At 40.9% G+C, this 576,716-nt stretch overlaps 1 protein-coding gene across 1 annotated transcript; it reads left to right on the forward strand.

Annotated features, from left to right (window-relative positions):
• The first annotated feature begins 45,119 nt into the window (after nt 1-45,119).
• C15 (homeobox protein C15) lies at nt 45,120-450,775 on the forward strand. The gene is made up of 3 exons (XM_067150915.2): nt 45,120-45,714; nt 377,583-377,811; nt 450,493-450,775. Exons 1-3 carry the CDS (start codon nt 45,120-45,122, stop codon nt 450,773-450,775), a joined length of 1,107 nt encoding a protein of 368 aa, XP_067007016.2.
• Nucleotides 450,776-576,716: the final 125,941 nt, after the last annotated feature.

The following is a 576,716-nucleotide window of genomic DNA, read 5'->3' on the forward strand; positions in this document are numbered from 1 at the left end:
TGTAAGAGGCAGGCACGCTACCCCTACACCACGGGGCCGGCTAATATTCTAATATACCTGAATTTATTTTATATTGCCAAATCATGAAGTCTCTGGTCGATCTCACCCGGGTACAGTATACTATATGTTTATAAATCATATCTTTTATTTAGTTTATTAAGTTAAATTTTGTTTACAGTTTACTCCCTTTGTCGACATATAATTCCACGGTCACAATGTGTGCAACGATCCATCGTCTGTTGCAGATAAATTATTGCTCAACATTGCAACTCATAAGGTCTGCCACCAGCCGTGCTCAAGAGAGAGAGAGATATGAGTGCCTAGACGTCCGAAATGTACATTGACTTTTTCCATCGAATACGCGTAGGGCTTCAGTGAAATTGCACCTAGTTCGAAGTGCCTACTTGTTACTAGTATTTTTATTGAACTGTGTAATGACTAACGGAAAAATGCAATTGCCTACAAGGAACAATTTTCCAATAATTATCATTCTTTTTATAACAACAGAATTCAAGTAAAAATTATTTAAAATGTACATTTTCCTGGGAGAGGTTATAATTTACTTACCGGGAATTAAATATGCCCTCCCCCACCGGGCAATGTTTGAAACAATAGTTAAGCCCTATGATTCCTTTTCCCCCCGGTTCTTTTTCTTATTTCGCACCCTGATTATTATTATTATTATTATTATTATTATTATTATTATTATTATTATTATTATTATTATTATTATTATTATTATTATTATTATTATTATTAGAGACGGGCAATTATAAAATAAATATAGGATCTGAAGCAAGCTTAATTTTCGTTATTCTTACCCATAATGGTATTGTTGAAGGAGGACATCTGTTTTTTGTTGTGTTTATTGTTCGTTTGAAGTTGGGAATTGTTGAAAACAGTGAAAGCTAGCTTTAAGGAATACGTTTACTAAGCTAAATTATAAACATCACATTCAGTGAGAGCATCTGGAATGAAATGAAATTAGCCTTCCAAACTCGCCCTGGATAAGAATTCTGGAAAAAAGGTAAGGGACAGAGATTAATGGTGATTATACTTTTAAAGGGGGAGGAAAACTAAAATTAATAACCTTCCTGTCTTAACTGTAATCATAAGAGAAAACCCAATAGGTATAAGCATTCAAGGATTACGCCAAAATATGTCGGCAAAACAAAAGAAAAAACCACGGAGGTCATGAAAATGAAACACTTCCTAGGCGTCGCTAAGCTACTATCGTTGGCTTTTGAAGAGAATTGGAGCTGAGCAAGGGAGATCAAATCATCTTTCTCTTCTGCTTCTTTTTCAAATTCTTTATCTGTTCTGGATGATGGCTGTCATCGTGGCTAAAATTGGCTTCTCAATAAATAACATCAAGAACATAACAGCTGCAGAGATAAAACCAGTTTAAAAAGAAAAACCGCACAACATCAGTTACCGTATGCAGATGCCATCTGGGCCTCTGCTCGTCAAATTTTACGTTCTGTTTTACAGTAGACCAACAAGATGGCGGAAAAACCGAATCCCTCTTGGGCGTCTATGACTGATTTTTAATTCATTTCGTCAGGTAAACACCAAATATATCACCAGAGACCTTTTACATGCTTACATTGTACGACATGGAGTGTCGCATGGACATTTTTCCACCCTTAAAAAATCCGTCAACGTCTGCCGGGTTTCAACCCACTATCTTGCAATCCGGAGGTCGACAATCTACCACTGATTCACAGAGGCAGATAGGGAGGTGGTAAACAGTGATTATATTCAATGTGACCTTTCCTTCGAAGCCTCACGAACTGTCTGTTACTAATTATTTTACCTCTGTTCGTCCCTCTAGCGTCACAGCCATTCCCCTCCTGAAGTATCTCCGTCACTCTAATTGTATGGACTGTACTCTTATTTATTTTTCCCTAGTTCTTACATTTTACCGTATCCATTGTACACTTAACTTGGAATAGACCAATTTGTTTCTCCTCTACACAGTATAATACACGCGCATGTTGGTCGGGCTGTTATGCATTTCATTATTATCATCACATACAACGGTATTTTCACCAACACCCTCACACCACGTCAAATATTCACAATGTTATCAACACAATTTCTGTTTCCATCGATCTCTATATAACCGTTCAAATGTTGGTTGCACTAGTCCAACTCATTGGCTGAATGGTCAGCGATGAGGCCTTCGGTACAGAGGGTCCATTCAGAGGGTCCCGGGTTCGATTCCCGGCCGGGTTGGGGATTTTAATCGCCTCTGATTAATTCTTCTGGCTCGGGGACTGGCTATTTGTGTTTGTCCCAACACTTCCCTCTTCATATTCACACAATACACTACACTACTAACCATCACAGGGACACGCAATAGTGATTACATCCCTCCATATAGGGTTGCCGTCAGGAAGGGCATCCGGCCGTAAACAGGGCCAAATCCACACACGTGTGACAGTTCGCACGCGCGACCCCACAGGTGAGGGAGAAGTGGTAGAAAAAGAAGAAGAAGAATGTCAGTTGCACTAATTTTCCCTTCCTTTCTATACTAGAGGGTCTACTTTATGTAATATGCATCACCAATATTGACGCTCTGAAGAAAAATAATTCTGTCTTTCTATTTTAATGAATATTTTAGACGTATATACAGGTGAACAACATAAAGCGGAACCGGTTCCGCAGCCCGGTAGCCCAGCTTGCACATTGGAGATGCGTGCGTGACAGGAAGTCCGCAGTAAATACATTGTCGCGTAAGCGATTTCAAACAAAGAAAGAAAGAAACAAACAAACAAATAAACAAACAAAGAAACAAACAAACAAATAAACAAACAAACCAAAACAACACAAAAAATAAAAGTACTATCTTATATCACGCCAGGAGATGTTGGGACTGCCTCCCTTCGTTGTTCAAGCATTTCTCTCACCTGCTTAGGGTATTGTTCATTACCCTTCGCAGTTCTCTCTGAGAAATGGCAGCAGTTTTTTGACGAATGTCATTCCGAATTTCATCTAAAGTGTGTGAATTTGTTTTGTACACTTTATCTTTCAATTCCCCCAGAGTTAAAAATCGCAGGGGGTTAAATCGAGGTACCAAGGAGGCCATATGTTGTTAGTGATAACTCTACCTTCAAATACTGCATGGCTTTCCTGTAAGAAGGGGGCTGTATGTGCCGTCGCAGAGTCTTGCTGAAAAAACTGGACACTTTTTTCCCTCTCAGTTAATTCTCCAAAAACCAGCCGCAAAATGGTTTGCACATACCTATCACTATTGATAGTTTCCGAAAAATATTGTGCCTATTATTCTCTCGCCGCTAATAATCGCACCACACTCCTATATTTGCATCATGCAGGGGTACTTGGTGAAGCTGATTAGGCTTTTCAGTAATCCAATAACGATTATTTTGTGTATTGTTATATCTACGCACTTTGGTGAAACCAAGATTCGTCCGGATAGAACACTACATTAAGGTCAATTTCTCCGTCACGTATCGCATTCAAAACCCATTCACAAAATCGCAGTCGTTATGCAGGGTCACCAGGTTTTAGTTCTTGCATTGCAGTAATTTTATCCGGCTTTAACTTCAGTAACTTTGTACCCGTTCGAACAAAACCACAGGAAATTTCCGTTTTCTCAGCAAGTCGTCGATATGATTTTTCAGGAGACCTTTCCAGAGCGTTACCAACGTTACCTGCAATTTTTGTATGAGTACTGTACGTGGTTTATTACGTTTCTTATCAAGACGAATCCCGTCTTACGTAATTCATTTACTAATCTATGAATCGAAGTCTGACCTGGAACTTGAACAACAGGAAACTTATCTTGAAATAATATCCTTACGGCCCTAAATATAGCTATTCTGCAATCCAAGGAATGTGGAAGAAGCGTAATATCTTGATACCAAAGAATGGGATCACTGTTATTTTGAATAAAAAAGGTAAAGGGCGACTGGGCTCAATTCCAGGCGGGAAAAACAGGCAAATCCATGACCAGTCATCAGCCGTACAACAGAAGTGGTGAAGAAAGTGAAGATCCTCGTCTCAGGTGGTAACTCTGTTCCCCAAAGGTCTATTGCACGTAAGTTGGGGATGTCTATTTGAACAGTTAGTACCATAATCAACAAGAACCTGCAATTAGAATCGAATCATAAGCGTAGAGTTCACGAGCTGTTGCCTCGTCACATTTCGGAACGTCGCACTAAAGCAAGAAAACTGTTATGAGGGCAATCTGGCAGGGGACAGGTGGAAAAATTTGGTGACATTAAACGAAGTGTATATGTACCTCAGTGAATGTAAGAAACTCCGCTCGATTTACTATCTACCTAGAGAAAAAATAAGTGATTAAATATTGTATAAAGGATGCCAGGAAAGGTTTCCAAGGAGTTTCATGATCATCGCGATACTGCTACAATGGCAAGTTAACAATCCGCCGTGTCGCTAATAATGTGAACGTGAACTCTACATACTGTCAGCAAGAAGTTTTAACACCCATTTACAATACAGATATCTCAGCACTGTGTGGAATGGCGAAAAATCAGGTATGGGTACTTCAAGTTAAAGCATCCAGCCACACTTCTCGTTTGACTCTATTTTCTTAGAGAGAATAGAGATGGAAACTGGAATCTGTACAATTTCCTTTACTGACATTCCGATGAAGACACGCGATGGTTCACCCATGAACTTCTGTGTATTTGGACTCCTAAAACGGGCGTTAGGAAACAGACGTCCACGCACTGTCAATAGACTGTGGAAAGCCTGTCACGAGGAGTAGGATAAAATGGATATGCTAGCTCTGCGAAAAAGTCTGCTGCAATGTAAATTATTTTGTCGGGCTATAGCTAGAAATGCTGGCTTTCCAACTGAGAATAATCTTTGGTGGCGGCGTCTCGAGCTCATCATTATTTGCGAAACTGCATCCTTTGATTGTTTCTTTTGATATAAATGTGTCGTATGGCTGGATCATCTGAATATTTGCGTTACGGAAGAATGGGACACGAAATGTGTGACCGAAGTGTAACCCTAGCTACCGTGCAGGTGGTTATGTAATGTATGGTTGCTAGACAATATTACCTAGCAACGGTGCATGCTATGACTTATGGCTGGTAGTGGTATGAAATTAGCAACCACGGATGGATTGCCTTGACCAAGAGACATACACTTTCTGATCAAAAGCATCCGAGCCCCTACTTCAAACTGAATACAGAGTTTGGTGGTAACATATTTTCAAGTAGTCGCCCTTAATGACATTGTTCCCCATTTCTCCTTTATCACAGTCCTGACTCTGTTGGAGAGACATTCCACAAGATTTTGCAACGTTTGCATGGGAATACCATCCCATTCTTCCCGAAAATTCGTAACCAGAGGACGCGTTGATTTTGGACGGAGGGGTCTGGAACAAATTTGCCGTTTTAACTCATTCCACATGTGTTCTTTTGGGTTTAGATCGGGACTATGGGCGGGCCAGTCCAGTTGCAGAAAAACATTATCCTTAAACCATTGACTTACAGAATCCGCTTTATGACTCGGGGCATCATCATGTTGGTATTAAGAAGGTTAATCGTTCAACTGATCTTTCACGCAAGCCAGAACGAAGCATTCATAATGTATTGACAGCCTTCTCCGTTTAGAGTGATGTAGTCCTGCTAGACAGCCATGTCCATGATATGATAATGCCACCTCCTCCAAAGTTCACGTTGATACTAAACATTCTGTAGATAGAGTTCCCCGAGCATTCTCCACACCCAAATCATACCATCAGATTTCCACAATTATAACATGATGCATCACTCCGAATTACATGTTTCCACTGTCCCAGTGTCCAGTAGCGTCGCTTTTTACACCACGCCAGGCGGCGATTTTTAGTCAGAGTGGAAATACTGTCTTCAGTTTATAGCCAGCTGCTCGAACGTGAAATCCTGTTCTTCTTAATCCCCGACGCACATTCATGGATCTGACTGTACTTGATAACACCTTGAAAATCCCTGGTAATTCTTTCTACGGACAACCGACAAATACCACTCTCTTTAATGTTCGTTGGTCCCTAAGTGTGAGTAAATTTAGCCGACCAGATCGAGGTTCTGCTGTGGTTGTACCGCCATGCTTTCACTTAACAGTTAGGCCCTACATCACTGACAGCCAATTTGGGTTCATTCGTAAAGATAAAAGTATCCCGTACAGATCTCTTGCTGATGTGGCAACCAATGATTACCCCACGCTGAAAGTCACTAAGATCCCCTGACCTACAAGCAAACCAGATCTGAAAATAGTTGGCAATACTAGGCGAGATAGCCTATAGTTCATGGTGGTCCAGAACATTTTGAAAAACAGCGATGAAGACATGAGTCCGAAAAAAGGAATGAAAGAAAAGATCTAGAAAGAATGACCATGCTATTTTATCTACAAGAAGAAGAGACTTTGGCAGTCGTGATTTCTCAGTATTCTGGCAGTGTTTGTGGTTCTAGAACTGATTTTTTAACCATTTAAAAACCCATAGTTGGTGACAAGCAGGGGAGATATTTTTAATAGAAAAGAAATTAACTCACTTCAGACACAGATATGCCACTTAGAAAGATGTGTCTGAAGATTTTCGTCTGCATTATGGCATTGAATTGAAGGGAAATATGAGCGAAAATTGGCTCAAAAGGAAAGACAATAGAAGCATTTGAAACGGTGAGTTACAAAGGCTTCTGAAGAGGAAATGTGTAGATCAAGCCATGAATGAAGAGTTATTGAATCGAGCTGGCAAGATCAGATTGATTTGGTGAAATTTGACCAGAAGAGAAAGAATGATAGGACACATATTAAGACATCTAGGATTTGTTCCGTTAGTTTTTGAGGGAAGTGTAGGCGATAAGAACGATCAGAGTAGACCAAGGCATGAATATGAGACATTAGGGTAGTTATAGGATATAGTAGTTACGTATAAATAAAAGATTAGCACAGAATATGGTAGCATGGAGGGCTACATCAAAGCAACACGAAACAACAATCGGTGACCCAGAAGCACTCGATAACCATGCCTGATGATGTCAAGAACATACCACGTGAAATATCACACCAATTTTTACAGTCCCCTTGTTATCAAGGTTCGGTAAAAAAGCCTCCATGACGTCATGAACTCATAATACCAACATAAACATAATCTGGCGATAGAACTTGGCAGGTAATCCCTCTAGCCTTAACGAGCCAATAAATTTAAGAACTGCTAAGGCATTTACTGCTATTTAGTGCGAAAAAAGCCCTGTCCCTCCAAACTGCAGATAGCTTAATGGCACTTCTTATCGGAAGAATCATTGTCCCGTCAATAATTAGCTGATAAGAACCTATGAGGCAATAAGACACAACCCAGCGATTTAAGCGGCTATATTTCAAATACTTCAATATTGCCCAACTCTGCAATGTACTGCTTTAAAAATATCTCCTGTCAAAATATGCACGTTATTGGATTAAGTTTTGATGATCTGTTTCCCCTGCTGACAAAATTTTTTAGTCATATGCCACTCAAAATGAACACTGAATATAATTACGCAAAATCATTTAACAGCGATTGCAGTGCTCCCAGGGGGAGTGGTTGAGAGGGCAACAATACGTCAGATATTATTTCCATGGGTGCAGAACCAACAATTAGAAGGAAAGGGTTTTCTTTTTCTAATTGTTTTACATCGCATCGACAAAGACGGGTCTGAAGGCGACGATGGTATAGGAAAGGGAAGAAAGTGACCGTGATCTTAATTAGGTACAGCTCCAGAATTTCTCTGGTGTGAATGTGGAAAACTACAGTAACCTGTAGGACCAATCATAGTATTTTAATAGTGTAAGCTAGTTGTTTAGAACAAGATCGACTCCAGTCAGTTTGACTTTAAACACACTCAAGGTAGAGACTGCCTTCACCTCAGGTCAGGTGTTTGAGCTTCCACTCTCAGGTCCATATTGTTCACATTAGCTTCACCACTCAAAACATTGTTTGTTTAAAGCAACCCAAAAGGACACAAATTGTCTGTTCTATAGATCAGTGACCTCCAACAGAGTGAACGCAACTTATCGAACTCTCCCCACGAATGTATTGAGAAGGCGGGTCCTAATTATCCGCAAGTTACAGGATGCTTCCGATGAATAACGAAGTTGCGTACATAATGAGGGTTCGAGTCATAGGAGAGTGATCGGTGTTGGTTGAATGCTCCTCTTGTGGTAATATTTAAAATGTAGCTCTAACCAGTAGGCCCGTAGGCCTATACAAATTAAGCGTTGGGGCCGATGACTTAGCTGATAGGCCCCCATTAAACAACAAACATCATCATCTATAATCAAGCGTCAAGATGACGCAAGAAAATCAGCTAAATTTGTGCTGTGTGATTTCCGACAAATGAGTAGCGTTACGAAAATATTGCGAAGTTTGGGCTGGGAAGAGATAGCGTGGAATGACATTATTAGACGAATAAGTCTGAGTGGTGTTTTTAAAAGTAGGAAAGATCACAATATGAAGATGAAGTTGGAACTCAAGAAAACAAATTAAGGCAAATATTCGTTTGTGTAAGTGGAGTTAGTGATTTGAATGTTTTACCAAGGAGATGTTCAATAAATTTCCAAATTCCTTGCAATCAATTAAGGAAAGGCTAGTTAAAACAACGGATAAGGAATCTGCCACCTGGGCGACTGCCTTAAATGCAGATCAATGATTGATTGATTGATTGATTGATTGATTGATTGATTGATTGATTGATTGATTGATTGATTGATTGATTGATTGATTGATTGATTGATTGATTGATTGATTGATTGATTGATTGATTGATTGATTGATTGATTGATTGATTGATTGTACAATAATGTCGACCTCAAGCAGAGCCTCTGAAACTTTCTGCTGACGGTAAGAGAATGCAAGACACGATGACAAACGTTTGTATTGAAAATAAAATTAAACCATGCGAGTCTATAGTAGCATAAAAAAGGAAAAAGCACTTATAAGCTCTGCTTGGAATAAATTCGGAAAGTAAGGCATAATACTACTTTAAAATACATGGAATTTGTCTTATGTCTCATATAAAATATATACAATTTTTTAAGAAGAGAGCTTTGCCCTCCGGTCTTGCAAGACATTTGTGTTCTTAATCGACGTTTAGTGCGAATAAAGTTCATGTAACGCCTGAAGACAAATTTCTCGATGGTTGCGTTGAAGTAATTGCTGCGGATATAAGAATACTTAATAACTTTAATAAACCACAATTCACAAAAGTTCAAAAATCTATTGATTTTGGAGCAAAATACGGTAATGCTGATGTTGTTGACCTTTTACAACAATATCATTCGTCTGTAAGGCACGAACTTTCGTGATTAGTGAGTAAATAATGCCGAAAATGGCAGAAAAATGGTTTCGGCTGTCACTACTGAATGTGGGCAGAAAATTATCATAAATATTTTTTACTCAACGGTTCGTTATATAAATAATATATTCTGCTGTATTCGTGAGATGGTGAGAGTGATTACACACGCAGAGAGTTCGGAAATCCCGAACTCCAATATCCTTGTGCATCGCTCCGTTGCAGTTCTCTGCTACACAAATAGATACCTAAAGGCGCAAATATGCTGTATGATCTAGGGCTTAGAAAGTGGTCTTGCATAGGCTTTCCCCCTTCGCCCACATTTATTCCATATACAGCCCTCTGCCTGTCTTCTACGAAACCATGTGAACAGCAGACTCACTTGGAGTGTTCCGCCCTGACTGGGAGTGTCCTGAACATAATTCGGTAGGCTAAATAATTCGTATTTGGTGGAAATCTGCACCTGCATCTCTTCTAATTCTATATCGGACCTTAATGCGGCCTATTATGGACTTTGGAAGTATTTTATTTGCCAACGCTGCAATATACTGTACGTTCTAAAGAAATTTAACGTCCTACAAAATCCTGGTGTTAAAATCTGTCGTGGTAATAATAATGACGTGCGGCCTCCGAAAAAACCTGATGCAGGTCTTTCGAGTTGACGCCGCATAGGCGACCTGCGTGTCTGTGAGGATGTTGCCCTACCTAGGATGAATTCTAATGCTGAAGACGGCACACATACCCAGATCCCAAGGCATTGGAATTAACCAATGAAGGTTAAAATCCCCAACCCGGCTGGGAATCGAACCCGGGACCCTCTGGACCAAAGGCCAGCACGCTAGGCATGAAGCTGGACATCTGTCTTGGTGCAAAGTCGTCTATTAATGTTCCTCTAGTAGAAGATCATGAATTAGTATTATAACTTTGACGAAAGTCTCTGGAAAAAACATCAAACCTAGAAAATCACCCGTTAATAAGTTGTCTAGGGCGGCTCACTAATCAGTACGGTAATTGGCATAGAACGCAACAGAATCCATCAACCCTCCTCGATTGCTTTCAGAAATACAGTATGTGTCCGACTTTGAAAGCATCACCGATTCCTGTTCATTAGTTCGTGTTTAAATGTGCATTATAGGGCTAACTGTATAAAGCACCTACATTCCTTCTTCCTAATTTTTTTCAGGCTGAAAGCGTAGGTGTCAATTGAAATATGATGAGACATATCCTCGTTGTGCCAGTGAAAATCGCTGTTTGAAATATTTCAGCTTAGAACTTTGGCCGGTAAGGTTCTGTCATTTAAGGTTTGTGCGAGTATTGTCGAAGAATTGCTCGCACACGATGTATGTGCTGCGGGTCAGTATTTCTCCCAAAATATTATCACATAGCGGTTTTCGCAGGCGCAACGACGATATCAACTCCACAAGGTCGGATCATACTCGCATATAAACATACACTAATGGTGCAAAATTTGAGAACTTTGTTGGACTTGATCACTACTGCACACCAACTAAACAATGGTTTCTTCTCTCTACCCAACAAAGCGTCCATTTTCACAGCCGAAGTCTTAACTATACGTGAAGCATTACATTACAGTCGATCGAGGAACTTTCGTAAGACCCTTATCTTCTGTGACGTACAGAGTGCAATTATGAGGTTAGCACACCCGAAGAGAAATATACACACAAATGCACATATTTTTGACACTTGAAGCATTATTTACTCCTGAATACGATAGGACACAGCGTTGCCTTTTCGTGGGTGAAAGGATATGTGGGAGTCTTACGTAACAATATCGTTGACAGGTTGACAGGTTGGCCAAGCACGGAGTTTATTGCATTTCTTCCGATACGCCTGCCTAGACAGACTTTTATGCTGAAGACATCAAGCGCCGGATCTACACCCAACGAAAAGTTTACGAAATACAGCCCACCAGCACAACGACAGATGTTATGCCTATATTCAGCCAAATAGCAAAACCGAGACAATCAAGGTATACAGACGTTTGATGGGCCAGAGCACGAATAACTATCGTTATATGGATGAGATTTAATTAATCATGGTTCATTTACGGCGAATCTGAACAAGTTAGGTGTCAAAGCTACACCCAATAGTCTCCATAGTGCTACAAATAGTGGGAATGTAAACCACATCTTTTTTTGAATGGCGGAATAGAAAGGTACGACGAAGAGTGATGTTGAAGCGTGGTCCCTGTTGTTTAGTGGTGCTGTTGTATTGTCATGCCGAGTAACACGTGCTGAGTAGTCCACTGTGTATAGCGGCCTGTGAGTCAACTGGATTGATAGCATAGGTTACCGGACTAATTTCAGGTCGACTCAAGGAATAGTCGTAGTACATTATGATTGCTAACATATTGTGTGTTCAAACCCGCGCGAGTGTGTGTGTTTGTATGTCGAGCTACTGTGCGCGCCAAGTGAAAGATGAACTGTCAATCAGGATTATCGCCGTCTCAGATAATACCAACGATCCCGACTTCCGGATGTTAGGAAGACAGTGACTTTGCAGACAGACACTAAGTAGGGAATTTTTGTCATCCATTCTCTAATACGAGAATAAATGTGTGTGTGCATTAATATGTGTGTGCTTACTAATTGGGTCATTCTAAATTAAATGATATTGATGAAACAGGTCCGCCTCTGTGGTGTAGTGGTTAGTGTGATTAGCTTCCACCCCCGGAGGAACAGGTTCGATTCCCGGCTCTGTCCCAAAATTTGAAAAGTGGTACGAGGGCGGAAACGGGGTCCACTCAGCCTAAGGAGGTCAAATGAGTAGATGTGGGTTCGATTCCCACCTCAGCCTTCCTGGAAGTTGTTTTCTGTGGTTCCCCACTTCTCCTCCAGGCAAATGCCGGGATGGCACATAACTTAAGACCATGGCCGCTTCCTTCCCTATTCATTGTCTATCCTTTCCAATCTTCCCATCTCCAGCAAGACCCCTCTTCAGCATAGCAGGTGAGGCCGCCTGGGAGAGGTACTGGTCATCCTCCCGAGTTGTACCACTGTTCCAGAGTCTGAAGCTCGAGAATAGTGCCCTTGAGGCGGTAGATGTGGGATCCCTCGCTGAGTCCGAGGGAAAAACCGACCCTGGAGCATAAATAGATACAGAAGAAGATGAAACAAACATTTTTTCGTAACAGTACTTATTCTTATTGCTGTTGCTTTTGTTTCTGTTTTTTTACAATTTTGCTTTACGTCGCACCGACACAGACAGTTCTTATGGCGACGATAGGATAGGAAAGGCCTAGGAATGTGAAGGAAGTGGCCGTGGCCTTAATTAAAGTACAGCGCCAGCATTTGCCTGGTGTAAAAATGGGAAACCATGGAAAACCATCTTCAGGGCTCCCAACAGTGGGGCTCGAACCCACTATCTCCCGAATGCAAGCTCATAGGTGCGCCCCGCTAACCGCACGGCTAAATCGCCCGGTACTGATGTTGCTATCATTAGCATTATATTTCTATTTGGGATTTTCTTTTACTCGGTTCCCACCCCTGATATGGACAAAATGAATAGTAACTATTTAATTGGTCCGCCTCTATGGTGTAGTGGTTAGTGTGATTAGCTGCCACCCCCGGAGGCCCGGGTTCGATTCCCGGATGTGCCACGAAATTTAAAAAGTGGTACGAGGGCTGGAACGGGGTCCACTCAGCCTTGGGAGGTCAACTGGGTAGAGGTGGGTTCGATAACCACCTCAGCCTTCCTGGAAGTGGTTTTCCGTGGTTTCCCACTTCTCCTCCAGGCAAATGCCGGGATGGTACCTAAGTTAAGGCCACGGCCTCTTCCTTCCCTCTTCCTTGTCTATCCCTTCCAATCATCCCATCCCCCACTAAGGCCCCTGTTCAGCATAGCAGGTGAGGCCGCCTGGGAGAGGTACTGGCCATCCTCTCCAGTTGTATCCCCGACCCAATGTCTCACGTTCCAGGACACTGCCCTTGAGGCGGTAGAGCTGGGATCCCTAGCTGAGTCCGAGGGAAAAGCCAACCCTGGAGGGTAAGCAGATTCAGAAAGAAAGAAAGGACTATTTAGTTGTCTGGGCAATTTGTGTGATTTTGTTTAATTCTTTCAAATTTCTATGGACAAATGTAATGCCAGTAAAAAAAAAAAATTTAAAATGTGTTCATGCTGATTATTCATGTGCCAGCAATATGAATGGGATTAAATTTGCTTCTTGGATTCTTCCCGACCTATTTCAGAACCACTGTCGGAAAGTGTAGAGCCACATTATCATTTTTCTTTTGGACCGTAAGATTCTCGTCCGGCTATCCTAGATTCAAAATATGCTCGTGCCCGACTTGTATGATGGAAATATGGTGACTGTGAGTAAACATGTCCAGGTTATGATCCCATGTTCACGCTCTGTGCAGACCGAGGGGGTCGATGTCTAAAGAGTTGGCAAACTTCATAGTTATTCATAGTATGAATGACCTCTAGAATATAGAGACACCACTCTTTGAAATTACGATAATTATTCGGCCTTTGAAAACGTCTACTGTTGTAACCAAGGTTGAAGTTTACAGAACACAACTTTATTTGCTTCACTTTATAATATTTACACAAATAACTGAAATTTATTTTGAAGCAAGAAGGAATTTTGAATCTTGAGAAAAGTCTGTCTTTATACAATATGTACAGGTTTGCAGTCTTTATATACACTTCTATCTCGAAAAGATAGTCTTCGTGAATTGACACGTTGATAGTCGAGAACTATCTGGCACACTAACATAAATGTTCATGAGAGTCCTTGTTTGTTGAAGTGCCTGAATTCCTAAAAAGCAAGTTCAATTGATTGAAGAAATTCCACCTAGCGAAACTAAGGGAGCTTGCATAAGTTAGGGAATGAAAATGGCTTGTAAAAGAATTACGGGACATAGGCAGCGGAAACAGGTAAGGGAGCGGTGACCAGAGGTGAGACCTCGTACTGCCAGAAATTCAGTCCACCTGGTCGAAGCACATTTTCAAGAGGAGTAGCCTCCGTGCTCGACGTAGGGTGTATTCTGGAGCTGGACACCGGGGCAAGTGGGCAAGTGAGCAGGAAGGGAGCTCCTATTTATAGTACACTCGATGGTCAGGCACGCGCACTGAGGGCTGCGCGTCGAAGCTAGCAGAATGATACACAGGCGCGCGTGCAGCTGGCTGGCGGAGCGAGAAGGGAGCGCCGGATATACAACATCTACATATATTTTGCTTTAGCTGCAAGATAGCAATGCAAACGTCTAAATAGGTAGGAAGGTGGATGATTTTGATTATGTTGATGATGATGATTATGATTATTATTCATTCATTCTTTCTTAATCCGTTTACCCTCCAGGGTTGGTTCCTCCCTAGGACTCAGCGAGGGATCCCACCTCTACCGCCTCAAGGGCATTGTCGTGGAGCTTCAGACTCTGGGTCGGGGGATACAACTGGGGAGTATGACCAGTACCTCGCCCAGGCGGCCTCACCTGCTATGTTGACAAGGGGCCTTGTGGGGGATGGGAAGATTGGAAGGGATAGACAAGGAAGTGGGAAGGAAGCGGCCGTGGCCTTAAGTTAGGTACCATCCCAGCATTTGCCTGGAGGAGAAGTGAGAAACCACGGAAAACCACTTCCAGGACGGCTGAGGTGGGAATCGAACCCCCTTCTACTCAGTTGACCTACCGAGGCTGAGTGGACCCCGTTCCAGCCCTCGTACCACTTTTCAAATTTCGTGGCAGAGCCGGGAATTGAACCCGGGCCTCCGGGTGTGGCAGCCACAGAGGCGGACATTATTATTGTAGCGGGCGGTACACCTCTACGACGCAAGTTCAAATCTTGCGCCAATTGAAACTCCTCTAATGGAGAAACTCTGAACTTTAAATAGGGATTCAACTCAACTGTTCATCAGATGTCACTGTGTGTATTTCGATTTGTTTTTGTTTCTCATTGATCGGCAAGTGTGGACATTCTCTTATAGATGCCACTGCTTAGAAAACTATGATCATGCACCCTGGTGCGAAGTGAAGGAACTTTTGGAAGAATTTTTGTTTTCACAAGTTTGTTCTTTACTAAATTTCTTTCTTTCATTTGTGGGTTGGCAATATTAACCCTTTCTTTCCGCCTATTTTGAAGCTAGTCAATCAATAATTTCTGTATTTAATTTCCCACCTATCACAGGTTTCTTCTTCATTTTTGACGTGTAAATTTTAACCGAACAATAAAAGGTTGTGGGTGTGGCTGTTTCATTCAGGAAAGGTCTCGAATCTTCCATGAGGGTTTAAAAACGGCTGATTTTCTGGTCTCCTGGCCATTCGTACAACATCTAGCTTAGTGTGTGGATATGTAGCAGGAGGCGGGAAGCGCCTCCTTCTGGAAGCAGCTCTTAAAAAGGTAATGGCCATTTAACATCTTTTCTTGCTAGCTCAGCAGTTTAACTCGCGGGGAAGGTTCGATACATTTAAAATGTAACCAACCTTTTTAAAATGTAAATCCCATTTCAGTCTATGTAAAAACTACAAATCTCTTTAACTGTAAAGCGGGGATAGAGAGTGCTTTACCCTCTCGAACTCCCCTTTATTTTGAAGTTGAGGTGACTACGTTTTCATAACCGTTTCTTCTCTTCCTTAATGTGTTAAAGTTTCCTCATACGAGTCACCTCCCTAGCTTGGGATTAGCCCCTGTGTAATCGGCCGAGCGCCACTTAGGTTTTAAAATGTGTATTTAGGAGTGCAAGTTCACGCCTCCAGTCCTCACTGTACTTTGGGCCAGTAAGTTAACCTGTTGTTTTTCCTTCATGCGAAGGCCCTGTAGGTTGAGTACAAGGTACCCCTGTTTCTTTGTAAGTGTGCCTTGAGGGCAGTTAGAAGTAAAGTTTATTGTGGCCTTTGATAGGCTTGTAAAATTGAGAGCGGTCCTGCTCTTTCTTGTATTTTGATGTGTGCCTCTAGGAGGCCTGACAGTGCTAGGTGGGAGCAAGCGCTCCATGTACTAGGGGATTTCTGCCCTTATGTAAAGTTATAACTTCTAAATTTGAGCCAAGAGCTCACCATATGTAAAGAGAGGGGTTCAAAGCCCAAGAACTGTAAATTGTACTATTATTGTACGTATTTTACTTGTTTCTCTGCTACTTGGTACCTGTTACTCTGTTACTTGTTGATTTTGGAAAGAAAATATAACCTTGTTAAAGTTTTAAAATCAATTTTGGATTTGTAGTTAGACCCATTCAAGCCCACACCTTCTTTTCACCTCTGCTGATCCACCAAACCTCGGAACAATTATTATTATTATTATTATTATTATTATTATTATTATTATTATTATTCCTAACTTCGCTAATAGAGCGGCGCCCTTAAACCTTCTTCGTAGGAAAGGCATCAAATTCGAGTGGGGACCTTCTCAACAAGCCGCTTTTGAAGATCTGAAATTAGCTCTCTGTAATGCCCCTGTCCTTGCTATGCCTGATTTCTCAAAGAAATTCATCGTCCAAACGGACGCGTCATCGTCAGCTGTAGCTGCAGTCCTTCTTCAAGAGACTGAACTAGGGAGGCGCCCCATCGCCTATGCATCTAGGACTTTGTCGGCTCAAGAAGCCAAGTATTCCATCTATGAGCTCGAAGGTTTGGCAGTCTTATTCGCTTTAGAGAAGTTCCGTCTCTATCTGGAACATGTCAAATTCGACCTGGAGACAGATAATCAAGCCTTAAGCTGGGTCTTAGGTAGGCCGCGTCGTACTGGTCGTATAGCCCGTTGGGCCATCCGTATTTCTGCCTTCCAATTTGATGTCAGGCATATTAGAGGTACCGAAAATGTTGTTCCCGATGGACTCAGCCGTATGTTTTCAGACGACGTTGAGAACCATGAACAGGTCGACAGTTCATCACCCCCCGAGTCCATGCTATCTGGTGTTAATGCCATCTTAACAGATGCTCCCATGCTTTTTAGGGACATTGAGAAATACCAACGTGAAGATCCGACGCTGGCTCCGATAATGGAAACCCTTTCTTCTGGGGAACATGTTGTCCCTTATGTTCTGAGGAATGGTGTTTTATGTTGCCCTTCGAGGCAGGACAAGATGATGAAGGTTGTTGTTCCAGCGGTTCTTGTACCTATGATCTTCAAGTATTATCATGAGACCCCATTAGGAGGGCATCTTGGAATCTTTAAAACTCGTGAGAAGATTCGTGAAATGTTCATCTGGAAAGGTATGGACGGTGAAATCCGTGAACTTGTAAAAGCTTGTAAATCTTGTTTGCTCAGTAAACCCACCATGTCCACCAAGGTAGGCCTTTTGTCTTCGCATCAAGCGTCGCGCCCCATGGAACGTCTGTATATCGATTATGTAGGACCCTTCCCCCAGTCAAAGGGTAATGCTAACAAGTTCATCTTTGTGTGCGTAGATGGTTTTACCAGATTTTCTTGGTTATTTCCGACTAAGCTGGCTACCGCTCAGTCTACCATTACCTGCTTAAATTCTATTTTTGCTTCTTTTGGTACGTGTCAATATATTGTATCTGATAATGCTAAGGCTTTTACATCTAATTTATTTCGTAAATTCTGTTTTGACTTATCAATCTCTCATGTAACTACTTCTGCTTATTACCCTCAACCATCTCTGGCTGAACGGGTTAATCGTAACCTCAGGTCCGCACTGATTGCCTATCATCATGATGATCATTCCAGGTGGGACACGTCCCTGCATTGGTTAGCTTTTGCCTTGAATTCGGCGGTTCATGAATCTCACAAGTTTACTCCAGCTTCGTTGATGTTCAAGTTTGTTCCCAACTCGCCGCTCTCTAACCTCTGGTCTCTGAGTGACATTCTACCCGAGACAATAGATCCGGATAAGATTAAAGATCTTTGGAAGAAGGCTAAAGCCAATCTTAAAGTGTCTCATGAAAAGGTTAGGGAAAGGTATGATCGTGGACGGAGACCCACCCTTTTGAAGGTAGGTGACCAAGTTATGGTCAAGAATTTTGTTCCCGCGGGCAAGCTTGCCCCTAGATTTCATGGGCCTTGTATAATTCTCGATTTTCTCACGCCGGTTACATTGTTAGTAAGCAATCCAGCCACCGAGAGGATATTTAGGGTTCACCTGTCCCAGGTGAAACCGGTGTAAATTTTGTGTCAACTTGCTTCATATAATTTGATAAGGATATGAAGGTTATATTTTTTTTTTGAGTTTTCAATTTCTAGGCATTCTGCCCCTTTTATAATATTTTGTCTTATATGTAAGCCTTTTGTAAAACCTCCCCCGATTTGTTAAACTGCCATTCTGTCCTTGCCTCGGCCATTACGACGCTCCCGTCTCCTGCTGTACACACTGTGGCTTGCCAAGATTAAATGCCATGGATATTTGCACGCCGCTACTCCCTCTACCTCTCTACATGCCTGTGCCCTCAAAAGAAACATGATGGTCCAACACAATTCTGCCGCCTAGCTTTAATGTTTCAGTGCCCCCGCAGCCGCGCGGCGCTGTGCCGCGTTTGGGTCCGAGGATGGGCCCCCTCGGCCCCAGCGAGGACGACATGTGCACGGCGAGCCGGAGCTCTCCTCCCGGCCAAGGCTGATGTGCGGCGCACGACCTGCTACTTGCCCGCAGCCTGTATACCTTCACCGCGGGCGCGGCGTGTTTCAACACCCCTGCTCCCCTCATAGTGCGGGCGAGCGGTATCTCAGGGTACTTGAGGGGTCCGAGCGGCCTCCTTTGGACGCAAGCTGCAACGGCCGGTCTGGCCATCCAACTTAGCCTACATCAACTACATGGACAGTCACTATAAGAGATGACTACACTTGGGAATTCAACAACAAATTTGGTGGACATTGCAAAATTTTTCATCACCTTTTAAAAGATTATCTTCAGAAATTCGCCTTCTACAAACATAAAAACCTTACGTTACCAATTACAACAAAACTTTGGGAACTGAATTAAGAATTTCTCAAATACTTCTGCAATTTATTTTAATATCAACATCAAAACTTGGACTTTGTTTTCAAACTATTTCATGTGTCACCCCTGGTGGAACTTTTGGGGGGGGAGGTCTGTACCGGGTGGTACACCTCCACGCCTCTAATTTAAAATGTGCGCCTTTTGAAACTCCTCTGCTGGAGGAACTCTGAACTTTATCTACGCTATTAATTCTCTACCTTCTCAGAAGATGTCACCGTGTGGAAAATTTTGAGTTTTAGAACTGTGTCACTTTTGATGTGTTTTTGTTTCGCTTGAAGTAAGAAGTGTGAACTTTCTCTTCTAGAGGACTCTACTGAAGATCTACAATAGTGCAACCTAGTGAGGAGTCAACGAACTATTTTTTTTGGAGAAAATTTAATTTCAAGAGTTTGTTCTTTGTTAAATTTCTTTCTGTCATTGTTTAAGTTGGCAATATTTACCCCTTTCTTCCCCTTGTTATGAATGTAACCAATCCCGAATTTCTTTAATTAATTTCTGACCAATCAGGGGTATCTTCCCCCAACTTGAATCTGTTGCGGGGTCCTATCCAATAAAAACGTTGTGGGCGGGTGTTTTCTTTCCCCTAACGCCTAGAACCTTCCACGAGAGGTTATAAACTGCTGATTTTTGGGTCTCCGGGCCACTTCTGTTCCATCTTTCAGTGTGTTAAGTTCATAGCAGGGGGCGGGAAGCGCCTCTTTCTTCGGCAGCGGTCAACAATAAGGTAATGGCCGATTAATAAATTCTTTCTTTGCCAACTCAGCAGTTTAACTTTCGGGGCGGGTTCTAAGCGTTCCACCATGTAACCTTTTTCCTAAATGTAACTACTCTTTTATATATTCTCTTTTAAAGCCTCATATTGGGATAGAGAGTGCTAACCCTCTCGAGCTCCCACTCATATTGTTGTGAGGTGAACTTATTTTTCTCAACCTATTCTTCGATAACGTAAAACAAAGTGTTCTCTTCTTAAGTCACCTCTTTAGTATGGGATTAGCCCTTGTATTAACGGCCTAGTGCCAAGTAGGTCTTAATCAAAGTGTACTAGGAGTGCAAGTTTGCCTCCTCCCAAATTGTTATTTTAGAGGTCATTTAATTAACCTTCTTTTTCATTTAATAGACCTCAGTAGGTTGGGTATTTTACCCCTGTGTATATGTCCTTAGAGGACAGCTTGAAGGTGAAGTTTGGTGTGGTCTGTGATTGGCTTACACTTTGAGAGCAGATTGCTCTTTTGGAATTCAATTTTTGTATGCCTCTAGGAGGCTTTACTGTGTAATTTGGAGCAAGTGCTCCAGGGTTTGATTGGGGTCTTCTGCCCCTTTGTTAAAATTTGTATATCGGAAAGTTGGGCTAGTTGCTCAAGAATTGTGAACTCAGGGCTCGAAGCCCAAATTCTGTAATCTCTGTAATTGTACATTTCAAATTGTGTTTCGGCTACTAAGTACCTGTTCTTTGTTATTACTTAATTTTGAAAAGAAAATATAACCTTGTTAAATTTTACAGTAACTTTGATTCCGTAGTTTGAGACTCATTCACGCCCGCACCTTCTTTCACCTCTACCTACCACCAAAACACGGTAACAATTATTATAAGTGGATTCGTTCTGAACAAGCCTCTGATGAAGTTTAGAACGAATCAGGTGGATGAAAAGTATTTCAAATACTGATGATTTGGATCAAGGGATCGAGTGTGTATTCGAAGCGGTCCCTTATAAAACTTCTCAAGAAGAGGTCATGAAGCCGGTTTAGACATAGAATTTTATGAAGTCATTAGTCTACTGGAGAAGGCAAAGTCAGAGAAATGAAAACGTTTTTTTTTTTTTTTCTATTTGCTTTACATCGCACCGACACAGATGTGTCTTACGGCGACGATGGGACAGGAAAGACCTAAGAATTTGAAGGAAGCAGCCGCGGCCTTAATTAAGGTACAGCCCCGGCATTTGCCTGGTGTGAAAATGGAAAACCACGGAAAACCATCTTCAGGGCTGCCGACAGTGGGGATCGAACCCACTATCTCCCGATTACTGGATACTGGCCGCACTTAAGCGACTGCAGCTGTCGAGCTCGGTCAGTCATTGACCGCGTCAGGGATGGAATGAATGAAGCCCCCATCTTGCGACGAGGATAGGAATTGTGCCGGCTGCTGAAGCCTCTCTTACTCCTCTGGAGCAATGATTAATGCCTGACAGATGAAATAAAATGATAGTGGAGAGTGTTGCTGGAATGAAATATGACAGGGAAAACCGGAGTACCCGGAGAAAAACCTGTCCCGCCTCCGCTTTGTCCAACACAAATCTCACATGAATTGACCGGGATTTGAGCCACGGAACCCAGTAGTGAGAGGTCGACGCGCTGCCATCTGAGCCACGGAGGCTAAAAGACCAGAGAATTGTGGGAGTTTAAATGTACAGTTTAAATATCGAACCCAGTGGAAAATACCACAGTCGGAAAGACCCTTTGCAGCAGCAGACAGGTGGTAAGAATCTCACTCTATCCCTCTCTTGATGATTGTATTATCTACAACGCAAAGATGTATTTTTCTCAAATCTCAAGCTCCTGGACTATAAGGATTAGGAGGTGCGGATTATACCAAAATCCTCTAAATCATCTGATAAACTAACAATCTGACAAATATCCTTAATTTCTTAAGAATTCAGCAGAATTGTTTTATTTAAAGTAGGACCTATAATAATGAAGGCCTACTTCGTGTGGATAGACGATCGTCTTTCAAATAAATATGGCCACAGTCTAACCGCTGTGCGCATTTTTCCACTCAAGGCAGCCAGTCATTAAAGATGAGAATAACATTTCGCGGAGTTGATTGAACTTACGAACACTCAACATGGAGAAGATCAACTTCCTAGCGCTTAAGAATTTCTTAAGAGTCTGCTACCAGCCGCAATGCGTCCGCACAAACTGAGAACGAAAGATGCTCTAACCATGTCACTAACAAATCTACTACCCTCCAAAGGCGCCTAAAAAGCGACAAGCCTTGTACAGTAATTCAAAAATTGCAGCGCAATATAATACAGGCAGCTCTTCTAGGTACCGTGACTACAAACATTTCTCTCATATCCAAAATAACACTTACTCCTTCTGAAAAATGCATGTTTTTTTTTTTTTTTTTTTTTTTTTTTTTTTTTGACGAGGATAATTCTCAGTAAGTCTCACGGTCAATCGTTTGACAATATCTGCCTTTATTTTCCAAATCATATTTATTCTACGGGCAACGTTGCGAAGGTCCTTCACGATCAAGATCATTTAGCTCATTATCTGTTGTGTCACCAACTCAGAAGAAAAAAAGCATTCAGAGGAGCATCCGATGGTGACTGACATGACATAAGTAGTTTAGCAGAACATTGCTAGGATTCAATATGATTGTACATTCATCTACAGATGTAGATAAAATTTTATAAGGAATAAGAAGACAAAAATAAGTGTCCCTTCCAGAAAAATGTACCACCTAGATTAGACGTAGGCATACATAGGAAATGTTTTAAACTTCCTTTACAACTTCATTTTCTAGCCGTATAAATATATATTGCGTAGATATTCTGCGTGTGATATGCTAGTCATTATTATTACTATTATTATTATTATTATTATTATTATTATTATTATTATTATTATTATTATTATTATTATTATTATTATTATTATTATTATTACGGAAATATAGTGGAACGCAGAGGTGTAAGAAGGTGCTGGGGCGAATGGGTGGACAGACAAAAGATCGGAGCATAATTTTAAACACTAAAATTTGAAATTTTTAAATTCCTTTCTTCTTATTCTTAATCTGTTTACCCTCCAGGGTTGGCTTTTCCCTCGGACTCGGCGAGGGATCCCACCCCTACCGCCTCAAGGGCAGTGTCCTGAAGCGTGAGACATTGGATCGGGGGATACAAATGGGGAGGATGACCAGTGCCTCGCCCAGGCGGGTGCACCTGATATGCGGAACAGGGGCCCTGGGTGGGGGATGTGAAGATTGTAAGGGACAGACAACGAAGAGGGAAGGAAGCGGCCGTGTCCGTAAGTTAGGTACCATCCCGGCAATTGCCTGGAGGAGAAATGGGAAACCACAGAAAACCACTTTCAGGATGGCTGAGGAGAGAATCGAACCCCCGTCTACTCAGTTGACCTTCCGAGGCTGAGTGGACCCTGTTCCAGCCCTCGTACCACTTTACAAATTTCGTAGCAGAGCCGGGAATGGAACCCGGGACTCGGGGGGGGGGTGGCAGCTAATCAGACTAACCACTATACCACAGAAGTGGGCGTTTACCTTGCTGTAAATACCACAGTATGCTCAAAAATCATGTCTCTCTTAAGCACAAATAGTTGCAACCATTCCATACGCGTAGAGTTTGTATCTATTACTTGGTTAAATTGCATTTTTCTACTTATTTGCTGTTCTCCTGAGTGGAGCATAGGGCATCAATGAACTTCCGCCACCGGTCTCTGTTCTGCGCCATCGTCCTGATCTCGATCCAGGTCTTCCCTCCTTTCCCCATCCCTTCCGTTATTACACTCCTCCTCCATGTGTTCCTTGGTCTCCCTCTTCTCCTGCTACCTCGTGGGTTCCATTCCATGGCTTGTCTTGCTATGTTGTCTTTATCTCGCCGTAATATGTGCACTTGGTTAAATAAGTCCAGCATAATGTTTCAGGTGGTATTCACAATGAATTTGTCCGTTGTCGGTGCTTACGTGGCGATAATTATTATGTCTGTGTATTATAACTTCCTTAGAAGAATATCTCAGACTTCAGAAATCAAGTCTTCGTAAAGGATGCCTAGAAGAGTAGATAATAAAAATGTAATTTTAAAAAAGCTCAATAAGATTTCGAACACTCACTGTTCCATGGAGCTTATCCACGTGCATCTAACACGTCTGTTTCCGTGCAACTACTTCCTGCGTGAACGTCTATTTCTTAAAACTCTGTATTCACGAGAAGAGCGAAAGTTCTCGCTTCGTAAAGTTACTGATGTGGTACAGCCTTATGTTCCAGTTTCATGACTTTATTGAAAGCTGTAACGGTAGTAATTACATGGCATAAGCTATCACACCTGCTGTACAGCCATAAATGATAAAATACTGTGAAAAACACGTTTCTGTCAATTTCGATGTGATGAGACTATACAAAATGGTGGTGAATTGAAATGTCTGTGATTGGTCCTAACCTATCACGTTTTCTAAGATACCGTGACAACCCTTTTTCTATCAAAAGAAAATGGCCCCTTGAACCAATCAGGTGCGCGATTCTCTACCGACAGCTAAAGGAGTGGCTATGGTTTGTATAGTATAGTAACATTTCGTGAAAATGACAGGAGTATTGGACTCCACTCTACATAAAATGGTACAGTGTTTTTGAGATGCGCCTCACTTACTACCGCTTGTACCGCTTTTGCATTGTGCGGGGAATTGTATATTGGGCTAGCTGCACAAAAAATCGCTGTAAGATGTTGTGCGAGATAGGAATAAGAGACATTTAAATCCCAGCTGGTTGCATATGTTCGGAAAAATAGGGGCAGCTGTACCACCCGGTATATCATTCTGCCAAGCCCAATGAAATGCGCGCACCAACCGACCCTATGAGCGATATTTTCACACCTATCCTAGCACGGACTGGCTGCATAAGGAATGATATTACTGGCATCGCTCATACCTCAGTCACTTTCATATTGTCAAAACCAAGGATAAGACTGAGACAGATCAACGAAAGTAACAAAATTGTTCAAGCCCATACCAGAAGATATAGTGGACTGTAAACACTAAGTCCTGCTAGCAAAGGCATTTATTATTATTATTATTATTATTATTATTATTATTATTATTATTATTATTATTGTTGTTGTTGTTGTTGTTGTTGTTGTTGTTGTTGTTGTTAGACTTCTTATCTTCATATTTCCTATCCAACATCTATTGATCAATTCTTTCTTGTTAGTTTTTTGACTTCGCACTAACACCTCGAAGTTTTTTGGTGTCGAAGGATGGAAAAACGTTAGATTGAGAAGGTAGTGGCCATGGTGTGAATATGGGAAACGATAGTAAACTATCATCAAGACTGCTGACGTTGGGATTTGAAGCCACCATCTCCTGAATACAAGCTAACAGCTACAGGACCTTAATCGCATGGCCAATTTTCTCGTGGCCAACTCCTGTTCTCAGCTAAACCCAACAGCAACTGGTTTGCGAAGATGATGGTATTTCAATGTCACGCCATTTGCGTTTCTTCCATTTCTTATGCCGATACGTTCATTAATAGAACGGGTTCCACATTTACATTTTATTAGAGCTAAGAAGTGATGGTTCAGTAGTAATACTTCCCCTTAAAATATAATCACTACCTCCAGTGGGTCGAATAAGGGAGATGACAGTGAGCAGTATTTAGAATGAGCGTGTTAGCGGTCTCTTGCACATTGATCGTTCGTCTGAGTCAACGGCGGGCGACGCGACGTGACAACTCGCTGCGTCCGTCAATTCCTTCCTCCCTCCCTCCCCTTGCCAGCCCCTTTCAGCTTTTACAAAGTCACTCACAGTGAGGTGTGGCGTGGGGAAAAGACAGCGCCATGGAAAATTTAAATCTTTCCAACCAAAAGCATCAATTGGTGTTAATTGGAGCTGACTTTGTGCCAGCGAAGGAAGGGCGCCAAAAAATAAAACTCCGCTTCACTATCTCTCTCGGAGAACGCAAAGTACTCGCTCGATTCATTATTAATGGAATTAAACTCCCTGCTCACAGAGATGTCAGGGCAGCAGCGGGGTATCTCACCGCGGGGAAAAGCACTGTGCACGTTTCTTTACAGATTCAAACCGCTTCACTGATCTCACTTTGGATTTGCTGGAGTGATGCACACCTTCACACTACTCGTAGAACGGAGATGTCGAAAATTTTTAAATAATAATAATAATAATAATAATAATAATAATAATAATAATAATAATAATAATAATAATAATAATAATAATACCAGAGGTGAAACCAGATACGCCGTACAGAGGTTACACAATATAGCATCAAAGGCAGGCCTCCAGATATCGTACGAGAAAACCCAGCTCATGGAGAATCGGCATCAACATAACAAAAAAGTAAACTACGCTAGAAATGGAAAACGGTACAATTTTACAGGTGTCCTCCTTCAAATACCTTGGAGAAACCATACTGCCATCTGGACTAGAGAGTAGGGCAAAGATAGCAATAGCCACTAAACTCCACAAGGCGTACAGACTAACGTGGAATTACTAGAACAAGAGTCATATCGCCTAATGCAAAATTACGACATTACAAGACAGTTGTTTTGCCAGAAGATTTATACGCCTCAGAAATCGTATTCCTTGGAGGTCACTCTAAAATTACAGAAATTGAAGAACAAGGAAGGACAATTCTCCGGAAAATGTATGGTCCCAAAAGAGAAAATGGAATGTGGATTAAGAGGGGAACAGCGGACCTCTATTCATTAAGTGACATGTTCATTGAGCTGTACGCAAGAGACGCCTGAAATTCTGTGGCCATATCTATAAAATGGACAGCCACAGAATCACTAAAAGATTATTTAAAGTAATCAACTCAAAGATGGTGAAAATTAACTGGATAGAAGAAACTAAGGCAGACCTCCAAGAAATGAACATCACGGGCGACATCATAGAAGATCGTGGAGCTTCTAGCACAATAGTAGCCAAACGCAAATTCGTGGAGAAATCTAAAAAGAAAACTGGTAGGAAGTGGTCCACTGAACGCAAGATGCAACACAGTGCATTCATGAAGAGAATTTGGGGGAAGAATAAGAATAAGAAGGGAAAGCCGTCAGATCAAGTTCAAACGCGCTCTTTAATTGGGCATAGCTAAAAGAGATAATAATAATAATAATAATAATAATAATAATAATAATAATAATAATAATAATAATAATAATAATAATAATAATAATAATAATAATAATAATCTCGGAGAAGCTAGGAAGCAAGAGTTCGGGGAATGCGGACATCCTGGAAACCATGAGCACTCAACGATGTCAGAAATATCGTACCATTCCTTCTCTCCAAAATCAGAGCGGATTCGCCCGTGAATACCGAAGTTGTGAGGCACGCAAACACGTTCTTCTAATGTTAGTCGTGTTTGTACTGCGAAGTAAGAAACTAGATTTTTCAGGAGCAACGTGCAAATATTAAATTTTATCAGTTGCGTGACTCGTGCTGTGTAGCCAAATTACTCGTTTCAGTCTGTGGCTGACTGAGCCCCATTTCAACATTTCCAGGATGCTAACGTCAGTGCACAATGACTCTACGATGAAGAAATAGAGAGTCTATATAGCAGTACTTAAAATGTTATGGGCCCGGCTAAAAGAACACTAACAAGCTGTTTGTTAACACTGTGTTAAAAATTAAACACTCACATTCCGTTTCTTGCATTTATACAAACGTATCTTGGGAATTGTTAGCTAACACGTTGCTAAATGTCACGGGAGTAACGATCAGTGGCAATCAAGAAGGTAGTGACAGAACCACGCGGATTCTGAGCACGGTCCGATGTGCTTTTGTTTGAATATAGGACCTAGCTGCAGACCAAAGCCCTTGAAGTCAACCTATACTAAATGTATATCTAACACAGAAAATAAACAAAAAATGGATCAATGCTGAAAGCCAAAAGGCTTCGCAGAAAATGTGTAGTGAATTTAATCTGCATGTCGACATTAACCAACGTACAATGAAGGAAATAAAACTACTACTGTATACGAAAGGATGCAGAATTGCAAAGGAACTGATAAAAGGACCAAACAAGAAGCATACTAAATAACTGATGAAACTCAGCAGAGAAAATATAAGATGGGTAGTAGGACTGTTGACAGGGCAGTGCCATCTGAAAAAAAATACGTACATAGAATTGGAGTGCCGAGCTTGATAGCTGCAGTCGCTAAAGTGCGGCCAGTATCCAGTAATCGGGAGATAGTGGGTTCGAACCCCACTGTCGGCAGCCCTGAAGATGGTTTTCCGTGGTTTCCCATTTTCACACCAGGCAAATGCTGGGGCTGTACATTAATTAAGGCCACGGCCGCTTCCTTCCCATTCCTAGGCCTATCCTATCCCATCGTCGCCATAAGACCTATCTGTGTCGGTGCGACGTAAAACAAATAGCAAAAAAAAAAAGAATTGGAGTAATAGCGACAACAATATACAGTATGTAGGAAATGCAATGGAGTAGAGGAATCAGCTGAACATATACTTTTCGAATGTGAGGCGCTGGGTAGAATCACTCTAGGGCCCGGTTTCATCAACACATGTTAAATATATACTAACAAGTAGTTAGTTAATACGGAGTTAAAATTTTAACATCTTGCTAGGTTTCTTGCGTTTCATCAAACTTTTCTTGTGAAATGTTAACTAATCGACTGTTAACTCTCCCAATATTGCGAACTGGTGCGAATCAAGGAGGCAGTGGTACGAACATTCTGTTTTACAGCGCGCTCCGATGCGGTTTTGTTTGCGTACAGCTGTAAAATATGGCGCGAGAAGTGAAACGGAATCGTAGTTCTAATTTTTCCTCCTTCGAAAAAGAGTTGTTAATTGAATTAGTTAGTAAATGTATATAAGTTATTGAGTGCAAGCGCACGGATGGCTTGACGATGAAACAAAAGGACGAGGCGTGGGAGAAGGTCCGCGATGGTTTCAATGGGGTTAACAGATACTTTTTTAGCGGGTATCCACTGTCACCTAACAAAATCACTTCGTTAATTGTCCAATTTCAAACTGTGCTCCGATATGGGAGTTATTAAATATTGTATTGTCGTGTGCAGAACCAGACCACCTAGCAAGTATATCCCTGATTTGGAGGTTAGGCTCATTAATCACCTGAACATTAACAGAGAAATATCTCTTCCGATTACGATATATTTCGGCCAAATTGCCTCTAGGTGATTGGATTTTTTCATGTGTGTAATCTATTGCACCTAGAACAAACACTAGGAAAACGGCTTATTTCATAGAAGTCGCGGATAATTTGCTGACGATCTTCTATTGAAGGGAATGTAATGTTATATGCCTCCTTCTCATGGATGCTATTGCTGCAGACACTCATCAAACAACTCTACTAACAGTGGCTTTAGAAATTCCAGCATTGTCTCCGACCATTATGTGAAAATAACCAGTAGCAAAAAATCGTAATATTAGCAAAACCTGCAACATTGGAGAAAGAGGTTAAGTTTGTCTTCGTAGGATATTCTAACCTCACTCGAATTTCGTCAACAACCTTAGCAACGACTGTTTTCGATAACCTGTATCTATGAAGAAATTCCGCATCCGTCAAATTTTTAAAAGTCATTACGTCGCTGAACTCTTCTTCGATCAGGATTGTTTTGTAAAAGATCTAAATAGAGCAATTCCGCATCGAAAGCGAGATTCACAGCAACCATTTTGGAACAGGTTGCTAAACGCTAATGTTAGCCATTTAACATTGGAAATGGCTGACGTTAACTTTAATACGCAGTTTAACATTTATTAATGTTAACAGTTGTTGATGAAACGCAAATTTTCTTAAATCGTATGTTAAAATGATTTAACACCTTGTTAAGTACTAACATGTGTTGATGAAACCGGGCCTAGGACTACCAGGTGAAGAGAGAGAAAAATCCAAGAAGACCCAATAAGAACAACCAGCATCTTTGTGAAGGGAGCGGGTACATCTAGGTGGTAATGAAGGAAAAACGTGGTAGCAAAATATCATAGATGTCGACGTTAATTAGGAACTAATATTTAGAGGCCCCATGAAGAAAAGAAGAAGAATACTATACGAAAACAAGAAAGGGTACGCAAAGAAATAAAACGCCGATGACAGGATGGAGAGATACCGTACAGGAGGAGGAAGATACCAGCCTAAATTAACGGAAAAGTCGATGAAATATACGAATTGTATGTGATTCAAAAATACTTATTAGAAATGTTACTGTACGGTAGCCCAGTTCTGTGCATGGCAGCATTATTTTCAATAATCGTCAAGTTAGAGCACAATTGAAATTACGTAAATCTTTGAAGGTATTATATTGGGTGATAAAGTTTATAAAGGTATAACAGAGCTCACATCAGAACTAGCAATTGTGTAGGTAGTAAACTTATATCGACGGTGTCAATGCAATAGGCTTACCTCGTATCTGACAAAGCTCTTCCTATCCATTATTCTCCTTAGGATTGGTCACGCCTCCCAATCACATACAGTATGGATATGCAGTCCATCAGTACAGTTTTCCATGGGTTCATTTGCCCATGCTTGTAAAGAAAAATGAACCTTAAATACATTATACTATAGGAGAGCGTAAATACGCCATGCAAACATACACAGTGTTGCCAACTTATATTTTCAAGATCAGCTAAATACTACTAAAAATCCGCTAAAATTCCGCCAAGAAATCCGACCTCAAATAATGAGCAACAATAATAATAATAAATAGTAATAATAAAAGTAAATGTCTGCACTCACCTGATCTGTGAGTTTCACTGGGAATAACCCCCTACCTGTGAGCCGGCGAGCTAAAAGTTGTAGGCGTTTTACTGCCGGATGCAAACTAGGTGAATCCCCTACCTCAAGGACCACGCACAGAACAGGCCAGTTCATTAAACATCTTCCTTCATAGCATAAATATAAATGCTACTTTCTCACAGTTTCATTATCTGTCGTCATTCATCAACTAAGAAATAAGTAACCTTTCCCCACGCATTACAAATTTATGACACCATGATCTCATAACATCTAATCCAAATAACATGTTTTCCTCGTGTGACTGCTTGCTCCTGACAAGAAATACGGAATAGCTCGGAGACAGACTGGAGTACACATTTGAAAAAACGTAAAATGAATAAAACACTAAATTCCGCTGTAATAAATCTAGAATTCCGCCAAAAATCCGCTGTCCGCTAAATGATATATTTCTCCACCGACAGTCTTCTAATTCCGCCAGATTTAGCGGAAAATCCGCTAAGTTGGCAACACTGAAGATACATTTCTACAACGCGGAAATGGAAAAGAAAAATGGAAGGTACCACTCTGTATGGTAGGAAACAGCTGAGATTCAGACTGGCGACTCGTGCTTGCCAGATCGAACACGTGCAGGCTGCTTGCAAGGTCAAGAACTATGCGCGCGCTTTACGTAGGGCCTACTGGTGCTTACATATGGAAGAGTAAAGCGCTGCTTCGAAGGTCTTATTTTATATGAGAGATCCTGTATGTTGAGGCATACACTCAGGAAATAGCGACGGGTAGCAAACGATAGAGAGCGTCGAAACAAAGAAAACGAGTCCAAACTTACCATGATGGGTATTGCATTGAAACAGTCGATATATACTTCCTACACAGTTGCTAGTTCTGATGTGAGCTCTGTTGCAGGCGTAACTTATTTCTGATTTATGCTCTTATTTGAGTAGAAGGTAATATGCTTTTGACATGTACACGTAGGTGGACAAGTTGAACACAGAGAAGAAGTTAGGGCTACCAATAAGATTGTCAAATAATTTATAGACAAATAGAAGAACTGCGATTGCTTGATTTTTGCTAAGGACTTAAAGCCAAACTGTTTCATTAAGTCATCATAGGAATCAAATTCAGCGTAATTATAAGTCATTCTGTAAGTAAGGTTTCTAATATATTTGTTTGGCATCACTTTAACTTTGTTTACATATAGTTTATGGCTGGAATTCCAAATGAGCGATGCCGCCTTCTTACAAAAGAGCTGAATTTTGTTGCCTCGGAATTTGTGAAGTCACGTGTGCATTTCTTAATAAATCCTAACACTCTGTAAATATCTGCAAATACTTCGTTTATGGGTACAGAGAATGTTAATTTAGCGTTAAAATGCACACCAAGACCCCTGATAAAATTAACTAATTACAAATTCAAAATTGTATACGAGTGACTAATTTTATTCCTGGAAAATACCATTACATGACACTTGTTTATATTAAAATATAACTTAATACCGCTACAATGTGGCATGCTATTGAAGTCTTTCTGAAGAAATTTACAGTCCTGCTGTGACCGAGTGGTTTTGAAAAATGTTAAATCGTCTACGAATTTCGATAGTTTGAATATTGTGTGCATTTAGTAAGATTATTAATAAGTGGTAAAAAAGAGCAATTGTCCAGTATTTGAACCGTGTGGCACATCAGATCGGGTAGAAGAAATTCCTTTATAAGACATATAGGCCTATTATTATTAATTAGAGAGACACGATGCAAATGAATTGATTAAAGTGTGAGAGAGCCCGTAATAAGGTAATGTATTTAAAAGCACATCGTGATCAACTTTATCTAAACATCATGTCTCATTAGAAATTTATCACCGAGCTCGATAGCTGCAGTCGCTTAAGTGCGGCCAGTATCCAGTAATCGGGAGATCGTGGGTTCGAGCCCCACTGTCGGCAGCCCTGAAGATGGTTTTCCGTGGTTTCCCATTTTCACACCAGGCAAATGCCGGGGCTGTACCTTAATTAAGACCACGGCCGCTTCCTTCCACGTCCTAGGCCTTTCCCATCCCATCGTCGCCATAAGACATATCTGTGTCGGTGCGACGTAAAGCAAATAGCAAAAAAAAAAAAAAAAAAAAAAAAAAAAGAAATCTATCCAGGCATAGCAACATTCATAACACATTTACATAACAGAGCCTGGAATTAAACCAAAACCAATTTAAAAACCCAAAGAGTTGACCAGGTTGGGGCACGACTACCTTTAACGGATATTGCAAAGTTATGTTGTGTAATTCATTTCTAAGGCACTTTCATTTCCTTGTGTTACTCAGTTCTCAGGGTGGAGTTAAAATAAATGAGAAGAGCTTTATATGAGTAATGATGTTTCACAGGACAGTGATAATCTTTAAACAAGAGGGCACGATACTTTGAGTAATACTCCATCAGTTCAACAATATTTCAATTGCACAAACTCTATGTAAATGTGTTAGCCATTAGCTTTGTGCCGTCTACAAACACAACGGAACAAGCACTTTTCCCATTATCATCGTAATGCTCCGTCCATTACTGCTGTGGATATTGGGCAACGTGTTTATATCGAGCAGATATACTGCCAACGATAAGTCAACTTCTTTCAGATAGTTATGATAAATGACACTGGAACAAACAGAACGTCGTAGTTTAACATTTCCGTTGGTCGTTTGCCATTTATCACCCCACCATCTAGATTACTCTAATACCACTGACACAAAGCTAGCATATAGTTTACATATTACCAAAATGGAACTTTGTATTGTTTTAAAGGCGATATTAACGGACAACTTCGGCAGAAAGCACAAGCAAAGTATGATCGCTAATTTGCTTTCTTGCGGAGTATATGTTGGTAATGGAATACGGTAGAACTTAATTTTCTTGTTGTGGTCACTAATGGATGGTGTCCGACACCTCAGTTACATGCCTCACACGTAAAGTAATCACTGACATTAATTTAACTAAGAAAAATAAGAACACAATCAAGCAATTTAATAACTAGTCTGAGTATCAACATGCAGGTCAATACAAAAACTGTAAATAAATTAGTTTAGTCTGAAAATCGATAAAATCACTCTAAAAGATTCTCAATCAGAATAGCAATACATTATATTATTACTATTAGGCCCTAGGTCTGTTATTCGTGTCGTCTCAAAACATCCGAGTCTCAAAATATTCGAATTTCCAATGTGATACTGTTTCATAACACCCTGGATGTATGATTTATACAGTATTATTTAAATTAACACGAAATAATAGATACGTAAGGGTTCACTGTTAACATCTGCCGGCCTGCTAAACTTCTAAAAATGTTACCTCAATTTTGAAGTGGTCCTGTCGTAAAGTCTTGCACAAACATATAAGACTGGGTGTCAGTAGACACACAGGCGCCACGAACTAGCGCAAAGTTAGGTCTATTTACATTTTATTAATGCAGCCATTGCTTTGCCACATATATACAACCTTGATTATTTACACTGTTATAATAGCGTATTTATAATTTATTCTTAAGAATGTTGCAACAGGTTACAATAATAATAATAATAATAATAATAATAATAATAATAATAATAATAATAATAATAATAACTTAGTTACCGGGCGAGTTGGCCGTGCGCGTAGAGGCGCGCGGCTGTGAGCTTGCATCCGGGAGATAGTAGGTTCGAACCCCACTATCGGCAGCCCTGAAAATGGTTTTCCGTGGTTTCCCATTTTCACACCAGGCAAATGCTGGGGCTGTACCTTAATTAAGGCCACGGCCGCTTCCTTCCAACTCCTAGGCCTTTCCTATCCCATCGTCGCCATAAGACCTATCTGTGTCGGTGCGACGTAAAGCCCCTAGCAAAAAAAAAAATAACTTAGTTTTTCGTCCCACTAACTACTTTTATAGTTGTCAGGAACGCCGAGGTGCCGGAATGTTGTACCGCAGGGGCTTTTTAATGTGTTAGTAAATCTACTGACATGAACCTAACGTATTTGACCACCTTCAAATACCATCGGACTGAGCCGAGATCGAACCCGCCGACTTTAGCTCAGAAGGCCAGCTCCCTACCGACTGAACCATACAGCCCGGCTCACAGGTCTCACTCCATTTTGATGACGTAAGAGATTTTTCTAAAAAAAATCGATGTTTTCAGTTTCGTCATATTTAGCTGTAGACTTCTTGGTTCTTTCGCCTAAAATGTGATAGTTCTTTCTTGGCTTCAAAACTTAGAGATTCATATCCATCCTGGCTAAATGAAAATCAGAAGTTTCAGGTTTTTCTTCCGAACTAGACACCGACTGCTTGAAACGGCGATGTCGTTTTATCAGACTAATGAACGCAGAATTCCATCCTTCAATGGCATTGTTTGTTCCGTGTCGTTTTCCATGATAATTCCACAGCTCGATTTCAGCCATTGGTCGACGAAGTAGTCGAAAAAATCTTACAAATAAAATGAATAAAAATAAAAGTTCACCCTCACCGTAGAGAAGTACTGACAGATTTAGTGAACTTAAAAGTAGTTGTTTGTTTTCAAAACCCCTGCCATCTATGCAGCTACCTACGCATTTACACTTTTCGGATATTTTGAGACTCGTTAGTTTATTTATATAGGCTACATATTTCTGCGGATATTTTGAGACGGATTTCTGTCAACTTCCTGTTCGGATATATTAAGACACGGATATTTTGAGACTGCACCCTATTATTAGTCTATTAGGCCATATTTATTTTATCCGGTTACCCTCCAGGGTTGGATTTTCTCTCAGATACAGCGAGGGATCCCACCTCCACCGCCTCAAGCGTAGTGTCGTGAAGCGTGGGATATTTAATCAGGAATACAACCAAGGAGGAAGAGCAGTAGCCTACCTCACCCAGGCGGCCTCACCTGCTGGGCTGAACCGTGGCCTTGTGGGGGATGGAAAGTTTGGAATAGATAGGCAAGGAAGAGGAAAGGACGTGGCCGTGGCCTTAAGTTAGGTACCACCCCGGTATTTGCCTGGAAAATAAGTGGGAAACCACGGAAAACCACTTCGAGAATCGCTGAGGTGAGAATCGAAACTCCCCTCTTCAGCTGACCTCCCGAGGCTGAGTTTACCCCGTTCCAGTCCTCGTACTACTTTTCAAATTTCGTGGCAGAGTCGGGAATCGAACTCGGGCCCCTGCGGGTGGCAGCTAATCTCATTAAACGTACACCACAGAGGTGGACCAGTATATTTTATTATGTTACCAAATTTTGGAGAGAGAGAGAGAGAGAGAGAGAGAGAGAGAGAGAGTAAGTCCTCGAGAGACAGCTTTCCTTAGAAAAAAGGTTTCCATGAGGTAGGCTTACAGCCCAATTAATTAGATACGTAATGAAATGATACATTAAATTCTGGTGTATTTTGAATGGAAATTCATTCTGTGGACAGCCGAAGTAATAACAGAAGGCATGTAGTACTGTTCTGACGTCTTAATTCATCTCACAACGAAGTATCATTCCAATCGAGCTTGTTCAACAGTTCTCTTGTAAGTCAATAGATGTGAGGAGCTTAATCGGAAGTTACTTTTTCTGTCTCGGCCTACTTTATATCCGACTGAAATGAAAACCTGCAACCTGTTTTCCAGTCATAGACCGAGTCAGGGATGTAATGAATGAAGCAGATATAGGCTATTAGTACGATGGGGTCGCCACTCCCAAAGTGATTTATTAATGGCAGATAGATGCTATGAAATGAGAATGGAGAGTGTTGCTGGAATGAAAGATGACAGGGAAAACCGGAGTACCCGGAGAAAATCCTGTCTCTCCACCGCTTTGTCCAGCACAACTCTCACATGGAGTGACCGGAATTTGAACCACGGTATCCAGCGGTGAGAGGCCGACGCGCTGCCGTCTGAGCCACGGAGGCTCCTTATATCCGACTAATAAGATTAAAATGTTGGGGCCGTAAACCCCTCCTCTTACTTAGTATATTTATTAGCATGTCTGAATCATTCCCTACAGTTCCTTTAATGCTGCGTGTGTGTATGTTTCTGTTGCACTGCATTTGAACGTTTGGTAATATTGTAGTAATCGTAACTGTCACAGATGATGGGCTCCCTCGCGTAAACCAAACAAACAAAATTGCTATTTCGTTCATAGGTAATACATGTATTCAACTTCAAGTTAACTCCCTTCATTTCACTCTTGTTTGTTTAATGTTTCCCCTCTCTTTGTGTGAGGAGTGTATCAGTTCGTATAAATTACCACGGGTAACAGGAATGGGTTTAAAATAAATGTTGGCCTACACAACTCACTTGGTACAAAAGGAAATTGCATCAGAGGTAATGTAACTTACATTGGGAATCGAAGGGATTATTAGTGTCAGTCAAATTGTAGTGAAAGTTCAAAGTAGAAGGAGTTCTTAATTCAAAGTAGTTATTTGGGATCGGACAAGACCATAAACTTTCACCTCATTGTCCATTCAAATGGCAGTGTGAGTTTCACTCCGGTTGAAAACATGGTCAGCCTTTCGTGTTACAGGCCTGAATGGTCAGAAGATTATAATGGTAGACTGTGTCGGAAACTGATAGTAACGTCCCAATTTTACGATTTATGGACACGCTGAGGTACCGGAATTTTGCCCCACATTACTCCTTTTTACGTGCCAGTAAAGCTACCGATACATGACTGACGTACTTGGGCATAGTCAAATGCCACAGGACTGAGCTGGGATCAAACCTGCCAACTTGAACTTAGTAGTCTACCTTCTGGTATATTTTGACACATTAAAAAAAATACAAACAAAGTTTGCTGTTCTTTCCTATTAAATCCACCGGGAGAGTTGGCCGTGCGGTTAGAGGCGCGCAGTTGTGAGCTCGCATCCGGGAGACAGTGGGTTCGAATCCCACTGTTGGCAGCCCTGAAAATGGCTTTCCGTGGTTTCCCATTTTCACACCAGGCAAATGCTGGTGCTGTACCTTAATTAAGGCCACGGCCGCTTCCTGCCTGCTCCTAGTCCTTCCCTGTTCCGTCGTCGCCATAAAACCTATATGTGTCGGTGCGACGTAAAGCAAATAGCAAAAATAAAAGAATGTGCAATCCACTCTTTGTTTAGGCCTGATAATAATAATTACGTATGGCCTCCGGAGAGGCCTGGTGTGGGTTTTTTTCTCGTGGACGACCTATTAGGAGACCTGCAAGTCTGTGAAGATGAGGGTCCTACCTAGGATGATTTCTAATGCTGAATACGCCACACACACACACAGCCCTCGAGCCATTGTAATTAACCAATTAAGGTTAAAATCCCCGACCCGGCCGAGAATCGAACCCGGGACCCTCCGTACCAAAGGCCAGCACGCTAACCATTTAGCCATGGAGCCGGACTGAGGCCTGGTAAACGTATAGGCTTCTTTCTTTTTTTCTATTTTTTATTTACATTCACTACTCAGATAATTGAAATAAAGTGAGTCTGTCTCCTTACAAACTCTTAATAGATGTGCCGCATAACACACATAAAACGACGAACACAAATATTCACTCCCAGACTTACGGGCGTTAAACATACGCATTTAAAATCCCCAGCTCGGCCAAGAATCTAACCCAGGGCCCTCTCAACCGAAGATCACAATGCTAACAAGTCAGCCAAGAATGAGGCTTTACAATATTGATTCTTAGAAATAATTAAAGACCAAACTGTAAGCCTAAGTTATTACTAGAGGGTAATATCTATAGACCTGAAGCTTTATGAACCCCTCTTGAGCAGATACTGCAAGGCACAATAAGAATAAAAATCATAGACAAATCATAACTGAGACTAACTTTTCATTGTTATTGTTTAAGTTCTCAGACATAGACTGGTTTTATGCAGCCTTCCATGCCACCCTATCCTGTGCTAACCTTTTCATTTCTACGCAACTGCTACATCCTACATCTAGACTACTCTAATCTGTCTGTCCTTTTCATACCTTGGTCTACCCCTATCGTTCTTACCGTTCCCTGAAACGCCAACTGAACAAGTCCTGGATGTCTTAAGATGTATCCTATCATTTTCTCATTTTTTCTCGTCAAATTAATCCAAATCGATCTCCTCTCACCAAATCGATTCAATATATCTTCATTCATGATTCTGTATACCTACCTCACCTTCAGTAATCTTTTGTAACACAACATTTCAAAAGTTTCTATTCTCTTTCTTTCTGTTCCATGTTTCACTTTCATACAATGCCACGCTACAGTTGAAAAGTCTTCTAAAACACCCTTCGAATTCCTACAGGCCTATCAGTGTTCGAACTGAGCCAATTTCATTTCTTAAAAAGGCGTTCCTTGCTTGTGCTAGTATTTGTTTATACCCACCTTACTTCTGCCATCTTTATTTATTTATTTATTTATTTATTCACGAAACACAAGATACAGCTACACTGAGCAAATTTCACCTGCACTGTCAACAGACTATTTAACAAACGTAAACTTTCATAATAAAATATAAAAAACATAACAAAATATGACAAGATCACGTACACAGCCTACTAATAACAACTGTCCAAATCGAAAACCATGAGAATGTCCATGTTCATAGCCAAGTCGTCGTGGGTCAAGATGACGTTATAGTCTAATCCTTTTACATCAACTTATCTTTAAGAGACTAGTTACACCCCTCTCGAATATGCTTTTATTTGATGCTATATCAAGCTCTTGTCTCTTGTTTATTTATTTACTCACGAAGCACAAGATACAGCTACACTGAGCAAATTTCACTTGCATTGTCAACAGACTATTTAACAAACGTAAACTTCCATAATAAAACATAACAAAATATAACAAGATCAGGTACACAGCCTATTAATAACTGTCCAAATCGAAAACCATGAAAATGTCCGTGTTCATAGCCAAGTCGTCGTGGGTCAAGATGACGGTATAATCCTTTCACATCAACTTATCTTTAAGAGACTATTTACACCCCTCTCGAATATGCTTCTATTTGACGCTATATCAAGCTCTTGTCTCCTATTAATATTGTTAAAGAGTGTCGGGAGGCGGATTAGGAAAGATCGAAGTATTGAGTGCTGAGTGTGGGGAATGTGGAGAAGGTCTTTGGTTCTGATGGAGCGGAAGGAACACGGAGAGAGAAGAGTGATACAAGATGTTCCGAGCATAATGCTACCTGTCGCCTGATGTGCAGCGGTGACATTATAATTGCCAATAGGGCCTAATACCTGACAGGGCCTACGTGGACAGATTTCTGAGCTTGGGGTTTCTGTTCCTTACAATTGCAGCAAAGAAGTACACTGCTCTGTCTAACTGCTTAGTATTGGAGGGGGAGGCTGTTGTCCAAATCGGATAGCAGTAGTTTAAGAGAGGTTGAATGATCGTGAGGAAGAAGTAACGAAGAGCAATTGGGTCAGAAATTTCTGTGAAGCGATAGAGAATACCCACCCAAGTAACAATATTCATCTATTTCCTTCAAGACTTCATTTACTAATTATTTCCTGCATTATGTTATTTCATTCTACTGCACGCAAATTCATTTGTTTTGGACTTACCGTATTTGTTTTCATCCTGTACTCCTTCTTCAAGACTGTGTCCGTACCTTTCAGCAATTTCTCCAGATCTTCCGCCGATTCAGATAAAATAACAGTAGGGTATCAACGATAAACATCAAGGTTTTGATTTACTTTCCTTGGATTGCGATTGCCTTTCCCAATTCCTCTTTCATTTCCTTTACCACCTATTCTATACAAACACTGACAATGAGTAGGGAACAATTTAATACTCTCATTGTCTTTACGTCCACTAACTAATTTTAACAGTTTTCGCAGGCGCCGTAGTACCGGAATTTTGTCCCGCAGGAGTTATTTTATGTGCCAGTAAACCTACCGACACGAGGCTGACGTAGCCTCTTTGAGCACCTTCAAATACCACCGGATTGAGCCAGGATCGTACCTGCCAAGTTGGGGTCAGAAAGCGAGGGGCGGGGTCAAACTGTAGCCTGGCCTCACTCCTTTCTGGATTGACGCTTATTTTTCAAAGTCCTCTATTCTTATCACTGCAGACTGACTTCAGTACAGGGTGTAGATAATTGCTTCTTGCTTCCTGATCCCGATCGTCTTCATAATCTTGTCATTATTCGCCTGATGGTCTTCACGAAACTAAAATAGTGAACCAGTAAATTGCAAGTGTAAAATATATTATATGTGCGTAATTAAATAAAAATAAAATAAAAATAAAATGAATGCCATGGTGCTACAGTTCTGATGGACCATAATCCATCATGTGACTGCTTCGCAGCTCGAGGACATGCAGATTACGAATGACATGGCATCAACACAACTGTCGCTCACACGATAGCCATAATGGTGATATCATACTGCGTGGCAAGAAGGCAAAGAAAAGTAAGCTTGTAGGGTTACTTGATTGCTGATATCGTGGTCGAAGCACCGTGACATAATTGATGGTTTCAAAAACGAACCGAGGATGAAACGTATGTTATATTACGATCACTGAATTCCTGAAACTAAGTTGGCGAATTCGATTCACACTCAGTCCTGTGCTCAAATAGGCCTACCCCAGCCTTGCGCTGGTAAATTTACCGGCAGCTAAAATAATTCCTGCGTAAAAAATTTCTCACATTTCGGAATCTCTGAAGCCTATAACTGTTGACGTAAAACCAATAACATTATTGTTTTCGCTAGTGGTTTAACGCCGCACTAACACAATAAAATGATTATTATTACGATCTGTTATTATTATTATTATTATTATTATTATTATTATTATTATTATTATTATTATTATTATTATTATTATTATTATTATTATTATTATTATAGGAGGTAGAACTTCGACTAAGCATCATGGAGACACTAGACACTAGATCACTAGACTGGGTCATATTCAAACGACGATATTAGGAAACGCTTTGGCGTTGCACCGATCCAGAAAAAAATACAGGAAAACCGTCTGCGCTGGTTTGGACACGCGTTGCGTGCAGAAGACAATACATTGGCAAAGTCAGCGTATACATTGGAAGTCGCTGGAAAGAGGCTCGAGGAACGACCAAGACAGCGATGGACCGATACAGTGCACAGCGACCTGAAAGCTGTAAGACTACATCCAGACATGGTACGTGACCGAATTAATGGAGACAACGAATCCACACAGCGGACCCTGCTACCAGCTGCGACAAACGCTAAAGAAGAAGAAGAAGAAGAAGAAGAAGAAGAAGAAGAAGAAGAAGAAGAAGAAGAAGAAGAAGAAGAAGAAGATTATATTATTATTATTATTATTATTATTATTATTATTATTATTATTATTATTATTATTATTAGGGCCACTAACGGCCACGAGATTTCAACTGTTTGCCTTCTTGCGGGCCCACCAGGTTTTCATCTTTCCGGAGTGTGTTTTCTTCCATGCATCAGAATGGATCGGCCTATGTTTCTATCGAGTTGGGACTTCTTCTTGATGAACCTCTCTTTGTCCCCAGGGGCTAGAACTTTGGAGCGTGGGTTGGCGACCACGGGGCCCTCAGCTGAGTCCTGGCATTGCTTCCACTTACTTGTGCCAGGCTCCTCACTTTCAACTATCCCATCCGACCTTCCTTGGTCAACACTTATTCGTTTCCGACCCCGACGCTATTAGGTTTGCGAGGGCTAGGGAGTCTTTCACTTTCACGCCCTTCGAGGCCCTTGTCTTTCTTTGGACGATATCTTCATTTTTCGAAGTGTCGGATCCCTTCCATTTTTCCCTCTGATTAGTGTTATATAGAGGATGGTTGCCTAGTTGTACTTCCTCTTAAAACAATAATCACCACCACCATCTCTAAGTTTGTGTTTGGTGATGCTCGGTGTTGAATGTCTGTTCCAATGATTCCGTACTTTAAAAGATCCTGATCGATCTCCACCAACCAAGGAGCCAATCGTTTTGAATCTTCTGAAGTAGGATAACAGATGTTTACATATTCTTTCAGCTGGCAATCCGAAGAGGTGAGCGTAAAAAGTTATCCTTGTTTTCCGGATTATGCTTGACATCTTTACGGTGTGGATATATAATCATTTGTAAGTTGCTCCAAAGCATGAAAACACCCTCTTTGAGGCTGCGACCGGAAAATCCTCCTTTCAATAATTGCCGTTTTTTCAAGCAGTCTGTATGTTCGAAGTGTAAAGCATATTATTATTATTATTATTATTATTATTATTATTATTATTATTATTATTATTATTATTATTATTATTAGTCTATTATTATTATTATTATTTCTGGATACTTCGGTAGATAGTTAGCTTAGAATACTGGCATTTTGGTCATCATTATAATTCATCTAAGGTGCTCCCCCCCCCCCTGAGGGGCTGCTGATCGAAGTGGTAAAGGCGTGCTCGTTACGCCCGGAAGGACGTGGGTTCGAATCCCCTTCAGGAAGTCGTAAAATTTAAGAAACGAGACTTCCACTTCTGGAGGTGCACATGGCCCTGAGGTTCACTCAGCCTACACGAAAAATTAGTACCTGGTTAAATCCTGAGGGCAAAGGCGGCCGGGCGTAGAGCTAACAACTCTACCCCATCAGGTGCTGAGGTTGCGGATAGTGGAAGCTTTTACCTTCCACCCCTCCAAGGACCTTCATGACCTGTACGGAGATGACTTACTTGACTTAAGGTAGAACCACATCCTCACAGACGTGCAGGTCCCCTATAGGACGTCATGTTGAAAGATCTGTACCAGGTCCTTCCGGAGACCAGCCGCCGTTATGATTATTATTATTATTATTATTATTATTATTATTATTATTATTATTATTATTATTATTATTATTATTATTATTACGTAATGTTTTGGGGGTCATTATTTGATTTTTAGGTCATCCTATAGTCCGGGCTTGCTCATCCCCTAACTATTCGGTGAAAGATACAGCATTGATTTTAAAATTTTATTTATAATCGAATGTAGCTGGTGTTATTTTGTCAAAAATTTTTATTTCTTAAACACTGTTTTATATTTCCTAACTTATAAATGCTCATCTCATTTACCGACATCTTACATGAGAAATCCTGAACAGTTTCTTTTATAGTCTACTTCCTTTCTCTCTCGACTTTATCATCTCTTTTCTTTTACGCTTAACAGATTTCGAAGAAAAAGAAAGATGGCTTCCAGTCTATTAAAAAGAGCAACTTGAACAAAAGGAATAAAAACCAATACTGTAAAAAAGAACCCACGGCAGAAGGGGGTATAATTAATTCCCTGTCTAAGCCACAGTGGAAGAGTAGCGCTAGCATCGTCTCTCGATAAACCTCCCCAAAACACTAAGTTAAGTGCGTTTCAATTTAGTTGAGGTTTTTTGAACCAATGAGGCTTTAGTAGAGGCGGGAACAGCTTGTAGAATGGTTGCCTGTGATTGGCGGTGGGTTGGCTGTGGGGGAGGCAGACTCTGTAGTAGGGAGGAACAGCCGGCCTCGCGCCTCCCGCCACGACTTTTGTGTCTTTGCCCTGGAGTGGTGGAAGGCGCTCATTCTCAACAAGCAGCCTAAGCTTGTCAACAAGTGCAGCGAACAGTGCAACATGCGTGTTATTCAACTTAGGCCTAAATGAACATTTTGGACTGAATCTAATTAATTGGATACGCTTACAACATTCTACAATACTTCAAAGCATTTCGGACAGCCGTGTGGTAACTGTCATCAGTCAATTATTGTGATATTATATTGTGTGTTTATGACGGATAACGTGACAATTTGTGATACTATATTCTAATGGCAACTCCTTCATAAACTGTTAGCATGGGATTGTGAAAAGTGCATTCCTCTTCACTGCACCTGTGTCTCAAACAACTGTTACAATGCACATTTTCTGTAGACAATGGAAGAGTACAAGATTATCAAGAAACTGTCGAGTGATTTTTTGTTTTCAGCTAGGTTGCCTTTGAAAAAACTGTAGCATTATATTCTTATTTCACTGTGAAGCTAAGCTTAACGTCATTTGACTGGAATTGAAGAACCAGTAGTTAAAATATTTGGGAAATTCTGTGATATTCAAATTGTTCTCAGATGTTACTAAGTACTGTACAAAGTAAGAAGAAATAATGTCCTTCAGAAGGTACAAAATCGATAACGTGTGTACTTAACGGCCCAAACGGTGCAACTGTAATAAACTCACCACTGGTTTCAACGTAAAGTAGCCTTCAAAACAGTGATAGCCTAGTTAAGGAAATTAAGCCACAGTTTAGTTTATTCCTCCGGTTTCTATAAGGCTGTTGTTGGTTTGTTGTCAAGTTTAAACATTACTTCTTCTATCGGATATTTTGTGACTGCTAAGTGATAGGTACTTCGATTATTTCACCGCAGTTTTCAACGTTGCAAATTGAAGAGTATTCTCATTAAATATTTGCAGCCATCGTACACGGTCGATATTTGGATAGAATTTGTCTGCAAGTTCTAAAGTGGCTCGAGGAAAAGTGTGTGTGGGGTGAAGCAGGGAATGTGTGATGCTCTATAAAGAGCAGAGGATGGAGACACAGCAGGACTTGTCGGACGAAGATAGGGAGATCCGTGTGGACTCGGATAGCGGCGATGACAGCTGCTGTGCCAGCAGCCTTGCGGAAGACGGTGACTTGATTAGCCATGGGGGTGGCGAGTTCCCGCGTCGTGACGTTGAGGACCGGAGTGCCTCACCATCTCCACCCCCGACTACCGCAAACTCAGCGCTCACGTTCAGCATCTCGAGACTGTTGGGAACCGACGTTGAGACGGTGCCTACGTCCACCGCCGTTCACCACCACTTACCGCCCCCACAGGCACCGCACGATGCCATCACGTCTTTGTACTCACACCCCGCGATCGTTCAATTCAGCGGCGCCCGAACCGCCACCACCCTGTGCGGACCTGGAGGACTTGTATATACCACGGCGGCAGGTGTCATCAGGGTACCTGCACATCGACCACCGCCTCCACCACCTCTCGGTTCCGGAATCGCACCAGGGGGCGGCGTGCCGGCCCTGGCAGCACCTTTCCCATGGCTAGCGTCTATGGACCCAGCGTCGCTACAAAGAAGTGCAGCAGCTGCCGCCTTCGCTTCACAGGTGGTCAAGGAACGACTCTCAGGTGAGCACCCAATGGAATTTCAGTTAAATGGTAGAAAAATGTTTCGAAATGCCTTGAATAAATGCAGTTTTATTATCCGGATGGAAAGTCCAACAGTTCCCATCCTGCAATTCGAGTATTCTTTAGCGCAAGCTTCAAAGTAATTTAATTCGTGGAATACGAGATAGTTTCACCAAGTTTCGTAATGATCACAATTTATTACAAAGCTGGATACCCCACCTAATCAAGTACACGACACGCTCCCGACAAGCACGTAAGCGACCGGCTGGAGACGACAGAAGAATATTCCGATACATCTTATTACAAATTTCCAACAGATCACAAGTTACGCAAAAGGAATGCTCTCACCATTAATACTCTAAAACTTTGGACATTAAACTCACAAGACAATAGGATATCGACCAGTACCCAACTATAGACCTGCCTAAGAGGATTTTAACTAATTGTATTCATTTCACCAAAATTAGCATATTTAAAAATGCAAAATTGGCCTATGTATTGTTTTAATATAGAACTGTACAGTTCATTAAGAGAGTGTTAATAAAGCATCAAGACCACACCAGTGACACTTCACAAACGAAATTTTATAATTTTAGACTCTTATAAATCCAATTTGACATCACTCTGATAACAAATTGTAGGTGTATAACTTAAACTCAGAAATAAGTCGTGTTTAAAGTTAGAAATAAGTAGTGCTTTAACATTGTAGGTTATTTTATCAAGATTATGGTTCTTCAGCAGCTGAAGATGCCCTATACAGACCGAAACCGGTACTGTAAAATGTATTAAAAACATCAAAATTGATAAAATAACGTTTTGATTAGGTGGGAAATCCAGCTTTATAATTATTGTGATTGTTGGAACAAACAATACAGGGCTAATGAAGCTAATAAACTATGAAGTTTCGTAATAACTAATTACCGGTACTACATTTCCTTTTATTTGGGAAGAACCTCCTGTATTTACAGGCTGCCACTAAGTGCAAGGTAAAACATATCAAATTTTCCGCACAGTTCTATTAATTGAATAAAACTGTAAATTATAAAGAAACAGTATAATTAGTGCGGCATTTCAGAGCTGTAGCTATAGAGATGGTGTCTCAAGATGTTGATGGAGCCTCGAAGGACGAGAGTCACAATTTCGGGGATAAGCTTCATTGGAAGTTTGAAGCGCTTCCACGTGGCGACAAAGTAACGAGATACAGTACCGCGAACTCCGACCATTATCCCTATTATTATAATTTCCTGACGGTGGTATTTAGTTTTGTAATAAGGGATAGTGGGTTTATATTTTTTTATCTTTTCTTTATTAACCTCCTCTGTTTGACCGGTATGGTGCTCGAACCTGACAGTCGGATCTGAGATGAATCCTTGAGAACTGTTGTCTTTAAAGGCTGTGAAAGCATCATTTTGTGACATTCTTCTTCATGAAACACATATGAATTACGAAATAAACCTTATTCTAAACAAACATAAAGTGGCTGTAGGCCTACACTTTTTTAAGATAGGGATGACTTTTTAACAAGCATAATCATCCGTGAACAGAAATATCGTACTTACCTCCTAGCTCACGAGTAGGTTGCAGTTCAATAAAATGTGTCAGTCTGGCACCCTGTGGTTAGAAGGCATATAGGCTGTTGTAACCTGATAAAGAAGTGTCTAGAAGATTATAGGCTACTGTGTGACAGTCACCTATATTGTCATACTCAGTTCTCAGTTTATGATACCAATAACCTTGAAATTAATGGTGTTTGTAATTCTAGTAACAATAATAATAACAACAATAACAATGTAATTTGGAAACACAGTGATATAAATATATTTATAGTTGTTCCATTATGAATTAATCCAATGATTCGCAACTATTTTTTACGATGTTATAGTTTTGATAAGTAAAAAGTAGCCTGTAGCCTAAATTTTAAGGGCAGAATTGATTCTGACATCCACCCGAATTAAAAAAATGTAGGGTATTAGAAATTCATCGGAGAAAGCAAGGTGACAGTGTTTTAGGATAAAGCACTGAAGATTATTTTGAAATTTTAGGAGATATTTACGTCACTAATATAACATTAATATTGCATTCAGAGAAGTGGATTTATCCAATTTTATTTTAAGAGGAATTGGCTGACTATTGTGAGCAGGCCTATATAGTAATAACTCTGTCCTTTAACCTAGACCCTACTGTATTTTCAATCAAATATTATTCATAGGGCCCATGTTTTTGGTATTAACACATAATTCTGCGCCAAATTTTCAATAGGCCTATAACGATCTACTACAGTAATATATTAAATATAATTTGAATAGGCTATCTGCTAATGAATGAGCTCTTTAATGCATCATTAAAAATTAATGTATGATATTTATTTATTTATTTATTTATGTATTTATTTATTGTAATTATTACTAATTCACGCAGTTCCTTATTTCTAATCCAAAATACAAAAGATATTTTAAACAACACAATTTGTTGCAAAAATGTAATTGGAATATTGTTTAATTTCATATGAAACTTTGTATAAAGATCCTGTCTGTACGCATCGTTAATAATTAATCAAGTTTAGACTTTATGCTTGATTTCCTATTTTTAAACAATTCATTGAGTCAAGTGTACCTTCGCATTCACCTTCTTCCTTTTAGTAATATAAGGTAGGTCTACCATGAATTGATAGACTACAAATGTTTTAAATATTTTAATTCACAATTATGCGCTAATTTACTTAGAAAAACGGAATTAATTATAGCACAAAACAGGTCTACCAAAACATCCTTCCCTGAAGTGTGATAATTAACTCGACTTAAAAATGCTTGTCACAACATTTTCCTTTTGTCGGCGATGAGACCGATTTTCTCTGCTCGTTGGTAGGCTATAAGATGCGCATACGGGTTAACAACAGTGTTGGCGTTAGTGTAATCACTGTGACAAATAAGTAAAGAATTACGCTATGATCCACGACTTTGAGAAGTGGATGCACTTCAATAAAATATACGTCGTTATCAAGTTCTACATTAAGTAGGCTAGTATCTGATCTCAACATCACTGTGAAAGTTTATAGAAATAAAAGGATATAGGCTGTTATAATAAGAAGGGATAGATAACTTGTTTCAGCATTGTAATGCGGACCCTCGGATGAGGATGGACGATGTCCACTGTGTATAGGAAACTGTATGTTACTGTGGTAGAGGATAGTGTTTAATGTGGTGTGTAATTTATAGGAATTCCAAGGACGGCAGAAACATTCAGTCCCCTAGCGAAAGGAATTTATCCGTTTACAATTAAAATCCCACGACCTATCCGGGACTAGAACCCGGGGGGATGAAACTGCAAGGCCAAAACACTTCCCTCTCCGCCATGGAGCCAGATACAGAAAGAAAGGAAAGAATTAGAATTACATTATGCAGGCTTACATGATAATCTTACGTTAAGGGAAAATTGCAGTGTGGTGTGCTCCAATGGTCGGTGCTAGGACCCCTTCTTTTTTTCTATTTTAATTAATGATGTCTCAAAAAACCTAACGCACTGCAAATACCACAATGATGGGCAGAGAACAAGAAAAAGTAACTGGTCGCAATTACAGTTAAGCCCCTGCTTGATAAATATTTTACTCAATTACGATGAAAATTTACTTTTTCAACAAGCAATCTTTAAAATTACAATTACAATGACTTTACAAAACGTTAGTGCTAAGGAAGTCACTGCTTCATTTTTGCTTGCGGCTGGATAAATACAAAAAAATTCAAGGAAAAGGAATATATCGTCGTTGCCGGGACAAAACCTCCTCTGTGAAATATTTTAGCTTAGCAATTTGGTCCGTAAGGTTCTGTCATCTAAGGTGCAATATTGTGTGACAGTTGTCAAGACATTCTCGCTCTTAATGTATGTGCTGCGGGTCAGTATATCTCCAAAAATATTAACACACAGGAGGTTTCGTCCCGGCAACGACGATATAGCCTATTACATATTGTGTGTGCGTTCTTTTTATCATAGAGAGACTAATCATGATACCTTGGAATTTTCGAAATTATACTTTTCCGTTATACTTTGCCTGGCCGAGACGGTAAAGGCGTGCTCAGTTCTTCCGGAAGGACGTGGGTTCGATTCCGCATCAGGAAGTCGAACAATTTTAGATACGAGATTTTCACATCCGGAGGTGCACATGGGTCTGAAGTTCACTCAGTCTACACCAAAACTGACTACCAGGTTAATTCCTGGGGGCAGAGGTGGCCGAGCGTAAAGGTAACCACTCTAAACCATCGAGTGCCGAGGGTATGGATAGTGGAAACCTTTACCTTCCACCCTTCCAAGGATCTTCATGGCCTGTACAGAAATGACTTGGCTTTTTTAAATTATTATTTTAGTTAATGAATTTTAGCCTTTGAAATGATTTTTCATTTACTGCGCAAATAAATAAATTGGATCTTGAAATTATCGTCATTAATCCTCGGCGTCTCACGAGGGAAGTGCACCTTTGTATTTATTGTTAAATCACCCAGCAGGAGCACTTCAAGAAATACCTCTGTTTAATTTAAAGAACGTCGTTGGAATGCCTTTGAAAGTACTGTAGATGTAAGAAAGTACCTCATCCAGAACTGGTGAAGTTACTGGTTCTGTTGTAGTAGAACTGAAAAAGTAGTCTCCACCATAAGTTATTTTTTCACGCTCCTGCCTCCGAGCGATATACTGTATATCAATTACTACAAAGTAAGGAGTCTCCGTGGCTCAGACGGCAGCGCGTCGGCCTCTCACCGCTGGATATCGTGGTTCAAATTCCAGTCACTCTATGTGAGATTTGTGCTGGACAAAGCGGAGGCGGGACACGTTTTTCTCCGGGTACTCCGGTTTTCCCTGTCATCTTTCATTCCAGCAACACTCTCCATTCTCATTTCATAGCATCAATCATTCATTAATAAATCACTTTGGGAGTGGCGACCCCATCGTACTAACAGCCTATATCTGCTTCATTCATTACATCCCTGACCCGGTCAATGACTGGAAAACAGGTCGTAGGTTTTCATTTTCACTAGAAAGTAACGATTAGAAAAATGTAACGATTACTAGAAAGTAACGATTACAAGAATGTAACGATTACTAGAAAGTAACGATTAAAAGAATGTGGTGATTGCAATGTTATTTCAAGAAGTACGAGTAAAAAACTCTAAAAATAAATTACCAACCGCCCAATTAAGTTGGTAATTCAACCCAGGTTATGGCTTCTGATTGAACTATAGGGAATAGAGAAGAGAAGGTTGTCTAAGAAACGAATGAACCAGATCGTGAATGGTAAGGTGAGCAGAGGATGGCCTAACACACAATGAATGGACTCAGTATTGAATGAATTCAACCGAAGCAGCAGAAGAGGTCATAAAAGGCTAAGAGTAGAAAAATAATTTCCAGATGCTTGGAGACTATAGCGTAGGTATGGTCAAAATTAATAGACCTAATGAAAACTGACTAGAAGTGATACATAAATAGTAAATTTTAGTTATTAAACCAGGAACTACGGAGTCAGAATACAATGAATTTTTCCACGAGCGCTGTTTACCGGAATGCTTATTTGTCTCGGCTACAAGGGCGGCCTCATAAGCGATTATTTTAATTGGAAGATCACCCTGCAATTAGTAAAAAGGGCCTATTGTATTACATCTGTAGACTACCAGCACATACCAACAAAGAGTACCCCAAAATTAAATAGAAATAACAAACAGTAGTCACTAAATGGGAGAGAGAGCGGTAGCCTATGATTAGCGAATGGCTTAGCTGCTAACTTTCCACCCACACGGCTAAGGTTCCAATCTCAAAAACGACGTGGCGTGAGGTAAGTCATTCGGCCTTAAACTCCGGCCAAAACCAAAATGAGCCTCAGCGACCCCAGAAATAACTAGGAAAATCTTAAAAATGTATGTAATATAGTCACTCTTCTTCTTCTTCTTCTTCTTCTTCTTCTTCGTCTTCTTCTTGTTTTCCTACCGTTTACCCACACCTGTGAGGTCGCGGGTGCGAACTGCGCCGCACATGTGGATTTGGCCCTCTTTTACGGCCGGATGCACTTCCTGACGCCAAATGTACATATTTTTTTTTTTTTTTTTTTTTTTTTTTGACACTCATTCTATGTGGACACAGTACTGGTTAGTGGTGCGTTGGACAGGTAGGCCTACCACGGCACAAGGCGATGTAACTGCAACATAGTCTACCATTAAAAGCCGAGATACGAATTTATGACTATGTTGCGAGAGTCGGATTTAGAAGCAGAATGATTATGCTGCAGACTACAAGAACGCATCTCAAAAATATAAATTCCAAATGAACATAAAAAATAAAAAATATTCACAAGTTAAACATATTCACAGTTAAGAACATTTAGTCTAATAATAATTTTCGTACTATTATATTATTCATAGCCTCCATGGCTCAGGCAGCAGCGCGCCGGCCTCTCACCGCTGGGTTCCGTGGTTCAAATCCCGGTCACTCCATGTGAGATTTGTGCTGGACAAAGTGGAGGCAGGACAGGTTTTTTCTCAGTGTACTCCGCTTTTCCCTGTTATCTTTCATTCCAGCAAAACTTCCGCTATCATTTCATTTCATCTGTCAGTCATTAATCATTGCCCCAAAGGAGTGCGACAGTTTTCGGTAGCCGGCACAATTTCTATCCTCGCCGCTAGATGGGAGCTTCATTCATTGCATACCTGAGCGGGTGGAATGACTGGAAACAGGCTGTGGATTATCATTTCACTATTATATTATTCATACATTCCACACGCCTTACCCTCCCTTCTCCCATCTGTATATTTCCATTCGTCTGGCAAATAGCGCATTGACTTTTGCCGCAACCCTGTTACGTTTGGCGTAAATGAGTGGTTTTTTTTTTTTTTTTTTTTTTTTTTTTTTTTTTTTTTTTTTTTTTTTTTTCTATGGGCTTTACGTCGCACCGACACAGATAGGTCTTATGGCGACGATGGGATAGGAAAGGCCTAGGAGTTGGAAGGAATCGGCCGTGGCCTTAATTAAGGTACAGCCCCAGCATTTGCCTGGTGTGAAAATGGGAAACCACGGAAAACCATTTTCAGGGCTGCCGATAGTGGGATTCGAACCTACTATCTCCCGGATCCAAGCTTCACAGCCGCGCGCCTCTACGCGCACGGCCAACTCCCCCGGTGTAAATGAGTTAAGTGGATTGAACTGCAATCATGTTTCTTTTGAAATTGCCATAGACGGATATTTTCTGACCATTAAAGGCCAAGATACGAATTATGGACTATGTTGTTAGGTTCAGATTTAGACTGTGCTGCAGACTACAAGAACGCATTTCAAAAATGTACATTGCAAAAAAAAAAAAGTAAAAAAAAAATTAAATACTGAAAATATTCACAAGTTAAACATGGTCAAAATTAAGAACATTTAGTCTAATAATAATCACGAATACACAAATTCTTTATTCGTGCATTTCCTGTACTCATCCTAATAGAATAGAATAAGAAATGTAAAAGAAGTCGAATTAAATCAGGATATCGATGGCTTACTTCTAAAACCTCGTATCTCCCAATGCTCTTCCTATCCATTATTTTCCTTAAAACTGGTCTCGTCTGGAAATGCCTCGTATGGATATGAAGCCAATCATAATTTTCTTTGTTTTCATTTTCTTTGCTAGTGTGTAAAAGAAAACGAACCTTAAATACATTATACTGTAGGAGTTCGTAAATTCGCCATGCAAACAACATCTCTACAATAGTGTGTGGTGAGGTCCATTTTCCTTTACCCGTTATCATAGGAAAATTAACACAACGAAAATTATTCTGATGGACTGCATATGCTGTAAATGCATTACTAAATAATTTATTAACTGTTCACAGTTAATTAAAGGAATTGGTGAACTCTTAGGGAATTCATGTCTTAGAGTTTTAGCACTCACATTTCAAACACAGTAATTTATTTAGCATTACGTTTTATTTGTATCAAACTGAATGATAAAACGGCCGAATACGTTAAGCTATTTTTAAGCAAGAAACGAATGGGATATCTCACACAGAAGACCCTGCCGGAATAAGAGCGGGTGGGGTACACTATGTATAGGATCCCACACACATATGTTAAATCCGGGTCTGTGATATTGTTGACGATCAGAAGACACTCTCATTCAGTTCCTGAAGCAGTGTTCACCATCCTCTTCCATGCAGGTCACTCTATAGGTGCACTTGCCATCACCGCAAACACTGAGTGACACACTTGGTGTATTGGTGTATGAAATTGTTTGAACACCATTAAACAGTCTCTTATCCCACTGTTTGTTCCCAACGTGAACAATTTCACACGAACTCTTGCTGCCCTCTCTCTGACTGGCGTAAGAGTTTCGGGTAGTTACGGTAATTATTTTAAAAAGTACTTCTAAAAATAACGATCACTGGTGATATCACTAACAGTTTTTCAAAGGCACACGTATCAAGTAACTGTTTAGTATTACGTGATTATCTTACAGCGGTTTCACCAGGAGACACAAAGTTTTAATTGGAATCTGAATTATAGTGATATGACTTTTTACTTGAAGAGTCCCACGTGCACTAGCTGGGATTGCAACAAATGTGTCCTTAGTGAGAAGTCAGTGTCAATACCACCCCTGAAGATGGTTTTCCGTGTTTTCCCATTTTCACACCAGTTAAATGCTGGGGCTGTAGCCTACCTTTATTAAGACGACACTCCGGAGATAAAAATCGCTTTTTTCTTCATTTTGATGAATTTTTTATGACTGAAATTGAAGGGATTGAGTTTCTTTTTTCTTGCCACGAAGTTATTCCGCTGAATTCAAACAATTTATCACTGTAATAATGCTTTGTTTGCCAATTGTAATTTTGCATTTAAATCCCATTTTCTCCCATATATTCTGCCAAATGTAACAAAGATTGTATGACGTATGTATCACAGCTATATTATGAAACCTGCGGATGGAATTTTTGATTGCAGAATTTTTCAAGTAGTAACTTAGGGATTTTTTTGCCCAAAACTTTAGAACGTAAAAATTACACAAACTTGAGTACGTTATATCTCTTTATATAAATTATATACAGAAAAATCGATAAGTAGTGCTTTTAAGAGAAGTATTATCTACCAAATTACGAATTTACATTAACATGTTAATTAAATTTCATGATAAAATGGAATTAAACATTTCCAAAATTTGGAAAACTATTAATTGTATATGAAAATATTCGTGACATCTCTACTTTTATGTAGGTGACATTCCCACAAAGTTTCGTGAAAATCTATGCATTAGGTACAAATATATTTTTATCTGCGGAGTGTCGCCTTAAGTCACGGTCATTTCTTCCCAGTGCTTTTCCTATCCCATCGTCGCCATAAGTAATGTCTGTGTCTGTGCGACACCAAACAAATAGCACATGAACCGTTAGCAGTCAGAAGAGGGATTTTGAAAACTGAAGATACAGGAAAAGTGAGGACTACCTTGACGCTTACATGTACTGCACTTTCTTAAATGCATAATGTTAGATTCGTTTTTCACCCACAAAAATGATCAAGAAACAGTCCGGCTCCGTGGCTAAATGGTTAACGTGCTGGCCTTTGGTCACAGGGGTCCCGGGTTCAATTCTCGACAGGGTCGGGAATTTTAACCATAATTAGTTAATTTCGCTGCCAAGAGGGCTGGGTGTATGTGTCGTCTTCATCATCAGTTCATCCTCACCACGACGCGCAGTTCGCCTACGGGCGTCAAATCAAAAGACCTGCATCTGGCGAGCCGAACTTGTCCTCAGACACTCTCGGTACTAAAAGCCATACGCCATTTCATTTCATTTCATTTCATTTTTTTATCACGACACACCGGTAATCCAACATTTTAAATCTCCGTTGATGCGATCACTGAGGGAATTTTTGGTCACAAGGTATTTACACACCCTTACAGATTAGGGGCACTTGCATGCAAGATTACAGCTTTATAATTTTCTTAATATCTTTGTGATATTATGCCTGGACAAAAACAGTCTACCTGGCCTTAGAAAACACAACATACCATAAAGCTATATTCGTACAATAATATATGTCGGGCTGAACGATGACGAGACAGGAATTAATCCACGCAACCACACTCTGTGATGCTCCATACATCCCGGGTAATCCACCAGTTAATCGTCTTTTAGAAAACACCTCCACGGCATGTTTCTTTGTCTTGACTACGCTACGGTGGCATAAGTGGTCTTTTGTAAACTCTCGCTTGCCTTTAGTATAATTGCAAACATTTTATCCATCACAGCAGTGATGTCTGGACGCAAACTGGTATGTTATGAGCTGATGAACAATGGGCGAAGATGGTTCGACTCCAACTTAATAATTCTTAGAATTTAATTCACGTCATTCAGGTTTGGTTATTATTCCTTTTAAATTAGGTAAAGTGAAGTAATATTATGTAGGCCTATGCAAATCTCTATTTGTCATCTTCATCACGCAGTTGAGTTATGGAACGATTTGTAATCAATGACTCAGAAAACATTAAATAGGCCGTGTTTGACAGCTAACATGAACGTAAGTGTTCCACAAGCCTACATTCTAGTAATCAAATAGGAAATTATATAGTCCCCCGAGAGTGGGCACAACGTATGTCTGAAAAAAAATATGCCCTAGCCTTTTCTGTTGTGCCACTTTGTACTTAATATATTCTCACATGACGGAGATCATCACCACCATCATCTTCACCGTAGAGAATTGCTTTCGAAAGCATCGGAGTTATATATCATGGGTTCTTAAACTGTTGAAGAGACCAATTCTAGAAGTAAAAACACTACCGCAGTACCGACATATAAAATTCATTGAAGTGGTTTGTTATTGCACAACACGGCGGTCACTTATTCTCTGAATGTTCACTCCTTTCTACGATATCTTTTTATTGGGTTCATGTCTTCATCAACGTCTCGTACACTATCCACTCAGTACCGCCTCGACCACGACAAATATGTAGAATAGGTAGACTGACGAATTGCTTTCTAAAAACTATAATAGGTCACAATAGTAGTCAATGACTTTATTATTATTATTATTATTATTATTATTATTATTATTATTATTCCATTATGGGTTTCGCAAACATTACTTTATTACGTGCCTGTCCACTTGAATATGACGTTCCTGTTTGACATCCTGGCAGTGCTGTCTCCAGTTGTGAAATGATCAGTAGTTGAAGTTTTGTCAACGTAGCTTAAGGGTATGCCTAATTATTGGTCCCAAATTCCAGTGAAATTCATTTCCCCATACCCTATCTAGGACGGTGAAATCATCAACATGTGACAATTTGCGCCACAACATAAAGCGCACTTTACCACTGGATATCACTTTCATAACACAGTTGTTTCTAACTACCTCACATTAGACTCCCCGGTGATTCCCAGAGTTAGTCACTTGCCTGTGGCTAACAACCACCAGATATCTACACTATAATAATCACCTTAACATACTAACTGAGAACTAAATAGATAAATAAGTACACCAGGACGTAATGCTTACTGAACGAAAATTACAACGTTTTCATTGTCGCCTCTTCGTTTATTTTGTACACGCTCTCGCCATATTACTAAATAAATTTGAACTATCGGATAGGCGGATGATAATTATTTATTTAACGGGCGACTCACAAATTTTTCAGGCCTACTATACATGATATCTCTAATGTGACAGGGCCAGAAATTTGATAACAAAATGTATAACAATAAAAATATTAATGTTATTGATTTCACGACCCACTAACTAGGCCTACTTTTCTACGGTTTTCGGAGACGCTGAGGTGCTGGAATTTTGTCCCGTGGGAATTCTTTAAAGAGCCAGTAAATCCACCCAAACGAGGCTGACTTATTTGTGCACATTCAAATACCACCGGACTGAGCCAGGATCGAACCTGCCAAGCTTGGCTCAGAAGGCCAGCGATCTACCGTATGGGCTGCTTACGTTTCGAGCAATGCCCATGTAAAAATCATGAGTAGAATAGTCTTTTATAACAATGAATCGACACAAATATGTAAATTAAAAATCAGGATTGGGATGTATCGGATACTGGTAAGGTCATTTCAGTCATAAAAAACATCTGTGAGTTTTGGGCGAAATAAAATGCTAAGATTTATTTTAGCTTCGTTTATTCAGATAAAGTATTAACACTACTGTAAGTTAAAGCTTATGAAGCACAGGCCTATCATATGAGAGATATGACACATAGACTACGGCAAAGTTTGTACAATAATGTTCACACAAGTATATGACACATAGACTACGGCAAAGTTTGTACAATAATGTTCACACAAGTATATGACACATAGACTACGGCAAAGTTTGTACAATAATGTTCACACAAGTATAAGATGGAGACAAATCTTCGGCAATCGAATATAAATTTGAAGTGATATTAGCGACTCTTTCGTGTTGAAGGAATCAACATCGAAATCTCCACAGATTCAGAGTCGAGTTTGCCCGTGGCGGAGGCGGCTCTGTCTGAAACATTCTAACAATTTGAACGAAGCTTCCCGATCGATTTAAGTGGATGTTTCCACGAGTTTGAAATTTGAAGGAAGAATGATTTGAACCATCTATATGTCGTCGACAAGTCCTGATTGTCATGCTATATTAAAGTAAATCTGGATTCTATATTAATAATTCGAGCCTTTTGATATCGTACGTACTAATTATCATTCAAGTCTCAAAATCTCCCTGATATGCTAGAGCTAAGTGACATATACCATCGCGTAGAAGACATAATTGTGCCAAGATAACATAACTGTCGCATTCACCGATGACGTCATCGCACAGGGAACGAAAACAGCAAGGTGTCGTTTGTTATATTATCAGCTGTAACTCCAGACTAAGTGGATATATATCGATGGCCGAGTTGTCAATCGATTTTTATCAATATCTTACATCACCATGTCGGCCTTTCATTAATGTCGTTTGAGTGTTTTGAGCGACAGTCTTCAACATTTCAAAATATGTTATCAAATTTCAATTTACACGAGTACCATTCTCTTACCAGTATGCTAAGTGTCACTGTACAGCAGTCTTTTTGATCCTAAGAAAGTTGTATTGCCTTACAAATGACACTTACGTCATCGAAGTATGTCCACTCAGTCGGAATTTATATTCATTGAAATCTTCCAGACACCTCTCATCAATAACAAAATGACGGTCCGCCCCACTCCGTCGTGCAAGCGACATCAAATCCCAACTAGGTAAAATAAATTATCTGATTCTCTAACTATCATAAGGTATGATTATGTTTTCGATATGAGAGATTGTTGTTGAGCTGTAACGCAAAACTCTATTCCACTTGTTTGTCATCTGATTTTGCGCAATGTCATCAGCATATGAGCAAATTTAAAGGTTTTAATATCAATAAAATGTTTTTTAAACTATTTGCATTCATACAATTCTCTTTAGAAGAACATTCACTAATTCCAAGTTTCGTCTGCCAAGGGATTGTGGTGGGGATTAATGTTGACATAACTATTTATTATGGCTGAGGATCATCCGAAAATTTGTGTAACGTAACGCGACAAAATGAGTGACGGAAGTGTAACCGTAGCAACCGCGCAGGCAGTGATGTGAGATATGGATGGCCAGGTAATGTTACCTAGCAACCGTGCAGGCTGTCTTATGACTGGTGGCCATCTGAAATTAGCAGCCGTTAATGGAAGGTTAAAAGTGTTTATTTTTTAATTTTTGAGAAGAACTGGGCAACCATCTTCACTTAACACTCGTAAGAGTATCTGCCGTATCTGGTCCTTCATAGGACGAAGGTATTGGGTATAGCAAAAGAGAGGCAAGGGCCACTGCGGGCGTGATAATGAAAGTAAATCGTAAATCGTAAATCGTAATATCTGTGAAGTCGGAAAAGGACCAGAGATGAGGAAGGAAGTCCGACAGGAGAGACTGAAATGATGAGACTGTCACAAGTAAGTTGAAGCAATGCCGGACTCAGTTAGGGGGCCTGTAGTCGTCTACCTACGCTCTGTTAATAATGCTCTCCGTGTGTCACTATTGAGCAAGTAAGTCCTCCGAAAAACGTATTAAATACTATTACTACTAGTAATAATCAATAGTAATAATCAATAGAACAAACAGGGTTAGAAAAGGAAGCACAGAAAGTTCGCCTCCGGAAACTCAAGAGATCATAAGGGGTATCATGTGGCATTTACAACAGAAAGTGCATGTCCAAACCCACAAAGATTTGATACTATAATACGGTGATCAAACCTCAAGTAACCTACTGTACGTGAGTGGAACGATTATCAACAGAAAAGGAGGTATAGAGAACACCTTGAAAGAAGAATGGAAGATCACGACTAAAATTCTTGGCCCAGAAAAAAAATGGAATACGGATACAGACTGATATTCCACAAAGCAACTTTGATTCGTCGTACACATCTTCCTTTCTTCTTATCTTTTATGTCTGTCCTATATTCTAAACACATTCCACCTTTTCTGACTCAATTTGGTCACAATGGTATAGTTGTTCTACCACGCATTTCTAGAGCTCCTGTATAGTGTAGTTCCTATTTCTGTGTACCGTAGCTGACTCTATTTCCCTCTTCTTTTCCGTATCTATCTTCAATATTTAGAAAAGCAAAGGCGATCTTCTGAGTACAGTTATCTCATTTACAGCAGTACGATCAGACGTCCTTCTTCTTTCCACCATGCAGATTCATACTGCTTCATACAGCTCATTGAAGTAAATTTTATTCATCCTACACACACATCAGAAAATTAAGGTTAAAATTCCAGAAACAAGGCTTACACACAAGATCACGACATACGCCGGAAAACTGAAGATGAATGTAACAAGTCAAAAATAACCTTAAGAAAGCCCAGATAGATACATCAGAAATATTAGATAGCAATATGGTCAATCGAAGGGTAAACAGGTGGGTAGAACAGAATGGGAATAAGTTCCAAAGAGACCAGGAATCAAATGGAAGTGGTCCGAAGGAAGGAAGAGGGCCCACGAAGAAAAAATGAGATTAGACAGGCCAATCATAAAAGCACGAGGTGATCCAACAGGATCCATTCGCGCGTTGTAATAATAATAATAATAATAATAATAATAATAATAATAATAATAATAATAATAATAATAATAATAATAATTCATATAATAATATCCATCTCATTGGTTGAATGGTCAGCTTAGTGGTCTTCCTTTCAGAAGATCTCGGGTTCGATTTTCCATGTACGTTGGGGATTAAAATCTTAAAAGATAAATTAATTCCCTTGGTTCGTGGGCTGAGTGTTTGTGCAGTCCCCGATCCCTGCAACTTACATTTAGGCTAACACGCAGCACAATAGCACGCACAGTTTCCTGCCTTTCAGGGGCTAGCAATAACGGTACAAAATTATTATTATTATTATTATTATTATTATTATTATTATTATTATTATTATCTGGATTTTTAAAACTATTTTTGTGCTTTTTGGTTTCGGAGGCGATGTATAAGTGGATTGGAAATGTTTTGGAATGGATTACATGTTAGTTTTACTTTAAAAAGTTATAATGGTGGCTAAATATTTGGACACCATCCACTCCAGTGCACAGTGCCCAGCATGTTACTTTAAAAAGTTATATTGGTGGCTAAATATTTGGACACCACCCATTCCAGTGCACAGTACCTTGCATGTATATGGGGGGATATTTATTCAGTTACAGAATATTACGTGCTATTTATTTTTATTAGCAATACAGCGAAATTAAAAGTAAATTTTCATTGTTGGAGTATCACAAACAATGTGATCTCAATTTCTACGGAGTGGTACAAAGCACTCCAAACAGATCGCAACCTCACACTTTGAAGAGGCAAGACAAGTCTTGATCAAGTTTACGGTCTTTTTCGTGCTACAATGAGTACAGAGCCTGTTATTACCTCCCATAAGAATATGTTCATCTACTTTGTTAAACTTGATTTGAGTGCATAAGACGAAAATGCCGCAAAAAACAAATGTGAGATTATGACCCGCAATCAGAGTTATTATATTATTACAGAAAATATCATGTAATCGGTTCAAACATCAAAGAAGATTCACCATTTAGTGCCTATTTATTTGCCTAGGTGTGAATTCAAAAGTATTCCGAAGTTACCAGTTTATGCAGAATGACATAAATGAAAACAAAGAACTGATCAATGCAAGGCCAACAAATTATTTCAATATAATAATAAATATGCTGCAGATCAGCCTATTTGGGATCTTAGATGTTGGATGAATATTGACAAGTAAATACTCGTACGGCTCAGCAATTCAGACGCATCCAGCAAAGGAACAGATTCAAAACGATAGTGGTGAACAAAATGCATTTTAACAAGACACCCTGAATGGATGGTGGTTAAATCCTTTGCCACCTTGACCTTCATACTCTCCTACCGATTCGACACAACCTTTTAAACCTCACTATGTCGTCCAACATTGTCACTACACGTTCAGTGCCTTGATTCATGCATAGTCTACAAATGTCATTCAGCATAATCTGTAGCCAATCTGTTGGGTAGTTAAATATATATATAGCCACCATCATATAAGGGATTATTGTATGGTCTCAGGTGCTGAGCTACATGCCTTCCCACGTAGTGCCACATAGGCGGCCTGCCTAGCAATTTCAAATTTCCAATTAGGCTGCCATTTAGCAACAAAAGCGGAACTCTACGGGACGATTCCTACGATTGAGTTACTGTAGTTTTTTGTCGGATGATTCTGCGTTCACAACCAGACATTGCTAACATAACAACAGCAATGGGAAGGAGCGCCAATATTGTTGATCGTCCTTTGAAACTCCTCCATCTCGACCTGACACTCTACCACTGATCCACCGAAGCAGGTTAGTGAGCCCAAAATGCGAAGGGAAGTGGACTATTTATTTACTCAAGGTAAGGTAAGGGTTATTCTGCCCGAAGGCAGGTCCGAACCTCCGCAGAGGTGTTCCTGAGCCGGAGTTTACGTGCGGTAGGGTGGCCAGTTCATTTCCGCTCCTCCATTCCCTTACCCCCCCCCCCACCAACAGCGTGTGGCAACCCATCCAACTCCTGACCACGCCCAATGTTGCTTAACTTCGGAGATCTCACGGGATCCGGTATTTCAACACGGCTACGGTCGTTGGCTATTTACTCAAAATAATGATTAATTACTTTGTCCGGCTCCTTGGCTGAACGATCAACGTCATGACTTTCGGTTAAGACGACTCCTGGTTCGATTTCCAGCCGGATCGGGGATTTTAACTGGATAAGGCTAATTCCTTTTGCTCGGAAACTGGGTGTTTATGTTCGTCTTAATACACACAAGACATGACACTACCTACCAACACGGAAGGATGCAATTAGTAAATACAATAAAGCCATCCACAAAGGGGTGGCATCAGGAAGGGCATTCGGCTGTAAAATTTGACCCAAACCACCCGATCCGAAGAAGCTGGGAATAAAGACCAAGAAGAAGTAAATAACTACGTTGTGCAAATTATCTGTAATCCGTAATGGAGTGAATACATCTTATCCCTTACACTAACTACTACTATTTATTTATTTATTTATTTATTTATTTATTTATTTATTTATTTATTTATTTATTTATTTATTTATTTATATAAAGCTCAAACCACGGAATTTAATATTAATGATGCTACAAGAGAAGAAAAAATCAGAACAGGAGTGCGGCAAGGCTGCCCACTGTCACCATATCCCTTTAACCTGTTTATAGAAAATGCAGTTAGAGAAATGCACAGTATGCACTTTGCGGATGATATTGCTCTCTTAACTAATTCTGAAAAGGATATGAGTAAGATGCTAAGAACATTCAACAAATCCTTCGAAAAATGTTAACTAAAAATAAATATCAAGATAAGAAAATTCATGATAGTAGACAAAAAGAAGCCTACAGGCAGAAAACACTTAAAATTAAACAACACACCGATAGAACAAGTCATGGAATTCCCCTATTTGGATAGTGTAATTACCTCTGACAACAGATCCCTTTCAGAAATCGAAATCACTTCTCAGAACCTTTGTTTCGAGTGTGATATTGCACGAGAGAGAAAGCTGGACATTGGCCAAACAGGAAGAAACAAAAATTGAAGCTGCTGAAATTTGGTTTGGAGAAAAATTACCAAAACAAGTTGGACAGATAAAAAACAAATGACTTTGCTTTAAGGAACGTAAAAGATAATCGATGTTTATTAAATATGATAAAAAAGAGGAATACGAAGTTCCTTGGACACGTGCTGAGACATGACTCTCTTCTCCAAACCGAACTGGGGAGAAGATCCAAGGGACGACCAAGGATGTCACACATCAAAAACTCTCTCTCACCGAGCTCGATAGCTGCAGTCGCTTAAGTGCGGCCAGTATCCGGTATTCGGGAGATAGTAGGTTCGAACCCCACTGTCGGCAGCCCTGAAAATGGTTTTCCGTGGTTTCCCATTTTCACACCAGGCAAATGCTGGGGCTGTACCTTAATTAAGGCCACGGCCGCTTCCTTCCCACTCCTAGCCTTTCCCTGTCCCATCGTCGCCATAAGACCTATCTGTGTCGGTGCGACGTAAAGCCACTAGCAAAAAAAAAAAAAAACTCTCTCGGTGAACTGACATGTGGTTCATATAGCAACATGAAGAAGCTAGCAGAAGATCATCAGATGTGGCTACAGCGACAAGACATTACCTTCAGTATATAATGATGATGATGATGATTTATTTAGCGTATGGCTTTTTGTACCGGTAGTGTCCAAGGACATGTTCAGCTCGTCTGGTGCAGATCTTTATATTTGACTCCCATGGGCGACCTGCATGTCTCGATGTGGTGGGATGATGATGGCAAAGAGGTAGAGAGAGGGTGAAACCCGGTGTCGTTACATAGCCAACTCCTGTCGAATAGCACCAAGGGGTCTGCTCAATTGTTAAAGTCTCCATGCGACGGACAAATCACCATCAACAGCGTCTCATTTCTTCATTCCATTTGAACACTGCGGAGAGGTTTGGAATTGATTCAACCGTTTGGGATGTAATCTGCTGATTAATAATTGTACAATCGCACCTCTCCTGTGCTACAAGCGAACATTCTGATGGTGATTCTTTCAGCAAAAGGACTCGAACAGGCTAACCATGGCCTGTCAGACAATATGTACCTGATGCCTTAAGGATCATAGCCACCAGGCGGGTTATAGTTGTAAGTAGAAGTAGTCCATTAAAAACATTTGAGACAATAATATTTTACGTTTTTTATATACAGCTGTTCTAACAAACAAAATTACTGAGCATTTACTGTATATGGCGCAATTATTAGGCCATTCCAAACTCCGACTGAACCCGTGAGCTCGGACTCCAGAGGCCCACTATTTCACAGAGAGAGCTAATTTCACAACAAATCATGCTGATGCTTAGACTAAATTCGTTATGTGATTGCCATTAGTACAGTATTCACGTAAGGCATAGAGTAGGCTTACTGAAGCAAAGGTTTGTGCTCTATGGCGAAATTGGATATAGGCCTAACAGAAAATCACATCTAATGCGTTTTCATACTGTAAACACTAGTGCCAACTATACCAATAATAATCTAAGACAGATAAGCCTACCTAGTGTTCCATTCTTGCAAAACAACTTCCAGGTCATATTTCTACACACTGGCATTTTTAGCGATAGGAACATTTCCCCTTCTCCCGTTCACCACTATATTGCTGCTGCTGCTGATGATGATGATGATGCTTGTTGTTTAAAGGGGCCCAGCATCGAGGTCATCGGCCCCTAATGGTACGAAATGAAATAACAAAAAGTACAAATTCATCAAATGACCAAAATAAAATAAAAAATGTCATGAAGAATGAATGGATGGACATGAAACCAACAAAAAACAAACAAACAAACAAACAAAAACCAGTGGATCAGACTCAAAAAATATCGTAAATAATATTATTACTGACCAAGGGACCACTTATAAAGCAGAATGATGCTTGATGTCTAAAGGGGTGCAAAATCCACGTCTAAGGCCCCACAGAATGGTACATGTCGCGTGTAAAGTAGAACCATGGCATTTGTCATGTTGGGGTAGTAATCAAAAGTAGCGAAGACTCACGGTGTTCTACAGAATCCTCACAAGGATTGCACTTCGTACAGGGAACGCAGACCTATGGTGTTTCTCACACAATGGCGCCACTCAGAGCCAACGAAAACCGATAAGGTTCTCCACCTAGGTGTACTAATCACGGGCGCCGGTATTCCCGTGGTGTTCCTCACATAGTGGGTACTAATCACAGGCAACGCAGACCCACGGTGCCGCTCATATAGTGGTACAACTCACAGGCTACGCCCAGACCCGCGGTGTTGCTCACATGGGTACGACGCACGGGTACTGGAAACCCCCAGGCCAGCCTCTTTACTGCTACTAATCACAAACCTATTTCGTACCAATTTAGTGGTACTACTCACAAGTACAGGCAACCCATGGTGTTCCCCGCAAGATGGTACGAATCAAGGGTAGTTTCATGGTTCTAATTCAATCATCCCTTGGTCGCCTCTTGTAGTCACCTCTTATGACAGGCAGGGGATACCGCGGGTGTATTCTGCATCTGCGTCCCCCACCCGCAGGGGGTAGTGTGTTTGGTCCGCGAGAGGTATTTTATTTCCCTCAAGTCCGCCGGCAAGCCGGTTAGGAGCCCCCTACTCGCCACCTGGCACGCGCCACGTGGGGGTATCACCTCTCCCCCTGCTACGCCTGCGTAGCAGGTTCGTGGCACCATTATTTGTCATCCGTATAACATAACCACTACATGCATTTGTGAAGTAAGTTTGCCCATTATTACCCGGACAACAGTGACTGTTTATACAGGCTATCCGTCAGTTATTGATTTCTTCTGCTCATCTCGTGAAAATAAAATAATGGAATTTCAAATTGTTCTTCATAATATATTTTGTAGCTGCCTCTATGGATCACTGGTAAAGTGTCGGCCTCCGTATCTCAAGATAGCGGGTTCAAACCCGGCAGAGGTAGTCGGATTTTTGAAGGGCGGAAAAAAGTACATTCGACACTCCATGTCGTACGATGTCGGCATGTAAAAGATCTCTGATGACACATTTGGTGTTTACGCAACAAAATTCATTAAATGTCAGCCATAGACGCCCAAGAGAGTTCCGGTCTGCCATTTAGTCTGTCTATAGTAAAACGGAACGTCGAAATTGACGAGCAGACAGCCAGATGGCGTCAAATTGAAATGTCTGCACACGGTAGCTGAGGCCATACGATTATTATTACCATTATTAATATATTCTGTGAAAAGTAGACACTTATTTAACACTTCTTCAAGGTGCTCTACTTTTTGTGGACAGGAGTGTAAATTGGATATTTGTAATTGTCGAGAGGTCACAACATAGGAGTCAGTTTCATAACCGACCTTCAACGAAACACAATTCCAGTACACTGATAATTAGTGTGGTGAAGAAAAAGAAAACCAATATTAGAACTTCCTCAGAAAACATCATGTGGTAAATTACAGGCTCTTAGTCTCTTCGATGAACTCCCTAGAATAAGAACCCAGTCTACTAATTAAGACATCGCGAAAATAATGTTATCTGTAACAATTTGTGCTGTTGTCTCAAAACGCAATGATAAAGAAGAGCTAAAGGCCATCAATTGTACCATATACGCTACTCAGCCTGGTCTCACAAACATTGGAAGACTCTTTAAAAACGAAGAATTAAAGTTGGTAGGCTCAAAGTGAACTTCAAGATGTGTAATAACTAGGTCTCGGAAGTTAAGGAAAAATCCTTTTTTTTTTTTTTTGCTCGAGTGTCCGAAGACGAGGCCCAATATAACTTATGTTCATTCTAGGTCATTTTAGACCAGAAAATGGTGGGTTTTGTTTGTCCTTTTGTAGTCTTCTTTTGGTATTATTTTTTGTTGCAATTTCACCTTCCTTTGACTACATTTTTACTGCCCGTTCTCAATTTGAATCATTCATACGATTGTAGTTATATTAATTTCGATTTCACCGGGCGAGTTGGCCGTGCGCGTTGAGGCGCGCGGCTGTGAGCTTGCATCCGGGAGATAGTAGGTTCGAATCCCACTATCGGCAGCCCTGAAGATGGTTTTCCGTGGTTTCCCATTTTCACACCAGGCAAATGCTGGGGCTGTACCTTAATTAAGGCCACGGCCGCTTCCTTCCAACTCCTAGGCCTTTCCCATCCCATCGTCGCCATAAGACCTATCTGTGTCGGTGCGACGTAAAGCCCCTAGCAAAAAAAAAAAAAAAAAAAAAAAATTTCGATTTCTTTCTCCAGGATGTCCACTGCGGATTTGCTGAATTCATCCATCACCTCTTAAACATCTTTTATATAATAAATACATATATTTCAATCACATCTGAAATAAAATGAAAATGAAATGAAAAATAAAACTTCTGTTTGAAAAAAAGACAGGAGTAACAAAGCATGCGCAAAATAAGTGAAATATTGGAAGGATAAAGTCTGATGTGAGTATTTTGAAAGACCTCACTTGCTTTAAGTATGAACCTTTAACATCTGTTGATGTGGAGAGAAACTTTTCGATGTTTCGTGACGTGATGTCTAAAAACCGCCGATCCTTTACACCTAAGAACCTGGAGATGATTACTGTGATATACTTCAAAGCCAACAAAGATAAGTCCTCCTAATTCCAATTTCTGTAACCCTAGTGCGGTAAGCCAAATATGATTCCAGTTAAGCTTTATACTAATTTAAATTTCTTTCTCCAGGATGCCCATTGCGGATTCGCTGGATTTATTCTAGGTGGAAAAACGTTTCATTCTAAATTCTGCGAGTACTTTTTTAAACAAACATGGAAGTACTTTTTTAAATTCGTATCTTAATCTGAAAATATATAATTGTCTGAAAGAAGAAGTTTTTCACTTATATTTTTGTACCGTATGTTGCAGGATTTTCCATTTTTAAACGTTATATTCCTTCATTAAATATTTATACAATTAAAACTAAAATTATACACGAACTTGCATCGGATTTTTACGTCCTCTTGTCAGGTTTAGGATATTTTTTTATAAATTATGTCTTTGTATAGGTTTTTTAGGCAAATGATAGGTTTTCAACTTCCAAATGAATTGAAAAAATAGTTGAAGTATTTATACGAGGATAATTATATCTAAAAAAACTAAAGATATCACAAATATGAAAATAGGTATTTTAATCTCCTTTGAAAAAAAAAGAAATGTATTCTTTTCTTTTCGAAAATTCCACTTAGGAGTGTGTGAAAGAATTGAAAAATAGTTGAATAATTTGTATGAAGTTACTTATATCTCAAAAGCTAGAGATGTTATAGACGTGAAATTTGGTTTTTGGAATATCCTTTAAATATAAAGAAGCGCGTATTCTTAAGTTTTCGGAAAATCCACTTTGGGGAGGGGGGTGTGAAAGAATTGAAAAATTACTTGAATTATTTATATGAGAATACTTATATAACTTATAAAAACGAAATATGTTACAGACGCGAAAATTAGTATTTGAAATCACCTTCAAAAATAAAGAAATACATATTTTTGTTTTCGGAAAATCGACTTCGGGAGGTGAAAATAAGTAAAGGAGATGAATTCTGTTTATGAGGATACTTACATCTCAAAAACTGAAGATGTTACAGTGATGAAAATTGGTATTTGGAATCTCCTTTAAAAATAAAGAAACAAGTATTTTTGTTTTTGTTTTCGACTTGAGAGAAGACTGTTTCTCACATGTACAATGCTATGTCGCATGGTCATCTTAGCCCCAAAAGACGATACCACAAACGTGGTAAGACTTTCTGGGGTAAATGAAGCTCAATTATTCTGTGAGTTTTTATACTTTAGGAATTTTCAGATAATGTCTTAGTACAGTACCGAGGAACGATTACTTTTCTCAAATTACGAAATCCACGCGAGCGAAACTGCGGTTAACTGCTAGTATAGCATATATTTCAATTATTACTTAAGCCGTCTTTAGAATTCCCTTAAAATTGGAATTTCCAACACATTTTCTGCGAAATATATTAGGTCCTAGTGCCTTAAACGAATAAAACAGCACTAATTCTTCCTCAGAATCTGGGAGTTGAGAGTTTTTAACGAACCCAATGCAGACTTGAAAAAAACCCAAGCTATCTTTTTGCAAGATCATTTTTGGAGAAGAAGAAGAGACCCCGGAAGTTATTCCTCTCCACCCAACTAGTTTTATCTTTCAAAATATGCACCGATGACTTCCTGCGATGTTGAACGTTCCTTTTCAGTCTACAAGAGAATTTTATCGTATCAGTACCAAAACATCACAGTGGAATCACAGGTACTTGGTGACACAATGTGCATCACGATAAAGTAGTTACTGTATTATCTGGGTTACTTTATAAGGGTTTAAAGAAAGATAAGATATCAACTTTATTTAGTAACATTTGTTTTTTTGCATTTTCACGGCATGACGGCAACAGAAAATTAACTACAGGAATACACTGTGTAATAGACTCCGCGATTAACAGTGCATAATAACATTATTTTGATGTGAACTGTTGTTTTCTGTCCACCAATGTGGTATAGTTGTTAGTGTGATTAGCTGCCATCCCCAGAGGCCCGGGTTCGATTCCCGGCTCTGCCACGAAATTTGAAATGTGGTGCGAGGGCTGGAACGGGGTCCACTCAACCTCGGGAGGTCAACTGAGTAGAAGTGGGTTCGATTCCCACCTCAGGCATCCTGGAAGTGGTTTTCAGTGGTTCCCCATTTCTCCTCCAGGCAAATGCCGGGATGGTTCATAACTTAAGGCAACGGTCGCTTCCTTCCGTCTTCCTTATCTATCCCTTCCAATCTTCCCATCCCCCCAAGGCCACTGTTCAGCAGAGTAGGTGAGGCCGCCTGGGCGAGGTACTGATTATCCTCCCCTGTTGTATCCCCGACCCACAGTCTGAATCTCCAGGACACCAACCTTGATGCGGTAGAGATTGGATCCCTCGCTGAGTCCGGGGCAAAAACCGACCCAGGAGGGAAAATAGATAAAGGAGAAGAAGAAGAAGAAGAATAAGTTTTCTAAAATTTCCGAGGATAATGTCACCGGCAATTTCAATTATGCAGACCTCGTTCCATAGACTACAAGGCCGATAATCTACTTCTGTTATCATCGCGACGCCGACTTTGAAAGTCTAAGGCTAAGCTGTTACGATCGGATAGCGAGTTGAAGTTAACAAGTGATATGATCGTAGAAATATCTATCGTCACAGTGACTGGCTCCATGGCTAAATGTAGCTAAATTGTTAGCGTGCTGGCCTTTGGTCACAGGAGTCCCGGCTTCGATTCTCGGCCGAGTCGGAGATTTTAATCTTAAATGGTTAATTCCCTTGGCTCGGGGACTGGATGTGTGGGGGTGTTTGTGCTCTCCCCAACATCCCTGCAACTCACACACCACACATAACACTATCCTTCATCACAACAACACGCAGTTACCTACAAATGACAGATGCCGCCCTCCCTCATAGGAGGGTCTGCCTTACAAGGGCTGCACTCGGCTAGAAATAGGAACACGAAATTATTATTATTATTATTATTATTATTATTATTATTATTATTATTATTATTATTATTATTATTATTATTATTATTATTGTCACAGTTCTTCCACACCAGATTTTAAAGTTATTTGAGGTCTATATTTATCAAGTTCATAGAGATAATTTTATAAAAGTTAAGTTAATAAGACGCACTCTTTTCTTATGATGTCTTATGATAATGCTGAACTGATATTACCCATACGAAAAAAGGAGATGTGTATATAAATACCTGCTTAACAATATTCTGGTGTTTTGCTAGATAATTTTATTTTACCAATGGCGCATTTGTGGTGCAAATCTTCAACAGTACGGTACGTTGAGTGTGAAATATAATGAAATTGACTACAAATGTGGTCTAATCATAACTCCATTTCAAACGAGTATTGGTATTTCCTTTTTCATTTCAAATCTTCATATTGTGACTGAATAGACGCCAGGAAAACCTACAACAACAACAGCAACTACTACTACTACTGCCACTATCATGAAAATGTGGGGGAATCATACATACCTAAATCATTTTCATGAATACCGGTACTCAATGTGCGCGTGCGCAAAGGAAAATGAGCCTTACTGTACCGTACTGTAGGAGTGTATGTTTGCGTAACATATCTACCCTTCTAGTCTATGATATATTTTAGGGTTCATTTTCCTTTACAGTGTAGCATAGGAAAAAGAACTCAACGAAAATGGACTTCATATCAATATGTGGCTGGGAGGCATGACCAGTCTTAAGGAAAATAACGCATAGGAATGGTGCAGTCACACTCGCGGTTTTGACACAGCAGCAATGATATGTTACTTTTACCGATATTAAGAATTAGATCTAACTGAATTAGACTGAGAAAAATAAAAAATATATGCTTGCGCATCATTTTACATCCATTAGAATAATATTGCGCAGAGTTTGGGTAGTGGTACGCACCAAATACATTTTCCTCAATTACAAACAAGTCACACGCATTTAATTACTTAATTATTTATTCTGAAGTAATGGAGTAAAATACAGGCAAATAACCCAAAATAGCTTCTCAGCCCGGTGGTATGTAGACCCTACTTAAAGACGCTAAAATATGCCAGCCTCCTGTCAGATGTACTGTTACATAAAAGATGATCTGCGGGACAAAATTCCGGCACCTTGGAGTCTCCGTAAACCGTAAATGTAATTAGTGAGACATTATAACTGGACAGAATAATGGAGGATCGTCTGCTAAACAACCTACTTCCTTCCACGACTTATCACGTGTTTTCCAAATTCGATTAAGTAACGAGACTCGCTGTCGTGTGAATATGAATTGAAAGACGTGTTTAAACATGGCAGTAATTTATCAGGCTTATTTAAATGTAAGTTACTTATAACGAATATGTCAGTTCAATGCTGCGTTTATTAGTCTGTCACTTTGATGAATGGGTTGCTGATAAACAAATGAAACACACCTAATAACCTTGTTGAAGACTTAAATTCTTAACTGTTTATTGTCGGTTATTGTTTTTTTTTATCAGAGTTGCTCATTGTTTGATAAGTATAGGAACCACGAACAAGGAACCGCTTTCATAACCTATGATTTATATGTTTGTCGTAAGTAAGTACTTAACCATAAAACACCTCTCTTCATCAGAATTCATCCAATACACTCCCCGAAAATAAAGTCTGTAACCGATCAAGTGGGTGAGTAGTCTGAGTCACGTAGCTATCAGCTTGCATTTGGGAGATAGTGGGTTCGAAACCCACTGTCGGCAGCCCTGGAGATGGGTTTCCGTAGTTTCCCATTTTCACACCAGACAAATTTACCTATACCTTAAGGCTGTACCTTAAAATAAGGCTACGGTCACTTTCTTTCCACTTCTAGCCTTTTCCTATTCCATCTTCACCATAAGACCTATCTATGTCGGTGCATCGTAAAGCAGATTGAAAACAAAGAAAGAAAAAGATAAATAATGTTTTTTTGCTTTACGTCCCACTAATTACTCTTTTACGGTTTTCGGAGACGCCGAGGTGCCGGAATTTAGTCCCGCAGGAGTTCCTTTACGTGCCAGTAAATCTACCGACACGAGGGTGACGTATTTGAGCACCTCCAAATACCATCGGACTGAGCCAGGATGGAACCTGCCAAGTTGGTATCAGAAGGTTAGCGGCTCAACCGTCTGAGCCACAAAGCCCGGCTGGAGAGAAAGAAAAAGAAAGTCTGTATAGTCGTGGCAGGCAAACTATTTTGGGTAGAATATCATGAATTTAACCTTTTTCTAATATTCCAAATAATTCTATTTAAAATCAGTGCAACACTGACGGAATCTGATTTTTAAAAAACTATGAATAAATAGGTAACGAAGTTTCCAAAGTGAACTAATTTCTTCGTTTGTTCGCCGACTAAATGCAAGTATTGTATTATTAATTTCCAGATATTTGTACCACAAACTATTTAATTAGAGGAAATCCGTGTAATTTGGACCGATAATACTTTTCATAAGGAGCCTCCGTGGCTCAGACGGCAGCGCGTCGGCCTCTCACCGCAGGATACCATAGTTCAAATCCCGGTCACTTCATGTGAGGTTTGTGCTGGACAAAGCGGAGGAGGGACAGGCTTTTCTCCGGGTACTCCGATTTTCCCTGTCATCTTTCATTCCGGCAACACTCTCCATTATCATTTCATTTCATTTGTCATTCATTAATCACTTTGGGAGTGGCGACCTCATTGTACTAATAGCCTATATATGGTTAATTTATTACATACCTGAACCGATCTCAGACTGGATAACAGGTTGCAGGTTTTCGTTCATTTTCAATACTTTTGATATTCGCAAGTTCGGTCTCCCCACTCTGAGGCGAGATCAGCAATGCGGTCGAAGGTAGTTTTCTTCCTGGAAGTTGTTTTGCTAATCGACTGAAGGTTGAAGTGCGAAGATGAAAACTACCTCAATACTCACATACCTTGTAAGCCTATACGGTGACAGGTAAGTGTACTGTGAAGTAGTTATTTCAGCCAAGAGGGTGTTTAGCTTTTACAAGTGCTGATGAAATATCTAGATATATTTTAACATAGTTTCATCTATAAATTTTAAATGCTTTACATATTATTTCATTTTTGATTAAATCTTTGCATGTCGTGTAATTTGGACTGCCCAAGAATGTTTAATTACGACCGCTGAAACAATTGTAATAACTATGTTTCTTCGCAGTTTTACTGGTGATTTTAAAACAAAATGTTTTATAATATGAGGCCCGTCCCGCGGTGTAAGAGTAACGTGCCTGCCTCTTACCCGAAATCCCAGCTTCAATTTCCGACCAGGTCAGGGATTTTTAGCTGGAACTGAGGGCTTGTTCGAGGTCCACTCAGCCTTCGTGATTACAATTGAGGAGCTGTCAGACAGTCAGATGGTGGACACAGTCTAGAAAGTCAAGAAAACGGCCGAGAGAATTCGTCGTGGTGATCACACGACACCTCGTAATCTGCTCGCCTTCGGGCTCGCTTGGTAGGCCATGGCCGAGCGACTGACGCCGACGTCAACACTACCCAACAAAGAAGAAACTGTTTACTACAGACGCAGCAAAAACCAAAGGCAGTTTGTATTGTATGTGACAAGTATTATGATGATTGGATTCAGTGCGATAGTTGCTTGCAAAGTGTTTATATTTAACAGTCCGAATTACACGATAGCAAATTTTAGAATAAAAATATTTTTAAACAATTCATGAAGATAATATTAACATTTATTTTCCTCAAACCATCTGATACGTTGTACTAAGTATCGTGTATAAAATTTGAGAAATTTTCATTACATTCAATAGAGTTATGGACGTTTAAATTTATGTCATCCAAATTACACGGACTTCCTCTAATCTTAACTAATATCAATAAAGCGTACTATAGCATAAAATGATGATGATGGTGGTGGTGATGAACGCTTGTAAAGGAAATACGTTGCGTTAATCCTCCTTATAATGAAAATCCACAGCCTGTTTCCAGTCATTCGACCCGGTCAGGAATGGAATGAATGAAGCCCCATTCTAGCGGCGAGGATAGGAATTGTGCCGGCCGCCGACGCCTGTCACACTCCTCTGGGGCAATGATTAATGAAATAAAATGATATTTCAGAGTGTTTCTGGAATTAAAGATGACAGGGAAAACCGGAGTATCCGGAGAAAAACCTGTCCCGTCTCCGCTTTGTCCAGCATAAATCTCACATGGATTGACTGGGATTTGAACCACGGGACCGAGCGGTGAGAGGCCGGCGCGCTGCCACCTGAACCACGGATGATCCGTCCTTATAATATAGGATAAAAAAGGAAGATGTCTGATCCTTCAGATATTTAAGAGTTCGGCCAAATAATGGAAAGGGCCATGGGAGATGTGAAAATGAAAGACTCCCTAGATCTGGTGGTGAATGTGGTGATTGATTTTTTAAGCCTTTTTAATATTTCACCATTTCAGGCAGGTTTCTTGGTGACAATGGGATTTTTTGCTAGGGGCTTTACGTCGCACCGACACAGATAGGTCTTATGGCAACGGTGGGATAGGAATGGCCTGGGAGTTGGCGGGAAGCGGCCGTGGCCTTAATTAAGGTACAGCCTCAACATTTGCCTGTGTGAAAATGGGAAACCACGAAAAACCATCTTCAGGGCTGCCGACAGTGGGATTCGAACCCTCTATCTCCCGGATGCATGCTTACAGCCGCGCGCCTCTACGCGCACGGCCAACTCGCCCGGTGACAATGGGATTAGAAAGTGCTAGGACTGGAAAGGAAGTAACTGTGGCCTTATTTGAGGAACAACCCTGGCATTTGATGGTGTAAGAAAAAGGGGAACCATCGAAAAAACGTCTTTAAGGTTGCTAAGACTGGAGTTCAAACTCGTCATCTCCTGAATATTCAACTAGCCCTCTGTCGGTGTTTATTATTAAGATGCATAGTTAATTCTCTCTAACTCCATAGCCAAGTATCTTATAATTACTTCTCTGCAGTGGTTAGGAAGTTAAAATTCATCGACAGTGGATACGGTCCATCATCCTCAAAGTGGATTTTCCAGTCGTCTCATCCTCCCATATAAATGAAAGGATACCGAGCTCGATAGCTGCAGTCGCTTAAGTGCGGCCAGTATCCAGTATTCGGGAGATAGTAGGTTCGAACCCCACTGTCGGCAGCCCTAAAAATGATTTTCCGTGGTTTCCCATTTTCACACCAGGCAAATGCTGGGGCTGTACCTTAATTAAGGCCACGGCCGCTTCCTTCCCACTCCTAGCCCTATCCTGTCCCCTCGTCGCCATAAGACATATCTGTGTCGGTGCGACGTAAAGCAACTAGCAACAAAAAAGTGAAAGGATAGTATCATATTTTAATTATTATTATAATAATGGCGTGTGGCCTCCGGAAAGCCTAGTGCAGATCATTCGAATTGACGTCGTATAGGTGGCCTACGCGTCTATGAGGGTGGAGCTCTCGCTATGATGAATTGTAACGATAAAAACGGAATACACACCCAGCCTCCGAGCCATCGAAATTAATCAATGCAGATTACAATTCCCCAACCCGGCTGGGAATCGAACACGAGTCGCTAACCATTTAGCAATGGAGCCGGACATATTTTAGTTAATTTACTAGGAATGATGGGGAGTGAATTCTGAAAATTAACAGTGCCTTTAAGAGTATTTCGTGGAGTTAAACATGAAATGTTTTAATGTATTCTTACCGCACATATCCGCCACGTTTATCTTAGTGTACAGTAATTATACCCGAGGTAACACGGTCGTAAATTATGTGGATATTTGTAACGCACACGGTGTGACTGACAAGGCAGCTGCTTTTCTCTCTGGCTAGCAGGTTCGGTTACAAATAAAATGCCAATGTAACAAGGCTGAGCGAAAGGATTACAGGAAGTTTCCTTAGCGGTCGATGGACTTTCAGGTCGTCTGGTATGACATGCTCGTGCTCTGAAACAAAACGAAATACTCCACTTCAAGTCGACCGAAACGTTTGGAATAAATTTCAAGTCATCATCACATGAAACCGTAAATAAGTCGATATTAATATTACTACTAAATGAAAGAAATACAAAGCAGTGTTAATAGATTTCAGTAGAGGTCACGAAAATCTGTGGTTAAAAGTTAAGCCTTCCCAGAACTTGCCTGCAATTGAAGTTACACTACTTTTTTTTCATGTCTGGTAATTGAACCCAACCCACATCTTTCCAGTGAACCTTCACGTCTTCAGCGAATACTGCTGGCAACTCCCCATGTACTACTACTACTACTGTTGTATTCCCTAGCTTAGCGGTAAACACTATCAGCTGCCGTCCTCTTAGCTCAGATTCGATTCTCAGTACTACCAGTGAGATTCATCCATTCATTCAAAATGTATTCAATTCATTTACTCATCCAGTAATTATTAAGTCCCTCTCCCCAATTGGTGGTTATCCTTGATGAGGAGAGAGACTTTTTCTTCTGTATGCATGAATTCAGTTTATTCATTCCGTCATTTATTCATTCACTCCTGCATTCAGGCATTAATCATCCATTCATTCGTTCAGTCATGTATTCATCCATATGGAATGTTCTCACCTTATCTGCTGGAGTCCCGTAGATGTAGGCTGAGAGCATTCAACGCATTCAATCATCCAATCACTTATTCCTTCAACTAATTAATTAACTCATTCATTCATTCAGTCATTCATTCATTCATTCATTCATTCATTCATTTAGTCAGTCAGTCAGTCAGTCAGTCAGTCAGTCAGTCAGTCAGTCAGTTAGTCAGTCAAGCACTTATTTATTCATTCATTCAGTCCAGCAGTTTACCAGTATAATACAATCAGGCAATTCATCCATTCATCCACTCATTCGTACAGTCGTTCGGTTATCCATAATGTCTATTGTTAGCTAAGGGTAATACTGTTCAGACTAGTGACAGAAATAAATACTTGCACTAACACGAACTAATAGGGATAAGATACATGTTGTCCTAGACTATATAGGCCTAACAATGTCTAGACAAAAATAATAAAAATTTAAAAAAATCGAAAGTAATATTTAGAGGTCTGGTGTAATAAGCGAGTAATATATTTATGGTAGTGATAGAGAAATTAAGTGTACAGAACCATGCATGTATCAAATCTTTTGGATTGTAATAAATGGTTACTCTCGCCCCAGTTCGTGGCTATCCGGAACTAGGGATGGAAGTTCTCATAAATGTCCTAGGCATCACTGAAGAGTCGAAGTAAGAAAATGACGAGCGAGGTAGTTTCCCGTTGTTTTCCTCGCTGAGCCACAAGTTGCTATTCCATATCAGTCTGCCAAGTCCACTGAAATGCATGCACTGACCAACCCTATGAGCAAAATTTTCACCCCGTTCACGGGAGAGATTGGCTCCGTAAGGAATTGCATTACTAGCATCACTCATACCTGAGTCACTTTGATATTGTCAAAGCCAAGGATAAGCCGGAGACAGATCAGTGAAAGTAACAAAATTGCTCTAGCCTATACCAGAAGACATAGTGCACTGTAAACATTCGGTCAAAGGCATGGAGTTCTGGTTTGTATTTAAAATGGTACATGCATCTCACATCCATTGGGGATGTGCTTGAAAAGATCTGCACTCACTCAGGGCAAGGACACGCATTTCCTTTACTAGTACTACTGTTATGTAGAGAGTGTAAGGGCAAGTTGTACCTGAAATGTGTGGGGCGTGTGGGAAGTATTTTGTTGCTGTAGGGTAGAGCTGTAAACGTTCTGTAATATTGCGGAAGGATAAACGTCAATATTTTACATTTTACTTTACGTCGCACGCATGGCGAGTGTTTGGAGACATATTCGTACTCACTACACTAGGATATCGTCAGCAAGTATCTGTAAATAACAAAAACCTGACCTTCATCCAGGTGTGTTTTGTATACCACAACGGGTCACTTGTCCTTGCACCTGAAGTGAATCACAGCATATAGAAGCAAGTCTCTGTGTTGCGGCGCGTGTTCTTATCTATTGTACAATCTTACATAAAAGTATCGTGTTTTATAACGTATCATCACAGTACCTACAGCCTTCTTCCCCATCTCCCGTTTCCAGTATTCTGGATCGGGTTGTGAATCAAGGACCTACACAGTATTCTGTCTGTCCACCACTTTCTTTCGTCTAATATTTCTTCTACTTTTATTCCTGTCTTCTCTATGCTCTGCATCTCCGTATCCATCCACCTCTTTCTGGACCTCCCACCTTGTCTTCCTCCTATTATTTTCTCCGTAACTACTCGGTTTGCAATCTACACTATGTCTAAAGAATAAAAAGTCATCATTCTTCGAAGTGCTAGTCCTCCTACATTTTCTCCTTCTATTAGTGTTAAGAGGGGAAGACTATCTCGTTATATTTACCCTTCAAATCAAAGATCATCACCTTGATTAAAATCCTATTTTTAATCTTTTCAATACCTATTTTAAAATTTTCCAGATTTTGAATAAATACCTAACTTTATTTTTGTATTTTTTGTTTTTGTCCCACTTGACGTGGAATGTTCCTAACGGAAGACGACTGGCAGGGAATAGCGGTCACAAGAAATGGGACACAATGTTTTAGTTTATTCTCACCGGTGTTAGTCTCTCGCCCACTGAACAAAATACATGGAAAACAAAATAGTGAGATAATTGACAACCACACATCCATTCCCATTTTTGTTGAAGTTCCTGTTATAATGTTCTATTTTTATCCTTCAGCACTTGAGCTATACAAAGTTCTGGTTGTGGTGGACCTAATTCCTTTGCAAGCAATTGATCTTAGTATTTTACGGTTTTAGTCTGTAAATATCTCACCTGATTAATTTCACTTACCGTAACTGACAAATCACACACAAATAACACTTGAATATTCACAAAAACCTTTTCTAAAACGCATCCAACAGCGACATGCATCATAACCGCACACTGCACTAAACAGTACCAGTTTACTTCCCGCTTAGGCTATCATTTATGTTGTGCAGATAAAGGGTTAACGTGCTGACGTTTGTCCCAGGGGGTTTCGGGTTTGAATAGCGTGTGATAGTACATATATCACACCCCCGAATTATATGTAGAAGTTAGAGATATTATTGTCAGTATTCGATTTATTATTATTATTATTATTATTATTATTATTTCATTTGTATATTGCCATTTATATTGGTAAGCTGGAAGATATCCACATATGTAGGTATGAGTAATTTGTTTTGCAAGAGTGGGAAAACATTGCTTTAATAACTCTGGTAATTTGAATGAGTCATATGGCTACCCCAGTGTTTGTTGTGATGTACTTGTGTCGGGAAATTCATGAGTCATGTATATATCCCAGCCTGATGAGATGAGCCTGTTGTTGTATTAGGAAAATTTGGTGACTCATGGAATATACCCCAGAGTTTGTTATTGTCTTGGGAGGAAGAAGTAGTTCAGGGCTTGGTCTTGACTTGAGATCACTCATGATTGGCTGGCAAGCACCAATCCAGACGTATCATCTGAAAGGAGGGGGATGTTTATGGCTATAAAGGTTGATCATACGGCGGAAACCTGGAACATTGTAAAGGAACATTGTAAGGGTGATTGTAGAGGTGATTGTAAAGGAACGAGAAGGAAGAGAACTACAACTGAACTACGACTACGGGAAGGAAGTAGTGCTGATACACGGTACTGGAGTGACACGGCTGCAATGGACTGGACTTCAAACGCTCGTGGAGCGTAGTCTTGTTATGTTCGTGGAAAGTGACTGATTGTGGAGAGTGCTTGCGCATTAAGTATTGTAGCACTTGTGGCGGCCTAGCATTATATGTTGGTGAAAGCTATCTCAGACTTTCCATAATTTATGTTGAGGATCGATGGACGTGTGTATATATCTTTACAACAAGTGTTAAAATATGTGAACACAGTAGTACAAGGTACAGTATCTGTGTGATGTGATAACTGCCGATTATGAGAATCGGTAAGTCGAATTGATATAGAGACAGTGATGGGTATTTATCTTCATACATGTACATTGTTCATCGGACTATCTACAAATGGTAGCTTAGTTCTCGCTTTCGTTTTTCCACGATTTTCATTATTGTTGTTGTTGTAAATATGGAGTCTTCCAGCAATATTTTATGTGTGTATTATATGTATCATGTTGTATGCTGATGAGGTGCTCATGCACGGAATTTGTTAAGAATATAGTTAGCTATTTTAGAATCAGTGTTATTGATGAACCTAGGTGCAGTTCCTACCTAATTAGTCGTTTTCAGGAGGTTAGGTAAGGCCTGCAGCAGATGTACCAGTACGCAGCATTATGTACACGCCCTGGGATATAAAGTTTATCATGCTCTTATCTAAATTCGAGGGATCCATTCTGGTGAACTCTGGCGCCCATACTACGGACATTTCGGTTAATTATGCTTATTAATTTTATTAAGTTTTTGAGTAAATTTTATTTATATATTTTTATTTATGATATTATTCATGATTATATTTATTATTATCAAGAAAAGTTACAAGCGGCAGGGGATTTTAAACTACACTGTTAATTTCTGTGGCTCTGAGACTGAGGGTGTGTGTGCCGTCTTCAGCATTATTAGAATTTTCACAATATATAGGGCCTCATCTTCAGTGACGCGCAGGTCGCCTACAAGACGTCAGCTCCAAAGACCTGCACTAGCCCTCTGCTGAGGCCACACGATATTAAATTTATCATTTTTGGCTCACCCTGGCCAACACATTTTCATGAAACCCAACTAGTAGGAAACGAAAATATGTTAAATTCCTTTATCGGAAAAAAAAGAAGACGGTTTGTATGCCGTTAGAAGAAGTTGAAATAACCATTAAGTCCCTACACGTGTATACCATTTTTGTAAATCCCTCTTCTAAAAACTTCATCCGCTAAGTCTAGTCGAAAAATTGCTATATTGGCCCCACTGATTTGTTCACTCTAAAATAGTGAAATCAAATACTGCTCAAAAATTTCTCTATTCGGTTTATATTTTTCCTCACATTATCTGTTTGCATTCGGTAAATAGTGGGTTCGAACCTCACTGTCAGCAGACCTGAAGTTGGTTTTCCATGGTTTCCCATTTTAACAAAGTTAAGGAAACCTCAGTTAAGGAAATGGGCTCTTCCTTCCCACTCCTAGCCCTTTCCTATCCCATCGTCGCCATAAGACATATCTGTGTCGGTGAGACGTAAAGCCAATTGTAAAAAAAAATACGTCATTTATGTTTCTAGTTGCATACAATTTCAGTCATGATAAAGGTATTCTTCGTATGCAGATGATATGGTTCTGGGCTCATCAAACAGGTATGAATTACAAGAAACATTAAATGCTTTATATCTCTGGGCTGATGAAAACGACTTCACCATCAATTTCGCCAAAACATCGCCCATGATATTCCGAAAAGGGGGAAAAGCCTCAGCAGAAGAAAAAGTGACCATGAAAATAAAAGAGATTGAGACTCTAAATTCAAATAAGTATCTTGGCATTATCCTACAGACTTCATGGAATTCATTCCGGCTCCACATAAAGGAGATAGCTACATCTGCACTCAGAGGGATATACACCATTAAGAACATTATCAAATTGACTTTACAAACAGCCTTAACGCTATTCCATGAAAAAAATTCCCAATACTAACGGTATAGAATTGATTTGGGAAAAAACTATCTTCAAGTGATTTAACTACATTGGAGGAAATAAAAGCAGCATACCTGAAAAGAGTGTTGAGAGTCTAAAGAACAGCATCTTCTCGTATAGTTTATGAACTGGCAAGAGAAAAATTCTATTTAGAAGATCTACGACTGAATCTACCACTACCTGCTACTAATTTTGCAACTAAAGTGATTCAGAGAAGAAAAAAAGAAACGTGCAGAAATACTTCAAGACTTCTACGCTACGAATGCAATGATTGACAGGAGATAGACGAAGGAAAACCAACCATTAATGTCTGTTTTGACAAGACTGGGAATTCATGGCATTCGTCATATATTGTGTACTAATAAGAAATCTCATGAGTCAAATATTGAGTGCGTATGTGTATTATGTGGAAAATACTGTGACAAGTATCATACCAGTTTGCAGCAAGAGAGTGAGATCGGTAGTCGATTACGGTAAGGACTGAATTCCAAAATTTGTATTTGAACATTCGTGTGCAATTCCAAATATATATATATATGTATTCTTTGTTGGAGAAAGGGGATTGAAACTTTCTAGGAAGGAAAAAAAGGACGTTTCCTTCGAATTGCCATACTGCTCTGAAGAAAGTTCACGAAACTGTTCCTGTCACCATCTAATGTACTATATTCTATGTGACCTAGCGGATTAACCGTAATCCTCTTCTTCGTGTTGCAGTTGTAAGTGAGATTATGGTGGTGGTGAATAGAAGAGGAAGTCCAAAACTTGATCATTGCTATGTTGCTAAGTTTCTTCCAACATAGGAGCGTAACGAATAAGAGCTATAAAAGGCATATTTGAAAAGAAAATGCTTATTGGATGGAAGGATACGTGACCGTGTGACCTAGGGTTACAAGCGCACCTGAACAGTACTATCGCGCGGCACTGTACTAACATGCAGCGCAATCGGTATCTGAAAATCAGTATTACGTTTGCTGGATCCTCCTCAGAATGGTTTTATTCCTCCCGTCGAATGCATTAAAACAAATTACATTTGTTGAATTTATTAATTTGAACACTAACAGCAAAAAATCTATAAAAACAACCTAGGGTCTAAATTTTAATTTGGACTAGATGCAAACTGGATCAGCTGCTTTCCTTACTGAGGTAACAAACAGATAAACAGACACACGAACATGTCTGTACACAGGTGGGCCTGCATTGATCCCATTCATTGCACAGTGACGCAAAACGCTTATGAAAGCATATTCCCCACCAAAATAACCAGCCGACATATAATCCCATATTATTTGTAAATATTTGCGCTGATAACTCAACATGCATACGTATCGTCTAACCAGAAGTTTAGGCAGGAATAGATTAGAATGCAAATTAATTTGACTGATAGGAGTTGTCTAGCCCGCTCTTCCGAAATGTAGAGAGAGTAACAAAATTTCTAGGGATTCTAACAGGCCGGGCCCCTAATGTTCATGCAAATCTCATAGCAGAACTGTTGTCCGGGCTACTTCCAGTAAGTTTGCATTCTAAGATTTAGAAACCTAAACATCCGGTCTTAACTAATACAAATGTACTCATTTGATGCTTCCTTGCGACACACTATGAATACAATTTTCTGATTCTTTTCCTTGCACTGTACGTGCAGCCTACTATTTTTACATGAGTCATGTCTCTTTAGCGTTATCATTTTTGCTAATTGTCGAAGCCATTTTGCTGCAAGTGGCACGTCATTGTTAGTTATCTATGGGCCTATGGGGAAACCTTTTAGCCCAGAGTATTAACTACCAACTATCCCCAGGAAAGAAATCAACTTGTGTTCTCCGTGGAACGGTATTTTCTGTATTAGCATATTCACGTATAAGACTCGTACAAAAAGACAATAATACCAGATTATTTAACAGATGTATACATGTCGGTTTTCTTACTTGACTGTGTTTTTATTGATGAGAAACATTTAGTGTATGAGAGCTTCTGGAAAACTACTACTACTACTACTACTACTACTACTACTACTACTACTACTCCTATTACTACTTTTTTACAAGTTGCTTTACGGCGCAACGGCACAGTGAGGTCTTATGGCGACAATGGGATTGAGAAAGTCAAGGACAGGGAAGGGAGCGGCCGTGGCCTTAATTAAGGTACAGCCCCAGCATTGTCCTGGTGTGAAAATGGGAAACAACGGAAAAACCATATTCAGGGCTGCCAACAGTGGGGTTCGAACCCACTATCTACCGAATACTGGATACTGGCCACACTTAAGCGACTGCAGCTATCGATATCAATTTTTAAAATTAGTAATTATCACAATATGAAGATAAAGCTGGAATTCAAGAAGACAAAATGGGGCAAGAATTCTTTTATGGGAAGAGGAGTTAGGGATTGGAATAATTTACCAAGGGAGATGTTCAATAAATTTTTCCAAATTATTTGCAACTATTTAAGTAAAGACTAAGTAAACAACATGTAGGGAGTCTGCCACCAGGGCGATTGCCATAAATGCAGATCAGTCGTGATTGATTGATTGATTGATTGATTGATTGATTGATTGATTGATTGATTGATTGATTGATTGATTGATTGATTGATTGATTGATTGATTGATTGATTGATTGATTGATTGATTGATTGATTGATTGATTGATTGATTGATTGATTGATTCGGTTTTTTCAGTAGCTCTGGCTTACCAAGTGAACGCTGCTCAAACCGAAGAACTGTACTTTACGGAATGGTGCATGGTCTGTGGGACGAATCCTCTTGGTAGTTATCCTTAGCTTCCTAGGCCAGGGCCACTAACTTTCCGTCAGACAGCTCCTCAATTGTTTCCGCATAGGCTGAGTAGGCCAACCAACTTTCAGATCGAGTTAAAAGACCCTAACCTGCCCTGGAATGGAAACCGGGGTGTGCAACTAAGAGCAGGATCACTACTTGCAGACCGCGGGCCGGCAATAATAATAATAATAATAATAATAATAATAATAATAATAATAATAATAATAATAATAATAATAATAATAATAAATGTCGGTGCGACGTAAAGCCCCTAGCAAACAAAACAAAACAATAATAATAATAATAATAATAATGTCACGTAATGGTAAACCGAAACATTATAAAACAATTATCCTACCAGAAGCTCTATATGCATCAAAAACCTCAACTTGAGGAGGTCATTTCAGGCACACTTTAAGAAGAGGTGAGCTGCATGTAGGCTATCATTTTAACCACATACCAGGCCTCCTGCCATTCTGCCATTCTTTAATTTCTGGCAGTACCGGGAATTGAACCGGGGCCACTGAGGAGGGCAGATAAACATAATTGTGGTAACAGTTACGCAATGGAGGCGGACGTCACTCTGTTAATCATCGCCATATTTTGCTGTTAAATCACTTTTGTAACCACCATAAGTGTCACGAATTCAGTTTTGTCACCATCATAATCAGTTATCACGAAATTTCTTAGGGGTACGAAAATGAAGAAATTAAGGGAAAACCGTATTTTAGAAGTTATTGATTTCTTATATTGTCACTGAGTATTTCGTTTCCAAGGAAGTATTTGTATTAGATTTAAAAATTGTCCACCTCTGTGGTGTAGTGGTTAGTGTGGTTAGCTGCCACCCCCGGAGGCCCGGGTTCGATTCCCGGCTCTGCCACGAAATTTGAAAAGTGGTACGAGGGCTGGAATGGGGTCCACTCAGCCTGCGTTCGATTCCCACCTCAGCCATCCTGGAAGTGGTTTTCCGTGGTTTCCCACTTCTCCTCCACGCAAATGCCCGGATGGTACCTAACTTAAGGTCACGACCATTTCCTTCCCTCTTCCTTGTCTATTCCTTCCAATCTTCCCATCGCGCTGCAAGGCCCCTGTTCAGCATAGCAGGTGAGGCCGCCTTTGCGAGGTACTGGTCATTCTCCCCAGTTGTATCCCCCAACCCAGAGTCTGGTGCTCCAGGGCACTGCCCATGAAGCGGTAGAGGTTGGATCCCTCGCTGAGTCCGAGGGAAAAACCGACCCTGGAGGGTAAACAGTTAAAGGAAAAGAAGTTCTCAAATTTTCCAGAAATTAATTTTGCATGAATTGCCAATACCTATGAAGCGTATAGTACAGAAGAAAACATTCTGTGCTACTTTTCTGCCGTAGATTATATCTTGAGTTGAAATTTTTGCTGAAACTCCATAAAATTTCAGCATTCATAATCAATGATAAAATATGAATACAGTGATGGATTTAGTATCATAACGACAAAAGAGCATGAAATTAATTTACTGTATTACTTTGGTGACGAAATATATCTCGGTGAAAAATCTCCCAAGTGACAAAAAGCATGATAACAAAAGAACTAATGACGAACATCGGTGACGAACAACAACGATGACAAAATTGTTGGTTACTAAATTACTTAGACCCAGGCACTCACCATCCCGATTTCATCTTCTGAACCCGTTGGTTGGCGGGCCTGCAAATTGTTCCGTTCAGAAGCCCGTCTCGTTACATCTGTGCATCATTTTCCAGCATTGACCTTGTCCATTAGCTCTTGTCTTAAGTCTTCCCCTCACGCTACGCCCTTTGACGCTTCCTCCAAAAAATGTGGTGAACCAGCTTAAATGTTGCAGAAGAAGACCAACCTTGCTATTTCCTATCTTTGCAACTAATAACAGCAATCTAATCCTTTCATCTCCATGTGCAAGTACTTCTTGATCACTCCGTCTCTCTCACCCTGTATTCTGGCACAATTCAAATTATGCTATAAAGTGAAATTTCTACCGAGACTGGTCGAGAAAATTACCAAAACGCATTCGGAGATTATGGAAATATCTTTCTGTATACAGTCCATTACTACTGATTGTGTGAGGAAACATTCCAATGTAAAATGTTAAGGAGCTAAATGACACAAAAGCATTCACATGAACTCGCTTTCTGATAACAAGCTTACGATAAAATGGCACTGAAGTAAATGAAGGTCATATATTGTTGAAAATGACAGTCTAATGTATTCAGTATTCAGTAAAGTATTCAGGTTACCGAAGGAGGTGGTCGTGTGGTTAGGTTCACGTAGCTGTGAAATTGTACTCGGGAGATGGTGGGTTAGAATCCAACTGTCGGTAGCCCTGAGAAATGTTTTCCGTGGTTTCCCATTTATACACCAGCCAGCTGTACCTTAATTAAAGCTGCGCACACTATTCCCAATTCTAGCACTTCCCCATCCATGGGTAGCCGAAAACCTTGGAAGTGTTAGTGCGACGTTAAACCACTAACAAAAAAGAAGAAAAAAAGAAAGGAGAAAGTAGCGAGATTATTACACAATCCCTCCCTCCTATGAAAAATATCCTGGTTGAACTGGGTCGAACTAGCGATGTTTAGATTGTAAAATACCTCTAGTTTACCTAGTATGTATAATAGCTATTATTCTTATTCTTATTCTTATTCTTATTCTTATTATTATTATTATTATTTCTTCATTTTTGTTAATTTACTTTAATAATATTATGTAGGCCTAAGTACAGAAACAATGCATTATATATATAATAATTTTTTGGCTATTATTTAACGTCGCTCTAACACACCAAAGGTTTTCGGCGACGCAAGTTTGGGTAAGGACTGTGAAATTAGTGGCAGTGGCCTTAATTAAAGTACAGTACCAGCATTTGCCTGGTGTGAAAATGGGAAACCGCGAGAAACCATCTTCAGGGCTGTCGACAATGGGGTTCGAGCCCACTATCTCCTGGATGTAAGCTCACAGCTCTTCTCCCGTAACCGCACAGCCAACTCTCCCGTTACGTAGTTTCTGAACAACAAAGTTTTCACAAGTTTGCTTTTTCGGAGGTACTCTGTAAAAACTGTCCTCGTTTCGACTGCAATTAGAAAGAAAAACATTCCGTTTCTATAGTTCATTAATTAATTTTTAACATTTTCTTATAGCCTATGCTTGGCTATATAGATATTACGAATGTTGGAACTTTTCTCCTCATCTATTGTTATTCTGCGCTAATTTATGGCAGTTTAATAAGAACTGTCAAATTTCTTTCTTTCTTTAATAATCTCTTTACCCTTCAGGGTTGGTTTCCCCTCGGACTAAGCGAGGGATTCCATCTCCACCTCCTCAAGGTCATTGTCCTGGACCGCGAGACTTTGCGTCGGGGATACAACTGGGAAGAAGGGGAAGTACCTCGCCCAGGCAGCCTCACCTGCTATGTTGAACAGGGGCCTTGTAGATGTAGACCCTCTCTCAATTATTTTTAACATTTCGCGAAAAACTTGAACTTTTCCTACAAAGTGGGAGAAAACGCGAGTTAGTCCGCTTCACAAATCCGGGGATAGGTCAGTAATTAATAACTACAGATCCGTTGCAATTTCTTGCGCATTAGCAAAAGTTAACGAACAAACCCTCTATCGGCATGTGTTCGAACACGTAGAAATTATCATCAGGGACACCCAACATGGCTTCAGACCGGGAAAATCGACAACGACAAATCTGTTGGAATTCATTCATTAAGTATCGGCAGCCATGGATGCAGGAGGCCAAGTTGATGTAGTTTTCGCAGATTTTAGAAAAGCATTCGATAAAGTTGATCACAACGTACTTTTAAATAAATTAGATTATTATGATCTGTCCCACAGCTTAATCAAATTATTTGCATCATATCTCTCTGATAGACAACAATTTGTGTCTTATAAAGGATTTGAATCTGAGTATTACAATACTCGATCTGGTGTCCCACAGGGCTCAAATCTTGGACTATTACTCTTCTTACTTCTTATTGATGATCTTCCTAAATGCATACAGTATTCAAACATATTGCTATTCGCAGGCAATGTAAAAAATTTCAAAACCATTCGGTTACAGGAGGACTGTAGATTTCTTCAGGAAAACTTCAATAACATATCACATTGGAGCGTTATTAATAAGTTAGATTTTAACATTATTAAGTGTCATGTAATCGTATTTTCCAAACAGTCTGGCTCCATGGCTAAATGGTTAGCGTGGTGACGTTTGGCCACAGGGGTCCATCATTGGTTAATTTCGCCGCCACGGGGACTGGGCGTATGTGTCTTCTTCATCATTTCATTCTCATCACGACGCGCAGGTCACCTACAGGAGTCAAATCAAAAGACCTGCACCTGGCGAGCCGAACATATCCTCGGACACTCCTGGCACTAAAAGCCATAAGCCATTTCATTTCAGAAATAATAATGAAATCAGTCACTCGTATAATATTTTGAATACCAATCTGTCATCAGTGAATTCCATCAAGGATATTGGTGTGCATTTTGACGCTAAATTGACGTTCTTTCTGCATATAAATGAAGTTGTTGCAGATACTTACAGAACATTAGGATTTATTGAGAACTGCACACGTGACTTCACAATTCCCGAGGCAATAAAGCTATTATACAACTCCTCTGTAAGACGTCGGCTAGAATATGCATCGACCATTTGGAATCCCACCTTTAAACTATATGAAAACAAAGTTGAAATGGTGCAAAACAAATTTCTTAGATACCTTACGTACAAAATAATTAATAATTACCCTAAATTTGATTCGTATGATGACTTAATGAAACAACTTGGCTGTAAGTCCTTGGCAAGAAGACGAGTAACTGCAGTTCTTCTATTTGTTTACAAATTATTTAAAAATCCTATTGGTAGTTCCAACTTGCTCTCTCTGTTCAACTTGTCTCTCACTAATCCATCTACACGCCCAAAACATATTACTTTCTATTGCTCTAGATCAAGAACCCAACAACGTAGTAATTCACCAGTATTAAACTCAATATTTGATAAATACAGCAATGAGTACAGACTTGATATATTTGTAACTACATATATTTTCATAGTAAAACAATGTAAACAAATGATTTAACTGTTTTCTGTTTAAGTTAAAATCCCACTTTACTGACTCTTATTGTTAAGCTCATAACTTTAGTTCTCTTTCTAGTTTCTAGTAATACCATCTACCTCATCGTTATTATTATCTTCGATAACATCACTACCATCATGTATAATTGCGGTACTAATGCAGCTTTCAAGCCGTTAGTAAATAATTTTAATTGTAATATTTTAAATACCTTGTTATACTATGAGCATATGTAACTGAATATTTGTAATATTATATTTCTGAAGAAAAGTGTATTTTTGTTTCATTTATGACCTTATTTTACAAGGACTTTCATAAGAGATAATATAATTTTTTTTTTTTTTATCTAATTTAATAGTATATGTGTTTTGCATCATCAGGTTTGTACCTGTCTGAAGCACAATAAATAAATAAATAAATAAATAAATACATAAATAAATAAATAAATAAATAAATAAATAAATAAATAAATAAATAAATAAATAAATAAATAAATAAATAAATAAATAAATAAATAAATAAATAAATAAATAAATAAAATAAACAATTGGAAGGGATAGACAAGGAAGAGGGAAGGAAGCGGCCGTGGTCTTAAGTTAGGTACCATCCCGGAATTTGTCTGGACCCGAAGTGGGAAACCACGCAAAAGCACTTCGAGGGTGGCTGATGTGGGGATCGAACCTATCTCTACTCAGTTGACCCCCTAAGGCTGAGTGGACACCGTTACAGTCCTGGTACCACATTTCAAATTTCATGGCAGAGTCGGGAATCAAACCCGGGTCTCAGGGGGTGACTGATAATCACGCTAACCATTGCAGCACAGAGGCGGACAGTGTCAAATTTAAGCTTTTTAAAATTGTAGAATGTAAAAGCAAAATAAATATATTGAGTGAGTGTTTTGGCAAAATTAAAATTATAATAGTACTTCAAAAGTGTCTTCAGCTAATAATCAATTTTTTTTTAAATTTTGCCTAAACACTCACTCAATATATTTATTTTGCTTTTACAATAATAGTACTTAAGTGTCTTCAGCTAATAATCAAGGGGCCGATGACCTCGATGTTAGGCCCCTTTAAACAACAAGCATCATCATCATCAGCAAGCTAATAATCAATAATTTGTGACGTTGTTTCATTATACTTTCATGAGATGCATTAGGATACTCACTTTTACGTGTTGATTCTTGTTTGCCAAAATGCAGTACCGTATCTACAATCATTTATTGCGACTAACTAAAAGTTGAGTTGACTACGAATAGGCTGTACAAAGGCACAGATGTCTTCAAGTAACACAGAAATTTAAATTATCAACAGGAAGGACAACAGAAAAAGAACAAATACAACGTCGAAATTGATACGCTGGCAGCCTAAATGATCTCAAGACCAAATGGCTGGATTCATATGACTTTCTGTCTTTTTTTCGTATGTATGTATTTTCCGTGTATGTGTGTATAAGAGATGTTTAACATGTAACTGAGAAGGAATGTGAAAATTATAAAACACGATGTATAAGCAAGGCAAGAAAACAGTCAATTTTCTGGAGAAATATTAATTAGTAAAGCAGTATTGCATTTAGTGTATTAATGAGGATGAATTACTGCTAATTCCTGAAACATGCCTGTTTAAAAGACCTCGCAATGACATGTTCATAACCTAATGCAAATGAGTACACCAAAGAACAAACCAATTTGCATACGCTAAAAGTCATAAGGAAATGTCGTTTGTGCGAATTTGAACTTCGTGTGCAGTGTGTGAAACATTTCACACACACACACACACACACACACACACACACACACACAAGTAGAACCATTATTTTCACTAATAGTTTAAACATGGTCTAGGCCTGAGAAATAGCCCGAGGTGCAGGGACTATGGAATGTGGGTGACATTTACTACTACTCTCTCAGCCTTGGACAGTATTCTGCATTTACTAGACCAACTATTAACTGCATTTAAGTATAGGAATTAAGAAAGCTAATAGTATCGTATGACATTGGATAGATAAACTCGTGGAACCAAGCAATTATATCTATCCTATGGTTGCCATAAGACCTATCTGTGTCGATGCGACGAAAAACAAACTGTAAAAAATTAAGAAATTAAATACAAAATACAAAAAAAGAGATCAGACAAGGGTCCTGTCGTAAATCCTTTCTAATTTATACCATAAAGATTTTGTTTTCAAATTTCCCTTTGTTTTTATAAGATGCATTTAATCGCTTGTACTTTTCTTATGACTTTAATGGACATAATACAAACAATTACAAGTAACTTTAGATATTGCTAGAGGAAGGGCAGTCCCAGTGGACCTCTCGGAGATATCAGCTCGCGTGCAATTCATAACATATTGGTTCGTATTAAGTCGAGATATTCTTAATGATCTTTTCAGTTTATGAAAGGTCTGACTCCATGGCTAAATGGTTAGCGTGCTGGCCTTTGGTCAAAGGGGTCCAGGATTTGATTCCCGGAAGTGGCGGGAATTTTAACCATAATTGGTTAATTCCTCTGGCACGGGGGCTGGGTGTATGTGTCGTCTTCATCAACATTTCATCCTCATCACCACGCTCAAGTCGCCTACGGGAGTCAAATCAAAAAACCTGAACCTAGCGAGCCGAAGTCCTCGGACACATCCCGGCACTAAAAGCCATACGCCATTTCATTAGTTGCTAAAAGGCGATCGTTGTCGCTGAGACACATCTTTTAATATGTAAATTTAGTATTTGCTTATGCTCATAACCTTTAAATTGAAGGACAAAGCAAAATAACGAGTTTCCTGAGATTGAGGATGCACTGAAACTAAGGCACATGCACACTTCTTTCATCACTGTTCAACATCAGGAAGCACTGAACTGAGATGCAGGCACTATTGAAACTTATTTAATCCTTTCTCGCCTTCTGAAACAGTTGTTGGGAGTATTATATATTGAGAAAAACGAGCTTTCAGTCGACAGGAGTTTTTGATTTTTTTAAAGTCCAAGCTGTTAATAAATTATGTAACACCAGGGACATTTATCAGTGTGGAGAATAATTTTTGAGCCATTTTACGAATGTCTTCAGTGGTGTATGAAGCATTTACAAATTTTCCTTGATTAAGTTGGTAAAGAAATCAAGATCATCTGGAACTGAATAAATACCGCCACTATTCAGATGACATCGTGATAGTCACTGACAATTTAGACGACCATTTCTTCCGTTTTGATAACATTAGAAAGGAATTTGATCTTCAAGTAAACATTCTGAAAATAACACTCACAGCAATCAGCAAGCCTAAAATCAATAACACTGGATGGAAACACCATTGAAATGGTGTAACATTTCAAGTAGGTCTACCAACGATGATGGCTGACAAAATAACCAGCTGTAAAAATCCAAATCAGAATGCGCACAGAAAGAAATATGTATCTTAAATAAAACATCATGTGTGCAATAGAGAAATGTTATGTGGTAACGATGCTGGTTTATAGTTATTGAAGCATGGGCACAGAAGTCTTCTGCAGTGAACCATCCGCTGGCCTTTGATGAGGTGAAAGTACAGTTGAACTTCGATATCTTGAATTGCTTGCGGAAGCTGAAAATACTTAGAGTTATGGTGAATGAAATTGATTAATAAGGTGGAATGAATCGAATGTGACCTATGAATAGCAAGTGAAAATGGGGGGGAAAAAACAGAAAACCATTCTCAGGACAGTCGACGGTGTACAGTTATTTACTTCGTAAACTTTTGTCAGTAATGCAGCTATATTTCCCTACATCTAAAATTTTAACATTATTAAACAGACCTATCGTATTAATCGTGCCGGGATGAGTGGCTCAGACGGTTAAGGCGCTGGCCTTCTGACCCCAACCTGGCAAGTTGGCATCGTGTCGGCAGATTTACGGGCACGTAAAAGAACTCCTGTGGGACTAAATTCCGGCACCTCGGCATCTCTGAAAACCGTAAAAGCAGTTAGTGGGACGTAAAGCAAATAACATTATTATTTATTTAGGTATTAATCGTTATATCGTTTTAAACCAGTTTTATTATGCCTTAATAAGGAGCATTCTCATTTCAGGATATTTATAAATCCACATGTTTGAAAAGAATTCCGTCGTTTTCCTATGTCCGTTCTGCTCTCAACACTGTGCTGAGGGTTGCGTGGTAGCCTAAAGTAGGATGTTAGCTGCTGTGGCATGCGGTTAGTCAAAAAATGTACTTTTAAAATGTATAAAATGCTTATTCTTCTATAACGAGGCGATTTAAGTTCATGTTCCTTCCAAAAGAGTTCGTTTTATGAGGGGACAATCGAGTATGCATCAGCGCAATGTTCGAAATAATTTCGAATTACGGGAAAAAAATTACATCTGGGTTAGAAATATCCTTCGAGATATCGAGTAATTCGACAAGTAGAACTTCGAGTTAGGCAATATATATAATATGTAAAAAAAATGATTCCGTCGGGAAACGACAATTCCTTCGAGATATCGAAAATTCTAGTTATAGACGTTCGAATTAAAGGAGTTTGACTGTACCCCACGGAGACCAGTGTAAGTACCTAGGTGCTGATATAAGGAATGACCTTAATTAGGGTATTCACCTGAACGAGATTGTAAATGAAGGTTACAGATATTTAGGGGTTGTAGTAAGGATGTATAAGTCTCTGGTAAGACCCCTATTAGAGTATGGTTCCAGTGGATGGGACCCTCACGAGTGCTGCTTGATAGGAGAACTGGAAAGAGACAAAAGAGAACAGCACGTTTGTTCGGGTGATTTTCTGACAAAGGAGTAGTGTTATAAAAATCTTGCAAACTTTGGGCAAAAAAATACTTGGGAGTAATGTGACAAGCTGCTCGACTAAGTTGTATGTTCCAAGCTATCAGCGGAGAATTGGGTTGGAATGACATCAGTAGGCGAATACGCTTTATTGGAGACTTTTTCTTCTTGAAGCGCCTTCTCCTAGCGGAGGTTGGCGGTCCACATAGCCAGCTCTGGACGTGATGTTGCAGCATGGAAAGCATCTCCTGAAGTGCAGTTGTGCCATCTTCGGATGTCCTTCAGCCATGAATTCTTCCTCCTGCCAACAGACCTTTTCCCCTGTATTTCACCTTCAATGATGAGTTGTAATAGCTGGTACTTCTAGCCTCTCATAATGTGTCCTAAATATTGGTTTTTTTTACAGTAAGTAATAGTTCTTTTTGTTTCTTCATGCGATGAAGGACTTCGTCATTTGAAATTTTTAGCACTCACGGTATTCGGAGTAGGCGGCGATATAGATACATTTCAAAAGCATCAATTCTTTTTTCTAGATTTTGGTCAAGGGTCCAGCTTTCACATCCAAAGAGAAAAATGGAGAATACATAGCACCGAATCATTCGCATTCTTAATTGCACACTTAGGTCCGATTTTGTAAATAGCTGTTTCATGCTAAAAATTGCCTCCTGGCCTGTTCTATTCTAGATTTTATCCCTCTCTTGGAATCACATTCCTCATCTAGCACAGTACCCAAGTTACAAAGTTGTAAAGGTCATAACACGAAGGTAAAGTTGGAATTCACAACGACAAACTGAGGAAAATACTTGTTTGTAGGAAGAGGAATCAGAGATTGGAATAATTTACCAAGGGAGATGTTTGATAAATTATCATACTCTTTGTTTACATTTAAGACAAAACTAGGTGAATAAACGATGTGGAATCCACCACTTGGGCGAGAGTCCTAAATGCAGGTCAGTGGTGATTGATTGATTGATTGATTGATTGATTGATTGATTGATTGATTGATTGATTGATTGATTGATTGATTGATTGATTGATTGATTGATTGATTGATTGATTGATTGATTGATTGATTAAACTAGACTCACTGATACGTAAACCAGTAACACTGACACCATAGATAAAAAATTACCCGAATACACCTGCATAAAACATTTTCCTTTTCCTACCACCTTCTTCTCACACAAAGTTGGTGACTGTGATTGGATAATTATTCCTATTTTGCGCTTCCTGCATCAGTCTTGCTGTATGTGGACGTGAGTCCTTGATCGGAAGTTCTATGTGCAGAATCATTTTTCCATCTCCATGTCTACATTTGCCTTTTATGTATCCTTCTTTGTCCAGCTGTTAAATCACGTCAGACAATAAATATTTATTTACGAGGAACTAATAATAATTTTACCTTCATGAAACTAGTCATATTAACTTAGTCCTTTACCATCCTTTTTTCGCCGAAAAACGTTCGATTTGTTAGTGGGACGTTAAACCAATGCCAAAAAATAAACAAAAGCTATCGACATTATCTATAGCCCAGCTGAGTGGCTGAGACGGTTCAGGCGCTGGCCTTCTGACCCCAACTTGGCAGGTTCAATTCTGGCTCAGTTCGATGCTATTTTTAAGTGCTCAAATACGTCGGACACCTGTCGATAAACTTACTGACAAGTAAAAGAACATCTGCGGGGCAAAATTAATGCACATCGGCATCTCCGAAAACCGCCAATGTAGTTAATTGGATGTAAAATTAATTACATTGTTTTATTACACTGTTTATAAGTTCACAGATAATAGCGGATGAAGTGGCATTCCCATGAACTCGAATTTGACATTTCAGCCGCACAAAAAAGAAGGAATACAAGCATGGTATTCTGTTAAGTTTCTCACAGGTACACTTTTCTCTGAAACTTTTTTTGCTAGTGGCTTTACCTCGCACCAACACAGATAGGTCTTATGGCGACTATGGGATAGGCCTAGAAGTGGGAACGAAGCGCCCATGGCCTTATATAAGGTACAACCCCAGCATTTGCCTGGTGTGAAAATGGGAAATCACCTTCAGGGCTGCCGACAGTGGGGTTCGAACCCACTATCCCCCGGATGCAAGTTCACAGCCGCGCGCCCCTAACCTCTGAAAACTTTAAAGCTATATAGAGGGTTTAATGTTTTTTGTGAGTTTGTATCTGCAGTACAAGGGAGAGAATTATATGTTGATAATAATTAAAACTGATTCTGATAATATATTAAATAAGAAGAACATGCACTCATTATTTGTTGAGTGACAATCTATTGGACTTTTACAGGATATAGTCCATTGTGTAAAAAAAAACCAAACACCATGGCACCACAGCCTTTGAAGGCCATTGGACTACCAAGCGACCGCTGCTCAGCCCGAATTCCGGCAGATTACGAGGTGTCGTGTGGTCAGCACGATGGATCCTCTCGGCCGTTATTCTTGGGTTTCTATACCAGGGTCCCTATCTCAGTGTCAGATATCACCTCTGTTATAATCACGTAGGCTGAGTGGACCTCAAACCAACCCTCAGGTCCAGGTAGAAATCCCTGTCCTGGCCGGGAATCGAACCCGGGGCCTCCGGGTAGGAGGCGAGTGAATTATTATTATTATTATTATTATTATTATTATTATTATTATTATTATTATTATTATTAATCAGTCAATACTAAACATCCTAACTAATATTAGCTCTTCACTTGTGTCGCTGTTGTGTCATACCTTGCGGAATTTACATAGGCCTATATTTTAATGGTAACTTGCTTATAAATAAAACAAAACTCCGCCGAGCTGAGTTGCTCAGACGGTTGAGGCGCTGGCCTTCTGACCCTAACTTGGCGAGTTCGATCCTGGCTCAATCCGGCGGTAGATTTCCTGGCACGTAAAATAATTCCTTTTGGGACAAAATTCTGGCAAATCGCCGTCTCCGCAAACCGGAAAAGTAGTTAGTGGGAAGTAAAGCCAATAAAATTGTTATTTATTATTATTATTATTATTATTATTATTATTATTATTATTATTATTATTATTATTATTATTATTATTATTAAAATCAAGCTCCAGGGCACAACAGCCACTTGACTGGACTACCAAGCGAATGCTGCTCAGCTCGAAGGCCTGCAAATTACGAGGTTTCGTGTGGTTGATGCGACGAATTTTCCCGGCCATTATGCTTGGCTTTCAATACCAGAGCCGCGATCTCACCGTCAGATAGCTCCTCAATTGTAAACACCTCGAAGCAGCCCTCATATCCAGGTAAACATCCCTGACCTGGCCGGGAATCGAACCCGGGGCCTCCGGTTATAAGGCAGACACGCTATACCTACACAGAACGGCCAGCAGCATGCTTATACGTAGTTAATAATAATAATAATAATAATAATAATAATAATAATAATAATTTTATATGGCTATTGCTAGTATGCTGCAGCCCTTGTAACGCAAACCCTCCGACGAGGGTGGGAAGCATCTGCCGTGTATAGGAATATGTATGTTATTGTGGTGAGTGATAATGTTGTGTACGGTGTAGGCCTATAAGTTGCAGGGATATTGGGGGGAAGCGCAAAGATCCAGTCTCCGAGACAAGGGAATTAACCATTTAATGTTAAAATCCTTGCCCCGGCCGGGAATCGAACAGTGAATCCTCTGAACCCAATACTATTACTCTGACAATTCAGCCAACGAGCACATGCTTATAGTGAACAAGATATATTGTATTAAATGCAGAGAGAAAATTAAATAAATGCATGTAACTCATTATTTTCATCAATTAATAAATGAGAGCCTCCATGGCTCAGGTGACAGTCTCTCACCGCTGGGTTCCGTGGTTCAAATGCCGGTCACTCCATGTGAGATTTGTGCTGGACAAAGCGGAGGCGGGACAGGAATTTCTCCGGGTACTCTGGTTTTCCCTGTTATTTTTCATTCCAAAAACACTCCCCAATATCATTTCATTTCATCTGTCAGTCATTAATCATTGCCCACGAAGGAGTGCGACAGGCTTCGGCAGCCGGCACAGTTCCTACCCTCACCGCAAGTTGGGGGCTTCATTCATTCCATTCCTGACCCGGTCAAATGGCTGGAAGCAGGCTGTGGATTTTTTAAAATAAAATAAATCCTCTACTTACTGACAGTTTCATACCAAAACAGGAATAAACTTACATCTGGAACGTCTGGAACTTACATAGACGTTCGGCATCATTCCGGATCATTTTTATCCCTATACCTATGATTTATGAATGAGCTCCGGATAATATCGAGTTACTGATATCAGTGAGGATAGAATAGGTAGTGCATTAACAGAGAAACTCGCCGTGGCATGCTCTCAGACGAGGACGCTTAACTGGCTCCAGTTTTTACAGCGCCAGCACAAAAAGCTAAACCACATGTTTTAACGGGACGTTGTAACAACAGACACACATACAGGAATAACTTTTAATTGGCCATGCAGCGTCAGTTGTCTTTAAAGGTAGTAATTATACAACCGGCTTAATGCTGACATGAAAGACTTTAAAGTCAAGAGTTTTGTATCTTCAGGTATCACTAAGGATGAAGTGAAGATGGTCTTGTCAGGAGATAGGGTACTCATGTACAACTACAAAAAAACACAATATAATTATTCTACGTGATTTCTTATAATGGAACAACAAGTTTATTTTAGACTGGTAAATGTGCCCATGCTTCGCTATGGTATTCTGCATTGTATGCAGATTTCTACGTAAATTACTGTACACGTAGTGAGAAAGATTATATTGCATTCTAAGTCTCTCAGCGTTATTCGAGAAACACCATGAGGTGGACCGAATACGTTGCTTCCACTGTACTGTTGGGAAGTTTTCATGATAATGGCAGGCCACGTTTTCTATTGCTATTCACAAAAGAGCTCGGGAATTTCTGCGATAACGGAAGGCTCACTCGCCTAATGCCATTCAAAAATGGAGATGGGGAATTTTCATTACAAAGAGATAAATACACTACAGAATGGCAGCTTGGCGGCTCTCTCGCCTTCTACCCAACGAACAGCCACGAGTTTACAGGAGTGACGACGAAAAAGGTATTACATCACTTCCCTGCTGGCAAGCAGCCAGAGACGTCATGGTAACCTGAAGGTTCGTTGCGTTCACTCAATGCAGAGCATGAAACCGGAAGAAAGTAATAATTTTCTCCGTCATTTGGAGAGTAAGCGAAATTATGTACATAGCAAAATTTTGTTCAAAATGAAAGTACGTTTCGCATATTGTCTACAAATTTTACAGAAAATCGATATTATAAGAGAAAATTTAAAAACCTAATCGGGTCTTCCTATAAACACCCAGTTGATTCAGTGATTTTTAAATCATATGCATATCTATGCATATCTAAACCTGCTTCTGGATGAGTATATTCTAAATATGAAGTTTGGTCGAGATCTATCCAGCCGTTTCGCCGTGATGCTGGAGAAGACGGACAGACGGACAAACATACACGAAAGCTAAAAACCACTGTTACGTCAAGACCTAAAACGGATAAATATCTGAAAATTGGAAAAATAAATGAAATTACAGACAGCGAACCCCCTTACAACTGTATTTATATAAATTTACATTAGATCCTTTATTTAGGAATTTAGTGCAAAAACAACTTAAAGAAAAACTAAACTACAGTAAATTTAGAAGAATGATATTATTATTATTATTACTATTATTATTATTATTATTATTATTATTATTATTATTATTATTATTATTATTATTATTATTATTATTATTATTATTATTAGTTCGTTTGGGCCACATGAGAACCACGGTACTTGTGCTTTAGCTGGTTTGTTGATGTTTGCCTCTTCTGGTGTTCTTGATGGTGGGTTTAGCTGCTACTTTCTTCTTGGTACCTTGAACTATGCTGTTGGTCCAGTAATCCTCCATTTTCCTGTTGATCTCTATCTTGCGTTCCTAGGACCATTTCCTGGTCTCATTGTGATTTAGGAAGAGTATGGTTTTAATAGATGAACTGTAGTTCTTTCTGTTAATTATTGTCGATTGATTAATACTAAGTTATCCGAGATCGTTCTCCACCTGCTGAATCCACAGGGATCCAGTGACTTAACCCTTGCTGCCAACTTTGAAGATCTTATAGGACACTTTGTGAAACTCTATTCTATATAGGTGTTCGTAGAAGGACAGCGTTCTTCTTCTGATGAGGAGGATTTCTTGGTGTCGGTAAAAATATATCTGTACACTCCGGAAAACAAAATATGAAACAGAAAGGAACCCAGCGAAATCCCGCTAAGTCCTCTTTTTACAAAGTTACCTCTGTAACAGAAGTTAGAATTCTTCAATCGCCTGCTAAGATAGACAGTTTGAACCGTATATCCTGGGTAGGCCGACCACCCCTTCTTCTTCCTCTTATTTTGAGATATGCAACCCAACTAACTGCTGAATTTTTGCTATGAAATTAATGGTGCCTAACCCCAGGAGAGGCCTGGTGCAGGTCTGTGGAGTAGACCCTCATAAACGAACTGCATGTTCATGAGCACGAGATCTAATATTAAAGATGGCACAAACAGCTAGTCCCCGAGCCAGAGGAATTAAACATTGAAGGTTACAATTCCTTACCTGGCCGAGAATCTTAACCGGGATCTCTTGGACCAAAAGCTATAATGCTAACCGATTAGCCACGGAGCCGGGCATAATTTTTATCCTACAAAGTGAATTTTTGAATGTTTCTTGAGAGAGGATGGTTGCCCTGTTGTAGTTCATGTTAATCATCAAAACTACTGCGCCAGCAAATGTACTAACACTACTTTCTAGTATTTAAGTGCTCGTAAATATTAACGGATTGGAATGAGATTCGATCCCACAATTTTGGGCGTTGGAGACGAGTGTTTTAACCAGATACGCAGCTGATTCAACAGGGGGTCGAGACCCCCAGTTAGAGGCACGTTACTTAACAGTGTATAGAGCCCGTCATGTTTTATTCATGGACGTAATAAACTAGAGTATCTTATCTCCATGGTAATGAAGCAATTGCTATCTCTACCTGTCGCAGGTGTTACAAATAAGTGATGTGCATTACACAGGACGTGTCCCCTTTCCTACAAAGTACCCGTCAAGGTTAAAAACAGATAATAATAATAATAATAATAATAATAATAATAATAATACATTCCTTTTCTGAAATTTGCTTTACGTGGCTCCGACACAGATAGGTCTTATGGTGACGATGGTATACGAAAGGGCTAGGAGTGGGAAGGAAGCTGCCATGCTCTTCATGAAGGCACAGCCCTAGCATTTGCCTGGTGCGAAAATGAGAAACCACGGAAAACCATCTTCAGGGCTGCCGACATGTGTGGTTCGAATCTACTAACTCACAAGCTCACAGCCCCCACGACGCTAACCTCACGGCCAACTCGCTCAGTTTCTCGGGTCGGAAGAGTTCTGACATACAAGCACAGTGGGAGATCATGATATCGATACATGTCCGAATGATGACCGCAAAAGTTTAACATGATTCGTTACAAATAATATCGGAAATGCCAGAATAATTGACGCAAAAAGTTACTTCTGTAGAATATAGAGAGTGTGACGAGTGAGTAGCATCCTCACTAGCTTCACACTAAGGTGACCTTGGTTCTAACCCCAGCCAGTGCAAGTATAAGGCTTGACTTCTACGTACAACAGTAAATTCCATGACTAATAATAAGAAGGTTAACAGTCACGTAAACGAATAAAATGAGCCGCCTAGTATTACAAGCCGCCAAATCCTTTTTTTATATATATAAATTGGAGTTACACATCGCTACTGACAGCCTTTACCCCGAGGAATTCAATGCAACCATGACTTTGTATCAAAAACCAACATACTCCATTAGAATACGCAATCAAATATGAGGATGAGTTCCAAAATCCGCCAAATCCAACACCTGTATTATTTGTAGTATCGAAGTCCAATATAACTTAAAAGTTCTTCGGTCCATCGACACACACAGTTCAGTTGTAAATATTGTACTACAACACACATGTAAAAAAGCACATTATTAAACAAGAGAAAAATAATTTCTTTCTTTCCTAATCCGTTTACCGGCCAGGGTTAGTTTTTCCCTCGGACTCAGTCAGGGATCCCACCTCCACCGCCTCAAGTGCAGTGTCTTGGAGTGCGAGACTTTGGGTCGGGGGGATACAACTGGCAAGGAAGACGAGTACCTCGCCCAGGTGGCTTCAACTGCTATGCTGAACAGGGGTCTTGTAAGGGTGTGGGAAGATTGGAAGGGATGGACAAGGAAGAGGGAAAGAATTGGCCGTGACCTTAAGTTAGGTACCATCCCGGCATTTGCCTGGAGGAGAAGTGGGAAACCACGATAAAGAACTTCGAGGTTGATGGAGGAGGGAATCGAACCCCCTCTACTCAGTTGACCTTCCGAGGCTGAGTGGACCCCTTTCGAGCCCTCGTACCATTTCCCAAATTTTGTGGCAGAGCCGAGAATCGAACCCGGGCCTCTGCGGGTGGCAGCTAATCACACTCACCACTGCACCATAGAGGCGGACGAGATAAAAATACATACTATTAAATAAATTATTTTGGAGAACTTACTAGAGATAAAAGTATCCTAAGCCACAAGCCAGACGTTTAAGTTAGAGATTACCTCCTGTGGGATTCATTAAGCGCTAATGTAAAAAGTATAAATGTTGTCCAGATGTCAATTAAGTAGGGTGAATAGGGGGAATTGTTTAAAATTTCGTTCATTCAGGTTTTTTTGCTATCTCTTTTTTGCGATGTAAATTTGGATCGCTTCTTTTATATTCAAAGATTTACTTTTATTTTCGATGTCCAAGTTTTTTAGATCTGTGTTGATGTCTGTGAAATGGTGTGAACTGTCATATATGTGCTCTTCGAAGGGTGAATGACTATTGTATGTTGTCGGTTTTTGTGTTCTTTTATATAATGTGTAGAAATTACGTCTTGTTTGTCTAATATAAGTAGTATTGCAGTTAGATGTATTTGGCGTGTTTTGATACTAGGCGCCTCATTTTGCCAGTGTTATTTTTCTTGTCGAGCAGGTGGTCTTGTGTAATATTTAGCGAATCATTCCAGCTTACTGAAGTGAGTACAGTTGTTTATCGACTGTGCTAACGACTGTTCCAGCCAGATAGGCTATCGCTCTTCTGTAATGCGTAACGCCGACTTGTTAGGCATACTTTGAACGAACGAGCTTGCCCGCATACCCACATTCAGCCAGGAAACTACATGCTGTTTAATTATGAACACGAGCTGAGGGGATTATGATATCTGTATCCTAAACGACATCATAATCAACATTTATTACAAGCTATCACTGTATCTTTTAAGGACAAATTTTTTAGCAGTGGCGTGGCGTGGGAATTTCCTCTGTCTTGCCAATTCGAAACTAATACAGTCGAGGAGAGATTGAAGTCGTTTTGAAGCATTCTACTAACATTTCACAATGAAGGAGAGCTCCAGAATTTACCTTGAGAAAATTTGAAGCTCGAGTTGTATTCATTCTGATAGCTGAATTAATTTAAAATAGTAACCATTAATTATTAAACGTGATTATCCTAATACGCAGGTAATAGCACCTCTTCCAGCGTTACTCACATTTTCAGATCTTTCAGTTATTTAGTGAACGACTACAAAATTAAATAATAATAATAATAATAATAATAATAATAATAATAATAATAATAATAATAATAATAATAATAATAATAATAATAATAATGGTAGGCCTCCGAGGAGGCCTATTCGACGTAGGTCTGGAGACCTGTGCGTTTGAGACCCTACTTAAGATAAATTCTAATGCTGAAGACGGCACAAACACCCAGTACCCGAGCCATAAGAATCAACTAATGGAAGTGGAAATCTCCGACCCAGTCGGGAATCGAACCTAGAGCCCATTGTACCAAAGACTAGCACGCTAACCATACAGCCATGGAGCCGAACAGTAAATAAATAATGAAAATATGCCTAATGAATGTGAATAGAAATAAAACAAACGAATGCAAAGGTATTTATTGCCTGTTCAGAGAACTACATTTTCAGCACGGAAATGTAGTGTTTTATTTTTCCAATTAAACTCTTTGGATCACAGCCTGTCAATATGTTAGCTGTTGGGCTTCCTCAGAATAACATAGTTACATCCTGTTTATGGTGAGCTGTATGATCAGAGATACGCTATATGTTTCAGTGTGCTGGTCTAATTAATTTATTTATTTATTTACTAATGACTTTCTGTACATGGCGTGGCTCAGGCTATGAAGCATGCTATTATGCCAAACCATATAATTATACACCTGCATAAACATAATATACTGAGAAGTATAACCACTTAAAATTAAAAGTAAATTTAAAGTAAACGTAAAATGTAATCTGACTGAAATGCAATTATCTTTCTTTCTTTCTTTCTTTCTTTCTTTCTTTCTTTCTTTCTTTCTGTCTTTATTTTTTCTTTCTTTCTTTCATTTTAATCTGTTTACCCTCCAGGGCTGTTTTTTCCTCGGACTCAGCGAGAAATCCCACATCTACAGCCGCAAGGGCAGTGTCCTTGAGCGTGAAACATTGGGTCGGGCATATAAATGAGGAATAGGACCAGTACCTCGCCCAGGCGGCCTCACTTGCTATTCTAAGAGGGGTCTTGTGGGGGGGGGGGGAGAGGTAGATAGGAAGTGTTAGACAAGGAAGAGGTAAGGAAGCGGCCGTGGCCTAAAGTTAGTTACCCTTCCGCCACTTGTCTGGAGGAGAAGTGGGAACCACGAAAAACCACTTCCAGGATGGATGAGATGGGAATCGAACCCACCTTTACTCAGTTGACCTCCAGAGGCTGAGTGGACCCCGTTCCAGCCCTCGTACCACTTTTCAAATTTCGCGGTAGAGCCGGGAATCGAACCCGGCCTGCGGTGCTGGCAGCTAATCACGCTAACCACTACACCACAGAGGCGGACTATCATAAAAATAATTCTAAATTATTGAATGAATGTAAAATATTTACTATTATTAGAACTAAATCTCGAAAAATTTAAATTATAATATTACTAACCTTACATTTACATATTATTTATGCAATAATCTACCTTTTGAGGGTGCTTCTTAGAGTTAATTAATCTCAATGTGTGTCAAATTTCCAGCACATTCTTCTGAATAGCTTTAGATTACTTACGTCTCTAATTTCAGCCGGTATAGAATTCCCCGATGCAAATGAGTTGTTATACCTACTGCTGTGATGAGTGGGGATAGACAGCAGGGATTCTGTTGATGACCTACGATTATTTACATAAACCATGTGCACGTACGTGTGATTAAATGAAAGTGATAAAACTGAAACGATAAAAATTGTGATGACAGGCAGCTGTGAGTGGCTGAAACTCCTAGTAACCTATTCTTATACCAGGTTATTCACTGATTCATGAGCTACATAGTCAAAATAATAATTATACGTTACTTATTCTGTGATAATTTAGTACTGGGAATTAATATTATAATTTATTTTTCAATTAATTCAATTAATTGTAATTGTAATTCTTCGACTAAATCCATAGTAATTTCGTAGCAGTGTTCTAATTCATCCCTATTAACACTCAAAATAATACTGCTTGAAAGTAGTAAGAAATATTGTGGAGGTACTCTCGTTAAGGGGAGTCGGAAAGCCCTATCTTGGTAATGTTAATTTGACAGAAAAGATGCCCCGTTATCTCAGGAAGTATTAATTTTAGAGCTTTGATATTTTTACTACATGTACATATACCCTTTCCATACCTACTGAACCAGGATGGTATGGTTGGAAAAAACGATTATAAAGTTATGAATTTGTTTTAAAAGTTCCAAATTTTTAACAAGAAATGTCATTAAAAATGTACGTAAACCAGAAACTATATATGTGAAGTGCTTTTATCTGGTTCAGTAGCTGTATCATGGCACAAGGTGACTCTCTGCAAACAATGAACTGCCTATCCAGTGTAGTTTCTGAGATAATGGGTCAAACATGTGAAAAAAGTGATTTCTCACAATACGATTCCGAAGTAAAATGAAATGTTCGCTCACGCATTTACCCACAACAGTGCCTAAAATCCAACTCTATTTAATCGAAACTACTGAAATGTTTGTTATGAAAGTGCCGGAAACCCCTGCGCATAACATTCAGGAATAGAACTGTAAAAACCACAGCCTTCTAGATTAAAGGGTTCCAGACATTTATATTTTCAAAAAGAAACATATCTAAGTTTCCCAGTTTGACACTTGTGCATTGATTTTTTAAAAATTTCTTTAAAATGCTTCCATGTGTTGTATTAAAATAAATTATACACCATTTTAATCAGCAGAGTCCAAATAATGGAATGAGGCAATATTTGGAAAAAGTCATTTTTAATTTTTTTTTTGTTTCCGACTACCCTTTTAAACAAGCTTGTCTTCCAAAGACAGTAAAATAAGTAAAGGAGATTATGTTGCTACAACTGCATATTTTATAACCTTTACCATTAGAATACAAGACGTTCAGCAGACGTAAAAAGCCGATCGGACCTCTACTCACACTAGGGTAAAACCGCTGTGATGTTATACTTCAATGACTGCAAAATTAGCCATAACACATAGGCTATTTCACCAAGCCTCCTCTATGTCAAAGAAATCGCTGAAGGGTTTAAATAACTTACATGTTGTGAAATGAATGCCAATGTTTCTGCCACAAATATTACATACTGTACATGCTTTGGGAACATGATTCCTTCAGAGATTTTGATAACTTTTCCAAACGTTTCTGAGCGCAACTCATCAGTTTATTGAATATTGTTCTCGAAATTCTCAGTATTGCTGGCTTTTTGACATGGACTTAATCTTTGAGATATCACCGAAGTTCGAAAAAAACTGAGCAGTAAAATCTGGGATTAAGTCAGTGTTATGGATTGTTACTTTGCAAAGTTCAGCAATTTTCATCTGCTGTTCGGTGTTCATTTTCTCCATACAATTAATATCCTCAGTGTCCTGTAGATTAACGCAAAACGAAATAGACTGTGTCCGCCTCAGTGGTGTAGTGGTTAGTGGGATTAGTATCCACCCCGGAAGGCCGCGTTCGATTCTCGGCTATGCCACGAAATTTTAAAACTGGGACGAGGTCTGGGATGGGGTCCACACAGCTTCGGGAGGTCAACTGAGTAGAGGTGGGTTCGATTCCCACCTCAGCTATCCTCGAAGTGGTTTCCCGTAGTTTCCCACTTCTCTTCCAGACAAATGCCGGATGGTACCTAAGGCCACGGCCGTCCATCTTTCTTCCTTATCTACCCTTCCCAATCTCCTCATCCCACTACAAGGCAATGTTCAGCATAGCATGTGCGGCCTCCTGAGCGAGGTACAGGTCATCCTCCCCATATGTATCCTCCGCCGCAAAGTCTCACGCTCCAGGACACTGTCCTTGAGGCGGTAGAAGTGGGATCCCTCGCTGAGTCCGAGGAAATACCTACCCTGGACGGTAAACGGATTAGGAAATTGTTGGTAACACACATAGGTCTTATGGTGACGATGGGATGGGAAAGGCCCAGCAGTGGGAAGGAAGGGGTCGTGCCCTTAATTAAGGTATAGCCCCAGCATTTGCCTTGTGTAAAGATGGGAAACCATGAAAACCATATTCAGGATTGCAAACAATGGGATTCGAACCCACTATCTGCCGGATGGAAACTCACAGCTGCGCGCCCCTAACCGCACGGGCAACTCTCCCAGTCAGCGATAAATAAATAAAAAATAAATAGACTGCCATTATAAGGAAAAAACTTATGGGATATTATTATTAGTTTGTTTTTCAGTAAATGCAATCCTAATCCAAGGAAGAGGATGGAAAAAAGGCAACTTTAAGTTACATAGTAATTCACAAAAAATCGACAGCGTTTGTCATGTTGCTGTGGGCTGGTAAATTGATCATTTCTTAATGGGAACCCATGCCCGGTAATGCATAATTTGGTTGCGGTGGGACGTCAGAATTTGAAAATTCGAAAATCTGAAAATATTTTGGACTCTTTTGGTCATGGTGTTAGGCACGCATTCCACGTTTCTCTTTTTACATAAGAGGACTTTATTTATTTATTTATTTATTTTTTTTATTTATTTATTTATTTATTTATTTATTTATTTATTTATTTATCAAGAAACTTCGACCATCTCACTAGAGCATTACAATGTGAATATTATTACAAAATATTTTCGAACTGTCGACCACCGACTTACTTACAAAACATTCATCCATGGTGCTGATATTCGTGCAATAGGCCAAAGACGTTGTTGCAAGATTGGTTTCTTTTCTCTTCTATTCCGATGAAAACAAAAGTGGGAGATATCAACATAAACCATTTCTTCTGAATATTCTGGGCTATATCGTTGACGTTTCGGCTTATTCCTGTATTTTTGCTGAGGTTTAAGACTGAATATGACCATAGAACTTTCTCCTACGAAAATAGTTTGTAGTAATTCATATGGGTGCAGTTTGATTCGTGTCTCTCGCCGTTATCACTCCAACAACAAATCATAAACCACCGGAATTTGTGAGCTTTTCGTATGGGTGCAACCAACACAGTCGTTTTGTCAATGGATGCCATTAGCACAATTATTTTTCAATGGGTGTTACAAGCTCAGCCATTTCATAACACATGCTATCAACACTGCCACGTTGTCGATGTCTGATACAAACACATCAATGGACACTGCCTATATAGCCAATCTTTCAATTCATTATATTATAGCACCCATTTTGTTAGTAGTCAATGCCAGTCAAACAATTTTGGCAATAAATGGGACCAGTACAACCACGTTGTCAATGGTTTGTACAAACACAGCGATTCAATAGAAAAACGCTATTGACATCTTCATTCGATAATATTAGAACATTAATATTGTCGACGATTCATTCCAGCACATCCATCTCCTTAAGCATTCGGTCATCCCTGATCTGCATTTAGAGATTCCCTATCAATTATTTATCCAAACTTTTCTTGAATGATTACAAAGAACTCTGAAATTTATAGATCATTTCCCATCAAAAATTAGCCCATTCCTATTCCAGTAAATTAATATTTGCCCCGGTTTGAATCCTCTTGAATTCCAACTTTAACTTTGCATTATAATCTTTCTTATCTTTAACAGACCCATCTAAGCTTATTCGCCTACTGATATCACTCCACGGCATCTCTCCATTGACAGGTCGGAGCATACCACCTAGTCGAGCAACTCGTCTCTTTGTTCCCTCGTCTTCTCAGCCCAAAGTATGGATTTTTTTTGGAATACTACTACTTTGTTGCAAGTCACCCAGATAAAATCGTGCTGTTTTCCTTTGGACCTTTCCCAGTCCTTGTATCAAATAATCCTGGTGAGGGTCCCATACAATGGAACAGTAATCAAAATGGGGTCTTACCAGCGACTTATACACCATCTCGTTTACACCCTTCTTGCAACCCCTAAATACTCTCATAATCATATTAAGATAATTGTAATCTTTATTTACAACCTCGTTAATGTGCTTACCCCACAGAAGGTATTTCCTTATACTAACACTTAGGTACTTACAGTGATCCCCATGAGTTACTTTCACCACATCAATACAGTAATTATAACTGAGAGGACTTTTCCTGTTCGTGAAACTTACAACCTGACATTCCATCCGGTTTACCATCATGCCATTGCCTACTGTTTGCCTCACAACATTGTCGAGGTCTTTTTGCAGTCGCTAACAATCCTGTAACATATTTCATACTTTATTTAGTAGAACATCGTCTGCAAAAAGCCTTATCTGTAATTCCAGTTTTTTTCATTTTATTTTTTGCTAGTCGCTTTACGTCGCACTGACACAGATAGGTCTTATGGCGATGATGGGATAGGAAAGGCCTGAGAGTTGGAAGGAAGCGGCCATGGCCTTAATTAAGGTACAGCCCCAGCATTTGCCATCTTCAGGGCTGCCGCCAGTGGGATTCGAACCCACTATCTCCCGGATGCAAGCTCACAGCCGCGTGCCCCTGACCGCACGGCCAACTCGACCGGTGATTCCAGTTATTAATATACATAAAGTTCCAATAACACAGCCGTGCGGGAGCCGCCTTTTAATCGGTACAGGATGAGCTTTATCTACTCTAATTTTCCGAGTTCTGTTTTCCAGAACTTTAATGAAATGTCTGAACATACTCTCGATTTTACTATTATATGTTTATCAATGTTGGAAGCTAGAAGACTTATTACTGGAGTGTACTTTTTAATCAAGGCTGTTATAAAGTTCAAGGCTTGTTCAAGGCAACTGAGTTGCCTAATTTGAATTAATCGTGTTGATTGACCGGCAAGCCACCTTTACATCAAGTCTTTGTATACTCTTTACTGGAACATACTGTTTTGTAACATTTCTAACTGTACGTAAAGTTTGAATAGGTAGAAAATAGGATAATTTGCATAGTATCCGTTGGATATCATGTCAGTTGTAGGCTGCGACAAGTATCTATAATTGACGTCACCGGCGTAAATTATCTCTTCCAGACTATTGTTTAGTCCAGTCCCACTGAGATAATAGTCCACAAATGTAACTCACATACTATTGTAGAAATTTTTCCCGCGGTCTACATAGCCTTCGAGTACAATTTGTGATTTAGGGTCTCCCTAAATCCTAGAGCTGAAATGTTGTTCGAGTCCTGGTAGTATGAGACGAGGTGATAGAGCTGGTACAGCCCAGACGAATTGGCTTGTTTCCAGTATACTACTAAACTAGGGCAGCGATCTGAATTTGTCTCTAGGGAGTAGAAACTCGTTAATGCAGGCTAACTGTGCGAAGACTTGAATTTATTGCATAACTAGAATGCGATGTGTAACTTTCAAGCAGTGACCTTCGCAGACTCTGGTGTCCACTCTGAATTAGCAGGAGCTATCAATAACCGGCCAAATACCCAGCCGAACACAGCTTCGGCCGGCGACTGCTCTATAGAATGCCTACTTTAAAAGACTTAAAAGCGGAATATTTCTTGGAAAACCATTGAAGTAGCAAAGAAAACTCCGCCCCAAAACATCTGGCTGGTGTGAAAATGAGAAACAACGGAAAACCGTCTACAGGACTGCCGACAGTGTGGTTCGAACACACTATCTCCCGGATGCAAGCTCACAGCTGCGCGCCCTAACCGCACGGCCAACTCACCCAGTTAATAACAACAACAATAATAATAACAGATTGAAGATACAAAGCTGGAACAGGTAGATGATTTCAAGTATCTAGGATGTGTGTTCTCCCAGGATGGTAGTATAATAAGTGAGATTGAATCAATTTGCTGTAAAGCTAACGCAGTGAGCTCGCAGTTGCGATCAAAAGCATTCTGTAAAAAAGAAGTCAGCTCCCGGACGAAACTATCATTACATCGGTGTGTTTTCAGACCAAATTTTCTGTACGAGAGTGAAAGCTGGGTGGACGCACGATATCTTATTCATAAGTTAAAGGTAAGAGACATGAAAGTAGGGAGAATGGTTGCTATACAAATAGGTGGGGACTGTGGCAGGAGGGTACTCGGGATGAGGAGACAAATGCTAAGTTAGGAATGAGCTGGATGGATGAAGCTGCACGCATAAACCGGCTTCGGTGGTGGGACCATGTGAGGCGAATGGAGGAGGATAGATTACCCAGGAGAATAATGGACTCTGTTATGGAGGGTAAGGGGAGTGGAGGGAGACGATGGTCAGACGCAGTTTCTAACGATTTAAAGATAAGAGGTATAGAACTAAACGAGGCGAGAGAACTAGTTGCAAACAGAGGATTGTGGCGGCGCTTAGTAAATTCACAGAGGCTCTCAGAATGAACGCTGAAAGGCATAACAGACTATAATGAAGATATATGTATAATATTATTAATAATAACAATAATGATAATAAATTGCCATTCGTACATTTTCTCCGTTGCGCAGAGTATCATGGATATGATTTTGGCCTTAGAAGACGAGAAGGTGGTGGTGGTGATTATTGTTTTAAGAGGAAGTACAACTAGGCAACCATCCTCTATATAACACTAATCTGAGGGGAAAAAATGAAGGGATCCGACACTTCGAAAAATGAAGGTATCGGCCAAAGATAGACAAGGGCCACGAAGGGCGTGAAAAAGAAATACTCCCTAGGCCTCGGGAACCTAATACCGTCGGGGTCGGAAAAGAAAAAGAGTTGACCAAGCGAGGTCGGATAGGATAGATGAAAGTGAGGAGCCTGGCACAAGTAAGTGGAAGCAATGCCAGGATTCAGCTAAAGTCCCCGTGGTCTCCAACCCACGCTCCAAAGTTCAAAGCCCCTGGGGCTTAGAAGACGGGAAAGAGAGTGCAGATTCTTTCGTTGTGCTCCTATTAGCAGTTTCTTACGACATGCAGGGGTACAGATAATGCATCATTTGACTGCACCCACACGGGAGAAAAAGAATTCCAATATATAGAAAGAAAAACGAGTGTATTCACAAGAGAATGGCAAGGCTCATGAATTGTAAGAAAATGACATTCTAGACCTCGTAAATATAATACAAACGTCGAGCTATTTGGCTGCACTGTTACGGTCGCGTAGATGTAAGCTTGCATTTTCGAGATGGCGAGTTCAAGTCCCACCGTAAACTGCATCATTATTATTATTATTATTATTATTATTATTATTATTATTATTATTATTATTATTATTATTATTATTATTATTATTTCCGGCCCCGTGGTGTAGGGGTAGCGTGCCTGCCTCTTACCCGGAGGCCCCGGGTTTGATTCCCGGCCAGGTCAGGGATTTTACCAGGATCTGAGGGCTGGTTCGAGGTCCACTCAGCCTACATGATTAGAATTGAGAAGCTATCTGACGCCGAGATAGCGGCCCCAGTCTATAAAGTCAAGAATAACGGCTGAGAGGATTCGTCGTGCTGACCACACGACACCTCGCAATCTGCAGGCCTTCGGGATGAGCAGCGGTCGCTTGGTAGGCCAAGGCCCTCCAAGGGCTGTAGTGCCTTGGGGATTATTATTATTATTATTATTATTATTATTATTATTATTATTATTATTATTATTATTATTATTATTATTATTATTATTATTATTATTACAGGCGGTGGTATCGCCCACACCAACTTCGCGGTATACAATCCTGCTACTCGGATTGGAGCAATCTCTTGGTATGTTCCAAATCGTGATGTTTTGTCTGCCAAAGTTGTTTAAAAATGATGCAGTTAGAATATTGTACATTCTTATGTAATTTGTTTCATGCTATCAATATTCTTCGAAGTTCATATAACTGGAGAACGATTTCAAATGTACAAGGGAGAAAGTTACGACATTGGAAAGTCGTCAAGGCCTTCTGATAACTCTATCAAGGATTACTACACACTCAAACGTATATAGTGCGTCAAAACGCTATTGACAGCAGGCCATGTTTACATAATCGTATTTATCAGTAGGCTATATAGTAAGTGCCCCTAACAATAATTATCACCCATTTTCTAAAAAATGCTATTTGTTCGGAGCGTCGACCTACAGAGATCATTTGCCCCTACTTGCATCATGTGATATGAACCTGAGTGTAATTTGAATGGAGGAAGTATAGTGTTGAATGTGAGGAAAAGAACGTTAAAGACACCACAAGTACCCATTCCCGAGGCCGGGGATATTAATCATTTACAATCAAAAACCCCTGACCCAGCCGGGAATCAAACCCGGGGCCGACATTTGACAGACGGGCGCGTTGCCCCCCTACACCGCGTAGCCGGACATTATCAGCCATACTGCTGAAATATATTTATTGGAAACCTCCGATGGTTGATTATTCTGAAGGGATAAATGTTACTGAAATAACTTCCTATGAAAATAACAAGTGTATAGAGTAATATAGAGATCGGTGAGAAAGTTGTTCTATTATGTATGAACACGCTACTTTCATATCGTCGTTAAAGAAACAATACCTCGTATCCCATAATGCTCTTCCTACCTATTATTTTCTTCATGACTGGTCGCGCCTCCCAGTCACATATGGATATTTAGTCCATCAGAACAATTTTCGTTGTGTTCATTTTCCTATGCATGTGTGTAAAGGAAAATGAACCTTAGCGTACTGTAGGGATGTATTGTATGTTTGCGTGACGTGTTTACGCACTCCACCAGTATAATGTATTTAAGGTTCATTTTCATTTACACCTCTGCATAGGAAAATGAACTCAATGAAATCTGTTCTGATGTACTGCAAATTCATATGTGGCTGGGAGGCGTGACCACTCTTAAATAAAATAATGGGTAGGGAGTACATTGTGACATACGACGTATTCCTCCTTCACCGACGAAATACAACGCTGCAAAACTCGGCGATACATTCATGGGGAGAATTTAATATATTGTCATTGATTATGTTGATTGTGTGCAGTTTGCTCCCTATCGTTCTCAATATTTGTAGAGAACTAACAATAAAGGAAATCAAGGAGAAATTTGGAAAGGAATCACAGTTCTAGAAGATAAAATTAAAACTCTGAGATTTATCTGTAATATGATATTGAATGTGCAGAAGTTTTGGAGAAAAATTTTTATGGTTTGGATACAGTCATGGAGGAGTGCAGGATGAAAGTTTTACAAAATTCCAAAATAACAGTAATGGAATATACTAGAACTATGTTGTCGATACAGAAAATATTATAATAAGAAAATGGAATATCTAAATATTGTTACTTGGTAGTGGTAAAGGTAACGATATAAAAGTCAGAAAGCAAGGGAAGCTTCTCTCAAGAAAATTAATTTGCTCACTTCAGATAGAAATATGCATATTATACGATGTTTCTGAAGACATTTTATGTAGAGAGTATAATTGTTAGGAAGTGAAATATCAACAACCTAATATTCTAATACTTCGTATATCCCAATGCTCTTCCTATCCATTATTCTCCTTAAGACCGGTCACGTCTCCCAGCCACCAGCAAACCATCACAACTATTTTCGATGTGTTCACTTTCCTACGATAATTTGTAGAGGAAAATGAACCTTGCAGTACCGTGCTGTAGGAATGTATGTTTGCATGACGTATTTACGCACTTCTACAGTATAATGTATTTAAGATATCTGAACTGTGTACTTTTCAGAGCAAAAAGTATATAAATACAGTATCTTTTATCGAAATATTCTCTCACAGGGGGAGACGGTATCTAAATGTTCTTTGTACGAAACTAATTATTAACTCACACATGCATATCAATAGCTTAAATTATTCCCTACTTGCTTGTCTATTACTTCTTTTTACAGAGTCGGTAATTGGTGAGCGATTCCTGGCCGTTCTTGTTACGGAGAGCCAGCCAAGGCCGTAGCGAGACGCAAAATGTATTAAAAACAGGCAATTATGAACGCTAAACCTGAGGTTCACCTGCTGTCATACGAAGAGAACCTTCCTTTATTACTGGAGTTACCACCTTATCGTAAGATTTTCTGGTTTATATTGCCCTTGTAGTGACCAACAGAAAAATGAATTGTCAGGGGCAAGAATTGCTACTAATGGAAGTATCTATTAAACTTAACATTTTCATTCAGATGCTGAATTTTTGAAGCTGTAACTGTGAGTTTGGTTTTCCCTGAAGGACACAGGTTCCAGTCTTTGTAGAAGAATTAAAGAACGTGATTGCCGTGTTCGGAGAGGCACGAACTCAGGGTGACTGGATGGAATTTCCAGAAAGGAGGGCTGACGACATTAAAATGAAGGATATTCGAAGGACATTTACAAATAAGCTGAAACCACACCTTTATATTAATTTTCTATGTATAGGTCTGATTTTCATCTGTGCATCTATGACATAATGAGAAAAACTCTGTCTGCCAGTGCTCTTACTGTCTATTATTTCCCTTAAGTCTGCCACATACGTATATATAGTCCATCAGAACAGTTTTTGTTGTGTTTATTTTTCTATGCTAATGTGTAATGGAAAATGAACCTTAAATACATTATACAGTAGTCGTGCGTAAATACGTCACGCAAACATACATTCCTACTGTACACAAACTTTATTTTCCTTTACACATCGGCATAGGAAAATGAATCCATCGAAAATTGTTCTGATGGACTGCGTAAAAATATGTGGCCAGCCAGTATTCAGTAAGTGGGAGAGTGGGTTCAAATCCTAGTTGGCAGCCCTGAAGATGGTTTACCTTGCGTTCCCATTTTCACACCAGGTAAATGCTGGGGCTGTACCTTAACTAACGCCGCTTCCTTCGCACTCCTACCCCTTTCCTCTCCCATCGTCGCCGTAAGACGTATCTGTGTCGGTGCGACGTAAAACAACTTGTAACAAAACATTTGGCTAGGAGGCGTGACTAATCTTAAGGGATATGATGGATATGAAGAACTTTGGGAGATATGAGATTTTCTAATTAAACTAGCGCCATATGGACTATGAATTTTATCTATGCATTTGCTCACGATAAAAAATAATGGTATTTCTGTATCGGCCAAGTCCACAGTAAGAAGGAAATGCAATTTTTTATTTTCCATCATCTCTGTCCTGTCTGTCGGTGCATCACGAGAAAGTGGCTCAACGGAACTGATTGAAAATCGCTGCGTAAAGTCGACGGATAAAGCGCTATACTTTAGGCTATAAGTAATATTATTCACACTGAGTGAAATGGTAATTTAGCGGGAAGGCCTAAAATGTAATTCTCAGAAATATCTATGTTATTAGTGGTCCTATTGGTAAATACTACGTAACAAAAGTTATAGAGAATAAAATTTCGAATAATTCATGTCTTAGGCCTACACAGTTTTATCGTACCGACTATGAAAAAAGAAATCATGTTTAGTGTTGTAACCAAGGTTGAGATTTACAAAACACAACTTTATTATTCGCTTCAAATGCAAAATACACTATTTACACAAATAAAAATGAAATTTAACTTGAAGCAAATGAATTAGGAATCTTGAGAAAGAGTCTATCTTTTGTACACTATATACAAGTTTACAGTATTTACATCCACTTCTATCTCGAAAAGATAGTCCTTGTGATAAGAAAAGTCGATAGTCGAAAACTATCAGAAGTACTGACATAAATGTTTTGGAAGTCCTTCCTTGTTGAGTTCATAAAGGCAAGTTCAATGTTGGAAGAATTCTTACTTGGCGAAACCAAGGGAGCTTGCATCAATTAAGGAAATATGACGGTATGTAATAGTATGACTGGATATGGGCAGCGGAAGAGGAGCGGTGACCAGAGGTGAGACTTCGTACTGCCAGAAATTCAGTCCACCTGGTCGAAGCACATTTTCAAGAGGAGTAGCCTCCGTGCTCGACGTAGGGTGTATTCTGGAGCTGGACACCGGGGCAAGTGGGCATCTGGACAGGCTGGGAGTTCCTCTTTATAGTACACACACGACTGTTCAGGCACGCGCACTGAGGGCTGCGCGTCGAGGCTAGAAGAATGACACTTGGCGCGCGTGTAGCTGGCTGGCGGAGCGAGAAGGGAGCGCCGGACATACAACACCCTCCCCTCCTAAATACGCTGGTACGGCGTGAAACGGCGGCGGCGCTGGCGGCGGCTGCGATGCTGTGCCGGAGCTGCTGATGTCTCTGGTGGATTGTCCGGAGCTGGGACCGGGCGGAGTGGCGCTGTCTTGTCCTGAAAGGAACCCATTGTTATTAAATGGTCTAAAGCTCGTTCAGCAATAGATTTATCTGGCTGAGCAATAGAATCAATAGCTGGACATGGGCGGTAGCGCAGACGTATCTGGTCTTGATGGCGGCAGATACGTTTCTCCGTAGTCTGTATTTCGTAGAGACGATGACCCAAAGATCTGCAGATGACTCCAGGTATCCAGAGTGGGTTTGACCTGAATGTCCGGGTGTAGACCTTGTCGTTGACTGAGAACTTCGTTGGTGAGATCTGAGACTGGGCCGGAAGAGGCTGCAACAGAGAAAGCAAAGTTCTGTGAGGTCGTCCATGGAGCTTCTGTGCAGGAGTGATATTATCAGCGCCGGGCAGAGTTCTGTAGTTGCTTAAGAGTTGGAGCAATGCTTGGTCTTTAGTTAAGCCTGAAGAGACAGCTTTTTTTCATACTTCTCTTAAATGTTTGTACAAAGCGTTCAGCTTCACCATTAGATTGAGGGTGAAAAGGCGGTGCTAGGATATGACGAATGCCATTATATGTACAAAATTTCTTAAAAGCAGTAGCTGTAAATTGAGGTCCGTTGTCCGAAATGAGTACTTGAGGTAAGCCTTCTGTAGTAAATATCTTCTGTAGAGCACGAATGGTAGCTTCGGTCGTAGTAGTCGAATGCATATCCACTACATATGGAAAGTGCGATAGTGAGTCGATGACTATTAACCACATGGAATTGAGGAAAGGACCTGCGAAATCGATGTGAACACGTTCCCATGGAGTAGTAGCAGGAGGCCATGAAGCTAGATCAGAAGACGGGGCGTTCTGATTCAGTTGACATTGTTCACAATGACGGATGAGCTTTTCGATGGCGGCATCAATACCGGGCCAGTAGCAGTGTTGACGTGCTAGTTGCTTCGTTCGGGATATACCCCAATGGCTTTGGTGTAATAATTCGAGGACTTGTTTCTGTAGGCTAAGTGGGATAACCACTCGGAAGATGGTGCCTGCTTCTAGGAGTACGACTCCAGCACGAGTCGTGAGACGATGCTGCATACGATGATAAGGTGCAAGGTGGGCGGGAAGATTGCTCTGAAGAGGCCAACCGTTGCGGATGTAAGTACGCACAGTAGCAAGTGTACTATCCTTATCCGTAGCTTGAGCTATGCAGGTAGCATCAATAGGAAAACTGGAGACAGTATCTTCAAGTTCTATGTCCAACTGAAGACATTCAGATTCTTAAGAATCGAAGGCAGTATCAGGACCAACTGGTAAGCGTGAGAGGGCATCAGCATTACAATGCTGGGATGTGGCTCGATAGACAATCTGATAGGAATAATCAGAAAGGAACATGGACCATCTTTGAAGCTTTCTGAGGGAATTCTCAGGGATCTTATTACCAGGATGGAATAAGTGTACGAGAGGCTTATGATCAGTAATGATCAGGAAATGGTTGCCATAGAGATATTCATTGAAACGGCGAATACCAAAGATGATGGCTAAAGCTTCTTTCTCTATCTGTGAGTATCGACGTTGATGGTCATTAAGTGTTTTCGAAGCGAAAGCGATGGGGCGTTCCCGTCCATGACGATCCTTCTGGGAGAGAACGGCACCGACACCGTAGTCTGAAGCGTCAGTAGCTAGCGTGATGAGCTTGTCGGGCTGAAAATGAGTGAGTTGTATAGCTTGAATTAAGGCGTTGTTGATGGTTTTCCATGCCTGTTGGCATTGCGGAGTCCATTGAAATTTAACACCTTTTTTACGTAGAGCGTTTAATGGAGCTGCCACTGTAGCGAAGCGGGGAATGAACTTATTATAGTAGTTCGCTGTGCCTATGAAGGACTGGAGCTGCTTGAGGTTCTGAGGTGCTGGCATGTTGACGATAGCTGAGACATTCTGTGCACTAGGGCGAATTCCAGTCTTATCAAGTATATGTCCTAGGTAGTGAACTTGAGGCTGAAAGAATGTACATTTAGCGAGATTCGCTCGTAGGCCATTGTCTTTCAATTTCTGGAGAAGGAGGCGTAGATTGTTTAGATGTTCCTGATGATCTTTTCCCGTAACAATAATATCATCCAGGTAGTTAGCACAACCGGGAATGGAGGCAGTGAGTTGAGCTAAATAGCGCTGAAAAATAGCCGCTGAGGATGAAACACCGAATGGGAGCCGCTGGAGCTGGAGCAGTCCGAGAGGAGTGTTGAGTGTTAGAAATTTCTTAGAGTCTTCGTCTAAAAGTAGCTGGAGATATGCTTCTTTAAGATCAACTCGAGAGAAGAATTGTCCACCAGCGAGACGACGGAATAAGTCTTCTGGACGTGGAATAGGAAAGATATCTGTGTCGAGTTGTGCGTTGACTGTAGATCTAAAATCGCCACAAAGTCGAACATTACCATCAGGTTTCTTGATTACCACTAGTGGAGTAGCCCATTGACTAGAAGTAACTGGTACCACCATTCCAGTTTGTATCCATCTTTCTAATTCTTTCGTGACCGGGTCTTGAAGTGCTAGGGGTACTGGACGTGCTTTGAGGAAGCGAGGCTTAGCTCCGGATTTCAGCTGTATGTGAGCTGTATAGTCTTTTGCTGTTCCGAGCTGAGAGTCGAAGACTTCAGGAAACTGCTTTAGGAGATCGGTAACGTCAGAAGTAGGATGCAATGTAGATACAACGTTAATGTTGTCATGTATCTGGAAACCAAATAAGTTAAATAGATCCATGCCCATAATGTTGGATGCAGTGTAGTTGTTAACTACGAGAAGAGGAATGGCCTTCTGAATTCCTTTATAACTAGCCTGAAGCTGGATTTGACCTTTAATGTCAATTTTCCTTTTGTTAAACGTCACAAGCTGGATGTCAGCTGGAGAGCATGAAGGGGAACCTAAGTCATGGTAGGTAGCCAGATTAATAATAGAGACAGGTGATCCAGTGTCTAATTGAAAATGGACAGATCGAGTAGAGAATGAGAGAGGAACGATGATCTTGTGAGAATTCCTTGTGGGAAGAATAAGATTGATCTGATCAACTTCCATGTCTTGGCGGGGCTGTATATGCTTCGGGCGTGCTGCAGGAGTCTTAGCAGGGCGGAGCGAACTCCGACAGACAGTCTTAATGTGTCCAAGTTTATTACATCGTTCACAAGTGGCTTTGAAAAAACGACAGTCACGACGTTCATGATGCTTGAAACAGCCTCGGCAGGAAGGCAGGAGTTTCGAGGTGCTTTTAGAATTGGGCTTCCTTGTAGCATTACGAGAGGGAACCTGGCGAGAATGCTTGGTAGAGAGCGCCTTATCTGGACGGATCACTGTAGCAGAGGACTTGCGGGCCTGAGTCGAGACTTGAGCAACTTCGTGTGGAGAAGCTATGGCTGCGGCAGTCTTGGTAGTAAGCTCATAAACCGTAGCAATACGCTGGACGTCTTCTAAAGAAGGGTTACTCTGCTTGACAGCGTCAAAACGTATCTTGTCTTCAGGAGTATGTAAAATTACCATGTCCCGAATGAGAGAATCAGTGTAGGGTGAACCACAACCGTCCTTGGAGCATATGAGCTGGCAGGGTTTAGCTAGACCACGCAATTCAGTTATCCATTCAGTGTGTGTCTGATGGGGTTGCTTTCTGCTCTGAAAAAATTTATAGCGAGCAGCCACTATGTGAGGAGCTTTGGCATAATGTTCAGTGAGACGGGCCAGGAGCTGTGCGAATGGTACCTCAGAAAGGTTTTCTTCTGGACCTAATTTACGTAGTAATTCACACGTAGCATTGCCAACTGAACTAAGAAATAGTGCTCGGCGGCGTTGATCATCTGTGACAGAATGGCAGATGAAATGCTGTTGTAAGCGTGCTAAATAAACTGACCATTCTTCCTTAGCCGGATCAAAAGCAGAGAACGGAGGAATAGCTGATGGCTGTGTAGAGACAGAAATAGCTTGAATAGCCTGAATTAATGCTGCCTGTTGTTGTTGCATAAACTGTTGTTGTTGCTGCTGTAAGGCTTGGAATACCGTAGCGAGTTGCTCAGCTGTAGCCATTGCGAGATGCGTGCAAGAAAGAGCAAGGAGAGCTGTGTGTCAGAACTGGTTGTAGGCGCGACCTTGACCGGTATATGCTGGGAGTGAGAGAGAGAGAGCAAGCAAACACGCTGGAGCGTGCCACACAGGTGGAGCGCACGACAGAGAGCTGTGGAATGTCTGTTAAGTGGGCGACACACTGAGCACTGATTGACTTCGTCGCCAATGTCGAAGTGTAGGAGGGCACTGAGTTTGCTGTACCGCGTTGTGAAGGAGTGGATGAATAGCAAGTTATTATCTTGTCGCCACAGAGTTGGTGACTGGGGCCGATGAATTGGAGTGTTTGTTGCGTTCCTTTGTTTTTTTTTTACCTCGTCGCCATAGAGTTGTGTTGTAACCAAGGTTGAGATTTACAAAACACAACTTTATTATTCGCTTCAAATGCAAAATACACTATTTACACAAATAAAAATGAAATTTAACTTGAAGCAAATGAATTAGGAATCTTGAGAAAGAGTCTATCTTTTGTACACTATATACAAGTTTACAGTATTTACATCCACTTCTATCTCGAAAAGATAGTCCTTGTGATAAGAAAAGTCGATAGTCGAAAACTATCAGAAGTACTGACATAAATGTTTTGGAAGTCCTTCCTTGTTGAGTTCATAAAGGCAAGTTCAATGTTGGAAGAATTCTTACTTGGCGAAACCAAGGGAGCTTGCATCAATTAAGGAAATATGACGGTATGTAATAGTATGACTGGATATGGGCAGCGGAAGAGGAGCGGTGACCAGAGGTGAGACCTCGTACTGCCAGAAATTCAGTCCACCTGGTCGAAGCACATTTTCAAGAGGAGTAGCCTCCGTGCTCGACGTAGGGTGTATTCTGGAGCTGGACACCGGGGCAAGTGGGCATCTGGACAGGCTGGGAGTTCCTCTTTATAGTACACACACGACTGTTCAGGCACGCGCACTGAGGGCTGCGCGTCGAGGCTAGAAGAATGACACTTGGCGCGCGTGTAGCTGGCTGGCGGAGCGAGAAGGGAGCGCCGGACATACAACATTTAGTCCATATCAACGCCGAGCATCGTTCAGTAATATTAACTGGCGATGGTGGTTGTTTTCTTGTGATTGTCTTAAGATGAAAATACTCGTGCTCACATCGGCAAGCGAAGTTGTGAAGATGATTATCAAAATGATAAAAGAAACCCGTAAAGAACGATCGCTTGAAGATTAAGACAAGAGGGAGACTTTGAAAGGAGGAAGAAGGAATCCCTTTACATTACGGAGCGACATTCTTTACCGACATCTTGGAACACCGGGCGTATATGAAATTCCATGTGGTTGTGATTGTTCATATGTTGGCATGGCAAAAAGGCTTGTTAGCACCAGGGTGAAAGAGCACATCAGGTCGGTAAAGAATGTCGCTCTTTCATCCACTACGGAGAACGCTATAAGCCAGTCTAGCATAGCAGAACATTTCTAAAGTACAGACCACGAAATCCTCTTTGACCAGGCCAATGCAATTTGGCTGAAAGATTGGCTTTATTATTATATAAATATATATATATATAGTGACTTTAATCCAGTTCATTTATTTCTTTATGTTAATACAATGAACCACGAAAAGCTACGTTCATTAATTAAGTGGAATCTTTCTCCCAACGTTAACACAATATCTTTTTCATGGTTAAAGCAAGGAATGAACACTGCCTATGTCATCCAGGGAAATACACTGCAATCGGCTTCTCAGGTAAGAGACCTAGGTGTCATATCTGAGTAAACCAATCTTCTCTGCTCATATCGAGTCAATAATATCCCAAGCTATGCGTAGCCTAGGCATTCTTTACAGTTTCACTGAAATTAATTATATTAGCGCCCTAAAATTTTACTTTGTCTCCTATGTTCTCCAGATTATCGACTATTTTTCCCTATTTGCTCTTCATCTGCTATTGCAAACATAACTCAATTAAATGGTACTTTCAGCCTTTTCACTTTCATTTTTAAGACTCGCAATCCTGTTTTTAAGAACACAACTAAATCTAACATCTTGAACTACCGCGGTATGCTTGACCTTAGAAGCCGTTTACAATCCTCCGATCATTGTTACCTACTTAAAATAACCAATGGCTATACCAAATTTATTATTTAGCGATGATGAATACAATATTATATAGGCCTACAGTATGTACACCAAACATCTCAAGTTCATAACTAAAGTTCCATATCAAAAGTTGAGAGCCAGAAAAGAGCTTCGCTTGCGACACAGTGCAAGTCCTCTATAGAGCCTCTATAAGCATGCAAAGGACACTCAAATGCAATGTGATCCACTGTCTGCTCCTCTACTCCACAGTCACATTGCGGTGAAGTCTTCCATCCCGATTTGAAGAGAGTGGCTCCACATCTAACTTGGCCGGTCCTATTTCGGTTTAGCGTCCTTCACTGCCGTCTGGGAAGGAAAATTCCATTTGGGCACTTGCAGGGGTTCTTAATGCTGTGTTAATATGGTAACGAGGTTTTCTGTTGCCATTGTTCCTTCCAGGCGTCCGATACATTAAAGGAGATGTCCTGTAGATACATTGCACTACGCCAAGAAGGGTGTCTGGATTTCAGTCGTTTAGCTGGAGTAGCTGCCATGTTAGAATGAATAGGGAGGTGAGGACGGTTTTCTATTTTCATCCACAGGTTAAGCAGGACTGTGATCTTCTTAGGGATGGAGGTGATATGTGGCTTAGGGTGGGAATCCAGTGTGTGTTAGTTGGTCGGATGCACCCTGTAATGATACGCATTGCTGCTATACCAAATGCAATACTCTTACAACGTAATTCCCTACGCACGTTCCCTCCCTCCCAACACGCAACTGACTTACTCATCGTGTGTCCTGACCGCGCTTAACCTTAAAACAATCCTCTATCTTCCACCGTTTCCAAACTCTTGGTAATTCACTACCCGATACTGACATATTCACACTAGTGGCGTGCATTGTTCGAACTTGAGACAGGTAACCAAGACGGAGCAACATGTGCCTTGCTGCATATGCAACCGCCATCACGCTTGAGTGGAGCGTGTAAGCTAAAATGCCCGAGTTTGCTGGAATTCGTTCGAGAGTTCATGTTCGAAGCAAAGTTTGCTGACTAGCGAGGATGGCCTTGCTTGCTTTACTGACGTTCGGAGATATAAAAGGATGATGGAATGGTTGAGTTAACCAGTAGTTTCGAGTTGATGTTCACTATGCCATGTGAATCGTCGGACAGCATTATGGCTAATATTCAAAACAGTGAACATAATCTAATTAGGATATATGGGCTCAGTTCTGATGTTTGTAAGAAATTCCTGCTTGTGGTCACTGCAGACAATCAGCAGACAGGGTATGTTTCCTGTGAATCGTGCAATGCACTGTTAACATATATATTCGGTACAATTCATTTTTTTAACATGTTTTTAAATTTAATGCTGGCTCTTCTCGCCAAGTATAGCCCGGCAATACAAAACAAACCGTAAGCAGCGCGAGTGTCATCATGTGTGTCAAGGATTTCTGGTCGTTCAACACGGTTGCTTTGAAGAATTAGGGCAATAACTAATTAATATCGGTACTAATTTTCTTTGTATCTGTAAATTTTGTAGTAAAAATCACATTACTGGACAGATTCCACTCTCTGTCTATACTTTTGATATGTGGAATGACCAGATCTGGTCCAGTAATGTGATTTTTACTACGAAATTTACAGATACAAAGAAAACAAGTGAAAGTTTAATTGGAGAAGTTTACGAAAGATGAAAATGAAAACCTACAACCTGTTTTCCAGGCATTGGCCGGGTCAGGGACGTAATGAATGAAGCATATATAGGCTATTAGTACGATGGGGTCGCCACTCCCAAAGTGATTTATTAATGACTGATAAATGCTATGAAATGAGAATGGGCGAGTGTTGCTGGAATGAAAGATGATAGGGAAAACCGGACTACCCGGAGAAAACCCTGTCCCGCCTCCGCTTTGTCCAGCAAAAATCTGACATGGAATGACCGGGATTTTAACCACGGTATCCAGCGTTGAGAAGCCGACGCGCTGCCGTCTGAGCCACGGAGGCTGTTTTACGAAAGATGGTCCGAGTTGAATATTTCTCGGTGTGATTATAAAGACATATTTTTCGTAAGAGATCAGGGTTCAAACATAAAGAAAGCTTTTGAAAATCATAGACGTAAGTCGTGTGCTATTCACTGCACAAATACAGCACATGCGCACGTATTTGATGAGACGACATTTCCTGTAGAAGATGCTCCAGTATTTGCAAACACAATAAGCTCCGCAAAGGCTGTGGTGAGGTATCTAAACAAAAAAAGCGTCCTTGCTGCCCACCTTCAAAAAACGATACAGCAAGAAGTAATTACGAGATGGAATAGTCTCTATACAATCTTACAGACTGTTTTTAAGCAGTATGATCAAATTGATTCATTGTTGCGAACGCCTTCCAAATGTTAGATGGCTTCAATTATGAGGTTGCAGAACAGATGGCAACTTCCCTTCAGCTATACTCTTGTGGTTCCATAAACAGCGGAAGCACTGCTCAGTCAGTGAATCAGACTGTAAGGTATTTGTTAATGGTTGACTTCTGCGATTTATGTCACTTAAGTAAATTGCATTTAGTCATTATATTAATATTATGTTGAACCTTGATTTTACTTTCAGGAAATCCATAAGATAAAGATCAGAGCTCACGGTCTCTTAAGTGAAAAGGTACAAGTCTAAACTGTACACAAAATAGCCGCATTATTATGACCTCAGTTTCGTCACATGAAAGTGTTACAAGAAGATGAAAGGAAGGCCATAATGGACGAAGTCTGACGCAGATCTGTTCATCAGGTTCGTAATATAATTAGCGTCTGCCTCTGTGGTGTACTGGTTAGTGTGATTCGCTGCCAGCCCGGAGGCCCGGGTTCGATTCCCGGTTCTGTCACGATGTTTGGAAAGTGGTACGAGGGATGGATCGGAGTCTACTCAGCCTCGGGCGGTCAATAGAGTAGCGGGAGTTCGATTCCCACCTCAGCCATCATCGAAGTGGTTTTCCATGGTTTCCCACTTCCCCTCCAGGCAAATGCCAGGATGATACCTAACTTAAGGCCACGGCCGTTTTCTTCCCTCTTCCTTTTCTATCCCTTCCAAACTTTCAACACCCCCACAAGACCCCCTGCTTAGCATAGTCAGGTGAGGCTGCCTGGGCGAGGTACTTGTCCTTCTCCCCAGTTGTTTACCCTCGATCTAATACTTCTCACGCTCCACACCACTGCCCTTGAGGCGGTAGAGGTAAAATACCTTGCTGAGTCCGAGGGAAGAACCAACACTGGTGGACAAACAAATTAAGAAAGAATGGAAATACAATTTGCTGTGTGTAGTTAATTTATCCCAACGTCCACCAAAACCCTTGTTTAGTTAAATGAGGATAAAGTAACTAAACAAGTTGTTTAGTCTCTCTGTAAATCCTTCATGTCGCACTCTGTATGCACTGACCAGTCTACAAGAGCCTCCGAAGAAGAGGAACAAATTCAGTGAGTGAATAAGCGACAACTGAGCTGCTGGTGATGAAGTAGGTATATACTGCAATATGAATGCTGGTGAAGATTACGACGACCTACTGAGCTGTGGAAGAAGCATGAAATCAGTCTACCCACTCTGCCAGTAACTGCTGGACATACTTTGTGCATTCCAGCAAGCAGCGAAATAATCTATAGTAAAAGTGGAATGCTTTTTACGAGTTGTAGGTGTCAGCTAAACCTAGACAAAGTCAATGATTTGTTATTAATTCATAATAATCATAACAATAAAGAATTCGCTTGCGGTTCATTCCCAGTTTTGAGCTCGAGCTTCTGCACTAGCCATATATCCTTGAATAGAAAACCTTGAGCAAAGAAAACTTTTTCCATGAATTTTCAGATTTATATTTAACTGCATGTGTTATAATGACATAAATTTGCACAGTTTAAACACAATTTCTTTGGTATGGCTAGTAGTGAAATATATAAACCCCATGGCACTACAGCCCTTGAACGGCCTTGGTCTACAAGGCGACCGCTGCTGAGCCCGAAAGCCTGCAGATTACGAGGTGTCATGTGGTAAGCACGACGAATCCTCTCGGCCGTTATTCTTGGCTTTCGAGACCGGGGCCGCCATCTCACCGTCAGATAGCTCCTCAATTCTAATCACGTGGGCTAAGTGGACCTCGAACCAGCCCTCAGGTCCAGGTAGAAATCCATGTCCTGGCCGGGAATCGATCCCGGAGCCTCCGGGTAAGAGGGAGGCACGCTACCCCTACATCACGGGGCCGGCAGTGAAATATATGGCTTATGCATTAATAATGTGTATTTAGTTTCCGTATAGAGAGCATTATCCGGTCTAGAAAGACAAGAATAGCGGCCGAGAGGATTCGTCGTGCTGACCACACGAAGCCTCTTAATCTGCAGGCGTTCGGGCTGAGCAGCGGTCGCTTGGTAGGCCAAGGCCCCTCAGGGGTGTAGTGACACGGAGTTAGGTTTTTTATACAGAGCAGTAAAGTACGCTAACGTGGAGGAACACACGTAGCAGCACGTGAAATCCATTAACCATTTCTCCCAGTGCAGTGCAGAAACATAGTACAAAAATATGAGTTTAGGTATTGAGTTTCACGCCCATTATGATTCCACCATTGACGCAAAAGCGTAATGTTTCGAGAGATAAAGGAAAGCGAGACAAACTTAACAGAGTACGGCTAAACAAGGAGGGAGGAGGCGAGCGCGTCTACCTGTGACTCAGACAGCACGTGAAGAAGGGAGTCTCAAAGGGCAAGGTCGAACGAACATGACTCGCCTCGCCTTTGAGAAGCAAATTCGGTCATAGCCATACTCGACAAATATGAGCCGAGCACGGAGCGTGTTTTGTATGACACTAATTCACACCCTTTTCATCCTTCAAAAACAAAATTTAAAAGATTCCTTTCAAATCCTCTCCAGATTTCTATTTTCTTCCGGCCGTCCATAGCCATTGACTATTTTATGTTAGATTTAGTTGTGTTTTTGTGTTCTTCATGCTAACTCTGTAACCGACCCTTGCAAGTTATCGTTGCCATACCTGTTACATGGTCATTGTTTGATACTTAATATTGTTGTTTATACCGATTGTTATCTTATTATACTTATTTAAATTTGTTGTTTTATTAGTGTAAAATGGACCTCCGCCGGCTGTTTCTAATAAATAAATAAATAAATAAATAAATAAATAAATAAATAAATAAATAAATAAATAAATAAATAAATAAATAAATAAATAAGTAAATAAATAAATAAATAAACGTTAGCCTCGCATCGGTAGATTTATCGACACGTAAAGGAACTCCTGCGGAACAAAACTCTGGCATGTTGGCGTCTCTGAAAACAAAGAATTAGTTTATGTGACGTAAAACCAATTTCATATTATTCTCTTCTCTCCTCCTCCCCCTCCCACTTTTCTCACACGGACGGGGTCAGACCTGGGAATTGTATCACATATATCGATCTGGCCCGGTTTTACGGCCAGATGCCCTTTCTGACGCCAACTCTCCGTGGAGGGATGCATTCACTATTGCGTGCTTCTGTGTTGTTTAGCCTAGTAGTGTGATGTGCTGTATGAATATGAACGTGTTGAGACAAATGCCCAGTCATCAAGCCGTAAGAATTAACCATACACTGTTAAAATCTTCGTCCCAGCCGGGAATCGAACCCGAAGCCATCTGAGTCGAAGGCGAGTACGTTGACCATTCAGCCAAGGAGCCGGACCAAATGGATATTATTATTATTATTATTATTATTATTATTATTATTATTATTATTATTATTATTATTATCCACCTCTGTGCTGCCACCCCAGAGGCTGGGTTCGATTCCCTGCTCTGCCACGATATTTGAAAAGTGGTTCCGGGGCTGGAACGGGGTCCATTCATTCTCGGAAGATCAACTGAGTGGGGGGTGAGGGTTCGGTTCCCACCTCAGCCATCCTCGAAGTTTTTGTCCAAGATTTTCCACTTATACTCCAGGCAAATGCCGGGATGGTACCTAACTAAAGGTAGCGGCCGCTTTCTTCCCTCTTCCTTGTTTATCCCATCCTCACAATTCCCCCGTTCAGCATAGCAGGTAAGGCTACCTTGTCGAGGTACTGGCCCTTCCCTCAGTTGTATTCCCCTAACCAAATATCACGCTCCAGGACACTGCTCTTGAGGCAGTAGATTCCGAAAGAAAAACCAACCCTGGAGGGTAAAGTAATTAAGAAAGGATTATTATTATTATTATTATTATTATTATTATTATTATTATTATTATTATTATTATTATTACAGACTTCTGCCATTTTGTTCGGAGTTTGACTCCCAACTCTGCGCGAATATGTCGGTTTTTTTCTTCATTGGTAGACAATACTGTCCGTAAGAAGCGTGTACCAACAAGAGCCTCTGTGAGTGTGGTCCGAGACATTCTGCTAACGGTCCACAACTTCTGCTGCTAGCCTTCTGACGAAAAACGTACACTTTCCACAAATCGACTGCATTTACTATTTTATTGTTATCACAAACGAAATAGCCAACTGGAAACGGAAATATAATATGTCCTTGCGTCCTACAACATTCCAGGGGGCTATCGTGCCCAACGAGTAGAAAGTGAGTCGCTTAACCGTGCTTAATGGTCGATAGTGTCACCTCGTTTTAACGAGAAGGACGTGCAGCTTATCAATAATGTAAGACTTTATTCCTTTGTTCCCATACGCTGAACTTCATTTAGTATAAAGACTTAAGACGTTGTAATTGCTTCATCATTTTCTATTCTTCTTCTTATTCTTGCCTTCTCCCCAATTACTATAAGTCAGCACTTGTTATGGACTAAGCCTAGTTTTACGAGCGGATGCCTTCCTACCCAAACCTTAAGTAGAGGGAAGTATTCACTATTGCATTTTTCTGTGTTGTATGTTAATGAAGATGTATTTTAAGAAGAATACAAACACACAGCCTCCAAGGTAGAGGAAATTAGCCAGACAAAGTTAACATTCCCTACCCGGCCGGGAATCGAACCCAGGTCCAAGGCCACTTCGCTGAACATTCAGCCAAACTTTCTTCAACTTACCACATATATTTCTAGGACCACTGGAGCTACCCATGCCAACTTTTGGGTGGGAGTGGGGGGTTAAGATCGGTACCCTTCCTGACGCCACGTGATTGTTAAGTTAAATAGTCCTACGCAGAAACGACCGTGATTTAAACTTTAGTCGTTTGGCTGGAATGTCAACAACTAGACCACTCAACGAATCACGCCTCTCGCTTCATAACTTTACACCAAAACAAACCCTATGTCGCAATAACCCCGAAGGGCGATGGCCTACCAGGCGACCGCTGCTCAGCCCAAAGGCCTGCAGATTATGAGGTGTCGTGTGGTCAGCACGACGATTCCTCTCGACCGTTATTCTTGGCTTTCTCGGCCGGGTCCATAACTTAAGATTCTTATAATTAGAGACTGGATGTGTGGGTATTCATATGCTAGTTACTGAAAGGAGTATCACGTATATTCTAGCCCGGACAACAGTTATGCTATTAGTGTTGCATAAAAATTAGGGGCCTGACCTGTTAAAACTCGTGGAAGTTATATTACTCTCGCTACGTTACGGAGGAGGGAGCGAGATGGCATCATCTACCAACCAAATTAGTTTGCATTCTGACCTATTACTGCCTAAACTTCGGGCCTCTAATTATGATATAATCTAGAATTAGTCCGGCTACCTGGCTGACTGGTCAGCGTAGTGGTCTTCGGCTCAGAGGGCCATGGGTTCGATTCCTAGCCCAGCCATGTCGGGGATTTTAACTGTGTATCATTCTTTCTGTTCGGTGCCTGGGAGTTTTTTTCGTCTCAAAACATATCTACCTTACAACACACCACACTACTAAGCACCACAGAAACACGCAATAGCGATTACATCCCTCCACAGATTGTTGACGTCAAGAAAGGCATCAGTGCGTAAAACAGAGATAATCCACATTAGTAACGATCCCACTTACTTTGGGGAAACGACAGGAGGGAGACAATATATCTAGAAAGCATCATGAAAAAGTCCACAGCAAGTTTCCAGACATTCAACTTTGTCGGGAATGGAATGAATGAAGCCCCCATCTAGGAACTGTTGCCAGCTGCCGAACTCTGTCGCACTCCTCTGAGGCCATGATTAATGGTGGACGGATGAAATGATATATTGGAGAGTATTTCACATGGAATGACCGGGATTTGAACCACGGAACCCAGGGGTGAGTTGCCGGCACGCTGCCGTCTGAGCCACGGAAACCCTAGAACCTATCAAAATATGATATAATATTTTAACAAAAGGTTTTCTTTCGTTTTAAACACTGCATCTAATTCCATAAGTGAAATACTCATCCTCATCATCATCATCATCATCAATGTCCCACTCCAGTCGCCCAGGTGTGATTAACAAGCCTTCTCCACTCCTTTCTGTCCTTCCACTTTTCTTCTTCCATTACTTCCGCCACATCCAATCCAGCTTCTCTAATATGCTTCCATTTCTGATCCATCCACCTTTTTCTCGGTCTTCCAACTGGTCTCTTTCCCTTAACTTCTCTTTCCAATTCCATTCTTGCTACCCGTTCCTTTCCCATTCTTTTTACATGTCCGAACCATCTCAGTCTTGCTTTCTGTATCTTCTGTACTAACCGTTCTATATTTAGCTCTTCTCTGATTTTAATATTTTGAATTCTATCTCTTCTTGTCTTTTTAACAGATGTTCTTAAAAATGTCATTTCTACTGCTTGGATCCTACTATCTTCTCTCTTATTAGTTACCAGCGTTTCTAGTCCGTATGTTACAATTAGTATGAAATACTCTTTATATAACGTTAATTTCGTTCTCTTGTGTACTTTGTCATCCCATAAAAGCTCTCTGACGTGATTATAAAATGTTGTACGTTTACTTAGTCTACAGGTACTACAGATATATAATTCTGGTACTGCATTAAATTAATGAATGTACTGTCTATAGCAGAGTTCCTACTTTCTTCCATAAATACAGGGTTTTTATAAACTAGGCCTACATGGCATAATTTCACGGCTGAGTTCCTCATATATAGAGAAGGAAAAAGTGTAAATAAACTTTAGTCCGGAAGTGCGTACTTTCTTGGCCTACGCGATCGCCTGATCTAAACTCGCTGGTCTTCTTTGTGCTGGGCTACGTAAAGTCTTTGGTGTACTCGACTGCCGTCGAGGATGAAGCGCCACTTCCTGGTATAACTGTAAGGTACTCTAGAACGATGCGTACAACACGGGGCATATTCGAGCGTGTTCGTAACTCTATATGAATACGAGCACAAGCCTGCAGTAGAGCAAGAGGCGGGCATTTTGAATATCTGTGTAGGGTAATGTCCAGAGAACATCAGTACATGTAAGCAAGCTCTCAACACCTGAGGTTCTAGTCCACGACAGCGTCTGGCATCTGTGAAAGTAAGCGTTTCCGGACCTATGTCTACATATACATTTTCCCTTCTTTGTATGTGACGAATCCAACTTCAAAATCATGCCATGTATTTTTGAAAAACTCTGTATAACTTTTCCACTGTAGGGTATTCGAATATTATCTTTATTTAATACGTTTACCATCAAGGGTTAGTTCCGCCCCCCCCCCCCGAACCCAGTGAGGAACCCCACCTCTACCCCATCCAGTGTCCACGACCGTGAGATATTTGGTCGGGGATGGAACTGGGGAGGAGGACTAGTACCTCGCCCACATGGCCTCGCCAGCTATGCTGAACAGAGTCCTTGGGGGGTGGGAGATGGGAGGATTGAGAGAGACAAAGAAGAGGGAAGAAAGCGGGCGTGGCCATATGTACCATCGCGGCATTTGCCTGGAGGAGAAATAGGAAACCACGCAAAACCACTTCGAGGATGACTGAGGTTGGAATAGAACCCCTCTACTGAGTTGACCTCCCGAGGCTGAGTGGACTCCGTTCCAGTCTTCGTACCACTTTTCAAATTTCGTGGTAAAGCCTGGAATCGAACTCGAGCCTCGGGGGTGGCAACGAATCACACTAATCACACTAACCTCTACATGGATGTATTTGAATATACAAAAATAAATTTTGGAAAACACCTCCATAAACAAAGCTGATCAGCACGATAGAAGTAGGCCTACTCAAGATGAGTGTAGAGAACCCCGATTTCAGTTTCTCATTTACAACTGAGTGTCTGTCCTAAAAGGTGATGTTTCTCCTTCGAAAAATTAAATTGGTATTTCGTCCACATACATTACAGTAGTTGAATATAACCGACTACCGTAGCAATCCAGACTAGAAAGATGTAATTCCTTAAAATTTGTGCGAAACCCGATCATAGGTGCATTCCATGTACCTTTTACTTCACGTATATTGCGCTTTTCCCGCAACATTTTTTAGGTAGAAACAGCACCTTTTGAACAGACACTCTTCAATTATAATTACTAAAGTGGGAGCGGCTTTCGGAGGTTTCGCCTAGCTCAGAACTCGGCATTATCAAAACCTACAGTTAACTGCTTGAGATTACTCTCCTTGCCTATAGCTTCTGTGATTATCTATGGAACATTGCTACTGAATACGTGCGTGCTGAGAATCTCAGTAGTTTCTGCTCAGAGTTATTATCATTACATAAAAACGAGGCGTTGCAACCATTACAGAGCATAAAATTCTGGTCACTTCAAACTGGTCCACATTTAAAGACCTGTAATACCGTAACAGCAATTTGTATTTTAATGTTGGTAATGTAAGTAACGAGTACTGATATGTAAATGACTGTTTTTACAAGTCCAAAGCAGGTAGCTGTGTTTCTAAGAACCTGTTCGTCCCTAATGAACACTAACTCTCAAGAAGTCTATGTGGGCTCTAGTGCAAGTGTTCCTGTGTGTGTAATGAGGTGGCATGTTTATCTCAAACTTACAGCTGTAATTATTATACAACTGACACCGTGGTTATGAAGCTTGACTGCTACACGTCAAGGATTACATTTTAAACATGGAACTGAATGTGTGTAGTTTCTTCTTCCTCTTCCTCTTCTTCTAGTCCCTATCCGTTCCGGATGTCTGCAACAATCTTTACTGTGTCTTCTTTGTTTTGAGCTGCTTGGAGTAACCTTGCCGATGTCTTGAGAGTCCAGTCTCTGAGGTTTTTTAGAAGGAGATTCGTCTCCTACCAACACCCCTCTCTTCACGTATCTTTTCTTGCAGGATTTCTTGTAGTAGATGGTATCTGCTTGTGTTTCTCATGGTGTGACCGAGGTATTGTAGCTTTCTCGTTTCTACAGTGGTCAGTACTTCCTTTTCTCATTCTCCGAAGGATCTCTGCATTTGTGACATGATCTGTCCATGACACTCGTAGCATACTTCGGTATAGCCATATCTCAAAAGCCTCTAATATTTTACTGAGCGACTTCGTTAAAATCCATGTTTCAAAACCGTAATAGACAGCAGAAAGTATATAGAAGCGAAGGAGTCTCATTTTTTTAACTAGTGTTAAGCCACGACTTTTAAACAGTCTTCCCATTTTGTTGAACACAGTCCAAGCTTTTCCAATGCGGTTCTTCACTTCCACCGAATCATCCCGTTGATCATTAACGATGGTGCGGGGATAAGTGTATTTCCGGACTCGTTCAACAGGTTTATGGTCAATTACTAGACGACATGCAGGGATAAAGATTTTACTTATGACTTTGGTTTTCATTATATTAATGTCAAGACCATATTCATGACTAGTGAATGCTACTCTTTCAATGAGATATTATAAACTTTCTAAACTACCTGCAAAAATGTCAGTGCCATCGACATATCGAAAGTTGTTTATCCATTGTCCATTTAAAAGCACTCCCATTTGTATATCATTCAGTGCTTCCCTGAAGATATATTCTGAATAGATGTTAAATAGCAATGGACAGATTATACAACCCTGTCGTACACCCCGTTGGATATGTACGTCTTCCGTATTTTCCTCTCCCAGTCTAACAGAAGCAGTCTGATTCCAGTATAGGTTTACAATGTTTCTTAGATCCTTATCATCTAGACCAATACTTCTTAATATTTCAATCATGTTGTGATGTAGCACTCTATCAAAGACCTTCTGATAGTCAATAAAACAGGTATAACTATTACAATTTATGCCTCTATATCACTGAAATAGTACCTGAATGCTAAATAGATCTTCCCGTGTGCCAACTGCATTTCGGAAACCAAACTGTGTAGGTGAAATTTGATCTTCGCAGAGTTGTATATTCGTCTGTGAATGAACTTCAGAAAAAGTTTCAACAGATGGTTCATAAGGCTTATCATTCTGAAATCACTACATAACTTAGGGCCGGTTGTTTTAGGTAATGCAATCAATTCTGATTGTATATACTCACAAGGAATGTTACCAGAATCGTAGATGTCATTGAACATTACAGTCAACCACTTCACATTGTCCTCATTAAAAAGTTTTAAAAATTCTGCATTGATGTTGTCTGGGCCTGAGGCTTTGCCTTCTTTAATTAGCTTTATTACTGTTCGTATTTCCTCTACTAGAATACATAGTCATGTTTCACAGTTTAGCTGTGGAGGTTCTGGTTGGTTGTACAGAAACAGTTGTTCTATATTGTACCTATCCCGAGCAGTGATGAACGGTTACAATACATCCCTTTCGTGTATGTTTGATTTCTTCTAAGTTGACTATGACTTTTCCTTCACTGTCTACCACCTTGTTTGCTGTCCTTGTTTTGAATTTTCCTGTCAGCTCCCTAACTTTACTATGAATGTTAAAACCATCACGTTTTGATTGTAACGCTTCTATTTCAGCACATTTTTCCTTTATTTCGTCTTCTTTAGCTTCTCTTATTTTATTCCTGATCTCCTTATTGTTGGTTTTGTATTCATCAGTGTTACGACTTGCTATCCTCCTCCTCGCCATTAATTGAAGGATCTCATCAGTCATCCATGTCTTCTTTTTGACAAAATTTCCTCGCAGATGTTTACCTTAAATTCATTCCATTCTGTATTTTAATTTTTCAATTTTCACCTCAGTGCACGAATCGTTAGGTACAGTGCATAGTACGTTATTTAGTTGTAGTTCAACTTCATCACTTGTGGAGGGTTGTTTAAGTTTTCGTAATATTATTTCATTATCACTTTCTTTAAAGGATTTTTCAACCTAATTTTAATAACACCAACTAAAGGATTATGGTCTGAGTACATATCAGTGCCAGAGTATGTTTTCACTGAAGTACAACTGTTCCTGTCTCTTTGGTTTACCAGGATATAGTCAATCTGCTTTCTAACAATATGTTGAGGTGAGTCTGTTGGAGACTTTCAGGGTAAATAATGTATTTGTTATCACAAACCCATATTCTCCAACAAATTTACCGAAGCTGTTCCGCTTTTTCATTCTTTTCACCAAGACCATATGGGTCTATGAAGTCACCATCAGAACCTCTCCCAATTTTGGCATTGAAATCCCCTATTATGATTGTGATATCACGTTTTGATAATTTTTTCAAGACATCTCCAATCTGGGAGTATATTTCTGTTACTTCATCGTCACTCTCATCTGTAGTTGGAGCATACACCTGGATGATATTCAATTGTGCAAGTCTGGCATTTATTTGAACACACACTGCAACTGATTTAGATACTATAAGCCCCACACCAAAGTGGAACTGTCCAACAGATGTTCCGGAATAGAACACTCGGTGTTCACCAATGTTACGATAACCTGATCCCGGCCATCGCATTTCACTCATACCCCTGATCTTAATACACATTATTTTCATTTCCTGGATTGCATTGTTAAATTTTCTTGCTTGTGCCAGTGTCCGTACATTCCATGTACATATCTTAACACTCTCACTGAAAGAAATCTTCTCAACCACACCTTTGTTCAAACTGTCCCCTCCGCCCGGAGATCCGAATGGGGCACTAAATCCGGAAACATTTGTTTTGAACACAGCCATGATGTGTTACTAGTTGATACACGAAGATCTTTGATGCAGTTGTTCCTCGTTGTTTTATGCATCCTCATGCCGTTTGCCAACCTGTAGCTCATCCGCCTTTTGGGATAATTTCTCATTCCACGGATAAGGGAGCGCCCTTCCTTCTACCCGCTCATCCAACCTCTCAGGAGGTTGTTGATTGTTGGTAAAAGGGGATCTCTTTATCCCGGGAGATTCTCGGTCCCTGCATTCGTTAGCTGCTTGCTTGCTGCTCCAGAAAACGTTGCCCCCTCTCTTCCAGGGGAGGTGAATGTCAGAATTTTCCCATCTTCGAGTATAGGATCATTAGGCATTTCCTAGACTCTCCAGTACTTTTAGAGAGGAATTGTGTAGCTGTGAGCTTGGAATCGGGAGCTGATAGGCTCCAACACCATCCTTAAGCAGCCTTGAAGATGGATTTATGTGGTTTCTCATTTTCACACCAGTCATGTGCTGAGGTTGGCGTTTCCCACATAGCGGCACTGAAATTTTACTTACGTAACAAAAATGCATGAAACAGGAGACTTAACTTACCGAGCGAGTTGGCCGTGCGGTTAAGAGCGTGCAGCTGTGGGCTTGCATTCGGGAGATAATAGGTTCGAACCCCACTGTCGACAGCCCTTAAGATGGTTTACCATCCATTTCCACACCAGACAAATTCTGGGGGTGTACCTTAATTAAGACCTCACCGCTTCCTTCCCACTTCTAGCCCTTTCCTATCCCATGAGACCTATCTATGTTGGTGCGACGCAAAGCGACTTGTAAAAAACAGAAAAACACGTGCCTTAACAATATATGTGTGAATGACCAATAGCATACGGATAAAAATTACGTCCCGAAGCGGTTCTCAACTTGGGAGCGGTGACCACTCACGCCACTTTAACTTACTTGTGCCACAACTTCATCCAACGTCCTTTCGTCAACTCTTATTCTCTGTCAACGTAGACATGGCCTACCAGAACCGCGAAGTCTAATGACTTTTCATTGCTTTCTTAATCCTTCTCTTTTATCATCGATACCCTCACTGTTCGTAGGGTCAGAGCTTTTACACTAGCTCCTATACTTTGAGTTCACAGGGGAAGGTTGTCTCGTTTTACTTCCTCTGAAGCAACATTGACCTCAATCACCTCATAAAATTAAGAGTGGTTTTAGAGGAGTCGGTAGCCGACATAGTGTTACATTTCTCAATTCTTGTTCTATTTTCAGTCATTGCATTAATCATGCAGGGTAACATTGATGGACGTAGCGGTCGCAGTCGAAGGAAACACTCTTGGCTGAGGAACTTATGGGATTGGACAAGACTAGATTCCAATAGACTGCTGAAGACAGCCGAACATCGTACAGACTTCGCTGTGATTGTTGCTAACTTTCAGTAATGGAGGCACTACAAGAACAAGAAGTAGTGTAGATCTTTAACTCTAAATAAATAAATAAATAAATAAATAAATAAATAAATAAATAAATAAATAAATAAATAAATAAATTGCTCCATTCATGTAAATGATATAGGTATGGATTTTTAAAAAAGAACCACAGACCTGTAAACAGCAACAGATAAGTTTACTGGTGCTGTACGTAAGGGATGCTTGAAATTCTATAGTCACGTCTGTACAATGGACACTAACAGATTTACTAAACAAAAGGTCTAGATCTACTGGTCGGAGGAAATTAAGTAGATTTTACAAAAAATAAACTATAGAGACGATACCATGCAAAATTGTAAAATATTTTTATTTTTTTACAACTTGCTTTACGTCGCCCAGCATTTGCCTGCTGTGAAAATGGGAAACTACGAAAAACCATCTTCAGGGCTGCGGCAGTGTGGTTCGAACCCACCATCTCACGAATATTGGACACTGGTCGCTCTTAAGCGACTGCAGCTATCGAGCTCGGTCGTAAAATCATTGGAATTCTGGTTATAAATCACACATTCGTGGAAACAGCTAAGACGACCACTAGAATATCGTGGACAGAACAGATAAAGCATCACAACGAATTCATGAAGAGATTTTCGTAGGTTATGATCTTCATTTCCGTGTTGACGTTTAACTAATAATGTGTTGAATGGTGGAACATCCCTCAAACTCTATCTTATTTGAAGAGATTTTGGAATAATAACAATAAGAAGAAGAAGAAGATGCCGTCAGACCAAGTTAACAAGTTCAAACGTGCTCTTTAATTGGACATAACGAAGAAAGAAGGAAAGAAATAAAGAAAGAAAGGAAGAAAAAAGAAAGAAAGAAAGAAAGAAAGAAATACAGCAAGAAAGAAAGAAGAAAGAATAAATACTAACTTGCAGAATATAATGAAAAGCATTCCTGTACAAAATGGACAAAAACAGATATTCAACTAACTCTTGATAAAGAAGTCCACTACGGCATGGATCTATTGCTATTTGCTTTACGTCGCGCCGACACAGATAGGTCTTATGGCGACGATGGGATAGGAAAGGTCTAGGAATTGGAAGGAAGCGGCCGTGGCCTTAATTAAGGGACAGCCCCGGCATTTGCTTGGTGTGAAAATGGGAAACCACGGAAAACCATCTTCAGGGCTGCCGACAGTGGGGCTCGAACCCACTATCTCCCGATTACTGGATACTGGCCGCACGTAAGCGACTGCAGCTATCGAGCTCGGTCGGCATGGATCAAAGCAGCTCGCGAATACCTTAAAAGCTTCAACATCCCGGAAGTAGAAATGTTAGCAAGAAGTTCGTATCGGTGCATTGTATACAAAGGGTTTCAAGTCGAAGGAAGAACCCCAAAGAATGGAGGAGTGTGGACGGGAGAGCGTGGGCAACGTCAGCGAACGTCTAAGCAGTTTGACGACTGGAACCAACATTTATGTCAATTTATCTATGCCTGTCTGTTACACCTGCATGGGAAAACTACTTTTCATAAAATTTCTAATTTTTTATAATAATAATAATAATAATAATAATAATAATAATAATAATAATAATAATAATAATAATACAATCTATACTCGCTTTCTTGCCTTTCGATTTATCAGATCTATTTATCTGCCTTGTGGGCAGAGTCAAAGGATGCATTATCTGCCCCCCTTGCACGTCGTAAGAGTCTACTAAGAGGGGAATAACCAATTAACCTTTACCCGCTCTCTTGTCTTTTAAGCCCAGAAACATAGGGCCTCTCCATTAGTCTATACATTTCCATGTAACGGAGAAAATGTACGAATGCGAATTTATTGTATTATTATTATTATTATTATTATTATTATTATTATTATTATTATTATTATTTCACGAATACACTACACACTTGTTGATAACTCTGTGTGTGTGTCGTTTTAGGCATGTAAGTCTTCCGGAAAAAAGCATTTTTTGTTAAAATATTCTATTATAAACGACTATAGCACGGGACGAAGAATACAAACTTTCACACTGACCCTTTCGTACAAAAGTCCATTTAGTTTTCGTGCCACTAGTATACCCAGTACTGATAAATTTGCTCTCCGTGACAGTAAGAAAACCTTTTACCGTTTAATTGTTTCCTGAAGAAATTGCTGCTCTGCTTACGACACAGCAGTTTCTTTTCGTTTTCTGTTTGTTAACTTACTTGCCAAATGTACTTTGCACTTGTTTCTTTGAAGGAGTGAAAGTTAGTGAAGCACAAACTGTAGCTCATGAAATAGATAATTACCGATAGTAAGTGTCCACTCTAACTTTCATCTTCCAGCAGAAAACGGTAGCTGATGAATTACGTCAATGGATCTAACAATGTAGAATTAATACCAGTAAGAAATTTAACAACAGGTGCACAAAATTTCGAAACTACGTGCGTGGCATTCACGAGATATCTTTCTATTCAACGCAATGTTATTGGATTTCCGTCGCACAAGCCGTAGTGGTTAAGGCGTCAAGTCTACCATATATGGTCTGACACCAAGGTTAGCCGGTTCTAGTCCCATTGGTTGAAAAAATTATCATCAGTGTTGGCCGGCAGAGTACGACAGATGGCGATATAGAATTTCTTATCACTAGAATTCGGGCTCAAAGCCTGGATTCAATTACAAACCTCTCAGCAATAATCACATAGTGAGGTCGTACGACGCTGTTGACGGTGATTTCTCCATAGGATGGGGACGTTAAGCCTTGAGCACATCCCTTGACGATAATCGACAGGAGAAAGCTACGTGCCGGAACTGGGTTTCACTCTCTCCCTTCCTACTATCATATCTCGTCTTTCATTTCATCTCATTAACTCCTCTGATGAGGATGAAGTAGTGAAGGGCATCCGGTCGTAAAAACTCGCTAATATTTATTTCACTTCATACCCGATCCCGTAGAGCAGGGCCTCTCAGTGTGCATGCGCCTGGTGCATGCACGCCTCTCTAGGCTCCCGCTATTTTCCTCTTCCTCACTTGCTCCGTAGCTTTTCAAATCCGAGCTGAGTTGAGCCGAGTTGAGCCGAGCTTAGCCGAGTAGCTCGGAGACGAAGCGTTGGTCCGAGCCGAGCGGGACCGATGCACTGTGCACAGCAAATCTTCGCCGCTGTTTGCACGCGTGGGATATTGGGCGTTTGAGAGGCCGTGCCGTAGAGGAACGAGACTTCGTCCCGCTGTTTCATAACATTTGTCGGAGACGTCTAGGTACCGCAGTTTGGTACCGTAGAAGTTCCTTCATATCCCTGTAAATCTATCGACACGAATACCACAAATACCAAATATCACACCAGGTTAAGAACTAGTGCTTGTGTAAGAAAAAAGCGCGAAGGAAGTCACTTACGAAATATTAGATTGTACTGTATACTTTTGATTGACACTTTTAATAATAATAATAATAATAATAATAATAATAATAATAATAATAATAATAATAATAATAATAATAATAATAATAATAATAATAATAATAATAATAATAATATACCTATCTTTATACACGTCAATATTACGTAAAAACCGACAAATTACAATGTTATCGAGCATATCCACGCTCAGCCGGTGGTTTAGGTCTGCCCATGCGATCCACTAAGCACTCGGACAAGCCGAAATAAATGGGATTATATAGGCTGCTGTCACATGAACTCATTTACCATAGAAAAGGGATTAAATTAGTCTATGTTATATGAATAATTAAGTATTACAGTACACGTTATGAGTAAAAACAGGAATGAGTGTATTAAAGTCCACCACCTACCCTCGTTGTTTAAAATATTTATCTCCCAACCGTGTGATGGATGGCTGTACACTGCTGTCAGCCGTCGGAGCAGGTGCAGTCGCATCACAGATGCATCTGTGGTGCTTTACCCCAGGGTTCACTGCTAAAATTTACTATGGAATAATTTTCATTTCCTCGTTCAAATGAAATACAATAAAAATACTTACAAATTTACAAGATGACGAAAGAAATTATTTTAAACATTTAATGGGAGCTGAAATAATAATAATAATGCTGTAGTGACAGACAAAACAGTCAACCATAACAGACAAAACATCATATTTGTAAACAAGAAAACTGGGACGACTTTCAATAGGAAGTACCATGAAAAAATCTGCAAGTACAAAGAACTTGCAGAAGAGATCAAGACGATCTGGAAGATGAAACAGGTACAGATAGTCCCTGTGATTCTGTCAGTCAACGGCCTCATTCCATACACACTTCACAAGAGTCTGCAAGAACTGGGTCTTCCAGGGAACATCTACAAAATTATGCAACATTCCGTCCTCCTGTCAACATATACAACATCGTTCCTCTCTCAAGAATGAAGATCCCGTGATCTAGAGTTTTGTATATACCTGTACATCAATATTTGTATTATAATGTGTAAGGCACTCTTTGCAACCCGTGCCCCGTTACTACCCATATTTCCTGTGGATAAGTTTATCTATAATAATAATAATAATAATAATAATAATAATAATAATAATAATAATAATAATAATAATAATAATAATCGAAAAGAGGACACCGTGTCCCTTGGACAGAAGAACGCAAACAGGCCCACTCAAAGCGGGCTCGAAAGAAAGCAAAGTTCACTGCCAAATGTAAAAAAGATTTTACGTTGTCCTCGATGGCCCCTGAGAATAAATAATAATAATATTCAACCAAGTTGACCCCGCGGTTAGAGTCGGGTAGGTGTGACTTGGTGCGTTTAAATCTCCCGTCCGCAGTCCTGAAAATAGTTTTCCGTCGTTTTCCATTTTCTCACCAGGCAAATGCTGGGAATGTACCTTAATTAAGACCACAGCCGCTATCTTCCCAATTCTAACCCTCTCCTATCCTTGAGTCCCCGAAAACCTTCGTTTTGTGAGTGCAACGTTAAGCCACTAGCAAAATTAAATAATTAGTTAAATAAATAAATAAATAATAAAAAGTAAACCCGTGTTCTCACCCCAATGAAGGTGAGCTGCATGTACCATTTTAACCACATAGCCTACCAGATCTCCAGCCATTTGAAAATCTCTGGCAGTACAGGGAATCGAACCCCTGGCCTCCAAGGATGGCGATTAATAGCGGTAACCGTTACGCTTCTGAGGTGAATAATAAAACATAGCACTGCAGGAAAGATTTGAAAATATCACTATTACGAAGAAGAAGAAGAAGAAGAAGAAGAATAAGAAGAAGAAGAAGAAGAAGAAGAAGAAGAAGAAGAAGAAGAAGAAGAAGAAGAAGCGGAGATTGGCTTTGTACGGATATATTAAAAGAATGAAACCAGAAAGGCTCGCCGACAGGATACTAACTTCCCAGGAGAAAAGGAAAATCCAAGTTCCATGGGTGAAAGAATTCGATCTCGATTAAGTGTAGTATCAGCACAGAAGATGTACGAAAGGTTCGGAGGTGAAGGGTTTGTGCGATGAGAAAATGAGAAAGAACAATGTATTCTCTGCAGAAGAACAAGCACGAGTAAGCCAACGGATAAATGAGGAATGAAGAAAGAGGAAAGAGGTAGAGAACTTAAAAAAATGATGAAAATTGCGTAATCGTAATCCATAGGTGTTTGAAACGATTAGAAGAAGAGTACTTGGATGTGAACCTAAACCCTCGAGGCTGAGGTCAACAAAGTGGTTTATTGTGGATAACACATCCAATTCCGTCTTCACCTGGAACTCGCCGAGTAGACCTGTGGCACTGTTTGGTGCGTGAGTCTCTCTGGAGGAATGTGAAAGAGGTAATTGCTTCTGGTGGCAATAAATAGATCCAGAACCGATGTATCTCGAAGTAAAATGTACAATAATAAATTTCAAAATATTTGTTTGTATATTTTTCATGTATACGGGGTCCAGAACACCGTCTGGTAAGCAGAGAGCTCAATGAAGTCTGTACACTGACTGACCTGCTTGCAGGTACTGACAAAGTTCTTCCGACTGCTGAATTCTGGGCTTCACGACAAATTTAATTATGTATTGTTATTGTGTCTCCTCTTGTCATTCTTATTTATATATCCCATTTACCATTATTTTCGCAAGTAGTGTTTACTTTTTAGTTTATGAGCATACCATCGTTGAATGAACAAACCCTCCTATGTCACAATAGAATTCCTATCCGTTATTTCCCTTAAGACCGGTCACGCCTCCCAGCCACATATGGATGTACACTCCACGAGAACATTTTCCTATGTCCGTAAAGGAAATTGGATCTTACCGTACTCTATGAATGTGTATTTGCGTGACGTATTTACGCACTCCTGCGCTCTACTGTATTTAAAATTAATTTTCTTTTACACATTAGCCTAGGAAAATGAACACAACGAACATTGTACTGATGGACTTCATATTCATACGTGGCTGGGACTACTACTAATTGTTTTCATTCCTCCCCTGAAGGAGGAGGCAGGCCTCCTAGAAGGTGACGAAATCTCTCAGGCCAGGAGATTTGTATCGGAGAAGGAGATGTGCGCAGAAGGTAAAAGGGTTGGCGGCCGTGGCCTATACTATGAACTGTCCCGGCATTCGCCTTAGTGCATGAGAGTGGAAAACCACGGAAAACCATTCTCAGGACAGCCGACGGTGAGGACTAGCCTTTCTCCGTCTCCCGAATACAGAGGCGTAGAGCCACGGTAGAGCCGTAGCCATCCCTTCTCTGCTCGTTTGGCCGGTCGGAGTGCAGAGCTGTCAGACCACGGACCAGCCGTGGCCACTTGTGCTCCGAGACCCACTCTGCATCCTCCGACTGTGGCTGGGAGGCGTTACCAGTCTTAAGGGAAATAACGGATAGGAATACTATTGTGCCATATTTCACCGACGATATTCTATTAATGTCATATTCTCTACACGTAAAATAAATTAATTAAATAAATAAATAAATTAAAATTAAAATCTACAGCCTGTTTCAATTCATTCAATCGGGTCATAAATGGGATGAACGAAGACTCAGCGGTGCAGGTAGGAATTGTGCCGGCTGCCTAAGATTGTCGCACTCATCTGGGGAAATGATTAATGACTGACAGACGAAATGAAATTATAGTGGAGAATGTTGCTGGAATTAAAGATGACAGAGAAAACCGGAATACCCGCAGAAAGAAACCTGTCCCGCTTCCGCATTGTCCAGTACAGATCTCAAATGCAGCGACCGGGATTTGAACCACGAAACCCAGCGGTGAGAGACCGGAGCACTGCCGCCTGAGTCACGGAGGCAAATAAATAAATAAATAAATAAATAAATAAATAAATAAATAAATATCAAGCTGAATGTAAGTATTTCATGTCCTGTACCTTTGGCACAAATTTCCAGATGCATTTAGCTGTTTACATAATGCAGGTTGCTTCTGTCGTTAGAATACTTGTTCAGTTAATAGATGTGTCATTGAGAATGCAGCTGATGAGTCCAACTATCATTCAATTAATTCACTTTAGTACGTTGTTGTTTTTATTGTGCTGCTGGTTACTTTAACTAGTTGAAATTAAAACGAAGCTTCTAATGAAGTTCATCTAGTAACTTTATCGCCCGTGTTCACTAAGTCTTCACAACAAGAGCGATACGTGGGCGGTTCTCAAGACCGTGCTAATCACCACTTCTTCAGTGGGAAGGCCTCGTCTTCTCCCCTCACCCAATTACCTTCCTCCTCAGGAGTAAAACTGGTAATTTATTCATGAATTATGCACTAGTTACTTCAATTTGCATTCTGCAATTAGGGAGACCGCCGAGTGACGTAACGTAATGGGTACATTAACAACACACTCGCTTAATATCCTCGATTAATATAACACACACAACAAGGTTTACTTATTCTCAGTGTTCCTTGTAATGAAGCCGCAACACTCCTCGTTAAGAGCCGCAGAGTTGCGTGGATGAAATGAGATCGTGATTCTCAACTTACAGTGTAGCTTGAGATCCTCAGGAGATTACAGGTAGGCGTCGCTATAGCAACATGTCACCTGACTTAGAAGGCCATGGACCACTACAATAGAACAGCTAATACAGCTTTATGTACACATCGATATATATAAAAGCAAGTCGGCCTGCAGCGATGTATATACAAAGATATAAAATGAAATTAGACGTGGATTAATGAGGCACTTCCATAAATCTCAGAAATTTGAAACTTGGTACCAAAGAAGCAGATGATCCCAAGATCCCTGGAAAAATGGAAAATTCTCAAAATTCCCTCAAGGGGCACGCTGGGGGGCTTCAAATTTTGGGCTCAGCATAAGAACGCAGTCGTATAATTTAGCCAAAGCGACAACCTATAATTTTTTGGGATTAAAAATATTCAGGAATTTTCTAATTGTTATCACCCGTCCCCCCCAAATCAATATGGCGGCATAATCTGCCAGACGAGCTAGACAATTCAAATTTGGTGAAATTTTAGCTTTCAGCCTCTAACGGACGCAAAAATTCCAAGATGTTCAAATTTTTCACTTTTTACCCCCAAAGATATCGAAATATGGAGGCAATTTTAATTTTGATCTATTTGCTGGCTAAACAGTAATTCGTATCACAAAACGAATGGTACAATCTCAGATCAATTTGGAATGATATACAACCTTGGTCCTGTGACGTTTTTCGTGTCTCTCTCCCTTATCCGTTAGATTTGGCCGTATTTCTGGATTGTTCGTAAACTTGGCGATTTTTACACGTATATTTCATTGTTTGACACACTTATATGAAATATATGGTCATCAAGTTTGGTGCGCACATTGGCATTTCATGATTCTCGCTTATACATAAGTATGCAAAAAGTAGTGTAAAGCGTTGAAAATGTACCCAAATTTCACAGTATTCAAATTTTCGAACTCAATTTACCACCTAAATATGTCAGATACGAGGAAATGGTATAGAAACAAGCATGTAGAGCGATAAAAGGGTCGTCTGATGGTGCAAATTGTTTGTTAATATCATGTGCCATTTAGGAGTAGTAAATCTCGAAGTGGAGGCCTGCACTTTTAAACGTGCTCATGCTTATCCCTCATCTCGGATAACGCCAGTAAACATGCAATTTAGAAAATCTCATTCACTACATGTACAGTAATTTTACTTCGATATCCCTATACAATGTAGAGTACCGTAGCGAAGCACGGATACATTTGCTAGTCCTAAATACTTGTAATGACCAACCTGTTCCAATTTAGTATTTCCCTTACATTTCTCCCCTCCTGACATCACTTTAGTTTTTGAAATGCTAATTTTAATGTACTCACTGAACCTCTATTCAGGCTCCAAGATGTTAGATTACGGTCTTTCTAGTTTTTTGCTAGTTGCTTTACGTCGCGCCGACACAGATAGGTCTTATGGTGACGATGGGACAGGAAAGGGCTGGTGTGAAAATGGGAAACCACGGAAAACCATTTTCAGGGCTGCCGACAGTGGGGTTCGAACCTACTCTCTACCGAATATTTGATACTGGCCGCACTTAAGCGACTGCAGCTATCGAGCTCGGTTTACGGTCTTTCAGTACATTCTGACATTAAGACCAAATCGTCAGCAGAGACCAAATTGTTTACAATATCTCCACCCAGTCAAATCACTCCCTGCCATTTTATACCTCTCAATGAGTGTACTATGAACGAAAAAAGTGAAAATATTACCGCTTTTATTATCCCCTATAACTACTTTGAACCAAGAATTCGCTCTACGTTGATAATAATTTTAATGATGAAAATATTTCTTAGCAGAAAAAAGTGGGGGGGTTCATACTACGGAAAACGTAAAATTAAACAACTTCCTCAATTGTGCCTAAAGTTGGAGGGCTAAAGGGCCCGGAAAGGCTTCAAATTGTGAGTCTTGGATAGCTCTATCAAACTAAAAGAATTGAAAATCACTTCCATCCTAAATGCAGTTCCAGAAAAACAGCCTAAACTCGCTTGTTTCTTTACTCGGTTTCATTTTGATTCAAATCCTAGCCAAATTAACTTATTTACATAATTCTTTCTCTAATGCGTTCCTTGCTTCAATACCCTCAGGATTTTTTGATTTTTTAAAATGTACATTATGTAATTAGTTATAAGGGCTTAAGTAAAACAATGCATTGACTCACATTAGCGCTCGCAGTGGTAGAAAAAGGCAAACTGCTGATGTAATCGACCGGATAACGATGATTAAGAAAAGGATTACAATTTTAGGAATAAATAAAGAATATATTTTCATACTTTATTATATTTTAATTACCTAAACTTCGTAGCTCATATCCCTAGGATATTTTCAAAATTGAGTTGGTTGTCTGAAGGGCTAGAACCGTGGACTTTTAATTACAAAACTAACTTGATTCTTAAGTTTATTATATATCGTTCATATTTAAAAGACATTTTGTGCTTTAAGTGTGGTTACTTGGTTATTCAAGTAATTAAAGGAGCTCAAGAGGAATAAAAATAAGAAGGAAAGGTATTATTCCCGACACGAGCTTCAGCTCAAAGCTGATGAGAATCAATCAGCACAATACAGTTCAGTCATTAATTGCTAGAAGCCTCCGTAAACAACAACGCTTGGAGATCCATGAAGAAGTAGTATGTCTTTCTACAAACGGATCCACAAGACGAGGTGATATTGTTGTCATTGACCAAGCGAAAGTACGGGTATGGTGATTGATCGCACTGTAAGATTCGAGTAAAATGAACAGCAGCCTCGATTAGTGCGTGAAGAAAAAAATGCCATATATCAACCCTGCATTGAGGATCTCGGAAAGAAGTATGAAATTACAAAATTGGATGTCATTGGCCTTATGACTGGCGCTAGAGAGACGACTTCTAAGGAGATTTCTTAAGAATAAAGAAAATCCCGGACTCTACGTTGGAAAATTCATTGGCGATTGTTAGACATCATTTCTAAACCCTAACTTGAAGTACCATGAATTGGATTTTCTTTTTCAAATAAAATCTGAAAGAGACAATCTGTCTGATGGTGGAAACTTTAATCTTGAGTTATGACTCAAACATTTCTTAATCCAAACATAATATAAAACTAGTTGCCCCGTGCTGCTCCGTAGCATTCGTTATAAATAGGTCAGATAACTCGTTTCGGTATGCCTATCGCAGTGATATTGTTTTGCCTACCCTCTCCAATAGGTTTATGAACATTTAATACCGATACATAACAACTGATTCATTCGTAATGTACTTTATAACACTTCTTTCCATACAGTAATTGCTGTGCTTCGATCATTCGGCCGTGTCTGGATCTTAACACTTTCGAACGATCTTGCTCGAGATAGTGCAACATGCAATTGGCCATGACTGAATACTGGTACTGGGAAGTAGATACCCACTTTTTCAAGGGCTTGTTCATGTGCTTTATTAATTGTCATACACAAGGCTAGATGAACTGATACCTTCCCGTCTGTGCGTGCGTCGATGTAAGTTATTACGAACGTTCTGCCATCTGTTGAATATATTTAGAAGCCGGGGAAGGCCAGAGATTCAAAGAGTATATATTTCAGAATAATATTCTTCCACGATCAGAGGAAGTGTATACTCTCTGGCTTGACAGGTAGTAATCAAATATGGCTGCATGCAAAGATATTACTAAGGATGAAAATCACGTACATCAGAATATTTATTAAAGTGTTCATCGCTTAGCAACGCGCAAAGTACAGAATGTATTGCGGGTTAGTGTAAGCCTTCACCTGCAATTATTGGAGTGATCATTTAATGATTCTATTTTATAAGTACTCAAATTCGGATGAACTTCAGAAACCTATCAATGTCTCATGATTCACCGGCAGGTAATTCCTGAAAGAATAAAATAAAAATGAAACAATTCCGTCCAGTAGAACAGACAGACAGATTTGCCAAAGCTGTTTTTAGTAAACTCTTTTAATAGATAAATATTGTTCATATGAACTGATTAGGAGGCCAATCTCTTGATTACCTAATGGGGGTGGATATCAGGTTGATTATCTCTCTATATACAATGGAAATAAACTATAATTGTAGAAATACTTTCAGCAATATAGTTCTTGTAAGGCTTTTAATGTATAGTAATAACTTCAAAGAATTCAGTAACACACAAATCCTAGCTGTGGTCTAAATTGGCTTTATACACATCTCCCACTTAATACAGCGTCTGTAGTTTGACAAACGACTCTAGATGAGGTAGTGAACCCATCAGAAGATAATAGAATTACAGGATAATCAATCACTCCCATAATGAGGAAGAGCTTCATAACTACCCACAGCACTGTCACTGCTGCTAGCTGACTCCACCCTACCTCCTCGCCTTCCGTCGCTCTACCAGCTAAGTACAGTAGCAGGCATGGGAAACACAAGGTAAATAACTGACTAGAAGGAAAGAAGTTAGAACAAGATAAGTCATTTTGTTAACTTAGTAGCCTCTAACATCGGATGGGAGATGTCAAAATGATGTTACAGCTCAAGGGAAGCAGGTCTTCAGTATGAAGGAGAGTCTTCTGACATCTAAATCTGTGTGATTGGCCACAAGAAAACAATTAATTAAAACCTGACTGTGGAGTGTTGCCCTGTACGCTTCGGAAACATGGAATTTCAGAAAAGTAGGCAGGCAAAATTGAGAGCATTTGAGTTGTGGTGCTGGAAGATGGAGATGAAATAATGAAACATAACTGACTAGAAAAATAGAATTTAGAACAAGATAAGTTAGGTAAGCAAAGCAAAGTCACCTCCGTATAGGCCATGAAGGCCCTTGGAGGAGTGGAAAGTAAAGACTTCCACCATTGTTAACCTCGGTACGTGATGGGGTAGAGTGGTTAGCTCTACGCCCGGCCGCCTTTGCCCCCAGGAATTAACCTGGTACTCATTTTTGGTGTAGGATGAGTGAACCTCAAGGCCATATGCACCTCCGCAAGTGGAAACCTCGTTTCTTAAATGTTACAACTTCCTGACGGGCATTCGAACCCACGTCCTTCCGGGCGAGTCGAGCACGCCTTTACCACCTCAGCCAGGCAGCCCCTAAGATAAGTTAGGTGCTGAGGAAAACTGCCTTTTGTGAAGACCATTGTGAAAAATCCAAATTGTGAGGCACCGGATAAGACACTCCAGTTGCTGGAAGGCTGTATGGTTGAAAAAATATCTAGAGGAATATCAATCAATAATTCGATATCTCGAAGTGTTGTCATTTTATCAGCTGCAGGCTGAAGTTAGCCAATCAGATCGCTTCGCGGGTGAATTCAGATGGGTTTTGGGCGGCGGTGTTGCTAAAGCTAACATAAGAACGGCTTGAGAGTCATGCCAAGAAATCAACATCAAACACATCAATAGTGCACTTGCTTTGGGGCGATACTGTCAGCTCGGAGGTCTGTGTTCAAACTCGTCCCCTGGCGAAGTTTTAATTTTCGACCGGTCCTCTCAAGCCGGCCTTGTGCCACGTACATATTTAGTAACATCACCTCGCAGAGCCCAATTTGAATTCTCCCGCGAAGCGATCTGATTGGCTGACTTCAGCAGATGATAATATATCAACAGTGCGAGATATCGAATTACTTCTTTCAAGTAAGTTGTCAGTGTGACCAACCCTCTAACGCTATTATACCCGGTTCACGTTGTTTCTGACCAGTCTGTATAAAGAAAGAATGTAAGAGACTATGGAACACCTAGCTGTCAAGAAAACACTATGACTTACATTCATGCTACCCACCAACTCCGGGTTGAGGAGACGAAGAAGAAGAATAATTTATATCCAAGCAAAGCAAGCTTACAGTTTAACATAACGTAAATTATCTCTGTTACCGGGCGAGTTGGCCGTGCGGTTATGGGCGCGAGGCTGTGAGCTTGCATCCGGGAGATAGTAGGTTCGAATCCCACTGTCGGCAGCCCTGAAGATGATTATCCGTGGTTTCCCATTTTCACACCAGGCAAATGATGGGGCTGTACCTTAAATAAGGCCGCGGCTGCTTCCTTCCAACTCCTAGGTCTTTTCTATTCCACCGTCGCCATAAGGCCTATCTGTGTCGGTGCGACGTAAAGCAACTAGTAGAAAACACATTTATATATACAGAATCTGTTAGTTGGTGGTGAGCGTTGATCTCTAGATCCCAAGATCACATGTACAATCCAGGTACATGTAGCTAGATTTTTGAAGGATGGAATGTAGTCCATTGCACATTGCATGCCGTACAAGGGGAGAAGAAGAACACACACACTTGAAAACTATAAGATAGGGGGGTCAAATTCCGTCTCAGCACTTAATTTCGTCCCCCCTAGGAGTTTCCAGTTTGCGTGGTTGGTACCTAATGTTGAGCCGCGCGCATACGCGTAGTCTCATCCCATTGTCTTGTTGTGAGAATTGATTGTGTGCACCACGTTTAGTTTTCGTGTAGAAGGAGGATTCATTTTTCAAGCTGAACTGGGGTAGTGCAGCATTCAAATTTAGAGCCTGTTATTCCTAGAGTGAGCATTGATATGTGTATGAAATACTGCACTGCATTTCAGTCATGTGGTGTAGTTCTTGGCGTGTAATCGCTACAGTGAACTGTTAGCTTCACTTGACATGAGTTACTCTAGCAGCCATTATAATAAATGAGGGAATGTTCGTAATTTCGTCTCCCACCTCACCGTTCCTATTTTCCTCCCGGGGATGAAATTAGGAACTGTTAGTTTCACTTTTTTTGTTATTTATGAAGTTTATTATTATTTTCAGATGGGAGAACGCAAGCAGTGGGATAAGGAGGCTATGAAAAAGGCTATTAAGGCAGTGAAGGACACGATAATAGGTTACAAACGTGCAAGTAAAGAATTTAACATCCCACGAGCAACAATGAAACACTATGTTAAAGAAATACCAAAAAACATTTTTCATAAATGGCCTTCAATTAATTCATTATAGGGAAGGTGTTTGGTAAGGTTAGAAAGGAAAAATATTTTAAAATTAATTGTACTTTTCATACGTTTAGTAGGGGACGAAATTACGAACACATTTATGGTAGTTAAGTTTTTGTAGTGTTTATGTTTATGTCAAATATTGACTACCTTACGTTATAACAGTTTCATTGCAAGTAAGTGGAGAATATATTAATATATATATACCAACATTTAGCGTTTTCCATAATCATGAATTTCCACAAGTCCATATTGTATGGTCGGTCAGTGGGTCAAAATAAATAAATAAATAAATAAATAAATAAATAAATAAATAAATAAATAAATAAATAAATAAATAAATAAATAAATAAATAAATAAATAAATAAATAAATAAATAAATAAATAATAATTTAACACTTTTATTACTTAATTTTAATTATTTTTCAAAAAATAATTAATCTCACATATAGCTACATACCCTGTGGATACACACAGCAAACATTTATTTATATCTATAGGTTCGATTATTTCTATTAATAATAATAATAATAATAATGCCTGTATGTCCCACCAACTACATTTACGGTCTTCGGAGACGCTGAGGTGCCAGAATTTAGTCCCGCATGAGTTCTTTTACGTGCCAGTAAATATACCGACTCGAGGCTGACGTACTTCAGCACCTTGAAATATCACCGGACTGACCCAGGATCGAACCTGTCAAGTTGGGGCCGGATAGCCAACGCTTCAAACGTCTGAGCCATTCAGTCCGGCAATTCTTTCCAAGTAACGCGAATGCCATTCCCTCATTCTCTGTCTTTTTTTGAGTGACTGTACGTTTTAATAATTTATGCAGTTTAAATACGATCGTGTTCAGAATAAAAGCATGAAAAAAGGAGTATTCAAATCATTTGATTCGTTTTGGCCGTGTAGCTAAGTTCTACTATTCTCTCGTCATATCTGTCACGTCCTTCTGAGGAACATTGCATGTTAATGCTATTTGATTAGATTCATTCACACGAGTTTTTTGGTCAGCTATAGGAAATAATGTGACATCATTTGTGTATTGACGTAGTTATCGGCAGGTGGTGTTCAGGTGTGCCTACTCCAAACTGCAATTTACATAAGCTATCTGCGACACTTGCTGACACGTGTTTCAGAGTAATAACATTGACTACCAACTTGTATTTAACATAGCTCAAGGGAAGATTTAGAAATTACTGTCACAGCTAATTATTAACGAAGTCTTGGAAATATACCTTCAAGTGCATATACCACTTCATGATAGCTGATGTGTGATGATGAAAGTTATTTCTGAGTTACGGAGCCAATATCAAGATCATTGGCCTCAGCGTCACAGGAAAGTCATCGTTACTGGCATATTCAAATAGTCGTTAGTCCTCTGTTCGATTCCGGGTGAGGTCGGTGAGATGATATGGAACATAAACTCAACACCTCTTCATCGTATCCTCCGAGAACGTTTAAGAACTACTGATGGAACTTAATTTCGACACTCGGCATCTGTTAAGAACTGTTAACAGTTAGAAAGGACATTTAAATGATTATTATTATTATTATTAATATTATTATTATTATTATTATTATTATTATTTCTCCGTTAGGGATTTCTGGGGACGACGTGCCAATTTCAATGCTTCATCCTTTGTTGTTCCTTCCTCTTCTCACGGCTTCCTTTTCCTTTCTTCGGGCTATTTTGAGCCTGTTTTCTTTCCCTTCCGACTTTGGAATCCTTCCATTCTTAACACTTTCTTTCTAAAAATCTCTCTCTCTCTCTCTCTCTCTCTCTCTCTGTTGCTATTTCTTCTCTTATATTGTTTCCTTCTAAATCTTTCCGGACGTCACTAATCTAAAGTGTTGTTGACTTCTTGTTCCAAAGATATTTGAAGATCTGTTTGTATAACCTGTTGTCATCTATTCTGTATAAATATCCAAAAAATATCAATCGCCTATTCGTATTGTTTCTGTTATGTTCATTACCATCATTTCCAGAGTTCTGTAGTTTTCAGCAGATTCGAGCATTTTCCGTATATTTTTTTTCTTTCCTGTAGGCCTATTTCTAATGTTGTAACTTAGTACTACACATTCACATATATATTCCGGTTTGACTACTGTGTTGTAGTGTTGTGTTCTAAGGTGTTCAGATAAATACTTCCTCCTCCTCCTTAATCTGCTTACCCTCCAGGGTTGGTTTTCCCTCGGACTCAGCGAGGGATCCCACCTCTGCCGCCTCAAGGGCAGTGTCCTGGAGCTTCAGACTCTGGGTCGGGATACAACTGGGGAGAATGACCAGTACCTCGCTCAGGCGGCCTCACCTGCTATGCTGAACAGGGATTTTGTGGAGGGATGGGAAGATTGGAAGGGATAGACAAGGAAGAGGGGAGGAAGCGGCCGGGGCCTTAAGTTAGGTACAATCCCGGCATTCGCCTGGAGGAGAAGTGGGAAACCATGGAAAACCACTTCCAGGATGGCTGAGGTGAATCGAACCCACGTCTACTCAGTTGACCTCCCGAGGCTGAGTGGACCCCGTTCCAGTCCTCGTACCACTTTTCAAATTTCGTGGCAGAGCCGGGAATGGAACCCGGGCCTCCGGGGGGGAGGGCAGCTAATCACGATAACCACTACACCACAGAGGCGGACAGATAAATACTTGTTGTTGCAAATATTTCTGCTTATACCGTATCGGTGGGTTACTTCTAAACCCTCGTACCTCTCAGTGCTCTTCCTATCTGTTATATTTCTTAAAGCTGGTCACGCCTACCAGGCACATATTGATATGTAGCCCATGAGAACAATTTTGTCTTGTGTTCGTTTTTCTATGCTAATGTGGAAAGGAAAAGGAACCTTAAATACATTATACCGTACTGTAGGAGTTCGTAAATTTGCCGTGCACACAACATCCCTACAATACGGTATTGTAAGGTCCATTTTCCCTTACAATTTAGCGTAGAAAAATGAACACAACGAAAATTATTCTGATGAACTGCATATCCATATGTGGCTGGCAGGCTTCCCCATTCTTAAGGAATATAATGGGTAGGAAGAGCAGTGGGACATACGAGGTTTTAGAAGTAAGCCATCGGTATGCTATTTCCATCTTTAGTATCCTTTCTTATACTGGGGATTTTTACAAACTGTTTTCTTGAATTGTTTCTACGAAATATCGGAATTTCTTTACCTTTCTTATTCGACCAATTTATGTTAATAAAAATTCCGGAGCATTTTTTGTCATAAATTTGGCGGTTTTTACAGAAATTGTTAAACGTATTCTGTTGTTCTCTCTTCCAAGAGATTGACTTGTATTGCTTCATTGGTCAGGTAATTATTATTATTATTATTATTATTATTATTATTATTATTATTATTATTATTATTATTATTATTATTCGACGATTCATATGATCGCTTTATGTTAAATAGACTACTTGTTGTCACTGTAGCCGGAAGTAACAATTCCAAAGATTCTAATACTTGATCCTCGAATGCTCCCAGAAGTTCGAGGTAGGATGATACAGTCTTTTACCGTGGATATGTTTTGTGGTTGGGGGTAACTTATATCTGGAAAAAGTATAATCAATTTAGCGTGGACGAAAAAGCCGATACCGTCGTAACCGGACAACGAGTCTACGTCATATGGACGGAAGAACGACGCAATTTTGGTGGACGGAAAGACATGTTTTTTGAATGTGCTGGTTTTGGACGTATGAGACCTATGAACAGAGGCTATACACAAAGCAATGGTGAATACGTTTAATGGGAAAACATTAATTAAAATTATAAACACTGCGGAAGAAAAAAATTATTGGACAGAAAATCATGCGTCTTGGACCAATAGCAGTTCCTGTTTCTCATAATACGTATCTTGCGAATATTTATGACCATAAAAAAGTGTGCTAAATTAGCGACAATTTTGTTGGACGTAGATCATACACATTTCTTTTGATTTATCGTAACTCTTAATCTCCCCGCCAACGGCCATAGCCGTGTTGAAACACCGGATCCCGTGAGATCTTCGAAGTTAAGCAACATTGGGCGTTGTCAGGAGTTGGATGGGTTGCCACGCGCTGTTGGGGGGGGGGGGGTAAGGGAATGGAGGAGCGGAAAGGAACTGGCCACCCTACCGCACGTAAACTCCGGCTCAGGAACACCTCTGCGGAGGTTCGGACCTGCCTTAGGGCAGAATAACCCTTACCTTACCTTAATCTCCCCTGTGGATGGAGTGAAAGGATGCTTCTGTGCACCCTTTCCGCGTCGTAAGGGGCTACTAAGAGGGGAGCAAGCAAGGAATGTGTACGCGCTCTCTCGTCTTCTAAGCCGAAGGACATATCCATGATTCTATATTATTTTCATGTAGCGGAGAAATTTATATAGGACTATACCCTTTTTTTCGGATCGAGAGGAACAGTTCAGGTACTGTTCTGAACATTTTTTTTTTTTTGGATGAGTACCGTTTTGTAGAGATGTATCCTACTGGTGGATTCAACCAAGATCATCCATCACCACATTTACGACAATTTTGTGACATAAATTCCTGTGTTACCTTTTGAGCTAATTTAGTACAGACCCTGTCATCTATTTGTTATTATTTGTTTTTGCTGTTTGTTTTACGTCGCACCGACACAGATAGGTCTTATGGCGACGATGGGACAGGAAAGGCCTAGGAATGGGAAGGAAGCGGCCGTGGCCCTAACTAAGGTACAGCCTGGTGTCAAAATGGGAAACCAAGGAAAACCATCTTCAGGGCTGCCGACAGTGGGATTCGAACCCACTATCTCCCGGATGAGAACTCACAGCTGAGCGGTCCTACGGCCAACTCGCCTGGTATTTATTATTATTATTATTATTATTATTATTATTATTATTATTATTATTATTATTATTATTATTATTATTATTATTATTATTATTATTATTATTATTATTATTATTATATTTAATAACTGACACTCAAGCTGTGTACAGTTACATCTCTTGCATAGAGCTGCTTCGCTTTATGTGTTTACATTCTACATAAAGTTTTTCTCTCTGAAAATCTGTATAATTAGGCTATATAGAAATCCCTCCATTACATAGAAATACTTGTTCAGTTTTCCTTTACGGCAATCACTTTGGAATATTATGGAATTTTGTCAGTATATTGTCTGAAAATACCGGGGGTAAAAAAAAACCGTCGGAAAGGGACGTGATAGACTTCCCACGAAGGTGGTCGTGGTTCAAATCCCAGCCAATTCATAAGAATAGTTTAAATGGAATGCCTCGTTCCTGAAGTTCACCTTCTATGTTAATCTAGAGGTCTCGTGCCTACAATCGCTTTATAAAAGCCAAAAATTTCTTTATAATCAATTACGTAGGTGGATCAAAAGTTTAGTTGCACTAACGCGCCGTAGCAGCGCGCTGTGTGTCGCAAACGTGGGCACAGCGGAGGAAGGGACAGACACTGCCCACACGTCTGTTATGCAGGTCGCTGTGGTGTCTCGTCTAGTATTATGTGAATAGCGGCCAAATGCAATGGCGCGTCAACTGGACGTTCACTCCACATATGAGGTGCGTGCGACATTCCGATTCCTATGGGCCAAAAGGAAGAATTGCACGGACATTCATCGTGAAATTAGTGCTGTGTTTGGGGAGCGAGCCATTTCCCGGCAAGGTATCGTAAAATGGTGTCAGCAATTCGAAACCGGACGCACGGATATCACGGACAACCATCGCTAAGGCATGCCCGCAACGTCCAGGACCCGTGCAAAGGTCAACAGTGTGAATGCGATCATTAGACAGAACCGGCGCATTAAACTGAGAGAAATCGCGACGCAGCTGAACATGTCATATGGCAGTGTGTTTGCCATTGTTCACTAGGACCTTGTATATCGAAAGCTGTGTCGAAGATGGGTCCCACGTCTTCTCACCGATGAGCACAAGGGACAACGTTTCCAATCCAACCTGGCATTTTTGCAACGCTATAGCAAAGGGTTTCTGCGGCAAATCGTCACAGGCGACGAAACATGGGTCCATTACTTCACCCCCGAAACGAAGCGAACATCACTGGAATGGGTGTACCCCTCATCATCACAACGAAAGAAGGCCAAGGTTCAACCTTTTTTGCTAGTTGCTTTACGTCGCACCGACACAGATAGGTCTTGTGGCGACGATGGGACTGGAAGGGACTAGGAGTGGGAAGGAAGCGGCCGTGGCCTTAATTAAGGTACAGTACAGCCCCAGCATTTGCCTGGTGTGAAAATGGGAAACCACAGAAAACCATTTTCAGGGCTGCCGACAGTGGGATTCGAACCTACTATCTCCCGAATACTGGTTCAACCTTTAGCCGGTAAGGTTATGGCGACAGTTTTCATTGACATGGAGGGTTTGCTGCACGTGGAATTCATGCCGAAAGGAACGACGATCAACGCGGCGTCGTATTGTCAAACGTTGCACCGGTTGCGTAAAGCGATTAAAGAGAAACGCCGGGGGAAACTGAGCGCCGGTGTGATTTTGTTGCACGATAACGCAACACCTCACAAGGCCCGCGAAACGAGAGAATTGCTGCAGCGTTTCAAGTGGGAAGTCTGGCAACATCCACCCTACAGTCCCGACCTATCGCCATGTGAAGTTCATCTGTTCGGTAAGCTCAAAGCGGAGCTCGGTGGTCGACGTTTCCAGACCGATGAGGAGGTGAAGGCCGCTGTCTCCGAGTGGTTGCAGAACGCTGGAGGAAATTTCTATGCATCCGGCATCGACAAGTTGGTTGTGCGTTCGCAGAAATGTTTGGAGTCTCTTGGAAACTATGTGGAAAAGTGACGTTACAGTGTATGTCGTTATAGTCGTGTTGCTGTTGTATAGGTGGTGTAATAAATGGCGATAACCGGGAAGTGCAATTTATTTTCTGATCTGCCCTCGTGTCTATTTGATTCAGTTCAATTGTGAATTGGTAAATTACGACTGCGGTTAGGGCTAGTTTACTTATGAACCTTTTATTACCAGAAGTGCATTTCTCAAGGTATACATTGCTTTTCTTCTTCTATCGATTTTGGCCAGATGTGGACCATGTAAATAACTCCTCATAATTTAAATTTCCTTTGGCGCGAGTACTCCTCCATCCTCCTGCTTGCTGCTTCTTTCCTTTCAGCAGTCCATTGTTGTTTCTTCTTGGTCGCTGTTTCTGACTGTAGGAAACCCTTAAATGTGTGTAACTTTTTTCTGCTGTTTTTAATGACGCATATTTTTCATAAATATAATTATACGCTTATTATTAATATTATTATTAATATGATTATTATTTTTATTATTTCTCCCTTTCTTAATCCGCTTACCCTCCAGGGTTGGTTTTTTCCTCAGACTCAGAGAGGGATCCCACCTCTACCGCCTCAAGGGCAGTGTCCTGGAGCTTCAGACTCTGGGTTGGGGGATACAATTGGGGAACATGACCAGTACCTCGCCCAGGCGGCCTCACCTGCTACGCTGAACAGGGGTCTTGCGAGTGGGGGGGGGGGAGGGATGGGAATATTGGACGGGATAGACAAGGAAGAGGGAAGGAATCGACCGTGGTCTTAGGTACCACCAAGTGAGGCCAGTATCCAGTATTCGGGAGTTAGTGGGTTCGAACCCCACTGTCGGCAGCCCTGAAGATGGTTTTCCGTGGTTTCCCGTTTTCACACCAGGCAAATTCTGGGGCTGTACCTTAATTAAGGCCACGGTCGCTTCCTTCCCACTCCTAACACTTTCCTGCTATAAGACCTATCTGTGTCGGTGCGACGTAAAGCAACTTGCAAAAAAATAATAATAAGTTAGGTACCATCCCAGCATTTGCCTGGAGAAGTGGGAAAACCACTTCCAGGATTGTTGAGGTGGGAGTCGAACCCACGTCGACTCAGTTGACCTCCCGAGGTTGAGTGGACCCCGTTCCAGCCCTCGTACCACTTTTCAAATTTTCGTGGCAGAGCCGGGAATCGAACCCGGGCCTCTGGGGGTGGAAGCTAATCACACTAACCACTACACCACAGAGGCGGACATTATTATTATTATTATTATTATTATTATTATTATTATTATTATTATTATTATCATTATTATTATTATTATTATTATTATTATTATTATTATTATTATTTACTACGAGGTCTGCTAGATACCACGTGCCAATTTCAATTCATTCTTCTTTGTTGCTTCCTCTTCCATTCTTTCCAGTATTCCTTCATCAATGCGCTATGCTTTATTCTTCTCTCCTCAGCCCACTTTGGAACGAATTTCCTTTTCATTCTTCCTTCGAATTCTTCCATTCTTAAAACTTTGTTGTTCAAAATCTCATTTTCGGTAGTTTCCTCTCCTCTTATTTTATTTCTGTCTAAATCTTTCTCGACCTCTCGTATCCAGATCGTTTTTGACTTTTTTCTGTCAAAGGTACTTGAGTGTAACCGAGGTCACCAGCTGCAGTCGCTTAAAGGCGGCCAGTGCTCAGTATTCGGGAAATAGTGGGTTCGAACCCTACTGTCGGCAGTCCTGAGGGTGGTTTTCCATGGTTTACCATTTTCACACCAGGCAAATGCCTTGGCTGTGTCTTATTTCAGGCCATGGTTGCTCCCTTCCTATTCATGACCCCTTCCTGTCCTATCGTCTTCAAGACCGATCTGTGTCGGTTGCGACGTAAAGCAACTTGTAATCAAAGAAAGTACTTGATTGTCCCTTTTGTCAATCTGTTATCATCTATTCTATAGGTATGTCCAAGAAAATAACAATCTAATTTTTCTTATTGTTTTTGTTATATGTTCTGTGTTCTGGTATGTTTCTTTATTCTTAATATCCATTGTTCTGTTGTTTTCATTAGTCCTAAGAGTTCTTTTAAAATTTCTTTATCGCGTGGATTTTAGTGCTGGGAGTGTCTAAGGACATATTCGGCTCACCTAGTACAGGTATTTCTATTTGACTCTCATGGGTGACCTGCGCTTGTATATGAAGTGGTGTTAATGATCATGAGGTAGGGAGAGAGTGAAACCAGATGTGAGCATGTAGCCTACTACTGTCGAATAACAACAGGAGGTCTGCTCAAGGCCTATGTTCCCATCGGACGGACGAATCACTATCAGCAGCATGATACGACCTCACTCCATCTGAACACTGTGGGTAGGTTTGGAACTGAATCCAGGTTTTCGGCAAGCAATCTGGGGATTGGATGTTATGTACCATCACCTCCCATATCCTGCCAATTAACATGCTGATGGTGGTGAATTTTTTTACAATAACGAGACTCGAACCGGTTACCCACGGTGTCATACCATAGAGAACTGATTCCTTAAGGATCACGGACACCAGGCGAGCAATTGTGTGTATGAGTTTATAACAGGTTATAAATAAAACAAAATATATTTGAATTCCTTCAACATATCTTCGAATACACGGACATCAGTTCGGAAACTTTATAATAGACACGATGAAATAATAAAACTCCGTGTAAGAGGTGGGAAAACGTACTGCAAATTCAGTACAGCGCATGGCTGCTGTGGTATTTGGTTAGTTGTGGGCAGTGTAGCAGGTTGACGGTGTAGGGCGCTCCCGGTCTTCACAGCTACTGTTCTGTTCTTCGTGTTGCTGTGTGGGTCGCCGAGGTTAATAAAGAGCCCATCTAAATGCTAATAAAAAGGTTTACGGAACTTACAGATAATAAGCGAAGGTTTGACAGGTCCTCTCCTTAATACGGATTACTAATGTTTCTAACAAATAACCATGAGGAAAAACATAGGAGAATATTCTCATTTGTAGAGTCGTTAGTTCAAACCTTTCAAAATACTTCATACGTCTCCCTAATTTGAACGAAGTTTTGTCATCATCATCATCATCTGTTTACCCTCCAGGTTCGGTTTTTTCCTCGGACATAGCGAGGGATCCCACCTCTACCGCCTCAAGGGCAGTGTCCTGGAGCTTCAGACTCTTGGTCGGGGGATACAACTGGGGAGTATGACCAGTACCTCGCCCAGGCGGCCTCACCTGCTATGCTGAACAGGGTCCTTGTGGAGGGATGGGAAGATTGGAAGGGACAGGCAAGGGAGAGGGAAGGAAGCGGCCGTGGCCTTAAGTTAGGTACCATACCGGCATTCGCCTGGAGGAGAAGTGGGAAACCACGCAAAACCACTTCGAGGATGGCTGAATTGGGAATCGAACCCACCTCTACTCAGTTGACCTCCCGAGGCTGAGTGGACCCCGTTCCAGCCCTCGTACCACTTTTCAAATTTCGTGGCAGAGCCGGGAATCGAACCCGGGCCTCCGGGGGTGGCAGCTAATCACGCTAACCACTACACCACAGAGGCGGACACGAAGTTTTATTCTTATTATAATTCAGAAATAAAACATGTTACAGAAGCTGAGTTGGTTTATAGAGTTCAACTGTTTGACATACGATTATTTCCCTTGAGATGGAACCGAGGAATGTGGTTTGGTCTATTTACATTTCAAGTTGATAATTTGATATCAACAACACTCTCAGTTTCAGTTCAGATTCGTCCGACTCGTTGGCTGAATGGTCAGCATACTGGCCTTCGGTTCAGAGGGTCCCGGGTTCGATTCCCGGCCGGGTCGGGGATTTTAACCTTAAGTGGTTAATTCCAATGGCACGGGGTCTGCGTGTATGTGTTGTCTTCATCATAATTTCATCCTCATAACGACGCGCAGGTCGTCTACGGGAGTCAAATAGAAAGACCTGCACATGGCGAGCCGAACCCGTCCTGGGATATCCCGGCACTAAAAGCCATACGACATTTCATTTCAGTTCAGATTCCTATATTTGAACTGAAATCCTTTATTGCTACGAAATATTTTCGTCCACTGGTGATTTTCGTCTTAGAATCCTGTGTAAATCAATATTATTTTCATTGTCCTTATAAATTATGCCTAGACACCATAAAAGAGAATGATCACATGGTGGAATTGTATGTTCCTCACATTTACTATTTTAATTATTATCAAATATAACTGGGTTCTATGGTTCAAATCCCGGTTAGTCGATATGAAATTTATGCTAGTTTTTCTCCGGTTTTCCCTGTCATCTTTCATTCCAGCAACACTTTACAATATCATTTCATCTGCCAGTCATCAAATATTGCACCAGTTGAGTGCGACAGGCTTTGGCAGCCAAAACAGTTCCTTTCCTCACTGATAGATGGGAGCTTTATTTATTCCATTCCTCACCCGGTCAAGTGCCTGGAAACAGGCTGTAGAGTTTTTACTTTTCATCAAATATAACTCAGCTTCCACGTGCAAAACCACAACAAACATTAGTCTATATCTATAGGTCCAATTGTTCCTGAGAAAAGTGCAAGGAAGTTGCGCAATACCATGACCTCATCTTTTTCCTCTTTCTTTATTTAGTTTAGAAATCGTACTTAGACCAGCGAGCATTACAAAATTATGGACGTGTTAAATTCCGAATTATTTCCAAACAAAATTTGCGACGGCAGTGTTCAATATCTGTTGTAAATAGGAAGACCCATTGCACCTAGTAAGAAGAGTCTGACCGAGGTATGACGTCAGTAAGCGATGGAATAGCACCACTATTTTGAGGTACTAAAGAAGCGGGCTCCACCGGCTAACAAATAGCGCAGCTCTGGACTTCAAGATGGCAGAGTGTGTGCGGTATCATTTTCATCGTCTCAGTAAGTTCTGTAAGTATACGGCAAGAACAAAACAAATAAAGATTATATGAGATACACCTGCATGCAAAGTGATAGGTTTGGGTTCCAGTTGATGGAAGATCACACCTTCAACACATTTTAACTTTGCTTGGAGGTCATGGAATGTATCTCTTTTTCAAGAGATGACGCACTGAGCAGAACTGAAGACAGTTTTTCACACATCCCCATTATGAAACCATATAAATAATTGCGTGAGTTATATCCTAATTCATTACCACTGCAGTTATGCCTTTTTCCTATTCCATCGTTACCATTACCGAAAACTTCCATGACCTAGTGCTATGTTAAACACACTGGAAGAAAAAAATAGATACATAAAAATAACACCCGACCATCGATAGTGCATGGAGAGTCTTTCCCATCCTTTCCTATTTCACACCGTGGAAATGCAGAGGTTGCAGGCCTATCGCAAATAAGCCCTTTGTTTTCCCTGCTTCACCCAAACGCCACCTGTATTACTGCGATGTGCAGCAATCTCAAATAAAAGATTGTGGCATGTTCATGAAAGTAAGTACAATTTTTCAATGTGTTGTACCTTTTAATAACGATCCAAATTCTGTTATTCTAACTTGATTTGTGTAATTTTATTTTCCTAAAATAATTCATATTTTCATTGATTTTGATTACAGTGAAATATTCAGGGACATAGAAAACATGTTCGTTAGGTCAGTCCATCCTTCAACAGTCTCTGTAATAAGTCACGCAACTTCTTATCTGGTAATTAGAAAGGATAAACAAATTAGGTTAGGGTTGAGACTTTTGGAGTTATTTTCTTTTCAGAAAATGACTCTAATTAGCACCTTAAGGCCGTGAGAAAACTGCATTAGTCTAGTTCGTTTATAGGCTATCTCCATTTACATGAGACTACTCATGGGAAAGTTCTCATTTTGCGCATTCTTGTTTTGTCACATTTCCCTCAATTCTGAGAAATATTGCAAGGATATGAATACTTACGTGGCCCAAGGATCTATTATACTTATAATTGTGTATCTATGATGAACTAGGAAAGTATTTTTATCCCTGTTTTGTTTAGCTTGATGATGCATTTCGTCAGCACAACAACTTAGGAAAATTTCACCACAAAACAACATTCGCGGATGACGTAGTTTTGATGCCAGTGTTAAGAAAGATCTAGTAAATGATTGGGAAAATTAGTTTGAGAGAAAATGCCTTAAAATAAATGAGAGAGTGACGGAAGTTACGGAAATCGACTGCATATAAGATAATTTTTCGGTCACCATTCATAATGTGCATGTCCCATGTCTTACAGACAAGTGCCGAATTGAGTAGCTCAGAGGTTATAGCGCTGGCCTTTTGAGCCCAACATAGCAGGTTCGATCCTGGCTCAGTCCGATGGTATTTGAAGATACTCAGATACGTCAGCCACGTGTCGGTAGATTTACTGGCACGTAACAGAACTCCTGCGGGACAAAATTTCGGCAACTCTGTGTCTCTGAAAACCGTTAAAGTTAATAGTGGGACGTAATAATCAGTAACAGGATGTAAAATCATTAACATTATTTACTATTATAAGATTAGCAAGATAAATAATAATAACGTTATTAGTGTCACGCCCATTCACCCGGAAAGACGTGGGTTCGATTGCCCCTCAGGAAATCAAAACATTTAAGAAAAGACATTTCCACTTCCGAAGTTACATATGGCCATCAGGTTCATTCAGCCTAGTCCAAAAATGAGTACCAAGTTAATTCCAGAGGGCAAAGGTGGCCGGGCGTAGAGCTAACCACTCTACCTCACCAAGTGCCGAGGTTACGGATAGTGGAAGCCCCTCCAAAGGCCTTCACGGCTTGTACGGAGATGACTTTGCTTCTATGTTATGTCCCACTAACTACTTTTACAGTTTTCTGAGACCTTTAGTAAGACATTGCAAGTATTTAAGAAATAAGTCCATAATGGAAAATAGGTTTCAGATTCACAGGCCAGAGTAAAGTGTAGCTTTCAACGAAGTCCCAGTCTCATCCATGGTTGTGACAATATGGAAGCTGTTGGGGTATGGGTGGTGCTGAATATTGACATTCAGAGCACGATTAGTGCATCTGAGTGTTATGAAAGGTGTTGCTCATAGGGTCAGTCGTGCTGCAATAGCACTTTCTGACCCAGTGAGGAAAGCAATGGCAAACTACCTCACTCCTCGTCTTGCCTAGTACGCCTCATTTTGGTGCTGCCATTGGTTTTTGTGGTTTCCTTATAACCGCATAACCTTTGGTAGTGCTATTTGAGGATCCAACCAGCCTCTGGGCTGATGACCTAACAGACACACAGACAAACACAACATATATCGGCTATATACTTCAGTTGTTTCTTTATAAAACTTGGCCAGTGCTTATATTACTTATACTATTATATTTTATTGGAAGTTTTGTCACATAAAACCTATAATTACCGTGTGAGTTCGCCGTGCGGTTAGGGTCACTCAACTGTAATCTTGCATTCCGGAAATGGTGGATTCGAGTCCTACCGTCGACAGACCTGAAGAGGGTTTTCCATAGTTCCCCATTTTCACGCCAGACAAATGCTGGGGATGTACCTTAATTAAGCGCAAGGTCGCTTACTTCCCACTCCTAACCCTTTCCTATCCCATGGTCTCCATGAGACCTATCTGTGTCGGTGCGACGTAAAGCAAATAGTAAAAAAAAATCTCGCCATAGTGAATATATCCTGAATACATCCCTCCATATCGGGTTATGGTCATGACGGGCATCCAGTCATAAAACAGGGCCAATTCCATATAAAGTGCAGATCCCAGGTAATTGGTAAAAGGCCAGGAAGCATAAGAAGATTTCTTTTCCCACATGTTTTTATTCAACGACTATTGTTTCGCTCTGTTTCCCTCATCTACATACAGTTCCCTGTGTGCATCAGTCCTTGTTTGGAGCTGCTCTCGCTTTATCATTCCACCAAGATGTTCGCTTTACCCCATCTTTGCACACAGTTGTTTCTAGGCATTCCCTTGCTGTTTCTACTACAGCATATCTGTATGCCACTCATTTTTCTATATCCTGAATCAGATTACTGTCCATTGTTTGGAACTTTTCATTAATCACATCCATGTACTTCTGTCAGATTTTCTCATCCTGCAGATTATATACCCTCATTCGTCTGAAGACATTTTCTCTATGCTAGGTCTACAGATACTTGGTTACTACAGATCAGATAGTGGTCTGTATCATCGAAAAATCCCATGAAAACTCGAAAATTCTTAACAGATTTCCTGAATTCAAAGTCGATCATGCTATAGTCTATTATGGATCTGGTACCCCTACCCTCCCATGTGTAGCAGTAAATAGCCCCATGCTTGAAGAATTTACTCGTAAGTGCAAAACTCATACTAGTACAGAAGTCCAGCAAAACACTTCCCATTCCTTTAGCTTCCATATCATCTCCACATTTACCAATCACCCTTTCGTATCCTTCAGTTATATTCCCAACTCTCGCATTGAAATCGCCCATTTGCACTATCGTATCCTTGCTGTTGACCGTGACTACGATGTCACTCAATGCTTCATAAAGCTTGTCAACTTCATCCTCATCTGCACCCTCACATGATGAATACACTGAGACAATTCTCGTTCTAATTCCACCAACTGCCAAATCTATCCGCACCATTCGCTTATTTACATGCCTAACAGAAACTATGTTGCATGCAGTAGTATTCCTGATGAACAGCCCTACCCTCACTCTGCCCTCCCTTCCCTTTTAACACCCATCAAGTACGCTTTGTAATCTCCTGTCTCTTCCTTGTTATCTCCCCTTATCCGAATATCATTTACTCCTGGTACATCCAGATACATCCTCTTTGCTGACTCAGGCAGTTCTACTTTCTTTCCTCCATAAGCCCCATTAATATTGAGGGCTCCCTGTCGAAATCCATTTCGTTCATTTCGTTCGCCAAGTTGTTTCCAAGGAGTCCTTCGCCTCTCTAATGGGAGTGGACTCCATTACACCCATGGGTCCGAGGTTTGCTTAAAATGTTCTGAGCTCGGTAAATTCATGAAGCCGGATGCTACACTACTTACACATGGTCCAAGTGAGGATCTCTCCTCTAACGGGTTAGGGACCACGGTGGATTGTATAGCCCTAACGGCCTGAGCACAAGGGCCATGACTCAGAATATGTCCGACGTTCCCACTCCCATTCCATAGCAATTGATATTCTCAGGACCACTTACTAGGCCACTCAGCCGTTGCACATGGTTCACGAAGTAGAACGTGACTACAGTAACTCGCACCATGAAACATTATTATTATTATTATTATTATTATTATTATTATTATTATTATTATTATTATTATTATTATTATTATTATTATTATGAGTACTTGTGATGATCAACTATTTCGTCGGAACGCCCCCATTTTTTACAACCTGTCGAAGAGTTCGTTGTCACATAAACCAAACACTTTACTTTATCAAGTTCGCGTGTTAAGCACGTATCTCAGACTCGGACATTCATGCAAAATAATCTCGAAATAGTTTCTCCGAACTGCATAACATAATGGACTTTCCAAGGTGAGATAGTAAATTGGTTGCCTCATACACAAACCGAGCTGACGACGCCGCGTTTGTCTTTAGAAACGTACAAACCGTGACAATAAAGTTCGGTGAATGAAGTCAGAATGGTCGATCCGGCAACACTGGTTACACACAACGCTTCACCTGCGTAACAGCAGGTTTTGACCACCCGCTCCCAACGTTGTTCAGTTGAGCATCGTGTGTATGTTGCTTAAGATCTGTTTGACACAGTGCGTGTTTAGTGCGTTGGTTCTGAACTGCGAACAGGAACATGAACTACCAAAAGATCAATGCACAGTTTTGTTTGAAGCTTGGCAAGACAACGAAAGAAACGCATGCGATACTGGTAAGTGTTTATGAAGATCATGCAATGACCTTCAAGTGTGTGTACGAGTGATTCGCCCGTATTCGAGGAGGCCGGAAAAGTGTTTCTGACAACCCCCGTAGCGGAAGACCGGCGACCGCCGTCAGTGACGAAAACAGTGAGAAGGTGAGGACATTAATCACGAACGATAGGCGATTAACTATGCGCATGATAGCGGATGAACTCCAGATTAACCGTGAATCCGTGCGACAAATCGTTACCCAGAAGTTAGGGAAAAGGAAAACGTGTTCTCGTCTTGTGCCACGCCACTTGACGGACGATCAGAAGCAGGCACGTTTAGAGGCTCCACAAGATTTTGTCGAAACGGCGGATGCGACACCAAATGTCTTGAACTGTATTGTCACTGAGGATGAAACCTGGTGTCTCAGGTATGAACCTGAAACGAAACGGAAAAGCGTGGAATGGCGTTCTCCGGGATCCCCTCGTCGGAAAAAAAGTCAGAGCCGAAAAGTCACGCCTCAAACTCGATTTGAAAAGAAAGAGATTTGACGATAATCGTGACATCCAACGAAACGTGACGAGGCTTTTGAACACCATCCCAAAGGAAGCCTTCTTGCAAAGTTTCCAGGACATGTATCGCCGATCTCAGCAGTGCATAGTTATGGAAGGGGACTATTTCGAAGGACAGTAAGGTCACTGTCGTGCATTGCTCATCTCTGTTGATAGTACAGGACTATTCACCGAACTTTATTGTCACAGGTTGTATGTCCACCCCTTAGTCTCGTTTCCTGATGTGGGGTCGGGGATGAGGTGAGATGAAATTGTATGGCAAATTTTTACGGCCAGATACCCGTTCTGACGCCAAACTGCGTTGAGGAGCTAATGAAGATGAAAAAAATGAAATGTCGTATGGCTTTTAGTGCCGGGAGTGTCCGAGGAGAAGTTAGGCTTGCCAGATGCCGGTCTTTTGATTTGACTTCCGTAGGCGACCTGCGCGTCGTAATGAGGATGAAATGATGATGAAGACGACACATAAACCCAGCCCTCGTGCCAGCAAAATTAACCAATGATGGTTAAAATTCCCGACCCAGCCGGGAATCGAACCCGGGACTCCTGTGACCAGTGGCCAGCACGCTAACCATTTAGCCATGGAGCCGGACGAAGATGAAAAGAATGATGATGAATGAGATTGGTATCTACCTATGAATAGGAACTGTCCCAATATTTGCCTAGAAGTGATAATGGGAAACCACAGAAAACCATTCTCAGGACAGCTAACGGTGGGGTTCGAACCTACTGGTCTACCGAATGCAGAGCTTGGCTCTATAGCCGCAGCGCGTTAACACACACGGCCACTCCGCTCGTCTTTGTACTTTGAAATAAAACTTTCTTCAGCTTATCCCAGTTATTTCTGGGGTCGCTGGAGCCACCTAAGCTCATTTTGGTTTTGGCCGGGGGATTATGACCGGATGCCCTTCCTGGCGTCACGTGATTCTTGAGATGAAAATCTCGATCCATAATCAACCGGGATTTGAAACTCAGACTTCCGGGTGGGAAGCCAGCAGCTAATCACGCCCCCCCCCCCAGTTTTTGTCCTTTGAAATACCTTGCACTATTCTTTATAATGGCAACTGATCTCTGGTAGTTCCGAGTTGGATTTAACTGCCTGGTGAGATGTAAGTAATGTATTCTAAAGATCGGTAACCAATGCATAACGTAAACTTGCGGGCAAACGTTCTGACAACTTAGGTTGCAAAAGAAATATCTGTCCGCCTCTGGATGTAGTGGTTAGTGTGATTATCTGCGTGCCCCCCCCCTGGAGGCCCGGGTTCGATTCCCGGCCCTGCCACGAAATTTGAAAAGTGGTATGAGGGCTGGAACGGGGTCCACTCAGCCTCGGGAGGCTAACTGAGTAGAGGTGGATTCTATTCCCCCCTCAGCCATCCTAGAAGTGGATTTCCGTGGTTTTCCACTTCTCCTCCAGGCAAATGCCGGGATGGTACCTAACTTATGGCCACGGCCGCTTCCTTCCCCCTTCCTTGTCTATCCCTTCCAATCTCCCCCTGCCACGGCAAGGTTCACAACATATGGTGCAAAGTAGCGGCAAAAGATCTTCGTAGGTCGACGCTTCGAATAAATAGCTTTTTTAAAAACCTGTTACTGCCTAATCTCACGGTTTCTATCCATAACATATACAAGGCTTTGTTGGAGACTTGGCGTGTTAAGTTGAACTTCTACTAGTACGAAAGTTCTCATGGTAGAATTCATATAGGATGACTAAGTATTCTCTCATAAACATTAGTAAACCTTCCTCCCTAAACAGGCTATATTATAACGCTGGCAAGCATCGATCCCGGTCTCCCCATTCGCACCTGACGCAGAGGGCCAATTTACACGAATGCTGTTTCACTTAATGTCAGCAGCAGATTACATTAGTCGCGGCGCAATCAATCGCGGGTAATGTACTCGGCCTTCTGGGACAGGTTTCAACTCCTCCCAGCACCGCAGCTCCAGGGACCATTTTATTGATTCTAATAGATTACTCATTAAACAGCGTATTTGAAGTCATAGTTCGAGAACTGCTCTAGTACATTTCCGATTTCTCCGGCAAATTTGCCAGAAGCACATTCAAACTACATCATTACTTATTTATTAATACTGAACTATATAGAAGAAGAATAATCAAGGGATCTAATGATTTAATATTATTATTAATTATTTTATTTAGCGCTTGGCAACACATTGGTATATACGATCATATATGATCGTTGCTCACGTCCGTAGGAATTACCTCCTCATTACCCTACACGTGTCCCCTGGATGGTGCTAAGCGCGCAACAATAATTCATTGGCGGCCAAACTATCAACCGTTTTGATCTCCTGGCCACAATACACATGGATTATTATTAATATTATTATTATTATTATTATTATTATTATTATTATTATTATTATTATTATTATTATTCTGAAACGCTGGTTTACTCACTTATCAAGCTACGTGTACAGCGAAGACTATTCATCACGAGAGTGACATGCTGCTGCTCTTTACAAATTACACATAGATTATTATTATTATTATTGTTATTATTATTATTATTATTATTATTATTATTATTATTATTATTATTATTATTATTATTATTTTGAAACGCTAGATTACGCACTTATCACACTACTAACCTTGAACAACGAGTTGTTTTGACGGCTATATCAGCCACATATCACACAATCATATAAATCTGCTCATAACAACTTGCGATATTTTTGTAAAAAATCATTGCACACCTTCGCTGTTATTAACTCGTTTCACTATTCTGAATGTCTGTTTATACAAGAAAATATCAGTCTTAAACTAACTCACTTCCATTGCACAGTTATTATACTCACAATAAGGCCACAACACACATAATCACACGATAATGAAGAGGAACGAGATTTGAACGGAAGGATGTTCCGTTAAAAATGCAAGTTTGATATCCCACAAGATCTCATATCCATGTTCTGGAAGTATGTTATATACTTATTTATGTACAGTAAATTATTGGAAGCATATGTCGCCTACACAATTTAACTATATTCCTAAAGTGCTTCTGTGTGAAAACTAACCCCTATCAATTAACCTTATCTCCGCTGTATGTTCAAGTAATACACTGCTTTTATTAACAGCTTCTTTGAAGAAAACGTTAATAAATTTTACGGTCACGGTACTACGGTACCTGACTAGATGCAGTGAAATATAACGGAAAATCTTTGCTTTTAAACATATCAACCACACGCGCGCACGCATTACAACATCTGTCCATAATTTAGTAAAAAAGTTGGTAAAAACTAATGTGATATTTTAATCATGTCCGCTGAATGTAATTATGTGTCCAACGAAGTCTATTCATCACGAGAGTGACATGTTGTTGCTCTTTACAAATTAACTTTTATTTCACTAACAGTTTACACTGTTAATATATAACATTAATATTTATAACAACTCCTCCAACTCACTGGCTTGCTGGAGTGTAACATGACAGCAGCTCCATCACATGCTCAAATTTAAAGCACTCCAAACTGGAATAATTTCATTGAACCACCTTGTATTGATAATGAACAATTCAATTAAGGAAGACGAAGTTTCAGAATGTGAGATAAGAATGGACTTGTTAGTCATAAAGCACTTAAAAGGCAGCCTTTCACAACGGGAAACAGATAGAAAGACAAGCGGGAAACAAGCGACAGTGTAGAAATCACGGCTACAGAATTGTACTTTAAGTGAGCAGCGTTCTGCTTTATTGTTATTATTAGTCTACTCGTATTATTATTCCTTTCTCTGTCTTTTTCAGGTAAATCCAGCTTCCTTTAAATGAAACAAGGGACTTTCGAATTAATTTCTGCAACGGTGAGTAGTAAAATAAAATAAAATAAACTTTCCTCTGAACTATTCATTCAAAGCCCTGCTATCAACAGCACTCTCGCTGGAACTGAGTGATTCGTACCGTAATGACAAGGCAAGATACTGCCCGGAACACATAAGAGAGTGTACATAATCCATCATGCATAGAGAATGTGTAAGCCTCAAGAATCGCCGAAAATACTTGACAATGCTTCATTTCAACCACAATGAATACGTATATTCTCTTCATTATAGGCTGAACGATGTCACTTGACTGTCACGTCTCCGAAAGGAAAAACATTTTCAAGAAGAGAACAAGATAGTTTAAGCAGGAAGGCCTAAATTCTGACCGATGAGGTAAAAACTCAGGAAAGAAGCAAGGTGACAAGGTGAAAAAGAGAGTCATCAATTTGTCTCAAATGCGGCATTTAGCCAAACGACTATACTGCCTGACATGCCGGGATCATGAGAACAATGCAAACGGCTATAATGCCTAATATTCAGGATCATGAAAATGTCATGGTGTACTGAGGGATATGTATAGTTTTACGCTCTCATACATTATTCATATTATAATAATCAAACTTGATGAAACTTTTTTATGCATTGATTGAATGGACTTCCATTCCTTTCGTATGAAGCACAAAATTTTCGGTATGAGTTATGACCCCAAAGGGTACGGACGGACACAATTGCACATGGTTGATGGCATGAGGCCAAAAACTCTTCGACTATCACCTTGCGAGATTCCTTGCCATCTCTGTGTGAGGTGTTTAGGATTCATGGTTGAAGACTACAGTACAATAGTATAAAGGTATAGAGTATCCCAAAATATTTCAGCATGTTTTATGTGAGGAAGTTCAGGAAAACAAGTAGACCACCAAGGGTCCGTACTTTCTTCAAACCATTTTTGGTGTAGACTCGTGCATTAACTTTCTGAAACACGATATTTCGTCTCCTAATCATCAAGTTTTACCAGCTGGACAGCATAAAGAGTTGTCAATTCCAATCGCTGCCCATACCACTGAAAGGATAGAATCGCCAGTTCGTGTATGGACATGTTGACGTCGATATGACTGCCACGAAAAGAAGCAATACTCGTCGCTTGAACATCACGGATAGCTACTAAAACACTCTGCAGTCTGCGAGACGTCGCCATAGGCAAAGACTGAAATCGCAGCGCAGTTTCAAGCAACCGTTTCCCGATGGATTGCGTCTGTACTGTGCCTGTAAATTATGTTTGTACTGTAGCTGTTGTCAGCCGCCATTGTATATTGTCACTTTGTTTTCGACGTATCCTTTGCCCCTGCTATTTATTTTTTTACAATTTGTTTTCCATCGAACCGACACAGATACGTCTTATGGCGACGACGGAATAGGAAAGGCCTAGGAGTGGGAAGGAAGCGGTCATAGCCTTAATTAAGGTACAGCCCCCGTCCCCTGTTATTTGTGGAGATATCACTATGCCTCTTACGACTCACTCGGCGCGCATAATTTACGTAATAGTATGTGAACTCAAGTATAGAGATAAATCGACATTTGTGTAGAGGTGATTATTATAAGAGTGGGTCGACAGATAAGATTAGATAACCTCGGGGAAAAACTTAAAATTACTTCGATAATTAAACTACTGTTAACAAGCAGTCAGTATTACAACTGACTTACGGTTCACAGTATTCACAAGTATAAAAATGTGGGGGTCTAAACCTTGTTCTGTTTCTCTACGGAGTCGAGAAATGAGATGAATCTTCGTAGCGAGCTTAAAGTCCAGAGACATTTCCTGCCGTCAACCTCATCTGAGGAGTTAATGAGATGAAATGAATGACGTGATATATGATAGTAGGAAGAGAGAGGATTAAACCCGGTACCGGCACATAGCCTACTCCTGCAGAATTTCAGCAAGGGTACTGCTCTAGGTTTACCGTCTCCATCTGACGAACAAATTGAATGAAATAGCGTATGGCTTTAAAGGCTGGGAATGTCCAAGGACAAGTTCGGCTGGCCAGATGTGACGCCGGTAGGCGACCTGTGCGCCGTGATGAAATGATGATGACGACACAGTCACCCAGCCCCCGTGCCAGAGGAATTAACCCATTATGGTTCAAATTCCCGATCCTGCCGGAAATCGAAACCAGGACCACTGTGATCAAAGACCAGCACGCTAGCCAGTGAGCCGTGAAGCCGGACATCTGGTGGACGAATCGCCATCAGTAGCGTCATATGCCCTCACTCCATATGAACACTACCGAGAGGTTTGTAATATAATCCTGTCTTTTGAAATGCAATCTATGCATATTTACAAGTACATACGAGTAAAATAGACATTTTATTTCACAATGAAACAAAACAAACTTTTGGGTGATTCGTGGTCAGCGTTATAACATCCTCGGCCGTATTTCTGGGCTTTCCTGACTGGGCTTGATGGCTCTCGTATCAGGCAGCTTCTCAGTTGGTCTCACGAGGCTGAGTGAGTCCATTCCAGCTCGCAATCCAGAATTGAAAGCCCTGGATTTGCCAGAAGTCATACTCGGTGCCTCAGGGTACGAGCATGCACGATACCTTTATACCACGGGGTGGAATTTTATTTCATAATAAGACTTACAAATTAGGTTTCCAACAAGTAAGGAAAGGAGCTGCATTAACATTTCCATTGAAAATTTATTCCAATCTCTTACTCCTCGACTTATAAATGAATATTTTCCCCAATCTATCCCCTTGAATTCTAACTTTATCTTCATATTAGGATCTTCCCTACTTTTAAAAGCTACATTCAATCTTACTCTTCAACTTGTCATTCCACGCGAACTCGCCACTGACAGCACCTCGTCTCCATACTCCCAAGTCTTACCAGCCCAATGTTTGCAACATTTTAGCAACACTACTCCTTTGTCGGAAATCACCCACAACAAATCGTGCCTGCTTTCCTTAGAATGTTTTTCCAGTTCTTGTATCAAGTAGTCCTGTTGAGGGTCCCCTCTCTCTCTCACTCACTCACTGGGAGATCCCAATGGCTGCTGCTTGCATAGAATTCTGAAGACTCCATTACACCTTCACAATTTGAGTCTGTGGTTTCAGTTCATAACTGAAATAAGAGGTTTACATACTCTCTTAATCTCTTCCATTTTCCAATAAATATAACAAATATCCTCTTTTCACGGCACCACACAATTTCACCAGTTCTGAAATACTTGTAACGGTTCAAATCCCGTTACAAGATGATATCTGTATTTTTATTATTCCATGATTTTATCTGTATTTTATTATTATTATTATTATTATTATTATTATTATTATTATTATTATTATTATTATGTCAGTATTATTATTATGTTATCTGTGATATTGTTACTATTATTGTAATTATCCGTTTTATTCAATTTGATTTTGCAATTGCCTGTTGCTTGCAAGATTGTACTTAGATGTATGCATATATACGTATGTGTAGAATAACACTCAATACCTGTACAGTGAGAATTGTTGTATATATCAGAGATTGGATGTGATGATGGTGCATTGTGCAATATTAGTGGCGATTCTGCCAAGTCATCGCCGCGCCATGGCTATGTCATTGTATTTATTTAGATATGCGCTCACGGAGTTAGCCGCCTCCGGGCTATTTCACAACTGTGTGTAATATTTGTCGCGTAGGTGGGAGTATGTCATTGTTATTTCTGGAGATTACGTAGCTGTGTCAACCAACGTCTATATAAGGTGGATGCACATTGTAGCGTCAGTCATTACTTATACGGATGCAGTACAGTGAAGTAGTCTACTAGATCAAGAGGCCTTAGTTGGTCAGCCAACGAGTGTGAACGAGAGATGGCGAAGACTCAGTGAGCCATTAATTATTGGTCATTGAGAGAGTGAGACCAAATGGTTGGTCCGTCACTTAGTGGAAGACACGGACGTAAGGGCTTACCATGAAGTCAGAGAGGGCAACCCAGGACCTACCAAGAGGTAATACCATAATGACTTACAAAGAAGTCAGATGAGATGGAGAAGAAGCAGTCACAAGGATGTATCACCAAGTTAGGCGTGACACATCTACAGTAAACACCAGATCAAAGGAATACGTCGTAATTACACTAAAAGTGTTGAAGGTACAGTCAAGTGAATCAGTGAGGGAAATATTTCGTATAAATTGTTAAATGTCCGGTCAAGAAGAATTCAAATTCATGCCTAGTTTCTTTGAATTGCAATGTCATAATTTCATATTCTCATCTGTTTTATCGCAACAAGACTCACTATTTTTGATATATTTTTTAAAGAATATATATTGTTCTATCAAACGAATTCATAGTTTCATTTCATTGAAAGTAAAATATCTTAACCTCAAAATTAATGGGGAAACCGAACGCCAATCTCCTTTTCCCAGAACTTATATGGTATGTTGTCAAAAGTAAGCTTATTACCCCACACCCTGTTAGTTTAGTATTAAATATACAAGTTTACATACTGCATAACCTCCCCCTCCACTTCCCCAACTGAAACAGTTCTTAATGTCCTGGATATTACGTACGGAGAGCTAGGAAACTTGTGTCTCTCAATCAAGAAACATAATATTTCTTAAAACAATTGGTTTATTAGACTACTTCTCAATTCTTGTAGTTCAAAAATAATTGTAATAATTAAACTCCGTTAGGAGTCGTCACATGCACAATCAAAATATAAATATGCTTAAAATTTAAAGTTTAAATTGAATTACTATTATATGAATACAAAAGAGATATCCTTGCTTTCCTAGGTTGTAAATTGCAAGTTATCGTTCAAAGTTTTAAATTGGTATACTACACTGCCAGTTCGTATGTCAAAAATGGTTTTGGAGCAATACATTTTCTTTCTTCAGATCTAAAACTCATCTGAATTCCATAGAAATGAAATGCTTTAAAATCTAATCTTATTTAACATATACGACACAGAAGCGACCACTATGTGGTTTTTTGACTTCTCACAAGGTACAAGCCGACTCAGATGCACCCCAGTCCTAATACATGCAAAAAGTACCTGCTGACTACGTAGTCGAATAACTGGAGGGAAGGTGAGGCGGAGGAAGTACGAAAGTACGAGAGAGGGGATTATAACTATACTCTGTTTACGGAAACTGTGAAGTTTGGTCGCGGCATTCAGGAGAGGGCGGAGGCTGAGAGTTCATACTTCCTTTACTCTATCCAAGCCAGTCAGCGTCAAGTTGAGCACAGTTTATAAACATGAAAATTCACCGCCTGTTTCCAGTCGGGGATGGAATGAATGAATGAATGAATGAAGCCCTCATCTAGCGGCGAGGATAGGAATTGTGCCGGCTGCCGAAGCCTGTCGCACTCCTCTAGCGCAATGATTAATGACTGACAGATGAAATGAAATGATATTGGAGAGTGTTGCTGGAGTGAAATATGACAGAGAAAACCGGAGTACGCGGAGATAAACCTGTCCCACTTCCGTTTTGTCCAGTACAAATTTTACATGGAATGACCGGCATTTGAACCACGGAACCCAGCGGTGAGAGGCCGGCGCGCTGCCGCCTGAGCCACGGATGCTACAGAGTTCAGAAGATAGATTTTTAATACAGATTTGCTTTACGTCTCACCGACGCAGATAGGTCTTGTGGTGACGATGGCATATGAAATGGCTAGGGAGTGGGAAGGACGTGGCCGTGGCCTTAATTAAGGTACACCCTCAGGATTTTGCTTGGCGTGAAAATAGGAAACCACGGAAAACCATATTCAGGGCTGCCGACAGTGGGGTTCGAAGCTAATATCTCCCAAATGCAGGCTCATAGCTACGTGACCCGGCCACTTGCTCGGTAGAGTTGTATTCATAAGTGAATATGCGATTCATTTCAAGTATGTATAATTACAACTAACCCCGAACCACATTAAAACTGCGATCATCACAGAGTTTTTACTCGCTTACCTCCATAGGATCGTTAAGTCATATATTTCCATTGACCTAGTATGAATTAGAGGCAATAACATAGTATAATGGACGAAAATTTGCGAAATTGCTTTCCCCTGGCAAACTTAATAGTGACAGATATTCAGAATCCCTTTGACATATATGTGGCTTAATGCTCGCGATCATCTGAAAATTTGCGTCACAAAATTAGCGATACAAAATGTGTGACGCGATGTTACCTAGCAACCGTACAGGCTCTGATGTGAAGTATTGATGACGGCCACTCCTGTACTTGTTGACTCCATAAGTTATTTCATACAGCTATCACTAGGAAACGATGCGTTAGATGGAAATAAATTAATCGTTATCTATCTAAGTTTAGTTTAATAAAATCCATAATTATGATAAATTTATATGCTCAAAGGCAAATAATAATAATAATAATAATAATAATAATAATAATAATAATAATAATAACAATCGTATGGCCTCAGCTACCGTGTGCAGACATTTCAATTTGACGCCATCTGGCTGTCTGCTCGTCAATTTTGACGTTCCGTTTTACTTTTTTCCCAGTAGATGGCAGACAGAGTAAACCGGATCTCTGTTGGGCGTCTGCGGCTGACATTTTAATGAATTTTGTCGGGTAAACACCAAATGTGTCACCAGAGATCTTTTACATGCCGACATAGTACGACATGGAGTGTCGAATGGAATTGTTTCAACCCTTCAAAAATCCGACTACCTCTGCGGGGTTTGAACCCACTATCCTAGGATCCGTAGGCCGACACTCTACCACTGATCCACAGAGGCAGCTAAAGAGAAATTTGAACACCACTTTAAATAAATATTTGTTTTGTATTCTTCTCGTGTAAGTAAAGATTTTTTGTCTTATATTTTCTCAAATGATTACTGTATTGATTGGTTCCTTTTCTCATTTGCATTGCCTGATCAACTTTGTCAAAGACTGCGGTTATTAGACTATTTTTCGTACACTGTGCATACGAAAGATTGCAGCGGTTGATCTTTAACTATCCCAGTGGCCTCCCCCTCATGGCGTGCAAACGTTGCGTGCGTGTGTGTACTTATGGGAGATACACGCTGGCTGAGTTTAGGGGTAGTGAGGAATGTAACTTATCGTAGAATTTACTCTACCCTCTGCCAAGACCACTCTTCTGCACACAAATGTCAAAAAACTCTTCAGGCCGAAAAAGAATCATTCCAAATTTATTTACACAAATCTCACATTATAGCGCTTAATTCCTTCAGCAATATTATGTCGAGCAATAAATTTATCAACTCCGATTTAAAACGTTGTCCACCAGGGAGTAATAATAATACAGAACGAATTGGCCAGCTGTGAGCTTGCATTCAGGAGATAGTGGCTTCGAACCCGGCTGTCAGCACCCCTGAAGAAGATTTTCCGTAATTTTCCATTTCCACACCAGGCACATTCCCCCATTTCCCATTTCATATGTCCCCCTCCAGAACGTCCAGAATCCCCCGATCATTAAAACCACTGGTAATATATAATAATTCCGTGTGGCTATTTCTAGCCAAGTACAGCCCTTGTAAGGCAGACCCTCCGATGAGGGTGGGCGGCATCTGCCATGTGTAAGTAAGTGTGTGTTATTGTGGTGGAGGATAGTGTTATGTGTGGTGTGTGAGTTGGAGGAATGTTGGGGACAGCACAAACACCCAGCCCTCGGGCCACTGGAATTAACCAATGATGGTTAAAATCCCCGACCCGGCCGAGAATCGAACCCGGGACCCTCTGAACCGAAGGCCAGTACGCTGACCATTCAGCCAACGAGTCGGACAAAACCACTGGTAAGAACCCAACTGTACAAGGCCCAAACTAGGAGTACTTGATTCGAGAACTAGAAAGGTCGAAATGAAAACAGCTCGATTTGTGAAGTGCTACGAAAATGTTGCAAACTTCATGCTGGAAAGACTTGAGAATTAAGAGAGCAACAACTCGCTACGCGGTATGTCCCTAACTGTCCGTGGAAAGATGGCATTAGTAGACGAATAAGCTTGAGTGGAGATTTTTTTTTTTTTGCTAGGGGCTTTACGTCGCGCCGACACAGATACGTCTTATGGCGACGATGGGATAGGAAAGGCCTAGGAAGTGGAAGGAAGCGGCCGTGGCCTTAATTAAGGTACAGCCCCGGCATTTGCCTGGTGTGAAAATGGGAAACCACGGAAAACCATCTTCAGGGCTGGCGACAGTGGGGCTCGAACCCACAATCTCCCGATTACTGGATACTGGCCGCACTTAAGCGACTGCAGCTATGGAGCTCGGTGAGTGGAGATTTTAAAAGTTAGGAAGGTCCTTCAAGAGTACAAATTGAGGAACATACTAATTTATAGGAAGGGAAATTAGGAGTCGGAATAAGGAGATGTTTGATGGATTTCCAACTTGCTTGATATCATTTAAGAAAATGGTAGGTAAAAGAAAAGATAAGGAATCTTGCACATGGACGACAGTCATAAATGCAGATCAGTAGTGGTGACTGGCTGATTGTGACTGATTGATACCGAGCTTCAAAATGTTTATTGGGAGCGTCTGAAAGATAAGGTGGCCGAGCATCGTGAAGCCCCTCACATCTACTGCCTTAGGGGTGCAATATGATCTGGAACTCATGAATGTTGATAGTGATCACCCTGGTGATGATGAAAAGGTTCGTCACATTGACTTTATCCTGACGCTTTCATACCGGGCGACTTGGCTGTGCGGTTAGGAGCGCGCGGCTATGAGCTTGCATCCAGGAGATCGTGGGTTCGAATTACACTGTCGGTAGCCTTGAAGATGTTTTTTCCGTGGTTTCTGATTTTCACACCAGGCAAATGATGGGGCTGTACCTTAATTAAGGCCACGGCCGCTTCCTTTCAACTCCTAGGCTTTTAATATCCCATCGTCGCCATAAGACCTATCTGTTTCGGTGCGACGTAAGGCAACTAGCAAAAAAAACCACTTTCATAACCCGTTTTTGGCACAGTGTAACAGATTTCTTTTAATATTTCCTGGTCTAGGAATGGGAAAGTATATAAAGGATATTCCTTTGTAAACATAGGCTACATTTTTGTATTTAGTACCCCAGTAATCTGATGGGAATTATTCTTCCCATGGCCCATTTTGAATCACAGTCATATAATGTTGTTGTTGTTTTAGTCATCAGTCCATAGACTGTTTTGATGCAGCTCTCAATGCTACCCATTCCTGTGCTAATATTTTCATTTCTACGTAATCTCTACATCCTACGCCTGCTCTAATCTACTTGTCTTATCCATACCTTAGTCTACCCCTACCGTTCTTACTGGCTCACTTCCGTCAAAAACTGCCTGAACAAGATCTAGGTGTCTTAAGATGTGTCCTATCATTCTATCACTTCTTCTCGTCAAATTTAGCCTAATAGATCTCCTCTCACCAATTCGATTCAGATTTCTTAATTCGCGATTCTATCTACCCATCACAGCTTCAGCATTCTTCTGTAACACCATATTTCAAAAAATTCTACTTTCTGAACTAGTTATCGTCCATGTTTCACTCGCATACAATGCCACGCTCGAGACGAAAGTCTTCAAAAACATCTTTCTAATTCAAATCAATGTTTGAAGTGAGCAAATCTCTTTTCTTAAGAAAGACCTTGCTTTGTTGTGCTAGTCTGCATTTTATGTCCTCGTTACTTCGGCCATCATTAGTTATTTTATACTACCCAAGTAACAATATTCATCTACTTCCTTTAAGACTTCATTTCCTAATCTAATATTTCTTACATCTCCTGACTTCATTCGACTGCACTCCATTACTTTTGTTTTAGACTTATTTATTTTCATCTCGTACTCCTTCTCCAAGTCTATGTCCATATGTTTCAGCATTTTCACCAGATCTTCTTCGGACTCAAATAAAATAGGCAAATCTCAGAGTTTCGATTTCTTCTCCTTGGATTGTGATTTCCTTTCTAAACTCCTCTTGAATTTCCTTTACCTCCTGTTCTATGTAAACGACGAAAATATGGTACAAATTTCAGCCTTGCCTCACTCCTCTCTGGATTGCTACTTCTTTTTCAAAGCCCTCGATTCTTATCACTGCAGACTGATTTTTGTACAGATAGTAGATAATTCTTCTTTCTCGGTATCTGATCCGGATCACCTTCAGAATCTCAAATAGCTTTGTCCAATCAACACCATCGAATGCATTTTGTAGATCGACGAATGCCATGTACTTGCGCTTGTCCTTTCTTGGGTCCTCTAAAATCAGACGTAAAGTCAGGATTGCTTCACATGTTCCTGCATTTCTTCTGAAGCCAAATTGATTTCCTCCCAATTAATTTTCACACTTGTCACACCTGCTTTCTTGAGAGTAGGTACAACGACATTCTGCCTAAAATCGGATGGCACTTCTCCTGTATCATACATCTTACACACTGAATGGAATGATTTCAACGTGCTGGTTTCTCCTAAGGTAGTCCGTAATTCTGAGTGTATGTAAGCAATTCCAGGCGTCCCATCCCTATTAAGATCTATCAAAGCTCAAATAATAGCTCTTTTTATTCAAAGACTGTTAAAATAAATCTAAAATTATAGAAAATTCAAATATTATGAGTTCAATTTTGTATATTGCAAGTAAGTATATTATATACAGTTAGAAAGGCAAAAAATGTTACCATGAGATGTAAATGTCTGTCTTACTTTCCATGAAACTTCCGAAGGCATGGATCTGCACAGAGTGGAATTGCATCACATGTAGTACAAAAATGTCTTGTTCTATTGTCATGCACTTTAGTGGAGCATAAACGACAGAGTATAACAGCTCAGGTTAGAAGCCCTCTTACGCCCTCTGCGCAAGCTAATCTCATAAGACCAATAAGTTCTAGGTTACAAGTTGTGAGAACTCTAGCATAGCACCACAGAGTATGTCACATAAGACTAATGTGTACCAGCCATCTTACCCACTCGTCCTGAATGAGAAGGCAACAAAATCATCCTCAAATTTCGTTCCATAAGAGCAGTCCATAGCAGCCATACTGCACACTCCTCCTGTTTATCACCTGAGGGGGCTGTATGACATGACTGTACACCAGTTCAGGCAGTATAACAGTTGGGAAGTATACATCCCGTGGACACAATGAAATAATCAAGAGGTGGTAAGAAGGCTTCGAATGGACACAGGAAAATAAATACTGAGGTGGTAGGTATATTTCGTACAGACTGTGAAAGGATTAAAAATGCCACCATTAAATATTTAATTTTGAATAGATACTTTAGTTGAACGTAAATATGCTGTTAGTTTTACGACACGCAAGTAAATTTTCATTCATTCATTCATTTAATTATTCATTCTCGTATCGCGAAACGGTTGTAGCTCGTACATAGGAGAACATAAAGTAAGGTTACTGGCCGGGTTAGTGCAGCAATTAACCGTGATGTTTGTACAAGTGGTGTCAGAATGTGGTCAGGCACGCTATGGGTGCGTGCAGCATGAAATAGCCACCTCAATTCATCAGCTCAATTTAACAGCCGCTCTATAAGCTGTCGTAATACTCATCACTCTTTGTTTCCACTTACTGTGTATAGTACGTAATCTACTCACTGTAACCTAGGTATAGACGTGTTTCAACTAAGTTTCGCTATCATCGTCGCTTACTCCTTGGATCAGTGGTAGAACGTTAGCCTCCAGACCTCACGATCACGTGTTCGAACCTAGTAGAGATGACTGGAATTTGAAGAGTAGATAGAAATATACCATTCGCCACTCCATGTCGTATGATTTAGGCATGCGAGATATCTCTGGTAATAATTTGACAAAATTAATCAAAGGTCAGCCAGTGATCAATCAACGGAGTTCTGGGTTCTCCGCCACCTTGTAACGTAAAACGAAATGTCAAAAACTACGTCCAAGTAGCCTAAATATCTTCAAACCAGAATGCCCTTAACTTGGTAGCTGAGGCTATTCTTATTCTTATTCTTATTCTTATTCTTATTCTTATTCTTATTCTTATTCTTATTCTTATTCTTATTCTTATTCTTATTCTTATTCTTATTCTTATTCTTATTCTTATTCTTATTCTTATTCTTATTCTTATTCTTATTCTTATTCTTATTCTTATTCTTATTCTTATTATACTACCACTTTCCCCATTCTTGTAGCTTCGTGGGTGCGAACTGTGCAGCACATGTAGATTTGGCTCTGTTTTACGACCGGATGCCCTTCCCGACACAATCCTATATGGAGAGATGTAATCATTCTCTGGTGATTGGTAGTGTCGTGTGTTGTATGAATATGAAGAGGAGAGTGTTGGGACAAACACGAACACCCAGTCCCCAAGACAGATGAATTAATCACACGCGATTAAAATGCCCGACTTTGCCAGCAATCCACCCCGCAACCCTCTCAGCCAAAGGCCTCACCGGCAATCATTCATCCAAGGAGTCTGACCATGCTATACGTCTCTAGCTGAATAATAATAATAATAATAATAATAATAATAATAATAATAACGCTTCATAAAAAGGTCGAGCTGGAAAATATCCTAATACAAGAGCGAAAAATCATAAGGAAAATATTACGACCAAGACACACGGGAGAAGGGTACCGCCTCCACACCCGGAAATCCACAGGAAAATTATCTAATATTGCGACAGACCTCAGGAAAAGAAGGCTAAAATTGTATGGACATGTTAAGAGGCCATACTAACCCACCAAGTTCTTGAAAGAGTTGATAAACTGAAGAATTTCCCTTGGATACAACAAACAAAAGCGGACATGAAGAACGCACAAATTCAACCTGAAAACATTTTGAATCGAAGAAAAATTGACAAGTGGGAAGTTACTCCAGAGGATGAAGTACAAAAAAGAGCAGGTACCAAGTGGACGGAAGAAAGGAAGAGGATCTTTAGTCAACAGATGAAAGCACCCTGAATCCTCCGCAAACGAAATCATAAATAAAGCTCCGTGTGTTCCGAAAGGGACCATCCATGCATAATAATATTAATAATAATAATACTAATAATAATAATAATAATAATAATAATAATAATAATAATAATAATAATAATAATAATAATAATAATAATAATAATAATAATAATAATAATAATAATAATAATTGTACCGGGCGGTACACCTCCACGCCGCTAATTCAAACATTGCGTCAGTTGAAACTCCTCTACTGGAGGAAGCCTGAACTTTAACAACCATGTTAATTCTAAAGTTTCTCAGAAGATGTCGCTATTGTAAATTTTGAAGAGTTCTGAACTGTGTCTTTTTCGAATTATTTGTTTTCTCTGTAGTGAGAAGTGTGAACATTCTCTTCTAGATGGCACTACTGAAGAACTACAATTGTGCACCCTGGTGCGAAGTGAAGGAACTGTTTTTTGAGAAATTTTGTGTTCATAAGTTTGTTCTTTGTTAAATTTCTATCAGTCATTTTTTGGGTTGGCAGTATAACCCTTCTCTTTCCGCTTATTTTGAATTTAGCCAATCCCGAATTTCTTTAATTATTTTTTAACCATTAATGTGTGTCTTCTCCGATATGGATATGTTGTTTGATCCTAGCCAATAAAGTTGAGGGGGGTGTGGGTTCTTATTCACGAAACGTCTCGAATTTTCCGCGAGGATATATAAACTGCTGATTTTCTTGTCTCCTGGCCACTTCAGTAACATCCTTCTTAGTGTGATTATGTAGCAGGGGGCGGGAAGCGCCTCTTTCTTCAGGCGGCAGTTCATCCATCAGGTAATGGCTTTTTAATAACTTCTTTGCTTGCTAGCTCAGCAGTTTAACCCTCGGGGCAGGTTCGAAACTTTTACCATGTAACCTTCCTTTAAAATGTAAAAGACACTTGGTATAAAATTCCGTCTCTTTAACTACAAATCGGGATAGAGAGTGCCTAACCCTCTCGAGCTCCCTCTCATATTGTTTTTGAGGTGACTACGTTTCCATAACCGTTTTTCTTCGCTTCATAATGTAATAAATTTTCCTATCGTGTCACCTCCGTAGTATGGGATTAGCCCTTGCATAAGCGGCCTAAGAGCCAAATAGGTTCTTTTAAAAAAAGGTGTATTAGGAGTGCACGTTACGCCTCCACTCAAGTTGGTATTTTGGGGCCATGTAATTGACCTGTTTCTTTACTTAATAGGCCTCAGTAGATTGGGTATTATTACCCCTGTTCTTATGTGCCTGGAGGGCAGCTTAAAGGTGGAGTTTGGTGTGGCCTTTGAATAGGCTTGAACCTTAAGAGCGGGTTGCTCTTTCTTAAATTTGGTTTCTGTGTGCCTCGAGCAGGCTTAACTGGGTAATTGGGAGCAAATGCTCCTTGGCATGATTGGGGTTTTCTGCCCCTTTGTTGAACCTTGTGCATAAGTAAAGTTGGGCTCATTGCTCAGGGATTGTGAATCTGGGGCTCGAAGCCCAAAATACATTAATAAACTGTAATTGTACATTCTTAGCTTGTTGATATACAACTGTGTTCCTGTTATACTTGTTATTTCTTGATCTTGAAAAGAAAATATAACCTTTGTTAAAGTTTTAAATTAACTTTAATTTCGTAAGTTGAGACCTATTCATCCCAGCACCTTCTTTCACCTCTAAATACCACGGATAACTCCGTAACAACAACAATAATAACAATAATAATAATAATAATAATAATAATAATAATAATAATAATATAAGGTGATGTGTTGTCCCCACTTCTGTTCACCCTGGTGCTAGATAAGATTACTAAGATCGTTAAAGCATGGTAGAAAGAAATACCAGGAATAAACTTGGGAACAAAATGTTAACGGATTTACCTAAAATGCATTACCATCTACCCTTAATTGCCCGGACTCCCGAGGAACCCTGATATACCATCGAGAAGCTTCATGAGGGGTGACCATCAACACCGGACTCTAAATTTCTTATGAGAAAGGACAGCACATGAGCTCCAAGAATCTAAACCTGGCTCGAGAAAGTGTTAAAATGGTTTAGGTTCCATCTGAAGTTCAACAAGGTGTTGTATGAAAATATAGAAGATATATCCACAACAGTTCGAAAGAGAAGCTTGGCCTATTATGGGCATTTGAAAAAAATGAACCCGGAAATATCACCATAAGATACATGCGCTTCAGAAGAAATGAAAAAACCGTCACCGCAGTCTGAGATAGGTACAAGAAGATCTACAAGAAGAAGTAACGACAGAAAACGCTTTATAAAGAAAGTTGTGGATTTTAGAGGAAATCCTAATAATGTTATTGGCTTTACGTCCCACTAACTACTTTTACGGTCTTTTGAGACAGCGAGGTGCTGGAATTTAGTCCCGAAGGAGTTCTTTCACGTGCCAGTAAATCAACCGACACGCGTCTGACATTTGTGAGCACCTTTAAGTACCACCGCACTGAGCCAGGATCAAACGTGCCATGTTGAGGTCAGAAGGCCAGTGCCTAAACCGTCCGAGCCACTCAGCCTGAAATACCTGCTAAATCGTGGAGTATACCAGTGGGAAAAAGACAGAGAAGGAGCAAACAATATCCTATTTTATTCCGTACCATGAGGGGGTACGGCGGGCCTCTTAGCAGGTTACCATTGTCAGAACAGCAGACGGTGGGGACCAGCTCTTGTCCGTTTCCTGAATGCAGAGGTTCAGAGCCACGATAGTGCCGTGGCCACCCGTTCTCTGCCCGGTTGGTCGGTCGGTCGGAGTGCAGAGCTCTCGGGCCACCATCCATCTGTGACCACTTGTAGGCCAAAGTCTACTCTGCATCCGCAACGGTTGAAGGTCACCTGATGGAAAGTGTGTAAGCCTAAGGTCGAGCAAAGCCCGGAGCTTCTGTACGACTGAGTGCACCACCAGAGATCTTTGACTTGCTAACAACAACAACTACATAGAATGTCAAGATCTTTGACAGCCCTTTAAATATCGACTACCTTGACTGTGATCAAACCCGTGAACTTAGAAACCTTACCACTGACTCACCCAGTTAGCTAGTCTCTACTTGAAAAAACTTAAGTTAGAAATCCCATAATACACCATCCTAGACGTGGCTTTCTTTTAGTTTTCTCTGCATCTTCGGCTGAATTTTGGAATGGTATTTAAGATATCGGCTGAGTTAGTAACAGTAATATCCAATGAAGCCATTTATGACCTTCTTATTCCGGGCCTTTTTCTGTTTTCCTGGGGTTGGCACTTTGAATGGATTTAGCCTAATTTTGTGTTTCTGTGGTGGGTTATCATGTTCTGTCTTCTTCGTATTTGAAAATCCATATCAAGACGAATGGAAACAATCAGCCCCAGAGTTACATGAATCAATCAGACGTGATTACATTTCCAGGCTCGGCCGGGAATCGAAACTGGGGCCCTCTCAACCGAAGACCAGTGAGCTGACCATTCATTCGAAGCATCTAATTGATTTATTACTTTCTTAATATATTACTATTTCCTTGCAATATTATTTTGTCAAGTTTTGAAACGTTTGATTAATATTCTGGTGAACAGATTAGCTCTAGTAGTAAGTTATTTCAACATGAGCGTATCGTCGTTGCGCTCGTGTGACAATGATGAGGAGAGAAATACTGGCCCGCAGCACATGTATCACTTCGCTGAAATAGTTCATGCAATACTGAACCTTAGATGACAGATCCTATTTGGTTAGTTCTAAGCTGAAATATTATCACATTGCGGTTCATTTTAGGCACACCGACGTGTTGTTAGAATATTATTGAGTATTTGCTTGTGATTCCGGAACACCTGCCCACTCCACATTTTCTTCTCGGCCAGAGGTAAACCAATTTTGCTCTCGTGTTGTGATAATATAGTGACTGTGAAATAAAGAAGCCCATCCCTGGCGCCAGGTTCAACACGCAAGGGTTCGGCTGCCGCTGTTATTTCTCTGAATGACTCCCGATCGCCCCGTGTGGGCGCCGACTTCTGCCACTACTTATTTTTAATTAACTGTAGGAGAAGCTTATTGTTCAAATAGCTCCCTCTGTGGATCAGAGGTAGTGTGCAGACCTTCGAATCCGAAGATCGCTTGTTCAAACCCTGCACAGGGAGTCGGAATTTTTGAAGGACAAAAAGAAATCCATTTGGGACTGCATGACAGACGATATTTACATACAAAAGGTTCCTGGTAATACATTTGGCGTTTACCGGACATAAGTAATTAAAAATCAGTCATAGATCACGCAACAGAATAAAACGGAACGTGCAAATTGACACTCACGCAGCCTAAATGGTGTCGAATCGAAACGTCTGAAAACTGAAACCATTCTATTATTATTATTATTATTATTATTATTATTATTATTATTATTATTATTATTATTATTATTATTATTATTATTCCTTTTTCAATCTTGGCCAGTTGTAGACCACATGAAGTAACCTCATGAATTTCTTCCTCACCTTGCCTTCTTCTCTTTCCAGTGTGTTATTTCTTCATTCTCTACGTTCCCCCTTTCTTTTCTCCGTGCATACTGGTTTCCTTTGCTTTCCTTTTCTTCTTCTCTTTACCCTGCAACTTCACAAATACCTTAATCTTTTTCTGAAAGATGAAATGTCTCGTTTTTTGTGATACCGAGCTCAGCCATTCCTTGTTTAAGTTCGATGAGCCATAGGATTTGTGTTTCTTTGGATTTAAAAAAAATCAAATATCTTCCTAGTTATCTTTTCTGGATTCATCCGAAAAAATTGTGATAAAAGGTAAATTGTAAACAAACAAAGAAACCTCCCAACAGTGAACACATTCCATCACATTGGGTTGACGTCAGGAGGGGCATCCGATCATAAAATAGGGCCAATTCCATACACTGTATTGACCGCAGGTAATCGGGAAAAGGTCCGGAAACAGAAGAAGCTTTTCTTTTTTACAACTTGCTTTACGTCGCACTGACACAAACAGGTGTTACAGCGGCGATGAGATAGGAAAGGACTAGGAGTGGGAAGGAAGCGACCATTGCTTTAATGAAAGTACAGTCCCAGCATTTACCTGGTGTGAAAATGGAAAACCATCTTCAGGGCTGCCTACAGTGACGTTCGAACTCACTATCTCCCGAATGCAAGCTTATAGCTGTGCGCCGCTAACCGCACGGCCAAACCGCTCGGGAAAGAAGATATTTGACTCTTTCCATTTCGTTTCATGCTGTGTAGAAGCCATTACTTTTGGACTACCGTATCTCAAAACATCGTTACTTCCGATTATTATTACTATTATTATGTTGAATATCCAAGGGTATGAGTATTTTCCAGTTATAATAACTGTGTATTCAATTGTAGACACAAGAAATGCTGACTAAAGGTCTATAATGTAATAAAGACATAAGAAATAAGAGATAATGTCAAGCACATGTCGACTAAAACAAAAGATTCGCGCTTATCCTTGACAAGATAATGATTCCATATGGCGCATTTGTCAATCCACAAGAAGTGTCGTGCCTTACTGTTGTTGTTCGCTATTATTTCTACATTTATCCTCGTGAGCGCTAATGTACTCATTAATATGTGGGTGGTTGTGGACCATCTGTCGGGATCAGCGGGGTATCAAGGTTATGAACGACTGTGCCATATGAGAGTCGTCACGTAACGCGATGTGCAAGCTTGTAGAACCATTCTTGCGTCATGTCTTTCACTACAATGTTTTGTCGTTTACATTGCGCGTATTCAGGGTTCCAGGATTAAGATGTTGATGAAGTATATGAAGCATAGGTTAAAAAAAACGCAACTAAGTGAGTTGTTGAGTTTGAGTCATCAGTTGATAGACTGGTTTAGCCTCCCTATCCTGTGCTGAGCTTTTGATTTCTACGTAACTACTACATCCTACTTCTACTCTAATCTGCTTGTTAGATTCATGCCTTGGTCTCTCCCTACCGTTCTTACCGTCTATACTTCCCTGAAAAACCAACTGAACAAATCCTGGGTGTCTTGAAATGTTTCCTAACATTCTATCTCCTCTTCTCACCAAAGAAAAATCGATCTTCTCTCACAAATTCGATTCATTATCACTTCATTTGTGGTTCGATCAACCCATCATTATTCTGTAACACCATATTTCTATTCTCTTTCTTTCTTAGCTGGTTATAGTCCATGTTTCACTTCCATACAATACTGTACTCCAGACGAAAATCTTCAGAAACCCTTTTCTAATTCCTATATCAATGTTCGAAATGAGCAAATTTCTTTTCTTAAGAGAGGCCTTCCTTGCTTGTGCTAGTCTGCAATTGATGTCCTCCTTATTTCTGGCATCCTTAGTTAAAAACACTCATCTACTTCGTTTATGAATTCATTTCCTAATCTAATATTTCCTGCATCACCTGACTTTTTTTCCGACTGTTGTTTTGGACTCATTTATTTTCATCTTGTACTCCTTCCTCAAAACTCTGTCCGTACCATTTATCATTTTCTCCACAATCTCTGGAGACTCAGATAAAATAACAATATCATCGACAAATCTCAGGGTTTAGAATTCCTCTCCATGGATTTTGATCCCCTTTGCAAATTAATTTCCTTTACCGCTTCTTCGATAAAATCATTGAGAAGAAGGGAGGGGGGGGGGGCACAAACTGCATTATTGCCCCATTTCTTTCTGGATTTCAGTTTATTTTTTAAGACCCTCGATTCATATAACTGTAGACAGATTTTGTACAGATTGTAGATAATTCCTCTTTCTCGGTATCTGATCCCGATTACCTTCAGAATCTCAAATAGCTTGGTCCAGTCAACATTATCGAATGCATTTTCTAGATCTACGAACGCCTTGTCCGTCTTAAAAGATCAGACATAAACCCAGGATTGCTTCACGTGTTCCTACATTTCTTCTGACCGAGCTTGATAGCTGCAGTCGCTTAAGTGCGGCCAGTATCCAGTATTCGGGAGATAGTAGGTTCGAATCCCACTGTCGGCAGCCCTGAAGATGGTCTTCCGTGGTTTCCCATTTTCACACCAGGCAAATGCTGGGGCTGTACCTTAATTAAGGTCACGGCCGCTTCCTTCCCTGTCCTAGCCCTTTCCTATCCCATCGTCGCCATAAGACATATCTGTGTCGGTGCGACGTGAAGCCAATAACAAAAAAAAACATTTCTTCTGAAATCAAATTGATCTTCTTCCAATTCATCTTCCATTTACCTTTCCATTCTTCTGCAAACAGAACCTCACACAATTTTGTTATCTCAAAGGTAAACCCTGATGGCACAAAGGAGTGGCTGATGATTCGAGGCTGAGCGGGATAACGGAACAAAATGTCCTAGATAAACGCACCTTGGAACAAAAAGTCCGGGATTGGAGGGTACCGTACCTGACGATGAGGTTAAACCGGCAAAACGACTTCCCTCGTCAGAAGTCAGAAGAAACGCTCACAAAACTTATATTACAGAAAAAGAGGAACTTCATTATTCCTAGTAGACATTAATTAATTAATTCATTTCGTATGGTTATTTCTAGCCGAGTTCATCCCCTACAAGGCAGACCCTCTGATGAGGGTGGGCGGCATCTGCCATGTGTAGGTAAGTGTGTGTTATTGTGGTGGAGGATAGTATTATGTGTGGTGTGTGAGTTGCAGGGATGTTGGGGACAGCACAAATACCGAGCCCCCGAGCTGTAGTAGTTGGCATCTCCTTAACTACGCTGTACAGTGTTATGTACACTCTCGCTTTCTGGTGCAGTGACCTTCGCAATAGAAAACTGTGGATCGTGTCGAATTAAAAAATATAATTTATAAAGCCGTGCTTCCTTTAAAGCGAGACGAAAGTTGTAGGCTATAGCCTGGGGAAGATGTCTGAATCATTTAATGATGTCTTCTTTCAAAGTTCCGACTCAGATTGCCGATAATATAACGATTATATGGACCATCAGGCTCCCGACTGCTTGTCTTGCCGGCAGTCCCTACCACGTTCCTCCTCGATCAGTTTATGGGAGGGTTGCTACCTGTTTTCCCCAGCCCCGAATTCATCATTAGGTCGTATTAGCCTACGGAGGAACAAACAATTGAAGATTTTATCGGAACAACAGTAAATATAAAAACATTCAAGCTCTTTAGGTTTTTTCAATCGTGAAATCACCACGACTGCACAACTGAAAAAGCCTAAAGAATTTGAATGTTTCAAATTGTTTAAATCGATGAAATTAAATTACGGTCTCATTCTGGGAAATTCTTGTTCTTGTTCTTCTTTTTCTTTTTCTTCTTCTGGTTATCCTCCAGGGTCGGCTTTTCCCTCGGACTCGGCGAGGGATCCCACCTCTACCGCCTCAAAGGCAGTGTCCTGAAGCTTCAGACTCTGGGTCGGGACATACAACTGGGGAGGATGACCAGTAACTCGCCCAGGCGGCCTCACCTGCTGTGCTGAACAGGAGCGTTGCGGGGGGTGGAAAGATTGGAAGGGATAGACAATGAAGAAGGAAGGAAGCAGCCGTGGCCTTGAATTAGGTACCATCCCGGCATTTGCCTGGAGAAGAAGTGGGAAACCACGGAAAAACACTTCCAGGATGGCTGAGGTGCGAATCGAATCCACCTCTACTCAGTTGACCTCCCGAGGTTGAGTGGGCCCCATTCCAGCCCTCGTACCACTTTTCAAATTTCGTGGCAGAGCCGGGAATCGAACCCGGGCCTCCGGGGGTGGCAGCTAATCACACTAACCACTACACCACAGAGGCGGACTCTGGGAAATTCGTTTTTGAAATTATGAATAATAAAGAATAGTGAATAATGAATTGTATGTTAAGTTCGGGTGTTCCATCCACGAGCCTCCGTGGCTCAGGCGGCAGCGCGCCGGCCTCTCACCGCTGGATACCGTGGTTCAAATCCCGGTCACTCCATGTGAGATTTGTGTTTGACAAAGCGGAGGCGGGACAGGTTTTTCTTCGGGTACTCCGGTTTTCCCTGTCATCTTTCATTCCAGCAAAACTCTCCATTAACATTTCATTTCATCCGTCAGTCATTAATCATTGCCCCACAGAAGTACGACAGCCGGCACAATTCCTATCCTGGCCGCAAGTTAGGGGCTTCAATCATCCCATCCCTGACCCGGTCAGTGACTAGAAAACAGGTTGTAGGTTTTCATTTTCATTTCATTCATCTTCTGTTAATTTATCTGGTTCAAGAAAAGGTGTAAAGTTCGATTAACTATTTGTAAGATTTTGTAGACTGGGTGGAAATTTTGTCCCGCAGAAGTTAATTTACGAGGCTGGCGTATTTGAAGCAATTTCAAATACCACAAGATTGACGCGGAATTGAACCCGCACTCAACCGCTTGAACTACTCGGCCAAGCTAACATTACTTAAATCACTATAACAATGATTCATGGTTGAACAATGCCCTCCTTATACCGCGTGGTTAATGTGAATTTTAAAAAACTTAAATTTCACATTCGTCACAACTATACTTGGTTCGATCCTAATTGGATCATCTTCAGACGACTGCTAAAATTGACATTACATATTGTGGTTAAAAACATTTAAAACTGAGGTGAGGATGATATTATGAATGTTAAAATGTTAATTATAAATAAGTGTTCATAATATCATCCTCACTTGTTTTAAATGTTTTTAACCAAACATGTTATGTCAAGTTTAGCAATCTACTGATGATGATCCAATTATGAACGAAACATTTATAGTTGTGACGAATATGAAATTTAAGTTTTCTGAATTCACATTTTTACCATAAGGCATTGAATAAGGAGGATAGTGTTCAACAATAAACCATTGTTATACTGATTTAAAGAATATTAATTTAGTTGGCAATACGGAAACATGAAATTTATATTTTGTGCCACTCAGCCCAGTGTTCGTGCCTAGATTAGGCCCAAGGGTCATGTGCATTACCAGAAGGGCACGTTCTCCAATCCCATTTCTCGAACGCCTCACAAAGATTCACCAGTGAATGGTGACATGGAATTCATCCACAGTATCCCCAACATATAAGAAGCGATTAAAAGGAAGGATTCTCTCAGAAGCTCTTGGCTGGGAGAGTGAGAGTTAACCACGGGGATCTTAGCCGAATCTAGCATTGTTTCCATTCACTAGTTCAAGCCTCCTCACTTTCATATTTCTTTCCAATCTTCTTTGGCCTACTCATGTTCCCATCCTACCCTGATGGAATTGGGGTGTTTTAATGTTATTTGTTCGGGGCGTCGACCTCGAAAAAATGTTTGCCCCTACTCGCACAATATGTTACGAACCTGCGTGTATTTGTAATTGCGGAAGTGTAAAGTGTTAAATGTGAGCAAAGGAACGTTAAGGACGACACAAACACCCAGTTCCTAGGCCAGAGATATTAATCATTTACAATAAAATAACCTGACCCGGCCGGGAATTGAACCCGGGACCGCCGGGTGACACCACGGGGGCGGACTAGAATTAGGTTTACTACGCCTAGCAAATTATTCATTTTAACGTCCTTCGAAGCCTTATCCTTTGTGTTGTTGATACCCTCGTCCTTCGAAGTGTGGGATTTGCTCCTTCTGCATTTCTGAACTGGATTAAGAGGCTGTGCTTGCCTAGTTGTAGGTCTACTGCCCCTTAAAGCAATGCTCACCTCCACCAAAGCCATCACCTAATAAGGAATCGAACAGGCGTTCTTTCAGGTAAAACAAGCGTTTTTCTACCGTTTCGCCTGGACACCTATAATTTAAATACTGCATATCACAGGAAGTAGATGATTATTGTTACTTGGGTAGTAAAATAACTAACGATGGCAGAAGTAAGGAGGACATAACATGCAGATTAGCACAAGCAAGTAAGAGCTTTATTAAGAAAAGAAATTTGCTCACTTCAAACATTGATGTAGGAATTAGAAAGATGTTTTTGAAGACTTTCGTGTGGAGCGTGGCATTGTATGGAAGTGAAACATGGACGATAACTAGCTCAGAAAGAAAGAGAATAGAAGCTTTTTAAATGTGGTGTTACAGAAGAATGCTGAAGGTGAGATGGATAGACCGAATCACAAATAAAGAGATACTGAATCGAATTGGCGAGAGGAGATCGATTTGGCTAAATTTGACGAGAAGAAGAGATAGAATGTTAGGACACATCTTAAGACACCCAGGACTTGTTCGGTTGGTTTTTGAAGGAAGTGTAGGTGGTAAGAACGGTAGGGGTAGACCAAGGTATGAATGTGACAAACAGATTAGAGCAAATGTAGGATGCAGTAGTTACGTAGAAATGAAAAGGTTAGCACAGGATAGGGTGGCATGGAGGGCTGCTTGAAACCAGTCTATGGACTGATGACTCAAAACAAAATCACTGAACCCGATGCAATGAGAATTTGTCAACTTCAAGCAACTTGCATTGTAGTTTCAATGCGTGCTGCCATCAATATCTTCCTTACAACAAAAATATTCGTCGCGTAAGCGAAATCAATGACACACTAAGGATAACAGAGGCAAGACTTTACGCGCCGGCATTGTTCTTTTGTTGTTCGCGTGCAGCTAGCTGGCTAGGCGGCTGTAGCCTGCGGCCATCACAGCAAGGACAGTTTCCACAGAACTCGTTTACTTCAAAATTAATAACTACAGTTTCCTCTTCTCTTTCTTACTCAGAACCAGCCCGTTCTATTTACGACCGTTCAAACGTAACGCTCGCTAACCATGTCTTTCTCTGGATATCCATGTCTTGGAGGCCTTTTAAAGGGCTCTCATCATTCCTTTTATTCCTTTCATTCTTATTCTTTTATTCTTTTCCATTTCTGTACTATAAGTAACTAAAGGAGAGGTCCAGGTCAAGTAACATTTAAGACAGAAAATACTCGTTAATAAATAAAATTGGTGTCTCTGATTCATTCCTGGCCTAGTGACCTCTTTCCATCACACTAGCCTTTAAGAACCTCCCTTCAGAAGTTGAAAAATCCTTCTATGTGATTTTAGTTGTTCAGATCATACACCATGCGTGGTATTAATAACCTGAGTATTTAGTACATACCGTTGTGCGATTCAAGCACCATACGGATTAGTCAGAAGAAGTAAATCTCGAGGGGAAAAAAAAAATTTCGAGCCGACAACTCCTTTCTACAAGCAGAAGTGCCAGATCGACAGTATCTTATTAAAGTCATCGGATGAATGGTTGGATCAGATGGTATCATCCCCGACTTCTTCATAAAATTCTGGAAAAAAGTTTCAGCTACCTGTGAAAATTGTCGAAAACATTGTCATTGGTACGACTCGAGAATCTGAAATATACGCCGATTCATGTACATACGGACCTGCTTCATTTCATGACATAATCATACCATATTTTCCCCTGAAAGATATATCTATATATCGTCCTTGAAGAAACAACACTCTTGTATGTCTCAATCCTCTTCTTCTTCTTCTTCTTCTTCTTCTTCTTCTTCTTCTTCTTAATCTGTTTACCCTCCAGGGTCGGTTTTTCCCTCGGACTCGGTGAGGGATCCCACCTCTGCCGCCTCAAGGGCAGTGTCCTGGAGTTTCAGACTTTGGGTCGGAGGATACAACTGGGGAGAATGACCAGTACCTCGCCCAGAAGGCCTCACCTACTATGCTGAACAGGAGCCTTGTGGGGGGATGGGAATATTGGATAGGGTCGGCAAAGAAGAGTACCTTAAGTAAGGTACCATCCCGGCATTTGCCTGGAGGAGAAGTGGGAAACCACGGAAAACCACTTCCAGGATGGCTGAGGTGGAAATCGAAGCCACCTCTACTCAGTTGACCTCCCGAGGCTGGGTGTACCCCGTTCCAGCCCTCATACCACTTTTCAAATTTCGTGTCAGAGCCGGGAATCGAACCCGGACCTCCACGGGTGGCACCTAATCACGCTAACCACTACACCACAGACTCAATCCTCTTACTATCCATTATATTCCCTAAGTCTGGTCGAGCCTCCGAACTACATATTTATATGCAGTCCATCAGAATCGTTGTCTTCATTTTCCTATGCTAATGTGTTAAAGGAAAATGAACCTGTACGAGTGCGTACATTCGCCATGTAAACAACACTCTACAGTACGGTATGGTAAGGTTCATATAGGCTAAATGTGTCCCGGACAGGCCCCCAAAGCTTGTAGGAAATTACATAGGTATATTTGGATAGAAGAATAATACAAAAATAACAAATTAACAAAATACAGGCGCCAAACACATCATCCAATGAATCTATAAATCACCATCTTCTTTTTGTCTTTCGTCCTCGTTTTTCTATTGTCTTGTTCCGTACTGCCAACACGAAGACTACATTTTTTATATTAATTTCTGCCTTATTCATGAAACTCATATTCCCTCCATTCTTCAATTACTGCGGATTCATTACCATTTATAATTACGATCCTCGTTCGTCAGTGATCCCTCCTTATCAGTATCTTAACAAGTTACCAGTTTACAATGAAGGTAACTCCTTAAATTCTACTCATGCAGAGTTAATTAGCGAATGTAAGAATGAGACTATGCTATTGCAATTACAACTCTGTCTCTTTTAAAATAAAAGGAACTATGGCCTTGTCTTCTAAGAGTGACCTGAACTCACACAGGCTAAATGCATTTCTAAAAGACTCACCTCGGCCGATATTGTTGTGCTGAAATTTCCGAGAAAGCCTCTTCCACTGCCTCAAGGATCACGCTCTAATGATCATACTTTCACACTATCACTTTGCAGCCTGACCAGTTAGGCAGTGCACTTGTGTGGCTCCTTGGCTGAATGATCAGCACAATGGTCTTCGATTCAGAGAGAACCAGGTTCGATTTCCGGCCAGATCGGTGATTTGAACTTTATCCCGTTATTTTTCTTTCACAAGTTGCTTTTTATTACAATTTATTTTGCATACCACTGACACAAATAGGCCTTATTCCGACAATGGGATAGGAAAGGCCTAGGAGTGGGAAGGAAGTGGCTGATGACTTAATTAAAGTACAGACCCAGCTTTTACCTGGTCTGAAAATGGGAAGTCATGGAAGATCATCTTCAGGACTACCAACAGTAGGGTTCAAACCCACTGTCTCCCGAATGCAAGCTCGCGGCTGTGCGCCCCTAACCGCATGACCAACTCGCCCGGGTTCACAAGCTGCTTTACGTCGCACCGACACAGATATGTCTTATGGCGACGATGGATAGGAAAGGGCTAGGAGTGGGAAAGAAGTGAACGTGCCCTTAATTAAGGTAGGCTACATTTCCAGCATTCCTGGTGTGAAAATGGAAAACACCAAGCCAGTTGGCCGTGCAGTTAAGGGCGCGCAGCTGTGAGGTTGTATTCGGGAGATAGTGGGTTCGAACCCCGCTGTTGGTAGTCCTGAAGATTGTTTTCCGTGTTTTCCCATTTTCACACCGGGCAAATGTTGAGGCTGTACCTTAATTAAGGCCACGGCACTTCCTTCCCACTCGAAGTCCTTTCCTATCCCATCGTCGCCATAAGACCTTTCTGTGTCGTTGCGACTTAAGGCAACTTGTTAAAAAATGGGAAGCTATGGAAAACCATTTTCAGGGCTGGTGACATTGTGGTTCAAACCCACCCTCTCCCAAATGCAAGCTCACAGCTGCGCGCTCCTAACCGCATGGCCAACCACCACAGAAACACGCAATAGTGTATACGTCCTTCCACATAGGGTTGACGTCAGGAGAGGTATCCGTCAATAAAACTGGGCTAAAAATATAAAACTGGGCGAGTTGGCCATGCGGTTAGAGTCGCGTAGTAGTGAGCTTGCATTCGGGAGATGGTGGGTTCGAATTTCACCGTCAACAGCCCTGAAGATGGTGTTCCATGGTTTCCCATTTTCACATCAGACAAATGCTGGGGATGTACCTTAATTAAAGCCAAGGCCACATTCTTACCAATCCTAGCCCTTCTCGTCCTTACGTCACCGAAAACTTTCGATGCGTTCATGCGACGTTAAACAACTAGGAAAAAAAATGCCGACTCTAGGTATTTGGGTCTTTCCGATCAGAAAGCCTAGGTTTGATTCCCGGCTGATTCGGGTACTTCAATCTTCATTCATTCTTTTCTCTGGCTCGGGGCTGAGCGTCTGTGCCATCTACAACATTACATTTCACCCTGGGTATGATTCCATGCTTACATTGGTGAAAGTCGCCTATGGGCGTCAACTTGTAAGACCTATGCGGTTTGTGTCACGTCGCTGTAAGCTTCCATTCGACAACGTTGAAGATTTGAAGGTGGTATCTGTAGCTCCCCATTTTCACTACGCCTTTCCAGAGGCCATAAGCTATTATTATTATTATTATTATTATTATTATTATTATTATTATTATTATTATTATTATTATTATTATTATTATTATTATTATTATTATTATTTCGTTTCGGCTAGCTTTCTTCAACCATTTTATGTTTTGAGTTTTAACACTCGCTCAGTATTCCTGCAACCTTCTTCGGTGAGCTTCCTTCCCTTCTTTGGTCCACGTCTTGACTGTCTTCATTTTAGGTTTTATTCGAAAACTCTGTAGACCTACAAATTTCTTCTTTAAAAGGTCACGCTTCAAGATGTCTTCACGTAAGATCCCCAATTCTTTTAAATCCTTCTCCACCTCGGTGAACCGGACCCCTTTCGTTTTCTTATTCAGAAATTAGGCAACGGTTCGGGTGTACAGTCTTCCTGGTCTAATTCGTGTTAAGTGACCACAGGAAAAAATCCTTATATTCCTAATAGTGTCTGTTATATTCTACACATGCAGATACAGTTCATGATTATGCCTTCTGCTATATTCTCCATTCTCCTTTACTGAGCCCAAGACCTTCCTTAGAATCTTCTTTACTTTGGCTTTTAGCTGTTCTACCAGATCTTCCTTATTCATTGAGAGGCATTCTGCTGTTTATACTGTAGACATTCAGGTTCAATTACTTGATTTTGAAAGAGATTGAACGTTTGTTATAGATATCTTTGGTGAGGTAGTAGGCCATTTCCATCCTGTTGATTCTTAATTTGAATACCTCTTTGCCGAAAATATTAGATTCTATCCACTCGCCTAGGTATTTGAATTCCTACGCCATTATTATTATTATTATTATTATTAATTTTACTATCTGTGAATTTAATATTTTTAAAGTGAAACTACGACCCTATTCCTTGGGTTAAAGGAAATAGAAAAAATTGAATCAGTCATTTGAGAAACCCTCACATGTCCATTTTTGATGAAAATTGAGTTTTTTTTCTATTTGCTTTACGTCGCACCGACACAGATATGTCTTATGGTGACGATGGGGTAGGGAAGGTCTAGGAATTGGAAGGAAGCGGCCGTGGCCTTAATTAAGGTACATCCCCGGCATTTGCCTGGTGTGAAAATGGGAAACCACGGAAAACCACATCCAGGGCTGCCGACAGTGGGGCTCGAACACACTACCTCCCGATTACTGGATACTGGCCGCACTTAAGCGAATGCAGCTATCGAGCTCGGTAAAATTGAGTTTTAATTGGATTCTTGCACCGTAAGCCAAGACGAGGTAGAACGGTGAGATATGCCATATGTCTGTTCATTATTGGCTAAGGTGAAGGAGGATGACACCAGGTACTTTTTGGAAATTAGGTGAAAATATAGAGTTGAAATTTCTATAACTGGTTAAAATCCAATGCCATTACCTCCAAATGATGTTAATATTTTATTGAATGAATTTTATTGACATGCAAGATTGTTTTCACATAAAAATGTGAATTTGCTGAAAACCCGTTTCCAGCGGTATCTTCCACCCCAGTTGGGTGTGTCCGCGAACTTCTATAGCTCCTGCAGGGTCGAACAGTGCTGGCATACTGTCAAGAGCCCGCCGTCGTTTTTTGTGATTTCAATAACCATATAACCTTCGGCGGTGCTGTTTGATGATTCAACCATCCTCAGGGTTGATGACTTAAGAAAAATTACAAGAGAAAACAACTGACTTTGTCACTGAATCTGCGCGGTATCACCCGCACTTGCACAGAAACCAGAAAATTATAAACATCTTGTGACCATGGCTGGAATATACAGACAAGTCTTCATTCATCCCCCATAGTGAAGACGTTGCCTCACAATGACTATTCCAGCAAAAAATAAAAACATTCTTTAAATTTTCTGACTCCCTTCTCGGCAAGTCTTATCTGGAAACAAATTGTTTATTGTAACAAAACATTTCGGTATTCACTAAAAATTAAAAATAAATTATGTTCACAGCTCAAAGAATGGTTTATTCACACAGTGGGATCACCAATATTCTATAAGATCCGCCTTTGCCTTGTAGATTGTAGGCCTACATTTTAGTTTAATTCTCTTTCTTACCTGACGATGTGTTAATACTTTTATTTGAACTTACTTCTTAAGTCACGTGAAGTTTCTCATATGACCGATTCATTTCAATACTTATTTATATTTTCAAGTTAATAAATAAGAATAAACCTTCGCACAAACTAAACAGCTGCAGCTTAAAGGTGGTTATTGTGGTAATCATCATGACCACTTCACCACTGATTTACATTCAGGGCTGTCGTCCAAGTGGCAGATGCTCAAAACTGCCACAAGTGCAGAAATGTCAATATACAATGTGCAAGTTCTGTCTATAAAGTGAAATTTTACTACGATTCACCAATAAGCTGACGTTTTTTTTTATTTTTACCCTATTCCTTGGGTTAAAGGAAATAGAAAAAATTGAATCAGTCATTTGAGAAACCCTCACATGTCCATTTTTGATGAAAATTGAGTTTTTTTTTCTATTTGCTTTACGTAGCACCGACACAGACAGGTTTTATGGCGACGATGGGATAGGAAAGGCCTAGGAGTGGGAAGGAATCAGCCATGGCCTTAATTAAGCCCTAGCATTTGCGTGGTGTGAAAATGGGAAACCACGGAAAGCTATCTTCAGGGCTGCCGAGAGTGGGGCTCGAAACCATTACCTCCCGGATGGAAGCTCACAGCTGCTTACCCCTAGACACACGGGATATCTTATATCAAAAACAGGGGAACTATTCAGTTGTGGCTTCCCTTAATGTTGTGGGCAGAATGAAGCAGTCAATCAAATTCTCAACTGAGCCACCGTTTACAAGCTACTGTAACTTGTCAGCAAGATTTATGCGCAAATGTGTCATCTTGGTTTGACTTTTATGTCTTGCAGTCGCCTCGAGGTACTACAGTGCCGTACCGTCATAACATAGCGAGGAACTGGAGGCTCACCACTTTATATATTATTTCGAATTCGTATGATCAGACCTGTTATGTTTATCTTATGATAAGTTGTGGAAACGGGTCTGTCTAGCCTAAGTAATAGAAGCAATAGAAGTATGTTCGGTTCAACCAGAAGGATGCAGGTTCGCATCCCCATCGGGAAGCCAAAAACTTTACTAACGGGACTTACACGCATGTCGAGACACGTGGCTATAGGGCTTCACACAGCCTACATCAGAAATGAGTTGCAAGCTAAGTGTGGCGGACAAACTCATTGCCATGGTTAGGGATAGTGGAAGCCTTTGGCCTTCCGCTCATTGAAGGGCCTTCTTGTCTCAATTAATTCTGTCGAACAAACACTCAATATGTCCTCAGAGATCTTATGCAGTACATTCCGACATCATATGTCATGGAGAGACGTATGAGCATCTTCCGCCTTTCAAAACTCCAACTACCGAGCTCGATAGCTGCAGTCGCTTAAGTGCGGCCAGTATCCAGTATTCGGGAGATAGTGGGTTCGAACCCCACTGTCGGCAGCCCTGAAAATAGCTTTCCGTGGTTTCCCTTTTTCACTCCAGGCAAATGCTGGGGCTGTACCTTAATTAAGGCTACGGCCACTTCCTTCCCACTCCTAGCCCTTCCCTGTCCCATCGTCGCCATAAGACCTGTCTGTGTTGGTGCAACGTAAAGCAACTAGCAAAAAAAAAAAAAAAAATCCAACTAACACTACAGTTTTGCTTTATGTCGCACCGACATGTCTCATGACGACCACAGCAATGGAAATGAAGCAACTGTGGCCTTTGAAGGTACAGCCCGATAATTTGCCTAGTATGAAAATGGGAAAATGGGAAAAACCATCTTCCGGGCCGCCGATGGTGTAGTTCGAACCCACAATCTCTCGAACGTAAGCTCACAGCTACGCGTCCATAACCGCACGGCCAACTCGCCCACCAGCTACTTTCGGTGTAATAATAATAATAATAATAATAATAATAATAATAATAATAATAATAATAATAATAATGCCATATCGCCTCCGGAGATGCCTTGTGCAGGTCCTTCGAAGTGAAGCCTATAGGCGACCTGTGCGTCTGAGAGGATGTTTCACCGGGTGAGTTGGTCGTGCGGTTAGGAGCGCACTGCTGTGAGCTTGCATCCGGGATATAGTGGGTTCGAACCCCACTGACGACAGCCATGAAGATGGTTTTCCGTGGTTTCCCATTTTCACACTAGGCAAATGCTGGGGCTGTACTTTAATTAAGGCCACGGACGCTCCATTCCCATTCCTAGGCCTTTCCTATCCCATCGTCGCCATAAGACCTATTTGTGTCCATGCGACGTAAAGCAAATAGCAAAAAAAAAAAAAAAGGCAAGGATGGTACTCTACCCATGATAAATTCTAATGATGACGGCACACACGCTCTGTCCCCGGTCGATATTAATTAACCAATGGAGTTTCAAATCCCTGACCCGGCTTGGAATCGAAACCGGGACCCTTGGATCAAAGGCCAGCGCGCTAACCATGCAGCCAGACAAACGTAAACCCGTGTCCGCATCCCGAGGTGGTGCAGCTCTTTTCAGGCACACCCCCCAATGGAGGTGAGCTGCATTTTCCACATTTACCACATAAAAGCCCTCTTGAATTTTTTTAAATCTCTCACAGAACCAGGAATCGAACCCAGGCCCTCGAGTACGGCAAGTAATAGCGCTACCCGTAACGCCAAGGTGGTCCACTGCTGAGTTCGAACGTTCAACCTTCGTATCCCCATTTCGATACTCTACCAATGATCTAAAGGAGGAGCATATTATGTACAGTATATTGAGCCTAGAATGCACATCGTCTGGCTCCTTAGCGGAATTGTCAGCATACTGACCTTCAGTTCCGATGGCCCCGAGTTCGATTCTCATTTGGATAGGGGATTTTAACAGCATAAAGATTATTTATCTAGCTAGGTATTTGTGATCGTCTTACACGTCTTCATGACATCTTCATGATACTACAAACCACCATAGAAACACGCAATAGTGAGTATATTCCCCCTCCCACACTCCGTAGATTTGGTGGCAGGAAGGACATTCACCCATAAAACTGGGCTTAATTCACATTAATCTTAGGGATAAAGGCCAGGAAACAGGAAGAAGACTAGCATGAACATCCTTCTGCTCAAAGGAAGAGTAATTGACGTTGAATATAAAATGGTTCTGACCTAAAGCAATTTACCGTATTTTAGATTCCTATCTCACAGACATAACATGTCAACGAAGATTAAATAAATAAATAAATACATAAATAAATAAATAAATAAATAAATAAACAAATAAATAAATAAATGGAATAAAACCTAGCAATGTATGATGGTAGATATAAAAATTAAGATAGACATGAATGAATAAGGCACTCCTAGTTATCCTAGAAACTAAAAACTTGGTACCAGAAAACGTGCTACCTCCAAAATCTCCATAAAAGGAACATTTCCAAAATTCTCAAAATTCCCCATGAGGACCGACCTATTGGGGTAGCCTCGGATTTAAGGTTGAAAAGCAGCATAAGAACACACAAATGTATGACATTTTTCACCAAGCATTTTTCCCCTGAGATAAAAGGTACTGAACCCATGACCTTTGTGCCCTAAGAACATTATGCATTATATAACAATTAAATTAAAAGTTGGATTCTTGATAGCATGGATTTGACACGTGACGAGGGGTGATTACCTTCGGTCCCACGCTCTGGGGTACGTGACGTCAACCACACGTGTCGACGGCGGAAGAATCTCGAGTCATTTTTATGAACTATTTCAAAGCGCGTGTACACGGCGTGACCACGCCAAGTCAAAAAAATATAGTGCCTATCAAAGGAGGTCAATCATCTCACAAATCGAACCCGTAAAATTTTTAAATGTCCATGAACACTACCATCAGAAATGTAGCAAGCATGTAGTCACTTTCAAAACTCTTGAAATTACAGTTTAGGTAAGTCAGAAAATTTATAGGAATTTTCTTGGCGGCAAAGGGAGAGATCCGAAGAGAGGGGGTAACTGCTATAAATATGAAGGGACGCCATGACGAAGCTTCCTTCTCCGGCATTTGTGATACAAAGCGGACGAAATTGTTGAGTTGCTCCGCGAAATCAAATCAACGAAAGTAGACTGAGTTCGACTGCAGATTTTAGCCAGTGACTCCATGGGGAGATAGTTTTCTTGAGAGAAATAAGTGTATCAGATAGGACGGTCAAAGTACTGAAATATTCTAATGTGATTAAGTAATTCGTGTGCGGAAATAATTATAATCCATCGTGTGCGTTCAAGCAATCAAGTGAAGGGTATTTTCTTTTTTTTTATGCTTTATTCTAGGAAACCTGAAGAAACACAATGATATGTACAGCCATGAATGTAAAAATGGCTAAATAAAATGCCAGGGTCGCAGGTGAGCCCTATGAAGAACAATGGTGTGACTACATAAGGTAATGTGACTTTCCATCTTACTACCTCTTATATCTCGTCTCGTGATTTCTTAAAGTGTATTTGAATGGGGATATACGACGCAGTGGTCGCCCTACTAAGTTTTGTAAATGTGAGAGTACGACTAAAGGAGTCATTTGTTTTATTTTCCACTTGGATAAATTTTTGAAGTCTTGCGAGTGCCATATAATGTTGTAAAAAGTTATTGAATAGGGTTCCGAAGTGATATCACGTCCAAAGTAGATCGTCATCCGTGTGAGTGTACTGCCTATATTTTGTGATGTCAAAGTAAGATGTTCATTCGACGTAAAATTCTTCTGACTGCAATTTGACGTTAATAATAATAATCCATGGTTACTCATTTTCAATCGAGAGGAAGCGCGCTGTAGGGTGAGAGCCAAGGGAGATGAATTTGGTCACGGAGAGAAACGTTCTTTTTTTTCAATGCCCATTTTAAACTATGTCTGACTGACAATAAAAAGATCTAGTAGAATGTTTCAGTCATTTCTCGTAAAATCAAGTTATTAAATACGATATCATTTATGCGAAGTTATTCATGAGTAATGCATTGTGCGATATTAGATGTGGGGATTTTATTCCAGTTCTTGGTCGATGATAATTGTGGAGCTGGGAAACAGAGGTTAGTTTTGTGAATCAGGTTGGACCTGTCATTGAAGCCGGGACACTGAAGCCCGAGGAATGTTTTATATGAGTTGAGATGAGATGTGCGAATCAGGTTAGAATCCTGTCATTGAAGCCGGGATATGATAGCCCGAGGAATATTTTATAATGTTGAGAATGGAAAAAATTTCATAGAAATCCATAGCGGTATAATTGGCGACGCGTATAATTAGTGTGGGCATCTTGAAGCATATCTGTGCATTTTGTTGGTTAGAATATCGTATTGGTTGAATCATGTCGGCAGAGTTTAAAGGGAGCATTTTGAGAAGTCAGTCAACTGTGAATAAACCAGGTGGTTCCTGTAACTGCCAAGCGAGCGAGGGGGTGAGACACCTCAGCTATCTAACGGGACAGGCTTGGTATTGAGACTGTATTCTCGGCCAGGGAAACGTTAAAATGCTGGATTTAGTTGAAATTTCATAGCCGGTAATGATCTAAGTATTGTGAAGTACTGTAATTGGGGACGTAATGAACATTTGAAATCACGAACTTTGAGTATAAGGAACAGAGTAACCCAATTTCAGGGTTGTCCAAAATATAGAGCGATGGTCGTGATGATCGATTTGTCTGTGAGGGGTATGCAAAATTTCATAATGGTAATGACGAGATATGACATCGTAATTATATGGCGAGTTGTTTGGTTTGTACGTAGATTATTAGGATATCCAAGTGTTAAACGGTTAGGATTAGATTAGATTTTTAAGCATGATATCACGAGATGAGATATATATAGCTGGACATGAATGATGTAACAAATTCTTTTCCAGCCAGATAAACATCGCAATATTGAATTCACATCACAGCTGCGTAGAAATTTGTGAGGAAACCAGGGACCGCGGAGATAAAATTTGTTGTTTGTTAATATTTCGTTAAATCATTTAAATTTATTAAATTATTAAATTCAGTGAAACCGCATTTTGAAATAACTTTAATCAAGCGAATAACTTAGAGATGCATTCTGGAAATTTTAGTTTGTTGTCTGGGGAATATTAAAAATAAAGTAAAGATTAAAGGGACATATCCGAAGGAAATGGATTTTACTGCCACAAAGTTTGTGAGCATTGCTATTGTTGTAATTATTGAACTTTGATTGATTGAGCAGTGAATGTGCTGGGGATAGTAAAGTGGAAACTTTGGTCATCAACCGATGTAACTTAATTGTGCTTGGCCTTCAGCTTAGAAACTTGGATGGTCAGGGGGTCATCAACCTCAGTGACTTAGATTAGGGCCATATGCCATTGTAGCATCATTTCCTTGCGGTCATCATCCACAATGACTTTAAAGTAACTTAGAAGATTAGATGTCGGTCCATGACATAGACGCAGGTCACATCGATTCAATTAAGGGTCCATGCCGTAGAACCACTGTGTGGCACACACCGATTGGACGGCCTTAATTATAACCAGAGTCCAGAGTTCGTGTTACGAGGGCTGGACCATAACGAATCACTATGATGGTACATGTGGTCTCACATGGAAGCCGAATTTAAGGATTTCCAGACTTTCCTTTCTTAAATGATAAATAATTGAGACAGTGGTTTCTAGTAAGAATGCCCATCAGGCAATTACGTTAAAATCTCACACCAGTGTTCTGACATTTATGTAAAAATGATTGTGGTGTCCAGTGGACACAATTGACTTCTATGATACCAGTGACAGATTGCTTCAGAATTTTCTGAATAAATAGGAATCTTTTAAACAGACCTTTCATTCCAGTAGATAGATTAGAATTAATGAACCCTACCTTTACCTCAGCAAGTGACGAAGAACCCGAAACGACCCAAGAGACAGATCTCATGAACTTTGCTGATAGGTAAGGAAGGTAGGTATCCCTCAATAAGGACCTAAAGGGTTCATTAAAATGGCGCCCAACGTGGGGCATCAGTCACTTAACGATGGGGCATAAGTCACGATAACGATTAGGGAACCTAAGTCACGATAACGATAAGGATATTTTGAAAAAAATCGTGTACTACGGGAAAAGAGAAATAATGTTGAGGCTATGCCACATTATGGATGATAAAATCGTGCGCCAGAGTTGATAGTGAACTCGAAGAAATAGATAAACGCCCGATGAGTAAGGCTAGGAGATACCACTATGAGAATAATTTATCTACTGAATGAAAGGTATAATTTAAGTGTGTTAGTGTAATTTCCCAAATTTTTGAATACTGGTTTGAGTGTTTTGGCTGATCACTTTGATCGAGTGAACATTGAATTTCACATTTTATTAAATAAACTTTTAGAGAATGTTGCATTAACAGTGTGATGTGTTAGATAGGAGGATGTTGTGATGTTTATCGTTGTAGTCTTATTATACGCCGTTGAAGTCTCGGGCTCACCGATGACCTATCGTTTTCTGTTGAATACAGTATGTTTATGCAGGAGGGAGAATTGACCCAAGGGCAGTTGGTCCAAATGATCAAGGACTTAAGTGAGAGTATTAAATCTATGGGTGTAAGGTTGGATAATAAGCTAGAGACAGTGGACAATAAATTAGATAGTGCGGATGTCGAATTAAAAGGTATGAAGGAAGTCGTAGGAACAATGGACAATAAATTAGATAGTGCAGATGTAGAATTAAAAGGTATGAAGGAAGTTGTTCAAAATGTTGACATTAAAGTGCAGGACACGCAGGATAGTTGTAAGGAAGCTAGCGTTGATATTAGGAAGGACATTGGTGACTTTAAACATGAAATAAATCAGCAGTTTATAGAAACTCGCGAGCTGCATCGTGTTCTTAGTGAAAATCAGGACATAATTAGAGGAGACCTCGATAGGCACGTCAACGAAAGTAGGGAACTACATCAGCAGTTGATGTCAGATCAAGCTGAGCTTAAGGCCAATCTGAAGACAGAGGTAGAAGAGGATATAAGAAATTTAGGTACGACTCAGGAAGAAACGCCTAGGAGTATTGAGGAGGTACAGGCAGACTTGAAGGAACCAAGTGAAAATATAAAGGCGGATGTGAAAGAGTTGAAGAAGAAGTTAGAAATAGTGAATGTTAAACCGGACACTACACTGGAACAGATAGATAACACTCAGTCTCCTGAATCAGCGTCACAAGTAGTTACGCATGTGGAAAACCAAGTGGATGTCGTAATTCATATCCAAGAGAGTAGACCGGAAACGGATGTTTCGCAGGCAGACATACAAGAGAATAATGGGCAACGATTTGAAACCATACCAATCCAGGATAGTAAGAACGTGAAACAGCCCAGCTACCTGTACGGAAAGTGGAATAGACGCCGTGATCCATGTAGGAGGAACCAGAGTCGATGTCGGGAAAATTCTTACCATAGACGCAGACGCCATCGTGGAAATGAAGCCGATAGAAGGTGGAATAATTACAAATACAGACATTCTGATCTATGGCATGGGTCTGAAGAGGAAAAAGCAAAACCTAAACGATTTAGTGCCAATGAGAAGAGGCCTAAGGAAAGCAGCAGTGATGAGAGGGACGAAAATTCAGACGACGATGCCAGCGATGACGATTATAGTCCGTCAAGAAAGGATAAAGCAAATGCGAAGAAGTGTAAGCCAGCTGCTAAAATGAAGAAGATGAGGATGATGATGAAGAAGATGTGTAAATCAGCTGCTAAGATGAAGAACCTGGGGATGATGATGAAGAAGATATGTAAACCAGCTGCTAAAATGAAGAACATGGGGATGATGATGAAGAAGAAGGGTAAGCCAGCTGCTAAAATGAAGATGAGGATGATGATGAAGAAGAAGGGTCAGCCAGCTGCTGAAATGAAGAAGATGAGGAGAATGATGATGAAGAAGAAGAACGGTAAACCACCTGCAAAAATGAAGAAAGTCAGTGACAACGACAGTAATGAGGACAGGGATTTGAACCCAGAAACTTCGCATTTTGATGTGAATGCAAGTTCGTCGAGAAGTTGGAAGGACGAACCACCTAACTTCCAATAAGTCAACTGCAATTCAATGGAGATCTACCCCGCAACCCCGAACTCTCCAAGCAACCAAGAACTACCAGGAAGCTGAAGGCATCAACCAGTATCCGTACACCAGAAGATGACCAACTGCATAAGAGAGAAGAAAGGAATTTACATTCAAAGGTCATGTTTCGTCAGACGTCAAAATTAGAAATTTCGCCATCTGGAGTATTTAAAGGAAATTCCTTGTCACTGTGCGAAAGGAATTCGTGTCTTGGGGGAAATATGAACCCATGACCTTTGTGCCCTAAGAACATTATGCATTATATAACAATTAAATTAAAAGTTGGATTCTTGATAGCATGGATTTGACACGTGACGAGGGGGTGATTACCTTCGGTCCCACGCTCTGGGGTACGTGACGTCAACCACACGTGTCGACGGCGGAAGAATCTCGAGTCATTTTTATGAACTATTTCAAAGCGCGTGTACACGGCGTGACCACGCCAAGTCAAAAAAATATAGTGCCTATCAAAGGAGGTCAATCATCTCACAAATCGAACCCGTAAAATTTTTAAATGTCCATGAACACTACCATCAGAAATGTAGCAAGCATGTAGTCACTTTCAAAACTCTTGAAATTACAGTTTAGGTAAGTCAGAAAATTTATAGGAATTTTCTTGGCGGCAAAGGGAGAGATCCGAAGAGAGGGGGTAACTGCTATAAATATGAAGGGACGCCATGACGAAGCTTCCTTCTCCGGCATTTGTGATACAAAGCGGACGAAATTGTTGAGTTGCTCCGCGAAATCAAATCAACGAAAGTAGACTGAGTTCGACTGCAGATTTTAGCCAGTGACTCCATGGGGAGATAGTTTTCTTGAGAGAAATAAGTGTATCAGATAGGACGGTCAAAGTACTGAAATATTCTAATGTGATTAAGTAATTCGTGTGCGGAAATAATTATAATCCATCGTGTGCGTTCAAGCAATCAAGTGAAGGGTATTTTCTTTTTTTTTATGCTTTATTCCAGGAAACCTGAAGAAACACAATGATATGTACAGCCATGAATGTAAAAATGGCTAAATAAAATGCCAGGGTCGCAGGTGAGCCCTATGACGGACAATGGTGTGACTACATAAGGTAATGTGACTTTCCATCTTACTACCTCTTATATCTCGTCTCGTGATTTCTTAAAGTGTATTTGAATGGGGACATACGACGCAGTGGTCGCCCTACTAAGTTTTGTAAATGTGAGAGTACGACTAAAGGAGTCATTTGTTTTATTTTCCACTTGGATAAATTTTTGAAGTCTTGCGAGTGCCATATAATGTTGTAAAAAGTTATTGAATAGGGTTCCGAAGTGATATCACGTCCAATGTAGATCGTCATCCGTGTGAGTGTACTGCCTATATTTTGTGATGTCAAAGTAAGATGTTCATTCGACGTAAAATTCTTCTGACTGCAATTTGACGTTAATAATAATAATCCATGGTTACTCATTTTCAATCGAGAGGAAGCGCGCTGTAGGGTGAGAGCCAAGGGAGATGAATTTGGTCACGGAGAGAAACGTTCTTTTTTTTCAATGCCCATTTTAAACTATGTCTGACTGACAATAAAAAGATCTAGTAGAATGTTTCAGTCATTTCTCGTAAAATCAAGTTATTAAATACGATATCATTTATGCGAAGTTATTCATGAGTAATGCATTGTGCGATATTAGATGTTGGGATTTCTAGTGGGGATTTTATTCCAGTTCTTGGTCGATGATAATTGTGGAGCTGGGAAACAGAGGTTAGTTTTGTGAATCAGGTTGGACCTGTCATTGAAGCCGGGACACTGAAGCCCGAGGAATGTTTTATATGAGTTGAGATGAGATGTGCGAATCAGGTTAGAGTCCTGTCATTGAAGCCGGGATATGATAGCCCGAGGAATATTTTATAATGTTGAGAATGGAAAAAATTTCATAGAAATCCATAGCGGTATAATTGGCGACGCGTATAATTAGTGTGGGCATCTTGAAGCATATCTGTGCATTTTGTTGGTTAGAATATCGTATTGGTTGAATCATGTCGGCAGAGTTTAAAGGGAGCATTTTGAGAAGTCAGTCAACTGTGAATAAACCAGGTGGTTCCTGTAACTGCCAAGCGAGAGAGGGGGTGAGACACCTCAGCTATCTAACGGGACAGGCTTGGTATTGAGACTGTATTCTCGGCCAGGGAAACGTTAAAATGCTGGATTTAGTTGAAATTTCATAGCCGGTAATGATCTAAGTATTGTGAAGTACTGTAATTGGGGACGTAATGAACATTTGAAATCACGAACTTTGAGTATAAGGAACAGAGTAACCCAATTTTAGGGTTGTCCAAAATATAGAGCGATGGTCGTGATGATCGATTTGTCTGTGAGGGGTATGCAAAATTTCATAATGGTAATGACGAGATATGACATCGTAATTATATGGCGAGTTGTTTGGTTTGTACGTAGATTATTAGGATATCCAAGTGTTAAACGGTTAGGATTAGATTAGATTTTTAAGCATGATATCACGAGATGAGATATATATAGCTGGACATGAATGATGTAACAAATTCTTTTCCAGCCAGATAAACATCGCAATATTGAATTCACATCACAGCTGCGTAGAAATTTGTGAGGAAACCAGGGTCCGCGGAGATAAAATTTGTTGTTTGTTAATATTTCGTTAAATCATTTAAATTTATTAAATTATTAAATTCAGTGAAACCGCATTTTGAAATAACTTTAATCAAGCGAATAACTTAGAGATGCATTCTGGAAATTTTAGTTTGTTGTCTGGGGAATATTAAAAATAAAGTAAAGATTAAAGGGACATATCCGAAGGAAATGGATTTTACTGCCACAAAGTTTGTGAGCATTGCTATTGTTGTAATTATTGAACTTTGATTGATTGAGCAGTGAATGTGCTGGGGATAGTAAAGTGGAAACTTTGGTCATCAACCGATGTAACTTAATTGTGCTTGGCCTTCAGCTTAGAAACTTGGATGGTCAGGGGGTCATCAACCTCAGTGACTTAGATTAGGGCCATATGCCATTGTAGCATCATTTCCTTGCGGTCATCATCCACAATGACTTTAAAGTAACTTAGAAGATTAGATGTCGGTCCATGACATAGACGCAGGTCACATCGATTCAATTAAGGGTCCATGCCGTAGAACCACTGTGTGGCACACACCGATTGGACGGCCTTAATTATAACCAGAGTCCAGAGTTCGTGTTACGAGGGCTGGACCATAACGAATCACTATGATGGTACATGTGGTCTCACATGGAAGCCGAATTTAAGGATTTCCAGACTTTCCTTTCTTAAATGATAAATAATTGAGACAGTGGTTTCTAGTAAGAATGCCCATCAGGCAATTACGTTAAAATCTCACACCAGTGTTCTGACATTTATGTAAAAATGATTGTGGTGTCCAGTGGACACAATTGACTTCTATGATACCAGTGACAGATTGCTTCAGAATTTTCTGAATAAATAGGAATCTTTTAAACAGACCTTTCATTCCAGTAGATAGATTAGAATTAATGAACCCTACCTTTACCTCAGCAAGTGACGAAGAACCCGAAACGACCCAAGAGACAGATCTCATGAACTTTGCTGATAGGTAAGGAAGGTAGGTATCCCTCAATAAGGACCTAAAGGGTTCATTAAAATGGCGCCCAACGTGGGGCATCAGTCACTTAACGATGGGGCATAAGTCACGATAACGATTAGGGAACCTAAGTCACGATAACGATAAGGATATTTTGAAAAAATCGTGTACTACGGGAAAAGAGAAATAATGTTGAGGCTATGCCACATTATGGATGATAAAATCGTGCGCCAGAGTTGATAGTGAACTCGAAGAAATAGATAAACGCCCGATGAGTAAGGCTAGGAGATACCACTATGAGAATAATTTATCTACTGAATGAAAGGTATAATTTAAGTGTGTTAGTGTAATTTCCCAAATTTTTGAATACTGGTTTGAGTGTTTTGGCTGATCACTTTGATCGAGTGAACATTGAATTTCACATTTTATTAAATAAACTTTTAGAGAATGTTGCATTAACAGTGTGATGTGTTAGATAGGAGGATGTTGTGATGTTTATCGTTGTAGTCTTATTATACGCCGTTGAAGTCTCGGGCTCACCGATGACCTATCGTTTTCTGTTGAATACAGTATGTTTATGCAGGAGGGAGAATTGACCCAAGGGCAGTTGGTCCAAATGATCAAGGACTTAAGTGAGAGTATTAAATCTATGGGTGTAAGGTTGGATAATAAGCTAGAGACAGTGGACAATAAATTAGATAGTGCGGATGTCGAATTAAAAGGTATGAAGGAAGTCGTAGGAACAATGGACAATAAATTAGATAGTGCAGATGTAGAATTAAAAGGTATGAAGGAAGTTGTTCAAAATGTTGACATTAAAGTGCAGGACACGCAGGATAGTTGTAAGGAAGCTAGCGTTGATATTAGGAAGGACATTGGTGACTTTAAACATGAAATAAATCAGCAGTTTATAGAAACTCGCGAGCTGCATCGTGTTCTTAGTGAAAATCAGGACATAATTAGAGGAGACCTCGATAGGCACGTCAACGAAAGTAGGGAACTACATCAGCAGTTGATGTCAGATCAAGCTGAGCTTAAGGCCAATCTGAAGACAGAGGTAGAAGAGGATATAAGAAATTTAGGTACGACTCAGGAAGAAACGCCTAGGAGTATTGAGGAGGTACAGGCAGACTTGAAGGAACCAAGTGAAAATATAAAGGCGGATGCGAAAGAGTTGAAGAAGAAGTTAGAAATAGTGAATGTTAAACCGGACACTACACTGGAACAGATAGATAACACTCAGTCTCCTGAATCAGCGTCACAAGTAGTTACGCATGTGGAAAACCAAGTGGATGTCGTAATTCATATCCAAGAGAGTAGACCGGAAACGGATGTTTCGCAGGCAGACATACAAGAGAATAATGGGCAACGATTTGAAACCATACCAATCCAGGATAGTAAGAACGTGGAACAGCCCAGCTACCTGTACGGAAAGTGGAATAGACGCCGTGATCCATGTAGGAGGAACCAGAGTCGATGTCGGGAAAATTCTTACCATAGACGCAGACGCCATCGTGGAAATGAAGCCGATAGAAGGTGGAATAATTACAAATACAGACATTCTGATCTATGGCATGGGTCTGAAGAGGAAAAAGCAAAACCTAAACGATTTAGTGCCAATGAGAAGAGGCCTAAGGAAAGCAGCAGTGATGAGAGGGACGAAAATTCAGACGACGATGCCAGCGATGACGATTATAGTCCGTCAAGAAAGGATAAAGCAAATGCGAAGAAGTGTAAGCCAGCTGCTAAAATGAAGAAGATGAGGATGATGATGAAGAAGATGTGTAAATCAGCTGCTAAGATGAAGAACCTGGGGATGATGATGAAGAAGATATGTAAACCAGCTGCTAAAATGAAGAACATGGGGATGATGATGAAGAAGAAGGGTAAGCCAGCTGCTAAAATGAAGATGAGGATGATGATGAAGAAGAAGGGTCAGCCAGCTGCTGAAATGAAGAAGATGAGGAGAATGATGATGAAGAAGAAGAACGGTAAACCACCTGCAAAAATGAAGAAAGTCAGTGACAACGACAGTAATGAGGACAGGGATTTGAACCCAGAAACTTCGCATTTTGATGTGAATGCAAGTTCGTCGAGAAGTTGGAAGGACGAACCACCTAACTTCCAATAAGTCAACTGCAATTCAATGGAGATCTACCCCGCAACCCCGAACTCTCCAAGCAACCAAGAACTACCAGGAAGCTGAAGGCATCAACCAGTATCCGTACACCAGAAGATGACCAACTGCATAAGAGAGAAGAAAGGAATTTACATTCAAAGGTCATGTTTCGTCAGACGTCAAAATTAGAAATTTCGCCATCTGGAGTATTTAAAGGAAATTCCTTGTCACTGTGCGAAAGGAATTCGTGTCTTGGGGGAAATATGAACCCATGACCTTTGTGCCCTAAGAACATTATGCATTATATAACAATTAAATTAAAAGTTGGATTCTTGATAGCATGGATTTGACACGTGACGAGGGGGTGATTACCTTCGGTCCCACGCTCTGGGGTACGTGACGTCAACCACACGTGTCGACGGCGGAAGAATCTCGAGTCATTTTTATGAACTATTTCAAAGCGCGTGTACACGGCGTGACCACGCCAAGTCAAAAAAATATAGTGCCTATCAAAGGAGGTCAATCATCTCACAAATCGAACCCGTAAAATTTTTAAATGTCCATGAACACTACCATCAGAAATGTAGCAAGCATGTAGTCACTTTCAAAACTCTTGAAATTACAGTTTAGGTAAGTCAGAAAATTTATAGGAATTTTCTTGGCGGCAAAGGGAGAGATCCGAAGAGAGGGGGTAACTGCTATAAATATGAAGGGACGCCATGACGAAGCTTCCTTCTCCGGCATTTGTGATACAAAGCGGACGAAATTGTTGAGTTGCTCCGCGAAATCAAATCAACGAAAGTAGACTGAGTTCGACTGCAGATTTTAGCCAGTGACTCCATGGGGAGATAGTTTTCTTGAGAGAAATAAGTGTATCAGATAGGACGGTCAAAGTACTGAAATATTCTAATGTGATTAAGTAATTCGTGTGCGGAAATAATTATAATCCATCGTGTGCGTTCAAGCAATCAAGTGAAGGGTATTTTCTTTTTTTTTATGCTTTATTCCAGGAAACCTGAAGAAACACAATGATATGTACAGCCATGAATGTAAAAATGGCTAAATAAAATGCCAGGGTCGCAGGTGAGCCCTATGACGGACAATGGTGTGACTACATAAGGTAATGTGACTTTCCATCTTACTACCTCTTATATCTCGTCTCGTGATTTCTTAAAGTGTATTTGAATGGGGATATACGACGCAGTGGTCGCCCTACTAAGTTTTGTAAATGTGAGAGTACGACTAAAGGAGTCATTTGTTTTATTTTCCACTTGGATAAATTTTTGAAGTCTTGCGAGTGCCATATAATGTTGTAAAAAGTTATTGAATAGGGTTCCGAAGTGATATCACGTCCAATGTAGATCGTCATCCGTGTGAGTGTACTGCCTATATTTTGTGATGTCAAAGTAAGATGTTCATTCGACGTAAAATTCTTCTGACTGCAATTTGACGTTAATAATAATAATCCATGGTTACTCATTTTCAATCGAGAGGAAGCGCGCTGTAGGGTGAGAGCCAAGGGAGATGAATTTGGTCACGGAGAGAAACGTTCTTTTTTTTCAATGCCCATTTTAAACTATGTCTGACTGACAATAAAAAGATCTAGTAGAATGTTTCAGTCATTTCTCGTAAAATCAAGTTATTAAATACGATATCATTTATGCGAAGTTATTCATGAGTAATGCATTGTGCGATATTAGATGTTGGGATTTCTAGTGGGGATTTTATTCCAGTTCTTGGTCGATGATAATTGTGGAGCTGGGAAACAGAGGTTAGTTTTGTGAATCAGGTTGGACCTGTCATTGAAGCCGGGACACTGAAGCCCGAGGAATGTTTTATATGAGTTGAGATGAGATGTGCGAATCAGGTTAGAGTCCTGTCATTGAAGCCGGGATATGATAGCCCGAGGAATATTTTATAATGTTGAGAATGGAAAAAATTTCATAGAAATCCATAGCGGTATAATTGGCGACGCGTATAATTAGTGTGGGCATCTTGAAGCATATCTGTGCATTTTGTTGGTTAGAATATCGTATTGGTTGAATCATGTCGGCAGAGTTTAAAGGGAGCATTTTGAGAAGTCAGTCAACTGTGAATAAACCAGGTGGTTCCTGTAACTGCCAAGCGAGCGAGGGGGTGAGACACCTCAGCTATCTAACGGGACAGGCTTGGTATTGAGACTGTATTCTCGGCCAGGGAAACGTTAAAATGCTGGATTTAGTTGAAATTTCATAGCCGGTAATGATCTAAGTATTGTGAAGTACTGTAATTGGGGACGTAATGAACATTTGAAATCACGAACTTTGAGTATAAGGAACAGAGTAACCCAATTTCAGGGTTGTCCAAAATATAGAGCGATGGTCGTGATGATCGATTTGTCTGTGAGGGGTATGCAAAATTTCATAATGGTAATGACGAGATATGACATCGTAATTATATGGCGAGTTGTTTGGTTTGTACGTAGATTATTAGGATATCCAAGTGTTAAACGGTTAGGATTAGATTAGATTTTTAAGCATGATATCACGAGATGAGATATATATAGCTGGACATGAATGATGTAACAAATTCTTTTCCAGCCAGATAAACATCGCAATATTGAATTCACATCACAGCTGCGTAGAAATTTGTGAGGAAACCAGGGTCCGCGGAGATAAAATTTGTTGTTTGTTAATATTTCGTTAAATCATTTAAATTTATTAAATTATTAAATTCAGTGAAACCGCATTTTGAAATAACTTTAATCAAGCGAATAACTTAGAGATGCATTCTGGAAATTTTAGTTTGTTGTCTGGGGAATATTAAAAATAAAGTAAAGATTAAAGGGACATATCCGAAGGAAATGGATTTTACTGCCACAAAGTTTGTGAGCATTGCTATTGTTGTAATTATTGAACTTTGATTGATTGAGCAGTGAATGTGCTGGGGATAGTAAAGTGGAAACTTTGGTCATCAACCGATGTAACTTAATTGTGCTTGGCCTTCAGCTTAGAAACTTGGATGGTCAGGGGGTCATCAACTTCAGTGACTTAGATTAGGGCCATATGCCATTGTAGCATCATTTCCTTGCGGTCATCATCCACAATGACTTTAAAGTAACTTAGAAGATTAGATGTCGGTCCATGACATAGACGCAGGTCACATCGATTCAATTAAGGGTCCATGCCGTAGAACCACTGTGTGGCACACACCGATTGGACGGCCTTAATTATAACCAGAGTCCAGAGTTCGTGTTACGAGGGCTGGACCATAACGAATCACTATGATGGTACATGTGGTCTCACATGGAAGCCGAATTTAAGGATTTCCAGACTTTCCTTTCTTAAATGATAAATAATTGAGACAGTGGTTTCTAGTAAGAATGCCCATCAGGCAATTACGTTAAAATCTCACACCAGTGTTCTGACATTTATGTAAAAATGATTGTGGTGTCCAGTGGACACAATTGACTTCTATGATACCAGTGACAGATTGCTTCAGAATTTTCTGAATAAATAGGAATCTTTTAAACAGACCTTTCATTCCAGTAGATAGATTAGAATTAATGAACCCTACCTTTACCTCAGCAAGTGACGAAGAACCCGAAACGACCCAAGAGACAGATCTCATGAACTTTGCTGATAGGTAAGGAAGGTAGGTATCCCTCAATAAGGACCTAAAGCGTTCAGTACATATGCCTCGGAAGAGAATAGGTGTTTTGATAAAGTAATAAAAATGTACTGTATACCAAACCTTACGGCGCAACAGCCCTGGAGGCCTTGCCTACCAAGCGACCGCTGCTCAGCCCGAAGGCCTGCAGATTACGAGATATCGTGTGGTTAGCACAACGAATCCTCTCGGCCATTATTCCTGGCTTTCTAAACCGCGCCACTTCGTCAAATAGCTCTTTTTGTTATCACGTAGGCTGAGTGGACCTCAAACCAGCCATCAGATCTCGGTAAAAAATCTCTGACCTGGGCGGAAATTGAACCGGAGCCTCCAGGAAGGAGACACGCACACTACTCCTACACCGCGGGGATGAATTAATAAATCTATAGGCAATAAATAATTTAAAAACATATGGTATTAAAAGGAATTTATCCCTTTAAAGTGATGATTGAGATGGACCTGGTTCACCTGTGTCATGACGAATAGAAATATACAGTATAGTGTGACGACTCCCTCGGAATCGCATGTTAACATACATGATGTACATGTTCTCCGCCACCTGCAGCGCTGCTGTCGATAAAAAGTACAATTACTCTCGCTTTTTGTCGGCTTTATGTGGAATTGTGAAAACAGTTTGTGGTCTTTTTCTGGTAGTTTTATACGTTCTCCAGTTTTATAAGTACAAAATATCTGGTGTTATTTTTTCGTGAACTGAAAAGTTCAAACTATTACGCATTTGAGAAGTAGGATGTATACTGTACTTTGGCATATGCCTCAATTTACTACCTACCGGGCGAGTTGGCCGTGCGCGTAGAGGCGCGCGGCTGTGAGCTTGCATCCGGGAGATAGTAGGTTCGAATCCCACTATCGGCAGCCCTGAAGATGGTTTTCCGTGGTTTCCCATTTTCACACCAGGCAAATGCTGGGGCTGTACCTTAATTAAGGCCACGGCCGCTTCCTTCCAACTCCTAGGCCTTTCCTATCCCATCGTCGCCATAAGACCTATCTGTGTCGGTGCGACGTAAAGCCCCTAGCAAAAAAAAAAAAAATTACTACCTCATCTGAATATCCCTACATCTTGGTATTTCCCGGGTTGCAAGTCTGGTTACGATAAACATTCGAATGAGAAACGGCACTTATTTTATCCCCAAATGATCCCAATCTGTTCTCGAAGTGGTCGAAGGCTATCCCACGTCAAGGTCTGCCTTTAAGTTGCATCTGTGGTCCGCATTTTACGGCCGAACTTATCCAAAAATGCCACAGTTCCATTATTGGTGGTGAAAAGTGGAAATTCCAAGACAGAGGGATCTCACAGCAGTCCCACATATTTTTCCTAATCTTCCACGAAACATCACAGTAAGAAGATCTCCATATCAACGCTACTCTACCAAATTAGATGTTTCTTCCACTCGTGATTATTCCATACTAGACTCTCCTACTATTAGCACTGTATGCTCTAGTGCTGCTGAAGAATCACAGGTTAGTGGTGATAATCATAGGGAATTCATCTTAAAAATAGAATTAAGCATCTCCAGAGTAAGGTTACTTTTTTAACAGAAGATTAAAAGAAGAAAAGGAAAATAATGCTGAAGTAGAAAGGGAGGTTCAAGAAATTAAATCACCCAAAAACAGATAAATACCTCTAATGAAAGACTAAGTAGGAAACAGAAGATAATAATTGATACCATATTGAGGAGTTCCAAGTTCAAAAGTTCAAAAGGCATGCGTTATGATCAGGAACTTCTACTGGAACCACTCCTATTGAAAATTTAGTCCCCGAAAGGTTACAGGCATTGTAGAGAGCACGACCTTCTGCCACTTCCATCAACATCACATCTTCGCAGTCTATTGAAAGGCCTGAAGTGTTCATACGGTATCAGTCATTATTCAGTCAGTGCCATTTCTCAAGCCTTTAACACTTATGGTGATGATGATGATGGTGGCAACAAATTTGGAATATTAATATTTGATGAAGATAAACTAAAAGAAGAAATACAGTTTAGTGACACTTCTTTAAAAACAGATAGATACGTGGACTTTGATGATCTAACACCAGAAGATCTACAAGCAAATATTGCAAATTATTCCCTAGTATTTACGTTTGTACCACTCTTAAAGCACTGCGTACAACCTATTGCAATTTACTGCAAATCGCAATTGCACACCTGGTGACATACTGTCAAAAATAATAATCCAAGTAATTATTCAACTGGAAAATGCTGGGATTCACATTGTTGTATTTGTGTGCGATGGAGTCAGACAAACAAGAAAGATTCGCAAAAATGTTATATCAGTGGTAAATTAATAAATTAAATGTAAGCATTCCCAATCCTGTGAGCTCCTCCAAAAAGGTTTGGGCATTTTCAGATGCAGTTCATATCCTGAAATGCATTAGAAACTATTTTCTTGCCAAAGAAAATTCTACCTATAAAGGACAACTACTACAGGCTAGTTTGTGAAAATGACACCCTCCAGGATTCTGCAGGTTTGCGGGTATTTCAAAAAGAAACCTCATCGCATATCAACCCTAACGGTTTTTAGAAAATGAATGCTCGTTTGGCGTTCCAGTTTTTCAGCAGGGCTATGGCAATTGCAATACATTTTGTTATAGACAGTCACACTAATGGTTTTGAAGGAAGTGACGCCACAGAGATTTTAGCGAGGGACCTCAATGATGTTTTTGATGCATTGAATGCCAAAATTCCTAACGAAGCATTATTTCCTGTTTGCCAGAAATGTTATCGTTTGTGTGACGTGAGTGATATCTTAATAGCACCAAACAATACATTCGCCTCTGAGAGAACTCCTGAATCCATGCGTGTGACACTTAAAAGCACAATAGAACCTACACAGTATTTGTGGAGCCGTGGTTTTTCTTATGTGTTTACAGGCATATTCAACCAAGACCCCTTGGAAAGGCACTTTGGTATCCTACGATCCATAAGCTGCGATGATCACCCTTCTACATTGGACTTTTTGCATTTGCACATGTTACAATCAGTGTATGTCCCACTAAGCAATGCTCTACCTAAAGGAGGTAATTGCCAGTCTGAAGTTGAAGTACCTTAACAACATTTTTCATTCAGATTAGATACAAGCTATTGTCAAAGAGAACGCCAAAATCATAAGTATAGCTCAGGAGAAAATTTACAGCAAGCTTACCTTCGATCAGCCACCCTTTTCAGTTTGGGAAGATGAACAAACAGTTCCTTTCACCAGTTCAAAAATGAATGTTATTCATCACTTCTGTGGGTATGTTGTTAAACATGCAAGCAAAGTGACAGACCGTACAGCATGTATTGGGTCTCTACAAAACAATACAGAGGAGGCAAAAGGCAACCCGTTTCCAGATTTAACAACTGTACAAGAATATTGTAACTCATCCAACTATCACATTTGCCCATCGAATGAATGATTTTGACGTTTTTTCATGTAGATGAAGTTGTTGTGAGAAATCTTAGTGTACAAGAAGCACTATGGGGCGAAATATTTCAAGAATGTCTGGATAGTTTACCTTCAATTACTGTTTCTCATGGACTTGAGTGCTGTACTGAACATGCTCAGGACTTGGTAACAAAATTAATTTTCTATTGCATACGATGCTGATTTTATTTCCGAATAAAAGCAGTAAGGAAAAAATCCAAGCTTGTACGACCACAAAACTTACCCGAAAACTGTCCAAGGTGTCCAGCTAACTGACTGATGGGGTGAAATGCTGGTAAGATACATTAAGCTGAGCATGTTAACATATAATTTAACTTAAGCAGTTATGTAGGAATTACATATGTGTGACATATCGGTACGTAACAATCATGTGGGTGCCTGCAGAATTGTAATATGTTTATATTACGTAGCATGTACAACAACAGTTGAACAAGTGCTTTTTAAGGTTATTATTGTCCGACTCGTTGGCTGAACGGTCAGCGTACTGGCCTTCGGTTCAGAGGGTCCCGGGCTCGATTCCCGGCCGGGTCGGGGATTTTAACCTTCATTGGTTAATTCCCCATGGCACAGGGGCTGGGTGTATGTGTTGTCTTCATCCTCATTACGACGCGCAGGTCACCTACGGGTGTCAAATAGAAAGACCTGCACCCGGCGAGCCGAACCCGTCCTGGGATATTCCGGCAGTAAAAGCCATACGACATTTCAAGGTTATTATTGATAATTGCAACTGAGCTTGATTTCTGGGTGAATTAATGAAATATCAGTTAGCTCTATACACATACACCCGTTTGAGATATTCGTTAAGATACCGACGAACCAGTTTTAGAAGTAATGTCATTAAATCATTACAAAATGAAAATTTTTCGTACGAATTTTTCACATATTACTTTCAAAACACCCAACTTGGCAGGTTCGATCCTGGCTCAGTCCGGTGGTATTTGAATGTGCTCAAATACGACAGCCCCGTGTCGGTAGATTTACTGGCACGTAAAAGAACTCCTGCGGGACTAAATTCCGGCACCTCGGCGTCTCCGAAGACCTCAAAAAGTAGTTAGTGGGACGTAAAACAAATAACATTATTATTATTATTATTACTTTCAAAACAAGGAACACTATATCTTAATTTGCACGAAACACAGACCGAAAATGAACAGTCATCGGTCGGTAAAGAGAATGCACAATCCTGAAACATCACAATAATAATAATCACACGGTTTTAAATCATTTATTTAAACGATAAATTCCGAATTAAGTCACATCAGATCTCATTTAAAATCACATGTTCAGAGACAGTTGATCACTATTTACCTACACCAGCACCGCGTAGTGTAGGAACATATCAAACAGCAGAAGTCGTTACACTATGTATTTCTATACGTCCTGCCTGTGTGTTAATTCTGAAACAATGAAAGTAAACCCATGGCAGCCGGTGAGAAAGCCTGCGACAATGTGGTCGGGGAGAATTGTTGAAGCTCGCGATAAGGTAGCTCCTAGAAATTGTTGGAAGCTGATGAAAAAAAGACCAGGCATCCAGAATGATCTGGAGGTAAAAGCTATTAGAATCTTCCGGTCGCCTGTATATTGTATAAGAGCGGAACTGTGGAAGCGAAAGTAAATATGGAGTCAGTCTAAAGTGCGCCAATCGCGAGTGAAAGAAAGCAGTACGAATTCCTGACGTGTCATTCAGCGGGAGTGAGTCAGAAGGCTACGCGGAGTTCAACGAGGAGTGCTATTGTGAACCGTTCAGAAACCACACCGTACTGTGATTAAAAAATAAATGAAATTTCGTATGACTTTTGGTGCGGGGAGTGTCCGAGGACATGTCCTGCTCGCCAGGTGCAGGTCTTTTGATATGACGCCCGTAGGTGCAATGCTCGTCGTGATGAAGATGAAATGATGATGAAGATGGCACCTACACCCATCCTCCATGCCAGCGAAATTAAACAATGATGGTTAAAATTCCCGACCCTATCGGGAATCGAACCCAGGACCCCTGCGACCAAAGGCCAGCACGCTAACCATTTAGCCATAGAGCCGGACTGTGTTGTGATGAGCCGTGTGGAAAACGGAATTCCATGTGTGTGTCACGATCGTGAGTAAAAAATGTGTCGAGTGGAAAACTCAAACGGGAGTGAACTTATCATTAGCTGTAAAAAATAGTACTTCAACAAATTTAGTGGACAGTAAAACACGTCGCCTGTCTGCATAAAAATGTTAGTTTTAAGGACATCGATAACCTACCACAATACTGCTTTTTATTTTATTTGTTATGCCGTATGGCCTTCGGAGGGGACTGGTGCAGGTTTTTCGCGTTGAGGCAGTATCGGCAACTTGCGCGTCTGTGAGGATGGGGTCCTACCTGTGATGAATTCTAATGTTGAAGGCGGCACACATACCCAACCCCAGAGCCATCGGAATTAGGCAATGAACCGGCCGGGAATCGAACCGGTAGCTATTGGACCAAAGGACAACATGCTAACCATTAAGCCGGAAACTGTTAAATAACCAGGTCCATTCCTCTGGTAAGTGGCTGCCTGGCCGAGGCAGTAAAGGACAGTTGGTTCGCCCGGTTAGCGTGATTAGCTGCCACCCCCGGAGGCCCGGGTTCGATTCCCGGCTCTGTCACGAAATTTGAAAAGTGGTATGAGGGCTGGAACGGGGTCCACTCAGCCTCGGGAGGTCAACTGAGTAGAGGTGGGTTAGATTCCCACCTCAGCCATCCTGGAAGTGGTTTTCCGTGGTTTCCCACTTCTCCTCCAGGCGAATGCCGGGATGGTGCCTAACATAAGGCCACGGCCGCTTCCTTCCCTCTTCCTTGCCTATCCCTTCCAATCTTCCCATCCTTCCACAAGGCCCCTGTTCAGCATAGCAGGTGAGGCCGCCTGGGCGAGGTACTGGTCATTCTCCCCAGTTGTATCCCCGACCAAGAGTATGAAGCTCCAGGACACTGCCCTTGAGGCGGTAGAGGTGGGATCCCTCGCTGAGTCCGAGGGTAAAGCCGACCCTGGAGGGTAAACAGATGATGATGATGATGATGATGATGATGATGATGATGGTTCGCCCGGAAGGACGTGGGTTCGATTCTCCATCAGGAAGCCGATTTAAAAAATTTGCTTTACATCGCTCCGACGGCTAGGAGCTAGGAGTGAGAAGGAAGCGACCATAGCCTCACCTTAAGGTACAGCCCCATTTGCCTGGCGTGAAAATGAGAAGCAATGAAAATTCATCCTCAGGGCTGCAGACAGTAGGATTCGAACCAGGTATTTCTCAAATACAAGCTGACAGCTACATGACGCAAACTGCGCAGCCACTAGCTCGGAATCCAAAAATTTACGAAACGAGATTTCCACGTCCGTAGGTGTAGCTTATATGGCCCTGAGGTTCACTCAGCCTACACCAGAAATGAGTACCAGGTTAATTCTTACCGGGCGAGTTGGCCGTGCGGTTAGGAGCGAGCCACTATGAGGTTGCATCCGGGAGATAGTGGGTTCGAACCCCAATGTCGGCAGCCCCGAAGATGGCTTCCCATTTTCACGCCAGTCAAATGGTGGGACTGTACCTAATTCTTTTTTTTTTTTTGCTAGGGGCTTTACGTCGCACCGACACAGATAGGTCTTATGGCGACGATGGGATAGGAAAGGCCTAGGAGTTGGAAGGAAGCGGCAGTGGCCTTAATTAAGGTACAGCCCCAGCATTTGCCTGGTGTGAAAATGGGAAACCACGGAAAACCATCTTCAGGGCTGCCGAGGGTGGGATTCGAACCTACTATCTCCCGGATGCAAGCTCACAGCCGCGCGCCTCTACGCTCACGGGTACCTTATTTAAGGCCACGGCTGTGACGTAAAGTGAATTTTTATAAAGTTAATTCTTGGGGGCAAAGGCGGCCAGGCGTAGGCCTATAGGTAACCATTCTACTCAATCATTTGCCGATCTTACTTATAGGAAGCCTTTACCTTCCATCTATCAAAAGGCATTCACGGCCTGTATTGAGATGACTTTGCATCCCATGAAATCAATCACCACTGATCTGCATTTGGGGCAGTCGCGCATGTGGCAGACTCCCTGTCTACTGTTTACCTAGACTTTTCTTACATAATTGCGAAGAATTTATTGAACATCACCCTTGGTAAATTATTCCAATCCCTAACTCCACTTCATATAAACGAATATTTGCCCCAATTTGTGCTCTTTAATTTCAACTTTATCTTCATATACAGTATAATTGTGATCTTTCCTACTTTTTAAAGACGCCACTCAACTTATTCATCTATTCATGTCATTCCGCTCCATCTCTCCACTGACAGCTCGGAAGATACCACTTAGTCGAGCAGCTCGTCTCCTTTTTCCAAAGTCTTCCCAGTCCAAACTTTGCAACATTTTCGTTACGCTACTCTTTTGTCGGAAATCATCCACAACAAATCGAGCTGTTTTTCTTTGGATTTTTTCCAGCTTCCGAATCATGTAATCCTGGTGAGTGACCCATACACTTAAACCACACTCTAGTTGGGGTCTTGCCGGTCCGTGGTATAGCGGTAGTGCCTCTTACCCGGAGGCCCCGGGTTCGATTCCCAGTCAGGACAGCGATTTTTACCTGGACTTGAGGGCTGGCTCGATGTCCACTCAGCCTACGTGATTAGAACTGAGGAGCTATCTGGCGGTGAGATGCGGCCCCGGTCTAGAAAACAAAGAATAACGGTGGAGAGGATTCATCGTGCTGACCACACGACACCTCGTAATCTGCAGGCCTTTGGGCTGAGCAGTGGTCGCTTGATAGGCCAAGGCCCTTCAAGGGCTGTAGTGCCATGTTATTTGGTTTGGTTAGTTGGGGTCTTACCAGAGTCTTATATGCCCTCTCCTTTACATCCTTACAACAACCACTAAATGTCCTAATAACCATGTGCAGAGATCTGTACCTTTTATTTACAATCCCGTTTATATGATTGCCGCAGTGAAGATTTTTCCCTGTATTAACACCTAAGTACTTACAGTGATCTCCAACGCAGTAATTAAAACTGAGAGGACTTTTCCTATTAGTGAAACTCACGACCTGACTTTTAATCCCACTGGTAAGAGTTATTTATTGTTTAAATTCCAAAACTCTTAATGGTTTGTACGTGCAGCAGTAGCGTGGGTATCGCAAGTAAATAAATGAACAGCTTGAATCTGGAAGCAATATGCAAAAGGAAAAAAAATATAAATGATACTGCCTATAGAAAATATACTATAATCAATTTCTACCCAGCTTAATCACGTGCAGCTCGTAAACAAAAGTGAAACTGTAGTTTTATTGAAATCAGGATATTCCCTCAGTAAAAAAACATTGCTTCCTGAATTCTCTCTGCTCATGTTAATCAGTCTGTGGTTCGATTCTCGCGGTTCATTATGCTCTTTTGGGCAGACTACTGTCGCTTTTTCCATTAGTCTCAGAGATAAGGTGGAGTCTTTAACGTTCCGTGTGACCACTCCCCTCAGCATATTTGAGCCACAAATTAATTTGTTATCAGTGTGTCCGAGGGGAACAGCCAATTACCGAAGAATTCTCGCTACTTCATCGATGGACTGAGAGCGTTGTTAAACGAGTAATGGTTTTATTACCACTCTGAGGTCGTACTTATCACCAGATACACTCTTTAGCTCTCAACAGATCATTAATAAAGACCGACCTCTACTCTTCTCCCTCTAGATAATCATTTAGTTGACGCGATTAAATCATTCCAGCTAAGAATTTATGTTCCAATAAATAATGAAGTGGCTTAATGAAATACTTTGGTCTACATAACATTGGGTTGTCGTAATATCGGGTCACGAAGAGAAATTTGACGGCCTTTTAGAAATCGGCTTACTTAACAGTAAATATGATCTAGATCAGGGCCTCTCAAACGCCTGAAATCTCACGCGTGCAAATTGAGGCGCAGAGTTCCTGTGCACAGTGCGTCGGTCCCATTCGGCTCGGCTCAGACCAACGCTTCGTCTCTGGGCTACTCGGCTAAGCTCGGCTCAACTCGGCTCGGATTTGGAGCGCTACGGAGCAAGTGAGGAAGAGGGAGATAGGCGGAGTGAGCGAGACAGGCGTAGGGAAAAAGAGAGACAGCGCTATTGCTCCAAATCGAGGAGTGGGGGTGTGCACTCTGGTCAACCAAGCGAAGTCGTCTTTTGCACCGTGCACTGTACATGCACCAGGCGCATGCACCCTGAGAGGCCCTGACCTAGATAATCATATTGTTAGCGTTTGTCCCTCAATACAGCAGAGCAGAGTCCTCTGTTTTGCAAGCCAGTCTCCAATTGGTTCTATTAAGGGATGAACATAGCGCATGTCTTCTTGAAGGCGATCAAGCCAGCGTTTTTTAAGCCGACCACGTGGGCTGTTTCCAGATGGTATGATCCGTAGTGCTGTCTGTACAACAGATGCACCTTCTCTACGCATTACGTGGCCATACCACCGAAGTCGGGTCTCACGCATCTTGTCTACGATCGGGGCAACTCCAATGATTTTCCGGATTTCTAGGTTGGTGACATTATCTAGCCGGGTCAGTCCAAGTAACAAGTAAACCATGCGCATCTCCACAACATGAAGTCCTTGCTCTGCTTGATTGTTACTAGCCAGCATTCAGAGCCATGCAGAGTGACTGGGCGAACAACAGCCCTGAAAATTTTGGACTTCAGGTGGATTAGTATCCGAAAATCAAGTTATATATGTCTAAATATAATTAACCCCTGATTTGTATCATCTACTTATCACTTGAGGAATGGGATGTACTGTAGGATTTCCTGTTGGTGGTAAGAAAATATCCAACCTCCGTTATGCAGACGATACTGCATTCATTGCTACTAACGAGAAGGAAATGGCCGAGCTCATTTCTTGTGTCAAAAATGTCAGTGCTCAACTTAACATGAACAAGACAAATTAATTATTGTTGATAGAGTAGAGAAATTAGGCAGCAGAGATATTTTCAAGGAATTGGACAAAGTCTCAGAAATTCTATACCTTGCTTCAGTCATTTTCGGACCAGGTAGCTGTGCTCCTGAGATTAAGAAAAGAACAGGTATGGGCAAAAATGCAATGACGAATTTGTTCCATTTATGGAAAGATCGCTCTATCTCGTTACCACGCAAAATGAGAGTAATATTCTGACTGGTTTTGCAATTTTCCTCTAAGGAGCCAAGACGTGGACTCTTCGAGCTACAGACCTGAAGAAAAACCTATTATTTTGAAATGTGGTGCTGGCGAAGAATGTTGCGCACACGCTTGGACAGCATTTCGCATCAATGGTTCCAATATAAACCAGCTAACTCTCATAATCAGATTATCATTAGTAGATAAACTAAGAGTTTTACAATTTTTTGGACACATTACGTGGGAATGACAGCATAGACACATTGATCATTCTTGAAAATGTTCCCGGCAAGAGAGATCGTGGACGAGTTCCCACTCGATGGTTGAACATTGTCAAGAGTATAACTGGGTTAAACATCTTTGGTACAGGACGTCTCGCCGAGGATCGCAAGAGATGGAGAGAACTGACCAATAGTCTCCTCGGAGATCACGATCCTCAGAATTGAGGGAAAGAGAAGAGAAAGAGATGGAGAGATCACGTGGTATAGTGAAATAAGCCTTTTTATATTATCCTTTAATCCCTCTTTTCAATCCTGACCTCCTGTAGTGGGTGTGGTACCTACTGTGATATCATATTTTTGCATAATGATGTCATCGACTTGCTTGATTGTCACTCTTTGTAGTACTATTTAGAAATTAGTTAATTCTTTCTCATGTACCGGTAATATGGCTAATCCATTTTGTTGAGGCTCTTCCTTATGGATTACGCCCTTTACGTCCGCCTTAGATTATCAGATTTCTGGTACTCTCTTCATTACATGCACAAAATATTTAAGTAAACAGAGCTAAACCTGGCCTGCGAGTCTCTTCTCAATTTTAAGCTCTCTTTGGATTCACTTACTTGTGTGATGATTGATCCGTGGAATTCTCAACATCTTTCTCACGCAATACTTTTCAGTTGCGTCGATCTTATTCGTCTATTTCCTTAACAGAAAATGAGGGGGAATAAGATCTAGTTAAGTATAAATATAATGAACCCCTAAATTATATCGTCCGCTTATCACGTCGTATCGTGAAATCCATACATTAGTTTCGGAAATACTAGACAATTTACCAGCTCAAGTGGTGAGACCTGCGGTGTGTTATAGTCCAGAAACTTGGACGATCACAAAAGCCCAATAGAGAACGATGGAAGTGGTAGAAATGAGAATTTTAATACAGATGAAGATAGATGAATGGAGTTACAAGAAAGGATAGAGGATCACTGAAAGTGAAAGTGGGACCCATAGGGAAGAATGTTCATGAAAGTAGGCTAAGATGGTATGGGCATGTGTTGGGAGGAGGGTAGAGAACTACGTGAGGGAGTTGGAAAATTTGAAATGGAAGGGTCAAGGAAAAGAGGAAGACCAAAAATGAGATGAAAAGAGAAGGTAGCAGGGGATCTAAGAGAAAAGGGTTGGAAGAGGGAAGAAACATTCGATAGACATTTATGTAAGAGAAGAATCCGCCAAAGCAACGCTGAACGTACGTGGCGCGGGGAAAGGTTGAGAGAAAGATAAGAAGAAGAGGAAGAAAAAGGAGACGGTCATGTGTAAACACCGAATAGTACATTTTAATATTACCTTTGATTCTCTGAAATATTTACAGACAGCGAATTTTAAAAAGAATGATATGGCATGATACTCGTTAAAAGAATAGATTTCCTTGCTCGTTTCCTATGCGCTATATCAGAAATGAACACATTATTGTTATTTTTAATAAATGCAGTAAATATAAACATAGAGCGGCTGAAGAATTTATTTTTAACACATTGAATACTGGCATGTTTGTAACCTATTAACCCTTATATACTGATCATTTTATCCGTACCTTGAGGTTTTACAACTTGGATATTTTTTTGGTTTAAATGAATTATTCTTTTTGCATCCTGAAATATAATTGTCAAAGCACGAAAATCATTTTGTTCTTTTATTTTCGACATTGAAATATGAACGTGGGCCAATATGTTCATCACTTTATCGATCTGTTTAATTTTTCCCCATTTATTTCAAATCATGCATAGATATTTTTAAATATTCACATCTAAAATGGTTACGTTAGTATTAACATGTAATGTGATAAAGAAATTTACTTTTTCAACCACCCTTGTAGTTGTGATGAAATGTCTAACGCATAATGACATAATTTGTTGTGAATTTCTGTTTGTTGATATGCCTACTTCCAAGTCATTGCACGTGATATTAGGGTGTGAAATATGTATTTTCATCTTGTTCAAAAGAGCAAGGAATTACATGGCAGAGCACTGGCCAACCTCGGTAGCCTAACAATTACGACTAGAGAAGTCTGCTTGGAATAATTACCAGTGGTTACAAACACATTCGTAATTGGCTCTAATCATTGACACATTCAATGCAGATGGTTCCAGGTTTGGACTCATAACAATCAGATCAGTGTAGATCTCTTTAGCTTCTCTGTGGTATGAGAGCAGAAGATCTAGCAGAGTTTCCCTCTCAAAAACATTGACCCAGGAATTGATACTCACATGGTCTCTTGACGTCACTGCTTGGATTCTGGGGAACTTAAAACTAAGAATGAATGAAGAAACAAGTTGTTTTGGGCTAATGGGTGAGTTCAGATTTGGCACAGTGAGGAAATGGATTCTAGGTACGAATCTGGAACTGTGCAGACTGATTGTAGTTGGCAAGGGTGAGACGTGTGTTTACATGGAACGCCAAGCTAATTCATTGAAGTTATTGAGTAATGGATCGCTTGGTGACTGTTATCGTAGAATTCATGTGCATTAACAACGATATGTATTCCAATGGGATAATGTACTATCTAATCGAGTTTAAGTTTTACAATTTGTTTTACATCGCACCGAAAGAGGTAGGTCTCATGGCGACGATTGTGTAGGAAAGGCCTAGGAATGGGAAGAAAGCGGCCGTGGCCTTAATTAAGGTACAGTCCCAGCATTTCCCTGGTGTTAAAATGGGAAACCGAGGAAAACCATCTTCATGCTTGTCGACAGTAAGGTTTGAACCCACTACCTCCCGGATGCAAGCTCACAGCTGCGCGCCCCTAACCACACGGTCAACTCGTCAGGTCGAGTTGAAGTTGTGCAGGACTAGTTCAAAGAGTATTCTGAGAGTTCTCACAGATGTGTGGCCATCTCGCTCGCCCATCATGAATCCAACCAAACTCTCTATAACATGGTGCAGAAGTCCATTCACACTCATAATCCAATATCTGAGAATTCCAAGAAAAATTACGAAGCGATCTAGACTCGTGGCTCAGTTTCTCTCCAGAGGTCTTCTGTCTCCAGGTTTTGTCGAGTCACAGTAGTTTAGTCAGAAAGACCTTGTGAGGTATTTTTTTTTTTTTTTGCTAGGGGCTTTACGTCGCACCGACACAGATAGGTTTTATGGCGACGATGGGATAGGAAAGGCCAAGGAGTTGGAAGGAAGCGGCCGTGGCCTTAATTAAGGTACAGCCCCAGCATTTGCCTGGTGTGAAAATGGGAAACCACGGAAAACCATTTTCAGGGCTGCCGATAGTGGGATTCGAACCTACTATCTCCCGGATGCAAGCTCACAGCCGCGCGCCTCTACGTGCACGGCCAACTCGCCCGGTTGTGAGGTATTAATAAGACGCCTTATGGTGTTTAGTTATAATTAGATAAGACATGAAACACATGATAGAGTCTCGTGGAGGAATATACGATGCAAATCCATGGGCTTTGAACCAAACAACAACCTCCAGGAACCTCCACGTGGACTAACAGGTCACTCGTCATAAAATATAGACATCTGACTTTGGTTGGATTGGATTGGATGTTATATTAAACAGTAGGTCACGTAGTCTTAATCGAATCAAAATGTAATCGAATGTTCAGCACATTTCAATGATTCTGCATTGCAGCCAGAAAAAAAAAGTAACTAAAACTATTTCAAATGAAGGAAATCTTTATATTTGAGAGTAAATTTGACCATGATGGGTGTTACAGATATATTTCACATTATTCAGTGAGCATTTGATATTAATTAATTAATTTTCTTTTACAGGTATGGTATTCGTGGACGATTCCAAATTATCCTTAAGCTACTGATGATGCATTTAGATCCGATTGCCAGTGTGTCTTCTTCGAAAGGTAATTCACAGTTTATCTACAGTGCTTCAGGAATAGATGCATTTAGAATCAACGAACCTTTGTTCAACTTTCATTGAATGTGGCATGCTATTAGATGGATATAGGTTAAATAGCCTATGTAATTTTAGGATAGACATCGTTAAATCCATCTGTGTTGTGCCAGACCTGCTCCTCTTACCCTTTGAATAATAATCATTAATTTTCCACCTAGTCACAGCTCACTGTCTTGACAGTACAAGTGCACAGAAAGTCCAAGAAAATGTCGTGAGACTACATCCAGAAGTGAAATGATTCAGTAGCTATAGTTGACCAGTAAGTGCCTGCTTTCAAAAATAGAAAAAGAAACACAACTAACGATTAATCATATGCAAATTTCTGCCTTCTGTTTGATTCACAAATTTTTTGGTGATAGCCTGTATTTAAATGATAAAATACGGATAATCAACACGAACTAAGGGAAAGAGGAGGAGGGAACAGAAACACTCCTTAAACCAACAAGCTAACGAGGTTCCTTCGTACGGAACTAACAGTGCAACGCCTTCTTCCTCATCATGTAATCATGGAATAAAGAAACATGTCTGGTAAACCAAAACAAACCAAGAAGCTTGGTATCAAATGTAGACCTCCATGAAACACATACTTCAGTCCATAAGTATAGCTTGAAACAAAACACAGCCGTGGATTCGAAAACTGTGACGTCTGTACTTCGAATGTGTTATCCTTCGTTATTCTTATAAATGACCGAAATTGTAATGTACTGAGAAAATGACGTCACATAATTTAGCAATCATAAACAAATATTGTGAAATATTCATAGTTTGGATTTTAAGGCAAACTGCTTCATAGGTAATGTTCACGAGCTAGTCACATAAAACAGTAAGCTTTATTCCGTTGTTATTGTCGTCTGTAAACACGTGTAAGCACGTCATGATAACACTGTAGGCGCCTTTTATTCGTCATAATTTGACCTAACACGGATTTGTTTTTAATTTTACCCCGCACGTTTAGCAGTTACAGAAAAAAATAGGCATTTTAGGAAACATCCTTAGTTTACTGATGACACAAGGGAATGTTTGTGTTGGAGCAGGCAGACTTTAATGAATGTTGTATGAATTATTCATTAACATATCCTATATTGAATAGTAGGCCTACTAATAATTTTGTAATGTATTTTTGTGTAGACTACTATTATACAATTAACATATGCACTGAGCTCCGTTCCCACTGAAGTATTACTACTGTGATTAAGTGTTATTGAAGGCCAAGAGCCCTACCTTCGCCACTTACAAAGGCATAATAAATAAATAAATAAATTAATTAATTAATTAATCTTGCCGTAAAGTAAGCAATAGTTAATAACTGAAAAATACCTGGGGGGCTCCGAAAATTTAGTTGATGAAGTAAATGACCTTGTGTATGCACTGCTGAAATATAACGATGGTTCTATTTTAGAGTTCTAGCAGCCTACATAAAACATACTGAAAATGATACTTTGTCAATACGAACAGCGTTTTATGATCTAAAAACTTATTTTACTAATCAGTCAATCCATCGATCAATCATCATTGATCTGCATTTAGGACTGTCGATCGATGGCAGATTCCGTATCAATTGATTACCTGGTCTTTTCTTAAAAGGAAGCATCCATGGCTCAGGCGGCAGCGCGCCGGCCTGTCATCGCTGGGTACCGTGGTTCAAATCCCGGTCACTCCGTGTGAGATTTGTGCTGGACAAAGCGGAGGCAGGACAGGTTTCGCTCCGGGTGCTCCAATTTTCCCTGCCATCTTCCATTCCATTAACACTCTCCCATATCATTTCATCTGCCAGTCATTAATAATTGCGACAGAGGAGTGAGACAGGCTTCGGCAGCCGGCATAATTCCTATCTTCGCTACTAGATAGCGGCTTCATTCTTTCTATTCGTGACCCGGTCAAATGACTGAGAACAGGCTGTAGATTTTTTATTTTCAAAGAACTTGGAAATTTATCGAACATTTCAGTACGGTAATTACATTATTCCATTCCGTAATTCCTCTTCCTTTAAATGAATATTTGCCCCAGCTTTTCCTCTTGAATATTATTTGATCTTTCCTACCTTTAAGATCTCCACTCTATTATAATCCCACGCTATTTCACCACTCACAGTTCGAAATATCCCACTTATTCTAGTAGCTCATCACCTTATTCGCCATATAGTATATGAATAGTATAGGCATTTAGTATGTGTGAATCTTTTAAAATGGAAACATAAGTATTATACACTGACTGACAGAGCAAATGCAACACCAAGAAGGAGTGGTTCGAAAGGGATGAAAGTTGGGGAAAAAACAGAGACGGCACGGACGAATAATTGATGTTTATTTCAAACCGATATGCAGGTTACACAATGCGCACGGCATCGACTCAGTAGGATGTAGGACCACCGCGAGCGGCGATGCACGCAGAAACACGTCGAGGTACAGTGTCAATAAGAGTGCGGATGGTGTCCTGAGGGATTTTTCTCCATTCTCTGTCAACCATTTGCCACAGTTGGTCGTCCGTACGAGACTGGGGCAGAGTTTGCAAACGGCGTCCAATGAGATCCCACACGTGTTCGATTGGTGAGAGATCCGGAGAGTACGCTGGCCACGGAAGCATCTGTACACCTCGTAGAGCCTGTTGGGAGATGCGAGCAGTGTGTGGGCGGGCATTATCCTGCTGAAACAGAGCATTGGGCAGCCCCTGAAGGTACGGGAGTGCCACCGGCCGCAGCACATGCTGTACGTAGTGGTGGGCATTTAACGTGCCTTGAATACGCACTAGAGGTGACGTGGAATCATACGCAATAGCGCCCCAAACCATGATGCCGCGTTGTCTAGCGGTAGGTTGACCTTTCTCCACGCCGACGCCACACTCGTCTGCGGTGACTATCACTGACAGAACAGAAGCGTGACTCATCGGAGAACACGACGTTCCGCCATTCCCTCATCCAAGTCGCTCTAGCCCGGCACCATGCCAGGCGTGCACGTCTATGCTGTGGAGTCGATGGTAGTCTTCTGAGCGGACGCCGGGAGTGCAGGCCTCCTTCAACTAATCGACGGGAAATTGTTCTGGTCGATATTGGAACAGCCAGGGTGTCTTGCACATGCTGAAGAATGGCGGTTGACGTGGCGTGCGGGGCTGCCACCGCTTGGCGGCGGATGTGCCGATCCTCGCGTGCTGACGTCACTCGGGCTGCGCCTGGACCCCTCGCACGTGCCACATGTGCCACATGTCCCTGCGCCAACCATCTTCGCCACAGGCGCTGCACCGTGGACACATCCCTATGGGTATCGGCTGCGATTTGACGAAGCGACCAACCTGCCCTTCTCAGCCCGATCACCATACCCCTCGTAAAGTCGTCTGTCTGCTGGAAATGCCTCCGTTGACGGCGGTCTGGCATTCTTAGCTATACACGTGTCCTGTGGCACACGACAACACGTTCTACAATGACTGTCGGCTGAGAAATCACGGTACGAAGTGGGCCATTCGCCAACGCCGTGTCCCATTTATCGTTCGCTACGTGCGCAGCACAGCGGCGCATTTCACATCATGAGCATACCTCAGTGACGTCAGTCTACCCTGCAATTGGCATACAGTTCTGACCACTCCTTCTTGGTGTTGCATTTGCTCTGTCAGTCAGTGTATAATGAAACCTTGGTCATCAACATAGGAAGGTGCTATCTACTTCATACAATCCTTTATTAGCACAAATGCAGAAAGAGTCAGTATCGCTCCTTTTGTTAGGGAGTGGACATTCTATGTTCTGTTGTGATGTCTCAGTTAACCAGCCACTGGGAGACTGGGACGTGCGGTTAGGTTCGCTCAGCTGTGAGCTTGCATCCGGGAGATAGTGGGTTTGAACCCCACTGTCAGCAGCCCTGAAGAAGGTTTTCCGTGGTTTCCCATTTGCACCCACCAAGCAAATGCCGGGGCTGTACCTTAATGAAGGCCAAGACCGCTTTCTTCCCACTCCTAGACCCTTCCTATTCTATCGTCGCCGTAAGACCTAACTGTGTCGGTGCGACGTAAAACAAATTATTAAAGAATCCTTTCTTTACAATCGGATTGGTCCAGCCCCAACAGTTTCTTGTTTAATAATGTTATAAGATTGCCTATAGTCCAAATAATTTGTACATGTCCTGCGCGGAAATCGGTCGAGCCTGTGGGGAGGGGTAATAGAATGAGGCTGCCTCGTCTCCTACTCCATTCGCTGCCCAGTTACCGTTTACACATTGTGCTATAGTTCAAATACTTTGTAAACGTCCTGCGCAGGAATCGGCCGCGCATATGGGGAGTGGTAATGGAAGGGGACTGCCTCATCTCCCACTCCATTCGATGCCCAGTCATCGTTTACACATTGTGCTATAGTCCAAATAATTTGTAAACGTCCTGCGCAGGAATCGGCCGCGCATATGGGGAGGAGTAATAGAAGGGGACTGCCTCGTCCCCCATTCCTCTCGCTGTCCAGTATCTCATCTATACACCATGATAAGCTCTGTACACATTGGCTGAACACAACAAAGCGAACCGGGAAGAGAGAGAGAGAGAGAGAGAGAGCGCTAATCAGACCTTCCACACTACCTACAGGTCCACGTACCGCCGGTCACTTTGAAGGACGTTTACTAAGTATTATTAATAATAATGCTAATTGCTTTACGTCCCACTAACTATTTTTTACGATTTTCGGAGACGCCGAGGTGCCGGAATTTTGTCCCGCAGGAGTTCTTTTACGTGCCAGTAAATCTACCGACACGAGGCTGACATATTTGAGCACCTTCAAATATCACCGGACTGAGCCAGGATCGAACCTGCCAAGTTGGGTTCAGAAGGCCAGCGCCTCAACCGTCTGAGCCACTCAGCCCGGCATTTTTACTAAGTATTTGGACTATAGTCGAGACAGTAAAGGTGGGATGGTTTCACCTGGCAGGAAATCAAAAATGTTACAAATCAGATTCTTACTTCGGGAGATTCAATGTACAGGATGTTTGATAGATAAGAACAAGTAGTTTTTTTCTATTGGAAATTGGTAGGGTCCTAATTGAATGCGTGTGACGTCAAAATCATGCCCTATTTTTAAAAAAATTTAAAAATGAAGCTGAGAATTTTATGTTTGTAGCTCAGATAGTGTTTATTGATGAAAGCTTGTTGCTTGTTGTTTAAGGGGACCTAACATCTAAGTCATCGGCCTATTGATGAAAGGTTTGCTGATATACATAACACTATTTTCCAGCGTGATGAACACGTTCCTTTCGGGTACGCAGGCATACAGCCTGAAGCTGCAGTGCAGTGAGGTATTTAGAATTAATTTTTTACACTTTACCGGCGGCGTAACGTTAGGACCTGCAAGACCCGCAGACTTCTCTAGAAAATTTAAATAAATGAATAAATAACGTTATCACTTCAAAATAAGGAAAATATCGGAAAGAAATTCTCTACCAAAAATCAAATCTGATTGTACCATTTCACTCCATTTATAACAACAATTTTTAACAATTTTTACTCAAAACCAAAAACAGCATTTCCCTGGGACGTTAACGTCGAGAAAGACCTCGAAGAACTGGGCCTACGACCAGATGACGGGCACAAACTAGACCTTTTCACGAAAAGCATTGTGACTTTTGGGACTTTCCGGGATGTGGAGTGGAGAATTGGAGCAAAGTGCTCGGATAAACGCCGTGCTCGGCAAGGAGAATTAATTAAAACCTGTTGAAAACTGAGTAAACGCCAGAAAGTATAATGAATCTTATCGTGGTCCCTATTTGGCCGATTAGCGAATCTATATAATAATATTAATAATAATAATAATAATAATAATAATAATAATAATAATAATAATAATAATAATTTGTACATTCGTGCGTAGGACGTAAAAATACTATGTCTTCATTACGGATAGTTACAGGAGTGCGCGGCTGTGAGCTTGCATCCGGGAGATAGTGGGTTCGAATCCCACTGTCGGGAGCCCTGAAGATGGATTTCCGTGGTTTCCCATTTTCATACCAGGCAAATGCTGGAGTTGTACCTCAATTAAGACCACGGCCGCTTCCTTCCAACTCCAAGGACTTTCCTATCCCATCGTCGCCATAAGACCTAGCTGTGTCGGTGCGACGTAAAGCCACTAGCAAAAAAAAAACGGATAGTTACATATTTCAGCATTCAGTCTGCAAGCTTCTGTAATAACTTGAGCTCCTCGACATTACTTTATTTGCAACCGGCATTCAGTCAGCACTTGGCATCGTATATTTACACATCTCTTAACTTGAAATCATTAAACGACTCTAACTGACATCCCCTTAATTTCTCTTGCTTCCCTGCCGGGCTGAGTGGCTCAGACGGTAAAGGCGCTGGCCTTCTAACCCCAACTTGACAGGTTCGATCCTGGCTCAGTCCCGTGGTATTTGAAGGTGCTCAAATACGACAGCCCCGTGTCGGTAGATTTACTGGCACGTAAAAGAACTCCTGCGGGACTAAATTCCGGCACCTCGGCGTCTCCGAAGACCTTAAAAAGTAGTTAGTGGGACGTAAAGCAAATAACATTGTTATTGTTATTTCTTAATTCCCTTACCCTCTATAACCGAATCCATTATTCTCCTAGATGAACTATTCTTCTCTATCACCTTCGTAATAATGAGTGCGATAGTGACAGTTCTGACTTACATTTTCCTCCTTAATATGCGAAAAGTTAGGATTTTATATCCTCGCCGTGTTGTACGAAAATAATAAAAAATCGAACTAGCTTAGTGTCAGTCTGTATGAGATGTACGTAGCTATTGCTACTGTGGGAGGTGACTGTCTATTAATGCCAGATTTATGGAAAAATAAATCAGTTCCAGGAAAAATAGCCATTTATCGATTTGATCGCTGAGTGGAGGATGTCATTTTTGGCAGGTTTCACTGCATTGATATTCAATGTTGACACCTTACAGAGTCCAGCGTGCACATCCCAACATGTCATATGGATAGAATCAATGAGTAAACATGTTGTTTTGTCACTTTCTACCATCATTCGTATAATATCTTCCGGGTTACAATGACGAATATAGAATACTCATTTTTCTTCTCCTAACTTTCAATATTTTCGTCGACGAAAACGGACTTATTTTGAAATATAATAAAATTTCGTGTGGCTATTTCTAGCCGGGTGCAGCCCTTGTAAGGCAGACCCTCCGATGAGGGTGGGTGGTATCTGCCATTTGTAAGTAACTGCGTGTTATTGTGGTGGAGGATAGTGTTATGTGTGGTATGTGAGTTGCAGGAAAGTTGGGGACAGCACAAACACCCAGCCCCCGGGCCATTGGAATTAACCAATTAAGGTTAAAATCCCAGAGCCGGCCGGGAATCGAACCCGGGACCTTCTGAACCGAAGGCCAGAACGCTGACCATTCAGCCAACAAGTCGGACATTTTGACATATTCCAACGTTTTATTTCACATATTCCATTGATTTGAAATTACCATACTGTTAAGAGACCTGCTAGTTGAATGGAATTGCACTAGCTTCTTATTATGACCACTACAGTTCGAATCCGGTCCCATACATGTAAGGATCTTGAAACAAAAAGACACATACCTGTTGTTCAAATCTATGTAGGGTATATTAAACTAAATGCCTGTCTATCCGTCCGTCCGTCTGTTCCTTACCGTTCCACGAATGAGAACCAAATTTTGTACACTTAGCGTTTAGAACCCTGTGGGTAACCCCATTCTTGAGCCTTTAGAACTCTGTGGGTAACCCCATTCTTGAGCTTTTAGAACCCTGTGGGTAACCCCATCCACAAGAAATTTTAACATCCCTCTTCATTCCCTATATTAACGTTAATATTAGCGCATTAATGTAGGCTAATACACTATTAATTGTATCCTAATATTATAGGCAAAATATTGAATTTGTCGTACAAGGACGAGACAAAGCTCATTTTAAGCCTCACGACGCGAAGAAGAAAACTATTTGTGTCCAAACTGACCGAGATTAGTGTTGATTACACAGTTTTCGGGGTCCCTCGGCTGATTGATGACAATCCCAGTGACAGTTGGGATCCTATACATCATAAGTAAATACTTTACGTTATAAATTAATTTTAGAATTTATTTCCAGACAATCTGGGCTGCCACAATTATGACGTGGTATATCCTCAAAATATTTCAGATGCAATAGGTGAAATCTATTGGAAAAATATATATAATTGACATAATGAACGAACTTTAACGCGAAACTAAATAACTTCAAACTAAAACGTATCCACATAACAATATTTCTACACCTATAAAAGAGTTCATAAACTATAAGTCAACGTCACAATTAAGAATTTTAAAAAAATCACTTCAAACAGGTATACATATCCGAAAAGTAAGACGTGTAAAGGAGAAAATGACCAAGATGACCGAGACTGTAGATGTTATGTGTACAATATCTTCCAAATAGCTCTCAACCAAACTTCGTACAAATACGACTTACTACCTGGAAAAGATATTGGAGAGGTAAGACATGCGTAGCAATCCCAGGGGAGGGAATGATGTAAAAGAATAATCGAAAGCGATCAATAATTGCGTCGAATTCATAGTTTCGGTGGTCGCTGAGATGTATTGTGACACTCTAGATGCCGTCTAAGTATCAATTCAGCTGGATATGCATGGTGAGAAATGATGATGAAGAAAATGTCCGAACTGACCGAGATTAGTTTAACTAGATTAAATAACTCAAACTTGAAAATAAACACATAACAATATCCCTTAAAGTACGAAATACTTAAAGTAACATTCAACCTCACAATAAAGAAATCTACAAAAATTCGCTTCACACATAATTCACAGGTAACAAAATACCTAAAGGTAAACAATCAATAAAGTGTCCGGGAAGCCGGGTAATATAGCTAGTTCTACATAAATCTATAGATCCTGATATCAGAAAAGTTAACCAGTCATCCACAATCCACTTAACATCCGGTCCATCTAGAAAGTGTTGAGAACTCTCATAAAATTATTTAAAGTGAATTCTAGTTTCATAGTAACAAAGCGTAAAGAAATGGGAACACATTCATTCAGGTAAATATCACAATTTTTCAAATGCTAATCTAACAACTGTTTTGCATATGAGCTTTGTATCTTATATCTCACTGGAAATTATGTGTGTCTGGAGAAATGGTCTGCAACGTTTTGACAGGCCTAATTTATACGGAAACAGAGGTATTATGAGGTGGTATATCCTCAAAATATTTCAGATGCAATAGGTGAAATCTATTGGAAAAATATATATAATTGACATTATGAACGAAATTTTTACTGCCATCTTCTCAGAATTAACTCTAATAGATTAACCAAACAAATATTTGACTTCCTCCGTAACCGCAAAACAAAATACAACTGGTTTAAAGAAACTGAAAAATACCTACTAGAATTAAAAATTACAGAAAATTCACTATTCGATCGAACAATTAAAGTAATAAATAAAGAAGAAAATATAGGGATCCAAAACAAATATTCATTAAAAGCCAAACCTATTATCACGGAAGACGACAGGAAATGAAGATCAGAAAGAATGAAGAAATACTTGGCACTAAGAAAAGAACAGCACACAGAGAAATGATTGATTCAGCGTTTCCCAAAGAGGGTGAAACGAAAGTAGAAGAAAGACTGACTCATTCACCATCACCGGACGTGCCAGAATGAAGACATATCAATGTCTCAGAAGTGTTTTCATTTCATACCTTATGCGCACCTTGTGTTAATTTAGTATTCAGGACCTTTGTCACTCACTCCCTGTAGGTAATGAAATGAAATGGTGTATGGATTTTAGTGTCGGGAGTGTTCGAGGAAAAGTTCGGCTCGCCAGGTGCAGGTCTTTTGATTTGGCTCCCGTAGGCGACCTGCGCTTCGTGATGAGGATCAAATGATGATGAAGGCGACACATACACCCAGCCCCCGTGCCAGCGAAATTAACCAAGGATGATTAAAATTCCTTACCCTGTCGGGAATCGAACCTGGGAACCCTGTGACTAAAGTCCAGCACGCCAACCATTTAGCCATAAAGCCGGACTCCCTGTAGGTAAAGTGATATATTTCTGAATAAATAACATAAATTAAATCAGTGTCATTTCTAGAATTGGGTATCAAACTAAACCTGGATTTAACTGTACAAGTACTACTTATATTGTTAGAATTGTGCGAAAGAAATTAGTTTTTTAAAGTCAAATTTCTACGTTTATGCGGGACCTTTCGAGGACCAAAACTCAGTATAATTCTACAACGAGGAATTTTAAGGCCAGCCCTTTTAAACCCATGTTATTTACAATTCAGTTACGTTGTTTACTCTGGACTTCTTCAAGAAGATTGAATCATCCGAATCAACCATCCAGGCTATAGCAGACTCGGTGCTAAAACACTCGTTGTCAGTTATCAGACATCATGTGTTTTCCGCGACATGACTCTGAAAATGCTTACAATGTCAATAGAGTAAAGGACAGGAAATGTAACAGACAACCAAACCAGGTAATAACCCCCGTGGTAGAAAAATATCAATAAAACATAGAAAACTATGCAATTCATTGCCATAAATATTGTTCTGTGTGAACTGATTTGGATGCCAATGGGTTATGTTCCCCGAGAGGAACAGCTATCTATTGGATATTCTCTATTTCGTAAAAGATTGTTCATGTATTTTTAATATCCTCCTCTGACTGGAATATTAATAAATTGGGGACTTGTATTTCTACGCGAGCTGCTATGGCCGTTTCTAAGAATCTAACCAGCCTCTGAGACATTGACTCGGTGAACAAAATACCTAAAGAATGTTGTAACTGATATCTATAGGACAGGAACAAGTTCAACTTCTTAGGACATTTATTTAAAGTCAGTAGCTAATTAACTTTACAAGAAAATCTAGAATACAGAACATACAGTACAATCTTTTAAATATCGGAAGAGTTCAGCTTATCTGAGTATACATTCTGAGGATGCAGTACCTTAGAACATGTTAGATTTTTACTGTAAAAGCTGGATGATCATCCTGACGCAAGGTTAAAATTCCACACTGAGATCTACTGGCCGTCACCCTTCCATACGAAAACTAAATATCAAGCCACTGGGGATAATTACATTCCCAAACAAAGATATAAAATTAAATTATATTCACAGAACTGCTGTTAAATTTAAGTAATCTGCCAAGAATATCAAGGTGTATTCCACCCTATCACTAGTGATTTAAAGTCGCTCTAATCCATACATGGTTTGAGTGACACTGAATTACGGCATTACATGCGGTACAGCCCCGGAGGGAAAATGGGAAACCTCGCGAAATCATCTTCAGGGCTGCCGACGGAGGAATACCAACCCATCACTGTTGAAAGTAAGCCTACTATCTACAAGCAAGCCTACAATCCACACGACCCACACCATGCAGACAATTTGCTAGAAACCAAGGTGTAATGAATGCTCGAAATGCTTTTGTCCCACTTCTAAATGCAAGGCAGCACGGCATATTCCTTCATTTCCGGTCTTCCTGTTGTTTTAAGGAGGCAAGTTTGAATCTCCTTGATGAAAAGCTGTTACTACACATCATTGTTTCCGTGGCTTGCAGTGCTGGTGGAGTACATGGGTACTTAACTCAGCTAATTGCTTTAACTTCCCAACCGCTTACACGCCGCCGGGACTACTTAAATGTATATCTTTGAGGTTTCTACCGAGAACCTCGCAGGCTCGCGTGCTAGCATTCAACTACTCTGCAAAGAAAACATGAGCGGCGTGGAGAGGATGGAACGTTGGAATACGAGGCAGAGGAAGAACAGGATGTTACTGCACGTGTGAACACAAAAGTAACTCTGGTTTAATAAAAGCTTCGCTATACGGCGGCGGTGTAGTATATAACTTATAGAGAGGATTGAAATGAAATCTCCCTACAAACTTTCAGAGATTGGCTATAAAAGATATGCTAAAATAAATAATAGACTTAAAATCATTCCACACAATCTCTTATTGGAAGAACAGTGTGGATTTAGAAAAGGCATATCCTGTACAGATAATATATTTAGCCTCAAACAGGTACTGGAGAAGAGAATTTAAATTGAATACTTATGTCGCTTTTGTCGACTATGAAAAAGCTTTTGATAGGGTTGATAGAGAACATTTATGGGATATAATGGTAAATAATGGATATCCTAAACATCTTATTCAAGTTATCCAAAGTCTGTACAAAAGGACGAGAATTGTGTTAGATCTAGGATACAAACTAACGGAAGAAATATTAATGAAGGAAGGTGCATGTCAGGGATACAGCCTCTCTCCAACACTATTCAATATATATATAGATGAAATAATCAGAAACTGGAAATGAATAGTGCACTCTGGAATAAAATTGAACACAGATACATACATAAATACTATGCTCTTTGCAGATGATCAATTTATCCTACAGGATGATGAAGATAAACTCCAGAAATCAATACATCAGTTAAACACCATTTGTAAAAGTTATAATCTTCGGCTATCCCGAACAAAAACCAAAGTTATGGCATGACAAGGGAAGTATCCTATCAGAGCGAAGATAGTATTTGAAAATCAACCAGTAGAACAAGTCTGAAATTGTAAGTACCTTGGTTGTGAAATATCTTTTAATGATGATGACGAGGTGAAGAAGAAGTTTCATCGATTTCAACATATGTGTGGAACAATTCGCGGAACACTGAAAGGAAAAGTAATAAGACTATGGCTGTACCAACTTTGTTATATGGAAGTGAGATATGGGTAGATAAAACAAGCTATAGGAATAAAATACAAACTTCTGAAATGAGATTCCTAAGATCAGTGAAATCATACTGTCTGAAAGATAAAATACGAAATGATGATAAAAGGCAACAATTAAATATATTCTCAGTGAATGAAGGAATATTCCAAAACGGGATAAATTGGAAAAACCACGTTCTGAGGATGGATAACAACTCCCAAAACTTGCTCCGGAATACCATCCTACGGGAAGAGGAGATATTGGTCGTCGTATGAAGAGATGGAATGAAATCTGAGGTCGGAACAGACTATTAGCCTAATCTATGAAGAGGAAGTAAGTCAGTAAGTAAGTAACTTTCAGGGGTAGTTCAAGGGTGTTGGCCCAGTATTTTGAAATCAGGACCCCATGCTCCCTTTTCTGAGAAATCTCTCGTAAAATAGTCTAAATTTGTGTTTTTTACATGGATTTTTTTCCAAAGTATAATCTTTGCATGCTTTTGCTCCTCGTCTCAGACCTGAAAACGATCTACGAAAGGATACTCATTCGGTGTGTATATTAATAACTCACAATTTTTTGAATAGAGGATACATTTTTTATTTGTAGTTTCTAAAATGACAGGCTGCCAAAATCTGACAAAGTATACCATAACATAATATATGTTTAACCATGAAGAGTTTTCTGGAGTTAATGCTTCTCGTACGCAGTAGGCCTATTATAGAGGTGATTTCTAACAATTTGGGTGGAGATTCTTGGGAATGCCCACACTTTTGAAACACTCAACTAAGAATTTTGATATGGATCCTCTTGCTCCACCTCCATGGCTCAGGCGGATGCACGCCGGCCTCTCACCGTTGGGCTCCGTGGTTGAAATCTCGGTTAGTCTATGTGAAATTTGTGCTGGACAAAGCGGAGGTGGGCCAGGTTTTTCTCCGGGTACTCCGGTTTTCCCCGTCAAATTTCATTCCAACAACACTCTTCAATGTCATTTCATTTTATCTGTCAGTCATTAATCATTGCCTCAAGGAACGGGCTTCGGCAGCCGGCACAATTCCTATCCTCACCGCTAGATGGAGGCTTCATTCTTTTCATTCCTGACGCGGTCAAATGACTGGAAACAGGCTGTGGATTTTGTTTTTCTCTTGCTCCGATGAAAAGTCCTACAACCTGTCAAATTTTGTTGTATGATTCTTTGAAGTAGCTGATTGTTGTTTTATAGATGTCTCTCTTCTCCGCGTCTACCTCTGCTGGCTGACTGGAGTCGACCTCATATCTAATGGTGGAGTCCAGGATATATGCAAAGTCCTTTTCTCGGTCAATAGTAATGGCCGGTGATAGGATAAGTGTGAAACGTACTGTAGGTTCGTAAAGTGGTTTACGTGGCGACTGAACACAGCATCAATTTACGCATTACTCCTCGCAGTGGAAGTGACTCGGTCGTTGTTTAATTCGAGGACGAACGTGTCACACATGAAGGAGAGAAACTCTTGACCAGGTACTGACTTAGGTCGATATTCAAATCACCACCAAGTACGATAAGTAGTAAATGGCACGCATTCTCACTAAGCTTCCGCTTTTATAGCAACGTATAGATATTTTTTTAAATACTACTAATGGCGTTCGGCCCCAAAAGACCATGCATCCAGCATTTACAGAGTGAGAGCATACATTTACAGATCTTCGTAGTTGAAAAAAGAGGCATAAATTATTAATTAATATTACAGTCTGATAAATATTGACAAATTACAGTGCTTAGGCTAATTGTGGAGTTTCGTTTGATAAGAGGATGACAAGTGAACTTGGCAGTGGGGAATTTAACTTCACTAAAGAAGAAGAAGATAGGTGGTTCTGCTGTTGGCAGTACTTCTTACATGACTGTAAGATGTGGTTCAAGTCGGCTATTTCTCCAGGGTCTTATGGGCAGCGAGGGGTGTCTAAGACCTTGATCCTGTATAAACGACTCGGATAGCACCCATGACCCAGACGCATTCTTATTGAAAATGGAAGTTGTCCGCGTGTTAGTTTCAATTCCTTGAACCAGATTTGCGTTGGGATGTTGGGCTAAATTTTACCATAAGCCCTAGTAGTTTCCTCTTGCAAGCTGTGACGTTTTCAAGTACCCAGACTATTCCCTGTACGTCTGTTGTTTGATTTTGGATAGGAAATCAAAATATGGTAACTGTTTGTAAAGGCGGTATTCTCATGTTATGACTTTTTTCGCTAGCTGCTCTACTATCTCGTTCATCGTTATACCAGCGTGGCCTTTGGTCCATAGGAGATGTACTTCCCGAGCTGCTTTCTGGGCGGTAGAGATTAAATTCAAAGTGTATAATACATACTGATGAGTAGACAGGTCCCAACGAGAATGTTGTAGTTTTTGAAGGGACCGTTGTGAGTCATAAAGTATTGTAATATTACGGATGTCACGAATTGCATAGCTAAAGGCTGAGAGGATAGCTAACATGTCTGCAGTAACGATAGACGTCTCTTTTGACACCTGAGATGCAACACAGGAGAATGCATAACCCACGCCTGTTGAGATCCTGGATTCGTCAGTATAGATATGAACAAAATTGAGCCATGTGGTATTGAGAGAAGCTGATAAACTTTCGTTCATATAAACACTGTTAGTAATGAAGCGTGGTAAGAAGAAAATGGAAGGTGTAAATATAAGAATTTCGTACTTTTGTTGAAATACAGGGAGTCTTTCAGAATGAAGTATGAGGGGAATCAATAAACAACGTATAGATATGCTACTGACCTAGTAGACGACGAACAGGGGTTGCCATGGTTACAACTGTGTCGGGAAATTGATGACGCTAATTCCAGGAGTTCTTCTTCTTCTTCTTCTTCTTCTTCTTCTTCTTCTTCTTCTTCTCTTTTTCTCCTTCTTCTTCTACCGCTTTTCTCACGCCTTGTGGATCGCGGGTACGAACTGTGTCGCACATGTGCGAGTTTGTCCCTGTTTTACGGTTGGATGCCCTTGCTAACGCCAACTCTATAGGGAGGGACGTAATCACTTTAGCGTGTTTCTGTGGTGGTTGGTAGTATAGTGTGTTGTGTGAATATGAAGAGGAGACTGTTGGGACAAACAACCAGTCCTCGATCCAGAAGAATTAACCACACGCGATTAATCCCCGACCCGACTGGGAATCGAACCCGGGACCTTCTGAACGGAAGGCCTCGACGCTGACCATTCTGCCAATGAGTCGGACTAATTCCAGAATATCTTTCAACCCAAAATTATAGCCATATTAAAACGTCAACATTCAAACGTTCTACTCCTAGTTTCTGTCAAATGCTGATTATCGAGCGGCAGAATGTACACGAAGTCCGGAGAAGAAGGAACACTTTTTTTTCGCTCTGATACAAAAGATAGCCAGTGAATGACACCGGAAGGAGGCAATGAGTGACAGATTATAGAGTCCACGGTTTGAACACAGGAAATGAGGGGCGGCAGGGAAAGTTGTTGCTAATTTACTTGTGCTGATTTCACTGCACTATCACATGACCAGGACATGCGATCACATATCGTACGGACAGTAGGCACTCAAGCCAAGAGCTAACTCGTGTTTCTTCTAAAACAAATAAATGCTGAAGGCACTTTGTAGATATTCTCTGATTCAACCTGACTCACAATAGTTTACACGTTTATACAAAGTGGTCAGAAAAAATACATGAACCTGATAAATGAGAGTTAGAGGTTTCCTCATACTGATAAATAATTTTAACAAAAAATCAGTCGATATGTCGCACCGTTGTCATTTTTTCAACTGCTGATTTTGGCCAATCACATCGCTTCGCGGGAGAATTCAAATGAAGTTTGAGAGGCGGTGTTGCTACGTCTGCACGTGAAAGACCGGCTGAGAGCACCAATCGAAGAAGGACTGCGTTGCAATGTGAGTCCAAGTCGCTGTACCCATGCCACATGGCTGAGTAACGAACATATCTATAAATGATCGATCACCTAGCAGTTACCGATGCCGAGAAATTAGCATTAAAAACTCATCCTGGGTTTCAGCCAGTGAAAAACATAGCGCGATCCTGTCAGCTCGGAAATCCGTTTTCAAATTCCTCCACTGGCGAACTTTTTCTTCGATTCCGAAGGCGGTCTTAAGCCACGAGCAGATTTAAAATAACACAATCTAGCAAAGGACATTTGAATTCTGCCACGAAGAGATCTGATTGGCTAACGTCAGCAGCTGATAAAATGACAACGCACGAGTATCGAATTATTGTTTCAAATTATTTATCAGCATGACCTACCTTCTCACGCTCATAAATTCGGTTCACGTTGTTTCCGACCACCCTGTATACAGTATGAGTATGTAGCGGTAACTTTGTTCGTGTAATGATCAACACTAAAAACACCTCTCTGAAACATGTGGTTCACAAGAAATATACCAAATGTCACTTATTGTCATTAAGGGGAGGAAAGGAGCACCTGATAATAATAATAATAATAATAATAATAATAATAATAATAAGAAGAAGAAGAAGAAGAAGAAGAAGAAGAAGAAGAAGAAAATTAAAATGACAATCCACAGCCTGTTTCCAGTCATTCGACTGCAGTCCTGAAGGTTGTTTTCTGTTGTTTCCCTTTTGATTTTAATTTCGTGTGGCTATTTCTAGCCGAGTGCAGCCCTTGTAAGGCAGACCCTCCGATGAGGATGGGCGACATCTGCCATGTGTAGGCAACTGCGTGTTATTGTGGTGGAGGATAGTGTTATGTGTGGTGTGTGAGTTGCAGGGATATTGGGGACAGGACAAACACCCAGCCCCCGGGCCATTGGAATTAACCAATGAAGGTTAAAATCCCCCGACCCGGCCGGGAATCGAACCCAAGACCCTCTGAAGCGAAGGCCAGTACGCTGACCATTCAGCCAACGAGTCGGTCGTTTCCCATTTTGACACCAAGTAACTTACTTTAATTGAAGCCACGATCACTTTCTTCCCGTTCCAAGCCCTGTGCTCTCCTTGTCCAAGTCAATACAATGTGAAATCATTACGAAAAAAAGAAACTTTGCGAAAAGCTAATGATCATGAATGTCATCTTTGGCGACCAAGGCCTACGGTAACGACTAAGTGACGTCACTTCCGTTATACATATTATCGCGTTACGTACATTTTCGGATGACCCCTAGCCATATGACATAACTTATTCATGCCAAAACGTTAGTAGTTTTACGTTCTACTGTCCACTTTCACGGCTTTCGGAGACGCTGAGGTGCTGGAATTGTGCCCCACAGGAGTTGCCAGTGAATCTTTCGACACTAGGCTCGAGTATCTGAGCACCTTCAAATTCCAACGGACTGCGCTGCGATCGAACCCGCTAACTGGAGCTCAGAATGTCAGCACTCAACCGCCTGAGCTATTCAGCCTCGCAGAGCCTAATCAGTCTCGCTACACAATAATACCAGTGTCAGATGTGAACTCCACCACTGCTTGCCCGTACTCAGCCGTTGTGGAAAGCTCCGGGACAAGATTGTGTGAAATGGTTTAACGATAAGAATTCCTAATCTCTCTTTCTAGATTTGCACTCGTTTTTAAGTAACGGATGCCATTCTGCCTCCGGCTTCTACCTGGTGCTAAAACAAATGTAATTATTATAATTACCAGTGGGGGTTCTTACGTATACCAGCTCAGCACATGTAACTCCCATCGGCGACATTTAGTTTAATAACTGACTCAATAGAGATAGAACGGAGCGTACAGTAGCTACAGGTTGTTCAGAAAATGAGATTCACTAATTTTTTAAAGAATTGACAGAAGACTACCTTGAAGGTTTGTCCCATATGAGCAATGGGAGACTCCCAAGAAAGGCACCCTCATAATGCATAATGCCAATGCGCATGCTTTAACCGGAGCGACGGAGTTGGGCCTCATACTGGGACGGTGCAATGCTTTTGAGCCACTTACTATCAATTCAGTTTTGAATTAGAGCCACTATACAACGTATATGGAAAGCGTTTGTAAAATTCATTTTATTGTATTACGTTGGAAATAAATTTAGATGGCATAATTTCTCGTACCACGTATTAATTCCAGACTTCGTACTGGCAGTCTAATAAGGTAAAACACATTATTGTTGTTGTTGTTGTTTACTAGCATTTTCGCATCAGAAGCATGTTTCAGTCCACCTAAGGCTTCGAGAACTTCATTTTTTTAAATTCGTTTTACGTCGCACCGACACAGATAAATCTTATGGCGACGAAGGTCTAGGCCTAGGAGTGGGAAGGAAGCGGCCGTGGCCTTAATTCAGATACAGCCCCAGCATTTGCCTGATATGAAAATAGGGAACCACGGAAAACTCTCTTCAGGGCTGCCGACAGTGGGGCTCGAGCCCAGTATGAACTTCACATAGAAACGTCGATAACTTGAGAATAAACTTACATCACACTCTACACAGGCGAAGAGGGCAATATTCTGGGGGATGATAACATTGGTTACTGTGAACAACCCTTTCATCTACACAAAACGCCTGTGAGATAGACCTATTTGAATGCAAACGTTGAAGAAACGTGTTTATTTCGTGTTTTTTGTGGAAATAACTACAAGATTACAAGATATTTTCTATAACACAAACGGTTCGTTACATGTTGGGTCAAACAAATATTCTACCGTTGCCAAAATGAATTTTTCAGGTCGTTGAGAAAGACATGTTGCTCGTCAAAGATCATCGTGACGTTTCTGAACGCTGGCAAAGTGTCCATCATGTTCATCTTGAGCATGAACATACCTTCTGTAAACCTCACCCTTCACCCAAGCCTATGAACATTGATCTAAAATATTTGAGGTCTGGAGATCTGGCTGGCCACGGAATGGAACTTCCATAAAAAATCTGTCAATTAAAATATGTGGTACTGAGATAGTCCTTCAACCGGTGTCAATAATGAGGAGGGACTCGACTTTACTCAATGTAAATATATAATAAGTCGGAGGCAAGACAAACGTCCTCGGGTAGGTTTTTCAACGTTTCCATTAAAACAAGTTTATTTTGACAACCGTTCAGTATAGATCCCATGTTCATAACAAATTTTTGTTCACGATGACCAGTACTTACATCCACCAAAATATTGCCCTCCTTCCAGGGACATCTGTATTTAGCCTCACGAAGTGATTTGAAGTTACCGACGACGATAAATTAGGCGCGTTCTTCTGTAGAGACTAAGCAGTTAATTTGCTTGGACGTTCTTCAGCACCTTTAACTGCCTTCCCTGTACAAGTGGAGCGAGCGTGTTGTTTTATGACGTTCTTCTCACTAGCGCCGCGGTTACAGTCACATTTTCATTCCGTCATTTCATTACTTGCGTTATTAATTTTTTGCCGAACATTATTCTTTTGTTCACCACCATCTAACATTCCTATTTATGTATGTATACCCTTTCCGAAACTTTTCACCATCTCCAATCAATAAGTATTTTCCACGATTACATTATTTAACAACCTCTATGATTATAGTGATCTCCAGCTCACCAACAAGGCTACCTTAAGCTACCTGTACTTGTGCCTGCACGTAAGTAAAAAACACAGAGATACTACCAACTTAAATATTCTCACCAATGAACAGAGAAACCTACTTGTCAAGTCGCTCTAAGAAGGATCTCATAATTTTCGTTAGTATTTGGTTAGTTAGCGAATGACTAAAGAAACTCAGTGTACTTTGAAGGAGCACGATAGACGCCTGACATTTTCACCAAGGTGAACCGGCCTGAGTGACTCAGACGATAAAGCGCTGGATTTCTGACCCCAAATCTCGATCCCGCCTCAATACAATGAAACTTGTAATTGCTCTAATACGCCAGCCTTCTGCCGATAGATTTACCGGAAAGTAATACTCCTGCAGGATAAAACTCCGGGCTATGGCGTCTCCGAAAACCGTAAAAGCAGTTAGTCGTGTGGCCGGGATGGCATACTCGGTACCTCCCTGAAAGTGTACGCTTCATAATTAGCAGTGCCACTGTGTGCCAGAAGAAACAAATTATTAAAAAGTGCGTTGTTTTCCGACGAAATGAAAAATTGTTATGTAATACCTGTCTTTAAGGAAGGTAGCTGTTTAAGAATTACCGACCCATAGATCTGCTGTATCTCTTATCGAAGGTGGCGGAGAAAATCATGTGCATTGTATTCCGTCCCCTCCTCAACCCGTTTCAGTATGAAACTCATGTGCACAAAGTAGTAAAGAAATTATTAAAATAGTCTGATAAACGTTCATCAGTTAGCGAACTCCATTATTTTAAAATTTAATTTCTGAAGCATGAGAATCCAATCAACAAGGTGATGTAGTATACATTGACTTCTCCAAAGCCTTTGATAGCATGCAGCACGAAGCTTTGATTAGAAAACTATGGGGCCGGAGGAGCAGCCATGAAGTGGATGAAGAATTACCTCTCAGACAGAATTTATGTTGTCGAGCATCGAATCCGTACTCCCCGACTTCAGAAGTTCCTCATGGGTCATTTGATTTACAAATGCCATCACTACTACCATCCATTATAGCGAATCATTCTTATATGCTAATGACTTAAAAATATACAAAATCGTAAAAGAAAGAAACGATGCCGATATTCTACAGCAGAACTTAAAACAGAATTGATACATGGTGCAAATCATGGCCACTGAATATAAACTATACTTCATCAGGTGTATTTACATAATTAACGATCTTCTTGTCACTCTGAGTCCAAGGAAGGATTTATCATTTGAAAGTCATGTGGGCAAGGTAGTAACGTAATCATTAATATCTCTTGGCTTTATTGAAAGGAGCTGTAGTTATATACAATCAGATTCATGAAATCACTTTTCTGCTCGATGGTATGGCCTACCCTCAAACACTGTTCTGAGTTATGGTTACCATCGCACCGGTACTTAATTGAGAAACTTGAACGTGTTCAGATAAGATTCATGAGGTGGATTAGCGACAAGTTTTGGGGCACGTCACTTTAATTTGTTCATTATGAGGCGTACTGTGGAACCTTGGGCATGAACCCACTACGAACAAGCCGCAAATGTGGTGATGCTGATCGTGCAACTAGGCAACCATCCTCTATATACTGTACCACGAATTAGAGAGAAAAAACAGAAGCGGTCCGACAATTCGAAAAATGAAGGTATCGGCTTAGGAAATACAAAGGTCCCGAAGGGTGTAAAAACGAAAGACTGCATCGGTCGTCAAACGTAATATCATCGGGGTCAGAAAAGGACAAGAGTTGACCTAAGGAGGTCGGATAGCATAGATGAAAGTGTGGAGCCGGGCATGAGTACGTGGAATCAATACCAGGACTCAATTAAGGGCCCCTTGGTTGCCAACCCACGTTGCAAAGTTAAAAGCCCCTGAGGCCACTTTTAGACGCCTCTTACGACAGGCAGGGGTTACCGTGGGTGTTATTTTACCGCCCACCCTCAGGAGGTAGGGAACAGACCTGCAAATGCCATATACTGTACATATGGATAAGTGGTGAAATGAACAACCTGTATATTCTGGGACTGATGTCATTTCATGCTCCTGGCCGCAGCACCTTCCGAAGTGAAGAACTGACGCAATTTTCTATAGCTCTTAAAAGAGTCCCTATTGGTTAGGTTAGATTGAGTTCTTTCTACCTGTCATCTGATTTCATTACCCACCGTATTATTTCACCTGGAATAGGATGCAAACCCAGTAAGATTACATCGCTATCACCAAAGTTCCCTCAGTCCGAATACAGGCCATAATGTAGGAAATTTTATTGAAAATGAATATCTTTATAGTCTTTATTTACTTGTCTTAAGCAGAGACGAAATTAGAACTCATGGTTCTCCCTCACACTCCACCACTTTACAGTAAAAATAATAAAATCTTTAAATCGAAAAGTATCTGAATTATAATACGGATTATATTAGATTATATAGAGATAAGAACCACGTGGTCCATAGCAGGCCCAAACGGAACTTTAAAAAAATACGGATCGTTTTAAACTAACATGCACGTAGGGTCTCTCGTTAGTCAAACTACTAATACAATATCCTAACAATAAGAGTACCGGTAATGAAAAATAATTGTATGAAGACTTAAATGACATTAAATAATGTTATGGATATTATTCCCGTCCGAATATAAGAGCAATTATAGGAATCTAACCTGCCGAAAGGAATTTGAAGGGTGGAAACGTAGCGTGTACAATGCTGGAGAAAAGACGAAAGGTAATTTAATTTTGAGGGCAGATAATGGGGAGATCCTTCAGTTAGGAATCTGAACACCAAGAGCCCTACATTAACATTTCTGAGGTCTTCAAATTTCAGGAGAAAAAGTTGCTTGAATTAAGGTGTGACATGTGTGTCAAAGAATAGAGTAGGCCTAAATAATAATCTGATGCAAGAATTCATGGTACATTGTATCTTCCTAAACTGTTCATTAGTTGTATCAATGATTACAGGCCTAAAGTAATATAATATTGGAAGAGCTTATAAGTCTGATTTTGATAGGTTTCAGAGGATACTACTGATTACACACAGAACTGTAAATCCAGTGCTAAGATCACTATATGGACAGTCAGGTGGAAAAGGAGAAAAGTATTTGGATGTTTCATGTTCAGGTTTAAGGGAAAAATTAATCAGTCGGTAGCCATGTGACAATGAACTTGAAAATTGTATGCTTGTAACTTAGAACAAGGAAACAAAGTGGTTGCAGTTATGAAGTAAAAGAGATCAGGACATGTCATGTGTGGTGACGATGGAGCTCGTTGACGAGACCTCAGACGCCATGACGAGGACGATGGCGAATGTGTATACAGCCACCTTGTCTGACCAGCATCCTGCTTCATTATGGAGGGGACATGGCGGTATACACTTCAGGTCTCCCTGTCGCGGTGTTCATTTGCGGAACAACACTCGACATGCGCACAGCACTCGCCCTAATAAATAAAGTAATGAAGCAATTTACTCGCGAGCCAGTTCATTGTGTACACACCACTCACCCTGATCGATCCATTTCAAATCCAACATGCTACAGCCAACTTTCACTTTTTAAAAGCACCCATGCTATCAAATTTTGCATCGTATTACAGTACCACATAGGGATAAAGGGATTACAATTAACTATAAAGAATCGTGAGGATTTAAAGTAAGGACACAAAACCAAAGTCTCATAATATGCAATTGATTTCTTTTTACGTAAAGTGCATCTGTAAAGTCAGAACCGTTAAGTACAGCAAAGTCATCTCCGTACAGGCCATGAAGGCCCTTGTAGGGGTTGAAGGTAAAGGCGTCCACTATTCGTAAGGCCAGCAATTGGTGGGGTAGAGTGAAATCCTACGCCCAGCCGCCTTTGCTCTCAGGAATTAACCTGGTACTTATTTTGGATTTAGGCTGAGTGAACCTCAGGGCCATGTGCACCTCCGGAAGTGGAAATCTCGTTTCTTACATGTTTCGACTTCCTGACGCGAAATCGAAGCCATGTCCTTCCGGGTGAACCGAGCACGCCTTTATAGCCTCGGCTAGGCAACCCCAATTTTAGAACCGTGCTTAAACAAATGAGTGTTGTAAAAACATACAAGTTTTAAAATAGTAATAATTTCGATTACCAGTTTGTCTGACTCGTTGGCTGAATGGCCTTCGGTTCAGAGGGTCCCGGGTTCGATTCACGGCCGGGTCGGGGATTTTAACCTTCATTGGTTAATTCCAATGGCCCGGGGGCTGGGTGTTTGTGCTTCCCCAACATCCCTGCAACTCACACACCACACATAACACTATCCGCCACCACAATAACACGCAGTTACCAACACATGGCAGATGCCGCCCACCCTCATCGGAGGGTCTGCCTTACAAGGGCTGCACTCGGCTAGAAATAGCCACACGAAATTAATTAAAGTGTCCAGTTTCTCATTCTAAAGAGAAAGCACCGCCTCTATTGTGTAGTGGTTTGCGCCGCCTCTATTGTGAAGTGGTTAGTGTGATTAGCTACCATCCCCGGAGGCCCGGGTTTGATTACCAGCTGTGCTACGATATTTTAAAAGTGGTACGAGGGCTGCAACGGGGTTCATACAGCCTTGGGACGTCAACTGAGTTGAGGGGGGCTCAATTCGTATCTCAACCATCCTAGAAGTGGTTTTCCGTGGTTTTCCACTTCTTCTCCAGGCAAATGTCGGGATGGTATCTAACTTAAGGCTACGACCACATCCTTCTCTTTTCCTAGTCTATCCCTTCCAATTTTCCTATTCCCTACAAGGTCCCTCTTCAGCATAGCAGGTGAGGTCGTCTGGGTGAGATACTGGCCCTCCTCCCCAGTTGTATCGACTGACCCAAAGTCTCACGCTCCAGGACACTGCCTTTGAGGCGGTAGTTATGGGATCCTTCACTGAGTCTGAAGGTAATCGGATTAATTTTTCGTACAATTGGCTTTACGTCGCAGCGATACAGATATGTCTTATGGCGATGATGGGATAGAAACGGGCTAGAATGGGAAGGAAAACCATGAAATACCACCTTCAGGACTGCCGAAAGTGGGGTTCGAACCTACCATCTCCTGAATGCAAGCTCAGAGATGCGCGTCCTAACCGCACGGCCAACTCGCACGGTGGTTGAAGAATTAAGAAAGAAAGAGAAAGGATCATTGTATCTGCACCTGGCTTAAGGCTAACTTGAGAGCACCAATCGAAGAGGGCTTCCGTTGCAATGTGATTCCAAGACCAATGTAGGCAACCTGCTTAACGAAGAGGGCTTTCGTTGCAATGTGATTCCAAGTCCAATGTAGGCAAACTGCTTAACGAAGAGGGCTTCCGTTGCAATGTGATTCCAAGTCCAATGTAGGCAAGCTGCTTAACTAAGAGGGCTTCCGTTGCAATGTGATTCCAAGTCCAATGTAGGCAAGCTGCTTAACTAAGAGGGCTTTCGTTGCAATGTGATTCCAAGTCCAATGTAGGCAAACTGCTTAACGAAGAGGGCTTCCGTTGCAATGTGATTCCAAGTCCAATGTAGGCAAACTGCTTAACGAAGAGGGCTTCCGTTGCAATGTGATTCCAAGTCCAATGTAGGCAAGCTGCTTAACTAAGAGGGCTTCCGTTGTAATGTGATTCCAAGTCCAATGTAGACAATCCGCTTAACGAAGAGGGCTTCCGTTGCAATGTGTTTCCAAGTCCAATGTAGGCAAGCTGCTTAACGAACATTTCCGAAAGTGAGCGGTCGCCTAGCAGCTACTGATGCCGGAAAATCAACATCTCCGTGCGTTTCATCCGATGTCACCGTAACGTAGCGTACTTGCTATGGCGCGATTCTGTCAGCTCGGAGGTCCGTGTTCAAATCCCTCTTATGGCGAAGTTCCTTTTTTCGATTAGTGGTCTCAAGCCGTTCTCGAGACGCACGCAGGTTTAGCAACACCTCCTCGCATAGCCAACTTGTTTTTTCTCAAAAAGTGATCTGATTGGTTAACTTTAGGAGCGAATACTATATCAACGACGCGAGATATCGAATTATTTTTTCCAATTATTTACCAGTACGACCAACGCTCTAACCCTCATATACCGGGTTCAAGTTGTTTCCGAGCACCCTGTATAGTAGTTTCCTTTTAATATTAATCATAATCAAATAGTTTAAGGTCACCGCTCCTAAAGAGTTACTTTTTCTTACCTATCAATGATGGTGTTGAATCATCAGTCCATAGACTGGTTTGATGCAGCCCTCCATGCCATCCTATCCTGTGATAAGCTTTTCATTTCTACGTAACTACTACAACCAAAATCTGCTCTGGTCTGTTTGTCATATTCATACCTTGGTTTACCAGTTCCGTTCTTACCGCCTACACTTCCCTCAAAAACTGACTGAATAAGACCTGGGTGTCTTAAAATGTCTCCTATCATTCTGTCGCTTCTTCTCGTCAAATTTCGTCAAATCGTCCTCCTCTCACCAATTAGATTCAGCATCTCTTCATTTGTGATTCTTCTGCAACACGATATTTCAAATGCTTGTGTTTTCTTTCTGAACTAATTATCGCGCATGTTTCAATTTCATACAGTGCCACGCTCCAGACGGAAGTCCTCAAAAATATATTTCCTACATCACCTGACTTCATTCGATTGCACCCCATTAATTTTGCCTTTAATTTATTAATTTGTCCGCCTCTGTGGTGTAGTGTTCAGTGTGATTAGCTCCCACCCCCGGAGGCCTGGGTTCGATTCACCGCTCTGCCACGAAATTTGAAAAGTTGTAAAAGGGCTGGAACAGGGTCCACTCAGCCTCGGGAGATCAACTGATTAAAGGGGTTCGATTCCCACCTCAGCCATCTTCAAAGTGGTTTTCCGTGGTTTCCCAACTTTCCTCCAAGCAAACTAACTTAAGGTATGACCGCTTCCTTGCTCTTCCTCATCTATCCCTTCCAATCTTCCCATCCCTCTACAACGCCCCTCTTCAGCATAGCAGCTGAGGCAGTCTGGACTACGTACTGGTCCTCCTCCCTATATGTATCGCCCCCGACCCAAAATCTCACGCTCCAGGACACTACCCTTGAGGCGGTAGAGTTGGGATCCCTCGCTGAGTCCGAGGGAAAACCCAATCCTGGACGGTAAACGGATTAAGAAAGAAAGAAAGAAAGAAAGATTCTGTTGATATCATTCAACAATTTTTCCACATCTTTTGCAGACTCAGATAAAATAACAATATAATCGGCAAATCTCCGAATTTTGAATTCCTCTCCTTGGATAAAGATTTCTTTTCCAAATTCCTCTTCCATTGCCTATATCGTCTGTTCTCTATACATGCATCTTTTTTCATAGCATTCGATTCTTTTTACGGCAGACTGATTTTTGTACAGATTGTATATCATTCTTATTTCTCGGTATCTTGTCATTATTTCAGTATAATTCTGAAATATCGTTCTCTCATTAGCTCAATGTTAAACCTGATTACAGTGCAGCTGTGGCTACTCTGAAATTTAGCCGCTCTCTCGGGCGGTAGTGAAGTTAGTTGTTCCATTTAAACGATACGACTAATTTAGATCTCGTCCCAACATGGCTTTGAGCAGTTAATAGTTAACTCACTGTGGCGCTGCATGTATCACCGACTACTATATATAGTTCAGTGCTAAAAGTGCAGTCGAGTAGCCAGAGGTTTACATGGGTTCACAATTTTTTAATTTTTGTTCCCATTTCAAGCTGTAATGCTAGAGCCGCTGTAGTTTCACTTATCTAAAACTGCGAAATGTTTTCACCGAATGAAAAATCACGTGAATTTGAAAAAAATCGTTGTGTAATTTTTGAATTTCGAGTGTGGTGTAAATAGGGATGATTTTCAAACGTTATAGAATAGAATACTCCCATCCTCCAGTTCCGGATTTCCTGAAACTGGGGAAGCAGGAAGCTTTTCTTCTTCTTCTTATTATTTTTTTTAGAATTTGTTTTACGTCGCACCGTCACCGTTAGGTCATATGACGACGAATGCATATGAAAGGGCTAAGAGTTGGAAGGAAGCGGGCGTGCCCTTAATTAAAGTACAGCCCCAGCATTTGACTGGTGTGAAAATGGGAAGACGCGGAAAACCAACTTCAGGGCTGCCGACAGTGGGGTTCGAACCCACTATCTCCCGAATAAAAGCTCACAGCTGTGCGCCCCAAATTGCACGGCCAACTCTCCGGGTGGCAGTAGGCGTAATCGTTTACTGTAAACCGATTTTTGGATAGGCCTACAACCATATGATTTTTTTAATTACAGTTAGTTTTTCTATTACTACATTAAATATTATAATAATTATAATAATTTAATTATTATGAAGTCGAGTAAGTAATGGTAAGTAGAAGTAACTAACGATGACAGAAGTTTTTTCTTTTTTGCTTTACGTCACACCGATATAGACTGGCTTTTTTTTTTTTTTTACAAGTTGCATTACGTTGCTCCGACACAGATAGATCTTATGGCGATGATGGGACAGGAAAAGACTAGGAGTGGAAGGAAGCAACCGTGGCCTTAATTAACCATCTTCAGGGTTGCCGACAATGGGAGTGGAACCCACTATCTCCCGGATGCAAGCTCATAGCTGCGCACCCCTGACCGCACTGCCAACTTGCCCGGTAAATGGCAGAAGTAAGTAGGACATAAAATGCAGACTAGCTCAAGTAAGGAAGGCTGCTTTCTTTTATGAGAAGAAATTTGCTCTCTTCGAACATTGATATAGGAGTTAGAAAGACATTTTTGAAGACTTGCGTCTGTAGCGTGGCAAAGTGTGGAAGTGAAACATGGACGATAACTACCTCGGAAAGAAGGAGAATAGAAGGTTTTGAAATGTGATCTTACAGAAGAATGCTGAAGTTGATATGGTTAGACCGAATCATAAATGAAGAGATACTGAGTCGAATTGAGATGGATTTGGAGAAATTTGACTAGAAAAAGAGATATAATGATAGAAACCATTTTAAGACACCCTGCACTTGTTCAGTTGTTTTTTGAAGGAAGTGTAGGCGGAATGAATGGTAGGGGAAGATCAAGGTAAGAATATGACAAACAGATTACAGCAGATGTAGGATGTAGTAGTTGGATAGAAATGAAAATCTTAGCACAGGATAGTGTGGCATGAGATTTGAACAACAAACCTGTCTATGGACTGATGACCCAAACAACACCAATGAAGCCTAATACATCTTTACAGCCATTCCCCAACTTGTCTTGTCCTACATGCTACATAATCTAGAACATCTGTCCTACTCTTCATTAGTTGAATTAGTGCTTACTTATTTTCTTATTTTTCTTCTTCTTCTCATTATTATTATTTATTCGCTGGGGCCATCGAGGACCACGTTAAGTCTTGTGAACATTGCTTTCTTTTGAGCCTAGAATTCCCTCATTCTTTGTGAGGGGCCTGCTTCCATTCCTCTGCCCAAGGGATACCGTGTCTTCTTTTCGGGTGTTCGTTTCGGTTTATCCCGTTCATCACTGTCATTTTTCGGAAGAGATCTCTGTGAAAGGCGTCTTCGGGTTTGATTTGTAGCACTTGCAGGTCTTCTTTGTTTTTAAACCAAGGCTTCGTGGTTTTAAATTTTGAATTAGAAAAAGTGAAAGATATGTTTGGTCAACCTGCTTCCGTCCATACGTTTGAAATGACCGTAAAATCGTCCCCGTCTTTTGCGGATCGTGTCTGTTATTTTCTCTATTATTTTGCAGACTTCTTTGTTAGATCCTTTTGGTGGATGTCTGATAATGTTACTGGGTTTACGTCCCACTAACTACTTTTTACGGTTTCAGAGACGCCCAGATACCAGAATTTAGTCCCACTGGAGTTCTTTTACATGCCAGTAAATCTACCGGCACGAGGCTGACGTATTTGAGCACCTTCAGAAACCACCGTACTGAACCAGGATAGAACCCGCCAAGTTGGGTTCAGAAGGCCAGATTCTCAATTGTCTGAGCCACTCAGCTGGTGGATGTTATTCTCGTAATTTGATCCCATGATTTCTCTAATGATTCTGCGTTCTTTTTCCTCCAGTTCTTCGAAGAGTTTTTACTGGCATTTAGGGATAGGGTTTCGGCTGCACATATAACTACTGTCTTCAGAACCGTTTCATAGTGAAGTATCTTAATGATGCTGATGATGATGATGATGCTTGTTGTTTATAAGGTCATCGTAGCCCTTAATGTTTTGAGAAATACATTTTTTAGATCGTGCGTGACATTTAGCAGGCTATTTCAAGTTTGTATATTCCTCCTCTAAGTGCTTCCTTATCCAGTCCATTTTTCTTTATGATCTCACCCAGGTACACGAAATTTTCTACACGGCAGATGTTCCCGTATTTTGTCCGGTGTTTTGGTGTGCAGTCTTAGATGTTAGTCTTTACTTCTGTTTTTTTGCAAACAATATCTGCAGATCAGCTTGGGCGATTTCCCTTACCAGTTCTATTTGAATCCTAGCGGTTTCTACGTAGCATGACAGATTGGCGGTGTCATCATCAATAGCTAGACAGCTTACCATGATCCCCTTTGATTTGTTTCCCATTCTGGGAGTACTGTAGTCGGTTTTCTTTAATCTCGTTTGTCAGGTCTTGATGATTTTCTCAAGCTTGAAAGCATCGGAAAGCGCCGATCGCCTTGTCTGACTCCTGTTTTGACCTGAAAGGAATCCGGGAGACATCACTGGAACTTTATCTTGGATTTCGTATCTATCAGTGAGGCTCTAATTAATACCAGCAGTTTCAGAACTGCCCCGAATTCTTTAAGGATATTTCTAATACACAAAAGTGTTTGCTATCCTACCCGGTACGGTCCACTCATTATTTAATAATTTTATAATTGTATGAAATTCTTTCGTGTTTCTATGTTTGCTTTGGAATCACTAAGTACAGAGGGTTATTTTCTGGGAGAAAATGTGCTGGTACTCACCTTGCAGGTGCATTTTAAAGAGCAAATTCCACAGTTCTATCAAACACTCCGATTTTCACCCCTTGAATCTTCGGTCTTGAGTTTGTGATCCTATTCACCACGTGCATTTTCAGTATTAGTTTTGTGTTTTGCAGGATCACAATTCCTACTTCTTCAGCCTTCCATATTTTGATCATTGACTCAAAGTAACTACCAATATTTATTTTACTCAGTTTAACAATGTTTGCCCTGATTTAACTTGAAGTAGATTTATTTGAAACTCACGTGAACACCTGAATGTTGTGGAGCGGATATGGAACGGGCAGTCTGTCATTGCAAACAACTGGAAAGTGAACGGAACTTCCTATTTCCGGCTGCGTTACCAACCTACGAATCCTATGGAACATGTAAGCATGGAACCAACTTGCGAGTAACAAAAGTAAATTCAGTTTGTGAGCACAGCACCGTTGCGTACCGACAGGTATAAAACACTGACTACCCAGGCATATGACCCTAACCGAGTCTGTCTCCTTAAGTACTCTCAACAGATATGCCTCTTCCATTATTTCTCCACCGAACAAGCAATAATTATCTTCATGTTTCTCCCTTTGATCCTTATTCTAATAGATACCCATTTCTCTATTCGCAAGTCTTCCTTTCATTTTTTTAAATTTCATTATTGACACCTTTTCGCTAATTTCAGAGAATTCCGGTAATGTTCTTTTGGTTCTACATTGTTATGACCATCTGCTTTTCAATATATTTCAATCTAATACTTTCTTACTCAGCTTCTTCTCTTCGTTCTGAATCTCTTTATTTCAGTAGTCTCCCATTTATGTTCTATAGGCCCTATAGCATCATTTTCTTCTTTGTCACCCAGTAACCATCGTGTAGAAGTGATGTTGGTATGGCAAATTCAATATTTTCCTCCCGTTTCCCCTCTTTAATCTTACCCAATGTTTGTTACCTCTTTAGCTATACCTGCTTGTATACTTAAACACTTAGAATTGTAACTGTCCTATCAGCTGTACATTCTGGTAGCCCAATGATTAGCTTTCCGAACTAGTTATCTATTACACCTTGTTCTTTACTGCCTTATTCAATTCCCCATACTTCTGCCCCGTACAATGCTCTGAATTTTACAAGTGAATTTAGAACATTTTTCTGCAGTTTATATTCAGTATTAATGCGTTATAAAATACAAACCGCGCACAGTACTGTCTAGTGGCAATACACATACGTAGGACAAGAATTTATTTCTACTTTCGCCAATTCATTGTAGAAAAAGTCAAGATGAGGAATCGACGTACTTCACGAACGTTCGTTTACAGGTGGCCAGCCTACGGTAAGAGTGTGTAGTGAAAACATGCGTTAAACGATTTAAATGAAATTAAAGACATTTTGTAAAGAATATGGTGAACTACAAAAAAAAACGCGTGTACTGAATTATAACACTGTCAGCCTTCTCTATAATAAATGAGAAAGTTTAGAGTAAAACTCGGTTCCCTCCTCGAAGATCAAACATGCTCACTCTGTTTTCAGATATAAAGACCTGTTCATTGAATTCGGTTATACTAGGAGCTATACTTCCTGTCATTGAGGGCAAATATATCCATTGACCTCTAGTGCAAACTGAATTATCGGAAAATGCTGTGACGTGTCCGTTGATCCAGAACAAAACGTGCCACTTGCTGAAGTCCATAGAGCGCGAACTTCTTTGTCGAAATAAACTGAAGTTACTCGACTGTTGGAGCCTCCGTGGCTCAGACGGCAGCGCGTCGGCCTCTCACCGCTGGATACCGTGGTTCAAATCCCGGTCACTCCAAGTGAGATTTGTGCTGGACAAAGCGGAGGCGGGACAGGTTTTTCTCCGGGTACTCCGGTTTTCCCTGTCATCTTTTTATTCCAGCAACACTCTCCATTATCACTTCATATCATTTATCAGTCATCAATATCACCTTGGGAGTGGCGATCCCATTGTAATAATAGCCTATATCTGGTTCATTCATTACATCCCTGACCCGGTCAAAGACTGGAAAACAGGTTGTAGGTTTTCATTCATTACTCGACTGTTAATCGATCGATTTTCTTCTAGACATTGAAATAAAAGTAGCCTGTTTATTTAAATCCAGTCGATTTCGTCTACTCTTGTCGCTAGTTTAACTACGAGGTTTAAAATGAGCAAGAATTGCGTTAAAACTTTGAGGACAACATAGGAAGATACGTAATAGGCCGCGAAATCAAGTGAACAGGACTGGACTCTCGTTCGTCCGTAGCTGCAGTATAATCGCACGGAGGCGGTAGGTTAGCAGGGGGAATGAACTATATTACTAGCGGTAGCAGGGCTGCAGGAATGATCCCAAACCTTGGCAGTAAGTACAATTACAAAAATGATAACAAGCTGGAAGACTGGTGGGTTTTATATCTACCGAATTCGTAGGTAGTCATTATAGTGACGGGAGCTACGCCGTTCCATAACATACAGAGCAGTGAACAGCAGGGTACAGCAGACAGTCTGAGGCTAGTACAATCATGGTCTTAGCACTGGCATCAATGACGTCGTTGTTATCTATTTATTCATTTTATTTATTTATTTTGCTAGCGGTTTAACATCTCACTAACACATCGAAGGTTTTCGGCGACACAAGGATGTGAAAAGGCTAGGACTGGGAGGGCATATTCCGTTCGCTTACTTAAGGTACAGCCCCAACATTTGCCTGGTGTAAACATTGGAAACTGCGGGAAAACCATATTTTCAGAGCTGCAGATAGTGGGATTCGAACCCACCATTTCCCGAATGCACACTGACAGCTGAGCGCCCCTAACTGCATGGTCAACTCGCTCGGTGGAGAGGAACATGTTTCTGGATGTCTTAATGTGTGATCCCTGTTTTTCGAAGGACTTTTTTGACGGTGAACTTTCTTACAAAGTAGGAAATAATCCGACCTCATACGCGTTATATGGTCATTCTTTATTATTATTATTATTATTATTATTATTATTATTATTATTATTATTATTATTATTATTATAGCGCGACAGACATGAAGATTCACCAACAAACAATTAAACAAACTCCTTACTTTTTACTCCCCGAAAACTCATATTCAGAGACATATGTTAGGCTATACACAGAAATTACAGATTCTGTCAGACGGTTGTGAAGGTTGCCTTCTGACCCCAACTTGGCAGGTTCGATCCTGTCTCAGTCCAGTGGTACTTGAAGTTGCTCAAATACGTCAGCCTCGTGTCGGCAGATTTACTGGCACGTAAAAAGAACTCCTTCAGAGTCTAAATTCCGGCACGTCGGTGTCTCCGAAAACCGTAAAACTAGTTAGTGGGACTTAAAGCCAATAATAATAATAACAATATTATTATTATTATTATTATTATTATTATTATTATTATTATTATTATTATTATTATTATTATTATTATTATTATTAAAGAATCTGGACCGAGCAAGTGGGTGTGTCGTTTGGGCCACGTAGCTATCAGCTTGCATTCGGGAGATAGCGGGTTCGAACTCCACTGTCGACAGTCGTGAAGATGGTTTTGTATGCTTTCCCATTTTCACACTAGGAAAATGCTGGGGCTGTATCGTCATTAAGGCTACGGTCGCTTCCTTTCCACTTCTAGCTCTTTCCTATCCCATCGGCGCTATAAAACTTTTCTGTACCGAGCTCGATAGCTGCAGTCGCTTAAGTGCGGTCAGTATCCAGTATTTGGGAGATAGTAGGTTCGAACCCCACTGTCGGCAGCCCTGAAAATTGTTTTCCGTCGTTTCCCATTTTCACACCAGGCAAATGCTGGGGCTGTACCTTCATTAAGGCCACGGCCGCTTCCTTCCCACTCCTAGCCCTTTCCTGTCCCATCGTCGCCATAAGACCTATCTGTGTAGGTGCGACGTAAAGCAACTAGCAAAAAAAACCTATCTGTGTCGGTGCGATATAAAGCAGATATTAATAATAATAATAATAATAAATTTAGAACTACCTTGGACCAATCTGAGCCAATGATACAGTGTTAACAATAAATTAAACACATAATGAGTGAGTAGTACTTATGTCTCATCATTTTGTTGGCATGTATTTAATACAGCTGTCAGTTCCTCTTTAGTGGCTTGTCCACCTGAATACATGAAGGTAATACGTGGCTCACGCAGAGGAAATGGTTCCTGTTGCTTTGTTCTTTAAAAGGCGTGTAAACTTAAGGGTGAGGAAGCGAGCGGCGCGCTCACGTGTCCACATTAAAACATGCCTTCAGAGAACAAGGAAAGGCTTTCAGAAGTGTTGCTTAACGACGTGATAACGCGTTGGGCCGTGTCCATCGCACCGGCATTCAAGAGGGGACAGCCAGAGCATCCGTCACGGGCTCTGTTGGCAGCACCCTGTTAGACTGCAGCCTCAAGTGCCAGTATGAAAAGTACACGTACAACCGACGGAATGAAGCAGGCTACATTATCGTACACATTAATCTCCTTCTTGGATTAATGCTAGAGTGTCGATCTCCGAACTCCAAGATCACAGATGCATACCCGACAGAGGTAACCGGATATTTTGAACGATGAATAACAGTTCATTCGTTACGATCTTGGCATTTAGAAATTAATATTTAGACGGCATAAATAGTGTCAATAAAATTACTGCACACGTATCTGAGGCAAAATTATTATCATTTATCTCCGTAGAGGCCATGAAGGCCCTTGGAGGAGTGGAAGGTAAAGGCTTCCACTATCCGTAAACTCGGCACTTGGTGGGATAGAGTGGTTAGCTCTACGCCCGGTCGCCAGTGCTCCAAGGAATTAACATGATACTCATTTTTGGTGTAGTCTATGCTGAGTGAACCTCTGGGTCATGTGCACCTCCGGAAGTGGAAATCTCGTTTCTTAAATGTTTCGTCTTCCTGACGGCGAATCGAACCCACGTCCTTCCGGGTGAACCGAGCACGCCCCTACCACCTCGGCTAGGCAGCCCCTTTCATTTATCTAACAATTTCATATAAATAGTTCCGACGGCTGGGGACCGTCTGAAAATTTGCGTCATGAAATTAACGATACAAAACGATTAACGCGATGTTTGTCCGACTCGTTGGCTGAACGGTCAGCGTACTGACCTTCGGGTCAGAGGGTCCCGGGTTCGAATCCCGGCCTGGTCGCGGATTTTAACCTTAATTGGTTAATTCCAATGGCACGGGGGCTGGGTGTATGTGCTGTCTTCATCATCATTTCATCCTCATCACGACGCGCAGGTCGCCTACGGGAGTCAAGTAGAAGACTTGCACCTGGCGAGTCGAACCCATCCTGCGATATCCCGGCACTAAAAGCCATACGACATTTCATTTCAACGTGATGTTACCTAGCAACCGTACTAGCTGTGATGTGAAGTATTGAAGGACGGCCGTAACAGAGAAATATTATCATAGAGGAATGTCAGAGTACAGATGGTCTATGTGATCTTGCAGGCTGTGATGTGAAGTGCTGATGGATGGCCATAACTCAAAGACATATATAAGGGTCTTTTAAGAAATATGCCACATCTCATCAGAGAACTGATTTTTTTCATTCGTGATTGTTTCAAAGGCCCTGAGTCAGTTTTCCCACTTTTCGACGCACTGAATCTTACACTTGTCGAAACCAAATTCTATACAGATGTTTCTCGAAAAGATTCGTTAGATGCAAATAAATTTAATTTTATCACTTCTGATTATATGCATCATTTAGTGCACAGTGGTCTTTTATAATATACGGCGCACCGAACTTTACATAAATTCCGCTCAGTGCTTCGTCAATTTGGATGAGTTATTATTTTTAATATATCTCTACTCAACTTCCCACTTGGTATGTACCTTTAAAGAGACTGTACTTGTGTTTACATTGTTTATGTTTTCTTCGATCTTTGACTTACTTCAGGCTGATGATGACCTATTACTAGGTCGAAACTAGTCCCTATGTAATTTTCATTTTGTATTGAAAAGGTGGACCAATAATAATATATTATTTTACTCTATTGTAATCACAGTTCAATACGGATCTATCATTATGAAACTTATTTCTTTTAATTACATATGTCTGATGAAAACTACACCTAAACAAATATTATACTAACACAATGCCTTGCAGAACAGAGAGAAAAATTAATTTCGGCATAAAGAGGAAAATGCAGTGGTTGCATATTTAGCCATTAAGCTATAAAGCTATACATCCCCTACGAACCATGTGATCTTGCCGCGGTGGGGAGGCTTGCGCGTCCCAATGAAGCAGATAGCCGAGCCGCAGATGCAACCATATCGGATGGGTATCTGCCGAGAGAGCAGACTAACGAATGGTTCATCGAAAGGGGGGTAGCAGCGTTTCGGAAGTTGCAGGGGCGGCTGTTGACAGATATGGCATTGTAATAATACTCAACATAGATTAGCTGTGTTGATACTGCTACACGGCTGAAAGCAACTGAAAACTACAGCCGTAACTAACTCCCGAGGACATGCAGCTCTCTCTATATGAATGATGTACTCCCGGGTAAAATATTCCGGAGGTAAACTAGTCCCCCATTCGGATCTCCGGGCACGAGAGAGGACATCAACAGGAAGATGGATACCGACATTCTGCGAGTCGGAGCGTGGAATGTTAGAAGTTTGAATCGTCGTAGTATGTTAGAGAATCTGAAAAGGGAGATGGATAGACTAAAGTTAGATGTAGTTGCTATAAGTGAAGTACGTTGGCTGGAAGAACAGGATTTTTGGTCAGGCGACTACAGAATTATCAACACAAAATCAAACAGGGGAAATGCAGGAGTTGGTTTAATAATGAATAAGAAAATAGGGCAGCGGGTAAGCTACTACGACCAGCATAATTGTTGTTGACAGGATAGACATAAACCAATGCCCACCACAATAGTTCAAGTCTATATGCCTAATCGTTCAGCGGATGATGAAGAAACCGAAAGTGTATATCAAGAGATAGAAGATTTAATACACTGTGTAAAAAGTGACGAGAATTTAATTGTGATGAGAGACTGGAATGCAGTGGTAGGCCAAGGAAGAGAAGGCAATAAATACAGTAGGAGAATTCGTATTGGGACAAAAGAACGAAAGAGGAAGTCGGCTTGTTGAATTCTGCACTGATCATAATTTTAGTCCTTGCTAATACTTGCTTCAAACACTACAAACGACGGCTGTATACGTGGACGAGACCTGGAGAAACTAGAAGGTATCATTATGATTAGGTGTTGGATTGCAAAACTTTCTCAGGAGCAGATGTGGACTCTGACCACAACTTGTTGGTCATGAAATGTCACCTGAAGTTGAAGAAATTGAAGAAAGAAAGAAAGAAAGGAATGCAAGGAGACAGGAACTAGACAAGTTGAAAGAAAAGAATGTGAGGGATTGTTTCAAGGAACATGTTGCACAAGAACGAAACGAGAAGGCTGAAGGAAACACAGTATAGGAAGAGTGGATAGTCATGAAAAATGAAGGCAGTAGGGCTGCTGAAGAAATGTTAGGAAGGAATGAAACTAAGAATCAGTGGATAATTCAGGAGATATTAGGCCTGATTGATGAACGGCGAAAATATAAGAATGCTAGAAATGAAGATGGCAGAAAAGAATACAGGCAATTAAAGAATGGAGTGGATAGAAAGTTCAGGGTAGCTAAGGAAGAATGGCTGAAGGGGAAGTGCAAGGATGTTGAAGGTTGTATGGTCCTAGGAAAGGTAGATGCTGCATACAGGAAAATCAAGGAAACTTTTGGAGAAAGGAAATCTAGGTGTATGAATATTAAGAGCTCAGACAGAAAGCCACTTCTAGGGAAAGAAGGCAAAGCAGAAAGTTGGCAGGAACATATCCAACAGATGTATCAAGGTAAAGATGTAGATGATTTGGTTTTGGACAAGAAGAGGCTGTTCATGCTGATGAAATGGGAGACCCAATTTTGAGGTCAGAATTTGACAGAGCTGTGAGAGATCTAAATAGGAACAAGTCACCTGGAATTGATGACATTCCCATTGAATTAGTTACTGCCTTAGGAGAAATAGCATGGCAAATTTATTCCATTTAACGTGTAAGATGTATGAGACAGGAGAAGTGCCATCCGATTTTTGGCAGAATGTTGTTATACCTATTCCTAAGAAAGTCGGTGCTGACAAGTGTGAAAACTACCTCATCGTTAGTTTAGAATCTCACGCCTGCAAAATTTTAACACGTAATATACAGAAGAATGCAAAGACAAGTTAAATCTGAGTTGGCAGAAGATCAATTTGGCTTCAGAAGAAATGTAGGAACACGTGAAGCAATCCTGACTTTACGTCTGATCTTCGAGGATCGAATTAAGAAGGACAAGCCCACGTACATGGCATTCGTAGATCTAGGATAGGCATTCGATGATGTTGATTGGACCAAGCTATTTAAGATTCTGAAGGTTATTGGAATCAGATACAGAGAACGAAGAATTATCTACAATGTGTATAAAAATCAGTCTACAGTGATAAGAATCGACGGCTTTGAAAAAGAAGCACAATGCAGAAAGGAGTGAGGCAAGGTTGCAGTCTGAACCCCCTCCTTTTCAATGTTTAATTAGAAAAGGCAGTAAAGGAAATCAAAGAGGAGTTGGAAATCAGAATCCAAGGAGAGGAAATCAAAACCTTGAGATTTGCCGATGAAATTGTTATTTTATCTGAGTCTGGAGAAGATCTCGAGAAGTTGCTGTATGGTATGGACAGAGTCTTGAGTAAGGAGTACAAGATAAGAATAAATAAGTCCAAACAAAGGTAATGGGGTGCAGTCGAACGAAGGCAGGTGATGCAGGAAATATATTACGAAATGAAGTCTTAAAAGAAGTAGATGAATGTTGTTACTTGGGTAGTAAAATAACTAACGATGGCAGAAGTAAGTTGGACATCAAATGCAGACTAGCACAAGCAAGGAAGAACTTCCTTAATAAAAGAAATTTTCTCACTTCAAACACTGATATAGGAATTAGATGGATGTTTCTGAAGACTTTCATCTGGAGCGTGGCATTGTATGGAAGTGAAACATGGATGATAACCAGCTCAGAAAGAAAGATAATAGAAGCTTTTGAAATGTGGTGTTATAGAAGAATGCTGAAGATGAGATGGATAGATCGAATCACGAATGTAGAGATACCGAATCGAATTAGTGAGAGGAGATCGATTTGGCTAAATTTGACGAGAAGAAAGGATAGATAGGACACATCCTAAGACATCCAGGACTTGTTCAGTTGGTTTTCGAAGGAAGTGTAGGTGGTAAGAAGAGTAGTGGTAGACCGAGGTATGAATATGACAAGCAGATTAGAGCAGATGTGGGATGCAGTAGTTACGTAGAAACGAAAAGGTTAACACAGGATAGGTTGGCATGGAGAGCTGCATCAAACCACTATTCTTATCCTACCCACCGACAGTGTTCTTCCAGCTGGGAAGCGTAGTTTTCTAGAAAGTTAACCAGTAGCTTGTGACTCACGCTCCCATTTAAGTGAAGATATCGCAGAATTCCTGGGCGCAGCCTTATCGTCACTTTTTTATTGGATTGTCACTTGGAGCTCTGGGATAATGTGCTATGATGTTATATGTGTATAAAACCTGTTTGTTCGCCTCGTGGCTTATCTCCATAATAATTGCTAGCCACTTCTAATGCATTACCCATATCCAAACAGGTTCATTTCATTTGCAGCAATTAGGTTCTCCAAGTACATACATTCAATATCACAGAGAAAGGCGAATTACCACTTAATTTGAGGTGATAAAAGCAGGATACTCGTAATATCGTAATAAAATACGTCCTGAACTTTTGAACTCGTCTGACTTTATCTGTAATAAATATTCATATTATTTAGGTAATGGTGCGAGACGGGGAGTATTTGTAAATGTAAGCTCCTTAGGTGAAACGGATCGCTGATCAAGCGTATTATGATTATTATTATTATTATTATTATTATTATTATTATTATTATTATTATTATTATTATTATTATTATTATTATTATTATTATTATTATTATTATTATTATTATTATTATTACACCGTTAGCGTCTTCTAGGGACCACGTGATGCTCACTATAACCCCTTTTCCTCTCCTCAGACTATTTTGAGCCTGCTTTCTTTCCCTCCCGATCTTGGAATCCTTCCATTATTAACACTTTCTTTCTAAAAATATATCACTCTGTTGCTGCTTCTTCTCTTATATTGTTTCTTTCCAAACCTTTCTTCACTTCGCGAATTCAGGTTGTTGTTGACTTCTTGTTCCAAATATATTTGAAGATCTGATTGGTAAATCTGTTGTCATCCAACCTGTATAAATGTCCAACAAATATCAATCGCTTCTCCCGTTTTGTTTCTGTTATGATTTCTATGATCAGGTATATTTTATCACTAGCTGTTCCCGCGGCTTTGCTCGCGTGGATTTCCTAATTTGATAAAAGTAATCGTTCCTCGCTACTGCACTATGACATTTTACGAAAATTCGTAAGTTCAATCACCGAAAAATTGAGTTTAATTTACGCCAGTACCTCTTTGTAAACCACGATTTTGGTATTGCTTTTTGGAGCTAAGAGGACCAGGCTACTGGCAGAGCTAACTTCACATCATGCGACATAGAACTGCCCATGTGATAAACCACTCTCAAGTCGGAAAAAAAATGCTCCTTGATTTTTAAAGGAGATTCCAAATACCAATTATCACGTCTGTAACATTTAATTTTGATATACTGTACAAGTATCTCCATCAAAACAATTCTTTTTTTTTTGCTAGTTGTTTTTACGTCGCACCGATACAGATAGGTCTTACGGCGACGATGGGACAGGAAAGGGCTAGGAGTGGGAAGAAAGCGGCCGTGGCCTTAATAAAGGTACAGCCCCAGCATTTGCCTGGTGTGAAAATGGGAAACCACGGAAAACCATTCTCAGGGCTGCCGACAGTGGGGTTCGAACCTACTATCTCCCGAATACTGGATACTGGCCGCACTTAAGCGACTGCAGCTATCGAGCTCGGTCAAAACAATTCAACCCCTTTTTCAGTTCTGTTAATACCCCCCTATTAAAATGGATTTTCCGAAAACAGAAAAATTTGTGTTCCTTTAATTTTAAAGGAGATTCCAAATACCAATTTTCACGTGTGTAAAATCTTCAGTTATTGAAATATGATGCTTTTCATAAAAGATCAATCTTTTTCACCCCCCAAATGGATTTTCCGAAAATAAAAAGAGGCATCAATCCATTTTTCACCCTCTTAAGAGGATTTTTTGAAAATAAAAAATACGTATTTCCTTGTTTTTAAAGTAGATTCCAAATACCGATTTTTACATTTGTAAATCGTTAAGTTTTTGAGATATACTCATTTGAACAATTCACCGCTCTTTTCGCCCCCTTAGCAACGGAATATCTAAGGAAACTTCCTTAGTGAGCAACTACACTGGAATATAATTGTATCCCTAAAATTTCATTTCCTTATGTCCAGTAGTTTGGGCTCGGCGATGATGAGTCTATCAGTCAGTCAGGACTTGTTATCTTATATATATATATATAGATTACTTCTTGATTTCTAGAGTACTGTATTTCTTAGCGGACCGAGAATTTTCCGTATAATTTTTCTTCCCAGTACTTCAAATTTAGTCACATTTTAATTGAATATTAGACATTCACTCGCGAATAGGCATTCCGGTTTGACTACTGTGTTGTAGTGTTGTATTTTGAGGTTTTTAGGTAAACAATTTGTGTTGTAGATATTCCTAGTTATACCGTACGCTCTTTTCACCTTTTGAATCCTTTCTTCTACAGCGGACTTTTCCAAACCATTTTCTTGAATTATTTCACCCAAAGATCTCAATTTATTTTCTTCCTTATTCAACCAAATTCTGTTATTAGAAATTCTGGAGCATTTTTTATATTTGTCCTAATTTTGCTTTTTTCTACATAAATTCTTATACCTCATCTGTTTACTATTTCTTCCAAGAGATTGACTTATATTGCTGCATTTTTCAGGTTTTCTGAAATTACCGGCAAAATCATCTGCAAATACTATACAGTTCATTTCAACACATTATTATTATTATTATTATTATTATTATTATTATTATTATTATTATTATTATTATTATTATTATTATTATTATTATTTGATTCGTTGTGATCAACTCAGGAGCTTGTGTGAACTTATTTAGCACAAGGTTTTTCCTTGTCTTCCCAAAATCTCTTGATCCTTTCGCTGTGCTTCTTTTTGCGTTCTTTTAGGTTGTTCAGGAAATTTGTGTTTGTTTTTGAGATTTCTGAAATTTTTTTGTCTTGCAAGATTTTTTTCATTTATACCAATTTCCGGAAGATCTTTGTTTATTTCTATAAGCCAGTTGTGATTTTGTAGAGATAATGCGAGACTGAGTACTTTCTTTGTTAGTCTATTGTTATCCATCCTGATCAGAAGACCATAGAATTTTAATCTGCTTTTTCTAATGGTTTCTGTGATTTTTTCTGTTACTTGATAGATTTTCTGTTATTGCATTTTCATCCAAATACCATTTTTGCATTTAGGTCCTAGAATTTTCCTGAAAAGGTTTCCCTCTTGTTTATCGATGCTCTTTATTTGTGATCTGCCACCAATTATCAGAGTTTCTGATGCATAAAGGGCTTCTGGTTTGTTAGCACGATGGAAATGTCATTTGAAAAAACAATTATTATTATTATTATTATTATTATTATTATTATTATTATTATTATTATTCATGTAACTAACACTTGGAAGATATTTGACGAGACAAGGTCAGAAAAGGGATAGAATATGGACGGTAGTCTTAGTGAAGGCAAACTTCCAATCATTTTGCCTGGTGTGAAAATGGGAAACCACGAAATATCACCTTCATGACTGCCGACGTCGGTGATTTAAACCCACCATCTCCCGCATGAAAGCTCACACCTATGTGACGCGAACCGCATAGCCAACTTGCTCAGTAGGAGCCTTTCCAGAAACAGCGGTTTCAATTGCCGCCCTGCAATTCCATATTACACTGACTGACAGAGCAAATGCAACACCAAGAAGGAGTGGTCAGAACTTTATGCCAATTGCAGGGTAGACTGACGTCACTGAGGTATGCTCATGATGTGAAATGCGCCGCTGTGCTGCGCACGTAGCGAACGATAAATGGGACACGGCGTTGGCGAATGGCCCACTTCGTACCGTGATTTATCAGCCGACAGTCATTGTAGAACGTGTTGTCGTGTGCCACAGGACACGTGTATAGCTAAGAATGCCAGGCCGCCGTCAACGGAGGCATTTCCAGCAGACAGACGACTTTACGAGGGGTATGGTGATCGGGCTGAGAAGGGCAGGTTGGTCGCTTCGTCAAATCGCAGCCGATACCCATAGGGATGTGTCTACGGTGCAGCGCCTGTGGCGAAGATGGTTGGCGCAGGGACATGTGGCACGTGCGAGGGGTCCAGGCGCAGCCCGAGTGACGTCAGCACGCGAGGATCGGCGCGTCCGCCGCCAAGCGGTGGCAGCCCCGCACGCCACGTCAACCGCCATTCTTCCAATATCGACCAGAACAATTTCCCGTCGATTGGTTGAAGGAGGCCTGCACTCCCGGCGCCCGCTCAGAAGACTACCATTGACTCCAAAGCATAGACGTGCACGCCTGGCATGGTGCCGGGCTAGAGCGACTTGGATGAGGGAATGGCGGAACGTCGTGTTCTCCGATGAGTCACGCTTCTGTTCTGTCAGTGATAGTCACCGCAGACGACTGTGGCGTCGGCGTGGAGAAAGGTCAAATCCGCCAGTAACTGTGGAGCGCCCTACCGCTAGACATCATGACGCGGCATCATGGTTTGGGGCGCTATTGCGTATGATTCCACGTCACCTCTAGTGCGTATTCAAGGCACGTTAAATGCCCACCGCTACGTGCAGCATGTGCTGCGGCCGGTGGCACTCCCGTACCTTCAGGGGCTGCCCAATGCTCTGTTTCAGCAGGATAATGCCCGCCCACACACTGCTCGCATCTCCCAACAGGCTCTACGAGGTGTACAGATGCTTCCGTGGCCAGCGTACTCTCCGGATCTCTCACCAATCGAACACGTGTGGGATCTCATTGGACGCCGTTTGCAAACTCTGCCCCAGCCTCGTACGGACGACCAACTGTGGCAAATGGTTGACAGAGAATCCCTCAGGACACCATCCGCACTCTTATTGACTCTGTACCTCGACGTGTTTCTGCGTGCATCGCCGCTCGCGGTGGTCCTACATCCTACTGAATCGATGCCGTGCGCATTGTGTAACCTGCATATCGGTTTGAAATAAACATCAATTATTCGTGCGTGCCGTCTCTGTTTTTTCCCCAACTTTCATCCCTTTCGAGCCACTCCTTCTTGGTGTTGCATTTGCTCTGTCTGTCAGTGTAAATCTATCTACGCATTAGCGGATCCGTAATATTAAGCTATACAATAAAAATTAGAATACGAAAACTACTAGGTTACTGTACTTATGAAATATGGACATTGGCACGAGTATGTGTTAAAGTTAATATTTTAATGTATGCCAAAATATACATGTTTAATCTAAATTAATCTGAGGACTAAAACTGTTCATATCAATGCTACACAAGTATGATACTCTATTTAATGTATGTCTACTCTCTTGCGAGTTCCCTTCTGACTGAATGGTAATGATTTTTTCAAACATTTAGAGTTTTACAATGTTAAAGTTTATATTTATGATTGTACTTTTGATCGCCCTAAGTTTTTTAGTTGATTATTGATGGGTGGTTCAGTCTTTGATATATTTTATAACTTTTATATTTTTTATGGGTTGCATCTTATCGGGTAAGATGACTCACTCCTCGTCAAACATGTTCACATATGGCATTAAATTAATTGATTGACATGTGCTGTTTCAAGGCGAGTTAACGTGGTGATCTATGTTTGACCTTTTAATGAAGAAATGTAAATTATTTCTGTTATTTCAAAATGATGCATACAGGTTTATATGGTGTAGTAATTCTCGGGTACCTGCTTTATCTTTGAGAAGTCTATGTAGGTATTTTAGACTCGTCAGTGTTCTCCTAGTATACAACTTATCTACAGCAAAATTTGTTTCACCGAGCTCGATAGCTGCAGTCGCTTAAGTGCGGTCAGTATCCAGTATTCGGGAGATAGTAGGTTCGAACCCCACTGTCGGCAGCCCTGAAAATGGTTTTCCGTGGTTTCCCATTTTCACACCAGGCAAATGCTGGGGCTGTACCTTCATTAAGGCCACGGCCGCTTTCTTCCCACTCCTAGCCCTTCCCTGTCCCATCGTCGCCATAAGACCTATCTGTGTCGGCGCGACGTAAAGCAAAAAATAAAATTTAAAAAAAGCAAAATTTGTTGTTAAGTTATTACACTATTTTACTCTAGTTTTAGAAATACACACTGTAAACATGAACTACATTAGATAATCATTGATTGTGTTATTTTGTAAAATACACCTTCAACAATCTCCCTGTACAGATCACGTACAAGCGTTCTGATAGCACAATCACTAGCGGTTTATGCTTACCCTAGGGAGTCAAATATCTGACATTTCCGTCAATCCTGTTCTCACTGCCAAGCCTAGATAGAAATCAAAGCGCGCACGATAACCTCCACACGTTACACATGCACGATTCCGTATAGCATGGAATGTAGTGGTCACCAGAGCGCAGCACCGTTCACACCCACATGTTTTAAATGTTAAATAATAACAATATTACAGCTCGCCTAGTGACCATGATCATTAAAATGTCAACTTTTAGCCAGTTTGAGTCCTGTTGATGGAAAAAATCCCCATCAGAATGTTGGCCAGCAGGGCATGTGAGGTGGTGGTATGATATACAATTTCTAATCACTAGATTGCGTGCCAAAAGCATGGATTAAATTCCAAACCTCTCCATAGCGTTCATATGGAGTGAGGTCGAATGACGCTGTTGATGGAGATTCGTCCATCGGACGAGCACGTTGAGCAGAACCCTTGGTGTTATTCGACAATAATAGGCTATGTGCCGACACCGGGTTTTGCCCTCTCTCTATCTCATTATCATCCCCTCACACTCAGACGCACAGGTTGCCTATAGTCGTCACATAGAAAGACCTACACTAGACGAGCCGAGCATGTCATCCGACGCTTCCGGCACTAAAATCTATGCGCTAAATAAAAATAAATAGCAATACTATATCTCTCTCTGGTGTTTCCTTGAATTCTGTGAATCGTGATCTCCGAAGAGGTTATGGATCAGTTGTTTCCATCACCTGCGGTCCTCGACAAGACGTGTTGCACCATAGATGATCAATTCAGTTAAATTCTTGGTAATGTTCGACCGTCGAATGGCAACTATGGCGTTCTTTGATATTGAGGAGACCTTCGATCACACCTCTCACCAACTAATGTGGTATGTTTTGCAGCTCATTCAAGTGGTCTATCTGAACACCAGCAGTGGGGTGAGGTGTGCTGCTGGCGTATCAGACATCGTTTCTATTAAGACTGGTGTGCCCCAAGGCTCTGTATTGACACCATTACTTTTCATGTGCGTTATGGATACGATCACCTGAGATCTACCTGGGGACTTTCTTTCTTTCTTTCTTTCTTTCTTTCTTTCTTTCTTTCTTTCTTTCTTTCTTCCTTTGCCAGCACCACAGTGGATGATCTGCAGCATCACATCCAAGTGTGGGATGACAGATTTAGCACAGTACTTTTTGACATGCCAAAGTGACAGTAACATCCAAGTCAATTGCTAGTATCTACCGAAAACAGAGTCTGTCAGATATTTGTGGTCTCGCCTGCACAGTGATACCGATGTCAGTGAGGAAGGGAGAGTAAAGGGTGAAGGCTGAATGGGCGCGCTGGAAGGAAGTTACTGGTTTGCTCTGCGACAGGCAGATTCCAACACACCTAAAATCAAAATATACACTGCAAAGTAGTTCGTTCAGTAGTCCGGTATGGAAATGAGTGTTCGCGAGTAACCTAGAAAGTGCACGTTATGGAAATATGTATACTGCGGTGATCAACAGGCATTTCACTTTTTGACCACATTCCGAATGCTGTCATCCGACGAAACATTAGCATCGTCCCAATTAATGAGAGAATGCGAAAGAAACATCTCGAATCGTATGTCCATGTCCACCGTGTTGCAAAAAATACCATAAGTAATGGTGCTTACTGTTGTATGTCCGGCGCTCCCTTCTCGCTCCGCCTGCCAGCTACACGCGCGCCAGTGTGTCATTCTTCTAGCCTCGACGCGCAGCCCTCAGTGCGCGTGCCTGGACCGTCGTGTGTGTACTATAAAGAGGAACTCCCAGCCTGTCCAGATGCCCACTTGCCCCGGTGTCCAGCTCCAGAATACACCCTACGTCGAGCACGGAGGCTACTCCTCTTGAAAATGTGCTTCGGCCAGGTGGACTGAATTTCTGGCAGTACGAGGTCTCACCTCTGGTCACCGCTCCTCTTGCCTATTCCGCTGCCCATGTCCAGTCATACTATTACATGCCTTTATATTTCCCTAATTAATGCAAGCTCCCTTGGTTTCGCTAAGTACGAATTCTTCCAACATTGAACTCGCTTTTATGAACTCAGCAAGGAAGGACTTTCAAAGACATTTATGTCAGTGCTTCTGATAGTTTTCGACTATCAACTTTCATATCACAAGGACTATCTTTTCGAGATAGTAGTGGATGTAAATACTGCAAATTTGTATATAGTGTACAAAAGATAGACTCTTTCTCAAGATTCCTAATTCATTTTGCTTCAAGTTAAATTTCAGTTTTATTTGTGTAAATAGTGTATTTTGCATTTGAAGTGAATAAAGAAGTTGTGTTTTGTAAATCTCAACCTTGGTTACAACACTTACCATATAGAGGATTAAATGAAATATCGTATGGCTTTTAGTGCCGGTATATCCCAGGACGGGTTCGGCTCACCAGGTGCAGGTCTTTCTTTCGTAGGCGACCTGCGCGTCGTGATGAGGATGAAATGATGATGAAGACAGTACATACACCCAGCCCCCGTGCCACTGGAATTAACCAATTAAGGTTAAAATCCTCGACCCGGCCGGGAATCGAACCCGGGACCCTCTGAACCGAAGGCCAGTCGGCTGACCGTTCTTCCAGCGAGTCGGACGTATAGAAGATGATGGACGTCGTCTGAGATGTGGACCCAAACAGCGATGGAAAGACACCATAAACGCTGTCATGGAGGTTCTCCGGTTACAATCAAACAACCCATTTGATGGATCACAGTGTCGTTCTAGGATCCAACAAGCGCACCCTACACCAGCAGGAAAAACGCTCAGATAAAGAAGAAGATGATGATGATTATTAAGACTGGACGCATTCTAATACAGTTTCCAGTATTATTCTGCTCTATAAATGACCATAAAATTAACGTCCACAAATTCGAAGCCGCGAGCGGAAGCTAGCTGATAATATTAACAGTCCAGACAAACTTGAAGCATAGCCTGCTTGCTTGCCATCTCTGAATATTATAGTTGTACCATTTCAAAATTCGTTGTTTTCAAGTAGATAATTACGACATTCTCTCTACATGTGTTACGCCGTAGGTCATTACTTTCCTCTGCAGCGTGCTTCAGGTCATTGTGTTAACCAAAGCCTCGGTAATTTAAAGTTCAGTGCGTAGCTGGAGGCTCAACTTTCTAACAGGACAAACTTTTGACCCATATTGTTGAAAACGTTCGCTAACCAAGTGAATTAAGAAGACTTGCTTTCTTTCCTTTTTTTCTTTCTTTCTACTAACAAATTGAACGAAAAACGAAGTTTCATTGCGAGATGATGATGATTATTATTATTATTATTATTATTATTATTATTATTATTATTAATATTATTATTATTATTATTATTATTATTATTATTATTAGACTTTTCCTCATATTATTGGGGTCAGCACGTCTTACAAATTTGTCCCAGTTTTACGGTCGGATGTGTTTCCTGACTCCTGACTCCATGGAGAGACGTAAGCCTACTCACTATAGCAAATGAAGTTTCTCGAAATTTGGCATTTAAGTTTATGACTAGAAGGGCTGTACAGTGCGAGAGGTGGCAATAGTCCTTATTAAGGCACTCAATTATCAATCCTGTAGCTATTTTGGTGTATGACGAGAGACCACTTGGTTTATGACAAGTTGAATCTTTTTATTATTTTAGAATTTGTTTTATTTCGCACCGACACAGATACTGTACTGTAGTTCTTATGGCGACGATGGGACACGAACTAGCTGGGAGTCGGAAGGAAGCGGCCGTGGCCTTAATGATGGTACAGCGCCAATATTTGCCTGGTGTGAAAACGGGAAACGACGAAAAACCATCGAACCCAATGTCTTTCGAATGCAAGTTCAGAGCTGCGCTCCCCTAACCGCACGACCAACTCACTCTTGCTCCATTTCCTGTATCGACGGTATTAGAGCATTCGAGGCCTAGGGAATCTTTTATTTTCACGTCCTCCTTTGCCTTTGTCTTTCTTTGGCCGATATATTCATTTTTCGAATTGGCGGACCCCTTCCATTTTTTCTCTGTGATTACTGTAGTAACTCTGTACGTTTTGAGTATAAGATACAGGTTCATTTGACAATTTTTATTCAAAATATCTTCAGCAATCAGCTCTGTAGGCCTAAGTGGAGGTAATAATAATAATTCCGTGTGGCTGTTTCTGGCCGAGTGCAGCCCTTGTAAGACAGACCTCCGATGAGGGTGGGTGGCATTTGCCATGTGTAGGCAACTGCGTGTTATTGTGGTGGAGGATAGTGTTATGTGTGGTGTGTGAGTTGCTGGGATGTTGGGGACAGCACAAACCCCGGCCCCCGAGCCATTGGAATTAACCAATGAAGGTTAAAATCCCCGACCCGGCCGGGAATCGAACCCGGGACCCTCTGTACCAAAGGCCAACAGGCTAACCATTTAGCCACCGAGCCGGACTAAATGATGGTGACTCCTCATTAAATCAGCCTGTATACAGCTTTCTCCTCCTCCTTCTTCTTCTTCTTCTTATTTTGCTACCACTTTCCCCACATTAGTGGAGTCGTAGATACCAACTGTCTCGCACATGTGGATTTGGCCCTGTTTTGTTGCCGGATTCCCTTCCTGACAACAACACTATATGTAGGGATGTAAACGCTATTCCTTGTTTCTTTGGTGGTTGGTAGTGCAATGCCTTGTTTGAATATAAAAAGGAAAGTATTGGAACAAACAAACACAAATACCAAGTCTCCGAGCCAGAATAATTAATCAGACGCTGTTAAAATCCGCAATCCGGCCGGGAATCCAACCCGACACCCACTAAATCGAAGGCCTGTGAGATAGCGGATTCCGTTTACATCTTTCATTGTATGAAAACTGATCTACCGCAGTCAGAATGTCTTTAACAGCTCAGGTCGTAACCAAAAGAAGAGTTCATTAAGCTGTAAGAAGTAACAGAAAAATATTAAAAGAAATGAGTCATTCTACAGGTGATGAAACTCGATTGCTAATGAGATTACTGGATGAGAAGGGGAGAAGGTATCTTGAGACAAGGGGAGAGAGCTAAACTGAGACGAATGTAATTGAATGTAGCGGGGCAAAGTGGGGTATTGATATTAAGTGGAAACAGGCGAGAATATCATAAATTAAGATTCATTAAAATTAACTCAGGGTCAAGGGAATATACTTGTTCAAATTATACTTCGAACCTCTGAGAATAAATTATTACTCTCGCAACAAATGAGTAGGTAAAAGAGACCTCTGTGATCTATGAACTCCCAGATTATATATTATAGTAGATTCTGAAAGGAAACGAGGGTTCCAAAAGGCTCGAAAACTCTGTCCCACAGAAAGATGAAGTACAACAAAACTGATAAATAAATGCAGCTTTGTGTGGTAATAGTGGTGGTGATTATTGTTCTATGGGGAAGAAAAACTCCTTCCTGCCTTCTGGAGCTTGAGACTCAACACAAATACAGTTAAAAACATGCGTATATGCTACTGACTTTTGTGAACACATTCGCTACCTCACCATGCATTGCACTGCACCAGCATGAAACTATTCTTTACAAGATTGAAAGGCAGCCCCATTGTGTAGAAGTAACTCGCCTGCCTCTTACCCGGAGCCTCCGGGTTCGATTCCCGGCCATATCAGGAATTTTTACATGGATCTGAGGGCTGATTCAAGGTGCACTCTACCTACGTGATTACAACTGAGGAGCTGTAGGACTGTGAGGTAGCGGCCCCGGTCCAGAAAGCCAAGAATAACGGCCGAAAGGTTTACACGACACCTCGTAATCTACAGGCCTTTTGGCTGAGCAGCGGTCACTTAGTAGGCCATGGCCCTTCGGGGCTGTTGCGCCATGGGGTTTGGTTTGACTTGTTTTATTCTTTTCTTGTTTTTACAATATTGGAAGGAAAACTAAAATATGCTTGGATAGATCGAAACATCGCGTACATCAAATTAAACGTTGTTATAACTTGTATCACAGCTATTATAATTATAAATCCCCTACCACTAGATCGTACTGCGGGAGTATATACATATTATGTCTTTTGTATAACGGGCATGTAGATAATTTTCTCAAGGGCAACGGGTGTTCATTGTTAACATTATTTCGCCAGCCATTCTTAATCACGTGTTTTGGACGAATTTCGTCAGAGATATCCGGATTTTACAGCTCCAAAAACTTCGTCAGTAACAAGACTAATCGAAGTTGGCGGATGTAGAGTACGCCTCGGCCTACAAGGGACCACGGCTTTATCAACGCTCTACAGCTCTGTATCGGGGGACGGTGAGGGACTGGTTCCCACCGTCGGCTGTCCTGAGAATGGTTTTCCATGGTTTTCCATTCTTCTGCAAAAATCCAAATATCGGAACAGTTTCTAGTATAGGCCACGGCCGCCAACCCCCACAATTTCACAATACATCTCCGCCACCATTTCAGGACACGGAATGAAAACAATTTTAGCAGTAGACTAGTTGACCTTCGGCGAGAGTCTCATTTCTAAGGGACTGTGGTCCTCCGCATTCGCCCGATTTGTCATCCCAGATTTCTTCCTGTGGGAATACCGTAAAAGAAATATCTGCAAAACAATCCGCATACAATGGAGGACCTGAAGAACAACATCACGACGGTGACTACCAAGTAACTTTGGACCTCTCCAAATATCGACCATCTTATCTTAAAATGTGCACGAGGAACAAAACAAGCACTGGTGAGTTCGAACCGCACCGACGGATTGCATAGTTTGTAAAGTTAGTTATTTATTACCATCAACAATTGCTTACAATATGAAGGTACGCCTGAAACAAAAAAGACAACCGCATTTCCTTAAAAGAATTACACACGGAACAAGTATGCGTACACCATTTAGAGTCAGAGACGTTTCTTCACTTTTCAGTACTTCGTCGGGTTCCCCTTTGCCTTTATTATTGCCTGCAGTCGATGGGGGATGGAAGCAACTACAGCAAGTTCTCGGTAACCGATGACACAATGTTGTTCCATTCTTCCAGTATGGCATTTTGGAGATCAGCCCTGTTGGAGATCACACCGGATCGTATTTTCTGTACAATATCCCCCATACTTGATCAATCGGACTGATGTCGGGGAACTGAGGGGGTGTAGGAAATGCTTTAGCACGTTGTAAAGTATCCACATCTTTGTATTATGGGCGCTGTGTTTTGGGTCATTGTCCTGCATGAACATGAAATTCAGTTTCAAACCAAGTTTCCCAGCGCTGGGTATAAGATGTGTTTTGAGAATATTTATGTAACATTTGTGATCCATGGCTCCATCTATAAAACACAAATTTCCAACACCGGCAGCACTCGTGACACGCCCCCCCCCCCAAGACAAGAACGGAGCCCCCTCCATGTTTGACTATAGGAGTGAGATTTCTGGACTCCAGGTCTGTGTTCGCTTTTCGCCACATGAATCTTCTCCCAGCGGAACCAAATACGTTGTGTTTACATTTATCGGTGAAAATCACACACTTCCAAAATTCGTCCGTCTTATCCACATGTTTTAAAGCGAATTCTAGGCGTTTCTTGGGGTTCCTTGCATTAACAAAAAATATTCTCCTAGACACTCGACTTCCCGGTGCTCCAACTCGGCAGCAATCTGAGGGGCATTCGTTTTCGGGTCCTTTTTATCACACTTCGAACAATAAACACACTGTCCCTCTGAGACAGTGCTTGGGGACGACCGATTCTGGGCCTGTTCCGTACACTTTCACTCACACAATACCTGTCGTTGATGGATTGAACTGTCGACCGAGGTCGATTGATCATTCGTGAAATGTCAGACTGGGGCTTTGTTTCATTGTGAAGCTTTATAATTATTTTCCGTTCCTCTTGTGTTGCTTCGTGTCTTTTCGCCCCATTGCGCTTGTTTGGACCTTGCGTCACCTGGAGGCGTATACAGCGATGGTACATGGACTACAGTACTCGCGTGCCACTGCATGTACACGGGCCTGGGAAAGGCCCTGCGTGGGACTAAAAGTAACTGTTTCTTGGTGTACGAATACTTTTTCGAGTATCTGTGTGTGTTTTCGGGCTGGAGTCTATCTGGAATTAGTGCCACCAATTTAGCGTGGACAGAAAACTGGCAACCAGTGTTCGTCGTCATCTTTCTCACGTCATTACCGTGTGCTAGAACTGAGTAGGTACAAATGGTGTCGTGTTTTCGTCTAGGTCACAGCAAAGCCCCTTACCCACGGTAACGTCACGGAAAACAGCAGATTTTTTCTCATATAATGTATCTTGCAAATATGTATATTCCTTATTTGTGTGCTAACTTAGCGACCATTTTGTTGGACGTAGATCTTGACAGGTGGGGCTATCTTGTGACATGGCATGAGACTGTTGTGTGCCGGATCAGCTGCCATATTGTTGAACGTAGATCATGAAGCTACGCATTTCTTTCGATTTATCGGAACTCTTTATCTCCCTTGTGTCCGGCTCCATGGCTGAATGGTTAGCATGCTGGCCTTCGGTCTCAGGGGTCCCGGGTTCGATTCCCGGGAATTTTAACCTTAAATGGTTAATTTCGCTGGCACGGGTGCTGGGCGTATTTGTCGTCTTCATCAACATTTGATCCTCATCACGACGCGCAGGTCGCCTACGGGAGTCAAATCAAAAGACCTGCATCTGGCGAGCCGAACTTGTCCTCGGACACTCCTGGAACTAAAAGCCATACGCCATTTCATTTCATCTCCCTTGTGGGTAGAGTGGAAGAATGCAATATCTGTACCCCAGGCATGTCGTAAGAGGCTACTAAGAGGGGAACAACCAAAGAATCTGTACTCGGTCTCTCGTATTCTGAGCCTCAAACCATATCCATGATTCCGTGCAGCGGAGACGTTTATATAATTTTTTCTGTAGTTTTCCACCTTCACAGCTGGAAAGTGGCGAAGCTGCAACTTAATAAAGACCATCAGTCCAATATCTTCTAAATTCTAGTCCTTTCCACCTCAAAGTCGTTGAAACCCTGTATGTGTTAGTACGACTGGACTTTATTGCCGAGTTAGCCTCAGTGAACTCTCTTTTCAGCCATTGTGTAGCAATAGCAAACACCAGATAAAACTCATGTCATAACAACCGATAATTCATTATCAGCTGTCTATCTTGCTAGAAATAAAATGTTACAAGTCAATGAAATCAAACATCTCGGTTCAAAAGTACCTACATGAGAAGAAAATGCCATCAACTGCTGAAGTTCAGAGTAGAATTTTTATTCCTGCAACTGCCTTTGGATCGTTTGTGGAAGAAACACAGGGCATGATCAAATATGAAATCCACATCTTTCGTTCCCTTATTCTTCCATCTCTGGTTCTAAAACGTGGACATTAGTTTAAAAATAACATGAACGAACTGTAAGTATTCGAAATGCGACCTCTCGTTAAATTCTAGGTGTATCTTTGCGTGACCTCCTTCGAAACGGTACCACTATACTAAACTGCAGATACCAACCCACAATCGGAGAATTAATTCAATACCGGATATTGCGATTGGTTAACCACGTCCAAACTGTGTCTGCAACACCTTTTACTCTGGCGACGGAGATCTGAACATTGGGAGGTCCAAAGAATGGCTCCCAAGGAAACCTGGGCAAAGTACATCGAGGATGACCTGAAAAACCGGGAGCTTAGTCTTAGCCTTAAGCCACCAAGCCTGGAAAGTCATTTTATGCTACGTTCCTGATCCAGTGTCACCCACAAAAGCGCATCGGCTTTGAGATCAAACTCGTCCAACCGTTGTCTACGGGAAAAATAAGGGGACTGACACACCTATCCTTTCCATGGTATCCTCAGGACGTACTTGGCGTAAATATTATTGAAAAGAAAGAACAGTTCTTAAGATCTGTATATTATCCAAGTTCAAGCATTATATATGTGACATATTTTTATGTTGGTGTATAGCGTGAAGTAATGTTTTGGGCGAGGACGTATTTCTCGTGCTCCAGCATTAGTTCTTTACATAGGAATGGAGAGCATTTCGAAGAGGTTAAAGCGTTTTTAAAATTCATTACAGCAATAAAGGTGAATAGTCTATTTCTTTGCTCAAACGTAAAGGGCGATACGGCACGATATGGGAGCTGGTATGAGGCTTAATGGTTGTGTAGCCGGCGCTCTGAGATACGGGGGACGTGTAAAACATGCACACTGCCAGTCTATCACTTAGAAGGCGCTTCTACTAAGCTATGCGGAAACCCATTGTAAGTCAGGCTCGCAACCATTAATGCACACACGGAAGTGTTTTAATACTCACGCCTAGGAGTAATTTCTTAAAATAGACGGAATTGCTAAAGATATTAATCTAGACGACTGCAGTTTCTATGTTGCGGACAAATGAATAATGAGCAAAAAGCAAACTGCTGTTCAAGATATATGGCCCAGCTAATGGATCCACCATCAGGAAGATACCCAATGATCATGATATTAGAACACTCCATCTTCTCCTCAATCTTAGACGTAATTTACACCGAGAGTGAACCTGAGATATTCACCTCAAATAACTCGTGAACTGCTACAGGTATAAGAAATCTTTATTAACCTTCTGTAATGTTACCAAGAGACTCATAACGGAATTTTCCAGTATTTTCACGACTGTTAATATCGGTTGCGATAACAATACTTTCTCAAATAAATGTGCTCTGTTTTCCATATCTAACATTAGAGTTATTGACATTGTAAATTCAGATGTGTGATAATTTTCAAAATCTGGCAAGTAGGTTACTTCTTGAGAAAATAATATCTTCAGACGTGTTCCGTTCACCAGGCACGGGGCCCCACTTGGTGGCGTACTTGGAAACTTATCCCCAATCCACAACAATGAAGCCACACGACCATAAAACTACGTAAACCTCCTCTACCGTCATCATATTACCTACTCGACAAGCCCACCACCGTAGTTACGCAACAGCGTGACCTAGATGTAATATTCGATACAAAATTACAATTTAAGACCCACATAGAAACATATACAACCAAGACTATGAAATTACTAGGCATTCTCTATCGCTTCACAGAAATTTCTGACCCCATTGCTCTTCGTCACTTCTTGCTCACGATCATTCAACCTCTCTTAAACTACTGCTCTCCGATTTGGACTACAGCCTCCCCCTCCAATACTAAGCAGTTAGACAGAGCAGTGTCCTTCTTTGTTGCAATTGTAAGGAACAGAAACCCCAAGCTCAGAAATCTGTCTACGAAGCAGGTATTAATGGCAATTAATATGTCACCACTGCACATTAGGCGACAGGTAGCTGACCTGAGTTTCCTCCACGGGATCTTAAATGAGCATTACCTCTCGGAACATCTTGTCTCACTCTTCTCTCTCCGTGTTCCTTCCCGCTCCACTAGAACCAAAGACCTTCTTCACATTCCCCACACTCAGCACTTAATACTTCAACGATCTTTCCTAATCCGCCTCCCAACACTCTTTTACGATATTAATAGGAGACAAGAGCTTGACGTAGCATCAAATGAAAGCATATTCGAGAGGGGTGTAAATAGTCTCTTAAAGATAAGTTGATGTGAAGGGATTATACCGTCATCTTGACTCACGACGACTTGGCTATGAACATGGACATTCTCGTGGTTTCCGATTTGGACAGTTGTTATTAGTAGGCTGTGTACCTGATCTTGTTATATTTTGTTATGTTTGTTTATTATGAAAGTTTACGTTTGTTAAATAGTCTGTTGACAGTGCAAGTGAAATATGCTCAGTGTAGCTGTACCTTGTGCTTCGTGAATAAATAAATAAATAAATAAATAAATAAATAAATAAATAAATAAATAAATAAATAAATAAAATAAATAAATAAATAAATAAATAAATAAATAAATAAATAAAAAATAAAATAAATAAATAAATATGCGATCACGACACGCAATACATTTGTTACAGAGTTTTTACACTTTCACCTAATACGTAGGTGGGCAATGAGAGAGGCCCGCTCCTTAATCTAACGGCATGAGTGCGAGAAGAGCCGAGAGGAGTTGACTTCTAATAGTTAGTGCTGTAAAAATTAGACGGAGATATGAAGAGTGAAGGCGCAAGCAAAGCCATAGCAATGTACCTGGCTGGTCACGCAATACAATCGTACATTTCGTTTGTCCTTCATTCTTTATGCTTTTATGTTGGATCGCAGTATTTCTATGAGTACAGGTAGCAGTCAAAGGAGTATTTAGTTATCATATGTAAAAATACAAGATCTTTCATAAAGAATGAACCGATTTCAGCAAGCTATATTTTCCCAACAGTCAGTAATACAAGATTAAACCTAAGGCACATGTGTTTGATTGATGTTGAAGTTTAGTCCTACAAGTGTTCAATATGACCACCACCAGCAGCATGGACCACATCAAGGAGTTAGGACAATTCCTCCCAAACGCGTTGCATCATATCACGATCCACTGAGTTGATCACACATGTTATCCGCTCTTGAAGCTCATTCAGTGTAGTGGGTAGTGGCGGAACATAAACTTTGTCCTTGACGTATCCCCACAGGAAGAAGTCGCAAGGAGTGAGGTCTGGGGATCTGGGAGGCCATGCGAGTAGAGCACGATCCGTAACAGTTTGTCGACCAATCCACCGTTGAGCAGTCTGGGGAAGGGGTGGAGAGGGGAGGGGAGGAAGCCGCGGAGCACTCTACTGACCACTAACAAAAATGTGAGACCACGCCCTTTGTAACGATATGCGACTCGTTCCGCTGCGTGCCTTGAGTGCGGCGCAATAAGCCTTCAAAATCGGTTCATTCTTTATGAAAGACTCTAATTATTTCTTCCAACACATAACATAATGAAAGGAATATAATCAAACGTATTTACTTTGCACAAGGTGTTTGTATACAAAATAACTTATTTTGCTTCATCACCACAATCTAATACAGAGAATAGAACGAGACATTAGGCACAATAAAACTGTTAGAAATTCAATTCTGTTTAGGTACACGCTCCTTCACTAGTTGTAACTGAGAACCGTGCACGCAGCTGCCAGGCTGTACTCAGCTCCTTTACCTGCCAGAGCTGGAGCAATGCTCATTGAGCCGAATTGTGCTCGCCTCTGGCTCAACAGCTCGGTATCTGCTCTATAACTACGTCCATATGTACACTATGAAACGCTTTGTATGATATATTTTTGAACTGTTCATTATGTTTCACATTCACATTAGTTTTTCACGGAGTTTGACCTGAATTAATGGTAATTTATATTATGACCTTAAAACTCACAAGCATAACTTCCATAGTATTTTTCTTTTCTTTTTCTCCAGCTCAAGTTGCAAACCTACATCTTAGAAACATTCTCACATCATGCACTGCTTCGTGGAGGTTAGCGATTTACAAGCGTGTTTTCTCCGAGCACTTAGCATGCGCTAAGTTGCTCACTGTGGCCCAATCCTGCTCGTAGATGTTGTCCTAGAATAGCCAATATCCCGTGCAGTGGCAGAGAACGCGTGTGTATGTGCTGGCCTATTTTCCTTATAATTGGACTATATATTTGTGTATGAAGTCTACAGTAAGTCTCAAAGACAAACTGTGCATTTGATGCTCAGTTTTGTTTCATCTCGTTTCATTGTCATTAATGTTGTGAATTTACGGCTAGGTGGGTTTTTATAAGAGAATGAATTATGAGCCCGTAAATTTTGGTAAATATAGGCAATTTCTACGTTCTTATTATTAATATTATTCTACCGCTTTTCCCACACCAGTGGGTCGTGGGTGCGAACTGCGTCGCATAATTGATTTGGCCCTATTTTACGGACAGATGTCCTTCCCGATGAAGAGAAGAATGTTTGGATAGACATAAACACCCAGTCCCCGAGCCAGAAGAATTAATCAGAAGCGATTAAAATCTCCAATCCTTCCGGGAATAGAAACCCGGGACCCTCGTAACCGAAGGGCAGTACGCTGACCATTCAGCCAACGAGCCGGTTTATTATTATTATTATTATTATTATTATTATTATTATTATTATTATTATTATTATTATTGTACCGGGCGGTACACCTCCACGCCGCTAATTTAAAATGTGCGCCAATTGAAACTCCTCTGCTGGAGGAAGTCTGAACCTTATCTACGGTATTAATTTTCTACTTTCTCAGAAGATGTCACTACCTGGAAATTTTGGAGTTTTTGAACTGTGTCATTTTCGACGTATTTTTGTTTTGCTTGTAATAAGAAGTGTGAACTTTCTCTTCTAGAGGACACTACTGAAGATTAACAATAGTGCACCCTAGTGCGGAGTGAAAGAACTGTTTTTTTGGAGAAAATTTAATTTCAAAAGTTTGTTTCTTGTTAAATTTCTTTCTGTTATTGTTTAAGTTGGCTGTATACCCCTCTCTTTCCCCTTGTTTTGTATTTAGCCAATCCCGAATTTCTTTAATTAATTTCTGACCAATCCGATGTATCTTCCCCCAACTGGGATATGTTGCTGTACCCTACCCAATAAAGTGATTGTGGGCGGGTGTTTTCTTCCCTAAAACGCCTCGAACTTTCCGCGAGAGTATATAAACTGCTGATTTTTGGGTCTCTGTGCCACTTCTGTTCCATCTTTTCGTGTGTAAAGTACATAGCAGGGGGCGGGAAGCGCCTCTTTCTTCGGCGGCAGTCAACAACCAGGTAATGGCCGATTAATTACTTCTTTTCTTGCTTGCTCAGCAGTTTAACTCTCGGGGCGGGTCCGAAGTTTTTCCATTATGTAACCTTCCTTAAAATGTAAAGAAACTTGTATCTATTCTATCTTTTAAACTACATATTGGGATAGAGAGTGCTTAACCCTCTCGAGCTCCCACTCATATTGTTTTGAGGTGAACTTATTTTCTCAACCTATTCTTCCTTAACATTATGTAAATTTGTTTCTTTTCTAAAGTCACCTCCGTAGTATGGGATTAGCCCTTGCATCAGTGGCCTAGAGCCAAATTAGGTTTTGAAACAAATACATTAGGAGTGCAGTTCGCCTCCCCTCAAATTGTTATTCTAGAGGTCATGTAATTAATCTTTTCTCACTTAATAAACCTCAGTAGGTTGGGTATTTTACCCCTGTGTCTATGTCCAGAGAGGACAACTTGAAGGTGGAGTTTGGTGTGGCCTTTGAGAGGCTTAAAGTTGAGAGCGAGTGGCTCTTTTTCGAAAATTGAGTGTTGTATGCCTCGTGGAGGCTTTTCGGTGTAATTTGGAGCAAGTGCTCCTGAGCATGAATGGGGTTTTCTGCCCCTCTGTTAATACTTATTTTGAAGTAAGGTTGGGCTGATTGCCCAAGCATTGTGAAGTCGGGGAGCGAAGCCCAAATCCTGTAAATATTGTAACTACCTTTTTTTGACTTGCTACTCTGTACCTGCCATGCTTGTTATTTCTTTATTTTGAAAATAAAATATAACCTTGTTAAATTTTAAATTAATTTTACTTTCGTAGCTTGAGACCTGTTCACCACCCCGCACCTTCTTTCACGCATAACTACCCCAAAAACACGGTAACAAGTGGTAGCAGAGCGTGGTTGAATGGGTCTCATTTTAGCCCCTTTTGACGGCTAAACATTGTTTTGTTCCGAACTCTAACCATTTTCTCAGTTGCTGGAATTTTTTGAGTTTTTGAAAATTGTTCTGTCATCATGCCCGGCCCTCGCGATGTTCTCCATCTTAACTATTTGCGCAAGGAGGAGTTGATCTATGAATTGACTATTAGAAATGTGTAATCTGGAGGCACGGTTGCGGTAGACACAAACAAGCTTAGAGAGTCCCTTGATTTGCCCATTTCCATCCCCACCTTGGGAGAGAAAGAAATTGACGACTCTCTTTCCACGATCGTCGAGAATATTACTGGGCTAGCATCTGTAGTTAGTTTTTTTGATGAAAATGATCCTTCTCCTAATCAAATTAAGCGTGTGCAAGCCAGGCTGTTTCATTTTTCAAATAGAGTTAACGATCTGTTGTCTCTAAAGTTGAATGACGTTCAGAAGAAGGAAGCTAGTACGCTGCTTGAAAATATTTCTGAGTTAGCTAGCAAGGTCACTCAATTGTTAACTGGGGAAATTCCTCCCAAAATTGATCATCCCACCACGATGAATGCAGGTTCCGAGGAAGAGCCTCCTAAGGGAGAAGTTAATAGGATAACCGTTGCTGCTCAAACTATCTCTGCCCCATTGGACAACGAGTCTGGACGCCGTGCATCGTTGAATAATATACTTTCGGAATTAACTTCCTTGCCATTGAAACCTTTACCTACTATGTCACCCGGGTTTAGCAGCTTGCCTCATCCATTGGCAATGTTGCTCAGATTTATCTCTAAGTTTTCCGTTAATACCACCAGTGACGTAATTTCATTTTTAAGATTTTTAGTTGATTTTCAGGATCATGCCCTTGTGTTTTCTCTGTCCCCATGTCAGATTTTGCAAATCATCTATCCTTATGCAATTGGTATTCTCTCTGACAAAATAGTAAGAGCCATAGCCGAACAGTCATCTATTGAAGATTTTCATGCACACTTGCTTGCAAATTTTATTCCCGCCCGCGCGAGGTCATCTCTGATTCAGAAGTACTATTATCGAGTACAGAGATTGGATGAAAATCTGGCTGATTTCATACAAGACATTAAGTTTTATACTAGGGTGTTTGCCCTTCATTTTCCTGAAGATCAGATTGTACAGGCTATTGTAGAAGGAATTTCACCACCCTATAGGTCATATTTGTGTTTCGCGGCGTGCCCGCAAACTTTCTCTGAACTTGAAGCGTTGGCCGTCTCAGCGGAAGGAGTGAGATACGCCGATTCCTTGCGTGTCGCGAAAGAACCCCCGCCTTCTTTTAGTAATACTCGGCCTCCACCTCGCCGATCAGTCACACCTCGTAAATGTTATACTTGCGAGTCGCCTGACCATCTTCGCAATAAGTGTCCACTGATCAAGTCTAGTAGGGCAAATAATGGAGCTGGTTCATCACAAGGCTGTTTTAAATGTGGGGCTTTCTCACATATCGCCAAGAATTGCCCAAACTCAAATAGCACCCCCTATTGCTCAACTTCTGGTGCAAATTCCACCAATGCCAATAATAAAAAATGACTAGTGGCTTCGGCTGAGTCGACTAATCCCTCTTCCCGAGGCTCAGCCCCTGGTAAACAGGTCGAAAATTCAGGGAACGATCAGTCTTCAAATTCATCTTTTGAATACCCTAAAGAGTGTCTTAGGATTGCGGCGGATACCCCCGCACCTGTTCCTTTTCTTAAGATTGAGTTAAATAACGAGCCTATAACCGCTCTATTAGATTCAGGCAGTGTTTGTTCAATTATTTCGGACCAATGGTATTCAAAATTGAAGTCTGTTTGTAAATTACCTGACTATGGCTCATCTACTGTTCAATATGTTTCGGCTAATTCATCTCCATTAGAAATTCTAGGTTCTGTACAGGTCAAAATTCGTATTTTTAAATTTACATGGAAAACCAAACTGTTTGTGGCTAAGCACTTGTCTTGCCCCATCATACTGGGAGCGGACTTCATTTCTCACACTGGTCTTGTGCTCGATCTTCAGAGTAAGTCGTGCACATTTAAATTTGCGTCCAATTGTAAAATTCCCTTGTTAAAGTGTAATTCTGTATCATGTTCATCTATTTCGCCTACCCAGGATGAGATGTTGTTAGACCTTAGACATCTACCTGAGGAGCAGGCTGAGAGTATTCGTAAATTATGTCAGTCATTTCCAGAGGTGTTCTCGGATACTCTTGGTGTTACTGACCTTATTGAATACAAAATTGAGGTCACGGATTCGATTCCTGTCCGTTTTCCACCTTATAGGCTATCTCCACCTAAAATGAAGGCTCTGAAAGAAATCATCGATCAGATGTTGAAGGACGGTATTATTAGGCCCTCTAAGTCGGAGTATTCGTCACCTATTTTTCTAGTCCCGAAACCCCAAGGAGGCTTCAGGCCTGTCATTGATTATAGGGCTCTCAATCGGAAGGTGGTGTTGCAATCCGTGCCCCTTCCTGACCTTCATTCTTGTTTTTCATGGTTTCGTAAGGCCAAGTTCTTTACTATCTTGGACTTGAATCAGGCCTATAATCAAATTCCCCTTGCCGAAGAGTCTAAACATCTTACAGCGTTTGCCACGGACTGGAACTTGTATGAATACAACCGCGTGCCGTTCGGGCTCCCCACGGGAGCAGCTGTACTCACTAGGCTACTAGATAGGGTCTTCTCCGACATCAAATTTGAGTACTTATATCACTACTTGGATGATGTTGTCGTATTTTCAGAGACTTTTGAAGAACATCTAGATCATCTGCGAGAAGTTCTCGATCGCCTTCGTAAGGCTGGGTTAACTGTCAAGTTGTCCAAGGTTGCCTTTACTAAGCCCTCTATGTCATTCCTAGGGCATATTGTGTCACCTGATGGTGTAGCAGTCGATCATTCTAGAACACAGGCCATCCGTGATTTTAAACCTCCCAAGGACATTAAAGGTATCGCCAGGTTCATTGGTATGGTGAATTTCTTCAGGAAATTTATTCCTAACTTCGCTAATAGAGCGGCGCCCTTGAACCTTCTTCGTAGGAAAGGCATCAAATTCGAGTGGGGACCTTCTCAACAAGCCGCTTTCGAAGATCTTAAATTAGCTCTCTGTAATGCCCCTGTCCTTGCTATGCCTGATTTCTCGAAGAAATTCATCGTCCAAACCGACGCGTCGTCGTCAGCAGTAGCTGCAGTCCTTCTTCAAGAGACTGAACTAGGGAGGCGACCCATCGCCTATGCATCTAGGACTCTATCGGCTCAAGAAGCCAAGTATTCTATCTATGAGCTCGAAGGTTTGGCAGTCTTATTTGCCTTAGAAAAGTTCCGTCTCTATCTGGAACATGTCAAATTCGACCTGGAGACAGATAATCAAGCCTTAAGCTGGGTCTTAGGTAGGCCGCGTCGTACTGGTCGTATAGCCCGTTGGGCCATCCGTATTTCTGCCTTCCAATTCGATGTCCGGCATATCAGAGGTACCGAAAATGTTGTCGCTGATGGACTCAGCCGTATGTTTTCCAACGACGTCGAGACCCACGAACCGGTCGACAGTTCATCACCTCCCGAGTCCATACTATCTGGTGTTAATGCCATCTTAACAGATGCTCCCATGCTGTTTAGGGATATCGAGAAATACCAACGTGAAGATCCGACGCTGGCTCCGATAATGGAAACCCTTTCTTCTGGGGAACATGTTGTCCCTTATGTTCTGAGGAATGGTGTTCTATGTTGCCCTCCGAGGCATGATAAGATGATGAAGGTTGTCGTTCCAGCTGTTCTTGTGCCTATGATCTTCAAATACTATCATGAGACCCCATTAGGGGGGCATCTTGGAATCTTTAAAACTCGTGAAAAGATTCGTGAAAGGTTCATCTGGAAGGGTATGGACGGTGAAATCCGTGAACTAGTAAAAGCTTGTAAATCTTGTTTGCTTAGTAAACCAACCATGTCCACCAAGGTAGGCCTTTTGTCTTCTCATCAAGCGTCGCGCCCCATGGAACGCCTCTATGTTGATTATGTAGGACCCTTCCCCCAGTCAAAGGGAAATGCCAACAAGTTCATCTTTGTATGCGTAGATGGCTTTACTAGATTTTCCTGGTTATTTCCGACTAAGCTGGCTACCGCTCAGTCCACCATTACTTGCCTAAATTCTATTTTTGTTCTTTTGGTCCGTGCCAATATATTGTATCTGATAATGCTAAGGCTTTTACATCTAATTTATTTCGTAAATTCTGTTTTGACTTGTCCATCTCTCATGTAACTACTTCTGCTTATTACCCTCAACCATCTCTGGCTGAACGGGTTAACCGTAATCTCAGGTCCGCGCTTATTGCCTATCATCATGAAGATCATTCCAGGTGGGACACGTCCCTGCATTGGTTAGCTTTTGCTTTGAATTCGGCGGTTCATGAATCTCACAAGTTTACTCCAGCTTCTTTGATGTTTAAGTTCGTTCCCAACACGCCGCTCTCCAACCTCTGGTCTCTGAGTGACATTCTACCTGAGACAATAGATCCGGATAATATGAAAGACCTTTGGAAGAAGGCTAAAGCCAATCTTAAAGTGTCTCATGAAAAGGTTAGGGAAAGGTATGATCGTGGACGGAGACCCACCCATTTGAAGGTAGGTGACCAAGTAATGGTCAAGAATTTTGTTCCCGCGGGCAAGCTTGCCCCCAGATTCCATGGGCCGTGTGTTATTCTCGATTTCCTTACGCCGGTTACGTTGTTATTAAGCAATCCAGCCACCGAGAGGACATTTAGGGTTCACTTGTCGCAGGTGAAACCTGTATAATTTCTGTGCTAACTTGCCTCATATTATCTTGAAAGGAATATGAAGGATATATATATTTTTTTTTAGTTTCACTTTTAAGGCATTCTGCCCCTTCTATAATATTTTGTTTCATATGTAAGTTTTTGTAAACCTTCCCCGCACGGTTAAACTGCCGTCCTATCCTTGCCACGGCCATTACCACGCTCCCGTCTCCTGCTCCACTACACACAGTGGCTCGCATCTGAAATGAATTTCTGCACGCCGCTGGCCCTTCAACCTCTCCACAAAGCCTGTGCCCTCAAAAAATGATGATGGTCCAACAATTCTGCCGCCTAGCTTTAATGTTTCAGTGCCCCCGCAGCCGCGCGGCGCCGTGCTGCGACTGGGTTAGAGGAAGGGCCCCCTCTTCCCCAGCGAGGACCTCATGTGCACGGCGAGCCGGAGCCCTCCTCCCGGCCAAGGCTGATGTGCGGCGCACGACCTGCTACTGGCCCGCAGCCTGTATATGTTCACCGCGGGCGCGGCGTGCTTCAACACCACTGCTCCCCTCATAGTGCGGGCGAGCGGTATCTCAGGGTACTTGACGGGTCCGAGCGGCCTCCTCTGGACGCAAGCTGCAACGGCCGGTCTGGCCATCCAACTTAATCAACATTAACTACATGGACTATTACTATCAGCAATTACTACACCTGAGAATTCAACAACTATATCTGGTGGACTTAGAAAATTTTTCATCAACTTTAAAACTAAAGTTTTCCTTCTCAATTCAACCTTCTACAAACATTAAGACAGTACTTCCGCTGTTACTAAAAGAAATTTTGAAACTGAATCAAACTAAATTTCAGCCATTTCGATAAATGCTTCTGCAATCAATCTTCATATCCACATCATAACTTGGACCTTGTTTTCAAACAGATTTCATGTGTCACCCCTGGAGGAACCTTTGGGGGGGGGGGGAGGTCTGTACCGGGCGGTACACCTCCACGCCGCTAATTTAAAATGTGCGCCAATTGAAACTCCTCTGCTGGAGGAAGTCTGAACCTTATCTACGGTATTAATTTTCTACTTTCTCAGAAGATGTCACTACCTGGAAATTTTGGAGTTTTTGAACTGTGTCATTTTCGACGTATTTTTGTTTTGCTTGTAATAAGAAGTGTGAACTTTCTCTTCTAGAGGACACTACTGAAGATTAACAATAGTGCACCCTAGTGCGGAGTGAAAGAACTGTTTTTTTGGAGAAAATTTAATTTCAAAAGTTTGTTTCTTGTTAAATTTCTTTCTGTTATTGTTTAAGTTGGCTGTATACCCCTCTCTTTCCCCTTGTTTTGTATTTAGCCAATCCCGAATTTCTTTAATTAATTTCTGACCAATCCGATGTATCTTCCCCCAACTGGGATATGTTGCTGTACCCTACCCAATAAAGTGATTGTGGGCGGGTGTTTTCTTCCCTAAAACGCCTCGAACTTTCCGCGAGAGTATATAAACTGCTGATTTTTGGGTCTCTGTGCCACTTCTGTTCCATCTTTTCGTGTGTAAAGTACATAGCAGGGGGCGGGAAGCGCCTCTTTCTTCGGCGGCAGTCAACAACCAGGTAATGGCCGATTAATTACTTCTTTTCTTGCTTGCTCAGCAGTTTAACTCTCGGGGCGGGTCCGAAGTTTTTCCATTATGTAACCTTCCTTAAAATGTAAAGAAACTTGTATCTATTCTATCTTTTAAACTACATATTGGGATAGAGAGTGCTTAACCCTCTCGAGCTCCCACTCATATTGTTTTGAGGTGAACTTATTTTCTCAACCTATTCTTCCTTAACATTATGTAAATTTGTTTCTTTTCTAAAGTCACCTCCGTAGTATGGGATTAGCCCTTGCATCAGTGGCCTAGAGCCAAATTAGGTTTTGAAACAAATACATTAGGAGTGCAGTTCGCCTCCCTTCAAATTGTTATTCTAGAGGTCATGTAATTAATCTTTTCTCACTTAATAGACCTCAGTAGGTTGGGTATTTTACCCCTGTGTCTATGTCCAGAGAGGACAACTTGAAGGTGGAGTTTGGTGTGGCCTTTGAGAGGCTTAAAGTTGAGAGCGAGTGGCTCTTTTTCGAAAATTGAGTGTTGTATGCCTCGTGGAGGCTTTTCGGTGTAATTTGGAGCAAGTGCTCCTGAGCATGAATGGGGTTTTCTGCCCCTCTGTTAATACTTATTTTGAAGTAAGGTTGGGCTGATTGCCCAAGCATTGTGAAGTCGGGGCGCGAAGCCCAAATCCTGTAAATATTGTAACTACCTTTTTTTGACTTGCTACTCTGTACCTGCCATGCTTGTTATTTCTTTATTTTGAAAAGAAAATATAACCTTGTTAAATTTTAAATTAATTTTACTTTCGTAGCTTGAGACCTGTTCACCACCCCGCACCTGCTTTCACGCATAACTACCACAAAAACACGGTAACAATTATTAAGGGAAATGCGAATGCTGACGACCTGAAGACACAATTAAACCTCTCGTAATCAAAGCATTTCGGATGCTTTATACAGGTTGGTCGGAACTGACTCAGCCAACTCTCCAAAGTGTCAAAGGCTTGCATGAAAATAAACATAATTCAGACAGTAGTCAGTACTCCATCGCCACATTTTTCAGCTCCAAGTGTTTCGTATGAACTACTGCGGGCAAAATAAATTATCTCTGCGGATGAATAGTCCCGTTTTTATTGGTATACTTCCAATGCTCATTTTCAAATCGTTGTTCCGTATCAAGTGTTAGAGGTTTGATTTTGCAAGTTGCTTTACGTCGCAGCGACACAGATTGGTCTTATGGCGAGGATGGGGCAGGAAATGGCTAGGAGTGGGAAGGAACCGTCCGTGGCCTTAATTAAAGTACAGCCCCAGCATTTGATGGTGTGAAAATGGGAAACCACGGAAAACCCTCTTCAGGGCTGCCGACTTTGGGGTTCGAACCCGCTATCTCCCGAATAGTGGATACTGGCCACACTTAAGCGACTGCAGCTATCGAGCCTGGTGGTTTGATTTTGTACTGTTCTCCTGTCTACATGCGAACTTCAAGGCATACGTTCCACATAAATTATATATCACTTAAAAGGGCCAGTGGCGGTGATTAGCGGGGCGAAGTGGGGGAAGAAGTTTTTCAGTTTCTCCTGACTAAAGAACCTAACAGTTGTTTAACAAAAATGCTTCCAACTAGCAATTCTCAAAATAGCTGTTAGTATAAACCTTGTTTTTTAGCTAATTCTTTCCTTTCATTTCTTAAATTATTGTCCGACTCCTTGGCTGAATGGTCAGCATTGACGCCTTGGTTCAGAGGGTCCTAGTTCGATTCCCGGCCAGGTCGAGTATTTTAATCACGTCCCATTAATTATTCTGGCTCGAGAACTGGGTGTTTGTGTTTGTCCCAACACTTTCATCTTCCTATTCACACAACACACTGCACTACTAACCACCACAGAAACACGCAATAGTGATTACATCCCTCCATATAGGGTTGGCGTTAGGAAGGACATCCGGCCATAAAACAGGGCCAAATCTACATATGTGACACAGTTCGCACTCACGATCCCACAGGTGTGTGAAAATCGGAGGTAGAATAAGAAGAATGAGAATTTATTTTTATTAAGAAAAAATATTTAGGGGAAATATTGACAAAATATCATTCGTCGCCGCTAACCGATTTGTACGGCGCCATAGCAAGTAGTGGAGACCCGCGCAGCAACGTGTAGTATGTGCTGTGAAGAAGGGTAACAGGGGTATATTGTTGCCAACTTCATGGACACCGAGGTATGTTTCACGCGCTTGCCACGCGCATTCGTCGATCTGGCAGTCTCACTCACCCAATGTGTCTGTGTAGTTCTCTCTAGTGTCTGTTTCTTTGTTATTGTGGTCAGATACTTATTGCCTTTTTAATTGTATAATCACACCGTACTTTTATTTAATTGTAATTTAATTAATTTCGTGTGGCTATTTCCAGCCGAGTGCAGCCCTTGTAAGGCAGACCCTCCGATGAGGGTGGGCGGCATCTGCCATGTGTAGGTAACTGCGTGTTATTGTGGTGGAGGATAGTGTTTTGTGTGGTGTGTGAGTTGCAGAGATGTTGGGGACAGCACAAACACCCAGCCCCCGGGCCATTGGAATTAACCAATGAAGGTTAAAATCCCCGACCCGGCCGGGAATCGAACCCGGGACCCTCTGAACCGAAGGCCAGTACGCTGACCATTCAGCCAACGAGTGGGACATTTAATTGTAATTCATGTGCAATTTTTGTTGCGTTGGTTAAAGTTTTATTCTAACATATAGTGCTATTATTACCGCACTTAGTTGGTAGACAGTCAACCTTTACGTCTCTAACGAAATTCGCTCCGAGAGTAGCCTATCAAAAGAACTTAACATTTTGTTGCTATTCTTTTCAACTTTGACGTCTAATCACTGCACCCCCCCCCCCCCCCCGTCCGTCCCCCTCGCTACATCCTTAATACCTGGATACTTTTTGTCATCTATACATTCTTCTGTCCCCTGCTTCTAATTCCCAATCGCCTCTACTGATTAGTTCAAAGGGAGGCATGTTCATAATTCAGCTTTCGTGGAAAATCTTTGAATAGGTAGGCCTATCATGTGTCCGCTAGAACGCGATGAAGACCAATGCAAGTAGCTAGAAATATCCATTGAGAACTGACGGAATTAGGAGTAATGTTGAAATGCTTGGTGTTCAATAGGGAAATTCATGACACTCCTTCAAAGATTCATCGCGAACTTACCCGTATCACAAACATATCACCCTTTACTTCATTCTTATCGACTGAGATATGTGAAAGTAATGGCCTTGTGGGAAGTCCAACACTTTCTAGAAAATGTAGTTTTACTACCGCTAATATAGCCTATCTCTTGATAGTGTTATTATGGGAATCCTTGAGTAGCTTAATAATACACACTTAGTGTTGTCAGTTGTACTTTTTGATATAAGTGAAACATTTTCTCCTGGCCTTGAATACTTGTCTGGTTGCGATTAGCGTTCTAACTTTAAATTTCGTTTTGCTAGTAGCTTTACGTCGCACCGACACAGATAGGTCTTATGGCGACGATGGGACAGGAAAGGCCTAGGAATGGGAAGAAAGCGGCGTGGTCTTAATTAACGTACAGCCTGGTGTGAAAGTGGGAAACCACGGAAAGCCATCTTCAGGGCTGCCGACAGTGGGGTTCGAACCCACTATCTCGCGGATGGAAGCTCACAGCTGCGCGCTCCTAACCGCACGGCCAACTCATCCGGTCATAATTTTTTTAAATTTTAATTTTAAGAAGGTATCAATTATATTGCATGTCTATCTATAAGTTACAAATTACACCAAACGCTGCTTATCACTATCCTAGACGAATAGAACTATGCCAATTTGTTGGCAAAATGTATACTGTGAAAATGTTGGCCTGTATTAAAGGGCAAGATAAGATATATTGTATTACAGAAGACTAGTACGAGACGACATATAGGCTACAAGCTTTGACGTTGATTCATTCCTACAGTAATTCACTCAGTTTCGGTATAGGGAAGAGGACGTCCACAACAACGCTCAACTTTTTCTACTGCTATCCGTGTAACAACATGGAAATGGTCTATACAGAGGCCACAGTCCCCACCTACTCTACGAGACACCCATTCAACACAATGTGCTATCCAAGATGTCCTTCATCAAATTCTCCGACCAGAAAAATAACCGGACATAATCATACACTGAGCACTTGTGGGACTCGTTTCGATGTCATCTGCCCTGGTCTTCGATACGGGTGACAAAAATGGGTCATTTCCTCGACCAGGTGGAATTTGCATGGAACCCCATTCTGTGGGATATTTGCATTAACAAAATACGGGAGCTATTGAACTTGATACCTCCTCCCTCTTCTAATAATAACAACGAGTTTTTAAGGGCCTTAAAAGTAAATCACTCCACAAAACAGGCAGTGTGGTTTGCTATCCAGTAAATTTAATAAAATGCTATTTTCAGTTATTCAGTACTCACTCGCGTTTGAGTTCTCCACTCGACACAGTTTGTTATTCACGTTCGTGATCGAACACACAATACACCGGTGCGTCGAATTCATGCTCCCCAACAGGCCTCCTGCATTGCAGCCTCGTTCCAGTATAGTTCACTTCCCGGCTTGCCACATGCCGCGCAGTGAAGTCCGTTTTCATTCACTACTCAGTACTCGATGACGCACAAAACTCACGACCGTTTCGAAACTCACCCACGATTGATCCAACACGGACTCGCTCAAGACTGACTCCAGGATGACTCGGTCTGACTAGGTCTGCTCTTGATATAGGACCGCAGAATATTGTCGTAGTTTCCACTTCCAAATCTTACTGGGGGCATACTTCATTGTTAATCACTAGGGGCCGGATTTCTCAGCACTGATAGGTTATAATGAAAACAAACGAGTATCAGATGGCGTCTAGCCCCCTCTACAGTTACGCACGCGAGTTGCATAAATTTAAGGAGAACAGTATGGGCCGCGTCCCTAATATTTATGCAAATCTAAGAACAGATCCGCTGTGCGGGCGAGAAGAGAGATTCTTCTAGGAGCTTCATTATCACGAGCCTCGACAATTCGCCGGCTTGCTACTGGCCCGGTCACATTGTCTCTGCTCCCGCAGAATTGTCGCCATCCGCCCGCCGTGCACACTCTCGGTGCTCATTGTCACCAAAAGAAAAAAAGAAAAAACGACGACTTTCCAATCAGGAAAGAAGCTGAGGTGAAGATAAAACGAAACTTGAAGTCATCTTACGTATCTTTAAAAGGCAATAGCCTAAGTAAATGGCTTGTCACGCTGAATAGCTGAGATGGTTGAACGCTTGCTTTCTGAACTCAAGATAGAGGGTTCGATTCCCACTTATTACAGTAGTAGTTGAAGGTGCTCACAACAGCAACCTTGTGTCGATAGAATTACTGGCACGTAAAATAACTCCTGCTGGATAAAATTTCTACATCTCGGGGTCTCCGAAAACCGGAACATTATTTTAAAGAACTTGGTACTTCAAAAAATCGGTTAGCTAAAGATTTCACTCAGCGATCGTGTCACACTTTTATGAATCAGATAGCCAATGTGGGTGAAACAACAAATTAAGGCTTATTTATTTGTAATTTTTACTTTATATACCTCTGAACCTCACTAACACGTCCGCTGTTCACAGCAGCAGGTAGAGTGCAGATTTCCCTCTCTAGTGCAGATCAGAGGGAAATATAATTCAAGCTCAAGATGATGGAATGTGCTCACCAACCTTTACCAGTGGCACACAGAAACCAATCTTGCAAATTAAAACGTTCTTTCGGTTCGGCGCAGCGCTTGCCGGCGAGAACTTTCCTGTCTACCGACTTCCCATCAAATAAAGTGTACATTTTTTCTGGCGAAGCTCTCTCAGATATTGACTAAGATGTACTATATATTATGGCTTGTAGTTTACTCTCAAACTTTGGATATATATGAGATGGGCCAGATGGAGCCATATCTCACATTGCTTTAAACAGTGTTTAGGGCTCGGGGGTTAGAGAAACGTGCCTCACGCGGAGAAAACAGACACCGATTCTATTGAAGAAAGTTTATATCCGCCTTGCTGGTTGTATTTAAAGCTAAAGACTATCCTCTGAAGAAATGTAGCCTGAGGAATCTAGAGTTTGATTCCCTCTCAAACCAGAGGCCCAGTTGGAACGATGATAATGTCATGATCATCTAGAGCCCGGATTTTGATGATCTGTCGTCTTTTAACAGGCGAATCACACACATTGCTAACTTATGAACATCAAGTCAATAAATATCAAATACAGTCGAACTTCGATAACTTGAAGTGCCTTGGGAGGCTGAAAACACTTCGGGTTATTGAAAATTCAATGTATAAATAAACTGTGCATTCTACTTATAAATGCAAGTAACAGCCTGTTTCCAAACATTCGACCAGGTCATGAATGGAATGAGTGGAGTCTCCATCTAGCGGCGAGGATAGGAATTGTGTCGGCTGCCGGTGACTGTCACACTCCTCTGGGACAATAATTAATGACTGACAGATGAAATGAAATGATATTGGAGAGTGTTGCTAGAATGAAAGATGACAGGGAAAACCAAGTACCCGGAGAAAAACCTGTTCCACCTCCTCTTTGTCCAGCACAAATTTCACATGGAGTGACCGGGATTTGAACCATGGAACCCAGCGGTGAGAGGCCGGCGCGCTGCCGCCTGAACTACGGAGGCTCTTGCATTCTACTTCTGCTCCAAACAAAAATAAAGGAAATATATCAGCTGCATCCTTAGATACTTCCTAATTCTTTTCATCATTGCCAGTTTTCTCTAGCTCTAAAATGTAAATCCCGCAATGTTAGCAATCGCATTGAAAGGGTTCTTAGAAACTGTTTTTATTATACCCTGAAAAGTCGTCCTAGGATACAAATCCATATATTTGGAAAGAATTAAGTTATCCATCTTAATCCTTTTCTCTGTAACACTGTGCTTCTTCTTTTTCTTCATTTTTTGCGGCGTGTGGCCTCCGAAGAGGCCTGATGCAGGTCTTTCGAGTTGACACCGTATAGGAGATCTGCGCGTCTATGAGGATGGATCCCCACTTATGATGACTTCTAATGATAAGACGGCACACACACCCAGCCCCCGAGCCATTGGAATTAACCAATTATGGTTAAAATCCACCGACCCGGCGGGAATCGAACCCAGAACCCCCGAACCAAAGACCAGAACGCTAACCATTTAGCCATGGAATCAGACAACACAGCGCTAACGGTTTTGAAGTAACCTAAAGTTGGGTTTTAAATTGCTATGGTATGTGTATTCCGAACATAGCGAATTGTAGTAAGATGCTACCGCAAGCGGCTAATAAAAAATTACACTGACTAAAATGTAAAAATGTGGAGAGTTCTTATTCTTGTATTAGCAGAACTGCAGTGTAATGGTTAGTGTGATTAGCTGCCAACCCTGTAGGCCCAGGTTCGATTCCCGGCTCTGCTACGAAATATGAAAAGTAGTATGAGGATAGAACGGGGTCCGCTCAGCCTCAGGAGATCATCTGAATACAGGGGGGTTCGATTCCCACCTCAGCCATTCTCCAAGTAGTTTTTCATGGTTTCCCACTTCTCTTCCAGGCAAATGCCGGGATGGTACTAACTTAAGGCCATGGCAGCTTCCTTCCCTCTTCCTTGTCTACCCTTTCCCATACCCCCAACACAAAGCCCCTGTTCAGCATAGCATGTGAGGCTGCCTGGACGAGGTACTGGTACTCCACCCCAGTTTTATCCACCTGAACCAAAATCTCATGCTTCAGGACACTGCTCTTTAGGCGGTAGAGGTGGGATCCCTCGCTGAGTCCATGGGAAAAACCAACCTTGGAGGGTAAACGGATGAATGAAAGAAAGAAAGAAAGAAAGAAAGAAAGAAAGAAAGAAAGAAAGAAAGAAAAAAAGAAGTATTGGGAGCGGATTTCAGTTCAGATTCCATTCTACTACATGAACACGATTCATGTGGGAATAATCAATTACGCATAAGAGTAACTTCAAGTTTTTCTTCGCCTTTGTAGTAACGAAAAAGTAGCCTATGAAATAATGTAGCCCGAGGAATCTTCCTGGACTTCATTTCTGTAAATCTGGAATTGAAATGTCATTTTGAGATATCGAGAAGTTCAAGTACCAGAAATTTGAGTAGTAAAAATTATACGATTCCATCGCGAAATTCCTTTAAGATATCGAAAATTTTAATTACGGACATTCAAGTTATAGAAATACGATATCGAATTTCTATTTTCATATTTCTAGATGGATTAAGGGGCTCGTAAAATAACGTGCTGCGCTCTTGCATGGAATTATAAATAAATAAAGGACAGATATCGATAACAGTTTCGTATTTTAAAAGTGGCAGTATACCTAGGTAGAGTTTTCATCAACAAAAATAGCAGTGTTAGATTAGGTAAATCCAGCGGTGTACATTTTTAAACATACATTAATTTCTTTGTGAGGGAATTGGTATTGCAAAAGGTATTCCTGTACTTCAAACGTGGGTATACTCTATTTTCACAAGTTGCTTTAAGCCACACCGACACAGTTAGGTCTTATGTCGACGATGGGATTGGAAAGGACTAGGAGTGTGAGTGGGAATGAAACTGTCGTAGCCTCAATTAAGGCCCAGCATTTGCCTGGTGTGAAAATTGGAAACCACGGAAAACCATATTCAGGGCTGCCGACAGTTGAGTTCGAACCCACTATCTTCCGAATGCAAGCTCACGGATACGCGACCCTAACCGCACGGCCAACTCGTTCAATCATCATCATCATCATCATCATCATCATCATCATCATCTTCTTCTTCTTCTTCTTCTTCTTCTTCACAGCTATTTTTCCCAGTTTATTGGGGTCGGAACTACACGTATAAAAATAAAATTTCGTGTAGCTATTTCTAGCCGAGTGCAGCCCTTGTAAGGCAGACCCTCCGCTGAGGGTGGGCGGCATCTGCCATGTGTAGGTAACTGCGTGTTATTGTGGTGGAGGATAGTGTTGTGTGTGGTGTGTGAGTTGCAGGATTGTTCGGGACAGCGTAAACACCCAGCCCCTGGGCCATTGGAATTAACCAATGAAGGTTAAAATCCCCGACCCGGCCGGGAATCGAACCCGGGACCCTCTGAACCGAAGGCCAGTACGCTGACCATTCAGCCAACGAGTCGGACGGAACTTCACGTGAATTTAAGCGATTTTTGTCTGCAGAGTGCCCTTCTTGTCACAAACCCAATGTGGAAGGATGTATTCACTCTTGCATATTCTGGTGTTGCTTGGTGAACTCAAAGACCCAGCCCTCAAGTCAGAGCAATTAAATCCCTGGCCCGGCCGGCAATCGAACCCTGAACTCTATGAACTGTAATACTTTGCGCTGACCATTCAGCCAAGGAGCCGCAAGCCAGTTAAAATATGACATGCCATAAAAATCTAGGTCCTAACAATTAGTTTTTCTTTCATATCACGTGATCACCTCTGAGTGTACTGTGGCTCCCTATTCACCTTGGTTTTGCACCCTACTTGTATGAGGACGAAAAGAAAAGTATGACGTGGGCGCCCCTGGTGGGCGAGAGCAAATTAATAACACGGTAGACGCAAAGTAGTTGCTGCTTGTGTGCAAGTAGAAGGCCCCTCCCCCTTCTCGGGCGGCTGAGCAGCACACATCCGCATTATTGCTTATGAATATTTGAGCACAATGTTTTTACTGCAAGGGGAGATGGCACAAGAAGAGAGCGAGACTTCGCTTCAGAAAGAAAAGTTAAGTAATGTAATATACACAACAGCATCTCCTACACTGTAAAATTCTCATTATTAATCTTACAATAACACACATAAAAACCACCGTTTAATAGTGAGAAACCATCTCTTTGTGTGATCAAATTTTTAATGGTGTTCTTGTTTCGTGCAATAATAATAATAATAATAATCGTATGGCCTCAGCTACCGTGTGCAGACATTTCAATTTGACGCCATCTGGCTGTCTGCTCGTCAATTTCGACGTTCCGTTTTACTCTAGGCCACCACTAGATGGCAGACCGAGTAAACCGAAACTCTCTTGGGCGTCTATGGCTGAGATTTTTAATGAATTTTGTCGGGTAAACACCAAATGTGTTACCAGAGATCTTTTACATGCCGACATCGTACGACATGGAGTGTCGAATGGACTTTTTTCCGCCCTTCAAAAATCCGACTACCTCTGCCGGGTTTGAACCCGCTATCTTGGGATCCGGAGGCCGACACTCTACCGCTGATCCTCAGAGGCAGCTGTTTCGTGCAATGGTATTGTTATTAATTCGCCGTGTGTGGGTGCTTTTATTAATTCTATACCTGCTCAACATCGCTGTTGCTATTTCTTAAAAGATGCGGGATTTATGTATTTGTCTCCTGAAAAATCTAGAGCAAATTAATGTTAATATTCACAGCACTAAACTTTTGGGTTATTAGACCTCGCCCGCGTGCTGTGTTTCGTTCAAGGCGTGCCATTTGGGCGAAACGCTGCACACACATGGAGGGTGTAATAACCTAAAAGTTTGGTTCGATTGTTGTGATTGTCGATATGTGGCCGTGAAAGCGTTAGGCTTACTTGGCTATTATTGGCTTTACACTTTCGATTAAGCTTACAACCGGAATGACCTGGGACCGAACCCATCAAACTGGTCTCATAAAGCCAGTGCTGTATAGTCTGAACTACTCATCCTAGTGTATCATTATTCTACGCACATATCTATATATTAAAATAAATTATGAAAACTAAAGTCAGTCAGTCCGGCCATTCTATCCGATCGATTTCCTTCATTTTTAACTGAAAGGTATTCATGCACAGATTTGTCATCAGGTACTATAAATCACTTAACTTCCGCCTTCCTCAAATTATTTGATTTATTAATTTTTTGTCTCTTTGAAGCAATCATATCTTTGGTTCTAATTCAGGTACGGAGTTCGTTTTGACCTAATAACACTCACAGGATCAAGCTCTTTCATTTCAGCTCCTAACTATTCAAATTGGTTGATTCTGAGGAAAGTTATGAGTGCACATTCAATTTGACGTCTCATTTCTTCAACATTTTTTCTCATTGAAGCAATCATATCTTTCGTTCTAATTGAGGTATGCAGTTCATTTTGATCTAGAAACATTCAGTGGATCAAGCGCTTTTTATTTAGGTAATAACGACTTAAATTGGTAGATTCTGAGAAAAGTTATGAGTACATTTCTCTCCATGACGAAGATCTTTGAAGGACTTTTTAACAGTTCGGCGCGTAGTGTTGTTCCAAGGAACGTTTAATTCAATTTCTTTGTGTGATGTATTTTCGAGTGTTTAAATTTGACATAATATTACATTCTGTTACCACAGCAGTTCATGTGATTTATTTCATTAACTCGAAACTTTGCAAATACATTCGTGAGGATAGTAACGAACAACACCATACTTCGTACATTGCGGGCGGAGCCAGCGGGAAACTGCTAGTTTAGATACATCACTTTAACATCCAACAAACGTGCGACTTGTTTGACACTGACAAGGGAAGGGCACGTGCCGGGGTATCGCCGATCTTACTTAAATTTCGCACACATGTTAAATAAACCAAGAATAACGCGATGGTCAAAATACTTCTTGTGGAAATTAACTCGTGCTACCTTAGCGCGTTCGGCTACGCAGGCCGCGACTACTCAATACCCTACCCGCAACTCACGCTGTCCAGGAGCTGATTCGAGGCCACGCTGACATACGCTTGTAGTCGTTGTATGGGACTAGTAGTTCTTTGGTTATATAGTGGTAATCAACATAGGCAAAGATATTTTTGCGTTGGAAGAAAGATATGGAACATGTGATAATAAGCCCTTATCCTCGCTTCGTTAGGTGTGGTTGGTGTTGAACCGCTTTGTGTTTTCAACATTTCTACCACGAGCTTAATTGTTGCAGATACTGTAACGAGCAGACCTAACTTGCTTTATGTGTGACGTCCCTTGTTATACGGATTAATCTTTGTTTTCACTATACCGAGCTCGATAGCTGCAGTCGCTTAAGTGCGGCCAGTGTCCAGTATTCGGGAGATAGTAGGTTCGAATCCCACTGTCGGCAGCCCTGAAGATGGTTTTCCGTGGTTTCCCATTTTCACACCAGGCAAATGCTGGGGCTGTACATTAATTAAGGCCACGGCCGCTTCCTTCCCAGTCCTAGCCCTTCCCCGTCCCATCGTCGCCAAAAGACACATCTGTGTCAGTGCGACGTAAAGCCAATAGCAAAAAAAAAAAAAAAAAAGTTTTCACTATAACAATCTTATTCTGTTGCCGTTACTGACCCTCAATCAATTCAGGAATTAAATTACTGATCTTAATTCCACTACAACATTTTCACGACGTGCTACGCAATTACTAGCGGAATAGAAAAGAGGATCAGTGGTGCGGACCCTCGACGAGTGAACCTAGCACGCGCCACAATCCTGCGTATCCAAACGCGCCAGTTTAAACGTGCGAACTTCAACGCTTTCTGAACGTTGCAAGAGTTATTTTCCGAAAGAAATGTTTTTTTTTTTTTTTTGCTATGGGCTTTACGTCGCACCGACACAGATAGGTCTTATGACGACGATGGGATAGGAAAGGCCTGGGAGTTGGAAGGAAGCGGCCGTGGCCTTAATTAAGGTACAGCCCCAGCATTTGCCTGGTGTGAAAATGGGAAACCACGGAAAACCATCTTCAGGGCTGCCGATAGTGGGATTCGAACCTACTATCTCCCGGATGCAAGCTCACAGCCGCGTGCCTCTACGCGCACGGCCAACTGAGAAATGTTTTGACCTCTGTGTTATTCTTCGCTCACTTAACGTGTGTGCAAAATTTACGTAGGATCCGTGATTTCTCGGTACGCACCCTTTACTTGTAAGACACAATAAAGGGTCTCCGACTTCTCATATCACAGTTACCATGACAAATGACCCGTAGATATTAGAATACACGTAATCAGAATATGAAAATAAAGTTGGAATTCAAGAGGACAAACTGAGGCAAATATTCAGTTATAGGACGAGGAATAAGGGATGAAATAATTTATCGAGGGAAATGTTCGATAAATTTCCAAGCCCCTTAAAAATATTTGAGACAAGGCTAGATAAACAATTGATAGGGACATGATATGGGCTTTTGGGTTTATGTCGTGTCAAGAAAACAAGGTGAAACTTCACGTTTCGCAGAGAACTTTGCTCAGCGTCTTCAGAAGAAAATCTCGACTGTTCACGAGGAGGTCTTCTACAATAATGAGGGTTTGAATTTAAGAATGCTTTACCGTTGTAGCTGTAGTGGTACACTAATTCGTCACCAGGTGGCTCTCTGTATGCTGGCACAGCTCTCCGAGCGGAAGCTGACGACAACATTAAGCTCCAATTAAAATGTTCTTTTTTTTTTTTTTGCTTTACGTCGCACCGACACAGATAGCTCTTATGGCGACGATGGGATAGGAAAGGCTTAGAAAGTGGAAGGAAGCGGCCGTGGCCTTAATTAGGGTACAGCCCCGGCATTTGCCTGGTGTGAAAATGGGAAACCACGGAAAACCATCTTCACGGCTGCCGACAGTGGGGCTCGAACACACTATCTCCCGATTACTGGATACTGGCCGCACTTAAGCGACTGCAGCTATCGAGCTCGGTTTGAAATGTTCTAATACACCGTGTGTGCGTGGGAAGTAACAAAGAGGACATCAGACGAATTGGGGACGAAAGGGAATCTGCCACCTGCCACACCTCTAAATGCTGATTGATTGATTGATTGATTGATTGATTGATTGATTGATTGATTGATTGATTGATTGATTGATTGATTGATTGATTGATTGATTGATTGATTGATTGATTGATTGATTGATTGATTGATTGATTGATTGATTGATTGATTGATTGATTGCTCTCGTATCCATGCAAGAAGCACATATTAATATCACCTCATCATAATATTATTAACAGTCAAGCTCCTTGTCTAAATAGTCAGCATCGAGGTCTTCGGTCCATAGTGTAGTGTCCCGGGCTCTATTCCTGGCCGGGTCAAGAAGTTTAACTGCGTCTGGTTCATTCCTCTGATTTGGGAACTGAGTGGTTATGGTTGTCCCAATAAATTTCTCTTCATTTACACACAGATGCAATCACCACAGAAACACGCAATAGTGAGTCCATCTCTCCAAATAGGGCTGGCGTCAGGAAGGGTAACCGGCCGTAAAATAGTAAAAAAATCTATATTTCTGACACAGCTTGCACGTACGACCACACCAAGAAGTGGAAAAAGCAGTGGAAGTAGAATAATTGAATGTGTTAGAATAGTCTATTACTGTATTACTCCATTTCGAACTTGTGAGTTCTAAGGACATCTTTGTGTACTTCTATTACTCTTTAGACTCACCTGTGAGTGAGCAGTAGAACAACACCCACGGCATTCCCTGCCTTCGTAAGATGAGAATAAAAGGGTCCCGAGGGGCTCTTAAGTTGGGAGCATGGGTTGGCGACCACAGGATCCATAGGTGAGTCTTGGCATTGTTTCCACTTACTTGTGCCAGACTCCTCACATTCATGTATCGTATCCGACTTCACTTGGTCAACTCTTGTTCTTTTCCAACCCCGACGGTATTAGAGCATTCGAGGCTTAGGGAGTCTTGCATTTTACCGCCCTTCTTTGCCTTCGTATTTCTTTGCTTGACACTTTCATTTTCCGAAGTATCGGATCCCTTTCATTTTTCTCTCTGATTAATGTTAATAGAGGATGGTTGCCCTGTTGTACTTCCTGTTCAAATAGTAATCGCCACCATCTTTAGGACCAAGAGATCTGTACAGACAGTTCTGTTTCATCCCAATTGCCACTCGTTTTGTAGCATCCAGGCGACACGTACAGCTTCAGATATGCTGCGGACGCGAGTAACATAATTCCCATTAGATGTGGTGCTACACTCACCAAACAGCGATGACGGACGTCATCGAGCTGTGATTGTGGCGCGTAAGTACAATAAGTTGAACATATTGCCCACATCGAGCTTTCCATTACACGTTAATATATCTTCATACCACATTTAATGAAGCAATCGATTGTAAAATGGGTTTGTTTAGTAACTAATATTGCGATTTTATTGCCATTAGTGGTACGGTGACCGAAAGAGGGTCAACTGAGTAGAGGGGTTTTAATTCTCACTCAGCCATCGTCGAACTAGTTTCAATGGTTTCCCCACTTCTTCTCAAGGATGGTACCTAACTTAAGGTCACGGCCTCTTCCTTCCCACTTCTTTACCTATTCCTTTCAATCTTTCCATCCCCCACAAGCTCACTGTTCAGCATAGCAGGTGAGGCCACCAGGGCGATGTACTGGTCCTCCTTTCCGATTGTATACCCAACCAAACATGTCACGCTCCAGGACACTGTCCTTGAGGCGGTAAAGGTGGGATCAGTCACTGGGTTCGAGCGAAAAACCAACCCTGGAGGGTAAACGGATTAAGAAGAAAGAAAGAAAGAAAGAAAGAAAGAAAGAAAGAAAGAAAGAAAGAAAGAAAGAAAAATGAAATATTTTGCTATATTTATATCATCGTAAATAAATAAACCAATAAACTACTCCATTTCATTAAAGCTTCAAGAAAATTCCATTACTGATTGATCAGAGGAACGAGACTGCATTTGAAAAATTGTAATATTATTTTAAGAATTATCTTAAATTTAATCACCAGAAATTATATTTTTTTAATTAATTTCCTTTTATTAAAACAACAAATATTTTCGGACGACAAAATAATAGTGATCGGATATTCACAAGAAGAAGAAAATTTTGCTCGGCACATTGTGCTAATTGTCAACGCAGTCGTCTTCGGTTCAAAGGAACTCGGATTCGATTCCCTGCCGGATATGGAATTTCAACTATGGCTGGTTAATTGCTTTAGCCCGGGGCTGAGTATTTGTGTTGGTCTTAATACACATCTTCATTTACATACAACACATCACACTGCAATCGACCACTCTCAGGAAGAGGGATCTGAACACGGACCTCCGATCTCACATGATCACGTCATAGTAAGTACGCTACGGTGAAATGAAATGGCGTATGGCTTTTAGTGCCGGGAGTGTCCGAAGACAAGTTCGGCTCGCCAGGTGCAAGTCTTTCTATTCGACACCCGTAGGTGACCTGCGCGTCGTGATGAGGATGAAATGATGATGAAGACAGCACATACACCCAGCCCCCGTGCCATTGGAATTAACCAATTAAGGTTAAAATCCCCGACCCGGCCGGGAATCGAACCCGGCACCCTCTGAACCGAAGGCCAGTACGCTGACCGTTCAGCCAACGAGTCGGACTACGCTACGGTGACACAAGCTGAAACTCACAGTGTGTTTGTGTTTGACGCTGATCTCATATTTTGGCATGGTTCTCAAGCCGGTATAAGGCAACGTACAAATATGGCAACACCGCCTCGCAAAGCCCATTTCAATTCGCGTGCGATGCGATCTGATTCGCTAACTTCAGCAGCTGATAAAATGACAACCGGCGCGAGATATCGAATTATTTATCAGTATGACCAACCCTCTAATGCTCAAATACACCAGATCAAGAAAGCTAAATATGTTATCACGCTGACCACGCCCGCTCTAATATCTGCTGGTTATTTGACTAGGAAATGTCGTACGAGAAGCTCAAGACTCTTAATGGGCCTTCATGTCAAACATCTCGCAGGTTTCCTGGAAGCTGACATGTAGAATATATAAGCCAGAGGGATACAGCTTAATCTTTCGCGCTGGGATGAGAGGCTCTGACGGCAGAGCACTGGCTTTATGAGCTCAGGTTGGTGGGTTCGATCCTGGCTAAGTCCAATGTTATTTGGAAGTGGGCAAATACGACAGCCTCATGCCAGTAGACTTACTGGCTCTTAAATGCACTCACGCGCGAAAAAAATTTCGGTACCTCAGCGTCTCCAAAAATAGTTAGTGGGACATCAAACTGTTTATTATTTATTTTATTTACTTTTTTAGCCAACACAGGACATCTTTAGTCAGGATTATGGAGGTTTTTCTTCTTTTTGTCAGCCAAATCTGTTTCGTCCTTTCTGAACGTAATTTTCTTTCTGCTTCTGGAATCACTCTTCCTATTCTCTGCTTGTTGATTTTCGTCTGTAGTCTAGTGTGTTTATCTTTCAAGATTATTATTATTACTAAATTTCAAGGCTTGTTTGGTATGAATAGCAGATTTTCCGGACTAGCATGCCGCCCTCAAATTGGATATTTAGCTTCCAACATTTCACTTAAATACTGTGCCCAGCATTGTCAAGGATCTTCTCACTCTGAAGTTCAGTAATTACAACTACTATGATAATTATAATTAAATAACTTAATTAAAAATGAATATGATTCCCTGAATGTTACCTTCCCTGCTTTCTCCTTCCATTCTTTAAGATATCTGTTGTTGAATAGTTCCTATTTTTACCGCTTCTTTGGCCTCTTACTTTCTCTCCTCTACCACGCTCCGTCTTATATTTCCATACTCCGCTCCATGAAAACTTCGGAGGCCATCAAATTGGATTTGTGTGCCAAGTTGACTTTTTATAGATGCATCCAGTAAACTCGTGTAGAAGCTACAATCCCAGGTGGCTTATGAATGATATGTTCTCAATTTAAAATGAAAAAGCTTCCAAAAGGATATGGAATGGCTGTTTTAGGCTCTGTTTGGCCAATGAAGTTGAGCATAGGGACTTCTTCTCACTCCCGGGAAATAAACCAGCAGTGGGGGAGAAGAGGAGGGAGGTATTCAATAAAAGTCGCATTTTCGGTAAGCATGGACGATGAGGGCGCCACTATACAAGGTTTTAATATTCCACTATATTACTTCTAGTCTTCGCTATAATATGACTCGCGTTAGATTGGCTCACATCCCGCCGAAGTTACCAACTATATCAGAATTAAACCCTGGACAGCGGTTTTGAAATTTAATATATCTATATAAGTTACATAAAATAAGAGTTTTGTCTGTACATTGCTCATAATTTAAAAAGAATGGTATTTCTGTATGGGTCGTGTCTACAGTAACAAGGAAACGCACTTTTTAATTGTCCGTTATTTCTATCTATTTATCTATCTATCTATCAGTCTGTACGGGCATCACGAGAAAATGGCTTAATATAATTCAATCAGTATCTAAAGTCGGGGTCCGCCTTTGTGGTGTAGTGGTTAGTGTGATTAGGTGCCAACCCCGGAGGCCCGAGTTCGATTCCCGACTCTGCCACGAAATTTGAAAAGTGGTACGAGGGCTGGAACTGGGTCCACTCGGCCTCGGGAGGTCAGCTGAGTAGAGAGGGGTTCGATTCCCACCTCAATCAACCTGGAAGTGGCTTTCCGTGGTTTCCCACTTCTCCTTAAGGAAATAGCCGGGATGGTACCTAACTTAAGACCACGGCCGCTTAAGACCATGGTGTGTAACGTATGGGAAGAAAGTACTAAAATCTAGGCTATAAATAATTTTTATTCACGCTTGATGAAGACGTAGTTTAGGAGAAGGTGCCTAATTTTTAAAAAATGTCTATGTTATTGTTCCTATCGAAAAGTATTACATAACAAACTCTATAGAGAATAAAATGTTCCAATCATCTATGTATTATACAGTTTTACCATAACGACTATGATAGAATTGATGAATTTAGATTTTTTGTTGCTTAGTCTATTTCAATGCCTTTGCTTGTAGTGCGGTATATCTTCTGACATGGGCTATATCAAATTTGTTATTTTCATTGACCTGTTTCAGTCTCATCCTTGGCTTTGACAATATGAAAGTGACTGAGGTATGAGTGATGCTAGTAATACCATTCCTTATGCAGCCAGTCCCTGTTATGAATGGTGTGAAAATATCGCTCATAGGGTCGGTTGGTGCATACATTTCAGTGGGCTTGGTAGACTTATATGTAATAGCAACGGCTGGCTCGGTGAGGAAAGCAACGGGAAACTACCTCACTCCTCATTTCCCTAGTACGCTTCTTCAGTGACGTCTAGGCTATTTATGACAGCTGTTGGCGCAGCTGCAGAGGATCAAACCAGCCTTCGGCCTGAATACCCAACATACATTTACACACAGTCTATTTCAACGCCTAGGACTGCTAATAGAGAAATATTGCTTATCGTGTTAACGGGCGATGGTTTTTATCATAATTGTCTTAAGGTGTAAAACCGCGTATCATCGGTCGGCATTGACAAGGAAAATTGTGAAGATGATTATAAAAAATTAGAAAAACAGAAAAGGGACGATCGCTTGAAGAATAAGTTTTTTTTGCTAGTTGTTTTACGTCGTACAGACACAGACAGGTCTTATGGCGACGATGGGATAGGGAGGGGTTAATAGTGGGAAGGAAGCGGCTGTGGCCTTAAATATGGTACAGCCCCAGCACTTGCCTGGTGTGAAAATGGGAAACCACGGAAAACCATTTTCAGGGCTGCCGACAGTGGGATTAGAACCTACTATCTCCCGAATACTGGATACTGGCCGCACTTAAACGACTGCAACTATCGAGCTCGGTGCTTGAAGAATAAAAGAAGGAAGGAGTGCCTTTACATTAGACACCCTAATATCACAGAATCGGAAGAAAACTAACTGTGAAAGCCTACAATATCGAAAGCCCATAAAACATATCAACATTAACATTACATTGACCATTGTTGTTGTGATTTGTCTCTTCTGCTGCCACTCATCTCCGATAGATGGGATTACTGCTGCATCCCGACTAAACCAGCCTGCCTGAATATTAGCGGAAAGCAGCTGCGGAGTTAAGATCACTTTTCACATGCTGTATGATTGTACCGTTAACGACAAATAGCCTACTACAGCTAGTAAAATATAAGTTATTGCTCAAAACGACGAGATTGCAAAACCCTTCTGACATTAAATAGATATGACATAGGAAAATAATAACTGACAAGGCTGGCAGACCCAGACTCTCAATAAACAGAAAGTATTCCTTCGAAAATGTTTATGTCCAAATTAGTGTGATCAGCTCAGGTTCAGATCGACGCAGGAACTTTATGTAACTATTGAGAAAATAAAAACAACGATCAGGAAAAGGATACACACATTCATACAAACAACCAATTCAAAAACACTCAATATTGAATACCATCCCTCCATATAAAAACGGCGTTGGGAAGAGCATTCAGCCGTAAAACATGACCAAGTCTACATGTGCGATATGACCTACAAGAAGTGGGTGTTGAAGAGGAAGAGAGACTGAAAAGAGCAACAATTTGGAAAGGCATTGCGAGAATCCAGATTTTATTTTAGAATTTGCTTTTCATCGCAGCGACACACACAGGTCTTATGGCGACAATAAGACGAGAGAGGCCTAGGAGTGGAAGGGAAGCGTTTATGGCCTTAATTAAGAAACAGCCCCAACATTTGTCTGGTGTGAAAATGGGAAACGACGGAAAAACATCCTCAGAGCTGTCGACAGTTGGGATTGAATTCACTATCTCCCGGATGCAAGCTCACAACTGCGCGCCCGTAACCGCACAGCCAACTCGCCTGGTAATTCTCAAACGTGCCAAGTTCATAGTAATAAGGGAAATGCCCCTGCTGTTCCTGTTATTACAGTAACTTCTTTCGTAAACTATTTAAGCTGGGCTGAGCGGCTTGAACAGTTGAAGCGCTTGGCTTCTGACCCAGATTGGCAGGTTCGAACCAGGCTGAATCCGGTGGTATTTGAAGGTTCTCAAATATGTCAGCCTCGTGTGATAGTTTTACTAGCACATAAAAGAATCCTGCGGGACTATATTCTAGCACCTAGACGTCTCCGAAAACCGTAGAAGTAGTTAGTGGGACGTAAAGCCAGTAACATTATTATTATTATTATTATTATTATTATTATTATTATTATTATTATTATTATTATTATTATTATTATTATTATTATTATTATTATTATTATTATTATTATTATTATTATTATGATCGTTAAGGCGCTGAAGTCTAAAAAAACGGTCTAACACCGAGGTTAGCCGGTTCGAGTCCCGTTGGTCGAAAAAAATTTCACCATCAGAATGTTGGCCGGCAGGGTAGGGGAGGTGGTGGTATACAATTTCTAATCACTAGATTGCGTGCCAAAAGCCTGGATTAAATTCCAAACCTCTCCGCAGTGCTCATATGGAGTGAGGGCATATGACGCTGTTGATGGTGATTCGTCCGTCGGATGGGGACGTTAAGCCTTGAGCAGACCCCTTGGTGCTATTCGACAGGAGTAGGCTATGTGCCGGCACCGGGTTTCACCCTCTCCCTACTATCATATATCACGTCATTCATTTCATCTCTCATTAACTCCTCTGATGAGGTTGACGTCAGGAAGGGCATCCGGTCATAAAAAATCGCCACGACAAATTCATCTCACCTCATACCCGACCCCGTAGGGAAACGGGACAAGGGTTGGACAAACAACAACATTATTATTATTATTATTATTATTATTATTATTATTATTATTATTATTATTATTATTATTATTATTATTATTATTATTATTATTATTATTATAAACTTCTTAATCACTGCAGCCCACCTACGTAGCAGAAGGTAAGTTATATGACAAATATTGTTGTAGTTCACTGAATATTCCTCGATACACGAACATTACCGTACTAATGACTGATCTTTACCTCATAACCACCCTCCTCATGTTCGGTGGACACATATTCTTCTGTGTTAGCATTCTCGTGGTTGACCTAACCCTAGCGTGTAACTTGAATGTAAATTGGGATAATTTAGTTTACAACAGGATCTGTCCAGACTGGTCAATATATCTTGCGCCTAAGGGCTCATTTGTGCGCAGTATTCAAACCCCAGATTAATTATTGGTCAGACCTAGTACTGTATTTTCTGTTCCCTGTGTCTTGCGGTAGGGACAAAAACAATTGTCTTACTTTTATTAAACTGTCTATCTCAGTCTCATCCTTGACTTTAACAATATGAAAGCTACTGATGTATGAGAATTCCATTTTTTATGTGTGAAATAAATTTAATTTTGGATCCGTATTGACAATTACGTTATATAAGTTGAAAATGCTAGTGTACTTGTTCCATCTAGACAATACTGAACCCTTTGGTCCACACTGAAGGATACCTACCTTCCTTACCTGTCAGCAAAATTTCATAAGATCTGTCTCTTCGGTCGTATCGGGTTCTTCGTCACTTGCTGAGGTAAAGGTAGGGTTCAGTAATTCTAATCTATCTACTGGAATGAAAGGACTGTTTAAAAGATTCCTATTTATTCAGGAAAATTCTGAAGCAATCTGATATGTCAACAGTATCATAGAAGTCAACTGTGTCCACTGGACACCACAATCATTTTAACATAAAGGTCAGAACACTGGTGTGAGACTTTAACGTAACTGCCTGATGGGCATTCTTACTAGAAACCATTGTCTCAATTATTAATTATTTAAGAAAGAAAAGTCTGAAAATCCTTAAATTCGGCTTCCATGTGAGACCACATGTACCATCATAGTGATTCTTTATGGTCCAGTCCTCGTAACACGAACTCTGGACTCTGGGTATAATTAAGGCAGTCCAATCGGTGTGTACCACACAGTGGTTATACGGCATGGACCTTTAATTGAATCGATGTGACCTGCTACTATGTCATGGACCGACATCTAAACTTCTAAGTTACTTTAAAGTCATTGTGGATGATGACCGCAAGGAAAATGATGCTACGGTGGCATATGGCCCTACTCTAAGTCACTGAGGTTGATGACCCCATGAGCATCCAAGTTTCTAAGCTGAGGGCTAAACACAATTAAGTTACATCGGTTGATGGCCAAAGTTTCCACTTTACTAACCCCAGCATATTTACTGATCCATCAATCAAAGTCAAATAATGCAACAACAACAACAATGCTCACAATACTTTGTGGCAGTAAAATCCATTACCTTCGGATATGTCCCCTTAATCGTTACGTTAACATTTACATATTCCCCAGAAAAATAAACTAAGATTTCCAGAATGCATCTTCAAGTTATTCGCTTGATTTAAAGTTATTTCAAAATACGTTTCCACTGAATTTAATAATTAAATAAATTTGAATGATTTAATGAAAATCCTAATGAACAACAAATTCTATCTCCGCGGACGAATGGTTTCTTTCACAAATCCCTACACAAGTCTTGACGTAATTCATTTTTAATCATGTTGGATGTATATCGTCGGTTGTTTATCCCTGTAGCTGGAAAAAAATTACATCATTTATTCCCAGTATTTATCTTATTTCGTGACATCGCACTTTAATTTAATCTAATACTAACCATTGTTACTACTTGGATAACCCTGATAATTAAGTACAAACCATAAGTAACTCGCCGTACAATGTAAACCGATTTCGATGTCATATCTTGTCATAACATTTCCGTGAAGCTTTGTGTGCCCCTCACAAACAAAACAATCATCATTACCATCGCTCTATATTTTGGACAACCCTGAAATTGGCTAACCTTACTCATTATACTCTAAGTCCGTGGTCTAAAATGTATATTACAATCACAATTAAACAAATTTACAGTATCTAATAACACACACGTTATTCCCGGATGAAAATTTCAACTAGATTCCGTAATTATTGATATCCACTGCCAAGAAATGCGATCTCAGTTCTAACACACTACCCAAATCCCGTTATTCTCGAGCTGCGAACTCCTATCAACTGACGGTATTGAAACACGACCCCCGCTCCTGTGATATGAAACATCTGTTTCGTCTTGCCTGACTGGCCTCTCAGAATGAAACCTTTAACTTCGCTGACATAATTAAACAAATACGATATTTCTGACCAGCAAAATGCACATAGATTATACTTCAAAATGTCCTACAATAATTGTACACGTCGCAAATTAATACCGGCGTGGATTCTCCAGTTCTACATTCCATCCCAAACATTACACAAAATCTCCCTCGGGCTTATACATATTCCGGTACATTTACAGGCTTCCATTCACCTGTTTCACAAATCCTATCTCAACTCATACGACAAATCTAACTCTTGCCTCAACTCGACAGCTCTCACTGACAAAAAAAAAAACTGGAATAAAAATACTTAGAATCCACGACGCATAATACGCACAAATACATTAATAATGAACACTTCGCATAATGATCTCGTATTTTCCAAACTGGATTTTCACAAAATGACTGTCAAAATTCTACTACTTTTATTGTCAGTCAGACACAGTTTAAATGGACATAGAATAACGTTTCACTTCGTGACAAAATTCACCACTCTACATTTCCCAACCCGACAGCGCGCTTCCACTCGATTGAAAATGGGTAACCTTGGATACCTTACATCATTTACGTCAAAATTCAAACAGAAAAATTTTACGTCAGATAAATTAATTTGACATCACAAAAGTATAGGCAATAAGTTCACGGAAATTTGACGATCTACTCTGGACGTGATATCACTTCGAAACCCTCACTAGTAACTTTTACATGTCACACGGCACTCGCACTATTTTAAAATTTATCCAAGCAGAAAATAAAACAAATGACCTTTCATCACATTTATGACATTCGCAAAAAAACATATGGGTGACCAACTGCGTCATAAAAAACCCATTCCAAATGCACCTAAGTTCGACATCACAAAACAAGGTATAGTAGGTGGTAAGATGGCAAGTCACCTACCTTAGGTTTCGTCGGATTCCATCTTTCAGCTCACCCGTGACCTTCCGTCGCTTATCTAGCCATTTTACATTTCTGGCTGTATATCATAATATTTATTTATTTTTCCTGGAAATAAAACATTAAAAAAAGAAATACCCTTCACACCTGTTTCCGTTGATCGCACTCGACTGATGGTAGTTACTGCCCGCACACGAATTACTTTTCACAACACAAGAAAATATTTTACCACTTTATACTTCTGCGGTATCTTGACCGCCTTTTTATCAAACTAAATCCACTTGGATTTAAGTCCCCAGCCACATCGACCAAAATCTGTTCGTCGGACTTAGTCTACTTTTGTCGCTTGATTTACAGAACAGTCTAACTGTCTCGCTCAAGATTCAATAACACAATGCAAGGGGTTTCAACATGGCGTCCCTTCTATATTTATAGCCATTACCCCCTCTCTCCAGGCATTTTCCCTTTGCCGCCAAGAAAATTTGCGTAACTTTTTCGACTTAAATGAACTGCATTTAAAAGAGTTTTGGATGTAACCACATACTTGTTACATGGTTATCGGTAGTGTTCCTGGACATTTAAAATGTATACTTATTAATTTAACTGGTAAAATGACTTAATTTGATAGGCACTATTTTTCTGTCGACTTCGCGTGGGGACGCTAGACACGCGCGCCCTTCTGAAATAATCCCCAGAAATGGCTTAGCAGTCTCAAATCTGTCTTGCTAAAGACCAGTTGTCTTATAGATAAATACAGGACCATCATTATATTGCATTCACCACTAATTCTTTCATTTAATTATATTTATTCGATATAAACCTTCTTCTGTATCCTTCCACTGCCGACACCTGAGGATAACGTCACATCTCAGAGCGTGGGATGGAAAGTAGCTACCTCCTTGCCACGTGTCACTCCCGTAATATCAAGAAATGTTCAGAAATGTAGTAACTTTTCATACTTAAAACTCTTATGGCACAAAGTTCATGGGTTCAATACAAACAAGTTTATTCACAATTCAAAATTTTAAAAACATTATATTAGAATAACAATACATGTTTCTGCCATATTAGACCATCTTCAGCTGTCTAGAAATAATTTTAACTCTAAAATCAATGTACTGAAAGTTACAAAACAAGATTAAAATTTACATTCATTAGATATACTTTTAAATTAAAATAGGGCATGCTGAAACATCGTTATATGAAAGAGTCGCTTGATGTTGTATGATGAAGTCAGAATGAGTCTGACGTTGAATAGTTTTACGTAATAAATTACAATGATATAATTAAAGGTTTCTTCTGTTCCTTAAATTTTATTTCACGTAAAATAAAGCCAGTTGATTAATTTAAATTGTTGTTGCACTTCATATGAAATGTTACATAATATTAGAGTTTACAAAAAATGTAGATTAAATCGATGTTAAATGCCATCAGACAGTTGAGTGGAAGTGAACTGACGTGCAGCTAGTTCGATTAATTAATGACGTAAAAATGTCACCCATAGGATCGGCTGCTTAGCGTAGTAGCACTTTCTGAATGAGTGAGGAAGACAACGGGAAACAATTTCACTCCTCATTTCCTCATTTCCCCAGTACAGCTCTTCAGTTACGCCAAGTTTATCTACGGAAGCTGATGGTGGAGCTGTTGGATGTCCAACCAGCCTTCAGGATGAAATCTCAACATGCACATTAGATTACCTTTGCCGTGGTTTCCCATTTTACACGAGACAAATGCTGGGGCTGTACCTTAATTAAGGCAACAGCCGCTTCCTTCCCACTCCCAGCCCTTTCTCATCCCATTGTCGCCATAAGAGCTATCTGTGTTGATGCAACGTAAAGCAAATTATAAAACAGAAAGGTTTACTTTAGAAACCTTTCTTGAAGAACTGCCATATAGGGTCTAAGCAATTTCTTTCTAAAAGCCCGAGTGATATGTCTGCGCGATTCGAAGCGTGTAGCTGTCAGCTTGCATACGGGAGATAGTGGGTTTGCGTCCCACTGTGTGTAGCCCCGAATATGGTTTTCCGTGGTTACCCTTTTAAATACCACACAAATGCTGGTGCTGTACCTTAATTAAGTCCACGGTCACTTACTCCAGAGTCCTGTTCCTGTCCTAGCCGATCCCCGCCATAAGGTCTCTCTCAATTGGCGCGATGTAAAACAAATTAATATAAAAAATGTAGTATATAGATTTAGAGTAGCAACCTAAAGCTATTCAGAAGAATGTGCTGGAAATTTTACCTACACTCAGATTGATTTACTCTTAGAAGTACCCTTAAATTTTAGATTATTTTAAATGAATAAAATGTCAATGTAAGGTTAGAAACATTATAGTTTATATTTTTCGAGATATAGCTTTAATAATAGTAAATATTATAAATTAATTTTAAAATGTTAAAATGATTTTTATGATGCTTTACATTTCATACAAATTACATTTCACATTAACTTTAAATTATAATTAACTTATTGTTTAAGTAGTTATAATGTTCAGTATATTATGTTTATGCAGGTGCATAATTATATGGTTTGGCATAATAGCAGGCTTCATAGCCTGAGCCCCGCCATGTACAGAAATACATAAATAAATAAATAAATAAATAAATAAATAAATAAATAAATAAATAAATAAATAAATAAATCTTATGGCTATCGGTACCTTTGCAAGTAAATTTGCATTCATATTTAAACACTATCATACGTACCCGTTCTTTGCATGGGAATTAGTAATGTTTAAAGTAGGCCTAATGGTACTGTAATTTCACGACTAAAAAGCCTGAAGAACTTGTATATTTTAACATTCGCAATGGATAAAATGTGATTATCCTTTCCCTCGGGGAACTTAATTTTCACATAGGGCCTAAGTATGTCTCAGAGCTGGGGATCATCTGAAAATGTGTGTAACGAAATCGTTTCTTGTAACATGTGTGACGCAATGTTACCTAGCAACAGTACCTTGAGAGTTGTACAGGCTGTGGATCTGTATGTCATGGTCATCCATTAGTACTTCACAGCACAGCCTGCACGGTTCTTAGGTAACATCGCAACCCACATTTTACAGAAATACATATTTATGATTATTTGATTTCGCAAAGCGAAATGAAATATTTTCTATGGTTTTATACAGTTGTTGGGACGATCCGAAATGTACGAGTGTCGTGGTCATTTTGCGACTTCTTTGGACCCACGATTTTTCGAAAGAATTTTCTTTCTCTTTTATTAAGGTCTGAGCCCGACTATTATTATTATTATTATTATTATTATTATTATTATTATTATTATTATTATTATTTATTATTATTATTATTATTCCTTTATCGATAATCTGACACACAATCCTACTTAATCATTCGATCACGGGGCATTCTCCGCCTCCATAACATTGAGATGCAATTAGCTGTTTTCGTGCCCGTTCTTCAGCGAAAGGAAAATATGAACAAGCTAATGAAATAGGCCGGGAAGTCTAGCAGCTCTGAGCCCGTTAATAATTCATCCGGCAATTTCCACCCTTCTCACTTCCACTCCTCCCTTCAGCCTCCCTTTTGATTCGAATTAAACCTTAATCTGAATCGCGCCGATTAAAAAAACCTGCTCGACTTGATATTGTTTGACAGCTGTAGTCTTTGTGTAATACGATTAATGTGTAATGAAGCAAAATAGATTTGTTCAAGAGATACGATGTATGGACTAACACCTTAGCCTGGAGCACGGAAATGAAAATTCTAATGATGTTTTTATGTATAACAATTGATTAATTAAGTTTTTAATTTCCTTTGTGTTGTGATATCAGAACGAATTTTCTTGTTCGTGACGATGATAAGCGCTTATCGTGCTCACGATATCGTATCCTTCAAACAAGAATTATAACACATTCAGGGATACACAAGCTCCTGATAACAGGGCTGTACAATGATTTGTATAAAATATAAGATATTCCAATGTCCTATCTTTGTGTTTGCTAATCCCTTTTGATAGAGATCTTGGCTCATTCACGAACTGTCAATTAATACATTTCAAAGGAAGACAATTTTTGGTAAATGGCATATACGTTAGTGAATCAATCATTAAGCAGTGCTACATTAGATCAAAAGTAGCAACTATATCCTAGTTCGTCTCCTTGTTAGTTTTTTTTAGCCTCCGTAGCATAACGATTAACATTATTAGCTGCCGTCCACGGGATTTCGGGTTCGATTCCCGGTACCAAGATAGATTTAAAATGACAGGAGGGGTAGTATGTGTAAAAATGGTATAAGCAGCTGCCATCCATTGGAGGTGTGTTTAAAAAGAGGATAAGAGAGTAAGGATTTACTGTAGCATTTTCTTTGTACTTTGCTTTATCTCTCCTTTACTAAAAACGATTGGTATTGTACACGCATGCACAGAAATGGCGTCCCGAAATAAACAATCAACATTTCCCTACTCCAGTACTGAAAAGCAGGGGAGGGAGTGAAGGGGGTAGCGTTGAAGGCCAATCCAGTACCGTAAAGGAGGGAAAGGGAGTGAACAGGTAGTGCTGAATGTACAGTCTGTGTATTGCTATACATCCACCGCTGTGCCCATTTCAATCACAACAGTCTTGTAGCGGGCTATCTACCTGCAGGAATGCGTTAAGCGAGGAGGTGGGGTGGAGGGGGGGAACCCCAAGCTTTGTTTACATCGGGACACCATTTCTGTGCATGCGTGTACCTTTAGGCAATGGTTGTAATATAGGCTATTTTGAAGGTAACAGTCTGGACAAAGTAAGGAAATGGTCCTGTAAATTTGCTGAGAATCTAACGAACATCCCCCATACAGTCCGGACTTGGTCCCTACAATCTTCCATATTTTGAGGGGAATCAATTAACATCTAGCCCTACATCTACAGTTCAGTGATGTATTTAGAACGACTTCTTGCACATTACGCATGCGTAAGTCTTGAAGCCGCAGTGAAGTGATGTGTAGGCCTATAGGGCAGGCTATTTTCATATGAAATGCCTTAAGGAGTGGAACGTGACTTTGTATTATCTAGGAATAACATCGTTGGCAGATTATCGTACGCTACCGCAAATGTTCATGGAATAGATGAGAAAAAAATGTATTTCATATATTCTAAGTGATCATTTATTGACTGCCGTGAGATGTCGCTGGAATGGTGATAGCTCGCGGAATAGTTATCCGTTACGACAATCCTAACAAGGAATGTTCGCGATGTACGTATAGATATCGGTATAATATTGAATACGACAGGCTGAGATGTCCTAATTTTACTTGTCCACAATGGGAATGTTAAATAGTGGTTATGTATGAATTATTCATTCCCTGAGAGCTTGCATTTTTGTAATATGAAAAAATACTGGCGAATCAAGTGTATTCGTTATAATACCAAGGTTAAAAGTTTGTAAAGGAATAATCATTCGTCTGTTATTTAGCAATCTGAATTGGCCTAAGTCTACAAAATCCGCGCTGATATATCGAAAGAGAAAAATGTAGGATCTATTATTCTAGAAATATGATTTTTGTAGACTTCTAAGTCAAATATGGCATTGTATGGAAGTGAGATGTGGATAATAACAAGTAGGCCTACAGAAAGAAGGAGAATAGACTGTTTTGAAATGTGATAGCCTACTACGGGAGAAATCTGAAAGCCAAATGTATGGATTGGATTGCAAATGAAGAGAACGATGACTTACTTCTCGTATTTCCCATTCCTCTTCCTATCCATTATTTTCCTTAACACAAGTCACACCTCCCAGCCACATATGGATCTGCAGCCCTTCCGAACAACTTTCGTTGTATTTATTTTCCTAAGCTGGTTTGTAAAGGAAAATGAACCTTAAATACATTATAGGCCTACTGTAGGAGTGCGTAAATTCGCCATTTAAACAACATCCCGACAAAACGGTATGGTAAGGTTCATTTTCCTTTACAAACCAGCTTAGGAAAATAAATACAACGAAAGTTGTTCGGATGGGCTGCACATCCTTATGTGGCTGGGAGGTGTGACCTGTGTTAAGGAGTGTAATTGGTAGGAAGAGCATTGGGACATACGAGGTTTTAGAAGTAAGCTATCGAGATGCTGAATCGAGTTGGTGAAAGGAGAACGATTTGGTGAAATGTGAGTGGTAGAGAGAGATTGATACAACATACCTCGAGGCGCCCAGAACTTGTTCAGTTCGTATTTGAAGAAATGTAAGCGGTAAGAACAGCAGGGGTAGACCGTTTATATGACAAATTGAAGTGTAGCCTACATGTGCTGGCCCCGTGGTGTAGGGGTGGCGTGCTTGCCTCTTACCCGGAAGCCCCGGGTTCGATTCCCGACCAGGTCAGGGATTTTTACCTGGACCTGAGGGCTGGTTCGAGGTCCACTCAGCCCACGTGATTAGAATTGAGGAGCTATCTGCCGGTGAGATGGCGGCCCCAGTCTAGAAACCCAAGAATAACGGCCGAGAGTTTTCGTCGTGCTGACCACATGACACCTCGTAATCTGCAGGCCTTCGGGCTGAGCAGCGGTTGCTTGGTAGGCCAAGGCCCTTCAAGGGCTGTAGTGCCATGGGGCTTGGTTTGGTTTTTTTAGCCTACATGTAGATACACCAACTAAGTTACATGGAAAATAAAATGTTAGTACAAGGTAAGATGTCATGGATTGCTGCATCAAACCTTTCTTTGGACTGATAAGCCATAAAACAACTATTTTAGGTATTCTCATCAGTAAATATAACGCATTGCTGACAATTTGGAGCCTCTGTGGCTCAGGACGGCAGCGCGCCGAACTCTCATCTCTGGCTACCGATGTTCAAATCCCGGTCACTCCATGAGAGAGTTGTTCTGGACCAAGCGGAGGCGAGACAGGTTTTTCTCCGGGTACTCCGGTTTTCCCTGCCATCTTTCATTCCAGCAACACTATCTAATACCATTTCATTTCATCTGTCAGTCATTAATCATTGCCCCAGAGGAGTGCGACAGGCTTCGGCAGCCGGCACCGTTCCTGTCCTCGCCGCTCGATGGGGGCTTCATTCATTCCATTCCTGATCTGGTCAAATTACTCGAAACAGGCTGTGAATTTTCATTTTTAATTTTCACGGACGAATTATATATTTTTTGAGGCGCACCTATCATAGTCATATGCATATAGGTTGCAATATTCATGAGCATTAAAAAACTGTGATGTTAATGGGATGAAAAATCCTGGAGTGTGCAATAAAATAAACTTATAATAAATAAAAAGCAAATCCAGTTGGAATGAACGATCAGCAAGGTGTTAGATCTACCCCTTTGCACTTGGGTATCGTATGTTGTTTAGGAAATGAATTTGAAAGACCCTCTATGCCTCTTACGCTGAGGAAAGAACCTGATAATTTTAAAATGAGTTATCCTCTTGCTTTATGGTCTCTATTGTGCGGAAATGTCTGCAAGAGAGGGGGTGGATAAAAACGATCCAAAATGGCTGACGGTAGTGGGGGTTGGGGGTGGGGGTGGAGATGTGAGGGCGGTGGTATATAACTCGGGCTGCACGCAAAGTGGTTATGACAGCGTGGGGAGGCGGGGTTGAGAGGGACGGCAAGACCACAGAGAAAGGAGTTCGCTTAATACGTAAAGATTCAGACTCAAGTGCATTTGGTTGTGTTATTTAAACAGGAGGCAAGGCTAAAGGGAAGGAGCATGTAATAAGGACACCAATTTCATTTATGTTTTATAGCTTACTGTAAAAGCCTATATAGGTTGCATCTATCCTCTATATCGATGGCCTAGATTGAATACCTCGTATCTCAAAAAGTTCTTCGTTTCCATTATTTCTCTTAAGACTGGTCACGCTTCCCAGCCACATTTAGATATGCAGTCCTTCAGAACAATGTTCGTTGGGTTTATTTTCCTATGCTAATGCGTAAAGGAAAATGAACCTTATACAAATTACACTCTAGGAGTTTGTAATACGTCACGCAGACATACTTTCCTATAGTACTCCACGGTAAGGTTCATTTTCCTTCACACGCCGGCATAGGAATAAAGAACACAACGAACATTTTTCTGATGGACTGCATATTCATGTACGGCTGGGAGGCGTAACCAGTCTTAAGGGAAATAATGGATAGGAAGAACTTTGTGAGATACGAGGTTTTCATTCTAGGCCATCGATATGTAAAATAAGAATTCTGTCTGTAAATTGCTCATAATTTAAAAGAATGTTATTTCTGTATTTGTCGTGTCCACAGTAACAAGGAAATGCACTTTTTAATTTTCCGTCGTGTCTCTCTGTATGTGTGTATCTATGTATGTATGTACGAGCATCACGAGAAAATGGCTGAAGAGAATTTAATAAAAATCGGTATGTAAAGGCGGGGAATTAGGCACTACAATCTAGGCTATAAATAATTGTATTCACACTGAGTGAAGATGTAGTTTGGGGAAAGCACTAAAATTTAATTCCCAAACATTTATGTTATTAATGGTCCTGTTGATAAATACTACATAACTAAAGTTATGTCTTATATATTTTTACAGGACCGGCTATGATAACAGAGGTATCCATGAATTTCTATTTTTTGTTGTTACGTCCGTATCAACGCCGAACCAAAAGAAAATGGGTTAACAGAATTTAATGAAAATCGGTATGTAAAGTCTGGGAATAAGACACTACAATCTGGGCTCTAAATCTTTCTTTTATTCACGCTGGATGAAATGCCAGTTTAAGGGAAGGGTCGTAAAATTAATTTTTAAATACATATGTTAATATGCAATTTAATAATATCTTATTCACAACGTGTACACGAATTCATCTAGAATTCTGTATACAATGTAGAATTCCATAGCGAAGCACGGGTGCAACATCTAGTCAGTTATATAAAATAGATATGTTCATTATAGACAATTAAGCCTTTGAGTCCAGTCTGCAGGTCTCTGTGGATTAACTTAACACTCTACAATTCTCTACCTGCATATAAGGTTGTGGTCCTTTCTCGTTCTGCGCTTCTTACCCCGAAATCATTGTAACCACAGTCAGCTCGGTCTCCCTTTGTTTCTCTTACCATCCACTGGCGAGTCTATTATTCTCCTAGATAACCTACCTTTGCTAATTTGCCTCACATGACCTCACCATCGAAGCCGGTTTATTCATAGCGCTTTATCCGTTCAGTTGTATGGCTCTATGACTGACTAGTCAGCATCTTTGCCTTGCAGCCTCGGGGTCCCAGTTTCGATTTCGGATAGGGTCATCGTATTTTAACCGTGAACGGATAATTTCTCATGATTAGGGACTGTGTATTTTTGTCGCTGTGCTTCTAAGTACTGCTATGTGAAAATTTTGTCGAAGAAATAATAACCCCGTGTAGGGTAAAGGGAGGTAAATGAAATAGCGTATGGATTTTAGTGCCGGGAGTGTCTGAGGACATTCTCGGCTCACCGTGTTCAGGTCTTTCGATTTGACTCCCGTAGGTGACCTGCGCGTCGTGGTGATGGTTGTGATGATGACGATATGGTGATGAACACGACACATACACCCAGCCCTATGCCAGCGAAATTAACCAATGATGGGTAAAATTCCCGAACCTGCCAGGAACCGAAGCCGGGACCCCTGTTACCAAAGACCAGCACACTAACCATTTAGCCATGGAGCCGGACTAAAGGGAGGTATGTTCGTGATACAGGTAAGTTAATGATGAATCTCTGAATTAAGTATCATGTGTCTGCTAGAATAATGAAGTCTAATGCAAGTAGTTGGCCATCTGTTGAGGACCCAGGGAACTAGTAGTAAAGTTGAAATTAGTCTGCATTAGGGAAGTTCATGATAGTAATACAGTAGAACTGGTATTCCTGATGTATTCGCTACTACGGTTTACTGCGGTAGCTGGTAGTATTATATGATCAGTATGAAACTTTACTACAATGTTAGTGAGTGATTTCCCTCTGCAAGCTACTGTAAAGGGGCTGCCTGACCGAGAAGGTAAAGGCGTGCTCGGTTCGCCCGGAAGGACGTGGGTTCGAATCCCCGTCAGGAAGTCGTAAAATTTAAGAAAGGAGATTTCCACTTGCGGAGGTGCATATGGCCCTGAGGTTCACTCAGCCTACACCAAAAATGAGTACCAGGTTAATTCCTGGGGCAAAGGCGGCCGGGCGTAGAGCTAACCACTCTACCCCATCACGTGCTGACGTTAACAATGGTGGAAGCCTTTACCTTCCACTCCTCCAAGGGTTTTCATGGCCTGTACGGAGGTGACTTTGCTTTGCTTTGCTTTGCTTTGCTTTGCTTAAGCTAGTGAAACTTGAAATTGAATTTAATGATTGCTGGGGCTCCGGGAGAAGCTAGCATTTATTGTTGACTATTAAGAATATTGTTAAAGGAAGCGTGTATGTAGGCCTATTTAGGAAAGGGAAAATAAGTTTACTTTCATAAAAAAATTGGCTTTCTTTAATTTCTGAAAAACAATCTAAGGATACCTTGAAGGTATTTTAATGAACGAAGCCTTATTCTTCAAATCTGTTTCACTTTCAACCCAAGAAAATGTACCGAACATTCTAAACTATTTAATAATAGACTACAAACTACCTGCATGAGAGAAAAGGAGACTACAGTTTTGAGCCATGGAGCGTACGCGCATCAGATGCAGCCTGTTTTCGCTGCAACCTACAGTAGAGTGACAGAGCGATATTCCACGCCATGCGGTCATGCATTAAACATTTATATCTAACCTGGGACCGAATTGTTTTCTATTACACCATTTAAAATTAAATTAAAAACTGTTCTTTATCTGAATTACTATCAGATAGCATTACATCATGTTCATAGCGAAGCCTAAACCAAATTAGTTTCAGCTAGTCTCGATGGAATAGCATCACTAATTCAAAAGAGAGCGTATATTTAGTTTTTTTATTCATAGCTGTCTGTTAAAAATCACCTTTGTGGGAATATTTTAAACTAATTATAAAAATTTCTGCTAAATAGGTTACACATTATGATAGTGCAACTGAGTGCAGCCAGCACTCAATCTTCAGGGCTGCTGCGACTATTACCAAGGGATTAAGTGCTTCCCTTTCGGTCGACCCGTGTTCGTTTCCCGACTCTGTACTGATTAGAGTAGACCTACACGCCGCTTTTTCGTCGTCTTGGAAAGGATTTGACTAGGTGAGTAACTAACTTTGCTCAGGCCCTCACTTCTGGTGCTGACAGTTGCAGGTTCGGATCCTGGCGTAGTCAGGTGAAATTACGAGTCGCTACCCCTAACATATACGGTTATTGTGTATTTATTTATTTATTTATTTATTTATTTATTTATTTATTTATTTATTTATTTATTTATTTATTTATTTATTTATTTATAGTATGGAATTACGACCATGATCATCATTTTGTGACCGGTTAAAAAGTCTCTCAAAATAAAATTATAGCCTACACAGAGATGTAGTGTGTGTTTTAGTATCCATTCAACTTAATGGAATTCTTATTCTTCTACTGCATTTCCCACACCTGTGGGTTCACAGGTGCGAACTGTGTCAAACATGTCGATTTGGTCCTGTTTTACTGCCGGATGCCCTTTCTGACGCGAACCCTATGTGGAGGGATGGAATCACTATTGCGTTTTTCTGTGGTGGTTGGTAGTGTGGTGTGTTGTGTGAATATGGAGAAGAGAGTGTTGGGACAAACACAAACACCCAGTCCCCGAGCAGGAAGAAGTAATCAGACGCGATTAAAAATCCCTGACGTGGCTGGGAATCAAACCCGGCACCATCTAAATCAGAGGACTCAATGCTGACCACTCAGCCAAGGAGTCGGATAAATTTATTGAACTACTATTTAGGCTACAGTTATTTATAATTTGAGTCGCGTGTGAAATTTCCACTCAATAATTACAGTCAATTTACTCACAAACACACGAGCATTCAGCCCTCCGACGTGTCAAAACTGTCTTCACCACACGGCCTCTCCCAGCGTAGAGTCGTTCCTAGAGCAGTTCATTTCACAACTCCATGTAGCCATCTGACGTACTCACTCCACGCTGAAATGGCTTGTCACAACTCCCGACTGTCTCACAACTACATGTGTTCACTCGTGGCTGACACACGAGTGCGCTCTGCATATAGGGCTACAGGAGATTCGTGTACCGAGCTCGATAACTACAGTCGCTTAAGTGCGGGCGGTATCTAGTATTCGGGAGATGGTAGGTTCGAACCCCACTGTCGGCAGCCCTGAAGATGGTTTTCCGTGGTTTCCCATTTTCTCACCAGGCAAATGCTGGGGCTGTACCTTAATAAAGGCCACGGCCACTTACTTCCCACTCCTAGTCCTTTCCTGTCCCATTGTCGCCATAAGACCTAACTGTGTCGGTGCGACGTAAAAGCAACTAGCCGAGATTCGTGTAGTTTCCACTTCCAGATCATTCTGCGCACCTGAACCATTGTTAATCAGCTTCCCGATTCTTCTATAGAACTTCTTTATCGCGAGCTCGAACAATTAGACGCCAGTACCCATTGATCTGCTCGCTGCCGGCCCCGCACACATTGTTGCCACTTGCGCCATCATTGTTACCTCCTCCCGACCCCCACTCACCCCCTGCACTCACAGCCTTCATTGTCACAATATCATAGCATAACATATCCCAGGTATTCACTCGCTGGCGTGTATAATGATGTGTTCCGAGTGCATCAAGATCACTGATCATGAGTTTTTAGATTGCTGAAGAATCTCATTCTAGAACCACAAGGTCTACCGCTATTCTGGCACATCAAAGCTACAAAAATCAATCAATCAATCAATCAATCAATCAATCAATCAATCAATCAATCAACTGCATACAGAGCTGTCGCCCAGGTGGCAAATTCACTATCAGTCGTACACATAGCTTTTTTCTCAAACGTTTTAAAAGAACTTGGAAATTTATTGAACATTTCCCTTAACAATTTATCCCAATCCCTTCCTAGTCGTCCTATAAATGAGTATTTGCCCCGATTTGTCCTCGTGAATTCCAACATTATCTTCATATTACGATCTCTCCTACTTTTAAAAGCTCCGTACAAGCTAAAGTTATTCGTTTACTAATGTTACTCCAAACCACTTCTCCACTGACTGCTCGAAACATACCACTTAGTCAAGCAGCTCGTCTCCTTACTCCCAAGTCTTCCTAGCTCAAAGTTAGGAACATTTTTCTTAACACTATTCTCTCGTCAGATATCACCCAGAACAAATCATGCTGCTTTCCTTTGGATCTTTTCCAATTCTCGGATCAAGTAGTCGGGGTGTGGGTCTTATACACTAGAACCATCCTATAACTCAGGTTAAACAAGAGACTTATACGCTCTCTCCTTTACACCCTTAGGCTACTTGTTGATTTAGAGAAAGTGGGAGTTGTGTATGCTGTCTTGTCATGAAGTTATCAGTTTCCATTCGGGTGATAGTGAATTCTAACCATACAGTCGGCAGCCCTAAGGGTAGCTTTACGTCGTTTGTGTTTTCACACCAGGAAAATGCTGGAGCTGTGTCTTAATTACGGCCAATATTGCTTTCTCAACAGTCCTAGCCCTTTCCTAACCCAGCGTTACCGTACGACCTGTCTATGTCGGTCCTATGTAAAACAAATAGCAAAAATGACCGTTGTAGAATTTGGTGATATTCCCTGACTTTCTCACTCCTTTCTACAATCTTCTTTATCGGACATATATTCCTTGCAGTTGTTCAAAATACACCTTCTGTGAGCCCTCACTAGAAATAACGAATCTTTCTAAACCACATACATAAGAGAAAGAAAGAGTTTGGATCTTCTCGAAATGAAGATATCAATGAAAGTCTTTGAAGGACCTCAAGAATCGATAACCTAATATCGTTTAGGCAGTAATAAGTTAGAATGCAAACTAATTTGGCTGGTAGGAGTTGTCGTCTACTAATGTAGCGAGAGTAACATAACTTCTAGGAGATCTAAAAGGCCGGGCCCCTATTATTTATGCAAATCTCATAGCAGAACTGTTGCCCGGGCTAGAGTATACGTGTTACTCTTTTCTATAAGTTTGCAATCTAGTCTATAAATGCCGTAATATCCGGTCTCATGTCATAAGGGATCATTGAGGGTAGGAGAAGCAGAGGAAGATCAGGACGAAGACTGTATGACTCAGTTTTCAATTATTTCATAATAAGAGTTGTGGGAATAAAGGGAGTCCTATTTGTCTCTTGCGGTTCTGTAATTAAAAAAACGTTGAGGGAGGGGGGAGCTACAGGGCATCATCGATCGCGATTTGCATATTGAAGGACTTACAGATCCACATAATTTATTTCAAGACTATTAGCATAAAACAATCTGTTTTCTATACAGCAGAAGATGATTTAAGTTTTGAAGCTGCCTCCCTTTTTACACCAAGTAGCTTATTTGGATTTTTTTGTAATGAAATTGCAATGTGTATTGGTATTACAATGAAAATACAATAGCGCGTCTACTGTATATATCCTCGAACTGAAATATTTACATCATCTCCTACAAAATTAGGCCCGCCCTTCAGAATCCTCTGGCCCATCCGATGCTGAAAAAACATGCTGCAGTCAATTGTAGGTACTATATTGTAGGCCTTCTTCTTCTTCTTCTTCTTCTTCTTCTTCTTCTTCTTCTGCGTGAATGGGGCACTTGGAGCCACACGGAGTCAACATTTCTTGAGTTTCCTCCTTGTCCAATTTTTCATCGATTGTTGTTATTTCTGTTTCTCCGACCAAACACGTCGTGCTGGTTTCTTCTCGTCTTCCTCAAAGTGTGAACAATTTTCCTGATTATATTTCTATCCTACAGATTTGGTGATCATAATTCAGTGAAGTCTTTCTCTACTTGCTTTTACCATTTTGATCTCGTACGTTTGATTTGCAAATATTTGTGCATTTGATAAGTAAATCTGTTGTTATTTACTCTATCCAAATGGCTCATAAACTGAATTCGTCGCGCAGTCTCATTGTGTCCGTAAGTGCAGATATTTTTAAACATATTTCCGAGTTCGGTTTGAGTTAATCTATTCCATTTTTAATTGTTGACCCTAAGATTTTGCTCATGATTTTCCATTCTTTAATTCCTTAATCTCAAATTGTTCCTTTAAATTTTTATGATGTTAATTGAGGGTTTCTGAAACATAAAGAGCTTCAGGTTTGATCACTGGTAAGTAATGACGATTTTTTTTAGGACAATCACTTTTTGTTATAAACATTCTTTGTGTGTCGAAAAGCAATTTACATTTTCTGAATTCTTGAAGCTACTGACGTATTCTTATTGCTATTCTAAGTTATCCTCTCTCTAAGTACTTACATTCCTTTACTCTTGCAATTGTATTCATATCAATGGTAAGTTCAGGTAAAGGAGTCCTGATTCTCACAAATTTAGGTTTTTCATATGAGATTTTAAGTCCTATTTTTGCTGCTTTCTCTCGCATATAGCAATCTGTTTCTAATGTTTTCAGTACTTTGTGGTGAAACTCTTCTTGGGACCGAAAATTTAAAAAAAAAATATTTTTTGAGGTGCAATTAGAAGTCTCCATAACAGGCATGTAGTTTCTTATCCTCTGAATTCCGGGACAGCCTGTGAAGCTTGCTTACGATGTGACGCGCGACTAATGACAGAGCCACCTGTCGGACAAGTGTTACACCGATAGTTAGCCTAATGCTTCATGTGCGTGTTGAGTGACATGTTAGTGAACCAAGCCTGTAACCACTTAGCAGTACTCACAGCGTGAAAACGGGCCACACGACACTTTTTGTTGACGAGTTGGCAAACTTGAGTTCAGTCAACAGAAGACCAACGATCTCGCTTTAATACTTCAGCTTAATACAAGACGGAGTTTCGTACGCTATTAAATCCAAATAAACAAACAAATGCTTTTATTTTACTATCTGCTTTACGTCGCACCGACATAGATAGGTCTTATGGCGACGATGGGAGAGGAAAGGGCAAGGAGTAGGAAGGAAGCTGCCGAAGCCTTAATTGAGGTACAGCCCCATCATTTGTCCGGTGTGAAAATGGGAAACCACGGAAAAATCGTCAGGGCTATCGACAGTGTGGTTCAAAACCACTATCTGCTGAATGCAAGCTGATAGCTTTATGAACCAAACCGCGTGATCACTTGCTTGGTAGGCTTCAGATAGAAGATTCGACAGAATGTTTATGCGTCTCAAAATAATCCAGAAAAGAATATTTACCCCAGAATAGGATAGGTTATTTAACGTGCTAGGAAATGACTCTCGAATTTAAGTGATGAGTGATGACAATCGTTTCAACGAATATCCGAAACCGTAATCCTTTGCAGCGGAGGCAAGAGTTTATAATAACGCTACCAGTAGGCCTCCATGGATTTTATGGGAGATTCCATTCATGGAGAGATTTCGGGTTATTGTCAAAGAGAAATAACTTAAGCATGATGCAAACAGGTTTGAGCACTTCCACACTCAGCTCGGACTCCGTCATCGGTATACAGACTTAAAAGTTAGGGACCTCTGATAAAGGACCAATGGATGAAAGTTCAATGCAACATTATTATTGTACCGGGGGTACTGCGCGTCTTCTATATGGCCATCTATCCAAACAAACTTGAACTGGAGTACTTCAAGATGCTTTAATATTCAACTGTTAGATGTCTCTAAAATTGCTTTAATTGCTCCCTTTCCCCTGTGGGTATTATTCTACCGCCTGTCGTAACAGGTGACTAAAAGGGGCCCTAGTGACTCTGAACTTTGGAGCATGGGTTGGCGACCACAGGGCCATTACCTGAGTCTTGTCATTTTCCACTTACTTGTGCAGGTTCCTCATTTTCATCTATCCTATCCGACCTCCCTTGGTCAACTCTTGCTCTTTTCCGACCCCGACGTTATTAGAGCACTCGAGGCTTAGGGAGTCTTTCATTTAATGCCCTGCCGGGCTGAGTGGCTGAGTGGTTAAGGCGCTGTCCTTCTAACCCCAACTTGGCAGGTTCGATCCTGGCTCAGTCCGGTGGTAGGCCTATTTGAAGGTGCTCAAATACGACAGCCCCGTGTAGGTAGATTTACTGGCACGTAAAAGAACTCCTGCGGGACTAAATTCTGGGACCTCGGCATCTCCGAAGACCTTAAAAAGGTAGTTAGTGGGACGTAAAGCAAATATTATTATTATTATTATTATTATTATTATTATTATTATTATTATTATTATTATTTTTTTTTTTGCTATGGGCTTTACGTCGCACCGACACAGATAGGTCTTATGGCGACGATGGGATAGGAAAGGCCTAGGAGTTGGAAGGAAGCGGCCGTGGCCTTAATTAAGGTACAGCCCCAGCATTTGCCTGGTGTGAAAATGGGAAACCACGGAAAACCATTTTCAGGGCTGCCGATAGTGGGATTCGAACCTACTATCTCCCGGATGCAAGCTCACAACCGCGCGCCTCTACGCGCAATTATTATTTGTATTATTATTATTATTATTATTATTATTATTATTATTATTATTATTATTATTATTATTATTATTATTAATATTATAATGCCCTTCGAGGCACTTTTCCTTCTATGGCCGATAACTTCATTTTTCGAAGTGTCGGATCCCTTCAATTTTCTCTCTCTGATGAGTGTTAGCCTATAGGCTATAGAGGATTGTTCCCTAGTTGTACTTCCTCGTAAAACAATAATCACCACCACCGGCACTGAAGGCGACACTATCGGCGTAATGTATACACTGAACAAACGGACACACTGAAATGTCCTCACAGAATGAAATGAAGACTTTTCAATAGGTCTTCCACCTCTTAGATAGACTACGGGTGTGTTTACCGCGGGAGGTTCTTAAGGACTACCGGGGAGTGTCGTTTACACTTCTTCGCTTTTAAGATTCATTTTGTTTCAAAAGTATTCCAAGAATATGCTGTTGAAGATAGGGAAATCGAGTCGACAAATATTTTAGTTTCTCGGAATAAATTAAAATAATTTAATAGATTTAGGGAATAATAAATAGGAATATAGGTACGTGAATATAGGTTCTAACGTCTATTTAGGCATTCTATAGAACCACCGTTTCCAACCGTACAAATAAATGAAACGTGTAAATACAATTTCATTTAAAGTCACATTTTAAGGAAAAACAGGTTTTTGCCTAAAAAAGTGAGGTTTACTCATAATTAGACCTCGGATTTTTAGGTGGTAATAGGTTAGAATGCAAAGTAATTTGGTTTGTACGAAGTGTTATGCAACCCGTTGTACCATAATGTAGGAAGAGTAGCATAAATTCAAGGAGTTCTATAGGCTGTACTCCTAATATCTATGCAAATCTCATAGCATAACCGTTGTACAGTGTTGGGAATACTTGTTACTGGCTAAAGCATGTTTGCATTCTAACCTATCAGTACCTAATAATCCGGACTCTACTCATAATAATACTAATTGAGGATCCAACCAGCCTACGGACTGTTGACTTTTACAGAGACATTGCACAGATTGAATTGATTCTTTAATCCTCCTCCAAACAACAATTTGTTGAAACATTATCGATAATGTGGCTGGTTATCATACCATAACAAGGATGGTAGGAAGGGAGGGAGACAAAACACGCACCAAGAGGGTGTACACATGATAACATGCGCACAACATTTTGTTTACGTATTTATCGCGAGTTAACTACGTTTGGCGAGCTATACGAGAGCAGATAAATAATCCACCGTACTCGTGATGCCACTATCCCAACATGGCAGCTCATGGCTCATTAATAAACAGCTTAACTCGAAAATCGTACGTCACGAGAATTTGCGTTGTAAACACACAAGTATAAGAAGCAATACCAATCTAAACTATGAATTTGGTAGTGCAGAGTCATCAATCAAGGTACAATTTCTCTCTTTTCATTGTAATTGGAGAGCTTTGTGTTTTTCACAATCGTGCTTCCTTCTCCAACCTGCCCACCTAGAACCCAAACTAATTCTGGCATTGCTTAAACTGACTATAAAAATGTTTCTGCGAATTATTTGGGACGTCGCCTGTTTCTCCTTCTACGGACGTCGTGTCCTAGTAGTGCCAGGAATTTTATGCGATTACTAGTACATATGCCTGTCACTATCTATAAAGTAGGCCTAACTGTAAATTCTAAATGGACTATTAATAGGCTATGTCTTATGAATAAAAGTTAACTGTCCACAACTTATATGGCATTCGAATGGAATCAAAACAGGCGTTGTAGTGTTTCCTATATTGAGTGCAGTTGTAGCTCGGAGTTGTACTTTGATATCTATGGATCTGCGTACTCTTGAGAAAGCTACATACAACTGTCCAAAACGAATCACCATTAACAGTGTCAAAAGACCTCACTCCATACGAGGACTGCGGAGAGATTTGCAATTTAATCCCGGTTTTTGGCAAGCATTCTTGCTATTAGAAATGCTATACCACCACCTCCCCTACCCTGCTGACCAACATTCTGACGGTAAAAATACTGTATTTTCGACGAACGAACGGGACTCGAACCGGCTAACCACGGTGTCAGATCATAGAGACCATTACCGACCATGGCCTCCGTGTAGGCTTCTCTCTCTATCTCGTGCTCATTTTAGAGATAAATCACAGAATGGAAAAAAAAAGCAGCCTATTTCTTTTTTTCACTGAACACTTCGAGTATGATGGTCATCATTGCATTGTTCTGGTAACCCATACCTGGTACCAGTTTAAGTCTCTCAAATACATTTGTGGAAGGAAACAGAAGCCAGGATGTACGTAGTCTGACATCATGCCGGTGGATAGGTCTATAGCTGTGTACAGTACTTCGTCATCATGGCGAATATGCAACAGCGGCTTCGCTTATAGAGACGTATAAAAGTTGTCGTCGTGAGAGGTTCATTTTTTCTTTTTTCTTGTAAAGAAGGCATAACACCCTACATCTGATACCAATTTCAGTTGTTGAAACCTTGTTTTCTCAATATCGCTCGGAATGACAGACAGAATTAGGGATTTTACCTAGCGTATATACTGTAGATATACACTGACTGACAGAGCAAATGCAACACCAAGAAGGAGTGGTCAGAACTTTATGCCAATTGCAGGGTAGACTGACGTCACTGAGGTATGCTCATGATGTGAAATGCTCCGCTGTGCTGCGCACGTAGCGAACGATAAATGGGACACGGCGTTGGCGAATGGCCCACTTCCTACCGTGATTTCTCAGCCGACAGTCATTGTAGAACGTGTTGTCGTGTGCCACAGGACACGTGTATAGCTAAGAATCCCAGGCCGCCGTCAACGGAGGCATTTCCAGCAGACAGACGACTTTACGAGGGGTATGGTGATCGGGCTGAGAAGGGCAGGTTGGTCGCTTCGTCAAATCGCAGCCGATACCCATAGGGATGTGTCCACGGTGCAGCGCCTGTGGCGAAGATGGTTGGCACAGGGACATGTGGCACGTGCGAGGGGTCCAGGCGCAGCCCGAGTGACGTCAGCACGCGAGGATCGGCGCATCCGCCGCCAAGCGGTGGCAGCCCCGCACGCCACGTCAACCGCCATTCTTCAGCATGTGCAAGACACCCTGGCTGTTCCAATATCGACCAGAACAATTTCCCGTCGATTGGTTGAAGGAGGCCTGCACTCCCGGCGTTCGCTCAGAAGACTACCATTGACTCCACAGCATAGACGTGCACGCCTGGCATGGTGCCGGGCTAGAGCGACTTGGATGAGGGAATGGCGGAACGTCGTGTTCTCCGATGAGTCACGCTTCTGTTCTGTCAGTGATAGTCACCGCAGACGAGTGTGGCGTCGGCGTGGAGAAAGGTCAAATCCGGCAGTAACTGTGGAGCGCCCTACCGCTAGACAACGCGGCATCATGGTTTGGGGCGCTATTGCGTATGATTCCACGTCACCTCTAGTGCGTATTCAAGGCACGTTAAATGCCCACCGCTACGTGCAGCATGTGCTGCGGCCGGTGGCACTCCCGTACCTTCAGGGGCTGCCCAATGCTCTGTTTCAGCAGGATAATGCCCGCCCACACACTGCTCGCATCTCCCAACAGGCTCTACGAGGTGTACAGATGCTTCCGTGGCCAGCGTACTCTCCGGATCTCTCACCAATCGAACACGTGTGGGATCTCATTGGACGCCGTTTGCAAACTCTGCCCCAGCCTCGTACGGACGACCAACTGTGGCAAATGGTTGACAGAGAATGGAGAACCATCCCTCAGGACACCATCCGCACTCTTATTGACTCTGTACCTCGATGTGTTTCTGCGTGCATCGTCGCTCGCGGTGGTCCTACATCCTACTGAGTCGATGCCGTGCGCATTGTGTAACCTGCATATCGGTTTGAAATAAACAACAATTATTCGTCCGTGCCGTCTCTGTTTTTTCCCCAACTTTCATCCCTTTCGAACCACTCCTTCTTGGTGTTGCATTTGCTCTGTCAGTCAGTGTACATTGTAGTTTAGAATGTAAAAAAATATGAAGTAAAGGCTACCATTGCCCGTTCTACGATTGCGTAGGAAGGGTTGCATAAACAGCAGGGGTTATATAATATCACACCCCCTAATCCCTATGCAATTCTTGTAACAAATGCCGTCCTGCGAACACGAGAATGCTTGATAATCTTGCATTCTCTCCTACTAACGTATAAAACACCAGATCCTAGCTGGTCAGCGCAGCGTCTCAGACGATTTCAGAATATATACATCCCAAGATGTCCTTCCCACGTCTTCCTAGATATCTTCTTCCTTCAATTTTCCCTCAAAGTTCATAACAATCTTCCCTCACGATGTGTCCAAGGTACAGGAGTTTCCGGTATTTGATGGTCATCATAAACTCTCTACCTTAGCCATCTATCCAATAGTTTTCCCTTCTACACAAAATACTCGGCACATTTTTTCTACATTTCTCGAAAACTTCGATTCCGCTTTTCAATGATAGATGAACGTCCACCTTTCGAAACCATAAGGAAGAAGAGGTGAAAACATAATGTGCCCTTTGCTTATGGGTGCAATAACAGTGTAGCATCCGAACACGGAGCTTAAGACTGACATTTTGACTGGTTCATGAGGCCCTCACGAATTCACTTCTGATCTGTTTAATCCTGGATAGTATTATCTTATTGAAATCACACTGTCCGTTCATAAGAGTTCCTAGGTATTTCAAAGATGACATTTGATTACGTCTATTTCATGTCTGGCACTACTGCCTTTACAAAAATCTAGAGTGCGTGCATGTTGGCCGTTGTACAGAACAAATATGGCCTGCGCCAATATACCTCAGTAGAGGTACAGCAACCGACGCGAAATTGGAAGGTTCGGGTTCGAATGCCACTGGTGTCCATTTGGCCATTTTTGTTCTGAACTTAACATCTCTTCAACACGTAGGGCCTACTATATATTTATATTGAAAGTATATTTCGAGTTCAACGCGGTCCTGAAACTTCAAGATAATAATAATAATAATAATAATAATAATAATAATAATAATAATAATAATAATAACAATAACAATAATCATCATCATCATCATCATCTGTTTACCCTCCAGGTTCGGCTTTTCCCTCGGACTCAGCGAGGGATCCCACCTCTACCGCCTCAAGGGCAGTGTCCTGGAGCTTCAGACTCTTGGTCGGGGGATACAACTGGGGAGTATGACCAGTACCTCGCCCAGGCGGCCTCACCTGCTATGGTGAACAGGGGCCTTGTAGGGGGATGGGAAGATTGGAAGGGATAGGCAAGGATGAGGGAAGGAAGCGGCCGTGGCCTTAAGTTAGGTACCATCCCGGCATTCGCCTGGAGGTGAAGTGGGAAACCACGGAAAACCACTTCGAGGATGGCTGAGGTGGGAATCGAACCCACCTCTACTCAGTTGACCTCCCGAGGCTGAGTGGACCCCGTTCCAGCCCTCGTACCACTTTTCAAATTTCGTGGCAGAGCCGGGAATCGAACCTGGACCTCCGGGGGTGGCAGCTAATCACGCTAACCACTACACCACAGAGGCGGACAATAATAATAATAATAATAATAATAATAATAATAATAATAATAATAATTGACGATTGAACTTATTTATCAGATGAATTTGCTTTCTTCTCTTACCATAATCTATTCATGCTCTCGCCGTGTTTCTTCTCCCGTTCTTCCGTCCATGCAGTAGCTGTTGTTCTCATCCTGGATTTTTCAGCAGAATGATGTTCGTTCACCAACGTTCTAACGCTAGACCTGTCCCATATAGGCCGAATTGCACTTGTTATTCTGATATCTTGAAAGTTTTTTTAAATTTCGATTATCTAATCATTCTTGACTTAGTGTGGAGGCATAATTAGACTAAATATCTTTTTAGTAGGGAGCCTCCGTGGCTCAGAGGGCAGCGCGTCGGCCTCTCACCGCTGGATACCGTGGTTCAAATCTCCGTCACTCCGTGTGAGATTTGTGCTGGACAAAGCGGAGGCGGGACAGGTTTTTCTCCGGATACTCCGGTTTTCCCTGTCATCTTTCATTCCAGCAACACTCTCCATTCTCATTTCATAGCAACTATCAGCCATTAATAAATTACTTTGGGAGTGGCGACTCCATCGTACTAATAGCCTATATCTGCTTCATTCATTCCATCCCTGACCCGGTCAAAGACTGGAAAACAGGTTGTAGGTTTTCATTTTCATCTTTTTAGTAAGTTTTTCATTGTCCATTCTATCAATATGGCAAACAATTTCAATCATATTTTTTCTAATAGTATCTGATATTTTCTCAGGATGTCGGTAGGCTATAGTTCAGGAGACCTCCTTTTCACCGACACTCCTATGCATACTGGGCCAAATATTTTTGTTTTACCTATTATTATTATTATTATTATTATTATTATTATTATTATTATTATTATTATTATTATTATTATTATTATTATTATTATTACTTTTATTGTTATTATTAAGCTGATGTTCCTTCTATTAATATTACCCTGCGTAGTTGACGTAATATCGGAATTGTGTCCCATAAAAGGATTCTGTGTTCTATTTTTAATCGAGTGACGTAAGGTTATTTAATTTGGTGATAATCACACTATTTTGTCACTTAAAAGAATAATCACCCAGCACTCTTAAATGTCAGTCGACAGTTGAAGAGATTGGAATCTCAGACTTTAAGCATAGACTTAGAACTCTATACAATCGGTCAATGCATTTCAATAGATTTTAATTGTCCAATTGAACTTATTTTAGTTAAAGACGAAATAGATAACAATTATTCGTAAGAAACTGTAGGCTATAGGCCAGGAGCTCAACAACTGCTCATTTCAGTCGAAAGGATCTGGGTCCGAGTTTCCGCTAGGAAACGTTTAGAAAAATGATACTTCTACTTCTGCAGGGTCACATAGATCTAACCTTGATGTTCGAGTAGCCTGCCTTGGAAATGAGCACAAAGTTAATTCCTAAGGGCAAAGGGAGATCTAATTACCCTATCTCCCATTTAGGTACAGTCCTTGACCGAGCTAGTTGGAAGTGCGGTTAGGGGCGCGCAGCTGAAATTTTTCATTCGGGAGATAGTGGGTTCGAACCTCACTGTGGGCATCTCTGAAGATGATTTTCCATGCTTTCTCACCAGGCAAATGGTGGGGCTGTACCGTAATTATAGCCACGGCCGTTTCCTTCCCATTCCTAGCTCTTTCCCATTGTCGCAATGAGACCTGTTTGTGGAGGAGTAGAAAGTAGGAAGGCAAAGACTTCCACCTCTTAATCTCGGCACTAAGTTGAATAGTGCTGTCAGGTCAAAGAACGACCACCTTAGTCCCCGGGATTAATCTCGTACTCATTTTTGGTGTATCCCAATCGAAACTCATTGCCGTGTGCCCCTTCACAAATAGAAACCTCGTGCGCGTAGAGGCGCGCGGCTGTGAGCTTGCATCCGGGAGATAGTAGGTTCGAATCCCACTATCGGCAGCCCTGAAGATGGTTTTCCGTGGTTTCCCATTTTCACACCAGGCAAATGCTGGGGCTGTACCTTAATTAAGGCCACGGCCGCTTCCTTCCAACTCCTAGGCCTTTCCTATCCCATCGTCGCCATAAGACCTATCTGTGTCGGTGCGACGTAAAGCCCCTAGCAAAAAAAAAAAAAAATAGAAACCTCGCTTCCAATTTTTTTTGTCTTCGTGACGAGCAATCGAACCCGTGTCCCTCCGAGTGAACCGAGCACACCTTTAGTGCCGGGGCTAGACAGTCCCCAGATGATTTGATAATTGACCTCCATTTCACAGAACATTGTTTATCTTTCTTGAATTTGACTATTTTATTTGCATCGATTGTTTTGAATAAAAGAATGAATTTCTAATAGGCTACTTAAATGTGACTAGAAATGGACTCCACTGCCATTTTCCTTAGGAATATATACCATTTTATTTAATTACATGGGAGAAGAAAAATTATTTTACTGATCGTCTGTCACTGTAGCGCATGGACAACGAACAGCCCGACTCCAATATTTATTAGGGGTAAAACAGCCCTGACAGTTTATGATAGATGGAGTACCTTGAGCAAGAAACACAAGTAAATGTCGTAGGAACATTTTTATCAATCCCGACAGAGATGTATGATAAAGCAAAGCAACCGCCGTTAATGACCAAAAGCCCCCAACACTGATCAGTGAACAGAAAATTAATAACAGGAGAAGGTTAATGTCTAGATTGTATTCAAGCCGGTTCACAAACAAAGCCACATTAGTTACCAAACTCAATTACCAGAAGGCAATAAAACAGCTGGCTGTGACAGGGTGGCCAATTAGGATGGCAATTTGAATTAAACACACATATTAAGGCTTGTAAACATGGCGACAGAAAATAAGAATAGCTATTGCTCTTGTGGTTGTTGTATGCTGGTATTAATTGACTTCAGTCCCTGGTTTTTCCCTAGTCTCATTTACTGGTGACTGTTATGGCGCCTAAATACTAACAAGATTCCCCTCCGTTAGACAGGAAACATTATCATGGAATGAAGGAGGGGGGATTAGACTATCTGTGAGATCAGATGACTTGTGATTGGCTGCCTGTCACGTGGTGTGGCGGTAAAGAATCAGCGCGGTCGCTAGGCAACGAGCACCACCTCTCCCCACTAATGTTCCCCACCCCCACTACTTTCCTCCCGCTGATCCCAGCTTAATAGTGCAATAGCATGGAACCGTGCGGTGCTCACATCAAAGTAACATTATCGACAGAAACCTCTGCGATAATACGCCCAACTCTTTGTGTTCCTGGAGAATCGAGTGAACGAGAAGGAATGTTTAACACTGTCGCTTTCTCTTTAACTAAGTCGTTTGATATCAAAGAACCTCGAAAGGAACGATGTAGAACAGAACTCAGAATTGGTGAAACGTTCTCTGATACAGTGAAGAATAAGACGGGGGTTCCACGAAGATGTATTAAACCGGTGTCTACCGAGCTCGATAGCTGCAGTCGCTTAAGTGCGCCCAGTATACAGTATTCGGGAGATAGAGGATTCGAATCCCACTGTCGGCAGCCCTGCAGATGGTTTTCCGTGGTTTCCCATTTTCACACAAGGCTAATTCTGGGGCTGTACCTTAATCAAGGCCACGGCCGCTTCCTTCCCAGTCCTAGCCATTTCCTGTCCCATCGTCGCCGTAAGACCTATCTGTGTCGGTGCGACGTACAGCCAATAACAAACAAAAAAAACCCGGTGTCTCACTTAAGGCCTTTTGTGGTTGTTGTTATGCTGTTGTTTGCATCATCAGTCCATACAGTTGTGAGATATTTTCATTTCTACGTAATTACTACATCTTATATTTGCACTAATCTGCTTATCATATTCATACCTTGGTCTACCCCTAACCTCCTTTCAACCTAAGTTACATTTCCCTCAAAGAACAACTGAACAAGTCCTGGGTGTCTTAAGCTGTGTCCCATCATTTTATCTCTTCTTCTGTCCGGCTCGTTGGCTAAATGGTCAGCATACTGGCCTTCGGTTCAGAGGGTCCCGGGTTCGATTCCCAGCCGGGTCGGGGATTTTGACCTTAATTGGTTAATTCCAGTGGCACGGGGGCTGGGTGTATGTGTTGTCTTCATCATTATTTCATCCTCATCACGACGCGCAGGTCGCCTACGGGAGTCAATAGAAAGACCTGCACTTGGCGAGCCGAACCCGTCCTGGGATATCCCGGCACTAAAAGTCATACGACATTTCATTTCATTTCTTCTTCTCGTCAAATTTAGCCAAATCGATCTCCTCTCACAATTCAATTCAGTCTCTCTTAATTCGTGATTAGATCTGTGATTGTTTTGAAACACCACATTTCAAAAGCTTCTATTGCCATTCTTTTTCTTTCTGAGCAAGTTATCGTCCATATGTCCGACTCGTTGGCTAAACGGTCAGCGTACTGGCCTTCGGTTCAGAGGGTCCCGGGTTCGATTGGTTAATTCCTACGGCGCGGGGGCTGGGTATATGTATTGTCTTCATCATCATTTCATCCTCATCACGACGCGCGGAACAGTACTGAAATTACAAACATATTCTGAACATCAAGGTACGTCGTTGTACCATGCAAGCAAAACTGAGCACCCTCACGTGCAGCGCATTGCTCATAACGGTCCTGTAGAGTGTCGAACAGGCTGATGGACACAGGTTGCGAAACTTAACACATAAACAGGATGACGATCTTCTGTTGTAACTCAGAAACATTCCTAGGAATGTCATATGACCGGAAACTTGATTCTTTCAGCATGTCCCGAATTTCGAGAGAAGATATCGTCAATTTTTGTGACCGTTACCGTCCCGTCTAGACAGCCTCCTGAGATTCCCGCTCCCTTCCACCTCCAATATATTTTAATTACCATAAAGGTCTCCTTGTGGCACATGCCTGAGGCTTGGGGTGCCAAACTGACTTGTGCTCAACTAGATGGCCTGCAGTTCTGAAGCACGATTACTTCGTGAGTCGTACTACTTGGCTTTCACGATCGGGTCTGCGGAGTGGAACCCGTTCCTGCAATAACCTTGTAGTTTAACGTGGCTGTTGATATTGTCAGCATGGCCAGTTCTAGCCCTTAGCTCAGTTTCAAATCCTTAGACGTCCTTTGAATCGAATCTGGGGACTCCTAATCGCTTAGTCCAATCACCACCATTGCCCCCACTATACCCGTAATATTAAAAGAAGCGTTTTGACAGATATGGCTGGAGGGAGGAGCATTGTCATAGCACGGCGTTGCCACATTTAGCGTTGCTTTCTCCTTCCCCTCGCATGCGGCTCACTTGTTCGTTCAGACCGTTGTGTTCTGTTGTACATAAGTTAATTAAGAAATGAGAGGTTTGGCAACTTCAAGCAGCACTAGTCGAGCGGCAGACTCATCCCCATGGCAACCGCAGAGGGTCCATTAGCGTTTCCATGGCAACCATACCCTCTACTCCCTTGCCCCCCGCCTAGGCTGGCAGTAAACTGATTTCCCTCTAAGAGCTGTCAAACCTCATCTTTCATTATTACGACTAGAGAAATTCTTAGTTTGGGGAGTGAGTTCATTTTCTGAGGACATGATTAGCAAGTAGCGTACCGTAGTACTGTCCACTGAAAAAAGTGATATCCCACTACCAACACTTATATTACCACAAGAGTTCTTTCAGTGATAAAACTCGCGTAGGCTAATGTTGAAGATACGAAGAGTAGGCTAGGTGTTGACCTCAAGAAAACAGGCAAGCAAACATGAGGCTGTTCATATCGCAATCACAGCCACAGGATCTCTAGTTTGACGTGCAATCCGAACCACAGGGATATGGATTTTTTCAAAAAACCCACATGCTATTTATTGGAATTCGAAGTGCATATGACTATGCTACTCGGTTTGCACCACCGGCGAATGAACTACAGAACACACTGATGTTCTATAATGGAGGTGACAATAGGAAAAGGCTGATAGGCCTGCTACACGGGACTATTGAATGGTGCAGTTGGCAAGATGATCGTCGCCTGTGCCAATATAATACCATTAGAGTGGGTCAACGTGTAATGTTGGGCCTTAAAATGCTATACAGTGGCTTGTATGGAGACAGTCTGGTAAATATAATAATAATAATAATAATAATAATAATAATAATAATAATAATAATAATAATAATAATAATAATAATAATAATAATAATAATAATAATAATAATTATAATTATAATAATTATAATAATTATAATTATTATTATTATTATTATAATTATATTATATATAATTAATAATTAATAATTAATAATTAATAATTAATAATTATATTATAATTATAATTATTATTATTATTATTATTATTATTATTATTATTATTATTATTATTATTATTATTATTATTATTATTATTATTATTATTATTTTACGTATCACTAACACTTTTCAGGTTTTCGGAGACGCCGGTTGACGGAATTTTGTTTCGGAGGAATTACTTTTACGTGCCAGTAAATCTACCGACACGAGACTGGCGTATTCGAGCACATTTTACAACCGACCTGAGTCGAGATCGAACCCGCCAACTTGAGCCCAGAACCGTCTAAGCTACCCAACCCGACATGTCTGATGAATTCCGTTTAAGGTGCTTTAGTTTTCCACGACACCATTTATTTTATATTCAAATGTTAGCCTACATACAGTCTATTATGATGTCTGAAGCGTGGCATTGTATGAAAGTGAAACCTGGACTACAAAGAAAGAGATTAGAAGCTTTTGAAATGTGGTGTTACAGAAGAATGCTGAAGGTAAGATGGGTAGATAGAATCACAAATGAAGAGATGTTGAATGTTACTGCCGAGAGGAGATCGATTTGCCTAAAATTGGCGAGAAGAAGAGACAGAATGATGGGATACATCTTAAGACAGCTACGTCTTGGTCAATTAATGTTTTTTTTCTCTATGTCGCACCGACACAGATAGGTCTTATGGCGAGGGTGGGATAGGAAAGGCCTGTGAAGTGGAAGGAAGCGGCCGTGGCCTTAATTAAGGTACAGCTCCGGCATTTGCCTGGTGTGAAAATGGGAAACCACGGAAAACCATCTTCAGGGCTGCCGACAGTGGGGCTTGAACCCACTATCTCCCGATTACTGGATACTGGCCGCACTTCAGCGACTGCACAATTAGTTTTTGAGGGAATTGTAGAAGGTAAAAACTGTAGGGGTAGACCAAGGTATGAATATGACAAACAGATTAGAGTAGATGTAGGACGTAGGATTGAAAAGGTTAGCACAGGATAGGGTGGCATGGAGAGCTGCATCAAACCAGTCTATGGACTGATGACCCAAACAAAACAACACAACACAACATCATTATCATCAGATTAACGCCTCTTGAACTAGTGGCTGTCTTTGGAACCGCTATGATACCGGAATTTAAATCCTAAATTTGTGTCCGATGCTAGCAGACCTGAATCTCGCCCTACATAGGCCTAGTCATGAATTCTTAAATGTGAATCGACTGTGCAGGAATTCGTTCTCACATCCCAGAACGCAGGAGAAGAGCTTCTCTCTGCCCGCCTATTTTCCACAATGTGTAGCCTATCGAATGCTGTATACCGAAAAATATATTACCACAATTAACTTACCCTATATCATATAAGTGATCAACTCACATTAAGGAGAAGAAGGTGATTGTAGTTCGCTGTTTTTAACTGGTAAAGGAGATAACGTACTCCAGCGTGCTGGGTCACGTAGGCTATGTTATTCTCTCCAGCGATGTGCCTACATGGTAAGAGCTCTGCTACAATACGAGCCGTCATGTTGGTCTCGTTTTATGGCAGATGAATATGAGAGTAATCTCTCCGAAGACAAGCGCTTGTTTATGAGGGGAATTCGCAAGAACCAACCTGGTAGATGAGACCATTATAAACAAAACGTACTAAAATTATAAGCACTAAGATAAATAAATAACATTGCAAACAAAAATGTTGGCAAGAATCCACTTTGGGAAGAAATTACATTTGTTGCCAGATCGGGCTGCAACTCTCTAAAGATTATGCTCCGTGTAGACTGAACAGAAATTCGCCCGACGTTGACTACAAGTGTTCTAACTTCCTATACACGGAAAATCCCGAATGATTATGACATCTACTAATAAGGGCTGCTCAAGCCTCCATCTGAAGACGTGTTAAGAGTTTGGCCGACTAGTCCATAGAATGGTTTGATAGAATGCGTATTGGCATACAATCCTTTGTCAACATGTTAGTTTCCAATTTAGGCCTAACTAAACTGCGTGAGGGTGATTCCTCCGAAGTAATAAGTAGGCCTACGTGGTGCAGAGGCAATTAGGTTGAAAGCAGCAGCTTTGCACCACATTGCTATTCTCAACCACGTTGAATGCTGAAAAACAGAGTTTGTGAAAAAAGCTGCATCCCATTGGTGTGTTAGTAACAAGAGTGTCTGATTGGTAATCGAAATATGTGTTTTTAGTGGAGCAGGTTTCTTCCGTAAATGACAGCATTACAGAAAGTGAGAAAAATTTTAGGAGCGGTTTTGAGGTCGGAAACGTCAACATTGTGATACGGTATGCGATCACATTACAGAGTTCTGTGAAAACGAGGATGTACACGATACCCTGTGAAGTGGTGGTCGGTTTCAACCGACGGAGAAATGGACGTACACTCCAGCGGAAATCTTCGCAACAAACTTCGGTTTCTTTCAAACAGGAAATAAGGTTGAAACGAGAAATCTCCACTTTCATACGTTTCAGTACCAATTCATGGTCATTTATAACTCCACATCGAATTTCTGGGCCGTTAAGAATCAACTTTTCACCTTATAAGAAAAGTGTGCTGGGTGGGACTAAATTTGAGTTACGTTGACAGCACGGTATATTTCGACGTGAGAACAATGATTAGGCTTAAAAAAATCATCAGATTGGCACTTTCTAGAAATGTCTTCTTTCCTGCAGTCCCACGATCACAAGGTCTTTGAAACAAACCTACCATATGAAATTCGCAAAACTTTCAATGTCATTGCGTCACGAAAAGAAATTAAGTAAAACATACATGAAACAAACAGGCAGTTTTAGGTCACAATGGACAAGGTAGACATTTAAATAGGCCTACCACAGAATTCCTACAAAAAGTTCATCTTTTATATAAAAGGCTATGATATTTAACTATGCACAGGTTAGCCCAATCGAAAACAATAGGCATTTAGAAAAAACTCCGAGGTCTAGATATTAACATATTCATTATTTTCATTTTCATTATTATTATTATTGTTATCTTCCTCTTAATCTGCTTACCCTCCAGGGTTGGTTTTTCCCTCGGACTCTGCGAGGGATCCCACTTCTACCGCCTCGAGGGCAGTGTCCTGGGGCGTGAGACATTGGGTCAGGGATACAACTGGGGAGGATGACCAGTACCTCAGCCACGTAGCCTCACCTGCTATGCTCAACAGGGGTCTTGATGGAGAATGGGAAGATTGGAAGGGATAGACAAGGAAGAGGGAAGGAAGCGGTCGTGGACTTCAGTTAGGTACCATTCCGGCATTTGCCTGGAGGAGTAGTGGGAAACCACGGAAAACCACTTCCAGGATGGCGGAGGTGGGAATCGAACCCAACTCTACTCAGTTGACCTCCTGAGGCTGAGTGGACCACGTTCCAGACCTCGTACCCCCTTTCAAATTTCGTGGCAGAGCTGGGAATCGAACCCGGACCTCCGGGAGTGGAAGCACACTAACCACAGAGGCGGACTATTAACTTATTATTATTATTATTATTATTATTATTATTATTATTATTATTATTATTATTATTATTATTATTATTATTATTATTATTATATCAACCGTCACTGATAGTATCTTTTGATTGTTGTTTCTCACGTCATTAGACTATTGACTGCCGTCATTACTAACATTCAAAGAACACCAGTATGTAAAATTTTAGTTACGGCATTATCTGAAAGCATTACAGTGATAGGCCTACTCCGTGAGTGTAGAAGATTATTTCATTACTCAACTGCTCATATTCTGCCGTTTAAAAGCATTGAGTGTAACACTGAAGTAGCCGGCAGTTGGTCCACCAACGTATATAAGCACGTCGCGTCGTTTCAGCTTACCGAGCTCGATAGCTGCAGTCGCTTAAGTGCGGCCAGTATCCAGTATTCGGGAGATAGTAGGTTCGAACCCCACTGTGGCAGCCCTGAAAATGGTTTTCCGTGGTTTCCCATTTTCACACCAGGCAAATGCTGGGGCTTACCTTAATTAAGGCCACTGCCGCTTCCTTCACACTCCTAGCCCTTCCCTGTCCCATCGTCGCCATAAGACATATCTGTGTCGGTGCGACGTAAAGCAACTAGCGTTTCAGCTTATAAGGGAAGTGTGCTAGACGGGACTAAATTTGAGTTTCGTTGACAGCACGCTGCATTTCGAAGCGAGAATCGCGATATACAAAGACAGGGTTCTTCACTGTGGAGGGACTTCCCTTACGCACCATATTACAGTCTACCTTTATCCCAGTCTAATTTTCATACTCCTATCTCTCCCCCGCCATTCCCACTCGTTCTCATCCTACATTCTTATCTTCAAAATCAAGGAAATAGGATTGGACTTTTCCCTCTTCTGAGTAGTGTTAAGAAAGGATGGTGACCTTCGAAGGAGGACAATACTGGAAGAAGAAGGGGAAGAGCTACACAAGGTGTGAAAATGAATACCGGGAGTTGACCGAGAGATGTCAGATAGGATAAATTAAAGTCAAGAGACGGGCGAAAGTAAGTGGAAGCAATACCAGGCTCAGCTATGGTTCCCGTGGTCACTAATAAACGATTTAAAGTTGAGTGCCTCTTACGACAGACAGGGGATAACTTACTGCGACTGTATCGAACGAGCCGCACCTGGAGGGCGAAATACAGGAGGCAATGGACCTGGACAAGAAAGCCAAGTAATACGGCTGAAGAAGTCTCGCCACGTGATACTCAATGTTTGTGGGCATCTGACTGGAAAGGCAATCGTATTTGCTTGCAAGCCAAAGCCGTGAGTGCGCTGGTTGTTTCTCCAGCTTGGCTCAGTATAGGCCTATACTTTTTCATTTCAAACCTAGGGCCTAAAAATACATGTTCTTCTTCTAAATACTTCTCAATGGCTCTCTGCCAAGTTCCATGACTAAGCGGTTAACGTGCTGGCCTTTGGTCACGGGGGTCCCGGGTTCGATTCCCGGCAGGGTCGGGAATTTTAACCATACTTGGTTAATTTCACTGACGCGGGGGCTGGGTGTATGTGTCGTCTTCACCATTATTTCATCCTCATCACGACGCGCAAGTCGATTACGGGCGTCAAATCAAAAGACTTGTATCTAGCGAGCCGAAACTCCCTGCACTAAAAGCCATACGCCATTTCATTTCAATGGCTTGAGACATCACCCATTTCTTTTCGATGCACGCTCCAAAATAACACCTTAAGAAGAGATATCCTGAATTAGGACATTTCCATTCTTCGAAGAAACTGTCCAAGGAATGTTGGGAACTGGTGAGGAAAGGGGTGATCTTATGCACGTGTAATCAATGTCACGGTCATTTCCACACATTGAGCTCACCGTATGTTACTCAAACTTTCTAGCACCATCACCGAGGAAAGGGTATATTTTAACAAAATTCTTCGCCCCGAAATTAGCCTACCTACTCCATTCCGAAACACAAAGTTGGTGTATTTTAAAGATGGCAGAGAAGTAGCCATACGGCAAATGCACAGGAAGTAAACAATACTAAGTATGTTTTTATTCCCCTCTCCCTCTAAGCAGGGAACCAATGGCAGCTGGTGATACGTGGCATAAACGATAGCCATCAAATTGGCACAAATTATGCCTGCTGGTCTCTGTCTCGCCATCTTGGTTCGACGTTTAAAAACAAATTAAATTGGTAGCATTTTAACACAAAAGCTCGATGTGAATCTTGCGTTCACGAACTCGTCACAGATGGTGAGCATCAAGATGGAGTTGCATCATACATGATGTTTATGTTTTTATTGTCCTCGTGTCACAGCTGACAGGAATTAAAATGACATTTTGTAACACGGCAGCAAGACCTGTACGTAATATCAGAAATATGGACCAAGAGAGTACATACAATACAAAGTCTCCGTTTATCTGCAATTGAAGAGACTACTAAATAACAAGATAAGTCAGGATTTTTTTTTTGTTTTTAAACAATACGAAATCTCCAATTCACCAAATGTTGTCAAACCATTCTGTGTTATATCAAACAGCTGTTTAAATAATGCTTTCGGCTTGATTTTGTTTAATTCAAAATATTATTGAAGTAACTGCCATTGATCTTGAATGAATATAACTTGTCCTATATTGACCTGATGTGGACCAGTCAAAACCAAAGTGGTGTAGGTCAGGTTTGTGTAGTCTATTGTTAGCTAGTAAAATTTAATAGTAAGCAGCTAGTAAATTTAATTCATTTACAAGACAATAATGTCCACGTCCACAATACCAACAGAAAATCTGACTTATCTGACTGAAGCCGCTTTTATCAAAAATATTCAGAATATTAACAACATAACTCAACTTAGTTGGTTCTTACCGGTGACTCTTTTATATTCTTGAATAATCTGAAAGCAAAATTTGGCTATTTCTTCAGTGTTACGACGAAATGGTTTACCTTGTTAAAGTCAAAAGATGAAGAGTATTGACTTTAGTAGGCTACTGCAAAAAACGAAAACTGAAATATTACTTCTCTGTCCCCATCCCCACCCCGCAATGAGTGATTTTTAAAGTGCCATTTTCAAGACAAACTTTTCCAGGAAACGTGTTTTCTTTATTCATGAATTGGTAATGAAGACACAGATGTCACTTAGGCAGACCATACAGCTCTCTTATTGTTCCCTCAATTCTGAGGATCGTGAACTCCTAGGCAGACGTGCTGCACATAAGATGGTCAACCCAGTTATACTCTTGACAATTTTCGACCATCGAGTAGGAACTCGTCTACGACCTCTCTTGCCGAGAAGATTTCCACGAATAAGTTTTCTATGCTATCATTCCCACGTCGCATAGTATGTCCAAATAATTGTAAAACGTTTTGTTTACACATTGATGATAATCTGATTCTGAGGTTGAACTGGTTTATAATGGAATAATTGATGCGAAATACTTTCCAAGGCATGCGTAACATTCTTAGCCAGGACCACATTTCAAAAAATATATCTTCTTCAAGTCCGTACCACGAAGAATCCACGTCTCTGCTCCGTAGACGAAAATACTACACCGGATACTACTCTCATTTTCAGTGGTGACGAGATAGAGCGACCCTTTCATAAATGGGTCTTTACAGTTTTGACCATAGCTGTTATTCTATTAATCTCAGGAGTATAGCTAACTGAACTGGAAATGACTGAACCAACATGTAAAATCTAAATTCTAAATCTGTTTGTCATGGTAGCACGAATCATAGAGACAGCCTATGATTTTCAATTAACAATAAGTGCAGTCTTTGCAACGGTGTCAGGCGCAGATTTCTGGACATGCCTATACAATCGATGTCTACTTTCACAGTCTTTTCATTCGAGGAGTAGTATTATGTTCATCTAAACGTTACCATGTTGTGTGGCTTTGATGTTCTTTGCCTTGTACCGCGTCAACGACAGCTTCAGTGAGAGCCTTGCGATATACAATGAAAACCTGAGAATGCTGGATAATATTTTCTTGCCAACTCTGCGTGAAGTGACCCGCTGGGTTGTCTTATTTCATATTGTGATAGATGAGACCCTTAATCTCAGGGTCGTAAGTGTTAGAACCCCACATTGGGCGTCACAATATAAACCCGATAGCCAGTCATCACCCATACGCCTGCAGATCGAGTCTATATGTTCCCCGATGCGTTTAGCTGAGGCAAAGTCAAGAGTAGAAGAACCCAGAAAAGAAATGGATAAGTCTGCTAGCGGTTATTTGTCCCCCAACTCTGGGGCGGACGTATATTATTTGGGAACCAGGGTGATTTCCGCCTCTGTGGTGTAGTGGTTAGTATGATTAGCTGACACCCCCAGAGATCCGGGTTCGATTCCCGGCTCTGCCACGAAATTTGAAGTGGTACGAGGGCTGGAACGGGGTCCACTCAGCCTCGTGAGGTTAACTGAGTAGAGGCGGGTTCGATTCCCTCCTCAACCATCCTCGAAGGGGTTTTCCGTAGTTTGCCACTTCACCTCCAGGCAAATGCCGCGATGGTGCCAAACATAAGGCCACGGCCGCTTCCTTCCCTCTTTCTTGTCTATCCTTTCCAATATCGCCATCCCTCACCAAGGCCCCTGTTCAGCATAGCAGGTGAGGCCAACTGGGCGAGGTACTGGTCCTCCTCCCCAGTTTCATCACCCAACGCTATGTCTCACCCTCCACGACACTGCCCTTGAGGCGATAGAGGTTGGATCCCTCGCTGAGTCCGAGGGAAAAACCAACCCTGGAGGGTAAACAGATTAAGAGAAAGAAGAACCAGGGTGATGGTATTATTAACGCTGTGTTAACATGTATTTACTGGGGGATGTTAATATTTCACTATTGAACAAACCATACAATAAATATGAACTGAGAAGCAAACGTTTAAAACAAATAAACACTGCACTGCAGAAAGAAAGCTTGGCAAACAGGCTTCCTCTTCTTTCATCCCACTCACTTCTAAACAGCCCTTTGAGGTGCCTGTTGTTAACACATAGGTAAGCACAATAACAACGGGTTTGAATCTTGGCCAGGTAGGGGTTAATTCCTCTGGCTTAGGGACTCTGTGTGTATGTGTATGCGGGTATGCCGCCATCAACATTAGATTTCATGCTGCAGTAGGTATGAACGCCATTCTCATAGACGAGCAGATTGCCCATGGACATCAACTCCAAATACCTGCACTAGGTGTCCCAGGAGGCCACACACCATTATAATTTTGCAGGCAACAAAACCGTGTGACCATCCAAACAAAGACGGTAGGATACATCAAATCAAGATCTGAGAACATACAATCTACGACCAGACGGTGAAACTGGCCGTGTTACGAGGCGTAACAAGATTCACAGAGCAGACTCTATACCAGGGAGGAGGAGGAGAAGAAGAAGTGAAAGGAGAAGAAGAAGAAGAAGAAGAAGAAGAAGCAATCACTTCATTTATTAAAAGATTATTTATCCATTGATAGTTCACGAACCATTAATATGCTACTGGCGATTTAAGATAACATATATTCTTATTTGCCATATACAAGCTTAATTTTCCCACTTTCTCAACGATCATACTGGTCTAAGTCATATTCTCTGTTCACGTAAAATAGTATCCTATGTCGTAAGAGGCGAGTGCCCCAGGAGCACTCAACTTGGGAGCGCGGTTTGGTGAACAAGCAGCCCTTTAACTCAGTCCCGGCATTGCTTCCACTTACTTGTGCCAGGTTCCTCACTTTCATCTATCCCATCCGACCTCTCCTTTTCCGATCCCGAAGGCTAAGGAGGCTTCCACTTTCACGCCCTTCGTAGCCCTTACCCTTCATTGACCGATACCTTCAATTTTTGAAGAGTCGGATCCCTTCCATTTCTTCTCTCTGATTAGCGATATATATAAGATGGTTGCCTAGCTGTAGGAGTAAAAAGATAATCACCACCACCACCACTGCAGCCTTTAACACCTTGAAACTTATGTCAGTGAATAAAAATTATCCATGAGTCTCCGTTGCTAAAACGGCAGCGCGCCAGCCCTTCACTGCTGGGTTCCATGGTTCAAATCCCGGTCACACCATGTGAGATTTGTGCTGGACAACGCGGTGGCGGGATACGTTTTACTCCGAGTACTCAGGTTTTCCCTGTCATCTTTCATTACATCAACACGCTCCAATATCATTTCATTTCATCTGCATTTAGAGCTACCACCCAGGTGGCAGATACCCTATCAGTTGTTTACCTAGTCTTTTCTTAAATTATCTCAATGAACTTGGGAATTTATGAAACATTTCCCTTAATAAAAGCATTTTTAATCCTTAACTCCTCTTCCTATCAAAGAATATTTGCACCATATGTTCCCCTTGAATTCCAAATACGTCTCAACATTATGATGTTTCGTACCATTAAAAACTCCACTCAAGCTTATTCGTCTGCTACTGTCACTCCACACCATTTCTCTACTGACAGCCGGGCTGAGTGGCTCAGATGGTTGAGGCGCTGGCCTTCTGACCCCTACTTGGCAAGTTCGATCCCGGCTCAGTCCCGTGGTACTTGAAGGTGCTCATATACGCCATCCTCGTGTCGGTAGATTTACTGGCACGTTAAAGAACTCCTGAGAGACCAAATTCCGGCAACTTGGCGTGTCAAAGACCATAAAAGTAGTTAGAGGGACGTAAAGCCAAATAACATTATTATTCTTTTTATTACTATTCTCCACTGACAGCTCGGAACATCACGCTTAGCCGAGCAGCTCGTATCCTTATTTCCAAGTCTTCCAAGTACAAAATTTGTAACATTTTCGTAACATTACTCTTTTGTCGGAAATCACCCAGAATAAATCGAACTGCTTTCCTCAACATTCGATGCACTATAGTTTCCTAGAGAAAAGATGTAGATGTTGTTGCTGTAAAATATCTTTAGAGCACCAGATTAAAAGTATTCTTGAAATTATTACCACTTCAATAATAATAATAATAATAATAATAATAATAATAATAATAATAATAATAATAATAATAATAATAATAATAATACCCAGCTCAATAGCTGCAGTCCCTTAAGTGCGACCAGTATACAGTACTCGGGAGGTACTGGGTTCGGGCCTCACTGTCGGCAGCTCTGGAGATGGTTTTCCATGGTTTCCGCTTCCTTCCCGTTCCTGGTCCTCTCCTGTCCCACCGTCGCCATAAGATCTATCTGTGTCGGTGCGACGTAAATCAGCTTGTAAATAATAATAATAATAATAATAATAATAATAATAATAATAATAATAATAATAATAATAATAATAATAATAATAATAATAATAATAATAATTGCTTTACGTCCCACTACCTAATTTTACGATTTTCGGAGACGCCGAATTGCCTGAATTTAGTCCCACTGGAGCTCTTTTACGGCCAGTAAATCTACCAACACGAGGCTGACGTATTTTAGCACCTTCAACTACTACCGGACTCAGCCAGGATCAAACCTATCAAGTTGGGGTCAGAAGGCCAGCTACCATTTCATGATAGTGAAAGTATTGTAAAGGAGTGGTTGTAAAAAGGCAACAAATCTGGTGACGAAGATGAGAATCCTGCGCGAAGAACACAAAGGGAGAAAAACAGCAATAGAAGGGCTCTTGACTACTGGCGTGTAACCGCAGGTGCAGACTTGCAACATTATTCCCAAGAAAGAGAGAAGAAGAGAAAACAACGCAGTTAATTTATTCTTTATAACGTTTTTACTGGTTCACTCAATTCTTCAATTTTTTAAGTTTGGCCGACGATAATATTATCTTACAAGGCTTTTGTTTCAAGAGGTTAAATCTTAATCCACGACAGTTAACTGGAAAATAAGACTGGCCTGTGTTAAATTTTAACGTTTTAACTATAGAAAATAAAATATTTTAGAAAATATAAGTAGACTGAAACATAGCTTCGGCTATGATTGGAAATTCTCTGAAACGGGGATACATAGGGTGGTTAATATTTTCTAAATACTTTAACTTAAATGAATAATTTACGCACATGAAGTATGGAAGTACGTAAATAAGTAAGCCAGCTTATCACAGTATTAATATCGCATTCAGAATTACAGTAAAAAGGTTTAGGTTATATCTCTGGTAACTTGACAAGAATATTGCATTCTTTCCAGATTAAAAATGATTATATTAAATAAAATAGGCCTAAATTAAATAAATATTATATTTACTAATAATTAAGTTTTTAACATTCTGGGTTGTCGAATATTGTCGCTGAAAACCCCCAATATTTGGATCGTATTGAACAATTAACGTTTTCTCCTTGAGCTCGAAAGGAATGTTCATTCTCTAGCTCTGGCGACATACGCGTTTTACTGGATTTTTTGTTTAGGCTTTGTAACAAACATTTCTAAATACCTGCTGTCTTTCCCTGTTAGTGAATGGAGAGAGGAACTTGTGATGTCTTAAAGCAGTAGTAAGTTTCATATGACGGTTATTACAATCACAGCCGCGAGATCTAACCCGAATATAGAGATGTAATGATCACTTTGTGTATATTTTCTGTTGCTCTTGAAACTTCGGAGTTAGTCTCTTATGTTTTTCTTGGTATCCATACCTTTCCTATATTTTCGGTGCTGTATTTATAGTTTAATTTCCTCTGCTACATTAATACGATCACTAAATATTTATCTTTGAAAATGTTGCACACTGAACATATGTCATACATCAAATGGTGGAATTCAACATTGATAAATTTCCCTTCGAAGTCTTGAGCATAAAAATGATAAAGAGCTCACGTAGTGCTCGTATTGTATTCGGGGAACTGTTGAAATCTATACATTTATGAAGACAGTTATCCCATTAAATCCACGTCACCCCCTACATCCAAACACCTCTGGCAAAAATCAAAATCGCACACTAATGTTTCAAACGGCATAAATCCAAAAGAATATCATGTCCAAGGTTTAATTTGTTATTAACAAAGTGTTTACGCAACATCGTTTGCATATAAAAAAGAAATAATATTTTCTGGGTAGTCTGACAAATCTCTGAATAGCTTGTTGCTAGCAGGCTTGAATTTGGGGTACGTGAGGATCGAAGTAGTAGAACGGATTTATTAGCGTACGCTATGGTTTAGGCTATCAGTTTGGGTCGGATTTTCCGGAATAGATCAAGAACCCATTTAGTACTAGGACCTAAAAAGACAAAGGGTCATTCTAACATAAGTTACCCAAATTGTCATATTCGTTTAGCATTTTTTGAAATGTTACTGTTACAGGGTCCATGTGGTTCACAGAGGGATAAGAAGCATCTGGCTTGAATGGCTGGACAAGGAATTAATTAGAGCAAAACTTCACACACAAAATCTAGAAATTTTATTTCTTACCTTTTGTTAGAATTGAGAGATAGAAAATATGAATGAAAATCAAGCAAATAGAGCAGATTATTAATAAGTCAGTCAGCTCTAACAATAACAGGGACTTACAAGTACGAAAATCAGGTACAAAACTTGAGATAATTTATCAATTTGTTGATTTACATAGAAAAGAACATTATTATTGTTCTTGACAGGTACAAAACTATTATAAGAGCATGTACCGGTACATTAATCGCGAGTCTGAACTCTGAAAAACCATAGTCTAGCCTTGCCGAGGCAGTCAGTCTCCACTGATACACAGAAATTGCACTAGCAAACCCATCGGATGACCTCACTTTAGATAGTCCTCCATTACAATAACATTAAGCATTGTTCCTAAAGGGAAGCGAGACGCAGAAACAGTTAACGAATAAACAGGGGCATAATTGCCCATGCTACGTGGCCTTATTTAAAAATGAAAATGGTTGCAAATAACCGGCCCTAAAAAAATGCAAGGAGGTGAAACACCTGAAGTCCTTTTAGAAATTTTTAAAACCCTAAGTTGGCTTACGGCCCGAAGATATAGAGGGTAATTCTATACTATACCGGGGTGACTAAAGGAGAAACTTTATTAATACCAAGACAAGATTTATAAATTTAGATGTTTAAAGCTTTAGTCACCCAATGCAATGTTGAATGAGAAACGAAAGAGGGTCATCACTCTTTGTTTCCTTACATTACATATTTCCCAGTAGATAATAGAACCAGAGTTCTCAGACTTGCCGAAAACTCTACATTTAAAACCACCAGCTTACAAAATCACAATAAAAGAAAAGGGGTTGAAACCTTCCCCTGAAACTATCCGCAGGAGCTATCGAATGTCTAGGTAAATTCTGCCATTACCTTTTGCCTCTGGGTCTTCCTCACGCAGGCCTCGCCTCTGCCTCCTAGTTCACGTCAAGCCGCACTCCTCGATACTGGGGCAATTCAGAGAAAGCGACTCTAAACTGCCCTGCTTTTATAGTACCATAAAGGGAAAGCTTCCAGAACTTTTTATTAATAGGCTCGATTCCTGTCCACACCCCCGATTTTAATTGGCTAGAGAACATAAATTTCCAAGTATATGATAGGTTGATTACAATGAAAGAGGAACCACTTGAAGTGTTAACAACTTCGATACATTAAAGAAAAACAATCCTCAGAACCAGGTTTACAAACTTCAAAATAAACATTACTCTATCAAATGTCCGGTTCCATGGCTAAGTGGTTAGCGTACTGGCCTTTGGCCACAGGGTTCCCGGGTTCGATTCCCGGCAGGGTCGGGAATTTTAACCATCGTTGGTTAATTTCCCTGTCACGGGGACTGGGTGTATGTGTTGTATTCATCATTATTTCATCCTCATCACGACGCGAAAGTCTCCTACTCGAGTCAAATCAAAAGACCTGAACCTGGCGAGCCGAACCCGTCCTGGGATCTCCCGGCACTAAAAGCCATACGCCGTTTCATTTCATACTCTATCGAATAATTATAAAGCGATGGTCTAGCCATGTAACAGTAGATGACAAAATCTATGGAAGCTTACAATTTCAAGCCCACTGATCAATGCATCGGTTGTTCAGTGGCGTTGGCATAGATTGCCTTAGAGAAAGCGCGCAGTTTAAACATCCAGGGAAGGAGTAACACTGGTACAGTTATCATTGAGTATGTAGCTCCATTAGCCGTTTACTGCACACTAAGTAATCCTAATTTCCAAATCTTATGAAAGTACAAAAATGAACGTTAAATACACGCAAACTCACGTATAATATAATATTATAAAATCATGAACGATTAGGTAATATTGAAACAGCATACATTTGGGAAGTGAAGTAACTGGTACGAAGAATCTCTAGTCAGCGGTGTCCAAAATTATACATTTAAAACATGGAAAAATATTTCAGTAATATGATAGCGATAATTATTATTTTCATTGTTGATATATGAAATGTAGTAACTATTTATTTTCATTTGAAAAATATATTAATATTAACATAATCTATAATAGAACATAAAAAATTATTATTTTGACCCGTTTCTACATGTGACACTGGTTGCAACTACTTGCACACATTCTTTTCCTCTTAAGCCAAAACATGCACTAGTTTGACGCCTGATCACCTATTTACGTAAGTGCCTCATAATTAACCAGAAGATATTTAAGTATTACAATTTCCTTTTTAGGCAAATTAAATAGGAAATAAAAAGGATGAAGTAAGCCCTAAAATAAGCAATGTCAAATGTATCATGAACTTGTATTTCTTATGAAATCACATCCTGGTGGGGTCGTTGATGCGAACTGTGATACACAGGTGGACATGGCCCTATTTTACAGAAGGATAAATTCAGTGTATCTGTGGTGGTTGGCAGTGGTGTGCTCTGTGAGTAAGTTATGAAGTGGAAGGTGTTGGAATAAATACAATAAACACATACTACCAGTCCCCGAGTAAGTCAAATTGGCCAGATGTGGTTAAAATCCCCGACCAAAGACCTCGACTCTGACCGTACAACCAAGGTGCCAGACTTTGTATTCACTATTTAACCCCACGCCGCAACAGCCCCGAAGCGTCAATCGACCGCTGCTTAGCTCGAAGGCCTGCATATTACGAGGTGTCGTGTGGTCGGCACGGCGAATTCTCTCGGTCGTAAGTCTTGGCTTTCTGACCAGGACCGCTATGTCACCGTCAGATAGCTCCTCAATTGTGATCACGTAAGCTGAGTGGACTTCGAACAAGCCCTCAGATCCAGGTAAAAATCCCGAGAATCGAATCAGGGTCCTCCGGGTAAGAGGCAGGCACACTACCCCTACATCGCGGGGCCGCTTTCCACTATTTAACAATTTAAAACATAAATTATTTTGAATTTGCCGTGTTTTATTTATCTCAAATCTGTGAAGACAGAATTAAATTGTACTGAATCTACTCAATCTCTATCTATTTTGACTATTTTGCATTTTTAAGGTTTTCTGGTGTAAATTCATGCTGCGTTTCAGCCTGTTTTTAAATAGACAGACTATCCTCTAAATCTTAAAGGATGTGATAGGACTCCCTACTCTCTGCCAACCAACAACGAGATATAGGGAAGCAAAATATAAAATAATAAAAAATTAAAACAGTGATTTAGGCGCATAAATAGGAAATTATCGCAAAATAGGCGCTAACGGTCAGAATAGGCATTTATAGGCACTGGTTAATGCATTTTGTCTTCCACAATTTAATCTACAACGGATTTTTAGCATTAACAGGTTTAAATAGGCATTTTACTAAATATCCTTAGCTCACTCATAATTAGAGCCCGGATGTTTAGGCATTTATAGGTTAGAATGCAGATATACGGAAGGAAAGAACAAGTATATGCAAGCCCGGACAACAGTTTTGGTGTGAGGTTTGCGTAAATATTAGGGGCCCGTCCTGTTAGAACTTCTAGAAGTTATGTTACTCTCGCTACACTACTGAAGAGCGGGCTAGACGACAACCCCTACCAGCCAAATTAGTTTTCGTTCTAGCCTATTACTGCATTAATATCCGAACTATACTTTTAATGCATGAAGATTTGTTGAAGATTTCCCGGACATCCACTTTCTTGTCATTTTACCGCTATGTATTTATGAAGTTTCCTTTCTTTCGTTTCAGCGACGTTTCCGATGACGCGACGGATCGGACACCCGTACCAGAACCGGACGCCGCCTAAACGCAAGAAGCCTCGAACTTCCTTCACCCGACTACAGATCGCCGAGTTAGAGAAACGTTTCCACAAGCAGAAATACTTGGCGTCGGCAGAACGAGCGTCGCTCGCCAAGACGCTCAAGATGACTGACGCGCAAGTTAAGACGTGGTTCCAGAACAGGCGGACTAAATGGAGGTTGGTATCTACTTGAGTTATTCTTTACTAGACTCTTTATTGATCGAGTAGCGCGCAAGATTACTCTCTTATTAGCTACAGGTCAATGAGCGAGCTATGAAAGCCGGCCTCATCCCAATGGATAGTTTAACCTTAGCGTATCGAAGAGGAAGTGCGACGTCTTCACGAATTACCGTGGACCGCCGCACAGATGGCACTGTCATCCACAGTGATGTCTGAGCGAGAGGATAACAGAGGCATTATCAGGACTACTACTTCAAAATCTACTAAGAAACTCAAGCATGCAACTTACGTTTGAAAATGATTTCATCTGCTGGACACTTTGGAATATTTCCTGGATGATTTCACTGCCTTCGAAGTAACCAGCTCCCTTCTTATCTCCTTCGTGCGGCAGAAGAATCGACATTTCAAGTAGTGAAATACGAGTTTTGGTAGCAAACACAGCACATGATCTTCACAGCACCCCAACTGCGATGACTTCACTTTAATAACATCTACTTTATCCAAGCACTCGAAGAAAGTATCACCCCATAAACTATCCATACACGATAGCTTTTCAGCAACAACATTTTCCACTCGCAACAACACATTTTAAACACTTTCCGACGCATACGTGAGATATGTGTCGCTTTGCATTGAGCCGTAATCTTTAATTAGTGTTAGGGAAGCAGGCACACTATCAGTCTGTTTGCCGAAAAGGAAAGGACGACATAAATCACACTGAATCACTTTTGAAATATTCCTCACTATGTATCCGGCTAAATGATACACTAAGTTCTCTTTGTTAAAATTCCGCCCACTTAACTCAGGTAAACTGTTTTCCCAGTCTGGTATTTGAATGTCATTTTCGATGTTCACAATTTTTTCCCTGATTTCATCTACAGCTTGTTTCTTCACTGCACGATTTTTACTTTCAATTTCTCTTGCAAGAATACGCATTTGATTAACAAGAGACGTCAACGGGGATTCAGCTCTGTACTCACAGTTTCCGCCAGACGATAAGGCAAGTTTAGACGGTACGTAAATAGACTGCAACGAGTGTAAATGTAGAAAGTCAATAGTGGACGGATGATCATCACAACTTAGTGATCGCAGGATACCGAAATGACGTTCTAGGGGATCTTGATTAAATTTTTCTGTCAAAACATAGCTATAACTGTGTTCCCACAAATATTCAGACACTTCTAAGGTACTTTCCACGGTAACTCTTAAGGACTCCAGTGTCCTTTGTGAAGCGAATGAATTTTGAGTATACGTTGCCTTATAGCACAATAGCGACAAAGACCAAGGTATTTAAAACATAACACTTCTCACACCACTCAATCGTGAATACACTAATAATGCAAACTGTCGAAACATCTCTGACAGCGACAATAATGAGCAATAAAAATTACTACATCTGAAGGCAAATATAACGCGGGTAATGGCCAAGGGTCTCTGTTGACATCGCAATCGCCTGTGCTGCCACCAAGCGGGTGTCCCACCAACCTCTTGAGCTCTCTTACGGGCGAACGGAGAAGATGTCGCACTTCCTCTTCGATACGCTATGGTTTAACTTTCACTTTTATCTCTCCACTTAAAATAATATGTCGTCTGGCTGGCTACCCTCCTAAACAACATCAGTTACAAACCTCTGGGTGGAAATTCATAAAAATTCACATACCCATTTTTGGAGGGAAGGGGCTGCCTGACCGAGGCTGTAAAGGCGCAATCGGTTCGCCCGGAAGGACGTGGGTTCGAATCCCCGTCAGGAAGTCGTAAAATTTATAAAAAGAGATGTCCACTTCCGGAGGTGCATATGGCCCTGAGGTTCACTCAGCCTACACCAAAAATAAGTACCAGGCTAATTCCTGGGGGCAAAGGCGGCCGGACGTAGAGCCAACCACTCTACTCCATCATGTGCCGAGGTTAACAATGGTGGAATCCTTCACGTTCCACTCCTCCAAGGGCCTTCATGGCCTGTACGGAGGTGACTTTGCATTGATTTTTGGAGGAAACTGTCGCATGACTACGTTTTATTTCAAAATATTGATCTAAAAAAGATAATATCGGTGTATTTATTTGTAAACGAATCGCGTTAAAATTTAAAAAGAGTACGTGCAGACTTTGGTTCTTTTTCAATCACGCCAAAACTACTGGACCAATTATTGGAATTAAAACTGATTTGAATATATCTTATATCCACTTCAAAACAGGTTAATTTTTAACCTGCTAAAATTGGGTTAAAACTGGACATTAACAAAATAAGTTCTGCATCAAACTCCGAAAAGAAAGCATAGACTATTCCATCACGGTCAACGGAGAAACCCTGTGAAATATGGAACACTTTCCGTACCTCTCGACAAAATAATGCTAAGATAGGCATTTACACACACTAGGTCAATATCCTTACAAGCCCTAGTACAGCGTTTGGTCCTCTCTCTGAAATAATCTTCAACGTCATGACCTCAGTGTTCATACAATGCAAGCTATATCTTCACAGTGCCATAGTGACAGAAACACATACAGTATTTATGGATAGACAGTCTCCATGAACGAGTGGTCAGCGTCGTGACCTTCCGTCTTCAAGTTCGATTCCCAACCGGGTCGGAGATTTAAGGGACTGGGTGCTTGTGTGTTCCCAATATTCCTGCAACTCAGATACCACACTGACACTAAGTTCCCTATATAGAATAAAGTAGATGCTGCCCACCCTCGTCGGAGAGACTGCCTTACAGGGACTGCACCAGGTAAGCAATAACCGCATGAACTAGTTCTAGTGGCCTCCTCGTGGATACGAGACCTGAAATGAAAATTATGCCCTTTACTATATCAGTACCACTGATCACTACTTGTAACGCAACCATCTGCGCTCGGAATGACTGCCGAATGTTTCCTTCTTGCGGACTACGTAATCGGGCAGTGCACAAGGCTACCAACCTGTCTACTTAGGAACTAAGATAAGATAAGATATCGCCTTTTGTCTTGCCGATCGTACAGTATGCGCATGCACCGTGGCCATAGACAGAAGTGTATTAGCAGCGCATTCTATGTTGTTTTGTGGTAAAAAGCGGAATTTACAAAGCCATTCTTGTGCATTGGTTACGTGCAGCTAAATACAAAAATGTCATGTTGTTCTGGGCAGATAGCGCCTTCAGGTCGAGAGTACAGTGCATTTGATATCACAGGTCCCCCAATAACAGTTCATTGTTGATTGTTTCCATTACACATTCCATTTACCTGTGCTTTTATTCTGCTGGGGTTAGTAACATAATGTAATTCTCATCATTCCTGGGAATTAGGTCAGAGTGCATTTTACGTCAGCCAATAGCAATGCTAGCAGCTACTTCAGCAATGGAGAATGCGGTCTGCTATTCTTCATTAGGTTATAAAGGTAAATTTACTTCTGGGGGCGGGCCGGCGGGTTCCTGGACATGACTCTGAAATGAATTTCACGTAAGATTTGCATTATTTCTATTTCCTTATAATGTTATAAAGGTTGTGTGGCGTGGCATATATATATATATATATATTACCGGTCTGACTCGTTGGCTGAATGGTCAGCGTACTGGCCTTCGGTTCTGAGGGTCCCGGGTTCGATTCCCGGCCGGGTCGGGGATTTAAATCGCTTGTGATTAATTCTTGTGGCTCGGGGACTGGGTGTATGTGTCCGTTTCAACACTCTTCTCATCATATTCAGACAACATACTACACTACCAACCACCACAGAAACACGCAATAGCGATTACATCCCTCCATACAGGGTTGGCGTTAGGAAGGGCATCCGGCCGTAAAACAGGGCCAAATCCACATGTGCGACGCAGTTCGCACCCGCGACCCCACAGGTGTGGGGAAAAGCGGTAGAAAAAGAAAAAGAAAGAATATATATTACCGACTTGAAATACATGCAAAGGACAGTTAAAATTGTTTTAGAATAATACCATTCTTAGAGCAAACGGTATTTCCATTTCAGCCATGCACACCGTTGTCAAATTCAACAGCAAAAATATAAGTTCTTTATCATCTGTCATCATTAGCTCGTACGGTAAAAGTATACGAGACATGAGACATCGGAAATTCGATTTTCTACAACACCTTAGGTAAACACCCCTCAGCAGAACGTGTGATAGCCTACACCTAGTCTTTTGTAGGAGATTTCCTATGCGATGTGCAAAACCGCTAACGGCAACTACATAATGTCGGTTGAATTGGCGAACATCGAAGGCGCTGTAGATTAAGCGGAAGCTCGATTTGCTGCAGCTTCTGGAACATTCGGCAACTTCTTTGACTTTTAGTGTCAATTCATGCATCACAATGGAAGCTCCTTTAGTAGATCAGGTAGACAACCCATTCTGCTGTTGAGTATGCATTTGAAACAGCCGATATAGTGTTTTAAAAAAACGAATATTTTTCGGAGATGTAACAATCGCGAATTTCTGCATTATTTCCCGGCAAAAAATACCTACAGTATGAAACGTAAAAGAATGGGCACTACATTTTGCACAACTCTTGTTATATAGTTATCTCGTCCCTTAAGAAACAATACTGCGTATCAGACAATGCTCCTATCCATTATGCTCCTTAAGACTGGTCACGCCTCCCAGTCCTTGACAACAATTTTCGTTATGTTCATTTTCATATACCGCCGTTTAAAAAAATGAACCTTACCGTAAAATCAATAAAATGTATTTAAGGTTCATTTTCCTTCATACATCAGCAGAGGAAAATGAGCACAAAGAAAATTGCTCTGATGGACTGCATATCCATATGTGGCTGAGAAATGTGACCATTGTTTTGTTTTTTAAGAGACGATATGAAAGAATTCAGCATAGAACATTTACCGGTAAGGTTCAGTCATATAAGGTTCAGTATTGTGCGAATATTGCCAAATAATTCTAGCTTTCTATAATATATGTACTGCGGGTCAGTATTTGTCCCACAATATTATCACATAGCGGTTTCCCCAGGCGCAACGACGATACATTTGCTTTGGAAGGAAGCCATATTTTTAAGTGTCAACTCAGTTTCCAGTCTCTGGAAACACTAATATAATTTAACCGCATGACACTTCCTTTCCCCTCTCCTGTGAACACATTTTTGTCCTCCCGTCAACCCTTACATATCAAACCACGATCACGACAATATTGACTATTTTTCTTTAGCATTTATGAATCGCACATGAAGCTACTCCAAGGCTAAACGTCTGGAATGTGGCTGAGGTTATTTTTATCTGTACTAAATTCCTTGAATTTGGGCAGCGTTTTTACTACGTAGATTACTATTTATCAGTTAAGACAATGTCATACTAGGTACTCTTTAATACATATCCGCATTTTTATTCAAAATCATATCATTCTTTTACCCGATAATACACATAACACACAATATAACCAAGTAGTACTTCCCATCCCCTTTCCGCTGAACAGAGTTACTGCCTAGCAACTTCCCCTCACCCGCTGTGTAGCAAACCTCGATCGGAGCAAGGGAACTGGCTTCAGTACAAACGTAGTCTCTGGAGGGAACAGACGATTAGCAGCTTAAGAACAGTCAAGAAAACTTTCTCGAAGTTATTAAGGTGAGAGTGGAGGAATTCTACATGTATAACATTGTGTCTTACTTGTTTATCATATCACTAATTCACAAGTACTTACACAACGTAGACAATAGTGTAAATATATAGGCTACGCATTGTTAAAAGTGATTTGGTAGAATCTGAGAATGTTCTCGTACAACAAAACATGTCATTCTTTGTTTATTAAAGTGTTATTTTTACAGGTATATTGTAGTATTTGTATTTATTTAAACTTTTCTCATTTGAGGCCTGCCGTACGACAAAGTATATTGTATAAACAATTGTCTACGAGTAAGCTCATGAAAAAATTATCACGTATGATTTCACCTTTTCAATACAATTTGTGATTTATTGGAAATCAAAACGATGTTACATAATGGAATAACTTACAACCGTCTACTTTTAAAAGTTCAGTAATATTCGTAATATTAACCAGAATTATTACAGGCTATAAAGATAGTTCCTCATAACAAAGGTAGATCCTCTAAGCAAGTGAGAGCAAATGAATTTAGCAGTTCCTTGTCCAAACATAGGCTTATCCAAAACCGGTGTAATAGTTTCGGTACTGTTTCCGAGCGCCAGTCACGAGTCCTACAATAGTTATATACAGTATTTCTCCTTATAATATTTGATGATTGGTTCATAAATGGTTTTCTTTTCAGTATCTACTTTCTCAGGCTGATCATGCGTGACTTAAAATGAATGGTAGGATCAATGATCACGCCGCTCTTGCATGATTTTGAGAATTTTGGGACATTTAATTAGATCATTTTCCAGGGATAGTTTAACAAACTGGCAAACAGATACAGAGACAGATAAAAATAGAACTGAAATGTCTCCACCTAATATAAATATACATCTTCATTACAGACTGTAACACCTTGCAGTGTATAGTCTGCAAGCTTCTGTTAATTAACTAAGTCCCTCCACAAACCTCAGTATTTAACTAGTTTTGTGTCTTCGTTTAGTTACACACATCTAATCCCTAAATCATTAAAAGCTGAGTCTAACGATCGTCGTCTTTGTCTCCCTGTACTTATCTTACCCTCCATATCCGAGGCCGTTATTCTCCTAGGATATCTATCCTCAAACATTCGTCTCACAAGACCCCGCACCGAAACCGGTTTGTGCGAACAGCTATATCCATCGATTTTATTCCTATCTTAGCCTTTATCCCCTCATTCCCAGTACCATCCTGCCATTGTTCTCGCCTGTTTGTATCAGCAATCATTCTAGTTACTTTCATGTCCGTTTGTATAACTAATCTATGTATAAAAAATAAGAGTTTTACCTGTACATTATTGCCTTTGCTGGCAGGATCTAATGTTTACAATGCACTATGTCTTCTCGTATCGGCTGGAGGAATGTTGTTACTTTCATAGATCTGTTTCTGTCTTATCCCTGGCTTTGACAATATGAAAGCGACTCAGGTATGAGCGATGCTAGTAATGCCAATCCTTATGCAGCCAGTCCTTGCTATGAATGGTGTGAAAATGTTGCTCATAGGGTCGGTTGGTGTATGCATTTCAGTGGGCTTTGCAGACTGATATGTAATAGCAACTCTGGCTCGGTGAGGAAAGCAACGGGAAACTGCCTCACTCCTCATTTCCCTAGTACGCCTCTTCAGTGATGCCTAAGCTGATGGCAGAGCTGTTGAGGATCCCACTAACGATATCGCTGACGGACTCAACATACATATATCTGTACATAGCTCAGAATTGAAAAAAGATGGCATTTTATGTATCAGTCATGTCCACAGTAACGGGGAAATGCACTTTTTAATTTTCCGTAAGGTCTGTCTGTCTGTCTGTCTGTCTGTCTGTCTGTCTGTCTGTCTGTCTGTCTGTCTGTCTGTCTGTCTGTCTGTCTGTCTGTCTGTACACGTATCACGTGAAAACGGCTGAAGAAAATTTAATGAAAATCGGTATGAAAAGTCAGGGAATAAGTCGCTACAATCTAGGCCATAAATAATTGTATCCACGCTGTAAAACATGGTAGTTTAGTGGAAGGCCTAAAATTTAATTATCAAATATTTATGCTATTAGTGGTCCTATCTTAATGAAAATCGGTATTTCGAAGTCGCAGAATAAGTTTCTATAATATGAGCCATAAATAATTGTATTCACGCTGAGTGATCTAGTAGTTTAGGGGAAGGCCTAAAATTTAATTCTCAAGTATTTGTTATTAGAGGTCGTATCGATGAATACTACATAGTTATGTAGTATTAAATTTCCGATCATTTATGTCTTGTACATTATTACCGTTCTGGCTATGATCACAAAGATATTCATGGATTTGGATTTTTACTAAGTCCATATCAGCGCCGAGTCACGAGAAAGTGGGTAAACAGAATTTAATGAAAATCGGTATGTAAAGTCGGAGAATAAGGAACTACAGTCTACGCTATAAATCAATTTACAAATCACAGAGTCGAAAGAAAACTGTGAAGGCCTACAATATAGAAAGCTCATAAAATTGATCAAGACCATTGACCATTGTTTGTTGTGATGTGCTTTGTGTCTTCTGTTGCCACTCATCTCCGGTAGACAGGTTTACTGCAGCATACCGAGTATTTTTTTATTTGCTTTACGTCGCACCGACACACATAGGTCTTATGGCGACGATGGGATAGGAAAGGGCTAGGAGTGTGAAGGAAACGGCCTTGGAGTTAATTAAGGTACAGTCCCAGCATTTTCCTGGTGTGAAAGTGGAAAACCACAGAATACCATCTTCAGCGCTGCCGACAGTGGGGTTCGAATCCACTATCTCCCGGATGCAAGCTCACAGCTGCGCACCTCTAACCACACGGCTAACTCGCCCGATTGCACAGAGTGTAACAGCCTGCTTGAATATTGACGGGAGTAGCTGGGGAGTTGATAACTTTCTTCTTTAGCATGTCATTCCTCTGGTTTGTAAATTTTCTGATAAAACTGGTACGTAACACACTGGTTCATCATAGCATTCAAACTATTCAATCCCTACTCTGAGCACTGATTGGAATGAGCAGTGTTCATATTTAACGGAATAATGGCAGAGGAGTGTTCACAGCTGTCTGCGGCCTGGTCATTCCAGCTCTGGAACATTGGACTGTTAGACTGACACCGTAGTAGCCTACTGTTCGTTAAAAGTGAGAAAATGTGCGGTTTTTTATTTGATCGAGTATTTTATATGATAACATTGCTTTTAATCGCTACATTCCTACTGACGTTTTTGTGATGACCTATGTTGACTTCAGTTAGGAAAACCACAAAGTCAGTCTTTCTGAGAATCCCGTAGCGAAGCACGGGTACATCAGCTAGTCTGAAAAAATTGTTTAGAAAAAGTTGAAAGGTATAGACAAAAATAATAATGTAATTTATAACCTATAGGCCTACACGGAGATAGATAGTTACTGGGTAGATGTAACGAATTTGTCGTATTTTACGTCAATAATAAATAGGCATAGTTTTTCATTATTTAATATTGAAATCCAGTCGTTAGTATGGCAGCAGGAACTGGTAAATTAAGCGGATATGTTAGTAAAAGGGACATTAAACCGTTGTATTTTTACGCGATCTGATATCTGCGTGGATATGTGTCGCGAAGAATTAAGTGGCAGATTCTCATCTTTCCTTTCATCACGAAGGAACACACTTAAAACAGACAAATTTTATAGCCTATATGACATTCTCATCATAAACACCAAGTTGTGTGTATGTGAATGTAATTAAGAATAAAGATAGTTATCAGATTACTACCATGTAATTAAAATAATTGTTTTGCCAGTCTGCTACTGGATAATAATCTGCCGTAGTTAGCAGACTGAAGAACATTAAATTTACCTGAACGTTAAGTTTAGCTCTCACATTTAATTAATTTCTTCACAGAGTGCAGCCTTGCAAAGCGTATTATTGCATGGGTGATATTTCCGAAAGGTTGTATTCACTTCGATTTCAGTACGACTCTATTATTATTATTATTATTATTATTATTATTATTATTATTATTATTATTATTATTATTATTATTATTATATGTCAATTCATTTTACACATTTTACGGCTCTCTGTCAACTTAAAATCCAAAATCAAAATATTTCGTAACAGCAAACATTAAAATTGAAGAAAGATAAAGAAACAAGTAACATGTTATCTAAGTTCCATTACCTGTTAAAAGTGGTAACAGACGTTATACAGAAATTATAAAATGGAATATTAAATGAACATTTGCTAGAAGAAAATAGCTGAATAAATCCTTGAACACTCGATGAAAGAACAGTACATTTATTTGGAGTACTCTGATGGGTTGTTGATGTTATTTTAGTTTCTTTGCCGTCTTTATCGTCTTTATTTTTGTTATTGTTGTTTGAGTAATCAGTCGATAGACTGGTTTAGTGCACCTCTCCATGCCACCCCATGCAGTGTTAAGTTCCTCCCTTCTACAAACTACTGCATTCCTACATCAATTCTAATCTGCTTGTCATATTCACTTCTCTACCATTCATGAGCGTAGCCAATGGGGGGGGGGGTCAGGGGGTTAGAATCCCCCCATGGAATTTTTACAAAGAGAAAATAAACCGAAACTGGCAATAAATTAAATAATTAAATAATTTAAATAGTTAAATTAAATAAACCTTTAGATCTGTTGAATATATTTTATAAGAAGCCTCAAAAATTTTATTTTAGATTGTAATCCGAACATGCCATTCGCTGTAAAAGTGTTCACCTTCATCGTATTGTTCTTGTTCTGTATTTTAATGTAAGACTTTGTAGTGTACTTAAGACTGAATATCAACACAATTTACTTGTATCAGTGTCCTTATAATGACAAGTCTTGCACGCTCGCACCTTCATTTGCTCTATCATTTTGTAACTATAACCCCCCCCCCCCCCTCGGCCGATCTTGCCTACGCTACTGGTACCATTCTTCTTCTAGAGGTGTCAAGGTGTATCCTATCAAGCTATCTCTTCTTTTGATCAAAGCCGGGCTGAGTGACTCAGATGGTTGAGGCGCTGCTCTTCTAACCCCAACTTGGCAGGTTCGATCCTGGCTCAGTCCGGTGGTGTTTGAAGGTGCTCAAATACGACAGCCTCGTGTCGGTAGATTTACTGGCACGTAAAAGAACTCCTGCGGGACTAAATTCAGGCACCTCGGCGTCCGGCGTCTCCGAAGACCGTAAAAGTAGTTAGTGGGACGTAAATCAAATAACATTATTATTATTATTATTATTATTATTATTATTATTATTATTATTATTATTATTATTATTATTATTATTATTATTATTATTAGATGCGAAAAAGACCAGAAAACTGATCACGCAAAGCTCATTTCCTTCTTTGCCAGGCAGCCTTCAGTTTTTCTCTCATCGTGGTTCTTCGTTCTTCTGTCCACTTAGCTCCTGTCTTCTTCTTGTGGTTTCTCTCTGACTCTACTTCCCACTTGTTGATTTTCGTTCTGTAGCAGGTTCGGTTAGCGATGTCAGGCACTTTGATTCCTGATTTTTCCAGGTCTTATTATTATATTCTTTTGATCAAAGCCGGGCTGAGTGGCTCAGATGACCCCAACTTGGCAGGCGCGATCCTGGCTCAGTCCGGTGGAATTTGAAGGTGCTCAAAATCGTCAGCCTCGTGTCGGTAGATTTACTGGCACGTAAATGAACTCCTGAGGACTAAATTCCGGCACCTCAGCGTCTCAGATAACCGTAAAAATTTAGTTAGTCGGACGTAAACCAAATATTATTATTATTATTATTATTATTATTATTATTATTATTATTATTATTATTATTATTATTATTATTATTATTATTATTATTATTATTATTATTATTACTTTTGATCAAATTTCGCCTAATTGTTGTATTCTCCCAACTTTGATTTAGTATCTTATTTATAATTCAATCTATCTGACTTACCGACACTATTCTCTTAAATAACTGCATTTGAAAGATATCTATTCCTTACTACACTTGTTATTGCCCATAGTTCACTTTCATACTGTACTGACTCCACACTAAATTCTTCAGAAACATAATTACCACAATATGCATCACTGTGTTTAAAGCGAGCGTATTTGTTTTTCGACTGAGCGAGTGACTGCGTGGTTTGGGTCACGAAGCTAGCATCCGCGAGATAGTGGGTTCGAACAACGCTGTCGGCATCCCTGAAGATAGTTTTCCGTGGTTTCCCGTATTAATACCAGGATAATGCTGTACCGTACAGTAATTAAGGCCACGGTCGATTCCTTCCCGCTCCTAGCTCTTTCCTGTCCCATCGTCTCCATGAGACCTATCTGTGTTGGCGCGACGTAAAGTAAATTCTTCTATTAGTATTTCTTTTCCGAAGAATCCAAAATCTCAAAAATGTGCACTTCAGTTATGTACACTGCTATCTACTTATGGATATTTTCAAAAATTAGCTTTATAAACAACAAATTTAGATCACGATTAGGTAGTGAGCAGTTAAAGGACTTGTTAAAAATACGAGGGCTGAGAATAAAGTATGGCAGTATTGATAGAACGCAATATTTAAGAAGCTAACAAGTAAAATTGCATTACATCCCCTCAGTGTAATCACCCGAAAAGTATAGGCCTATTCCCTTTTGCTGAATGTCGGGAAGCCGTTGGGGACCATTGGCAATGCGTTCTCTGTTGATGACAACGACGCAACGCCCTACTGTACGGAGTACAGATACTACGTCAGGAAATCAGCCACCTTGGAGGGGTTCCTTCAATTTCGGAAACAGGTCGAAGTCACAAGGAGTCATATCCGGCGAGTACGGAGGGTGTTCCAAAACCTTCCAATGCCAAAATTGCAAGAAGAGCTTGACATTGTTTGCGACATGACAAGGTGCGTTGTCATGCAACACGATAGGGCAATCGTCTCTCATTAAATGTGGACGTTTGCGCCGCATAGCTGGACGCAGATGTCGCTCCAGGAACTGGCAATAGTAGTCACTGTTGACGGTTTGTCCCTAAGGCACAGCGTAAGAATAACACCCTCGCAATCGTATGCCACATTCAGCATGAGCTTCGCCCAACTGGGTTCCTGTTGAAATTTGTGTGGACGTGGCGAACCTGGATGACGCCATTCATTCGATTAACGCTTTAATTCGGGCTCTTAGGCTCGTGCCCACGTCTCGTAAATGGTGCGGTGCAAATACGCACTTTCATTCCGACCCACACAAAATGCCTTGACCCATCGTGCAACCGTCCTATAAGATTATGCATTCTCTCAACAGGCTTCACGTAATACTCGATAGCATTCTGATATATTTTTACCCCGCCAAACCTCGATTTTAATCCACGAACGCTGATCGCCTTTCGAAAACATGCTTTAGAGCGTTGAAATCGACACTCTTCACTTCAACGCCACACAGCAACAACACTCCCAGCTGGATGCTCGTCAAATGCACACTCCACATCGAAAACAGCGCCATCTGAACACTCCCATTCCTATTTGCGCATGCCCGATTTCCTGCGAGTGTCCGGACTACGTTGCCTCTACTCTATTTACAACCCTCGTAGGCCTAATTCTGATCCAGATTTGAGACAAATTATTATTTTAAAAAGTTGATTTCCACACTGAATGAATGGTCAAACTTAATAATAATAATAATAATAATAATAATAATAATAATAATAATAATAATAATAATAATAATAATAATAATAATAATAATGTGGTCTTTATGCATTAAAGTTAGTAACTATGTAGGCCTACTGTTAAAATATGTTGTGTTTAATTTGTGTAATTATTTCCATTAGAAACGAATTGAATAACATTCCCGCTGTTATTTGAGGGTATTAGTGCCTAAACCGTATATTCAAGCAATAATCCCGCAGTACAATTTTTAGCCTCACCAGGTCAAGTGAACTGCTGCCCAATAATATAGTCTGCAGCTACCGTGGTCAGCGTGATTCGTGACAGGGAATATTATACAGTGCCCGTGCGTCTCGCTACTAATTGAAATGAGATTTAAGAAAATGTTGAGAATAAAAGCATACTGCAGTCTAGGCTATTACTAGTCGATGCTCAATCATGAGTGCTCTCTCCCCTGCTGGTGGCCATCCGTGACTGGGTGGGAAGAGTATTTATTCACTCATTTATGCACGAATACAGTTCAATAATGAAATGATTCATTCAATTAAATTAATTCATTTCTTCACGCATTCTTGCAATTCAATTCATTCATTCATTCATTCATTCATTCATTCATTCATTCATTCAGGAAACTCTCTCCCAATTTGGTGGTTATCCGAAACGGGGAGGGAAGAGTATGCCTATTTATTCATTCATTCCCACCCGAACACAAATTCGGTCATGAAATCATTCAGCTCACCAATTCATATAGTCATTCATTTATTCTTTCATTAATTTACAAATAATTCATGCAAAATGTTTTTTTGTAATTGTAGGATAACTCTATGAAGACTGGTGACTCAAAAGTAAGCACTAATACAACTTAGGGAGGATAAGACACATGTTTGTCCTAGACTAGGCCTATGTATCTCCGTTAACGTCTAGGACAAAATAACTAAATAAAATTTCGAGAAAAAACTACAATTTAGAAATTAGATTCAAATAGTTCATACATGTAATGGTTAATGTAGTAATAGTAGTAATGTAGTAATAAGGAAAAGAAAACATGTATCAAATCACATTTTGCATTACTCTAAATGATTAATCCCTCTCCATTTTCAGTTGATCCGAAACTGAGAGATGGCAGTATTTTATTCTATTCTACTAGTGGATGATTCTTCTCGGAGTTTTGAAAGTTAAAATTTAAATTTTGATTTCCACGTTTAGTGCAAACAGCCATCAACACCAACCAGCAGCTGTGATTATGTCAGTCGGTCTGTCCGCGGATACCATCTGCACGTTACAGGAGATGCTCCACATGGTTACCACGCATTTGTTCATGCTTCGGCTCTTCTTCGCAAGGAATCCCGAACGCGTCCAATCACGCCAGGCTGCTCGCGGATGTGGACACACACATTGATCACACGCTCCTGTAACATCTGAACATTGTCGATGGATGTGGCATACACCAATGTCCTTTAATGTCCCCGTAAACAGAAACCCAATGGATTGAGGTCCTGCGACGAGGGAGGCCATGTGGCTGGACCACCTCGACCAATCCATCGTCCAGGAAACGTTTGGTTTAGCTATTGTCTCACGATGAGTAGAAAATGGTGTGGTGACCCATCATATATAAACCACATGCGTTGACGTTCTAGAAGCCCAACGTCCTCAAACAGTCCGGGTAATTCATCGCGGAGGAATCTATGATACACAGGGCCTGTTAATCTATTCGGTAAAATGCATGGCCCTATTAGTTTGTCACCCAAAATACCTGCCCACTTATTGAGACTAAAATGATCCTGATACCTCGACTCCCTGACAGGTCGAGGATTTGCATCCGACCACACGTGCGTGTTGTGGTAATTTAAGATGTCATTTCTGGCGAATCCTGCTTCATCCATAAATAAAATGCAGGCTGTAAATTGTGGATCTTCCGCCCTCTGGCGTAGACCCCATTGACAGAAGTGTGCTCTGGCAGGGTGGTCACGAGGCCGAAGGTGTTGCGCACGTTGGACATGGTACGGATACAGTAACTGCTCATGTAGAACAAACCACGCAAGAGCATGGCTGATACCTTCAGTAGCTGCAATTCTTCGTACACTTGTTTCAGTATCACGTTCCACGGGTTGCAACAACCGTTCCTCCATTTCAAGCGTGCGAACGGTACGTGGTCTACCGCGATCCGTTGTCCTGGCAGAAAATGAACCCATTTTTGCAAGTCGCTGGAATAGCCAAGCGAAAATCTTTTCCGATGGAATGTTGCGGTAATAATAATAATAATAATAATAATAATAATAATAATAATAATAATAATAATAATAATAATAATAATTTCGTGTGGCTATTTCTAGTCGGGTGCAGCCCTTGTTAGGCAGACCCTCCGATGAGGGTGGGCGGCGTCTGCCATTTGTAGGTAACTGCGTGTTATTGTGGTGGAGTATAGTTTTATGTGTGGTGTGTGAGTTGCAGGGATGTTGGAGACAGCACAAACACCCTGCAGGGATGTTGGGGACAGCACAAACACCCTGCAGGGATGTTGGGGACAGCACAAACACCCAGCTCCCGAGCCATTGGAATTAACCAATGAAGGTTAAAATCCCCTACCCGGCCGGGAATCGAACCCGGGACCCTCTGAACCGAAGGCCAGTACGCTGATCATTCAGCCAACGAGTCTGACGAATGTTGCGGTGTGGGTGGCACTGAGCGTACATTATACGGGCCTTTCGTCCACTACCGTTGGGTTCTTCATAGCAAAAGACCATGTTTATCATTTCCATCGAGGAATACCCCATCGCACTGTTTACGTCGTTCATTCAGCATGGGACTACTAGTCTGGTTTGGGTACAACACTGCACTACCAGCACAACCGCATACTATGACGGAACATCAGACTCGTGCAAAGACCTTCAACGGAAATACGCACTGTCAGCACAACCGCATACGATGACTGAACATCCGACGCGTGCAAAGACCTTAAACTGGAAGACGCCTGCACCACCGAACACATCGCTCCCCAACGCGGGTACAACGGCGCATATCTCAACAGGTATTTGTTTCCGGATATATGTTTACAGGAACATTTTTTCTAGTTTTGACCAATCCCAACTCCTGTTGCAATATCGGACACTTATATTTAAACACCGTATATATAGATCAACCACCTAATCATATTTTGCTTACCGAGCTCGATAGCTGCAGTCGCTTAAGTGCGGCCAGTATCCAGTATTCGGGAGATAGTGGGTTCGAACCCCACTGTCGGCAGCCCTGAAGATGGTTTCAAATGCTGGGGCTGTACCTTAATTAAGGCCACGGACGATTCCTTCCCATTCCTAGGCCATTCCTGTCCCATCGTCGCCATAAGACCTATCCGTGTCGGTGCGACGTAAGGCAAACAGCATATTTTGCTTTTAATTGTCTCAATTATCATTACTACATTCATGATCTTTCTTTCAAATGTGTTTATGTGCTATTAATGTTATTTTAGTGTTTGTGTGCTAATGATGGCTCCAAGAGCCGAAACATGTCCACTTTTGTGTTATAAATAGCCTTTTTTGTTATAATATTTTGTATTTTTGGGTGGTTGATTTATGTATATTTTTCTCAAGTTATATAGTCAATACAGACCAATATGAACATGGCGCAACAGCGCTGAAGGGCCATGGCCTACCAAGCGACCGCTGCTCAGCCCGAAGCCCTGCATATTATGAGGTGTCGTGTGGTCAGTATGACGAATCCTCTCGGCCGTTATTCTTGGTTTTCTAGACCGGGTCCGCCATCTCACCGTCAGATAGCTCCTCAATTGTAATCATGTAGGCTGAGTGGAACTCGAATCAGCCCTCAGATCAAAGTAAAAACTCCCTGATCTCGTCAAGAATCGAACCCCGAACCTCCGAGTAAGAGGCAGGCATGCTACCCCGACACCGCGGGTCCAGCTGCTCCTAATGAATAGACTAAACCCAATTCCTGTAATAATCTCATAGTTCTGAACCTCAACTTCATTTAGTACTTTGAAAATGGACCTCACTGAAATCTAATTTGTACCCCCTTGAGGAATAAGAATTCTAAACTTATGTCTCCTTCACGTCGTTTACCCGGACACTGATCTGCATTGAAACGAACGATCGAGACAAACAATATATCTCTAAAGAGGTTCTCCGAGAAGCTGCGGACACGAAGACTTTTAATTCCCGGCGGCGCGCTCTAATGGGTATCCCGTGTTCCTCTCCACCATTCTTTATTTACCCCGGCCGTGTCCACCACCAGCGCCTCCTTGCAATGTTCACGCTCAAATATTAACGCGAGTCGAGTAACCTTTTATTTGTCACCGAGGGTTACTGAGGTGGGGAAGGGAGGAAATTGTCCTATCCTGCGAGTCGTCCGCTGGTTAGTGGATGTGTGACAGAGCGTGGCAGTTGAGGTTCTCACAAATGTGTATAACTGCTGAGAGGATGAAACTAGATAACGTTCTTTTACATACCCACTTAGCACGCCTGGTAGCCTACAGTCCAGGCGTCAAATCTTTATGATGTGACTTTTCGGTTAGCTGGTTCGAGTCCTTTTCGAGTCCTTTTGGCGGAAAAAATCATTAAATTGCGTGCCAAAAGACTGGATCCAACACCAAACCTTTCCAAATTGTTCATATCGTTGGTGAAGGAAAAATATCTCGTATGTCAAAATTATCTTCCTGTTCATTATTTTCCTTAAGACTTGTCACGCCTCCAAGCCACATATTGATATGTAGTCCATCAGAACAGTGTTGGTTGGGTTCTTTTTCCTATGCTAATTGGTTAAGGAAAATGAACCTTAAATGCTGTACACTGTAGGAGTGCATAAATATGTCACGCAAACATACTGTACATCCCAACCGTACAGTAAGGTTCATTTTCATTTACACACACCTATAGGAAAATGAAAGCAACGAAAATTGTTCTGATGGACTGTATATCCATATGCGGCTCAAAGACGTGAACAGTCTTAAGGAAAATAATAGATAGGAAGTGCATTGTAAGATACGAGGTTTAGTTTCTTCAACGACGATACGGAGTGTGAGCATATGACGCGGAATTTCAAAATTTTAGTCAATGCTTCAATGTTTTTCACTATTTTCATAGTCTTACTATTTGTTATATATCTTAGCTTAATGGAAAGAAGTTTTCTTTTCCTCTTTTTTTTTACAATTGGCTTTACGTCGCACCGACACAGTTAGGTCTCAGGGCAACGTTGGGATAGGAAAGGGTTGGAAATGGGAAGGAAGTGGGAAGGAAGTGGCCGTGGCCTTATTTAAAGTAAAACTCTAAGATTTGCCTCATGTGAAAATGGGAAACTTCTGAAAACCATCTTTAGGGCTGCCGACAGTGGGGGTTCGAATCCATTATCTCCCGAATTCAAGCTCACAGCTGTGCACCCTTAACCCCACGACCAACTCGCTCGATGTGGAAAGAAGAAAAACTGTTTATTGAATAATGAACTTTTTTAATTAGTTAATTTTACTTCTAACGCTGAGAGTGTTACTGGGAAGTACTTTGTCGTTATTTAATTTTTCACTAAAAATATTGTTATCATCATCATCATCATCTGTTTACCCTCCAGGTTCGGCTTTTCCCTCGGACTCAACGAGGGATCCCACCTCTACCGCCTCAAGGGCAGTGTCCTGGAGCTTCAGACTCTTGGTCGGGGGATACAACTGGGGAGAATGACCAGTACCTCGCCCAGGCGGCCTCACCTGCTATGCTGAACAGGGGCCTTGTGGAGGGATGGGAAGATTGGAAGGGATAGGCAAGGAAGAGGGAAGGAAGCGGCCGTGGCCTTAAGTTAGGTACCATCCCGGCATTCGCCTGGAGGAGAAGTGGGAAACCACGGAAAACCACTTCGAGGATGGCTGAGGTGGGAATCGAACCCACCTCTACTCAGTTGACCTCCCGAGGCTGAGTGGACCCCGTTCCAGCCCTCGTACCACTTTTCAAATTTTCGTGGCAGAGCCGGGAATCGAACCCGGACCTCCGGGGGTGGCAGCTAATCACGCTAACCACTACACCACAGAGGCGGACAAAAAATATTGTTATACACTTCAAATATTTTAAAACATGACAGAGACACGCACAAGGCGACCTGAAATACTTAAATAGCCTAGTATTTTAATGTAAATATAGCAATAATTGCAATATAAGAGCACACACGCTCAGAAATAAAGCCTTTTAAAGCTTTTTGTTTTGTTTCCTGCCACACATAACAATGGTCTGCACAAAAGAAACATGTTTTCGTTTCATTATTATGTTAGCTTAATTTATGGATCAGTGGTAAAGTGTCAACTTGTTTAAGGCCGGAAATGTTCTACTCGGCACCGCATATGGGAATATGTCGGCATGTAAAAGATCTCTAGTGACACATTTGGTGTTTATCCGTCAGCTATAGGTTGTCCAACAAAGATCCTGTTTACTGTGCCATCTCATAGCATAAAACGGAACACACAAATTGAAGCACAGGCAGTCTAAATGTTGTAAGCTCAGAATGCCTGGACCAGGTAGCTAAGAACGTATTATTATCATTGTTATTATTATGAGACGTTTACGGCCATTAGAGACCACAATGAGCAACATTTACAAAATTTTAGAATCATTCGTTGCAGCCCAGTATCGTTGCATTCTTTCTCCTTTCTGCTGTCCACCAACTGTTCAGCCGTTCTTCACGAAAGCCCTTGAAGGTATTCATCTGGTGTCAGTACTTGGTTCTGTTAGCAATGTCTTCACGATTTAGTCCAATTTTATTATTACGGTTATTATATTATTATTTCTAGATTGTTTACGTACTATACATTTGTAGGTGAAAAATGATATGAAATGGCGTATGGCTTTTTCTTATTTTTCTATTTGATTTACGTCGCTCCGACACAGAGAGATCTTTTGGCGAAGATGGGAGAGAAAAGGCCTAGGAATGGGAAGGAAGCGGCCGTAGTCTTAATTAAGGTACAGCCCCAGTGAAAATTGGAAACCACGGAAAACCATCTTCAGGGCTGCCGACAGTGGGATTCGAACCCACTACCTCCCGGATGCGAGCTCACAGCTGCGCACCCCTAACCGCACGGCCAACTCGCCCGGTCGTATGGCTTTTAGTGCCGGGGATGTCCGAGGGCATGTTCGGCTCTCCAGGTGAAGGTCTTTTCATTTGACACCCGTAGGCGACCTGCGCGTCGTGATGAGGATGAAATGATAATGAAGACGACACATAGGCCTACACCCAGCCTCCGTGCCAGCGAAATAAACCAATGATGGTTAAAATTTCAGACCCTGCGGGGAATCGAAGCCGGGACTACTCTGACCAAAGGCCAGCACGCTAACCATTTAGCGATGCAGCCGGACACATTTTTAGGTATTTTCCGCGTAATTTCACATCATTAACGGTAACCAATTACAATCTAACCTCGTTAAACCGGCCTACTTTAACTCGGATCTCCTGAAATCGCGGAACGATTTAGAAGAAGAAATAATAATTTATAGTTTATATCGTCGCTGCTGTTCCAAAACCGCAAATGTGTCAATGCTCTTCCTGTCCATCATTTCTCGCAAGACTGGTCACACCTCCCAGTCACATACTGATATGCAGTCCATCAGAATAATTTTCGTCGAGTTCACTTTCCTATGCGCATGTGTAAAGAAAAGTGAACTTTAAATACATCGTACTCTAGGAGTGGGTAAAAATGTCATGCAAACATACATTCTTACACTACGGTACAGTAAGGTTTATTTTCTTTACACATGCGCATAGGAAAATGAACTCAAAGAAAATTGTTCCGAGGGCCTGCATATCAATATGTGGTTGGGAGACGTTACCAGTCTTTAAGGGAAATAATGGATATGAAGAGCATTGTCACATTCGCGGTTTTGGCACATCAGCGACGATATGTATGAAGGTTAAGAAGCCTTCCAAAGAGAGCGAGAGAGAGAGAGAGTTGAATTGAATTGAATTGAATTGAATTGAATTGAATTGAATTGAATTGAATTGAATTGAATTGAATTGAATTGATCATGATTTACATGCCACTGAGGCTGAAAAGCCCCTTTATGTAGCGTCTTCTTATAACACAATACAGGTGTGTGTGAGAGAGAGAGAGAGAACTTACAGATGAACATTTTTGAAAATAAAAACTTTTTGTCCGAGAATTACAAACGAAGTTAGTGCTTCTCACGCAGAAAAGAATGCGCAATCCTGCTGCTCGTCAGCCGTACTCCAAGTTTACAAGTGACTTTTCCAACAAGTACACTTTACTGTACGTGTGTTTGTTATGTCTGATAACCTGTTCGTAATCTGCAAATATGTTTCAAACATACTGTTGTTCAATGTAAATGAAATTTTCTCTTAGTATAAATCTTCTTCTTTTGCTACCGCAGTAAGGGTAATTGAGGTTTCCAAATAGGTCGTTAAGCCACAACGCACCTGACCCGATCAGATATTGAACCTGGGACACTCTGAACCGAAAGCTTTAGCGCTGACCATTCATCCAAAGAGTCGTCCGACTCGTTGGCTCAATGGTCAGCGTACTGGCCTTCGGTTCAGAGGGTCCCGGGTTCGATTCCCGGCCGGGTCGGGGATTTTAACCTTCATTGGTTAATTCCAGTGGCCCGGGGGCTGGGTGTTTGTGCTGTCCCCAACATCCCTGCAACTCACACACCACACATAACACTATCCTCCACCACAATAACACGCAGTTACCTACACATGGCAGATGCCGCCCACCCTCATCGGAGGGTCTGCCTTGCAAGGGCTGCATTCGGCTAGAAATAGCCACACGAAATTATTATCCAAAGAGTCGAAACATCCTAGATATTGAACCCTTGAACTTACCACATCTCCTTCTTCTTCTTCTTCTTCTTCTTCTTCTTCTACCACTTTTCTTACCACCTGTCGGGTCGTGTCTGCGAACTGCGTGGCACATGTGGATTTGGCCCTGTTTTATGGCCGTACGCCCTCCCTTTTTTGTTACAATTTGTTTTACGTCTCACCGACACAGAGAGGTCTTATGGCGACGATGGGGTAGAAAGGGCCTAGGATGGGAAGAAAGCGAGCGTGGCCTTAATTAAGGTACAGCCCCAGCATTTGCCTGGTGTGGAGATGGGAAACCACGGAAAACCATCTTTAGGTCTGCCGACAGTCCCACCATCTCCCGGTTGCAGGCTCACAGCTGCGCGCCCCTCACCGCACGGCCAAGTCACCCGGTGACGTCCTTCCTGACGCTTACCCTATATGGAGGAATGTAACTACTATTGCATGTTTCTGTGGTAGGTGATTGTGTGCTATGCTGTCTGAATTTGAAGAGGAGAGTGTTGGGATATAGACAATTACCCAGTCCCCGAGCCAGAAGAATTAATCTGACGCGATTAAAATCCCCAACCCGGCCGGGAATTGAAACCGGGACCCACTGAACCGGTGGGCAGTACGCTAACCATTCAGCCAACGAGTCGTACTGGATGAATATAGCCTACATATTAAATGCTTGAATTGATCCTCCTGTTTCATTTTGTATTCTCGACGAGACATTCAGTCACTTAGGTTTCATTCCAGTTGACGTCACTTTAGTCCTGAAAATAATAAATTCTATATGATACCACTCTCCAGTAGCGTAGCCAGGATCGACCGATGGGAGCGGTTATAGTTACAAAACGGTGACAGATCATAAGGAAGGTGCGTGTGCGTGTGTGGTGCGCGCATGGATGAATATTGATAAAAATTAATTATGTTGATATTCAGATTGCACACTACAGAATCTTGCATTAAAATACACAACAAGGGCAATATGATCAAGGTCAACAGTTTTACAGCGAATCTTATGTTCATATTACAATTCAAAATCCAACTTTCAAGGCTTGTTAGAACATAGACTCAAGACATCTGTTAGTTTTACAAGTATGTCTCTGTGAATGTTCAAAAGAGCCAACCCAGTGAATTTATTTCCACTTGTTTATTGTTAGTTGCTGGTATTTTCTTTTGTAAAACTTCCATTGAGGGAAGGATTCTAACTCCCCAGTAACACCCCCTTTGGATATGCCCCTGTTACCTCTTTTCTAGTACAGTAGTTCCAATATATTTGATTTCAGGCTCTCAGCACTACGACAAATTGCTTTCTCTATTTTCCACAGAAATGAATTTTTCCCTGCCATTTTATTCATGTAAGTTATACTCTGAACAACAAACGTCAAAGATTATGGACTGTCTCTAATGGCTGTAACATTTTTTCACCAAGGACCTGTTACTCGTTATGAAATTTGTTCATGTGACTCTATAAAATTATAGACACATCAGAAAGCTAGTCTTATCAGCCAACAAAGAACTGGAGTGAGTGTTCTGCGCACCATAAGTGGGTTAAAGCTATTCAGAGCAATTTAATAAAACCTTAAGTGGACGTAACTCTACTCTCAATCGCTAATGCAGTAAATCTTTCCCAGGTCACTGCCTGGTATAAAGTGGAAAATCTCTTCCTTAATGTCCACTAAAGCAGGGATTGAGGATTACTGCAGCTATTGGCTGCGGTTTAGGACTCCACGCAAGGCAACAGCCACACCACGCCACCAACATTAACTGAGAATACTGCTTCCAGAGTGAGCGGTATGCTTTCATGCCGTTCCGAAAATAGCCTTTCTCGAAGCCCCTCACATAATTGGTATCTTAAAATGTAATATTCTTACAACCAATCAATAGAATTTAATGCATACTTTTTTATAAAACCACAAGAAGTAATTCTTTATTGGTGTAATTACAGTATGTGCAATATAAAGTAAACTTGCGCAATTTTGGAGTAACAAACAAAAGTACATAAGGAATCCTATAGTCCTATAGTCCTTCTGTTACCATTAAGTTTAATTTCAATTTTATTTAATAAATTTCAATTAGAATAGTTCCTTCCTCGTTGTAAATTTAATTTAGATTTTAATTGGATTTCTGGATTTTAATTAGAATTCAGTTCTTATATTAATAATCTTAAAAAAATAGGGTCTATATAACCCACGGAAATTAATTTTTCAAGAAACTAGAAATATGTATAATTAATTGATCAATATATATTTAAAATATTATTTTAACGCCTGCAATTGGTACGGTACAGGATCCTGTATCGTAAATTCATGCCACTATAATAATCAAGGTGTTTCTATTCGTTGAATTGAAGTATTCACTTACATTCTACATTAATAAATCGCCTTATGGCAGATTTTACCGCAGCACATGTTTCATGCACCCACGAGCGGAATTGCAAACAGCTGACCATGTCCTCCACAGAGTACTTTTCGCACATGTTGCGAAACAAGACCTCTTCCTCTGCTTCCACAAAGGCATCAAATTTTAATGAAGTGAAAAGCGCATCTGTATCTACATATAGAAATTGTTTCGTTGGACTCCCCGTCTTGCTTGTTTAGAAATGTCTTTCAATGGCTTAGGAATTGGTGAAATAACTTCAATTGGAAGTCGGCCTGATTTAAAAGCTAAAAACTACTTCTTTCCGGCCATATTCTGTATTTCGGTTGACGTTATGTAGCATTATATTCCGTTCGGGCATTGGAAATACTCACTTACGAAAATCAGTGAGTATGAGACCAAAAAGGAATTCCTTTAATTTAAAAATGCGATTGAGCTTTTCTTCAGGTGTGGGAAAAGCGGTAGAAAAAGACTGAGCTTTTCTTGATCTTCAGGTGAAAGTATAGTTGTACGAACTAATATTTTAACAGCTTCATTAGCTCTACCATTCTTGCCATCTAAGTGTCTTCAAATTTTGCTTTGGAATATTCTAATGTCGATAGCTTTCATTGAATCCTATGTACCCATTCCTATAAGGTGCAAGGGTCATGTCCATGTTAGCCCAAGCTCCATATTTCCTTTTTGCTATTCTGTAACATAAGCTGCAATGGCCACATAATAAGTAATAGGAAAACAAGTAAAACAAAAGTATGTCGTTGCTATGTTAGCTAATGACAAACTTGGAGTCTGACACAGTGTGAGTCCATAAATCGCGCCGGTACGATATATAGTATTCCTTTAAAAATAAACTAATGAATAATTTCAGGATATGCCATTTTTATAATAATAATCGCTTCGCTTACCAGTGAGTAAAACTTAACTTTTGGCTTCGTACAGGCTTTCATGTTTTTCATGTTACACCGATAAATAGGTAAACTCCTGGCTATGATTTGGATATTTCAAGGCATGCATTCAGACCATCTTTTACTGAATATTCAAGAATTACTAATAAATGATTCGAACTGTTGTTTTGGAAGAAGTGAAATGATAGTAAGTAGTCGTAATAATTCCTTTTGAAAATATTAACCAAGTTTCTTTGCATAATGAAACCAAATTAAAAACCCATTGGTTAAAATAGAATAGAATTTTAACTAATTTATTAACTGTTAGGTGCTCAGAATTGTTCTTATATCCAAGGAGCTGAAGAGGGAACTTGAAGTTATCCCGATTCCTATAATACAGGGTATATCATAACTATACCGACGAAAAATCAGGGATGCTCTTCATGTTATGTTAAAAAAAAAAGGTGCAATCGGATTGGCGAAGAAAATTTTTCTTTTTGAGAAAATGAGGTTACTTCCGGGCGCGCGATTCAAATTAACGAACTTGCCGTATTTCCCATGCCAGAGCATAAGTCACTGCCGTGCTTCAGGGAAGAGAAGGGGAGGGAGTGGAAGTGGGGTGTATGATGAGACAGAGATAATGCTTCTCGCGTATGCACAAGTTTCCTCGTTCGACTCGCACAGGATAGTTCTTGTCTCTTACAGGCAAGATCCAGAGTTCATTTATTAAACAGTCGTAACTGTACACTGTGCTGGTGATACAAATAACAACAATAATAAGAAGGCAATGTCCCCTAGAATTCACAGCACCGTGGAGTTTCATGATGGGTATGTTCATAGAATTCACACCATCCAGTTATGTCAGATAATCTGAAGGTGAGATGGCGGCCGCAGTCTGGGAAGCTAAGAATAACGGCCGAGAGGATTCCACGGACTAACCACACGACACCTCGCAATCTGCAGGCCTTCGGGTTGAGCAGTGGTCGCTTGGTAGGCCATGTCCTTCGAGGCTGTTGCGCCATGAGATTTGTTTTTTTTTTAAATTTTTTTTTACAAATAAGTGTTGTTGCAGTGTAAACATATAATTTTTAAAATCATTCTCGAAAAGCGCGATACTTCTAATTTTGCCCGAATATATCTGATTTAGCTGAGTCTCTCCTTTTTAATAAAAATATTTCATAGCAAAAAATTAGGTTATTTCGCAATAAGCATTTATATATTTTTATTTATTTATCATCTTCCACATTTGTTTACAAATAGGCTACCTATTTCAGTGGCAGGTGGTGAGCGTAACTTTAGTAAATTCAAGCTAATAAGAATATTCTGAGCTCTACAATCAGCTTTATCAAGCACCTCAACCAAAATGAAATTGTCGAAAACTTGGATCTCTATTCAATGAGCGTGACACCATATACTGTAGACCAATTGTTCAAAACATAGACTACGCGATGCAGGAGATTAGATTAAACTAGAACATTGACTGTCATTGATCGGAATCATTAAATATGGCAAGTCACTCAATGTCCACCTCTGTGGTGTAGTGGTTAGTGTGATTAGATGCCACCCCCGGAGGCCCGGATTCGATTCCCGGCTCTACCATGAATTCGAAAAGTGGTACGAGGGCTGGAACGGGGTCAACTCCGCCTCCGGAGGTCAACTGAGTAGGGGGGGTTTCGATTCCCACCTCAGACATCCTCGAAGTGGTTTTCCGTGGTTTCCCACTTCTCTTCCAGGCAAATGCCGGGATTATACCTAACTTCAAGGCCACGGCCACTTCGTTCCCTCTTCCTTGTCTATACTTTCCTATCTTCTCCTTCCCCCTCAAGGCCCCTGTTCAGCATAGCAGGTGAGGCCGCCTGGGTGAAGTACTGCTCCTCTATCCCAGTTATATCTCCCCGACCCTAAGTCTCACCCTCCAGGACACTGCCCTTGAGGCGGTAGAGGTGGAATCCCTCGCTGAGTCCGAGGGAAAAGCCAACCCTGGACGGCAAACAGATTAAGAAATTAAGTCAATCATATTTATTCATTGCTGCATGTACTCGTTCATAGGAATAATTAGGCTTTCTTGACGGGGTTCATTGCCTTTCATATCAGATGTATCCTTAGTTCATCTCAAGAGACTGAATGAAGCCCGAGGATTAAAATACTTGAGTAATCTGAGAAATGAAACCGGAATCTCCGAGTCTGTCCACCGTATGGCTTTTAGTGCCGAAAGTGTCCGAGGACATGATTGGCTCGCCTGGTGTAGGTTTTCTATTTGACTCCCATAGGCGACCTGCGCGTCTGGGTGCGGGAGGGGATGTTGATTATGATAATCAGGTAGGGAGAGGGTAACCCGCTGTCGGCACATAGCCTACTCCTGTCGAATAACACCGAGCGGCCTGCTCAAAGCTTTACGTCCCCATCCGACGGACGAATCACCATCAACAGCGTCATATGTCCTCACTCCACGTGAGCACTGCAGAGAGGTTTGGAATTTAATCCAGGCTTTTGGCACGTAATCTAGTGATTAGAAATTGTATACCACCACCTCCCCTGCTCTGCCGGCCAACATTTCGATAGTGAAATCTTTTCGACCAACGGGACTTGACCGGCTAACCAATATATCAGCCCATTTAGACTTAAATGCCTTAATGACTATGACTACCGGGCGGGCTAATCTCCGAGTAAGAATTATCAACCCTATACTTCAAGCCAAAATGTAAGTACTGGATGGATGGAGGAGGTGTTAATTCTTTCTTCTGTCACTTCTGACGTTTCCAGATTCCTACTGTTCCCGGCGAGTTGTTATATCCTAACGTAGCACAGCTACTTTATGCGCTCAGTGGTGGCGACACACCGCCATCAGCTCGTCTTCAATAATTCAGCACCACTCTACTGCACTCTGTCGATAGCCGCCATTGTTGGCATTGTTGTCTCATATAAACGTGTCTTTCTTGACGACTCCTTACTCTGTATGAGGCTGATTAATAAATAACTCTCACTTTTATGCTTGGAAGAGGAATTTTGGCTGTTTCTGTACTTTGCAGGAAGAAACGCTTAATCCCAAATGCAGTATTTTATTTTTTTGAGTCACCTGAATGACCGTCCTCTGGATTCCATAAGTCGATTCTAGTAAAAAGCGAGTTATGCCAAATTGAACGCCTAGTCCTTTCTCTTTCATACATTTATCCTTGCCTAACTATTCGTAGAAAACTCTTGTTCTGGGCGATTTCCGACAAAGGATGAGTGTTACGAAAATGTTGGAGTAAGTGATTGGAATGAATTATCAAGAAAAATGTTGGATAAATTTCCAAATTCTTTGAAAATATTTAAAAGCAAGCTAGGCAAACAATTGATCGGAAAACTGCCTCCTGGGCGACAGCTCTAAATGAAGATCATTGATTGATTGATTGATTGATTGATTGATTGATTGATTGATTGATTGATTGATTGATTGATTGATTGATTGATTGATTGATTGATTGATTGATTCTGTTACTATATATTAGAAAATCTGAGAAATGGGTATTTTAAATTTCCCCATTTGAAATGGCTTCTCTCTAAAGAGGACCCGAAATGTTCTGGATTTGAATGTCGCTTATTTGCGGTGAAATTTTCATTACAACCAGCAAGTGACACAGGAAGAACATTAAGCCTATCCTCTTCGAAGTCCATATTTCAATCTAGTTGATCCACCAACACGTTATACAACTGAAAAGTTGATGTTGAGAGAAATGGAGTGGATTTTCAAGCTATTAAAATGATCACCAGTAATCATCATACATTACGTACGTTATTCACAGATCTATCACAGAAGAGAATGTTTTTCTTTTTCTGGAAACACCGACTACAGTTTTTGACTAACCAGTGGACTGATAGGCCCTAATTGGGTTAAAATAGCCGGGAATATAGGCACCATATTTCACATTTCAACGGTCACCTCAAGCTGAAATACCTAGGCAGGCATTGGCTATGCAAGAAGTGGATGGTTCCCCCCCCCCCCACTTGCCCTGGCTCGGGAGGCTGAGCGTTTGTGTTTGTCTCTACACACACACACACACACACACACACACACACACCGCAATACATTACCTACCACAGAATCGGCTACAATATTACACATAACTTTGGCGCCAGAAAGGGCATCCGGCTGCAAAACAGGACCAAGTGGACATGTGGGACACATTTCGAACCTGCGACCCCACCAGGGTGTGGGAAAAAAGGCGAAGAAGAAGTCTTCCCTAGTAAACTATCAGTGTATTGTGCTGGAAAATGGAGCCTGCAGTGGTAACAGCATTTTCCTGGAGTGACAGTGGGAAACTATGGAAAACCACCTTCTGGGCTGCAGACAGCGGGGTTTCAGCCCACTCTCCCGAATGCAAGCACAGAGCTGCGCGACCCTAACCGCACGGCTTTTGTCTGCGCCAGCCTCATCACCAATTTCCCGACTCCGTCATCTATCACATTCATTTAACACGACCATTATTCACGGCTCGAAAGAGACTAAAGAACAAATGAACTAGTGAACACATTTAGGTGTTTCTCCAGTTGCTGTTTAATTTTGGGAATGGAAGACAAGGTCCGCCTCTGTGGTGTAGTGGTTCGTGTGATTAGCTGTCACCCCCGGAGGCCCGGGTTCGATTCCCGGCTCTACCACGAAATTTAAAAAGTGGTACGAGGTCTGGAACAGGGTCCACTCAGCCTCGGGAGGTCAACTGAGTAGAGAGGGGTTCGATTTCCTCCTCTACCATCCTAGAAGTGGTTTTCTGTGGTTTCCCACTTCTGCTCCAGGCAAATGTCGGGATTGTAGGCCTACCTAACTTAAGGCCATGGCCGCTTCCTTCCCTCGTCCTAATCTATCCCTTCCAAACTTCCCATCCCCCCACAAGGCGCCTGTTCAGCATTGCAGGTGAGACCGACTGGACGAGGTAATGGTCATCCTCCCCAGTTGTATCCCCGACGACGAATGGAAGACAAGGCCGTGACATTTCAAACTGTCCTCTAAATTAAAGTAATGGAAAGGAACAACCATGTCACAAATGAAGCCACAGACCACCCATCGAAGATCAGATTTAATCTGACTTCTACTAGAACGGAACGTCGAAATTGACGGGCAGGTAGCCTATATCGCGTTAATTAGAATGCCTTCACATGATAGCTGAGAGAGAACTGATCACACGGGGCATAAGCTAAACCCCTAACTGAAGATCCTCCCCCGGTAGGTGGACAGTTTTGTCCTCAGCCTCTTCATGCGGGTGTTTGAAGAAGGGACGAGGGTAGGCGGTGAGTGAATCTCCATGGCACTGCCGCATCCTTAGCTAGCCCCTCTGTCGTCTGCTCGCATTGAATATTGCAAGGCGCTAAACAGCCGAGTCGTGTCGCCGCTTTATTATTCAGCGCCGGCTGGATTATGCACGGTGCGGCACTTTTAAACTGTCACAAGATCCGCCGCGCCTCGCCGGTAAGACTCGCTCGCCCGCTTCATCGATCTATGTGACTCACGGTTCCAAGGTGGACCAATCACAACTCACAAAGTGAATGATCCCGAACTGCTTTCAAAAACGTCCTGGGACTGTAAGGTCCAGTGTTCTAATAAGAACCATTAAGAGAGCGCGCGAGTAGAAATTGGAAGGAAATACCTTTTTTTAAAAATCTTCAAAGAACGTTTAACGGTAGGCTATTTCAAGAGAAAATACCAATGGTTTATTTTAAAATCACCACCAAAAGATAGTGCCATATTACATACATTGCGACCATTTCTCCTTCCCCTGACTATATTAAATATTTGTTACATTAAAACAGGAAAGATTTCCATCATGACCGAGTGAAATGGCCGTGCGGTTAGGGTCGCGCAGTGGTGAGATTACGTTCGGGAGATAGTGGGCTCGAACCCCGCTGCCGGCAGCCCTGAAGATGGTTTTCCGTAGTTTCCCATTTTCACATCAGGAAAATGCTGGGGCTGTATCTTAATTAAGACCACGGCCGCTTCCTTCCCACTCTTAGCCCTCTCCTATTCCATCTTCGCCGTAAGACGTAAAGCAAACAGAAAGAAGTAGGCTACCACTACTACTAAAATATTTTTACTCCGTCCCTTGAGAGGGTTACGCCTTCTGTCAGGCCAAGGAGATCTGGAGCAGTGATTGATGATGATGATGATGGTGATGATGATGATGATAATGATGATGATAATGATGATGATGGCGATGATGATGATGATGATGATGATGATGATGATGATGATTGTTTAAAGGAGCCTAACATCTGGATTAATAATTTCGCGTGACTATTGCTAGCCGGGTGCAGCCCTTGTAAGGCAGACCCTCCGATGAGGGTAGGCGGCATCTGCCATGTGTAGGTAACTGCGTGTTATTGTGGTAAAGGATGGTGTTGTGTGTGGTGTGTGAGTTGCAGGAATGTTGAGGACAGCACAAACACCCAGCCCCCTAGCCAATGGAATTAACCAATGCTGGTTAAAATCCCCGACTCGGCCTGGAATCGAACCCGGGACCCTCTGAACCTAAGGCCAGTATGCTGACCATTCAGCTAACGAGTCGGACAACATCTAGGTCATCGTCCTTAAGGAATCGGTTATTTGCGGTACAGAGAAGGTGAGGAGGTTGCGGCCATGGCCTATACAAAGATTTGTCCCGGCTTATTTTGACTTTTTTTACATAATGGCATTTGGTTATACACCATTTGACCAGCTGGGAGTGATAAGGATAGGGATGATGCTATGTCTTCTCACCATGAGGCCAGTCATGGCTTTGCTACAGGTTGGGAAGGCCATGGTAGAAATGTAGTCATTGAAAATCCACAGCTTGTTTCCAGTCATTCGACCGGGTCAGGAATGGAATGAATGAAGCTCCACCTAGCGGCGAGGATAGGTATTGTGACGGCTGCCGAAGCCTGTCGCACTCCTCTCGGGCGATGATTAATGAATGACAGATGAAATGAAACGAATGAAATGATATTGGAGAGTGTTGCTGGAATGAACCATGACAGGGAAACTTGAGTACCCGGAGAAAAACCTATCCCACCTCCGCTTTGTCCAGCACAAATCTCACATGGAGAGACCGGGATTTGAACCACGGAACCCAGCGGTGAGAGGTCGGCGCGCTGCCGCCTGAGCCACGGAGGCTCAAATGTACTAGTTAATGGGGTGTAACAGTTAAGAGATTGTCTTTATTAACTATTTAATCTGGTGGCTTCTGCATCAGGGTTTATATAGTTAGACTGGTGTCTTGTAGAAACTGGATGAGAGCTCTGTGTCCTGGCATTTGCCTTAGTCAAGATAATGGTAAAGCACGGAAAACCATTCTCAGAACAGCCGAATGCACAGCTGCAAGGGTAGTAAAAACTAGCCTTTGTTAAGCCGAACCCCTCTCTGCTCGGTCTCAACAACGTATATTATTTCAAGTATTTTGGTTCTTAACTTAGCCCCGATTTGTAGTGAAAACTGCAATTATATCGTACTTCCTAAGAATGAGACCCAATCTAACAGTTATACCTGCCACATAAGGAAAGAATACTTTTTATTCTGTAGTCCTGGTTTTTACAGTCCCTTATTACGATACACGCGTAACACCACCATGGTACAGCGTGACGCTCTCCAGAAACTGTTGGCAGAGGGCGGTAAGTCAGTAACTTCCCTCCGGACCACAACAGCACAGCGCGACGATCCCTGAGTCCAGTTAGTAGGGGGCCATGGAAAATGTGGTCCTGACTGCCACGTTCCTTGAAGAATTTCTATGCTTGCTGTCAGCAGTACATCTTCACATGTTTCCCCCTGATGAAAGTCAATGAATCTTGGCAGAAAGCTCGGCGTGTTTAATTAGACTCGTTAATATGAAGTGGCTATAATCCCGATTTATTTATTTATTTATTTATTTATTTATTTATATTTTTATTTATTTATTTATTTATTTTAATAAATACAAGCAGTTGTCAAAGGAAAATTTAAAATGTCTTCAAATGCTCATTTAGACCATTAGAACGTTGTCCATAATCTGTTCTGGACTTTATACAAGTAGTCACTACCCTAGATTATTGTACATTGCTTTTCAAGTGTGGTAGATGATGCCTTGATTATAATCCAAGCATTGTATCTCCCACACGTAGTTAAGAATCTTTCCCGGACGCTTGGCACAAGGCTTGCGCTGTTAAGACCCTCTTCTGTTCCCCACAGAGAACACTCGCCCAATTACGGTAATAGCGTCTCTTAACCAAGTCAGGTCTTCTTGGGTAGACACAGCACAGATGTGAAAGTTAACTTAATGTTATCTCCTCCCTACACACGCAGCCTTGCCGCGGGATTGATTCCCTCCCTCCATGTCGTCTTTTGTCTGCGCCAGCCTCATCGCCAACTTCTCGGCTCTGTCATCCATCACAATCATTTAACACGACCATTCTTTATGGCTTGAAAGAGACTAAAGAACAAATGCACTCGTGACCACATATAGGTGTTTCTTCTAGTTGCTGTTTAATTTTGGGAATGGAAGACAAGGCCATGACATTTCCAACTGTCTCTAAATTAAAGTAATGGAAAGGAACAACCATGTCACAAATCAAGTCATGTGCAGCAACATATATAGGAACACAATGAGTGATAAGCATTGGAAGAGGAAGAAACAGAAAGAGATGATGAAGACAAGCAGGAAAATACAGAAGGTCAAGGACGATTTCCACATCTTTATACGCTGTTGTTTCCAATTAGAATGATATGCTTTCTTCTCATCACTCCTAGTTCTTCTGCACTATGTATTCACATATAAATATCATTAGCACTTGAAACAATATATGTTCGGCGGATGCACAGTGGGCTTAGGCCTACAGGTAACCACAGCTGGTCCGTGGTCCGACAGCTCTACTCTCCGACCGACCAACCGAGCAGAGGAGGGATGGCCACGCTTTGTCGTGGCTCTACTCCTCTGCATTCGAGAGATGGGGAAGGATCCCACCGTCGGCTGTCCTGAGAATGGTTTTTCGTGGTTTTCCATTCTCCTGCACTAAGACGAATGCAGGGACAGTTCCTAGTTTAGGGCACGGCCGCCAACCTCCTCACCCTCTCCGCACATCTCCTTCACCGTAACAAACCTCCCGGCCTGAGAGACGGCGTCCCCGTCTGGGAGCCTACAGGTAGCTACTACATTTTAGTAGTACTATCTTGTATACACCGTATAGTCCTATATAACGTTAAATTCATATTTAATTGTGATTGAAATAGTTTCGTTTATTCTTTAGGCCTATACATTTAGTTTAGTTATAAATAATTTGCTTTTTAATTACTTACTCAATTACTCATTTTGCATGGCTTATTAATTACTGGTTTAAACTATGCGTAATCTTTTAAGAATATTTGCCTGGCAAAATTCAATCTTGTCTATTTCTATACATACAGTAGTCCTATATAGGCCTATTATTTTTTTAAAATATTTAACATATGATCTTAATTTAGCTATGTATAGTCGTGAACAACTTGCCTGGCCTCATTCTCGCCGGAAGAAAGATGCAGGGTCATTCCGGCATTTATGAAAAATGAAAACCTACAACCTGCTTTCCAGTTCTTGACCGGGTCAGGGATGTAATGAATGAACCATATATAGGCTATTAGTACGATGGGGTCGCCACTCCCAAAGTGATTTATTAATGACTGATAAATGCTATGAAATGATAATGAAGAGTGTTGCTGGAATGAAATATGACAGGGAAAACCGAAACACCCGGAGAAAAATCTGTCCCGCCTCCTCTTTGTCCTGCACAAATCCCACATGGAGTGACCGGGATTTGAACCAGGGTATCCAACGGCGAGAGGCCGACGCGCTGCTGTCTGAGCGACGGAGGCTCTTCTGGCATTTATCTGGAGGTGAAATGGAAAACCACGAAACACCATTTCGAGGATGGCCAACGGGGGATTGGAAACTACCTGACATCTGAGTAAGGAGCTAGTAACCATAACTTAACTAGCCGTGCTGCAACGCACTGGGCTAACCTGTTCAGTATGTGATATCCTAACAAGCACAAAGAAAGTTTCACTCTTTTGTATAATAATAGCCCGAGCTTGTTATTTGTACATACATGGTGATAGGCTACATCTACAATGATGTGACGTTAAAATCAGAGCTGACTTGTCTGGCGCCTACCCTCCTCCTTTATCGAGGAACGGCACTGTCACTACAGTTCAGAGGTACTCAGCAGGGCGCCGCTTGAGGCTAGCCCAGTGCGGCCGGACTGGCTTGACGTAAATACGGGCAGCTTACGTAGCATGCATACTTCACAGTGAAGTGAGAGAGCAAACACACTCATTGTTGTTCGATTCTAAATTACAATAAACATAAATAACTTCTTACAACATAAATTGAAAATGACGTGGATTACTTCCTTCTTTCTTTCATAATTTTCTGCCTCCTTTTCAAACATGGGTATCGCCCCAATGATCGAGAGTGACTAGAAGAACTTCGCCCAGCCTTCACGGTCCGTGACGTAGGCCTAACCACGTCACTGTGTCTGAATAGCGTACGCTCATTTCCAGCCTGCCCGCCCTCTTAGGCTTCGGCCACAGTGCAGGCGGCGAGCGGAGCGTTACGTTGTGTGGCGAAAAAGATGAGACTCAAACCTGCATTAGCAAATTCAAGTGGCCATGGTGCCAGCGACGCGTCATTCTGGAGGGGAAGTTGGCTCAAGGACAATGCTGCCTGCCACCAGCCGCTCACTCCTGTTTCAGATTTCAGCTGCGCCGCTCGCAATGACTGTTAATGAATTAACAAGAGAGGAGAAGAAAGTGATAATTTCTGAAGTTCAAACCTGAACTTTCCTATGGAACGACAGAGAGAACAACTTCGAAAACCTAACAATGACAAGGGAAGCCTGGAAAGAGATTGGAACGATCTTAAATATACCAGATAAATTCAGTTAAAACTCAATCACGGTTATGACATAAACAATATTGTCTTTAATGCATCATGTTATTATTATTATTATTATTATTATTATTATTATTATTATTATTATTATTATTATTATTATTATTATTATTATTATTATTATTATTATTTTACGCTCTATTATTATTGTTTAATTAATATTATCCTTTGTAATATATTGCAGATATGAAAACTTGTGTTTGTCATTACATCTGACTTTTATGGGTCTCTGGAAGTTGGTGACTTGCTTCTGCAGTAACGCCTTACGTTTTAGAAAGAAGTCAAAGGTTTGAATGGACATAGAAGTATATTTGAAAAATCTTAGCAGGAAATCAATTCAGTTCTCCATATAAATGATGAAATTCCCCATACATTTCACGTTATTTACTTACTGGATGATTACGAAATTATCTCCTAGTCCTGCGTCGAATTCTTCAGTTTAGATTTTAAAAATCTAAAAGCAGAGAGAAACGAGAAACCTTTGAAATTGCCATTATCTAATCGCCGTATGCAGGGAAGACGCCACGCCGCTTATTGACTCTCGCTAGATGTCCATACAGACGCCCTCTCCTCCCCACTCTTCAACTTTTCGATAGCGGCAACACTCCGCTCGCCGCCTGCACTGTGGCCGAAGCCTTACAGTGCTGTGTGCCCGTGAGATGAAATGCCCAGCGTGAGCACGTCTGCAATAGTCCAAATAATTAGTAAACGCCCTGCGCGAGAATCGGCCGCGCATGTGGGAGGATCAAACGAGAGGGACTTCCTCCCAATCCTCTCACTGCCCAGTATTCGTCCACACATCATGCTAAGCAATGCACGCAGTGGCTGAACATGTGTCATCAAGTGGGTTAAGAGATAGCGAACCGGGAAGGGCAAGAGTGCGCTAAGCCGACCTCCTACACCACCTACACGAACACACCCCGTCGGACTCTCAGGAGGACGTTTACTAAGTATTTGAACTATAGTATGATCGTGGTGTTTTCCAGTTGCAAAAGTATGTAATAATTTCGTAAGCAACAGCAATAACAATTTCGCTATGCGGTACTACAAAAATCAAGTCCTGTGAACTGATTGTCGCTCAGAAGATATTTTAACACCGCAAGGTGAGTCTCTCTGTATGAGCTTCAATTCTTCCTAATCTATAAAATTAAAACTAAATAAATAACTTATGCGATATTCTAATAAACATATCATCCCTCAGAAAAACAAATATGCGAATTTCTGCCCGTATCAAAGACATTGGCACATTCGACAGCATAACTCTCCAGGCAGCCGTTAACGAAATCCTATGACGCTACAGACTTTATGGGCGTTGGCCTACCAAGTGACAGCTGCTCACCACAAGGAGTGCAGATTACGAGATGACGCGTGGTCAGAGCTACAAATCGTCTCGGTCGTTATTCTTGGCTTTCTAGACCATGGCTGCTATCTCATTGTCAGATAGCTCCTCAATTGTTGTCATCTACACCGGACTGAGCCAGGATCGAACCTGCCAACTTCGGCTCAGAAAGCCAGCGCCTTAGCCGTCTGAGCCATTCAGCCCGGCCCAAGCAAAATATGAAATCATTTTTTAAAATGATATGTTATGTCAAACAAGCATAACAAAAGCATTAAGTTACGCAAACAGTCCGCCTCTGTGGTGTAGCCTAGTGGTTAGTGTGATTTGTTGCCACCCCGGTGGTCCGGGTTCGAGTCCCGGCTCTGCCACGAAATTTGAAAAATGGTACGAGGGCTGGAACGGGGTCCACTCAGCCTCGGGAGGTCAACTGAGTAGAGGTGGGTTCGATTCCCATCTCAGCCATCCTGGAAGTGATTTTCCGTGGTTTCTCACTTCTCCTCCAGGCAAATGCCGGGATGGTACCTAACTTAGGCCACGGCCGCTTCCTTCCCTCTTCCTTGTCTTTCTCTTCCAATCTCCCCATCCCCACGCAAGGCCCCTGTTCAGCATAACAGGTTAGGCCACCTGGGCGTGGTACTGGTCATCCTTCCCAGTTGTATACCCGGCCCAGAATCTGAATCTCCAGGACACTGCCCTTGAGGCGGTAGAGGTTGGATCCCTCACTGTGTCCAAGGGAAAATCCGCCCCTGGGGGATAAATAGATAAAAAAAGTAAGTAAGTAAGTGTGTATTCTGCCCGAAGGCAGGTCCGAACCTCCGCAGAGGTGTGCCTGAGCCGGAGTTTACGTACGGTAGGGTGGCCAGTTCCTTTCCGCTCCTCCTTTCCCGTACCCCACCACCAACAGCGCGTGGCAACCCATCCAAATCTTGACCACGCCCGATGTTGCTTAACTTCGGAGATCTCACGGGATCCGGTGTTTCAACACGGCTACGGCCGTTGGCAGATAAAAAAGAAGAAGAATTACAACAAACAAATTATATTTATTTTTGCTTATACAGAAGATGTCTGCACAAAGCACGATGTGTCTCTCCGTGTGGCCTTCAACTTTCTGTTTTGATGACAAGCAGTTAGCTTCTAAGAGGCGTATCACAGAGCTTGTTGTGAATGTCTGTAATTTCGAGTAATAAAAAGTTGATTTCACGCGCGACGTTTGCGTTCAGTCGATAATGGCCTTGTAAAACACTCGATTTCAAATACTACACTAAGAATATAGCATTAACTATTCTTCGAAACAACTATTAATTTTACTGTCAGTTAAGTGTTCCCTTTTGCTATGATTTTAGTCATAAATGACGTCCTGACTGCTAACAACTCTTAGGAAGAAATCGTAAAGGTAATGGTAATGCAACTTAAGTCTGACATGAATGGAAACAAGAAAATTCTATTCTCTGATATGCTAATACTCTCCTGTAATACTAATAGGAATCAAATAAAGTCTATACGATTTCTTTTATGCATTTTCAGCAAAAATGATATTCTAATTCATTTTTAGTATGTTTTATTTACAATTTCATTTCATTTCAACAACCTATGTCCGACTCGTTGGCTGAACGGTCAGCGTACTGGCCTTCGGTTCAGAGCGTCCCGGGTTCGATTCCCGGCCATGTCGGGGATTTTAACCTTAATTGGTTAATTCCAATGGCACGGGGGCTGGGTTTATATGTTGTCTTCATCATCACTTCATCCTCATCACGACGCGCAGGTTGCCTACGGGAGTCAAACAGAAAGACCTGCACCTGGCGAGCCGAACCCGTCCTGGGATATCCCGGCACTAAAAGCCATACGACATTTCATTTCATTTCAACAACTTATGGCGACAATGGGATGGTGCATGGGAAGGAAGCAGCCGTGGCCTTAATTAAGGTACAGCCCCAGAATATTGAACCCATAATTCTACGGTGAGAAAATTTTTTATTTTTCTCAAATATTTTTTTTTGGTATTCAGAAACTACTGTATGTTTGAGGGCAGCCATTTTGCGCTCCCAATAGCCCGATGTTGCGTGGGAAGGTTCCCGCAAGGCGAGCTCGTGGATTGCCGGGACACCTCGGTGGAACTCGAGTGCCCGACAATTTTCTAAATTAATGAATTCTGCACAACGAGGGATTTTGACAAGATAGTAAAGGAAGAAATATATAAGCAAAATTATTCATACACCCTCTGTGAAGGTAGTGACACCAGGGACAATTTAGATGCAGTTAAGCCCAAGTGTGTGTTGGCGTGAGAACAGCGAGCTAGTAACACGTGCCAAGGTCATGGGCAGAAGGAAAACGCGCGAAACGCACGGGCAGAAACAATTTATTTCTTCTGTTGTGGGTGTAGAAAATTTATAAAATTAACACCTAACATAAGTGCAAGTCTGTCCGGAGTTCTGGGACAAATCTTATCAAAATTGGTCTATTAGAAGCAAATTTGGCAGATTTCATAACCAAGCCTCATAGAGGGGATAGCGTCCTTCCGGAAATTATAAAAGAAACCCCCCACCGTAGATTTTGCAGTGTCGATCTGGAACTTGAAGCCGCGGGAGCTCGTGCCCGTCGTCATTAGAATTTCGCGCCAGATTGACCGACGATAATCAAATACATGTTCGTGGCTAAAGTCCATATATTTAGTAAGAAGAAAAGTGAATTGGAGAAGCTGTGAACGTTTGCAGACGAACTGGGAAGGTGTAGGCTGGTTGAAAAATACACAGCAGATTTTATTTTTATCATTTCCTGTACTCTTGTAAGTGAAGAAGGTCTGGGGGAAGCGATTCAAAATAGTTCGACTCTCTTATCGGCCGAACACCTGTTCTTGTTGAAACAACGGGGAGAGAAACCACTCTGGGAGACGCATCAGACAGTTATAGCCGACTGCAGAACGAGGGAAGTTCGTGGTGCAAGTTACAAAGAAAATGCATTATTTATGGTAATTTTAATCTCGTGTGTGTGTGAAGGGTAGTGTTTGGATGAGTGAGTTTTTAAATATGAAAATGTTATCTGTGAAAATGAGGGGCTAAGTACGAGGTTGCTGGGATGATGCAATCAGAATGCTGAGAATGTCACCAATGTGCAGGTCTGTCTATTTTATATTATGTTGTAGTTAGTTATTTAGTTACTGTCTGTCCTAAACAAATTTTCCAGATGATTGTCGGGTGATATGCGTAATTATCAGGCGAAAGGCGTTGTAAATTTTGGTCAGCGTGTGAAAATTTTCAGTGTGTAAATTTCATGTCAAGAATGGTAAAATGCGACGCTTAAAATTTTGTGTTGAGATGAGATATCATTCAAAGTACGGATTTGTGAACGTTATAAGTGTAAATTTGTCGTGGCGAATATTGTAATCTCAGGTGTCAGTTGCATTCAGAAATGCTGGTTAATAATAATAATAATAATAATAATAATAATAATAATAATAATAATAATAATAATAATAATAATAATAATGTTTACCGCGGGATAAGGAAATTCCTCTCTGTTAAATTACATTTAACCAGTTATTTTTACAAGGATCGTAGGCATATTTAGATAATGTCAAGAAAATTTGTTAGAGTCACAGTCGTTAATGGGAAGAAAATTTTGAGACATCGTGTATACTTGAATTGCGAAAGGTCGATGTGTGCTCTTGGATTTTTGAGGTTCGAAAGTCGTAATTATAGTAAAGTCAGAGATGTGCTTAAAAATGGTTGTCGTTTTCACCAGGGGATCGAAGTATGAAAAGGGGTCTTGAAGGAAAAGGGATTGAAAGCGATGAATTTATATGTACGTGAAGATGAGAGAGAAGCGTTACCGCTGGAATCAAGCGATGAGAAAGAGTGTTGAGACATTTTTGGTAGAGGAAGTATTTAGGAACAGGCTGTGTGAGGCAGGCTGTATTGTTTTCCGCAATCAATCCGAATTTGAGATGACTATGATGTGAAGCATTGTAAATTTATAGAACGATTCCAAGTGAAAACGACTCCAGTAAAATGTAAAGGTCTGGGTAGTAAACAGCCAGTGATTTTTGTTAAGATAAGGTACGGCCTCACGGATTGAAGAGAAAATTTGGACACACGGTCGGGTTATATTTAATTTGTTCATTGGAGAGGTCATGGATAAGATGGTTGGAATTGATGATAGGCGATCTGAGAATTTCGAATGTGATGGTGATGATTATTATTTGGAAGGCATCCACTAAAAGGGAAACGTGTGTTGGGAATTTTCATTGGCAGCCCTGACACTTCAGTGCACAGGCTGAGATTGTGTTCGAGGTGGAGAATCGTTCGTCACGTCTATTTATTTTTGAGTTCACATATTATGATGAGGTAGACACTTGTTGTTTTTTTTTTTTTTTTTTTCGAGAGGTAGGCACTTACCGTGTTTCGACTTGCATTCTTTTGATAAGAGACGTAGTTCCGTCGTGCGTATTTTTTGTCTGACCAGATTCAGTGTTACTGTTGGAGGTTTGTTGGAAATTGCGGTTCGCCTGATATGTTAAGGGAGACGTGGTGCGACCCACTTTGACGCCCGACGATAGATTTAGGACGTCACGTGTTTATTCTTGGAGTCATTGGTGATGAGACGTCCTAGGTCACGCCCGACGATAGGATTTGGAAGGCATCATGTATATACTGATTAGGTTTAGGGTGTATAGATTTCAAGTGAGCCCGACGATAGGTCTGGGATGGTAGCTGTACACGCTCAAGTTTCGGTTTAGATGTTCTCTTTTGTTTGTTCTTTTGTGGAAGTGGCCTGGGGGAAGGTAGCAGTTACAGTACGATATGATTTAGTGTAGAGGGTCTATGCGAAGCTCTCATTGAGATAACGGGACTGTTGTTGATAAATGAGGGCTGTCCAAGTATGGGACACCGACCCGATCTAGATTAAATATTTTTACTGTGTTTCTTCGTGCGTGTTAAGCTGTATGACTTTGAGATGTTAATTTATTTTTACGAACTTCATTGTTTCTCGTTTTAACGTCCGTTTTCGTTTGATGGTGTGCATATTGACACTCAGTGTTTTAGAATGAGACTTGAGTTGCGAATGCGGTTTCGATTCGTCAGCCAGTATTTTATTTTATTTTCACCTTGTCATATTTTCATTCTTATTCATAGTAAGTAAGTAAGTAATCACTTTACCAGTAGTGTGTTGGGACAGACAGTAAATAGAGAGATCTGTACTGGTAGCATTGTTTTCCAAGGGAAAGAATTCCTTAAATTTGTAGTAAATTTTAGCGTGGACTGGTAATTTTATTAAGTATAACAAACCCATTTCTAACCTGAAAATCGGTTCAATAATAATATTTTCAAGTGACTTTTCACTTTTTGATTAACTTCAGTGTTTGGCATTTCTTCTAAATGCATGATTAGTAAGTGTTTCCTGCATTTCGCAGTTTTGTTCCTTTAGAACGACTTAACGTAAGATCCTCCCGGATCATGTGGTTGTTGGTTCCTTCCGAACAGTTGTTTGGGGTGATGCACAGTTAGCATCGGGATTAACTTATCACTTAAGGGTGTCATGAATGACAAATACATGGTGGAATTTTATGTCAATTGTGAATGATGCCATTAACTTGTAGTGAACACCATGCTTTCCCATAATATTTCGCAACCTATCCAAAGCAACTGATAGTCAGTTTGGTTCGATTAAGGGTCCATTCGGCGGATGTTCCGTATCCGTGAAGGGTATTTGACTGGTGGATAACCTTAATTAAGAGAAAATCAGGCGTTCTACTTGTTGAAAGTCAGATTTTCCACGGATCGTGTGGATTAACTCTCAGTTCTCGTTTGGAATGATAGGTGCCCGGTTTTCAGGTCTTTCTTTTTTTTTTCAGTTTTTCAGTTTCGCTGTCCACTAACATATTAGCTTCTCCGAAGCAACTCTTCGACATTAGAAGAAACGAAGTGACGTTATGTAATGTGACTGTATTTGGAACTTTTCAAAAATCAATAATAAAATCTTTTTTTATATTTTTGTGGCAAGAATGCATATTAAATTAACGATGTTATCGTGCTCTTTCAGTTTAATAAAAGTTAGTAAGCACATTTTTGCTCCTCATTTCAAGTAGTTAGGCTTTCTTCTGAACCCCATCGTTTGGTTAAGATCGTGACCGAATTTATTCCCGCAACGACCCAAGATTTAAGAGTTCTAAATTGTTCTACTATAGCAGCCGTGGCCGACCAACGATGGAATGGTAAGTTCAAGGGTTCAGTAGAAGTGGCGCCCAACGTGGGGCCTTAATGTCACGATAACGATGAGGAGCCCAAAGTCACGATAACGATACGATGCCACGATAACGATAATGAAATTATCCATTGAAAACAAATGTTAGGAAAATATAAAATAATGTTGAGGCCTAAGCCACATTATAAATAATGCAAGCGGGTGAGAACTATGGCTGAGCCACAGTTAAACGAATTATGCCCAATGAGAGTGCTAGATATTATCACGTTTAACGAGGAGCGTAACTACTTGGTAAATAATAATAATAATAACAGTCACAATGCATTTTAGGAAATTAGTATTTAAAGCTATATTGAAGCTTATGTCATGTTGCCAATATAAATTTTGGAAGTGGTAACGCTGAATTACATTCAAAGTTTATGCGTTAACATGTTCGTTATTTACTTAATTTACGGAAGCGAAACCATTTGGGATATTTATCCAGAGTAAATTATTAACTTTAGAATTTTCTTTTTATTAAACAAGTTTGTGATACCAGCCACCTAAACGAAATTTTATGAGACAACTGTTGGAATGTTGTCAGTTTCGGTATTAAATTATAATAGCGTTTGTATGTGAAAACGCAGTAGGTAGTGAATTCTTTCCCTAGTAGTTTGGAGTATTCTGGTTGCATCAACAGCCAGCGTACTCATTATTGTATTCTTTGTGGTATTGTGAGATGGAAGGTCAGGCGACCTTGGAGAAGTTAATGCAGATGATAGAGGACATGAAAGTCCAGAATGAGAATTTAAGGGAGGACATGAAAGTTCGTGATGAGAGGTTGGATAGTAAGATAGACAATTTTGATAGTAAAATAGAGGACACGAAAGTCCAAAATGAGTGTTTAAATAGTAAGATGGAGGACGCGAAAGTCCAGAGTGAGAATTTGAGAGAGGACATGAAGGCTCATAATGAAAGTTTGGATGGTAAGATTGAGGAGTTAAAGAGTAGTATTGAGGATACCCAGGCTAGGTGTAGAGAGTCTAGTGATGAGTTGAAGGCTGGATTGAAGAATGTAGTTCATGAGACACGCACTATGTGCACCGAACTTAAAGAGGAAGTCAGGGGTGAGATAGGTAAACTCAACCAGCGTTTTGATGATAGCCAAGTGGAAATTAGGGATGAAATTGACAAACAATTTGCGGAAGTGCAGGTCAGTTTAAAGAACGATTTCGACAAACAGTTCTCTAAAATCCATGACAGTTTAAAAACCGATATGGACAAGCGTTTTGACGAAAGCCACGACATGTACAGTAGGTTATGTGATAGTCAGGATGAGATGAGAAAGGAACTTGACAAGCATTTACTGGAAAGCCAGGCGGCGCATAAGCAGCTGATCGACAGCCAGGTTGAATTTAAGGACGACATTACACAACAGGTCGTAGAGATGCGGATCTCCAGTGATAAGGAAAAGGGGAAAACGCTAACCATAATAGAGGAACAACGTCAAATATTATCTGCGGACATTCAGTCACTGAACAACAAGGTAGATAAAATTAGTGTGGAATTGGAGAGTCAGGTATTATCAAAAACCGAAACCATGGAGAAGAAATTGTTGCAAGTTAATGAGGAAGCAATTAGTAAACTCCAAGTGGCTAATGAGGACTCCGAAATTTTAATTAAAGAAATTCAAGAGGAGTTAGTTGAAATGAAAAACGAACATACCAGGGAATTCAACGACAGGCAAGTTAGTATAGAACAGGATTTAAGGGAAATCACGTCAGCCCAGGAAGAGACAGACAAGAAAGTTGGGTTCATTAAGAGCGAAGTGAGCAGTTGGATTAGCAGCGTGGTAGATATGCAGTCCAAGGTGGACAAAGTATTGAGTCAAGCATCGACAGCTGTTAACTCTGACCTCAGTGGTCAATTGCCAAATATCAATCATGTGAATAATAACGGTCAGAGCTCGAATGTAGATACCAGTCGATCTCAAAGCTCAGGGGTCACCAACGTTATTAACATGATCAAGTTACATGAGGACCAGCCTAAGAAATTTAATGGAGGTCCACATACCACGCCGAAGGGGTTTCTTAAGGATCTCAGGGAGTACATCCGGGACGCCAAGATTCCTGAGGAACGTCAGTTGAGGGTAGCTGAAAGATATTTAGAGGGGGCACCACTTTTATGGTTTAAAGGCTTCCGATACCACTTTGATACCTTTGATGAGTTCCAGAGGGCGTTTTTGAATAAATTTTGGAGTACGGAAATTCAGCAGAGTCTTAGATTAGAGCTATACTCACGTCGTTATACTGCAATAGGCCCTACAAAGTTCAGTGAATACTTTATTGCACAAATGGTAAAGTTCAGAGAACTTGAGGCGCCGCCCTCGGAGCAAGAGTTGGTACAGGCCATCCAGAAGCAGCTACCTCCTGAAGTACAAAGGATGCTCATTGCATCAAAGGTAGAGACCCCCATGCAGGCAGAAATGATCCTTAGGCAATTGGATCATACCCATAATCAAATAGCACCCAGAGGGGGACGATCGCATGAGCAACATGTAAACACTGTTAGCCAGGTCCCAGAGGGAAGTCCAGAGGCACCTGAGCAGGGGAAACCACAGCCGACTGAGCGGAGGCGTGAGTTTCGGAATAACTGGGAACCCTCGCATCCACGAAATGAGGATTGGAAAAGGCGTAGGGGTAATTGGAATTATCCACAAAGGAGGAACCCTTACTGGAGGCGATACGATGGGGACAGAGAAAACCAGAGGAATTTCAGGAATGGACTTAATAACCGCAGGGACTGGGGAAATAATCGAACCCAGAACTTCCGCCGTGATGAGGATGAACGGTACCGTGAACGTGTTCAGTACGCCGACGGGTTGAGGAAGGACCACGAAAGGAAAAAATGGCAGGGGGCTATTCAGCGCCAGGACGTCAACACCGATTGTTTCGGGGCTGAAAGTTTGGAATTCCAGAAGGCACATAGGCAAGACCAACGAAACTCCGGTCTGAACCCGTTTGCGCCGAATTTCGAGCAAGAGTCAATGTCGACTCTTGATAGAAAAAAAAAACTTCAAATTCCCAGTAGGAGATTTTTCAGAGTCTCTCATCCCAGATTCTGAAGGAGAGACGTCAGATGAGTGGGTGGTCGCACAGATAGATTCGTGGATCATTACCTCTGATGACTTGGTGGAAGACCACTTAAAACAGGAGAGCAATCAAGTAAAGAAACTGCCTTTAATAAATGTCCGCATCTGTAATTTTCATGTCAAAAGTTTGGTAGATACCGGGGCCAGTATCAGCATCATCTCCCAAGCTCTTTTCGACGATTTGAGACAACGAAATAAATTGCCAATTATTCCGGTGTCAAATGTAAAAATTCGAGGGGTCATTCCTGACAAAATTGCTGTTTGTAAGGTACAAACTTATTTGGACGTACAAATTGGAAATTCAACTTTCGCTCATGCATTCGTAGTCATGTCCAAAATGCACTACAATGTAATTTTAGGGGCTGATTTTATCCGTGAGACCAACGCAGTCATTGATTTGAGCAGGAACCAGATAAAGTTCAGGAAAGAAGAGGGAGCAGAAGTCATTACACTAAACGAGGAATTGGGAGAAGATAGAACATTAGAATATGGCGAAGAGGAGGCCCAATGTGTAGACTTTGTAAATTCATTAGAGGGAGTCGCTGGTGAAATTGACAGTGTAGATGACGAAGGGATTCATCATGAAGAGTTACATGACGTCTTGGAAGCTGAGGTTGACACTGATTACGAGGCCTTAATTGGGTTAAAGGTCGCGGAATGCCCTGGTACTGTAGAAGAGAAGGAAAAACTTAGAGATCTCTTAATGGAATATATATCTGTGTTCGATTCCAAACCGGGTCTAATCCCTAATTTCACATATGCACTAGCTGTTACGGATTGGACACCGTTTAAGAGGAGACCGTATCCTATACCGGACAAGTATTATGCGCAAGCTGCAAAAATTATTAAGGAAATGGAGGAGAACGGGCTAATTTCCAAGCAGCCCACTCCATATTTGAATCCGTTGGTCGGGGTTCAAAAACCGGACGGGTCTCTGCGCGTGTGTTTGGACGCTCGTGCCCTCAACGAACGCCTAGTCCCCGAGCATGATCATGCCCCTCCTATTAAAGAGGTTATCAAACGTTTCAGAGGAAAATCACGGTTTATTAGCGTAGATTTGACATCCTCGTATCATCACATCGGTTTGGAACTCAAGTCTAAATTGTTTACTGGCTTCCTTTTTGACCAACAGACGTATGTCTTCAATCGTCTCCCATTCGGGTTGAAAACCGCCGGTGCAGCTCTCATACGCGCCCTAGATCGATGTCTAACTGATGAAGTTAAAGCCGCTACAACTCGGTATGTCGATGACATCTTGCTAGCTTCATCCAGTTTTGAGGAAAATATCAGGGATTTGAGGAAACTACTGGAGAATTTGAGGGCATCAGGTTTCAAAATCAACTTGAAGAAGTCACATTTTTGTCAAAAGGAAGTCCTATTTCTCGGCCATGTCATTGATGGTGAGGGAGTTCGCCCGAACCCGGTGAAGCTCCAAGCCATAGAAAAGTTCCCAAGACCGCTCAAAATTAAGAATGTCAGGCAATTCCTTGGAATGTGCAATTTTTTTTTCGGACCATTGCATGAATTACACGGAGGTTGTAGCCCCACTTCAGAACTTGCTTCACAAGAATAACAGGTGGAAATGGAGTCCCGAGCACGAAGAGGCCTTCAGGAAGACCAAAGAGCTCTTGCTAAACAGCGTTAAGCTAGGGTATCCGGAGTTTGAGAAACCCTTTATTGTACAGACTGATGCATCGACCGTAGGAATCGGGGCACTCCTATATCAGGAATGTTTGGACAAGCCTCACAATAGAAATTATTTATCTTTCTACAGCCGAAAGTTGAGATCACACGAAGTCAAATACAGCGTGACCGAATTGGAAATGTTGGCTATTGTTCAGGCATTGCAACATTGGAGGAAAATGATTTATGGTTTTCACATAATCATTAAGACCGACCATAAGGCGCTGACCTTTATAATGAAAACAGCAGTCGCTAGTGAACGAGTGGCTAGGTGGGCCCTGTTCATACAACAATTTGACTTCGAAATTGAGCACTGTTCCGGAAAATCGAACATCTTGGCAGACCTGTTGAGCAGAAACCCTAATGAGGAAGAACACGCTGTGAATCATTTGGACTTAGTTCAGGAAGACCACGATTTCCTATCAGAGTTGAGACAACTGGGAGACTTGCAATTGAGAGATCCTTTCTGCGGAAAAATGATTTCTTTCCTCCGAGGGACACTTCCGGCTGACGATCCACGGTACTTTGCCCTCCAGAAATTGTCAAATAACTACTTGTACGTGAATAACATGTTGGTAAAATTCGTGGACAGCGATCACGTGAAATCCCGAATTTTGGTACCACCGCAGCTGCGGAAGGGATTAATCTGGCACGTACACAGGGTTATTGGTCATGGAGGGATTGATAAGGTTGTGTCAACCATTCAAGAAACGTTTACCTGGGTAAATCTGAGGGAAAATGTCAGAGATATCATCATCACCTGCGATACATGCCAACGGGTCAAGGCAAACCCTTATCTGATCAGGCAGGCGCCTATTCCTCTCTTACCTTCGCAACCTAAAGAGTTGTTCGCGATGGATATCTATGGGCCGCTCGTGAAAGGAAAACGTGGGAACAAGTTCGTGCTGGTAACCATTGATGTTTTCTCCAAGTATACGACTCTATTTCCCATGCAAAAAGCTAACACCAAGCTAGTCTTGAGATGTATTTCCCGCAATATTATTCCGGAAATGGGCACACCGAAATTCCTTCTAACAGATCATGGTCCCCAGTTCACCTCTGCACAGTTCAAAACTGCCCTTCAGAATATGGAAATTCACCACATCCTGAGCAGCGTGAGACATCCTGAGGGAAATCCTAGCGAAAGGGTAATGCAAGTAATTGCAAAATTCTGTAGAATTTATTGCGCCCAAGAACATTTCAAGTGGGTTGATGTGCTACCCCTGATAGTAACTTGTGTAAACAACACCGTACACGAATCTATTGGGAGGATTCCCTCTATCGTGCACTTCAATAGGTATCCTGTGAGATCCTGGCATAGTGTCATCCAATGTCCCATCGATCCCCGCCCGTCACAGGAATTATGCATTCAAAGTACGGCAGAGCATCTACGTCGACAGGCAGACCGCCGATTACGCAGGGTGAGGAACCGGAGATTCCACCGTCCTTTAGAGGAAGGCGAATTGGTGCTTGTTAGGAGACCCGTGATGTCAAAACCGCAGGAAAACATCTATGCTAAATTTGCTCCCTTATATGTTGGGCCTTTCAAGGTGGTCAAAAGTTTCAGGAATAATTCCTACAGAATTCAGAGTCTGGATGGCAGTAGCGAAGCTATATTCAATGCCGCCAACTTAAAGGTTTATCATAGAGCCGAAGAAAGAATTCCACTACAGGATGACGCAGCCTTGCCAGCTGGGGAAATGGTCACCGAAGAAGAAGAAGAAGAAGAAGAGGTACAACCAGTAAATATGATCGTCACGTCGAGAGGAAGACAGGTCGAGGCACCACTCCAAGGACAGGCAAGCAGTGGGAGTAAAGAAGAGGAAGACGCTGAATGTTTACAATGTTCATTCTTAAGAGAAGACTTTGTTGATGACATCTGTAACGCAATCCTATTGTTGGAAGAAGAAAACAGGGAAATACGTGAAAGTAACAGAGCCCTACGTCAAGAGTGAGATCGGCTGGGAAAGTTTACGTAGAATCATGGTTCATCTGTATCAAAATTCCCATGTACACTTTAGAATTTTGGAGGAATATATCTGTTTAAATATTTCCCCTTTCTGGGTAAACATTTCGTGGTTGTAGGTGGATTATGAACCCATAATTCTACGGTGAGAAAAATTTTTATTTTTCTCAAATATTTTTTTTTGGTATTCAGAAACTACTGTATGTTTGAGGGCAGCCATTTTGCGCTCCCAATAGCCCGATGTTGCGTGGGAAGGTTCCCGCAAGGCGAGCTCGTGGATTGCCGGGACACCTCGGTGGAACTCGAGTGCCCGACAATTTTCTAAATTAATGAATTCTGCACAACGAGGGATTTTGACAAGATAGTAAAGGAAGAAATATATAAGCAAAATTATTCATACACCCTCTGTGAAGGTAGTGACACCAGGGACAATTCAGATGCAGTTAAGCCCAAGTGTGTGTTGGCGTGAGAACAGCGAGCTAGTAACACGTGCCAAGGTCATGGGCAGAAGGAAAACGCGCGAAACGCACGGGCAGAAACAATTTATTTCTTCTGTTGTGGGTGTAGAAAATTTATAAAATTAACACCTAACATAAGTGCAAGTCTGTCCGGAGTTCTGGGACAAATCTTATCAAAATTGGTCTATTAGAAGCAAATTTGGCAGATTTCATAACCAAGCCTCATAGAGGGGATAGCGTCCTTCCGGAAATTATAAAAGAAACCCCCCACCGTAGATTTTGCAGTGTCGATCTGGAACTTGAAGCCGCGGGAGCTCGTGCCCGTCGTCATTAGAATTTCGCGCCAGATTGACCGACGATAATCAAATACATGTTCGTGGCTAAAGTCCATATATTTAGTAAGAAGAAAAGTGAATTGGAGAAGCTGTGAACGTTTGCAGACGAACTGGGAAGGTGTAGGCTGGTTGAAAAATACACAGCAGATTTTATTTTTATCATTTCCTGTACTCTTGTAAGTGAAGAAGGTCTGGGGGAAGCGATTCAAAATAGTTCGACTCTCTTATCGGCCGAACACCTGTTCTTGTTGAAACAACGGGGAGAGAAACCACTCTGGGAGACGCATCAGACAGTTATAGCCGACTGCAGAACGAGGGAAGTTCGTGGTGCAAGTTACAAAGAAAATGCATTATTTATGGTAATTTTAATCTCGTGTGTGTGTGAAGGGTAGTGTTTGGATGAGTGAGTTTTTAAATATGAAAATGTTATCTGTGAAAATGAGGGGCTAAGTACGAGGTTGCTGGGATGATGCAATCAGAATGCTGAGAATGTCACCAATGTGCAGGTCTGTCTATTTTATATTATGTTGTAGTTAGTTATTTAGTTACTGTCTGTCCTAAACAAATTTTCCAGATGATTGTCGGGTGATATGCGTAATTATCAGGCGAAAGGCGTTGTAAATTTTGGTCAGCGTGTGAAAATTTTCAGTGTGTAAATTTCATGTCAAGAATGGTAAAATGCGACGCTTAAAATTTTGTGTTGAGATGAGATATCATTCAAAGTACGGATTTGTGAACGTTATAAGTGTAAATTTGTCGTGGCGAATATTGTAATCTCAGGTGTCAGTTGCATTCAGAAATGCTGGTTAATAATAATAATAATAATAATAATAATAATAATAATAATAATAATAATAATAATAATAATAATAATAATAATAATAATAATAATAATAATGTTTACCGCGGGATAAGGAAATTCCTCTCTGTTAAATTACATTTAACCAGTTATTTTTACAAGGATCGTAGGCATATTTAGATAATGTCAAGAAAATTTGTTAGAGTCACAGTCGTTAATGGGAAGAAAATTTTGAGACATCGTGTATACTTGAATTGCGAAAGGTCGATGTGTGCTCTTGGATTTTTGAGGTTCGAAAGTCGTAATTATAGTAAAGTCAGAGATGTGCTTAAAAATGGTTGTCGTTTTCACCAGGGGATCGAAGTATGAAAAGGGGTCTTGAAGGAAAAGGGATTGAAAGCGATGAATTTATATGTACGTGAAGATGAGAGAGAAGCGTTACCGCTGGAATCAAGCGATGAGAAAGAGTGTTGAGACATTTTTGGTAGAGGAAGTATTTAGGAACAGGCTGTGTGAGGCAGGCTGTATTGTTTTCCGCAATCAATCCGAATTTGAGATGACTATGATGTGAAGCATTGTAAATTTATAGAACGATTCCAAGTGAAAACGACTCCAGTAAAATGTAAAGGTCTGGGTAGTAAACAGCCAGTGATTTTTGTTAAGATAAGGTACGGCCTCACGGATTGAAGAGAAAATTTGGACACACGGTCGGGTTATATTTAATTTGTTCATTGGAGAGGTCATGGATAAGATGGTTGGAATTGATGATAGGCGATCTGAGAATTTCGAATGTGATGGTGATGATTATTATTTGGAAGGCATCCACTAAAAGGGAAACGTGTGTTGGGAATTTTCATTGGCAGCCCTGACACTTCAGTGCACAGGCTGAGATTGTGTTCGAGGTGGAGAATCGTTCGTCACGTCTATTTATTTTTGAGTTCACATATTATGATGAGGTAGACACTTGTTGTTTTTTTTTTTTTTTTTTTCGAGAGGTAGGCACTTACCGTGTTTCGACTTGCATTCTTTTGATAAGAGACGTAGTTCCGTCGTGCGTATTTTTTGTCTGACCAGATTCAGTGTTACTGTTGGAGGTTTGTTGGAAATTGCGGTTCGCCTGATATGTTAAGGGAGACGTGGTGCGACCCACTTTGACGCCCGACGATAGATTTAGGACGTCACGTGTTTATTCTTGGAGTCATTGGTGATGAGACGTCCTAGGTCACGCCCGACGATAGGATTTGGAAGGCATCATGTATATACTGATTAGGTTTAGGGTGTATAGATTTCAAGTGAGCCCGACGATAGGTCTGGGATGGTAGCTGTACACGCTCAAGTCTCGGTTTAGATGTTCTCTTTTGTTTGTTCTTTTGTGGAAGTGGCCTGGGGGAAGGTAGCAGTTACAGTACGATATGATTTAGTGTAGAGGGTCTATGCGAAGCTCTCATTGAGATAACGGGACTGTTGTTGATAAATGAGGGCTGTCCAAGTATGGGACACCGACCCGATCTAGATTAAATATTTTTACTGTGTTTCTTCGTGCGTGTTAAGCTGTATGACTTTGAGATGTTAATTTATTTTTACGAACTTCATTGTTTCTCGTTTTAACGTCCGTTTTCGTTTGATGGTGTGCATATTGACACTCAGTGTTTTAGAATGAGACTTGAGTTGCGAATGCGGTTTCGATTCGTCAGCCAGTATTTTATTTTATTTTCACCTTGTCATATTTTCATTCTTATTCATAGTAAGTAAGTAAGTAATCACTTTACCAGTAGTGTGTTGGGACAGACAGTAAATAGAGAGATCTGTACTGGTAGCATTGTTTTCCAAGGGAAAGAATTCCTTAAATTTGTAGTAAATTTTAGCGTGGACTGGTAATTTTATTAAGTATAACAAACCCATTTCTAACCTGAAAATCGGTTCAATAATAATATTTTCAAGTGACTTTTCACTTTTTGATTAACTTCAGTGTTTGGCATTTCTTCTAAATGCATGATTAGTAAGTGTTTCCTGCATTTCGCAGTTTTGTTCCTTTAGAACGACTTAACGTAAGATCCTCCCGGATCATGTGGTTGTTGGTTCCTTCCGAACAGTTGTTTGGGGTGATGCACAGTTAGCATCGGGATTAACTTATCACTTAAGGGTGTCATGAATGACAAATACATGGTGGAATTTTATGTCAATTGTGAATGATGCCATTAACTTGTAGTGAACACCATGCTTTCCCATAATATTTCGCAACCTATCCAAAGCAACTGATAGTCAGTTTGGTTCGATTAAGGGTCCATTCGGCGGATGTTCCGTATCCGTGAAGGGTATTTGACTGGTGGATAACCTTAATTAAGAGAAAATCAGGCGTTCTACTTGTTGAAAGTCAGATTTTCCACGGATCGTGTGGATTAACTCTCAGTTCTCGTTTGGAATGATAGGTGCCCGGTTTTCAGGTCTTTCTTTTTTTTTTTTCAGTTTTTCAGTTTCGCTGTCCACTAACATATTAGCTTCTCCGAAGCAACTCTTCGACATTAGAAGAAACGAAGTGACGTTATGTAATGTGACTGTATTTGGAACTTTTCAAAAATCAATAATAAAATCTTTTTTTATATTTTTGTGGCAAGAATGCATATTAAATTAACGATGTTATCGTGCTCTTTCAGTTTAATAAAAGTTAGTAAGCACATTTTTGCTCCTCATTTCAAGTAGTTAGGCTTTCTTCTGAACCCCATCGTTTGGTTAAGATCGTGACCGAATTTATTCCCGCAACGACCCAAGATTTAAGAGTTCTAAATTGTTCTACTATAGCAGCCGTGGCCGACCAACGATGGAATGGTAAGTTCAAGGGTTCAGTAGATCTTTTCTGAAAAAGGAAAACGGAAGAACATTTTCGGGATTGTTGACGGCGGGATTCGAACCCACTATCTTCCGAATGCAAGCTCACAGCTGCGCTCCATAAACTGCACGGCCAACTCGTTCGATAATAATAATAATAATAATAATAATAATAATAATAATAATAATAATAATAATAATAATAATAATGGCATGTGGCCTCCGATGAAGCGTGGTGGAGGTCTTTCAAGTTGACGCCGTATAGGCCTTACCTATGATGAATTCTAATGATGAATACGGCACTCTCTCTCTCTCTCTCTCTCTGCTATCAGAATAAACAAACGAATCGAACCCGGATCCCAATGGACCATAGGCCAGCACGGTAACCATTTAGCCAGGAGCCGTAACTAACAATAATAATAATAATAATAATAATAATAATAATAATAATAATAATAATAATAATAATAATAATAATAATAATAATAATTTCGTGTGGCTACTGCTAGAATTGTACAGCCATTGTGGGTGGTATCTGCTGTGTATAGGAACTGCATGTAAGTGTGTATTTGTTTCTTTTTGTTTTTGTTGGTTTTTACGTTACACCGACCTATAGATAGATCTTGTGGCGACGATGGGATAGGAATGGGCTAGGAGTGGGAAGGAAGTTATACGATTTGCTTTCGTCGCAACGACAGAGAGAGGTCTAATGGCGACAATGGGACATGAAAGTCTTAGGAGTGGGAACGAAGCGGCCGAGGCCGTATTTAAGGTACAGCCCCAGCATTTGCCCTGTGTGAAAATGGGAAACCGCAGAAAATCACCTTCAGGGCTGCCCACAGTGGGGTTCGAACCCACTCTCTCCAGGATGTGAACACACAGCTAGAGAGGGTGTGGGTGTGTGTGTTTGAGAGAGAGATGCACGGATGTTGAGGAGGGCACCGGCATCTAGTCCAAGAACGAAAATAATTAACCATTTAATATTATAGTATATCTAGCCGGCTGGGAACCGAACCTGGGATACAGAAGACTCATGGCCAAGACACCAACCACTCAGCCATGTAACCAGACAAAATGTAAATTCTGAGGTGGTGAGCCCATTTCTGGCGTTCCTTATTGACCCTCCCTTTGCTTTGTCGGTATCTTCATTTTCCGAAGATCGAACCTCTAACTTACCATTTCCCTTTCTGATTAATTACCTAGTGGTACTTCCCGTTAAAAATAATCGCTATCACCATAATGTACCGTATCCTGTTTTTAATTCGGCCTAGCTCATGATAAAAGCGCATGGAACGCCCGAATGTGGGCAATAAAATCTTTACTTTCTAAATCATACTAAAAGTAAATGGACAGGAAATATGTACATATAAAACTAGTGAATGAGAACGCAATTAATCGGCTATGATAGGTTTATTAAGCTAAAAACATGGATTAAAATCATACTAATCAAATAACAAAATCAAATAAACGAACAATCGACCGTAAAAATTGGTCAGAGAAAGCGATACGCACATATACATGAATTGACATTGTAACAATTGTTTATACATTAGAAACATGGGCAACGACCCGAAAAATACGATCTCAAGTTACATGGAATGCGAATGTGTTACATTGTTTCATTTGATTGACTCCTTCGTTAAGTCCCTAAGTCCATTGCCCGTAGGTTCGATCGAAAACCGTCCATTAGATGCGAATATAAAATTCGATACACTAGTAGTTGGCCTAATTTACACATGTAGATTCCGATCACTCGGACACAAATATATTTAAAAACACTTGTTGAAGACTGCCTCTAAATTACCCATCCAAAATAACACAGAATCTAATCATATGGGTCCGTACCCATGAGCAACGGATAAGGACAGAACTTCGCTTCCCTAAAATTAGCCGTCGAGCTAAGGTATCCATATTACTCAACAAAGGACAACATCACAAGACAAAAACAATACATGCACTGTACAACAATAAACAACACAAGGTTCATATACATAAATCACACCTACAAATAAAACATACTCAAATATGCATTGAAATTGATAGAGGCGCCGGGATTCGATCCCAACATACTCAGGCTCCGAAGACTGCATGTCTGAAAGACACAGCACTACCGTATATCGATACGGCAAGGGACATCAGCTGGTAAGCAACAAACATTTACATAACTGGAGCTAGCGGTCAGCAATTCATGAAAATAACGGTACCTATTGTAAACACTCTCACTATTACTCGGAGCAGAGGCTACAGCTGTCTCGGGGTTTCTCTACCTAGGAGACAAATAGCAGGTCGTGGCCTCGCCGACCTTAAGGCCTTAAGAGGACGCTGGGCTCGAAGTATTTCCCCGCCTGACAGAGCGTTCGCCTATATGACGGTCTACCAGATGTCAACGGCCCCTCCTGCAAACACGCACTTCTCTCAGATGAGCACAAGTAAATAATATTATCGACTCCTGGCATTCGACAATTCTGTTCTTAATTGTGTGTGGAGTCAGACATGTGGAATTTAGCTTCGTGGTGGATTTATTATTTTAATTTCAGATGATTCCAGCCCTGGGGAAGAAGGTTTGGTCAACCTGTGACAATTTTTCTGTAGATCCCCCCGCTGAAATCTCACTTCCTCCAGGTTGCTGTGGTTGGGCTTGGTGATCTAGTAGGGGTCTGCATAAGTGAAATCGCGGCTTGCGGCTCAATTCCAACTCGAGGAATTGGTCCATTCCAGACCAGTGCGGGGTTCTCATGCTCTATGGCACGGCCATCTAGGGTTCCTGCCTTCACTCCCTGCGACTCTACGACGCACTAAATGAAATTATGTCACAGTGTTCTAATAAATAAATTGAGGCATATTACGATATGGCTCAATAAGTTATTCATTAAATAAGAGTATTGTTTATTTTGCATCCAACTAATCCCCTTAGGGGTTTCGAAGATGCCGTGGTGCCAGAATTTCGCAGCGCTAGATTTCTCGTAGGTACCAGTAAATCTACAGACGTGAGGCTGGCTTATTTGAGCACCTTGGATTATCCCCAGACTGAAGGGGTGATCGAACTCTCCAACTTGGGCTGAGTAGACAAGTGCTCTACCGTCTGAGTCTTTCAGCCCAGCGTTACTATTAAAACGAAGGCCGCTACCTTCCGAATCCTAGATCTATGCAGAAGAATGACAGAGAGACATTAAACAATCAACAGATTCTTGGGAATTATGAAACAGTCTTTCATAGAAGACATTGACGGATTATTTCTTTATTTCTTTCTTTCTTACTTACTAACTTACTTTACCCGTCTACCATCAAGGACTGGTTTTCCCTCGGACTCAGCGAGGGATACTACTGAGGAGGAGGACAAGTGCCTCGCCCTGACGGCCTCACCTGCTATGCTGAACAGGGCCTTGTGGTGATAAAAGGATTCGGAGGAATAGGTAAGGAAGATAGAAGAAAACGGCCTTGGCCTTAAGTTAGGTACCATCCCGGTATTTGTCTGGAGAAGTGGGAACCACGAAAAGCCAGTTGGAGGATGCCTGAAGAGAGAATTGAAACCTTCTCTACTCAGTTGACCTCCCGAGGCTGAGTGGACCCCATACCAGTCCTCGTACTACTTTTCAAATTTCACGGCAGAGCCGGGAAACAAAACAGTGTTTCCGGAGGGTAACTAATCACACCACACAGGCGGACATCAGATTCTTCTCTTGTTATTTTCTAATTTTAGTGATTTAACGTCACAGCAACACATGGCAGGTTTTCGGTGGAACAACGAGGTAGAGGATTAGGTTTGAAAATGTAGTGGTCCTACCCTTGATCACGGCATTTGCTTAGTGTGAAATGAGAAACCATAGAAAACCATTTTCAGGCCTGCCGAGATTCAACTCTGCTGCCAACTCTCCCAGATTCTTCTGAATTTTTAAGCAATAACCAGTCTCCTGTTTTGATATATTCCTCCAACTTGTATCTCCTGTAGTTCAGAAAATGACACGAGACTGACAATTACACTTGCCGCTCATTCTAAAAATTTCGTTTCTGGGTGATTTTGGTACAATCGATGTTGCGATGTAATATCGACAGCATGGTTTCATCGACACGAGTTCGTGAATTCTTCGTTATCTTCTCAATTTACGAGTATCCAATGATCACAGAAAAGGACTTTTCTATTATAAATAATAATTGGGTCCGCCTATGTGATTTGGTGGTTAGTGTGATTAGCTGTCACTCACGAAGGCCCGGATTCCATTCCCCTTTCTGCTACGAAATTTCATAAGATGCACGAAGACTGGAACTGGGTTCAGTCAGCCTCGGAAGGTCAAATGAGTTGAGCGGGGGTTCGATTTCCACCTCATCCATCCTCGAAGTGGTTTTCCGTAGTTTCCCACTTCTTCTCCAGGCAAATGCCGGGATGGTACCTAACTTTAGGCCACGGCCGCTTCCTTCCCTCTTCCCTGCCTATCCCTTCCGATCTTCCCATTCCCCTACAAGGCCCCTGTTCAGCATAGCAGGTGGGGCCGTCTGGGCGAGGTACTGGTCTTCATTACCAGCTTCATCCCCAATCAAATGTCTCACGCTGACGGACAGTGCCCTTGAGGCGGTAGTGGAGGGATCCCTCGCAGGGTCGGAGGGAAAAACCAACCCTGGAATGTAAACGGATTAAGAAAGAAAGAAAATAAAATGTATGCCGATGGAAACCATTGCATTGTACAGTTAAACTACAAATGAGTGTTAATTTTGTTAGAATAGAATACTCCCATCCCCTGGTTTCGGATGAATCGGGAAGAGAGTAACCATTTATTAAATCCAAATTGATTTTTTGATACATGCATGATTTTTCTTATTACATTTGTTTATCTGCTAATACATTAAACAGTATAATTAAGCCTAATAAGTTACAATATCTAAATTGTCGCTCATAGAATTATTTATTTATTTATTTATTTATTTATTTATTTATTTATTTATTTATTTATTTATTTATTTATTTATTTATTTATTTATTTATTTTTCTTAGATGTTAACAGTATGTATAGTCTAGAACAGGGCCTCTCAGGGTGCATGCGCGTGGTGCATGCACTGTGCACGGTGCAAAAGACGACTTGGCTTGGTTGACCAGAGTGCAGACCCCCACTCCTCGATTTGGAGCAATAGCGCTTACTCTCTCTTTCCTTACGCCTCTCTCGCTCGCTCCACCTGTCTGCCTCTTACCCACTTGCGCCGTAGCGCTCCAAATCCGGGCTGAGTTGAGCCGAGTATAGCCGAGTAGAGCCGAGCATAGCCGAGTAGCCCAGAGACGAAGCGTTGATCCGAGCCATACCGAGCGGCACCGAGCGGCACCGATGCACAGTGCACGGAGCTCTTGCGCCTCGCTCTGCACGCGTGAGATTTTAGGCGTTTGAGAGGCCCTGCTCTAGAACAACATGTGTCGTTCATAAGTTGAATTAGTGCTTACTTTCTTTTGCCACAGAACGTTTGCTGTCCTTCCCGGTGCGATCCGTTCTTTGTCCAATAATTTCAAAATTATATAAAATTCTTTCTCTCTTTCTATTTACGTTTGGAAATTGATACCCAAGTATTTTATCCTAAGTGAGTCTCTTTCCCTACATACACTCAACAGATCTACCTCTTTCATGATTTCCTCGCATATAAAACAGCACTTCTCTTCATATCTCTCTCTTTACACTCTCATTCTTATGGATAACCATCAGCCACCACATCGTATCTCCTACTTCTATTTGTTTTACTGATTTCACAGAATTTCCGTAATGAATCTTTGGTCACACATTCTGATATAAACACCTGTTTCTCAGTATATTTCACTGATTCAATTAATTTTCTTCGTTCTGAATCTCTTCATCCCAGTAGTCTCCCATTCCTATTCTATCCAGCATTCTTTCCACCTTGGTTATCCAATTACTTTTTTTATCTAACATACTTTCCACCATGGTTACCCGATAATCATCGTACAGATATTTCATCTGATGTTGGCATGATATTATTTTTCTGCACATGTCAGGAATTAATATTGTGTTGTTGGGTCATCAGTCCTCAGGCTGGTTTGTTGCAGTCCTCCATGCCATCCTATTGTTGGGAGATCAGAAGAATGCACATGCCCGGTGAGGCTCGGGGCGAAGGGGTTTCCACCAGCAGAGCCAGTGACGCAATGGTTACCATAGCAACTCCGCTACTACTTAGGCGACTTTATATTATCTTCCACTGGCAGCTCTTCGCTCTTGTCAGTTGTAATCCAGCAAACTGCAAAGTGTGAGTCAATGTTTTCGTGTACCAGATAAGAGCAGATAACAGCCGATCTGTCTGGGCAGAACAGGAAGTTCGTGCTTGCAGGCCACATTCCTTATTCTTGCATTCTTCTCATCTCTACACAGTATCATGTGCTAACCTTTTCATTTCTACGTAACTATTACATCCTACATCTGCTCTAATCTGCTTGTCATATTCATACCTTGGTCCACCTCTCCCGTTCTTACCACCTACACTTCCATCAAAAACTAACTGAACAAGACCTGGATGACTTAAGATGTGCCCTATCATTCTATCTCTTCTTCTCATAAAATGTAGCCAAATCGATCTCCTCTCACCACTTCGATTCATTTGTGATTCGATCTATCCACCTCACCTTCAGCATTATTCTGTAACACCACATTTCAAAAGCTTCTATTCTCTTTCTTTCTGAGCTAGTCATCCTCCATGTTTCACTTCTATACAATGCCGCACTCCAGACAGAAGTCCTCAGAAACGCGTTTCTAATTCCTATATCAATGTTCGAGGTGAGCAAATTTATTTTCTTAAGAAAGACCTTCCTTGCTTGTGCTAGTCTTCATTTCATGTCCTCCTTACTTCTACCATCGTTAGTTATTTTATAACCCAAGTAACAATATTCATCTAAAAATCACAGCAATAGAACCAGCTTTTGGGTGGTTAGGCCGTGTGCATTATGCAGAGTTTCGTCCAGACGTGCCATTTGGACTCATCAGCTGGAATGGCACGCCCCTCCAGGACTCTGCTTAGCAGGCAGACCAAACCAAGCAGAGTCCTGGAGGGGCGTGCCATTCCAGCTGATGAGTCCAAATGGCACGTCTGGACGAAACTCTGCATAATGCACACGGCCTAACCACCCAAAAGCTGGTTCTATTGCTGTGATTTTAAGATCTGCGGCTGTGAAAGCATTTTTTGACAATATTCATCTACTTCCTTTAAGACTTCATTTCCTAGTATAATATTACAGGTATCACCTGATTTCGTTCGACTGAACTCCATTACTTTTGTTTTAGACTTATTTATTTTAATCTTGAACTCCTTATCCAAGACTCCATCCAGAAATTTCTCTAAATCTCCTGCAGTATCAGTCAAAATAACGAAATCATCAGAAAATCTCGGCGTTTTGATTTCCTCCTCTCCTTGTATTGTGATTCCCTTTTCCAAATTCTTCTTTGATTTCCTTCAGAGCCTGTTCTATTTAAACAATGAAAAGGAGATGGGACAAACTGCAGCCTTGCCTGACTCCTTTATGGATTGCTTCTTCGTTTTCAAATTCCTAGATTCTTATAATATAACACAATTATAATAATTATAATATAATAATTATATAATTACTATAATATGCGACAAAGTATACTTTTACTTTAAATTTCAGAAAGAAAATAGACACAGTTGGGAAATTTAGATGGTAACCTAATTATAACAATGATTTTTCTTAGAATTATTGATGAACCCCTTAAAGCTATGATGGCTATTTCTCCTAACGTTGTCACTGGCAGAGACATCGGTTTCCAGAAATTGGCGGCAAAAACTAGTATTGTTCCCCTCGTTCCAATCATCATTCCCACTATGTCGACTTCCTCTAGCTGGTATTTTTCTCTGTAGTAAGGAATTGTTGGTAAGTAAACAGGCCTATTCATTTTCTCGAGGTTGACACCTGAGGCTAAGACTCATGGCTTTCAAAGTCATGACTAATCATGGTTATAGATCGTTGCCAAAAATGTTAACAAATATAGTTTTGTGCAAGATCTCACCATGTTCTTCCTATCCATTATGTTCCTAAAACTGCTCACGCCTCCCAGCTTCGTATGGATATTCAGTTCTTTAGAACAATTTCTCTTGTGTTTCATTTGGTATGCCTCTGTGTAAAGGAAAATGAATCTTATATACAGTAAGCTGTAGGAGTGCGTGAATACGTCATGAAAACATACATCCCTGCAGTACTGAATGGTAAGGTTCGTTCTGCTATACATGAAACCATAGGAAAATTAACATAGCGAAAATTGTTCCGATGGATTGCATATCCACAAATGGCTGGGAGGCGTGACCTGTCTTAAGAACGTAATGGATAGGAAGAGCATTGGAACATACGAGGTTTTGCTTCTTAGGCATCAATTTGTTTTGTTTGTTTGATTAACTTGCTTTATTAATTTTTATTATTGTCTTTCATGTTAGTTCTTATCTCCGTCATTTTGAAAAAACAAAAGTTGGCACCACTATATTCAATCCACCGTCTACCAAACACAACCTTACACTTCTTGTTGGAGAGATAATGTTTATATGGTAATACTGGTAACTTATTAAGGGTTAAAATTTTATTATTCTGCTTAGATAACTTCTTACCTTGCTTTATTACAAGGCTCATATCGCAAAAGAAGTGAGATAGCTGAACCGGTTTTCTTACTCTCCGCACTTGAGGCTGTACGAGTCATTAATTTTCCATAACACCGTGAGTACGGAGGTAGTTATATTAACCATTACCACCTAATTTGGCGGTACTCTGTTTACCCTGGCCTAGTGTTGTATATATAATGGGTGTATGTACTCGGGGCTATTAACTTTGAAAACATGCATACACCTTGTCAGAGCTCATAGCCAGTTTAATTAATTACAACCGCAATTTTCGTTACTAAATATTGCTCTCTATTGATGCGAACATGGCGCCGGCTTTAATAATTGACTGTCGCCTACGATTAGTGTGTCAGTGAAGCAATATGACGGCTACAGCATGCCTGCCTGCTAACCAACCACCCCTCGGAGTTTAATTAAGGTTTTAATTAATTATGAAAGCTTTATAGCTCACCGTGTAGACCTTGCACAGTCCAGGGCAATACAAAATGGCCACTAATTACAAGGACTTATTTCATATTTTACATCATCCTGACGTAAAATATTATACAAAGGGCCGCTTCAGCATACACTTCAGGCCACCATAATTCAGACAAGGATTCAGACACTTTAATAGGATTCGGTGCCAAGGATCTAGATGTTTTAAAAGTACAACATCAGTGTATATTACCCTACAAATGTTTTGATGTATGACGATTAGTTAAGACGGAAACACATCTCTTAAGGGGACATGTCTGTGAAGACCACAGTAAAGTAGTAAAAAATCACTTTTTGTCTTCACAATTTGAACAGAAATACTCATTCTACGGGGACAAAAAGTATCATGTGCAATGAACCACCAGTGTAGATTTTTATCGGCTTATTAAATACTGGTTATACTTCATGGTTATTTTTTATGACAGTGGACTACAATCATGATATTTGTTAAAATAGTTTTTAATTCGATAAATTTCATGTATTGCTATTCAAATTTTCTCAAATTTTGTCGAATATCTTATGGCCTATTTTTCATAAATAAATAGCTAAATTTGTTATTATACTTCACATTTAAGATAAATGCACATTAAGAAAGTGTGCCAAATTTCATTAATCTATCATTAATGGTCAATGAGATATTGAACTTATATTTTTTACTTTGAATTTCTCTCCTGTAAAATTGTATTTCTTAGAATATTTAATTTACTCTCTGGAACCACTAATGATAGACCAATGCAATTTGGCACACAGTTTAGTGTGATATTATCTTAAAATTTTACTACAATTAAAATAAGGGCAATAACATTTTCGGTGAAATAAGTAAAAATTTTAATAACAATATATGAACTGCCCTTACAAAAAAATGTGTTACCAAATATAATGATTGTAGTCCACCTTGTAGCTACATGCTGTGGGCAGTAGCTGCAAAAGTATAATTAATGCCACGTGAGTACAGTAGTTCCCCAGTTTACCCTTCCGACGACGGCTTGGAGTGAATTTGCAGTCATACGAAAAGTATCACAAGAAATGAACTGTCATATAAGTATAACCAGTAACTAATGATGATGATGATGATGATTATGATGATTGCTGTTTAAAGGGGAGTAACATCTAGGTCATCGGCCCAACCAGTAACTGATAAGCTGATAAAAATCTACAATGTTCATTCATTGTACATGATAGTGTTTGTCCATCCATGTACAAATTATAATGGCAAAAATTTTCGATTACTGCACAGTGGTCTTCACAGACAGGTGCCCTTAACTAGATGTTTCCGAGATAAGTAAGAAACTCACGTTTGAAATATTGAAGCTCCATTTGCAACAAAAACATTTACAACCACGGCGCTACAACTCTGACAGGCTGGGAATCAAACTGGAAACACCTCTCAATCACACGATTCAGTTCTTGAGTTACAAGACATAGATGCTACAGACAACCCGTTGCTTTGGAGTTATTGATTGTCAAATAGTAATAGCCTAATTAGGAGACCATATTTTAAAGTAAATCCCTTTCTTTCAACACGAAACATGAAATAATTCATTACTGTGTTCAAACCTCCTTTCCGACAAAATTACGTGGTTTAAAATCCCCCTCCCCCCGCCCCACACACACCATATTTCCTTTTTTAACATTTCTAGCCTTGGTCCTTTCTTTGACAGGTAATTACTTTCTTCCTGTAAACTCATATCTTCCCGAGACAAGCGAGCAGACATTGAAAAGCTAAGAAAATTGTGCTGGTTTAGAGTTCAGAATAAAAACCAAAATTTTCACCACTGGCTTCAGTTGATGTTGAGCAGTCTTTTCTACTTTATAAAGGGATTTTGTATTCAAAGTGACAGAAATTAAATTTTAAACACATTGAAATATTGAATGTGGTCAAAAGTATCAATGAATTTGCTGAAGTGTATTTTTATATAAAGTACCTCTTACTCCAAGGGTAACAGTCATTATTCAAGTCCTATTTGCTTGTAACTTCTCCTTGTTTTATCCATTTTTGATGAAAAATTCCCTTTAATATCCGGTCTCTGCTTATTACACAGGTAGGCCTACATGCAATTTCTTCTTAATTCTCAATCCGAAGATTAGTTGGAAGCAATTCTTCTCTTCCACTCTTCTTCGTTCTCCGTTTGTCTCTTCATCGAGCGAAATTCTGCGTGGTCTGGGGCACGTAGCTGTCAGCTTGCATTAAGGAGATAGCGGGTTCTAATCCCGCTGTCGGCAGCCCTTAAGGTGGTTTTCCGTGGTTTCCCATCATTTTCATACCTTAATTAAGACCACGGCCGCTTCCTTCCCGTTTCTAAGCCTTTCTTATCATATATCCGTCATAAGATCTATCTGTGTCATTGCGACGTAAAACAAGTGCTCAAAAAATAAAAAATAAACTCTTCATGTCCTCATATGAACCTACTCCTACACATCGTCATTGCGACTAGAAGGTCCCGCTATGTGATAATATGTTATCTTAGAACACTCAGAAAGGTTCTGGGATCTAAGGTTCAGTATTGTATGAACTCTCAACGAACACATAGCAATGACGATATTCTATGATCTCTCTAGAATATTGTAGTCTAGGTCTTCCTCTTCCTCTCTCGACTCGAATCATACCCTCCATTACATTAACCGTAAAAAATACTGTGCCCGCAGGGATGGCCAATTAATTGGTCTCTTTTTCCATTGCCTTGCTTTTCGCAGTAGCGATCTTTTTCCATCAATTTTCCAAGAATTTCTTCATTTACGAGTTTTGCTGTCCTCGAGATTTTTTCCATCCATCCTCCTCCAGCACCACATCTCAGATGCCTCTCCTTTATTGCATTCACCAATAGTCCACGTTTCCCAACCTTATAAGGACACGTTCTAGACTTAATAAATCTTCTTTGATATAAATATGTATCATGACTGGAGGTCATCCGAAAATTTCTGTGACGTGAAGCGACAAAATGTGTTACGGAAGTGTAACCATAGCAACCGTGCAGGCAGTGATATGAAGTATGGATGGATGTAAATCTATTAAACAAACTATTTAAAATAGTTTATATTTAATCCGCGATGACGAGATATTTTGTCAAATAAGGACCTGCGGGAAGTTACAAGCAGGAACAAATTGTAGTTAAAACGTTAAAGAAGAGGGAATGGTTTTGGACTGCACGCAGTTTACGAAAACCAGAAAGGCAGCAAGCAGCACGAATACGTGGGAGATGTGCAGGAGAGGAGATTGCAGATGAAGGGAAGACCTGGGAGGAAATAATCGACATCTGGCAGGTAATGCATGAAATGGAGGGACTTAATTACAGCTTTATGGTGCAATTGAAGATTATATCAATATAAATATGAGCAGAAACGTTCTCATTCCTCTTATGGCTGTTTTTGTTTCTGCTGCCTTTTTGACGTCACATACGTAGTTGGTGACGTTGATGTTGGAAACAACATTTTGAAATTCCCTTTATTTTCTCACTTCGTATGGTACGAAAATTCAGAAAATGTTCCAGTTGTCTGAAGAAAGGCTTGCAAAAGAGTTACGCAGAACTTCTTCTTATTCTTAATCTTCTTCTTCTTCTTCTTCTTCTTCTTCTTCTTCTTCTTCTTCTCGTAGTGCTTCATCCATTTTGGATGTTGGTGATCATCAGGCTTGTTAGTGGTGTATCGGAATAATTTACAATTTTGCTCTACGTCACACCGACACAGATGTCTTATGTCGACGATGGGATAGGAAAGGGCTAGGAGTGGGAAAGTAGCGGCCGTAGCCTTAATTAATGTACACCAGGCGAGTTGGCCGTGCGGTTAGGAGCGCGCGGCTGTGAGCTGGCATCCGGGAGATAGTGGGTTCGAACCCCACTGTCGGCAGCCCTGAAGATGGTTTTCCATGGATTCTCATTTACACACCAGGCAAGTGCTGGAGCTGTACCTTAATTAAGGCCACGGCCGCTTCCTTCCCAATCCTAGGCCTTTCGTATCCTTTCGTTGCCATAAGACCTATCCGTGTCGGTGCGACGTAACGCCAACTGCAAAAATAATTAATGTACAGCCCCAGCATTTGCCTGGAGTTAAAATGGGATACTACAGAGAACCATCTTCAGGGCTGTCGACAGTGGGGTTCGAACCCACTATCGATTGCAAGCTCACGGCTGCCCGACCTTCACCGCACGGCCAACTCGCTCGGTTATCGGAATAGTTCTGCTAGAAATATTTGGTAGGCCTACCAGTTTCTCAAATTCCTTAACCAAGAGATCCATCGGCGTCCTCTAACTCCATCCTCGAAGATCTTCCATTGAAGGACATGCTGATATGCTTGCAGTATTTTAACTTCCTGTGCATCCATATCCCTCCAGCGGTGAGTTTAGGACCTTTGCGCTCTTATAGGGACTGCACCTTCTTCCATAGGCAAGTGCATTACGATCCTTTCAGCGTTTTTCATGTTATAGTCTCCGGCTCATTTATTATTGAAAGGCCCTCATACATTATTCGAAAATAACCGATTTTAAAATGTATAGGATGTCCTCATGTAAGCGAACACTTCGAACCCTGGACAAACAAAGCATCTGGTAAGTGGATCGAAGCCATTGAAATATGGATTTATAGGTGGATACTGAGTATCTCTTTCGCTCTGTCCGTTCGGCTAAGTACGACTTGGTTAGTCACATGATAATATTCTAAGTAACCACCTATAAATCCATATTTCAATGGCTTCGATCCACTTACCAGATGCTTTGTTTGTCCAGGATTCGAAGTGTTCGCTTACAGGAGGATATCCTATACATCTTAAAATCGGTTATTTTCGAATAATGTATGAGGGTCTTTCAATAATAAATGAGCCGGAGGCTATAACATGAAAAACACTGAAAGGATCGTAATGAACTTGCCTATGGAAGAAGGTGCGGTCCCTATAAGAACGCTAAGGTCCTAAACTCACCGCTGGAGGGATATGGATGCACACCGTGTGAAGACAGAACGAGCAGGCGTACGCTTTGATCGTCCACTGTACCCAGTCGTACTGAAAATACCTATCCTCGCCACTAGATGGGGGCTTCATTCATTCCATTCCTGACCCGGTCGAATGACTGGAAACAGGCTGTGGATTTTCATTACGCCCAGAAATCAGTACTTGGCCAATTTATTTTAATTATTCTCATAAATAACTCTAGTTGCGCCCTTGGACCAGTGTAACCATGTTAATCAGTTGCTGACTGTCCTGCAGCCATTGCCCCGGCCATGCCCCGCTGCAAGTGAAACTTGTATAATGTAATGCGCATGATGCGTGCCCAATCAATTGGTGACTATCCTGCGGGTTCCAATTGCGGTGCAGTTTGTGCTAAACTCTGGTGAAGCCGAGCGGATCAACAGCGCTCTCCGAGGAGCATTCAACTACATCCATACTGTATCAAGTGGATCACTATGATTATTAGGCTAGTGAAATGTAGCCTCACTAATTTATTAACAAAATAATTACTTCAAACATGCATATTATTTATCGATCGGGCTGTTTTTACGCATCCCACTCATTACTAAAATATCCCTTCAGCTGCAGGCTGAATTTCATACAAAATTGATCGTGCTTCCACATCCTCTTCGAGTCAGAAAAGCAGTAAATATCCGCATTGTGAATTGGAAAAGTTAGAGATCCGATTTTACAAACGTCCATCCAATGGCATTTTCAAAGATGTGGAAGGAGGTGTAAAATTGTGGAATATATAAGATATTTTCCACTTATTTAAGAGCAAAGTTCTGCATTCGGGAGAATGGTTTTCTGTCGTTTATCATTTTCACTTCCAGCCAAATGCCAGGATAGCTCTTATTCCTAGGCCACATCCTATTCCTTCCAGCTCCTTACTCTATTTAAGCCACCGTCATTCATCTCATTAGCTCCTCAACTGAGTTTGACAGCGTCAGAGAGAGCATCAGGATGTATTCATTCATCGCACCCTCATCCCCGACCCCGTAACAGGAAAATTAAACTGAAGGGTAGAAGAACAATAATAATTATTATGACAATAAAAGCAAATGTTTGCGAGTAGGTGTGTGCGATGCCCAACCAAATCTATGGCACGCAAAGGTCTGAAATGTTTAATGTAGGCGTATTTTATATGAATCTTTATACCTGCTTTCATTACTTCTTTATACATTTAATAGTTTAATTAATGTTTTTGTTTAGTTATTTTCTATTTATCCGATATTCATTTCATTCATTTTAGGGAATACACGGATTTCGCTATATCAGCAATAACAAGTGAACCGTATTTTCTTTCAGCTAACTCAATCGTATACTTTAGTCAAGGGAAACAAATAGTACATAACATAGATAATAAAATGAAAACGAAAACCTACAACCTGTTTTCCAGTCAATGGCCGGGTCAGGGATGGGATGAATGAAGCCCCATCTAGCGGCGAGGATAGGTATTGTGCCGGCTGCCGAGGCCTGTCGCACTCCTCTGGGGCAAGGATTAATGACTGGCAGATGAAATTAAATGATAGTGGAGAGTGTTTCTGGAATGAAAGATGATAGGGAAAACCGGAGTACCAGGAGAAAAACGTGTCCCGCCTCCGCTTTGTCCAGCACAAATCTCATATGGAGTGACCGGGATTTGAACCATGGTATCCAGCGGTGAGAGGCCGATGCGCTGTCGCCTGAGCCACGGAGGTTCTAGCATAAATATTAATAAACAATTAGTCAAGGTGCCGTTTTAAGTCCATGGGATGGGAAGACATTTTCGTTCAGTCCGTGATATCCGGAACTGTTTGTCTGTATGTGTGCGATGTCCAGCCAAATGTTAGTCATACCTGGGCTCAGCATTTGACCGATCACGCATGGCTGTGTCTTCTATCTTCTATCTTAATCTGTTTACCCTCCAGGGTTGGCTTTTCCCTCGGACTCTGCGAGGGATCCCACCTCTACCGCCTCAAGGGCAGTGTCCTGGAGTTTCAGACATTGGGTCGGGGATACAACTGGGGAGAATGACCAGTACCTCGCCCAGGCGGCCTCACCTGCTATGCTGAACAGGGGCCTTGTGGAGGGATGGGAAGATTGGAAGGGATAGACAAGGAAGAGGGAAGGAAGCGGCCGTGGCCTTAAGTGAGGTACCATCCCGGCATTTGCCTGGAGGAGAAGTGGGAAACCACGGAAAACCACTTCCAGGATGGCTGAAGTGGGAATCGAACCCACCTCTACTCAGTTGACCTCCCGAGGCTGAGTGGACCCCGTTCCAGCCCTCGTACCACTTTTGAAATTTCGTGGCAGAGCCGGGAATCGAACCCGGACCTCCGGGGGTGGCTGCTAATCACGCTAACCACTACACCACAGAGGCGGACATGGCTGTGTCTGCTGCAAGAAATGAAGCTGTCAACGGCATCAACAAGCAACATTTACAAGAATTGCCCTGTGTTATTCAAATTTACAAGTCCAGCGACACGACCTGTAAGACAAATGAGACTGTCATGTACACGACAGAGCTTTTGAACAACTTGAGTCACCTGGAGTACTCTCGAACATCTTGCAGCGGACGATTGTGACACCGATTATCCTTCTCAGGAATATGAATCCTCCTTCCCTTTACAATGGAACACGACTCTCAGTCAAGAAATTGATCCCGAATATTATCGAAGTCACCATCATGACTGGACATGCCGCGAGCGAAGTACTATTCATTCCTCGGAGTCAAATCATCCCTCCGGATATGCCATTTCAGTTTAAATGTCGCTATTATCAACGAGGCACAAGGACAGTCGCTTATAGTTGTAGGACTAGGTCTTCGGAAACCGTGCTAACCCCATGGCCACCTGTACGTTCGCTGTTCAAGAGTTGGAAAGGCAAACACACTACATATTATCTTAACGCCAAAAAGAAGGTCTGTAAGGAAAAATTCCTTTCTTTTTGAAAATATATAACATGGTCTTTTATATTGTTTTAATGTTATTTGTACCGTTCCACCAAACTGGTATCCTAAGCATTAAACGTAACAATATTCTTAAGTATAAAGTAGTGCAGGCCTATTGCATGCAATTTATGTAAAAACGATGTATGTCAATAAATATATTTTCTTATCTTGATTTTAATAATTACTTCAGAAACATATGGCGGTCGAATTTGTAAGCGTGGGCGAAGCCGAGGGTACATGGTAATAATAATAATAATAATAATAATAATAATAATAATAATAATAATAATAATAATATGAAATGTATGGCTTTTAGTGCCGGGATATCCCAGGGTTCGGCTCGTCAGGTGCAGGTCTTTCTATTTGACGCTTGTAAGCGACCTGCGCGTCGTGATGAGGATGAAATGATGATGAAGACAATGCATAGGCCTACACCCAACCCCGTGCTATTGGAATTAACCAATTTAGGTTAAAATCCCCGACCCGGCCGAGAATCGAACCCGGGACACACTGAACCGAAGGCCAGTACGCTGACCGTTCAGCCAACGAATCGGACAATATTAATAATAATAATAATAATAATAATAATAATAATAATAATAATAATAATAATCAAGCTTGTAGTTTTCGTCACTGTTGTTGCCGTTATCGTAGTCATAGAACTAGGAACTCGAATCAGTCGAATCTCAGAGACTGACTCTTTAAATATAGCCTATGTGCATTGGTCGAGATTCGAACTATGACCGCTTTGGCGATAAGCCTATGTTGATGTTACTTATTACCAAGTTCATATTACTATTATTATTATTATTATTATTATTATTATTATTATTATTATTATTATTATTATTCAAATCCATTGACTCTTGACACGTTTACTGTACTTTCAGCGAATCTTACATTATTCTTCGTCTTGTTCCAGGAGGCAGACAGCTGAAGAACGGGAAGCGGAGCGGCAGGCTGCGAACCGGTTGATGATGTCACTCCAAGCCGAGGCTCTCAGCAAGGGGATGTACCACTCAGCGGCGGCAGTGGGGGTGACTGAGAGAGGTGCGGCACCTCAGGACAGCGGACCTAACAACACCTCCCTGAGCGCACTCCAGAACTTACAACCGTGGGCAGGGGGTGGTCCTCCTCAACCACCACCTCCACAGCCACCTCACTACAGCATCAATCCTCCTCCGCTTGCATCGCCGATCTGTTAGGATAATTTTCACCTGCACAGGAAATGGACAGCATTTATTTAGAATTGCCGCTGCTTGTTTTCCATGTGACATGGTGTTCGTGCGTTAATACTTAGTGTGTTACCAGCTTTGTTTAGAACATTAAGTACAAAAATAATATACTGTACACATAAATAAACTCCAGATCATACGTCGATCCGGTCATGAAAATACTTGGAAAGAAAATACTTAAGAATTAACTCTCTAAAATGAATAAAAAATCATTGAGAACAGAAAGGCTATGATGCGAGTAAATAAATATCAACAGTTCATTATAAATTTACTTCATCGAAAAAATCGCTCTACCATCCTGAGGAATAGAATGTCATAGTTTTTTTTACATACAGGGTTTTAATAACAATCTTAAAATAGATTACTGTGTAGTGTATCTACACTAAAATAATGTGTGTTCAGAGAATCTCTGTAATTCGTAGAATATGATCGAAGTATCCGCAGTCTTTTCCCATCTTGGAACTCTAAAACGCTTCCCGTAAATAACATAAACCAATCCGTTTTGGGGATTTTATACAAAATCTGTACCCGTAATATTAAAAGAAGCGTTTTGACAGACAGGGCTGGAAGGAGGAGCATTGCACGTGCTACTGCATGATGTTGCCACATTCCTTCATTCCTTTCTCTTTCCCTTCGCCTTCGCCTCAGGTGTTCGTCCTTTCATACCACTGTGTTCTGTTGTACGTCACTCAGAAGCGAGAGGTTTGGCAGCACCAAGCAATACGAGACGGCCATGAGGGTTATCTCCATGGCAACGGCAGTGCAGCCGCCCTCGTTTCCATAGCAACCATACCCCTGCACCCTTCCCTCACCCAGGCACGCAGTAAACGGAACCCTCTCTAAGAACTTTCAGAACTCATCTTTTAATATTACAACTATAGCTACAGTTTAAATCTTCCTTGACATTATGTTTCCATGCTCTTCATTGTACTGTAGCATTTTTTTAAATCTTCATGACTATAGATTACCCTCAAGAAGTGAGTACGAAATCTCGACCGTCCCTATTTATGATGCACGGCATTATATCCCAAAAATACGATAAAACTTCAATATTTTGTCCAGATATACATTACAGTGGGTGACCAAATCAGTAGACTCGAGGCTAAGAACAAAATTGTGTCAAATTTTCTTTTTGGAAGATCAAATGATCATAAATATATATTTCAATAAATAAACTCAAATTGACGACGATTAATGTATTTGCACCTAATAAATCGTTTCCGAGAGACTTCTGTATGGAATCTGGTATCGACAAATCCATCTAAATTTCACATCACATCCTGTAAGATCACATTGGCCATTTTCTTCCAGTTATTGTCATCCGTCAATACTTCACAGCCTTCACGATTGATAGGTAACATCGCGTCACACATTATGTATCGCTAATTTCAGATGACCCTTCAGCCATAAGGCACATTTATGTCAAAAAATTACTACTTTCTTTCTTAAATCGGGAACACTCCTAGATGGGTCAACTGGCTGAAAAACGGAATCTTCCAACATGCCCCATATGTAGGCATCTGAGGGTGTGAGATCTGGATAGTGGGAAGGGTACGGGGTGTCTGTTCTGCGGGAAAGTAAGTGATCTCCAAAGTTTTGTTGCAGAAGTCACTCCTCGCGGAGAGGGCGTTATCTCCATCTTCAACGTCGTAACAGTGGAAGGTTTCTGGCGACATTTAGTAGGCTTATGTTTGATGTTCAGGACATGTTTGTAATTTCAGTACTGTCTCTTTTTTTATTATTATTTTTTTTGCCGAGTACTATACAAAACAAAGTTTTCGGACCTTCATTTCTACTAGAATGGATTTGTATTTCGAACATCTCATTCCCTTTTATCGTAATTGGAACCACAGTAGCCTTGGAGAGGAGCTAGCGATGGAATCGCGCACCTATCACGTCGCCAAACACATTGTCTAGATTTGTACAACATTCTGCACCTGAACGACTTCAGTCTGTTCTATCAGATACAAACAAATGCACATACACACACCGGGTACATGTCAATGTGTCAAAATTTTATGAATGTTATGTACTTAAAGCAGAATATGTTTGGAAACCAGACAATGAAGAGTAATAACTTGGCCAGCTCTGTAAATATTCCTATTATGTCCTTAGTGTAATTTTTCTTTTACGAAAAATGTATTAGATCCTAGTTTACGGAAAAGATTTTTATATAATAATCATGCAGACAACATTTATACGTAACGCAAGACGTAACCCGATCAGAATGCACTGCTGTTCAGATGTTCACAGTTACACATTGGGGTCGTTGGATGAAATACTGGTTGAATTTTATCAGACTCATCCCTGCTTGTAGGACAAGATAGAATAGATAAAAATAAAGATCCAGTGTTCAAAACTAACGTATGGGCATCAGTTTCACGTAGACTGAAATGTGAAGACGAGCAAAAGAATGTGGTTTATATTAATATACCTATAATATATTTTAATTTGTTCTCTTTTCTCATTGGCTAATACGTTTGCGTAGATCATTATGAATGCCTATACCTCAATAATTTTATGCGTTAAAGTTTTACACTTTTATTTTATTTTCATAGTGAATGTGGCCTATTTCAAAACTCTTCCCCCTATATGAGTAATTCGTTCATGAAATTTTGCCCTTGATTTTGATACACTGTGTAGACGTAATTTTTACATTGTTTATCATAATTGATGATGGTTTTATTTAGCAATTCGATTCCTTATTCCCGTTTATCAAAGAGAAAGTGAATTGACTGAAGTATCTTACGAACTGCAGATCAAGGCGCTTTTTGACTCGTTAGAAATACAAATACAGATCGTCAACAATATGTTAATTTTTGTGGGTCTCAGTTCTCACAAAATTTACTTTCCTTTTGTTGTGGCACAAGAAAACGAATGGCTATACCTTTTATTAAGATACACCAGTTAGTTGGCCAGAAATCATTCCCTTGTCATGCAGATCGGGCCAACTGAGATGGGCCAGTCATTTAAACCGGAAGTAGTGAGAAGTGTGATGGGAATGAATTAATGACATGACTTATTCCACTAGTGCCTTTTATTGCAAGTTACAGGTACTAATATCTTGCATTGTGGATATCAGGACCCTTGTCCGAGTAGCAAATGATTTCTTTCAAGTGTTATGAATTTCATCTACAAGACGCATTTATTTACAGAATGACGCAGAAGTCACGCATGGGTTGAAATACCTCATAACCCTTGTATTTACACCAACATTCATTTTTCCTTTAGTAGTCTTCTAAAGGGTACTTGGAAGAGCAGTCGTACAGAATTAAACCTATATTTTTTTTAAATCTACAGTCCATTATTCTGACTTGTCCGCAGGTTTGATTTTTTGTTTTACGTCACACCGATGCAGATAGGTCTTATGGCGACGACGGGACAGAAAAGGCCTAGTAATGGGAAGGAAGCGGCCGTGGACTTAATTAGTTTACAGCCCCAGAATTTGCCTGGTTTGAACATGGCAAACCACGGAAAACCATCTTCAGGGCTGCCGACAGTGCGATTCGAACCCACTATCTCCCGGATGCAAGCTCACAGCTGCGTGCCCCTAACCGCTCGGCCAACTCACCCGGTCCCAGATTTGACAGTCCCAGATTGTTCTCTTTAGGGATACTTGAAATAAGGCGCCTATGTCAATAAACCAGTAACTGATGAGAATCCAAACGACCATATTCGAACAGAAATTGAAGCATTACATCCAGAAACATCTCAAAAGGAAGACAGTGTCAAAGAGTGTAAAAATTTACTTTGAGTAAGTGTCAAAAGAAAACTCAGTCATTATCGTGTTAATATAACAAAGAAAGTGAACAAGTGTCCTGATGAGGAATTGAATAGCGGTCATTTGGGAGATACAAATTCTCACAGGTGTTGTGCACACATTTTTCAAAGCATGTATGTAATGTTTTTGGCGGAAACAATGGCATTCATTTCAAAAGAAATAAAGTAATAGATGATTAAAACCCATGCGTGATCCTTGCGGTGCCCTGTATATCAATCGCACTGTAGTTGATCAGTGATATTAGGACAGATTTCGAATCATGATGAATGAAATATCGTTATCCAAGTATTATTTTCCAGTCCAACAATATTTAATTCCAAACTATTCTATATACAATGAGAGTAAACAATGGTCACTATCTCAAAAGGAAGACAGTGTCAAAGAATAATAAAATTTACTTTCAGTAAGTGTTAAAAAAACCCAGTTATTATTGTGTTAATATAACAAAGAAAGTGAACAATATTCGTCAAATACTTTGTATTATTTTTTCGAGGTTGTGAGAAGTGTACAGTTAAAGACTAAGTTAAGACAGTGTATTCATCCGCTGAAGAAGGTGGTGATTGTAAAGAGACGACGCATACAATTGAACGTCAAGTTGTTTGATTGGCGTACCGGTACCTAAATTCGCCAAGTGATTTTATCTTATGCTAGTCATAAAAGCTAACCAGTGTAATAATATGAAATGTAGGCGGACATAAACAGATTCTTAAGTTCAATTGTGTTATGTGACACGTTTTCCTTCACCGACCCTGGGAAAGCCACCAGTACATTGCTCTTGAATTGTGTAATATGGGGCACTTATAGGAAATAGATTCTTTTGTGAATGACGTGCTGTACATTCCATAGAAATGTGAGCCTGTTACGTTGTTCCAGTAAAGTGAAAGAGTGATGTCCGGTTCCTTTTCTATCCTGATGTTCTTTGAACGAGCTCTCTAGCCCGAATTTTCAGTGATCGAAGCGAGAGTTACGCTTTGGTTTTGATTAGTATTTGAGTAGGTCTACTTAATGTAACCCACACCACTGATTGAACACGAGTAAAGATGAAAACTAGTGGTCTCTCTTCTGCTGTTCATGAAACAATCATAAGGGTATAGACACTAAACCTTCATTGACCTTGGGGATGGTATATGTGTATATGAATTCACAGACCAATATTTATTTTTATAATACATAGAACATTAATTTTAGGTTTAAGCTTAACTGTAGCAGGATACTGTTACAATAAACTCTTAATGGTATGCATAAATCAGCTGCTAACCGGTGTACATCTATTTTCTCAAATCGGAGATAAGGTTCAGCATTCCCTGTCAGTCAGCTGGTTTAAAACCTGTTCTCGATTCGCATGCCTTGTTATGGATGTTCATTCTTTCTTTAAGGTTTGTTAACCTCCAACAACTTATCTTCATTACCTCCAAATGCTACGATTTATAGCAATTCCTCTATGTATCTAATATCTGTATGGTACGTATCCGACTGCGTGGGTAAAAATTCATTCGCGGAACATATCGTCGCTGCACCGTCTCGTATCCCACAATTCTCTTCCCATCCATTATTCTCCTTAAGATTGGTCATGCATCCCGACCAGATATCGATTACCAGTCCATCAGAACAATTTTCGTTGCGTTCCTTTTCCTATGCTGACGGGTAAACGAAAATGGACCTTAATTACATTATAATATAGAAGTGAGTAAATACGTCATGTAAACATACATTCGTACAGTACGGAGCAGTAAGGTTCATTTTCCTTTACACATTGGCATGCGAAAATGAACACAACAAAAAAATTGTTCTGATGGACTGCATATCCATACGTGGCTGGGAGGCATGGGCAATATTAAGGAGAATAATGAATAGGAAGGGCATTGTGGGATACGACACGGTGCAGCGAAGTATACTATTGTATTTACCGTATTCGGTCAGGTAGAAGAGTATATGCCGTTCTACGAAGCACTCTAATGAACTATCGGCATTCATAACTCTCCAGTTTCAGTTAGCGTTATTGTTAGCCACGTAACTACAGCAGCGCAAACTTTCTAAACCGTTAGAAATATGCGTGAAATATGACAACCTTTTCTAACTCGTGTAACTACTTTGAACCATGAAGTTCGATCAATCCATCGATGAATCAATCAATCATTTGGCTAAATGGTTACCACGCTTGCCTTTCGTTCAAGGGGACCCGCGTTCGATGTCCAGCCAGATCTGGGATTTAGCTTACATTAGTTAATTTTTCTGGCTCGGGGGCTGGGTATTTTCGCCGTCATCAGCATTAGAATTTATTTCACGTAGGGCCCCATACTCATAGACAAGCAGGTTTCCTATTCATCGTCAACTCCAAAGACCAGCGCCTGGCCTCTCCGGAGGCCACATGCCGTATTATAAACAATCAATCAATCAATCAATCAATCAATCAATCAATCAATCAATCAATCAATCAATCAATCACCACTGATCTGTATTTAGAGCGGTCACCTACATGGCAGATCCCCTTTAACACGTATCACTCGACGAGACGACAACACAGCTTAAAACCAACCGACACCTGTTTGAGGTGAGCTTGGTTTTATACACCTGGTGATGAAGTTCCAGTATCTTCGAAGCGCGTACGGGTGATCTAGTTTTGCCTTCCAGAAAATTCACTGAGACACCAGACGAAAGGGACAATAGAAGCATAGGCTGCCACTTACCTTCAGACCAGCTGGTAACTCTCCAGCCTAACTCACTCACCCCTCACAGGAAATAATGAAGGGATTTCAAGAGGGCTGACAGTCGCATTACCTGGTAACAACATCATCATTTCTCAGTGCAGACGACTACTTTCCTTCGGTACAACGTTCCACATCTTCCTATCATCTAAAAAATTCACACTCGAGGGAGCGAGTACAGATTCTTTGGTTGTTTCCCTCATAGTAGTTACTTACCACATGACTCCACCCACATAAGCGATAAAAAGTTCCGATAAATCGAAAGAAAACTGAGTGTAACACAAACGAATGGTAAGGCTCATGAAACTTGAGAAAATTGAAGACATGTTGATATTATTATTATTATTATTATTATTATTATTATTATTATTATTCTGCCCTGTGATGGAGAGATAGAATACCTGTTTCTTATTCCAAAGCCTTGGGTTCTGAACTGATCAGTAGAACGGGATTCAGTTGATACATTTTCTCAAGCTCTTAGTTACAGGAAGAAAGTGCACAGTGAGAAGATGATGATACTGACCTAGTGTGCCTAGACAATAATGGTAGCAGAACGTGGTTCACTTGATACAAGCTCTTAGTTACAGGAAGAAAGCACACAGTGAGACGATGATGATACTGACCTAGTATACACAGATGAACACTGGTTGCCATGGTTACTGTGGTATTGGGAAATTGACGACGTTAATTATAGATCCGCCAGCCTAAAAACGTACCCATGTTAAAACATGAGAAATTATAAGTCATTCTCACGTCCGAATGTCAAGAGTAACTGACAGAGAAATGCGGGAGGTAGAAAAATGAGACACTGCAGATATACAAAAATGAAATGGCGTATGGCTGCTAGTGCCGGGAGTGTCCGAGGACAAGTTCGGCTCGCCAGATGCAGGTCTTTTGATTTGACGCACGTAGGCGACCTGTGCGTCGTGATGAGGATGAAATGATGATGAAGACGACACATTCACCCAGCCCCCGTGCCAGCGATATTAACCAATGATGGTTAAATTCCTTGCCGGGAATCGAACCCGGGATCCCCGCGACCACAAGCCAGCACGCTAAACATTTATCCATGAAGCTGGACTGCAGATATACAAATTCTCTTCCTTTATAACCTTTAGCAAAGGAAAATGAGGCGGCACGCCATTCAACCTAACATTTATCCAACGAGAAACAAGACCACACAGTTTTATACGACGAAGTACACTAACGAATTTAGCCTGACTAAGCATACTAACTCAGATATAATAATATCCACCGTTGCCTAATCAAAGCCATAAAAGTTAACTATCGTCCGTGACGCACGCCTGAGGACATCGTCAGTTGTGAGAAAAAGATATCAGTAAAGAGGGATAACCTCGTGCACTCGTGTATTTCAGATCTAATTAAACTATTGTGCACGTACACAAAAGAATGAAATTCTGTTTAAAATATGACATTAAAAGAAATATACCTGCTTGAATGGTTTAAATTTCTTGCCACGAAAGCGAAAAAACCGTAACCGCAGTTAGTAATGCTAATAATTTATTTATTTTTCTTTTACTTCGCATCGGTCGTTAATTTAATTATACTGTTCCGTGAAAACGTGCCTTCAATTGTTATCCTACGTAAAGAGACAACAAAGCTGGAATTCAAGAGGACAAATTGGGGCGAATAATCATTTATTAGACGAGAAATAGGGGATTGGAATAATTTATAAACGGAAATGTTCGATTAATTTCCAAGTTCTTTGAAATGTTTATAAAAGGCTAGGTAAACAATTATTACGGAACCTGCCACCTTGGTGACAGCCCTAAATACAGATCATTGGTAAATGAAATTGAATGGCGTACGGTTTTTACTGCCGGGAGATCCCAAGACGGGTTCGGCTCGTCAGGTGCAGGTCTTTAACTTGACTCCCGTAGGCGACCTGCGCGTCGTGATGAGGATGAAATGATGATGAAGATAAAACATACACCCAGCCCCCGTGCCAGGGAATTTAACCAATGATGGTTAAAATTCCCGACCCTGCCGGGAATTGAACCCGGGATCCCTGTGACCAAAGGCCAGCACGCTAACCATTTAGCCACGGAGCCGGGCAGATCATTGGTGATTGACTGAGACGCCAGAGAGTTGGAATGTTGCCCTAAAAAGAGTGTTGTTGAACGTGTCTGTAAATCTACCGACAATGATCTCATCATCTCATTTAAGTGCCATTCATCCCTCCAGTATTGCCAACCTAATAGTTTGATATGTCAATACAATTCTGCCAACATTCTGCTCTGTCGTGCTAAGCAAGTAAACGTTACATGACACTCGAAATACAAGCAAATATAGAAACAAAGAAACCAATAAAAAAACAAGCGAAGTGTCCTTCGCAGGATAAGATTTCTTTCACAGAGTAGAGAAAGACAAATTTGAAGGCAAGTATGACTAGATAGACAATGTATATGAACGAGTTAAACTTATGCACAAATTACGCGATACTGACTTAATAATTTCATGTAAATTGGAAGATAAGTTAAAATGAAAATTGAATGGATGGTGTATTGTTTTCATTTCCAATACTTTTCAAAGCGACACTCACATTTTCCAAACTTCCGATGTTACCGTCTTTAATTTGTAAACGTATTATTATTATTATTATTATTATTATTATTATTATTATTATTATTATTATTAATTTCTTGCTATTGGCTTTTACGTCGCACCGACACAGATATGTCTTATGGCGACGATGGGACAGGAAAGGGCTAGGACTGGGAAGGAAGCGGCCGTGGCCTTAAGTAAGGTACAGCCCCAGCATTTGCCTGGTGTGAAAATGGGAAACCACGGAAAACCATCTTCAGGGCTGCCGACAGTGGAGTTCGAACCTACTATCTCCCGAATACTAGATACTGGCCGCACTTAAGCGACTGCAGCTATCGAGCTCGGTAACTTATTATTTAGAAATTTTCTAAATGGGGGTCGTGATACCGATTTTTGGAATGAAATGTCATGTTCCTTTGGTTCGGATGCAACAGAAAGGAAAAGGTCGTGTGGTTATAATCACGAAATTAACAGTCACGAAATCTGCGGCTGAAGCTGCTGCCAAAACGTTACTAGACTAGATGTTTTATTTGGTATATCTCCCTTAACTTTGTTTTTTCCTTTTTTATGTCGGGCTGAGTGGCTCAGATGATTCAGGCGCTGGCTTTCTGAGCCCAACTTGGCAGTTTCGATCCTGGCCCAGTCCGGTGGTATTTGAAGGTACTAAAATACGTCAGCCTCGTGTAGATAGATTTACTGTCACGTAAAAGAATTCCTGAGGGACTAAATTCAGGCACCACGCCGTCTTCGAAGACAGTAAAAGTAGTTAGTGGGACGTAAAGTCAATAACATTATTATTATTATTATTCAATTTTATTTTTGCTAGCGGCTTAACGTCGCATTACCAGGGAATTATTTCAGTGATGCCATAATATGAAAGATAGGACAGAAAAGGAAGTAGCAGTAGTCTTAATTAAGGTCCATCACCAGTACTTGCCTGGTATGAAAATAACGAACTACAGAAAGACATCTTCATGGCTGGCTTGAACCTTCCATCTCCTGAATGCAAGCCAACAATTACGCTGCCCGTATCACGCAAATCTTTTTTTTTTTTTTTTTTTTTTGGCAGTTTCCTTGTATGTTTATGAATCACATATTATAAGTAGAAACATTTCTGTTCCTACAATTCTATGAGGCAAGAGTTGCAAAAATACATTTTAATTAGCATTCAATGCACGAAATGAATATGTCGCTTCAGTAGTCATCCTTTCAATTCAACAAAGCATCGTTGAAGGAATCTAATTTAATTGTCGTCGTCGTTGTCGTCGTCATCTGTTTACCCTCCAGGGTTGGATTTTCCCTCGGACTCAGCGAGGGATCCCACCTCTAACGCCTCAAGGGCAGTGTCCTGGAGCTTCACACTCTTGGTCGGGGATACAACTGGGGAGAATGACCAGTACCTCGCCCAGGCGGCCTCACCTGCTATGCTGAACAGGGGCCTTGTGGAGGGATGGGAAGATTGGAAGGGATAGGCAAGGAAGAGGGAAGGAAGCGGCCGTGGCCTTATGGTAGGTACCATCCCGGCATTCGCCTGGAGGAGAAGTGGGAAACCACGGAAAACCACTTCCAGGATGGCTGAGGTGGGACTCGAACCCACCTCTACTCAGTTGACCTCCCGAGGCTGAGTGGACCCCGTTTCAGCCCTCATACCACTTTTCAAATTTCGTGGCAGATCCGGGAATCGAACCCGGACCTCCGGGGGTGGCAGCTAATCACGCTAACCACTACACCACAGAGGCGGACCATCTAATTTAATTGTAATTTTTATAAATTAATCTCGAATTTAATTTTAATTATGAATAAAATAAGGCGCTATTACAAAGAATAGAAACGTTGTCTAAACTTTAAATTTTCGTTCCTACATCTCTGTGATATATTCCTGTGCACATAACGGAATTACCCCGACAACACTGTAATCCGGAGATCTTGAACATATGAACCAAGCATTTAACCATCCATTCAATTTGGTTGATATATGAGGTCTGAAAACGGCAAGCACTCTTATCAGTTACTCTTTTGGGTTATTCTCAAGCTTTTAGATACTTTAGTGACATTTGTGAATGAATAAGAAACAAATTGAAGGCAGCTTAATCGGGATTTGAACCACGGACCTACCAGTTCTCCTGTAGGTAATGTAAACCGGTGTGATCCAATCGTTTTCACTTCAAGAACCAAACTGTATTTTCAAAATACGTACTCATGCATTGGCAATGTTCTAGTAAAGCCCGATTTACAGAAGTATGTTATATTAACTAGTGAAAGAAGCTCTCAAATCGAATTTTTTAAGAACTGATCTAAATATTTTACGGATGGATCTCAGATATTCAACATTCATTCTGTACAACTTGTACGAACAAATTTAAAGTTTTAAAGGAAAGTTATTGAAGTTCGTAATTTTCATAATTATTCAGTGATATGAGTTTGTGAAGTCCTGTGGTTAAAACCAACTTGTTAGATATTAAATGTAGATAAATTCAAGTCAGTATAATATCTAAACACTTGGGGTGTAGTGAAAACAGCTGGTGAAGGATACATTATTTAATATTTCAAGAACTTTCCAATTTCTCTTAAAGTCGATTGAAATGCCAATGTAGATCAGATTTGGCCTGCGGCTCTTCAGTTGGACCACACTTATCTAAGTCGTTGCTTCTTATGAGATAATCTAGGCTTGCGGAGGGTGTAGTAATAGGAAGGTCAAGTCATTAGCTCTAAGAGGTAGGTAAGGGTTATTCTGCCCGAAGGCAGGTCCGAACCTCCAGAGAGGTTTTCCTGAGCCGGAGTTTGCGTCCGGTAGGGTGGCCAGTTCCTTTCCGCTCCTCCATTCCCTTAACCCCCACCAACAGCGCGTGGCAACCCATCCAACTCCTGACCACGCCCAATGTTGCTTAACTTCGGAGATCTCACGAGATCTGGTGTTTCAACACGGCTACGGCCGTTGGCTTAGCTGTAAGACGAGGAAGTGAATTAGTTTCTACACTTGCGATACTGATAACCAGTGCTTGAACACGTAGGTCTCTGAGACAACTCGAGTACCTATCGGAAATAAACTCTCTCTCTCTCTCTCTTCCCATGGTTTTTCCAGAACTTGACTGAAAAAAGATTTCCTCACTCCGATCAAAGAGGGCTTCAGACCACCGTTGCTGCCACTACCTTAGACCATCTTACTGGAAGGTAGAAAGATTTTTGTTTCACATCCATTTCTGACAGCTTTCCATTTTCATTTGCTGTTTCCATAAGACATTTTCACAAAAATTTAGCCTCAGTCTGGGAAATTTTAAGAGTTTTAATATAGGCCTAAACGAGCGGACGTTATAGTAATTGATAGGAAATCCAAAAAGGCATCATTATTGATTCAACAGTCAGATTTGAGCGAGATGAAAAGCTGTCCAAAGAGGTTGATACAGAAAATAAAAGGCACTATGAGCCTTGCTTATGAGACTTGGAACATAAGTATAAAATTAATAACTGGGGAGTTATCAGTATGGTGTTTGACGCGCGCGGAACAATTACATATTTCTCTGTGAATATTTTCAAAAGGTTTCTACTTCCTACTACTGTTCTACAAAATAATTTCAACTGCGATTTCGATAGATTCACTCCAAATAATACAAAATTATCTGTACAATTTAAAAGTAATTTGAATTAATATAATCCATCGGGGATTAGCTACAGGAAAATAATGAATATTACAACATTAAAAATCAATTAAAGTTAATTAAAATATGTTCCTTATGGTTTAATCAGTGAACTGAACCTTTGTGGTTTCCCTAGTATTTGGTCAGCTGTCCCTAGTGGAGTTTCTCTCTCATAAACATCTTCCAGAATACAAGTAGGCTATATAACTTGTTCACCCGATCAGCGTCACCACGGAGAGGATGCAGACGATTTTTATTGAATTTTTTTTTTTTTTTTTTTTTTTTGCTCTTAGCAATGGCTTGGTTAATTTCTATAAAATTCAATATAATACATGAAAAGAAATTAAAGTATTCTGGATTATTGTGGATATAAATTTAGACAGATTAATATATTTAAAATTGATTTCCTTATGGGTGGTAAATGACATTCACCCCTCTCACCAATATGCGACTGTACCAATGTACCATCCCCGAGGTACTAATTTAGAGATAGTCTGTATCTATAATCAGCAGTAGGGAACCAGCGATATTCTAAATGGACAATATCATTACTATCTCTTGTTTGGTCACACAAAAGCACATTATTTGAATTGCGATTTTGTGTTTTGTGTTTTACTGAGTGAGTGAGTGATGTTCTTTCAAGTAATTGTAGAGCTACTACGTCGAGTGGTCTTCTGTATTTATGATGAATAATTTGTTGAGATGTAAAAAAGAACTTGTGTATTTGTACATATTCTGACTCTCATAGTAGTCTACAAACCCTTCTACATAGCACGCCGAAAATGATTATTACTATTGCCATTAATATTTTATTGTAGAGTTCTTATTAGACTATGTATATTAACATCGCGTTTGAAATAAAGCAACTTTGAAATGTTTGAAATATTTTTATTATATTAATGAATTAATATATCGTCGTTGTGTCTGGAAAAACCGCTAAGTGATAACATTTCAGCTTAGAACTCTGACCAGAAAGGTTTAGTATTGCATGAAATACTGTATATCAAGGACTTTTCGTTCTAAGTGATACACGTGCTGCGGGTAGTATTTCTCCCTTCAACATTGTCACGTGAGTGGTATTTCAAGGCGCAGCGACGATATGCTTCCTCCTGTATCCTTACGCTGAAGTGCGAACCTATGACGTGACTTGTCAGTAGGTCTAATACTATCGTTTGCTACTCCTCATTACAACCCTAAGGAACAAGTAGGTAACCTTGGATACTGATAAAAAAGGTAGTCGAACTGTACCGATGTGTAAAGGCAGTGAAAATACACACGAAGTATTGAGATTTCTAGGTAGAGGCGGACACAATCCGTCTTAAGGTTATCGCCCACCTAGGCATGCCGCGCCGAACAGAATCAAACTGGAAAATGTTCTGTTGTCTGCCTCTTAAGGAAATCAATGTATCAACGCTCACCTGGAGAAACAGCGTGAAGCACCATGGAGAATTTCGACAGACAGTCTCGGAAGTTCCTAGAGTGGAAGTGTGTCTGTTCGGCGCGTCACGTGAGTGATTCCTGCGGAAGGAATCGGAAGGGTGAAAGGACTTTCGTGACACTTCGTAAATCTTCGTATATATCATCATCAGGTATTTTCATTAAAACAGGCGGGCCATAAATATGAAATATAGTCAAAAAACCTCATTTCAAAGAAAATTAACTAATTTTAGCAGTTCGTACGTGACGGACTTACCTTTCTTTCATCGGGGAAATCGCGAATTACTTTTCCCCCAATAGGTGTAACAAATAAATCAAATAATTACATATTTAAATAGTTATATTACTCATTTATCATTTTTATAATAACTGTTACGTACAAAAAAACAAGCATAATTGAGATATGCTGTAATATGGAATAGAACATCGAAATGTAGTATTTTATCGATTTTTTGAATGGCTCGACTAATCTTAAAAGTTCATAGTATTTGTCGTCTGAAAACACCGAGGAAAAAATAACCTGTGACTTTTTTTTATTAAAATTAGCTTTACGTCGCACCTATACAGATCGGGCTTATGGCGACGATGGGATTAGGAAAGGGCTTAGGAGTAGGAAGGACTCGACCATGACCTTGTTTAAGATACAGTCCCAGAATTTGCCTGGTATGAAATTGGGAAACCACGAAAAACCATCTTCAGAGCTGCCGCAAGTAGGGTTCGAACCCACTATCTCCCGAATACAAGTTCACAGCTGCGTGACCGTAACCACGCGGCCAACACGCTTGGTCTGTGATCTCTTACAAGGTCAGCGAAAAAATTATGCAATTCTTAATTAATGTTCCGCTTGTTCATTGAGTGCTTGTACATACACATACACACTTCGTTTTCGACTTTCTGCTTTTTTCTTATTCAGTTGCAACAAGCTCAGCAGTTTTGCAATTTGCTTTACGTCGCACCGACACAGATAGGTCTTATGGCGACGATGGGACAGGAGGTGGCTAGGGGTGGAAAGGAAGCGGCCGTGGCCTTAATTCAGGTACAGCCCCAGCATTTGCCTGGTGTGAAAATGGGAAACCACGGAAAACCATATTCAGGGCTGCCAACAGTGGGGTTCGAACCCACTATCTCCCGAATACTGGATACTGGCCGACTTAAGCGACTGCAGCCATCGAGCTGGGTGAGCTCAGCAGTGGAAGCAGTGTCATTCTGACATTACCGGTAAGTTTAAAGTCTTGAACATTTCTAAAATAAAATATTTTGCCATTAGGGAGCAAAGAAATGAAGTCACGATGTTCAACAATGAGTGGAACTAGTGATGTTTATGATGACCCCAGTGTTATAAAAAAAATGCAATTTACAGAAGTGTTATCACACACTAAAATTGTTGGAGTTCTGGAGAAGAAAAATACAGTAGAATAGAGATTGCTATGCTGTACTCAGCTCACGAACGTCAATTAGGCCTAAAAGGTTCGTGAAATTAGGAGCCTACATTAAGCATGTCTTCAGCAAGACAAACGACACTGGGTAACTGATTTTATACGCGGTGCACTTTCTTTACCCGAATCTCAGAAATACTGTGAATTTTTTAACCACCTGACAGCGTCGGAAGTGTGATTGCCTTTTTTTTTTACAAGTTTCATTACGTCACACCGACACAGGTCTTATGGCTACGATGGGATAGGAAAGGGCTAGGAATGAGAAGGAAGCGACCATGACCTTGATTAACCCTGGTGTGAAAATGTGAAACCACGGAAAATCATCTTCAGGCCTGCCGATAGTGGGGATCACACCCAATATTTCCAGAATGCAAGCTGACAGCTATGTAAGTGAGATTGAGCTGGACTTAAGGACTAAAAAGGTAGGAGAGCAGAGGTTGGCTTCGTTCCCTAACAGAAAGCTGCAATGTCCGTAAGGGAGTTTCAGGAGCGAAAGAGACCAGTTCCGGTTACCATGAAAATAGACGTTCAACCAATGACCAATAGGGGAACCCCATGAGGGCGTATAAGGAGCAGAAGCAATAAATATATAGGAAGCCAATTAGGAAGAATCCTCCTCCTCCTCTAACTTTCCTGCCGTGAAGATGTGAGGAAATTACTGTTGTATGTCCGGCGCTCCCTTCTCGCTCCGCCAGCCAGCTACACGCGCGCCAAGTGTCATTCTTCTAGCCTCGACGCGCAGCCCTCAGTGCGCGTGCCTGAACAGTCGTGTGTGTACTATAAAGGGGAACTCCCAGCCTGTCCAGATGCCCACTTGCCCCGGTGTCCAGCTCCAGAATACACCCTACGTCGAGCACGGAGGCTACTCCTCTTGAAAATGTGCTTCGACCAGGTGGACTGAATTTCTGGCAGTACGAGGTCTCACCTCTGGTCACCGCTCCTCTTCCGCTGCCCATATCCAGTCATACTATTACATATTTCCATAATTAATGCAAGCTCCCTTGGTTTCGCCAAGTAAGAATTCTTCCAACATTGAATTTGCTTTTATGAACTCAGCAAGGAAGGACTTTCCAAAACATTTATGTCAGTACTTCTGATAGTTTTCGACTATCGACTTTTCATATATCAAGGACTATCTTTTCAAGATAGAAGTGGATGTAAATACTGCAAACTTGTATATAGTGTACAACAGCTAGACTCTTTCTCAAGATTCCTAATTCATTTTGCTTCAAGTTAAATTTCAGTTTTATTTGTGTAAATAGTGTATTTTGCATTTGAAGCGAATAATAAAGTTGTGTTTTGTAAATCTCAATCTTGGTTACAACACAACTCTATGGCGACGAGGTAAAAGAAAAAAGACGCAACAAACACTCCAATTCATCGGCCCCAGTCACCAACTCTGTGGCGACAGGATGATAACTTGCACTTCATCCACTCCTTCACAACGAGGTACAGCAAACTCAGTGCCCTCATACACTTAGACATTGGCGACGAAGTCAATCAGTGCTCAGTGTGTCGCCCACTCAACAGACATTCCACAGCTCTCTGTTGTGCGCTCCCCCTGTGTGGCACGCTCCAGCGTGTTTTCTTGCTCTCTCTCTCTCACTCCCAGCTTATACCGGTCAAGGTCGCGCCTACAACCAGTTCTGACACACAGCTCTCCTTGCTCTTTATTGCACGCATCTCGCAATGGCTACAGCTGAGCAACTCGCTACGGTATTCCAAGCCTTACAGCAGCAACAACAACAGTTTATGCAACAACAACAGGCAGCATTAATTCAGGCTATTCAAGCTATTTCTGTCTCTACACAGCCATCAGCTATTCCTCCGTTCTCTGCTTTTGATCCGGCTAAGGAAGAATGGTCAGTTTATTTAGCACGCTTACAACAGCATTTCATCTGCCATTCTGTCACAGATGATCAACGCCGCCGCGCACTATTTCTTAGTTCAGTTGGCAATGCTACGTGTGAATTACTACGTAAATTAGGTCCAGAAGAAAACCTTTCTGAGGTACCATTCGCACAGCTCCTGGCCCGTCTCACTGAACATTATGCCAAAGCTCCTCACATAGTGGCTGCTCGCTATAAATTTTTTCAGTGCAGAAAGCAACCCCATCAGACACATACTGAATGGATAACTGAATTGCGTGGTCTAGCTAAACCCTGCCAATTCATATGCTCCAAGGACGGTTGTGGTTCACACTACACTGATTCTCTCATTCGGGACATGGTAATTTTACATACTCCTGAGGACAAGATACGTTTTGACGCTGTCAAGCAGAGTAACCCTTCTTTAGAAGACGTCCAGCGTATTGCTACGGTTTATGAGCTTACTACCAAGACTGCCGCAGCCATAGCTTCTCCACACGAAGTTGCTCAAGTCTCGACTCAGGCCCGCAAGTCCTCTGCTACAGTGAACCGTCCAGATAAGGCGCTCTCTACCAAGCATTCTCGCCAGGTTCCCTCTCGTAATGCTACAAGGAAGCCCAATTTTAAAAGCACCTCGAAACTCCTGCCTTCCTGCCGAGGCTGTTTCAAGCATCATGAACGTCGTGACTGTCGTTTTTTCAAAGCCACTTGTGAACGATGTAATAAACTTAGACATATTAAGACTGTATGTCGGAGTTCGCTCCGCCCTGCTACGACTCCTGCAGCACGCCCGAAGCATCTACAGCCCCGCCAAGACATGGAAGTTGATCAGATCAATCTTATTCTTCCCACAAGGAATTCTCACAAGATCATCGTTCCTCTCTCATTCTCTACTCGATCTGTCGATTTTCAATTAGACACTGGATCACCTGTCTCTATTATTAATCTGGCTACCTACCATGACTTAGGTTCCCCTTCATGCTCTCCAGCTGACATCCAGCTTGTGACGTTTAACAGAAAGAAAATTGACATTAAAGGTCAAATCCAGCTTCAGGCTAGTTATAAAGGAATTCAGAAGGCCATTCCTCTTCTCGTAGTTAACAACTACACTGCATCCAACATTATGGGCATGGATCTATTTAACTTATTTGGTTTCCAGATACATGACAACATTAACGTTGTATCTACATTGCATCCTACTTCTGACGTTACCGATCTCCTAAAGCAGTTTCCTGAAGTCTTCGACTCTCAGCTCGGAACAGCAAAAGACTATACAGCTCACATACAGCTGAAATCCGGAGCTAAGCCTCCCTTCCTCAAAGCACGTCCAGTACCCCTAGCACTTCAAGACCCGGTCACGAAAGAATTAGAAAGATGGATACAAACTGGCATTGTGGTACCAGTTACTTCTAGTCAATGGGCTACTCCACTAGTGGTAATCAAGAAACCTGATGGTAATGTTCGACTTTGTGGCGATTTTCGATCTACAGTCAACGCACAACTCGACACAGATATCTTTCCTATTCCACGTCCAGAAGACTTATTCCGTCGTCTCGCTGGTGGACAATTCTTCTCTCGAGTTGATCTTAAAGAAGCATATCTCCAGCTACTTTTAGACGAAGACTCTAAGAAATTTCTAACACTCAACACTCCTCTCGGACTGCTCCAGCTCCAGCGGCTCCCATTCGGTGTTTCATCCTCAGCGGCTATTTTTCAGCGCTATTTAGCTCAACTCACTGCCTCCATTCCCGGTTGTGCTAACTACCTGGATGATATTATTGTTACTGGAAAAGATCATCAGGAACATCTAAACAATCTACGCCTCCTTCTCCAGACATTGAAAGACAATGGCCTACGAGCAAATCTCGCTAAATGTACATTCTTTCAGCCTCAAGTTCACTACCTAGGACATATACTTGATAAGACTGGAATTCGCCCTAGTGCACAGAATGTCTCAGCTATCGTCAACATGCCAGCACATCAGAACCTCAAACAGCTCCAGTCCTTCATAGGCAAAGCGAACTACTATAATAAGTTCATTCCCCGCTTCGCTACAGTGGCAGCTCCATTAAACGCTCTACGTAAAAAAGGTGTTAAATTTCAATGGACTCCGCAATGCCAACAGGCATGGAAAACCATCAACAACGCCTTAATTCAAGCTATACAACTCACTCATTTTCAGCCCGACAAGCTCATCACGCTAGCTACTGACGCTTCAGACTACGGTGTCGGTGCCGTTCTCTCCCAGAAGGATCGTCATGGACGGGAACGCCCCATCGCTTTCGCTTCGAAAACACTTAATGACCATCAACGTCGATACTCACAGATAGAGAAAGAAGCTTTAGCCATCATCTTTGGTATTCGCCGTTTCAATGAATATCTCTATGGCAACCATTTCCTGATCATTACTGATCATAAGCCTCTCGTACACTTATTCCATCCTGGTAATAAGATCCCTGAGAATTCCCTCAGAAAGCTTCAAAGATGGTCCATGTTCCTTTCTGATTATTCCTATCAAATTGTCTATCGAGCCACATCCCAGCATTGTAATGCTGATGCCCTCTCACGCTTACCAGTTGGTCCTGATACTGCCTTCGATTCTCAAGAATCTGAATGTCTTCAGTTGGACATAGAACTTGAAGATACTGTCTCCAGTTTTCCTATTGATGCTACCTGCATAGCTAAAGCTACGGATAAGGACAGTACACTTGCTACGGTGCGTACTTACATCCGCAACGGTTGGCCTCTTCAGAGCAATCTTCCCGCCCACCTTGCACCTTATCATCGTATGCAGCATCGTCTCACGACTCGTGCTGGAGTCGTACTCCTAGAAGCAGGCACCATCTTCCGAGTGGTTATCCCACTTAGCCTACAGAAACAAGTTCTCGACTTATTACACCAAAGCCATTGGGGTATATCCCGAACGAAGCAACTAGCACGTCAACACTGCTACTGGCCCGGTATTGATGCCGCCATCGAAAAGCTCATCCGTCATTGTGAACAATGTCAACTGAATCAGAACGCCCCGTCTTCTGATCTAGCTTCATGGCCTCCTGCTACTACTCCATGGGAACGAGTTCACATCGATTTCGCAGGTCCTTTCCTCAATTCCATGTGGTTAATAGTCATCGATTCACTATCGCACTTTCCATATGTAGTGGATATGCATTCGACTACTACGACCGAAGCTACCATTCGTGCTCTACAGAAAATATTTACTACAGAAGGCTTACCTCAAGTACTCATTTCGGACAACGGACCTCAATTTACAGCTACTGCTTTTAAGAAATTTTGTACATATAATGGCATTCGTCATATCCTAGCACCGCCTTTTCACCCCCAATCTAATGGTGAAGCTGAACGCTTTGTACAAACATTTAAGAGAAGTATGAAAAAAGCTGTCTCTTCAGGCTTAACTAAAGACCAAGCATTGCTCCAACTCTTAAGCAACTACAGAACTCTGCCCGGCGCTGATAATATCACTCCTGCACAGAAGCTCCATGGACGACCTCACAGAACTTTACTTTCTCTGTTGCAGCCTCTTCCGGCCCAGTCTCAGACCTCACCAACGAAGTTCTCAGTCAACGACAAGGTCTACACCCGGACATTCAGGTCAAACCCACTCTGGATACCTGGAGTCATCTGCAGATCTTTGGGTCATCGTCTCTACGAAATACAGACTACGGAGAAACGTATCTGCCGCCATCAAGACCAGATACGTCTGCGCTACCGCCCATGTCCAGCTATTGATTCTATGGCTCAGCCACATAAATCTATTGCTGAACGAGCTTTAGACCATTTAATAACCATGGGTTCCTTTCAGGACGAGACAGCGCCACTCCGCCCGGTCCCAGCTCCGGACAATCCAACAGAGACATCAGCAGCTCCGGCCCAGCATCGCAGCCGCCGCCAGCGCCGCCGCCGTTTCACGCCGTACCGGCGTATTTAGGAGGGGAGGGTGTTGTATGTCCGGCGCTCCCTTCTCGCTCCGCCAGCCAGCTACACGCGCGCCAAGTGTCATTCTTCTAGCCTCGACGCGCAGCCCTCAGTGCGCGTGCCTGAACAGTCGTGTGTGTACTATAAAGAGGAACTCCCAGCCTGTCCAGATGCCCACTTGCCCCGGTGTCCAGCTCCAGAATACACCCTACGTCGAGCACGGAGGCTACTCCTCTTGAAAATGTGCTTCGACCAGGTGGACTGAATTTCTGGCAGTACGAGGTCTCACCTCTGGTCACCGCTCCTCTTCCGCTGCCCATATGCAGTCATACTATTACATATTTCCCTAATTAATGCAAGCTCCCTTGGTTTCGCCAAGTAAGAATTCTTCCAACATTGAATTTGCTTTTATGAACTCAGCAAGGAAGGACTTTCCAAAACATTTATGTCAGTACCGGTACTTCTGATAGTTTTCGACTATCGACTTTTCATATATCAAGGACTAACTTTTCAAGATAGAAGTGGATGTAAATACTGCAAACTTGTATATAGTGTACAACAGCTAGACTCTTTCTCAAGATTCCTAATTCATTTTGCTTCAAGTTAAATTTCAGTTTTATTTGTGTAAATAGTGTATTTTGCATTTGAAGCGAATAATAAAGTTGTGTTTTGTAAATCTCAACCTTGGTTACAACAATTACCATTAGCCTATTGTTCAATAAACATAAATTTATCTATCCAGAAAATCTGGCTCCGAAACTTATACTTGTCGTGATACTCAGTCAATTAGACTAATAATAATAATAATAATAATAATAATAATAATTGTACCGGGCGGTACACCTCCACTCCGTTAATTTAAAATGTGCGCCTGTTGGAACTCCTCTGCTGGAGGAGGGCTGAACTTTATCTACGCTGTTAATTCTTTACTTTCTCAAAAGATGTCACCATGTGGAAAAATTTGAGTTTTTGAACTGTGTCATTTTTGATGTGTTTTTGTTTCGCTTGAAGTAAGAAGTGTGAACTTTCTCTTCTAGAGGACACTACTGAAGATCTACAATAGTGCAACCTAGTGCGGAGTCAAAGAACTATTTTGTTGGAGAAAATTTAATTTCAAGAGTTTGTTCTTTGTTAAATTTCCTTCTGTCATTGTTTAAGTTGGCAATATTTACCCCTTTCTTCCCCTTGTTATGAATGTAACCAATCCCGAATTTCTTTAATTAATTTCTGACCAATCAGGGGTATCTTCCCCCAACTTGAATCTGTTGCGGGGTCCTATCCAATAAAAACGTTGTGGGCGGGTGTTTTCTTTCCCCTAACGCCTAGAACCTTCCACGAGAGGTTATAAACCGCTGATTTTTGGGTCTCCGGGCCACTTCTGTTCCATCTTTCAGTGTGTTAAGTACATAGCAGGGGGCGGGAAGCGCCTCTTTCTTCTCCAGCCGTTCAACACAAGGTAATGGCCGATTAATAACTTCTTTCCTTGCTAGCTCAGCAGTTTAACTTTCGGGGCGGGTTCTAAGCGTTCTACCATGTAACCTTTTCCTAAATATAACTACTCTTTTATATATTCTCTTTTAAAGCTTCATATTGGGATAGAGAGTGCTAACCCTCTCGAGCTCCCACTCATATTGTTGTGAGGTGAACTTAGTTTTCTCAACCTATTCTTCGATAACGTAAAACAAAGTGTTCTCTTCTTATGTCACCTCTTTAGTATGGGATTAGCCCTTGTGTTAACGGCCTAGTGCCAAGTAGGTCTTAATCAAAGGGTACTAGGAGTGCAAGTTTGCCTCCTCCCAAATTGTTATTTTAGAGGTCATTTAATTAACCTTCTTTTTCATTTAATAGACCTCAGTAGGTTGGGTATTTTACCCCTGTGTATATGTCCTTAGAGGACAGCTTGAAGGTGAAGTTTGGTGTGGCCTGTGATTGGCTTACACTTTGAGAGCAGATTGCGCTTTTGGAATTCAATTTTTGTATGCCTCGAGGAGGCTTTACTGTGTAATTTGGAGCAAGTGCTCCAGGGTTTGATTGGGGTCTTCTGCCCCTTTGTTAAAATTTGTATATCGGAAAGTTGGGCTAGTTGCTCAAGAATTGTGAACTCAGGGCTCGAAGCCCAAATTCTGTAATCTCTGTAATTGTACATTTCAAATTGTGTTTCGGCTACTAAGTACCTGTTCTTTGTTATTACTTAATTTTGAAAAGAAAATATAACCTTGTTAAATTTTACAGTAACTTTGATTCCGTAGTTCGAGACTCATTCACGCCCGCACCTTCTTTCTCCTCTACCTACCACCAAAACGCGGTAACAAGTGGTAGCAGAGCGTGGTTGAATGGGTCTCAATTTAGCCCCTTTTGACGGCTACACATTGTTTTGATCCGAACTCTAACCATTTTCTCAGTTGCTGGAATTTTTTGACTTTTTCAAAATTGTTTTGTCATCATGCCAGGCCCTCGCGATGTTCCCCATCTTAATTATTTGCGCAAGGAGGAGTTGATATATGAATTGACTATTAGAAATGTACAATCTGGAGGCACGGTTGCAGTAGACACTAACAAGCTTAGAGAGTCCCTAGATTTGCCCATTTCCATCCCCAATTTGGGAGAGAAAGAAATTGATGACTCTCTTTCCACGATCGTCGAGAATATTACTGGGCTAGCTTCTGTAGTTAGTTTTTTTGATGAAAATGATCCGTCTCCTAATCAAATTAAGCGTGTGCAAGGCAGGCTATATCATTTTTCGAATAGGGTTAACGATCTGTTGTCTCTAAAACTGAATGACGTTCAGAGGAAGGAAGCTAGTACGCTCCTGGAAAATATTTCCGAATTATCTAGTAAGGTCACTTTATTGTTGACTGGGGAAGTTCCCCCCCAAATCTGATCAACCCACCATTGTGAATGCAGGTAGTGAGGAAGCGCCTCCCAAGGGAGAAGTTAATAGGATAACCGTTGCTGCTCAAACTATCGCTGCCCCATTGGACAACGAGCCTGAACGCCGTGCATCGTTGAGTAACATTCGTTCTGAATTAACTTCTTTGCCATTGAAACCTTTACCTACTATGTCACCCGGGTTTAGCAGCTTGCCTCATCCATTGGCAATGTTGCTCAGAGGGATCTCTAAGTTTTCCGTTAATACCACCAGTGATGTAATTTCTTTTTTAAGATTTCTAGTTGAATTTCAGGATCATGCCCTTGTGTTTTCTCTTTCTCCATGTCAAATTTTGCAGATTATCTATCCGTATGCTATTGGTATTCTTTCTGATAAAATCGTAAGAGCCATTGCCGAGCAATCATCTATTGAGGATTTCCATGCCCATTTGCTAGCTAACTTCATCCCTGCTAGGGCTAGGTCCTCCCTTATTCAGAAGTACTATTATCGGGTACAGCGCTTGGATGAAAACTTGGCTGATTTCATACAAGACATTAAGTTTTATACCAGGGTGTTTGCTCTTCACTTCCCTGAGGATCAAATTGTACAAGCTATTGTGGAAGGGATTTCACCACCCTACAGGTCATATTTGTGTTTCGCGGCGTGCCCGCAAACTTTTTCTGAACTTGAAGCATTGGCCGTCTCAGCGGAAGGAGTTAGATACGCCGATTCTTTGCGTGTCGCGAAAGAACCCCCTCCTTCGTTTAGTAATACTCGGCCTCCACCTCGCCGACCAGTCACACCCCGTAAATGTTATGCTTGTGGGTCGCCTGACCATCTGCGCAATAAGTGTCCACTGATCAAGTCTAGTAGGGCAAATAATGGAGCTGGTTCAGCACAAGGCTGTTTTAAATGTGGGGCTTTCTCACATATCGCCAAGAATTGCCCAAACTCGAATAGCACCCCCTCCTGCTCAACTTCTGTTGCAAATTCCACCTATGCCAATAATAAAAAGTGACTAGTGGCTTCGGCTGAGTCGACTAATCCATCTTCCCGAGACTCAGCCCCGGGTAAACAGGTTGTAAATTCAGGGAACGTGCAATTTTCAAATTCATCTTTTGAAGGTCCCAAAGAGTGTCTTAGGATTGCGGCGGATACCCCCGCACCTGTTCCTTTTCTTAAGATTGAGTTAAATAACGAGCCTATAACAGCTCTCTTAGATTCAGGCAGTGTTTGTTCGATTATTTCGGCTGAATGGTATTCTAAATTGAAAACGGTTTGTAAACTTCCTGACTATGTCTCTTCTCCTGTTCAATACGTTTCGGCTAATTCATCTCCATTAGAAATTCTAGGTTCCTTACTGGTCAAAATTCGTGTTTTTAAGTTTACATGGAAAGTTAAATTGTTTGTGGCCAAGCAATTGTCTAGCCCCATTATATTGGGAGCGGACTTTATTTCTCACACTGGTCTTGTGCTCGATCTCCAGTCTAGGTCGTGCACATTCAAATTCGCTTCCAATTGTAAAATACCACTATTAAAGTGTAATTCTGTGTCATGTTCTTCTATTTCGCCTACCCAGGATGAGATGTTGTTAGACCTTAGACATCTACCTGAGGAGCAGGCTAATAGTATTCGCAAACTGTGTCAGTCGTTTCCGGAGGTGTTCTCTGATACTCTTGGTGTTACTGACCTTATTGAATACAAAATTGAGGTCACGGATTCGATTCCTGTCCGTTTTCCACCTTATAGGCTATCTCCACCTAAAATGAAGGCTCTGAAAGAAATTATCGACCAGATGTTGAAGGATGGTATTATTAGGCCCTCTAAGTCGGCGTATTCATCGCCTATTTTTCTAGTCCCGAAACCCCAAGGAGGCTTCAGGCCTGTCATTGATTACAGGGCTCTCAATCGGAAGGTGGTGTTGCAATCTGTGCCCCTTCCTGACCTTCATTCTTGTTTTTCATGGTTTCGTAAGGCCAAGTTCTTCACCATCTTGGACTTGAATCAGGCCTATAATCAAATTCCCCTTGCCGAAGAGTCTAAACATCTTACAGCGTTTGCTACGGACTGGAATTTATACGAATACAACCGCGTGCCTTTCGGGCTCCCCACCGGAGCAGCTGTGCTCACTAGGCTACTAGATAGGGTCTTCTCCGACATCAAATTCGAGTACTTATATCACTACTTAGATGATGTCGTCGTATTTTCAGAGACTTTTGAAGAACATCTAGATCATCTGCGAGAAGTTCTCGATCGCCTTCGTAAGGCGGGGTTAACTGTTAAGTTGTCCAAGGTTGCCTTTGCTAAGCCCTCTATGTCATTCCTAGGGCATATTGTGTCACCCGATGGGGTAGCAGTCGATCATTCTAGAACACTGGCCATCCGTGATTTTAAACCTCCCAAGGACATTAAAGGTATCGCCAGGTTCATTGGTATGGTGAATTTCTTCAGAAAGTTTATTCCTAACTTTGCTAATAGAGCGGCGCCCTTAAACCTTCTTCGTAGGAAAGGCATCAAATTTGAGTGGGGACCTTCTCAACAAGCCGCTTTTGAAGATCTGAAATTAGCTCTCTGTAATGCCCCTGTCCTTGCTATGCCTGATTTCTCTAAGAAATTCATCGTCCAAACGGACGCGTCATCGTCAGCTGTAGCTGCAGTCCTTCTTCAAGAGACTGAACTAGGGAGGCGACCCATCGCCTATGCATCTAGGACTCTATCGGCTCAAGAAGCCAAGTATTCCATCTATGAGCTCGAAGGGTTGGCAGTCTTATTTGCCTTAGAAAAGTTCCGTCTCTATCTGGAACATGTCAAATTCGACCTGGAAACAGATAATCAAGCCCTAAGCTGGGTCTTAGGTAGGCCGCGTCGTATTGGTCGTATAGCCCGTTGGGCCATCCGTATTTCTGCCTTCCAATTTGATGTCAGGCATATTAGAGGTACCGAAAATGTTGTTGCCGATGGACTCAGCCGTATGTTTTCAGACGACGTTGAGAACCATGAACAGGTCGACAGTTCATCACCCCCCGAGTCCATGCTATCTGGTGTTAATGCCATCTTAACAGATGCTCCCATGCTTTTTAGGGACATTGAGAAATACCAACGTGAAGATCCGACGCTGGCTCCGATAATGGAAACCCTTTCTTCTGGGGAACATGTTGTCCCTTATGTTCTGAGGAATGGTGTTTTATGTTGCCCTTCGAGGCATGATAAGATGATGAAAGTTGTCGTTCCAGATGTTCTTGTGCCTATGATCTTCAAGTATTATCATGAAACCCCATTAGGAGGGCATCTGGGTATCTTTAAAACTCGTGAAAAGATTCGTGAAATGTTCATCTGGAAAGGTATGGACGGTGAAATTCGTGAACTTGTAAAAGCTTGTAAATCTTGTTTGCTCAGTAAACCCACCATGTCCACCAAGGTAGGCCTTTTGTCTTCGCATCAAGCATCGCGCCCCATGGAACGCCTGTATATTGATTATGTAGGACCATTCCCCCAGTCAAAGGGTAATGCCAACAAGTTCATCCTTGTGTGTGTAGATGGTTTTACCAGATTTTCCTGGTTATTTCCGACTAAGCTGGCTACCGCTCAGTCCACCATTACTTGCCTAAATTCTATTTTTGCTTCTTTTGGTCCGTGCCAATATATTGTATCTGATAATGCTAAGGCTTTTACATCTAATTTATTTCGTAAATTCTGTTTTGACTTATCCATCTCTCATGTAACTACTTCGGCGTATTACCCTCAACCATCTCTGGCTGAACGGGTTAATCGTAATCTCAGGTCCGCACTGATTGCCTATCATCATGATGATCATTCCAGGTGGGACACGTCCCTGCATTGGTTAGCTTTTGCTTTGAATTCGGCGGTTCATGAATCTCACAAGTTTACTCCAGCTTCTTTGATGTTCAAGTTTGTTCCCAACTCGCCGCTCTCTAACCTCTGGTCTCTGAGTGACATTCTACCCGAGACAATAGATCCGGATAACATTAAAGATCTTTGGAAGAAGGCTAAAGCCAATCTTAAAGTGTCTCATGAAAAGGTTAGGGAAAGGTATGATCGTGGACGGAGACCCACCCCCTTGAAGGTAGGTGACCAGGTGATGGTCAAGAATTTTGTTCCCGCGGGCAAGCTTGCCCCCAGATTTCATGGGCCTTGTATCATTCTTGATTTTCTTACGCCAGTTACGTTGTTAGTAAGCAATCCAGCCACCGAGAGGATATTTAGGGTTCACCTGTCACAGGTGAAACCAGTGTAAATTTTGTGTCAACTTGCTTCATATAATTTGAAAGGAATATGAAGGTTATATATTTTTTTTTTGAGTTCAACCTTTAAGGCTTTCTGCCCCTTCTATAATATTTTGGTCTTATATGTAATCCTCTTGTAAAACCTTCCCCGATCCGTTAAACTGCCATTCTGTCCTTGCCTCGGCCATTACCACGCTCCCGTCTCCTGCTTCATACACACTGTGGCGTAATTTGAGTAAATGCCATGGATATCTGCACGCCGCTGACCCCTCAACCTCCTCACCTAGCCTGTGCCCTCAAAGAAACATGATGGTCCAACACAATTCTGCCGCCTAGCTTTAATGTTTCAGTGCCCCCGCAGCCGCGCAGCGCCGTGCAGCAACTGGGGAGGGGGATAAGCCCCCTCCTCTCCAGCGAGGACGACATGTGTACGGCGAGCCGGAGCTCTCCTCCCGGCCAAGGCTGATGTGCGGCGCACGACCTGCTACTGGCCCGCAGCCTGTATATGTTCACCGCGGGCGCGGCGTATTTCAACACCTCTGCTCCCCTCATTGTGCGGGCGAGCGGTATCTCAGGGTACTTGAGGGGTCCGAGCGGCTTCCTTTGGACGCAAGCTGCAACGGCCGGTCTGGCCATCCAACTTAGCCTACATCAACTACATGGACAGCCACTATAAGAGATGACTACACTTGGGAATTCAACAACAAATTTGGTGGACATTGCAAAATTTTTCATCACATTTTAAAAGATTATCTTCAGAAATTCGCCTTCTACAAACATAAAAACCTTACGTTACCAATTACAACAAAAATTTTGGAACTGAATTAAGAATTTCTCAAATACTTCTGCAATTTATTTTAATATCTACATCAAAACTTGGACTTTGTTTTCAAACTGACTTCATGTGAAATCCCTGGAGGAACTTTTGGGGGGGGAGGTCTGTACCGGGCGGTACACCTCCACTCCGTTAATTTAAAATGTGCGCCTGTTGGAACTCCTCTGCTGGAGGAGGGCTGAACTTTATCTACGCTGTTAATTCTTTACTTTCTCAAAAGATGTCACCATGTGGAAAAATTTGAGTTTTTGAACTGTGTCATTTTTGATGTGTTTTTGTTTCGCTTGAAGTAAGAAGTGTGAACTTTCTCTTCTAGAGGACACTACTGAAGATCTACAATAGTGCAACCTAGTGCGGAGTCAAAGAACTATTTTGTTGGAGAAAATTTAATTTCAAGAGTTTGTTCTTTGTTAAATTTCCTTCTGTCATTGTTTAAGTTGGCAATATTTACCCCTTTCTTCCCCTTGTTATGAATGTAACCAATCCCGAATTTCTTTAATTAATTTCTGACCAGTCAGGGGTATCTTCCCCCAACTTGAATCTGTTGCGGGGTCCTATCCAATAAAAACGTTGTGGGCGGGTGTTTTCTTTCCCCTAACGCCTAGAACCTTCCACGAGAGGTTATAAACCGCTGATTTTTGGGTCTCCGGGCCACTTCTGTTCCATCTTTCAGTGTGTTAAGTACATAGCAGGGGGCGGGAAGCGCCTCTTTCTTCTCCAGCCATTCAACACAAGGTAATGGCCGATTAATAACTTCTTTCCTTGCTAGCTCAGCAGTTTAACTTTCGGGGCGGGTTCTAAGCGTTCTACCATGTAACCTTTTCCTAAATATAACTACTCTTTTATATATTCTCTTTTAAAGCTTCATATTGGGATAGAGAGTGCTAACCCTCTCGAGCTCCCACTCATATTGTTGTGAGGTGAACTTAGTTTTCTCAACCTATTCTTCGATAACGTAAAACAAAGTGTTCTCTTCTTAAGTCACCTCTTTAGTATGGGATTAGCCCTTGTGTTAACGGCCTAGTGCCAAGTAGGTCTTAATCAAAGGGTACTAGGAGTGCAAGTTTGCCTCCTCCCAAATTGTTATTTTAGAGGTCATTTAATTAACCTTCTTTTTCATTTAATAGACCTCAGTAGGTTGGGTATTTTACCCCTGTGTATATGTCCTTAGAGGACAGCTTGAAGGTGAAGTTTGGTGTGGCCTGTGATTGGCTTACACTTTGAGAGCAGATTGCGCTTTTGGAATTCAATTTTTGTATGCCTCGAGGAGGCTTTACTGTGTAATTTGGAGCAAGTGCTCCAGGGTTTGATTGGGGTCTTCTGCCCCTTTGTTAAAATTTGTATATCGGAAAGTTGGGCTAGTTGCTCAAGAATTGTGAACTCAGGGCTCGAAGCCCAAATTCTGTAATCTCTGTAATTGTACATTTCAAATTGTGTTTCGGCTACTAAGTACCTGTTCTTTGTTATTACTTAATTTTGAAAAGAAAATATAACCTTGTTAAATTTTACAGTAACTTTGATTCCGTAGTTCGAGACTCATTCACGCCCGCACCTTCTTTCTCCTCTACCTACCACCAAAACGCGGTAACAATAATAATAATAATAATAATAATAATAATAATAATGGCATGTACGTCCGAAGAGGCCTGGTGCAGGTGTTTCGATTTGACGCCGTATATGCGACCTGAGCGTCTATGACGATGAGGCCCGACCTATAGTAAATTCTAAGGATGAAGACGGCATACACACACCCAGCACACGAGCCACCGGAATTAACGACACCAGGTTAAAATACCCGACCTAAGTGGGAATCGAACCTGGGGCCCCTGGAACAAAGGTCGGCACGCTTACCATTTAGCCATAAAGCCGGGCAATTAGACTAATAAAATCGCGTCATCATAACTCGTGCTTCTCAGGTTTCGAACCCAAAATCTGTAATAGACAAATAAGTCATAACCCACCGTTCACGAATTAGATCTTGACAGCAGAAGAGAAGACTTCATGTATTTCCATTTATTTATTTATTATTTTATTTATTTATTATTTTATTTATTATTTTATTTATATTTATTTCCCAATTAGAAGGTTGCCATAAGACCACACATTCTTTCTTTCTTTCTTTCTTTCTTTCTTTCTTTCTTTCTTTCTTTCTTTCTTTCTTTCTTTCTTTCTTTAGTGTTCGGCCCAAAGGATCTCTAAATGTTCCATAATCGTCACCTTCGTGGAAAGCACTGGCGTCAGTGAGGAAGTGTATTACGTAGAATAGATGAAGTCTGAGGCAATTTCCCCCTGTTCTCTACACCGTGCCAGGAGGTACCGTACTATTACTTATCAGTTCGCTGAGCCCACCGAAATACACACATCAACTGATCGTGTGAACAACATTTTCAGATATTCATCACCATGACTGGCTTCATAAGGAATGGTATTGCTATCAGCTCGCATCCTTCAGTCATTTTCACATTATCAAAGTAGCACATCTGCCCTAGCAATACTAAAAGACAAAGTGTACTACATATTATTGTTGTTAATTTAACTCCCATTCAGCTACCTATTCTCTCCCCAAAGGTTTAAACTTGTTATGTACAACTGCTTGCCGCGTAGCTTAGACGAAGCCAATGGTTCGCGAGTAACGTTGTGACAAAATATTCTACGAATCTTTCTTCTTTATTTGAAGTCTAACTTATGGCTGAATAGTTAAACGTTTTGGTCCTCGGCCCGCAGCGTCCTAGGTTCGATTCCCAGCCAAACTGTGAGATTTTAAAAGCGTGTGGTTAATTCTTCCGGCTAGTGGTTTGGGAACTCATTCTGTATCTAACATTTCGACAACTCACAATCCATGTAGTACACATCCCTCCAACAGGCAGTTTCCTTCTAGTGACAGACGCCACCCGCTCTCGTCAGGCGATACGCCTTGGAACTGCACTAGGCTGTAATAAGGGATTATTATTATTATTATTATTATTATTATTATTATTATTATTATTATTATTATTATTATTATTATTATTATTGAAAAAATGAAAACCTACAAACTGTTTTCCAGTCATTGACCGGGTCAGGAATGGAATGAATGAAACAGATATAGGCTATTAGTACGATGGGGTCGCCACTCCCAAAGTGATTTATTAATGACTGATAGATGCTATGAAATTAGAATGGAGAGTGTTGCTGGAATGAAAGATGACAGGGAAAACCGGAGTACCCGGACAAAAACCTGTCCCGCCTCCGCTTTGTCCAGCACAAATCTCACACGGAGTGACGGAGATTTGAACCACGGTATCCAGCGGTGAGAGGCCGACGCGCTGCCGCCTGAGCCACGGAGGCTCCTTCTTCTTCTTCTTCTTCTTCTTCTTCTTATTATTATTATTATTATTATTATTATTATTATTATTATTATTATTACTATTACCACTCGCCGTTTTATGTTCATAACGATATGTTCTTTCTTTCTTTCTTACTTTCTTTCTTTCTTAATCTGTTTACCATCCAGGTTTGGTTTCTTCCTCGGACTCAGCGAGATATCCCACACTTAATACCGCCTCAAGGGCAGTGTCCTGGAGCGTGATACTTTGGGTCAGGGGATACGCCTGGAAGGTGGGAGCAGTATCTCGCCCAGGCGGCCTCACCTGCTATGCTAAACAGGGTCCTTGTGGGAGGATGAGAAGACTGGAAAGGATAGACAAGCATCCGTGGCCTTAAGATAGGTACCATCTCGGCATTTGCCTGAAGAAGAAGTGGGAAACCACGGAAAAGCACTTCGAGGCTGGCTGAGGTGGGAATCGAACCCGCCTCTACTCAATTGACCTCCCGAGGCTGAGAAGACCCTGTTCCAGTTCTTGAATCTCTGTTCAAATTTCGTGGTAAAGCCGGGAATCGAACCCGAGCCAGCGGGGTGGCAACTAATCACACTAATCACTACACCACAGGGGAGGGTAACGATATATTAAGACCTTAATAGTAATAAAACCTTTACGTCTCTTCAATTGTTATAGAATTTAAGAGGCGTCAGAATGTCGTATTTTCTTACCGGTGAGTCCTTTATGTGCTTGAACGGCACATGTAACTGTCACACATATAAACACTGTCACCTCCCTCAACGAGGATTCAACCCACTACGTCAAGAACAAAGCGCGGGCCCCGTGATATAGTGGTAGCGTGCCTGCTTCTTAACCGGTGGTCCGGGTTCAATTCCCGGCCAGGGTCAAGGATTTCTACCTGGATTGAGGGCTACTTCGCAATTCACTCAGCGTACGTGATTACGTGATTACGATTGAGAGATGAGATAGAGGCCTCGGTCCAGAAAGCCAAGAGTAACGGCTGAGAGGATTCGTCGTGCTGACCATATGACACCCGGTAATCTCCAGGCCTACGGGTAAAGCACCGTTTGCTTGGTAGGCCAAGGCCCTCCGGGGCTGTCAAGAACAGAAGGACAACGACTGGCTGTCTGAGGTTCGATTCTGGCTCAGTCCGGTTGTAATAATAATAATAATAATAATAATAATAATAATAATAATAATAATAATAATAATAATAATAATAATAATAATAATAATAATAATGGCGTATGGCCTCCGGAGAGGCCTGGTGCGGATCTTCTTCTCGCAGACGGCCTATTAGGCGACCTGCATGTCTGTGAAGATGAGGACCCTACCTAGGATGATTTCTAATGCTGAATACGCCACACACACACATCCCCGAGCAATTGGAATCAACCAATTAAAGTTAAAATCCCCGACCCGGCTGGGAATCGAACCCGGGACCCTCTAAACCAAAGTCCACCACGCTAACCATTTAGCCATGGAGCCGGACAGTCCCGTGGTATTTGATGGTGCTCAAATACGTCAGCCTCGTGTCGGTAGATGTACTGGCACGTAAAAGAACACTTGCGGGACAAAATTTCGGAACCTCAAAGTCTCTGAAAACCTTAAAAGTAGTTAGTGGGATGTAACGCCAATAACATTATTTATTACTAGCTGAGTGATCAACTGAGATCGACCAGGCTAATATACACTGACTGACAGAGCAAATGCAACACCAAGAAGGAGTGGTCAGAACTTTATGCCAATTGCAGGGTAGACTGACGTCACTGAGGTATGCTCATGATGTGAAATGCGCCGCTGTGCTGCGCACGTAGCGAACGATAAATGGGACACGGCGTTGGCGAATGGCCCACTTCGTACCGTGATTTCTCAGCCGACAGTCATTGTAGAACGTGTTGTCGTGTGCCACAGGACACGTGTATAGCTAAGAATGCCAGGCCGCCGTCAACGGAGGCATTTCCAGCAGACAGACGACTTTACGAGGGGTATGGTGATCGGGCTGAGAAGGGCAGGTTGGTCGCTTCGTCAAAACGCAGCCGATACCCATAGGGATGTGTCCACGGTGCAGCGCCTGTGGCGAAGATGGTTGGCGCAGGTACATGTGGCACGTGCGAGGGGTCCAGGCGCAACCCGAGTGACGTCAGCACGCGAGGATCGGCGCATCCGCCGCCAAGCGGTGGCAGCCCCGCACGCCACGTCAACCGCCATTCTTCAGCATGTGCAAGACACCCTGGCTGTTCCAATATCGACCAGAACAATTTCCCGTCGATTGGTTGAAGGAGGCCTGCACTCCCGGCGTCCGCTCAGAAGACTACCATTGACTCCACAGCATAGACGTGCACGCCTGGCATGGTGCCGGGCTAGAGCGACTTGGATGAGGGAATGGCGGAACGTCGTGTTCTCCGATAAGTCACGCTTCTGTTCTGTCAGTGATAGTCACCGCAGACGAGTGTGGCGTCGGCGTGGAGAAAGGTCAAATCCGGCAGTAACTGTGGAGCGCCCTACCGCTAGACAACGCGGCATCATGGTTTGGGGCGCTATTGCGTATGATTCCACGTCACCTCTAGTGCGTATTCAAGGCACGTTAAATGCCCACCGCTACGTGCAGCATGTGCTGCGGCCGGTGGCACTCCCGTACCTTCAGGGGCTGCCCAATGCTCTGTTTCAGCAGGATAATGCCCGCCCACACACTGCTCGCATCTCCCAACAGGCTCTACGAGGTGTACAGATGCTTCCGTGGCCAGCGTACTCTCCGGATCTCTCACCAATCGAACACGTGTGGGATCTAATTGACGCCGTTTGCAAACTCTGCCCCAGCCTCGTACGGACGACCAACTGTGGCAAATGGTTGACAGAGAATGGAGAACCATCCCTCAGGACAACATCCGTACTCTTATTGACTCTGTACCTCGACGTGTTTCTGCGTGCATCGCCGCTCGCGGTGGTCCTACATCCTACTGAGTCGATGCCGTGCGCATTGTGTAACCTGCATATCGGTTTGAAATAAACATCAATTATTCGTCCGTGCCGTCCCTGTTTTTTCCCCAACTTTCATCCCTTTCGAACCACTCCTTCTTGGTGTTGCGTTTGCTCTGTCAGTCAGTGTATTTTCGTTTGTTGGTAGAAGGATTATTACGCATTTGTTCTTAATATGTTAATAACGTTTGGGGTATTTAACGAACAAGCCGCCTCTGTGGTGTAGTAGTTAGTGTGATTAGCTGCCACCTCCGGAGGCCCGGGTTCGATTCGCGGCTCTGCCACGATATTTGAAAAGTGGTACGGGGGCTGGAACGGTGTCCACTCAGCCTCAGGAGGTTAACTGAATAGAGGGGGGTTCGATTCCCTCCTCAGGCATACTGGAAGTGGTTTTCCGTGGTTTCCCACTTCTCTTCCAGGCAAATGCCGGGATGGTACCTAACTTAAGGCCACGGCCGCTTCCTTCCCTCTTCCTTGTCTATCCCTTACAAACTTCCCATCCCCCCACAAGGTCCCTGTTCAGCATAGCGGGTGAGGCCGCCTGGGCGAGGTACTGGTCATCCTCCAAAGCTGTATCCCCAGACCCAGAGTCTGAAGCTTCAGGACACTGCCCTTGAGGCGGTAGAGGTGGGATCCCTCGCTGAGTCCGAGGGATAACCCTTTAGGGTAATCAGATTAAGAAGAAGAAGAAGAAGAACATTGAACGAACATATATGACCTACCCCAATTACTCGTGGCGTACACAGCCTACCGAGGCTGTGAAAACGACTGCTGCCCAACCAGATGGTCAGCAGTTATCGGAGTGCGACGTGATCAGCTTTACATCTTCATCCGTATTACTATCTGCGTACCTTTTAGTGATAGATGGACACCCTAGTGTTGAATCGGTCTACCTCGGTTATCTTCGAGATTCGTATTGACAACCTTTGAAACACAAACTATGAATCGTTTATGCATCGACGTCTCGCGCATATTTTACGTACTAGTACTGTTGTTGTTTACACAGCAAAGCCGAACAATAGAATCCATGCTAGGAACAATATTCGCATCGAGAAATGCTATATAATGTGTGTGTGACACAGTTGTTGGCTTAAGATAATAAAGGTTTAGAAAATTCACATCGATCGATCATATTATCGATTCAATTAAGATTTCATTTCCATTCAGTTAGCAGTATTACTGGAACCGGGAGAGCTCCCTCCTAATCCTCAACCTCGGACAAAAATCTATCACTGAAAGGTGCGCTAAGAATACTTGGCTCTTATAATGGATTCCCCGTCCTCTTACAGCAGACAGATCACCAGTTAGGATTATGGGCACAAGTGAACTCCTTTCCAGCCCTTCAGTCCAAGATTAAATAATAATAATAATAATAATAATAATAATAATAATAATAATAATAATAATAATAATAATAATAATAATAATAATAATAATAATAATAATAATAATCGTATGGCCTTAGCTACCGTGTGCAGGCATTTCAAGTTGGCGCCATCTGGCTGTCTGCTCGTCAATTTTGACGTTCCGTTTTACTCTAGGCCCACTAGATGGCAGACCGAGTAAACCGAAACTCTCTTGGGCGTCTATGGCTGAGATTTAATTAATTTTGTCAGGTAAACACCAAATGTGTCACCAGAGATCTTTTAGATGCCAACATCGTACGACATGGAGTGTCGAATGGACTTTTTTCCGCCCTTCAAAAATCCGGTTTCCTCTGCCGGGTTTGAACCCGCTATCTTGTGATCCGGAGGCCGTCACTCTACCACTGATTCACAGAGGCAGCTAGCCCAACATTAAAACATATGGACGAGTCTAGCATAGGACCTAAAGCCTTGAGGTAAGAGGCAGGCACAAAACTCCTACACCAACATGTAACCTACAAGAACGTAAGATGTTGAAGGAAACCGTTTCACCGACAAGGGAGCCTCCTTTAACACTAAACTGACCTGGCCATTAAAAAGCAACTGTGAAATGCTCCTTTTTTTATTATTATTATATGTGTGTGTCTCTCTTTCTAACTAGTGCACGCAAACACAATTATCCCCAGTAATTGCTTGTCGGCCCTTCTGTAAACACATCACCAAGATGATAGGTCTTTGCTTGGAGTTACCTTCGCTTCGGTGAAACGGAAAGAAGACAAAAAAATAAATCCGGTAGTCCAAATGTTACCAACAACATTTCACAAAGCAAGCAAAAAGTGAATATGGACTTCTCAGCGAATGAGTGATTGTAAAGTTCTAGGTATCTACAGCGCGAACGAGAGAAAGACTATCGTCAAGTTGAACACGGAACGATAGTCACCAGGGTTGTGCTTTACATAAACGGTCTATCCGACTCCATGGCTACATGGTCAGCATTCTGGCCTTTGGTACACCGGACCCCGGGTTCGATTCCCGGCTGGGCCGGAGATTTTAACATTAATTGGTTTATTCGTCTGGCTCGGGAACTGGATGTACGTGCCACCTTCATCATTAGAAATTATCTTAGGCAGGTCATTACCTTCACACACATGCAAGTCGTCTATAGGCAGTCTAATAGAAAAAGATCTGCAGCAGGCCTTCCCGAAGGCCATACGCCATTACTTTATTATCACTGGTCTGAACAGGGAGGGGAGGGCAAAGAGTGTGGCCCCCAGAAATAATAATAGAGGGGGAATCGATTCCCACCTCAGCCATCCTCGAAGTGGTTTTCCGTGGTTTCCCACTTCTTCTCCAGGCAAATAACAGGATGGTACCTAATTCAAGGCCACGGCCACTTCCTTCCTTCTTCCTTGTCTATCCCTTCCAATATTACCATCCCCCAACAAGGCCTCTGTTTTCAGCATAGCAGGTAAGGACGCGTGGGCGATGTACTGGTCCTCCGTCCCAGTTGTATCCCCAAACCCATAGTCTCACGCTCCAGGACACTGCCCTTGGGGCGGTAGAGATGGGATCCATCGCTGAGTCTGAGGAAAAAAACAACCCTGGAAGGTAAACGAATTAATAAATTAATAAATTAATAATAATAATAATAATAATAATAATAATAATGTACCATTACGTTACGATTGACGTCAGTTTACATGAATATACATCGGAAGAAAAATGGCGCAGATCAGCTTCAAGCGTTAAGAATGCACGGAATAACTTTTTGTGACAAGTTGACCGCAATTAGGAGGCAGTGCCTGGCGAGATGGAAAGGAAACTCTATGAGAAATGAACCATTATACGTAAAAAAAATTGAAAAACGGTCTATTATTATCTACTTTGGCAAGAAGAGTTTTCGTCGTAAACGGACTGTGAATTGCGATTACTTGACCAGAAGATTAGCTGACATAATCAATATAACCATAATAGGAGCCATACGAAGGAAGAATCCAGAAACAAACTACTGGAAAATACATAAAAACGGCAGGGAAACACGCATAATAGATTTCAAATACTGTACGGAAGAAGAGGTGTTGGGATACGGCATTCGTAAATAAGGCCTACACTGACTTAATAAACGGCCAAATTTTCATCAAATTATACGTATTGCCCATTGATAAGATTTAAAGAACATTATTCAGACAACATAAAAAAGACCAAGGAAGAGCCAGTTTATGAAAATAAAATTGAATCTGAGCAGTATCTTTAGAGGAAAAGAAATATATATACAATTAGAGAAAGTACTTGGAAAAGCTTTATATACTGAAAATTAAGATGTATTCTATCAATTTAATATTGTCTTTTCGTTGCATGGAAATTGGACACGAAATGGAGCTAGCCTAAAGCGATGGAGGGAGGCTGACCAGATCATCGTAAGCTCAAGCCTGAAGACCTAGAGATCCAGCATGACGTGATCCAGTGCAAGGCTAAGCGTTCCGAGAAGCCGTGACGAGGAAGAAGAAAGCAGAGTCGGACATAACATGGCCAGAGATAAGTAACGTTCTAGTAAATTTAACTATAAAGTATTTCATTTGGTGTAGTATAATTGTAGGAATGCTGAAATGCCAAAGATATGACCTGTTTGTGCCATTGTGTGAATTCTAAGGCATATGCCGGAGAAAATAACCACAGATACGTATTATTTATGTGTAGTAATATACTGCCGTGCTCATAAGTTTGATATGAGGTTAATGTGAGCAGTATCGGGAAGAGAATTGATGTTTTTGAACCTATATGCTTACGAGAACGTCATATATTAAACTAGGCAAGGCTAAGATAGTGAAGTGCAATATAATAATAATAAACCTAGGCTACCCAATGACCAGATTGAATAACTAGGCCAATATCGTCTACATTTACGATGAGTTGAAATAAACAGTAGCAGCTTGCGGTGTTTTGAGTAGATATTTAAGTAAAAGGAATGTTTTACTGCGACGTGGTAGACATTACGTGGAATCTGAGTAGAGATATTGTTGTATGCGGAGGAATCGCAGTAATTAAATGCATAAATGATAATATGTTGTTGGAGATTTGAGATGTTGAATAGGTATTGTGTAAGTAAATGATTGATGGAAATAGGTGCGAATTTATTCTTAGCTACAGTTATGTTGCGATTGAAAATGAGGCAAGCAGTGAAATTAAGGCCTAGATACGTGAATATATTAAGTGAAGCAGTGAGATTAAATGGTCTATTGGTCGAACTTATATGGAATATGGAGATAGATGGATCGTAATTTACATGTATTTGAAGTGTATATAGAAAAGAGATATAGCCGCCTAGTAATATATTCGTCTCATATAATGAATATATAGCAGTGGAGCACGCGTTAACCTGAAAATGGTAAAATTAGTAGGCAGTAGAAGGAGTAATTTTAATTGAAAATACACATAATAATTAATCGGTCGGTACGATTCTGACAGGTCATGACGGTTGAAGAACGATGGCATTCGTAAATGAAGATATTTAATTTTATTTTTGGCACACATTTTTAATATATATAGGATGTTGGAATTTATATTTATGGTTAGGATTAATTTCTTTTAGATACTTAAAATGGCAATTTGAAGCCATCATTGGAAAGAGTTACTTATCTCATGCCATAAACAAGTCAATACGCAAATTCCCAAACCAAATCCAAAGAGTAGTGCAAATAGACCTAAAGGAAAGAAAGACCACTCCCTCCTTTAATAAAGAGTAAATCCTAGTTGTCCCCATATTGAAATAAAGTGATGAAGTGTGGTCACGCAACAAAATAATAATTGCCCAGATGAATTAAAGATACCTGCCCAATTTTAATTATGTCAATTCGTCAATTTTAGTTGTCAAGAAAAATAATATGCGATTTACTTTCCTCTATTACCAAAGATGATCATTATTTTATTAATTATAATATTGGCATGCTAATAAATCAGTTTTAAGATTATTCTAGCGTTTATTTTCAAAGGTAGAGATAGGAAGATTAGTTGTAAGGATACATTTAGGCTGATATTTCGGAGTCATGATATTTAAAGGCTTATATTAATTCTACGGTAGGATTTCGGAGTAAATGAGTAACACATTGAACTATACACCCTCTTCAACGGAACTTGCGAAGGTAAATAGTATTGTTGAATATATATAGATGTTTTTACCCTGAGATATTGACTTAATATGGACATGCAACCACCGCGTTTGATTGGTATATCCATCCCCGATTTCGCATAGTTAATTAGCAACATGTAAGTGGAAATATTGCACGGGCAACATCATATTAAATTAGTACTACAACTTGAGGTGAAGTATGAGGAAGTACAGCGCGATGGTGATACCTATATTTTTATCAGTCCAACCTGGACCTTGGTAAGAATTAGGACTACGAGGCCACCAATAGGTTGCATTAAATTTGTTGCCCATACATGGGGCAAAGTGAAGAGAAAAACACTGTTGCCGCAGGTTGCATTAAATATGGCGGCCCGAACGTGAGGCAAGTTTGAAGAGGTCGGATGAATAATTAGATTCTGGATATACAGAAATTTGATAACTTGATTATGGAGTGAATCTTGAGGATGAGATATGGATGTTAGGCTTGGACATATGTCATATGATGCCGTAGCGTCGAGCAAGTCTGAAAAGAAGGACGAATTGAGGAATGAGAATGGTTTCAAGAGAAAGATACCGGGGTTGTTGAATTAAATCTTGGACCACAGTCATGAAATTTATTCGAAGAAGGAGACGATGCCTGATAGTTTATGAACTTAGGTATGGCATGCGACGCAGAATGGATTGATAGCCATGAAGATTAAGGAAGAGAGGGCTTAACTAATGGAGAAATTTATATTTTTGGATGGAAAAGAAGAAGGTAGCAAGAAATTTGATGCGGAGTCTCGCAATATTTGACAGTCTCGTGGAAGGAGAAAGTCTACTGTATATATATTTAGGTTACTTTAAGGAATTTGATGCATGAGTGATGATGAGGGAAGAGTTTTATAACGCAAGTTTCATATTATTGATTTTATATATATGATTAGGTGGATACGACATAAATATAATTAAAATTGGGCATATAGGTCAAGGTTTGGATTTGCGTATGACTTGTATAGGTTGTCATGGCTGAGTTACGATGGTCTGGGTTAGTCTTTCCCAGTTAAACAAGAAAGTACAAAGTAAACTTTGAAGTATTTATAATAATAGATATAGTTATAAGTCTTATAGACTATTTTATGTTGATATTTGATGATTGGTTGGTTGAAGTTGAGGGATAAATAGAGAATTAGGGTTATATATAACATAACTGGAATTATAGAGCATTTTAAGTGGAATATCAAAAAAATGTCGAACTTAGCTCAATTAAAATCACAATTTGAGGATTATAAGAAAGATATTGAGGAGGAGAACAGGAAGAGAGATGAAGTAATACAGAAAACCAAGGAAGAGCAATTAGGGATTCTTGAAGTGTTTAGACAGATAGCTGAAGAAAATAGGAAGCAAAATGAGAAGCTGCTCCAGGACATGATTAAAAGTCAGGAGGAGAAACAACAACAGGCGAATGAAGAAAATAGGAAGCAAAGTGAGAAGCTGCTCCAGGAGATGATTAAAAATCAGGAGAGACAACAACAGATGGCTGAAGAAATTAGGAAACAAAATGAAGAAATTAGGAAGCAGAATGAAGAAAATAGGAACCAGATGGCTGAAGAAATTAGGAAACAAAATGAAGAAATTAGGAAGCAGAATGAAGAAAATAGGAACCAGATGGCTGAAGAAATTAGGAAACAAAATGAAGAAATTAGGAAGCAGAATGAAGAAAATAGGAACCAGATGGCTGAAGAAATTAGGAAACAAAATGAAGAAATTAGGAAGCAGAATGAAGAAAATAGGAACCAGATGACTGAAGAAATTAGGAAACAGAATGAAGAAATTAGGAAGCAGAATGAAGAAAATAGGAACCAGATGGCTGAAGAAATTAGGAAACAGAATGAAGAAAATAGGAAGCAGAATGAAGAAAATAGGAAGCAGAATGAAGAAAACATTAACAGACTGGAAGGAAAGCTCTTGGAAAGGATGAATGAGAAACATGAGGAATTTCAGAAAATAATCAACGGACAGGATGAGAAACAAAAGCAAATGATTGAAGGAAAACTTCAAGAATTCATTAACAGGCAAGAAGAAAAACAGCAGGAAACAATGAAGGAAGTGAAAGAAGCTGTAAGGATGGAAATGGAAAAAGTCGGAAGTGAAATGACACAAATTAAAGTGGATATTGACGTTTTACGTAAGGATATGACAGGGATTATGGAAAATAAGAATCAAGAGGTAAATCAAGAGATAAATAAAGTTATGGAAGAATTGGCAGAAAGCAGAAATGTTATTCAAAAGTTGAAAATGGAAGAGATGAAGAGTATAACGGATAATTTGGAGAGTTTGAGGATAAATTCCACAGAAAGAATTAACAAATTGAATGAAGCAATCGAAACAACGAATAAATCAGTGGAAGTAAATATCATTCTGGCAAGAGAGCAGGTGTCAGATAAAATTAAAATAATACAAGAAGAAGCTGAACGGAATAAAAATGAAACTGACAGCAGAATCAGCAGAACGGAGAGAGAATTACATACGATTCGTAAGGAAATTCAGGAAATGAGAATAGAGAACCGAACAACAAGGCCTAATGTCATGAGAACAGTAGAAATTCAGGCTTGTGATAGGGAAACAACGCCAGCAAGGACTACGGATTCAAGCCAAGGTATTAATGGAAGTTCGATGGGGAACGGAAATGGTAATAATGGAAGTCCAGCAATAATAAATATAATTAAAACCATCGAGGATAAGCCAAAACATTTTAATAATACTGCAAGTTTATCCCCAAAACGATTTTTGAGGGAGATGGAGGATTATTTTCGGGATAATAACGTTCCAAACGAGAAACGACTCAAAGTAATTGAAAAACATTTAGATGCTAACCCAAGTATTTGGTACCAGGCATTTAAGTACAATTTCCACGAATATGAGGATTTTAAAACGGCATTTTTAAGGAAATATTGGAGTCCGGAAGTACAACAGCAGCTTAGAATGGAATTGTATTCACGAAAATTTGCTGTTGCTGGTCAGACAAGATATAGTGACTATTTTGCTTTCCAATTTCAACGTTTTCAGGATTTGGATTATGCACCCAGTGAATTGGAAGCTATTAAAACTATTCAAAGCCAACTTCCACCTGAAATACAAAGATTATTGGCGACCTCGAGCGTTCAAACGGCAATTGAAATGGAAGATAGGCTGAGACAAATTGACATGACGACTTCTCATCCCACGAGTAGGTTAATACGTAGTATGGGAAATGAAGAGTCAATCAATGTAATAGCCCATGAGAATTACGAAATTAACAAACGAAGAGGACAAAGAGACGTGGCTAGGAACCAGGAGATGGATGAAAGAAAAGAGATGAGAGGATACCAACGTCAAGGAGATCAAGAATATCGACGGACATATCAGATGGATGGAAGATATGTGCCATATGACAGGCAAAGTAACAGATATACAAGAAACAGAAATATGATCCGAAGAAGGAATTATTACGGAGGAAGAGGTGGACGGAACTTCAGAGAAAGGGAGTTCGGAAATAGAAGATATGCCCAGGAGCAGAAAGAAGACTTGAGAAATCAAGAAAAATGGAAGCAAGCGATTAAAGACAAGGAGATTGGTGGAGATATCGAGGGCGCAGAGAGTTTAGAGCTCCAACAATATAAAAATTCGGAAGCAGGGAAACGTCATCTTAACCCGAATACACAGAATTTCAATACAGGGTTAGACGTTCCTGAGAAAAGAAAAACGACAATTTTGAATTAGATCATGAGAGAAATGGTAATAGAGGAGAGAAAACGGATAACAAAATTATAAGTTGGATCCATAACGCAGCAAATATCAAGTATTATTACCGGGAAAATCAGGAACAATCCTTAAATAATATACCGGAGATATGCGGAAAGGAAGGATGCATTAATTCAGAATGTCAAACAGATGGAGAAGAGGAGACTGTTTAAAAAGAAATACATAGAGTAATTGCAAAGTCAACAGTTATGAAATGAAGTACGGAGAAGGAAGTTGAGTAACGTAAAGGTCCATTTATTATACGAATGGAAGCATAGCATAATTATATTGTGACCAACATATTTAAAAAATAAGTGGGAGGAGAAAATGTACCATTACGTTACGATTGACGTCAGTTTACATGAATATACATCGGAAGAAAAATGGCGCAGATCAGCTTCAAGCGTTAAGAATGCACGGAATAACTTTTTGTGACAAGTTGACCGCAATTAGGAGGCAGTGCCTGGCGAGATGGAAAGGAAACTCTATGAGAAATGAACCATTATACGTAAAAAAAATTGAAAAACGGTCTATTATTATCTACTTTGGCAAGAAGAGTTTTCGTCGTAAACGGACTGTGAATTGCGATTACTTGACCAGAAGATTAGCTGACATAATCAATATAACCATAATAGGAGCCATACGAAGGAAGAATCCAGAAACAAACTACTGGAAAATACATAAAAACGGCAGGGAAACACGCATAATAGATTTCAAATACTGTACGGAAGAAGAGGTGTTGGGATACGGCATTCGTAAATAAGGCCTACACTGACTTAATAAACGGCCAAATTTTCATCAAATTATACGTATTGCCCATTGATAAGATTTAAAGAACATTATTCAGACAACATAAAAAAGACCAAGGAAGAGCCAGTTTATGAAAATAAAATTGAATCTGAGCAGTATCTTTAGAGGAAAAGAAATATATATACAATTAGAGAAAGTACTTGGAAAAGCTTTATATACTGAAAATTAAGATGTATTCTATCAATTTAATATTGTCTTTTCGTTGCATGGAAATTGGACACGAAATGGAGCTAGCCTAAAGCGATGGAGGGAGGCTGACCAGATCATCGTAAGCTCAAGCCTGAAGACCTAGAGATCCAGCATGACGTGATCCAGTGCAAGGCTAAGCGTTCCGAGAAGCCGTGACGAGGAAGAAGAAAGCAGAGTCGGACATAACATGGCCAGAGATAAGTAACGTTCTAGTAAATTTAACTATAAAGTATTTCATTTGGTGTAGTATAATTGTAGGAATGCTGAAATGCCAAAGATATGACCTGTTTGTGCCATTGTGTGAATTCTAAGGCATATGCCGGAGAAAATAACCACAGATACGTATTATTTATGTGTAGTAATATACTGCCGTGCTCATAAGTTTGATATGAGGTTAATGTGAGCAGTATCGGGAAGAGAATTGATGTTTTTGAACCTATATGCTTACGAGAACGTCATATATTAAACTAGGCAAGGCTAAGATAGTGAAGTGCAATATAATAATAATAAACCTAGGCTACCCAATGACCAGATTGAATAACTAGGCCAATATCGTCTACATTTACGATGAGTTGAAATAAACAGTAGCAGCTTGCGGTGTTTTGAGTAGATATTTAAGTAAAAGGAATGTTTTACTGCGACGTGGTAGACATTACGTGGAATCTGAGTAGAGATATTGTTGTATGCGGAGGAATCGCAGTAATTAAATGCATAAATGATAATATGTTGTTGGAGATTTGAGATGTTGAATAGGTATTGTGTAAGTAAATGATTGATGGAAATAGGTGCGAATTTATTCTTAGCTACAGTTATGTTGCGATTGAAAATGAGGCAAGCAGTGAAATTAAGGCCTAGATACGTGAATATATTAAGTGAAGCAGTGAGATTAAATGGTCTATTGGTCGAACTTATATGGAATATGGAGATAGATGGATCGTAATTTACATGTATTTGAAGTGTATATAGAAAAGAGATATAGCCGCCTAGTAATATATTCGTCTCATATAATGAATATATAGCAGTGGAGCACGCGTTAACCTGAAAATGGTAAAATTAGTAGGCAGTAGAAGGAGTAATTTTAATTGAAAATACACATAATAATTAATCGGTCGGTACGATTCTGACAGGTCATGACGGTTGAAGAACGATGGCATTCGTAAATGAAGATATTTAATTTTATTTTTGGCACATATTTTTAATATATATAGGATGTTGGAATTTATATTTATGGTTAGGATTAATTTCTTTTAGATACTTAAAATGGCAATTTGAAGCCATCATTGGAAAGAGTTACTTATCTCATGCCATAAACAAGTCAATACGCAAATTCCCAAACCAAATCCAAAGAGTAGTGCAAATAGACCTAAAGGAAAGAAAGACCACTCCCTCCTTTAATAAAGAGTAAATCCTAGTTGTCCCCATATTGAAATAAAGTGATGAAGTGTGGTCACGCAACAAAATAATAATTGCCCAGATGAATTAAAGATACCTGCCCAATTTTAATTATGTCAATTCGTCAATTTTAGTTGTCAAGAAAAATAATATGCGATTTACTTTCCTCTATTACCAAAGATGATCATTATTTTATTAATTATAATATTGGCATGCTAATAAATCAGTTTTAAGATTATTCTAGCGTTTATTTTCAAAGGTAGAGATAGGAAGATTAGTTGTAAGGATACATTTAGGCTGATATTTCGGAGTCATGATATTTAAAGGCTTATATTAATTCTACGGTAGGATTTCGGAGTAAATGAGTAACACATTGAACTATACACCCTCTTCAACGGAACTTGCGAAGGTAAATAGTATTGTTGAATATATATAGATGTTTTTACCCTGAGATATTGACTTAATATGGACATGCAACCACCGCGTTTGATTGGTATATCCATCCCCGATTTCGCATAGTTAATTAGCAACATGTAAGTGGAAATACTGCACGGGCAACATCATATTAAATTAGTACTACAACTTGAGGTGAAGTATGAGGAAGTACAGCGCGATGGTGATACCTATATTTTTATCAGTCCAACCTGGACCTTGGTAAGAATTAGGACTACGAGGCCACCAATAGGTTGCATTAAATTTGTTGCCCATACATGGGGCAAAGTGAAGAGAAAAACACTGTTGCCGCAGGTTGCAATAATAATAATAATAATAATAATAATAATAATAATAATAATAATAATAATAATAATAATCTGGCGAGTGACTGTGTGGTCTGGGTTACGTACCTGTCAACTTGTATTCAAGAGATAGAAGCTTCGAACCCTACTGACGGCAGCCCTGAAGTTGCTTTTCCGTAGTTTCCCATTTTCACACCAGTCAAACGCTGGGGCCGTACCTTAATTAAGGTTACGATTGCTTCCTTCCCACTCCTAACTTTTCCCTATCCCATCGTCACCATAAGTCAGAGCGCACACTTCTTGGACACGCGACATGGGACAAGGAGACACGACTGAAGTAACTTGTCCTGTCCCGTGTCCCATGGGCCACGTACGTGCACATCTATGGATCATTAGTCAAGCTGTCCTCTAGTGATTTGGAAGGCTTGCTGTTACAGTACTTCGAGAATTACCAAGAAGTCGGGTGACTAGACGAAAAAGGAGATTTTGGGTCAACTCATTTAATGTGAACTGCCAAGAGAATGGTGCTTTCGCGTTGGCTAAGAAACTTAAGATCCTTCACAATTTCATACATTTTATTACAAAATGAACTGAGAGACATTTCAAAACTTACTGCATATGGTAAAGCCACTAATTGAGAAAGGAATATAGCAAATTCAGGGATCCTATTCTACCAGCTGAAAGATTATTGATAACAGTCATGCTGAATGATTCGCCTATTTCCCGCCAGATATTTTGATATATGGACCTATTTGAATAGTCCTTTAATCTGTAATTATACAGCACTTCATGCTTCTCCACTTCCGCTGTAAAATGTATAGTAGTTGCCTCTATTGAGCTGCATATATTGAAATTACTACACCAAACTCACGCGCGAAGTGATGGGCCACGTCCTACGAAATGCAACAGGCGATACCTCGACGGGACATGTCCGCTGACACATAGGACAGTCCATACCCTTGACCGATAAGTGTGCGGCCTTCCTCTTGATTGCTCTTGCTGCATCCACTTGGAATATGTCCCTTTTGTCGCATCTCATGTATCGTGTCCCTTGTGTAATAAGTGTGCACTCCGCCTAAGACCTACTTGTGTCAGTGCGACGTAAAAGAAAAGAAGAAAAATGTTGGTGATCTACGGCGGAAAAGCCATGTCCACTGCTTTCTAGCATGCGCTGACTCGCACAGCGTGTTCCGCTTGCGCGTATGGCGTTCTGCAATCCATCCATTACGCTGGCCCGATTTTAATAAGAGAAACATAGCATCGTATCATACAATATTTTCGATCCTTAATTATGTTTTAGTACAAGCTAAGTTTAGTTTTAGTTTAAGTGGTATTTCTTCTTCTCTCTGTGTATTAATCTTGTCATCTTTCACAATTTGCTTTACGTAATTAAGGTACAGCCCCAGCATTTGTCTAGTGTGAAAATGGGTAATCACGGAGAAACATCTTCAGGGCTGCCGACAGTAGGTCCGAACCCACTATCTTGTCATAATCAAGCACGTGGGAGATGTTGGGGTCGAACACTACTTTTGACAGCCGGGACTGTAGTATGAGTATAAAGAGCGGTAATTTACTGAATGCCGTTAGCATTGCTAGAAGCTTTTGCGGTAAAGACGTTCTTTTACGTGCCAGTAAATCTACCGACACGAGGCTGTCGTATTTGAGCAACTTCAAATACCACCTGACTGAGCCAGGATCGAACCTGCCAAGTTGGGGTTAGAAGGCCAGCGTCTTAACCGTCTGAGCCACTCAGCCCGGCGGAAAAAAAAAAAAAGAAAAACTCAATGAAAACAGAAAGACATGTTTCGTTCTGGAAAGAATGTCATCAGATTATATCAAATCACATTCATAAATACTTAGAAATGTATAGACATTTATGTTTAAACCCTTAAAAATGGTGAAATTTGGAACTTATCCTAATGAAGTCATCTCTTCCCTCCACTCTAGCATAGAATACAACAGAGATAAACAAATCTCTATATAGTTCTAAATATTTTTGAGTGTGATTTGATAGAATCTGACGATGTTCTCTCAAGAACGAAACGTGTCATTCTATTTTAAATCAGCTTTTTCTTTCTTTCTTTTTTTTCTTTTTTTCTGTTACCAAGGAATTTTTTAGGAGGGATTTAGGGTTAGGGGGTACAAAAACAAAAACCATAGTAACAAATACGTTTTACTTTCAAATAGATTTTACAGAAAGGAAAGTTTTAGAGCAGTACATTTTAAAACGTCCGCCTCTGTGGTGTAGTGGTTAGCGTGATTAGCTGCCACCCCCGGAGGTCCGGGTTCGATTCCCGGCTCTGCCACGAAATTTGAAAAGTGGTACGAGGGCTGGAACGGGGTCCACTCAGCCTCGGGAGGTCAACTGAGTAGAGGTGGGTTCGATTCCCACCTCAGCTATCCTGGAAGTGGTTTTCCGTGGTTTCCCACTTCTCCTCCAGGTGAATGCCGGGATGGTACCTAACTTAAGGCCACGGCCGCTTCCTTCCCTCTTCCTTGCCTATCCCATCCGATTTTCCCATCCCTCCACAAGGCCCCTGTTCACCATAGCAGGTGAGGCCGCCTGGGCGAGGTACTGGTCATTCTCCCCAGTTGTATCCCACGACCAAGAGTCTGAAGCTCCAGGACACTGCCCTTGAGGCGGTAGAGGTGGGATCCCTCGCTGAGTCCGAGGGAAAAACCGAACCTGGAGGGTAAACAGATGATGATGATGATGATGATGATGATGATGATGATGACATTTTAAAACTCAACGGTTAAGTGAATTCGTAGCGAATTGGTGGGCAGAACACACTTTAATACGTGCGTGCAATGGGATAAAAACATTTGTTTGAAAACGGAGGTAACAATATATTTCACTGCAAGTATTCACTGTATTTAGAGGTTTGATTATTTTTAAAAAAATACTTTCTAGCAGTTCATTAACATGAAAATATTCCTATATATTTATTGAAATTAATGTTTATGGTGCAAAGTGTATTAAGAACATAAAAGACAAAGAATCCCACCAAAATTAAAATTTCCATGTATATTTTCATAAAATTTACTAATTGTATTCATGGAAAACATTTACAGATGGCGCAGAGTTTATAGGTTAAATTCAACTGTTTATTTTTCAAATGATTGTTTTTATAATTTTTCTCATTTATTGTGGGCTGTTTCAAAAACCCGTATATGTTGTTTAAATTTGTCAAGTTCACTTTTATTTCGATGGGGTTTGAACCCCTCTAACCGCTCCCCTGCGTACGGCCTTGCCTGTTACCATGTTTCATATTTTCAGGAAGTTTGTGAATGTATTTATTCAAAATTAGTTTCGGCAGACTTAAGAACATAAGTTATAAATTAACTGAGTCGGAACTGAAAATAGATGGGTTCAGATATCACCACTTTCTTAGAATTTCTGCAAGTAGCCGAAGTCACCTTCTGCTTTGCAAGTTTTGTCCTTTTCACAGTGTCGTTTCGTGCGGCAAGAGTTCTTTGTAGAAGCATCCTATAGTTCAGGCCCGATTCATCTATACACTTGACCGGGTGTTATGCCGTATTCCTTAACAATACTTTGAAATGCACGTGCAGCTCAGCTGATGGTTTCTCACTTTAAATCGCCACGTTTCGAATTCGGTAACATTTATCCCAGCGATACAACCAGCATTCGCTCGCAGTAAATTTATATTTTTCTCCTTTCAATTGTTATTCTAAATAAGCGCTTTTTCTTTCATATTGAATCCAGACAATGGCCTTCCTTTTCTTTTTTCCTGAGGAAACCACGCTCTCAGAGTATGGTCTAACAGCTAAGATTCAGGCTTTTTCAATGTTTTACGATTTCTAAGTCCTTGCTTAAAAATCTGTCATTGTATGAGTTTCTAGTTGTTTCTAGTTCTTACGTACTCTCACTCCGGTTCTTAATCGCAGTCAAGTCCACATCAACTTCATCTTTCTTTATTTTTTGGGGAGTGGGGGGTGGAGGTGGGGGTCTCACCTTTGTCTAATCTTTCAAGCACTTTTAACTTCTATTTTAAAGTTAGATTACGCTTCTTGGTTGCCAGAATGTGATGACTACGCAAATTGTAAGCAACGTTTTGCTTTAAAACACAGAGTTAGCAAGAAACACTGCTTTAACAATAAACACTCGTGAAGCAAAGCATCAGAATGAACTGGTTCGTGCAGTTACACCAGCTACGAGTAACTGGACTCTCTGTATGCATTGTTTCAAGGGCCGCGACGTGCCTGGAATGTAGCCTGCATAAGTATAGAACATGTATCGACCTGGGTCATTGTCGGATTATGCGGAGAGTCGGACCATCGCAGGCGGAATAATGGCGTGGTATTATTATTATTATTATTATTATTATTATTATTATTATTATTATTATTATTATTATTATTATTATTATTAACTACATGGGCTACCTAGCCAAGGCGTTAAAGGTGTGTTCGGTTCATCCAGAAAGACATCGGTTAGATTCTCCGCCAGGAAGTCGAACATTTAGAAACGATACTTCTACATATGGAGCGACAGATAACACTTGAGGTTCACTCACCCTACACCAGAAATGAGTATCATGTCAATTCCTGGGAACAATGGCAGCCGGACATTAATTAAAGTTCTTCATTTGATGTCCCACGAAGTACTTTTACGGTTTTTGAAGACGCCGAGGAACCCAAATTTTGTCCCGTAGAAGTTCTACCGAAACAAGGCTGAAGTATTTGAGTGATTTTAATTACCACCGGATTGAGCCGGGATCGAACCTGCCAACTTGAGCTCAGAAGGCCAACGCTCTACCGCCTGAGCTACTCGGCCCGTCACGAGATTTATTTATTTATTTATTTATTTATTTATTTATTTATTTATTTATTTATTTATTTATTTATTTATTTATTTATTTATTTATTTATTTATTTATTTATTTATTTATTTATTTATTTATTTATTTATTAAATACAGCCATTTGGGAATATTTTACACTAATAATAGAACAGATTTAAATAAATATAATAAGATGACAATCGGGATAAACAACAATATTAGTCTAAGTATCAGCAGTAAATTAATAGCAATAACAATGTAACAAGAATGGTGACGATAACTGGCAAGGGTCGGTTACAGAGTTAGCAAAAAGAAATGTCATAGATTGGAAGAACGGAAGAAAATGGAAACCTGGAGAGGACTTCAAAGGAATCTTTTACTTTTAAGGATGCCAAGGGTGTGAATTTGTCAATATCGGGCAGTGAATTACCGACAGTTGGAAGACGGTGGAAGATAGAGCATTGTTATAAGGGCACTCCAACCCACTTAATGCCGAAAGCCTTCACGTTCCACTTCTCCAAATTTCACAGTCCATATGGAGATGACATTGCTTTGCCTTTTTTCTTCTTATTAACTACAGGAACTACGTCACACGCCGAGCTCGAATAGCAAGGCGTACGACTTTCCATTGAAAAAAAACAACATATATACAATGATAGGGAATCGAACTGTGGCCGCTTTGGTGAGGAGCATGCAGCAACCTCGCTCAGCTGTGAGGAAAGAAGGATGAGGATGAATTGCAGGTGACCTCAACAGAACAGGTAGAGTATTTAAGTCAACAACCAACATCCGGGTTCGCGAGGCAGTGACACCTGAACAACGTGACGTAGATAATTCGCCGGCAAGAAGACCCTCAAGGTTGTCTCATCACCCACACAGGAAATGACATCCCATCCCAATCACAATAAATAAGGGGTCGAAACTTCAAAGAAATCGTACTCGGCAAGATCTTAGTCGTTGGCTAACCCAGGAAATAGCATCAGTTGGAGAGGGATTTCAAATACGATTCAATTCCCATTATTATCATCCTTACAGCTTCAATTCCAATAGATAAACCAGCGCGGTATAGAGACAACCTTCCACTTAGGCCGCCTCCGATTTTTATTTTATTTTGCTTTACCTCAGACTGACACAGATCTGTCTTATATCGACGATAGGATAAGAAAGTGCTAGGATCAGAAAGGAAATGACCGTGGCCTTAAATAAGGTATAGCCCCAGCATTTGCCTTGCGTAGTAGTGGGAAAATACGGAAAATCATCTTCAAGGCTGCCGACAGTAGAGTAGGAACCGAATGCAAGCTGAGAGCTACTAGACCCAAACCACACAGCCACTTGATCGGTCCTCTGATTCCTGACTCTGCCACGAATTTGAGACTAGTTTGTGAGGGAGAGAAATGAGGTACACTCAGCCTCAAATAACAACCGAGGTGTAAATTCTATTAAATTCCACTACTGGCCAATTTGAGAAAGACGGATTGGCATCTGAAAGTACGGGCCATAATCGCTTCTTGTCTTGTAAATGTATGTGAATACTCAAACACCAAACACCATGGTGCAACAGTCCTGCAGGGCCTTGGCCACCAAGCTACCGCTTCATCAGTTCGAAGGCCTTCAAATTACGCGGTGTCATGTGGTCAGTACGACGAATCATGTCGGCCGTTATTCTTGGGTTTCTTGATCGGTGCCACTATTTCACCGGCAGATAGCATCTCAATAGTAATCACGTAGACTGAGTGGACCTCAAACCAGCCCTCAGATCCAGGTAAAAATCCGCGATCTGGCCGGGAATAGAAGCCGGGGCCTCAGATTAAGAGGCAGGCACGTTACCCCTACACGGCGGGGCCGGCATGTGAATACTCAGTCGTCTGAATTCCCAACAGCTCGGCCATCAGCTGATAAAAATAAGCCTAGGCATCACTAAAGAGGCGTACTAGGGATGTTAAGAAGTAGGCAGTTTCCTGTTGCTTTCCTGACCGAAGCACAAGGTGCTATTATATATCAATACGCCAAAGTCACTGAAATGCACAGACAAACCGATCCTATGAGCGAAACTTTCACACTGTTCATAATCAGAGCTGGAAGTCATTGACCCAAAGTAATCGAATTACTTGTAACGAATTTATTCTTAATAATTTTTACTTGTAATTTACTTCTTGAAATAAAATTGTAATCAAACGTTCTATAACCGTAATATTGAAAGAAGCATTCTGAGAGTTAGGGCTGGAGGGAGGAGCTTTGCGCGTGCCAATGCACGGTGTTGCCACATTCCTGCATTCCGTTCTCCTTCCCCTCGTCTCCGGCTCATTTGCGCGTTCATTGGGACCGCTCGGATGTGAGAGGTTTGGCAACTCCTAGCAACTAAACCCAGACAGCAGATCTATCTCCATGGCAACAGCAGTGGACACGCCCACGTTTCCATGGCAACCATACCCCCCACCCCTTCTTTCTGGCCAGGTAGACAGTAAACGGACAACCCTCTAAAAACTGTCAGAAATTATCTATCATTATTAGACCATAGTAACTGATATACATCGTACGGAAGCAGAAATGTGAAAATAAATAAATAACAAAGCACAAGTTTACAGAGAACACTAAAAATAAAACTAGTAAGAAACTGTCAGAATAACGGAAGAAACATCATTGCGAAGACTGAGCAAGTTGGCCGTGCTGTTAGGGGCGCGCAGCTGTGAGCTTGCATTCGGAAGATAGTGGGTTCGAACCACACTGCCGGCAGCCCTGAAGGTGCTATTCCGTGGTTTCCCATTTTCACACCAGGCAAATGTTGGGGTTGTAGCTTAATTGAGACTACGACCACTTCCTTCCCACTCCTACCCCCCTTTCCTACCCCATCGTAGCCAGAACACCTATCTGTGTCGGTGCGAGGGAAAGCAAATTTTAAATAAAATAACATGAGAATATCAAATGATCATAAATGCTTTTCCCGGTCAAGATCATCCATGAACGACTGCTAATTTTAGATGGCAACCAGCCATAATACACAGCCTGCACGGTTGCTAGGTGACATTGTCTGACCATCCATCCATACCTTACATCACTGCCGGCACGGTTGCTAGGTAACATTGTCTGACCATCCATCCATACCCTACATCACTGCCGGCACGGTTGCTAGGTAACATTGTCTGACCATCCATCCATACCTTACATCACTGCCTGCACGGTTGCTAGGTAACATTGTCTGACCATCCATCCATACCTTACATCACTGCCTCCACGGTTGCTAGGTAACATTGTCTGACCATCCATACCATACTGTACATCACTGCCGGCACGGTTGCTAGGTAACATTGTCTGACCATCCATACCATACTGTACATCACTGTGGGCACGGTTGCTAGGTAACATTGTCTGACCATCCATACCATACTGTACATCACTGCCGGCACGGTTGCTAGGTAATATTGTCTGACCATCCATCCATACCCTACATCACTGCCGGCACGGTTGCTAGGTAACATTGTCTGACCATCCATCCATACCTTACATCACTGCCTGCACGGTTGCTAGGTAATATTGTCTGACCATCCATCCATACCCTACATCACTGCCGGCACGGTTGCTAGGTAATATTGTCTGACCATTCATCCATACCCTACATCACTGCCGGCACGGTTGCTAGGTAACATTGTCTGACCATCCATACCATACTGTACATCACTGCCGGCACGGTTGCTAGGTAATATTGTCTGACCATTCATCCATACCCTACATCACTGCCGGCAGGGTTGCTAGGTAATATTGTCTGACCATCCATCCATACCTTACATCACTGCCGGCACGGTTGCTAGGTAACATTGTCTGACCGTCCATACCATACTGTACATCACTGCCGGCACGGTTGCTAGGTAATATTGTCTGACCATTCATCCATACCCTACATCACTGCCGGCAGGGTTGCTAGGTAATATTGTCTGACCATCCATACCATACTGTAACTTACATCACTGCCGGCACGGTTGCTAGGTAATATTGTCTGACCATCCATACAATACTGTACATCACTGCCAGCACGGTTGCTAGGTAATATTGTCTGACCATTCATCCATACCCTACATCACTGCCGGCACGGTTGCTAGGTAATATTGTCTGACCATCCATCCATACCCTACATCACTGCCGGCACGGTTGCTAGGTAATATTGTCTGACCATTCATCCATACCCTACATCACTGCCGGCACGGTTGCTAGGTAATATTGACTGACCATCCATTCATACCTTACATCACTGCCGGCACGGTTGCTATGGTTACACTTCCGTCACCTTTTCTCGCGTTACGTTACACTAATTTTCGGATGACCTGCAGCCATAAGACATATTTATATCAAAATAAATTATGATGAAGATTAATTTTTCAGTTCTACTGTAACAGAACCAGTAACGTCACCGGTTCTTGATGAGGTAAGCCTACATTCTCATCTCTCCAGTATTTTCAAAGATATTCTTCTTTTTTTTTTTTTTTTGCTACTTGCTTTACGTCGCACCGACACAAATATGTCTTATGGCGACGATGGGATAGGAAAGGCCTAGGAAGTGGAAGGAAGCGACCGTGGCCTTAATTAAGGTACAGCCCCGGCATTTGACTGGTGTGAAAATTGGAAACCACGGAAAACCATCTTCAGGGCTGACGACAGTGCGGCTCGAACCCACTATCTCCCGATTACTGGATACTGGCCGCACAAAGATATTCCAACGATGTCCTTAAAATTAAACGCAGGTATTCCTTTCAAGTGCCCCAGTAGGACGCCTTTTCAGTAAATGCAAAGCTGTATTTTCCCCCCTTATGACATCTAGGATGAAGATTAATATTTTTTTTTTTTTTTTGAATTTGCTTTACGTCACACCTACACAGATAGGTCTTATGGTGACGATGGGATAGGAAAGGCCTACGAGTGGAAACGAAGTGGCTGTGGCCTTAATTAAGGTGTAGCCCCTTCATTTTCCTCGTGCGAAAATGGGAAATCACGGAAAACCATCTTCAGGGCTACCGACAGTGGGGCTCGAATCCACTATCTCCCGGATGCAAGCTCACAGCTGCGCACCCCTAACCGCACGGCCAACTCTCCCGGTGATTAGGATTTTAAGAACTAGTAAATTATTTGCAAAGTAAATGGGATATTATTTCAAACACTAAAAGTTATTAACGGATATGAAAATGATGGGAAAAGATCATTTCGGAAATTCCAAGGTATCACGTTTAGTCTCACCACTTAATGCTTCTATGCTATAAAACAAGAAACAACATAATATGAACACAAAAATTTTCCTTGCAATTTTTTTGTATAATTCCAACCGCATGCGAAGAAATAATCAGTGATTTCGTTAAGACTAATGTTCTGTAAAGTAATTGTACCTGTAATTTTATGATTACTTGTTGAAAAAATTAATTTTAATCGTAATTGATATATAGCACAGGTGGTAAATGAAATATTAGAATAATTTGGAATAGGAATCACAATCCAAGGTGGACAAATAAAAACTCTGAGATTTGCCGAGGATATTGTTATTTTATCTGAGGCTGCTGAAGATCTGGAGAAAGTGGTGAATGGTAAAGACACAGCTTTGGGGAAGGAGTACCGAACAAGTTGGCCGTACGGTTAGGGACACGCAGCTGTGAGCTTGTATTCGGAAGATAGTGGGTTCAAACCCCACTGTCGGTTGCCCTAAATATGGTTTCCGTGGTTTCCTATTTCCACACCAGGCAAATGCTGGGGCTGTAGCTCAAATTAGGCCACGGCCTCTTCCATCCCACTCCTAGCCCTTTCTTATCCCATCGTCGCCATAAGACCTATCTGTGTTGGTGCGACGTAAAGCATGTTGTAAAAAACAGAAGCACCCTCCCCTAGTACACTATCAGTGTACTGTACTAGAAAAAGGAGCTTGCAGTGGTAACTCATCAGTGCCAACTCTTATTCTTTACCGACCCTGACGGTATTAGGTTTGCGAATCCTAAGATGACGTTCATTTTCACTCCTTTCGTGGCCCTTGTCTTTCTTTGGTCGATGCCTTCATTTTTCGAAGTGTAGAACCCCTTCCATTTTTCCCCTGTGTTAAGTGTTCTGTGTCGGTGTGAAGTTAAAAGGGGAGGGGGGGGGGGGATGAGTACAAGATGAAAATAAATAAATCCTAAACAAAAGCAATCGAGTCCAGTCGAAGGAAGTCAGGTGATGCAGGAAATATCAGATTAGGAAAGGAAGTAGATGAATATTGGGTATTCGAATAACTAACGCAGAAGTAAAGACATGAAAGGAAGACTAGCAAAAGCAAGGAAGGCCTTGCTTGAGAAGAGAAATTTGTTCGCTTCGAACGTTGATATAGGAATTAGAAAGATGTTTCTGGAGACTTTTATCCGGAGCGTAGCACTGTATGGATGTGAAACATGGACCATAACTAGCCCAGAAAGAAAGAAAGAAAGAAAGAAAGAAAGAGAATGGAAGCTTTTAAAATGTGGTGTTACATAAGAATGGTGAAGGTGTGATGGGTAGATCAAATGACGAATGAAGGGATACTAAATCGAATTGGTGAGAGGAGAACTATTTGGCGATTTGACCAGAAAAAGAGATATAATGATAGGACAAATCTTAAGACACCCAGGACTTGTTCAGTTAGATTTTGAGCGAGGCGATAGAAACGGCAGAGGTAGACTAAGGTATGAATATGGCAAACAGATTAGAGTAGATGTAGGATGAAGTAGTTCCGTAGAAATGAAAAGGTTTGCACAGGGTAGGGTGACATGGAGGGCTGCAACAAAACAGTCTATGGACTGATCACCCAAACAACAACAATTGAGCAAAATACTTCTTAAGTAACTGTGATCGAGCCCAGTTACGTTTTTATTGTACTCTTCCAATCACTGTTCATAACAGCACTGGCTGCATGAGGATGTCATCACTAGCATCGCTCATACTTCAGTCAGTATTGTCAAAGATGAGACTGAGAAAGGTCAATAAAAGTAGTTAATTAGTTCTTACAGAAAAATAATGCTCTTTAAACATTATGTCTCACCAGTAGTAGATCTGCGCTTTACTCTTTTCTAGCTTGACAGTATTTATATTATTTATTTATTTGCTATTTTGCTTTACGTCGCAGCGACACAGATAGGTCTTATGCCGACGATGGGATAGGTAAGGCCTAGGAAGTGGAGGGAAGCAGCCGTGGCCTTAATTAAGGTACAGCCCCGGCATTTTCCTGGTGTGAAAATGGGAAACCACGGAAAACCATCTTCAGGGCTGCCGACAGTGGGACTCGAACCCACTACCTCCCGATTACTGGATACTGGCCGCAATTAAACGACTGCAGTTATCGAGCTCGGTGACAGTATTTATAGATCAATGGTATGAAGAGTAAAACATGCCATTATAGGACAAACTTTATACCTGCCACTGGGTAGCAGTCGTTTTAGGGTAAGATTCTGGCAATTTTTATTTTTTCAGTGATTCGATTTTGCACCAAATATACAGATTTCCGGCAACGATGGGGTAGGAACAAAATAGGACTGGGAAGGTGGCGGCCGTTGCGTGTTCCTGTGCCGGTTAGTAGCTTGGTATGTTATGTTTATAAGAAGGGATGTGCTTTGAGATAGGCACAAAACACAGCTCGGGCTAGAGGAACTAACCAATCTAAACTCCCGACCTGACTGGGAATAGAACTCTGGACCCTTTGAACTCCAGCGCTGTGAAAGTCACCGTTTATCCAAGCAGCCGGACAGTTAAAGAACAGAAAAAAACAGGACAATATAAAATGAGTTAAAATAGCATACAATGTAATACACTAGTAAATATATCTCTTGATGTTAAAAGGGGACTTCCGCTGACAATTTCTAAATTTTACCAAATCATACCCATGGCACAATAGTCCCGAAGGGCCATGGCCTACCAAGCGACCGCTACTCAGCCCGAAGGTCTGCGGATTACGAAGTGTCGTGTGGTCAGCACGATTAAACCTCTCGGCCGTTATTCTGGGGCCACCATCTCACCGTCAGATAGCTCCTCAACTGTAATCACTTAGGCTGAGTAGACCTCGAACCAGCCCTCAGAGCCAGGTAAAACTCCCTGACCTGGCTGGGAATGGAACCAGGGGCCTCCGGGTAAGAGGCAGGCAAGCTACCCCTATACCGGGAGGCTGGTTCTGTAAATTTTACAGGAGAAGGGAAAAACTGTCTAGTTGATGGAAAATATATTTCTACGTTTTACACTTCTGCTAGTGCATGACGTCTGTACTGATCCACACTTCAGTGCACGAAAATACAAAATGTAAATCATAGATTATGAAAATTATACTTTTGTTATCATTGCAGAACTCCCCTTGATACACCAAATGGAGTGAACTTTGGAACTTTGAATGCCAACTTCCACATAAAACTCACAAATAATTACAAAATTATTGTAATTGCTTTTGAATGGTATAAATGCAATTTTCAGCATGAACACTGAAGGAATAATACCAAACTTATTAGTAATATGAAACTGAAATACAAGAATCATTGAAACACAGAAAGCAATTCCAATAATAGCAGTTCAATTTAATTAAATAATGCCGACTAGGCGAGTTGGCCGTGCAATTACAGACGCACAGCTGTTAGCTTGCATCCGGGAGATAGTGGGTTTCGAACCCCACTGTCGGCAGCCCTTAAGATGGTTTTACGCGGTTTCCCATTTTCACACCAGGCAAATGCTGGGGCTGTACCTTAATTAAGGCCACGGCCGCTTCCCCCCCAGTCCTAGGCCTTGCCTATCCCTTCGTTGCCATAAGACCTATCTGTGTCGGTGCCACGTAAAAAGCCGAGTTGGTTTACCACGTGTAGTGTAGGATATAAAGCGAGGAAACTGTCGTTCATGAGATCCTTGTGCTACATGATGTTTATTCTCAGATAGTACAGTTTGCTTTACGATAAGCCCTCAAAGTACACGACACATTGCCGACGATTTGAGAGACGTCGGATAACAGTCACCTCGCCATGTAAGAAATTTGCAATCTCATATTTAACAACGTTGGCAATGTTCTCCCGTGCTCCAAACCGTCTCCTATGCAATGGTCCTTTCACTTTGGGGATGAGCTCAAAGTCGTATGGAGACAAATCCGGTGAGTATGGCGGGTGTTACTTTATCTCGCACGCTGTTCTTGCCTCGTCACATCCATTCTGCACGTAGCCTCACTCACTACTGCAGTCCCGTCCCTAGTGCGTGGTACCTGTCCAACGCACCGCCATCTCAGGCTGTTTCCATGTACTATGAGTGCCATGCTTTCCAGGACGTATGACCATTGTGTGGTACAAACGTGCAAATGTGAGAAAAATAATAGTTGCCATGACTTATACCCCAATTTCGTATTATGCACATCTACAGCAGATGTCTCCATTCAACATAACACGGAGATTTCACAAGCACGGCACAGCCAACAGGTCTACTTTCAACACCAAACGGTGGCTCTACCCATATGTAGTGTCGCATCGGAACCTAATATTTTGTAAAACCTGCAGAAGTCCCGTTTCATCGGTTCAAATATTTATCACGTAGCATTTTACACGAGAGATGCTGTGAAAGTCATGATAAGTTTATACAGCATTTTTCCAAAAATCTTTTTCTTCTCATTCGTACTTACCTTTTTCCAATTACTTGGGGTTGGCACACATGTGAAATTATCCCAGTTTTACGCCCAGATGTTCTTATTCACGCCAAACCAATGTGGACGGATGTATTCATTATTTAGTGTTTCTGTGGTAGTTTGTAATATGTAAATGAAGATGTGCATTAATGACGAACGCAACGCAAACTCCCAGTTCCTGAGACAATGGATTACCCCAGAAGAGTGTTGCTAGATACTTCAAGTAAAAATTCCCGTCACATAGCTGAAATTTCCCTCCTTTACCGGGTTTTCCCCGCAACTCCAACATTTCATCATCCCATTGCTTTCACATAGGTACGATGCATCGAAATAAAGTATAAGAACATCTTTAATTAGGGGAACAAGATGATCAACAATTAGAAACGCAACGTCGTGTTCAGCAAAGAAAGAGAATACGGTAATTTTATTTCAACTTCCTCAACTTCTTCAGAACATTTTTCAATAGTTTTTCACTTTTTTGATACAAATGCACTGATTGGCGTTGTAACATAAATCGCTTTGACTAGTTTACCATGTTTTTGACTTGGGTATATTTCTGCATTTCACTTATAATTCGACGTTACGTGCTATACATTTAAACTTGTAATCACTCACTTTAACCACCCCTTAAACTTTTCATCACTAATCGAATCTTCTTGAAATCTCTTCTTTTTCCTCGGTTCCTCACTTCATTTGAAAATAACTCGCCCCTCGCCTTACGCTTCTTCTGGGTGTATCTCTCTTCCTTCATTCCTTATCACACTAAGAAAAAACATGCACGTACCATTTTTGAAATGGTTCCATGAAGAATAAACAACACAGTCACAAATGACGAGCTTCCTACAATCATGCCGAAAGTGCGACATGAGAAAACACCCATTTGCAGTAATTACGGTGCATAACAGTGGAGTGTTGAGGGACGGGCACATTGTTGTACAAACGTATTGTGTTTAAACAAAAGCAGGGTTCATCAAAATATACTATTCTTTAAGAAGTTGAAGTATCACCAGGATGAAAAGAAATGAATCACTATCATATTAACAGGCCAGTTCATTTTGTCTAAACATGTAAAGAAACTATATATTATTTTAAAATACCTTCATACGCTGTCACTATTGTCAAAAATGAGACTGAGACAGGACAATGAAAGTAGTTAAATAGTTCTGGCAGAAAACATAGTGCTCTTTAAACATTATGTCTCACCAGTAGTAGATCTGCTCTTTACCCATTCCTAGCTTGACAATATTTATAGACCAATGGTATGTGCAGTAAAACATGCCATTTTAGGAGAAACTTTATACCTGCCACGGTGTAGCAGTCGTCTTAGGGTAAGATTCTGGCATTTTTTATTTTTTTCAGCGATTCCATTTTGCATTATATATATATAAGTAAGGCGCGGTGATGTTAAAAATATCCCACGTTTTCTAGACATTTTACGATTTTTTCCTTTTTCCCATATTTCTTTAAAGTCATCGATTGTTTTCTTGTCCGTGGGAAATTTCATTTCATTTGGCAACGCTACCCCAAATGTAGCTAAAATCTACGACCTAGCCTGGAATTGAACGTTCGTCCCTCCAAAACAAAATTCACTATGTTGACTATAAAGCCAAGTTGAGGAGCTAATACTTCAATAACATTGTCTTTTCAAGTTATTTCTATATTTTTAAAATATTTATATACCGAGAAGGAAAAAAATTAATATCGGATTTATTTAACTTCTGTCTGTCTGTTACAGGATCACGGGAAGACAGAGGGATTTTTATGAAACATGGAATTCAAGCCAAGCATTCGCATGGCGGGGCACACCCGGCAACGAATTATTCCGGCTATAACTCGGTTGTTCGGTTACACTCGTCCAAATTGGTACCACAACACACTCCTGCCATCTGTTGACGACTTGATGGGTTATTTTCTCTTTGATAATAGGCCCTATGGAAATTATCTCTGATTTAAACATCTTGTCTAGCAACATGGCGTCTTTCGAAGATCGTGACAAAACAATAACGAGATTCTTAGATGAAAGTGATGTTGATTTTAGTGACAGTGAGAGCGAGTTTCATTTGAGTGCTGAAGAAGATATTGCGCAATTAGACTGTGATAGTGAATGCAGTGTTGAAGAAGCTGTTAACATAATAGTAGTGATAATGGCAGTATTTGTTCTTCAGTCAATCAATCAATTAATCAATCAACATCGATCTGCATTCAGGGAATCCTCCAGGCGGTAGATTCCCTATCTGTTGTTTACTTAGTATTTACTTAAATGATTGCAACGAATTTGGAAATGAATTGAACACCCCCTTTGGAAAATAATTCCAATCCCTAACTCCTCTTCCTATATACGAATATTTGCCCCAATTTGTCCCCTTGAATTCCAATTGTATCTCCATATTGTGATATTTCCTACTTTTAAGAACATCACTCAAATTTATTCAGCAACTAATATCACTCCATCCATCTCTCCACAGACATTTCTCTCACGTCTTCCCAGCCCAAACTTTATAACATTTTCGTAACGCTACTCGTTTGTCGGAAATCACCCAGAACAAATCGAACTACCTTTCTTTGGACTTTTTCCAGTTCTCGAATCAAATAAAGCTAGTGAGGGTCCCATACACTGGAACCATACTCTAGTTGGAGTCTTACCAGAGACTATTATTCCCTCTCCATTACATCCTACTGCAACCCCAAATACCTCCAGCTGGAGGGAATACTGCGTCTTGGATACCGCACCCCTTTCACAGTTACGTCTGGTATATAATAATAATAATAATAATGGCGTATGGCCTCCGGAGAGGCCTGGTGCGGGTATTTTTATCGTAGACGGCCTATTAGGCGACCTGCATGTCTGTGAAGATGGGAGCCCTGCCTAGGATGATTTCTAATGCTGAATACGCCACAACACACCCAGCCCCCGAGCCATTGGAATTAACCAATTAAAGTTAAAATCCCCGACCCGGCCGGGAATCTAACCCGGGACCCTCTGAACCGAAGGCTAGAACGCTGATCATTCAGCCAACGAGTCGGACGTTACGTCTGCTTACAAGCCACGACAAGGAAGTAAACCTAAGACTGAGCTTGACGTTTTTTCAGTTACTCACGACTGATGAACTGTAGACTGATATTGTGCAGGAAACTAACTGGCATTTGAAGGTTACGCCCCTCAGGCGAGAATGTATTTTTGAGCCACAGACAGATATATACGACTCTCCCTGAAATCAAAGTCTTTTTAGGCAAGCCTCTAAATATGGAAACCAATAGGATGCCAGAATTACAAGACTAATTTTTCCGAGGACGACGCCAAACCGTAATTTTCTGTAACATAATCACATGCCTGAGTTACATCCTGGTAAACCCAGCAAGTGGCTGTGCGGTTTGGTCACGTAGCTATCAGCTTGTATTCGGGAAATAGTAGGTTCGATCCACTGTCGGCAGCCCTGAAGATGGTTTTCCGTGGTTTCCCATTTTCACGGGGGTAAATGCTGGGGCTATACCTTCATTAAGGCCACGGTCACTTTCTCCCCACTTCTAGCCCATTCCTCTTCCTGTATCGGTGCGATGTAAAGTAGATTGCACAAAAAAGAAACATCCTGGTGAATGCTTTGAAAAGTTCAATACACAGCGTAATTAGGGCTGAAAAAGTGCGAATCTTGGCAAATACTAAGTGTTACATTCTGAACGTCCTTGAATATTGTATATCATAGTTTACTATATTGTCGTGTTTTCTTTTGTAGGTATATTTTCTACACATTGTTTGTAAGTGAAGGTAGTTCAATGGACCTAGAGTGGCAGGCATGTTCCTAGAAAAATTACAGCAGTTGTGGTGGGCTCTCAAGACCACATTAGCACGTGAACATCCGGTTCTCATGCATATTCTTGCATTCATGGATAATTCAAAATGATTTCCTTTGTTTCGGCCTGATTTTATCGGTCAGTCAAACGCATTCAAGATATATCGAAGCTCCGTTACACTGACAGCTGTTTGTTTTGACTGACAATACAGGGAGCACACTGGGTGTTGTGCTACGACCGTGAACACTATACGCATGCGCATGCAAATGATGTCATGGTTTATACACAGATATCCCCGTAAGCGAGGAGCACGGTAAGTTGCGTGCATTTCCGTCTACAAGTATTCTCCACATTGTACCATAAGTGTCCGCCACCTCCCGTATTACAGTTAGCCACAGTCTGCCAGAATTTACTATCGAATTACCACGCCGGAAGTTTTCGCTAGTAATTCTGGACAGGTATTTGTAATCGCGGGAAGGAGTTTGCTTTGCGTTGTGGTTGGGGAATCGTTTCAAGTTAAATTAATTTGAGTACCAGCAAATGCGGTACGCATAACTTTTATGCTTGATGTTATGCCTAGAGTTATATAAAAACCAAGAATAGTGCTCGCAAGCTTTATATTCGCTACAATACAGCATTGTAACAAAGTTACTGTGAATTTTACTTTCACCCGGCAGAATAGTTGTGGCTAACAGTGGCCACGGCTTTTCAGTTGTGTATGCGGGAAGCGTTGGGCTGGTTCCACCGTCGGTTGTCCTGAGAATGATCGCTTCCTTTTCCCACTCCTAGCCCTTTCATACCCCATTGTCTGTGTCGGTGCGACGTAAAACAAACAGTACATAACACTACCCTTACAAAAGATATTCACTGGAGAAAATGTTCTTCCGGTAATTTCTATCCCCCCATTATTTGAAGTCAGTTTGATCTTCTGCAACACAAAGAGTTCTTAGGAGAAGGTGTTAGAATCAGCTCACCAGATCGTCTAACAACGTACATTCTATCAAGCCATTTAATTTTACGCTTCACTGCAGCAATATATTTGTGAAGCCGTCAACAGTTTACTAGAAAAAAATAATCACAATTCAATGGCTTGTGTTGTTACTGAAAGAAATACAAAAATCAAGGCCTTATGAAATAACAAAGTTAAAGTCTGTCTTATGTTGTTTCTGCCATGAAATTTTCATTCAACTCTGGAGAATACGAATACACTTGCTAACTCATTTTGTTGTTTCTCAAAGAACCACTTCATTTCGCCTTTAAACTCAGTTTTATTCCACACAAGCTGATGATGTTGCAATACCAGGTAGATCTGTATTGATTTGCTAATATTAATTACCCAAATGCTGTACGCACACTTCACTCGCAAAATTAAACCCTTGCTCTAAAGAGAAAGGGATTTAGACCAGCGTTTGGCAGCCAATATTTGCAATTCATTACCGAAAGCGAGCTTGGTGCCTGTGCCTTTACAACTGACCATTTACTAAATTCATATGTTCAGGTAATATTTTAAAGCACTCTTTTTAGTATATTCTGTGTTAATACATTCTCTTTGATAATGGTTCCGTACATAACAGCAGGATTTTGCAGCCACAGGTATTAACGGAACTGCTGAATCAGTGGGAGCGCCACCTTGCGAGGTGATTAACAGTGGTGTTCGCGAGGACCGCCCAGTGAGTCTCTTATGTATCTATTTATATATAAAATACCGTAAGGGTTGTATCTGTATATTGCTCAGAATTAAAAGAAGAATGGCATTTCTGTAACGGCCGTGTTCACGATAAGAAGGAAATGCAGTTTTTAATTTTCCTTCGTGTCAGTCTGTCTGTCTGTCTGTTCACGCACCACGAGAAAATGGCTGAACAGAATTTAGTGGAATGGAATTTAAAGGAAATCAGTATGTAATGTCGGGGAATAACACACTACACCTTAGGCTATAAATAACTGTATTCACGCTGAGTGAAATGGTAGTTTCGGGAAGGCCTATAATTTAATATCAATATTAGTACTTACCAACACTTTCCCACCTGAAAATCTTTGTTGAATTTTTCTTTACAAATTCATTCGAACTCGGTTATAACGACACCGAAGGAATCGTTAATCAACACTCGTTATAGCCGAAAGTCGCACAAACCGGTTTTTGTGTTTTGTTGCAAAAAATCATATCTGTTAGTTTTAGGCTGCACACTTACTTGGTTAATTAACAGAATTAAGTCAAAATTTTCACGAAACGTAACTGAAAGAAATACTGTCTTTATAGAACAGTATTTGTGGAGTAGGACTGCAAGGAACTGCATTGTCTTTCACATGAAGAACAGGTCCACTGATCGGCAAATTACACTGACTGACAGAGCAAATGCAACACCAAGGAGGAGTGGTTCGAAAGGGATGAAAGTTGGGGAAAAAACAGAGACGGCACGGACGAATAATTGATGTTTATTTCAAACCGATATGCAGGTTACACAATGCGCACGGCATCGACTCAGTAGGATGTAGGACCACCGCGAGCGGCGATGCACGCAGAAACACGTCGAGGTACAGAGTCAATAAGAGTGCGGATGGTGTCCTGAGGGATGGTTCTCCATTCTCTGTCAACCATTTGCCACAGTTGGTCGTCCGTACGAGGCTGGGGCAGAGTTTGCAAACGGCGTCCAATGAGATCCCACACGTGTTCGATTGGTGAGAGATCCGGAGAGTACGCTGGCCACGGAAGCATCTGTACACCTCGTAGAGCCTGTTGGGAGATGCGAGCAGTGTGTGGGCGGGCATTATCCTGCTGAAACAGAGCATTGGGCAGCACCTGAAGGTACGGGAGTGCCACCGGCCGCAGCACATACTGCACGTAGCGGTGGGCATTTAACGTGCCTTGAATACGCACTAGAGGTGACGTGGAATCATACGCAATAGCGCCCCAAACCATGATGCCGCGTTGTCTAGCGGTAGAGCGCTCCACAGTTACTGCCGGATTTGACCTTTCTCCACGCCGACGCCACACGCGTCTGCGGTGACTATCACTGACAGAACAGAAGCGTGACTCATCGGAGAACACGACGTTCCGCCATTCCCACATCCATGTCGCTCTAGCCCGGCACCATGCCAGGCGTGCACGTCTATGCTGTGGAGTCAATGGTAGTCTTCTGAGCGGCCGCCGGGAGTGCAGGCCTCCTTCAACCAATCGACGGGAAATTGTTCTGGTCGATATTGGAACAGCCAGGGTGTCTTGCACATGCTGAAGAATGGCGGTTGACGTGGCGTGCGGGGCTGCCACCGCTTGGCGGCCGATGCGCCGATCCTCGCGTGCTGACGTCACTCGGGCTGCGCCTGGACCCCTCGCACGTGCCACATGTCCCTGCGCCAACCATCTTCGCCACAGGCGCTGCACCGTGGACACATCCCTATGGGTATCGGCTGCGATTTGACGAAGCGACCAACCTGCCCTTCTCAGCCCGATCACCATACCCCTCGTAAAGTCGTCTGTCTGCTGGAAATGCCTCCGTTGACGGCGGCCTGGCATTCTTAGCTATACACGTGTCCTGTGGCACACGACAACAAGTTCTACAATGACTGTCGGCTGAGAAATCACGGTACGAAGTGGGCCATTCGCCAACGCCGTGTCCCATTTATCGTTCGCTACGTGCGCAGCACAGCGGCGCATTTCACATCATGAGCATACCTCAGTGACGTCAGTCTACCCTGCAATTGGCATAAAGTTCTGACCACTCCTTCTTGGTGTTGCATTTGCTCTGTCAGTCAGTGTATTTATTCCTTGTTGCCTAAACCATCTAAGTTAAGATTCTTCAATATTTTTGTGCTCAAATATTGTGTAACGCTTGATTTTTAAATATTTTTCTTCGAAAAGAGTCTGGATTTTCACTCTGACGTTCGAAATTGTAGAAATCATTCAGTGTGGTACAAATCCTTCGCGATGCTGACGTTTGTTTCCCAAGTTTCTAATCGCAGTGCGACTGTTCTACAATATTAAACACCTTCCTTCTTTCTTTGCAACACCTTCACAGCGATGCTTGCCTTGACTATTTAACAGATATTGACTTTAAATCAACTATAATGTGAGTTACATTGTTTTCAAGCAATCCCTAAACGCGTAACAAATAAAAATAAATACCGGACGTTATAGCCGATACTTTTCTCTGAAAAAGTGATCGAAGTACTTCGTTTTATACGATATGTCGTAATAAGCGATGTCGTAGTAAGCGAGTTTTTAAATGCAGTGTTTACATAGCATTTGGACGGGACCGTTAGATTTCGCCGTTATATCCAATACACCGTTAAAGGCGATGTCGCAATGAACGGTTTGGATTGTACATTTCTGGAGTGGGTACAAGGTCTGGGGAAAAAATACTAAAATCGTGCTCGATATGTGATTATTGAGCAAAATTCCCCCACTATTTCACAGAATAGAAAGGCCGAAGGCTTGTTTGATCCTCGAAAGCTCCTCCATCAGCTGTCGTAAGAGACATACTATGGAAGTGACGAGTGAGGTAGATTCCTGCTGCTTTACTGGCCGTGGTAGAAACTGCTATTACATATCAGTATGCCAAGCTCACTGAAATGGACGTACCAACCAAAACTTTTTCGCACCATTCCTAACAAGGAACGGCATTACCAGCATACCTCAGTTGTCACTTTCGTATCATCAAAGCGAAGGATGAGACTGAGACAGATCTAAAAGTAACATATTTGTTCTATCCCATACCAGAACACATACTGCAAGGCAAACACAAATAAACGAATAATAATATTATTATTATTATTATTATTATTATTATTATTATTATTATTATTATTAAGACACAATTCACCTTGATTGCTTAGCTTTCGCAGATGACCTTGCGATCCTTTCGAACAACAGACAAGAATCAATCCACTCCATAGAAAAATTGCATGAAATAGCCGCAAAAACCGGACTTCAAATTTCATTTGAAAAGACGCAGTTTATGGAAGGAACTAAATCAATATTCGACAATCAACCATTAATCACCAAACGTGGAATAATTTCCCAATTAGACAAATTCAAGTATCTAGGTGAAATTATTCAGCCAGTAGGGTTAAATCAGGAAGCTTACAAAGAAAGAACTGCTAAACTGCAAATGGCTTACAAAATCACATGGAACAGATACAACAAAAGATGTATATCAAAAAATGCAAAATTACGACACTACAATACAGTCATCAAACCAGAGGCACTTTATGAATCTGAAACACTGATCATTGGAAGCAGGTCACAAATGAAAAGCATTGAGAAACAAGAGAGGAAAATTCTCAGAAAAATCCTAGGACCAAAGTTCGAAAATGGAATTTGGATGAAAAAGAAACCACACGAAATTTTTCAATTCACAGAAGAAAACACAGATACCATCTGAAAGAGACGACTAAAATTCAGTTATCAGCATTAACCAGTGAAGGTTAAAATACGTAACTCGGCCGGGAATCAGACCCGGGACCCCTTACATCAAAGGCTAGCACGCTAACCATTTAGCCATGGAGCCGAACAATAATAAGGGTAAAATATTTTGTAAGACACATAATTAGTGTCATGTATTTGCGGTGTGGGGATACAGAATAATCTCAACAAATTATACTGCTGTTGTCAGTTTTAAAATGAATAGAACAATTTACGTGAAAATGATTCAGTCAGGTGTTTCATTTAATCTGTTTGTAGCAGGTGATTACTCAACGTCACACTTGTGAGTGAAATGTGTTAAAACAGTTGTTATCCTTGGCGAGACACATGTAGACATCACACTTTATAGAGCGAGTTTTGGTTCTACCTTTGCGTCAACGAATTATAGGCCTGGCATCCGATGGACAACAACAGCAACAACTACAAAAGAAAGACACTCTGCGAGACCAGCACAATCAGTGTATTCCGGATTGAAGTTAGCGTGCCAAGTACTTTAAAAGCTAACTGGCGCGATCATGAGAGCGAGGTGGGAAAGAGCTAACACATATTAATGATAGTCACGTACAAAGCAAAACTATCACTAGAGGCCGGATGTTCAGGTATTTATACAACCTGTGACAATAAAGTTCGGTGAATGAAGTCAAAACGGTCGATCCGGCAACAATGGCGACACGCAATGCTGCACCTGCCTACTAGCAGGTTTTGACCACCTTCTCCCAACGTTGTTCAGTTGAGCATCGTAGGTGTAAACCCTGTTTGATACAGTGCGTGTTTAGTGCGTTGGTTCTGAACTGTGAATAGGAATATGAACGACCAAAAGATCAATGCACAGTTTTGTTTTAAGCTTGGCAAGACACCGAAAAAAACGCACGCGATGCAGGTACGTGTTTATGAAGATCAAACACGGTCCTTGAAGTGTGTGTACGAGTGGTTCGCCCGTTTTCGACGAGGCCGGGAAAGTGTTTCTGACAACCCACGTAACGGAAAACCGGCGACCGCCGTCAGTGACGAACACATTGAGAAGGTGAGGACATTAATCACCAATGATCGGCGATTAACTGTGCGCATGATAGCGGATGAACTGCAGATTAACCGTGAATCCGTGCGACAAATCATTACCCAGAAGTTAGGGAAGAGGGAAATGTGTTCTCGTCTTGTGCCGCATCACTTGGCTGACCATCAGAAGAGGCACGTTTAGAGGCATTACAGGATTTTCTCAAAAGGGCGGATGCGACACCAAATTTCTTGAACTGTATTGACACTTAGGATGAAACCTGGTGTCTCAGGTACGACCCTGAAACGAAACGGCAAAGCATAGAATGGCGTTCTCCGTGATCCCCTCGTCGGAAAAAGGTCAGAGACGAAAAGTCACGCTTCAAACTCGCTTTGAAAAGAAAGAGATTTGACGATAATCCTGACATCCAACGAAACGTGACGAGGCTTTTGAATACCATCCCAAAGGAAGCCTTCTTGCAAAGTTTCCAGGACATGTATCGCCGATCTCAGCAGTGCATAGTTATGGGAGGGGACTATTTCAAAGGACAGTAAGGTCACTGTCATGCGTTGTTCATCTATATTGATACTACAGGACTACTCACCGAACTTTATAGTCACAGAGTGTAGGTTAGAGTGCAAACTTACTGAAAGAAGTAAAAAGTATACTCTAGCCCGGACAAGAGTTCTGCTAAGAGATTTACATAAGCATTAGCCTGTCAGAACTCCTAGGCCCGGTTTCATCAACGTGGGTTAAATATACTCTAACCAGGATTTGTTAACTTAAGGTTAATATTTTAACCCATTACTAGAAGTCACGCGTTTCACCAAGCTATTTCGGCAGAGGGTTAACTGACACTGTATTAAGTCTCGCCGGAAATAGCTGCTGTTCCAATCAAGGAGACAGTGACTAAAAATTAGAGATTGTGAACACACTTCTTGCGTGGTCCTTTTATTTATTTCTTGAACGGTATTTCGTTTTCTTCCTCAGTTCCGTGGTAAATACTATTCATTCGTCATCGTGACACAGCTGACTGCAGTCATCGAAAAGTGGAAGACGTTCAGAAGAGAAATAGGGGCACGAATTTTTCTGCTTTATTAAATTAGCTACCACGTGCCAAAGCATTATGGAATGCAAGAAGACTGACGGTGTAAAATTAAAAGAAAATGAGGGCACGTGGGAAAAATTAACAAGGGAATTTAATAGCATTGCTCACGTTACAGACAATCTTGCAACTATGTTACGATTTTTGAGGTTAGAATCACTGAATACTTGACAATTGACATAAAAATAGCCCTTGTTGTCTCCGACCATTATATGAAACAACCCTGTGATATAAAATCTTAATGTATTCAATACCTTTAGTATAGGAGAGAGAGAGGCCCGTTTCGGTCAGTTATGTATTTTCACCTATCGCGAATTTCCATCAAAGACTTTACTGACAACGATTTTTGTCAGTCTATACCTCTTCAGAGATTGTTCCTCAAATAGATTTTGAAAGTCGTTTTTCCTTATTATAGGCCTACTTCTGTTAGGAACACCATTTAACAAGCCTAAATAAAGCAACTCTGCATCAAACGCAGGATTTACGGCGGTCATTTTGCTTTCAACCTCGAGTTAACAGTTTAACCCAGGTGAAAGGAGGGGTTAACATAACTCTGACCTTAACCTAAAGTTAAAATTAACCCTCCTTGATGAAACAGAATGAAAGTCAAATTCAGAGTTAAAACTGTATAACCCGGGGTTATGGCTTAACCCACGTTGATAAAACCGGCCCCTAGAAGTTATGTTATTCTTGCTACATTACGGAAGAATGGGCTAGACAACTACGTTTACAAACCTAAGTAGTTTGCATGCAAACCTGTTACTGCCTGAACGTCCGGTCTCTATCACCGTAGAACCTATGAAAGACCCTTCCACTATCCGTAACCTCAACACTAAGTGGAATAGAGTGGTTAGTTCTAATTCTGGCCGCCTTTACTTCCAGGAATTAATCTGGTACTTGCAGGTCAGCGTTCGGAACTTCACGTCGTGAGTTTCCGTGTTCGATTCCCGGACGAATTCTCGATGTTTTCAACCAGGTATGGCTAATTACTGTAGCTAGTACTGGTTCCATTTCTGAATGGTCAGCGTATTGTCCTTCAGTCATTGGGGTTCCGGGATCGATTGCCGGCTGGAGCGAGGGAATTTCATCTTAAACATCCAATTTTCTTGGCTAGATACCAGGGTGTTTGTGCTGTTCCAAACATTCCTGCAACTTATACACCATACACAACATTATCCTCCGCCGCCGTTTCTAATACACGGCAGGCGCAGCCCATCCTCCTCGCTGGATCTACTTTACACGGGCTGCACCAAGGTGTAATAACCACTTACCACTTGATATTATTATTATTAATACTACTACTCTATTTATGTTATAGGCTGCGGGATCTCCCAGGGCCATATACCTCTCCAGAAGTGGAAGTCCCGTTTCCTTCTCAACTTTCCCGCAGAGAATAGAATCAACGCCCAAATAGTTTATGCAGTTAACACCTTTCATGGATATATCATTATTTAAATCAGAAGATAACCACGTTCTGCGTTCCAGAACGATTTTTATATACTTTGTGCTTCGTTACTAGCACTTTTGCTTCGTTTTTATACCCCTACCTCCTTTCCTATCATCATCATCATCATCATCATCATCATCATCATCATCATCATCATTAATTGCATTCAATAGGTCTTTGAGAAACAAGACAGAAGATAAGAAAATACTTAGAATAAATATAGGATATTTTAAATAATTAAAACAATCCTCAATCATAATAACAAAGTAATGTCGCACACTCAGATAGCAATCACAAACATTCGACCACTAAATTCTATCCTTCGCATCAACTTTTTGTTAGAATCGTTATCACCCGCTCTTTCCATCTTGTTAAGGTTAAGGTAGGTTACGTGATGATGTCGGCTGTAAGGTTAAGCTCACACTATTACGTGGTTAACGCGGGTGTCGAACTTGGTCTATAATATTAGGGTTAGCCATGGAGTCGAACTCGATTCGGCGAGGTTAGCCGGGCTGTCCAACTTGATCCTGTTTTTTTAGGGAAGGTGAGTTAGGTTAAACCTGGAGTCGATTTCGAGCCGGTGAGGTTAAACTTGCACTCTTGTGCGGTTGGTATGGGCATCGAACTTGAGTCTGTAATATTAATGACCCTGTGACGTTAAGCCTGGAGTCGAATCATAGCATGTGAGGTTATGTTTACAATCTTATGCGGTTAGCTCGAGCGTCGAGCTTGGGTCTGTGACGCTAGCGCCCAATTGAGGCTAAGCCTGGGGTCAAATCCAAGTCTGTACGGTTAAGATTGCACTCCTATGTGGCTAGCCCGGGCGTCGAACTGTGCCGCTATAAGATTAAGGTAGGTTAGGTGATGACTTCGACTGTAAGGTTAAGCTTTCACTCTTATGAGGTTAGCCCGGGTGTCGAACCAAGCCTATTAGGTTAAGACTGCACTCGTAGCAGCGTTAGGTCATGACACCACGTGAGGTTAAGCTTCAGAAACCACTTTTTATAAGTTAACTGTTGACCACCATTGGTTAACTCCTTCTCTCCTGTAGCACTGATAGTCTTCACCTCGCAGGCCGAAGGCGTATACCATAACCAAAATATCGGATTCCACAGCAACATGACTTTATCCCTTCTCGTACAAAGAATCATAGACAATACTAAATTATTTACCGTCATTGCAGCCCGGCAATGGAATCTCCTGCCAGTAGATCTCAAAAATATATCTAGCAAGTCGGATTTTAAACGTGGTTGAGTATAAATCCTAGGAACAAATGAATGAATCGTCTCTTAATTGTCGCTTTAAAACTTTTACTACCAGGCAAGTTGGCCGTGCCGTTAGGACCGCGCAGCTGTGAGCTTGCATCGGGGAGATAGTGGGTTCGAATCCCACTGTCGGCAACCCTGAAAATGGTTTTCCGTGGGTTCCCATTTTCACACCAGGCAAATGCTGGGGCTGTACCTTAATTAAGGCCTCGGCCTCTTCCTTCAAACTCCTAGCCCTTTCCTATCCCATCGTCCCCGTAAGACATATCTGTGTCGGTGCGACGTAAAGCCACTAGCAAAAAAAAAACTTTTACTCTTTCTTCACCTACTTGGCATTTCCACTCTGACCTTTATGGATCGTTCTGTTCCTCCTCTTTTTACTTTTTCTTCATTCTCTTCCCTTCATTCAGTCCTGAATGGAAGTCCATATCTCAGTATCTTCTATAAGTTTGTACCTTAATCCACATTTTATTGGTAAATTTAGTTTAACTATAACTATTTATATTGTTACTAATTTGATATTTTTGGTATGACTAGCTGTTCTACTCGTCGTTGATGTGAGAATCACTTAGCATGTGCATGATTACATTTTTGTCGACCCCTCAAATTGTCTAAAAGGTTGTGAGGCACGGAGGGGGGACATGCGGCTGCCAGTGGCTTGTCGTGACGTATTCGCTTCTTGATTCTCTGTGGCCCTTTACAGTTTCAACCTTACTGCTGCTCTTGATTTTCCTTCCAGTATAAAATTCAAGAACGTATCATGATCATATTTTAAAAAGTAGACTACAGACAGATGTACATAGCTTTTAAATATTGTTAGAATGATTTTCATAGCAGCTCCCCACAAAGTTAGTTATCGACTCTTGGATTTTTATAAGAACGGCTCGCATATTTCCTTATTTTTTCACTCTATCTGTAAAATGTATAAAACAAAAAAAATGCTATTTGCTTTACGTCGCACCGACACAGATATGTCTTACGGGCACGATGGGATAGAAAAGGCCTATGAATTGGAAGGAATCGGCCGTGCGCTTAATTAAGGTACAACCCCGGCATTTGCCTGGTGTGAAAATGGGAAACCACAGAAAAACCATCTTCAGGGCTGCCGACAGTAGGGCTCGAACCCTCTATCTCCCGACTACTGGATACTGGCCGCACTTAAGCGACTGCAGCTATCGGGCTCGGTACAAAAATGTGTATACAGTCCTGCCTCAAGGGCACTGTCCTGGAGCATGAGATATTTGGTTGAGGATACAGTTGGGGGGAGGACCAGTACCTCTTCCATGTGGCATCACCTGCTATGCTGAACTGGGGACTTGTTGGGGATCGGGATTGGTAGGCAAGGACGAGGGAAGGAAGCGGCCGTGATCATACGTTAGGTACTATCTCAGCATCTGTGATGAATTAAAGTTAAGGTTCTCCTCTGTTACCCTAAATTTAAATATGAAGTGTCATAAAAATCCACTAGTCCAATTTCCCATGATGCCGTAACAAACAAACAAACAAACAAACAAACAAACAAAATAAAACAAACAGGCAATCATTAAAATGAACCCAACAAAATCTTTTACTTATCCTGTTCGTTATTAAAACCAGTACCAGATTAAAATTCCAATAGTGCAGGCAGAAAGACGATTTCATATGCTGCGTATAGATATATAGTCTACCGTTACATTCATAATAGCGCTCTCCGACTCCTTGGTTGAATGGTAAGCAGTGAGGCATTCGGTTCAGAGGGTACCAGGTTCAACTCTCGGCTAGGTTGGGGATTTTAATCGCGTGTGATTAATTCCTCTGGCTCGGGGTCTGACTTTTTGTATTTGTCCCAACACTCTCCATATTCAGACAACACCCCACACTACCAATCACCACATAAACATCCTTCCACATACGGTTGGCATCAGGAAGGGCATCACTCCGTAAAACAAGGCCAAATTCACATGTACCCGCGACCCCACAAGGTATGGGTAAAGCGGCAGAAGAAGATTATTAATAGCACTAATTTACTATTAATAGTGAAGTATTAGGTTAGGACTGCTTAATAGTGAAGTAGGGAACACATCACTAACTGCCGGGTTGTGTAGCTCAGGCGGTTGAGGCACTGGCCTTCTGACCCCAACTTGGCAGGTTTAATCCTGGCTCAGTCCGGTCGTATTTGAAGGTGCTCAAATACGTCAGCCTCGTGTGGGTAGATTTACCGGTACGTAAAAATCTTCTGCGGGACTAAATTCCTGCAACTCGGCGTCTCCGAAAACCGTAAAGGTAATTAGTGGGACGTAAAGCCTATAACATTACTACATCACTAACTTAGTAAAATTAATTAATAAAAACGATAATATTATCTTATTCCATTTTCACGCCTGTTTCAAACAAAACAAATCCCCTGCCACTAGAGCCTTATTAGACAGTGGTCTATCGGGTGACCGCAGGTCAGCCCTAAGGCCTGCAGATTACGAAGTGACGCGTGGTCAGCGAGACGAATTCTCTCAGCCGTTGCTCTTCGCTTCCTGGACCGGAGGCCGCCATCTCACTGTCGGATAACTCCTCAAACTCTTCTCACGTAGGCTGAGTGGAGGTTGAACCAGCCCTCGATCCACGTGAAAATTCTCTACCTGGCCAGGAATGGAACCCGGGACCTCCTGGTAAGAGGCAGGATCACTGCCCATAGACCACAGAGCCAGCTTATGTCTTCCATGGTAATTTCTTTTCTTTTACCGCTATCATCATTCTTCGGATGATGAGAGCTATTCTCCTATGAGGGAATGATCTCGATGTATTTCCTTTTAAAAAGATAATCACATTCACCACCACCTGCTGTAGTTCATAGAAGATACAGTTTCTGAAAGAAGAAAATATAATCATTACATTGCTCCCTTTTACGCTTTCCCTTTGCGTGTCATTCCACATGGAAGAGATCGCCCCTGCAAAAAAGAAATTGACCCCAGAGAAATGTACATACCCATAGCGTGCAGGGAGATTGAGTAAATTAGTTACGTAAGTCACATTTCCGCTTTCATATTACATGTGATTGTGGGTGTCCGGGGCTGTTAAAGTGGAGGCCAAACGATATGTTAGAAGGTAATCTTGGTGGAGTTAATGGGGGGTTGGCACTGTCCTGCAGGTAGGCAGGAAGTGTGGCGGCAAGCATGTCTGCTGCGTGCTGGGTTTTACGACATGGCGGGCTCTGTTTTAAAAAAGTGGTTTTAGTGGCCTTCGAAATTTATGTTCATGAGTTCATAACTCTTCATATCAGCTCGGCCATAACCATGAACATGACTGATTTCAACTTTAAACATGATCGTTTAATAAAAGATTCTGTAAAACATCTGTACGAATAACGTGAAGACGAAGTGTTGTGATGTATAAAAGGTAGGATAAAAATGAAAAAATGCTCATGAATGAATGAGTTTTTCCAGGCACCCTAGAATCCTAAAACTTGGTACCACATCATCTGATACCACGAACGTCACTAGGAAATTCTAAAATTCAAAAAAAAAAATTCTTGAAGCTGCCGTTCTAGTGAGGTTTGAAAGGGATTCACAGAAGCAAAACAGCATAAGTACACCAGTGTAAGCATTTATTTTACCTAGTGTAGAACCAATTTCCCAAAGCAATGACTAATAGTTTCCGTGGGATTACAAGCTTTCTGTACGCTAGTCCAAATTAATTTTCAACATCGAACATCGTGTACAGTAAATGTTCTACATATGAAGTAATAATATTTTTTTTATAATGTTATTTTTTTACGTCCCACTAACTACTCTTTTACGGTTTTCGGAGACGCCGAGGTGCAGGAATTTAGTCCCGCAGGAGATCTTTTACGTGCCAGTAAATCTACCGACACGAGGCTGACGTATTTGAGCACCTTCAAATATCACCGGACTGAGCCAGGATCGAACCTGCCAAGTTGGGGTCAGAAGGCCAGCGCCTTAACCGTCTGAGCCACTCAGCCCGGCTAAATACGAAGTAGACCTATGTAAATAAACAGAAGTCGAAGTGAAGTTGTCTTTAAAGGTTGCTTATTTGTTTTTAGTCCTAAGACTGGTCAGTTACCATGAAATTCCCCCTGATGGCATGATCGTTGACAGCTCTTTTCATTATTACGTTATGTCCATGTGTTCTCCATGGTCTGTTTCACAAATGTTTCAAGGGCGAAAAATACGACGAAAATTCAACGTCAGGAAATACTCAAAACGGGTTCATTATATTATTAATAATTAATATTGTGATGTTATATTATTGACAATAATTTAATTATTTGACCCATTGTTTAACTATAGATTCTAAAAGTTTTATTCTTGCTTAGTTGTTTACTTTTTATATGTTTTACATGTTAATTTTTGTGAATGTGGATTTATTGTGTGCTTAAATAGTAAAATATATTTTCAGTATTTAATATTATTTATCAAGGTAACTTGGAATTAGTAATATAAGATGTAGCCGGCTAAAGTCGTGAAGTTGATCGGGATCAGATACATAGAAAGAAGAATTATCTACAGTACAATCTATTCAGTCCGCCTCTGTGGTGTAGTGGTTAGCGTGATTAGCTGCCACCCCCGGAGGCCCGGGTTCGATTCCCGGCTCTGCCACGAAATTTGAAAAGTGGTACGAGGGCTGGAACGGGGTCCACTCAGCCTCAGGAGGTCAACTGAATAGAGGTGGGTTCGATTCCCACCTCAGCCATCCTGGAAGTGGTTTTCCGTGGTTTCCCACTTCTCTTCCAGGCGAATGCCGGGATGGTACCTAACATAAGGCCATGGCCGCTTCCTTCCCTCTTCCTTGCCTATCTCTTCCAATCTTCCCATCCCTCCACAAGGCCCCTGTTGAGCATAGTAGGTGAGGCCGCCTGGGCGAGGTACTGGTCATTCTCCCCAGTTGTATCCCCGACCAAGAGTCTGAAGCTCCAGAACACTGCCTTTGAGGCGGTAGAGGTGGGATCCCTCGCTGTGTCCGAGGGAAAAGCCGATGGAGGGTAAACAGATGATGATGATGACAATCTACTCAAAAATCAGTCTGCGGTGATAACAATCAAGGGCTTTTATAAAAAAAGCACCAATCAAAAAGGAGTTAGGTAAGGCTACAGTTTGACCCCTCTCCTTTTCACTGTTTATTAGGTACAGAACAGGTGGTAAACGAAATCACAGAGGAGATTGGAAAGGTCACCACAATTCAACGAGAGGGAATCAAAACTCTGAGATTTGCCGATGATATTGTTATTTTATCTGTGTCTGCAGAAGATCTGGAAGAATTGGTGAACGGTAAGGACAGTCTTGGAGAAAAAGTACAGGATGAAAATAAACAAAGTAAAAAACAAAAGTAATGCAGTGGAGTCGAATGAAGTCAGGTGATGCAGAAAATATTAGATTAGGAAATTAACTCTTAAAGGACGTAGATGAATATTCTTACTTGGGTCGTAGAATAAAGTAAAATGATACCAAAAGTAACGAGGGAATAGAATTTCTAGCACAAGCAAGGAAGGCCTTTCTTAAGAAAAGAAATTTGGGCACTTCAAACATTGATATAGGAATCAGAAAGATGTTTTTGAAGACTTTCGATTGTAGCGTGGCAGTGTATGGAAGTGGAACATGGATGATAACTAGCTCAGAAAGAAAGAGACTAGAAGCTTTTGAAGTGTAGATTTAGAGAAGAATACCGAAGATGATATGCGTAGATTGAATCACGAATGAAGAGATACTGAAGATACTGAATCGAAATGGTGAGAGGAGAAAGATACGGCTAAATTTGACGAAAAGAAGACACCCTTGACTTGTTCAGTTGTTTTTTGAAGGAAGTGTTGGTGGTAGACCATGATATGAATATGACAAACAGAGTAGAGCAGCTGGAGGATGCAGTAGTTACGTAGAAATGAAAAGGTTAGCACAGGCATCCCTCCATATAGGGTTGGCGTCAGGAAGGGCCTCCGGCCGTTGAACAGGGCCAAATCCACATGTGCTACGCAGTTCGCACCCGCGACCCTGCAGATGTGGAAAAAATCACTATCAAAAGATATTTTTTTTTTTTGCTAGGGGTTTTACGTCGCACCGACACAGATAGGTCTTATGGCGACGATGGGATAGGAAAGGCCTAGGAGTTGGAAGGAAGCGGCCATGGCCTTCATTAAGGTACAGCCCCAGGATTTGCCTGGTGTGAAATTGGGAAACCACGGAAAACCATCTTCAGGGCTGCCGATAGTGGGATTCGAACCTACTATCTCCCGGATGCAAGCTCACAATGCACGTTGTGGACAAGGTGTCGCTGAAGCTGATATCTCGCTTTCACGAAGTTCTACTGAAATTATTTCACGCGTTGTCCTGACGTGTCTATAATTTAGCTGTAGTTCAGTGTCGGAAGTCAAACCTATAACACCAATAAGATGTCTAGAGCTTCGTAAGTATTAGACAGCTTCGACAGAAAGACGGAATAAAATTCCAACGCTTTGTTTTTATTACTCTGGACTGCTGTTTCCCTGCTTACACTATTTCTACAACATCCTTCCCATACCAACATGCGTCTAGTGTACATTATTTTTATCCATTTATTTATTGTTATTGCCAGGCTGAGTGGCCCAGACGGTTGAGGCGCCCGCTCAGACGGCTGAAGCGCTGGCTTTCTGATCCTAACTTGGCTGGTTCAATCCTAGCTCAGTCCGGTGGCATTTGAAGGTGCTGAAATATGTCAGCCTCGTGTCCAAAGATTTACTGGAACATAAAATAACTCCTCCTGAATAAAATTACGTCATCTCGGCGTCTTCGAAAACTGTCCAAAGTACTAAGTGGGATGTTAAAACAATATTATTATTATTATTATTATTATTGTTATTATTATTATTATTATTACTATTATTATTATTATTACTATTTCGTCCAATTTATAGTGTATATTTGTGTTGAAAATATTAGCAGACAAAGTAGGGGTCCTCATACTATGAAAAAACGTCAGATTAAACAATTCCTTAATTCTTCCGAAAGTTGAAGGTCTAAAAGGGCCCGGAAAGGTTTAAAATTTTGAGTGTAGGATAGCTCTAGCTAACCATCACTTCCAGCCTAAATGAAGTCCCAAAATCCAGCCTAAAATCGCTTGTTTCCTTACTAGTTTCCTTTTTGATTCAGATCCTAGCCAAATTAACTTTTCTTGTATGTGTTCCTGGGTTCAGTACCCTCAGGAGTTTTTTGATTTTTTTAAAAATATTCATATCATATGTAATTATACGGGCTTAAGTGAAACTCTGCATTGACTCACATTAGCGCTCGTAGTGGTAGAAAAAGGCAAACTTCTAATCTAATCGACCGGATAACGATGATTAAGAAAAGGATTCTAATTTTTAGGAATAAATAAAGAGAATATTCTCCTACTTCATTATACCGGCATTTTATTGCATATTGTGTCGAAACCTGCAATCCTGGAACTTGAAAATAGGTGCAATGAGTATGGTATGAAAATTAGCCTCTCGAAGACTAAATTGATGTCAGCAGGTAAGAAATTCAACAGAATTGAATGTCAGATTGGTGATATAAAGCCAGAACAGGTAGATAATTTCAAGTATTTAGGTTGTGTGTTCTCCCAGGATGGTAATATAGTAAGTGAGATTGAATCAAGGTGTAGTAAAGCTAATGCAGTGAGCTCGCATTTGCGATCAACGGTATTCTGTAAGAAGGAAGTCAGCTCCCAGACGAAACAATCTTTACATCGGTCTCTTTTCAGACCAACTTTGATTTACGGGAGCGAAAGCTTGGTGGACTCAGGTTATCTTATTCATAAGTTAGAAGTAACAGACCGAGCTCGGTAGCTGCAGTCGCTTAAGTGCGGCCAGTATCCAGTATTCGGGAGATAGTAGGTTCGAACCCCACTGTCGGCAGCCCTGAAAATGGTTTTCCGTGGTTTCCCATTTTCACACCAGGCAAATGCTGGGGCTGTACCTTAATTAAGGCTACGGCCGCTTCCTTCCCACTCCTAGCCCTTCCTTGTCCCATCGTCGCCATAAGACCTATCTGTGTCGGTGCGACGTAAAGCAACTAGCAAAAAAGAAGTAACAGACATGAAAGTAGCGAGAATGATTACTGGTACAAACATGTGGGAATCACGAGTTAAAGGCTAATTTAGGAATGAACTCCATGGATGAAGCTGTACGCATAAAACGGCTTCGGTGGTGGGGTCATATGGCGCGAAAGGAGGAGGAAAGGTTACCTAGGAGAAGAATGGACTCTGTTATGGAGGGTAAGAGAAGTAGAGGGAGACCAAGACGACGATGGTTAGACTCAGTTTCTAACGATTTAAAGATAAGAGGTATAGAACTAAATGAAGCCACGGCACTAGTTGCAAATAGAGGATTGTGGCGACGTTTAGTAAATTCACAGAGGCTTGCAGACTGAACGCTGAAAGGCATAACGGTCTATAGTGATAATGTGTGTATGTATGTTTATTTACCTAAAATTCATAGCTCATATCCCTACGATGCCTTTGCTGGCGGTACCTAGTGTTTACACTGCACTAAGTCTTCTGGTATGGGCTAGAGCAATTTTGTTACTTTCATTGATCTGTCTCTGTCTTATCCTTAGCTTTGACAAAATGAAAGTGACTGAGGTATGAGCGATGCTAGTAATGCCATTCCTTACGCAGCCAGTCCCTGCTATGAATGGTGTGAAACTGTTGCTCATAGGGTCGGTTGGTGCATGCATTTCGGTGGGCTTGACAGACTGATATGTAATAGCAACTTCTGGCTAGGTGAGGAAAGCAACGGGAAACTACCTCACTCCTCATTTCCCTAGTACGCCTCTTCAGTGATGCCTAGGCCATCTATCACAGCTCATGGCGGAACTGTTGAGGATCCAACCAGCCTTCGGGCTGACGACTAAACATACATACATACATACATATATCCCTAGGATGTTTTCAACATTGAGTTGCTTGCCTGAAGGGCTAGACTAGAACTGTGTATTTTATACTGCATTTCAAATAACATTTCATTGAAAATGGTGTGTGGAAAGCTTCGTAATCACAATCGAATGTCACTGCTCCTGTGTCGCGCCGAGTATTCACACTCTCGCTTGACTGAGGCGTAAAATAGTGTGGTTATTTTTTTACAGGTATGTTACAGTGTTATGTGTTATACTGAACTCGTGTATTTGTCAAACTTTACCGAGCTCGATAGCTGCAGTCGGTTATGTGCGGCTAGTATCCAGTAATCGGGAGATAGTGGATTCGAGCCCCACTGTCGGCGGCCCTGAAGATGGTTTTCCGTGGTTTCCCATTTTCACACCAGACAAATGCCACGGCCGCTTCCTTCCAATTCCTAGGCCTTTCCTATCCCATCGTCGCCGTAAGACATATCTGTGTCGGTGCGACGTAAAGCAAAATAGCAACAACAACAAACTTAAATGTTTAAGTTACTAAGTCGACACCGGAAAGTATGGCTTCTTTCTTACCAGAGAATGACAAAACATGATCAGGTCATGACACGCGGTAATGAGTGAAACGACTGAAGATGAGGATATTGCAGTGGCTGGACAAGGAAGGTGTTCGAAAAACCAATGCATTGTGCCAATGAGTGAGTCACTTGAACTTCCTAGTTTCCGAGCTGTCCGGACTAGTTTCTACTCATTGTGATCAAACAACATGGACAGTTTGGTAGACTCATTTGTTCAGTGAAGTTGAGAGCCTTTTCGAGTTTGGTCCTTTCAACACACTCGCGGAACTCTGAACGAGTGAACCCATGTCTTGTAAATGAGTTTGAAAGACTCTACAGGTCGTTTTGCACAGTTCTACTTGGCTGACTCAACACCCTGCAACACTGCTCTACGCTGTTCCATAGACTGAACAGGTGATCTAGATTATTGCACTCTAGTTGGGTGCTCCGACAACACCAGTACATACTCAACTGCGAGAGTTTCATTATAATCCTACTCGTGAACTTCATGTATTTTCCTTTTAAAACAATTGATATGAAATGCTGAAATCGTACACAGTAAAACCTGCCTTTAGCGGAGCCTTTATAAACCGGAAAACTGTCCATATCAAAAAAAAATCCTGGTCCCGTGAATTATGGTTTAATATTCATATAAGTTTACCTGCATTTAGCTGAACCTGTCTGACGCGGAAACGGAAAGAATTTTTTCTAATACAACGTAAAATTTCCTTCCTAACGCATTTCAGTACTTGTGTGTATTCCAAATGGATCTAGGATGGCAGAGATATTGATTGAATTGAATAATTGTATTGAATTTGAATTTATTGATCATGATTTACATGCCACTGAGACTCAATAGCCCCTTTATGTAGCGTCTTCTTACAATACAGTACAGGTTAATGAACACACTAACTACATTTTTATAATATTAAAGTATTAAACAAAACATGGAACTTAAAAAAGTGAAAATACAGATACCCAATCCAGTAAGATTAAAACATACATTATATAATAAGTAAGAAAGTAAATCATTAGGCCCATTTGTTATTTTAGACTACATGAATCTAAAGAATATAAAGCTAAAGCAGAGAAACTATTTTCTTCGAAATATACATATTTCTGATTGTTAGATACAAGAATGCCTGATCTCAGCCTCTTGCGTACTCGTCCAGAAAGATAGATGTTAAGGACTGCTTTAGTTGGGTACAGTTAGTGTTATTTGCGAAACGGTGAAGATTAAAGACGTTAAAGATGCGTGATGCAGTGCAAGCAAAGGATTTGTAAAATTTAGTGGTACGATGAGTGCAGAAGATTACTTGGTCATTGATCTAGAAGTTGTGACAGAGGCGGCGTTAGAAAACATCGAAAAGTTAATCACCAATCACCTCCAAGGAAAGAAACAGAAATTAGTGGCGATGAAGACAAGTACGAAGACGATGAAGAAGATGGTTTATGTAACGTGAAGTCCTACAGACATGCCCTGTCAGCCGTAAAGAATATTCAGTCTATTTCGCTAACGAAAAAGGACGCAGAACTGTTCGACATAATATGCCGTGCCAGTATTTTAATCGAGAACCGTGCTACCGGGGATAGATAGATAGATAGATAGATAGATAGATAGACAGATAGATAGATAGATAGATAGATAGATAGATAGATAGATAGATAGATAGATAGATAGATAGATAGATAGATAGATAGATAGATAGATAGATAGATATGGTATATTTTACTGGCAAAGTTACGGACACGTGTCCCTGTCTTACACTTCACCAGTGCAATACATAAATAACAAAATGAAAATACCGAATAGGGTCAATTCTGGTAAAACGGCCGCTCTTGTAAAACGGCCATATTTCGTTCTTTCAAATCTACTGCCTTCCTGTCTGGTGAGGAACCTGACAGAGTGTATTAAAAGCATTGCCATACTTGTTCGGCTTCCGTTGAGTTGTCTGCTATTGTCATATGTCGGTTTTGTGTTTTTCTACGAGATAATATATGTCATCCATATTCTAAAGGTAAGTCTGACGAAGCCATTTTTATTTTTCGTGTTCGTGAAATATAATTCACTGTAGCAGTATGAGTTTTAAATTATGAAAGGTTAACATTGCCTGTTAAAGCATGGCCTTCAGTGAAGAGAAGCGTAGTTCGTTACGGTAGATTAGTACTGCCATTTGTGAGATAGGTCGTGAATTATTTGGAAGTGTATGGTCTTGTAACACGGCCGGCAACCTGGCAGCTGCAGCAACTATGCCTTACGCCTTCTGTACCAAGAAAGAAAAATGCAGGCAGAAGCCAAAAAGCCACAATTTTGACTTCCCCACAACACATAAGAGAACGAAGAGCAAATAAAATGGCGAAAATGAAGCCGAAAGGGAAAAATAGATCCGCACTAAACACTGATGATAGCAGGTGTGGATATTATGATGGACTCTCCAGCGATGACCACGACGGGCAAATATGGGTGTGTTGTGTGAAGTGCACTATGTGGTGTCATGAGAAATGTGCAAATTCACATGGTGTAAAATATTTTGTGTGTGAAAAGTGTTCATAAACAGAATTTTCCATAGACGACCATCTTACAAGACTGTCTTCTAACACGGCCATTTTGCAATGATCCTAAATACAAGTAAATTCATCTATAATACAGTTGTTTTGAATTCCTGCATACTAAACATTTAGTAGTTACGTACCTTTCATTTCCACTTTAATTTGCCTTTGTACTCCTTTTCACCTTCGAATAAAATATACGAATATACTTTGGTGGCCGTATTCGAGAACCTGACCCTAAATGAAAAAAAGGAGACCGAAACAAATTATTATGCTACTATGCACAATACTTATTAACATTTAGCTTCCTAAGTACAATAATATAATAGCTACGAAGAAATTAATATAAAATAATAATAAACTAATAATAATAATAATAATAATAATAATAATAATAATAATAATAATAATAATAATATAGATACAATTAAATATATTTGTCCGACTCATTGGCTGAATGGTCACCGTTGAGGCCTTCGGTTCAGAGAGTCCTGGGTTCGAGGATTTTAATCGCCTTTGATTAATTCTTCTGGCCCGGGGACTGGATGTTTGTGTTCATCCCAACACTTTCCTCTTCATATTCAGACAACACACTACACTACCAACTGCCACAGAAATACGCTATAGTGATTACATCCCTCCAGATAGGGTTAATGTCAGGAAGGGCATCCGGCCGTAAAACAGGGCCAAATCATCATCATCATCATCATCATCATCATCATCATCATCATCCACCACCACCACCACCACCACCACCACCACCACCACCACCACCACCACCACCACCACCACCACCACCACAACAACAACAACAACAACAACAACAACAACAACATCATATATATATATATATATATGTGACACAGTTCGCACCCGTGACCCCACATATGTAGGAAAAGCGGTAGAGAAAAAAAAGATAGATACAATTAATTTGTCCAATTCCAGAAATTTATCACCTTGAGGAATGTTATAGTTTTTATGTTATTACTGTGTTATGTCCAGCGTAAAATTCTGAATTGCTGGAATAAGCATTGTAAATGACAGTACCGTACGGTATTACTATTAGTGTTATTTCTATAAAACATGCAATGTGTATTAAATAAGTGTATAGACCTATACTGTACTAGTGTACACTGTGACGAGGTTCTAAGCAAGGATAGATTTGTGTTTAGAGCTGATGAACTAGTGTATAAAAGTGTGTAATCAGAGTCATTATTGTATCTATTAGCGCATAAAATCATATACAGTACATACACTGCTGGATTATCCAACGGAGTTGTGCACTTATGTTTTTTATATTATTTTTTAACAACCTTCTTGAACCGGAATCCTGTATACAGCGGAAAATATTTCCTATCCCTTGGGTTTCCGCTGAGGACAGGTTTTCCTGTATTAAATCATGTATTGCTGCACTGACGTCCAAATCCCTTAAATCATCTCATAGTGTTTCCGCCCCTATTCGCCAAGATATGCTGGAATAAACTGAACCACTGGATTTTATTGGCAGTTAGAAATGGTTTCTCTTCTCCCCCAGAACAATAGTAGATACATATATACAGACAGATAACTAGTTTGTCTTAAACAGATCGCTTTCCGCTGAGAAAGACTTCCAAACACGCTATTCTTAACAGAAAAAGAAGTGAAGCATTTCTTCTCCTGTCACGAAGTGGGAGAGAAAATGGTGCTAGGCTCGTCTGTATTTAGGCCCGAGGCTACGTATTTGAACGAGTATTAGCACGCAATATCCCCTTATATTCTCGAGTCATCCCATTGTGATAAGGTTGGTCATTAGATGGCTGGTGTAAAAGAAACACACTCATGTGAGACTTTTCTTCGACTTTTAAGACATGTAAAGACAAGCTGTTAATTACAGAACATATAATTAGTATTTTAACCATTCTACTTCAAGATTCCAGTCAGACATTTGACTTATTAGGCTCTCATACATTATACTCCTTCGAATGGCGTAAATACCCATACTTGTGAAGAAATTCCCTAATAATAATAATAATAATAATAATAATAATAATAATAATAATAATAATAATAATAATAATAATAATAATAATAATAATAATAATGAAGTCTGCAGAAGTCCACCTCCTTGGATAAATGGTCAACGTAATTCCCTTTGGTTCACAGGGCCCCACGTTTGTTTCCCGGCTGGGCCGATGATTTTAACTTCATATAGTTAATTCCCCTGATTCGAGGACTGGGTGTATGTAACGTCTTAATACGCATCTGTGTACAACACATCAGACTACAAATCGCCACAGCAACACGCAATACTAAATACATCCCTCGACATAGCGTTGGCGTCAGGAAGGGCATCTGACAGTAAAATGAGCTAAATCCATAGAATGTGCCGACTCAAAGTAACTGGAAAAATCCAGGAGAGAAATAGAGAGATTCAAAATCTTCAGACTCAAGATTTATTTATTTATTTATTTATTTATTTATTTATTTATTTATTTATTTATTTATTTATTTATTTATTTATTTATTTATTTATTTATTTATTCTGTTCAATTATTAACAAAGGATATTTAACGCAGAAATAATATTGCGCAACATGACGCCAACTGTAAGGGCGTGATGCCATATAGAACGCGGGAACTCAGAAGGTGATTCCCTAGGCGATGCACGAGTGAGACAGAATATGTGGAAGGGAGAAGAAGAGATAAGAATTTGTTTGGGGAAGCACCATGCCACCCTAACAATAATTTTAAGCGGGAGCAGTCAGGTTCACCACATCACGGGAACTGAGCGATATCCCCTCTATCTGAAGGTTTTCCAAGATAATAAAAGGATGGAAAGTATCTCCAGAATTTTACGAAGCCAACGATACGTTTAATACTGTTAACAAATAATTAGATTAATAACTGCGTAGTAAGCCGACCATAAGCCGACCACCGCGAGAAACTGTTTAGTGGCTGCATACCAAAATCAAGTTGTTTCCAGGGGCTTTCCCTAGCGTCGCGTCCTATAAGAGCTGAAAGATGTGGAAGGAGGGGATTCATTCGACGATAAGACCGCGGCTCGTGCATGTCGCGCTCTGCTTGTATTTACGCCAGAAACCTTTGTTTAGGACAAAGACCGTGAATAATAAGTGTAGTGGCGATAACTTAGATTCAGTGGATCGGAGATCTATAAACTTTCCAGTAGTAATTCAAGTGTACGATAATATTTAGACGCTTTGCAGTGATATCGCGAGTGCCTAATTAATTGACGGTAAAGAATGCCGTATTTATAGACTTCATTATGAAGCGGTAAGTGTGAAGTTTGCGAAGGGCAAAAGAAATACCAATAATAAACTAAAGTAATCGGTATTATTCCTGCTAGACTTAGGAGACTAGATCAGTTGTGCATGAAATAGTAAGAATTGCCTCGAATGACTCAGTGTTGGTTTCAAATTTCAGGTCGCAGATAGCCAGTGCTTATCTCCATGTCAAAAGTGAATAAAATATACCGGGAGATGGTATGCTGTGAATAAATTAGGCATTTCATTCTAGTAAAGACCTGTGGCGTGTGCAACAGACGTGGGATACGGGATCTTTCGGCTACAACCACAAGAAGACGACCAACGAGCCATCCTCACCGAAGAAGACATCATGAACGAGCTACACATGGAGACTGGACCCAGAGGCTCAATCCAGGACCATACCACCACCATGATGGGTTAAGCTGGAGCGGTTCAACCCGGAAGGAGAGGAAGAGGTCTTCAAAATGATAGATAAGTGAACCATATTTAAGCATGTGTTAAGATCGGGGGTTGTTGCGCAGAAATACAGTAGTGAAATTTCTAAATATTGGTAGATGACGTGATTATAGCCTATCAGGCCATTCATTAAGATGATTTTATAATATTAATGTGTAAAGCATATATATATATTTATGCAGCAACAACGATAGAAATTAGGTTACATGATAGGAAAAAGAGTGCCCTGTATTACGGGAGTTTGTTTTGCGTACATTACATTAGTATATTCCTTAGGATCTGTATAAATTTTTCTTGAAAATTAGGGTTACTCAGTGTAGTTTATCGTTTCTCTCTGTTGGGTAGGATAGAGGGATCTGCGCAACGTAAGTGTCGTCAAAGAAAAGTTCTGATAATTTAAGATGAAGTCTAGGAAGGAATGAATGTTAGTTAAATTTATGTCAGGATCTGCATGTTGTTATTGCATGGTTTCCAGTGCTTTGGGTGAGGCGGCGAATGAACTATAGCAACGTCGTAACACTAAGATTACCTGAATTTCCGACAGAGTTTTTCACTATGCACTTGACTTGAACCTGGGATTCAAGGAAGAGATGTTGCGCCGTATAAAAGATGCGCCCTAGCGTTCATAATGAATTGGTACGTTAGAGTACCCTGATTTAATGAGATAAGCCCTAGGTGCGGCCAGGTGTTTGAGCTGTTTTCTTTGTATTCGTGAAAGTAAATGATCCCTTGTATTGGGAATGGCCGAGGAAGGCGATATGCCCGCTTGTAAGAGTGGAAAAATGGGAGTCCTTGTCCTTTAAGTTCGAATCAGCTGAGCGAAACTAGGTCGAGGAGGCATGTTTGTTTACTGTTTTTTTTCCGCTGCTAGTCAGGGAAAGATCCTCACACCACTCCCCAGATCAAAGACACGACCCACACCCCTTTTCAAGGGGAGTTTTCGTCTTGCATGTCTGCATGCGAATTGTTTCTCTTGTGTTTATTTCAGATGATTAATTTGATGTCTATTGTTGGCATCCGTGTGTATGTTTATTTGTGTGGTAAGGCATTCCCCTTCAGGCAGAGCAGCATTTTACAGTGATGTTTCTTTGATTTGTCTTTTTTACTTTCTCTTTCCGGTTACGTGTTAATATTGTCATGAATTATATATGGGACATCTTGACTCTAAGGAATTAGTAGTGTTAGGCTACCTTGTAAATACAATGATTGCTTAATGGACCTGTGTTCGCATCCATATTTATACCTCTAGGCATGGTAGGGATAGATACGGTTGCAGTGGTAGATTTATTTTTCTCAGTTGTAACAGACGAACTTGCTATTTGTGTGTGTACTCCCCGATATATGTGGGGACCCCTTTCAATGGCTTTATTTCTGCAAGACAGTTCTGATCTTAGCTTCATGTCTTTTTATTTTGTAGGTCCATTGGTGCTGTGCCATGTAGGGGACACGTTTTCTTTCTTGGGTTCACTGATCTACTCCTCCGCACAGAATCATCGAGCTATTTTATGTTGTCTTTGGAAATTATAGATGTAAGCCTTTTTGCCATTTATCTTTTGCACTACGAGTGCAACTGGTTATGAACACAGAAACTTATGCTTTGTAAAATTATATATGTGAATCATAATTGAGTTCCTCATTTCGTAATTTGTAGTAATAGAGCAAATTTCCTAACCCCCATACTCACGTCGCAAGAACCCGGTTATGAACCGTCTGCCGACTGCAGCTAGGCTGGTGCATTTATTTAGTAACAGGTAAGCAGGTAAGTTAGATTATGCATTGTTATTTACGCCCTGTAGAGTATAACATGTTACCTGTTATCTGTTTAAAGTAAATGATAGAACAAAAGTGACTTTTCCTTTCAATTACATCAGTTATGATTAGAGACGGGAATTTGCCTATTTGCCTATTTTATTCCTGTGTTCAGAAACGTAGGCTTATGAGATATAAATCCATTTTAGGTTTTTTTCAGCTATATTTCGTTGGTTTTATCGTGCCTATAAATGCCTATTTCAGGGGTTTGTGCCTATTTGGAGCATAATTGCCTATTTGATGCTTTTTGACTATTTAAAAAAAGCTGATTTTCTTCCAGTACATTATATTGTAGCTAGTGTGCTCGACATAATTATCTTCTCTTTTCTCAATATCTGTTTACCCCACGAACAAAAATGGGAATTCGAAGAAGCCACCAGAAATAGTTATGGAAAATTTCCATTAGGAGAAACAAGGAACAATTTGACCTCGAAGCCTTCAACCCCTTCAACCTGCTAAGACATATGCGAGAACCAGTGAACGTCGAACAATGTTACACAACCCATGTGCCCTATACCTCCCTTTCGATGCGAACTGTTGTACGCGTAGGCTTTATGTTCAGAACGTGTTGTGATTTATTGTGAAGTGGAAGCATAAGAAGAAGTGTGTTTGTGGCAATGCACAAAGAAAAATCGTCAAAGTCCTACTGGCTGAAGCAGTGGATTCCAAGGGATCCCAGTTTCACTACGAATGGAAGGGTAGTCTGTCAAGCTTCCTGTAAGGAGGTAAGTTCGTTTGTTCCTTTTATCTTTTTTGTGATTGAGAACAATGATCGCATTTCATTGTAGCATATATAGGCCTATTAATTTACGTATTGTGGCAAGTTGTTTTGTTGCAATGCTGTATTATTCGTGAACTTTCAATAATTTATATTGCTAAGATGTAAATAATCATTGAATTACTGAACCAGGAGTTAGAACTCCGGTGGTCTCTTGTCATAGAAAGGATGAAAATTAAATCGGTATTTTGAACTGTGATTCATTTCCTGTGAAAATAGAGATTTGCACCTGAAATGCAATTTTTAAAACTCCCTTTAAAAAATCGTGAAATCTATTACACTTCCGCTAAACCTTCGCGAAACACAGGTTGCAGATCCAATGTAGCCCGGCCAGGACGATACCACAGCGTGTTTACAAGGTTGCCAAGACTATCTTTACAAGACCAAGCCAGCGAAAAGACCGTTGGTCTGGATTGGTGAGGTCCGGTTAGTAACCGTTGTGCGTTGAGGGAGGGGGAAGCAAAGAGTCTGAGGGGCGTAAGATCCCAGGTTAACAAGCCTCTAGCATCCCCTCTAGATTCTTGCTAATTGTGACAAAAATAAGGTTATGGGCGCATTTCACGACAATTTCAAATTACGCGGTTTTAAATTTCAACGAGGGTGGCGGTCCTGTGGGCACACATGATGCAGGATCTATTGCAGGCAACAGAAAATAGTCTTCATGACAGCCGACCCGGCTGACCAAAGCCGGCGAATAGAAACAAATAAAATGTTCACAAATCTGAGATTTATAGTGCCTCCGTTTTAATTATTCTATAGATGTAAGAATACTGCTAGGTGTCAGCTTGGTGGGTCTTTGGAAAGCATAAAGGACGAATCTCTCCTCTACGCTAATTCGGTATCGTTTCACGTCTTTTTAATTATATTTTTCACCCGGTGAACTCGACACGATACTGCCATATTATAACTGAAAATCCTTGAGGACATATTTCCATGTAAATTACTAATTCCCTTGTTCCTACTTTAAAGTTTTTTACTTCTAGAAACATCATCTCTAATAGTCTTTTTTTATGAAACAAATGCATGATATATACAAAGTATTATTGCTAATTAGCCCAACTGTAGAAATTTAAGATATAAGGACAATGTAATTTATGTCAATTTTTTTCAGGTCAAATGTGAGAAAAATACCTCATAGATCAACTTAGAAATACTGAGATGCATCTGATACGAGTACAGAAATTTGTATCAACGCAGCCTTTCTACCAATCCACTTTGGGCAGCGACCAACAACCATTTTCTTCAGACCTATGCACTGCAATGTTGGGAGCTAATATGCCCCTGCATAAACCGGAGCATCTTCAAATTTCAACGAACTGCCGGGAACGATCACCAAGTTGGAGAAGAGTGGCATACCCCTGGTGGAGTCATTTAAGATTGTGGAAGAAGTCGGGAAGTTTTGGCCGAACCTCTGGGAAGGCAGCCGCTGTCAGCGAAATCAAACCAGATGAAGTGACTTCATTGAAGTTTTGTCCAGTCACTTCATGTGACGTTGAGAGATCTTTCAGTATAAAAACATTATGCATGAGAGGAGAACAAGATTGTTACAGGAAAACATTAAAACGTTGCTTGTAAATTCCTTTTATAGTCATTTGTTGCATTATTAAATCACTAGCAAATGTACCCGTGCTTCGCTACGGTGTTCAACATTGTATTCGAATATCGAAGTAAACAGTGTACATGCAGTAAATAAGATTGTTTTAAAATTGCATTTCTCTTAGCGTTATCCGAGAAAGAGCATGGGGATGTCCCCATACGTTGTTTCCAATGTAAAGTGTTTGTTACGGATTTGTGATATAACGGCAGGCTCACTTGCCTACTGCCATTCACAATCGAGTTGGGAAGTTTACATTATAATTGGAGGCCCCATTGCCTACTGCGCGGTCACAATCAAGTAGGGAGTGTTCGTTACAATGGCAGGCCCCATTTCCTACTCCCAAACAGATTACAGTCGAGGAGATTTTATTATAATGGCAGGCAAATTCCCTACCACCATTCAAAATTGAGTTGTGCCGTTATCATTATAATGTCAGGCCGATTTTCCTACTGCCAGCCAGCTTACTGCCAGTCACACCAAGTTGGTGAGTTTCCATCAAAATAGCAGGCCACTATGCCTAATGCCAGTCACATTTTAGATGAGGACATTTGTTTATAATGGCGGGCACCCTTGCCTTCTGCCAAACACAATCGGGTAGGGAAGTTTTACACAAAACTGCATGCTCACTTGCCTTCTGCAAGTCAAATCGAGAAGCGAACTATTCATTACAATTGTAGACCTTCCTTACTAATGACAGTTACACAGGAGTTGGAGAAGGGCCCTTTCATACAGCCAATCAAAGTCGGTGTGGGGAGTACTGATTACATTAGCAGACCCACCCTTTCTCGATCGCTACAAATCGACATCAGTGAATGTATATAGATCGACATACGAAAGTATATGCGTGTTTATATTGAAGACCTTCATTTACAGATTAACTGCTACTAAACGTACGTCATATCGACAAAGAATTATACTATAAGACACGCCGGATTTAGTGCCCTAAATGGCTGGTCCTATGATATGTCATCTATTCTATGGTCAGATTGAGTTAGAAACGTGGAACAGGGTAACGTTTTTGTAAGATTATCTCACATTACATTACTTTTCGGATAATTATGTGACAGCTACATACATAGCATTTGGCTCACAGATGGCTACTGGGTGGGACAATTTTCGTGAAGAGTATGATGATTCTGTATTTCATATAAGTAATCGAAAGTATGAATTATGCTTGTGAAAATTCCAAACTGACTTAACATCGATTAATAGAGAAAAAAACAGCGTAAAAGGGATACAGATACGGCAAAAAGTCATAAGACCAAGGTTGTAGATCATTCCAAATTGAACGGAGATTGTGCAATCTGTTATGTGAATGGAATTTCCGAAGGTCTGCACCATCATTAAAATTGCCTGCATATTTCGATATTCTTCGGGGATAAAAAGTGAAAAATGTAATAATTTAGGATGTTTTCCGTTCGTTACAAGCTAAAACGTATAATTTTGTCAAATTTCAATTATCTTCTTTTTTTCTTCTGGCAGATTATGCCGCAATCTGGATTTTGGGTGAGGCGCTTAAAAATTAGGACTTTCAGGAAACTAAACCAAAAATTGTGCAGATGGTCATTATTACCCCTTAAACGGAAAGATGTACGAAAATTTCGCCAAAATAGTCAGTGTAGTGGCACACAGTCGTTACGATTTGATTTATATAAATAAGGAATCTGCTCCATGTAAAACACCTTTGTGGCTATGTCCGCTGGACTTAACCTGCAAAACTGACCATTCATGGTATCTCCCTTATTAATCCTCCTGACGAAAAAATGCACATGAAAAAAAGGTTTAGAAGTGGAATTCCATCACGTTTTTTCGATTTCCAGTCAGGTTGGTCTTGTTCTGTATATATTGTGGAAGAGTAAAATCACCATTTCGGTTCCCTATAAACCACCAGTCCATTCCGGAACATGAAATGTTATTTACGTTTAAAAACCTACCTATGGACAGGTGGATGCTAAATGTAAATTTTGGTTCGAATGTCTTCAGTAGTTTTCAAGTTGTAAGGAATACGCTTTACACGCACCCGCTCGTGAGTTAAGTCCGATGGGACTTGTACAGAAAAACGGTCCGTTAATGATATCTCCCTTATTAATCCTCGTATCGAAAAGATGCACATGAGAAAAAAGGTTTAGAAATTAATTTCTACCAAGGCAGGTAGATTTAAATTAACGTTGGTTGTGTATATTTTGTGGAAGTACAAAATCCTGTTTCTGTTTCGTATAAACCCCCAGTCAGTTCAGGGATTTAGAAACAATATTTGCCCTAAAACCTGTCAAGGACAGGCGTATTCTAAATATGAGTCTTGGTGGAAATACATCCAGTAGTATGTAGCACTCGCGTACATATGGCGTAATTAAGGAAGAAAATAATACAGTTAAGAAAGTTGAAACTAATAGAAAATGGATTATAACTGAGGACAGTCGGATAACGACAAATATGTAAATGCCAAGTGAATGTATTGGAAAATCAAATGCCCCTCAATAAATTATGCTAGTGTGAGTTATGGATATAATAAAGCGGTAACAGAGGAGAAATTTAGGTCCAGTGATTCCTAGGTAAACAAATAAGAAGAAGATGACTAATGGTGTTATTACTTAATCTATTCGAGGGCGGTTATAACAACCAACGATATTCCGCCAATATCCCGCAGGTAGGCCGATTGACCCCAAGGAACAACCACGAATTTAAAAGCATGATGAGAAAAATGGCAATACGTTACTTCCCTGCTGGCATGCAGTCAGAAACTTTGCCATGGTAACCTGTAGGTTCGTTGTCGGTCTGTCTGTCACTCAATGCAGAGCATGATACCAGCGGAAAATTGTAAATTTCTCCGTCATGTGAAGAGTAAGGTAAATTATGAACATAACGAAAGTTGTTTATAATGAAGAGACGTTTCACGTACGGTAAACGAAGTTTACAGAAAATCAATAGTATAAGAGAAAATGGAGGAAAACCATTCTGGTTTTCCTATAAACCCCCCATCTATTGAAATATTTTAAAACGATATGCACACAGAAACCTTCCTCGGGATTAGTATACTCTAAATATGAAGTTTGGTTGAGATCTATCCAGCCGTTTCGACGTGATGGTGAAAAAACCATCCTGGCTTTCTTATAAACACCCCGTGTATTGAAAGATTTTAAAATGATATGCATATCGAAACCTTCCCCGGGATGAGTATACTGTAAATATGAAGTTTGGTTGAAATCTATCCAGACGTTTCGACGTGCTGGTGGAAAAACCATTCTGGTTTTCCTATAAACCCCCCGTGTATTCAAAGATTTTAAAATGATATGCATATCGAAACCTTCCCCGGGATGAGTATACTCTAAATATGAAGTTTGGTTGAGATCTATCTAGCCGTTTCGACGTGATGGTGGAACAGACAAACAGACAAACAGACAGACAGACAAACAGACAAACAGACAAACAAACAGACACGAAACGTAAAAACCACCGATTCGGTCTTGAGTTGACCTAAAACGGATAAATATCTGAAAAATTGGCAAAACAAAAGAAATTACAGACAGCGGACCCCCTACAATTTTATTTATATAGATAAGTAATATTTTCATGTCTATTTTACACGTTAGTGCCTATTTAAATGCCTATTTTGGCTAATTTAATAGCCTATATGCCTGCCTATTTAACTGTTTTTAGTGCCTATAATTCTCATCTCTAGTTATGACAGTATAGTCGATAGACTTCTGTATGAATAATAAAGTCCAATGTTGAGGATTTTAAATTCCACTTTTGAGTGTAATTAAATTGAAATTCATGAAATAGTTCTGTGATAGTTTTCTTTTACTTGAGTGCTGTATAATTCGTTGTGCTTTGTACCACTTCCTACCCACACGCTTGGAAAATGCTGTTGTAGGATCTTCAACAGACCAAACAGAAATATTTAATCTCAAGGTAATATTTAAAAAAATACGTATAATACAGTATTTCACAAAGTTTTATGACAGTCGGATTCATATTTGACGGAAAGGTATGGAGTTCTATGGCTCAAATTAGGAAAACATGTGAGGTTAAAAAATTTTTTTGCTGGGGGTTTTACGTCGCACCGACACAGATAGGTCTTATGGCGACGATGGGATAGGAAAGGCCTAGGTGTTGGAAGCAAGCGGCCGTGGCCTTAATTAAGGTACAACCCCAGCATTTGCCTGGTGTGAAAATGGGGAAACCACGGAAAACCATTTTCAGGGCTGCCTATAGTGGGATTCGAACCTACTATCTCCCGTATGCAAGCTCACAGCCGCGCGCCTCTACGCGCACGGCCAACTCGCCCGGTAGGTTAAAAACTAACGCTAAGTCAATTTGTCTTCAGAGTCTCATAATTTTCACACCTCTGTGTGAGAGGTGTACAGTACAGGACAGCGAGGAAAGAGAGAAGCTGCTCCGGGTTTGGCTAACAGTGGACTGAGCACGTGCAACAAAAAACCACCAAAACACATTCATTAAAGAACTAGTTCTTGTACAATCGCAGCAGAAATGACGTTAAGCGTATGTGAGTGGTAGCAGAGATAGCGAGTACACTTCAATTAACAACAGTGAGTCAGTGCAATGTTAACTGTAAACGTGTTCTTTATCGCGTTAAACATAATTTCCTGCAGAACATTATTACTGTTACAAAGAAAACGTAAAATTATGACGGATTTTTAAGTGCACACAACCAAACCCCACAGCCTACCAAGCGATCGTTGTTCAGCCCGAAGGCCTGGTCAGCACGACGAATCCTCTCGGCTGTTATTCTTGAATTTCTAGACTGGGATCGCTATCTCACCGTCAGATAGCTCCTCAGTGCTAATCACGTAGGCTGGATGAACTCGAACCAGCCCTGAAATCCAGGTAAAAATCTGACCTAGCCGGGAATCGAACCCAGGGTCTCTGGATTAACAGGCACATTTTAAGTACACGTTGTTGTTTGTCCAACCCTTGTCCCGTTTCCCTACGGGGTCGGGTATGAGGTGAGATGAATTTGTCGTGGCGGTTTTTTACGACCGGATGCCCTTCCTGACGTCAACCTCATCAGAGGAGTTAATGAGAGATGAAATGAATGACGTGATATATGATAGTAGGGAGAGGGTGAAACCCGGTGCCGGCACATAGCCTACTCCTGTCGAATAGCACCAAGGGGTCTGCTCAAGGCTTAACGTCCCCATCCGACGGACGAATCACCATCAACAGCGTCATATGCCCTCACTCCATATGAGCACTGCGGAGAGGTTTGGAATTTAATCCAGGCTTTTGGCACGCAATCTAGTGATTAGAAATTGTATACCACCACCTCCCCTACCCTGCCGGCCAACATTCTGATGGTGAAAATTTTTTTCGACCAACGGGACTCGAACCGGCTAACCTCGGTGTTAGACCGTTTTTAGACTTCAGCGCCTTAACGATCATGGCCACCAGGCGGGCTAATATTTTAAGTACACGTACTGGGGTATATTTTATGACGACGTTTTTTTACCAATTATTTTTTGATTTAGCGGAAAAAACCTGTCCACGTTCAATAAATCACTATACAGAGTGGTCGGAAACAAGGTGAACTGGATAGGAATATGAGCTTAAGAGGGTTGGTCACACTGATCAAAAATAATTTGAAAACATTTTCATATCTCGCGCTGCTGAAATTAGTCAAACAGGTCGCTTCGCTGGCGAATTCAACCGGGCTTTGCGAGGCGGTGTTGCTAAATCTACACGTGGCTTTTTACCAGCTTGAGAACACCAATAGAAGTAAACATTGCCAGGGTAGGGATTTGAACACGGACCTCCGAGCTGACAGGATCTCGCCATAACAAGAACGATACAGTGACACCAGCTGAAACGCACTGTGTGCTCGTGTTTGATGATGGTTCCTCGACATGGCTCTCTTTTTTTTTTCTTCTTTTGCTAGTTGCTTTACGTCGCACCAACACAGATAGGTCTAATGGCGACGGTGGGAGAGGAAAGGCCTAGGAATGCGAAGGAAGTGGCCGTGGCCTTAATTAAGGTACAGCCCCAGCATTTGCCTGGTGTGAAAATGGGAAACCACGGAAAACCATCTTCAGAGCTGCCGACAGTGGGGTTCGAACCCACTATCTCCCAAATGCGAGCTCACAGCCGCAAGCTCCTAACCGCGGTTAGGGACATGGCTCTCAATCCGATCTTAAGCCATCTCGCCTAGCCTCGCAAAGTTATTTGAATTTCCCCCATGAAGCGATATGATTGGCTAACTTCAGTATCTCATACAAAGAAAACGGAGTGAGATATAGATTTTTGAAGCAATTTATCAGTATGACCAACCCTCTAACACTCCTATACCAGGTTCGCGTTATTTCCGACCATCCTGTATACTAATGGCCGCCATGTGTGGCACGCGTGCTTTAACGTGTAGAAGCACAAGAGAACTAACTTATTGAAGTTATAAGAAAACGCATATTATCATTCTTTGCTTGTAGAAAACTGCATTTTTAAGTGAACACGCTGCTATTTATTTTGTGAAAGAGTTTAACAATTGTCCATTTTTATTTCTTTTTTTTTAGAGGACGAAAAAGTCCCGAGTTCAGAAAATACCTACATAGCAATGGTTGCTCTATTGAAATGAATAATCAATGAATAATAGGAATAGCCATGTGTTTTAATTTCTTATCTGAGACATATCCATATCAAATGTCAGCTCAATTGGTGCGAAAGTTTTGAGCGAATAGAAACCGACACCGTCTCATTTTAAACTATTTTGAAAATAATTTGAGGAGCTGCCTGGCTGCGGCGGTAAAGGCGTGCTCGTTCCGCCCGGAAGGACGTGGGTTCGAATCCCCGTCAGGAATTCGTAAAATTTAAGAAACGAGATCATCGGTAAAGCTTGTGATGGAGTCACCAAGAGAACTCTCACTTCCGCTTGGGGAAATCTGTGGCCCGACTCTGTTCTTGGACGTGACTTTGAGGGGATTGTTGGTGATAATGAGCCGCCGATTGTCGATGAAATTGTGTCGTTAGGGAAGACTATGGGGCTGGGGGGTGAATGACGTGGACATTCAAGAGCTGGTAGAAGAACATAGCCAGGAACTGACCACCAACGAACTGATGGACCTGCATCGCGAACAACAGGAGGGGGTTATGGAGATCTCCTCTGGGGAAGAGGAGGAGGAAAAATCAATGGAATCTCTCACCACAACTGAGATTCGGGAGAAATGCAAAATGTGGGAAACGGTGAAACATTTTGTAGAAAAAACATTCTTTTTCTTGCTATTTTGTTTTACGTCGCACAGACACAGATATGTCTTATGGCGACGATGGAAGAGGAAAGGCCTAGGCAGTGGAAGGAAGCGGCCGCGGCCTTAATTAAGGTACAGCCCCGGCATTTGCCTGATATGGAAATGGGAAACCACGGAAAACCATCTTCAGGGCTGCCGACAGTGGGGCTCGAACCCACTATCTCCCGATTACTCGATACTGGCCGCATTTAAGCGACTGCAGCTATCGAGCTCGGTTGTAGAAAGAAAAGAAAAAAAAAAGAAAAAAACACCACCCGAATAAGGCTGTAGCAAATCCTCAAAAAGAGGCAAAAGCAACAGTCATTGGACAGGTTCCTTCTTAAAGTTGCACGAAAAGAAAACAATAATTCCAGTGAGCTAACAGATAGCAGTTATTCCGTTAGTGAAATTCGTGCTACACAGTAACTCTTCTCATGTCATCTCTCGTCTCCCTCACACCAACAATGATTCTATTGTAGGGAAAAGCGCACTTTAATTTTTTTAAGTTATATTTTGTTTTGGAAATGGTATGTGAATAAATAGTTTTGTGTTGTGGCCGAATCATCCGCGTTTTAATTGTTTCTTTTGAGAAAACGTGCTTTGACGTACGACCGCTTTGGATTACATGCATGTTGCGGGAACGAATTATGCTCGAAATCCAAGGTTCCACTGTATTACTGTAATCAACGATATTAGCCCTTTTTTCATGTCTTTAAATTTTGCTTTTTACATCGCACTGACACAGATAGATCTTATGGCGACGATGAAACAGAAAAGGGCTAAAGGGCTAGTGGTGGAAAGGAAGTGACCTTAATTAATGTACAGCCCCCAGCATTTGCCTGGTGTGAAAATGGGAAACCACGGAAAACCATCTTCAGGGCTGCCAACAGTGGGGTTCGAACCTACTATCTCCCGAACACTGGGTACTGGTTACACTAAAGCGACTGCAGCTATCAAGGTAGGTGATTTTAGACTGTTGAAGAAGTGGCACAGAAATCGGTGTTCGCCATGCTGTTGGGGGATCATGGGATAAAGGGTAGATTACTAAAGGCAATTAAAGACAAGTGAAATTTCTAGATCCTAATGGGTGGGTATAATAATTTCGTGTGGCTATTTCTAGCCGAGTGCAGCCCTTGTAAGGCAGACCCTCCGATGAGGGTGGGCGGCGTCTGCCATGTGTAGGTAACTGCGTGTTATTGTAGTGGAGGATAGTGTTATGTGTGGTGTGTGAGTTGCAGGGATGTTGGGGACAGCACAAACACCCAGCCCCCGGGCCATTGGAATTAACCAATGAAGGTTAAAATCCCCGACCCGACCGGGAATCGAACCCGGGAACCTCTGAACCGAAGGCCAGTACGCTGACCATTCAGCCAACGAGTCGGACAATGGGTGGGTAGGAGATAGGGATCTGCGCTCAGATGGCCTTCATTTAAACCGCAGTGGTACGAATAAGTTAGGAAATTTGTTTGGAAGGGTAATAGGGAGGTACATTCAGGGAAACGGGATGGCCTAGGGAGCGCTGATAAGGGAACAGGGAACTGGAAATCAAGTAGGGATGACATAAAATTGTTAGTGTTGAACTGTAGAAGTACTGTAAAGAAAGGAACAGAATTAAGTAATTTAATAGATATATATTTACCAGATACTGTAATAGGAGTTGAATCATGGCTGAGAAATGATATAATAGATGCAGAAATTTTCTCACGGCACTGGAGTGTGTATCATAGAGATAGGATAGGAAGGGTGGGAGGGGGAGTGTTCATTCTGGTGAAATAAGGATTTGTAAGCTACGAAAAAGTTAAAGATGAGACACATGAAATTCTAGGTGTAAGGCTCATATCTAAAGATAATAGGCAACTTGATATATTTGGAGTGTACAGATCGGGAAAGGGTAGCACTGACGCGGATTCGGAATTATTTGATAGGATAGTCAGCTATGTGGGAAACGACATGGAAAGAAATGTGATTGTAGCGGGAGATCTGAATTTGCCAGATGTCAATTGGGAAGGAAATGCGAACGACAGGAAGCATGACCAACAAATGGCAAATTAATATGGGAAGCACAGCTGATTCAGAAAGTGATGAAACCAGCCAGAGGGAAAAATATCCTGGATGTGGTGCTGATAAAACCAGATGAGCTCTATAGGGAAACTGAAGTAATAGATGGTATTAGTGATCATGAAGCTGTTTTTGTGGCAGTTAAAAATAAATGTGATAGAAAGGAAAGTCCTAAAAGTAGGACTATTAGGCAGTACCATATGACTGCTAAAGCAGGCATGAGGCAGTTTCTAAAAAGTAACTATGATCGGTGGAAAACGGTAAATAAAAATGTAAACAGACTCTGGGATGGGTTTAAAGAAATTGTTGAGGAATGCGAAAACAGGTTTGTACCATTAAGGGTGGTAAGGAATGGTAAAGACCCACCTTATTATAAGAGAGAAATAAAGAGACTAAGAAGGAGGTGCAGACTGGAAAGAAATAGAGTTAGAAATGGCTGTGGAAGTAAGGAGAAATTGAAGGAACTTACTAGAAAATTGAATCTAGCAACGAAGGCAGCTAAGGATAACATGATGGCAAGCATAATTGGCAGTCATACAAATTTTAGTGAAAAATGGAAGGGTATGTTTAGGTATTTCAAGGCAGAAACAGGTTCCAAGAAGGACATTCCAGGAATAATTAATGAACAAGGGGAATGTGTATGTGAGGATCTTCAAAAGGCAGAAGTATTCAGTCAGCAGTATGTAAAGATTGTTGGTTACAAGGATAATGTCGAGATGGAGGAGACTAAGGCCAAAGAAGTAATAAAATTTACATATGATAACAACGACATTTACAATAAGATACAAAAGTTGAAAACTAGAAAAGCGGCTGGAATTGATCAGATTTCTGGGGATATACTAAAGGCAATGGGTTGGGATATAGTACCATATCTGAAGTACTTATTTGATTATTGTTTGGTCAGAGGAGCTATACCAGATGAATGGAGAGTTGCTATTGTAGCCCCTGTGTATAAAGGAAAGGGTGATAGACATAAAGCTGAAAATTACAGGCCAGTAAGTTTGACATTCATTGTATGTAAGCTTTGGGAAGGCATTCTTTCTAATCATATTAGGCAAGTTTGTGAAATTAATAACTGGTTCGATAGAAGGCAGTTCGGTTTTAGGAAAGGTTATTCCACTGAAGCTCAACTTGTAGGATTCCAGCAAGATATAGCAGATATCTTGGATTCTGGAGGTCAAATGGACTGTATCGCGATTGACCTGCCTAAAGCATTTGATAGGGTGGATCGTGGGAGACTACTGGCAAAAATGAGTGCAATTGGACTAGACAAAAGAGTGACTGAATGGGTTGCTATATTTCTAGAAAATAGATCTCAGAGAATTAGAGTAGGTGAAGCTTTATCTGACCCTGTAATAATTAAGAGGGGAATTCCTCAAGGCAGTATTATCGGACCTTTATGTTTTCTTAGATATATATAAATGATATGAGTAAAGGAGTGGAATCGGAGGTAAGGCTTTTTGCGGATGATGTTATTCTCTATAGAGTGATAAAATAAGTTACAAGATTCTGAGCAACTGCAACGTGACCTCGAAAATGTTGTGAGATGTTGATAAACGGGGTTAAAAGTCAGGTTGTGAGATTCACAAATAGGAAAGGTCCTCTCAGTTTTAAGTACTGCGTTGATGGGGTGAAAGTTCCTTTTGGGGATCATTGTAAGTATCTAGGTGTTAATATAAGTAAAGATCTTCATTGGGGTAATCACATAAATGGGATTGTAAATAAAGGGTACAGATCTCTGCACATGGTTATGAGGGTGTTTAGGGGTTGTAGTGGGGATGTAAAGGAGAGGGCATATAAGTCTTGGTAAGACCCCAACTAGAGTATGGTTCCAGTGTATGGAACCCTCACCAGGATTACCTGGTTCAAGAACTGGAAAAAATCAAAAGGAAACCAGCTCGATTTGTTCTGGGTGATTTCCGACAAAAGAGTAGCGTTACAAAAATGTTGCAAAGTTTGGATTGGGAAGAACTGAGAGAAAGAAGAAGAGCTGCTCGACTAAGTGGTATGTTCCGAGCTGTCAGCGGAGAGATGGCGTGGAATGACATTAGTAGACGAATAAGTTTGAGTGGCGTTTATAAAAGTAGGAAATATCACAATACCGGTATGAAGATAAAGTTGGAATTCAAGAGGACAAACTGGGGCAAATATTCATTTATGGGAAGGGGAGTTAGGGATTGGAATAACTTACCAAGGGATACGTTCAATAAATTTCCAATTTCTTTGAAATCATTTAGGAAAAGGCTAGGAAAGCAACAGATAGGCACCTGGGCGACTGCCCTAAATGCAGATCAGTATTGATTGATTGATTGATTGATTGATTGATTGATTGATTGATTGATTGATTGATTGATTGATGGATTGATTGATTGATTGATTGATTGATTGATTGATTGATTGATTGATTGATTGATTGATTGATTGATTGATTGATTGATTGATTGATTGATTGATTGATTGATTGATTGATTGATTGATTGATTGATTGATTGATTGATTGATTGATTGATTGAATTAACCCGGGAGAGGTAACGCGGGGTGCTGCCAGACCCCCATGGTGAAATCTGGAACTACTGCGTCCATGTTTGGTTGGCTGTACTGCTAATACTTGGTCTACCTTCATTCAGGTGTTCTCTTAACAAGTTCCTGCATGCATCTCCAGTGTTCTGTGTCTTGGAGAAAGAAAACAGCCAGTTAATGTGACTGGGGTTCCCGTGGACCCCCACGTTACCGTTTGTGGAATTTTTAATTTACATAAGACTAGGCCATACTGTTGAAAGTGATTTCAATATATGTGCACGAACCACATGAAAAATGTTTGCGAACCGAACCTTCTATTGATGCCGGAGAACACATAACTAGTGAATCTGAATGAAACAGAATTGCAATAAAAACTCCAATGATGGCAAACGGTGTTGTCAGGTATTGTTGTTGTATCTTTTTTTTTTGACGTTACAATGAAGTTACTTTACACAATATTGTAATTTCATTTCCTGTTAAGACCTCGCTTACTGTTTATTTAATAAAATTTGGTTTTGCTTTCATTCCAGTATCGCAAAAGACAAGAAACTGATGGGGGTCCGAGGACACCCCGCGTTACTACTGGCGTTACGAAAAGTCACGTTACCTCTCTCGGGTTAAAGGCATTTATGCTGACAGTTGGACTGCAGTGATAATTGAAGGTAGAATGAGTTCTTGATTCAAGGTACTTTCATCTACTCAAAGGTAATGGCACGGAGGGATTCAGTCAGGTGGAAGTGTAGTAAGGTGGTACGGCGTACTGTGCGGGAAGTCTAATGTCTATAAGTATGATATGAAGATTAGCTTTTCCAAGACTAAAGAATGTCAGTAGGTAAGAAATTTAAGAGAACTGAATGCCAGGCTGAGAATGCGAAGCTTGAACAGGTAGGTCATTACAAGTATTTAGGATGTATGTTAATACGTATGTATGTATGTATTAATAAAGAGGTGCCAAACCGAGCGAGTTGACCGTGCGGTTAGAGGCACGCAACTGTGAACTTTAATTTGGGAGGTAGTGGGTTCGAACCCCACTGTCGGCAGACCTGAATATGGTTTTCCGTGATTTTCCATTTTCATACTAGACAAATGCTAAGGCCACATTCGGGTCCTTTCTACACTTACCCCTTTCCTATCCCATCGTCGCCATAAGACCTACCTATGTCGGCGCGAAGTAAAGAATAATAAAACAGAATATTGTTTCCTGTGAGGCTTTCGTTGTGCTTTGAAAAACCTACAACCTGTTTTCCAGTCAATGACTAGGTCAGGGATGGAATGAATGAAGCCCCTATCTTGGGGCGAGGATAGAAATTGTGTCGGCAGCCGAAGCCTGTCGCACTCCTCTGGAGCAATGATTAATGACTGACAGATGAAATGAAATGATATTGGAGAGAGTTGATGGAATAAAACATGACAGGGACAACCGGAGTAGGCCTACCCGAAGAAAAACCTGTACCGCCTCGACTTTGTTCAGCACAAATCTCACATGGAGTGACCGAGATTTGAACCACGGAACCCATCGGTGAGAGGCCGACTCGCTGGCGTCTGAGTCACGGAGGCTTCGTTGTGCTTTATTTTACTTTTATTATTCTTAGTTTTATTTATTTCTCCTACCACATTCATCCGTGATTTGTCTGATAACCTTGCTGTTACTTCACAAGCACATACGGTGTAACAAGAAACATCTTAATTGGAGTTTAGATTGTGTCACCAACTCCCACTCGGAATGCCTGCGCTGTGCCTGCGTACAGTCAGGAATAAGCGTACCACTTACCATAGACCAACGGTAAAGCATCCTTAAATTCAAACTTTCATTATTGGAGAGCCGCCCCCATGGTGTAGTGGTAGCGTGCCTGTCTCTTACCCGGAGGCTCCGGGTTCGATTCCCGGCCAGGTCATGGATTTTTACCTGGACCTGAGGGCTGGTTCGAGGTCCACTCAGCCTACGTGATTAGAATTGAGGAGCTATCTGACGGTGAGATAGCGACCCCGATCTATAAAGCCAAGAATAACGGCCGAAGGGATTCGTCGTGCTGACCACACGACACCTCGTAATCTGCAGGCCATCGGGCTGAGCAGCGGTCGCTTGGTAGGCCAAGGCCCTTCAAGGGCTGTAGTGCCATGGGGTTTGTTTTGGTTTTGTTGTTCATTATTGCAGAAGTCTTTCTCGTGAACAGTCGAGATTTTCTTCCTTCTCTGCCATACGTAAAGACTTTCCCCTTGTTCTTGACACGGCAAAAGCCCGAAAGCTTATTATCATGTCTACAATTATACCTATCTAAATAGCACCTTATTTTTCGAGAAACAGTTAATTCAGTAGCTTATTTAGAAATACTGCAGAACATGTAGTACTTGAGTTGGTAAACAATTCTATTCAGCAAGTCATTTAGCAACAAAATAGAGCTTCACCCTAATTTGGATCGTATGTTCACAACTTTTGGGACAACACATTCACAGAGTGGACTAGAGGTAGTGGGACTGTTGGTTGGCCACCACGCTCTTGTGATTTTAATCTATGAAGAGTGAAGAATATGATGTTTTCTGTATCGCAAAAAATAGATACTGAGGATTGTTAATCGAAAATGCATTTCATACCGTTAATGGAGATAAGCCTTTATTTTACCGTATTTGTGAATCGATTGTCAGTCGTTGCCTGAAATGTAATGAACCATGCGGCGGACACTTTGAACAATCTTTGTCTTAAATGTTGCGGAGTATGTTAGGGGAAACTGGGGTGTCATTCCTATGAACGATAAGCAGCTGCACTTTATCTACAATAATGTCTAGCCTTATAATAGTACTTCGCGGAATGTAGAGAAGAGAATATGGCAGCATGCAACAAACAATCCGTCCATGGAGGACACGACAACGGGATCTGGAGGAAGTGGATATCGAGAGAGACTCTGCTGCTGCAGAATCTCATATGAGTAATAGGCACACACATTGGGATACATCGTGTTAAAGTGCATAGAATTATTAAACATTATACACAGTGGCGCCCGCTGAAACATCACACAACTCGACACTACAACTGGATGCCCATGTCTGTTGTAAGGCTTTCTGCGAGAGGTTCGTTGAACAAATAAGAAGTTCACATATCAGTATAAATTACATTTTAAATTAAATGTCTCATTCTGTTTTGAGTTCCTAGATGAAACCTTCAAGATCAACCGATTAAACCCGCGTGGACTTTTTATGCTCGGTTAAGAAAGCGAAGAATAATGGCCGAGAGGATTCGTCGTGCTGACCACACGACACCTCGTAATCTGCAGGCATTCAGGCTGAGCAGCGGTCGCTTGGTAGGCCAAAGCCCTTCAAGGGCTGTAGTGCAATGTGTTTTTGTTTTGTTTTGTTTTGTTTTGTTTTGTTTTGTTTTGTTTTGTTTTGTTTTGTTTTGTTTTGTTTTGTTTTGTTTTGTTTTGTTTTGTTTTGTTTTGTTTTGTTTTGTTTTGTTTTGTTTTGTTTTGTTTTGTTTTGTTTTGTTTTGTTTTGTTTTGTTTTGTTTTGTTTTGTTTTGTTTTGTTTTGTTTTGTTTTGTTTTGTTTTGTTTTGTTTTGTTTTGTTTTGTTTTGTTTTGTTTTGTTTTGTTTTGTTTTGTTTTGTTTTGTTTTGTTTTGTTTTGTTTTGTTTTGTTTTGTTTTGTTTTGTTTTGTTTTGTTTTGTTTTGTTTTGTTTTGTTTTGTTTTGTTTTGTTTTGTTTTGTTTTGTTTTGTTTTGTTTTGTTTTGTTTTGTTTTGTTCTGTTTTGTTTTGTTTTGTTTTGTTTTGTTTTGTTTTGTTTTGTTTTGTTTTGTTTTGTTTTGTTTTGTTTTGTTTTGTTTTGTTTTGTTTTGTTTTGTTTTGTTTTGTTTTGTTTTGTTTTGTTTTGTTTTGTTTTGTTTTGTTTTGTTTTGTTTTGTTTTGTTTTGTTTTGTTTTGTTTTGTTTTGTTTTGTTTTGTTTTGTTTTGTTTTGTTTTGTTTTGTTTTGGTTTATGGGAATTAGTTGCACAATCAAATTTATGCAATATTGCCTGCAAACAGGGTCGGCTTCGAGCGCAAATTTCGTGGAATAACAGCGACTATCAGACCATCAATCAGAGTTCGAGAGAGCAGAATGAAAAAATAGCGTTGTCTGCAAAACAGGGAGGGAACTATTTTTAACATTTGTTACAGTGTTCTGATGAAACGTGCAAAAAAATATTTTTTTTAAAGAAGGAAGTCATACTTTCCAGTGTCGACTTAATTTGTATTTTTATTTTTTTGTTTAATAATGTGTTTTATTACAGGTATGTGATAGTGTAAATATTTATATTTAACTTGTGCTTTTTTGACTGAAACACTGAGTTACATTCAACAATTTTCATACATATTGTCATTTTTCCTTTCACTTCCCATTACATATGAATTTGCTTGCTGGATGCGGCAACCCAACATACAGTATTGTCGAGTATTATGTATCTGAAGCACCCTTTTACTTTTTCATCATTAGAGTTAGTATTGTACTTGTCAGAAATACAATAAACCTTCTTTCACCACATTTTCCATACCGCAAAGTGATTGTGGGTGTGAATTGTTTTCCACATGTGCGGCTGACCATGTTTTACGGTCGGATGCCTTTCCTGATGCTAACCCTGTGTGGAGAGATGTGTTCACTTTTGTGTGCTTCTGTACAGTTTGGTAGTATGGTGTGTTGTGTTTGTATGAAGAAGAGTATGTTGGGAAACACCAAGTCATCGCGTAAGGAGAATTAACCAGACGTCATTAGAATTCCCGATCCGACCGAGAATCAAACTCGAAACTCTTTGAAACCATGGCCTCCACAATTACCATTATGCCAAGGCGCCCGTCTAGAAAGAAATAAAGAAAAAATGACTGCGCTAGTGTGTTGTCCTCAAGACCAGCATCATTGAAGTACTACAGTACATGTTGCCTTAAACAAGTTTCCAGTTACGAGCACAGTTCGAGATTACCACTTTTTCTACTGTGTAGTAGGTATTATCAAGCTCTTTCCCATGACATCTGTGTCGTGCCTAGTGTCAATGGTACAAAAACAAGATTACATTGCTCGTTGCTTTTTAAGCATACGAGTCCATACCTCACCGCGAGTTAGGGCATGATGGCTCCGGTACACGCAAACATCAGCAGCTTGCTGCAGTGCAGGTCGATTTACTCACCTTACTTGACAGAGTTCCTGAACCATAGAGCCACAGCTTTCTTCTATACTTTAAAATGGTTTCCGGTCTCCTGAAGGGGAGTTGGAACATTCAACATTTTTTCATTTTCATCCCAAAAAGAAAGAACAAGTGAGTTTGTGTGTTTCAGTAATAGAAAAAGTCCTCAGTTTTCAATTACTGCGTTGATAGGGCGAATGTTCCTTATGGGGATCACAGTAAGTACCTAATCTATATATATAAAGTAGCTTGTCCTGACTGACTGACTGACTGACTGACTGACTGATTCATCATCGCCGAGCCAAAACTACTGGACATAAAGAAATTAAATTTTGGGGATATATTCATATTATAATGTAGGTGCTCGCTAAGAGAGGATTTTTGGATATCCGTCCCTAAGGGGGTGAAATGGGGGGTGAAATTTTAAAATGAGTGTGTCTATATCTCAAAACTTTAAAAGTTTACAGATGTGAAAATTGGTATTTAGAATCTTCTTTAAAAATAAGGAAACACGTATTTTTTTGTTTTCAGACAATCCCAATAGGAGGTGTGAAAAAGGGTGAAAAAGGGGTTGAATGCCTTTAATCAGGATACCGCTACTTATATCTCAGAAACTGAAGATATTACAGACCTCAATTTTGGTACTTTCGATCGCTGTCCAAAATAAAGAAACACATATTTTTTTTTTGTTTTTGGAAAATCCAATTAATGCGAGGGTGAAAGGGGGGTTAATTTTTAAAATGAGTGCATCTATATCTCAAAAGTTTTAAAGTTTAGAGATGTAAAAATTGGTATTCAGAATCTTCATTAAAAATAAAGGAACACGTATGTTTTTGTTTTCGGCAAATCCCAATAGGAGGGTTAAAAAGGGGTGAAAAATGGGTTGAATGCCTTTAAAGAGAATACTTATATCTTAGAAACTGAATATATTACAGACCTGAAAATTGGTATTTTGGATCTACTTTAAAAATAAAGAAACAGATATTTTTTCGTTTTGGGAAAATCCAAATAATGGGGGGGGTGTGAAAAGGGGATGAAATTTTTAAAATGAGTGTATCTATATCTCAAAACTTTTAAAGTTTATAGATGTAAAATTTGGTATTTAGAATCTCTTTTAAAAATAAAGAAACACGTATTTTTTGTTTTCGAGAAATCCTAATAGGAAGGGTGGAAAAGGGTGAAAAACAGGTTGAATGCCTTTAATGAGGCTACTTATATTTCAGACCCAGAAGATATTACAGACCTGAAAATTGGTATTTGGGATCTACTTTAAAAATAAAGAAACAGGTATTTTTTCGTTTTTGGAAAATCCAAATAATGGGTGGGTGAAAAGGGGGGTGAATTTTTAAAATGAGTGTGTCTACATCTTAAAACTTTAAACGTTTACGGATGTAAAAATTGGTGTTTAGAATCTCCCTTAAAAATAAAGGAACACGTATTTCTTTGTTTTCTCTAAATCCCAATAGGAGGGGTGTAAAAGGGTGAATAATGGGTTGAATGCCTTTAATGAGGATACATATATCTCAGAAACTGAAGATATTACAGAACTGAAAATTTGTAAATGGGATCTTCTTTAAAAATAAAGAAACACGTATATTTTTGCTTTTGGAAAATTCAATTAATGGCGGTTAAACAGGAGTGGCAAATTGGGGTGAATTTTTTGAAAGACAATATCTACAGAATATCTGAGAAGCGTAAAATGTTACAGACGTAAAAAGTGGGTATTTGGAATCTCCTGTAAGTGTAAAGAAACATAGGTGATTTGTCTTTGGAAACTCCACTTAAGGGGAACTAAAAAGGGGTGAAATTTTAAAATGAGAATTTCTACAGTATATCATAAAAAACTTAACATGTTACAGAAGTGAAAAATGGTAATTTTTTAATTCTATTAAAAATAAAGAAAAGTGTATTTTTAGTTTTCGAAAATAGCAGTTGGGAAGTGGGGGGGAGGAGGTAAAAGTGACTGAAAATGGTGTTGAAGATGTTACACACGTGAAATTTGATTTTTGGAATCTGCTTTAAACGTAAACAAACACGTATTCTCGGAAAATCCAATGAAGGAGGTTTGGGGGGGTTAAAGGATTGAAAAAATTAATTGACTAAATTGTATGAGAATACATACATCTAACAAAAACTAAAGTTGTTACAGACGTGAAAATTGGTATTTTGATCTCTTTTAAAAACAAAGAAAAGCGCGTTTTGGGGGGGGGGAAATAACTTTGGGGGGGCGGGAGTGAAAAGGAGCTGAATTCCTTTCATGAGGACACATAAATCAAAAACTAGAGAGGTTAGAGTGGTGATAATTGGTATTTAGAAGATCCTTTACTATTAAAGGAACAAGTATTTTCTGCCTTAATATCACTTTGTGAGGGGGGGGGGGGGAGTGTGAAAGGAAGTTAAAAAAGTGAATTGTCTTTAAGGGGATACTTATATCTCAAAACTGAAGGTAATAAACGTGAACATTGGTATTTGAAATCTCCTTTAAACATAAAGAAACACACCTTCTTTTAATTTTTTGGCGGTGGGAGTAAATAAACTTAACGGCGGTGGGGTGTAAAAGGCGGTGAGACCAATTGATTTTACTGTTCATAATGTACTTATATGGAGCCTCCGTTGCTCACGCGGCAGAGCGCCGGCCTCTCACAGCTGGGTTCCGTGTTTCAAATCCCGGTCACTCCATGTGACATTCGTGCTGGACAAAATGGCTTTCCCTGTCATCATTAATTCCAGCAACACTGTCCAATATTTCATTTCATTTGTCACTCATCGATCATTGCCCCAGAGGGGAGCTTCGGCAGGCGGCACAATTCATATTGTCGCCGCTAGATGGGGATTTATTCATTCCATCCCTGATCCTGTCGAATGATAGGAAACAGGCTGTTGACTTTCGATGTACTTATTCTGATCATAAACCGATCATTTTTAATCTTTCCTGGGTTCTTTTTCAACAGCCATCTTTTCCTTCGGAGAACGTTCTTAGATTAGAGTAGATTCTCCTGGGATATAAATAAAAATTTAAACACATCTGAAATAAACGATAGGAATGATATTGACCGTCAAATTGTTCACCTCTATAATAAGGTCACTAATACACGGAGGTATGTCATTCGTATCGCCAGAAATCCCGCACACTTGCCTACGCGCGACAATGGTGCTGGCCACATTGTCAACAATGACAATGGCAGCAGATGTAATTTACCGCCAAGTAGCGGTCTTGCATATTGCTGTGGGGTCCAGAACATATAATAATAATACACTGACTGACAGTGACAATGCAACACCAAGGAGGAGTGGTTCGAAAGGGATGAAAGTTGGGGGAAAAACAGAGACGGCACGGACGAATAATTGATGTTTATTTCAAACCGATATGCAGGTTACACAATGCGCACGGCATCGACTCAGTAGGATGTAGGACCACCGCGAGCGGCGATGCACGCAGAAACACGTCGAGGTACAGAGTCAATAAGAGTGCGGATGGTGTCCTGAGGGATGGTTCTCCATTCTCTGTCAACCATTTGCCACAGTTGGTCGTCCGTACGAGGCTGGGGCAGAGTTTGCAAACGGTGTCCAATGAGATCCCACACGTGTTCGATTGGTGAGAGATCCGGAGAGTACGCTGGCCACGGAAACATCTGTACACCTCGTAGAGCCTGTTGGGAGATGCGAGCAGTGTATGGGCGGGCATTATCCTGCTGAAACAGAGCATTGGGCAGCCCCTGAAGGTACGGGAGTGCCACCGGCCGCAGCACATGCTGCACGTAGCGGTGGGCATTTAACGTGCCTTGAATACGCACTAGAGGTGACGTAGAATCATACGCAATAGCGCCCCAAACCATGTTGCCGCGTTGTCTAGCGGTAGGGCGCTCCACAGTTACTGCCGGATTTGACCTTTCTCCACGCCGACGCCACACTCGTCTGCGGTGACTATCACTGACAGAACAGAAGCGTGACTCATCGGAGAACACGACGTTCCGCCATTTCCTCATCCAAGTCGCTCTAGCCCGGCACCATGCCAGGCGTGCACGTCTATGCTGTGGAGTCAATGGTAGTCTTCTGAGCGGACGCCGGGAGTGCAGGCCTCCTTCAACCAATCGACGGGAAATTGTTCTGGTCGATATTGGAACAGCCAGGGTGTCTTGCACATGCTGAAGAATGGCGGTTGACGTGGCGTGCGGGGCTGCCACCGTTTGGCGGCGGATGCGCCGATCCTCGCGTGCTGACGTCACTCGGGCTGCGCCTGGACCCCTCGCACGTGCCACATGTCCCTGCGCCAACCATCTTCGCCACAGGCGCTGCACCGTGGACACATTCCTATGGGTATCGGCTGCTGGAAATGCCTCCGTTGACGGCGGCCTGGCATTCTTAGCTATACACGTGTCCTGTGACACACGACAACACGTTCTACAATGACTGTCGGCTGAGAAATCACGGTACGAAGTAGGCCATTCGCCAACGCCGTGTCCCATTTATCGTTCGCTACGTGCGCAGCACAGCGGCGCATTTCACATCATGAGCATACCTCAGTGACGTCAGTCTACCCTGCAATTGGCATAAAGTTCTGACCACTCCTTCTTGGTGTTGCATTTGCTCTGTCAGTCAGTGTAATAATAATAATAATAATAATAATAATAATAATAATAATAATAATAATAATAATAATAATAATAATAATAATAATAATAATAATAATAATAATAATAATGTTCTGGACCGTCGTCACATGTGCGGACCACGCTGGAAACGGGTCCTGGACGGCTAATGACTAAGAATGCAGTCCGACCGCGGGTTCAGTAGGCTACCGCCAAGGCACCCAAGACGACACCACGACAGATCCCCTGAAGGATTTGATTCATATTAAAAATGCTTATAGGAAAAGATGGCAAAGATTTAGGGACCCAACTAACTGGGTGGAATACCTGGACCTAGCCCGGGAAGTACGAAATCGTTTGCTGGAAAGAAAGATTTAAAAATGGAAGGAAACTTGCCGTAATCTATTAGAAAACGAGTCAGATCACGAATTTTGGGGGATTCTCTCAGAAAACTGGTCAGATCGCGAATTTCGGCGGATTCTCGCAGAAAACTGGTCAGATAGCGAATTTCGGCGGATTATATATCTAAAACAATAAGCATTCAATTATAAATTTCAGTATAATACCGTAGCGAAGCACGGGTATCTTGCTAGTCTATCTATATATATAAAATAACTTGTCCTGACTGACTGACTGACTGACTGACTGATTCATCATCGCCGAGCCAAAACTACTGGACATAATGAAATGAAATTTTGGGGATATATTCATATTAAGATGTAGGTGCTCGCTAAGAGAGGATTTTTGGGTATTCCGTCGCTAAGGGGGTGAAAAGGGGGGTGAAATTTTAAAATGAGTGAATCTATATCTCAAAACTTTAAAAGTTTACAAATGTAAAAATTGATCTTTAGAATCTTCTTGAAAAATAAGGAAATACGTATTATTTTGTTTTCAGAAAATCCCAATAGGAGGGGTGAAAAAGGGTGAAAAATTGGTTGAATGCCTTTAATCAGGATACCAGTACTTATATCTCAAAAAATGAAGGTATTACAGACCTGAAAATTGGTACTTTTGATCTCTTTTAAAAATAAAGAAACCCGTATTTTTTGTTTTTGGAAAATCCAATTAATGGGGTGTGAAAAGGGGGGTGAATTTTTAAAATCAGTGTATCTATATCTCAAAACTTTGAAAGTTTACAGTTGTAAAAATTGATATTTAGAAACTTCATTAAAAATTAAGAAACACGTATTTTTTTGTTTTCGGAAAATCCCCTGTAGGAAAGGTGGAAAGGGGTGAAAAATGGGTTGAATGCATTTAATGAGGATACTTATATCTCAGAAACTGAATATATTACAGACCTGAAAATTGGTGTTTTGCATCTCCTTTAAAAATAAAGGAACACGTATTTTTTGTTTTGGAAAATCCAATTAATGGGGGGGTGAGAGGGGGTGAATATTTAAAATGATTGTATCTATATCACAAAACTTTTAAAGTTTATAGATGTAAAAAATTAGTTTTTAGAATCTCCTTTAAAAATAAAGAAACGCGTATATTTTTGTTTTCGGAAAATCCCAACAGGAAGGGTGGAAAAGGGTGAAAAATGGGTTGAATGTCTTTAATGAGGCTACTTTTATTTCAGAACCTGAAGATATTACAGACCTGAAAATTGGTATTTGGGATCCACTTTAAAAATAAAGAAACAGGTATTTTTTCGTTTTTGGAAAATCGAAATATGGGGGGTGAAAAGAGGGGTGAATTTTTAAAATGAGTGTATCTACATCTTAAAACTTGAAAAGTTTACAGATGTAAAAATTGGTATTTAAAACCTCCTTCAAAAATAAAGAAACATGTATTTTTTGTTTTCGGAAAATCCCAATAGGGGGGGGTGTAAAAGGGTGAATAATGGGTTGAATGCCATTATTTTAATTAAGCTTCTGATATCTCAAAAATGAAGATGTTACAGACGTGAAATTTGATATTTGGATTCTGCTTTAAAGTAAAGAAACACGTATTCTCGAAAAATCCAATGAAGGGGGGGGGGGAGGTTGATAGAATTGAAAAATTAATTGACTTAATTGTATGAGAATACTTAAGTCTAATCTATATAAATAAAATTGTAGGGGGTCCGCTGTCTGTAATTTCTTTTGTTTTGCCAATTTTTCAGATATTTATCCGTTTTAGGTCAACTCAAGACCGAATCGGTAGTTTTTACGTTTCGTGTCTGTTTGTTTGTCTGTTTGTCTGTTTGTCTGTTTGTCTGTCTGTTTGTCTGTTTGTTTGTCTGTTCCACCATCACGTCGAAACGGCTGGATAGATCTCAACCAAACTTCATATTTAGAGTAAACTCATCCCGGGGATGGTTTCGATATGCATATCATTTTAAAATGTTTCAATACTCGGGGGGTTTATAGGAAAACCAGAATGGTTTTTCCACCATCACGTTGAAACGGCTGGATAGATCTCAACTAAACTTCATATCTAGAGTATACTCATCTCGGGGAAGGTTTCGATATGCATATTATTTTAAAATCTTTGAATAGACCGGGGGTTTATAGGAAAACCAGAATGGTTTTTCCACCATCACTTCGAAACGGCTGGATAGATCTCAACCAAACTTCATATTTAGAGTATACTCATCCCGGGGAAGGTTTCGATATGCATATCATTTTAAAATCTTTCAATAGACGGGGGTTTATAGGAAAACCTGAATGGTTTTTCCACCATCACTTCGAAACGGCTGGATAGATCTCAACCAAACTTCATATTTAGAGAATACTCATCTCGGGGAAGGTTTCTGTATGCATATTATTTTACAATCGTCGAATAGACGGGTGGTTTATAGGAAAACCAGAATGGGTTTCCTCCATTTTCTCTTATACTATTGATTTTCTGTAAACTTCGTTTACCGTACGTGAAACGTCTCTTCATTATAAACAACTTTCGTTATGTTCATAATTTACCTTACTCTTCACATGACGGAGAAATTTACAATTTTCCGCTGGTATCATGCTCTGCATTGAGTGACCGACAGACCGACAACGAAACTACAGGTTACCATGGCAACGTCTCTGACTGCATGCCAGCAGGGAAGTAACGTATTGCCATTTTCCTCATCATGCTTTTAAATTCGTGGTTGTTCCTTGGGTAGAAGGCAAGAGAGGCGTCAATCGGCTTATCTGCGGGATATTGGCAGAATATCGTTGGATATTATAACCGCCCTCGAATAGATTAAGTAATAACACCATTAGTCATCTTCTTATTATTTGTTTACCTAAGAATCACTGACCTAAATTTCTCCTCTGTTACCGCTTTATTATATCCATTACTCACACTAGCATAATTTATTGAGGGGCATTTGATTTTCCAATACATTCACTTGGCATTTACATATTTGTCGTTATCCGGCTGTCCGCAGTTATAATCCATTTTCTATTACTTTCAACTTTCTTAACTGTATTATTTCTTCCTTAATTACGCCGTATGTACGCGAGTGCTACAAACTACTGGATGTATTTCCACCAAGACTCATATTTAGAATACACCTGTCCTTGATAGGTTTTGGGCAAATATTGTTTTTAAATCCCTGAACTGACTGGGGGTTTATACGAAACCGAAACAGTGATTTTGCACTTCCACAAAATATACACAACCAAACTTAATGGAAATCTACCTACCTTGGTAGATAATAATTTCTAAACCTTTTTTCTCATGTGCATCATTTCGATACGAGGATTAATAAGGGAGATATCATTAACGGACCGTTTTTCTGTACAAGTCCCATCGGACTTAACTCCCGAGCGGGTCCGTGTAAAGCGTACTCCTTACAATTTGAAAACTACTGAAGACATTCGAACCAAAATTTATATTTAGCATCCACCTGTCCAAAGGTAGGTTTTAAACGTAAATAACATTTCATGTTCCGGAATGGACTGGCGGTTTATAGGGAACCGAAATGGTGATTTTACTCTTCCACAACATATACAGAACAAGACCAACCTGACTGGAAATCGACCAAACGTGATGGAATTCCACCTCTAAACCTTTTTTTCATGTGCATTCTTTCGTCAGGAGGATTACTAAGGGAGATATCATGAATGGTCACTTTTGCAGGTTAAGTCCAGCGGACATAGCCCAAAAGGTGTTTTACATGGAGCAGATTCCTTATCTATATAAATCAAATCGTAACGATTGTGTGCCTCTACACTGACTATTTTGGCGAAATTTTCGTACAGCTTTCCGTTTAAGGGGTAATAATGACCATCTCCATAATTTTTGGTTTAGTTTCCTGAAAGTACTAATTTTTACCCGCCTCGCCCAAAATCCAAATTGCGCCATAATCTGCCAGAAGAAAAAGAAGATAATTGAAATTTGACAAAATTATACGTTTAAGCCTGTAACGAACGGAAAACTTCCTAGATCATTAAATTTTTCACTTTGAATCCCCGAAGAATATCGAAATACGCAGGCAATTTTAATGATGGTGCACACCTTCGGAAATTCCTATCCTATAACGGATTGCACAATCTCCGTTCAATTTGGAATGATCTACAACCGTGGTCTTATGACCTTTTGCCGTATCTGTATCCCTTTTACGTTTGATTTTTCTCTTTAATCGATGTTAAGTCAATTTGGAATTTTCACATGCATAATTCATACTTTCAATTACTTATATGAAATACAGAATCATTAAACTCTTCACGAAAATTGGCCCACCCAGTAGCCATATGTGAGCCAAATGCTATGTATGTATCCGAAAAGTAATGTAATGTGAGATAATCTTACAAAACCTTTACCCTGTTCCACGTTTCTAATTCAATCTGACCCAAGAATAGATGACATATCATAGGACCAGCCATTTAGGCCACTAAATCCGGCGTGTCTTATGGTATAATCCTTTGTCGATATGACGTACGTTTAGTAGCAGTTAATCTGTAAATGAAGGTCTTCAATATTGTAAATACGCATATACTTTCGTATGTCGATCTATATATATTCACTGATGTCGATTTTTAGCGATCGAGAAAGGGTGGGTCTGCTATTGTAATAAGTACTCCCCACGCCGACTTTGACTGGCAGTAGGAAAGGGTTCCTTCTCCAACTCCTGTGTAACTGTCATTAGTAAGGAAAGCCTACAATTATAATGAATAGTTCCCTTCTCGATTTGACTTGCAGAAGGCAAGTGAGCATGCAGTTTTGTTTAAAACTCCCCTACCCGATTGTGTTTGGCAGTAGGCAAGGGTGCCTATCATTATAAAGAAATGTCCTCATCTAAAATGTGACTGGCATTAGGCATAGTGGCCTGCTATTTTGATGGAAACTCACCAACTTGGTGTGACTGGCAGTAAGCTGGCTGGCAGTAGGAAAATGGGCCTGGCATTATAATGATAACTGCACAACTCAATTTCGAGTGATAGTAGGGTAATTGCCTGCCATTATAATAAAAACTCCTCAACTGAAATCTGTCTGGAATTAGGAAGGGGGCTGCCATATTAACGAAAACTCCCCAAACAGATTTTGTCCGCGTAGTAGGCAATGGGGCCTGCAATTATTACGTAATCATCCCAACTCGATTGTGAATGGCAGTAGGCAAGTGAGTCTGCCGCTATATCACAAATCCGTAACAAACACTTTACATTGGAAACAACGTACGGGGAACTCCCCATGCTCTTTCTCGGATAACGCTAAGAGACATGCAATTTTAAAACAATCTTATTTACTGCATGTACACTATTTACTTCGATAACCGAATACAATGTAGAATACCGTAGCGAAGCACGGGTACATTCGCTAGTAAAAACTAAAGTTGTTACAGACGTGAAAATTGGTATTTGGATCTCTTTTAGAAACAAAGAAAACGCGTTTTTGGCGGGGGGGGGGGGGGGATCATCTTGGTGGGCGGGTTTGAAAAGGAGTTGAATTCCTTTCATGAGGTCACACAAATCAAAAACTGAGGAAGTTAGAGTCGTGATAATTGGTATTTAGAAGATCCTTCACTATTAAAGAAACAAAGTTTTTGCCGGAAAATTCAATTCGGGGGGCGGGGGGAGAGGAGTGTGAAAGGAAGTGAAAAAAGTGAATTATTTTTATGGGGATACTTATATCTCAAAACTGAAGGTAATAGACGTGAACATTGGTGTTTGGAATCTCCTTTAAACATAAAGAAACATGCCTTTCTGTTATTTGTGTGTGTGTGTGGGGGGGGGGGTAAATAAACTTAACGGCGGTGGGGTGTAAAAGGAGGTGAGAATAGTTGATTTTACTGTTCATAATGTACTTATAAGGAGCCTCCGTTGCTCAGGTGGCAGCGCGCCTGCCTCTCACAGCTGGGTTATGTGGTTCAAATCCCGGTCACTCCATGAGACATTCGTGCTGGACAAAACGGAGGCGGGACAGGCTTTTCTCCGGATACTCCGGTTTTCCCTGTCATCATTCATTCCAGCAACACTGTCCAATATCATATCATTTCATTTGTCATTCATTATCCATTGCCCCAGAGGAGTGCGGCAGGCTTCGACAGCCGGCACAATTCCTATTGCCGCCGCCAGATGGGGCTTTATTCATTCCATTCCTGACCCTGTCGAATGACTGGAAACAGGCTGTAGATTTCTGATGTACTTATTCTGATCATAAACCGATCATTTTTTATCTTTCCTGGGTTCGTTTCCAAGAGCCATATTTTCCTTCGGAGAACGTTCTTAGATTACAGTAGATTCTCCTGGCATATAAATAAAAATTTAAACACCTTTGAAATAAGCGATAGGAATGAGATTAACCGTCCAATTGACCCAACTGACCGGGTGGAATACCTGGACCTAGCCCGGGAAGTATGAAATCGATTGCTGGAAAGAAAGATTGAAAAATGGAAGGAAACTTGCCTTAATCTATTAGAAAACGTGTCAAATCGCGAATTTCGGCGGATTATATATAAAACAACAAGCATTCAATTATAAATTTCAGTACAATACCGTAGCGAAGCACGGGTATCTTGCTAGTATATATATAAAATAGCTTGTCCTGACTGACTGACTGACTGACTGATTCATCATCGCCGAGCCAAAACTACTGGACATAAAGAAATGAAATTTTGGGGATATATTCATGTTATGATGTAGGTGCTCGCTAAGAGAGGATTTTTGGATATTCCTTCGGTAAGGGGGTGAAAATGGGGGTGAAATTTTAAAATGAGTGTATCTATATCTCAAAACTTTAAAAGATTACAGATGTAAAAATTGGTATTTAGAATCTTCTTTAAAAATAAGGAAACACGTATTCTTTTTGTTTTCAGAAAATCCCAATATGAGGGATGAAAAAGGGTGAAAATGGGGGAAAATGGGTTGAATGCCTTTAATCAGGATACCGGTACTTATATCTCTGAAACTGAAGATATTACAGACCTGAAAATTGGTACTTTTGATCTCTTTTAAAAATAAAGAAGCACGTATTTTTTTGTTTTTGTAAAATACAATTAATGGGAGGGTGAAAAGGGGGTGAATTTTTAAAGTGAGTGAATCTATATCTCCAAACTTTTAAAGTTTGCAGATGTAAAAATTGGTATTTAGAATCTTCATTAAAAATAAACACGTATTTCTTTGTTTTCGGAAAATCGCAATAGGAGGAGTGAAAAGGGGTGAAAAATGGGTTGAATGCCTTTATTGAGACTACTTATATCTCAGAAACTGAAGATATTATAGACCTGAAAATTGGTGTTTGGGATCTCTTTTAAAAATAAAGAAACACGTATTTTTTGTTTTTCTGGAAAACCCAATTAAGGGGGGTGAAAAGTGGGTAATATTTTAAAATGACTGTATCTATATCTCAAAACTTTTAAAGGTTATAGATGTAAAAATTGGTATTTAGAATCTCCATTAAAAATAAAGAAACACTTATATTTTGTTTTCGGAAAATCGTAATAGGAAGGGTGGTAAAGGTTGAAAAACGGGTCGAATGCATTTCATGAGTCTACTTATATTTCAGAACCTGAAGATATTACAGACCTGAAAATTGGTGTTTGGGATCTCCTTAAAAAATAAAGAAACACGTATTTTCCTTTTTGTGGAAAATCCAATTAATGGGGGGCGGGGTGAAAAGGGGGTGAATTTTTAAAATGAGTGTATCTATATCTCAAAACTTTTTAA

This window comes from Anabrus simplex, chromosome 7 (genome assembly GCF_040414725.1).
Source record: "Anabrus simplex isolate iqAnaSimp1 chromosome 7, ASM4041472v1, whole genome shotgun sequence".
Taxonomy (NCBI): domain Eukaryota; kingdom Metazoa; phylum Arthropoda; class Insecta; order Orthoptera; family Tettigoniidae; genus Anabrus; species Anabrus simplex.

Coding starts and splice junctions, on each gene's coding strand:
- C15 (XM_067150915.2), top strand. CDS start 45,120: ATGGAGACACAGCAGGACTTGTCGGACGAAGATAGGGAGATCCGTGTG. Junction 45,715..377,582: donor GGTCAAGGAACGACTCTCAG/GTGAGCACCCAA, acceptor CTTTCGTTTCAG/CGACGTTTCCGATGACGCGA. Junction 377,812..450,492: donor AACAGGCGGACTAAATGGAG/GTTGGTATCTAC, acceptor GTCTTGTTCCAG/GAGGCAGACAGCTGAAGAAC.